A 576,716-nucleotide genomic window follows, 5' to 3' on the forward strand; every position below is an offset into this window, starting at 1 on the left:
AAATCTTCAAGCCTGCCATAAGCTAACGGAACTGTTAATTCTGTACTTTCGCCTCTAATTCTATCATGACAAATGTACTTCTAAGTTATGCGTGAACGGCGACGTATAGCCAAGGATCGTTTTAAATCGACTGTTAAGGCCACTCTGGCCTTAGTCTGAAGAATTCGGAAAATTTCAGCCTTAGGCCGGATCCATCCAGATTATCAAACAAATAAATGAGAGTAAATCGCAAAATAAAATTAAGTGGTATTCTTATCGTACTCACATACTCACTCATGTGTCCTGAACACCCTTGGGGGTACATAACGCCGACGTAAAAGTTCTCCACCTTGTGCTACTGCTCGTTTTAGCTTTGACCTGGGCCCATGTCAGTTTCATGTTAGGTTCCCTCACTTCTTTATTAAGGGTACGTCCTTACGAGCCCCCGCGTCTGCTACTGCTGCGATGTCCTTTCGGATTCCAGTCGCTTGCGTATTCCGCTCATTCGTAATATGTGGCCGACCATACCCATTTATGTATGCTCTTGAAGTTGGTCGATGGAGCTCAGCATTCAAAATCAAATTGAAAGGTCTCCAGGCGCGAATTGTAAAACGTGTACATCGTACTGATGTATTTCAACACAGATTTCACCTTAGAGTTAAATATTTTAAATTTGGTGCGTTGTCTAATCTAATTGAATCACCATATATTTCATAATCTGACAATAGCAGCCCTAATCTTTTTGATCCGTGCTCTTATGACTATCTTGGTTCCGCCATCCAGACGCTGACTGGTTGCCAAGATACTGAAAGGTTTCAACCTTCTCCACTGCTTTCCTGGTTATCGTAAAGTACAATCAACACATGGTCCACCTATAATCAGAATCCTGTCTTCCCGGAGTTCACCCCACCATTTCGTAGAACTGCTATCATAGATTAAAAGTGTATCTGACAGTCGCTACAAGATTATGACGACAGACATTGTTTGGTCAACAATGTCAACGAGGGTCAAGCTGTGGAACAACTTATGCTAAATAAACTGAAAAGCAGTGCAACTGCTGGGAAGGGCGACATCTTGTCCGTACTTCTCAAACTTGGAAGTGAGCAGCAGCATGAGTTGATACACCGCATTAATAAAACGTGAGAGGATGAACCACTGTTTAGATAGGAACAGATTCGAAAGAGCCAATTTCAGATGGATTACTCTTTTGAACTCTACAGTACTTCGTCGGCGAATACCAGGCAGGTTTTCGTGAAGGCTGATCAACGTCGTATCAGATGTTTACTGTTTTGCCTGCGGATGATCATTAATAGATTTTGGGAGTACATGTTGTAGATCCATCAGTACCACCGTGTAGTTGAGGCTTTTGTCCTACTGAAGATGGAGACGTCAATAATAAAATAAACTTTCAACTCTACCAAGACAGAGTACATGAAAATGTCGATGGTCGAATTGGTTATTTTGCTGAACAGGCCATTTGGGCGAAAATGTCATTTGATCGAATTGTCACACAGATCATTTCGCTAAAAAAGTGGCTTGGCTGATCGTTTGATAGTGTATAGACCTGTATAGATTGATGACTAAAATTCGCAAACAGAATTCAAAATTTTTTACTGCTTTTTTCTTGAAATGTGCTGAAATGAGAGATGTTTTCATTCTGAAATTTAGATTTGAGCTCGTCGTTGTATTGGATGTCGATAATATCCATTTGAAACATTTCGGATACATTTCTAGACCAACATTTGAAAAGGGCGTAACAGCCAAAATTTATTCTTTCTGGTTCTTTGTTCACATATATAGTTATATATGTAGACGAAGAATCAGAAGGAATAAATTTTGGCTGTTACGCCCTTTTCAAATATTGGTCTAGATTTAGTAATTCACATAATAAAACGGTGTTGAGCGAATGAATAAATCGTAACTGTGTTCTATGAAATCATCAAGATCAGGGAAATGTAGCAGCTTTCAGCAACAAACTGTGCCGAAATATTCCGTTTCGTTTCAGATGCTTTCAAGTTGGGTGATAAAAATTCCGATCCGTGTATTACAGCATTATGTTCCAGCCATTGAGATGTTTGGTAATAGGGGAAGTGTACCGGTTTTGGCCACCTTAGTGCCTAATTTGGCTAACCCTGAAAAATGCATATTTTCCAAAAACTATCGATTATTTTCCGCAGCGAAGAATTGTAAGGGAATTGCTTTATTTTCAAAGATATGCGAGAAACTGGCCAAATTAGGAACATGGCCAAAACCGGTACAGTTCCCTATCTACCAGAAAAGCTAAGTCACTCGCCCAGAAGTGTCACAATGTCTTTCTGTGAGTTCTTTCCTGTCATTGCCAGTGCCGGCCCCATCGGTTGTAAGGCTACTTAAGTTTTTAGAGGAGTGTCAAGCATCTTCATATAGCTCCTCCTTTTCGGTAGTTGTTCCACTCATTGGGGTCAAAGCTACTAATTCCCCTGTGATTTAAAGATGATCAGCTACTTGCACCATGTTTTCAACATTAGAATTATCTTGCCATCGATAGCAAGAGAATAGAATTTAAAGTGTATGGCTTTTCCACGCAACGTAATTTTCAAATCTTCTGCAAGAAGTTTTACTCACCGTGTTCCGAGGCAAATTAATGTTATTGAAGGAGATTTTTTCCTTAGGGCACACAATGCCGACAATAGCCGATGTGCATCCCTTAACAAGTTTTCCGTCATAGAATAGTTTCTTTAGTTTTGCCAACATGTCAAACGTACAAGTGAAAACGCAGTGTGTTTCATATCAACCTTTCGTTTCATTGGGTCACTCGGGTCAAACAATCCAGGCATTTCCAAATATGTATTTTAAAATATTTCTTTATAATTCTTTTGTTTCAAAAGCGAATAAAAGGATTATTGGAACACATAAATTAAAGGGCTAGATTACCAGACGGTTTGATGCGAACTTGAGAATATTTGTCATTGTGACAAAGAGTGGACTACGGGCTTATTAACATTAGAAAGCATTTAATTCCTAATGCATGTTCGCAAATGGAAAAAAAATAAAGCTGCAAGCCAATTGACCTTCCTGTAATTTTTTTTGCGGGCATTTAAAAAATGGGACGTTTAAGTTTATGATATGTATTAGTAAAAAACTAATTACCTTTCTAAAAATCGCCAAAAATGAAAAAAAAAACTTTTGCGATCTTTGGTAGCGACATGTTTTATTTGAGTGCAAATTAATAATGAAACTTCCTGTTCACGGCATAGCGACGTCATAATTTTCCAGTGCTTCTGTTATTCGGCCAATTCACTCAATGCTACAAAACATCTCAGCAGTTTTTCGGGTTTTCTAGAACAAACTTTCAGATTTCATTTAGTCTGACAATTTGGAGACAATTCTTAAGATTAACTCATAATCGACAAAAATGCAAATGTTATACATTTGCAACACGGACAATATAGTTAGGTTTCTCTTCTGCTAAAAATAACTTATCTTCGGTGCATGGTATTTGGAAGCTTGAAAGTTAATTATTTTAACCTCCTGATCTTACGTAAGTCTATTATGCTTAAAAAAACTTTTTATTCTGTCAACACAAAGATGGTACAGTTTAAAAAAATTATCCATAATGCTATATGATATCCACTTCCAGTGGAAGCAGATCAAATGCAAAGAAAAAAGATTTTCCTAAGAAATAGACGCGGTCCCAACAGTTTTCCAAAAACCAACTGTCGATGACTGGAAGATTATCAAACGGCTCAAGCCAAACCAACATATTAAAAATACAACCCTTTTTCTATTTTTGTTTTAAATTTTAAAAATACTTAGAGGCTTCAAAAAATATGGGTTCTTTGGGAAAGTTGACCTCAAACAAACCAAAGAATCGATTGAGCGAATAAAAATTTTTGGCGGGAGAAGTCAATTTATGATTATGGTGGACGCTGCGATGTTAAACGACGCAAGCCAAACGTTAAATCACAGACAAACAGACGTAACAGCTTGAACATTTTGCTGAAAAATTCATCACTCAACTCCTCTACCACCACCTTACGAGCGTGTTACACAAAACAATGTTTCGTATGACATTGTCACCAGAAGGTGCTGGAATGAAATGTCAAACTCGCAGGATTACGACGCTAGCGTCTCTAGTTGTGAAAGGCGCGATCGATCAAATTCAAATTGATCGTTGAAGTCATGGTCGATGGTAATTTCTCCAGTGTTACGTCTGTTTGTCTGTGGTTAAATAGACTGCACCGTACCTGAACATGAGTTAAATTTTGGCAGCCATTACCGCACGTGAAATGCTGAATAAAAGACGAAAACGTAACAAGTTATAAAGTCATTGAAATTAAATTTTTTACGATCGAAAATCATTTTGCGATAGTTGAATACCCGCGCGAAATGAAATCGGTACAATATGAACTAGCGCCACGCCAACAAACGGTGGCTTCAAGAACTAGTGCTTGTCTCACGGGGTTGGTATTTTGCTTAAAAAGCAAAAATAAGCTGACTTAACAAACAAAACCCTGCTGCTGGGCGCAAAACTCTTTTCTAGTGCGATTCGGTGCCAAGGTAAACCGACTCCGCATAAAAGATTGTGACTAATCCTCCTGAAGGAATTTAAGTAGTTGGGGTCGTCACATTACCCCCTACCCAATGAATTGAAAGTGTACTTGAAAAGATCACTTTCAATTGAAAGTAACGGGTAGAGTTCTAACTTTTATTTAACTTGGTAGAAATTGCCGTTCTTTTGTACACTTTTCCCTTTTGGATAACTTTAAGTTTCCAGATTTATACAAAAAAAACTGTTAATGTACTCCTCTCTGATCCATTTCTTGGAGGGTGTTTTTCCTCTCCCATAATATACTTTTTAAGGAGGCATAATTCTTCTCCTGTGATATCTCTTTTTATTTCTTTCTATAGAAGGCATGACTCATCTCCTGTAATATAGTCTTATTTCTTCAATTTATAAATCTTTCTATAAGAGGCATGATTTTCCTCCTTGATTATTTCCCCTTTTTTAAATTTAGCAAAATAATGTGCCAATATGAATATTTTCATACGTTGTATATAAAACCCACTTTTAGAAAAATGTACCATGTCGTTGATTTTAAAAATGGCACATGAAAAATACTGCAATTCTACCGTATTATATAACTTTCGAACATTTACACAAAAAATTAAAATGTAATGACTTCCTTTTCGCTCAAAGGCCAAGCAGAGTCATCGCATCACCCCCTTCCGATTGTATATCATTTCACCGAAAACCATTTCGCGGAATTCATTTTCGCGGAATAACATTTGGCGGTAAGTAACTTTTCGCGGTACGACATTTGGCGGATTGTACCTTTCCGTTGAATGACTTTTGGCGGAATGTACAATTTTGCGGAATATTAATAACAATAGCTTAGTGTTCATTCAGCACTGCTGCAATTATTACCTGCGAGGATTCTAAGTCAAGTTACCATTTTTTTGCATTCGTATAACACGAGATTAACACGTTGAAACTTTTATGCCCAAAAAAGTCGAGAAAGTTTCTAGTCGTTGAATTTCAGTTTGCTTTCATACGCCGTTAGAAGCGGATGCAGAATATTTTTTCGGTCTCTGTGTGCCGAAAGAGTTTGCTGTACTGCTTACAGTAGCCTGTCTTGCGGAACGTAACAATAGAAGCTCAACTCGGAGGTTTTGGAACGGAGGTTTTGGATATAGAGGTTCTAGAAGATACACAGGAGACGAACATCGATGAACCGTTGCTTCAACAAGACCCCAAAGTTCAACTAATCCCAATAAGGCATTGGAAGTCTGATGGAAAGGTATACACGCAATACGCAGGGATCAATCAGATAAAAGCTGAAGACAAGGACGAATGGCAGAAAAGGCGCGACACCGAATTAAGGGCAGCTAGGAGCTTTTCACCATCGAAGGAAAAAACTGAAAAAATCTCGACCAATTTTCATTGGTTCACAATCTGACATGTCAGACTAGCCTTTGTCATATATTTTTGTCTCACTTTTTCTTCAAATTGAATAATCAAAATATAGATTGAATTTCGGCTCCGTAATGTGTATGCCACGGTTGAGCCTATTAAATAAAACAAAACGAAAAAAAAAATCGTTGAATTTCCTAGACCGAGTCAGAAGTTTAACCCAGCATAGTCTTGCTTGGCAGCCACGCATCTTCCCGCTCAGCTAAGGAAGGCCTCCCAGAATATGTAGAAGTAGTTTTCGATTGCCCCTTACAAATCCTTCATTATATCTGGCAGACGGGCAGGCATTATCAACTCCTTTCGCCTTATACCGGGCAGACGCATCCATTTGAAAAAGGTATTACCCCTCCCTTCGCCTTATGCCGAGCCGAAGCCGAAGCATTTCGGCAGACTCGTCCATTTAAAGAAGGCATTACCCCTCCCTTCGCCTCATACCGGGAAAACGCGTTCTTTTAAAGGAGGCATTATCAACTCCTTTCGCATTATACCGGGCAGACGTATCCATTTAAAAAAGGCATTACCCATCCCGTCGCCTTATGCTGAGCAGACGCTCCATTCGCCTTATACCGAACAGACAGACTACCTCATTTATTTGCCAATGCCTAGCAAACGTGTCCATTTCAAGAAGGCATTATTTGTCTTATAACGACCGGATGCGATGATTTAAAGAAATCATTACCTTCTTTCATTGCTTTAAATCACAATCCAAAAAAATTTAGACCGGATTGCATGTAATTAAGCAGGATTCAGTTAATATTTTAATGATAATTATTCTAACTGAATTCCGCCAAATGGCATTCCGCGGAATGACTTTCGGTGAAAAGGTACATTCCGCGAAATGTCTTTCGGAAAAAAGGTGCATTCCGCGAAATGTGTTTCGGAGATTTGGTACATTCCGCGGAATGTCGTACCGCGAAAAAAACCCTTCCCAACTAGCTCGTGGTGGAATAATAATTATAATAAAAGATCAATCCACCTAGCTTTGCTGATGCCTTTCTCGCGCATTATAAAAATGAGAAAAAACACATAAAAGTGATCAAAATAACACTTTAGGAGGATAGATTCCACTGTTTACTTCAATTCATATCTATTTGTGATCATTTCCTCCTTTGAAAGTAGAAATCTTATATATAAAAATGAAATGGTCTGTGTTCGTATCCGCATAACTCGAAAACGGCTGGATGGATTTTTTTTCATTTCTTCAGCAGAAACATTCGTTATAGTTTCCGACGGGTCTATATGATATTTCCTAATGCGAAAATTACGAGTAAAGTTGAGCAAATCGTGAAAAACTAAAATTGTGATTCCTATGCGAACTTTGCATGGGCAGTTCGGAATTCACATTCTCGCCTACTATGCAGGACAACGTCTGCCGGGTCAACTAGTAATTTATATAAGTTACTCCTACTCATATGTGACCGATTTTAGTCACAATCAAGTAGCTGCAACCATTTTTATCTGATTTGTGCTGGCTCTACATCCCCCAGCTGAAACTTTGCCTGCTTTAAAACTTAGTATTCTACTAGCTTTATGTACTCGGCCTTGCTCGGAATTGCCAGTTTGGTTTTCAGTTTTTTACAATCAGAAAAATATAAAACCAATTGATCAACAGAGTAGTTCATGTATGTTTGTATGTATGTTCCAGCATAACTTCTGAACCCATTGACCGATTTCAACCAAATTTAGAGCCTACATACTTTATCTTAAGGAGACAACGATAGGGGGGTTAGGGATGCTCTTTGGAAAAGGGGTAGGCTTTGGCTTAAGGTCATTTGACATGAAGGGCATTTGGGATAATTATGAACAGCATTAGAAAAATCTTTCATAGAAAGCATGCATTTGCTGGGTATAGAGCAATGATTATTGTTACCCTTCATCGGAATCATGGTTTGCCCAGTGAAAAGCAATAATTAATGTGTTTCTTTCTGGATGGTGGATGTGATTGCTTCTTTAAAAGTAGGCATTTGCCCGGAATAAGGCAATAGTGAGTGTGGTCCCTTCTTTAAAAATGGGCGTTTGCCCGGAATAAAGCATCGGTGGATGTTTTTCCTTCTTTAGCAAATGACGTTTGCCAGGAATAAGCCTATTCAAACCAACGATCCCTTTTTCTAGATCAGTCAATGCTTCCAAAAGCCTTCTATTAGTCAAATGACGAAGTATCAATAAGTTAACACAACTACTCTGTTGATCAATTGGTTTTATCTTTTTCTGATTGTAAAAAAACTGAAAACCAAACTGGCAATTCCGAGCAAGGCCGGGTACATAAAGCTAGTATTTGATTTAAATTTAGTTCAAATCGGCCATTGGGTTCAAGACTTACATTTAGTTGATCGATTGCTGAACAATACCCCTCCCTCCATACCCTCCCTTTTTCAAAGAGCATCCCTAATCACGCTATCGTCGTCTCCTTAATATGAAGAATGTGTGTTCCAAATTTGGTTGAAAACGGCCAATGGGTTCAGAAGTTACACTGAGTTGATCAATAACTGAGCAATACTCCTTCCCCCACACCCTCCCCCTTTTTCCAAAAAGCATGCATAATCCCCCTATCCTCAAGATAAAGAATGTGTGTTCCAAATTTGGTTGAAATCGGCCAAGGGGTTCAGAGGCTACACTGCGATGATTAATAACTTTTGATCAATTCGGTCGTATAACATTTTCAGCCATACGATCAATCTGACCAATCGTCATTTTCGGATGTGAGACACCACGTTCGACTTAATTGATCTTTCTACCACACACTCATTTCGACTAAACGGCATTTTAGGCCCAATGACATTTTCATCCGTATGATCCGTTTTTGGCAAATACTATTTTCATCCAAACTTCTTTTTCAGCTAAATAGCCTGTTCAGTCGTATGATCCGTTCAACCAAATAACAAATAACAGTACGCAACCCTTAACTGGCGGTCGATCACAGTGCTATCATAGATTAAGAGGATATCTGATAGACGCTACTCTTTCTTGATGTTCTTTAGGAATTCCTGTCAGTATGTAGATTTTGTTCAATCATGAGAAAATGTTGCTTTCTTATAAGCAAAAACAAACCTTTTGTCATTTAAAAATTACTGTTTTATTTTTTTAGGCGTGCTGATTATTTAAACCATCTAACCAGTAAAACAAGAATAAGCAGAGCAGGCTGCTGCTGTTGAATTGATTCCCAACTTTTTGTTTGCTGTTCATACCAAGAATAAACACAATTTGTTTGGAAATATTTCAGAAGGCGCAGTTATCATAAACAGTTTCAGTAATGCTCGCACGCCCAATAAGGAAATAATAAACAAACAACAGTTGTCAGTATAATATGTTGGCAATGCCAACCGTCTCAGTGAGGCTATGCTGTACTGCATCACCATCCACTTAAGGTGACGATTTATTTGTACAGTTAGCAACTCAGCATAAAGTCACAACAACATAACCGAATTTGGTCCTGGAGTGCATGTTCTCCGTTGTTGCTGTCTGGCTGCGTGTTGAACTACATCATCGGGCGCGAATGATAACATCACATTCCGAAACATATATACGTTCCTAGCATATCCAGTATCCAACAACTGCCTACTAGTAGTCAGGTTCTGCTGTCACACGTGTTGCAATAATTCTACAGCTTAAACCGACCATAAGAGGAGACTCGTGTTGGTACATGACACATAGCTGCTATATGAAAGAACATTTCATTTCCGTTGCTGCTTACTTACTTAGGGAGAAGTTCTATTTTGGCCGAACTCCCATTTATTTCCACGCTTTATATTACAACGTCTGATCATTGGCATTACAATGCGGACAATTTGCTAAAATTGGTATTGCGTATTTTGTTTGTAAAATCGAGAACCGGAAATGAAACGATTTAATCTACTTGGTAATGATAATACCTTTCTCATGAATTACGGATAGTTATGAAAAAAAAAAACAATAAAATGACACTTTGGGGAGATAGATCTTATGATTTACACTTTCGTCATTCACCTATACACATGATTGGTTTTCTGAAAAGGTATGTAGGTAATGCAACTTCTGAACTATTGACCGATATGGCAAATTTTCAACAGCAAACAATGGAATCGGTTTGTTAAATGCAACTTGTTCATCGGATTCACGAACAGGGAAAAGCTCATATCAATTGTTCATCTAATTGATTCTCTACATTCTCACATGGAACTCATGATGTTAATCTTCTCTCGATGATGAGGGAGATCCGTTTAACTCCTTCCTGTGTTTTGTAGCTGCCATGTGCAGAATCCTCACAGCCGAAACGGTCGGTGTTATTTTCATGTCAGTTGGTTTCCTCTTGTGCGGCGAAGAGCGCTTCAAAAAGGATTGTCTGGTAGGTAAAACATAACACAAACGTGATAGATCACGTTCCATACATGCTTGATAATTGTGTCCCCTCTTTCGTAGCATCAAAGAAAACGATCTTCAACCGTTTACTTGAGCACACTTCTTCACTTGCTAGGGTTTGCAATTTGTGGTTGTGAAAGAACTTTCCTCTCGAGAATGCACTTCATCGTTGCCCGCACAGACTAAAAAAAAAACAGATTGATCCAACTAGATGTAATAATGCCACTTATGTTTATTTCAAAGATGAGAAAACTATCTAAACCAAAAAGAAAAAAACTCTAGATATTCACCTGTCATAAGACGGGTTTAATACTATTCTATATAATTCCATCACGTTATAATCTGTACAGGTACGTATTTTGACCTCAACTATAAGGTCATATAGTACCAGTACGTGACTCGTCTTCGAGGTCGAAATACGAGTTGAGTGTTCGAAATTTGAGTCATGTTCTGAATTTGAGTCGAAACAGTATTAAGCTAGTCTTATATGACAGGTAAAGACATTCCGCTAAAAAGCTTAATAATTTTCTACTTACATTCTTATTATTAGCAAAAAATGGTAACAGCTTTATCATCAAATGCAGCTTGTTCCGATCAAATCTGAGAATGATATCCGACAAGAAGTGTTTAGATTTTTTAGTATTCAGAATTACCGTAATGCAGAAAAAGATGACGAGTAAAATACATTTTACAATGATTGTATTCATTCTTTAAACATCTTGTAAAACTTCATGCGTTTTGAACTGAAAAAAAAAAACTTAAGCCAGAGAAAAATAAATAAAGGTTCATGAGAACCACAAAAATCACGTAAGACGGGCTGCCAATAAAATTGACTTAATTGAAAACGCCAGGTTTCAGTCGCACAGTAATAAAACAATCAAATTCAAATAAACCTCGGCCAGCGAAAGCTAAATAGACAATCGTTCAGTTCCTGTTATGGCTGGAGACTTCAAGGATCGACTCATGCTTTATAAACGAGCACGGCCAACCAAACGTGGGAAGCGAACGTGCGAAAATTTGCCTGCATGACGTGTTTTCTTCGTGGTGGGATATTTGGGGAATTCAATTCAGGAGGTAGACTTGGCTTACAGATAGGTGGTAGGCTGTGTACAAGAGTGAGGTAAAGCAAACGCAAGGATGTTTGTAATATACTGCTTCCTTCTCACATCAGCTGTAAACAGCTTGGAGGAAACAAATTTTCAGTTCTTTTTTCTCTTCTTAACTGGTGAAAGAGTTCACATTTACCTGGTTGCTTGATTTATTCGAGATTCCGTAACTAACGTGAGTTTGAGAAATTGTATATTCATAAGATTAGCAATAAAGCCACGGTAATCCTCTTAGCTGTGAAATATATTGTTTTGCTGCGTTATCTGACGCCTTCTTGCTATGGTTCTTTTACTGTTGTTTAAACTGTTGTTTAGAACCGTGCAATATTTTTTGCCTTTCTCGTACACTAAGTGTACGTAAAGGCTCTATAGCATCACTCAAAAAACGAACTTTTCACAGGATGCTCGGAGACACATAGTGTTATACATATATCAATCGACTCAGTTGGACGAACTGATGTGCTGTTTGGGAGTGCGTGCGTATATGTGTGCGCAAAAATTCATTGATTTTATTACCCTTATTTTTGTAGGCTTTGTGGCCGTGCGGTTAGCGACGTCAATCGCCTAAGCGCAAGTGCTTATGGAGTGTGGGTTCGATTCCCGCCCTGGTATGGAGACAACTTTTCGTGATCGAAAAATTCTCCACTGGTCCACTGGGTGCTATGTGTCTTGTCCGTTGTCTCATGCTAGGTGTTAAGTGTTCAGTCTATACGACCTCTGGTCGAAGACGGTGTTCCTTTTAAACCTATTTGCTCGAAAAAAGTTGTATTTGACAATCCTGTCCGATTGTTTCTTTCTGCAATCTTGTTGAATCGGACAATAGGCTCAAAAGGCTAAAGTAATGCACGAAAAAGGTATCATTACCGCTGGGTGCATTAATCAAGGTTTTTTCTTCTAACAATTCAATTGTCTCTAGCTTTATGATTGACGATAGGCAAATGAAAATTGCAATTTGTAATTTTCGACATTTTTATTTACATGCAAAGTGGGCTCCAGTGAGCAAAGGCGTGGTATTGCTAATCTCTATACGGCTGGTCCGATTTTTGATCAAGTCCAGCATGTTTTCGGGTGGGAAACATTCTTGACTTTCTGGACATAGTTTATCCTTTGTGCTTTGTCACATAAGCTACGTAGTACATGCAATGGCAGGCATTGAAAAGCTTTTAAATAGAATGATACAAATGCTTATTTCATTCTATCAACTTTTCAATCAAAGTTAATTGCCTATATACTGGGGATCAAACCACCGGACTTAGCATTAGCATTAGCATTAGCATTTAGCAGTTCGCACAAATTCGTAGGTGGTACAAGCCAAGACTATTGTATGAGAGTAGCATCACTTTCATCCGTTACCACAGATATTGATTTGGGACTAATCACTAACTCTTAGATAGAAGCAATGTACTCTCCAATAGTCGAGATCTGTCCTGGCCACGTCCTTGCGAATGCTGAGGAAGGGGAAGGACGGTTTGTTGGACACCTACTTAAGAAAGATGCAGAGAACTCTACGACCTCTCATAGGTGCCACGGGAGGTTTGGGGATTGTGTGGAAGGTTATAACAGTAGGAATCGTTTTGGTATAACGTGAAACACAGAAAGAACTAAGATAGAAATACAAAGTAGGAAAGGGACGAGCCTGGAATTGAACCCACGACCTCCTGCTTATAAGGCAGAAGCGGTAGCCACTAGACCACCGAGCTCGTATGGGATCAAACCACCGGACTTCGACATTAATATACAATGTTGTGAAAACTCATATGTGAAAATGTACATTATGTGGAAGATATTGATTTGAAAACTTTCCCTTCGATGGAACTCGAACCCATTTGATGGTACATCACAAAACTTTTCATTATTTTTTTCAAACATATTGAAAGAGCGAATGTGGTTGGAGTTAGTAGTGCACGTGCATTTCTAATGGGAATTCAGCAATAGGCCAACAAATAATCCTTTTAACATTTGGCTGTTTTCCCTAGTAAATTCATTTTTATTTCAACGTGTTTTGGTTTAACGAACAATTTAACTTTATGCCCGTGGTCACTTCAGCTTCGATATATTTTTTGTAAAATTTTGATACATATTTTTTTATCATTTTTCTAGTTTACACACTTGCTCTTAGAGAGTTCTGCTGAATTTGTTACGTAATAATTATTTGCAGGGGAACCGATCATTGGCGAATGCCTTTTCGCCATCAAGTCAAGCCATGGCGGAGGTTTTGAAGACGAACTTGTTCCGTCTGAGGAGGTTGATAAATCGGGTCATTGGTGTACGGTTGATCGACCACATCAGAAATCAAACTTTTCCTCAAGTTGTTGAGATGTTCGCCGAACACAATCAACTTGGCTTACCTGAGTTGACTTTTACGATAGAAAGTAGCTGAGTCGGAGGCACAGACAAAAAAAACCGGGAACGATGATCGAAAAAAGGGGCACTCATATGATGTGTTCGAGGTTCAGGGTGTTATCGAAGGCATGGGTTTTCCATGTTTTTTTGCTGATCTGTTATAGGTGGACAGTTCGTCGAAAATTTCTTAGAAGTCGTTGGAAGTCGGTGTCGTCCTCTGCGAAATTCATCCAGAAATGACTGTAGCAATTGCCGTCAAATGGGGTCCAATGAGGTTGAATGGGCCAAGCCTTGGATTTTAAATGTGTAATTAATTTCCAGGACCAGTGGCACCGGGAGTGAGTAGTATAAGTCGGACATGTCCTACGCATGAATGTACAAAGATGTCTAAAGGATTTCCAAGGGTAAACAAGAAGTTGTTGAAATCTGCAAAGGCGAATGATTAATAATTTTAGACGGATATGACAAATATCGCAATGGATTATAAGAACTCCACAGAAGAAAGTAGTAGAAACCTTAATTGAAATTTATGTTACCACAAACATCCCTCATCATTGCAGATTTAGACAAATTTCAATGATCTTTGCGAAGATATTCGCTAATAGTGGAAATTCCAAGATGTATGTCATACTTCTTGGAAATCAAAAAGGAATTTCTCAAATTATGTGAGCATTCTGTCCTTAAATTTTTTTCAAGTCCCGTCAACTGGGGGGAAGATGATCATTTTTAAGACAAAACATGCAATAACAATGTGTGTTTACATATTAAATCGAAGAAAATATTTTCAAAACATGTACTGCTATACGTTGCAATAATCAACAAATTTAGTTTTCTGAAATGCGTTCACATTTGTTAAAATAAATTAAATTATCACACATTTTTTTAATTATCTGGTTTGGGGTGAAGTTGATCAAGACAACTCTACTAAAACCATTATGACCTAGTAGTAAAAATACACTAGGTTATTTGTATGAATGTTGAATTTACTACGTAAAGAAGTCTAAGAAGTCAATATTTGAAACGAAAATAGCGTCATTTATGACTATCTCTCTCTTTCTTTCACAAAATACATTTTCATGATTATAATCTAAAAACTCGGATTTCTACCTAGCGGTAACATTACTTGAACGGAGAATATTGTTGACTACCGCTTCATAAAAAATTTGGCACTTTTGACTGACACATCAAATGATCATCTTCACCTCAATGATCATCTTCCCCCCAGTTGACGGTCCTGATTATTTTTAGTATTGATTAAATTGTCGAAGAGTCCTGTGCACCTTTCACAAGTAGGTGGCAGGTGTCCAACTTAAAATTCTGTCCCTTCCAGCATTCGCAAGGATGTGGCCGGGACAGATCTCGACTGTTGGAGAGTGCTTTCCTTCCATGTAAGACAGTGATCCCCAGAGTGCCGCCCTTTAAGTCTTATGCTGCGGCCCGCTAAGGGTTTCAAAGAATACACTACATGTGGCCCATTGATAAGCATAACATCACAAAATTTTCGTTGTACCGTGGACCCTCGGTATTTGACCGTTTTTAATATGAACACGTTTTAATTTTAACCCCGTTTGTTTGAAAATCGTTCGAATTTTATTTAAATTTAAATAACTAATTTGTGCGAAGCACTTAATGCTAATTACCAGAACCTATTTGTCCTGCCCACTACTCGGAACGTGCATGCACTGTCTGGGAAAGCGGTGATCTTGTGGGAAAAATTACAATTTCTGAGGTTCACAGTTCGGGCCTTGATAACTTTTATCATGCGTTTGCAACGGATCTTGAGCACAGACAGCCCAGTAATTGACTATGAGTGAGTGTTTCAATGGTTAGGGTATTTTTTACCTGACGACTTTTTTTTGGTACCGTCATATGGGGGGAAGATGATCAATGAGGCGAAGATGAGTGTCAGTCAAAAGTGCCTATTTTTTTTAAGAAACGGTAGTCTAGTAAGTCAACCAAATTATCTGTTCAAGTAATGTTACCGCTAGGTAGAAAATCCGAGTTTTTCGATTATAATCATGAAAGTGTAGTTCGTGAACGAAAGAGAGAGATAGTCATAAATGACGCTATTTTCGTTTCAAATATTGACTTCGTAGACTTCTTTACGTGGTAAATTCAACATTTATACAAATAATTGGGTGTATTTTGACGGCTAGTTCATAATGACTTCAGCAGAGATGTCTTGATCAACTTCACCCCAAACCAGATTACTCATAAAAGTTGTGATAATTTAATTTTTTCTAATAAATGCGAACGCATTTCAGGAAACTTAATATGTCGATTATTGCAACGTATAGCAGTATATGTTTTGAAAATATTTGTTTCGATTTAGAATGTAAACACACATTGTTATTGCATGTTTTGTCTTAAAAGTGATCATCTTCCCCTCAGATGACGGTAATGTTGTTCACGGACTCAGGAAAGCGCTTCCGGGATGGTTTGTCAGCGTCTTCAGGTGATTTCGGTAGTCGATGTTTTCGTCTACGCACCTTCACCGGAGTGCCACTATTGACCACCACCAGATAGTGGTTGAGCCTATCTTAGACCTGTATGGAAGCACTCAAGCCTCACGACGAAAACGACAACTGTTGAAGCATTCCACCATCCGCCCGTGGACCGTTGTGAGCTTCTTATACCAGAAAATAAGCACAAAATCGGGTCATGGTGCAGCTCAATTCCTGGTATACCGGGAGGCCTCACGTATGTCTTGGGCGTTCATGTTGATAGCGGTCATGTCTCCAATTCCACCACAATACCAAGTCAACACAAGATCGTATATGATGTCTTATAAGATGCTAAAGTAGAGGCCATATACGTACTTCCCCATAAAATATGCAGGTATATCGCCTCCGCTTTAGCATCTTATATTGCATCATATACGATTTAGTACTGACTGGGTATTGCTCTTCTTCTGTCATCCTCACCCTATCGCCGTTGTGTATGATGGGGTATTCCCATAGATTGGACCAAAACTGCGAAGTGATCGAATCAGTCGAGCATCCGTCTGCAAATTATCGCTTGGAACCTGCTGGAAAAGCGATTACAATAAAACGATAGTCGTCAGAACGTTTATCGATGCTTTATTTTCGCTTTAGCCTCTCAAAAGGGAATGTTATGAGACACTCATGCATCTTGTGGATGATTTTGAGCGGAGCCTGTGTAGGATCGACAACATGGGCATTCCCACGAAAGACCGGCGCGTCTTGCTGGTGCATATGGTTAATAGTCGACTCGATTCGTTCACGCTGAAGCAGTGGGAAACGTACCACAAATCAACAGAGGCTCCCAAATACGATGACGTCGTCAAGTTCTCCTCCTCCCACCTAGTCAGAAATTGCTCATTCGGTGCTTGCAGGGTATGTGACCAGAAACATCACACAATGCTACATCAGTTGCAAGACCGTTCGTCCACTTCTGCTGCCCTCTCGCTACCTTCGGCATCGGATTCGTCAATGCAACCAACATACTCTCGTCAATTAATCGCCTTCAGCCAATGCAACAAGCCACTTTTCCACCACTCTCGTTGGAAGCTTTCGAACTGTTCCAGCTTCCAGCTACTATGATGCTACAAACCGCCATCGTCAAGATATTGGATTCACACGAACACACCCATTGTGCCTGAGCATTACTCGATCCCGCTTCACAGCTAAGCTTGGTTACGGAGAATCTCGTCCAGTTATGCCGTAACTCCAGTTACGCGGCTATTCTGATTACCAAAAGATCGGTGGCGTTTGTAACTCTCTCGTTTCGTACCACGCTGTCCCTGTTAGAATGGGTTCGCGTTGCTCGGATTTCATCACTGATAAACTATGTCACGTACTAAAAAAATCACACGTGAATTTCCAGCATCGACACATCAGCGTGGAACATCCCATCGAATCTCGCTTTTGCTGACCCTCTTCAAGAGAATGTTTTTGACCCTTCGTTGGGAATTAATTTGGATAAAGTGAGATCTATTACTAGAAAATTTAAAAATATGAAAGCCCCGGGTGATGATGGTATTTTCTACATACTCATCAAAAAACTTCTTGAGAGCTCTTTATCTTTTTGGTTAATTTATTTAACAAATGTTTTCAATTGGCATACTTTCGACTTTGGAAAAACGCCAAAGTTGTTCCAATTTTGAAGCCGGACAAAAATCCAGCTGAGGCTTCTAGAAAGCACATCCTGGTCCATCGCAGTTTAGGCCACCTCTAGCTCCACAAACCTCATTTGACTTGTCACACGAGCTACTTGAAGAGTGAACAGTATCACAGGTGCACCAACCAAGCGAAATTTTCTCGATTCGATCGTTTTCGGCACTCCTTCGTATCATTGCTCTGCTTCGTCGCTTCAGTCACAACAGCAAGCCAAGTAACCGCACAGATCGACGGTTAGGTTTTCTTCAAATTTTGGAGCCCATTGAAGCTTCCAACAACCTAGTTCGACTTACACAAAACGATGTTTTCGTTAAAGATATCACTGCGGTAGCTATACACGGCCAAGTTGAACCGAACTCGAAATTACGGAACCTCGCCCCGATTTTCGTTGATGGGATTCTACTACTTCAAGGCAGGAAACATCCGATTATTCTGCTAGCTCGTCACCGTCTAACGATTTCGATTGTTTCGTACCACCATCCTGCACGCTGGACCTCAACTTCTTACGGCGTCCGGGAACGTTCTTATGCGTCCGGGAAAGATTTTGTGCACTCCTGCGTAAGCTGCTTTCGCTGCCGTTCGCGTAATCTGATGAGGGACTTACCTCTAGAGATTGTTACCCCCACGTTACCTTTCCTGCACATATGGGTGGATCTTTGCGAACCGTTCCAGTACCGCAAGACCAAGAAGGCACCTCCAATAAAGTGTTTCGTAGCCATTTTCGTCTGCCTTGTAACCAAGACAGTACATATGGAGCTGGTATATGACCTCTCCACTTTGGCTTTCAAAGCAGCGTTGCATCGGTTTATTGCTCGAAGAGGAAAACCAAGTCTCATAGAGTGTGATCACGCCACAAACTTCCGAGAAGCCGCGAAGGAATTAAAGGAATTGGGCAAACAGTTTGGTTCGAATAAAATAGAACACCAAACGATCTCGAAGTGCTCACTCCGGATCAAGGAGTTCACCGTCCGCTTACTTGTTCTCCTGAACCCGACCTCTAAGATGTCCCCCAAATCGACTGGATCGCTACCAGCAGAATCAAGACCCAAGCAACACACATATTGTAGACAAGTTACTGTATCACATATGTAACCAAGTTGGTCACATTTGAGTTGCTGCAACCAAATCAGTGTGAGTCGTGCTACTCGGGGAGCTTTTCCGGCTAATCTGGAAATGGTGGGCATCAGATTACCTGTCTGGCCTCCATCCACGCACTGAGTGGACACGCATTCAGGACAACGTCGACATCGGCATAATGGTACTTGTTAAAGAAGATGGTCTTCCGCCTCCCTGAGGGGAAGAACTTGGTCAACATATTTGAATGAACATTCCCTCCACAGTTTTGAAATACTTAACAGCGTTTCCCTCAGCGTTTATTTGAAAATATTATATTTTCGTGTTCACATTTGGCATTTTAAAAAAAGAAGAAAACTGAAATTCATCGTGATCGTGACACTACAAAACATCACCATAATTGAAAAAAAATCCATAATTGTTAACGGGAGTGATAGTTGAAAAATTATTGATGTATTTTGACTCTTTATTTTTTCATTGGATAACAAAAATGTTTGGTGGACTTCTTTCAAATTAGAATTTGATTTTTGGACAAGTTAAATAAATAATTTATTCTTCATATTCTGTGACTAGCATTAAAACTCGCTGAGATTAAAAAAAATCACACACACGCAACCAAGAAGTAAAACAGTTTTCTCGTAATATTATTGGCTTGCAAGTCTTCTATTGCATGAATTGACAAATGTTTTCGAAACAGACATTTTGGGTAAACCTTTTAATTAGAGGCCTCAAATAATTGTTACCATTCCCAACTCCATATACTCGACCATGAAACGAACAGGTATTTTAATTATAAAAATATGTTAACTTCCAATAATTGGATTTATTGCTGAGATTTTATTTCCTTCCAATCTCTCTGTTTATGTTGCAGCACAACTGGTGCGATTCTCTCAAACATGATCTCATAAAAATATGCTTTTTCTCTAATGTTTCTTCCATACCGGCACCGTGATGGTTGAGTCCGAGTTTATCGTGAGATCGAAACCCTCTCAAACTGCATCTCAATAGCATCAAAGTCGGCGCATACCCGAGCAAAAAGTGAACCACTCTCTGAAGCAATATCACATCACTTCTATGCAGCAACAGCACTGCGCTTCAACACGCGCTCTCTCCATCCGTGCGTCCTATCTATCGCCCTCCACTCCGCATGCTTTCGGGGCACTCTGTTTACATGCTGCTTGGCCGTAGTCTCGTTTGAACCTTCCGTCCGGGCGGATCGGTTGCTGTCGGTCGACACTTGGGCACTATTACCGGCGTGTTTTGCGTTTTGTGTTGAGTTGGTTTCAGTTTGCGCCTTTTGAAGGTGTTATTTGTTGTTAATTTGGGGCTTGTGTGTAGATTAGCGTTGCCCGCGAGCATTCAAGTATGGAAAGTGTTAAACTGCATGTAGTTTTTGTTATGACCAAGACGGTTTTGAACTTGAATTAAAGCCTCAGAATCAGCTGAGTCAGTGGAAAACTGTGCTGGGTGTCAAGTTCATGAAACAGTTGGAAGTAGAAGCTGGTGGATTCGTTGGAAGTGTGTCTTTCTGTGCAAGGTGCGTATTCTGGATTCGAACGGTGCAAGTGGCTGATGTGAGCTGATCGATGAGTCAGGTTGAACAATTTGAAGAAGAGTGACGGCATATTATTGCAACGTTCGACTGGCGCATAGATAACAGTTTTGATCGAGTGCAGTAGAACTGTTATGAAATGGCTTTACAAATCGAAGCTGTATGGAAATATGGACTTCTGATGGAGTCATTATTACGGGGTTAGATCAGCGTCGGCTGCAGAAACACTCATGAATTCAACGTAGTCAGAGTGATGTTATGTGATCATTCGAAGAAGAAATTCCAAAAAAAAGCTAAATTGCTGAACAACGAAAATATGATGTGAGGAATCCGTGAGTAAATTGTTGCAACACATGTATGAGAGGCATTTGTTCGCATCGGGTATGGTCCAAAACAGAAAGAAGAAATAATTATTGAAAAATTTCGGATGAAATCGATCCATTTGTTTGTGGTGTGTGAGTGCAGTGCTGATAATTAACCGTTAATTTGGATGGAAACCTGCTGACAAAGCTATGATGTGGTATTTGGATAGCCAGTTGTAGTGCTTTATTTATCTTTCCCCACCCCTCTGTTGTGAATTGTAAACAACTGAAAAGAAGAAGACGAATCATCAGAAGAGAATAAGACCATGAAGAATAAGGAATGCAACAGTGAGCTTTATGAATATTCAAACTCCATCATGTGATGAGTGATGCGATTTGCAATCGTCCAAACCGATTATGTATACAAATGAATGTGGTTTGACCTGTTGAAAGTTTTTAAGCTAAAATGATTGATGGTGTATGAAGTTTTTTTTGGTGTTGCAATGCTGGATTTCCCCAACCCAATAGTGTCAAAGTCGAAGATAGTATACGATACGCCGAGGCGAAAGATCCGCACACAGTAAACGAACATTCAAGGTAAATTAAGTTCCTTTCTGTACCTACTTGTTATTCAAGTTCTTTAGAGATAGGTTAATTATTATGACAGCAAAATGACTCTCCATAAAAATAAAAGTAACAAATAATATGAATGGTAATAAGGAAAATAAGGTGAAAGAAAATACTAGGTAGAAAATTTTATAAAATAATTGAAAATTTACGTAAACCATCCGAATTTTTCATAATCTTAATTGGCAATGAAAAAATGTAATGAATAACTTCAAATATTCCATGAAAAAATAGAAAAACAGTAGATCTATAAATAATGCCATTCTAATTAAAACAAGAAGTAATACATAAATTTAAATAATTTTGATTCTTTAGAGAAAATGAAACATTTCGATAAAAATATAATTGAAAGCAATATACCTACCTTTGACCTTTTTCTACCACAATTTTTCAATTCTAAACCATAACACCAGGTTTTATAGTTATGAATGATAAAACGGCCTCGTTTTCCATATTTGAACAATGAGTGGTATAATGACCATTGTATCACTCAAATGAGTTACATAATGTTCATTATAACATTTTAGTGCTATGATGGAAAACCTACAAGGGGCTGTTCACAAACCACGTAGACCGAAATTGCACATTTCCAAACCCCCCCGTCCCCCCTAGTAGACTTTCGTAGACTTTTCCGAAACCCCTCCCCACCCCCTTTGAAGTCTACGTAGACTTTTCCAAAATTTACAAAATATCATATGCGATTTTAAAAATATGGAGTTCAACCATGTTTTAAGCAATTCAGCTATTCAAATCCATTTCAGTATGTAAACATTACATTAAAATTCGAATTTCAAACATAACAAAATTAAACTGAACAAAATCCAACAAAACAAAAATCAATTTAAAACGTAATCAAATTTAATCCTTTGTCCATAGCTCCTGAAACCGAATCTCAAAGCCAATTTAATTTCTGTGAACTCGATTCCTCATAGAGGTGTGCGCCACCGCCGCCAACACCTTTGCTTACGCGCCATTGCCTCAAATCTGTAACGCATCTGAACTATAATTCTCCACGCCGGTTCAAATTTGTAGAAAAACGAACAATTTTCAGAACTTCCGAAAATTTTGAGTTGAAATTCCGAGAATGCCAAGTCAACATTCCAATAAGTTTTTCGTGGAAATTTCGTAGAATTTCCTGATTGATAACCTTTAAAGTTTCCCGATAATACTCCAAAGAACTTTCCGTAAAAAATTCGATGCTTTTCTTAAAAATTCCATGCGATATCTTGTTGAATAATCATCCGTTGAAATCCCAAGAATTTCCTTCTAAAATCCAAAAGTTTTCCCGTTATTAGTAATCTTCAGTGGAAATCTAAATTTATTTAAGGAGGTAGTTTTAAGTTTCCTATGATATTTTTAAATTCCTGTTTCAAATTCGGAGCAATTTACACATTCCAAAGAATTTTCCGAATAATTTGCGATATGAAGAATTTTTAGTTGAGATTTTTGGTGAATTTCTCGTCAAAATTTCAAATAAATTTTCGTGAAAATTATAAAGGCTTTCTTACAAAAATTGCAAATATTTTATTTGTGGAAACTCAAAGAGTTTTTGGTGGGAAATTCAAATAATTTCTCGTGGAAATTTTCAACAATTTCTATAGCAATGCCAAAGATTTTCCATCAATAATTCCAAAGAAATTGCATTAGAACTCCTGAATAAATTGCCATAACATTTCTAATAATTTCTCATGGACATTCCGAAGAGTTTCGCTTATATGTTTAAAGAATTCCTCGCGAAAATTCCAAGGAATTACTGAAATTTAGCAAAGTTTCCCAAGGACTTCCTAGAAAATCTCCAGTTGAAATTCTGAAGGGCTTCTCGCAGAAATTTCGGAGAATTCCCCTTACAAGTTTTTAAGAATGTCTTTTGGAAATTCAAATGACTTTTTCTTTGATATTCCAAAATGCTTCCTTTGTAAATTCCAAAGAATTTTCCGTTGAAGTATGACATAATTTCCCGTGAAAATTTTCAAAAATGGCCTGTCGTTTCTATAGAACTTCCTGCCGAAAATCAAAAGATATTCTAGTAGAATTTGAAATAAAATCCGAGTGGAAAATTACAGTTTTTATAGAGAATTTCCAGGTATAATCCGTGATAGTTTTTAGCCGTAGTCCTTAAAAATCGAACAAGTGAACTTCCCACAAAACTGCTGCATAAATTGTTATAAAAAAAGTCTACGTGGACTTTTGGTACACCCCCCGTCCCCCTTCGTAGACTAACGTAGACTTTTTTTAAACCCCTCCCCCCCTCTCAAGAGTCTACGTGGTTTATGGACGGCCCCCAACAAAATAGCACTTACATGATTGCATTTTGCTCAAATAGATTAGCTCGGTGGTCGGATAGTTCGTTCACTACGTCACGTCACTACATGAAGGCTCTGAATCTAAAATTGTATAGAAGAAGGTTCTGTCATCGCTCCGTAGTTTATTGAGCAATGAAATGTGATTCTGTATTTTGGGACTTGTTATTAGTCATTTTGCTCACTGTGCCAATTTGTGTTTTAAGTCATAGCGTTTATTTGAAGTAAATATGAGGTCAGAAAAACAAATTAAAACAAATTCCCTTTTTTTTGCAGAAAAAACAATGAGTAACACTCACTTTTCGGCACTTGTAGTAGTTCGCCAACTTGGCTAACTGTCTTTGGTAGACTTTCATGTCGTACTGAAAAAAAAAAAACACTTTTTTACAACTTGTTGCATAAATAACTATTTCATATTTCATATTTCATATTCCATTCGAGTCAGCTCGATTAATTATATTGTATACTAAAGATAAGATTTGTATCGTGGTACTAAAAGTGACGGTAAATGCGATTTTTTTGTCATCGAGCTACTATCAATTGATAATTTTATTTGAGTGTTGTTCATCCTCATTTTTGTGAAAATTAGATTTTTTCCATCCCAACTATATATAAACATAGGTATATAAGAAAGATGAAAACACATAACTTTAAAGTCTGAATGAAAGTCAAAAAACCCCAGATCCTCCTCTTTTTCTACTCGAATTTGCAATTTCCCGTAAGGTGACCCAGGTAGACGAGTGGCATTTCGGAGGACCTTTTTCCGATGTTTTTTTTTTATCGATTTGAAGGTCCATTTGTTTCATCGATCGTCCGTCGGCGGGACACGCCACGGGTGGTTTCACCTCGGGATGCTTCCATGATCTAATTTTGTTTCTTTCACTGAACGAACCCGATGCTGATGAATGCGGCCCGCCAGCTCGAGCAATTTCAGCTCCAATTTGTCTGTTGAGTGCCTCTAGCGTTTAGCTGATTGTGAACGGATTTCGCCCTAATTAGTGATAAGGAGGAAAAAAATCACCGTAGGCATATGGGTGTAATGTAGGTGCGACTTTTTTTTAAAGCACTTAAAGGTGGTTTGAATATACATATGTTTAAAGGCATGGCTGCACGCGTGTTTATGGTTAGCAGCACTGTTAGTCTGTGGGGGAACATTTTGGAAGAAATTTGAAGTTTATACCCTGAGCCAGCTAATGCTTGCGCTATTTTGTTTGTACACCCAACCAGCGGCTGTTAGATGTTCTAACAATTATGTATATGCTAAATTGCTAGATTCTTTTACAAAAAATATAAGCTCACAAACAAATATTGTAAGAAAAGCTTGCAACATTGTGACGTACATGTTCATTATAGAACTAGTGGCGAAAGTACAAATTTGATAGTTCTCTTAGAATACGGCAGGCATGAAGATGTTTATATCCAGTACTTTGCGCTCCATAATAACGACCGAGTGAGTGCTTTTTTGACATTGAAGAGTTAGAAAACAATTACACTTTTTAATCAATGTAAGCCTTAATTGGTTTAAAAACATACTATATATAATAGCCCTGTTTGTCTGTCCGGTGACTAGCCAACCAGACGCAGCACGCGGGGAAATTGTCACAAAAAATAAAATATTTGACACTTTAATTCTTTTTTTACTATCAGATGCAGAAAACAAAACCAGTGACAACCTTAGACAACCAGACACAGCATTTGATGAAAAAATCACAGCCAACAGACGTTGAAAGTTTTGATTGAAAAAAAAAAACACTCGCCACGGGCGCTACTGCGTCCACAAATAAACTGGTTATAGATATACAAACAAGCAAAAAAGGATTTTTTTTGCGTTATGTTATTCAAGGTATTTTTCTCACACATTTTTATAATAATTTTGTTTTATTTTCTATGAATGCGGAAACTATAAAACATGTACAAATCAATAATGGATCTAATGGTAAAGGAAATCTGGTTGAGGCGATACACATGTAGTGTAAAGCTTGGTTCACTATGCTGTACATACTAAAATCCTCTAATCCGTTACTTCAAGGAATGTCTGTTGAGCATTGCGATTATTTTGAATCGATTACTTACCCAAGTAAGTCTGATTGCAGATTTCTTTTCTATTGATAATCATTATTATTATCAATTCGTCGATATCTTGTGGCTTTCAGAATCCTGGAGTATAAAATAAAATTGTTCCAAAAGCAAAAACTATCAATTTTTTCATTAAACATGTAAATATTTTCTAACTCTTGAATGTCATGAAGACACTGACTTGGCCGCTATTATTGTGCGCAAAATACTGGATAGGGTGGGCAATTTTTTGAACGATAAGAATCTCACGACCTTCCTTCTGCTTCCGTATGAAGAGTTCTTTCTTTCTTATTGGCATTACATCCCCATACTGGGACAGAGCCGCCTCGCAGCTTAGTGTTCATTAAGCTCTTCCACAGTTATTAACTGCGAGGTTTCTAAGCCAGGTTACCATTTTTGCATTCGTATATCATGAGGCTAACACGATGATACTTTTATGCCCAGGAAAGTCGAGACAATTTCCAATCCGAAAATTACCGGCACCACGAATCGAACCCAGCCACCCTCAGCATGGTCTTGCTTTGTAGCCGCGCGTCTTACCGAACGGCTAAGGAGGGCCCCCGTATGAAGAGTATCAGTATGGAATCTGATATTTTCTTCACTGGCAAAAGGAATGTGGTTTGATTTGCTCAAATACCATCGCATGCGGAAAGGGTTGCTATCGACGAGTTCTGCCTCTAAGTTCCTAATATTACTACAACATCTAGTCGGATTGGATTTTTATTGCGCAGTTCTGTTCTCTCTATGCGTTCTCCAACAAACAATATAAGCTGACTAAGCTAGTTTTTAACTGAAGAAGTCTGTTTTTGTTTGAATAAACGCGCTACGAGCTTCCAATGTTTGTTGGGTCGTCTCGTCATAGCTAACTTAGTTATCTCGGAACGAACAACGCAGAGTAAAGGGATTACTAAGTTGAATGGCTAACTAAGTTGGTTATGACGCTGACTAACTAAGTTATTTATGACGAAGTCGCCGACCTATATCCGATTCTCTGTTGAATATTATTTTCGCAATTCTTTCTTCGGAAATTCCAACTAAGTGACCAGCCTGCTAAAGTCTGCGTATTTTATACGATTCACAATATTTTCTTCTTTGTACACTTCATACAACTCGTGATTCATGCATCTCCACCACACACCATTTGCTAGTTTCCCTCCGTGTATTGTACGCAGCACTTTTCATTCGGAAATCTCGAAAGTTCTCCGGTCCGCCTCTTTTAACATCCACGGACATGCATGTCCGTAAAGAGCCACTAGTAAAATCAGATTTTGTTTCCGTCTGCAAGTTGCGAGACCTTAGCTTGTTACGTAATTCGTAGATACGTAATCTTTTATCCGCTTTATTCGCAGCAGCAATACGTCGGGAAACGTCTGCAATCCTAATACTTGATTTCGGGTATCAGCCTATTTAGCTTCGCTGGAAAACCATGTTCAGACGTTATCTGCCACAGCCCGTTTCTTTTCACTGAATCGTCAAGGAATTTATCGAAGATCATTCGCAGGCTAAACATCTGATTCGTGGTTGATCGGCCAACGAAGGACTCCTCAAGCGGTCTTTGTGTGTTTAACATTTAATAAGTTATGTATGTATGTATGTATGTACACCCAGGTTTTTTTTACACGGTTTGGTTTTAGTTGTTTAAGACCTTTAGCGTCAATGTAACAATGAGTTAACCACACGAAAAAATTCACAAAAAATCAAAGAAAATTCAGAGGGTATTTAAAAAGCTGTGAAAGTTTAGGTTTACCGAGAAATTAATGAATTCCAACCGTGTAAAAAAAACCTGGGTGTATGTATGTATGTTATACACATGTATGTATGTATGTAGTAAGCCACCATCCTGGCTAGAGTCTTGCTCTGCATTTGGTTCCACTTAACAGTAAGGTAAAATCTCAATATCATTTTGAGTTCAACATATTTGCTGTATGAAAGGTCAAAAATGGGGGTGGTGGACCTGTAAGCAGAGACACTTACACGAAACCCACGGGAAAATGAGAATCTCCTTCCAGCAAAATGATTCAACAAAAAGAATAATGAAATTTGCAATACTTGTCAAGCTTTCCACTGGATGGTTTGTTTGAAGAAGGGCGCGTCAACTGGCTAACAACTGTTGGAGATAAAAGTAATAGACGCGAACGGCTAATGTTTTCCTTCCTTGACTCCGATTGGCTACCACTTCATTGTCCAGTTGTAACATTAACATTTAATAAGTTATTCTAAGATAAAAAGAACTATTTGTTTTTATTCGGATGTTAAGAACTGTGCACTTTTTTAAATTCTTTTATACAGAAAAACAAATTTGAATAAAAAATGTTGGAATTCATTAATTTCTTGGTTAACCCGATCTTTCACATCTTTTTAAATACCACCTGAATTTTCTTTGATTTTTGTGAATTTATCGCTGAAGGTCTTAAACGACTAAAACCAAACCGTGTAAAAAAACCTGGGGGCATTTATTTGACAATCTACTTGGATTCGTTATGGGTTTTTGTTGACTTCTAAAAATCTTTAAGGAATTACTAATCTACTACCATGTAAATTAAGGGTATGCGATAACACACTTTTTCCTAACGAAACGAAATTTAAAAAGTCTATGTTGATTCGAAACGAAACGAAATATAGATTTACTTTCGAGGCTTCGAAACGATACGAAATCAGGGTCCATTTAATTCGAAATTTTTCGAAACGAAACGAAATTTATTTTTTTTCCGCGAAATTTTTATTAAATTAGTTTTATATTATGTACGGAATTTCGTTAAAACCCTAATTTCACCTGAATTTTCTTTAATTTTTTGTGATTTTTTTTTCATAGGGTTAACTCATAGTTTCATTGACGCTAGAGGTCGTAATCGAGTAAAAACCAACAGTGTAAAAAAAGAACTGGGTGTAATCTATTCTGGATAAAAAAAAGTCATTCACTTGCTTCGGAGTTTCCAGTTCATGACCAATAATGATGTGCTTCGGTCAATTCTTCCCTTAGAGCCTTCTCAACTCTTAAGCGGTGCTAACCCATGTTCTTAAACCTGGTTTGAGGCCGAAGTGGAGGTGAATAAATCGGTTATTAATAAGAGGCGCTGAAAAATGACTTCAAAAGGGCTCTTGGAATCCACGACACGACTTTGCATCTTTGACAAAGTTATACTGATGCATAGCTGGTTACGTTAACACAAATAGGATAGAATAGTTAAAGATATTTCTTGTTTTCTGTTAGATATTTCTTACAAAACACTGAAGACGTTTTATAGAAGAACTAAATACGCATTTGTCGACTCAGAACGGGGTTATGTAGTAAGCATCTCAAATAGCTATGCGAGCAAAGGCGTAGGATTGCCAATCCAGAGATGGCGAGCTCGATTGTCGGTCTGGTCAAAGATGTTTTCGGGTTGGAAACTTTCTCGATACACTGGACATAGTGTATCCATTGTCTTGCCACACAAGATACATACTTATTACTGATGACGTGCTAATAGAATACTAAGTTGAAAAGCAGATCAAGTTCCAGTTGGAATGTAGAACCATTAAAGAAGAAGAAGAAAGCGTTAATCAAAAAAAAATGTAAAGACTTAATAATTTATTTGTTAATTTGTTCATATGATACATCAACAGGCTGTATTGGCCCCAATGATGCTTACTTATAATTAATTACAAAATGCGAAATTACTTTCTATGGTCAAGAATCAATATCAATTATTCCTAAAAAAAGAACTGAACCTTTCGCGAATTAGTTGACGGGACAAGTTAAAATCAAAAAGAGATGCAACTCTGTTGAATAGTCTTTGAAGACCGCCGATAGCACCGAACATACCGTAGTTCGTTCGATGCATAGGAGCCCTGAACATCGAACTATTCCTAAAGGATCGGGGTTGCACGTGGTAGTTAATTTGTTCCAGAAGGGAAGGGCAGTCGAGTCGTCCTTGTAGTAGATCTGCTATCAGTAATGCCCTCGTTGTGCTTCGGCGGACGGAAAGGGGTTCCAAATCAATCAAACGGCAACGGCTTTCATAGCTTAGAAGACGGAAGGGGTTTTGCCACGGTAATCTGCGCAATGCGAATCTCAGAAAACGACGCTGGACGGATTCAATTCTTTCGGCGCCATTATTATAGTGTGGAGACCAGACGACCGAGCAGTACTCCGGAACGAATCAGGCAACAGTACAACGACTTTAGACAGTAAATGTCCGTGAATTCTCTGGTAATCCTGAAGATGAAACCTAAAACCTTTGATACTTTGCTGACAACGTAGGAAACATGCTGCTTAAAGGTGAGTTTTGAGTTTAGAATAACTCCCAGATCCTTAACTTGATTGATTCGTTCAAGTTCTTTGTCATACAAGATATACTTTATGAATTATTGTTTCCCTTTTCCGCGAGAAAGAGATTACCGAACATTTAGATGGGTTAACATCCATTCGGTTAAGCACGCACTAACTTACATAGGCATCCAGTTGGCGTTGGAGAGAGTGACAGTCTTCAATGGAACAAATTCGGAGATACAGTTTGAGGTCGTCTGCATAGCAGAGCCGTGGTCCTTTGATTGTTAGAATGGCGTCGTTGAAATAGATCAGAAATATCAGTGGTCCCAGGTGACTACCCTGAGGAATGCCTGAGGTAGCGGCAGAATGGTTCGACTGATGATTTCCGATAACCACGGTAAGGCTGCGACCGGTTAAATATGACTGGAATTATCGCAAGAGAGAACCATTGATTCCGAGGCGATCCAATAGCTATGCGGTGATTCAATTTGTCAAAGGCTGCTGTTAGGTCGGTATAGATAACGTCCGTTTGACTGCGATCCACCATGCTGCTATTGATGTAGGAGGTAAGGCACAAAAGATTTGTAGCCGTGGAACGTCCGGGCATAAATCCATGTTGGTCCATGTATGCATGTATGATTTACAATGGGCGAGTAGAGGTTCCATGATGACTAGCTCGAACAACTTGGCAACAGCAGACAATGAGGTGATACCACGGTAATTTGCAACGTCCCGTCTGTTACCTTTCTTATGAGCAGGGAACATGTGCGCTATCTTCCAACAAGACGGAAAAATTCCTGACGTAATCGAAAGTTGGAAACATGGACTAAAGGAGTAATAATGCCATCGATGTGCGTTTTCAGAAATACGGAAGGATTCTCGCTTAACTTTTCAAAAGGACCTAAGTAACATTTTTTTTCACGAATTAATTAGAATATTGCAATTATCAGCTCAATATGAAAGCTTTTGATTGCAGTACTCAAATTAATTCATGGAAAAATGTTACTTAGGTCTTTTGAAAAGTTCAGCGAGAATTCCATCTGGTCCGGGGTTGTAGGATGCTCTCAGTTTCAATGCAGCTTCGCGAACTATTTCAACATTGATATCAACCATGCTCATAGCTTGGCCGGAGATAGGAACGGAGCTCATAGCATTTCGTATTTGGTCTTCTGATAATCTTTCATTGCTGAAAACACTGGCGAATTTTTCTGCAAACAGTCTACTGATGTCCTGAGAATTGGACGCCAAAATTCCGTTAAGCGTCATTTGCGAAGGAAGGCCAGATTCATTACGTTGCTCTTTTACGTACTTCCAGAACTTTTTAGGATGTGTTTTCAGCTTCCTTTGCAGTCCACGCTGATACTGCGAAAAGCAACTTTTGGCAGTCCGTTTGTATTCGTGATTGATTTGTGCATAGTGCCGTTTCAGTGACAATGTACGGTACTTTGAGAACTTCCTTAACGCTGCTCTTTTATACGACTTCAGTCGTCGCAGACCACTTGTTTGCCAAGGTGCGTGGGGAGGGTTATGCTTCACTATTTTGGGAACATGTCTGTCAACGATATATGACAGTACATGAGAGAACGTTTCAGCTGCTCGGTCGACGTCGTCATTGTCCAGAATATTACCCCAGTCTAAACTAGATATGAGATTTGAAATACTGCGATGATCAGCTTTTCTGAAGTCATAGAAGAATACAGCGGAGGAGGTATCGACATAGTTTTCTAACTTTCGGTGTAGAGAAACCAGCAGAGGAGGATGGTGGTTAACTAGTTTTACCAGTGGTGATGGAGCCTCGCATATGAACGGCGCGACATCTTGAACGCTGACAAAACATAGGTCTAAGCTACGTCCATTCTGGTTAGTTACGTGATTTATTTGCGAGAGCGTGGCAGAGCTGTAATTGTCTAGAAGGTACGAGGTGTTCTGATGAATGGCAGAGTGGCGCACATTCGGAAAGAGAAATCCATTGGAAGAATTCACCCAAGAAATTCCTGGGAGGTTGAAATCGCCGATCACAATCATTTCATCGGAGGCTTCCGCTTTTTCCAGAATAGTGGAAACAGATTGACAATGAGTTTCAATAACGCTACATTCGCGAATTTTGTCGGGTTTTTGATCTCCGAATTCGATTGAAGCCCACAACTGTTCCAAGCAGTTCCATTCCTGATTCTCGATTGAGTTGGAGTGAAGTTTTTTATTAACAGCAACTAATACGCCGCCGCCTGTAGCTTTTTGACTATTATCCGCAGACCGGTCACATCGGAAAACCTCATAATCGTTGCCAAATATCTGGCTGGAGAGCGTGCGTGAGTCCAACCATGTTTCAGTGAGAATGATGATGTCGTAAGAAAGGTCAGAAATTGCTAACATAAAGTTTTGAAGATAGTTTTATGATTTAGTTCAGCGGCGCAGCCAAAATTTTTGATAATATAAAGTATGGTTTAAGTTTAAATTTGTTTCGAAATTCCGCGGAATTCCGTTAAATTTCGTGAGAAGCTGGTTTTTTGTAGCGAAATTTTTGTAATTTTACGAAACGAAACGAAATGAATAAATCAGATTTCGCCATGCTCAAATTCCGCGAAATTCCGCGGAATTTCGTTTCGAACCACCTGAAACGAAATTTTTCGAAATACCGCATATGCTTAATGTAAATCACCGACAGCTAAAGCAATCCTTTCAGATTCAAAGAGTTGATTTAGTTAAAGATTAAAAAAATATTTTGCCACATTCTCGGTCTTAAATTTAGGTTCAAACTCGAAAAATACAGTCAAAAGTTTTTGGCCTTATTTTGACCATCTTATATTCGATTTCGGTTATGATGTTCAGTACAAAAATCATGAGCAGATCTTACATCGTGAGTATTTAGAATTATTTTTCAATCTTTATCCACTAAAATTTAATTTTGAAATACACTTTTTTCCTAAGATTGTGTTGTAAAGATATGTGATTTTTCCCCGAAATCTAGCCCACAAAATTTCGAGAAGGAAAAGAGTGCAATTGGAACCCAATTTTAATCATCTTTGAGAGGCATTCATTAATTTTTTTTATGTTCACCCACTATATGGTGTACCCGTCATAAGTCTGAGGTCACTCTACTGATATGAGTTTTAATAAAATTTCAGCCGAATTTTATCTGAAGTACTTTTCATGAGATTTTATTTAAAAGCTTACTTTTTTCAATTTGTATTTTGTTAACTTAACTTTCAGGACTGATGGGTCATATATGCCCAGCGTTTTAGACTGGTTGTTAAAAATCACAAAAGAGAGCTAGGTCCTCACTTTCTTTCATCAGGAAGTCGGCTTCACAGGAAACGTATCGGAGGTCAAGTTTGACTTTACCCTGAAGACCCAGATATCTAAAACCTTATGAAGATTTCGCTTCTGAGAGCATGTAGATAAATCTGAAATTTTTGGATCTTATACCACATTATTTGATAATTACAAACACTCAATCAAGTTAAGTCATCCTGATTGTTGGTAATCCAAAACGTTCCAATGAACCAAAGCTTCAATAGGCATATGCGCCTCACGTAAACCCACTTTTCTTGAATACGAGATGTTCAAGAAACTCCAAGACGTACAGGAGTTCAACCAAAAGTATCTACCAGATCAACCAAGGCTTTTGAAATGTTCCCATAATTGGCACATACCCAATCCGGTCGAATACGCATATGCGCATCATGCAAACTCAATTTTCTTGAATACGAGATGTACCTTACTCCAAAACGTTCTTTTATTCTCATTTCAAAGTAATTACCGGATCAACCAAGGCTTTTTGCAATATCCTCAACATCGATATGTACCCAGTCTGGTTCAATAAGCATATGCGCATCATGAAAACCCAATTTTCATAAATACGATATGTTCAAAGTACTCCAAAGCGTTCTTGAGTTCAACCCAAGTTATCTTCCAGATCATCCAAGGCCGAGCTCCAGCAAACATCTTTTTTGCTGAGATTTATGTCTAAGTTGCCGAAAATAAGCAAATAATTTGCCGAAAATCAGCTTACAAACGTCACTTTTGCTGGGATACTGGGTTCTTATTTTGCTGAGCTGACGACTGTGCGGGTTTTTGCCGAGCTGCAGAAATAAAAGCTGAGTGTGTACCCTATTCTGTTCAATAGGCATATGCGCATAATGTAAATCCACTTTTCTTGAATACGAGATGTTCAAGGTACTCCAAAACGTTCTCAAGTTCAACCCAAGCAATATTCTCATCGTCGGCATATACCCAATCAGGTCAAATAAGCATATGTGTATCATGTAAACCCAATTTGCGTGAATGTGAGATATTCAAAGTTCTCCAAAACGTTCTTAAGTTCATTCCAAAGTATCTACCGGATCAACCAAGGCTTGTATCAATGTCCTCAACATCGATATGCAAACAACACAATGCAAACCATTTTTTTATTGAATACGAGATGTGCAAGGTACACCATAGCGTTTTTGGGTTCAACCCAAGTTATCTACCAGATCAAGCAAGGCTTTTGTAATGTTCTTATCGTCGGCATATATCCAATCCGGTGGAACAAGCACATGCGCATCATGTAAACCCAATTTTCTAGATTACATGATGTTCAAGGTACTACAAAACGTTCTTAAGGCTTGGAGAAATACTATACAATCATAGAAAAGGATAATTTCTTTAAGGTGAAGCGTTGTTTTACTCAAATGCTTATGTAAATGTGACACTTAAATCTGCTTCTGATCGTGAAAACTTCGAATATCAACTATGAAAGAAATCACAAATTGTACCTTTTTAATTAGCTAATTGTAAGCATTGCATGCACTCGGAAGATAGATTCAGGATTGTTCAGCTGGGTTTGAGTGTGGGATTAACCTTTAGTAAAAAAAATGCAGATAATCCGATACTTGCATTCATCTCATAGATTAGGTGCTCCGTATTCTTAATAAAAATTCCGATCCGAACAGAAATCCGAAGAATTTCCGGAAAATTTCCGAAAAACTTCCTTTATAAGTTCATGAAAAAAAATCTGTGTGGAAATTCCAAACAATTTGAAAATTGTCTGTGGAAATTTCAAAGAAATCATCGTGGAAACTACAAAAAACGTGGATATTTCAAAGAATTTTTCCTTGGAAAATCCAAAAAATATAGCGTGGAAATTCCGAAAAAGAATTGTTAAACATCCGAAATTAATTAAATAATTTTTGGAGGAATTTTTAAAGAAATCCAAGCAATTTTCCGATTAATTTAACAAAAAAAAATCCATGAGATTTATATCAATTGCCCATCCCAAACTTTGCACCGATTTTCGAATAACTCATAGTGGAAATTCCAATAACTACAAAATGATGCTGAACAACTTTCAGAAGAAATACAATTAATGTTGGTAAAAAACCGAATATTTTCTTGTGGCAACTCCAAAGAATTTCCTGTGAATTTTTAAAAAGTCGAAAAAATGTGGAAAATCTAAATGATTTTCCGTCTATATGATAATAATAAATAAAATTCGAAGAATAAAACTACGTTGAATTGAAAGGAATTTCTCGCAGAATTTCCAAGGAATATACATCGCGAAGATTCAAAGAAATTTCCCGTGAGAATTTTGTTGGAAAACTAGATTTGTGCAACTGCACAACATGTGAAAGATTTATTTCGAAAAACTCAAAGGTGCAGCCAAATGGGGTTGTACGCCAAGAGGTGACGTAGCTGTAATGGATTTGATACTAGCTGATCGGGTCCGGCGTTTCTCGGGATAGGCACTTTTGCTTTAAAAAGGCCATATAGGGACACGGCAGATATTTCCGTCCATCTAAATGGGGGTAAAACCAACGAAAGCAACGTGCATTTGCTAGAACTCCACTATAGCAGAACGTTTCTCCTGAGTTTACGATTTGGTACGTATGAGTTTTACAAAAAAGCGTCTCGTTTATTGGTTTTCGAGACTATGACGAACAGACGAAAATACCTGCCGTCTCCCTATTGTAGCATCGCCATTATTAAGTGCTACCTACGTCTTCATGCTGTTGAATCCGTTCTGTTGCGTTTATTTTATGTGAAATCTTGTTCGAACTAAGGAATAAATTCAAACCACCAAGTTGCTTGATTTTGATGTCTGTGCTTGCGATGGATGTACGGGATTGATTGGTTTACTTATTTCCAAACTTTTTTTTACCAATTATGGATAATATATAGTTTTAAATTAGTTTGTTTCATAACAATGCAAAGAAACATTGACTTTTCCTTGATCGAATGGTCCAAAAAAGAATGAAAATCCATCGTGAAAAGGCTGAGATTTTAACGCTCAAAGTCTCATATTTTTGTGACTGTCTTCGATTTTAGCAATCGCAAAGTGTAGCTTGGTATAGAAAACACAGACTTAGTCCTACGTCAAAATGTATTGGAGGGTAACCAACCCAGCAAACACAAGATCGTATATCATAGCGAATAAGTGTACAAAGTGGAGGCCATATAGGTACATTTTGCATGCAGTCAAATGGAGGCATGCGCCTATATCGCCTCCACCATGCATACTTATTCGCTAGCATATGCGACTTTGTGTTGGCTGGGAAGCTTCGGTGAAGTTCGAACCCACTATCCCAGTATGCTAGACAAGTACTTTCCCTACTAAGTTACGAAGGACCTCCGTTGTCTTCCACAGTCTAGCGGGTAATGATGAACCCAAATTTCCAACACCAGGCACAAAGCCCAACTGTATCAATTCAACTGTATCTTCGAACTAACTCTTTCACACGTATTGTTTATACAATGCAAACCGAGGAGATGAGTGTTTAGTACTCTGTGCTCAATCAAGTAGAGCCTACGTGAGGTTTTGCCAGTTGGTCGTCAGGATCAGATCCCAATTTGACCACATAAGCGAAGGGAGAGATCGCCACTCAAGTTCTATCAAAGGTAATTGCATACTTTCCGGTTATTGACCGGCCGGATTGCAAATTATTTACATTGTTTAAAACTCGGTTTGTGCAATTGTGGAAGATTTAGTTTGGAAAATGTATTAGAGGTAACCACTTCCTTCCCGCACTTTGATACCACGACCCCAGTATGCTAGATAGATGTTGTAAAATTGATGAATTTTATTTTTTTTTCTGTACACTAATCCAAAATTATTTATCAGATCGCTCACTGTAGGGTAGGAAAAGAATCAGAATTCAAAATTTGTTAGATTACTTATAACAGCTCGTGTTCCCCAAGGCAGCATACTGGAACCCATATTGTATAACATTTTTACTTCTAACTTACCTGATTCAACATCAGGGTGTCAAAAATCTTTGTTTGCAGATGACAAGGGCCTTTCCGCCAAAGGGCAAAGCCTTCGTGACATTTGCAGCAAATTGCAGAAAATTTTGGATACTTTTCCCGCTTACTTGCAAAAATGAAAAATTTCCCCGAGTGCTTCCAAATCTCAGTTTATAATTTTTCCACATAAGTCGAGAGCTTCATAATTGAAAGCTTCTAGCAGACATATTGTCACTATGAATGGGGCTCCAATTAATTGAGACTTCTGCTAGATCAAAAAATAACTTTCAAAAATCACATTGAAGGCATTCAAGCCAAATGAAATAAATATATGAAGTGTACACTTATAAATAGAAAATCGAAGCTTAAATGTCTTAAGAACAAATTTTTGATTTACAAAGATAAATTAGCCGATAATTAGCAAATAAAACTTGTGAAAAAAAAGTTAAGGACCTTGTATTTAAGGTTATGGCTTTCAGTCTTCTTATGCTCAAAAACGGGTTTTACGTTTTTATCCGACGTTTCGGTTACATATATTGTACCTTTATCAAAGAGTTAACTAAGTCCCGTTTTATTGTTACATTGTCTTAGGATAAAACGTTTTGTTACAACTTTATGTTAAATCGCCCCCTCTATTTTTCGGTTGGGGCTGTGAAATTTGGAACACCAGTTTGGGCACCAGGAACTATCGTGTAGTACTTTTTAGCGCCACTTCTATTCTGTTTGTATCGAACTGTGTTGTGATGGCGTTTCTGTCAGTCTGTCTGCAGACAGACTACGAAGGTACAATATATGTAACCGAAACGTCGGATAAAAACGTAAAACCCGTTTTTGAGCATAAGAAGACTGAAAGCCATAACCACAAATATCACCATCATAGTCGATCTCTCCTAGAAAGTTAAGGGCCTTGGATTTTTCTCAAAGCTTCAATCAATTCCATGATTTTCATGTTCATCGCTTAGAATCCTAAAAATGCCATAAGAGTGTTATTTCAATCATAAGGTATTCCCTAAAAAAAACTCATAAAAACTGCATTGCTTCTGAATGACAACTAAAGATTTTTTTCTTTAGGTTTTCCGGGTCCGAGTTGAGACTGTAGATTCCAGGTAAAACCGCAATATCGCTCTTGAATTCTAACGTACTTTTGGAAATGTCATCTGTGTCAAAAGCTAGAATCTCAAAATAATATTTCATATAGAATCTCTAGAGTTCTATATCTATTGTAACTCCCAGGTAAGGTGATTTAATTAATGGCTGGAAGCTTTGGCCCTGAAGAAGGAACTTCCAACCAATCAATGAAATCCAAATCGTTGTTCTTGTTTTTAAATCGCATGATTTGTTTTCAAGCCAACTCTTCCGCAGTGTGATCATCAATCGCCGAATAGTTCTCAGAATCTAAATCACCAAAGGGTTCAACATCACCGCATTGTAATAACCCCCGAAGTCATCCTATGCATACGTTTGCTGGGCCCCAGTTCTCTTTCGTTCGCTCGGTCGGGTTGAACAAACAGCATCAACCAAAAGACGCGTCGCCTCCAGCCAGCACAAACTTCAGCTCTGGGATCAATCCGTACCCACTTACCTACCAGGCGGCAGTCAGCGAGATTACACAAACGAGAGCCGCGTGTGCAGGGCTTTCTTCTCGGTCGGGTCGCCACGGCGGAAATCAACCGTGCATCTGCCCTGTTATTATGCAACCAAAGTGCGCACCAATTGTGCTTTGAGAGAATATCCACTCTATGCAGGCACACTCATGTTGTGTGTGGTATCATGATGCACCAGATTTTGCGAGTTTTATGTTTTGCGCAAACCGAAGTAAGGTGAATTTTTCTCCCGAAACGGCATTGTTTGGGCTATGCATTCCGGGTAGATTAGGCTCCCTTTCAACCGAATTGTGTTGTGTGTTGTATATTTTTTTGCTGTTCGTTTTATGAATTGGGTTACTCGTTGTGATCACGAACCTAGTAAACTACCTTTCCATAACATGATATTTTATTACGATTATTTGATTCAGATATCTCTAACTCATCTGAAAACATACACACGAGTTCCGTGATTTACAACCCTGAAATTTGAATGCTTTCCAACGAATTCGAATAAAATTTCCCTTTCTAAACTCTTGGTGAGCAGATTGCTTTTTTTTGCAGCCATAATCATCTGAATAAGGACGCTCGAGGTTCGTTCACGTCGTCTGTTTTATTATAGCCTGCGAGTCGATACTCAACGCTAAAGACATATATATCGATCCACGGTTGATTCAAAAACGAAAAAAAAACAGATGCGCGACAAACGTTGGTAGCCTTTCGCCTCAAAAACGATACCAAAATACTGGTACCAAAAAACAACAACTTTGTATTGAGAAATAAACAAAAACCTAAGCCGGTCCGTTTATTTCTGATGGCGGGCGCTTGTCGAAGGCTACAGATACTACCGCGAAATTACAACCTTGCTGTCCCGGTTTTATGGAGCTGAAAGAGCCGATCATCGATTCGCTGAAGCCGTTTTTATGTGAAACGGTCGGTTCTCCGTATCATGCTTATCATTTGCCCTTGCCACAAACAGGATTCTGCTCCGATCATGGGATTTGAATATTCATGTGTGTATACGCATTCATCCATTGGACTGGATCTGGCCTGTGATTGCGGAAACAAATTGAATTCCATGTTGAGATTTCACTTTCAAAACCAGAATCCTCACTTTTGAAACGGGGATCCTCTTGACAGTGAATGGCGCTTCCCATGATGAGGTTTCCATTGTTGTAAACTAATAAACTGAGCTGCTTTCGTTGGAAATATTCAAAAGATAAAAACACTGGGTCGAGTTGTACTCAGCCTGAAATTGGGCTTTTACTGCACTCTAGCATGTAGTGTACATAGTCTGGTTTGGAATGGTTTTCCAACAGTGTACATTGGTTGTGGCGTCGCGAGCCAACAACACTGGACTCAATTGAAAGGCGTCTGTCTATCCCCTTATCATTTGCTACAAATCGCTTCCACTCTACCACTACTCCCACATAAAAGTAGAATGGAGTGTTGAAAGCAGTGGTTTCCAACTAGCTTTCCAATGTGACTTAATTCTTTTCTCTTGCGATGAGATAAACTTGATTCAATGAGTACAGTTTTTTCATTATCTATTATAACTTTGTACGCATTTCCTAAAATAATCAACGAGTGACATGCTACCTTGAATTATGGTCAGAAAATAGACAAATAATTGAAAACCTGATTTTAATCGGAACAGCTTTCACGAAGAAAAATGATAGCACGATTTTATAATGCATAAGTTATGTTATACATAGTATGTTACGTACTATAAATGAGGGATACAGTTTGCCGACCACTGTATGAGGGAAATAAACCCTAACATTAAACTCCATTCTACCACCACACTCGGTCGCTGTGCAACAAACCTATTAAAAGTAAAATTTATCCACGTATTTGGTGGGGAGGCCCAAAACAATTACTCAGGTAAAATCAACCTGGTAAAGAAAAGGGTAGATTTGGTTCACCGCACCGGTTAAGGATCGATTGGTGTTCGACGGCTTCGGTGATTTGGGCGCAGTGCGCCGGCCAAACACGTGTCATTTTTTATTCAACTGCTGAAACTCGACAATTACTGTTCGCTCAAACCGGCAAAATCTAAACGGAAGCCTTTTAACATTCACATATGGTTGATTGGTAACGAAAAAAAAAGAGCTAGAATGCACAAAAAGCATGGTTGCGTGCCGAAAATTCCTCTCCGAAGAAATCAAGAACCTAAACCAGCAGAAGGGGGAAACGAAAGAGAATCGCAAATATAATGACCGGTTCGAACATATGTTTCATGGAATGTTGTTAGCATAAGTGCTGCACAGCAGTGTGTAAAATGATTTGTGGAGAATTCAGAGGTAATAAAGTGAAGTTCTGCATGTGTTATCTGAATTGCTCCGATTATTCAAAGTAGAAGTCTGGTGAATAGCAAAAGACTAGACAAAATTAGTCTCAGAACGTTTTGGTTCACAGGTATTCAATTATATCGATTTGAAGTTAATTTTCTAACGATGGATTGTTTTAGATTGTTTTTTTTTTTCGTTCGTAATCATGAGGCAAATTTATTGGAATAATTCATTCATCATGTTTAATCAGTTTGGCCAGTTCAACTCCAAACATACTAATTTAATACACTAACATCCCGTTTTATTGCCCCCAAGTATTTTTTTTATTTGGTGAAATCGGAAAAGTGACAACATCGTGAACTCATGGTCACATATGAGTTGCAGTTATATATGTGGAATATGTGTGCTGCTAGGGAATGCAAAATACATGTACTAGGGGGAAAGACGGCTTTGGCAGATTTTGTTCTATTATTGTCAGGGCGGTTTTTGTCTACCAAATTTTATGAAATTTGGCCACAATACTCTTTGATATGCAAAAAATGTTTAGGCCAAAATTAAGCATAGTCAGTCATAAAAAAACCCCTGCCAATAATAGAACAAAACCTGCCAAAACCGTCATTCCCCCTACATTATTTTTCTCGTAAAGGCTTATAAAAGCCTTGACAATAGAACTGTGCGCCGGTCGGAAAATCGCGGCGTTATATAAGTATTTCTACAATTATTAATTGAAAGCTTTTCTATGCCCTCTACTGTATCTTGTGTGGCAAACACAATGGGTACACTATGCCCAGGGAGCCGAGAATATTTCCACCCGAAATAGTTCTAACAGGTTGTTCGGCTGAAATGTTCGTTCGGTAGAAAGGCTATTCGGCGAAAAATATTATTTGGCCGAACGCGTTATGCATACGGCGGAAAATCCATTTGCTAAACGGAGGATATGACCAAAAATGTAGATTCGTTCCGTCAAATAACTTTTTTTTCGGCCAAATGACGTATTCAGTCAAACGACCCATTCGGCTGAACGACATTTTTGGCCGACTGTCCATTTTAGCATAGCATAGCATAGCATATCTGACCGCACACTATCCTGGGTTGGCTGTCGATAGGGACGTTAGATGCGCCAGAAAATTAATATTAGAGTGTGATGTAATGTGATGCGTCTTCAGAATCTACATCAGCACCCAATGTTTCTGAAAGTGAAGATAATTGTCATTTGGTTAGGTAAATCGTTTATGACAAGAAGATTGTTTATAAATGTTTATGCGAGATTATTTAAAATATATTGAGCTCCATGGTAATTTGAGAGAATCTATGGGAATATTAAGAATAAGTGTATAAAAAACGTAGAAATTTATGAAAATCAAAGGAGAGCAAATTGATCCTTGGTGTGAAACAAACTTCACCAGCAACACTTGTTTCAGCTGAAAAGGAAATATAAATATTTAGATTGGGATTACAATATTTGAAAAATAGTTCACAGTGTCCCTGACCGAAGGACCTCAGCTTCAAGAAATCAGCGTCACTAGATCACCGTGTGTCAAAAATTATAAAAATACAAATGGTAAAAATTATTAAAATAAATATGTTTCTTCTATTGTATTGGAAATGTTACCTTTCCTTTGTATCTTGTCAGTTCCTCCCGTTTTTCTAAAGTTTGATCATCGAACGAATTAAAATTTTGTCAGATAATAACGTCTTAGGCAAATGATGCCCTCTCGATCTTCCCGTATTTTTTAGTAAATTTTTAATAAATATTTTAATGAAAATGTGGAAAAATAGATACAAGAAAATGTGACAATATGAAGGGATCAAAATATGTATATATAAAAATATGAGAATATGAAAATATTTAAAAAATAATAATATGAACATTTGATAATATAAATAATAATGAATATGATAGTAAATAAAAATATCAAAATATGACAATATGGATATATGAAAACATAAATCATGAATATATGGAAATATGTTATATAACTGAAATATGAAATATAAGAAGTAAACATTGAAACAAGCAAAATTATGAGAATATAACACATGAAAGCATAAGAATAAGAAAGTGTGAAATATGAAAATAACTTCACACTTTCACACTATTATATTCACATGCTATAAAAATGAAAATATGAGAAAACGAAAGTATGAAAATATAAATGTATATGAAAAAATTAATATATGAAAATAAAAATATATGAAAATAAAGATATATGAAAATATAAATAAATGAAAACATAAACATATAAAAATATGAACGCACGAAGAAACGAAAATATGAAAACAAGATAAAATGGAAATATAAAAATTTGAACATAGGAAAATATGAATAAATGATAAAATGAGAACGTGATAGTATGAATACATATTTGAAAAATATATAAATACAAATATGAAAATATATAAGTCAAAAATAGTGTATGGTAGTCAGTATAAGTCAGCAGTGTATGGCAGCATAAAAATTACAAAAGCGTGAGGATTACTATTCCGTACTACGCCCATCTGTACCGCAACTAGGGAGGGAAAGGAAATGTTGATGTGATACTTAAAGAGAGGCTCTTCCCTCAGCGACACCCTCATAAGTACCACGGAGTTGGATATTGGGAAGGTATTCGTTGGGTCAGGATTTGCCTGTAGCTGGCAATGTGACCGTGGTAGATCTTACCCCGTAACACACCACGTAAAGGTGTCTACCCAGCGTTACGGGTATACATTTTTGGCCGACTGTCCATTTTGGCCATATTATATTTTCAGCCAAATGGCCTGTTTGGTCAAACGACTTTTTCAACCATTCCTCATTTAAAAATTTAATTTCAATGAGAAATTCTTTGGACGCCTTTGGCAGTGTGTCCATTTCGGACAAATAACCGTTTCTGCCAAATCACCATTTCGGTTAAATGACTTATTTGGTCAAATGACTTTTAAGGCCGTTTCTCCATTTCGGGCAAATTAGTTTCGGCCTAATGGTTTGTTCGGCCGAACAACTTTTAGACTTGTGGGTTTCGGGAAAATTCCTTGTGGCCCAATAACCTTCGGTCAAACAGCCCTTCTCTCTTTAAAAATTTGGTTTTAAGGAAAAATTCTTTCATATCAGCAGAAAATCCTCCGAAATTTCAGTGGTGGTTAATTTAAAATAAAGTCGTTTGGCATAACGCCGTTTGGCTTAAGGCCGTTTGGCTTAAAAATCGTTTGGCATAATGTCATTCGGCATAACGGCTGTTGGTCATATTGTGTAATCACCGATTTAGGAACTTATGCATTGTTTGTTCAATTTTTTATAATTATTATCGCTTGAACATTATAAGAACGATGCTTTGATTTGTTTTGTTTTGAATTAAAGATTGTATCCAATCACTGCTCGAAGGAACATTAGTAGACTTCATGAAATTTTCATAATCTGCCTTTTCTACTCAACATCTTCTTATCTCAGAGTCAGTAGCAAGATCGTCGTTGACTAAGACAAACTACAAAAGACGGAAACTCGAATAGCAAAATTGTAAGCGCTCAAGAGGAAAAAATATTGTATGATTTATTTCTGCCGGAGATATAATCATCTCTTAAAAGCACATTTGTTGTATAAGTCTAAAAAGTATGCTTCCTTCTTCAAAGATTGAATTTTCCCGGCATATGATAAAGGAAGATACGATTTTTCGAAACAAAACAAGACATAATCTACATGGTTCTTATCCTCAATGTATGCATTTATTCAGTTCTAGTAAAAGGAAGATATAATTCCTTCTTTCAAAGGATGCATTTGCATGGCAGAAGGCAGAATACGATATGGTTCTCTTATTCAATTCAGAAATTTGCTCAGTTTAAAGCAAAGGAAGATATGATCCATTCTTTCTAATAAGCATATGCGGTATTTCGAAAAAAATCGTTTCAGGTGGTTCGAAACGAAATTCCGCGGAATTTCGCGGAATTTGAGCATGGCGAAATCTGATTTCTTGATTTCGTTTCGTTTCGTAAAATTACAAAAATTTCGCTAGAAAAAACTAGCTTCTAACGAAATTTAACGGAATTCCGCGGAATTTTGAAACACCACTTAACTTAACCACAAACTTAAACCATACTTTATATTATAAAAAATTTTGGCTGCGCCGCTGAACAAAATCGTAAAGTTGTTTTCAATACAATATTCCTATTATCGCTTACTACATAACCCCATTCTTAGTCGACAAATTCATATGTAGTTTTCTTCTATATGAATGCGGAAACGATCCTGTGGATGCTGGTCATGGGACCAATGCACTAGCTGCAGTGTGCAATCGATCGTGTTGATGCTGATCACGCCAGCTAGTGTGAGAGAACGTAAAGTGATAAAACTTATGTGTGCATCGAAGAGCACATAATTATTTAGTGCGGAATCGATCGTATTGTAGAAGATTATTAAACGCAGCACATTGATCTTGCGATGGATTGATTTGAAACACTGTTTTCGTCTTCTTGTTTTCAAAATAACTTCGTTTACAATAAATATTTAGTCGCTTACCAAGGGGTTTCACACGAATTACCTTCTAAACTAACCATAACGATTCCTGTCCCGTAGCGCTCACGGAGATGCAAAGGATTCCTCGGTCTCTTATAACAATGAGTGTTATAATTATAATTGTTATAATTGACTATAAGCACGTGACCAGCATCATTATTGGAAACTCCGTAGCAAGTAGGTAAACAATAAGAATAACTTTTTTGTATCCCAAGAATATTATTTAATTGAGCTGTGCATATTTGCGGTTTTTCGGCCAATCATGATTACTTAGCAACTACAATGTGTAAGTTAATCAAGCTAATAAGGTCTTTTTGACTATTTGCACAATATGTAAGGAACATTGCAGATTTGTGGGCATTTCTAGATCTTCGCATGGAATCTGCAAAAAAAAACCAGAACGGGTTGAAAGATCATTAAAATTTCTGAAAGTTCTTTACTTAAGATTACAGCTGTTCTCATATACCAAGGACAAACAGACAATAGCTCAGTTTGTCGAGCTGATTGTATATAAGACTATGGGTTTGTGAATTTCAATCGGTAATACATATCTTATTGCATTTTAGAAAGGTGCACAGAATTCTTCTAGTGAGCAAATGTATTCTATATATACAGTATATGTAGATGAAGAATAAGAAGGAATACATTTTGGCTGATACGATCTTTTCAAATGTTGGTCTAGTAATATCAATTCTCTATCTGCGTATACACCTTTCTTAAAGAGAGGGCAAATGAGGCCGTCAAACCAGCTAGCAGGCATTTCCTCGTCTACCCATATTTTTGGCATCAGCTAGCTATATTGTTTAACTGTTGCATAAGGTAGAAACACCCATGAACATCGTTGTAGCTAAGGCATAAAAGCAGTCTATGCTTACCTAGGGCATATTGCCCCTCCTTCCCCTACTCGCTTTTCCACACGAACTGAGAATCAAACTCGCAACCACCGCACCGGATTTGCAATCCTACGCCTTCGCTCGCATGGCTAACTGGAAACCCTTTGCTTTGTACTGCACACAAAAAAAAGAGAGAAGCTTTTGGGGAAATGTTACATTCGTCCAATTTTTATTTCGGGGAAATGTTACATTCGGGGAATTTTTTTCGAGGACATTGTCGGGGAATTATCGTACAATCGCGCCCGGTACTAGGGAACACTTTTCTGAACCGTGAATTTTCCCCCAAAATATGTACATCGTCGAAAAACATGTTCAAATGATCAAATACAGTTTGCATGAATCATAAATGATCATATTTAGTGTATACCATACAAGTAAACATAATTCGGATAGTTAAAGAGTTTTTCGTTAAATGGCCAGATGTGGATACATAATTGAGTATCCCATTAAATAAAAAAATATAAATCTAAGCATTCATTTCCTAATTTTGACTAAGTCAGTACTTAGTCCACGCTGACAAGACAATATGAAGTATGTGTCAGCATAATTACATAATTCTTAGGTGAACTAAGGTTTTAAACGAAATGTGAATCTGTATATGAAAAATCCCACAATTTCTTTATTTTTATATAGGGGGAGATCCCCCAGCGCCGGACACTTCTCAAAACGATACTTGCAGACGTCCTTCCACCATCTAATGTAGTACAAAGGATAGCTTTTTCCTAGCTAGTCCTTTACCTGTAGGAAAAATTTGATCTTTAGGTTGAAAGCTTTGTTCAAAATTTAGGATTTAAAAAAAATGGTCAAAATTTCCCTGTATTACCTTACTTTAGAAGGTTTGAATCAACAAGATCAACTTCGATCGGAAGAATTCTAATCATGTAGAGATGGTGAATATCAGCCATATTTTGAATAACGATCATGATTTGTTAGATATGTTATGTAATCGTGGTGCAAAGTCAATTTCGTCTATCCGGCAGCTGTCCGGACAGTGAGATTCTTATGTAAGCAAATAGTCATTTTCACACCAGTTTTGTTAAACTTACTTCAATTTAATTACTTCTTTTACTAAAGTATCAGGAAGCCACAGAAATAAGTAGAACAAAAATTTGAAGATGGTATTCAAAAAAGGTAAGAATTCGGAGTAGGAAGTAATAAATTTAGCTGGAGAGTCGAATAAGCTCTATTGATACAATATCCACAACTCAAAGCAAGTGAAAAATATTGCTATTCTAAATGATGTTTCTACTCATATAATAGCAACTTCGTTATATTTGAACATGATGCAAAAGTTTCCGGTACTAGGATACGCTTTTCTGAAAGGTAAAATTTTCCACCAAAATTCATCAATCAAATACGTTGTCGCAAAACGTGTTCAAATGCTCATGTATAGTTTGTATGATTCATTAATGATCATATTTTGTGTATACTGTATACCAGTTAACATAATATGTATAGTTGGTAAGATTTTCGTTAAATGGCTTATGTGTCCGCCACTGCCCCAAGTAGCACAAATAATTGTAAATGAGTTGTTGAAACTGATTAACGACTACTTTTATTTCCCGATATTAGTCATTAGCTGCTATATACAACGCAATTACGACGAAAAAAGCGCAAGAGGTGGAGCCAATATGCAACATATCTATTGAACTTGGGCTTTGGTTAACTCAACATCTTCAAAACCAATATGTGACTTTTGCCTGTAACTTGGAAATATGAGCATAGTTATAAGTAGGTAAACAGATTTGACGCTGGCGCTGCATAAAAAATGAACAAACTCATTGATAGATGAAAATAAAGATACGAATCAAAATATGAAATATAAAATGCAACTAATAATCAAAGGTAATATCAAAATAAGGACCTGAATTAATGTGCCATTCAATATTTATGGTAAACATGCGTATCCTGCCTTCAAAAATTAAACGCGCTGTTAGATTTCGTGAAATTAAAGAAAAGTTGAGAAGAGTAAAACAAAATAATTTGTTTCTTCAACCTGTAACAGTACAAAGAATATGAATCGGTACGATTACACAGTTTATTAATACTGTTTTATTGATAAGTAGTTTGAAAATCAGCCCGGATCACACATACATTTAGAAATTTTCATCAAAAACTAAAATCTTCTGCCATTTTTCGATAGAGAAAAAAATACAGTGATATCCAGAAGAGTTGTTACTTGTTCCGATAAACTATCCATAAAAAAAAAAATCAATGCAGAAATATTTAAAATTTTAAAATCGAACTGACGATAGCGGATAACAAATACTAACAGCCAGTTATTTGGCAAATTTAAGAGTCATAATTAATTGTATTTCATTACTTACATTATATCCCTTGATGAAGCGTGTATAGATTGAAGAACAGTATATCCGATATATCCGTAATTGTCTTTTCATGATTATGCATACGTATTTTTTGTGTGTCCTCAATAATGAGGCTTTCGGCCCTGGGCCGGCTCACCTCGTGCATACGTATTCTAAACAAGGTTGAATGAGACCTATTTTTTTTTTTTTTTTTTTTATTGTCTTTATTAAAGAGGTTTTCGGCCCTTGACCGGTTCACCTCATAGAATGAGACCTAATTAAATAATATCATTATCTAACAAAAATAATATTGCTATGAGTGTCTTCTTTTTTCTGTAAAAAATGCGAACATCTAAAAACCCGTTCCGTTAGTGCTATTGATGTCTATTTATCTGTAGTCAAAATTGTATGTATTACATTATAGGGGAACTGCTCCTGGATTTCATCTCATGGCTCCGATATTCATCCCATCAAAAACAAAGCAATAAAAAGGTATTAGATTTATTTTTTGTGATTTTTTTTTCAGTTGTGAGCACACATGTTGACAAAAAGAAGTGACGAAATTGACGCCGATTTTTTTTTTGCGCTGGGATAAATATATGTTCAGTGAGATGGAGATCGGAACAGTTCCCTATAATATATCAGTATTTGATGTTTTTCAAATTAAATAATGATGAACATGGAATAATAATTTTGAGCGTCACTGTTTGGTTTGTGACTGCGAACTGGTAACATTTAAATAGTGTTATTATTTATGTTTCAAGACCCAGAAAAAAACGATGTATAAAAAGCTACAAATGCAACAACATTTTGAAGTTTCTGCAACAGTGTTAGGACTACGAAGAAGTCAAAGGAGCTGTCAAACACAAACCAGCAATAATCAATACGGAAGCGCAGTCCAATTCAAGTGTTTCAACTTTAATATTATCACGGAAATATTATTACAAAAAGGCATTATTTTTGGAATCAGAGGATTATTTTGAATCTCCACAATCATGTTCAGATCTTAATATATTTTCCGCTCATCCGGATCATTCTGTACATATTTGATTGATGTGGGGTTTCCATATACGATGGTTGAAGCTGGACCTGTTTGTGCTAAACCTTTCGAAATATCTTGGGTTCAATTTTTCGCGTACGATTGACGAGTTGGCTTGATAGTAAATAACGAAAGAATTTTTTGTTTGCAAAGAGGAAATTTTCTTCAATTTTCTTCTAACTACTTTTCTCTTGACATACCTTTCCAACTACATTTCTTTTGACGTACCTCAAATAGGTAAGTTGAATCCAACATCTAGAGGACATCTTCACTTTACCCACGGAAACCAGAATTGTAAATAAATCAATCATGTTGACTTTCAGGCAAAATAACTGACATTTGACTATCGTATCGTAATAATCAGTGACTTGATTTTGAGACTTTTACATAACATACTAATGATTTGATGTTTCAAAGTAACCTATTTATAATCGACATACAACAAGTTTTTAATTTTTCTATTTCAATCGATGTTGCAAGTGTTACTTGGGTGGGGATCTACCCTCACTTACTGATATAAAACTGATATAAAATTGAGCAGATTCGGTAACACGCTCCACGATGAATTTCTTTGAAAGCGGCACAAATGCAGGGGTATTGTCTTATCGCCAATGGTATATACGGCGAGAATGTGGCGATTTATTACAGATTGTCTTTTCTGTTATTATAACTCTTTTGGTCGCAAAACAGACTTCGAAAAAGTGAAATCAGAATTGCGTACATAATGTAAAACAATTTAATAAAAATTTCGCGGAAAAAAAAAAATGAAATTTCGTTTCGAAAAATTTCGAATTAAATCAACCTTGATTTCGTATCGTTTCGAAGTCTCGAAAGAAATCTTTATCTCGTTTCGTTTCGATCCGAATCAACATAGGCATTTTAAATTCCGTTTCGTTTCGTTTCGTTAGGAAAAGTGTTTTATCGCATACCCTTTCTTTCTAAGAATGCATTTGCCCGTCAGAAGGCAAAAGACGATATGTTTTGGAATTTACTCGGTTAAAGGCAAAGTACCCAGGTAACCAGTAGCACTAAATTTCGCCTTTTCGACTATATAGGGCTATTATAGAGGCACTGTAAGGCTTGTTAGCTTTGTGATAGGGTTGCAGTCACACGAACGGCTTATTAAAATGCTTTCGGTTACCTGAGTAGCATATGATCCCTTCTTTCAAAGGATGCGTCTTTCCGACAGACGTTAAAAGAATATATGGTTCCTTTGTTCAATTCAGGCAAAGGAATGCATTTGTCCGGCAGACGGCAAGAAAGGATATGAGTCCTACTTCCATTTCAGGCATTTGTTGGTTTAAGGCAAGGGAAGATATGATTTGATTGCTTCCTTTGCAGTATTTGCTCGGCAGACGGCAAAAGACGATATGGATCGTTCTTTCAGTTTGGGCATTTGTTCGGTTTAAGGAAAGGGAAGTAATGACCTTTTCTTTCGAAGGATGCATTTGCCCAGCAAAAGCCCGAGAGGCTATGACTCTTTCTTCCAATTCGAAACTGCTCGGTTCAATGTAAAGGGAGATATGATCCCTTCTTTGAAAGGATGCATTTGCTACGTTTAAGGCAACCGAAAAAACAATCCATTTTTCAAAATGAACCATTTTTAAAAATCATACATTTTTCCTCTCTTTGATTCTTTATTTTGAAGCATGCATTAGTCCCGTCTAGGAAGAGAACGCCTGGAGTTCCATAATGCTATATACCAATAGATTTGAAAATAGAAGTTATGTGTGGAAGTAAGAGCTTTTTGGAAGAGCGCGAAAATATTATTTCTTTTTAAAACGCATGAGAGAATACGAATTTCTTTCATAATAGAAGGGAGGAATGGGCAAGTTTTCTAGCATATTCTTACACGAAAAACAAAACTCCAATGTCAAATAAATTTATTGCTGATTTGTCTTGTGGGTAGGTGTGTCAACATTTGAAATGTTCCCGTTTTTACAGGAAGCTTCTTTATTCTTAATTTGCCACGCCGTACAATCCTGTTTCCAATTATCATGTATTGCCCATATTGTGGAAGCAACTTAACTGAATGGCTCGACAAATCCTTCTTATTAATCACACAGCCCAAATGTCAAACGATTTTATACCAAATGACATTATGCAAAACGACTTTGTGGCAAACGGAACTCCCATGAAGGATTGCTAAGAATTTCCACAAGTTATTCGAAATATTAAAAACTTTGAAATGACTGTAACATACAATTTTTCTAGGACTAACGGGTTTTCAGTCTGGCGGAGGAATTGAGACGTTACGTTTTTTTTTTTAATTTCCAACGTTTCGGCCTGAGGTCTTGGCCTTCTTCAGGGAGTTAAAAGAGTACCGCCTCTCGTGGAGTGCAACAAGCCATGCAATTTTTGTCGTTTATAAAAATCGATCTTCCAGAGTATCTTAACATTTACGTCGCCGAAACGTTGGAAATTTAAAAAAAAACGTAACGCCTCAATTCCTTCGCCATACTGAAAAGCTGTTAGTCTGAGGAAAAGTTGTTGGAAATTAAAACGGGATTTTTTTTCATTTTTTTTTACGGAAAGCTTTTCTAAATCTCAACGGGATAGTTTATAGAATTTTCAGAGATAACATTGGCATTTTTACAAAAACTTCTCTGGAGTTTCAACGAGATTTTTTGAGGATATCAATAAAGAAATTCTACGGAATTCCAACTGACCGCGTGATGAGCTTTAGAAATGGTATATTAAAAAGAACAGGCGATAGCTAGGGCTGCAAATCTCTATAATAAAGATAACAATAATAGAACAGACGATGATTTTTTATGAGCATCAATATTTGAGAAAAAAAGAAGAATGAAAATATAAAAGAAAAAAAGAGAAAAAAAAGAAAATCACAACAAATAAAAGAAGAAAGAATAATACGAGAAACGAATAAATGTAAGAAGAAAATAGAAAATAATGGAAGAATTAGTAAAAAAGAAGAAAAGTTTATTCTTTTTTAAAGAAAAACTAAGAATAAAAAGGAAGAAATAAGAAAGAAAAAAGAAGAAAAAGGAAGAAGGTTGATCAAAGAATAAGGAAGAAGAAATAAGAATAAAGGAAGAAGGAAAGAAAGAAGAAGAAAAAAGAAAACAGGTAGAATGTAAAAAGAAGAAGAAAAGGAAGAAGTAATAACGAAGAAGGAAGAAGAAAGAAGGAAGATGGAAAAAGAAATAAGGAGAAGGAAGAATGAAAGAAAAGAAAGAAGAAAGAAAATGAAGATGAACGAAGGAAGAGGTAACAAAGAAGAATAATGAAAAAAGAAGGAAGGAAGAAAATGGAAGAAAGAAGAGAGAAGAAGGAAGATGGATGGAGGAAATAGGAAGAAGTAAGAGGATGAAAGAAGATGGAAAAGGGAGTAGCAAGAAGGAAGGAAGAAGTGAGAAGGAAGAAAAGAGGAAAAAATGGAAAGAGAAGACAGGTACAAGAAAAGAAAGAAGGAAAAATAAGGAAGGAAGGAAGAATAAAGAAGATCGAAGAAGGAAGAAAGACATAAAAAAGAAGGATAACACGAGGAATTGGAAAGAGGGAAGAAAGAAGCAGAAAGAAGTAAGAAAGAAGAAGGTAGGAGGAAGAAAGAATGAGGATAAATGGAGAAGGAAGAAGAAGGAAGAAAGAATGAAGCAGGAAGCATAAAATGAAGAGAAAAGGAGGAAGAATAATGAGAGAAGAATGAAGTAGGATGAAGGAAGATGGAAGAAAAAAGAAGGAATAAGGTAGGAGGAAGATTGAAAAGGGAAGAAGAATGGTGAGAGAAATAATAAGAAATAAAGAATAAAGAAGGAAGAAGAAAGAAGGAAGAAGAAAGAAGGAAGTAAAAAGAAAGAAAGAACAAAGTGTGAATGAAGGAAAAACAAAAAAGGAAGGGGGAAGAAGAAATCATAAAAAAAAACTATTGAAGGTGGAGGAGGACGAAAGGGAAAATAGAAGAGGACTGCAGGAAGACGAAATAAGGATGAAGGAAGTAATAATAGTAATAGTGATGTAGTAACGGTGAAATAAGAAAAAATAAGAATTAAGGAAGAAAGATTAAGAAAACAGGTATAAAAAATAATACACCAACCAGCGCTACGACTGTTAGATTTTCTAACAATTCTGATAACCTAGCATATGCAAAATTGTTAGATTCTCATACAAAAAATGTAAGCTCACAAACAAATATTGTAAGAAAAGCTTGCAAAATTGTAAGGTCTCATACAATATTTGTGTAAGAACTTAGTATTTGTCCAGTTCTTATACAGAATTGTTAGAAAATCTCACAATCATCGGTTGGGTGTAAAAAATACATGTATAACAAAGAAAATAATCATACGAACTGGAAAAAAAGTAAAGGAAAAAAAATAACTAGTAGGGTTTTGGAGGGTTTTGGCTTTAACAATTTTCGAATTGGCTTCCAGTCCGAGTACCTTACAGTTTTACTTGACTAACATTAGAAATTAGCCCAGAGTAGTAAAAAATGTGAGGTCTTTTATCAATAATCATTTCAGAGAGGTATGGCTTATTTTAATCTATTATTTGATATATTAGAGTATAAGGGCCACTAAATCAGCTCCGCCAACACAGAGATAGCCTTCCCAGAGCCTCACTCTGAAAAGATGTGTGTTTAAAGTGTAGTGGTTGGCATTGGGCAGTGGGCATTCAACGACACGGCCCTTATATTATAATGAACTCTCGTACTATATTCAATTATTTGAACCATGGACGCTTCGACTCCTGCGGACGAATTGAATACAGTCATTTACCCAACTATGCTGCCAGCTGATCAATGTTTCCTGACGTTCTAATGTGAAAAAAATCATCCAAAGTGATTCTACGATCGTAAATATCAGAGCTCACTTTCTAGTTTCCTCGGATAGAGCAATAAGGAGAGACCCAAGCCATGCCAAGTCAACACAAAATCGTAAATGATGTGACATTAGTTGATAAAGTGGAGGCTATGCACATACATATTGTATGGGGAAGTACCTATATCGCCTCCACTTTCGCATCTTATAAAACATCATATACGATCTTGTGTTGACTGGGTGGTGATCGTGGATGGCTGTTTTGATAAAGCTCTCAAAGCTAAAGGTTTGGTATACACTTCAATGATAATTTTTATGAAAATGTTTGCCTAACGGGGATTTTTGATTTACATTAGGATAAATTGAATTTAACAGGACGTCAATGAAAAATTGGTAAATGTGATGTGTTTTTTTTAAAGGTCTATTATTTATAAACGCCTCATCTTTTTTACTTGTGAAGAATGGTGGCTTCTACGATGATAATTGATTAAATTAAAACGAAGGTTCGAATATATGTTTGCATCATTCAAGCTTCCGCTTGTATTTCAATCTGAGTTCAAATCAATACTTCATCCGAAGACCATCCCAATTTTTTTTCGAAACATAATTACAATCGACCATTTCTGCCGCTTCCAAGCTTCATTAACTCTCTACACCGATTTCTTCACCAGCCGAATGCTACTGTTTACTGAATCAGGGAACTTCGTTTTCCATAACTTCCTCCTGGATCGATCGGGGCTTCGTTCTTTCATCCTTTACTTCACCGCTCCAAGCCATTAAGAAGTAGGTGCAACAAAAGAGAAAAAGTGGAAAACTAGTCAACCTTTACACAGTTTCTTTGATTTCATCATTATTAACGTTCTCTTTATTTTTCTCGTTCCACTCCGTTTCCAAATGCGCCCGAGGATCCCGCTTTAGACTTGCACAACCCCTACACGTCCACGCTTGTCGGTATGATATAAATGGTTTTCGATTCCCTTGTTCTTCTTTTTTGTAATGGTTTTGTTTCACTAAATCAAAATTATTCACCTATCCCCTGGGATCCACGTAGAGCATCTTGATGGGCAACATAAAGCGACTTAATTAAGGTTTAATCTCTTCTCGTTGTGCATTATAATGACTTTACTTTTTGTACTTCAATAAAATAAACAGGTTCATGTATTTTGCGTCTTGAACAAGTTTTTGATCAACCTGATACGCTATTCTACTGGTTATCATTAACAACTGATCGACCTTGAAACCTCTGACAGTAACCAGCGATCGGCACAGGTGGATTACCTTTGCTCGCCTAAAAAAAGCTTGCAAAATTGCAACAGTTATCGCACCGATCGCCTTGCATTCCATTTATAATCGAGCTTGACACCAACAATCGACCATACATGTTTGGTTTAAATGTCTAGCGTGAATAACTGTCTTCGTCAAGCTGAGACCATAACGAGCGACCATCGCTACCGAGCTTGTGACGACCACCATGTGCCAATCATGGATCAGAACAACAAAGTTGTGGGATGAAGAAGTTTCCTCGTGACCATGCCTTCTACACACTTGTGACAAATCGATCTTCATTGTGGAAAAGAGGATATAGATACCGTATGAGCCTCTTGTTGATAATGAAATATACAGCACTGGCCGTCAGGGTGTATCAAATATTATAAACCTGTAAAATAAACATCGCTATTCAATTGAAAGGTACGCATATCTAAAACACGTTCTAAAACTTGATACCCTAACCAGTAACTTTGAATCTTCAATTGAAATCGATTCAAAATTCATTGTCCTTTTGGTGTTCCTTGTTTTAAAATTCATTGCTACTTGTGCGAGGCTTTGGATTTTTTCTTTCAAGATTCAACCTTCCACATAATCGTATCAGATTCTTTCGATCTACTAACTTCTTCAGCAACTTCTAGTGACACCCTACTTCTTATATAAAAATATCCACATGAGTCGCTTGGTTTATCTTTTTTTTTCGGTTCGGCTCAAACCCTGCGGCAAATTGGATGTGATTGGCATGGCAGCAGAAAGAGCATAACAGCGAAATCCGGTGGCGCGCATTCCTTTTGCCAGCATCATCGCAGCCCGGGGCCTCCTCCCAATCACAGCACGAACCAGTCCGCCGGGCCGCCGTGAACGTCCTTGAGGAGGTTGTAATCCAGTGTGACCAGTTTGAACCCCTTCGTCGCGGGTGCCACAATGTGCCCCGGAGCGTATGTTTGCGGAGTTGAGTACACCGCGTTCGCAAGTTACGGAGGCCTGTGAGTCCCCTTCGTATGGGTAGTCATCGAGTGTGGAGATCAAAGAGCATAAACTCTGCTCGGGAAGGGGTCATGAAGTATGCGAATATGATTCAACGTTCGGAGACCTCAAGACGAAGCTGGTACTCGCCGGGAACACAAAGGAGCGTGACAGGTTTCTCCTTTAAAACTATTCGATCCTCAACATCGAGGAAACAGCAGCCGCAGCTGCTGTTCATCAACGATCGTCGTCACCGACGCGACGGCCAGTTTGGTAGATATGGGGTGGAACCTGTTTGTTTGTTTGTTTGTTTGCTTGCTTGTTGAGCGAATACCACCACCAGGTTACTTCTCACTCAACAACGATCTGCCGATAACAACCGGGCGTGATGATGCCAATGCAATGGTGGAGATTAGCTCATCATCCATCCTCCCGCGTGAGCTGACTGATGGGCGAAAACAGCAAATAGGCAGAAGAGCTGTGCAAAAAATATCCGAGGATGATTGAGCAGGCGGGTGGAAATTATGGTCGGTAGAAGATCTGAATTTTTAAAACGATGACTTCCGGGAGATAAAAACTATTCCAGTGGACCGTTAACCGAAGATGGATTTTAGCTTCACAGAAATTGAAATTAATGAGATTTGTGTCATCTGCAAGATTTATTTTGTTTTTCATAGCTTTGCTTGAGTTCAATGAATATTAGAAAAAATAAAACAATCTTAAATACGATTAGAGTATTGTACTAAATGGCCTTTTACGTAAACGAAGATTTACAGATAATATATGACTTGGTTCGCTGATTTGAGGTGATTTATGTTTGTGTGCGAAACTATTTTTGGGGTTCATTCGCTTCATTCTTCCATTTTCATCTTAAACCATGCCTGCAATAAGACAATTAGAAGGCTTTGCTAGAGTAAGTTTCTTATTCAAGGATGCTCAACTAAGATAACCAGATTGAATAAAAAAATTAGTAAAAAGGTGATTAAAATTCGCATCTGTTGATCGCAGCTCTCGACAGTATCAAGTCACAAAACAAAAGGAGATCAAATAAACTCAACTGACTGTTGAAATGCTGTTTATTCAGCAATTTCAGTTTAACTACACTTCTCCTTTCATTGATATTATCAGCTAATTGCTGGCTATTGAAGAATCGAAATAAAAGAACTCTAAATCTACGCAGTTACCCCAATTCTACACCAATTTCTCCATCTAATGGACCTAGATAAATTACAACCAAACTCCTGTTTGTATCAACCTATTTGCACATAATTATATTATTCTGGAAAAAGAATTATATTGATGTAAAATCCTGCCTCACTCAATTATCACAATGCATCATATATCATCTTTAAAGATAATTACAATAAACTGTATTGAACTGAAATTCAATAATCCAGGTAATCATGTGTACCGTGAGGGACCGAAATCTGTGCAGCACCAAAATCTGTCCACCTCATAATTTAACAATAAATTGAAGGCTTAAAGATATTATTTTTTAAATAATTTGTCTAACCCTGTTCATATACTTGAAAGAAAATCTTTTGATCATTGAAATTGAAAGTAGGTTATGAAAAAAATATAAACAAATCGCCACCCAGCAAATGTAAATTTTCAGGCGTCTTTCGTTCGCGTGTTCACCATAACTGTTCGAAAAGTGACTGTATTTACATTAAAAATTGCAGTGAACCAAATAAGATCAACGAGATGTAAATCAAAGGGATCACTTCGCAAGGTGTGTATTGAATTATTCACAGTACTAGATTAGTCAATCGATCACTAATAATTCGAATATTTTGCTCAAAAATAGCTGTACGGATTTTGATTCTTTGACTCGAAATCCGTCCACTGTAAGTGTGGGCGGATTTCGATTCAGCAGGTAACGATTTTATTCATTATTTTATCAAGTTTTATGTAGTTTATAATGCATAAAAGTGAAACACTTAAAAATATAGAGCCCTTCGTGCAACTGTATCGACGAAGAAAGTTTCATGTGAATTTGATTCGTAATTCTAGAGACTTTCACATATACTGAAGTGCTTATGTGTACGGATTTCGATGCTTCACGGAAACACAAAAGGTCATCACTTTATTAGCTTCTTGGAGAATCAGAATCAAAAATTAAAAAATTAAAATTTTCATTTTCACTATTGAAAAGGTTCATTGACTAGAATCTGCCAGCCGTTCAACTAAAATTTCATTTAATAGAATGCTATTGCAACTGGCTTATAGAACGAGCTACGTCTTAGGGAGTTGGGTTAATTCGTCTGTTTTTCGGTTACTTTCATGTTTTTTGCCATTCTCGTATACTAATTATCGTAATCCGGGGGAACATTGATAATTTTTTTATTGTTTTGTAAATATTTCTTCCTTAAGTCAAATCATGGCTTTTTCATATTTTAAAAACGAGTACTGCTGCATGTAGCCGTGCGGTAAGACGCGCGGCTACAAAGCAAGACCATGCTGAGGGTGGTTGAATGTCTGGAATGTCTTCACTTGGCATCAGACGAGTTTGTACCATCCCATTTCATTCCACCACTTGATACGTATTTCGACCTCAACAGTAAGGTCGTCTACAGTGTCTCGTACTAGAGTCGAGTCAAATACGAGACTCTATAGACGACCTTACTGTTGAGGTCGAAATACGTATCTGTCAAGGTACAATCAAGTGATGGAATTAAATGGGATCGTACAAACTCGTTTTATGACATAGATTTGATAGTTCCGTTAGGATACGGTACGCATGGAGAATGTTTTATAGAAGTCGATTTGAAAGCGAGTGGAGGGCAATATTTGTGATGATGTAAATCGCACGACCACAGGATCCACATCCACACAGGATCTTCCGGCACGGAATCTGGCCTGCTGCCGCCGGAGAGTCGCATCGATCTTCTCCTGAATCCGGGCTAGGATAACTTTGCATAGAGCTTTGAGGACGGTACACAGCAACATAATGCCTCGCCAGTTATCGCATACAGTCAGGTCACCCTTTTTGCCATTCAGTCGACCGGGAAAGTTGCGGTGTCCCAGATACGGTGCAGTAGTTGAGCGGATATCATGGGGTCAGTTTTGAGCATCTCGGCTGATATGCGATCGACCCCTGGGGCTTTATTCGATTTCATGCTTTGGATGGCTGTTTGAATCTCTAGCAGTGATGGAGCTTCGGTATTGACGCGTGTTAAACGTCGGATCCTAGGCAGATCATGCTGAGGTTGTGGTAGCCTGGCTGGCACTTGAAAAACTTGTTCGAAGTGCTCGAACCAGCGTTTCATCTGGTCAGTTGGGTTGGTCAATAACTGATCATTTGCGTTTTTCACAGGCATCGTTGCATTCATCTTCGCCCCGCTTAAGCGTCGTGAGATATCGTAGAGGAGTCGAATGTCCCCGGTTGCTGGGGCTCTCTCTCCTTCGTCGGCCAGAGTTTGCACACACTCGCTTGTCCCGTCGCCATGAGCGTTTTGCTTCCTTCCCAAGAGCCGACTATCGTTGACGGGCTATGACTTTGGCGTGTAGGTGATACATTTAAACTGTTTCTCTACACAGCTGTTCGAAAACAACATTGTCCCTAGCGGTAAATGAGCAAGGAACAAATTGATTCCACAAGGGAACATTGTAAAAACTAAAAATCTGGAATTTAATTGTTTTACATCACTATGAATGAACAATATCAGGCCACAGGCCACGTCCTTACAGATTTTTGCTATTTAGAGACTTCGTTTTCTTCTGCGTCTCCACAAAATCCCAGGAAAGATTATTTGTTAAAGGTATCGTTGGGTCTGGATCACACTGTTAAGTGATGTGACCGTCAGAGCTTTTTGAAGATTAATATGACCACGCAAAAATTAATCGATTTTCTACCGCATTAGGCAGAATAAAATATTACGATGACCGCACGATCGTTTTCGCAAAATGAAGGCTATTCTTTCTAATTAATTTACTCACCCACACAAAGCAGAATTAGACACTTCTAAATAGAATAAAAACCGGATCTGCATCCGATAAATTTAACTTTTCGACAGCTTAAAACAGAACTAAAAACCCGGTCCGTGTCCAATAAGAAGCAGAATCAATCGCGAACTCTGTCTGCAGTAACCGGTTGTTTAGTATCTTTTTTTTTTTGAAGTAATATGAAATCTAGGTCCTGGAAAGAATCGATTTAATTTTAATAATGCGCCATTGCAACTACTAACTGCATGCGATAACATTTGAGCGCTGCTGACACCGGTCACGAATTTTCTTGCTACCGGATGTCATCGTTGCGAATGAATTTCTGTCGCCATGCGATTTTTTAGCACTTTGAACAAATGCTGTAACAAACAAAATATTTCTTTTGAGTCAGATGGTGGTCCTGAAAAATACGGATTAACTTTCAAAAATGCACCTTTACAATCACCACACCCATTTAGCAGATGACAGATTTGAATTTTACACTGTAAAAACTGTAAAAAAAACATACATTTCTTGTATGTAGTATGTGTGAGGCCCCAAATGGCCGGAGCGAATTGTTATGACAGCAGCTCTCCGTGGGTGCGTGTGCACGCCACGAAGGTCTGACCAGAAGAGGCCGAGTCATGGCTTGCTGCGCACTGGTCGACACGCTGAGGGGTTAATGTATAATCACACGCTGATGGTAATATACTCAAACCCCACATTTCCCTTCTTCTCTCATTAAAAAAAGGCAAAAAAAATCCTCTAGCATAGAACGCATTGATTTTTTTTAAAGTTATTTGCGCGAGACGAAGATGAACATATTGCTTTTGAAAAACCGATGGTTTCCTTTGAAAACTGAACTCCAAAATAAACTTGTCTGATCATCGTGGTTTTCAATCACAGAACAACGAAATGCAAGGCAATAGGTTGTATCATTTGAATGTTAAACTAAATTGGTAATTGATCTCACAGAAACATTTTATATTGTAGCAATAATCTAAATATCTTATACCGTCCATTAAATCCAACTATCAGCTTCATATATAGTAATACCAGCAGGCTGACCTTCAACATATAGATGTTGAACTTGCTAACAACCGCTTAGAACATGTGTTCCCAAAATGTGGGCCGCGACTCCCAGGGAGGTCGTGGGCAGATCAATGATGGGTGGCGACAGACGATTCTTGATTCATTCTTTTGTCCCTATTTTGTCCCACAAATCTATCACAGCCATTAGATTTGGATCTATGTAGTGAATGGAGAACAGTAAATTTTGAGATTTTGTCAAATACAATGAAATCCAAACAATTCGTTCCAATTCCAATAAAAATCCAAGCCACATTCAATCCAATTCCAATCAACATCCAATCCTAATCCAATCTATATCCAATCCCAAATCCAATCCAAATCCATTCTGCATTCAATCCATATCCGTTCCACATCCATTCCAAATCCATTCCAAATCCACTCCAATCAAAATCTAATCCAAATCCAATCCAAATCTAATCTAAATCCGTTCCAAATCCAATCAAATGCAATTCTAATCCAAATCTAAATCAAATCCAATTCAATTCCAATCCAAATCTAACCAAAATCTAATCCAAATCCAATCCATATTCAATTCAAATCCATTCCAATCAAATCAAACCAAAATCTAATCCAAATCCGTTCGATTTCCAAATCATTTCCAATCCATTCAAAGTAATATAATGATGGGATATGAAGCAATTAATAATGGTTTGTTCAATATAACGCGAACTTATTTTTTATTCTAAAAGGTAATGTGGGAGGATCGCAAGCAATTTGCGATTCTGCTAGGTGGGTCGCATGTACAAGTAGTTCGAGAACATCTGGCCTAGGATATGATATTTATCTAAAATTTCGCAGAGATATCATATTTAAGTGAGATAGCATAAGTATATACCTAAATTTTAGAATTTTAGATGTTAACCAGTACTATTAGCCAATAACTCCAAACTTATGACTTTGTGAATGCTGGCAACGTTTTTTGAGCATCGTGAATGTTGGATATCTCATCCAACGGGTAATTCCACTACGACTACTAACTCAGTAAATTCAAAAATAAACTTCAATCATTAAGCCTTCCAAACAACTTTGTAGCATACGATAGTTCTCCATATCTCTCAGATTTCGATAGAACTAGCTTAACTGATAGTCTCATGTACACTAAAGTCACTAAGTTATACATTTCAAACTAAATTTATTGTAGCCAAAATAAATGCTTCCATGACCCACCTTGGGGTCAACTTTTTTTCAGGCAGCCTCCCAGACACGCCTTGTGGTATTGCAAACCACAAACTAGCGGTCTCCCATGCTTTGTGATTTATTAAACCACAATCCATTTTCCAGCGGTCTTCTAGACGCGCTTTGTGGTTTTCCAAACCACAAACTATTTTCCAGCTCTTCCAGGCACGCTTTGTGATTTTCCAAATCACAATCCACTTTCCAGCGGTCTTCCAGACGCGCTTTGTGATTTTCCAAACCACAATCCATTTTCCAGCGGTCTTCCAGACGCGCTTTGTGATTTTCTAAACCACAATCCATTTTCCAGCGGTCTTCCAGACGCGCTATGTGATTTTCAAACCACAATCCATTTTCCAGCGGTCTTCCAGACGCGCTTTGTGATTTTCAAACCACAATCCATTTTCCAGCGGTCTTCCAGACACGCTTTGTGATTTTCCAAACGACAATCTATTTTCCAGCGGTCTTCCAGACACGCTTTGTGATTTTCCAAACCACAATCCATTTTCCAGCGGTCTTCCAGACGCGCTATGTGATTTTCAAACCACAATCTATTTTCCAGCGGTCTTCCAGACGCGCTATGTGATTTTCAAACCACAATCCATTTTCCAGCGGTCTTCCAGACGCGCTTTGTGATTTTCAAACCACAATCCATTTTCAAGCGGTCTTCCAGACGCGCTTTGTGATTTTCCAAACCACAATCCATTTTCCAGCGGTCTTCTAGACACGCTTTATGATTTTCCAAACCACAATCTATTTTCCAGCGGTCTTCCAGACACGCTTTGTGATTTTCCAAACCACAATTCATTTTGCAGCGTTCTTCCAGACGCGTTTCGTAGCAATACCAACCAATTGCCTTGTGTTTTTGTTAATCTTCAGATATTTCAAAACATTAGTACATTACCAATTGAATTCAACTCACCTTTTGAAATCAGCGTCAGGATCCAACAAATCTCATGGCAGGATCCTTAAAATGTGTATTTAAATGGCCGGAGCGAATTGTTATGACAGCATCTCTCCGTGGGTGCGTGTGCACGCCACTTAGGTCTGACAAGAAGAGGCCGAGTCATGGCTTGCTGCGCACTGGTCGACACGCTGAGGGGTTAATGTATAATCACACGCTGATGGTAATATACTCAAACCCCACAGTATGTATGTAGTTTGCAGAATTGAACATCTTCTTATTATTGGCATTACATCCCTCACTGACTGGGACATTGCCGCCCTGCTATGCTGCTTAGTGTTCATTTAGCTTCAGCACTTCAATAGTTATTAACTGCATGGTTTTCAGCCAAGTATGTAACCAGTTTGGCATTTATATATCATGAAGATAATATGTACGATGATTTTTTATGCCCAGGGAATTCGAGAAAATTTCCAACCGGACCGGAAGTTAAACCAAGTCACCTTTAGCATGGTCTTGCTTTGTAGCCGCGTGTTGGGTGTAGAAGCGACAAAAAGCAGTCTGGATCTTGTCAGAAAGTCAATTACTTGAAGATTTACTGCAGATGCAGAATCACTCAGACGCCGTCGTCAGACATAATTTTTGCAGCATTCATCACCGACGACCACCACTTGGGATCAGGGTTTCGACTTTTCGTTTCAATGAGACCAAAGCAAGCGTTTTTCGGGCCAAGGAAATTTTTTTTTCGTTGTTTATGTTGAGGATCGTCTTTCACCCATCAATCTTTTCTCTAGAATTAGCTTTGGAAGATAAACAAAAATCTTGCCTATTAAATGAAAATCCTTTTTCGTTTCATCACTTTTACCACTCAACAACTTTTCGCAAGAATTATCGCAGAAATAAAAAAATGTATGGCCGCGCCGGGATTCGAACCCAGAATAGTAACAATAATAGCTGTGGAGATGCGCTTACTCTAGCCACACCACCACGATATCTGTATGAAAGTGATATGTTATTTGTTCCACATAAGCTTCTACCATTTGCATTTATGATGCCACGAAAAGACTCGAATATAAAAGAAAAAGAGCAAACCAATGATTGGCGGCAATCGAAGTGAGCGAATAATGTTATCACTCTCCAGGCTGTTTTTCTTTCCCGAAAAGCGATTTCTCGCTTAACTTTTCAAAAGGACCTAAGTAACATTTTTTCCATGAAATAATTTGAATGGTGCAATCAACAGACCGATATGAATGCTTTTGATCAAATTAATTCATGAAAAAATGCTACTTAATTATTTTGAGAAGTTAAGCGAGATTTGACCCCGAAAATTTTCGTGAGGGAGCATCCTGTGCTCCTGAGATTGAGTGAGCATAACGAACCCTGCTAGGGATTCCACCGACGCCATCGTTGCGATTCTATTTCTAGTCAACGACCAGAACCGAAGTTTATAGTTTCGCACTGGAATCGCTACCGACGTAATCGTTGCGAATGAATATTCTCCTGAAACTTTCGCCGATGATCGCCACCAATATTAGTGACTTACTGTAAGCGTTACCGACGCCATCATTTTGTACATGTTTCCGTGCCGTAGCTGTACCGTCGTGACCACTCTCCGTGAAATATCGAATAAATAAACTGACGACGAGAGGGTAGAAATATTTCAAAGTCAATGCAATGAAAAACATGGATCTCAGTGTAAACTATGGTCACATTCATCGCCGCCGTGTTGAGAGTTGCTGTAGGGCAGCCAATAAATCATTGCCAACACCAACCATTTAATCTAGCATTTAACCACATACAACTCGCTCTGACAGGCTGATCAGTTTGTGCGTACTTGCTGCTCAGTTCGTACGAATTTTTATCATGTGCTTGGAGAATGTGTATATTTTACATTTTCGGTGTGCAATGGGTGATGTGAGTTCTGGGGTTTATTTTTTCCTTCCCTGGGAATGTGAGATTAATTTCAAAACAGGAAGAAAATAAAAAAAAAACCCTGATTGATCCACCTAGCGGTGTTTGTGCCTTTCTCTTACATTAGATATACTAAAAAATGAGTGAGAATCTCTGTTTTTTTGTATATAAATCGTATTTTGGCCATAGCTTTTGATCCCATAGTCCGATCTGGCCAATTCCCCGTCGAATGCAACTTATTGCAAACAAATCGGATCAAGATAAGTGCCTAAAAGATGAGTGAGTTTTATTTTGCGCACATACACACACACGCACACACATACACACAGACAGACATCATCTCAATTCGTCGAGCTGAGTCGATTGGTATATAACACTATGGGTCTCCGGACCTTCTATCACAAAATCGTCTTGGAAGTGAATACTAGACCAACATTTGAAAAGGGCGTAACAGCCAAAATTTATTATTTCTGATTCTTCGTCTACATATATAGCTATACATATATGTAGACGAAGAATCAGGAGGAATAACTTTTGGCTGTTACGCCCTTTTCAAATGTTGGACTAGAATACAGGCTAGATGTACCAGTTGTGCCTATAACACCAGTTGTCGCACTAGTGCTTCATATGCCAAAATGGCCAATCAAATCACCGCAAACCAAGTTCACATCGATAAAGCATATTCATATGACACGACAACACCTTTGATTTCCTCCAAAACAAGCTAAGCATAATTGTAGAAATTGATTTTGCTTAATTTTTGACGTCTTTTGCACCAGTTGTAGCACTAGTGGCCCCAATTTGGCCAGTCCCATAAGAAAACAATGGGATTTGCCAAATAAGGAGCCACAATTAAGAATAGTACCACAACTGGTGCATGCGTTCCTATTATGGATTAATCAATTTTGAGGATAATAACAAATTTTATTGTGGTTTTCACAGCTGTTCTAAGGAGCATGAAGTAAAACCTTTCGCTTGATATATAAAGTCCATCCACATGCCTTTTACTTATTTAAAAAGAAAAAGTTGTTCCTAAGTATGGCGACAATTGGTACACCCACCCTATAGCCTTTTCGTTACACCTTGGTGTAAAAAATGAAATAAATGAATCAATGCGTCTAAACACCCATAACTTACTCTTATTTGATGTTCGTGATAGAAATACTTGAATGGTTGATTTTGATTTAAATATTTTTAGTTTGAATATTTTCAATAGTTTATTGTTAATATCAATAATTCCATTGGAATGCACAAATTGTTGGAGGGTTTCCTTGTTGATTGATATGAAAGTCTCAAAAATCTGTCAAAATATAGAGGCGATTGCGATTTCGCCCAATTTTATGACTGTCCGGATTTGTAAAGTTTCATTTTACACCCTTTACCCTTCAAAATTTAAACGAAAAAAAAAATGAATGGAAAACTGAAAGTTATCATTCAACGAGACACCCGAATGTCGCAAGTTTCAATTTTCAAATGTTTAGAATAGCCTCCAATATGTCAATAGACAGATTTGGTAGGGCCCTGGAATAGAGGATGAGGACAGAAACTAGTGTGAACCACGTGAATACTGAATAAGTATTCAAATCCGGATCAAGTCGGGATAACCAAACCATTTTCACATTTATTTATATCTGAAGGCAAACACAACAATATCGTAAAACGAATGCTTGTTGCATAATACAAGTAAAAATCAAGGTTTATTTTTTAAACATTTTTGTGCCTGGTTACAGGAATTACTGAAAAAGTTTGAAGACAAAAGAGTTATCTCCCATAATTACCCTATCATAATGCATTTCATTGTGAAGACAAACGAGCTTGTTTCTCCTTTCTGAGAAAGATTCCTGTGTGACAGTGAAATTGCATTTGTTGTTATCCCAGGTATTATCTAATTGTGAATAAGCAATATCTAATTGATATGAAATCATCATAGTTAGCTTAATATGAAGAACAACGGAGAACCACAAAAATAGCATTCGAAGCAATTTCTCATCAACATCCGAGAAGGACTATCATCAGAATCCGTGAAAAGTTTCCATCAAAATCCGAGAAGAATTCTCATTGGAATCTCTTAGGAATTCCTTACAGAATCATCGAAGTATTCCATCTGGAATCCAGAATAATTAATTCGGAGTCTCTCGACGTTTTGCCTCGAAATCCCTCAATGATTTGCTTCGGCATACATCGACGGTTTGCTTCAGAATTCTTCGAAAATTTAGTTCGGATTCCCTCGACGGGTTACTTCAGAATCCCTTGACGAATTGCTTCGGAATCATTCGACATTTTGCTTCGAATCATTCGATAATTTACTTCGGAATCAATCAAAGAATTGCTTCAACATCCCTGGCGAATTCCCTTCGAAATCGCTGGATGATTCTTCACGGAATCCCTGGAGGATTAATTCGGAGTCCCACGAAGATTTGCTTCTAGATTCCTCGACAGATTGTTTCGGAATCCTTGGACGATTTGATTCTACATCCCTGGAACATTATCTTCGTTAGAATACCTGGAGGATTTCCGACAGAATCTCTGGAATATTCCCGTTGGAACTCCTGGGATATTTCCGTCGGAATTCCTGGAGGATTTCATTCTGAATCTCTAGAAGATTCTCATTGGAATCCCTGGAACATTCCCGTCGGAATCACTTGTTTAATTCACGTTCATATTGGGAATATTCCCGTTGGTATTCCTGGAGGATAGAGAATATCTAGAGATTCTCATTGGAATTCCTGGAACATTCCCGTTGGAATCTCTGAAACATTCCCGTCGTAATCCATGGAAGATTCCCGTCGACATTCCGGGTGGATTTGGAATCCCTGGAACATTCTCTTCGGACTCCCTATAACATTCCTGACGGAATCCCAGGTGGATTGTCTTCAGAGTCCCTGGAGGTTCTCTTCAGTGTTCTTGAAGGATTCCCGTCGGAACTCTTGGAATATTTCCGTCACTAAACCACTAAAGGATTCTCATCGAAAACCTTGGAAGATTCCCGTTGAAATCCCTGGAGGAATGTTGCATTTTTATTCATTTGAGATAGATAGAATATTTATGAAATATGCAAAAATATCTACTGCCTACCGGTGGGAACCTGACGGCGATCCGTCACATATTGTCTTTTGAGTGTGCGGGACAAAGTTGAGCGCTACTACACTTATAAACGCAATAACCATACGCTATCATTTTTAGTCGTTGTATCAATCATTGGCTGGTAAACAAACACGCTTCGATACTGTGGGCTACAACAGAAAGCACGTGCTTGAGAAAAGAAAATATGGATCAGTATGATTGATCCGCAATTGAACTCAACAAAGGTGATAGAATATGTTGCCGGAAACTTTCCTGCTGAGTTTGCTTTGTCGCCGTGCGTTTTACCGTTGATGCTCTTAAATTATAAGACAAATTAAAAATTAACCTCGTGGACATTTTTTAGTCAGTTTTAGAAAATTTGTGATATTAAAAATGTGTATGAACCATGGACATTCGTAAAACCATCCCCCTCAATTCTCTTAATTGTCCGTACGGCATATGGTCAGCTTCTTAATGAGTAAGATTTAGATGTATTGTTTTTCGAAATGCTGTATTTATGTACATACATAAGGACTGTTCATTAAAGAAAGTGGACACCGGTTTTTCAAAGGAACATGTTTATTTTGGAACAAATTCATAAGGTTGCTTTATATAAATGACAATCAACAAGCATATGAACGAATTCACATGATTTTGAATATTTACTTCTCTTTCCTAAAGAATGCTCGGACTTTTCTCTTGACAGCTCCTATTAGATTCTGCACAACTTCTTCCGTAACTTTTCATTGTGTGGCAGACCAAATTTTTTTGAAGCAGTCAACAGAGCTTGCTTCTCTCCTATCTACCTTAAGATGCCGCGTAATTATTGCCCTGTATTTTTCGATAGGACGCAGTTCAGGGCAGTTTGGTGGATTCAGGCATTTTTCGACAAGATCGACTTTTTCCTTCTTCAGCATCTCCAACGTAGCAGAAACTAAGTGAGCCGATGCCAGATCCGGCCAAAACAATAGAGGATCCGTATGCTTTCGGTAGATGGTTAGAAGTCGTTTTTTGATACATTATTTTCTTCAATTTTCACCGTTGTTTGTGAAATACGGAGTCACATTAGCAAATTGCTTGCCATACCAAAACATTTTCCCAATTTTTTTCGGTTCGGATATATCATACGTCATCAGGCACATCTGTCCTCTGTTCAGCGTTGAAAAAATGTGGCCCTGGAAGTGTACTGGTGTCCAATTTGACGTATATCTCGTCGTCCATCAAAATGCACTGTACCAATTTGGCAGAATTAATCTGCGAGTTGATAAACTGATCCGACCTATCGTTCGGAATTTCTAAGGTTTTTCTAAATTGTTCAGGTGTGCTGCAAAAGTAAGCAATTTCTTTACACACAGAGCGAAAAAAAAATTAAAAAATTCATAAAAAGGTGTCCACTTACTTTAATGAACAGTCCTTATTTGGTTTTGTAGTAAGACCCATATTGCTTTTTTATTTACTGAGAGCATTAATTATTATTATAACTACGGAGTTGATGCAAATGAAGCGCTTTTTGATGTGACTAAGATAAGAGAATATAAATTCAAACATGAACACTTTAGTGTTCCCAAAAGCTCCATCATTATGTTCATTTATGATATTATTATCTCTGATGCTAATTCAATTCAACGCCACAACTTCGTTCGCGGTCGTAGAAGAAAATGAGTCACAAAAGGAACCGAGTTAATTTTAATCACGGAAGCTGAGAGTTAATTGCGCTCGACCAGTTTCTGTGCCATCCATGTTTTGATACCTGTCGAGATTTTGAATTCTCTATCTTTCTGTCCAATGAAGTTGGACCAACTACATAGATGGCTTATGCGTATCTAGATGTGTTTAACGGACGCATTGCCGACACGTTTTCTTGACAATGGTTGGTTCTATCCCACCGCATATTAAACTGATTATCTTCTGTCGGTTTTAATCACCATCGTTTGTTGAGGTCTGCAAAGCCTGCGGCCAAGTCAGTCGGCTTTTCATATACCGAAAAATGCCCGACATTCCATGAATCATTACAAAAACAAACACGATAGCCAAACAATAACATAAATCATGAAGAGAGGAACTGAATTTCGTTAGACGATTCCTACAACATTTCCATTTTCATGTCGAAGAATGCTCTATGCGAGCCACTCGAGTTGAGTGCATTGCTCGCTCGATTCAAACTGAAAAGATGATGATACTTCCATTCCGTCAATAACCACCAATAGGCATATTGTGGAGATTGATTCGTAAAGCAAAAGCGTTACAAGTGGCTCCCAACACACTTCTTTCAGTAGGAGCTCTTTATTGGCGAGATAGGGCGTTCCGAAACTTTCCTAGACCCTCGCATTACCCAGAAGTGCTACCTCTTCTGAACAGACTTTCTTGCGCCGCATTGGCGTCGCTGCCGCCTCCGCCGCCGCCACAGACACCACCCTGCATACGTGTATCAAACTTGAATTGGTGCTCAAAAATTACCATGTATATTTTTTCTTGCTCATTCTATTTCACTGTCCGCATCCCGTCCTAGGCCAAGTGGCCACTCCGGGTAGCACCGAACGGCAGCAGCGGGCTATGGTGCAGACGTTGAGTGCATGGTAATGAGTTTTTGGTTTTCCGATGAGCTTCCAAACAATAACAATGTCAACGAGGTAACTGCTGCATGCGGACCGTTTTTTTGCCTCTAACGATCGTTTTAGTTTAGTGTTCCTTGACCGTCAGTTTGGAGGCACCGGCACCGCTAGTTGAACTTGACTTGATCTGGATTCGAGACCGAACGAGGTACGCGATACAAGGGTATGCGGTATTGGGGATAACAATGTTTTGATGGTTTAGAATTCAACTAAGTAAAATTACAATAACAGAGTCAAAGATAGCAAAGTTACAAAAGCCATTGATAAAATTTAAGAAAAGTTTACTTTTATTGTTGCAATTTACTATCTAATCTGATGGAAGAAAAATATTGAACGAAGCCTGAAGAGCTGAGCATTAGATTCAAATCGAATCAAATGAATCCTAGTTTCACGATGGTATTTTGGACATCTGAATATATTTTGGACTTTTGGCTATATTTTGTTTATTTTGTTACATAAATGTGATTATAAATGTGATTATGAAAGAGGCCAAAGAGACACATGATACCTATTTATTTAAAGAAAGCTAAGTCAAGAAACACGCAAAATATAACCAAAAGTCCAAAATATATTCAGATGTCCAAAATACATCATTTACCCTGTGAGATATTATTTAATGGAGTTCGAATTGTTCTGCCCAAGAAATATCACTAATTGATCCGACGTTCTGATTAATTGTCACTAATGTTGCCTAAATTTTTATTGCTCTAAATTTGTATATCGCAAACCATTAGCTGGGGGTGTTGAATTACAAGTGTTGTTTTCCATTCCCTCGTATTCTTCTGCTCGGCACGAATCTCTTTTTTTCTAACAGATGCAGATCATCGCTGGACCGTGGAATTGTCGGACCATCGCGTGATTCGGATACGAGCCAACAATCAGCTGCAGGAGGATGAAGCACTAAATCTCTTTCTCCAGAATACCCGAAAGCGCATTCAAAATTCAATTACGCCCCTCTCCACGTCCATTTCGAAATCGGATCGATGATGGAGAATTCCAATGTGCGTAGAATTTCAGAACATCATCGGCCGGACGGAGATTGTAGATTGCGCGTTCCAAGAGTTTTTGTTGTGCACCAACAAACCAATGTGTCATGTGCCTTTTGTTGCCATTAGCATTGGGCCCGTTTCGGAGAAAGAAGAGACGATCGCGTCGCGTCGCCTTATGTTCCACGTGATTTGACTGCAGGAGTAGCATTGGCTGTGAGACTGTCGATGGTGGGGATACCGCCAGAATCCAGCTCATGTACCGCTACTTAAGCCCCTCTTGGCCTTCGGTGTAACAAATCCGAAATAAGACACCGATTTGGATGCATTTGGGACAGAACATTCGGTTTATTTTATCGGTTGGTGATTGGTGGCACATAATGTATAGAATTCAGATCAGCGGGAGTTAGCATTAGGTCAAGTTGTGGGTGGTCGATGAAGATTTGTTGAAATAGCTAAGATGAATCGGCCGTTTATTGTTAACAGTAAGATGTAACTATTCACACTTATATAATTTTATTCTATATGTTTAGTGCTTGGAATTTGTTTTTTTTCCTTCAGTACTCGCAACGGAGGACAGCGTAGGTCCTTCGTAGCTTGGTAGGGAAGCACCAGTTTAGCATATTGAGGTCGTGGGTTCAAACCCCACCGAAGAAAAGTGATTACATCCAATACGTTTTTCGAACTTAACCTTTGCCATGCACATAAAATTATCAAACATTGTAATGACATTATCTGCTAATTTCTAAATTATTTATGGGATGAGAGATTGCTGGATTCTGCTGGACGATGTCTCTGTAATTCCAAAAAATAAGAAAGAATTCCAGTTTGATCCATACTTGAGATAGAATTCATCTATTTTTCTTTTTTTATCCTTTATTTAGGTGTTTTTCTAATCTTATAGAATTCATCTTCTGAATAAACCCGCATAACCTTGACATTGATCTGGCATCGAATGACTGTTCTAATCAAGATCGTTCAAACCACATTACCCCACTTCGCCCCGGATTACCTCGTCATTACCATTCGAAGAAATCAATCTGTTGCGTTAACATACTTCATCATCTAAGCACGCCACCCAGACACGGTGATGGCACTGTCCGGCGGGCTCATCGACCCGTGTGTGTTTGTGTGGTGACAACCCCATATGGGATGGCGTCGTCGTTATTGCTGGCTGGCTGGTTGTCATCTGGTCGATTAGCGACGATCCATCGTCTTTCTGGTCGTGTGCATCGACCACACGATAACATCGAGCAGGTTTCAAATTTCTCAAAACTCGAAATGAACGCATCGGGGCTGGGGAGGAGGTTCTTTGTGCGCATCCCATGGATGATGCAGAATGGCCTTGTTATGGACCACAAAGGGCTTCCGTCCGTGTTGGCGTTGCGACCGCAATCCGCTCCGTGGTTTGGAAAAATATTCCTAATAGAAAATATTTGTTTGCGTGGTTGGATTCTACCGCTCTGCCGTCGTTAATTGAATCTGAGCCATCCGTCCGTCGTCGTTGTGGTTTGATCTTGGTCGAACGCTGTTCGGCTCCTAACAGCATATTAATGGGTAAGCGACAGCATTCCACGCAAGACCGGAGATATCCAGCTACAGCGCGCTACTCGCTAGATTTATTGCATCTGAGTTGTGTCTTACGGAGCTCTCTGGGGGCATATAGCTGAGGGAGCATAGAAGGGGGTTTTGGCTTTCTTCTGCGAGCTCTGGTTATTCTAAAAGCATGTCATTCAGTCTGTCAGCGCAGCGCTAGAGCCGACGCCGCCATCATCGTGTCAAGCCGATGTCGGTCGTCGATGCCGAGAAACCACAAACATTTCATTGATTTATTTTTTCGATCAATATAAATCGATGTCAAGCGTTTCGTGTTACTCAATATGAATGCGATCGAAGTTTCAGACTGGTCGAGGTGGTTGTGACTAATGTTAGATAGTCGATTAGAGATTATGTATTTGGGATAAGTCTAAGGAATATTTGCATCTGAGCCAAGTTATTTCAAATCATATACCGGATATTTAGAGGATCGGATTGATGAAGAAATAAAACTTGTGGTTTTCTTTCAATGGTGTTTCATCATGCCTGGTATGTGATGCATCACTTTTTTCACATATAAGGCTGAATACATGCCAAATTCTTAAAATGTTGGTTATTAATTTAAATTTTTCATTGGATTTTTTCGGTGAACTCACGCGAACTAAGCTCAACGTTGAAATACAGATAGACATAGAACTTGGCATATTTAACGACCAAATTAATCGTGACGGGAACTTTAACGGCATATGTTGTTTACTCTGACTTAGGCACATCGCGGACCAGGTGTTGCTGGTGAGCTAACTACAAACTCAAAATCGATGCGCGTGTCATAAGTGGTCGATTGGCTAAATAATATTTTTTTGAATTGTCCAGTGAACGATGTACGATGGAATATTCCTTAGCTTTATGTCTCTTTGTCTGTGGTAGAAGGATGAATAGATGAATCGAACGGCAAGTATGAAAATTTTGTTTAATAGATTGTGAAGGTAAGCAGAGGGCCGTTAGAGAAAAATATTAATTGAAATAGCTACAAGGCTAATTGCCTCTATTACAGTAGGTTGCCAGGACAAAAAAGTTTGCAAACTAGAAGGAGGACTTGAAATCCGTAAAGGTTATAACCTTTAACTATATAGTGTTGAAGTTCCTCCAGTATAAAAGAGTACATTTTTCTTGCTGTTCTCAAAAGTAAGTGAAGCTTTTGCTAAATCGTTAGAAGTGAATGTCTGCTGTGAGTTGTAATTGCTAGGATGGGCAGTATGAGGACTGCCAGAACAAAGGCCTCGGCAAGCTTGGCTAAGCAACGGCCTGCCGTGTGAGGCTGGGTTTCACAAATACCTCTTTTCTTGGCTAGCTCGGCCTGGAGAACCCTCTTTGGTCTCAAGATCGGCTGGTGTGGAATTTACTTGGCAAATCAGACCTCGGATATGTGGGAGTTTAAGAAAAATACTTATGTATTACACTTTTTTTGTATATTGCCCTATTCCGTACAAAACTGTGTGGGTGTGTGTTAGGTGTAATGTGTCTTATAATTAATCTACCTGGCCGGCCGGCAACTGCTGGAACTGTGACGAGACTGGATCGCATTCGAGGTCAGCGACGAGGAGGGTAGGAGTATCGGTTCGCTTGACACCGGCCAACGACGATACGGCCTTTTCGTTATCGTTGTAGGTTATGTCACTCTGAACGCGCAACGACGATATAGCGGCCCTCGGTCCAGCAAGGCTGGTTTGGCCACAGAGGAATCGGGATTCTGGGTCCTGGGCTTCTGAGTCGACGCCGCCTGGGGTCGTAACCTCAAAACGGTAACCTGTAGATAGGGCACCTAGATGTCAGGCGTTTGTTGCGGTGAGGACTTTTGTCCAAAACTACACGGGTCCTAATCACATGAGAGAACTTTCTTTTAAAACCTGACCACAACTTCGATTGCACTTTGCACCAACTCATAATCGAGTCACATACCTGATTCGTAATTTCGTATCTAACGAACTTGTTAATTAAAACCTTTCAGTATTTCTCACGTCTGGTCTGGCTGAAGCTCTAATGGAAAGTAGCCCGATTTCTCACCTACGCACTACCTTGTCCCTCATTAATACATTCGTCTCATTAGCTCCGATTATTTTTCGCTTCCCCTTATAGTGATCCACTGAACTTTAACTGTTCTACAATTCCATCTTCAGTTTTCTTGTAGTATACTGTGACAGTGTTATGATTTTAACCTAGGGGTATTGTGTATTGGCATTTGTATTATTTAAATTTTTGAATTAATTATATATTATAACAGCAAAAAGGCTTTTAACGTAGGATAATCAAATTCTATTAATCTCACAGACTTACTGTAACAAACGGTAACACTACCATATACTCCCTCTAGAAAATAAACTTTACACAAAATAAAGTTTATTTTCATTTAAACTTTCCTAACAAATTAAGCCCAGGCTTGGGACAACACTTCTGGTGTTTAACTCGACTCCTGGGAAAAGTAGCATTTTGAACGCGAAATTCAACAAAATAGTAAACTGGTTCTCAAAATTCGAACAAGTACAATTTTACGCGCTTTACCCTATTGCTTTGGTTATTTCAACTGCAAGAAAATCTATCTATACGTATCTCTACTTCGCTTACTGATAGAGCATCTCTCAAGCAACACAATAGCCATTTGCTTTCCAAACAGCTCTGTGTGGTTTACAGTATCAGGTGTTATGGCAAAGAAGCAGGGAATATTCATTGTTCTATTGTAAAGAATGCTTCCTATTTGAGTGCGGAGCTAAACCGGTTGATAATTGCTACTAAGCGCATTGATTGTCTTCATTTAGCTGTTGTAATCACCTTCGTCGGTTCGACAGTCTCAATGAGCACGCTACTCGTTTGGAGGCAATAGTAGTGAAGAAGGATGAATATATGAATACAAAAGGACATATGCACTGACACCTAACACGCAAGCTTGAGCTCCTACCTAATTTCTATTCTTACTCTGTTTACTTTTAGTGATCGATCGATGCTTATTACGGATAGACAACAAACGACTCAACATTAGACTTTCTTTATTTTGGACGAAACATTCGACATAAACGAACGAATAGCAAACTTGGGTCTTTTGGTGCTGACTATAGCGATCTTATTCAGATTCAGCGATTCCGGGCTTCAGATCAGCAGCGGAGAAGATCCCTATGTTCTTCCCCTGATCATCAGCGAGCTCATAAGAATTGGTGCCTCTACGTGCGACTATTGTACAGGATACGTAAGCTGGTCCCAACTTCGCATTATACATATCGGCTGCAGACGACTGGCTGAAATTGCGACGATAGACGTGCTGGCCAACTTGGTACACTGGTGACGGTTTATGATACCGAAGATTATAATTACGACGACTGTGATCATATGCTTTGTCGAGATTTTTCCTAACGATCTCAGCAAGCTTACTATCGATAACCTGCTTCTGCTCGATGCGCTCTTGGTGAGACAAATCTCTCACATCAACCTCGTGACGGTGTTGATCGCCAGCTGAGACTATCTCGTGACCAAATACTATTCGGTACGGCGAAAAACCGGTTGATGAATGTAGAGTGCTGTTTATTACATGCTCTACCTCCGAAATACGTGTGTCCCACAACCTCTGATCGGTTTTAACGTAGGTTCTTATTGAAGCATTGATACTACGGTTGAGCCTCTCCACCGGATTGGCTTGACTGTGGTGTCTAGCATTAGTCCAATGTTTCACTTGGTACCGTTCAAGAAACTTTTAAAGTCATGACTGACGAAACTCGACGCATTGTCGGAAATGAGAATTTCAGGAACCGAAACCGTCGGAACCACTGTTCCTCTAGGACTTTGATCGTTAGGCTGGTCGATATTTTTCGAACGGGTACTAACATAGTCCACTTTGAGTACAGGTCCATCATAACTAAGAGGTGCGCATTACCAGACCGACTTCTCGGCAATGATTGAATATAATCAATGGACAGAATCTGAAATGGTTTAGTTACTAGCCGGGGTTTACCCATTTCAGGGTGCTGCGAAACATTGGTGGGTTTTGCTTCTTTGCACATCCGACATTGTTGGACGTGCTTCTGAACTGACGCGGACATTTTTGGCCAAAAGTACAGCTTTCACTTTTACGGTCTAGTGTTTTCTCGTAGCCGCTATGCAAAGAATTGTCATGCTCTTGCTCTAATACTTGACCACGTAAGTCAGAAGGAACACAGAGCTTCCATTGATGGGTGTAGTCTAATACATCGGTTTTAGTAGGAACAAACTTATAAAGCTTCCCATCTTCGATTTTATAATCGAGGTTTCCCTCAGGAGACTCTCTCACTTTTCTTGTGAGATCAGGTACCAGGTATCTTCTGATCCCGTAACATCGAAACACTCTCGGGCTCTCGACAGAGCAGCGGGAATCAGGTTATCTTTTCCTCGTCGATGCTTTATCTCGAGATCGTAGCTCTGGAGCTCGATACTCCAGCGGCTAAATCGCGACGATGTTCGCCACTTACCGCGCATGATGTATGTGAGCGCAGATGCATCTGTAACGACAACAAAGTGTAAAATGGCACCCTCTATGTAGGGACGGAATTTATCAATAGCGCACAGCACCGCTAAACCTTCCTTCTCAGAAGCCGCGTATGCTTGCTGCGCTGGCGTAAGCTTCTGAGAAAAGTAGGCGACGATCTTCTCACCGTCGTCGTGCTGCTGCGTCAATACTGCCGCTATCGCCGTATCGCTCGCGTCACTTTGAATTTGGAATGGTCGTGAGAAATCAGGATTGCAGAGAATAGAGCAGCTACTAAACATTCCTTAATATTAATGAATGCTTTCTCCGCTTGCTCATTCCATACAATGGTTTTGGCTTTTGCGAAGCAAATTCGTGAGAGGCGCAGTGATCTCACTAAAATTGCTAATAAAGCGGCGGTAGTAATTCGCCATGCCTAAAGAGCGTCGAAGTGCGCGAATTGACGGGGGTCGCTCATAATTCACGATCGAGTCAATTCGATCAGGGTTCAGTTTTAAGCCATTGGGTGTGAGCAAATACCGAGATACGGAAGTTCATTGAGACAAAATTTGGATTTGTCCAAGTTGACAGACAGATTAGCGTTTCGGAGACGACGTGCTACTTCTGTTAAACTCTTTAAATGACCATCGAAAGTTTCGCTTACAATGACGATGTCGTCAAGATAAACGAACACTTCTGGTTCAAGTTCCCCGTACCCCAGTACTTCGTCCATTAGCCTCGAGAGGGTGGCAGGGCTATTGATGAGACCGAAGGGTAATCGGGTAAACTGATACAAACCTCTGCCTAACACCGAGAAAGCCGTATATCGCCTCGATTTGGGTTCAAGAGATATTTGCAGAAAAGCTTTCGTGAGATCGATTGTCGACAAATATCTACATTTCCCCAGTCGACTCAATATGCGGTCCTGGTGAGGTAAGGGGTATGCATCGCGTTGGGTGCGGTCATTTAAACGGCGAGCATCTAGACATAGTCTTACCTCTCCGTTTGGTTTTACAACTGGTACGGTACTCAAAGACCAGTCGCTGTGACTTCTTTCAACGACCTGTTGAGCAATCAACGTGTCCAGCTCACAGTTAATTTTCGATTGCATTAGCGGAGATGTTGGGTATGGGTTTATGCGTATGGGTGGTGAGTTCATAAACTCTTCTTTGATCTCTATTTTGTGAGTGATCAAGGGAGTCGTATCAAGATACTCTCCCTCTACCGCGATTTTAAATTGTCGTTTCACTAACTCAAGCTGATTGATCTGATGATCTGTGAGCTCGAGCTCTTTCTCGGGCTGGTCAATCTCGTCTACCTCCACTGTCGTCTGTACTGTGGGACGAATATTGAAAGCTCTCCAAAATCGCCTGCTCCGAGAATCAATCGTCGGTGCAGTTTGGTGCGACAATCATGGGAATAATTCTCACTTGGTTGTCGAAACAGACAGGTAAATCCACACAACCACTAACAGGGATTTTATTACCTGCTGCGTTGATTAAGGTGGTATTAGAAGAGCGTATTTTAATTTTAAGTGTTTGTAATAGTTTTCGGCTCCTCTGCCTAATACAGAGCGTTCTGCCCCGCTATCGAGGAGGCCAATTATCTCCCTTCCCATTATTTGTATTTTTACGAATGGACGTGCGTCTCCATCGTTATATATGAAAAGCTCTTCCAGCTCTGGTGATTCGTATGAATCAGTATCGGAAAAAGGAATGAAGCCATTATCTCGTAAGCTTTGCGAAACGTCTGTATTGGAGGGATTTTGACGGAAAAATTCAACTTGCCCTCTCAAGCCGAATTCTCCGCGTTTTTTGAACAGACTGGGCAAGTACTAGTGAATACATTACTGAAACCACAAACTCGGCAGAATCGCTGTAGCTTCTCTTTGCATTCACTGTAGTGGTGCCCTGATTTTCGACAATTATAACACACGCCAATTGGAGGCCGTTTATAGTCGTCGGCTAAAAGTTTCAGCGTTCCACTACTCGAACCTTCCATCGCATCTGAGGACTTACTGTTCTGCCTGGCCTCTTTGCCATGGTCTGGTTGACGTGGTTTTTCGGATTCGGGTTTGGTAGTTTTATTAAACGAATGTTTAGAGTTTTGAAATATTCGGGTAGGCATGTTATTCGACGAAGAATCCTTCTTGGATTTGTCTTTTGTCCATGAAATTTCGTTTACTTGTGGGTTCCTTGCCTTGTGGCTATCAGACGGTCGGTGGTACAAGTACCAGTTATTTTCGTCTACAGTACGACCAAAACGTTTAAGCTTAGACAAACTACGAATGTTTGCCCCAGTCATCGCATTTTTATATTCATGACGCATATTCCTCCAAACGATATCAAATTTACGACGCTCGGATATTGATTTCGTCATGGAGTGGAATATTTTCTGCATCTCGTGAAAGTAATCCACAAACCTTTCCCCGCGACCTTGGCGACGGTTTGTCGCTTGAATTTCCAATTGGAAATCCAAGTCCGGAGGCAAAATTCCCTCTTGAGCTCTCGCTTCAATTGAGACCAATTTCTAAACTCTCTGTTTTCATAACCATCGAGAAACCAATCTCTGGCTCTGCCTGAAAACAGATGGATTGCTGATCTGAAAAGTTCCCTATCCTCTACTTCTTCGGCACGAGCTCTCATTTTAATCTCTTTAAGAAACTCCGAGAGCTTTCTACCCTCGTCTCTACCATCGTATTTCAACCTCCATTCAGAAATGGGAACCCGTCTAGTCGACCTAGACCGTCCCCTCTTCGCTTTCCTCTTTCGGTGTCGTCGGTGACCAGCAGAGCTTTCGGAACTCGGCTGTGACGATGATCTACCACTACTACTACTACTGTTCGTTTGATCAGAACTCTCTGAGTCAGTACTTTCGTACTTCCTCGAACTCTTCCGCTTGGACTCTCGCGCATGCTTAGATCGGGATCGAGGAGTATAAACTGATCTCCGCGGTCGTATTTTAGTCGATTTTCTGAGTGGCGGTTCCAAGCTTACGTTTGAGCCTTCCGAAGAAAAGCTCTCCTTTTCGCTTGTGGAACCTCTGATTGACTTTTTATCGTCGAACTTGACCTTCTCTAAATGCTTGGGTGTTGCACCTCTTGACCTTGAAGGTTCATGGATGATATTTTTTTCGGTTGACCCGCTGTTTAGATTTTCGTTCAAATTTGCCAACAACTTTTCTAGCCTAATTTTGCTCTGAATTTGCCGTTCCGCTTCTTTAAGTTTTTGCTGTTCTCTTTCTATGTCTCGCTGTCTACGCTTCTTTTCCATTTCTGACGACTGTATTACAAAGTCTTTAAAAGCCTTCAACAACTTTGGGAGGTCTTCTACCTGTCCATTCTCATATTTAGTTAATTCACCTAGTATCTCTTCTGTTCGTCTGACTGATGAATCTAGCTCTTTCTCTTTCGTTGCAATCAAAAGTTCCTACGTTCGTTGCTCTGAGCCTCTTCGGACTCGATCGGAGCAATTGATTGATTCAAATCTTCTATCTCCGTTCTCACCTCTTCTAGCGCTTTTGATAATTCTACCTCCACATCTTCATCTTGAGTTACCGAACTCGTTGACGGAAAATACTGCTTGCAAATATGGTTAACTTCTTTCTCTAGTCTAGCTGTTTCTGCGGCGAACTTGTGAGAGTCCGACGCTGAGTGTAATCGTGAGATTCGCACTCTGTAATGCACCAATCTTGTGTACAATTTTTCCCTATTTCTAGCATCCAGTTTAGGATTCTCTAACAGGCCTCCGATTGTAACCAGTTTGGAGAATATCACTCGCAATTCATCGGATGTGGTTGTCCAGGTACCACTACCTACCAACACTGGACTACTCAACGCTTTTTCCTGCCTCAACTGATCCTTCAACTTGCGTCGCTTCACGCTCTCGTGCTCATTCAAATTGTACGAAATCTTCCGAATGAATAATTCATACTCAACCTCATCAATACTCAAGTGTGACACATCCATCTTATGGTACTGTGTAGTAAGCTCCATGTTTAATTATTGTATTACAATCAATGAAAAAATGAAAATTTGTTATTCTAAGCCACCGCACTTGCGGTATAGTATCGCAGTTACTGTATGCTCAATAAAGACTATCAAAATTTGTTATTCTAGGCAACCGCACTTGCGGGAAAAATATCGCAATTACCAATTCTATGAAACTTTCAATCAGTAAGCAAAATTTGCTACCAAAGCTTTATCGAAATGGAATCAAGACCCGTTTCCAACTAATCTACTCTCGGAATACTTGTTTAAACTTTTCTCCCTCGTTCACTTCTTTGCTGAAATCTGTCCGAATGCTCTCTTCACCAAACGTACGCGCACTAGTAAGCTGCCTCTGAGAGGTTCGATTATATCAAGAATATAGGGTTAGTTACCGTGTATTGCTGCAAAATTTGTTAAATTTGTCTTCCCTACTCTCCGTATGAAAAAAATAATGCCAATTATTTTTTTGAGATCTGATTAGCTTTTCGATTGATTTAGATGGGCGCCATTTGTAATTGCTAGGATGGGCAGTATGAGGACTGCCAGAACAAAGGCCTCGGCAAGCTTGGCTAAGCAACGGCCTGCCGTGTGAGGCTGGGTTTCACAAATACCTCTTTTCTTGGCTAGCTCGGCCTGGAGAACCCTCTTTGGTCTCAAGATCGGCTGGTGTGGAATTTACTTGGCAAATCAGACCTCGGATATGTGGGAGTTTAAGAAAAATACTTATGTATTACACTTTTTTTTGTATATTGCCCTATTCCGTACAAAACTGTGTGGGTGTGTGTTAGGTGTAATGTGTCTTATAATTAATCTACCTGGCCGGCCGGCAACTGCTGGAACTGTGACGAGACTGGATCGCATTCGAGGTCAGCGACGAGGAGGAGGGTAGGAGTATCGGTTCGCTTGACACCGGCCAACGACGATACGGCCTTTTCGTTATCGTTGTAGGTTAGATCACTCTGAACGCGCAACGACGATATAGCGGCCCTCGGGCCAGCAAGGCTGGTTTGACCACAGAGGAATCTGAGTCGACGCCGCCTGGGGTCGTAACCTCAAAACGGTAACCTGTAGATAGGGCACCTAGATGTCTGGCGTTTGTTCCGGTGAGGACTTTTGTCCAAAACTACACGGGTCCTAATCACATGAGAGAACTTTCTTTTAAAACCTGACCACAACTTCGATTGCACTTTGCACCAACTCATAATCGAGTCACATACCTGATTCGTAATTTCGTATCTAACGAACTTGTTAATTAAAACCATTCAGTATTTCTCACGTCTGGTCTGGCTAAAGCTCTAATGGAAAGTAGCCGATTTCTCACCTACGCACTACCTTGTCCCTCATTAATACATTCGTCTCATTAGCTCCGATTATTTTTCGCTTCCTTATAGTGATCCACTGAACTTTAACTGTTCTACAATTCCATCTTCAGTTTTCTTGTAGTATACTGTGACAGTGTTATGATTTTAACCTAGGGTATTGTGTATTGGCATTTGTATTATTTAAATTTTTGAATTAATTATATATTATAACAACAAAAACATTTTAACGTAGGATAATCAAATTCTATTAATCTCACAGACTTACTGTAACAAACGGTAACAGAGTTCATGGCCGTTGAAGCAAATAGATTCTCGTTGAGCGGATCCCAATTAGCTGTGAACGCATATAAACTAAAAAATATGAATTGAGCCAAGGCCTTAGAGCATTAGGGCATCCACATGAAAACATCTTCAAGATAAACAATATTTATGGGAACATGCTTTTTAGTGCAATAAGACATCCAAGGACAATACTTCTCCAAAGACAGCCTCAATGCTTTTTATAACTTGTTTTTTTTTTGTCGTAAGGACCTTATACTATCAACCTTGAATCTATTGAAGGCTTATCTTTCTAACCAATTTGTAACACTTTCCCTCGGAGGCCTTTTCATTCTACAGATCTGTGAAGGTGAAAGTGAGTAGAGGGTCATCAGAGAAATATATTAATTGAAATAGCTATACGGCTAATTGCCTCTATTACAGTAGTCAGGATAAAAAAGTTTGCAAAAAATATTTGGTGCTAATAGATATATTAGAAGAAGGGCTTGAAGTCCTTGAAGGTTACATTATAAAAGAGTTTTTTTTTTTGCTGTGAACTTACTTTTTACTAGCAGATTTTGCCAAACCGTTAGGAGTGAATGTCTGCTGTGAGTTCATGGCTGTTGAAGCAAATAAATTCTCGTGGAGCAGATCCCTGTCAGCAACAAACACTTGTTGTTAAAAATGTGAACTCATATAAACTAAAAGATATGAATTGAGCCAAGGTCTTAGAGCACTAAGACACCCAGAATGAAAAGATCTTCAAGGTAAACAATATTTATGGGAACATGCTTTTTAGTGCAATAAGACATCCAGGACAATAATTCTCCAAAGACAGCCTTGAAGCTCTTTTTTCGCCTGTAAAGACCGTATACTATCAACATGTAAGCACTTTCTCTAGGGGACCTTTTTATTTTACAGATCTGCTTTAATATAAATAACTTATAGCTCTGCTTTTGACTTACAAACAGTCACATGACAGATCATAGCAACAATCGTACAAGTAGTCATTAAGAATGTTTTATTAAATTATGCTTCAACAGTCTGAACTTGGCTATTTATGATACCCCATGTTGTAGTGAATGTTTTGTTTCACCTAAAACATTGGTTTGACATTCATTGAAGAAGTACTAGGCTGCTAGGCCGATGCAAACTAGATGTTAGTTAAGCGAATAGGAGTGCTAGTGCCTACTTTTGAGTCAACTATCCTACCCTACGTTACTACTCGACATACCGACACGTGCCAACACTCTTGCTTTCAAGAAGTTTCACATAGGACTTTCAGATGCTACCTGCCTTATTTGCCGTGAAACGGAGCCGAAATCATGTCCTTCAGTACAGTTTATTATGATTCTTATACACTAATGTTAGTTTTGGGGAACCGAACGACTCACGATTTGGTCGAGGTTAGGGAATACAAGTATACAGTAGGTATCGAAGGGAATTTAGGGTGCTGTAACGGGACGAACATTTTTTGGGAGACAGCAACGAGAGGAAGACATACAAATGGGGTTTAACGATAGGCAACAAGAGGAAGACATTCTTATAAAAAAGCCTGTTATTAAGGGGGTCGTCCTCTGATACTTTCTTATACCTGTAATAGATAAAGCTTTGAAATGTTCTACAAAGTTTCTCGTAATACCGAAAGGAGTGACGAATCATCGGCGGCTAGGTTGGCATCAGCACTCAAGTGAAATTCTTCATCTTAGTGGTGTCTGTCAGTCAGAGTTGTCTCGCAAGCTTCAAACTACTGAAAGGTTGCTGATACTGCTTGAAGACATTATAGAAAATGAATCGGTTCCTTATAGGACCGCTATTTTATGCAAGAGAAGCTTGATCCGAGTTGATTTTCTTTAAAGTGCAAAAAATATACGTTGGTGTCAGAATCAGCGCCCGTCATAGAGAAATGCTTCAAAAATGTATTTGCATGGTGATTGAAGAAAGTTCGATAGCGTGGTTTCTCCAGAAAATTTATTCATGATGGTAATAACTTTAATGATTTGACTGTCATCGACAAAAAGCAAAATTTTCACACGGGATTCTGACTTTAGTTTTGTTGCTATTTGTAATTGAAAATTCGCCATTCGAACTGAAACTGCTTTTCAGGCCTGCATTTACTCAGTTATTATTTGAAAGTTTTTTTTAATGTCCGCCATTTTACATAAAATCACGCTCAAGTCTCACTTACCAAAGCTTCATGCGCGAGCTGACTCGCCTGCATTTTTACATGGAGAGCATCGCGTATGAGTTTTTCACGCAGAATCGCATCGTTTCGCGCATTCACTGTAAAATGTTTTCGCTCTAAAAAGTGTCAATACCCAATCGAAGCGTATTTTATGTTTACGTATGGATTTGTTATCCTCTGTTTTGGGCAAAGAAAGTTATTCCGATGAATATAACGAAGAAGAACACGCACAAATCAGGCAATGATGCAAATCGCGAGTCGAATCATGGACGATTCTCTGGGTCATGAGTCGGGTGAGGTTTGCCTCACGCTTGTTTGAATTGTGGATGAGATTTGAGAATTTGAGTTATTACCAATACTGTAAGAGGTAGAAAATATTTACTAATTTCAATCAATGTAGGCCTTGTTTCTTTGAAAAACATTAGCACTCATTCAGTATTTACAAGACAAACAAATGTCAAATAATTTTCATAACGTTTTTGAAAGATTTGGTTTTCCTTATGCATTTTTTGCTAGATTTTTTTGCTATTTTTTTTAGTTTATTTTATTTTTTAGGAACGTCAGGGCCAGAAGTAGTCTAAATCCAACTCGCTTTACATTTGCCAATTCCTTCCGACTCCGGCCCACAATCATGCAATGGGTATTTCAAAGGGTTATTGTTGAGCATTGTGTGTATTGCTTTGCGTGAACAACGTCAACTTGTGCGTCTCATGCACCACCTATGCCACAACATTCCTTTACCAGGGCGTCGGAAGTATCCGCCGCGGATTGACCTTACAGCTGCTGGCTGACTGAAGGCGGGTATACCCCGTTAGGCATAAGTACGTTAGGCATAATGGACGTTAGGCATAAAATGACCCAAAAGAACAGCCTATGACATAAAGAAGGCAGAATTATGCCAAACGTCCATTATGCCTAACGTACATTATGCCTTGCGTCCGTTATGCCTAACGTTCATTATGCCTATCGTACTTATGCCTAACGTCCTTATGCCTAACGTACTTATGCCTAACGTCGTGGACCCACTGAAGGCACCTCCCTAACAATATGCTGCTACTTATAACAGAGCGCTCATGCTATATGAGACTAGCTGACCATTAGCATAGTAACAATTGGCATACTGCGAGTTAATAACAAGTGTATCAATTTACATACCGGATACATACCGCGGTTTCCTCAGGATATACTTGCTTTAGAAGGAATTGGCCTTCCAATGTTTGTTAAGAAAATTATTTTAAGCTTTTTAGTGGAATGTCGTCACTTGTCATAAGACGAGTTTGTACCTTCCCATTTAATTCCACCACTTGATTGTACCTTGACAGATACGTATTTCGACCTCAACAGTAAGTCGAGTCAAGTACGAGACACTGAAGACGACCTTACCGTTGAGGTCGAAATACGTATCTATCAATGTACAATCAAGTGGTGGAATTAAATGGGAAGGTACAAACTCGTCTTATGACTAGCTTCCAATGTTTGTTTACAAATTCATGTACAAATTCGTAAATCGGTCCCTAATTTTAAGATTTCGAGTTATGCCAGCTTTGTTTGAAACCACAGACATAATAAATCAAAACCAGGGTTTCGACTTGTCGTTTCAATGAGACCAAAGCAAGCGTTTTTCGGGCCAAGGGAAAATCTTGTTTCGTTGTTTATGTTGAGGATCATCTTTCACCCATCAATCTTTTCTCTAGAATTAGCATTGAAAGATGAACGAAAATCTTGTTTATTAGATGAAAATCCTTTTTCGTTTCATTACTTTCACCTCTCACTCACTTTTCGCGAGAATTATCGCAGAACAATTACAAAATTGTATGGCCGCGCCGGGATTCGAACCCAGAATAGTAACAATAATAGCTGTGGAGATGCGCTCACTTTAGCCACACCACCACGCTATCTGTATGAAAGCGTTAAGTTATTTGTTCCACATAAGCTACTACCATTTGCATTGATGATGCCACGAAAAGATCCGAATATGAAAGAAAAAGAGCAAACCAAAGTTCAGCGGCAATCGAAGTGAGCGAAAAATTGTTATCACTCTCCAGGCTGTTTTTCTTTCCCGAAAAGCGATTTCTCCCCGAAAACTTTCGTGAGGGAAAATCATGTGCTCCTGAGATTGAGTGAGCATTACGAACCCTGATCAAAACAATTATCTTATACAGTCGCCTCTCCACATCTCGATATTGAAGGGACCATCGAGATAGGGAGAGATCGAGGAATGGAAGGAAAATTGAAATGGGTACTAGATCCAAAAAAGCTCGTTGCCATGAAAAACGACAACAAAACAAATGTCGTTTCCTTTTGTTGATGTGTTTGTTATTGTCCAAAGATGGTCTAGTAGCCTAAAAATTTGACCATATCGACATAAGGAGAGTGAATCCTGAACAAAATATGATCAGAACCCATCGAGATACAGAGATATCGAGATAGGGAGGTGATCGAGATGTAGAAAGCCCAAATGTATGTAGATTGAAGGGACTGAGGAAACCATCGACATAGGGAGAGATATCGAGATATAGAACATCGAGATGTGGAGAGTCGACTGTAATATTCAGTATTCATTCATGATCGGTCAAATCGGGACCAATTTGGGATTTGGGCGTAATTTATTTTGTAAACAAACATTGTTTTGTGAATTCCATAGAATGCAAGCGTTTTTCTCAAAAACCAAACTCCAATTCTCCTATTCTATCGGATACAAACCTTGGTTTTCTCAGGAAATGCTTGCTTTAGCAGGAATTCGCCTTCCAATGTTTGTTTACATAACAAGTTACGCCCAAATCACAAATCAGTCCCGAAATAAGATTCGACGAAATTGACCGATTTTTTTTGTTCGGCTTAATAACTTCTTTGGCAGAACGTCTTAGTATTAGCACAATAGCAGTTTGATGTCAGCCTAGTGACGGCCAAACTTTAGAAAAACAGTAATATTTTGAAAAAAAAGGGCTGCGAAATGGTGAGTTGACATCCGGGAAGGGGCGCCTAACATAGCTCTGGTCCTCACAAGTTCCAATACTCACGCTTCCACGGGTCTTCCGATGACAATTGACCGCCAGCTAAGGGTTGCGTACTTAGCTGGTAGTGCAGCCTTGGCACTGTTGTCCTTCTGACATCAGCTAGAGTGAGAGGGTGCGTCCTGTGGGGTCTGCCTAGGATGTGGTGGGGTTCGACAGTGGGCTCTGTTGAACTTCTATAAAAAGCTGCATGTGTCCCCAAGCAGGCCCTATCAAAGCGACCGTGTGACGCTCAAAGCGCACTAGCCTAGTCCTGGTGTTGGGTAGGACTTTAAATAAATTTGACCCGACTGATCGAGCGTCTGTCCACCAAGGAGGTGCGGCTCCAACAGCGTCTGTTCTGGCATCCAGCGGCTGAGTATGAAATGCTATTCCCCGGAAGCTATACCTAAGATGGCAGCCCCATCCCGGTGGATAGGGAACCTTGGGCCAACAATCTACTGTTCCCGAAACATCAATTTGTTCGAGAATCCGATAATGAAAGAATACGGACTGATTTTACGGCGACGACTCTTAGCGCGAAACAACGGACACGAATAGGAATATGGAACGTTTTAACCCTAGCCCAGCGGGGTAAATTGGCACAACTTGCCAATGAGGCACGCCGCATGAAGCTTGAGATCTTGGGACTGAGTGAAGTCCGTTGGCCAAACTTTGGAGAACACAGAACGCCGTCGGGACAAGTTCTGCTATACTCTGGTTTACGAGGTGAACACGCTCCCCGGCATCGCGGAGTTGGCTTCCTACTAAGCGCTTAGGCACACTCTGCGCTTATGAAGTGGGAACCTATAAGTGAAAGGATAATCGTTGCCAGATTTAGAACACGGGTCCGAAACCTTACTATAATCCAATGTTATGCGTCAACCGATGCTGCCGATCTGCAAGACAAAGAGAACTTCTACAGTCAAATCAATGCCGTCGTAGATAGAATTCCGAAGGGTGATATCAAGATCTGTTTGGGCGACTTCAATGCGAAGATCGGATCCGACAACTCGAACCATGAGCGCATTATGGAACGCCATGGTCTCAGAGAAATGAGCGAAAACGGAGAGCTGTTCGCAGAATTTTGTGGTAATAACGATATGGTGATCGGGGGATCGCTCTTCCCTCATCGACCGGTTCACAAGGTCACGTGGGTCTCCCGTGACGGCCTTACAGAAAATCAAATCGACCACATCTGAACCAGCTGAAAATTGAAATGGAGCCTTCTTGATGTACGCAAAAAATGTAGTGCCAATATCGCGGTTGATCATCACCTCCTCATCGAAAAAAAACCCTTGCGCATAGCGCGGGTTCGTCGGCAGGAGGAGAGAGTTGGACGACGGTTCAAAACGCGCAGACTGGAGGATGCCACGGTGAAACGGTCCTTCGTTGAAGAACTGGAGACGCGTGCTGCAAATATTCCGGAAGGTGGCAGCGTGGAAGACCAATGGACGGCCATCAAGAATGCCTTCATCGCCACCAGCGAGAGAACAATCTGGGCGAACTACGCACCCAGAGAAAACAATGGATCACCGATGAGACCTGGAGGAAGATAGAGGAGCGAAGAGAAACCAAAGCCGCGATAGAGCGATCGAAAACCAGAGGAGCCAAAGTCTTAGCCCGCCAACGATACGCGGCTCTTGAGAAGGAAGTAAAACGCTCATGTCGACGGGACAAACGAGCGTGGGCAGACTCTCTGGCCGACGAAGGAGAGAGAGCCGCCGCAACCGGGGACATTCGCCTCCTCTACGATATCTCACGACGCTTAAGCGGGGCGAAGATGAATGCAACGATGCCTGTGAAAGACGCGAATGATCAGTTATTGACCGACCCAACTGACCAGTTGAAACGCTGGTTCGAGCACTTCGAACAACGTTTTCAAGTGCCACCTCAGCATGGTCTGCCTAGGTTTCGACGTATAACAAGCGTCAATACCAAAGCTCCATCACTGCTAGAGATTCAAACAGCCAAAGCATGAAATCGAACAAAGCCCCAGGGGTCGATCGCATATCAGCCGAGCTTAAAGCTGACCCCATGACATCCGCTCAACTACTGCATCGTTTATTTCGTAATATCTGGGACCCCGCAACTTTCCCGGTCGACTGGATGCAAGGTATCTTAGTGAAGGTGCCCAAAAAAGGTGACCTGACTGTATGCGATAACTGGCGAGGCATTATGTTGCTGTGTACCGTTCTCAAAGTTCTGTGCAAAATTATCCTAGCCCGGATTCAGGAGAAGATCGATGCGACTCTCCGGCGGCAGCAAGCCGGATTCCGTGCCGGAAGATCCTGTGTGGACCATATTGTCACGCTCCGCATCATTCTGGAGCAGGTCAACGAATTCCAAGGGTCCCTTTACTTGGTATTCATTGACTACGAAAAAGCTTTCGACCGTCTCAATCACGAGAATATGTGGGGCGCCCTGAGACGCAAGGGAGTTCCTGAGAAAATCATCGACCTCATCGAGGCACAGTACGAGGCCTTTTCGTGTAGAGTGCTGCACAATGGGGTCCTGTCTGACCCTATCCGGGTCGTAGCTGGTGTGAGGCAAGGATGTATCCTATCACCGTTACTGTTCCTCATCGTAATCGATGAGATTCTGGTAGATGCGATTGACCGTGAACCAAACCGCGGGCTGTTATGGCAGCCTATAACCATGGAGCACCTAAACGACTTCGAATTGGCTGATGACGTTGCACTCCTCGCGCAACGGCGCTCTGATATGCAGAGTAAGCTCAACGACCTTGCCGAGCGCTCCTCTTCGGCAGGTTTAGTCATCAACGTCAACAAAACCAAATCGTTGGATGTAAACACGGTGACTCCTTCCAGTTTCACAGTAGCCGGGCAACCAGTGGAGAATGTTGAAAGTTTCCAATATCTTGGTAGCCAAATGGCGTCAGACGGCGGTACCAAGATCGACATAGGCGCACGGATCAAGAAAGCAAGGGCTGCCTTTGCGAGTTTAAGAAATATCTGGAAAAACAGGCAGATAAGTGAACGCACCAAAATACGAATTTTCAACTCTAACGTGAAATCTGTGCTGTTATACGCTAGCGAAACATGGTGTGTTTCAGTGGAGAACACTCAACGGCTGCAGGTGTTCATTAACAGATGCCTGCGGTATATAATTCGGGCCTGGTGGCCTCACAACTGGATCTCAAACAACGAAATTCGGGATCGGAAGCGGGGCTGGGTCGGCCACACTCTACGTAGAGGCGGAAATGAAATCTGTAAACAAGCATTAGACTGGAACCCAGCGGGACATCGCAGCAGAGGCAGAGGCTCATGGCGGCGAAGCCTCAATAAAGAAATAAAAGAAGTCGACCGAAATCTAACCTGGCAACAGGTTAAAGCGATAGCCGTGCTACGCTCAGGATGGAGATCTTTCAAGTCGGCCCTTTGCACCACTGGAGGTGTACAGGATCCGTAAGTAAAAAGTAATATTTTGAAAAACCGTATAAAAAACCCAGATTAATCCACCTAGCGGTGATGGCGCCTTTCTCGCGCAAAAAGGTAATAAATGTAGCCTTTACACTTACACCTCGATGATGTACAAGAAAGGCAAAACAGTTACACCGTCTAATATTATGATAGAAAATTTACACTAGTAGACGACAGGTGGCGCTGCCAAAAGTTTCACGAATTTCTTATGTTCGAATTTTGACTTTCGGACAATTTCATAGTACTATGAAACTGAACGAAGAGCATACTTACGCCTAAATGCGTGCAACACGAGCATCTTTATAGTACGATGAAACTCTTAATGGGAGCAAGCCACGGATAAACTTCAAAAATATTCATAGATGCAAGGCATTTTTCATAACACATTATTGTTCTATGTGACTATGTCTCATCACTATTTTAATATTATCTTTTTTATGCGATTCGTAATTATTATGAAATTCAATAGTGATCAACAGCGTTTTAGTCTCTGTCGGATGCAACTTGTTGCAAGAAAATCGGTTAAGGATTACTATACGAAAAGTTGTCTAATGTTTTTTATAGCTTTTGTGCACACACATACACACACACATACACACACATACGCACACACGGCAGACAGACATTTGTTCAGCTCGTCGAGCTGAATCGATTGGTATATAATACTATAGGTCTCCGGAACGCTTATCAAAAGTTCGTTTTCGGAGTGAAATGATAACCTTTCGGTACAACTTTGTTGTACGAGAAAGGCAAAACATTAATTGGTGTACATTAATTGGATGTAACATTTTGAGTTTTGTTTTACTCTACCAGCCTTTTTGGAGCGCAAATTTTTCAAGACTAACATTAACCAAGCACTACATGACAACCTCTTGGTGATAACTGATATGACTGGTGATAGGCTATGACTTAGTGGATCGCTTTTGGGAACGTCTTCAAAGCGCGTTCAAAGTTGTTGATAAGACTGTCATTAACACACACACAGGATTCATTCGTTCAGAAAATCGTTGTAAATCAATTTTCAAATGCCTATATCTCAGTGGTTTTTCAACCGATTTTCTCAGTTTTTTCACCAACCTCTTAGCCACATTACAAAATATTGTATCTAGGGATGTTCAATTTTTCACTAGAGCTGTGGGAGTAAGCAACATATTTATAAAAAAGCGATTTTTGAAATATACCGATACCAAAAATGATATCTATTCATAACGTGATGATGGAAATATTGATATAACATATAAAAGACATCACCTTGAATATAAGAACACATTTTGAGCATCCCTAGTATGCATTCGATGAACATTTGGTGCCTAATGGAACCACTTTATACTACAGGATGCATGAAGCTTCAGAAAATGTTTTCAAGCATGTTGTCTTCTGTGAACTTGTTAAAATAAATGTAAACTAAACACGAAACATGTGTGATAATAAATTATGATGTTCTAAGATCTCCGAACTGTCCTGGAATTTTAATCAAATGTTCTACCGAATCAACCAAGGCTTCCATGATGTCCCATGCAGCGGTATCAACCCAGTTATATCCTCCGAGTATTTATATTTCATTTGCGTCTCATATCCAGATATTGGAGATGTAGTAAGATCTCCAAATTGTCCTGGAGTTTGAGTGAAATGGTCTACCGATTCAACTAAGGCTTCCATGATGTCCTAAGCTGCGGTATCAACCAAGTTATATCCTCGGAGTTATTATCTTTCACTTCCGTCTCAAATCCAGAGATTTTTTGAGATGTTATAAGATCTCAAAATTGTCCTGGAGTTTGAATCAAATGATCTACCTAATCAACCAAGGGTTCCATGATGTTCCCAGCTGCGGTATCAACCCAATTATTTCCTCCGAGTGTTTGTCTTTCACTGGCGTCTCAAATCCAGGCATATATGCTGTAAGAGCTCCAAAATGTACCAAATCAACCAAGGTTTTCATGATGTCCTTTGCCGCGGTATCAACCCAGTTATGTCTTCCGAATATTTATCTTTCACTTGCGTCTCAAATCCAGACATTTGAGATGTTGTAAGATCTCCAAAGGAGTTTGAATCAAACGGTCTACCGAATCAACCGAGGCTTCCATCATGTCCTAAACCGCGGAATCAGCCCAAGTTATGTCCTCCGAGTATTTATCTTTCACTTCCGTCTCAAATCCAGGCATTTGAAATGCTGTAAGATCTCCAAATTGTCATGGAGTTTAAATCAAATGGTCTACCTAATCAACCAATGGTTCCATGATGTTCCCAGCTGCGGTATCAACCCAATTATTTCCCCCGAGTTTTTGTCTTTCACTGGCGTCTCAAATCCAGGCATACGAGATGCTGTAAGAGCTACAAAATGTCCTGGGATTTAAATCAAATGGTTTACCAAATCAACCGAGGCTTTCATGATGTCCTCAGCCTCGGTACCAACCCAATCATTTCCTCCAAGTATTTGCCTTTCACTTGCGTCTCAATTCCAGGCATACGCGATGTTGTAAGATCTCCAAATTGTCCTGGAGTTTGAGTAAAGTGGTCTATCGAATCTACCAAGGCTTCCATGATGTCCTCTGCAGCGGTATCAACCAAGTTGTCCTCCCTGTATTTGTCTTTCACTTGCGTCTCAATGATTCGAGAAAGGCCCAATCACCACTGGGGGATCAATCAGGGTTTTTTTTTCTAATATATTTGCATGTAAACGTAATCTTATGGCCCCTGATCCACCAATTGCAAAATGCTGGCTTATACTTATACTCGACATATTAATGGATCGTAAAAGATGCTGACATATTGCCGTCATCATCATCAACTAACGATATAACATCTACAAATTATCGGCGTGCTACTAATGTGTGTTCGTTTTAATTTCAGGTCAGTTGCATCAAATTAATGCGTTGAGCATCATTGTAAGTACATTTTATTGGCACAATAATTGACGTGTTTACTTATGTATGCACAGCTCGCACTATTGCATCACCATTGAACCTTTGAGTTGATTTGTTTCACGTCGTCCATAACCTACCGCAAATAAAACCCATGATTTAACTAACTAACATCTCTAAATGATTCACCACGCAGTGCACTATGAGGTAAAACATGAAATGAATGTCTGAAACACTTGCTCAAGGAAGAGAACCTAAGTTCTTTTATTTCGTATCGTTTTAAGTCTTAATCTCTCCAAATAGTAAATATGTATCATATTAAAAAAAAAAGTTTGAATTTCGTCATTATTTTCATCACTTTTTTTGTTCAATGTTGAACGTCAACTAACCATACTACGTATTACTATAACAGGCACAGAACGAGCAATGATTGAAAATTCTCATCTTGTAGCGTCGTTTAAATTGATCGCTTCTCACGTTCTAAAGTAAGCCCGGCTTCTGCTTCTGAAGCAGCCATTAACCACGCACAGACGCAGTCCGAAAGGTCACCATCAGCAGCACAGCCTGCTGGGTGCTGATTGTTGTTGTCAATGAGAGTCTAATACCGACCGTTGAAGGTTCAAAATATGCAATGTCAACATCTTTTCAAATCGGATGCCCCTTGCTATTTGCCATGCCGGCCGTGCCGCCACCATCAGCCACACATTTACGAAAGCTGGTGGGAAATGATTGTATACGAGCTGAAAACGGAAATGCTGCATCCGCCCATATGATTTGGCATCGATTTCAGGGAATCAAGATTTATCGATCTTTCTGTGCAATCGGGGGCACTAATGAACCGTACAGAAAGTACAACATTACTTTGCAACGGTGAATAGTGTCGATACCATTAACGGTAGAAGTTCTCAGGATAGTTTCCTTTGTCTATTTCTGGGTCTAGAAAGAAGGGACGAAATATGCAATCGAACATAATGCCACGGAAATCAATGCATAAGGCGTTAACAACGATTGAATTGCGTTTTGATGAATAAAATTTATGATTTACATTCGTAACCACTTGAGACAAATTCTACAAAAGTGACCTTTCGTTTTCCGTTTAGGTTAAATAATACCTGCATCAAACTTAAGTTACATTTGAGATACAAAATTGGTAAATCAAGAATCTGGCGCACCATTTATATAGCATGCCTTCGAAGTCAAAATATTAGATAAGACCAACATATTTTACATATTTCACCGCTTTTTGGTCTGTCCATAAAATGATTAGTTCCACTACTGGTTTGCAGCTTCACGCCTTTTCACCTGAACAATTGCAAGTCGGCGCTAAATGTAAGATAAAGGACAGTTATACTAATTTTCAGCCAGTCGAGTCAAGTACGAGACACTGAAGACAACCACACAGTTGTGGTCGAAATACGTATCTGCAAAGATACCGAAAATTAATTGATGGAATTAAATGGAGAGTACTTAATTCGTCTTAGACGGTCAGTTAAACTTATTTGTTGGCTCACAATTAAATACCGTGGGGCACCGATTGCATATGTTCTGCTTGATACGGGTCTCAATTTTTCTGATGATACACAATCATCAACTTTTTGTTATGCAAAGCTTTTTTAAAATACAAATAAAATGAACTCCTCTAGAATCAAAATCTGTCCACAGTGTAGGGATTTTGGTTCATGGAATCTAAATCCGTACATCTATTTAATGACTTGATATCATAATTGCGACCAAAATCATACTCATTTCTGATACATTCTGCACTTTGAAATAGAAACCATTGAACAGTTCGTTTTGCATTTCTGTTTTTATTTCATCAAGGTTGTATGGATCGTATCACTTACCAAGGTGAATCCAGAGCCATGCAATCACTTACTCCGTCCCACTTTTGAGAATCCCTCCTGTGACAACCGTGGAGATGCAGAGGTGTCCTCGGTCTCTAGTAACAACAGATGTCACACTAACATTCCTTCCTTTCCCAGATGACCGTAAGGACGTGGCCGGCACCGTTATTGATCCTATAATGACTTGAACTCTCAATCTGTGCACATTGAGGTTGGATAGCTAATCCCAAGCCCCAACTATTGGTGACCTGTGCAATTTTGATTGTTCTGGTCAATCATGGAGTAGCAACTACAAATTGTACGGTCATCAAGCTCCAGCTCAAGCTCAAAGCTCAGTTCGCAACACACAGTTTAAGAACAGAAAAAAATAATGTACTGAATTGAGCTTGAAATTTGCTAGGAAATATGATGTACGCGGGGTAACGTAATATTTTTGATTTTTGCCTTTTGAAGCGTAAAGCCTACCTACTTCCTATTTCCAAAGCTGAAAAACATTGCACCAGACATATACACATGATAACACAAATAGCCAATTAATCATTCCAAAACTCTATAAATTCAATCATAAATAAGGTGGACGGATTCCGGACTGTAAGGATTGAAATCTTAGCCAGTTAAACTTATTTGTTCGCTCACAATTGAATATCTAAATATCTAAACAAATCAATGTTCACACGCATTACCTCTGAATTCAAACTCATGAAAAAAAACCATTAAGGTTTCACAGGAAGGGGTTCAACTCTTTTCTGCAATTCTAAAAATAGAGAAGCGTTGCTCATTGCGCCAGTTGAATCTGATTTCATGAAAATTGATTTGCTTTCTTTAATAGCCCTGCGGATCCATTGGACAGGCAAACACTCATCAACACGGGTATGTTGTTTGAGCTATGCCAATGCAATGTTTGCTCGTCTTTCGCCTTTCCACCTTTTATTTCCCAACTTTGTACAGTGACCGTTACCGGTATGCTTGTAGGTTCGGGGTCTAACAATCCAGGAAGTTTATAAAAGTTTAAACATTGAACAGATTGTGACTAAAATAATGTTTCAATAGAAACGTGGGTATTTTCCAACCAACCATTATTCTTAACAACTTTTGCTCGAATGCACGACACTGTGAGTTCTAGATCTTATAGTTGACGGGAAACAACCCGAGGAAGTGATTGACTTGATGTATTATGTTGTTTTCTCGGGTTGTTATAAGACACACATTCGAACGAAAGAGGCGACATTAACTTCCCTGTTCTAGTGACAGCGAGCTCAATTTTCGAAATTAGTTTCCGGCTCGTTTGGAATAGAGTGGAGGTAATCTTCTTGTCACTTGATACCTTCCAGAGAATTATTCCGGTCAATATTTGGAACTAAATGGCTGAGCCTCTTTTGTTAAGGTGATGATAATTTTCTATCATCATAACGGCTTTCGCCTAGTTTATAATGGGATTTGCGCAAGTTAACACCATTCACGAAGCGACAAGTAGATGATGATGAAGATTATCATGATTCCTTGGGTAGAATGAAGTTTCTCACACCAATTTTGGCCGTCGATCGTTTTTACCCGGGAAACGAGTGATTCTTCATTATAGCATTGGCCAAAACATCATGTTCATTGCAACTGAACCGAAGATGGTCGGAATTGTTTTTTTTCCTATTATACCTAAACATACGACGAAAAACAAACAAATTAATTTTAATTGAATTGGAAATCGAAAAAGTTCTAGCATTTTGCAACAATTTTTTTCTATTATTTCATATGTAATAAACGTTGATTTTCTCATAAATTATATAAACATTCTGGAATAAGGTTGACCATTTCTAGTATGTTGATTTCTTTGCAATAAAATATGTACATTTCAATAGATCTTTCAGAATTTATAATGAATTAGTAAGAAATAAAAAAAATTAGATTGAGTTGAATTTCACTTTACATTTTTTCAAATAGCCAATTCAATTCATCGCTTTCTTTGATTCACCGGATCCACCCGACCGTTCCCGATCGCACGTTTGGGAATTGGGACAAATTCTCTGAGCTCTGCAATGTGCCGAACCCGGTTCCGTTTGGCAGTGCCACGATCGTGTAATCGAAATCGATCATTGCCTGGGAGATGGAATTTGGATACCGCCTAAAGTACCACTCAGAGCGGCAGAGGTGCGCTTCTAGCAAGTAGCTTTCGCCACGGCGCGGCGGTGATCAATGTCTGGGGCGTATTTAATTCGCCTAGACGAGCGATCGGTCGATTGTTAACCGAATGGCGTGTAATTTTCGCCAACGTGTTCTTGTAATTTCGTTAAATTCAAGCCTTTCTCGAATTGATGAGTAAAGTGAGCGGTAAGCAATGAAGAGGTTCGTACTTCTTCGGGCGGAAGGTAGATGGATTCACAAGTGTCGGCACTTGATTCGATTCGGTTTCAATTGGTGAAAAGGTATATTTTGGATGATAATCAACGAATTTGAATGGAAGCATTTGTCGGTTGCTATCCGCATACAAGTTATATTTATGTAAATGCAATTGTCCAAATTTTGTGAAAGCGGCAGGTGTTGCTTCGTCATTACAATGGTAACAGCATGAATAATAGACTTGCATCTATCGATCAAACTACTTCGGCTCCACAGTTCAACCCCCTATACTTATATCTCGCGATAGAAACATTTATCATTATTTCCATTGCATTGCTAGGGTGATGAACAATCCCTTCAACAAACTGTCTTATATTTGCTTCACCCATAATTAACTGTCCACGTCTACAAAATGCTCAAGGGAGAGACCAAATTTTCTATCGCCTTATTGACAACGAGAGGGAATTGTGGCAGCCGGTCAACGTCAACGTAGAGTCGTCGCCGTCATGGGAATTCGTTTCGTTCATAATAGTCCATAAATGCGGATTGCTTTTGGGGTCGATAATTATTTCGACCAGAGAGGACTGGAGACGCGCTATCATCATTCGGGTAACGAGTAACACCGGAATATGACTGAATCTTTCTGGATCAGTTTGTGAACACGCAATGCAAAAGATTTTAGAGCATTGCCTGAAAAAATAATGATTTTTCCTTTTAAATATTTTTCAGAGAACCAGATATATCCACCTATCGGTAATAATGCCTTTGCATCCATTAAAAGATATAATGAGAAAACCACATGAGAGAGGTCGAAGTTGAAGATTTCATTACTACCGCCAACGGGGGTGTCATTGGGCCAAAATGTGGTATGCTCCAGGTAAATGTTACAAAGCTCTAGTAGTTAAGGCTCAAGACTCCATCACAATGTTTTGAAAATTGATGACTGTATCACTTGTTTGTAATAGTGATGCAATTGGTACGGAAAAGTGCAGCAGCGATAAATAAAATGTTGTTTACAACTGAGGTGGGTGGAAATGGGGTGGTAAAAATATGTCAGCTGATGCACAATGTTACCAGACTTGACGAATTGTTTATTTTATATCATAAGACATGTTCATGGTGTATCAAATATATGGGTATTTATTGGTTTAATTTTTTTATACACCACTTGGAATGTAATAGAAGCTTACGTAACATGTTTAAATATTTATTTTTGGTTTTATTGTTCAATCCGACAAACAGCAATGATTTTTTCCAGTAAATAAATCTGGCACATCTTTGTTTGCGTGTTGGCTGGCGTATACGTTGTATTGTTCGGATTGAATGAAGTTGCATCGCGTAGATTTTGTACTCACCATTTCACTTATTGCGCTAGTGAATTTGAGTCTTCCGCATTTTATTGCATTCCCAATACGGTCGTCAAATTTGTCTCTCACTTCGATTTTTGCAAAGCAGTTTTCAACAGTTTTTGGGCGTGAAGTAAATTAATTGGTAGTCAAGGTTGACGAAAAATGTGAAACTCAGTTAGTGAATATGTTTTAGGAGTGATAAAATCAAAGAAACAATGGGAAAAGATCCAGTGAAAAATCAAGTGAGTGTGTATGTGTTCGATCCGAACGTTCGAACGTTAGTATGCGTTCGATGAACAAACGAATATCGACCTAGGAAAAAGGCAGTTTTCATCGTTTTTCCTGCAATTCCTCAGTAATTGCTAGTTTTGATAAGTGAAAAATTAATATGGAAATGCCTTGAATATATTATGATAGAGGGTAAGTCCGTAAATAGCCCCAAAATATTGAATTTAATTCAAAACTTTATTAGTATTAGTGCGGATTTGAATAAAATCATTGTCATTATCGGATTGATTACGGTTTATAGAGCCTTAACATTGGAATCAAGTTTTGATTAGTTTGGTACAAGCTTGAATAATAAATTTACCGCTGTGTGGGGAAAAAATAATGAATTATGGAAATTCTTCAAAGTTATGTGTTGTTCAAAATTGGCCCATTTTCACCCCGCTCAGGAGGTGACATTGGGCCAAATGAAATAGTTCAGCGATGACGATGAAACGATTCAATCGTTCATTCAAAATAATTGCCTACATTACGGCTCTTACCAACTATGTAAGGCAAATCAACTGAAAACTTGGCCCAATCTCACCCCTTTTTTGCGTGCATTGCTCTTTGCTACGAAAAACCAGAACCGTTATATAAATATTAATAAAAGTCGATAAAACAACAACAGATTATCGTAACATGATAACCAGGTATCCATCGATCTAAAAACTATTTATGTAATAGATTTGTGGGGCATTACTGACACTATTTTAATACGGGTTCATTCGCTCAATAGTTTTACATTCAAATTCCAAGCATTATCGTACGAGCACAATTCCTAGTTCTTAGAATTTGTTTTGTGATTTCCTAGACGTGAATTTTAACATAATTTCGAACCGTTTGAAGTTTTCATCAAATTTCGTAACAGTTTCTGAGATATTAGGAGTGAAAACATTTTTCTTTTATGGCCCAATCTTACCCCTAGGCCCAATGTCAACCCTAACGACGGTATTCATTTAATTTCATTCATTTTTTTTGCATTTTAGCTCTTTGCTAGATTTTATTGAAATTGGATGTTTTACCCAGAACGACATGACCGATCTGAATTTTCAATAGAAAGCAATTGGTCGATCTCAGTCGATTGGAAATTCATTATTCAAACATTATTATGGTGTACACACTTTCCATACATAAACAGTTCTAGATTGAATGATAGAAAAAATCTAACTGAAGATTTATATTCTGAGAAGATCAAATTCAACACACTAAATAATGACAGTATCAATTTTTAGAGGAGATGCGTTTACGAAATAACAGCTCTATTGTTAATAGCTAGCTACACACATTGCAGTTCGTCGTCACAACGACAAGTAAAGGGTACCCCAAACATGCGCGACGCGACAGTCGCGACGCGATTCTATCGCTTAACGACAGCGATTCTGTCGCCGTTGGTGTGGAAGCGTAAATAAAACATTGCCTGCAGCGACCCAACGATAGAATCGCGGTGACTAGTTGTCGCCGTCGCGGCCTTGAAATCTCTTAGGTCTGGGGGAGCCTTAATTCGTTTTCGGCGAGTTCACTACCTCCCATTGGTCCAGTGCTGCCGAAAACTCAGGCTGTTGTGAATAAATTGTCTAAGAATTATTATCTCTGAATAGTTTAGAAATTTTTTGTTATTTATTCTCCGAACAACTTTTTTTGGATTCATATAGAAATGGGAACAATATTTTTTCATGGTTTGCGATAGATTACCGGAAATAAGACTCTTTGTTTACCTTTGCGTCTCCATCAAAACCCACAGAAAGGTTTGTATATTGACGGGCATCGTTGAATCTGAATTCACATATGTTCAGGGTTTTGCCAAAACGTACCAAACGGCTTATTGACTGACATGTGATTATTTGATCGTAAAAGTAAAACGAAATCATTTCATATCAATTAAGCATACATTTGTTGTTGAGTATCCTTAGTTATGGGGTAGTGGGAAATCCAATAAGACTTTTAATAAATTAAATCTGCTAAGCGAAATCTTGGGCAGAAAGTGGGTAAATTTTTGTTGGTGCTTGGTGCGATTTGACAGAATCGTGGCCATACATTAAACAAACTACTTAGAAGCCATATGAAAATCATACTATGCACAGTGAGAAAATCGATCAGAAAACGGATGTTTTACCGGGGCACCCAAAAATGTGTACCTGAATAGAAAACGTCAGATGAATCATTTGGAGGGGGTTTTGTAAGCTGGAAAATACTGAAAGTGATTCATTTTGTTCCATTTCAACCCGTTTTGACCCAGTTTCGGAGCAATAAAAGCTCAACACCATACTTATAAACTATTTCTGGTGGAGCACAGTCGGGATATGCATGGCAGGCCATTAGCAAGTAACACAAGCCAGTTGCATATTGCGAAATAGATTGTATAGCCCTATTTTGCCCCAGTTGGCCCCAAAATTAATAAATATTCAATAAAATCGAATTATGTTTTAATAATCTCGCTAAGAATCTGAAATTCACCTACCACAATAGCAATCCCAATCAATTGTATCCTATCAAAGTTCTTTCAATGAAATAAATCTAGTAAATTTTGTCTTGAATGTAATAAATGTCGAATATAACTAACTTTCCGTCACGCAGAAACTTCGGACTTCTGTTTCGCTTATGGGTCACTTTGTAACAATAATAAGCCACTCCATTTAGCATGTTGCTCAAATGGAAATGACTCATATTATTGCGTGACCCATGATTGTGAGGTCAGTGTACGTCTGCCAAATGACCACAATAAACCACATGGGGTAGAGGGTTTGAAAATCTTCAAAAATATAACCACGTGGTTTCTGGATGGCCCCTTAAGCGTTCGGAGTCATTGGAGCTGAACCGGATTCCAAAACTGGTCAAAGCAATCCTCGTTACAATACCAACTCAAACTTTCGGGTTTGGGACCAGAGTTTAAAATATTCATCTTCATGAATCAACTTCGGTCCGAATTTTGACAAACATCGCATGAATATTCAAAACATAGAATGACATAGTCAGACGACTACTCCGCCAACTCATTCATTCGACTATTACTGAGTGTGCTTACTATATGCAGAAAAAAACATAATTAACATTTTGATAAGAAAATTATTTTGAGCTTTTTAGTGGAATGTTTTCACCTGTCATAAGACGAGTTTATACAATCCCATTGACTTCCACCACTTAAGTCTTATGACAGGTGATAATTAACATTTTTTATGTTGATGTTTACCGTTGAAAGTGCCTCGCGGATGAAAATCGGATTCAGTTCTATGTGATAAATTACTTTACTCATTTGAAACGTGTTCAGATTTCAGATAATTTATCAATTTGTAAAATGTGCATAAATATTCAATGACCAATATTCAATCGAATATTGACAGTCCAGAGCCGACTATGAATGTGTCTGAAAGTGAGCTGAAGAAAGGTGGACTTCACTAAAAAATTTCGATTATTTTACACTCTGTTTGGGACTATGAATAGGTGTGCACATCGCTCACATCGCTAATTTTCAGGTGCAACCTTCATTCTAGGTGGTAGTGTATGTGTGGTTCGGCGAATTCATTGGCGATAAGTGAGTTAGATTGATGAGCGGGTAGTGTTGTAGGATAGGATTCTTAAATACTACGAGCCAAGGGCCGAATATCTCGTTAATACAGATTATAATAATAAAAGGATTCTTAAATCTAGAAAACTTTAAAAAGAATACGACTATTGTTTAGTCACATACTCAATGTCAAATAATGTGTATCATTATGAAAAATCCTAAATTATTTGTATTCCAGAAACAGTTACGCAAAATAAAGTAGAGTAACAGACAAATATTTGATAAGTTCTTCAACACCCATCTCAACATTTGATGAGGAGTACATAAGATTCTGATTTTACACACAAACCACCAATTATTAACATAGCATTGAAAGCAGATACAGAAAAAAGACAGGAAAGCAGATACACTCTTAAGTTATAGTTGCTAATGTTTAAGACAAATGAAATAAAATAGGATTTTAAACTAAAAACGGATTAATCCGCATATCGATGTCAATTCCATTTTCGTGCGAAATAAATAGGCGAGAAAAAATAGTCGATCTTTTTACGCGTTTTTGGCGTAAAATGTATTTTTGCCTTTAGCTTCTTATCCCGAGGTCCGATCTGGCGAATCCTGTCGCCTTGTTCCCTACTGAAAATTAACCGAATTTGATTGTGGGATCAAAAGTTATGGCCTCATATTTTTTACGCAAACAACGCAACGCGTGAAAAACTCTTGCTTACTTTTCAGGTACTAAATCTTAACCAATTTACTCGCAAAAAGTAGTAAATGTTGTTGTAGAAGGAAAAACAAGTAACAAGCCTACTCATCTAACTTGTCTTAGCCTTTTCTTATATGCAATATACTTAACGCTATTCATGGGTATTTTTACATTATGCATCAGTTAAACAAGTTGATGCCATCCAAAAATTGTCAAAAATCTCAATCATATTCCACTGTGAATATTCATTTCAAAAAGTGGTGATATTCTGTTGCCGGAAAACTCATGAGGCAAAACACCTTTTAGCTGGCAGCTCCTAGGGAACAAAGCACCACGCGTCGGCGAATCAGCCTTCTGGTATGGATAGTGCATGGAGACGCAAGTACATTGTAGGTTAGTGCCACTAGGACGTTTTGCCTCGCCAAAATGTTAGATGTTTCTTCAAAATGTGGAAATTTTCGGTTTTTCCGACCTTCCCATATACTATTTTGAAACTTTTTTCACCTAACCTACATAATTTGTAGGGGCCCTCCTTAGCCGTGCGGTAAGACGCGCGGCTACAAAGCAAGACCATGCTGAGGGTGGCTGGGTTCGATTCCCGGTGCCGGTCTAGGCAATTTTCGGATTGGAAATTGTCTCGACTTCCCTGGGCATAAAAGTATCATCGTGCTAGCCTCATGATATACGAATGCAAAACCTGGCTTAGAAACCTCGCAGTTAATAACTGTGGAAGTGCTTAGCGAACACTAAGCTGCGAGGCGGCTCTGTCCCAGTGTGGGGATGTAATGCCAATAAGAAGAAGAAGACATAATTTTAGATCTAGTTTTGTTACGTCCATCTTAATGACGGTGAATATGAGGGAAACCACAAAAGGCGTTTTGCCTCGGGGGGGGCGTTTTGGGGCCTCTTCCCCTATGTACGTTATGTACATATATAGTTGCTGATGAAGAATGTGTATAGCCGCACTGTGGTCGGATATCATGAAATCATGGCATTAATAAATAACTCCTTAGGGTTGCCTCATAGGAGTTTGGTGATAAGTAGGCCTTCATATGGTGTTAAAAAATTAGTTCGGAACTCTACCGCTAGGGGGGCGCTTCAGCTAACTTTTTATATGAGCATGACAGGTTGATGGTGTCTTCTGCAAAGTTTCTGAATTTAGTATTATGAGCAACTCTTGCGAAGGAACCATTTTTGAAAAGGCTTTTGATTCTGAGATACAATGCCTTTTTGTTAAAAATTTGCTCTTATTCCCAAAATTTGATTTTTTTTGTTTGCTTAATTTTGTATCTATGTACAATATTTATTTTCGCATAAGCTTTCTGTATCCCAGAAGGTAATGTATGGTAGGATCTGACCCGATTTAACCGACAAACAACCTAAAAAATGTCTTAATTATTGTAAAATATTTAAAATATATAGAAAAATCGGTTTATTTTCCCACTCCCTTCACATCCCATCAAGATTTTATCTCGGATAGAATCTTTGGGTTGTAAAGAAAGAAATAGAGGGGAATTTGGTTGCAGAAACTTGCCGTAACTCTCAAACGACCTACTTTTATTTGGTCAACTGAATGATTTTGCGCTCAATTTAACATACGCCACAAATTTCTTGAAAGCAGTCCTACCATTACTACCATTTGTAGTACCATGCAATAGAAATTTTCTGCTGGTACTATATTTTTTAAATAATAGTTGTAAACATTTTAATATTTATTTAACGTTGGCATACGAACTGTTTATACAGAACATAACATAAATACAAAATGTTTTGTACATTAATCATCGAAGAACGTACTTATTTTTTTCAGTACTAGGAGCCGTTGCATAATTTCCGGTGATATTTCATGAGAGCCCATTTTCAACGCTTTAGATCTTTAAGACGAAAATAGAATATCGTCAAATATACTGACACCCGATGGTATTTCTGACGAATCTTATCAAATACACATTTTATATTTTTTTATGATTGGCACACTCCTCAAATTAGACATAGATTTACGGACAACGTAAATTAGTTTACGTTTTGGTATGATCTAGTCAGAGCTTGTTAAGAATATAGATAAAATCAAACCTTCTTGTTTCGAATCCGTCCAGAGTGTACTAACTTTAACTTCAAGGGAACCAAATCTGTAGCGTCATTTAGTGATTTCTAAGCTAAATTCCAGACTAATATATTTTAAAATAATACTGCTAAATAACCAAAACGAAGCCCAGAAAGTTCATGTGCTCATTATAATATGAATTTTACGGCCTACTTTGATTGAATAAGTGACAAGGTTTCCGTCAAACACATGCTGAACTAAATAAATATCAAGGCACTGTGGAAGCAAGGTTCTGCAACCGAATTCGCGTCCGTTACATTCTTTATAACCCAAAGATTCTACCCGAGATAAAATTTAAGCGGGAAGTGGAGGGAGTAGGAAAATAAATCGATTTTTCATCATATTTTTGAATATTTTCCAAAAATTAAAGCGTTCTGCAAGTTATTTCATGGTCCAACCGGCTCAGACACTACTATATATAACTCTCGGAGATGCAGAAAAATTATGTGGAAACAAATATTTCACATAGATACAAAATTAAACTAAAAATAATCAAATTTTGGATAGAAACTCACATTTTTTACATAAAATGCATTGTATCTCAGAATCAAAAGCCTTTTCAAAGATAGTTCCTTCTCAAGAGTTGCTCAAAATACTGAATTCTTGATTTTTGCTGAAGACACCATCATCCTGTCATGCTCATATAAAAAGTTAGCTGAAGCGCCGCCCTAGCGGTAGAGTTCCGAACTATATTTTTATCACCATATGAAGGCCTACTTATCATGCAACAACTTTGTGGAAGACACCAAACTTCTATGAGGCAACCCTAAGGAGTTATTTATTAATGCCATGATTTCATGATATCCGACCACAGTGAGACAGACCGCCAGACATTCTAAATACTCACGCTCCTCTAATGTGGACGTGTACTATACACATGTGGAAGTATTGGCTTGAGAAATGTATTACGAGTGATTTGACTATGCGTCCTATTTGGGAATCTCGAGCTCATTCAGTAGCCTCTAGGTTGGAAGGCCGACGGAGGTCCTTCGTAGCTTAGTTGGTTAAAGCACCAGTCTAGCGTACTGTAGGGTCATGGGTTCGAGTCCCATCGAAGGGAAAGGGGTTACCTCCAATACATTTTCCAAATCAATATCTTCCACATAACGTACATATTCACATATGAGTTTTCATAACATTGTAAATTAACGTCCAAGTCGGGTGGTTTAATCCCCGGAAATAGGCAATTAACTTTGATTGAATGGAATACCTATATCGAAAATTTCCCAACACTGGTCATAACGAAGCAAAAACAATCCACGCCATGAATACCTGATGGCATCTGCGACATTAAAAAAAACAAGTTTTAAAAACAGATTCTCGTGCGATATAAAAGTATATTGCATATAAGAAAAGTCTAAGACAAGTTAGATGAGTAGGCTTGTTACTTGTTTTTCCTTCTACAACAACATTTACTACTTTTTGCGAGTAAATTGGTTAAGATTTAGTACCTGAAAAGTAAGCAAGAGTTTTTCACGCGTTGCGTTGTTTGCGTAAAAAATATGAGGCCATAACTTTTGATCCCACAATCAAATTCGGTTAATTTTCAGTAGGGAACAAGGCGACAGGATTCGCCAGATCGGACCTCGGGATAAGAAGCTAAGGCAAAAATACATTTTTACGCCAAAAACGCGTAAAAAAGATCGACTATTTTTTCTCGCCTATTTATATCGCACGAAAATGGAATTGACATCGATATGCGGATTAAGCCGTTTTTTAGTTTAAAATCCTATTTTATTTCATTTGTCTTAAACATTAGCAACTATAACTTAAGAGTGTATCTGCTTTCCTGTCTTTTTTTTCGTATCTGCTTTCAATGCTATGTTAATAATTGGTGGTTTGTGTGTAAAATCAGAAACTTATGTATTCCTCATCAAATGTTGAGATGGGTGTTGAAGAACTTATCAAATATTTGTCTCTTATTCTACTTTATTTTGCGTAACTGTTTCTGGAATACAATAATTTAGGATTTTTCATAATGATACACATTATTATTTGACATTGAGTATGTGACTAAACAATAGTCGTATTCTTTTTAAAGTTTTCTAGATTTAAGAATCCTTTTTATTATTAAAATCTGTATTAACGAGATATTCGGCCCTTGGCTCGTTGTATTTAAGAATCCTATCCTACAACACTACCCGCTCATCAATTTAACTCACTAAATCGCCAATGAATTCGCCGAACCACACATACTCTACCACATTTTATTCAGAGTAATTTTACAACTGAATCGCTTTTTACGCGATTTTTAATGCGGGTCGTATTTTACGCAACTATTTTACCACGGATTTCGAAATCTTTGCAGTTTTTAACGAAGTTTTCATTTACGTGGTACTTTTCTCTTTTGTAAAAACCGACATAAGGGTATTGTTATTGACTTTTTACTCTGCTCCACCAAAATTACCACCGTGGACGGATTTCGAATCAAAGGATCAAAATACGTACAGCATTTAAATATATAAATTGTAGTAGACTAATTGACTAAACTACCACTGTAAATAGTTTAATACAAACCTTGAGAAGCGATGCTTTTGATTTGTATTCCGCTTTTATTACTTTATCAATCGCAATTTGCAATTGAACCGCACACAATTTTGATACAATCATGCTTTACACGCATAAAAGTGGCACCAGAACAAGGGGCAACCAACTCTAAACTTTGGGATAGTTTTATTCATTGTCCCGCAATAATATTTCGTAGTATTCCAAGTACGGATGATTTTCTTGGACCGAAGTAGCAGTTGTTATATAGGTTGCTATGGGATGTGTAAATAAATCGTTTGGTTGAGGAAGTGCATATGTGACATTTTCGGATAAAATGTTCTTTTGTACCACGTAAATTCTCATTCAAAAATACGTTCTCTGACAATAAAAACACGATACAACAACTTTCGTGAAGGAAGAACTACAAAAAATCTAGTTTGTTTGAGAAACTAAACATGTCCATGTCTCTGAATTGCAATTTCAGGGCATTTGTTGCAGCTTCTGAACTGCAAGTGTTCCTGGGCTTTATTTTTGTCTATAGCTATTGATCTGCATCGAAGAAATCGAAAGTTTCGGTATTAATTTGTTTGAAATAGTTTTCCTCGAAATGTGAATATAAAAACTCATGTTGCTTCTCAAGCAAACCATTCAATTGTTCGGTTTTCGCAATCAGGGCTTTGATTTTAATTCATCATAGACACGGCCTAGTTTTTCAATAGTATTTGTTAGTATTTTTGGATATCACCGAAAGTTTAGAGTTGGTTACCTTGCACCAGAAACTATGATTTTTGCTTTTCTTGTATACAGACAAAGTATACGTAAAGGCTATATGATCACTCCAAAACGAACATTTTATAGAAGGCCCGGAGACCCATAGTGTTATATACCGATCGACTCAGCTCGACGAATTGAGGTGATGTGTGTATGTTTTTTTTATTGAGTTATGACACTAATGTCTGCACTTCCTCGCAAAACTGCTTGGAAACATTCACCATCACCCCTTGCTGCCTGCTAGGGGGATTGGGCTCTGGGGTTCACGCCTGCTATGTTACCTATAATTAGGTAATCCTTGTTTCTATGGAAACTTGCTTCCACTGTGATGGGAGGAAAAACCTTAAATGAGGGAAAAAACCTCCTTTCCTAGCTTTGCTATCCGGTCCCCCCGGGACCGCAAGATGCGTCTTCTACTACGAGCTCATTCGAGCTTATCATCAAATCTTTATGTGTCGATGCCTGCACTTCTCCGGTACTACCAATTAGACCTGTGCGCCGCCGCCGGTGGTTTTACTCGCGCCGCCGCCGCCGACGATTTTGGGTCGGCGCGCCGCCGATCATAATTTGGCCACGCCGGTGACTAATCGCAATACAAAAAATCAATTAACTTTAGTCGAGTCGAGCCAAGCACGTTAATTGTAATAGTACTAAACTAGCCTTATGGAAGTCAAAATTCAATTTCAAATCTACCTCAAGCTATGGTGTCCCTACAGTATGGCCCATAAAGCTCATAAAAAAATGCGAAAATGTTCTTTAACTTATGTTTTTATACATTAAAGGGTCATTTCTACTATTCATATATATGCGTGTAAACAAACGTATCATGAAAAAAACATTTGTATCTAGTGAATGTATTAATGAAAAAAAATGTTACTATGTAACGTAGTCTCTAAAATATGTAACTACGTAACTATAATTTTGATGTTTTCGCATTTCTTTATGGACCATACTCTAGGTCGGTGTAGTGACATACATTGTCTTGGTTAATTAACAGGTTGGTTGATTAGTTTGAGAGTTTGAATGAGGATTTATCTAGTATAATAATACATAAATTGTTAAACTGATCTTTGGAATGCGTTAAGCCAAGGCCTCATTTAGTCGGGCACCTAAACTTGTAGGTGACTCGCAAAATGGGTTTGTTGTAAGGGCCTGGATACATGCCCAAAGCGTCCCCATTCTTGAAGGATCTGGCATTGGTGCAGGAAAATTATTGCAGTTAAAAAAATTCAAGTCAAGTTGCACATTAGTTATTTTCTGAGAGTTATTTTGATATTTTTTTTTATTTATTTAAATCAACTTATTTAATCAGTTTTCTTTGTTTTAGGATTTGTGCCATTAGGATAGTTGGATTATAAGGCAGACTGATTTATCAAAATAATTAAATCCCAACTGTGAATGCTTTACCGATTTTTTTTGTTTCGACTCCCGATTAAGTAATTCATATTTTGAAATCAATTTCTAAACATAACTGACAAAACCACTTGCTGAGCATCAGCAAAGCAAATATTACGAGCATCAGTTAAAAACTCTACTCCAGACGTAACCCAGAACTGGGGTGTTGTCGCCTCGCTGAATAATATTTAGTTAAAGTTAATTATTTAGTTAAAGCGTTAGGTATTTTTAAGCATAACGAAAATTTGATTTAATTTTGATGTCTTGAAATTATTCAATACTGTATTGTAAAAGCCTTATTGTGAAATTCCTGGAATTTCGGAGATTATTCGAAAAAGTATCGTTCAAATATTCATCTATGAATTCCTTCGAAAAATACTGCATAAATTAGTTCGGAAATAAATCAAGAAATTTATTTGATAATTCCTGATAGTTCCTTTTAAAAAGCCTTAGAAGATTATTTTAGGAATTCTTCTTATTTTTTTTTGGGTATTCCTTCGGAGATTCCTTACAAAATTTCTCCGAAATATTCTTCAAGAATTTTCATTACGGATTTCTTCAGAAAATTCTTCTCGAATTTCTTTCGGAAATTGCTTAAGGAATGCTTTCGGATTTTGTTCCAAGAATTCCTACAATCTCCTTTGGAGACTCCTTGAGCAATTCCTTTGGATGTTGCCTTAGCAATTCCTGTCAAAAATTCCTTAAGGAATTCCTTAAAAAAATCCATTCGTTCTCTTAAGAATTTCATCAAAATTTTGTTGAGAATTTCTTCGAAATTTTTTTCTTTTGAAATTGTTTTGGCATTTATTTCATGAATCGCTGGAAAAGTTCTTCTAGATATTCATAAGGAATTAATTCAAATTTTGCCTACGAAATTTCTTCTTCAGAACTTCTTCCAGCAGCTCCTTTAAAAAATCTTCGGGAATTCTTCCGGTACTTCCTGCGGGAATTTCTTCAAAAATGCCTTCATCTTGCCTAAAGTCTTTGTTTGTTTGTTGTTTATTTTTGGTTTTTTTTCGAAAATTCAATAAGTAACAACGTCGCAAACAATTTCATTTTCAATAAATTTGAAAGGATTTCCTGGAAGATCTACCGAAAAAAAACCGAAGGAAATCTTGGATGTTTTACGAATAATCTTTAAAGAAGTCCCTGAGGAATATACGAATGAATTCCGGGCGCTATTTTTTTTTGTTATTTAAGAAATAAAATTCTGGAGGAATTCACAAATAAGTTTTTGGAGGCGTTTTTGAAGAAATCTGAGTTGGGTTTAGTGCAGGAATTTCCATATAAACTTTTGAAGGGATTCCCAAAAGAGAACCTGAATGCATTTTCGAAAATAATTCCTAAAGGAACTTCTAACAGATTTTTTAAGGTAAAATACTTCCTTAAAGAATTCCTAAAGGAATTTCGAGAGGAATCGAAAAAGGTATTTTTAAAGGATTTTATGATGGAATTTCCGAAGGAATTTTCAAAGGAAATTACGAAGAATATCCTAATAGAATTTCAGAGAAAATGCCTACTGGTTTTTGTGATGTAATTCCTAGGTTTCTTCAAGATTTCCTTTGGAATTTTTCTGAGTAATTTATTCGCAATTTCCTCCAGAGATTCCTTTGAAGATTCGTCCAGGAATTCCTAAGGAAATTGCATCAAAAAGTTCTACAAAAACTCCCCCGTAAACGAATTCCAGAAAGTTCTTCGGAAATTCTTTCGGATATTTCTTAAAATTTACTTCGGGATTACGTTAGAATTTCCTCCACGTATTCCTTTGTTTAAGAAAACGTTAGGAAATTCGTCCGTTCTTTTAGAAATTCCTTTGAAAATTTCTTAGGAAATTGCTTTAGGAATTGCTTCATAAAATCCTTTAGGAATTCTTTCGTAATTCTCTTAGAAATTCTTTCGGATATACCTTCCGAAAATCATTCGCAAATTCCTTTTGAAATATCGACGGAAAATATTTTAGAATTCCTCCAAAACTCCTCCAGGAATTCATTTAGAGGAATTCCTTCGGAAATATGTTTAGTCATTGAAAGTTTGCTTAGGAAAATTCCTCGGAAATTAATAAGGAGGATTATTTTAGGAATTCCTTCGTATTTTTTTTAGAAAAAAAATAAAGTTAGAAATTTTATAGAAATTCCTCTAGGGGTTCCTTAGCAAGTTCTTTGACAACTTTTCCTGAAATTCCCATAGGAATACTTTCAGAAGACGGGTAAATCTTTGAAAATTCTTTGGTAACTTTAGGAAGAAGTTCTTGGGCATTTCCCTTAATAATTCCGTCACAACATTCTCCATTTCTTTTGATTTTTTTCGGGAATCACTTCAGAAATTAATTCAAAGAAATTTTTCGGAAATTGCTTTTGGGAACCATTCGGAAATTGTTCTAAAAACTCCCTAGAACATTTTTTCGAAATTTACTGAAAAGATTCTTTCTGATTTTTCTGCTGATTCTGCTGACTGATTTTCGAATGAAATCCTGAAAGAATATTCTACGGTTTTACCTGTGGTTTTACCAAAGGAATTTCCCTACGAGATCCTTAATGGTTTTGGAAAAAATGCCTTCATGGAGTTTCCGCAGAATTTCTTATAGGGTTTTACAAAGGAATTTCTAATGAAACTTAGAACAAAATAGTAGTTGTCTCCGGAAATCCCTTCAGGAACTCCACAAAGAACTTTTTTGGCATATTTTACCAACTTTTAAGGAAAATATTCAATTTGGTTGGTCATCGTGCCCAAGTCTTATTCAGCCAAAGCTCATTTTAGTTATGTTGATCATCTATTGAGATTTGTGCATACAAAAACGCGAGGTGGGGAGTAAACTGTCCATTGTGGTTGTCATTAGTGGACTCCATCGTTAATGCCCTAACATGATCTAAGGGTCACAGCAGATGAACCAAGTAGCACTGCAAATTCTCTAAATATACTAGATACGCAGCCGCTCAAACATAGCCCAATTGTATATGTAACTCAAAGAATAGTAGTTAGAATTTTCTGAAATTTAGATAATTGAGAAGTAAATCGACTGGAGTTTATCAAAATCCTGAATTGGGAAAACTTTTGAAAAAAAACAAATTAGTCCTATGACACCGAAGTCTAATTCTCAATACTGCTCAAGGGATACGAAAAAGTGAAGCAGGATTCGTTTTAAATTTTGATTCATCAAAATCAGAGAATGATAAAATAGTTTTAATTTAAATAACATTTTGAGATCAGGTACTTACTAGTGTCACTGGTAATTTACTATGGAATGTGCTGTTTGATGATTGACAAACATGGAATATTTCAATTTTTATCCACTGAAATCGATTTTTACACGGGCGATTCGTACGGTGTGAACCAAAACCACGTGAATTCAAAAATCAGCGTAAAAGTTGATTTTTTCAGCCATTGATTTTTTCATCCACGCCTTTTCACGCCGCCGCCGCCGCCGCCGATAAAAGCCAACGGCGCGCCGCCGTGACGCCGCCGGGGCAAAAGTGACCACAACGCCGCCGCCGCCGATTATATGACCGGCGCACAGGTCTAATCGCAATCGTAAGGACCGCTATTTTCGGACGCTTGTAAGTCACCAGGATCACACGTAAGTCGCCATCTTTTCCTTCTACAACAGCGTATTGTTCGATAGGGTTTGATCATACCATGAACACCCTTCCAATTACTTTTTTTAATTCATGGAGATTTTTGTAAAATCTGAAATAATCTCCTCTGCTGTGATCTTGCCACGAGCGTGCGTAGTTTGTCTTTATTGTGAATACAGGATTTCCCTGCTAGTCTATTCGTCTCATCTTCTCCAAGGAAAGTTATGTTAATCCATTCAATATAGGCGCTTTTTTCAATGTTAGCAAATTACTTCTTAAAAATAGGATTGGGTCAAACAATCAGTCTGTGCAATTTACTACTTTCTCCTGCAGTTGATTTAGAATAGCCTTGAACTGCACTTTGAGTACAATGCACAATGACGTGTTTAATGGGTTTTTGCACGGAAATCAAATCCTCACTTCATTTAGGCTATATTGGGACTGGACTGTAACATATATTTATCGAAGAAAATTAAGATCTGAGAATTTTTCCTTCGGATGAGAAATACTAATACTTACTTGATCTCTTCTAAGCCTTTGTGTGCTCATTGCTTATGATAATTAGCTTATATTTTCAACATTCAACATTCTAAAGCCCAAAGAAAGCGAAAAAATCGGTTTCGAAGTATTCCTTCCCTAGACAGTGACTGGGAATCAAACTCGACAAATCCATCTTGATAAAACCATGCCTTTATCGACTGTACCGCCATCGGGGGTGACAATGGGTCTGGGGGGTGAGAATGGGTCATCGCTCTTACCGGCAGTCTGGAGGTCGTACAGCAAAATCGTTCAAAAAGGTTTCTTATATTTTAGCCTTCTTGCCCTCAGATACATTCGATCTATTCTACAAGCATTCTAACTAGTTGAAACAGTGACCCATTCTCACCCTCATTTGACCCATTGTCACCCCCGACGACGGTACTATCTACTTTCGCATGTCTCAGCTCGTATTATATTTGCCTGCATGAACAGCTCTTGAGCTTTGCCTATACGCATGTGTAGTGCGATCTGGGCGTAGAGGTTTTTTTTTCTAAATTCACCTCACGGGCTGTACGCACATAATGGTGGTACAATGGTAGAATCATTTGCTTATTTAAGCTGAACAATCGACTTAAATTTCAGCACTGTACGAAATTTTTTTCGCAGGATTTGGACTTTTGGAAATGGGAATATCTTAGCATTAGGACGAAGGATGAAATTCTTTCAGTTGGAGAATGTGATTCATGTAATGTTGTCCGGAAATCTCTTGAACTTTTCATCATTTCTGTTTTGTTACTTTATTAGCCTCAGCTTTTATACCGGACATAAATTTACAAAGAGAGATCGGATATGTCAGATTTTCCCTATTACTTTCTAAATGCATATGAATACTTACTTGCCTCACGCAAAGCCACGCGTATTTGATCAATCGTAAAAATGAATCCTGTTTCACTGCACCTACTAACAGGTCACAGGAAAGTTATTTATTCCTCTGGGTAAGCACACTTCGATATGCAATAATGGAGTGACACGATGAGTTTATTTTCTCATAACAACAGCCATTAATCTAGCCAGCTTCAGAGGTGGGTACTTAATTGAGCATTATTGATTTTATATTTATCCATCGGGTGACCATCACTTCACATCATCGTGCTGAGGGCTCATATCCCCACAGCATCCAAGTTGCGAAGATCGACAACTCCAATCCGTGTTGTTCACAGAACGATGACTCGCATTAACCTTGACAATGGAAACACCACAGCAGCTCGTCCGTTCTTCTGATATGAGCAGCTCCCATCTACCATTTGAGAGGGACGATGACGTTAAAAAACGTGCACTGAACTATGGCAGTTGCCCAGTCAGTACCCATCAACACCGACGACCAAATGGGTGCTGCTTATGGGGTGGCTCATCAATTTATCCAGTTAGGGATTGTGTCTATTTTTACTTTTCTTCGCACTAATGGAATATGAGTTGAATGGAAAGGGGAAAAAACATTTTGCGGCTTAACCGGGAGCATCTCGTGCATAACTTATTTGTTTCCATTAATGTCCCGTTCTCTATCGACCCATCGCTCAACCACTAATAGCTTACACAAAATAAAAACCTTCTCTTTATTACCTTGGATGATTCATGAAACGTACATTTCATACAGATGACTGATTTTCTATCGCTTAATTTGAATTTCATTCAATCCGCGTCTTCTTGGCACCATCCATTCAATGAATTGATTCTGGTTCGGTGGCTGCCGAGCGTTTCTTGCATTCCCATGTATTAAAGATCAATCACCCTGCTCCCTTCCATAGCAATCCTGCAATAAGTTTTTCGTTCAGCTGATGGACTTCCGAATTAGATGATCAAAATTCTAGGAGAACTGAATTCGGTCCATTAGCGAACCATAGCAGCTCATAATCAGAAAACACCACGCTTCTATCTTTGTCGAACGTTTCCACTTTCCATGAACCACAACCAAAAGAAAAATCCAAAAAAATTACTACCGTACCGTTGAGGATTGAAGAAGATCTTCCGATTTGGGCTGCCTGTCATAGTTAATCGACTTCACGGTTGAGGTACTGCTTGTGACCCACGGATCAGCCGCCTCCGCAAGCACCTCTGCATAAAATACGCTAAGCTGCTCGAACACTGAATGCAGATCGGATTAAAAGGAAAGAAATCCCAGAGAACTATGACAGATAGTGGTCGGGTTTTTCACAGCCAATAAATACCTATCGCCTATTATTGCCGCAATCTTCATCACCAAGCGTGTTCTGCCTAATCGTCTCGGAGGTTGGTTTGGGTGTCTGAAATTATGTCGTGGTAAAATAAGTGCTGAGTATTTTCTCACTCTCAATATCTCTATCCATCATGGTCGGTAGTAATTAGCTGCAAATCTGTTCGACAACCACTACAAATAGGAACACAAATGATAGACCTACGTACAAAAGTTCAAAAGCAAAAATGTCAGAATCTCTATCCTTAAAATACAGACATAAAATAATATAATATGTACCTAATGGTAGCAAAAATAAGTGCGAGTTTTTTTTAGTACGACAAATCACTTGGATGCAACGCAAGGCACATACGAGTAACGGCGGAAGAAGCAAGAAAGATCGTAAATTATCAGAAGTAAGGTTGCAGTAATCGATTTTTCTAAGACAGCACAGCAAATAATTTTGAAAATTCAACGACGTGTAAAATTGCAGCTGAACCCATGAAACGAATTAACATTCGATATTCAATTCAATTTGATTGAACTTTGCAAGCAAGCACCGTTTAAATTTATTTCGATTCAAAAGAATAGTAAGATCGATTGAATGTTGCGTTTATTTGCATGCTCCAAATATGCATGGAAATACATTTAAAATCACAACATATTTTTATCTGTGAGGGACTAAAATCAAAATCAACAATAACATAGGCTGGGTTTAAAATTGAAAAAAAAATACAAATGGCCTTTAAATGTCGCTCAATTTCCGATAATCATAACAATATATCCATCACCTTGCAAAAATCACCTCCTAGCTGACCCAATTATATAGCTCTGCAATACGCCGCCAACACACTTTTCAACAATCTCCTACAATGCGGCGCCGTCAATAGTTCTCTCATTCACCATAGCCCTGACTTTAGGAATTGAATTTGCACCTGTTAAACTTTTCTTTTCTGGCGGCCCCATTCCGGCGAAATCGATCAATAAACGATCCGATCGATTGTCCGCACCCATATCGGTTTCCATCCGCTTTCAACGACTGAATATTTTGGGGGCGTCTGCCTTTGATTCACAAATTCGTGCACCAGTTCAGCCCGGTGAAGAGATTCGAATCGATATACTGATTTTAGGCACTTACCTTCCTATGAAACCACTTAAAAGTATTTTCAAACGCGCACACTGAATGCTTTGACTAGCGCAAATACACTTCAATTTTGCTGGCTGGAAACTGGTGAGTGCTGATGAAGATCGTGATTGTTCGAAAGCTTCCATCCGCTTGAGCTGGATATGTTGAGTGGATGATGTTTAGTGCTCTATTTGCTTTTTCTAGGATGAATATAAGTAAGTTGAAAAAGCAAGGTAAGATATATACTCATGTGCAATCCAATTTCTGAGCATTTGCATATGACCCATATTTTACGAAGTCGATCTTTCAGCAAATGGATATTTGGAAGACCAAATATGCTTTTGCCCTTTTCATACAACAAAGATTCGCTGAAGGTAATCATTTCACTCAACAAGTGAAAGTAGTAGTATCGTAAACTTATTTCGACGAATTGAGCAGATTTCTGTCAGTCCGTGTGCATGTATTAGACTGGCCCAGCCTTGTATGAGGAGAAAACAAGTTGTCGAATTCTACGGGGTGTCCCCCAGGATTGTGCTTTTTAGTGAGGAAATCAATCTCTGAACATTTCAGCTCAATCGCTGGATGCATAAGGTGGTGCATTTAATTTGAAGTTTGTATGGGGGTTTCCGCCAAACTACATAGAAAAAATACACCTCCGTCGCTCTTTCGTTTTTGAAATTGTTTCGGGATGCCCGATTGAGCTCAGAATGGCAACAAAGTCAGTTGATGTGTTAAAAGATCAATTCCTCATAAGAGAACCTTTATTAAGCTTTCGGCTGATTTATTGGGAGTTGGGTTGTCAACTTTGGAATTGATTGATTGTCACGAAGCCCAAAAACTAAAGAAACCTCAATTAGCAAACGTTCACTTATATGAAAAATTTCAATCGCGCTAAATGTTTCATACGATGGAAAACAAAACCAATATGTTTGAACAATATGTATAAAACACGAAAGACGCGAACGCAAATTGGACGTGGGATTATGTGTAAAATATTTATTTTTGAAATATTGAATATGTTTACTTACCCTAATGGTAAGCTCCTGGAATCGCTACGGATGCCATCGTTGTTTGTTACATTTGAGCTGCAATCATCAGGCGGTTGTGTTCTGTGCTTTGAAGAAAACTCTTTTCAAGCAAAAAATGGTAGTTCTGTTTTTTTAATAACGCGCATTTCCAATCAGGAATCATGCAAGAAAATTTGGCTTGATTGCTGCTGACGATGACTTCTCCCCGATTATTTACCACAAATTCGCTACATACGCTTTCCATGCGTATGCATTTTCTGGTGCATCTCCCTCCAACGCGCGCTATGGATTCTGCCGTCGTTGCAAATAAATTTTATACAGTCGCCAAACGATTTTGTTTTGTACTTACTGCTAAAATAACCCTCTTAAGTAGGTACTAACTTCAATAACCTAGTATACAATGGTGGTCCTGAAAAAGCCCGATTTACTACCTAAATTTAAAACTGTGGATGTGGATGTAACAATAAAGCACATGTGAAGTTTGGACAAATCAAGCATCCGAAAGATATTCAATTTGCAAAAAAAGAGCTAACCGCGGTGAATGTTGGTACTCGGATTCTGATGGCTTTTCTGCAAACGGGGCCTTTAAGGTCACTCCTGACGGAATCCAAGTTTAAAAGTGCTCAAGTTTTCGGGGGCACACCACTCGATATGGAAGCAACGCACAACTGTCATTCTTATTATTTCACGCATGCTGCGACGCAGCAAAGCTAAATCAACAAAAATGACAGTTGTGCGCCCCCTCTGAATCGAGTGGTGTGCCCCCGAAAACGCGAGCACTTTAGAACTTGGCTTCCGTCAGAAGTGACCTTATGGTCTTGTTGTGTGTAGGAATTATCACGCCTATCTAGAGAGTAAGAGGTTGAGGGCTCGAGTCCCTCCAAAACACGTGGACAGGGTTTGCAGAAATCGCTCAGTAGATAACGAACAACGATAAAAGAGAGGCAAAAACTGTTCCGAATCATAACAAGCCATGATAACAAATTTATCAAACTTGTTTACAAGTGCGAAAAAACAGAATCGGATAGACAGCCCCCACGAAAAATTGTGATTTTCGCTTCCTTCATGTTGGTTACTGCACAGGTGTCTAGAACAAGTTGATATGCATCATCAGAGTCAGTGCTCCCCGCATTTGGAGCTTTTTAAAAGAAATTTATCATGGGGTAGAGCATCCCGGATCAGTTCTCTATCATGACAGCTAGCGAAAAAAATTTCTCGCGGTATGGTACATATCGTATATGTATACAGAGATGATAAGTGAGAGACTTGCTCTTTCTTTTTAGGATTCAATCCCTGCACGTGGATCCTTTTTCGCAAATTTAATATCAATGTGTCCATTTCGAAACATGTGCTGTGCATATGCACAGCCAAGATATTTAACAAAAAAAAATTGAAAAATGTGCCGTTTCAATGTTTCATCCTTAACAGCTATTCAAGGATAGTCTGATTCTTGGGAGAAAATTTCACCCAGAAAATGATAGTAACTGGAGGATTCACTTCTTCAGCACCATAATTTTGAAAAACGCTATCCTTTGGTGAAGCTTGCGAAAAAGTTCGTTTGAGTGCTGGTGCTGCTGCCTATTATTATCACCAGACTAAGGCCGGAGTGGCCTGTGCTGTACATAAAAGTCTTCTCCATTCAGCTCCATACAAATCATTAGTACTCCTACTTCTACAACCTCTACTATCTTTGAACACACGTGTGGTGATCTACCACTACATTGTCTCAAAGCATCTACCCGTCAAGGTAGATCGCATTGAGTCGTTTACTCTCCGTCACATATCACATCCCCAGGAGCTGGAGATGGCTGAGGCCACTCCAGAGGATACGAACGGCTCGCTTCACACGTCTTTTTTACTGTGTATTTACAGAAGTTGTCAAAAAAATGGAGAAAATAAAAAAAACTAGAAACCGTTACCAGAAAAGTATCGATAAACAACTTTTAATGATGGACGGTTCTATTCTCCATGCAATCAAACTTCTCAAGCACGTGTGATCTTTCGGATCCATAATAGCACCATACATGTAGTGGGCGTGGAATCTATCCGGTCCACAATTAATTTATCTTTCGGGCGACCCACCTACGCAGAGGAATAAATACTTCAATGCGGACGTTCCACCACGCATAATTGTATTTGTTTTCATCCACAACAACACCATTCTTTCTGCGAGCGTGTCTCCACGCATGATTGTGATCAATTGGATCCACAATACCATCTTTCTTCTTGCGGGTGTCTCTCCAACGCCGAGGAAGAAACTTTTGAACGTGGGCTTCCCATCACGCTGAATTGTGATTATTCCTATCTGCAATAACACTTTCCTTATGGCCGGCGTCCCACCAATGCAAAAAAGGAACCCCTGAATGCGGACGTCCCACCACGCAGATTTGGGACCATTCTGATCCTCAATAACACTATTATTCTTGCGGGCGTCCCACCAACGCAAAGGAAAAAACCCTTGAATGCAGGCATCCCGTCATTCAGGACTGTGATCTATCCACAGTTACATCAATCTCTTTCTCTTCGTTGAAATTCTTCATCGCACTCTGAGACGAGACATGCAAAGACAATTCTTCTATTTCCTAGTTTTTACTCTTATTCTTCTTTTCATCACAATAGGCCCTCGATATTCATTTTTTAACCTGAATGTCGCGTAGACTCTACAGTATTTAAACAGTACTCCAATTCTTTGAAGCTTAGCAACACTAGTGTTAAAAACATTTAAAATAATGCAATCTATTTACAATTCATCTAATCCACGCGATTTTGTAGTAGAAACATTACCGCCAATTACAACCCTTCTTACCGATGAGAAAAGCTTTCGCCGCTTCAACACTTTTCAGTTACCCGCGAAAGGCTTTGCCTTTCTCGTATACTAAGTATACGTAAAGACTATATAATCACTCCAAAATCAAGCTCAGGGACCCATAGTGTTATATACCAATCAACTCAGCGCGATGAATTGAGGTGATGTCTTTTATGTGTCTATGTATGTATGTGTATGTGTGTACTTGTACAAAATTTTGTAGACACACTTTTTGGAACATAGCATTTGGAACTCGGCATTACTTGCAACAAGTTCCATTCGACGGGGAATCCTCTCTCATTGTTTGCTATTGAAAATTCGCAAGATTGAGCAATTGGGCCAGAAGCTATGGCCAAAATACTATTTTATATGCGCAAAAAACGCTAAAAAACACTCACTCACCGCTAGGTGGATTAATCATTTCTTCTCACACACCTCTACACATCATGATGGGTGCTTTCACGAGATACCCATTCTCGATGTACACTAGGGTGGCTCAAATTAGTATGGGAAAAACTTTTTTAAATTTTTTTGATGGGCCGCCCTCTTATTCGGCTCTATTTGATGCCCTGATGCTCTGAACAAAATTTCAGTCAAATCGGTCAACGTTTGGGTAATGCTAAACTCGTTGGAAGTTTATATGCAAAAATGCATGCAGAAACATCCAAAAACAGTGATTTGCAGTTGGACGGCACAATTTACGATCAAGAATCATGATACTCAATCAGATCTTGAAGAATTTAATGCAGAATGTTATGCAGAAAACCGCGAGAAGATTAGAGTTTGCTCGGCTAAGTTATTGGCATTTCTCTGAAGTGGCGTTTGAGCAAATTTCGTTTCTTTTACCTTTGAAAAGAAATAAATTCACCCCTACAACACTCCAGTAAAATGCTAATAGCTTTGTCTAATAAACTCTAATCTTCTCGTGGTTTTCAGCATAACATTCTGTACTTAATTCTTCAAGATCTGAATGAGTATCATGATTCTTGATCGTAAATTGTGCCGTCCAACTGCAAATCACTGTTTTTGGATGTTTCTGCGTACATTTTGCATATAAACTTCCAATGAGTTTAGCACCGCCCAAACGTTGACCGATTTGGCTGAAATTTTGTCCAGAGCATCAGGGCATCAAATAGAGCCGAATAAGAGGGCGGCCTATCAACAAATTTGTAAAAGTTTTTTTTTGAGCCACCCTAATGTACACATTTCAGGAGCTCAAATATTTAAAATCAATAACGGCGCCGGGAACGTCCTTACGGTAATATAGTAAGAGAAAGATTGCAAGTCCAAATCTTGCTACTAGAGACCAAGCATACCTCTGCATCTCCACGATTGTCTTGGGTAAGGATCTCGTTTTAGTTACAAAGAATAATTTATCTGGATTCACTTCGGTAAGCGATGCGATCTATATATATAGCACTAATTCGCTTTCTTGCGACGAGAAAAAAGTTAAAATACGCACACCCGGTGGCATATGAAAACTGAGGCGAATCGCGTTTTGGACCGAAAGGACGCACAGCACTTTGTACTTACTTGCCCGATAGCTACTGAAGCACAATACAAGCGTATGATCCACCAAATATCAAACAGATATTATTTCTCTGGTCGCGACGAATATAAAAGGCACTGTATTTACTTTCCCGGCTACTCATTTCGCGACGACTAAAACACGCACGGTACTCACTTGCTCGATGGCTACGATACCTGAAGGTACTTCCTGCGGATTTACTTATGGAACTTCCGGAGGAATTTCTAGAGAAATTGCCGTATAAATTCCTTATTGAACTTTCGAAGAAATTCCTGAAGGAAGTTCTGGTGGAATTCCTGAAGGAGTTTTCGAAAGAATCCAAAGAATTTTCTGACTTCTGGAGAAATTTCTAAACGAACTTCCGGTGAAATTGCTGGAGGAATTTCAGAAAAATATATTGGAGGAACTTCAGAATGATTTTCGGAGGGATTTTCTGAAAGAATTGCTGAAGGATTTTCCTGAAGAATTACTGAGGGGAAATCCAGTGGAGATCCTGAAGAGACTTCCGGAGACATTTTTGGAAAATCTTCTTGGCAACTTTCTTGGAAGAACTTCCGGAGAAATTCCTGGAGGAGCTTCTGGAAGAATTCGTCACGGAACTACCAAAGGAATTTCTGGAGAAACTTCCTGGGGAATTCTTGGAGGAACTTACGGAGGAATTTCTGGATCAACTTACGGAGGAGCTCCTACAGGAATTTTCGGAGAAATCCCTTAAGGAATTTCCGGACGAATTCCTGGAGGAACTTTAGGAGGAATTTCGGATAGAATTCCAGACGGATTTTCTGTAGAAACTCTTAGAGTAATTCGCAGATAAAATTCTGGAAAAGTGTCCAAAGATATTTCTAGAAAAATAACCAATGGAATTTACCTTTCCCGTCAAAAATTGTATCTCGTTTTATTGTCTTAGTCGCTTCTTTGGCTTATTTCAGGCCAACTTTTCGGAAAAACCTATATTTTTTAAAGCCTCTAACTATTTTAAATATCGAAAACAAAAACCGAAAAAGTGCTGCACGTGTGAACCAGCCTGAAAAATTTACCCGATGTTTGTTCAAAATTGGGCAAATGTTAGGCCAATCTTAAAAAACAGCAGATTTTCTATTTTTTGTTTCAAATTTTAAAAATACCTTCAAAATTTCGACGGGAAAGGTCAATTTAAGGTAGAATTCAACGATTTTCAACTGATTCCAGCGGATTTGTTTGAGGTATTTTGAGATTTTGCTGTAGAAATTCAGAAGAATTTGCCGTGGAAATTCTGAGAAATATCCGTTTATTATCAATTTCTTGTCGACATTCGTAAGAAATTAAGGATATTTATCTGAGAAAACTGAAAATAATTTACTGTTGAAACTAAGAATTTTCCGTAGAGATGTGATACTTGGAAATTTAGAAGAGCCATCCCTAAACTTTCAAATAAAAATCCAGAGAATATCCCACGAAAATGGAGACAAATGTCTTGTATAAATTGAAAAGGATTTATTTTGGGAATTCAGATAATGTTGCCGCAAGATTGAAAAAAAAAACCTGTGAAAATAAAGATGAATTCTCCGTTCAAATTTTGGAGGATTTTCTTTATTTCTCCATACGGAAATTATTATAAATTTCCACAATAATTTGAACCAAATTTTAAATTTCAATTACCGTTCTCTTGAATTTTCACGAGAAATTCCTCAGAGTTTTCATAGGAAATTGGCCTTTTTTTTACACATTTTTGTTTTAAATTTTCACTAAAAATTGTTTTTTAAATCCTGGTTCTAGCCTAACGGTTGAATAGATTAAATCAAGTCATAGTGGAATTCAGTCTCAAAACAAATACTATTTTAACTTTTGTAATACATAATTTATATAATATTTATACAGAAGTCGCAGAATGTATAAGTTAGTAAGTAGTATTTGCTGGTTTATTGATTGCCTTCGAGTATCTTCAAATAAGTAGATAAGTCTTCAAATATTTTGAAAAGACTTCAAAATGTCATCATAGAGATTCAAATGTCTTCAAACCTGGCATCGCTGCTCGTAAGAAAGACTGACTGCGAATATGTATTCGCCTTGATTAAACCACGCTGCTGCCATCTGTTGGATATGAACGTGTGCGTGAATTCACGGTATTTCAACATGGTAAAGCATAGGAAGTCATCTTGAGGATGATGCTATTAATAGAAAAGAAGGACGATTTAAGTAAACGTATTTGAAAATACCTTATAACAATAACTGATCTCGAAAATTAATCATATTTACTAGAAGTAGTTGAGAGAAGACTTGAAAGAAATACGAAAATTTTTGGCATTCTTTCCAGTTACAGCCCTCACAACAAACATTGAAAGCTAATAGAGCCCTTATTCAACCAAAAATAGTCTTTTTCAGCTAGAAAACTAGCTTATTCAGCAAGAATTGTTTGTTGGGCTGTACATTGGCATGGTAAATTCTAGGCAAAGCGTACCATTGGTTGAGGAATTGAAATCGGCCCTTAGCATGTTATTCAGTATGCTCCTTCGGAAACTAATGGGGATTTGGTTTTCCGGAATTTCAGGAGGTTTGGAGTCCAGTTTCTACAAACCAGCCTTTGAACAAAACTAAGCAACAAATAATCAACAATAGAATACGGATCGCAACAATCAAATGCTTATATTAAATACTATCCAGTATAGTCAAACGGTCACTGTGGGTGTAACCATCGTCAACTCTCCACTGCTGGTCACCGGTCATACTTGGACTGCAGAATGTTATGCCTCAGTGTGTGAGTGTGAAGAGATAGAACAGCTGTGTCATGTATAAGAAATACGCTAGTTCTACATATCACAAGCTCATCGCATCCCGCAAAAGTTTCCTGTATTAATAAAATTCTTAAACTCATCTTACAGCAGACTAAACTTCATGATTTCATGAAACTTGCTCAATTACGGTGTTTATTTCGAGACTGTTGGTGTTGAGCATTCGCGAAACCCCTTTTCTACAAATTGACCACCATGGTCTATTTGTAGGTTTTTGGGTGGTGTTAGACACCTTCCGAAGCATTCCGGATTCCTGTTGTCATTAAAATATGGCCACGTCTGAAACCCGTGTCATGTCGATCTTTATCTCTCCGCGAAGTATTTTACTAAAGCTTAAAGTACCTCCGGGGGAACTAGGATTCTGGATTGTCGCGTAACTGTCCAGCTCCATTTAAGATCCTCCAAATTAGAACTTTTGGACATGTTTTGTGGTACAGTGACTCGAACCCGGAATTATTCCGAAATCCCGTAAAAGTTCATTTTTTTTATTCTCAAACTCAAATTCTGGGTGTAGGGAAACTGGACACTAGGGTAGTTCACATTTCAAAAATGTTCGAAAATTCCAACTCCCATATGTCTATATGAATCATTTTGATAATATATGATTCCTGGCAAAATTTCAGGCAATTTGGTGGCCATTTAGGGGTGGCGCGAAGTCAATTTATGTTTATATGGAAATTTGTATGGGAAAAACTTAAAATTTATTCAAATCCCCCTACAAGTCTTAAATCATGATGAATTTAAATAAACATCCCCAACCTCCATTTTTGGAATCAATTTGAGCTTAACCAGCGGGTAACTAATTAATTTTGATTTATATTTCCACTGCTACGTTGAGGCTAATTACACCATTTTAGTCATTTATCTCATATTCACGCTGTCAATAGAACTGTTTAACCCACTCATAACTAATGTTTTATCCGGAGGTCTCACTTATATAGTCTCCAAAAAGAGAGGTTGGAGATGTTTATTTGAATTCATCACGATTTGACAGATGTAGGGAGACTTGAATATTTTTTAGTTTTTCCCATACAAATTTCCATATAAACATAAATTGACTTCGCGCCACCCCTAAATGGCCACCGAATTGCCTGAAATTTTGCCAGGACTCCTATATTATCAAAATGATGCTAATAGACATATGGGAGTTGGAATTTTCGAACATTTTTGAAATGTGAACTGCCCTACTGGACACACATGATCCCCACTTTTTGTTTATGATATTTCTCGATGTAACATGCACCGATTTGCACGCTTCTTGATGGACTTGATAAAGAATTTAATAAGCTATTCAAAAACGTCATTGGAAGCAATTATTTGTCCGTGGAAGCTACCAAAAAACCGATTTTGCCGAAAGATAGAAAATTTGGCATTTTCAAAACTTGCGGGAGACTTGATCCCCATATACGGGGAAATTGATCCCTTTATGAGCTGAACATGTTTAGGTTCTTTCAAGTCTAATGAAAGGTTGAATTGGCCTCAAATTCTTATAATTCTTCATAGTCTTCATAGTCGTGCGAAAGTTAAATATTGTGGATATTAAGCAAGGCAAGTATTTTAGTTCTCGAATAGAGTAATAGTGACAGGTAGAATGTCTGCTGTAGCAACTAAATTGGCATGGTGATGATGCTTTATCTGCAAACCATTCACTCCACTAAAAGACAGTAGTCATATCACGACAACCATGATGTTCCCAAGAGGATCTTTCTTTGTGATTGATACAGTTATGATACCAAAAATGGTTGATCGATACTTAAATATATCTTTGTAATTTTAGAATCTAATTATTCTTTTAAATTGTTTAAAAAGGTCTCTTATATTTGCCCTCAGATGCATTCAATCTATTTTACAATCATTATAAGTAGCTGAAACAGTGACCCATTCTAACCCCTATTTGACCCATTGCCTCCCCCGACGACGGTACATCGAGATCGCCAGACTACTACCAATACCACAACCGTGATCATACCAGGATGATGACTTCATACATCAATATGGTACTATAACGTATGATCATTTTTGTAGTCTAGTGTATTTTTGTGTAATAATAACACACAAATGCGATTTCTCTTAAACGACTGACCAAAAGATGTTGAATGAGCCTATTATTAAAAATTCTTCAAGAAGATTTACAAATAAATGGTGATTTTAAGCAAACTTTTCCTCGTTCAAACGGAAAAAATAATACCAGATCAAACAATACTGATTTAAAGCCCTGTGATTTGTTGAGTATTTTCAAAGCTTAGTTTACAATCTTTTTCATTGAAAATAATGTAAAATTCATTTAATAAAACTAATCAAAACTAAGTATGTTCAACTACACTTTGTTCTGGTTAACGCAATAAGGCTATTGAGAAATTCAAATTGCGCGTGTATTGTCAGATTAACAAAATTAAAAAGAAATAAAAATTATTTATACTTTTAAACTAGAAAATAATTTTAACAGATCGATTAGTTACATATAATACAATAATATGCGACGGTATACAACAAACGCCTTGATATATGCAATATCGGGATCAAGTGTGTCCAAACTGTGGGGGATCAAGTGTGTCCATGTTGAGTATTTATCTTGTTTTGTTTTTCGTATTCAATGGACAATAAGCAATAGTTATTTGAATGAATTTATTCAATTCTACAATAATAAAACTTTGTCCAGTAAAAATTTGGTACCTTTTGGTTGGACATATTCAAAGTTATTAAACTTTTATCCTTTGAAGAAAAAAAGGATTGAGAATGCTTCAATAATAAAACCGCTGTAAAACCCATATACATAAAGTAACACATATCAAATGTTACTCAGATTCAATAATCTATCTGACGGATTAGTTTGCACATATCACTGGTATAAAAATGTGATTAGTTTTCGAGAAAACAGGGGGGGATCATGTGTCCCCGGGGATCATGTGTGTCCAGTTTCCCTATTATCGAAATCAGTCATGAATCAACAGCCTAATAGGCTATTTAGACTAGAGGCCTTGAAGGCCTCTAATTTAGACTACGAGCTTAATCACTTGATAAAGAGTATCTTGATATGAAACGTCGGAAACATTATCCTCAGTCAAAATTATAGATGTGAATGTTGACACCAAAATACTCTTTATTAAGTGATAAAACTTGTAGTTTGAACAGGCTGTAAAACTATTAGGGAAGCAATAAGGTCAAAATGAGTTGGAGTCAAAGAAATGCTTTGGAAAATGTATGTCTGATATATGAATTGTGCAATGCAATCTTGTGCAATATCTCACAAATTAACAAAAAATAAAACGTTAATTCTGCGGAATCTCGACCAACAGTCCTCTCTTTATGTGGGTTCAACCCAGTTGAACAACAGTTTTGTGTGGTTGGGGAATATTTTAACACCTTTCCGGGCCGGCCCCCTCTAGAAGCACGACTTGCCCCATTACGGAAAAGTTTTTCACCGCTATTAACATTAGTTGTCCTACGAGAGAGCATGAGTGTCTTGTTGAATGTTGCTGTCTTTGTTGATGTTGTTACACAAATATGTGGAGTAATTTAACCCATAAACTAGGTCCTCATTATCTTCTGCCTGTGTTTGCCTTGGAGATAGCAACCATCCGCCACTTCTCCGTTTGTCCACGAAGTGTGAGCTGTGTGTCAGAGGATGCACTTATACTTCGCGATGTGAAATGTTGGCTCCGTGCAGCAGCAGAGTGGCTCCTATCTTTGCAGGAACATGCTAGAATTATTATGCGATATGTGTTAAGTACATAGTCCAACCCACCTCTTCTGTATTGCTGCTGCCGCAACCTGAGAGTGTAACAATAATGCGAAACGATGGTGGAAAGAAATGTTCCTTCTTGCCACCATATCGCCGCTCCTGTTGGTCGCTGATGTCTTGTTTCTGAAGACATTCGCAAATTAGTTGTACTGCCAACTCGGTGAAAGAACTGCTAATCCGACGTAGGCTAGCATCAGAGTGCAGTGACTTGATCGTTGGCACGTGGTCAACGTGTTATTACCGAGAGATGAAAGATAGAGTTTCAATCTGCTTGTTACAAACAGCACCGGTCAGTTAAGCACATACACTTACTGGGCTGAGATTGAGAATCTACGAGCACACTTCCTTGGTGATATAAATTAACTTTGATGACCTATACAAGTAGAACATTGAGGCGAATGCCAGATTGCATCATGCATAGTTTAAACAAATAAAACCCGGCTAAAATGACAACGCCCGCAGTTATTTTGTTAATTGCTGCCTAAACGAGCTTTGCTATGTTCATCCGTTCGCAAGCTTCGTATATGGATGCTAAGTTGGTATGCATATTACCCCATGGCCACCGTACGCAGAGTTGCTCCTACGAAATGGTTATCGGTGCGTGAGCAACTGCAGAAAATAAACCGCAAGGTTGTTGCAAAACTTAGGTTGGTACCGTATTTACAAGACGTAATTACCAGTTCACACCGTCGTAAGGAGGTTGTCGGCCGAAAACTAAACCAACAGCCACGAGTGACGGCTACACCGAGAACAGGTTGTTCGATTGCAACTGGTGATGCACTTGCGTTGGACATTGTGACTGCTCTAGATGGAACTTCAGATTGCATAAGCGGGTTTTCTGTCATCAGGTGGTATTATGCGAAGCCCAGCGAAGATGGGGTATACGGACGCGTATTTGTGTGGTACCGTTGGCAAAGAAGCAAAAATTAGCCTAAATCGTCAGGTTAGATGACAGTACGGGGGCTAAATTACCATATTATATTATGTTCACTAAAAAATTGAACTGTAAGGGTGTATTTGTTTCTCAAATATCGTTTTACCATCTCACAGAAACTGTCAGTACTGCCTTTCTTTGGTCTTCATATACTCATATATTTTGTTTTTTTTTTTTTTCATCTGAAGCATAAGTCAAAAACTACCGTTCGGCAGAACGGGCATTGGGCCGAATGATCATTAAGTCGAATGAGAAGTGAGAAGTCGGTTTTTTTATTTCTTCTTCTTCCCTTTTCATTCTTTTTCTTTCTTCCTTCTTCTCTCTTCATTCTTTCTTCTTTCTTCCTTCTTCCTTCATCTATCTTCCTTCTTCATACTTCCGCATTCCTTCTGCCTCAGACTGTGGCCCGTCTGATTTGTTTACTCTGGTGAACATTAAGGATTTTTTTTGAATAGTAGTCCTTTGGCTTTCTACGCCGGGATTATCATCGTCTTCTGAAATAATCTCCAATTCTTCAATGAAGGACTTTATTACTGTGGTAATGTTCACTCGACTGTGTTGTATCGCCGTTTATCTCTTGCCTCTTGTTGACGAAGCCATGCAGTGCGCAGGCGTTTTTGCCCAAAGGAGAGAGCATGATCAGACGCGATATCGAAACTAAGTTTGTTCCGCACATCAGGTAGGCTCCGTTTCTATGTTCCGTTGATGCAATATATGATCGATTTAATTTTTGGAACAGCTCTCAAGGGATACCCATGCGACATTGTGACCAACGGTGTCGCATAATGCGCGCCTGATTCGAGTTATCGGATCCGTTCGTTGCATTGTTCCGCTCATAAAGGTTTTGATATCTTCTTCATTTTCTTCTTCTATGGCCTTACATTCCCACTGGATCTTGGCATGCTTTTCAACTTGGTATTCTAATAGCATTTCCTCAGTTATAAATTGAAAGAAAAAATATTTGAAGCTTTTTTTAGTGGAATGTACTCAACCGTCTAAGACGTGTTTAGTACTTTTCATTTAATTCCACTACGTTTTGTTATCTTTGCAGATTGCAAGTCGAGTCAAGTACGAGACATTGAAGATGACCTCACAGTTGAGGCCAAAATACGTATCTGCAAGTATAACGAAACGTAGTGGAATTAAATGGAAGAGATAACAAAGGGGTGGAATTGTCACTGGGAAAAGGGAAAGGGTATGGGGGAGAGGTTCTCTTTAGAAAACAAGCAATTCAGTGTAACTTCCAACCCACAGAACCGAATTGAACCAAATTTTGTACTAATTTTAACGATGAGGAGCCGAGCATATGGGAGGGTAATTTGGGAAATGAGGGAGGGGTCTGGAGGGGGAGGTATTGTTGAGAAAACGGGAAAATCAGTGGAACTTCTGAACCTCTTGACCGAATTCAACCAATTTTGGAACACACATTCTTTATCTTATTACGGGGTAATACGAAGAGCAGGGATTAACACGAGTGGTACAACTTTCAATAAGCCCGACCAGCTATTTGGCTTCGCCGACGACATAGATATTATGGCACGTTTCTTTGAGAAGATGGAGGAAGCCTACATCAGACTGAAGAGGGAAGCCAAGCGGATCGGACCAGTCATCAACACGTCGAAGACAAAGTACATGATAGAAAAAGGTCCAAGAGAAGACAATGTGAGCCACCAACCACGAGTTTGCATCGGTGGTGACGAAATCGAGGTGGTAGAAGAATGTGTACTTGGGCTCACTGGTGACTGTCAAAATGATACCAGCAGAGAAATTCGGAGACGCATAGTGGCTGGAAATCGTACGTACTTTGGACTCCACAAGACGCTCCGATCGAATAGTGTTCGCCGCCGTACCAAACTGACAATCTACAAAACGCTCATTAGACCGGTAGTCCTCTACGGACACGAGACCTGGACGATGCTCGTGGAGGACCAACGCCTTGGAGTTTTCGAAAGGAAAGTGCTGCGTACCATCTATGGTGGGGTGCAGATGGCGGACGGTACGTGGAGGAGGCGAATGAACCACGAGTTGCATCAGCTGTTGGGTGAACCATCCATCGTTCATACCGCGAAAATAGGACGACTGCGGTGGACCAGGCACGTAGCCAAAATGTTGGACAGTAACCCGGTGAAAATGGTTCTCGACAACGATCCGACGGGCACAAGAAGGCGAGGTGCGCAGCGGGCAAGGTGGATCGATCAGGTGGAAGATGACTTCGTAGACTGCGTGGTTGGCGACGTGTAGCCATGGACCGAGCCGAATGGAGAAGACTCTTATATACCGCACAGGCTACTTCGGCCTTAGTCTGAATAAATGAAATAAGTTCTTTATCTCAAGAAGACGACAATAGGGTTGGAAATGGGAAGGGTGTGAGGGAGAGGTTTACATCGTTTAGTTATCGACCAACTCAAACTTTCATCGAAATCATGGTTTGCCCAGTGTGAAGCAATGATTAATATGTTTCCTTCTGGATGGTGAATCCGATTTCTTCTGTAAAAATAAACGTTTGCCCGGAAAACGGCATCGGTGGATGTCTTTCCTTCTTTTGAAATATACGTTTTCCCGGAATAAGGCGATTATGGGTTTGACCACTTTTAAAAATCAGTCAATGTTTTCAAATGAAATCTGCCTTCTTTTAATCAAATGATAAAGTATCAATAAGAAAACACAATTACCGTCGTGTGGGGCTTCTTTTGATTACAGGAGCTACTTTAGATTTTAAATTTACTGAAAAAATTAAACGTAACAAATGCAAAATTTGAAACATAAAGTTGGCATCCAACTATCAACAAGACAACTGAATGTTGATAATGGTTATTTGATAGCAATTTACGTTATTATTCTTGTTTTAAAATGTCCAAAGTAGCCCCCGATTTGTCAAAAGAAGCCCCGCACGACGGTATCCAATTATTCAAATTGTGAAAAAACTGCGAATCAAACTGGCAATTCCGAGCAAGGCCGGATCCATACAGTTAGTATTAACTAAACGTCCACGAGGTTCATAGAAGAATATTGGCGAACTTTTAGCCAAGAGGCCTAATTTTAGTTGGTTACCCTTCTCATTAACATAATCGTTTAACGATTATATCATCCTGGTTCATAATTTGTTCCAACCCTCCAACTTCCTGCACGGACGCTACTTTGTTGTTAGATAACTACGCTGACCGTTCATATTATCAAACCTGTCTCTTCGTTGCATAGCCGTCAACGTCAACCGGTCACCGTCCGCTCGGTTTGGTGCCTTGTTTGGTGGGTTCCCATTTCACTTTCCACACCTCCACGTAGATACTAACGAGCAGCAGTCCATATGCCAGTGTGGTCTAGGAAAAGCCGTGCGAGAGTGATGCCCGCTTCGCTATATTTTATTGCCTTTGACATTAGGCAGAAGCTGAACTTTGAAAAATTTCTCACTATGACCATCAGACCATAAAATCATCTTTTGCCGGATGATGCGCTTGGCATTGCACGCACAGATCACTGGCACTGTGTAGACAAGGCGTGATGATGGTGAGACGATGAATAAGCAACCTTTGAGACCGATTAGTATTTTGTCTATAAAATGATACGGAATTTGATGGACTCAAATTAACTTTTCACACATAATGACTTCCTTTAAGTCCAATGTTGCATTTGTTACGATCAAATAAGATAATCTAATGACTAACTTAGATAGATAGGGACACGGCAGATATTTTCGTCTGTTCGTCATAGTCTCGAAAACCAATAAAAGAGACGCTTTTTTGTAAAACTCATACGTACCAAATCGTAAGCTCAGGAGAAACGTTCTGCTATAGTGGAGTTCTAGCAAATGTACGTTGCTTTCGTTTGTTTTAGCCCCTATGACGATGGACGGAAATACCTGCCGTGTCCCTATCTTTTCATATTGTGGACTGAAAACAAAGCCAATGGAAAATAAACGAGGATGAGGTGTTTTATCATTGATTGTCGGTGGAGGATGTTTCTTGTATTCTTAATCGATTGCACTTGATTTAAGTATTGGTTTGCAATATTTTCGCTTCAAGAACTTACCCATGGAAAGTAATTTTTTGCTTCCATGCAATTACTTGATAGTTTGTCGATTAGGCTGTTGCATTTGAGACAAAATCTTCAGATTTTCCATTTATATCAATCCACTGTGGTTCCAAATTGATAAAGCATTCGCTCATTCGAAAAATAAAAACATAATCTCGCTACCATAGAACGATGAGTTTAGGTGCATAGCAAGGATTGTAGATTTCGCTCTCAAATTTCTAATTATTAAAATTAACGACGATAGACGAGAGGCAAGGGGGCCATCTAACGCTTGGCGAATGCAATTCTGTCGCCGTTGATGTGGAAGCGTAAATGAAACATTGCCTGCAGCGACCCAACGATAGAATCGCGACGAGTAGTTGTCGCCGTTGCGGCATTGAAATTGCTTAGGTCTGGGGAGCCTTCCAATATTCATCGTGACTTCCTCCAGAAATTCATAAGGAATATGCTCCAGAGTTGCTTATGAACTTCCTTAAGGAATTTACTCGAACATTTCTTCAGAACGTTTTTCGGAAGTTTCTAAAGGAGTAACTTCGGATGTTCTCCCAAAAAATCCTTTAAAAATTCCTACTCGCATTCCATCGATTTTTTTTGGGAATTTCTAAAGAAATTCTTTTTTAAAATTCTGCGAAAATTCCTCTAAGAATTTCTTCGGAAATTTCCCCATATGTTGCTAATGAACTTACCTCAGAGATTGCCTCGGAAGTTCCTTTAACAATTTTCTCGGAAGTAACTCAAGCAGTTAGTCCGGAAATTCTTTCTGGAATTCTCACTAGAATTCCTTAGAAAACTCATTCATGGATTCCTTCCTAACGTCTTCCAGGAATTCCATTGGGTATTTCCTCCCGTTTCCTCGAAAAATGCCTCAATAACTTCATCATAAATATTTCAATATTTTTTTCAAAATTTCTCCAGAAAATCTTTTGGAGAATCTTAACGAAATTACTTCGAAAATTTCTTCACGAATTCTTGCTTATCTTACTTGCTTGTTGCTTATGTACTTCCTTCAGGAATTGCTTCAGAAACTCCTCCAGGAATGCCATCGAGAGTTCTTTATAGAGTAACTTGGAAAATTCCTCCATGGATTCAATCCTATATTCTTCCAGAAATTCCTTTGGAAATTCCTCCAGGAATTCTTTTAAAATTTCCTTCTGTGGATTTTTTAAAGAAATTCTCAAATTATTGACCTTATGGAATCCCTTCAGGGGGCCCTCCTTAGCCGTGCGGTAAGACGCGCAGATACAAAGCAAGACCATGCTGAGGGTGGCTGGGTTCGATTCCCGGTGCCGGTCTAGGCAATTTTCGGATTGGAAATTGTCTCGACTTCCCTGGGCATAAAAGTATCATCGTGCTAGCCTCATGATATACGAATGCAAAATGGTAACCTGGCTAAGAAACCTTGCAGTTAATAACTGTGGAAGTGCTTAATGAACACTAAGCTGCGAGGCGGCTCTTTCCCAGTGTGGGGATGTAATGCCAATAAGAAGAAGAAATCCCTTCGGATTTTTTTGGAAATTCTTCCACGAGTTCCTTCAAAAATTCCTCGAAGTATTCCAACGGAAGTTCCTCCAGATGCTGGTTATGAACTCCGTAAAAACTCCCTTTTGAATTTTCGGAGGAAGTCATCTCCGAATGCCTGGAGGAATTCCGCTCCGAATTTCTTTCCGAATTCCTGAATAAAATCTATTCCGATTTCCCGGAGGAAATGCCCTACGAATTCCCGGAAGTGTGCTCCCTAGAACGGCCGGAGGAGTTCATTTCTAAATTCCCAGACGATTATCCTCCAAATTCCCGGATGAATGCCCCTCCAAATTTCTTCATCAAATTCTCGGAAGAACTTACCTTAGAATTCCCTTCTACATGCCCAAAAGTATTCCCCTCCAAATTCCCGACGGACTTCCCTTTGAATTTCCGGAGGAAGTGTTCTCCGAATTCCATGTAGTTCCTCCAGAAATTTCTTCGGGAATTCCTCCGGAAATACGTCCATAAACTCCACCGAAAGTTGCTACGGAATTTCCTCTGTCAATTCTTCCGGAAGTTCCTCTGTAAATTCTTCTGGAAGTTCCTCCGGGAATTCCTCCGGAAGTTCCTCCAGGAATTTCTCCGGAAGTTCCTTCTGAAATTCTTTCGGAAGTTCCTCCAGGAATTCCACCAGAAGTTTCTCCAGGAATTCCTCCGGAAGTTTCTCTGGGAATTCCTCCGGAAGTTTCTCTGGGAATTCCTCCGGAAGTTCCTTCATGAAACCCTACTGAAGTTCTTTTTGGAAATCCTCCGAAAGTTTCTCCGGGAATTCCTCTTGAAGTTCATCCAGAAGTTCATCCAGAAGTTCCTCCGGGAATTCCTTCGTAAGATCCTCCTGGAATTCCTCCAGAAGTTCCTCCAGATATTTTCCAGGAAGCTTGAAGTTCCTAAGGAAGTTTATCTAGGAATACCTTTGAAAGTTCTTACGGTAATTGCTCCAGAATTCTCTCTGTGAATGCCTCCGAATATTCCTCCACGAATTCCTTCGGTAGTTCCTAATTCTTCCGGAAGTTCCTCTGCGAATTCCTCTGAATGTTCCTCCGCGAATTCTTTCGGAAGCTCCTCCAGGATTTCGGAGTTCATCTTGGAATTACTTCGAAAATTTCTTTTACATTTCTCCTTCATATTCCGCGGGTTTCAACCGGAAAACATCCTAGACCGGACCGAGAATCGAAATTGCCATTTCCTGATTGACAATCTTAAACCTTTCGTAAGGACAACCACATTCTAATTCCTGATCGCAAAATTATGACATATGATGTGTCGCAAGCCATATTTGAAATTTTCGCAAAAGTGGTCTACCGGGACCGAATTCAGTGACCATGCCAGTGAGTCAAGGTTAGGCCATATAATATCTCGGTCACTATCGAACTCCTGATCGCAAAATATGATGTGTCCCAAGTTATATTTGAAATTTTTGGGGATTTCGAATGGATTAGTTCCTAATATTCAGGATTTTCGGCTTTCAGCCACATGAAAATGTTGATAATTTCAAATCATTGCCAACGTCGGTATTATTGGAATTTTCGCAAAAGTGGTCCACTGGGACCGGATTCCGGATGCCCTAGGACCACGTCAATGTGACCAGATTAGGCCGTATCAATTCCCGGAGGTCACATTCGAACTCCTGATTGCAAAATAATGACGTATGATGTGTCGCAAGTCATATTTGGAATTTCCTTTTCAATTTAGCCATTTCAGGATATACTCCCTTATACCCCGTTCCGGAAGGGCGAATAATCCCCAGACTTGTTGGAAAAAGTTCCATTACGGGCAGAACATGTCCCTTATACTAGGGGACCATATCATTCACAGTATTAAGTAATTTTAACAGCGTAGACTAAAGATTCAGTCGGAAATACTCACCATTTATAAAAAAAACCTACCCCAGTACAACCCGAAAAAACTTCGGGACCAAAGGGCCAATCCTAATTTTGAGTCACTTGTCATAATCTAGGAACTTATCCGGTTTCTCAGAAAAAAAAAACAATATACAAATTGGTTCAGAAACGCCAGAGATATTCAATTTTTAAGTTAATTTTTACCCCTACCGCCAGACGTATACCGGATAAGGGTTAAGAGATTTTCGGCCCTTAATCGGTTCATCTCTTCAATTAGAAATTCGTTTACATTGATCGACCAAATTTCATCGTTTGCAACAGACTTCAGTCGTTGTAGTACATATTTGAGTGTAAAAATAATCAAAAAGCATGTTTCAGCTTGTTCGCCCCGTCGTGTTGCATCTTCCCTCAGGTAGGGTATCCGACGAAGATGGACAATTTAATGGGTACGTAATGCTTCCTGTCAGTAATTGGGTCTCATACTGCAGTAGCAGCCACAACACGTGGGGAGCCCCAGGTCCTATCGGGTTGGGAATTATGTGTTTAAAGTATCATTTCTCTTCTTTTCTACCAGTTTATCGATCTCTCATCATCAGCTTCATGTTATAGGTGCGCACCTGATCCCATGGAAGCGAACAGAACCGACAAGGACGGTCTCGTTAACCGTGGAGAAAAACAGATCCAAACAATTTGTTACGGAGATTTCCGGTTCATGTTCTTTTTTGCACTGCAAAATTCATACCATCGCTAATCGAAGGCCTGAGTGTAAGCCGATGACGTTAGGTTGTTACGATGGAACGAAGGTATATAACTAGCTGATTTTTCCTTCTTTCTACATATTCTCATAATGAGCAAATACTATAGATTATGAACTTGAACGTCAATATTGGCCTTTTAATTAAGAAGTTGATGCGCTCTACCGCAAAGCGAGTGTGTTTGCTCACAATGAAACGTCACCGCCATATGCTAATCGCAATTGCCACCATCCCGGACGAAGTCACGAAGCAAAGCGCAAACTTGAGTCACATTTTTGCTATACGTAAATTGCCTATACTTACTTGTGTAGGGTGTAAGCTTATTTCCGCATTAATTTCGACTAGCAAAATTAGTCAAATTTTTGGGAGGTAGAACGTATGCTAAAGAAATATTAGAAATTTTAGAACGAAATACCTAAGTTGTTCAAAATCTGTTGTTAGATACAATAGATAAAATAAGCCTTAAAAAAACAACTGTACCCTATATACGTAAAAATACATGCCAAAAGGCTGATGTCAGAGCTTCGTGAAAATGTGATGATTTCAACGAGATGTGCCGATAAGACGAATCAATAGACTTTGACGACTCAGATGCCTTTGCGGGGGATGCAAATTTTTATTACACACCACACAAGCTGCTAGACTCAAGGTAAACTCAAAGATGTGTAATTTGAATGATTTTGCGTGTTAACGACTTCTTCGATTGGTGTTTGATTTATTGTTCGATTTGGGTGGTATTAAAACTTTTCCGCAATATTTACTGGAACAAATTTCGACCTGAGTCGTAAAGTTGAAACGACTATGATTGACTATGATTTGTGATTGGTACAAATCATTTCAAGCATCAGTTGGAATGCAATTTATTTCGAAAAAGTATCGTTATCTTGTATGGTACTTTGCCTTTTAAGTACCATTTAAATTATGTATAAGAGGTACCGTTTTGTCTTTCTCGTACAACAAAGTTGTATCGAAAGGCTGTCATTTCGATCCAAAATCGAGCTTTTTATAGAAGTCTCGGAGACCCATGATGTTATACAGGCATAGTATAGTACGTACACCTGCGTAATTTTAATGTACGTACTATCGAAGCGTACGTACTATCGAAGCAAAAAAAAATCCGGAAAACAAATTTATTTTTGCCTTTTTGTTTATTTAGGAATAGCAGAACGTTCATAAAACCATCCGGAAGTCAAAATTTTGATAGAAGACTCTGCACTCTAAGCATATTTGTATTTGATATAGCACACAAGGAACCAACAGGAGCCAGATGTTTCTTGAAATGGTGCCTACACGTAGCATTGAGCTAAATCATCGTCTTTGTACATGTCTAGATCAACATTTGAAAAGGGCGTAACAGCCAAAATTTATTCCTTCTGGTTCCTCGTCTACATATATTGCTACATATGTAGACAAAGATTCAGAAGGAATAAATTTTGGCTGTTACGCCCTTTTCAAATGTTGGTCTAGATGTGAGGCTTTTTCTACAAAATATGTACTGTTTTTTAATGCTTCAGAATAAGGGTATGCGATAAGACACTTTTTCCTGACGAAACGAAACGAAATTTAAAATGTCTGTGTTGATTCGAAACGAAACGAAACGAAATATATATTTACTTTCGAGACTTCGAAACGGTACGAAATCAACGTCCATTTAATTCGTTTTTTTTTTCGAAACAAAACGAAATTTTAATTTTTTTTCCGCGGAATTGTACATTAGGTAGGCAAGTCTAATGTAATTATAGTAACAGAATAAGCAGGCTGGGATAAATCGCCGTGTTCCCTTTTACCAGTGTTTTACTTTAAATAAAGTAATACCAAAGCATTTGTGCCGTCTTCAAAGGAATTCACTGTGCAGTGGGTGCTTCCGAATCTGATGAATTTTATATCAGTTCAGCTTTATATCAGTAAGTATGTATATACAAATATGGGAATTGTGGGATTTTTTTTTCCTAATTTAAATTCTATTTAACTTTATTTCACCTTATTTCATTTAAGACTTATGTGATTAAGCTGAAGCATAGTTCATATTCATTTATCAGCGAGGTTTTAAGGTATTGAGCTAAATCAAAACTATTTGCTCGCTAGACGAATCCTCTGCTCATTTTTAAAATGGACAAAGATAAGTCTTTCAGATTGCATTTCAGAAATGTGATCGCAAAGTTTTTACGGCAGCAGTTCCTATTGTAAAATAAATAAATTATAATATAATATAATATATGTAGTTCATTTATTTATATATCTTCAGATAATTAGAATTAATTCATACAGTTTTCACCTTAACATATACATTAGAGTGGGGCGTCGTGGTCATTTTTTCAATTCAATGGTTTTCCGAAGCTATTCTGGATCCTGAACAACTGTACAGAAGTTGGGACCGATTGGTTGTTTCCTCGCTTTCCGCATCGCGTTTGAAGTTTGTATGGAAATTAGTAGGGGAGAACGTGTATTTTTGCATTTCTACTACTAGAGGTTTCAGTTCATCGTAAACCAAGTGGCACATTGCGTTAAAGTATAACCCAAAGGATGTCGAAAAGCATTGCTGAAGAAGGCATGTTGCTGGAATGTCCACGTAAAAGTTATAACGTTTCGAAGATTAAGTGTTCAAACCATATGCAAAAAATCGTTTATTCTGCCAGCACTGCCGAACTACGTAGACCAATAATTTATCTGAGTGTTATTTCAAAATAATTGTTCTTATAGGGTTTTAGAGCTCATGGGAGCTATCCTGAATCATTTCACAAAGAAAAAAAAACGACAAAAAGGAAGATGGGTTTTGCCCTTCGTTAACCATAGGTCGTCCGGTAGTGCTGGCAGAAACATTGATTTCTTGCATATGGTTTGAAAAATCAATTTTCGAAACGTAATAACATTTTTTGTAGAACTTCCAGCTACGTACCTTCTTCGGCAAAGTCTTTCGGCATCTTCCAGACTATATGCTAACGTATTGAGTCACGTGATTGATTATAAATTGAAGCCGCTTATACCAAAAATGTGAAAAAGTTAGTTTTCCCATACTAATCTCCATGTAAATTTAAAACGCAATGCGGCATACGAGGTCGCAACCAATTGAGCCCATATTTTGCACAGTGAATAGGAGTTCCAAAACGATTCAGAAAAACATTGATCTTACTTGATCGGACGAAGTTTGCGTTTTTCCATACAACTGCGCCCCACTCTAATATACATAGGTTTTAACAAATTCAGAGCACTTTCTTTTAAATTTAATAATAGTTCTAGCATTTATTATATCTACAGGTAATTCATTAAAAATACGTATTCCTCTATAATACATTGACTTTTGATTTATCGTGAATGGTACAATACGTGAATCGTCAATTTGCTCAGTTCTATGCTGATGTAAATTTCGTCCTCTAACAATAATATTTGTTAAATATTCTGGCATGAGGTTGTTCTTTAGTTTAAAAATTAGCACGAGCACATTAAATGTAATTCGTTGTTTGACAGTTTGCCATTATAGTGCATCCAACATAATATGGATATATCTATTGCAATTCAAAATGAATCTCATAAACTTATTCTGCAATTTTTGTAGCCTTTTGAGATGCGTGTCGCCAACCAGAAACAAAACTGACGAACAGTAATCCATATGTGGTGCAACTAGAGACTTATACAAAAAGATTTTACTCCAAAAAGTTAACTGATTTCTCAGACGAGCTAACATACCATACTTTCTTGCTACTTTTCTAACAATATTATTTATATTGTATATCTTTAAAATTTAATTCCCGATCAATATGCACACCTAAATATAAACACCGTTACTCTATCAATCTCTGTTCCATCAATATAAAGTTTTAATTCGTTTATTTATTTTTTTGTTGGTTACAACCATTGATTTTGTTATTTGTATATTCAGTTTCAACTTGTTAAATTTCAACCATTTAGTCAGTGTTACAATATCATCTTTCATTTTTTCAACTGATAACAAAGGATCTTTTTCACCAATAAATAATACCGTATCATCAGCAAAGAGATTAATATTGCAATACTTAATACATTGCTTTATATCATTGATGTACAGAAGGTACTCCTAAAGGTACTAATTTGGGGGCTGAAGTTGCATCATTGTATTTACAAATTTGTGTCCGATTCGACAATTAGTTGCCAGGTATGAAGAAATATTTTTTCTTTTTTCAAACAAAAAGTTGTTTTCCATACAAAAGTTTGAAAACTCGAAGACGAAAACCGTGGTTCAAATCAATCCAACACAAAATCATGTGCTTCGTTTAATGTTATCCTTAGGGACTTCCTAACCCTTGAGCGGTAATTAGTCATGCGCTTAAATCTGGTTTGTGGCATAAGAGGTGAAGAAGTTGGCCTTTACTAAATAAGAGGCGCACTAAAAATACTTCACAAGGACCACGCCACGACTTTGCTTCTTTTCAAAGTTGTACTGATCTCGTTCATATCTGATTACATTTACACTCTGACCCTAACGTCTTAAATATTGAGTCGGATAACTTTTGAAAAAATGGGATAGAGATAAGAAATTTTTCGTTTTCTGTTGGACATTCTAACAAAACACCAAAGACGTTTTATAGAAGAAAGCTGAATACGTATTTGTCGACACATAATGGGATTTTGTAGTAGACGTTAATAGAAAAAAAAGTATAACATAAAGTTTTGAATGTGTTTTATGAATAGTTTATTTTGAATAGTTTTATGATTTTGTTCAGCGGCGCAGCCAAAATTTTTGATAATACGTTAAATTTCGTTTGATAATTCCGTTAAATTTCGTTAGAAGCTAGTTTTTTCTAGCGAAATTTTTGCGGAATTTCGTTTCGAACCACCTGAAACGAAATTTTTCGAAATACCGCATATGCTTACTTCAGAACATTCATAAATTTCGTGACATTTGCAGGAGTGATGTTTTAAATATATGTTACACATATGTACGATTATGCATGTTTCTACAAAAAGCGACGATTGGGGGTGGTTGATAGATCACTTAATTTTTACTTAACGTATTTTATGGATTTCCTATATATTTCATGGTCTTTAAGGTCGCCTATCACTGTCGTTGCGACTCTATTGACGCCAATGACGCTGCCTTATCAAAGCAACAAGCTGCCAGCCATAGCAACAGTCGCATCGCGTTGGTTTGGAGGAACCTTCATTATGATTCGTAATTATACCTATGAGTATTTAACACTGCGATGGGTATAAAAATAACAAGAAAAATGTCGAAGATGTAAAACCGTTTTATGTTATTTTAGTATTCTCGTCTTTACAATCGTGTTTACGCTTCTCGTGCACCAAGGTGTAACGAATAGGATAAATGTCCACTAAAAAACGAAGTTTGATGACTTGCATATAATAATCAACACAGCTCGACGAATTGAGGTGATGTTTGTCGATAAAGTTTTTAATTATAAATTATAAGATGACGATCTATTAAACACTCTACTAAAAGTATGAAATTATTTCATAACTTTATTTAAAATTTGTTTGGAAATTTAAAAATATTTTTCTCTGAAAATTCCTTATGAACTTCTTATTTTAGAATTGTTTCCTAGATTTGTTTCCGATACTCATCTAGGAATTTCTCTGAAAATTTCTCCAAGAAATCCAAAAAATCCATCTGGGACCCTCTCCTTCGAATACTCTCACAAGAATTCCTTCGAAAACTCTTCCTAAAAAAGAAACTTCCCTGAGTAGTTCTTGAAGGAATTCCATGCAGAATAGCTTGAGAAATTCCTGTGGGGATTCCGAAACGAATTCCCGGGGAATTCATGAAGAAATTTTCTGGGGAAAAGGGATTTCTGGAGAAACTCTCGAAGTAATTTCCGGGGAAATTCTTGATGAAATTGTTGGGAGAATTCATGGAGGAGCTTCTGAAAGAAAAATTTAAGATGGATTTTTGAAAGATTTTTGAAAGGATTCACGGAGAACATTCTGGAGTAATTCCTATGAATCCTAGTCGAACTCTTGGAGGAACTTCTGGAGGAATTCCTGGAGGACCTTCCGGAGGAATTCTTGGAGGAACTTCTGGAAGAACTTCCGGAGGAACTTCCAAAGGAATTCCTGGAGGAACTTACGGAGAAATTTCTTAAGGAACTTTCGGAGAAATTCCTGGAGGAACTTTTGGAGGATGGCCTGAAGGAAATTGCGGAGGAAGACCTGAATGAACATGCGGAGGAATTTCTTGTGGAACTTGCGGGGGGATTCTTGGAGGACCTTGCAGATAAATTCCTGACGGATCTGGTGAGATTTCTGGGGGAACTTGCGGAGAAATTCTTAGAGAAACTTCCGAAGGAAATCCTGGAGAAACATAAATACACCCAGGTTTTTTTTTACACGGTTTGGTTTTGGTCATTTAAGATCTTCAGCGTCAATAAAGCACTGAGTTAACCCCACGAAAAAATTCACAAAAAATCAAAGAAAATTCAGGGGGTATTTAAAAAGCTGTGGAATTCCAGGTTAACCTAGAAATTAATGAAATCCAACCGTGTAAAAAAACCTGGGTGTACACGAAATTGATTCACGTCGCCGCAAATCACCAGCGGCATGACGCCGCCACGCCACCGCCGCTGACTCTGGCTGAAAATTATCTGGCACGCTGATATAATTTCAATCGGCGCACAGGTCTTGATTGAATATCAAGTGAAATCCTGTATGGAATTGTATGGAAGAACCCTTGGGAGAAACTGCAGTTACAGGATAAACTTCTTCTATGATTCCAGTGAGACGTCGAATCTTAGAAGGAACTCCTGATTGAATTTCTAGTGGAATCTAGGGATGATTTTTTTAAGGAACTCCTGGGAAATAACTGAATTTTTATTTCAAATAAATAACTGAAAAACATAACAAAATAAATAAATTAAAAATAACTATTCAACCAAAAAAATATCTTCATTTTAGTAACGCTGCTAATTTGTTTCTCAAGAAAAATGTTGTCACCAACAAGGGGATAGATTGGAACTAAACTTACTGTGAACTGAATTAAACTATTAAACATCTTGCCGCAAATTCATTTTTGTGAAACACTATTCACATGATGAATTTAATTTGCTCCTCGGTGAGATATTCTTTGGTCTGTTAGGTGAAATAATGCATGGGGACGATTTCTAGAACTAGAACTAACTTCCTTGATAGATGAAATAATTCATAAACATAATAATCGTTTAATTAAGTGGATAGCTATTCTGCTTTCTAAGAAAATCTATACATCCACACCCATTCAATTATGCTAATATTTTTAGTGAATGCAATCAGCTGTTTCAGAAGTTCCTTGAATTGGTTTACAATTATTAAGCGCTGTTTCTTTAAAGTACTGCAACTAAACTCGTTATAAGCTCACGATGGTGTTTAAATCAGATGTAAAATGATTACGTAACATATAAAGGACCCCACGCATGTGCCATGATCAAAACATATTAAAATTTTAACTAAAATCGTATAGAAAATAGAACGAGAAATTTTTTTTTTGTGTACGTACTATCGAGGTAAAATGTACGTACAATCGAGGGTACGTACTATCGAAGGTACGCACTATCGGGGATACGTACTAGATCGAGGTATGCCTGTATACCAGTACCAAATGTCTGTCTGTCCGTGTGTATGTATGTATGTGTGCACATGGAAACCGAAAAACCTTAGTCACTTTTCCATATAGTAATACTTAACCGATTTAAATCTAGTATATATATCCATAATATTGATGAATACATAAATAGGAAATATCATAAAAACAACATGTTTAACTCACGCAAGGTCCTTAACAATAAAATCAGCATCAAACTGCGCGATTTTCGAAAAAAAATTCAAGGATAAATTTTTTTTACTAAATGTAAAAATTGTAAAATGTTTGAAATGTCATAACTTTTTTGTTTATTAGTTTACCATCACAAAATTTGTATTGTAGATGGCTAATATAATGGACCGTTTTCCCTAAAAAATACGTTCGTAAATAGATAGGGTTTTGAGATATTTGAGTTTTTGTGACAAAAATGATATTTTTTAACGCAAAAAAAATTATTATGTACATTTTCTTAAGAATCACCATTTAGTTGTCCAACTTTGCTAAAAAAGCATAACAATCGAACATACCTTTTTCGCTATGCAGCTTTTTGAATATTTTTGAACCATTTTCACATACACCCTTTTGAAAAGTTAGTCGTGACTCAATATGAAGATTTGATATCGAAAAATTGCGATTTGAATGAAATTGAAAAACTGTGCAAAGTTTGAACTCAATAGATAGTCATGAATAAAAATTTTTCTTACATTTTGATGCTGTTGCTTGGAATCGCTCAGTAGCAACTTGCATTTGACGGGGGACAAACCCTAGTTGATCACTTTTGAATAAACGCGATCGGTCATTGCGTTCAAAAGTTATAAAGAAAATTGTGTGTTGAACCATATAAGGTTGTTTGGTTGATTCGCTGTATGGCATTTGCAAGAGCCGTAATGTAGGAAATTATTTACGATGTGTATCACACCAAGGCGAAACCAAACGATTGAAACGATGAAGGTATCGTTACAGATAGGTGGATTATTCTGTCATAACATTGAAGCGCCATATTTCAATTTCATCAAACAAATGTATTTAAACAAATTTATTTCTTTTTCTTTGTTTACAGGTAAACTATTTCTCCAATCCCATGGAAAGGATATCTATCAAACATAAATAGAACGTGCCAGGTAAATAAACAAACATGTTGAACAGCACTAACTTAGTTTATTTGTGAGCTTGATCGACTTTTTCCTCATCGAGATGCCCTACTCAATCATTAAGTAGACCGCTGCGTAGCACTGGCTATCATCATCCGCCACTATTTTGCGGCAACAAAACTCGATACAACTAGCGAACAACCGTCAGACAGCCCACCTTGACCATGATAGCAAGCAATATACTGCTGGAGACCACATCACGGTCGGATTACCCTGCCTACCTGGCTGCCTACTGGAGCTGAGAAGCCATGAACGCTCGAACGTAAAGATAAGCTCGACATTTGTACTCCGCGCATTTTTTGTTATTCAAATTTCTCTGAACAACTTAGCGGAAGGCTGCGTAATCCGATTGCGATATTTTAGAGCATATATGGCTACCGCTACCTGTTTCCAACATACAGTCACTTGTTTCAAATATAATACAGTTGACCTTGCGTAAGTCGATTAAAATAATTAGAGGTACGATTGTCTGAAGAAAATAAAGTTGTAGGAATAGTAAGTTCTTGGAAATCTGATAGCACAAAAACCCGGAAAACCGATTTTTTTTAATCGAAGCTTTTTGCTAATCAGTTGCACTTTTGTTTATAACTAAATCTTTCCTGGAGGTAAACGGCGGCGCCCCACATGTCAGCCAATCATACTTAACTAAAAGAGCCGCTAGCCCGTTTGCTCCATAGTTCGCAATCCGATTTCAGATCTAACCTAATAAGGTGGTCCCTCGAGTGGCGCTGATCTGATGGCCTGCTTGATAGATAGATTTTTCGGTGGGTGGGTGTTTAATCTAATTGCATGGTCTCTCTGTGGGTGCTTTCGGAGTAGGATCCGAAGAATGCTAATGCGCGTGCAGTAAACAGCGCGCAAGTGATTGAGAAAACACTTGACGCCATGTAAAGCGCCAACGATCACATAAATAAGAATTAAGTTTTATTAGGTGTCTTACTAAGGGTCGAACAATGTCGTGAGGATCGTAAAGAGCTGAAATTTATTAAGTTTTGTACTATTGGTGGGAATTGATCTAGATCAGGACTCGAGTATATTAGTCGTGATATAAACGAGCTACAAGGACATTGATTTTTTATTGAATGGATATCAATATAATGGGTTGTAGGTGTTGATACAAGTGGCATCAGTTTATCGGGTAACATGAATAAAACTTTATGAGAGAATTCGAACAATAATAAACTAGATAACAATGAGCATATAGATCTATATGCAGATAGACTCAGAATTATTATGAAATAACTAAAAGGTAACTGTTCTAGTTTTGGACAAGGATTCTACTTTGTCCACTATATTTATTTATTCATTCTCCAGAGGTGAGCCAGCCAAGGGCTGAAAACCTCTTAAATAAAGACGATAATTATAATTTATTTATTAGAAGTCGAAATTAAAATAATTAAATAGGAATCCACCTTTGGCTTTTTCCGGAGAAGGGTTTTCTATGTTGGACACACACCGTTCTCTTGCACACCGCCTAAGATGGACCTAAGAACGCGTCTCTTGAATACCTACCACGGTTGCACTATGTTGAAAGTGGTGGCAAAAAGTCGAAAAAATGACTTGCTTTGAATTACGTGTCTTGATAGCTAGATAGTTCGAACCTAGATTCACAAAATGTCAGCACTTTGTGACGAAAACTTATTGCGCCACAGACATTCTTCTTCTTCTTTTTCTTCTTCTTATTGGCATTACATCCTCACGCTACTGGGACAGAGCCGCCTCGCAGCTTAGTGTTCATTAAGCACTTCCACAGTTATTAACTGCGAGGTTTCTAAGCCAGGTTACCATTTTTGCATTCGTATATCATGAGGCTAACAACACGATGATACTTTTATGCCCAGGGAAGTCGAGACAATTTCCAATCCGAAAATTGCCTAGACCGGCACCGGGAATCGAACCCAGCCACCCTCAGTCTTGCTTTGTAGCCGCGCGTCTTACCGCACGGCTAAGGAGTGCCCCGCCACAGACATCAGACTTGTTTCAGCGAATAACGGTCCAATTGTGGAACTTAATACACCGTTGGAAAGGTCTAATCTAAAAATGTGTATGTTGTTGAGTTACACGGTTAATTAAAATTAGTAAAAAAAATGGACAATTATTGAAAAGATAAGTTTTTTTTCTGCCTAAGTTGGACTATATCTACACTGCAAATTATTTTGAAAATTCAACGAGGTGTAAAATTGCAGCTAACCCTATCAAACGAATTAACACTCGATATTTAATTAAATTTGATTGAATTTTACAAGCAAGCACAGTTCAAATTCATTTCGATTTAAAAGAACAGTGAGATGGATTGAATGTTACGTTTATTTGCATGCTCCAAATATGTGCATGAAAATACATTTAATATCACAACATATTTTTATCTGTGTAACGAGCAGGGCCGAATAGTCTCAAGAGACCACCGTCACAGTCTAGTTTGAGGTCTATACTATCTGTGAAACGAGAATCCAGCTGCGGTTGAGCTTTAATTTGGCACAAGATCAAAAAAATTGATATTCTTTTTTTTTGTTAATTACGATTATGTTATATCGATTATGCAAGCATAAACCAAGAAAATAGTACAAATTAAACACTACACGAAAGGTGGAACTGATAAATGTAAAATTTAGTCTTAAAAATGGTACACATTTAATTATTATTTTTGTTAAAAAAATAATAAAAATAGACCGACAATTATTGTTCCATATAGGAACCGTATCTATCCAACTGGACTAAAAAGTTTTCAATGTTTTCACGGTAACCTTGTTCATATATTGTGAGGGAAATTCTCTGTTCATGTGCCATTTTACAATTTTTAACAACTATTATCAGGGAAATTTATTTTCCTAAAAACTATTATCTACCTACTTGCATTTAAAAGAAGATATTTTCAAATCATAAGTTTGTTCTGGCTCTAATATTGGGCAGTAGTTATTAAATCGAAAAAAATCTGAAAAGATTTATGACATCGGAGAAACACCTTCAACGTCAACTGGCCGTAGACGTCCAGAAAATCAATTTGATGAACTTAGTGATGGAAGTGAGCGAAGGAAAACCGATGAAATGTTCGATGGTAAGGTTGACACTATAGAAAAGGCTCTTCAGGCCATAAGAAAAATTGCATATGGCGAATAAAATATGATGAATTTGATTGGCCATGTTCTCAAAAATCTTGAAAGTGCATCTAAAATGTTCACGACTCTCAAAGATTTAGATGGACTGATGTCACCTGAAGAGTTGTTCAGATCCCCAGCTTCTGAATATCAGATTATGCTGACAAGTGGTCAATATCTTGATCAGTTCAACTCTAACACCGTTCTTACCAGCTGACTTAATGTTCTTGAGCTGTTGTATGACATTCTTTACTTTCGCTCAAGGTGGGGGCTGGTTCCACCGTCCGTTGAACTGGCGTAGTCATCTTCTCCGCTGCGTGAACCCTCAGCGCCGTCCGTTCTAAGCGGTATTATCCAGTAAATTTGATATGTTCAATTTCTTTTCGTGATTAATAATAGCGAACTGACAAAACAAGTTCAAAAATAGTTTTTCGGGATGTTTCTAGATCATCCAAACTGTCCTTGAGTCCAGATCTTGCAATCTACAGTTACCATGGGAGCTTTTTTCGTTACTCCAAGCTTGAATATGTATTCAACCATATTCATAACTTATTCCTAAAGATCAAGAAACATAGACATATGGTTTTGGGATATCTTATCCAAACCGTCCTTGAGTCTGGAACTTGCGATCTACCACCCCGGCACTAGCTTTTTTCGTCATTCCTAGCTTGAATATATAATAAAATATTTTCATAACATATTCCAAAAGTCCTAAAGACATAGTCTGATGGTTTTGGGATATCCTGGGTTATCCAGACTGTCCTTGAGTTCAGAACTTGCTATTTACAGCCAGGACAGCAGCTTTTTCGCCACTAGAAGCTTGGATATGTATTCAACCATGCCCATAACATACTCCAGAAGAGCATGAGACATGGTAAGATGGTTCAGAACTTGCGATCTTTAACCACCTATCTAACTATCGGCACTTAAACATAAAAGACTAAAGTCTTAAGTATGAATAAATAAATAAATAAATAAATAAATAAATAAATAAATAAATAAATAAATAAATAAATAAATAAATAAATAAATAAATAACTTTTTTTATCGCTTCAAGCTTAGATATGTATTCAACCATATCCATAGCATATTCATAAGGATCAGGAGACATGGTAAGATGGTTTTGAGATATCCTGATGTGATCTACATTCACGAAACTAGGCAATAACAGCTTGGAAATGAATTCAACTATGTCCATAACATATTCCAGAAGACCAGGGGACATGGTAAGTTAGTTTTGGGACATCCTGGCTTATCCAAACCGTCCTTGAGTTCAGAACTTGCTATCTACAGCCACCACTCTCGCTTTTTTCGTCGTTTCAAGCTTGGATATGTATTCAACTATATCCATAAGATCAGGAGACATGGTTAGATGGTTTTGGGATATTCTGGGTCATCCAAACTGCCCTTGAGGCCAGAACTTGCGGTCTACAACCAAGACACTAGCTTTTCTTATCACTAGAAGCTTGGATATGTATTCAAGCATGTCCTTAACATATTCCTGAAGATCAAGGGACATGTTTAGATGGTTTCGGTATAAGTCATGAAAACCATCTTTGAGTCCAGAACTTACGATCTTCAGCCACTGCAGTAGATTTTCCAGATAACCGTTAGCATTTAAGAAAAATACGTACGCGCGACTATAACGCTGTCACAGTGCAAACATGCTTTATACTGGCTTATACCGCCTGGCTTGTATAGCTTAATATTGCAAAAAAGGCGATATATAGAGATGCGTTTAACTACTGATATAACGAAGTGATAAACTTAGCTCAATTCGTCGAGCTGAGTCGATTGGTATATAACACTATTGGTCTCCGAGCCTTTTATGAAAAGTTCGGTTTTGGAGTGATCCTATAGCTTTTACGTATAGTATACGCGAAAGGCAAAACAGGGTATGTGTTTCTTGAGAATTATTCCGTTCTCCTCCATCTCATGCAAAATGCAGATGCAAAATTTGATAAACCAGATTCATTTCACGACGATCTTCTCTCTAATACATTTTATATGTTTTTTTTACTGAATTACATGTAAAATAATGGTGAACGCATAGTTGTTTGTTTTGTCTAAACTGATGGCACGAAAGTCTTACGAGTGAGGCAATTATTTTGCAAATAGTAAAACTTAGAAAAATTGAGAAGTTTGGCTCAATTTTTCCATTACACTATAATGAATAACTAATATTGAGTTGTAATGGTAACATTCGTTCAAAAATATTCATCTGAAAGATATGAGTGAATTCATGAGTGAGGTCATTTTGCCCCGTGGGTGCTTCTTATTGCTTAAAAATAAAAAGCTGAACATTTCCCGACTAGAAGAGCATAACAAAAATTGAACACAATTTTAACATATTGTGATATTTATAACTTATTTTGATACAATTTTGTTCTCAATAGCCATTATCTTTCAAATGTTGTAACAAGATTATATCATAATATAATTTGAAAAGTGCTTAACAGCAAATTGCCCAACAGTAGGCAATTAAAATAGATGTAGCAAAATCACCCAGCCATAGATATCACAACGCTGATATAATTTGAGAAGGTTGTCTTATTTGTAATGTTGTTAGTTTCATGTTCTCGAAAAATATTCTTGTTCGAACAAAAACAAAAATTTCTGATTGTTGATCACAATCTGGAGAACTATCACGACCTGACCAAATTCCAACTGCACAGAAACAATATATTTTGTATCTCATTCTGTTTTGAATTTCTATCAGAATATGTTATTTTTATGATAAAGTTGTTACAAAATTTGATAGTTTTTTGTTTCTAGTAGTGTAGTTTTTGATAGAAATTTAGATATTTTAACAACATCCTGCACCATGTTTCTATCAAATTTTGTTATAAAAAATTAGTATAACATAATAACATAGGTTGATATAATTTTGATATGACCTTCTAGTCGGGTTGTCATTAATTTGCACGTTAGGATTTCTTCAAACAAGTTATTCGAACAAAACATAAATCAAATCATATGATATTTGATGCTTACAACAAACGACTTCCAAATTAGGTTCATTTCACCATATGTCTGTATGCTTTTACCATTGAGTGCATCGTAGTAATAAATGAAATCAAAGCTTCTTTGTTCGAACAACTTGTTCGAAGAAATCCTAACGTGCATACTTATGATAAATGTTCAGCTTCTTATTTTTAAGAATTTAACGGTAAATCGCACATTGGCAATTATATTACTCAAATGTCCAGGAAAAAAAGAGTAATAATAATATAATAAATTAGCAATGATTTGTCATGAATTCAAGAATTTTATAAAACAACGACTTTTAGGGGAAACAGTGTTTTTATGCACTTAAAAGATCGAAAATCACTTTAACATGGTCAATACATGAACGAAACGAATCGCATTGTTCACAAGCACACCTAAAGCTTCCGTATAGAGGTTGTTGCGATAGTTTTCGGCATTTATATCTCTTGTTAGATTTTTTTTTCAAAATTGAAAATAGCCCAAAAACACTAAATCGACTTAGGCCCCCTCGAAATTTTATCCAAATTAGCTGAAAATTTGACAGGAGGCTTATTTTAGCATAAGAATTGTGATTCTGGGCTGACTGGTTGAATTTTTGATACTTTTTTGAAACCATGAAGAGGTCTATTCTACAAGCATTCTTTGTAGTTAAAACAGTGGCACATCTAACCCATTGTTGCCCCGACGACGGTAGTTTGAAAGGTAAAACCTAGTCGCACCTAGAGTCCTATAAGAAGAGTAACGCCATGTGCCACGTTTGACAGGTCTCCTGCTCGTTTGGAACGCGCATATGTATGGAACTGACAGACGATTCTGTTCCAATTCTGACACTTGACGACACTGTTATTATAGTCACTGTAGTCACACCTACACAGATAAAATTATGTTGTGATTTTGAATGAATTTTTATGCACATATTTGGAACATGCAAATAAACGTGACATTCAATCGATCTCACTATTTTTTTTAAATCGAAATAAATTTATACGGTGCTTGCTTGTAAAATTCAAACAAATTTAGGTAATTGAATATCGAATGTTAATTCGTTTGATGGGATAAGCAGCAATTTTACAGGTCGTTGAATTTTCAAAATTATTTGCTGTGTAGCCGACCAGTTAGTTATAACAAAATTTTATCACAATTATATCAATATGTGTTACTTACTTGATACTTGATGGGCTACAGCTCTTCGATGAACCTACGCCGAATGGAGTATCCTTCTCCACTGGACTCGATCCTGGGCCAATCGCTTCCAGTCGCCCTGAACATTGAGCGCCCTCAGGTCCTCTTCAACTGCAAAAAGCCATCGTGTACGCGGCCTTCCACGAAGCCTGCGGCCTCTCCTGGGTTCCCTACTAAATATTATCTTCGCTTGACGTTCTTCCGGCATACGAACAATGTGACCAGCCCACCGTAGTCTGCCGTGTTGTATAAGCTTAATAATATCCAGCCCTTTATACACCTGGTACAATTCGTGATTCATGCGACGTCGCCAGATACCGTTCTCCTGTTTACCGCCGAGTATTGTCCGCAGCACCTTACGCTCAAACACTCCGAGAGCTCTCCGATCAGCCTCCTTTAACGTCCATGTCTCATGGCCGTATAAAGCCACCGGAAGAATCAGAGTAGTATAAAGCGCGAGTTTAGTTTTCGTTTGCAGACTACGGGACTTAAGCTGGTTACGAAGTCCGTGATAAGCCCTATTTGCAGCTGCAATACGCCTTTTCACCTCGCGGGTAACATCATTATCGCACGTCACTAATGTTCCAAGATACAAAAATTCTTCTACCACTTCAAAGTTTTCACCATCCAGCACTATTTCACTACCACCACCACTAATGAACCCACGTTGATTGCCAGCGACCATGTGTGCTACAAATAACAAAAATTGCAATAATTTAGATATAAATTCTCTGTAAAACGTAGAGGAAAGAAAATTTCATGATCGTTGTAACATGATTATAACATAATGTGATATGTTTATTTTTACCGAAAAAAAAATTTGCTTACATATCTGGTAGATAGGAATTGGAAAAACGAAGGTACCGGCATCAGTATAACTTGAACCTACATTCAAAGTTGAACCTAGGATAGGATGTGCCAATTAGTCATTAAAAATCGTACCGATTTTCAGTCAAAATCGTACCGCTTGCTGATTGGGTGAAAATGACAATCGATTACTTCGATCGGCGGTATCAAATTTTCAAAAGGGCAGCTTGTTGTTACCTTGGCCGTGTTGAAATTTTTGACAAAATTCAAAATTTGTTTTTTCAGTTTTTGGGTAAAATTAATTTATGCTAGGCTGCAAATGATGTATGCATGATTCTTAATAGTTATGCTAATTTAAAACACTCAATGAGATGCATTATTGACCAACTTTTTACTCATTCCACTGTAAAACTCTTACATCTCCATGTAAAAACTTTTTTCTGATAGTACGTAGCATCCTTTATTACGAATTATGGAAGAAGAGAACGAGAAAACATGATTTTTTCACATATACTATTCAGCGGATTTTGCATAAAAAATATTCGGAAGCACTGGCCACCACCTCGTCAAAGCAATCGACTGAGGAAACAACAAGGCAGTTGCAATTCTATTGTCACATCCTATCCTAGAGTTGAACCATCTGGACAAAGTTAATTGCCTACATTATAAATAATCAAAATCTTTTCAATAACATAAATTGTTATAGTCTAAGCTATTTTCACTTCTTTTTATGTAACACATCGAGTTATCTTTTTGTTCAAATAATAACATATTTAGTAATACTTTTGTTAAAACTAGAAGAGATTTTGTTACAATTTTTTGTCATTTTAACTACTAATGGTACATGTTTTATAACAACCGCTGTTACTAAAAGCTGATGTAACAGAATAACAAGTTCTGATATAAATCTGTTACTATCTATTGGTCGAGCAGTCCTTTCCAATTTCATATCGGACACATCGATTTATTTCCAAAAAAAAACTCTAATCTGGTTGCTTCGCTTTTATATCAAGCCATACCATGGTCATGGTCAGACTTGATGCGGCTCACACCATAAGCGTCTTAATATCGTGCCGAACAGTAGCATTTCGAGCGACAATAATGACCCATTATTAACGGCTTCATGATGAACCACAATGCCGGGTGATTATGGTAATGATAAAGAAGGAAGGTGCAACTACTGTTGAACGGTCTGGAAAGGTGAAGAGAAACTAATCGCTGTGTAACTGGGACAACATTTTTAATTTCAAGTTCAAGTTTCCAAAATAGTTTTCAATGCTAATTAAAAATATGATTGAGACATAAATAACGTGCGTGTACTATTGGAAATGTACATATATTCTCTATACAGTATGAGCTGCTAATGTAACTGAGTGCTGAATATTTACTCTTGTGGACTTATATAGGAATTTTGTTTATATGAAAAAAAAAGTTTATTTTTCTGTACAATTTCCTCTGCCACCATTTTAAACATCTGAATTGTTTAGCGATTTGGAAAACATAAATTATTATAATACAATGTTGAGCTGCTAGCATTTTAGTGATTTAGATCATGTTTCTGAAACAATGAACATAAATACAAACTCCGCAGAAAAAAAATGCAAGTTGTCAGTAAAATTAGGTTACTCGCCTTCCGATCTGCACTGAATGAAGTTACAAGCAATGTAAAAGCAGCCACAGATTCTGTTGGGAGAGGTCGGTTCCGATTCCGAATGCTTTCCTCGTTCACGCTCGTCTCGTCCAGCCAGCAGTCGTGCAGACTTTTAGTCATGGTCTAGCGCGTCCCTAACTGCCTTTCGTTCTTCGGTGTGCTTTTTCTTGTTGTCGGGGAGCAGTAGTTAGTCACTAGCTAATTTGGCAAAAAGATCACGTGCGTCCCATGTTACCTGTGCTTGCATACCGACCAATTGTAAGTAAATCGGTGTCATCGCTCTCGTGTTTTTTCACTGGCTGTGACCTCAAATGCCAGCTCTTGAGATACAGATGATCTATGTTTTTCGTTAATTCTGGTACCTATCTCAGTCAGTGCGATGGGGCATGGCAGCACGAGACTGTTGGTTCCTCTCTGACACGTGTTTCCGCTTCGTTGGAAAAGTGTGGGATTTTTCGTTATTATTGCATGTTTTGTGGGGCAATTGTAGCTTCTATTGGATATAATTTTGGGGCTGTCAATGTGGAGTAGTTATTTTCACATGTTTTCTAAAAAAAATCCTTTGCCATAAGAAGGCAATGACAATTTTTATTTCCTTCATAATCGTTTATGACATTAGTGTTTTGTAAATATAAGAGTTGTTACTTTCTCTAATAATTTTGCTTCCAAAATGATAAAATACTGTCTTGTACAAAACATGTTGATCACAAGATTTGCAGCGCCAATAGCAATTACTTATGCATCTACTATACTGATTGCCAATGCAGTTCGGGTTTTATTTTCATTGTCTTTGATCTTAAAGCCTTGACCAAATATCCTTAGTGTTTGCCGATATCGATATCAATAACTATATAGGGTAAAACGTCCTATCGTTGTGGTATGCCCTAATGTTGCGGTAGTGTTGAAATATTCCATTCTAGATATAATAGCATCAAAAATATTTGCGGATTCGCTAAAACTCTTCGTATCAACCACTAGAACACCTTTTGCTTGACAAAATTCCGTTCAAAATGATGAAAAATCAACATTTTTTATTTTAAAATTGCGTTCCATGAGCCTATTATTGCGGTAGTGCTAAGGTTCTATTGTTGTGGTATCGTTCTCTATAAGAAATACAGGCAATACCGCAACAATAGGAATGACCTTCAAAAAATATCGCAATAATAGGCAACTGCGTCCTATTATTGCGGTAGTTTGTTTTTATTGTGTTAAAAACAAAACGACATAAGTTCAGCACAATTGAAGTAATATTTACGAAACTAGAGTTTATTAGCATCCTATTCGACTACTGCAATGTAAAAAAAAGATAAACAGTTCATTTTTAAAGATTTTTTTAAATCAATTTTGTTTTGACGCGGTGCTTAACCCCTCCATAATAGGTCGTTTTACCCTAGTAAGTTTATACTAAGGACCCAGTTTTGGACATTTTATCAGTGGATGGAAACGATGTGCACGAGGTGAAAATAAAATATTCAGTGTAAAACAAAGTTGATCGATTAATCCTGTCCTTGCAGGTGAGAACTTGCTTTCAGATAAAAATCATAATCTCACATCGCTACCCATGGGAAAATCAAGTTCCAAGAAATTTCACCGCCGGTATGTTGCGCACATGCTATTTTTCCTACCTTCATAACTTTCGTGCAGAGACAATGAAAGTGAAAACTTCTTCCTTCGGTGTTCGCACCACATCTTTTGAAGTCGTTAGTTCAGATCAAAGTACCATCAAGCGATTATCATCCACCCGACGAAAACCGGCCAGCTATCAGCTTTCAATTTGTCCACTCAAGCCCACTCGGCGGAGGCGACTTATTATGCGCATATCATACATTGCATACTTTTCGATACGCCTTTCTAGAGCGCAGCTCGACAAAGGACGGTGGTGACAGCAGTAGTGGCAGGTAATTATACTTTCATCTTCGAGTGCAACACCAGTGCACGACGATGGTCGCAGGCTGTAATTACACTCGAGGAAGCGAAACCTAAGCTGCATGGATTGTCACCCATAAGTTGTTGATTTTGACGAGCAATGTGTGAAGTGGCGATCGCCAACTTTCTTTTCATCAGGGCAGAGCTATTGGAGTGTGCGTCATTGTCACTGTTGAAAGTGAGTATGATCAAAACAATTCGAATGAATTGTATTTTGAGACCTGTTGTAATTCTGAAGAGTCGATAAGCTTTATCCCTTTCACTCGAATCGTTCTCTCAGTTTGCTTTGCGGTGCTTTGATTTAACAAGATAATTAATTGGAATTGCAATTAGTTGTTTTTATAATTATTGTTCCGTGTTTCTCGCCAGACACACCAGACATTTTTTTCTGTAAAATAAATTGAGTTTTGAGCAACAACTATCGTAATCGTGTAAAGGTTTTTTGATTGGTATTGAAAACTTGAATCTTTCAAAGATGCAGAAAATTAAGGACAAATGTTCGAGTAGTAATATAAGTACCTAGTACTGATATAAAAACTCAAAAAAAAAATTAAGAATTTACTCTCCATTCTTTTAGAATATGGGAGCTATGAGTAGCCTTTTTACTCATTTTACTCTGGATTATTATAACACATACTTTAAAATCTCTTGTAGACTAGTCTTCCACATTTGTGACCTTTAATTTCCCGTGATTCTATCATTACCTTGAGACCGATTTTATCAAACAAGGGATATGAGGCGATTTAAAATAAATACAACTGGCATACCTTATTGTAGCTACTTCTACTCCGGCGGTTGAAGACATACCTTGACCAAGGCCATGTCTTCAATTTATTGCAATCGACATCAATCGGGCAACCACCACGAGTACGGCAGTGGTACACCTGTTTGACTTTAATTGTGCAGCATATGACTCTTCAATGAATATAAAAAATCTCTTTACATCTTCAGCGGTGTAGTGTGTTCGGACAACAATACAGGAATTGAATAAATGCGGCGAATCGTTTGAAAATAAAGCAATTGATGCATTATGGTGAAGTACCCACAATTACCGTACGTGATCGAGTTTCAATTGCTTGCCAGAAATTCCATTCTCTTTTCGTTTGATGCAGATGACCCGTACTGTAGGGCCATTTGGCGATGGATAATGACGTATTTTGGAGATGAACAAAAAAACTTTTTTAATGGAATAGTGATCGTCGGTGATCGGTGATCGGTTACGATATGGATTCATGTGGAAAAGAGAATTCCTAATGTGAAAGCTTCAGTGCAAGCGCAATGCTGTTGTTGTCTGCCGATAACATACATTTATTTTCAGCGAAGAGGAAGCCGGAATTTTTAAGAGGTCTTACGTTTGGCACTCGAACTTCTTACGCGATTTTATTAGTGTGGTGGGTTAGTGAACTTTGAGAGAATGTTATGGAGTTGAAGTTGTTTAAAGATGATTATTCCAAGCGTTTTAGTCCATTCGGTGGTAGGTCATTTGGCATCAAGTCGTTTGGCATAACGCCTTTTGGCATAAAGGTCGTTTGGCATAATGTCGTTTGGCATATTTGTAAAATCATCAATTTCGAAACTAATATAAAATATGTTTTTTTTTAATTATTGTCGCTTTTACATTAAAAGAGAGATTTTGTGTTTCATATCTCCTTTACCACTTATCATATTTTTTGCCCGGCAGAATACAAGGAAGATATCATTCCAACTTTCAATTTAGATATTTGCTCGCTTTAAGGCACGGAAAAGTATGATTCCTTCTTTCAAGGGATGCATTTGTCTGGCAGAAAGCAAAAGAAGATGTAGGTGCATCATTCAGTTCAGACATTTGCTCGGTTGCAGGCAACTGGAGACATGATCCCTTTTTCAACGGATCTATTTGCCCGGCAGAAGGCAAAAGAGGATATGACGCCTTCTATCAATTCAGACATTTGCTCGGTTTATGGCTAGGGGAGAAATGATCCCTTCTTTAAGGGATACATTTACCCGATAAAAGGCGAATGTGATATTACTCCTTCTTCCAATTCATGTATTTGCTTGCTTTAAGGTAAGGGGGATACGATCCTTTTTTCAAGGAATGCATTTGCCCGGCAGGTGGCAGAGATAATATGACTCCTTCTTTTGATATAGCCATTTGCTAGGTTCAAAGCAAAGGGAAATAAGATCCTTTTGTTGAGAGATGCATTTGCCCGGCAGAAGACTAGCGAGGATATGACTCGTTCTTTCAATACAGGCATTTCTCCGGTTTAAGGCAAGGGGAGATATGATACCTTCTTTCAAGGAATGCATTTGCCCGGCAGATGGCAAGAGAGAATATGACTCCTTCTTTCGACTCAGGCATTTGCTTTGTTTAAGGCAAGGAGAGATATGATCTCTTCTTGATGGATGCATTTGCCCGGTGGAAGGCAAGAGAGGATATGATTCCTTCCTTTTATGCAGGCATTTACTCAGTTTAAGGAAAAGGGAGATCTGATCCCTTCTTTCGAAAAGTGTATTTGTCCGGGTGATGTTAAGGTAGGATATAAAGGTTTAGGGTCATTTGGCCGAATGCCGTTTGGCCGAAAGGGTCATTTGGCCGAACGCCATTTGGCCGAATGCCGTTTGGCCGAATAGTTGAAATACGTTTCCTTACGAAGTGAGTAGTGAGAAGCAAGAAGGAAGAATGAAGAAGGAAGAAGGAATAAGGAAGAAGAAAGAAGGAAGAAGGAAGAAGAAAGAAGGAAGAAAGAAGAAGGGAGAAGGAAGAAGGAAAAAGTAAGAAGGAAGAAAGAAGAAGGAAGAAGGAAGAAAGAAGGAAGAAGGAAGAAGAAAAAAGGAAAAAGGAAGAAGGAAGAAGAAAGAAAGAAGAAGGAAGAAGGAACAAGGAAGATGGAAGAATGAAGGAAGAAGGAAGAAAGAAGAAGGAAGAAGAAAGTAGAAAGAAGGAAGAAGGAAGAAGGAAGAAAGAAGAAGGAAGAAGAAAGTAGAAAGAAGGAAGAAGGAAGAAGGAAGATGGAAGAAGAAAGAAGGAAGAAGGAAGAAGGAAGAAGGTAGAAGGAAGAAGGAAGAAGGAAGAAGGAAGAAGGAAGAAGGAAGAAGGAAGAAGGAAGAAGAAAGAAGGAATAAGGAAGAAGGAAGAAAGACGAAGGAAGAAAGAAGAAGAAAGAAGGAACAAGGAACAAGCAACAAGAAAGAAGGAAGAAGGAAGTAGGAAGAAGGAAGAAGGAAGAAGGAAGAAAAAAGATGGAAGAAGGAAGAAGGAAGAAGGAAGAAGGAAGAAGGAAGAAGGAAGAAGGAAGAAGGAAGAAGGAAGAAGGAACAAGGAACAAGGAAGAAGGAAGAAGGAAGAAGGAAGAAGGAAGAAGGAAGAAGGAAGAAGGAAGAAGGAAGAAGGAAGAAGGAAGAAGGAAGAAGGAAGAAGGAAGAAGGAAGAAGGAAGAAAGAAGAAGGAAGAAGGAAGAAGGAAGAAAGAAGAAGGAAGAAGGAAGAAGGAAGAAGGAAGAAGGAAGAAGGAAGAAGGAAGAAGGAAGAAGGAAGAAGGAAGAAGGAAGAAGGGAGAAGGAAGAAGGAAGAAGGAAGAAGGAAGAAGGAAGAAAGAAGAAAGAAGAAAGAAGAAAGAAGAAAGAAGAAGGAAGAAGGGTGAAGGAAGAAGGCAGAAAGAAGAAGGAAGTAGGAAGAAGGACCACTCGTAAATTGAGGTCAATTTTTTTTAACTATTCGGCCAAACGGCATTCGGCCAAAATTATATCGGTGTCAGGCCATTTGGCCGAATGCCGTTTAACCGAATGCCGTTTGGCCGAATGCCGTTTGGTCGAACGGGTGACCAAACGGCATTCGGCCAAATGGCGTTCGGCCAAACGGCATTCGGTTAAACGGCATTCGGCCAAATGGCCTGACACCGATATAAAGCATATGGTGCCGATGGTAGATAAGATCGATAAAAAGAAGTAATGTCTTCATGTATGAGCGAATGGGATTCCTTTTCAAAAAATATTTTTAGAACGCATGAGTGAATAGGATTCCTTTAACTAATAAAATCGGGGTCTCCAGTAGCCTTGCGAGCAAAAGCGTAGGATTGTCAATCCGGAGATGGCGAGTTCGATTCTCGGTCCGGTCTAGGATGTTTTCGGATCGGAAACTTTCTCGACGCCCTGGACATAGTGTAACAACGGATTCATATACATGCAATTGTGGGCATAGAAAATCTTTCAAATAATAACTGAGGAAATGCTTATAAAAAAACTAAGTTGAAAAGCAAGCGAACTTCCAGTTAGCATGTAGAGCCATTGAAGAAGAAGAACTAATAAAAAGCAGAATTACAAAATTGGCAGGTTTCCATTACATGGAAAATAAAACTAGCCACCAATATCAATTTAAATCAAAGAAAATTTATTTGCTAGTAGGTGTGTCAAGTCAACATTTGAAATATTTCTGTTTATACAGGAACCTTCTTTATTCTTCTTTTGCCGCGTCGTACAATAATGCGTCCAATGTTTCATGGTAGAATCAGCGAAGCTGAATAGCTCAATGTTATTCATCAATCACAAAGCTTCTTCTTCTTCTTCTTCTTCTTCATATTGGCATTACATCCTCACACTGGGACAGAGCCGCCTCGCAGCTTAGTGTTCATTGAGCACTTCCACAGTTATTGACCGCGAGGTTTCTAAGCCAGGTTACCATTTTTGCATTCGTATATCATGAGGCTAACACGATGATACTTTTATGCCCAGGGAAGTCGAGACAATTTCCAATCCGAAAATTGCCTAGACCGGCACCGGGAATCGAACCCAGCCACCCTCAGCATGGTCTTGCTTTGTAGCCGCGCGTCTTACCGCACGGCTAAGGAGGGCCCCACAATCACAAAGCTATAATAGCAATTATGCCAAATGACCATTATGCCAAACGACTTTATGCCAAATGACTTTATTGTTTGTGCTAATCACCGCGCGTTAATTAATTAATTAATCCGCTAGATTGGCTTTTCTCGGTGATATTTTTTTTTTTTTGAAAATATCACCGAGAAAAGCTAATCTAGCGGATTAATTAATTATCAAATGACTTTATGCCAAACGACTTTATGCCATACGGGGTACAATCGTCCATTTTGATGGGGCTCCTGCTTGTAAGGCAGAAGTGGTAGTCACTAGACCGGCTGTTCAAGCTCATCTTGAACGCGTTCAATCTCGCACTATCTTTTAATATTGCACTAATTTATTTACACACTGATCACACAAAGCACAAACCCGGATCTCGCAACTTTTCTGTGTTGTACTACGATCTCGTTCAATATTGCACTAATTTATTTATTCACCATACAAAGCACAAACTCGGATTTCGCGTTTAATTTTGCCCTAATTTATTTACCCAGCGATCGCACAAAGCCCAAACCCGGCTGTCGCGAATATTGTGTGTTTAATTTTGCACTCGAAGTTGAGTTTAGTGAGAAGGTGATATTAGTGATATGTATGAAGGGAGAACTTAGAAATGAGAGATGAGCTTCGGGAATTAAGAAGAAAGACTTGAGAAGTGAGAAATAAGACAAAAAGAAATTCCATTCACTTCCATTCAATTGTTGCTTTCGCCTGGTAGCCACTTCGCTTTTATCTGTCAGCAAGTTCCCTTCTTGGTCGTTGTACATGCCGGGAGATGGCGCTGTCTTTCTCTACACGCCATAGACAGTTTCACAAAACCTCCGCATATCATTTTGCTCCATTCTTTTTTCCCCTCAGTAATCATTTGTTCTTCATACTCTTTTTTCCAATCCGCTGTCTTTCTGCTGCTCTTTCTTGTACCGATCTCTATTCGATCGGGTACCCGACACCAACATCCAACTTCTGGCAACGTTCTTCTCATATGTCACTCTCTGACACTCCACATTGAACCAACCCGTCTTGGGTCGCCTGGGTTCCTACCACTTCTCGTGCTGTTCTGCTCACCGCTCCATGGATCGACTCCCATAGATCGTTGATGTTGTCGCTAACGTTGATTGCACTTATCCGTTCGTTAAACTTCTGGCGGTACTCAGCCGATACTCCTTCCGCCGACAATATGCAGACTTACCGGAATCTTATCCCATTAAAAATGAACCCCGTTAATTTGAATGAGGTACCGTTCAAGTTATCGGGGGTCTACGGTAGTTCGAACTATCGGATCTGATTGTTTCGCATTGAAGTCGTTCATAAAAATATTTATATCACCATTTGGAATTATGTCTATGTTTACAATAAGTTGACTGTAGAAGTTTTGTTTCGCAAATCGACTTTTTTTATAGAGGGATGAAGGCAAATATGCAAACAGACACATGAAATTATCACTCAGGGAGTGGGGTTGACAAAAGGCCGATCCACTAAACCCACCCAATTACTAATAAAAATCGACGCGAGTCCCGACCGCAAACGTCTAGCATAGCTTTTCTTTCGACGTCGAAACGAGAACATACGAACAGTCTCGTTCTCGTATAATAGTACACGGTTCTGGAAATAGCTTTCCAAAATCCGGTACAAGCCCACCGGTAGGCTTAGCCGGTGTAACGAGAGCGCAATGGCATCCCAGCTTGCGCTGTTGAATACGTTCTTCACATCAATTGTCACTAACGCACAGTGTCGAATACCTCGCTATCACCGATATTATAGCGTCCAACGTGGACTTACCCTTGCGAAAACTGAACTGATTGCTTGACACGCCGTCCGTACCCTCTGAGTACGGGGTCAGCCTGTCGAGGATGATCCTCTCTAGCAACTTGTCCCGGCCTACAGCAACAACACCAATTTCTGCCTTTTCCATCTTTCGGAGAATTTACACTCATCAAGGCATCTCTGCATTGCTAGCCTGAACATGTTCGGGTTCGCTATGATTGCTGCCTTGAGAGCACTATTCGGAACTCCATCAGGCCCTGGAGCTTTGTTCGTTACTAGAGATTTGGCCACTACGAGTGACTCTTCGTTCGTCACCGGAGCCACTATTTCGGCCGCACCCATATTGCCTTGCGGTGCAAGGGACCAGGGACTTGGGGCTCGGGACGGGAAGAGTATCTCTATAATCCTCGCCAACCTATCCGGGGACCGTTCAAGGGGTGAAGAGCGTCACCCCACGGATTCGCGTTGGCACCTCCGCATAGGTTGACGAAACACGCTCTCTTGATGGTCTTGTTAAAAGGCCAGTTTTGCAGCTCGAAACACTTCACGGCGGTCCGCTTTTTCATCTTCGGTGTGGGCACGTTGCATCCTTCGTTTAGCCTTGATCGAAGTTGATCGAAGGGCCGCAATCTCGGCAATCCACCAGTATACCGGGCGGCTGCAATTTCTCGACAGGACTTTCCTTGGCATGGTGGCGTCGCATGCGCGTGATAGGACAGCTACCAACGCATATCCACTTAGACCTTCAGCGTTGGCTTCTAGTTTCAGGGCCGCGGTGAAATCATCGCTGACGAAGTGATTGGTCTTCAACAGGTTTCGATTACCGCTCACACTGACCCCACATATGTGGGTCACTTTGTAACAGTAATTAGTCACTTAATGTTGCATGTTGATTATGTGGAAATGACCCATATAAGTGTGTGACCAATGACCAACGACTCGTAGTCAAGATTAACTAAAGCTCGATCCCGGTAAATCAGTTCGCAGTATATCTCTGTCGGTTTCTCAAACAAGATTGCAGTTTTGGGAACAGTTCCCGAGTTGATGAAAATAGCTCAATGATATCAAATGTTAATTAGATAGCAAAATGAGATATGGACATGATTGATATAAGAGATAAAATATCAGACGACAATATAAATATTTTGCACTAAAATATCATGAGGAGATCAAGTTATGCTATTTGTAAGAAGTGATCAATACTTACTTGATACTTGATGGGCTACAGCTCTTCGATGAACCTACGCCGAATGGAGTATCCTTCTCCACTGGCTCCGATTCTGGGCTAATCGCTTCCAGTCGTCCTGAACATTGAGCGCCCTCAGGAACTCTTCAACTGCAAAAAGCCATCGTGTACGCGGCCTTCCACGAAGCACGCGGCTTCTTCCGGGTTCTATACTAAATATTGTCTTCGCTTGACGTTCTTCCGGCATACGAACAACATGTCCAGCCCACCGTAGTCTGCCGTGTTGTACAAGCTTAAAAATATCCATCCCTTTATAGACCTGGTACAACTCGTGATTCATGCGACGCCGCCAGATACCGTTCTCCTGTTTACCAACGAGTATTGTCCGCAGCACCTTACGCTCAAACACTCCGAAAGCTCTCCGATCAGCTTTCTTTAACGTCCATGTTTCATGGCCGTATAAAGCAACCGGAAGAATCAGAGTAGTAGACAGCGCGAATTTTGTCTTCGTTTGCAGACTACGGGACTTAAGCAGATTACGAAGTCCGTAATCTATTTGCAGCTGCAATACGCCTTTTCACCTCGCGGGTAACATCATTATCGCACGTTACCAATGTTCCAAGATACACAAATTCTTCCACCACTTCAAAATTTTCACCATCCAGCACCATTTCACTACCACCACCACTACTGAACCCACGTTGATTGCCAGCGACCATGTACTTCGTTTTGCTGGTATTGATCGTGAGTCCAATCCTCGCTGTCTCCCTCTTAAAAGGCGCAAAAGCCTCTTCCACGGCATGGCGATCAATCCTGATAATATCGATATCGTCCGCAAATCCCAGGAGCATATGCGATTTTGTGATAATGGTACCGCTTCTTTGCACACCAGCTCTCCTCATCGCTCCCTCGAGCGCTATATTGAACAGTAGATTCGAGAAGTGATCAATATCATGTGCTATTAGTTTGTTCTTATCCATGACACATTTTAATATTTGAATGATATTTCGGTGCAAATTTTTGATTTTGTTGCTTTATCTCTTGTTTTATTTATCTTTATCTTTGTTTTATCTCTTATATCAATCAAGTCCATATCATGTTTTGTTATTCAGCTCAAAACAAATTCCTCCGGAAGTTCCTCCAGGAATTTCTCCGGAAGTTCCTCCAAGAATTCGACTAGGACTCATAGGAATTACTTCAGATATTTCTCCGTGAATCCTTTTTTCAAAATTTCATTTTAAATTGTTGCCTTAGAAATTTCCACGTCTCCTTTCCCACAACTTCCACCCGAAAATCATTCAGAAATTCCCACTTAAACTCCTTCTTAAGGTTAAAGCACCAGTCTAACGTACTGTAGGGTCATTGGTTCCACGAGTCCCATCGAAGGGAAAGTGGTTACCCCCAATACATTTTCCAAATCAATATCTTCCACGTAACGTACATATTCACATATGATATGAGATTCATAACATTGTAAATTAACGTCCAAGTTGGGTGGTTTAATCCCCGGAAATAGACAATTAACTTTGATTGAACTTGTTCATAATTTTTATTCGGGAATTCTTCAGGAAATTCCTTGAGAAAGTCGTCGAAAATTTTGTAAAAACTCTTTATTGGAGGTACCTCCAAAAATTCCCCTTGAAATGCTCTGGAAATTATTAAAGGAATTCTCCTGGAAGTACCAGCCGGAATTCTCCAAATTTCTGAGGGTACTTCCTCTAAAATGTCTACAAAAAATCATCCCAAAATCCCTTCATGATGTTCCGAGATTTTTTTTTCCAGGAATTAGCAGCAATATCTTAAAACAATAAACACGGAAATTGTTCTAGAAACTCTTCCCAATTTTCTTTCAGAAATTCCTCCATGAATTCTCCCAAAAAATCCGTCAAGAATTTCCCCGGAAATTACTTCAAGAATTTCTCCAAAGATCCCTTTACAAGTTCCCAAGAAAATTTCTTCATGAATTCCCCGGGAATTCGTTTCGGAATCCCCACAGAAATTTCTTAAGCTATTCTGCATAGAGTTCCTTCAAGAACTGCTCAGGGAAGTTTATTTTTTAGAGAGAATTTTTGAAGGAATTCTTGTGGGAGTATTCGAAGGAGTTCCCAAAGCATTTCCTGGAGAATTTCCTATAGTATGTTCGGGAGGAGGAGATCACAAATGGATTTTTTGGATAAATTCTAAATTTTTCGATGGATTTCCTGGAGAAATCTTCAGAGGGATTCCTAGAAGAGTATCGGAAACAAATTCAGGAGAAATTCTAAAATAAGAAGTTTCATTCAAATGAAGTGCTTAAGAAATTTTCAGAGGTAAATATTTATAAATGATATATAAATAAAGTTATGAAATAATTTCAGACTGAAATTCAAAAGAAATTCTGGTAAGAATTTCAGGGGGCGGTTTAGGAGCAATTCTTTAGTTTCCTGAAGAACAATTCCCACATTTTCAGAAAAAGTATCTCTATGTTTGGCCGAGAATATGTTGAATAACAAAGGATCTTAGTGGTCAAGTTGCCAAAAATAGTTTCCCACGTCGCACTTTTTGGTCAGATATCAGCTCCACGCTAGCTGCAGTTGTGAGTAGATCGCCATCCAATTATTTTTTATTTAAAAAACTTTATCGACAGACATCACCACAATTCGTCGACCTGAGTTGTTCGGTATATGGAAGTTTTATCAACACTTCGTTTTTGGAGTGAACATATAGCATTTTTGTTACACCTTGGTGTACGAGAAACGTAGACACGTTTCTAAAGATGAGAATATTAAAATAACTTAGAATGTCCCGTTTTTACATCTTCGAAATTTTTCTTGTTGTTTTTATACCCACCTCAGTGTTAAGTACTCATATCATTACGAATCATAATGAAGGTTCCTCCAAACCAACGTGATTCGACTGTTTATATAGCTGGCAGTTTGTCGTTTTGGTAAGGAAGCGTCGATGATACTTCGACGACAATGTATCATCGACGACAATGATACTTCAGGACAACCTCAAAGCTTTTCATTCCTATAAAACTATAGGGGAAATCCATAAAATACGTCACGTAAAAATGTAGCGATCTATTAACCTCCCCCAATCGTCGCTTTTTGTAGTGACATGCATAATCATTTACGATGTGTAACATATCTTTGAAACATTACTCCTGCAAATGTCACGTAATTTATGGATCTTCTGAAGCATTAAAATACAGTATTTCGTAGAAAAAGCCACACATGTACAAAGACGATGATTTTGCTCAATGCTGCATGTAGGTACCATTTCAAGAAAAATCTGGATCCTGTTGGTCCCTTGTGTACTATATCAAATAGAAAGTATGCTTAGAGTACAGAGCCTTCTATCGAAATTTTGACTTCCGGATGGTTTTATGAATATTCTGCTATTCCCAAATAAACAAAAAGGCAAAAAAAATTATTTGTTCAGATTTTTTTTTGCTTCGATAGTACGTACGCTTCGATAGTACGCACACTAAAATTACGAAGGTGTACGTACTATCGAGGTATGCCTGTATTATGATCCGGTATTGCAAAACGTCTTTTTCCAAACTGCAGTAAATTGTGAATAACTTTTCAGCAAAATGTTAATTATAAAATTCCCCGTCTTTCTATGTGTACACGAAAAATTAAAATTGGAAGAGCACCAAAGATGGTCGACTGTTATCCATCTCGCAATTTCAAGGGCATATGTTTACCGATACATTTAGTGTACACATGTAAACATCAAATTCAATATTTGTTCAATAGCAGCATGCATCTACAAATATTTACAGCTTTGTAGACTAAACGGCTTTCCGAAGTACGCAACCAATTTTCAGTTCAATTCGTTTCCCGCTCCAAACGGAGAAACGTTTTCCATGAAATGTTTTATTTCTTTTCTTAATAGTATGCTGTAACAATGTAATACTGTTTATTTTATATTTTTTACGTAATTTTATGTTAGTGTACGTCATCAGATGGATTCTTTTTATAAATAGTTACCAGATCACGTATGCAGCGTACCCTAATACCAGATACATATAAGACAATGTCCATTTAGATATGTAAGCAATCTCTCCAGTTCGGTAAATATTCTTAATACATCTAGTTCTTTGTTAACACAGTGATGCGTTCCGTATCCGTGTAAAAAAAGTTTTATGGTTTCTTTGGGGCAACTTTGCAAAAATGTTGTATGGGATTTTTTTACACGACCGTGTAAAACAAATCCATGTTAAAGCAGAATCGGGTGTAGTACTTTCCTGTCCCGTTATCGGTTCCTGATCCAAACTACAATGGAATAAACGGTTTGGCGTTAGAATTCCTATTTTGGTATAGGGACTACTACCGCAACCAACCAGTTATTAATGGGTTCCGAACCAACGTTCTTCTTCAGATAGAGTTTTCGGAGGACGGTTCTTAAGAGTCCGCTGAAGTTTGTTCTGGGTAATGTCCCGTGCCTGTTGCGTAGATTATTTGCAGAAAAATCATGGTTCATGTTCGTTCCTTCAATATCATCCGCGAATCCACCCGTTCATTTGAACACAACGGAACACTGATGCAAACGGCTTTGGAACCAGCCCTGCAGCTTCAAAGTAACTAGCCAATTACATAACGATTTAACGGCAAGGTCGGTGTTTGGCAAAGTGGTATTACGAATTGGTCACACTTATCTTAAACACTTTGCCTATTATGGTAGCAACGGCTCAGATTCACGTGTCATAAGACGAAGTAGTACTATCCCATTGTACTAACTAGTTTCATGACAAGTACGGACATTCCACCGAAAAGCTCTAAAATAAGTTTCTAATTAAAATGGCTTATATTGCAGAGGAGCTCAGTCCTAAACTAATGGGGTTATCAAGGTGAAACAGCTAACAATTTTGCTAACCCATTATATTTTTTGCCGACATGAAAGTGTTATTCATCCAATCAGCTCAATTTAATACATTGCAAATTCAACATGTGTGTTACTGAACAGTGAAAATGCAGTCACAGTTTTTTGCTACACCTTGGTTAAGTCATTTATCACATCGCTATAACATGCATTCGCGGCGCACAAGCTACTCACAAGCTATCAAAATCATCTTTCGTCTTCTGTCGCTCATCGCATTCATCTCGTTGTTGTTGGGTATGTTGCGGTGCGCAAATATTATTCCAAGCCGGCACATTATGCAAATAACCCACCATTACTTCCGACAACAACAAGCCTGGCCGTGGCGATGACGGCCCCTGGCCGGTTGGTTGGTCCGTGCTCTGTAATAGTTGAAAGTACCTACCGCCGCGCCGCACCGAGCACGCTCTCCGTCTGCGCGGCAGGGTGCATCTTTGATGAAGACAGCATCATGCTTTCCGCGTGCTAAAACCTATGACGACGACGGTCAGGATCTGACAGAAACGAGCGCGACTGGATCGATCATATCTCGCGCCGCGGCTCAATGACCGCAGCGAACAGTATGTGTGCGGTAGCCGATTTGCCCCCAGACAAATTTCGCGGCCTAATGAGACAGAGATGTAGGTACACTACACACGCGCTGGTTGACCGGATAGATGAGGAATGTCGGGAGTGAGTAAGCGGTCGTAGATCATTTGGTATAAGGATTTTCGATATATAATCTTTTGATCGACATGGAGGTTCGAAAAAAAAGGCTTTAATGACTGCCATTGCATAAACTTGTGTCTTAAATGGCTATCTTGCTCAACTTTATTAGAATGAAAATCCTTTGGTCAACTGAAGAACTTGTCTATAGAATTGTTTTTATTTTATTTTTGTATTGAATTCAATTAATTTAAGCAAAAGCGGAACGTAGCTTATGATAACCTAATGTAATCGACCTACCATAAGTATATGAAATAACTCTATGCCAAACTATCCACTTCAAATGTCTATGCTGTGCGTGGAGAAAGGTTTGCTAAATTTATCAACCTGCGAGAGTGATGGTTGCTTGACATTCGTTCAGTTTTGTTTGTCTACGCAGCAAGTTGAAAAACCGGTAACCCGCATTCCGGTACGGCACACCCTTCGACGAGTTGATGAAATTATTAAGCGGTAATAAATAGGTTTAACTAGTTAATGGTGGATAAGTGGCATGCGCATCCGTTTCTCCTTTGCTTCAATTAGACGTTGTTGCACCGGGCAGCGATAATGAGATTTCTCCATCATCATAAACGCATTTACTTGGTCATAAGGTTTGCACTAGACAGCTGTAGTTTGGCATGTATTTGGTATGGCCGGGAGAAGAATGTGTCGCAGAAGATGGCTGGATAACGAATATTAATGGAACAGAAACCGGTTGACGGAGGGGTATCAGCATTGCTCTGAACCTTTTTGCTCTCTCGGCTATGAATGTAAAGTAGATATGGTGCAATATTCCCAACTCAAAAATGCAACAGAGTACCGTTTCCACCGGTGAATGGAAACCGGTCGAGACTCTTTATATTTATTGTGGTTGTAAAAAGCTGGTAAAATCGGAAGTATAGAAGATAATCTTTTACGGCAACGATATTTTGAAATCAAGTGTTCCAGTTTTGACAACTCTAGAAACAAGTTAAAGAAGCTTGTATATAAACTAAATATAATGATAATTAAAAACACTTTTTTAGTAAAATAATATCTGAAATAAAAATGTTACTACAAAGGTTTCCGTAGGCACATAAAATCTGCTCAGCAAATTGAAGAGCCCCCCCCCCCCCCAAACAAACAACAAAGTCCCTGGGGTTGTTCAAATGCCAGTAGAGTTATTTAAACACGGTGTTGATGCACTGGCTAGAGCGCTTCTCTTCATTGGCATTACATCCCAACACTGGGACATTGCCGCCTCGCAGCTTAGTGTTCATTAAGCACTTCTACAGTTATTAACTGCGAGGTTTCTAAGCCAAGTTACCATTTCTGCATTCGTATATCATGAAACTAACACGATCATACTTTTATGCCCAGGGAAGTCGAGACAATTTCCAATCCGAAAATTGTCTAGACCGGCACCGGGAATCGAACCCAGCCACCCTCAGCATGGTCTTGCTTTGTAGCCGTGCATCCTACCACACGGCTAAGGAGGGCCCGCAGTGCGTAATTACAAAGATTTGGGAAGATGAGGTTCTGTCGCAAGAGTGTGTCCTACACACCAAAAAATTATGAATATTACATGTAACGTATTTCAATAAAATGACACAAAACCACATGACATAAACTGAATCGTATATTTTTCATTGTCAGGTGATTTAAAATTACATGTCACGGAACCTAGACACAGCACCCGTTGCGACGCACCTAACGCACAAGCAGTCGATGACTTGATGCAGTGAAATACTTGTTCAGTGCAAATCGTGGAACCTGTTTTACTTCGATTACTTCTTTTTCAAGAAACGAAGATAGCTGAGCGGTAATGTGTTGGGGTCTCACTCAGCGGGCTTATGTTCGATTCTCGTTCCAATCCTTCAATTTTTTCGTCAATAAAGTTGTGATGTAAAATTAAAGTATCACCTAATTTTAGGTCAAAAGTGATGCTCGTATATGTCAGCGTCACAGCACCTAAAATTACATGAATATTTTTAGGTGTGTATCCACAAAAAGGGCGATAAGCCTAATTGTAGGAACTACCGTGCAATCACATTTGCTGAACGTCGCCTACAAGGTACTCTCCCAAATTTTATGCCGTTGAGAGTGTTCGTGGGGTAGTACCAGGCCCATGAAGGGCGAACGCTTTACCACGGACCAGGTGTTCGCCGTACGATAGATATTGCAGAAATGTCGCGAATACAACGTGCCTAAATCGTCTATTCGTCGACTTCAATCCGCATACATATGTTACAATCGATCAATATCAGTTATGGCAACTATTGCACGGATTTCCGGATAAACTGATACGGTTGGTCAAGGCAACGATGAATCGGGTAATGTGCGTAGTTCGAGTTTTAGGGGCATTCTCGAGTCCCTTTGAAACGCGCAGAAGGCTACGGCAAGGTGATGATCTTTCGTGTTTGCTATTCAACATCACTTTGGAGGAAGCAAGGAAGCAATACGGGCAATACACAATTAATTAGTATGATTTTCTGGAAGTCCGTAGAGCTATTTGGTTTCGCCGACGACATTGTCGAATTACGATGGGCAGATCCAATAATTACGTAACGCAAAAATGGGGAATTTTCAACCCCTATGTCACACTTTTTGTATTAAACATCTAAAAAATGTACGGATCGTCACACTTTGCTCACCAAGTTACCATTTTTACATTCGTTTATCATGAGGCTAATACGATGATACATTTATGCCTAGGGAAGTCGAGAAAATTTCCAACCCGAAAATTTCCTAGATAAGACCGGGAATCGAACCCAGCCACCTTCAGCATGGTCTTGCTCTGTAGCCGCGCATCTTACCGCACGGCTAAGGAAGGCTCCTAAGAATTTTAAATAATTTCCCTTGGAAAGGTCGAAGTGTTTAGCCGTGGAAAATCCAAAAAAAAAATTCAATCGAATATTTTGGGAAAACTTGAAATAATTCCCTGTTGAAGTTCCTTAGACTTTTCCGATGAGATTCAAAAGATTGGCATTAGCATTTAGCAATTCGCGGTGGTATTAGCCTGGACAGGGCCCTCCTTAGTCGTGCGGTAAGACGCGTGGCTACAAAGCAACTCCATGATGAGGGTGGCTGGGTTCGATTCCCGGTCTCGTCCAGGAAATTTTCGGATTGGAAATTGTTTCGACTTCCCTGGGCGTAAAAGTATCATCGTGTTAGCCTCATGATATACGAATGCATAAATGATAACTTGGGTTAGAAACCTTGCAGTTATGGATGTGGATGTGCTTCATGAACACTAAGCTGCGAGGCTGTCCCGTTACGCTGGGGTAAGGATACTCTGAAGTAGTGCGTAACGGTGTAAATCCGGTCATATCGCCAGGCTCGGTACAACACTGAAGCTGACAATATGACGTCCCTAACCCCGAATCCCATGGTGTCAGGCGACCCGTGCTGAGGGGATGAATGGCCTGGGGGGGCGAAACGATTAGCCAGGCAATTAACGGTGCCTGCTGAGTAGACACTCTTCGTGTTGCATTACGGAGTAAGATCTACCACACTGTGCTCTAGTTCTTACTATTATTGTTAATACTTATGAGTGATGGTCGGAAGAGTATGGAACGACTATAATTTGCTTTTAGATGACCCATTTTTTGCGCCTTTTGGATGGAGTCAATGGAGTAAATTGTAAAAACGTAACTCAATCTTAGGCTGGTTTTCGAAGGCGACGACATGAATCTCCAAGCTTCAGAGCGCTGATTAAGTAAGAAAGAAGCGGATACGAATTTGGTGGATCTGCTGAACCCTCTGACTGATTAGAGCTCTGTGTGAAGGTGAGATTCGGAAATGCCAAACGCAATGAAATTAGATCTTTATACAAAAACGAATTTGGAACTTATAAGAAGAAGCAAAAATGTGTTTTAACTTCAGTACCGATGCATGGCTAAAATCAGTATTATCCCACTTATTGTTGAGCCGAAACTGATTGAGGGGCGCGCCTTTGAGAGTTGGTATAAGCCATTTTTCGAAGGGTATAAATAGCGGTACCTTAATCTAAAGAGGCCTTACATTAAGCTTGAGAGATATATGAATAAAAAATGACTACTTCATTTCTTCTCAATAGAAATGGAGCAGAAAGACATGTACTAAGCAAATGACACGGGTATACTACAAAAGTTCAATGAAATGAACGCAGTGGTTCATCCCGAACAAAAAAGGGAGATGTAATGCCAATGAAGAAGAAGAAGATTTATCTGGACTATTGTATGAGAGTAGAATCACTGTCATCCGTTACCACAGATATTGATTTGGGATTTATCACTATCTAAGAGGACGCAATGCACTCTCCAATAGTCGAGATCCGTCCTGGCCATGTCCTTGCTGAGGAAGGGGAGGACGGTTAGTTGGACACCTACTTAAGAAAGATGCAGAGAACTTCCACAGGTGGCACAGGAGTTTTTTTTTAAATTTGGCACCAACATTTCAAAAGGGCGAAACTGCTTTTATAAACAAAAGTTTCTCATGTCCTTGGTGGGCTAATTTGTGCCCATCCACGCAATCAAGCACCTTATAATGAAAGAAGAGGAATCGCTGCTTCCATCTTTGTTGTTGAATTGTGTGGGTGGGCTTGAATTAGGCCACCAGGGACGTTAAAAGCTCTTGTTTACAAAAGTAGTTTCGCCCTTTTGAAATGTTTGTGCCGAATTGTTAGTGTAGGACGTTATAGCAGTAGGAATCGTTTTGGTAGAACGTGAAACACTGAAAGAACTTAATTAGAAATACAAAGTTGGAAAAGGACGAGCTTAGAATTGAACCCACAACCGCCTGCTTATAAGGCAGAAGCGGTAGTCACTAGACCACCGAGCCGTCCTTTTTTATGAGATTCAAAAGATCTAGAAAAAATCTAAGGAACGAACGCAGTAAGACATTTTTTTTCACGGTTTGAACGATGGATAGTTCTTCTAACAGTGTATGCAACTCAAGGTTCATTCGCATTTTCCATGTATGTGCTGTCTTCCATCTACACTTCCACATAGATAGTATCAGCTTTCTTTCGAAAATTTGAAGTGCACGTAACTTCTGCTTGAGCATTGTTCAGGTCTTGTGTCCATACGGGACTACTGATAAACGTTTTGTAGGTGGTTAGTTTGGTACTGTCTGGTTGACAATTTGAATAAATTTATTGTTTATTGTTATTGTAAATGGGCACAGACCTGAGTGTGCTAATTACAGAAGGGATTTCTTGTCGGATAACCTGCCGTATAAAATTCTGTCAACTGTTTAGCAGACTGAGACCACTTGATGAGTCCTTCGTCGGCAAATACCAAGGACGGATCAGATAATATCTCAACATGGTTTTCCGCCAAAACTAATTGGGCTGATATGTGTCATTCTCATTTGTGACCTTAGCATCTTAGATGGATTAACGGACTGAAAGATTTCTGTCGCCTGTCAAGACAATGTTCAACATTGTACCTGAGGGCGCGACTAGGAGATCTGACGTGCAGATGAAGGAGATCTGAGCTTTGCGAAACACACCGACCCTTTGGAATCGATCGTAGGGCAGTAGTGAAAGCTTTTGACCGACTGAAAAGGTGGACGGCGAGGATAGCCTTAACCATAACCGACGTGCCAAACCATTTTTTCCTTGTCGTTCCTTGTCTGCACATTAGTAGTTAAGAGATAAAAATAATACATTGTTCTTAACCTCCCTAGTGCATTGGGGTCTATTTTGGCCCAGAGATGATTTAAAACGATGCAGTTTTGTAACCAAAATGAGATAGGGTTTTGAAATTTTCTGAATTTAATTAACTTTTAGAAACGAAAATTTTTGAGTGGTAACTAGCTTTCTGCTCTAGTAACGCAATAACTAAAAACCCAGATTAACCCACTTAGCAGTGATGATAGCTTTCTCACTCATTAAAAACGTGTCGAGAAAAATTCTTTAGAGAGGTCGAACAGAACAAATATAAAGAAATTAATGGTTTTTGACTGTCATATACTCTTCCAAAAATGTGGCAAAATTGAATCGTAAAGAAATCATATCAAAACTGTCATAAAATTAGGTGTATCCGAAATCAGGGGCAGATAAAATTCTAACATGCTAAAAATCGAGTCATCACTGTATCTTGTAGATATTCGTTCATGGAATGATGCTATGGCAGTTTCAATGCAAAGAATTGAAAATAATATCTTTGAAATATTGAGAATGTAGCTAAAACTGTTTTGAGAGCCTATTTCGACTAGGATAAAGCTATAATAAGAGGTCATGTCAAAGTTGTCGTGTAACATCTCGTAATCTGAACATACTATAAGCGTTACCTTTTAGAAAACCAATAATGTTCAAACATATGTGGGAAGTATTTTTGACAAACTACGTTCTATTTTAATTATATTTGGGCGTTTTTGATCATCATCGGATAGTAGTAAAAGAATAGAAAATGGGATTACCTGATAACTTTCCCTTAAAACCACAAATGCTCATTATTGATGAAATTTATTTGTTTAACTATAATTCAAGCTACGTACAAATTTACTCAAATCCTATTCTCGATTGCGTATAAAAAGCTTGTGGTAGATAGAAATGGGTTACGCCGGAAACTAACTGGGCGGCTTGATACTTTTAATTGCTCTGATTAAAGCAGAATTTGTCATTTCATAGCTCACACACCAATTGAGTAGCTTACTCCGATGTATGTGTAATTAGTCCTACTAAGGGTTTCAAAATTCCACCATCCGATCTAGAGATTTTTGGATTTCAAGGTTTTGATTATATCCACGGAATTCAAAATGAACATGAGTTATAAAAAAATAAATCGAAAGATTTAAGATAAATAAACGCAATTGAAAACGCTCATTTCTATGAACATTGAAGTTGCTCCGCCTCTACTTCATGGAATATTTCTGTGCCAAAGGAGCGTGACTTGCGAACATTTTCAATCTGTGTTTGTCGATGACACTTGATATTCTATTGAGACTTCACTAGTTACGAATTCACATTTTTAATAATCATGGAAACAAAACCTGACAGCAGAATAGAACTGCTGTCGATTACGCGGTTTGCGTACTCAGATCTTTCTTTGAAGTTGCTCGAAAAATGAGTTAGTTTTTAATACCTAATATTCTGGCTATAACTTTTATGGTCATTTTCAATACAAAACAATGTGCAGCAAACTGAGTTTTCAGTAGGATTTACAGGATTTCCCACCGAATGCAATTGCGAGCAAATCGGTTAAAGATAAGTGCTTTAAAAAAAAAGTAAAAGTTGTCAATTTATGAAACAAATCATAGAAGAGCGCGGTTTTTAAAGCTTCTCATTATCGAACGCTGAGTAACAAATGATTGTGGTGACTCATTGAGATGGACCTGAGTGGCCACCGGAGGACCTCCAGAAGATCTGGAACATCCATAAAAGTGGTCAATTATAAAAAAACTCATCCTAGAAGAGCGCGGTTTTTTTTCCAAAGCTTCTCATATTAGAACGCTGAGTTATTGGGTGGCTACCGAAGGTCTTCCGGAAGATTCGGAACATCCGTAAAAGTAGTCAGTTTATAAAACTCATAATTGAAGAGTGTGGTTTTACAAAGCTTTTTTTATCGTACTATGAGTAACAAATGATTGTGGTCATTTAAATATTCTTGAGTGGCTACCGGAGGTTCTTTCTAAGATTCAGATCAATTCATGAAACTCACCATAGAAGAACGCGGCTTTTCCAAAGCTTTTCATCAACGAACTCTGAGTTATAGATAATTATCGTTACTAGTTCTTATGAACTTGACTGGCCACCAGAGGCCCTTCTTAAATATTCGTAAAATACACGAATTATCCCTAAATGTAGTTGGATTACGACTGTGAATTTTGTAGTTCATCGCCAATTTTATTTCATCGTCGACGTTTCGATCCAGGGATGGGATCTTCTTCAGGGCTCGATGGCAGTCTATTTGTTAATTATCGTTATATTCAAACGGGTGTTTGTCATGGATTTGGTGGAAATTGTTTCTGGCCTCATTGACAAAATATAGTTCACTTTAATAGCTTTTCTGACACTAATTTTGTCACACACTATAGGGGGGTGTTTTGCAGCCGGAGAATGGGCGAGAAGATCCCATCCCTGGATCGAAACGTCGGCGATGATATCCGAAAATCGAACTATCCCTAAATGATTCCAATTAACGAAATTCGACCCAGAAGAGCGAGGTTTTACTAAAAAAAATCTATTATCGCTCTCTGAGCAAGGCATTATTGTAGTGAACCTTACTTATGGACTTGAATGGCCAATGAAGGACTTCTCATGATCAATATGAAAATCTTCCTGAAGTTTCTCCGAATAGGCCAATACATGACACTCATCCTACTAAAGTGGTCAAGTGGTCATCGTGTTAGCCTCATAATATACGAATGCAAAAATGGTAACTTGGCTTAGAAACATTGCAGTTAATATCTGTGGAAGTGCTTAACTAACTAAGCTGCGAGGCGGCAATGTCCCAGTGGAGATGTAATGTCAAAGAGAAAGAATAGTAATAAGAAGATGCTCTCAGTATAAAATATATGTCATGAACTATTTTTCAAACCTTAGTAAATAAATGTGGTTGAACCTATGTCCAACTATGACAAGGAAATGTATTTAAAAATTGATCTTCTAGTATTTGTTACATCATTTAACCACTTCAACCGATGTTCCGTATCTTCCGGAAGACCTCCGATAGCACTTTGATAAATTGGAACGAGTAACGACATTCGTTCGTGTCTCGCTCAGAGTACGATCATAGAAAGATTATTTAAAAAAAGCTCTTTTCTAGGATAAATTTCATGAATTGACTACTTTTGTGGATATTTCGGATCTTCTGGATGTCCCCAGTGACCGTTCCGGAATTGACCACTTTCACAGATATATTATTATTCAGAGTACGATAATTTATTATTCAGAATACGATAATGAAGAGCTAGGAAGAAACTGCGCTCTGTTATGATGAGTTTCATGAATTGACCACTTTTATGGACGTTTCGAATCTTCTGGAGGACTTCTGGTGGCCACTCGGTCCATCAGAATGGGTCACCACAACCATTTGTTACTCAGCGTTCGATAATAAAAAAGATTGAGAAAAAACGCATTAATTGACCACTTTTATGGACGTTTCGAATCTTCTGGAGGACCTCCGATGGCTACTCAGGTCCATCCCAACGGGTCACCACAATCATTTGTTACATAGCGTTCGAAAGCAAAAAAGTGGTGGATAAAACCGCGCTCTATGATGTGTTTCATGAATTGACTACTTTTACGGATAATATAATAATAACCAGGAATTGTGTTGATCCATGGAAATAGACACTGACTGCATTCTATTGGGTTTGTTGCCATACCTTCGAATGGCAAGAAATCATGCCAAAAATTGGCCTAAGAATCTATGTTCCTTCGAAACTGATTCCTGGGAACCAAAATGGTCAAATTGCAAAAACCAGTTCGTAACGACATCCGTGGAATCCATACCTTCAATTTAATTCTAAAAGATTGAAATTGGTTCGAAAAAGAACTTTTGTCAGCGAATTGAAGTTGGGGTCCTTTTGACCCGCTAATGCACAATGTGTAACTTTTTTATGCACTAGGAAGGTTAAATAGGAATGTTATGAAATTTTTCAGTCATACAGAATCTTCAATTTGAAATGAATAATTCACTTAAAACGCCATTGTTTATTTTTCATTTCCAACACAGTATCTAAAACTTGCTAGGGTCACCAATCACCCGTCCCTAAGAAATTCCATTCGCAACGCCACTAAGTCTAACATTCCTTACACTGCTGAAAAATGTCATTGCATAGCTAGTTGCGTAGTCGATCGAACGAAATAAACCGAAAACCGGCTGATCGCTCACTCACCTGGCTTGTGTTATGGTGGCGAACAGCCCACGTACATCGCGCCGAGTAAATACGCTCGAGATCTCATGCAGCGGCATTAATTTGCAGCGCGGTAAGAAATTACGCAACTAAATAGCTCTACTCCACGTCATATCGATCTATGCAACCGCATTTTCTGTTCACTGACCTGCAGACAGCATACTTATGTATATCAGCTAAATATGCAGCAGCCTCCCACTGCCAGGCGGTCAGATTTCCAATGATATACGTTCTGTTCGTTCTGTTTACCGATCAATATCGGCTAGTTAGCACACTGATAGCACTTTTCCAGTTGTTAAACCATGCAGCTTTTACCTAGGAAGACATTTGAACCAAGATTAAGTTATGTTATGGAGGATAAATCCGACAGGGGCAGCATCATCGACTATGCTGTAACTAGATTCCATCTGTTTGCATAGTTCGAAGCCATCGCATTAAGCAAACATGTGAACACATGTTTTCCCATGTAAGTAACCCTTTTTGTTTCTGTTTGTTTTTTTCTTCATCATTTTAGGAAGCCCTACTAACGCCGCACTCATTTGGCGGTCTGCTGGTTGTAGAGCACGCGAATTCTAGGCGAACGACGCAAACGAGGTGGAAAATTTTCCCCATCGCGCACTGCCACGGCTCCTTTGGCAAAGCTCCACTGCGCGCGACGGAGTCTGCTTTTGGTCGGACGGTGTGCCGATTCGATGGTCCATTTGAGGGCCTTAGCAAATGGAACGTAGCAGCGTTGTAGCCTAAGCCGGCCAGAGACGGTAGCAGCGCAGCTAATGTTACGAGCATTAAGGTAAGTTTGCTTGATGATTTGAAATCAGTTTAGTTGGTACAGATAACGGAGCTAATATATGGTTACAATCGTTTATACTTTAGGGCGCAAGCCAATTTGGGAGATATATGGAGACAGATTTGGAGCTGAAGACTGTGAGTTAATTGCAGTAAATTAAAATGTTTGGAAAAGGGGGGAAACCATGTAGGCCTCATTGACGTAATAAAAAGGAGAACGTGAATGAAGACTCAGTTATATTTTTTTGCTGAAGGAATCTTTTGGAAATTGGTCTGAAATTGGCGTTTTATATGAAACCTAAAAAAGACGTATTGTACTGTTTGGTATCTAATCGTTTTTGACTATAGGTTGTATTTCCATCCACACCATAACAGAAAAATGTCTGTTACAATAATATCTACTAAGCGGCAGAACTGGCGTTTTAAAATATATGAAAAGTTCGACCAATGTTGTAGTTATTTTTGAACAAAACTTATTCAAATTGTACTACTTTCTAAAGCTTGAGGGCATATACTTTTTTGAGTTTTTGGCTGATTCATTCAGTGTACAGGATTCCTCAGAAATCTTTCTCACTGATATCGCATTCCACAACTTATACAATACATTATTGCAACTTAACAACTTAATACTTCTACATTTTCTAAATTGCAAATACTAGTGTGCTCAAGGAATTTGGAAAAAGGATTTCTAGACTGGATCGAGATTAGAAGAAATCCATCTTCAAGTCTGATTTTGAGACACTCATTCTACCACTGAACTTTGGTGTGCCAATAACAAAATACAATTAAAATAATGATAATAAATTTAAATAAAGATTTATGATGCCAAGCGTACGAATTAGAATTCCATGTGTCAAGTTTAAGTTGACAAATTAATCAAATAGCTCATATTTAATTCATTATTTTTCAAATGGTATTTAAATCCGATTTCCCACAAGTTACTAAAACCTACTTTAAAATAACCCATTTCCTCTTCGCTACGAACGGGTGTTTATTAATATTTTCTCCACCGTCCACTATCCATCACTCATAAAGAATCATGCTCGTCAGTGAATGAAAAGCTCTTCTTATATTTCATCGCAGAAAAAAAATAAGGACAAAAAATTATCCATCTGTGAAATTGGATCTCTTCCCCAACACAAATCAGCGCCAAGCAGCGTCCGACAAGCTTAATCTGCGTTCAGGGTATGTGGCATAAAATAATTGTTGCAGTATTTTAAAAAATATGGTTTCTTGTACTAAATCTCGTATTTTTGTTTTAGTATTTTAAATGATCAATTATGAGGACAGTTTTTAAATTAACGATCTTGTTTTCGATGCTCGTGTTTTGCTTTAGAACATAATTTGTGAGCTTTTTTTTCAAGTTATTTTATCAAACAATACTCAGAGCAAAAAGCCATTTTATCAAGTCTTGTTCATAAAACTGTATTTTTTTACAATATTTATTTAAAAATATTTAATTTAAACTAGTTAGATACATTGCATACCCTCAGCTGATGCTAGTCGTTGCTAATGGAGGATGTAGTAATTTCCTCACGCACGCTTGTCATATGCTTCGTTTTGCCGGGTAGCCTAATTCATTCGAGTGTTGTTAATTGACGGCCTTTTTTCCTGTGAAAAAATATAGCCACTCGATTTCATTAGCAAAAAAGATGCATCCGGGAAGATTCCCATAAAAGTAGGATTTTCGGGAGCTCTATCGTAAATTACATCCGGTAGTCAAAGTGGGCCCATTTAACGATGCGCTCCTCAAACGAAAACGATCCCGGAATGAAGGAGGCGAACGTGGTCTTGTACTTCTGCGGTGGATTTAAGGGCTCAGTTTTTATGGCGCTACGTGTGGGAACCCCAAAAATGCGTGTCACACTCGCATCATGTCGCATCGGTGGTTGTTGGTTGGACCACATTCGGTGAGTCATTAAACTGACCTCGACATGTGTTGCGGCGAGTTTGATTGTTTTATATTCCGGTGACATAATGACGCGTCGGTATATGATGATGCAGTTTAATTAGGCGCATTAAAGACATGGGAAAAGTAGGTCAACCGCTGAAGAACATGTTAGACGACTAAGTTACGAGGAGGGAAGAGCAGCCTTATTTTGAAAGATTTTTACTGTCTAACATTTTACGAGTCTTGAAAGTGTGTGACTTTAATATAGGTCAGAAGTGAGGATTAAGACTTATTGTTGTTAATTGTTGATAATTTAATCCATCTTGTGTGGGGCCCTCCTTAGCCGTGCGGTAAGACGCGCGGCTACAAAGCAAGACCATGCTGAGGGTGGCTGGGTTCGATTCCTGTGCCGGTCTAGGCAATTTTCGGATTGAAAATTGTCTCGACTTCCTGGGCATAAAAGTATCATCGTGTTAGCCTCATGATATACAAATGCAAAATGGTAACTTGGCTTAGAAACCTCGCAGTTCATAACGGTGGCACTGGTTAATGAACACTAAGCTGCGAGGCGGCCCTGTCCCAGTGTGGGGATGTAATGCCAATAAGAAGAAGAAGAAGAAGAAGTGTGGTTTTGATGTTCTGATGTTCCACCAAGCCAAGACAAAAGCTCTATGCATCTACATGATAAGAAGAGATTTTATTGAAGCAAATTGCAATCTTGATTGATTTGAAAAATTGTTTTGGAAAAAATAACTAGTAAAATTGTAAATTTCCATAACAAATAAATACACAGCCAAGTACATATCGAACCCGCCGATCTACATCAAACAAATATAGTCTCAATATTAATCTTAATAAACAAACAAATTTGGCATTTGAACGACGACTCTTTCTAATTTACATTCGTTTCCTTTTACTATTTACCAGGAAAAATGTTTTAATGGAACTGGAATACTTTGAAAATCAGAACTCAATCTTTTCTATAGAATGGCTTTTCTTCCAATTTGCATGGAATTTTTAAATTTTTAAAATCAATCTGGGCTAGCTTTTGTTTGTTTATTTAATTAATAGAAAATCCGTTATGATAAAACTGTAAAAAATGAAAAATTATTCTGAAAAATCGATTGTTTTCTAAATAAATAATATAATAAATAAATAAATAAATAAATTGATCAATTTTTGGCGAGACAAGTTCACCATGCCAGCTGGTTGGGTATAAGTAAAATCTGCAGTTCCATTGCCTAATCAGTTTTAGAATTTTGTTATCTTTTTTTTATTCGAATTTTGTTATCAAAAGAGTACTGGACTATCTTCTGTTGTGCAATGATCTACTGCAATGATTCCAACAAAAAATGCTACCCATTGGTTGAATTATGCGCATTGGTCTCAACAATTCACCTGTTACAAATTGTGACTTTTTAAACGTTTATCGAGGAGATTTCCAAGCGTTTTTCGAGAAAATTCCGGAGAGTTTCCCAATGCAATTCCAAAGATTTTCCTAAAAAAATTCTGTAGAGTTTTCCAAAGAATGCCCAGTGATTTTCCATGGGAAATTTTGAAGAGCCTGCTAAAAATATTTCAAAAAATATTTATATATTTCCTTGCGGAAATTCTGAACAGCCTTTCAAGTAAATTTTCGGATAATTTCCTGGAGCAATTTCGAAGAATTTTCCCAAGGAATTCGGAAGCGTTTCCGAAGGTATTCCGAAGAGCTTCCGGAAAGAAGTCTGAAGTGTTTTCCGAGGTAACTTCGAAAGTGTTCCCGATGAGTATACTTAAAGGGATTCGGAAGCGTTACTTAACCTTCTGTCTGTTGCTCTGGGGTCATATTGACCTCAAATTGAAATTGCTCTAACTTTTTTTTTATTGTTGGCCAATTTCGGATTGTTTGGGCAGTTTCGAAAGATAATCTTATCATCTTTTAGGACGTTACCTAAAATTGATCAGATGGGCGGTTACCCCACGGCTTTTTTTGCTTACATATTTTGTTTACATCTGAAAACCCTACCCATTTTGTACTGCATCTTTTCAACAATGTAATGCAGGAAGTCGTATGCATTGACATGAGGTATTGATTAGCTTAGAACTTGTCTGAAAGATGGTGGTACACATATATGAAATAATTATTTTAGACATACTCAAGATGTTCCGATATATGGAATTTTTCTACATTGTAAATATTCCTTTAACACTAATTTAAAATTTGTAAAAATTAGGTCTTTAGCTAAGTTCATCTAGTGGGAATAAACTGTCTTGTGATGCAAAAAAATATTTAGGAATTTTACAAATAGGTGGCGCTAGTATACTCCCTAACAGCACACATGTCCCACATAGGTTACTGCATTGGATATGCGACTGTTTATTTGAAAGTTCTTTTCTCATGTTCCTCAGGTAAATTTTTAATATAAGAATTGTAGAATTGTCAAATCACTTAACCTTTTTCAGTCTCACAAATGCACTATGAATTTCTAAGCGGTTGAAAAGTAAAAAAACCAAAAATATTAACTTATTTGAAATATCACTCAAATAACTAAATACGACCCGTTCAACAAAATAAATAAATGGGGGGTCTCGTAGCCTAGTTGGCTGCACGTTCGCCTTATAATCGGATGGTCATGGGTTCGATTCCCAGCCCCTCCACCAAATTCTCGCCAGTCGCCGGATGCGCAGCCCATGCGGTAGCGTATTGGGGAACGCGCCTTATCGTCACGGCTGCCTGATGACGACTGACAACTTGTTCTTCTTTGATGCATTCCTCCAACGTACCCGGATTAATGGCAACCGAACAATGCAACGATCATTGGTATGCACGACATGGACAAACGGACACAATGGACCCACGACGAGATGGACTGGCAACGACAACAATAATGACTAATGGAAATCTAAAAATAGATTCTGTGTGGATTCTGTACAGCAGAATATCACAGTAGATCTCGGCACAGTAGCGGTTAAGTAACACAGAGTGCCTGTCAAATAAAGAAAGGAATAAAAAAAAAAGAAACAAAATAAATAAATATCCAGTCCAAAATATAGCTAGAAAATAAATAACATGCATGCATATTTAACATTCTCGAAATAAATTTATTCCATTTTTGATTTTTTCCCATTATGTATGTGAGATCACCCAAAGTGCAACATTCGCGCGACAGCACTCTTCAAATTTTGCGAAGCCTTTCCCTTTCCTTCTGATCATCAACAACAGCAGAAAAAAACGAACGGTTAGTAACTGGATCTAAACAAAAAAGTTTAATTGTCTGTAAAGTTAAGTGCTCTAGAGCTGATTAGTGTATAGTACATTGAAGATTAACAAAAACGCATCAAATATATTGAAAGTTAAAGCCTTATGAATGTCGGGATGTCGGGACACTGTTCGTTCATGCCTAAAACCATTTTCTAATATAGGGACACGGCAGGTATTTCCGTCCATCGTCATAGGGTCTAAAACCAACGAAAGCAACGTCCATTTGCTAGAACTCCACTATGTCAGAACGTGACTCCTGAGCTTACGGTTTGGTACGTATGAGTTTTACAAAAGCGTCTCTTTTATTGGTTTTCGAGACTATGGACGAACAGACGAAAATACCTGCCGTGTCCCTACACCACTCAATAATAAGTTTCGGATTCGTAAGGAGAATGGCCCCAGGAAGCATAACATAGTAAGGACCTATTCTATTTCTGCGAAGGGGAATGGATATTTGATCCCATTGGAGCCTCTCAAAATCAAAACGTGAGTAATTTTTTTATTGATTGGATTAGCGTACTCCCATTCACTAAATGCAGTGCTATTTAAGTTGTGTGAGATAAATCATCTTATAGAGCACTGTCATGCTTGTAATAAACGTTCAAATTTTTTTTTGATTCATTTTTTCGAAGATGCCGTAGGTGCCATATTATGAATCGGATGAATCCTCGTGCAATGACCATCCTGAAGAGTGATTCCAACGCGGTTTGGAGGCTTGCTAGCTAGCTTTTCATCTTTTTGAAACACGTCGATATGATATATATGAAAAATAAATAAAAATATCTTAAAATGATTAAATATTATGTAAATTTGAAAAGAAAAATCAATGAGGCAAAATGGGTGGGTGGTAGTTTCGCTTTCGGACCACTGAAAGTTCAGTTTCTAATTAAAAGTATACTACTCTCATTGGGCCATTCGGATTTGACAGTTCTACAATGTTTTTTTTAAGTTCAAACTTTTATTTTGAGGGTTTTTGACAACTTTGAAACAGACAGAACAGACAAAGTATTGAACATACGAGACTCTCTACGAAAACGAACCAACGCAACTTTTTATTTCAACCAACGGCTTTTTCAATGTTTCTAATGATATTTCTTTGTGTGTACTAAAGGACACCAACACACATTTTTTATCTGATCAATTTAGTTGTAATTATGATCTTCAATATCTGATTGGTTGGTCCTTTTACGATGAATTCCACGGCATAATATTTCATTTGATTTTTCAAAAACTTTTGGAATTCCTCCATAGCATGAACGTTTTGTATTGCTTATCTAGAACGAGTCAGGATTCATACACCTTTTGAAAACACAAAAATGTTCCTTGATTCGATACCGATGCCTCATTTTAATAAGTGCTTTGTTTGTTCGAAAAAAAATAATTCAGTACTTTTAAATGCGAAAAATCATAGATAAATGTTTGAAGGAATTTCCGCGAAAATCTGAAGCGGCGAACGCAGCAATTACTATAAAAAAAATCCGGAGGAATATTGCCTTGAAAGAACTCCCGAAAAGTTGTCCGCATGAGTTCACAAAAGAATGCCCCCAGAAATTTCCAAAGCGATTTCCATAGGAATTCATAGAGAAAATTCCGAATGTATTCACTGAAGATTTTTGCAGGGAATCACAGAGAAATTTTCGCAATAATTCACGTTATGATTTCCTCAGAAATTCCTGTGGGAATAATCACATGAATTTCTGTAAAAAATCCTGGGAAACTGCACCAACCAATTTCTGCAGATATTTTCAAAGTTACAGAACTTTTGTTCAAAAAAACGAAGTTGCACTGTCTTATATCTTAATCTCTACGCAAGTTTGACTTGTAATCAATAATTAAAACAAAGTTGCATAATTTATTACATTGGAAGAAATGGCAACTTCGGCAGATTTTTTATTATTAACAAGTTTGTTTATAATCAATTATGATCAAATCTGACCGGATCATACGTTGTATATCTATCTTGTGCCAAACTTAATAAAGTTCGATAAACAAAAATAAAATCCAACTGACAATAACGGAACGAAGCATGGCAAATTCATCATCTCACCTAAAAAGCGGTGCTTATTGAAATAGTTGGCTGAAATAGTTCTTGTTTACCTAAGTACTTCTGGTGGTAAAATAGAAACATTTAGAAGGGTTGTGATACTAACTGCGATTTTCTTAGCCCTATTTTCCATTTTATACAAACATGTGTAAAGTTGCAGTTGAAATTAATATCAAAAAGGAAAATTCCTATAGTTTCTTGAGCATTTCCAATGAGTTTACCAATGAGTTTTCGGAAAATTTCCCAAAGAAATTCCAAAGGGAATTCGGAAGCGTTACCCGAGGAAATGCAAGAGATTTCTACCAAAATTTCAAAGATTTTTTTTTAAGAGTTTTGAAATTCCGAAGATTTTTTTTTCATAACATGAAGTTTATTTTGTGGAAATGTATTGATGGAATTTAAAAAAAAAATACTATCAATACTATTTTCCGTGCATATCTCAGCAAAAAAATCCATGAAAGTTCAGAAAAGTTCAGAAAAAAAATCTCCACATGTGGAGATTGGACAAATCAAGCATCCGAAAGATATTCAATTTGCAAAAAAGAGAGCTAACCGCGGTGGAGGTTGGTACTGGATTCTGATGGCTTTTCCGCAAACGTGACCTTTAAGTGGTCTTGTTGTGTAGGGGTTATCACGCCTATCTAGAGAGTAGGAGGTTGAGGGTTCGACTCCCCCCAAGACACGTGGATTCTTTTTCGCAAATTTCATATCAATTTGTCCATTTCGAAACATATGCTGTGCATATGCACAGCCAAGATATTTAACAAATGTTTTCCTGTTTTCCCTGTAGAAATTCTGAAAATATCCGGTTGGTATTCAAATGTAAGTTCCGTGAAAATGCAGAGGAATTTCCATTGGAAGTTCACACAATCACAAAAAAATCTTTTTTTTTTCTTCTGAAAGCATATGCATTAAAAAAAGCCGCGCAGATTTACGCCCCCTGCTAAATGACTTTCGGCGTGACCATATAAGGGTTTTTGGTTGATTCGCTATGAAGCGTTTGCAAGTAGTAAGGTAGCCAATTATTAATGATATGTACCACACTAAGGCGAAACCAAACGACTGAATCGGCATCATCACCACTATGTGGATTACTCTGGGTTTTTTATTGCAATAATGACCTTAACTAGAATGTTTGGTCTAAGATGCATCCAAAAACATAAATCGGTCAACGATAACAGCCTTAAGGTGATTATACAATCAAGCCATGTGGTGAATTTAAAAAAAAAAGTTAATGAGGTTTTTTTTACGTGTGCACAGTACACAGTCACTTCCTCACCTTTTCAAGCTGATTTTATTGGTATATGAGCATCCGATATTTTTTTTTAAGTACTGTTTCTCATAGAACACTTGGTGTAGTTATTATACGAAAGAGGCAAAATATTCAAAACAATATTTTTTTCTATTGATGGCGGTCAGATATACAAGCGAATACAAACAAATGTCCATTTTTTGGTAATCGAATCTATCTCAATTAAGTGATATTTGGACCTATCTATTGTTTTTTCTTATTACATTTTATAACACACGAAAATATAACACACAAGCATCATCACCATAAGGTGAAACAATAAGATTTTTTGCCTATTCTAATGATTATTATCAGATCAAGACTGCCAGCAAACATCTCAATTCTAAAACATCCTTCAGACTGACGCCTTCCGGCTAAGTCTGTGGATCAGTCTTCTCTATGTGTCCATAAGACTGCAAAGTGCAGATAAAATGCCCACCCTCGATATGAGATACCTGAACCCTTCGTTTACGATTAAATGTCTCAACTTGAGTCTCTCAAGTTCCTTTCTGTGTGGCATTCTGACTCCAAGGTGCCGGCCAGACTACAAAGAAGATAGTACATACAGAGCAGCAAAAATGTCACCGCCCGCAATGTGGGTCAAATGGATTCCTTTCGAAGAATGCAACTTTATCTCGTTTGCCCAAAACTATTCCGAGTATTTTGCCTCGGCTGGCACGTGTGTCACCTGAGCTGTCGGCTTGGGTATGATGAGTGAGCAACAGATTCGAGTTAAAAAGGGCAAGTGCAAATACGATCACTGAGTCCGGTTTATTGTTTTTCTAATTATTTTATGAGTGTATACTTTCAACGCACTTTAAAGGGTATCGTTTATCTAACGTTCAGATGGCATTGCTTTGTTGCTGTATACAGAAAGTCATTATTTTTCCTCTGCTACAAAGTCATACAGATACAATCGTTTCATCTGTAGATTATGTAATACTTCCGAACGATACTCTACCTTTTATTGCTTTTAAACGATAACGTTTTATTTCTTTATCAATACAGATAAAACCCAAAATCCCCAGTTGATTTTTTTTTTCAGTTTTCTTTCAGTTCATCTGGAAGCCAATCATATTCACACCTATCTTCAAATACCATTGAAAGATAGATATTTTTTGCCAGATGCCCATGTAGCATTAAAAATACATATGTCTGCAATCTCAAAATTAAGGATATTATGCCTGGAGCTTTGCCATGAATTCAGCGCGGTTAATTGCCTTGCGGAAACTTTTTAAACTTCCTTAAACATAAACATAATATATAAAAGGTCCTGTCCCGTATTTGAATTGATTCCTTTTTATCTTTGCAAAAAAGGTAGTTAGGAAAAAAGGAAAGATGTAAATGGTTTACCATTTTTTTTAATCATAGTATGAATAATATCATTGCCACTAGATGAATTAAATAGCTATGTTTCCATATTAACGATGTTGTGGCGCTAAATTATGAAAAACAAATTGTGTTATGCATTGAACGAGTGCTGGAAGTTTTTACTGAGGGTGACTAAAGATACTTATTCAGTTTATCACGGCACAGGCATACTCGAGGTGTTTTTCTCGTCCAATGGCGATACAGTTGAAAACAATTTGTCGAGCCTCGATAGTTTATGAGGAGCACCCTCCTGGGTATAGAGATAGGCATTTTCTTACACTGGTAGACCATTGTCTCGTATTTTAAAGCTGCGCATTGCTTAGCTATGTTTGCTTAAATCTCTGCCGTGTGGCAAACTCCAGTAATCGCTTTGCTCGGTGAAGCATTTCACGATGCAGACGGACTAGGAAAATGTTGACCGACAATAGAATATGGTATTTATGCCGGTGAACACGTTGCTTCCAAAGAATAATGTTTATTGAGGCCATTTTTTTAAATTTTGTTGCCCAGAAGGTTTTCAAAATTGAAATCTAATTCATTTCTTATATTAATTATAAAACATTTGTAAATATCATTTGTTTCATTTCAACATATAAGAATCATTTTTCATCACTAAACCATGATAACATTTATCGATAATAACTAAAATTACATATTTTAAACAATTCAAGCACACCACTTTTCCCTCTAGATTTTTACAAATGACCACGATAGTGATTGCTTTACTCATCAAAAAGCTATTATATGTTGTATTTGTATGCGTACGTGTGTTTGTGATTTTTTCATATGAAAAGCATTAATAAATGCTTTGCTCGTCAAATGCTGAAACCATGATTCAGATGAAACGACTTTAGTGTCACGAGGTCGACCACCTTGCTCGATCGAGCGTCTACCGTTTACCGGGCGGATGACGACCAAGATGCGCGTCCTAAACTCGGCTCTTCCAACTCAGTTAATGTTTCTCACATCAGTTCTGTAATCGGCTTTGATAGTAATTTGTGTAATTATATATTTTCCTCACCTTCCACCGGCAGCGTTGTGATGGAAGCTGACAACTTTTGTAGGCACATCGATTCGAGGTGCCTCCGGCAGGAGGGCTACCTTTTTCGTCGGTGCATAGTTTCGAGTACCGACCTACCCATTGAGAAAATAATCTGAACCTCGGTGCGATCGTCTTCACCAGCGTTGGTCGTATTGTGGTCATCACCGTTTGCATGGGAATTAAATAACATTTATTTATATGAAAGTAAAGGGAATACTGCTTACGGCATGACTTCTTTGGGTATGCATCCTGTCATTCGGCTACCGAAGGAATTAAGAAAACTATGAATGGTTCAAATCTGCTATCATTCGACGTATCGTGTCTACTCCACACATGCTATACAGATGTCATTAATATACAACTTTAACTGCTATTACATTGTTGCTTGTACCTTCCAGTCACTTCCATGATGATGAATGGTATAATTATTTGTTAAAAATGTGAAGGGTCAGCCAAACAACAGAAGACTGACCCTCTGATTCTATTTTGTTGTTTCCAAAGCAATCGAAGCGCAAAATGTGGTGGGTCTTTAAACAGTTTAGTTATGGTGCTTGCAACAATGTATAATGGCGGAGTTTTCTCATGGAAACATAGATTGCTCATTCAAACGTTGACGTATCGACTATACGTTTTGGGATGTGGTATATTTAAACTTTGTTCGCAAGGGCAGCGTGATGTTGAGCACATGTTTTAAGCCATTCAACTATTCTCCTGTCAACTAGGAAGGTGCAAGTGAATCAAGATTGCCAGAGTGATTAATGGATCTAACAACGGTCGCAATCGTTTAGGATATTGTGCCATTTATTTAAAAGCAGATGCGCAGCAGTAAGGTAGCTCATACAACACAATTCTTCACTGACAAGCGAACTCCCGATATTGCATAACAAGCAAAGCTTTATCTCGCAAATACATCTGGTCGTGACTTGACCGAACCCTAACCACAGTCAACTCGAAGTAGTGAAAGTACTTAGGTAGCCACCAGCTAACATTAATCAATTTGAGACTTTCCCTTTCCTTTTTCTAGCACAAGCAAACTAACCTTCCTATCCATCGAATATGGACGCATGCATAAGTTTCCTTTCTGATTGAATTTTCTTGCACATGGTCGATAAAACCGGATAAAGTGCTCTCCCGTCTGGACCAATCCCAGACATTCACTCGATCAACTGCAGTTTTACTGCAACTCACGCTGATTATCAAACAGCTGAACAACCTCGGCTAAGATGCATTCCTCTGTCTGACATAACGTACAGGAATGAACCTTTAATTATGTTTCGCTAGCATCAGCAACAGCAGTAGCAGATGTCGTGACGTGTTGGCCAACCGTAATCGGTTATCTGTTGAAATGTCTGGTTAGTTTAGCATACGTCATTAGTGCGTTACTGCATAGTGATCTTTAATCATACCAATCGATTAAGGTCTGTTCGTAGAAAGTTGGACAATATGGGTGCAGATGTTGCAGGGGTGGAGTTTCAGGTTCGTTATTTGACAGGTTGATGAATGATCGATGAACTGCAATTATGCACCTCGTCAGTCATGAGCTATAGTTGGATCAAAATATCTTCTTCAATTACTTTGTATCAATCAACAAATACGTATTACGTTTCGTACTTTTAAATTTCTTCACATTTGTTACATCAGCAGACGACTTAGGTCCCAATGATGGTTATCCTAATTAATACTAATAAAAGTCATGATAATAAAAACATTAATAATTGAACATGGTAGACAAGCCTTTGTAAAATTACAACGAATCGGGATAGATTGAAATGCCTGTTGTCGAGCCACCAACGCCATTTTTTATTGAATTGGTTTTAAATACATAATGTACGCAATCTTGATTTTATTTTTTCGAAGGCAAATAACTGTTTTGCGACCAGTAGAGTTATAGCAACAGAAGGAGCAAGCTGTGATAAATCTCCGCGTTCCTATTTATATATCACTGGCATTGACGATAAGGCAATACACCAGCATTTGTATCGCTTTCAAAGAAATTCATCGCGGAGCGTGTGCTCCCGAGTCTGTTCAGTTTTCTATATCTGATCACATTAAGGACATTTCTCACGGAATTCAAATTGAAAAGTACTCGCGTTTTTAAAAGAAAACCAATCAATATGAAGCAAGCAGCATGCGTGAAATAATAAAAATGACAGTTGTGCGTTGTTTCCGTATCGAGTGGTGTGCAATTGAAAACGCGAGTACTTTTGAATTTGAATTCCGTGATGAGTGTCCGAACGTCTTAAACATCAAGTCGGATCACTTTTGTTAAAAATAAGATATCCCAAAAATGGAGAAAAAGATACTTTTCGTTTTCAGGTAAACATTTCTAACAACACACTGTAGACGTTTTATAGAAAAAAAACTAAACACGTATTTGTTGACCCAGAATGGGGTTACCTATATAGTAGACGTTAGAAGTCAAATTTGTATAATACAAAATTTTGAAAATAGCTATATGATTTTGTCAAGCAGCGCTGCCGAAATTTTTGATAGTATGGTATCTGCCAGCGTAGATCGAACAGTACAGTGGCTTCAAGCAATACACATCGATTAAGCTCTTGGCGATGCGAAAGATGAATCCCAATGTTCTAAAGGCCTTCTCAATCACCCCGAGTAGCACACTTGACACATATCACTGTGACTCATTTGCGACCAAATCCAGTGACATTGGAGTTGCTGCAACCAAATCGATCTGAACGGTGCTACTAGGGACATAATAGGCATGATGCTTGAATGTACAAAATAACACCAAGATCCTCTATGCAGTCCACGCGTTGCATCAATTCAATTTCTCAACCGTAATAGCGTGGTTAATTTTATCGAAAGCTGCAGATAGGTCCTGTGCGGCCTAATTCTGCCGAACGAGCTATCGCCGGGGTTGCTGTCTAATCGCGCGTGCGACTCCGTTCGTTGTCCCACGAGGAAAAAGGCAAAGTCGTGGCCTGCTATTTACTGGTTAGTGTTGGCAACTAAGCCGTTAAACGATATTTGCATATCTGTCATCAATGCACTCTTAAAGTGGATTGCCCAACTTCTAATATATCTCACCCTCACATTCCCCTTCTTCTCTCACTAAAAAAAGAGAAAAAAACCATTGACCTAGGATTTTCATAAACAACTATTTACACCACATTTTTTTTTTCTAATTTTACAATCCAGTATCAAATATCCGTACTCAATTCCTATATTCAAAATCATCCTGATTCAAATTGGAATTCAAATATTTCAATATGATTTTCCAATCTGATACTCAAATCCAATGTATGAACCAGAAAAAGGAAATCCAATATTCCTATTCCATGAACAAAGTATTATTCCCAGACCAACATTGGAACGTTTTTATAATGGAATACTAAAATCAAACATTCATATAAAATGATCAAGTTTTTTTTCATTCTGCTCATCTTCCATGGCTCTGCATTACAACTAGTTCTCGGTTTACTATTTATGTGTTCTTCAGCATTTCCACAGTAATTGATTGAAAGTTTTATTTATGCCTGCCATTGCATGGTTATGTATTTTGTCCGTCCAATTTTCACAACTAATATTCTAATCCAACTCCATCTTTCAAATACAATCTCTAGTTTATAACCAAAAGTTGATTCTAAAATAATATTAAATATTTGCAACCAAGCCAATTCCAATTTTCAAATCTAATAATCATGTTACATTGAATCATGTTTCATTGAAAACCAATACCAAAAACAACCCAAGTTCAATATTTCAGTTCACAGTCCACATACAAATACGCAAATACACATTTACTAAGCAAATTAATCCAGCCTTTTTTTTAACATTCTGAAAATGTCAGCTATTTCAAATTCATGATCCTCCAGCTGTATGCCTTCTAATTTTTTTTGCAAATATTTCCAGCATTGCAATCCAAATCCAATAGAATTCGATCCGCCAGTCCATATCCAATACAATTTGATGGCCTTCCAATGGGAAAATCAAAAACAATATCGGTGGTTCGCCAAACATACTATGCCCTTCAAGCTCAAGCCAATAAGTCCGGTACTCTCACACAACACCTTCGAAATTCAAATTTGAGTTGATCCGCATTAACGTGGTTTTGGCGCGAACAATCCGCCCCTCTTTTACACAACCTTCACCATCAAAAGCTGCAACAATCCGATACTCTTCCAGAGCACCTTCGACAACACAAGCAGAAAAACGATGGGAAAACAAATCATTTATTCCGAAAAAAAAATTATTTTTTTGTTAAATATCTTGGCTGTGCATATGCACAGCATATGTTTCGAAATGGACAAATTAATATGAAATTTGCGAAAAAGAATCCACGTGTCTTGGAGGGACTCGAACCCTCAACCTCCTACTCTCTAGATAGGCGTGATAACCCCTACACAACAAGACCACTTAAAGGTCACGTTTGCGGAAAGCCATCAGAATCCGAGTACCAACCTCCACCGCGGTTAGCTCTCTTTTTTGCAAATTGAATATCTTTCGGATGCTTGATTTGTCCAATCTCCACATGTGCTTTACTATTGTATACCCACAGCCAAGCGAGTGCACATTGTTTATTAAACGAGAGGATCGCACTCCATGCCCCCCAGTAACTGTCTGGGCGGGACGGTATAGAATGCGAATTCAATCGCACTCTGCTGTGCCAAAGGCTTGCTTGGCTAAAGCATTTGATGAGTTTGATTGCCTCAACGTAAGCGGTCGCGTGTACTCAGACGACTAATGACGGTGAAAGACCGACACTTGATTACAATTAATTGCATATTATTCGGCAACTCGGCCGTACGAAAACAATTTTTTTGTTAAATATCTTGGCTGTGCATATGCACAGCATATGTTTCGAAATGGACAAATTGATATGAAATTTGCGAAAAAGAATCCACGTGTCTTGGAGGGACTCTAACCCTCAACCTACTACTCTCTAGATAGGCGTGATAACCTTTACACAACAAGACCACTTAAAGGTCACGTTTGCGGAAAAGCCATCAGAATCCGAGTACCAACCTCCACCGCGGTTAGCTCTCTTTTTTTGCAAATTGAATATCTTTCGGATGCTTGATTTGTCCAATCTCCACATGTGCTTTACTATTGTATACCCACAGCCAAGCGAGTGCACATTGTTTATTAAACGAGAGGATCGCACTCCATGCCCCCAGTAACTGTCTGGGCGGGACGGTATAGAATGCGAATTCAATCGCACTCTGCTGTGCCAAAGGCTTGCTTGGCTAAAGCATTTGATGAGTTTGATTGCCTCAACGTAAGCGGTCGCGTGTACTCAGACGACTAATGACGGTGAAAGACCGACACTTGATTACAATTAATTGCATATTATTCGGCAACTCGGCCGTACGAAAACCATTTTTTTGTTAAATATCTTGGCTGTGCATATGCACAGCATATATTTCGAAATGGACAAATTGATATGAAATTTGCGAAAAAGAATCCACGTGTCTTGGAGGGACTCGAACCCTCAACCTCCTACTCTCTAGATAGGCGTGATAACCCCTACACAACAAGACCACTTAAAGGTCACGTTTGCGGAAATCAAGTGTCGGTCTTTCACCGTCATTAGTCGTCTGAGTACACGCGACCGCTTACGTTGAGGCAATCAAACTCATCAAATGCTTTAGCCAAGCAAGCCTTTGGCACAGCAGAGTGCGATTGAATTCGCATTCTATACCGTCCCGCCCAGACAGTTACTGGGGGGCATGGAGTGCGATCCTCTCGTTTAACACGTACGTCCCCAACCCCCATTTTACGACAAAACTCAAAATTCGAAACCACGCAGCTCAGCCAATTTCTAACGGATTTTCAAGCAATCTTCTGGAATCGATCACAAAATTCCTATAGTTTTAGGGAACCGAAGTCAATTTTGTCCAATGGCCATGGTTCCGGATATATTCCGGGGAGTACTGGGGTTACCTCCCTCCCGGAAAAATGGTCACTGGCAGATCGCCTTCGAAAACCATCTTGCGACATATCAAACTTCATGATTTTGCAAAACAAGTACACTGGAGTACATTTGGGCGATTTTCGATCGAATTGGCCACCCTCCAGATACTTCCAGGGCCTAGTTCTTTTGGGGAAGTGGCCAATTTTCATTCGCTCTTGGAACCCATCTTGCGACATATCAAACTTCATGATTTTGCAAAACAAGTACACTGGAGTACATTTTGGTGATTTTCGATCGAATTGGCCACCCTCCGGATACTTCCAGCGCCTGATTTTATTGGGGAAGTGGCCAATTTTCGTTCAATCTTGAAATCCATCTTGCGACATATCAAACTTCATGATTTTGCAAAACAAGTACACTGGAGTACATTTTGGCGATTTTCGATCGAATTGGCCCCCCTCCGGGTGCTTCTAGGGCCTGGTTCCTTTGGGAAGTGGCCAATTTTCGTTCAATTTGGAACCCATCTTGGGACATGTCAAACTTCATGATTTTGCAAAACAAGTACACTGGAGTACATTTAGGCGATTTTCGATCGAATTGGCCACCCTCCGGTACTTCCAGGGCCTGGTTCCCTTGAGGAAGTGGCCAATTTTCGTTTAATCTCATATTGCGACATGTCAAACTTCATGATTTTGCAAAACAAGTACACTGGAGTACGTTTCGACGATTTTTGATCGAATTGACCACCCTCCGGGAAGTACCCGAAGGAAGAAGGGCCTGGTTTCCTTGGGGAAGTGGCCACCTTTCGGGTACTTCCAGGCAGACCTGTGCGCTGGTTGAAATTTAACCGGCGGTGGCGTGATAGATCATTTTCAGCCAGCGGCGTCACGCCGTTGATGATTGGCGGCGGCGTGGATCGGCGTGAACCAGTTTCAAGCGCCAAAATTTATTCAGAAGTTCCTCCAGAAATTCTTCCAGATGTTCCTCCACGAGTTTTTTTAAAAGATCGTCAAGAAATTCCTTTGGATATTCCTCCAGATATTCCTCTATAAGTGCCTCTGGGAAATTCTTCCAGATACTCCTCCCGGATATCGTCTGGAAGTTCCTTCAGGAAGCTTCTCCAAGAATTACTCCAGGATTTTTTTCGGAAGTTCCTCCAGGAATTCCTCCTGAAATTCCTCCAGGGATTCCTCCGGAAGTTCCTCCGGAAGTTCCTCCGGAAGTTCCTCCTAAAGTTCCTCTAGGAATTCCTCCGGAAGTTCCTCTAGGAATTCCTCCGGAAGTTCCTCTAGGAATTCCTCCGGAAGTTCCTATAGGGATTTCTCCGGAAGTTCCTCTAGGAATTCCTCCGGAAGTTCCTCCAGGAATTCGTGGATTCCTCCTCCAGGATTCCTCCGGATTCCTCCTCCAGGAATTCCTCCGGAAGTTCTTCCAAGAATTCCTCCGAAGGTCCTCCAGGAATTCCTGGAGGAACTTCCGGAGGAATTTAGAAAAACTTCAGGAGGAATTCTAGAGGAACTTCCGGAGGAATTCCTAGAGGAACTTCCGGAGGAATTCCTAGAGGAACTTCCGGAGGAATTCCTAGAGGAACTTCCGGAGGAACTTCCGGAGGAATCCCTGAAGGAATTTCAGAAGGAATTCCTGGAGGAACTTCCGAAAAAAATCCTGGAGTAATTATTGGAGAAGCTTCCTGAAGGAACTTCCAGACGATATCCGGGAGGAGTATTTGGAAGAATTTCCCAGAGGCACTTATAGAGGAATATCTGGAGGAATATCCAAAGGAATTTCGTGACGATCTTTTAAAAAAACTCGTGGAAAAACATCTGGAAGAATTTCTGGAGGAACTTCTGAATAAATTTTGGCGCTTGAAACTGGTTCACGCCGATCCACGCCGCCGCCAATCACCAACGGCGTGACGCCGCTGGCTGAAAATGATCTATCACGCCACCACCGGTTAAATTTCAATCAGCGCACAGGTCTACCTGGAAGCAGTGTTGTCCTACACTCAAGGCAAAAAATTCTGCTCTTTGATTTTACTCCATCTAAACGATTTTATAGTCTCAACTAAGTAAGTTCAACTAATAGAAGGATATTTGAATTTTCTAAATGTCATGGCAAACTGTCAAAAAAATGCACTCCAGAGCCACAGGAGCGCGCGCACTGAAAATACACTGGAGTGTTTTCACTGGAGTGTATTTTCAGCGCGCGCGCTCCTGTGGCTCTGGAGTGCATTTTTTTGACAGTTTGCCATGACATTTAGAAAATTCAAATATCCTTCTATTAGTTGAACTTACTTAGTTGAGGCTTCTTCTTCTTCTTCTTATTGGCATTACATCCCCACACTGGGACAGAGCCGCCTCGCAGCTTAGTGTTCATTAAGCACTTCCACAGTTATTAACTGCGAGGTTTCTAAGCCAAGTTACCATTTTTGCATTCGTATATCATGAGGCTAACACGATGATACTTTTATGCCCAGGGAAGTTGAGACAATTTCTAATCCGAAAATTGCCTAGACCGGCACCGGGAATCGAACCCAGCCACCCTCAGCATGGTCTTGCTTTGTAGCCGCGCGTCTTACCGCACGGCTAAGGAGGGCCCTAAGTTGAGGCTATAAAATCGTTTAGATGGAGTAAAATCAAAGAGCAGAATATTTTGCCCTGAGTGTAGGACAACACTGCCTGGAAGTACCCGAAAGGTGGCCACTTCCCCAAGGAACCCAGGCCCTTCTTCCTTCGGGTACTTCCCGGAGGGTGGTCAATTCGATCAAAAATCGTCGAAACGTACTCCAGTGTACTTGTTTTGCAAAATCATGAAGTTTGATATGTCGCAATATGAGTTCCAAGATTGAACGAAAATTGGCCACTTCCTCAAGGGAACCAGGCCCTGGAAGTACCCGGAGGGTGGCCAATTCGATCGAAAATCGCCTAAATGTATTCCAGTGTACTTGTTTTGCAAAATCATGAAGTTTGATATGTCGCAAGATGAGTTCCAAGATTGAACGAAAATTGGCCAAGGGAACTTCCCAAGGGAACCAGGCCCTGGAAGTACCCGGAGGGTGGCCAATTCGCTCGAAAATCGCCTAAATGTACTCCAGTGTACATGTTTTGCAAAATCATGAAGTTTGACATTTCGCAAGATGGGTTCCAAGATTGAACGAAAATTGGCCACTTCCCCAAGGGAACCAGGCCCTGGAAGTACCCGGAGGGTGGCCAATTCGATCGAAAATCGCCGAAATGTACTCCAGTGTACTTGTTTTGCAAAATCATGAAGTTTGATATGTCGCAATATGAGTTCCAAGATTGAACGAAAATTGGCCACTTCCTCAAGGGAACCAGGCCCTGGAAGTACCCGGAGGGTGGCCAATTCGATCGAAAATCGCCTAAATGTACTCCAGTGTACTTGTTTTGCAAAATCATGAAGTTTGATATGTCGCAAGATGGGTTCCAAGAGCGAATGAAAATTGGCCACTTCCCCAAGGGAACCAGGCCCTGGAAGTACCCGGAGGGTGGCCAATTAGATCAAAAATCGCCGAAATGTACTCCAGTGTACTTGTTTTGCAAAATCATGAAGTTTGATATGTCGCAATATGAGTTCCAAGATTGAACGAAAATTGGCCACTTCCTCAAGGGAACCAGGCCCTGGAAGTACCCGGAGGGTGGCCAATTCGATCGAAAATCGCCTAAATGTACTCCAGTGTACTTGTTTTGCAAAATCATGAAGTTTGACATGTCGCAAGATGGGTTCCAAAATTGAACGAAAATTGGCCACTTCCCCAAGGGAACCAGGCCCTGGAAGTACCTGGAGGGTGGCCAATTCGATCGAAAATCGCCGAAATGTACTCCAGTGTACTTGTTTTGCAAAATCATGAGGTTTGATATGTCGCAAGATGGGTTCCAAGATTGAATGAAAATTGGCCACTTCCCCAAGGGAACCAGGCCCTGGAAGTACCCGGAGGGTGGCCAATTCGATCGAAAATCGCCGAAATGTACTCCAGTGTACTTGTTTTGCAAAATCATGAAGTTTGACATGTCGCAAGATGGATTTCGAAGCCGATCTGCCAGTGACCATTTTTTCCGGGAGGGAGGTAACCCCAGTACTCCCCGGAATATATCCGGAACCATGGCCATTGGACAAAAATTGACTTCGGTTCCTAAAACTATAGGAATTTTGTGATCGATTCCAGAAGATTGCTTGAAAATCCGTTAGAAATTGGCTGAGCTGTGTGGTTTTGAATTTTGAGTTTTGTCGTAAAATGGGGGTTGGGGACGTACGTGTTAATAAACAATGTGCACTCGCTTGGCTGTGGGTATACAATAGTAAAGCACATGTGGAGATTGGACAAATCAAGCATCCGAAAGATATTCAATTTGCAAAAAAAAAAGAGAGCTAACCGCGGTGGAGGTTGGTACTCGGATTCTGATGGCTTTTCCGCAAACGTGACCTTTAAGTGGTCTTGTTGTGTAGGGGTTATCACGCCTATCTAGAGAGTAGGAGGTTGAGGGTTCGAGTCCCTCCAAGACACGTGGATTCTTTTTCGCAAATTTCATATCAATTTGTCCATTTCGAAACATATGCTGTGCATATGCACAGCCAAGATATTTAACAAAAAATGGTTTTCGTACGGCCGAGTTGCCGAATAATATGCAATTAATTGTAATCAAGTGTCGGTCTTTCACCGTCATTAGTCGTCTGAGTACACGCGACCGCTTACGTTGAGGCAATCAAACTCATCAAATGCTTTAGCCAAGCAAGCCTTTGGCACAGCAGAGTGCGATTGAATTGCATTCTATACCGTCCCGCCCAGACAGTTACTGGGGGCATGGAGTGCGATCCTCTCGTTTAATAAACAATGTGCACTCTGCTTGGCTGTGGGTATACAATAGTAAAGCACATGTGGAGATTGGACAAATCAAGCATCCGAAAGATATTCAATTTGCAAAAAAAGAGAGCTAACCGCGGTGGAGGTTGGTACTCGGATTCTGATGGCTTTTCCGCAAACGTGACCTTTAAGTGGTCTTGTTGTAGGGGTTATCACGCCTATCTAGAGAGTAGGAGGTTGAGGGTTCGAGTCCCTCCAAGACACGTGGATTCTTTTTCGCAAATTTCATATCAATTTGTCCATTTCGAAACATATGCTGTGCATATGCACAGCCAAGATATTTAACAAAAAAATGGTTTTCGTACGGCCGAGTTGCCGAATAATATGCAATTAAAAAAAATTATGTTTAGTCGAAACCGATAAGAACAACAAATCATTCAATCTGGCACCTTCGATATTACAAGTGGAAACCGATGAGAATACGAATCATTTGCTTCGGCGCTACTCCAGAATTCTTTCGACATTTTAACTCGTTTAAGTCAAACCAATGAGAAAACAAATAACTTGTTTTTCGGTGCTTTTCCAGAGCATCTGCGACGTAACAAGCCAAAACATTCAATCCAGTGCTCTACCACAGCAGTATCGACATCACATGTCGAAATCGATGAGAAAACAAATCATTTATGCTGGCGCTCTTCCAGAGCGCCTTCAACTTTTTTTTAAATAAAAACCGTTGAGAAACAACACATTTGTCAATCCAGCGTCTTCGACATCAGAAGCCAAATCATTTTATCCGGCGCTCTTCCAGAGCGTCCTCGATATCACAAGTCGAGACCGATGTGCACATAATTTAATCTGACGCTCTTCTAGAGCGTCTTCGACACTACAAGTCGAAAACCGATGAGCAAATTTATCAATCCGACGCTCTTCCAGAACGTCTTCGACATCACAAGTCGAAACCGATGTGCAAATCATTCAATTCGACACTCTTTCAGAGCGTCTTCGACACTACAAGTCGAAACCGATGAGCAAATTTATCAATCCGACGCTCTTCCAGAGCGTCTTCGACATCACAAGCCGAAACCGATGTGCAAATCATTCAATTCGACACTCTTCCAGAGCGTCTTCGACATCACAAGTCGAAACTGATGTGCAAATTATTTAATCCGACGCTCTTCCAGAGCGTCTTCGACACCACAAGTCAAAACCGATAAGCAAATTTATCAATCCGACACTCTTCCAGAGCGTCTTCGACATCACAAGTCGAAACCGATGTGCAAATCATTTAATCCGACGCTCTTCCAGAGCGTCTTCGACATTCACGAGATCAAGCACTGAACGGGGCTGATATGCGTAGAAACCACAAAATAAGTGCTCTATTTCTCGGCATAACTGTCCCGCCAAACTATTTTCATGATTGTTGTCGCAAATTCTATTCGTGGGTGAAAAATAAGAATGATTTCAATGAAATTAAGTCTTCTGATTGGTTCTGGGATGTAATAATCTTATATTTCATTCAGGTTATACGTCAGCAATGAAAATTAGTGTTCAATTTCATATGCCATTTTCTCATTTGTCGTTTTTTGAATTTGGTACAAGCATGCGTAGAACGGCAGTACAAGTGTCAAAAACCGATGTTGGTGATGAATCCAAACATGCACTACAACATGTTGCATAAATTATGCCCAATTGAAGCTTGTTGATGCATAATTTGGCAAAATAGTTCAAATGACTACAGCGCCACTAGCCTTCTAGTACTTATGCTTCTAATGAGCTGCCCATGCAAAATATCCATACGAATCTTAATTTTAGTTTTTCACGATTTACTCAACCTTTACTCGTGTTTTTTGCATGAGATGTCGTATAAACCCGTTGGAAACGACAGCGAACATATCTGCTGAAGGAATAAAGAAAATTCATCCAGCCGTTTTCAAGCTATGCGGATACGAACACAGACCATTTCGTTTTTATATGTACAGATATATAGATAGAAGATAAGCACGAAAAAGATTAGCGAGAAAAATTTGAAATTAGGCTCTAAACAATCATATTTCTTATTTTCATAGAATTTTATTTCCAATCGCCGTCAACAAACAAACAAATAAGGCACCGTCTGAAGAACACATTTTAGAGTAACTTCCGGTTAAAATGTCTGGTAAGTCATGTGTTTTCAATCACATAAACTGTTTTGGCATGTATCCCATGTGGCTTGGAATTGCTTTCCACGAATGGCAACTAATGAAACAACTAATCCATAAATCTCTTTATTCTGCACTCCTTATAATGTCAAACCATAACATACATAATAAAACCCGTTTCATTTGTGCGTTTGTCAAGTAAAGTTTCATGCGAAAATCGCCTTATTGTTCCAATAACACTCAAACAACCCGTGCGCCTTTTCGCATCCATTGGCACCCTCAAATGAATTGCACTTTTCAGCAAAAGTTGCCGACTTTGTCTGGCCATTTCCCAGGCTCAACTTTTTCATCAAAACTTCCTTGTTGACCGTTCCGGCATCATCGATGAATCCTACCTTGACAAACACGCACTTCATGAAGCACTTGCTCTTGTCATCGGTGAGCGTGAGATCTCCGGCGCGGAATCGATCGCCCACATTGTCCGGAAGTCCTTCGCCGATCTCGGTTTGGCAAGCCACCGTCAGCTTCTTGGCCGCTTCGTGTTGCTCCTCGGTGAAAAAGGCCTAACCGGATGGTAATGGGCAGGGCTAAGTAATGTTGTAGAACCGTACAGTCTGTATTGGATAATAAGTTACCTGAGATCCAACGGCCAAAAGGACCATCAATACCAAGCACTTCATTTTACAATTAAATTGGCGAGCCACACGTAACCGATCGAAAGACAACTTATCGTCTGGTGATCCTGATACGGAGAGTATCTTCTTTTATATTGAAAATCGTCCTCGCAGATTTTAGACACGATGTCCGTTTCACCTTCATTCGGAGGAAATCGCCAAATCAGACGACGACGACAACCAGACACATTAATATTTCTCACAACAGAGATTCTCAATTTCCTCCGAATATCTACAAATAGGATGCTATAAATTAAAATTTAGCCATAGCACATGGTAAATGTCAAAATGACCACATCCGCTTTCTGTCAAAAGTTACGACGGGGTGCCGACAACCGACCAGTGCCGGTAACCGACCATCATCCCCTAATTATACAAGAATCCGTGAAGGTTTGCGGGAAACCATTTGTAGTTGCATGTAAGCAGTTCAGCACGAGCTTGTTGTGCCCATTTCCGAAGCATATAGAAGCTTTTATTTGTTTTTATAGAGAAAACACTTTTTTGTCAAGTGAAAACCCATTCCAAATTTTTTTTTGTCATTTGCTTAGTGCTATAAGCCATATTAAAACGATTGAAATGGTAAGCGTAAAGTAAATGGTAATTTACTCTATTTTGTGATTCAATATTGAATGCCACCGTAGCGGTCACAATTTAACTATTGTTTTCATTTTTCACAGTAACTTATTTCGGTTGTCGGCACCCTGGTGATTATTGGGAAATCATTAGTTTATTGCCTAATTTCAGGCTATAAGCCAAGTTAGCAAATCTTTATTAAATGTGTATAATATACTTAAATGTAATAAATTTCATTGCTATTGTCACAATAAATCTTTATCTTCGCAGCCATAACACCCCCACTTTATAGTTTTCCATATTGAGTGGTTTTCTTAGGGTGCCGACAACCGACCACCTTTTTCGAAACGGCATAAAAACAACGCAAAACAAAATTGGTAATAACATTTTTCCAATACATGAAATACAGTCAAACCTCCATGAGTCGATGTTCTATGACTCGATATCGACTCATGCATGGAAGCAAATTATGTCATATTAAAAAAAATATTTTCTGGGTTACTGCGATGGTCCCTCTAAACAGCTTCTCAAAGATTTCCCATTCCACATCTCGATATTTCTATGAGTCGATGGTCCCTTCAATATCGACTCATGGAGGTTTGACTGTAAAACAAATCTCTCCATTAGCTATTAGCTTATGCCCATATGCTTCCATTGGTATGAAAATACAGTGAACGTTCGCTAATTGGGGTTTTTTCTAGTTGGGGCGCTTTTTAGTTGGGGGTTCGCTAATTGGGGCGAAACCCAATTAAAAAGCAGCTAAACGTCAGAATGTGATGTCAAAAACGCGTTGACGTTTTGTTTCCGTGTTTGGCGGGATCGATATTTTCTGGCGCGTAAAATTTTCCTTTGTTCAATGCAAAAAAGTAAACAACATTGACGCTTGTCAAAACGCCCCAATTAGCGAACGGCATTCGCTAGTTAGGGTGAGGTCGTGCCCCAATTAGCGAACGATCACTGTATCACCACATTGTGCAACTGGACAAAAGTAATGGACCAAAAACAAAAGGGTGCCGACAATCGACCACCTTCCCCTACTATTCAGTTTTATTCTATCTATTTGCTTCAGATATGATCTTTACAATGACATTTTTGCAAAGGTCTCACGACACCCCCCCCCCCCCTTGGGCCGGTCTCGCTGGCCTCCCGGGGGGTCGCCGACCACCGGTTGGGAAACACTGCTCTATAACTTGGATTCATGAGTCCTAGCAGCACGCGGGTACTCTTCTTCTTCTTTTTCGCAGCACTCGAAACATCTCGCAGATCTGCAAACATGCAACAGAAAATTATGCACCGAGACCAATAAATTAAGGTTTCTTCTTGTTCACATCACACCCTGTTTGTGCCACTGAACTTGATTTCAGCGTGAATTCACTGCTGTGGACCAGAGGGACCACTTATTTTCTTTCGCGGTCAAGGTTAGGATGCGCGTGCGGGGTCAGACGATCCATGATCGTTCAGATGCTTACTTGTTAACATAAGAAAATAAGAAAACTAAAGAAAAATGCGAGGCTTCGTTTTTACTGCCTACTTTTTAGTAGTTGTGGGGTCCTCCTTAGCCTAGCGGTAAGATGCGCGGCTGTAAAGCAAGACCATACTGAGGGTGGTTGGGTTCGATTCCCGGTGCCGGTCTAGGCAATTTTCGGTTTGGAGATTGTCTCGACTTCCTTGGGCATAAAAGTATCATCGTATTATACTCATGATATACGAATGCAAAAATGGTAAGTTGGCTTAGGAACCTCGCGGTTAATAACTGTAGAAGTGCTGAATGACCACTAAGCAGCGAGGCGGCAATGTCCCAGAGAGGGATGTAATGCCAATAAGAAGAAGAAAACTTTTTAGTTTTTCGAGTTTTGCATTAAAATGTTTACCGAATTTTGAAAAAAGTTATAAATTTAGACTATCTGTCACATTCTTATGTAAAGTTAGAAATTTAACTTTTTGTAGAATTAGATTTGTTATTTTCCTTTGTTATTGAATTATTGAAAATCGGTTAGAACTGAACCGACAGCCCGCTATACTCTAGTCTAGATAAATTTGTTGGTTTTATTACAATCTTATAGGGCGAAGAATTTTTGAGTTATTGGCTACCTTTTACTATTTGTATTCGCAAATAAAGCTTACTTAATTTCACAATTTATCTACATATCAAAGTTCTTCGTTGTCCAAAAACAAACATGGAAATTGAAGGCCAAATCATCCGCCGTCTCCCCTTCCACGGTATCGGCACAAGTGTCAATCGTATGCTTCAGCAGATGCCTATTACGGCCTTCGGCTAGGAAGTCCACCAACTTCTGCGATTTGATCCTTCCACTTTCCTCTACGATGTCCAGTTGGCGCATATAACAAGCGACATATTTCTAAAAAGATGTATAAACATTTCATAATTTGTTGCAATTTTTGCTATTCATCCTCCAATACTAACCTTATAGGTCGAGTCGTCAGAGGTTACGTCTCCAGCTTGTGCACGTTGCTTATAATCAACCGAAAGCGGTAGATTTAACTCCTTGTGGCAATGATCACCTTTTTCATTCAGTTTATTTTTTTGAGACAAACTGTACTCTGCCTTCCATGAAATTAAATTTTGCTCATTCACTTTTCGACATATTGTTCAAATACGGAATACTTACTGCGCAAACTGCAAATGTCACAAGCAATACTATGATATATTTCAACATCATCACTTGAAGGAATTGAATTTGAGCTGCAATCTACAAATATTGATAAGACACTGAGTTTGAATCCGAACGCCATAAGCTTTTATATAGTATTGCCTTTTTGCAGCGAATTGATTAAACAAATAAGCGTTACTTACTTTGTTGCAGTAGACCTTCAGTGTTAAGGGAGATAGTCTAAAATACATCTATTCCGATGTTCACCGCAACCGCAATCACCCAGAGCGATTTTTCAATTTCTAATTTCAAAGTGGAACGCCTTCGGAGCTTTTTGGTTGAAATTTTCATTACAATCAAGGGTAACCATTTCATTTATATCAAACTCTTTTCCATATACTACCTTATTTAGATACTTTGGAAAACTAGATGGCTCTGAATGAGTATTATTATGAAGCATGATGTGTTTTTTAAACCGAATACAAAACCGAAATCCCAGAGGCGTCGCGTGGTCAATTCTTCAACCTGTGCACCGAGCGGCGTATTTCGGTTTCAGTTGTTTGATGTAGCTGTCAATGTATCAGCATTAAAATTACGGGTAAGCTCGCGCCGGTGATACTTTTTCAAAATTATATTTGTTTGTAGAAAAAAGTTAAGAATTCAATGACGAAAATTATGACGAGTTGATGATTGTTCGTGCTTCTCGCATCAAAGTTAAATATTTTGAGAAAAACCTGACCTGAAATGACACATGCAATATAAACGATCCCATATGTTTCGTTCTATCTGCTTCTTATTTCTTCTTATTTATCGAATTAAATTCAAACTAAACTTAAAGTGACAGTGCGTTAAATTAAAAAACAAACTAATCCGGGGAATCATAATGCTTTGCAATATGACATATAAGACATCTATTCAATGAAACAATATCTTTCAATTTTAATTAGTAGAATGAGACAAGTCTTAATAGTTATGTGTTCAGAAAATTGAATTATTTTAAGAATGATTAGACGGCTAATACACATTTGTAATAAGCTTGTCATACATATCAGGAAAATGGGGTCTGAGGTTTATAATCTAAACGTCCCTCAACTATTAATTATTCTATTTTGGTTTATTCCTTTGATAAATCTTTTTTTTTTTTTTTTTGAAGGGCTGTTTTCATACCACGTGGACAGATGTTGAAAAGATTTAGATGTGTTCTTCCCTCCATCAGCGTTGATCTGATCATGCAATTTTTCATTAATTTGTGTGAACCATGGACATTCTTCCTACTCCTATACCCCCTAAGTTGTCCACATGGTATACGAAAGGGTCCTATATATTTTGGATATTGGATTTCACGAAAAATAGGGTAAATCACTACTTGGGCCTATGGACCCGGTTCCCGGCTCACTACACAGAAAACTAATGATTTATACTGTTCGGAAGCCGTAGGTTTAGGATTAATAATTTTTAAAAGTCTCCCATTTATTTTTCACAATATTCAATATCTTTCAATCACTTGTTTTACTCCTAATTGATCCAATTGTAGAAAATAAAATGTAGATTTCAAATCTCACTCTCCGTTGCCAAACCACTGAGTCGGAGTGATTCTTTCCACTTTACAAAACGGTATCATCAAATAAACACCTACCTGAAAATCGTCCTAGTGCTCGTTACAATCATTGCTTCAAGCTTTTAATCACCACACCAAAATGTTCCACACACGCACTTCAATCTAATCACTAGAACGTATCACTAGAACTCATATAAACATAATTAGAATACATTTAAAAATGTATTTTCAAACCGAACAAAAATCACCTCGGCCCAAAAACTTCTAGCCGCACCGTGCTGCCAAAAGGCCAGGAGAATGAAAATGATCCTTCATCGTTGATAGGAAAACTGTTTAATATGTTGACGCTATCATGTTATTTATAATTTTCTCGATTTCAAAAGGTGAAAAAATATTGTTTTTAAGTATTTGGAAAAAATTGGATGAGTAAATATATCTTTTCAACCAAATAAAAATGATTATGAATGATACCATCTGGCATCTTGTTGTCGTGGAACGTGCATATTTTTGTTTACGTCGCATTTTCTACCGTCCAGCGAGAGAATGAGAGAGAAATGTTGAGAGCTTGAGTGAAATTTTGCTTAGGCCGGGAACTGGTTTTTGTGATATGCCGAATGGAAATCGCTATGACTGAAATGAGTGCTGCACCTCGTTAATTTAAATCAAATAAAAGCTTTCTTGAACGATATTTAGCACGAATAGCTATTTTTTAAGCAGAAGTGAACCCCAATGCAGTATTATACAGCCCACCAAATTCAGGAAAAGTTGCTTCCTGTCATAAATATCAATTGAATAATGCAGTCGTACGCATGTTAGGCCGGGAATGGGGTAAGAAACCCTAATTATTAAAAATAAAAAATAATGAATTATTCATCGTATACCAAAATCCCAATCAAAACGCTTTTGATCCGATGAGCTTATTCAAAGCCGGACTTTCACCATGGAACGCTTTGGAGAGCAGAAATTTATTATCATTTAATCACCACCTCTTTTCTTTTTCTATTTTGTTCCGATTCGCGAAGTCGAAGCAAAATTCTTCACACAAACAATGACAGTTCTTTATGGGTTTTTACAGTAGAGCAACAGAGAGGAGGAGATGGCGGCCATGTTTCACTCAAACTCTGACAGATAGCAATGGGATTTCCCATAGGAGGAAAGAGCAGAATTTGCTTCGACTTCGCGAATTGCGCGCTCTTCAACCAAACGCGCATGCGCTGTTTGAAGCGGTATAGGTACCTACTCGGTAGGCACCAAACCGATGTGCTTTTCTCCATCGGCACCATCGGCTCCAAACCGTGCACTGCTAACGATGAACGCCTTGGCTACCTATACAGCGCCGATTGCGGTTAAAGCGGGTGACCTACACATACAAAATAATGCGTGTATGATGCATGGCAAACCGTTCTCTGCTGAAAGTGCACGTGATGGACAACATGTGGCGGTGCGTCGTTTCGGGTATCGTGGAGTAAAATATAACGCGTCCCCATCGCAGCATTTCAGTTGCCTCATATCACATGTCGCCTGTAAAAAAATCCGTGCATATTTCTAGATTGCTTTGAGAATAGGTCGTATGTGCAAAAGAGAGTCTCTCTTTGCATGCGCTCTCTTTCGCTAATAGATAAGCTAATTTTGCATTTTTTGCTACATTTTCACTTCAGCACGATAGACAAAGCTATTGTCTTTAGATATATGCCAAGAAATCCGAAGTAAACTTTAGTATAGTTCTATAATAATCGAATTCATATATAGTATAGTTCTATAATAATTATGTATTTATACCTAATCGTTAAATTTGTACTAAGCATATGACAAATGCACATAATCCAAGTATATATTTGTATAAGAATGACAAGAAATCTATCGTGAGTTTAAATGTTAGGGACAAAATTGCTACCTGTGCAGTGCACAGGTTGCACATGCGGACGCGACGCCTCTGCGAAATCCCGTGGTTCTAATACATTTTCTGACAAAAAGAATACCTGAATGTTGTTCGCCGTTAAATATAACTCCGGTGTTTTTTTAAATGTATTATACGTACCAGAGTGAAAATTATGTAGGGGAAGTGTCCCTGTTTTGGCCACCTTAGTGCCTAATTTGGCCAGCCCTTAAAAATGCTAATAAAACCCACGGAAATTGCTTTATTTTCGAAGTTATGCGAGAAATTGGCCAAATTAGGAACATGGCCAAAACTAGTACATTTACCCTAGCTGTTAAACATAATCAAATGCAGTTTTTACATTCATTTTACACTAAAATTGCTCCAGTTATTTTTTTTTTTAATTTCGATATTTTCTCTTCCATTACAGATGTTTTGCGCAACATGCTCAAATTGGTAAGTTATAGAAACGTATTTGGATTCATTTGTTCGTTTCCATTTACTTAAACAAATATTGTCGAAGATTTTCACTAAAAAAACTAATTGTCGATTCAAGTTATTTACGTCCCGCTCAGGTAAGCATAACAAAACTATAAGTCAATTATACAGAAGGTTGTTATTTATTACGATGAAAAAATTACTTCACCCAGTTTGGTTTTATGAATGGATATTGGTGAATGTTTCAGAGGTACCCACCTTCAATACAAATTTAACCCAGGTTCAGTGTACAAAGCTGGGACAAAGTTCAAATTTCGCGTGATTTTTGAGAACGTCGTAAGTCCGAAAGAGGGGCTCTCTTTGTTTACTTCCTCTTTCAATTATTACAAAGCCATACAATCATTTACATCGGATTTTTTCACAGAGATTTGAAGAAAATAGCTTTGTCTAGCGTGCTGAGGTGAAAATATTGTAATACACCCATGTTTTTTTACACGGTTTAGTTTTAGTCGTTTAAGACCTTCAGCGTCAATGAAACAATGAGTTAAAGAGAGCGTAATGAAAGAGAGTCTTTTATTTGGACATACGGCGTTTTTAAAAATCATGCTAGAAATCGTGGCTAAAAATCCTTCGTTCGAAGTTCTGTGTAAAGAAAATTATTAAGCTCTTATAGCTCTAAGAAGGAAGAAGGAAGAAGAAAGAAGGAAGAAGAAAGAAGGAAGAAGGAAGAAAGGGAAAAGAAAGAAGGAAAATAAAAGAATGAATAAGGAAGAAGAAAGAAGGAAAAAGGAAGAAGGAAGAAGGAAGAAAAAAGAAGGAAGAAGGAAGAAGGAGGAAGGAAGAAGGAAGAAAGAAGATCGAAGAAGAAAGAAAGAAGGAAGAAAGAAGAAGAAAGAAAGAAGAAGAAAGAAGAAGAAGAAAGAAGGAAGAAAAATAAGAAGGGAGAAGGAAGATGGAAGAAGAAAGAAGAAGGAAGGAAGAAGGAAGCAGGAAGAAGGAAGAAAGAATAATGATAGAGGGAGCAGGAAGAAAGAAAAAGGAAGAAGGAAGAATTAATAAGCAAGAAGCAAGAAAGATGAAGGAATAAGGAAAAATTAAGAAGAAAAAACTTAGAAAAAGGAAGAAGAAAGAAGCAGACAGAAGCAAGAAGGAAAATTTAGAAGAAAAAGCTAAGAAAAAGGTTGAAGAAAGAAGCAAACAGAAGGAAGAAGGAAAAATAAAGAAGAAGGAAGAAAAAAGGTAGAGCAAAAAAGAAAGAAGGAACAGCGAAGAACAAAGACGGGAGAAGCAATAAGGAAGATGAAAGGAGGAAGAAGCAAGAAGAAAGAAAAAGGAAGGAAACATCTCATTTCTCAAGTTTTGTTTATGAAATGACCGTTTGGCCAAATGACCATTCGGTCTAATGATCTTCGGACTAACGGCCTTCGGCTTTATGGCCCTACACCGTTTTAGGGCGTCCTAAAATGTTCAACGCTTATCCGTCAAATAAAAGATAATTGCATTTGGAGCATTTCCGTAGAACAAACCAAAACTTTAAAATAAGTGTAGAGGATATTTTTTTATCAACGTTAATATTCGTTCCATTTTACTCTTCAATAAGTTTAAAACTTCCAAAAAAGGGTGTTTTGCAAAAAGATTATTTTTTTTACTTTTTGCCTTATATTGGCTACATTTGAAGTTCAAATGTCTAATACCAAAGCTTTCTGCAAAACGGTGGTGGGCTGACTTCAATGAAGGAGCATCCAATACAGCTCTGGTCCCCACAAGCTCCTATCTCACGCTTCACACGGCTCGACCGATGAAGAAAGACCGCCAGCTAAGGGATGCGTACTTAGCTGGTAGTGCAGCCTGGGCACTGTTGTCCTTCTGACATCAACTAGAGTGAGAAAGTACGTCGCGAGCGTCTGTCCACCAGGAGGTGCAGCTCAGACGGCGTCTGCCTAGCATCCAGCGGCTGATTAACGGAACGCTGTATCGGGTTAGCTTAAGGTGGTTAGGTTAGCCCAAGGTGGCAGTCCCACCAGCGCAACCCATGTAAGGTAGTTCACTGAAGCCTTGCTGATTCCACGAAAAATGCAGAAAGAAGAAAAAGGGAACGTTATTTTTGGCAACCGACCCGGCGGCGAAATAAGGACTACTATTGGAAGCTCGATACATTTGCGGAAATTGTAATAAAGATAATCAGTTCAGTGCGTGTTGGCTCTTGTTTCGGACAGGAGAACGATCGCGCGATTGACCGAAACTTTGAGTTTGAAACTTGATTATGCATATGTACAACATGTGATAGATTTAGTTCGGAAAAGGTATTGGAGAGTAACCGCCCCTTCGGTGGACTTTGATCCCACGACCCCAGTTCGCTAGACAGGTGCTTTCCCTACTAAGCTACGAAGGACCTCCGTCGTCCACCGCAGCTTAGCGGACTAGCAGATGCGATTATCAAACGGATCTGTGTGTTGAAGATACTGGGCAAATTCTGTAAATACAGCCTGAACAACAGCTACGCACCAACCAACGAAAAATCCGACGACTTGAAGGACACATTTTATAAATGTCTTTATAAAGCCTATGGAGAGTGTCCAAAGCATGATTTGAAAATTGTTTTCGGAGTTGTTAACGCTTAGATTGGTATAAAGGACTTTTTCTTTCCCATAATCGGTAGAAAAAATCTTCACTCCGTTACCAATGACAACAGTTAGTAAATTCGCTGCAGCCAGAGAGATGGCCATCAGTAGCACCTACTTTGCCCGAAAGAATATCCGGAAGCAACCCTGGAGACTCCCAAATGGTGAAACTTGCAACCAGATAGACCATGTTCTGATAGTTTTGGTTCTTATTTTTCGGGTTAATAATTGTGGTACAATAGTTTATGGTGACACGAGAAGCACGACCAATCATCAAATCGTTATCATTTTCATCAATAAATGCTTAATTTGTTTTCTACAACAAATATGATTTAAAAAAATATCACCGGCGCGTGCTTACTCGCAATCTACATGCTGATACATTTACAATTACAGTTATATTAAACAACTGAAAACCGAAATACGCCGCTCCAAAATTACAAGGTGACAATGCTAGAAAGAGACAAAAGATAGAAAAAATAACACGGTGTGCAGTTGCTCCCAGAGTCACCTTAGTATTTCATATTACATATTACATATTTCTAATCATATGTATGAATTCTATCAGAGCTCAATAATTGAATCCTAACAGTAGAATCCAGTTTTCCAATTAAAATTTGCTCCTATCACACGATCCTTCAGCCACGAGATCCGTGGAAGACGATTTCCACGGCATCTCCAACTTGGATTGGTTTCTTTGAGTACTGCCACTTGGTGCAACGGCTGATGGATACCAGCGTTCCCAAAACATTTAAGCGTAAATCAGTGACGGTTTCTAGCTATTATTTAGCTTTGCGTGTCTATCTTCATCAGGGTGGTTCAAAAAATCGATTTTGCTCCACAACGCTCATCTGATTCTGTATCATGTTCTGAGTGTCCTCCGAAAATTTTAGCTCATTTGTATTTAAACTGATTTAGCACAAGCCGTTTCAAGTTTGCATGCAAATTAGTATTTTTCATTATACTGATTGTGGCGCTTCCTCAAAAGTCGTAGTTTAAAAAAAAACCTACATATCTCAAAGGAATACTCAAGAGCTTTCACTGAGCGAAAACCGCATCTTAATCAATCGTTTCAATAATTAATAATCGAATTTAATCTATACCGTAGTTTTCAGGAGCTAATTGCGTTACTCCTAAACAGACAACATTGCTGCTCGTGGCGCGAAAGATAGCACACACAAATTCAGGCTACTATGTTAGTGCTTCGTTTTCCAGTTATTTCGATGGAGACGTATTACGTAGGCCGGAAGAACGTCAAGCGAAGATAATATTTAGTAGAGAACCCGGAAGAGGCCGCAGGCTTCGTGGAAGGCCGCGTACACGATGGCTTTTTGCAGTTGAAGAGGACCTGAGGGCGCTCAATGTTCAGGGCGACTGGAAGCGATTAGCCCATGATCGAGTCCAGTGGAGAAGGATACTCCATTCGGTGTAGGTTTATCGAAAATCTGTAGCCCATCAAGCAAATAAGTATCGATGGGGACGTAGGCGAGAGGCCGATTATGATCACTTTGGTTTATATCTTCGGAAGCCGCAAGTGTCCTAGATTCTGGAGCTGTACCGTGAATTTTGTGTCCACACTGATTAGATATTTCGGTTCGTATAGGTTAAAACATTGAAAAGGCTTAAAAGGAACATTTTGGCCTATCCTCCTCTATATATGTCGTTTTTGGGGTATTTTTGCCTGCGTTCTTATTAACGATCGGCTTTTAATGTCACTTCCGATAACAATGTCTATCTTGTCCAGGTATTCTATACCGTTTAACCGTCTTATCGGCCTATGACGCGGAACGATGAGGGCACCTTACCTATGTTTTTCTTTTCAGTTGCTGCTGCACATGACGGTATTTTAGTTGCAGCATGCGAATTCGCGTGATCTGATATTTATAATTTATATATATTGAGGGTGGCTGGGTTCGATTCCCGGCGCCGGTCTAGGCAACTTTCGGGTTGGAAATTGTCTCGTCTTCCCTGGGCATAAAAGTATCATCGTGTTAGCCTCATGATATACGAAATGCAAAAATGGTAACTTGGCCTAGAAACCTCGCAGTTAATAACTGTGGAAGTGCTCAATGAACACTAAGCTGCGAGGCGGCTCTGTCCCAGTGTGGGGATGTAATGCCAATAAGAAGAAGATATATATATATATATATATATATATATATATATATATATATATATATATATATATATATATATATATATATATATATATGAAGGTGGCTGAAAAAACACTTTTTCAAATTTTTTTATGGGCCGCCCTCTTATTCAATTCTATTCAACGCCCTGATGCTCTGGACAAAATTTCAGCCAAATCGGTCAACGTTTGGGCGTTGCTAAACTCGTTGGAAGTTTATATGGAAAAATGTATGCAGAAACATCCAAAAACAGTGATTTGCAGTTGGACGGCACAATTTACGATCAAGAACCATGATACTCATTCAGTTCTTGTAAAATAAAGTACAGAATGTTATGCTGAAAACCGCGAGAAGATTAGAGTTTATTACACAAAGATATTAGCATTTTACTGGAGCGTTGTAGGGGTGAATTTATTTCTTTTCAAAGGTAAAAGAAACGAAATTTACTCAAACCCCACTGCAGAGAAATGCTTATAACTCAGCCGGACAAACTCGAATCTTCTCGCGGTTTTCTGCATAACATTCTGTATTAAATTCTCCAAGATCTGGATGAGTATCATAGTTCTTCATCGTAAGTTGTGTAGTCCAGCAGCAAATTACTGTTTTTGGATGTTTCTGCATACATTTTTCCATATAAACTTCCAACGAGTTTAGCACCGCCCAAACGTTGACCGATTTGGCTGAAATTTTGTCCAGAGCATCAGGGCGTCGAATAGAACCGAATAAGAGGGCGGCCCATAAAAAAAATGAAAAAAGTTTTTCCCATACTAATTTGAGCCACCCTAATATATATATATATATATACAGCGATTCCACGGGAAAAGAATAGAGTTGAAAAAAAAAGTTGTCCAATTTTGCTCAAAATCGCTTGGTATGTTCTTCATCGAAAATAATTAGACCCGTATTTTTTTATTTTTTTATTAGGGTGACCATGTTCGATATAGGGTTACCAGAAAAATCGCTATTTTTCGAAATTTTTTATTTTTAAAAAATCATAACTTTTGAACCACTGGATCGATTTGCAATATTTATTAAATGTTGGACCACAACGACTATATATTTTTATATTTTTTTATGAAAATTCAAATATTTTTACATAACATATCAAAAAATTAGAAATGTTCATCGAGCCGTTTTTGAGTTACATTTTTTTGAAAATTTCAAGTTTTCTGCCCATACACACATGGAATGAACGTTATTCTCCACTATTTCAAAAGTATGAAAATGTTATTCAAGAGTGTTTGTTTGGTCTCGTTTATTAGAAGAATTTACGAATCGCAATAGTTGAAAATAATTCAATCGGAATAGTCTGGTGTTGTTATTGATGACTTCATTCTCCAAAATCGGCAAAGCAATATGTCGTTTTTCAAAAAGGTTGGTTTTCAGCGATCCATACAATAGGTTACTTGCTTTGTTTATATGTTTTCAATATTTTTGATGCAGGTAATTCATTGTATTTTCTTTTTTGATTATGATTCATCTGTCTCCTTTTCCTTGTTCACTCTACCTAAATGATACCCAAAGGGACTATTTAAAGTTTTCTATAAGATAAAGTATATGTCAGTCAAGAAAATCAGTGAAATTGTCCAGTTGCCTTACTGAAGAAACGTTTAATACAATGAAGCACGAATGCTCAAATTGCCATGTTTGGAGTAATTGTTACAGGAAACTTACTCCTAAACTGTATGATTATGCAGCGGAAAGGAGAATAAAATTGGATGAAAGCTGTTCCTACATTTGTAATACCTGCTATTGCCGACTTTATCGCATTATCAAGAAAGGAAACGAGCCAGCAGCTCCAAGTGCAGTTAATATAGAATGTGAAAATCAAGAACTCACCGTTTCTGAACCATCGAAACTTGATGATCTCGCCGTTACCGGACCATCAGGCACCAATAATTTCGCCGTGGCGGGACCATCTAGAGTGAACAATTTCGCCGCACCAGCAAACATCAATAATGGTGGTTTCGAAATAATCGATCCCAATGCCGCTGGATCATCGGAAATTGACGCTGTTCCTAGTGTTGGTAAGTAGAATAATCTCTTCTTTTTGTTCATTCAGATATCATGATTTGCTACGTTATACTAGTTGTACTCGATTATTCAGAAAATTGAAAAAACATCAGTTCCGTATAATCTTACCTAATCCGACCTAGTAGCTCAATTTGTAGAGCAGTTGCCTATCATGCAACAAAATAGAATAATCGAATACAATATGTATTACATTATATGAAGCAACATGCTCCTAACTAATAGTTATTTTTCCATCTTGTTTTCAGAATCTTTGTTTTCTTTGGAATCAACGAGTGCTGAATCAATTGGTAGCGCTGGTGCCCAGAAACCCGGAGACGGTCAGGAAATTCTTCAACAAATGAAGGCAAAATTTGATGAAATATCTGACAGAAACGATCGATATAGGATTCTAATTTCCCTTCCCAAATCCTGGACTGCATACAAAATGATGCAAGAATTCGGTGTTTCGCAACGAACTGCTCAACGTGCAAAGAAACTACAGATTGAAAAAGGTTTTATGAGCACACCGGAGACCAGAGTAAATATGTTGTCTTTGAGCGATGATATTCTAACTGTAGTTAGGGACTTTTATAATAGTGACGAGATAAGCAGAGCATGTCCTGGGAAAAGGGATTTCGTTATTGAAAATATGGCAGGAGAAAAAGTGCATGTACAGCGCAGGTTACTTTATGTAACCTTCGTGAAATTTATTCAATTTTCAAAGAGCAATATTTTACTTTTAAAATTGGATTTTCAATGTTTTCCAGCAGCCGCCCAAAAATTGTATTCTAGCTGGTTCAAGTGGAACGCATACTGTCTGCGTATGCATTTTATCATCAGAATGTTAAATTAATGTTTAAAACCCTTAAGGACAAGAAACTTATTCATAACCATTTAAAAATGGATCATGAGTTGTTTTTTACAAATACTTTGTGAAAATCCTACAGAGAAATGTTGGTTGAAAACCTGTGATCATTGCCCGGGTACGCAGACACTGGAGAATGACCTGATGAATTTTCTTGAAAATATCGATTCCTTAGAATTTAAACAATGGAAGCAAACAGATCGTTGTCATTTAAATTCAATGCGAATGGAGTTTGTGGAAACATTTTTAGAAAAATTAAGCGCATTATCTCCGCATAATTTTATTGCAGAGCAACAAAAAAAACTACTTAAAACAACTTAAAATTAATTTGGAAGCAACTGATTGCATTATAATTGCTGACTTCTCTGAAAATTACTCTTTTGTTATTCAGGACGCTATACAAGGTTTTCATTGGGCAAACGCTCAATGCACAATCCATCCTTTTGCCATATATTATAAGGATGAAGCACAAAATTTAAAGTTTACAAGCTTCATAGCAATCGCAGAATTTACTAAACATAACCATGTTGCCGTTCGGCTGTTTATAACAAATTGTGTGAATTTCATTAAAAAAAAGCTACCTTACCTGAAAAATATCCATTTTTTTTCTGATGGATCAGGCAGTCAATACAAAAATAAGATGACTGCTTTCAATTTGCGCCACATGTACAAAGACTTCAGTCTTAAAGCAGAGTGGAACTTTTTTGCCACTTGCCATGGAAAAGGGCCTTGTGACGCTTTAGGAGGTGTTCTAAATGAGCGTCACAAGTTTACAAGGCCATCATATTACAACTGCGTACGAACTTTACTCTTGGGCTGTTTCTCAAGTAGATTCCAAAATGTATTACGAGTTTTTCTCCGAAAAAGATTACAATGCAATGGAAAAGAAAATAAAGAACCGTTATACTCGTGTAAAACAAATCTCTGGGACACAATCGTTTCATTACTTTATGCCACAAAATGAAAATTACATTATCGTGAAACGGTTTTCGTTTTCAGATGAAGAAAAGTGTGTTAAATTGTAAGAATTTTGCTATGTAATATATTTTTTGATGAATTATGAAAAATTAAAATTAATTAAATTAAATGCTGAGTTTTAATTGAAGGTAATCAGAGAAAACCATTGCTTGTAGTCTAAACCTTTGAGATTTGAGCTACCATTTCTTAATATAGCAGAGCCAAGATTCTCTCAGACAGCGCTGGTTGCCAAATTTTTAACAATACCAATGGAAAGCATTCATTACACAAAGAATTTCAGCGTAGATTTCATTGGTCGGAAAAATTGTGTTTTTTGGACTTCAAAATTGATTTTTCAACTTCACTAAATATAAAAAAAAATCTACACGCTAAAAAAATATATTCTAGTTTCAGTTCGGTTCACTCAAAATGACCCTTTTGTGGAATAATTCAAAATAGTTAAGTTTACTCAGTCGTGGTTTACGCTACCACTCAAATTCGGCATGAGTGCCTCTGCAACCCTTATGAGCACTCATGCTGAATTAGGACGCTAACGGACCATTGTAATTCCAGTTAAAGCGTAAACCATGGTTGAGTAAACCCTAGCAATGTTGGTCTCTGCTTTTAAACAATGTGAGGGTGATTTATAGTTCTTACATTTAATGGGGTCAGAATTGGACAAGCCTCCCCTATTTTTGATAGGTACATTAATTCACAAATAAAACTAGATTAGTACACATGGTTATCATGAATTTATTAGGAATAAGTTTGATAACTTCAACAGAATGATTCCCGCAGTTATTTCGAAGTGATGGAAAATTATGCTCATTCCATGTGTGTATGTTCAGAAAACTTGAAATTTTCAAAAAAAAAATGTGACTCAAAAACGGCTCAATGAACATTTCTAATTTTTTGATATGTTATGTAAAAATATTTGAATTTTCATAAAAAAATTTAAAAATATATAGTCGTTGTGGTCCAACATTTAAAAAATCTTAAACGAATATTTTGATCATTTTAGCAAATTTGAGTACACCAATACACCAAACCAAAATTTTTAGTAAGAACTAGAAGTAATAAGCTTTCTATCCTTAAAAGAATATTGCAAATCGATCCAGTGGTTCAAAAGTTATGATTTTTAAAAAATAAAAAATTTCGAAAAATAGCGATTTTTCTGGTAACCCTATATCGAACATGGTCACCCTAATAAAAAAATAAAAAAATATTGGTCTAATTATTTTCGATGAAGAACATACCAAGCGATTTTGAGCAAAATTGGACAACTTTTTTTTCAACTCTATTCTTTTCCCGTGGAATCGCTGTATATATATATATATATTATATATTACTTTTAGATTACTGTGGGAGTGTGATACAAATTTATTATGAGAAAACCAGAGAAATCATTGTCGACAAGTTTCCTTTATTAGAATGAAGCGTAGATTTTAAATAATGTAATAAATAAATACTAAGGTTATTTTGAAACAGAATCAATTTGAATTATTAACCTCATTTAGATTCATCCATCCGTTCTTCCCAGAAACATTTATGAAAATTATATGCTCTTTCTTCCAACGTATCACCTCCGACAGCGACACACTTTTCAACAGTGACCTTCAGGTTGGCTTGATCATGTTCGTCAGCCATGAACTCCAGCACTTTACTGCCCAAGATTTGACCACCTAATGACACTGCACCCATCTTGTTTAGGAAACAAGCTATGAATTGCTTGTTCTTTCCCACATCGTCGAATAGAGCTCCCTCGTAGAATCCTGGCATCAAAAAACCGTCCCTTAGTTTGATCTCCAACTCTTTAGCGCACAGGACGGCGATGTCTTTGACCGTGTCATATTGTTTCGATGTCAAGTGAGCCTTCCGAAAATAAAAGAAAGATTTCTATGTTTGAGCGATTTACATTTAGTTTATTCACTTACATATGAGGACACCGCTAAATATATGATGAGCACAATTGAGATAAACTTCATTTTTTTCTGAAAGTCTGATCTTCAACGGTCGAAGCCTGAAGATAAACTACTAGAAAATCAAATTTGAGTAAATGTTTTATAGTCATTGGGCACCTCTTGGATAACGGTTCCCAATGACATTATCACCGATTGACGTACATATATACCGCTCCAGCCGTGCGCTTGTTTCTGGACGTAACGGAATCCTCGCACTTTATGCAAATCATAACATCAGGCCAATTGAGAGAGCATTCACAAAGGTGTTTTCTCCAAACGAACCAAATTTGTCAGGTTTGCAAATTGGAGTTATAGGGCATCGGACCATTTCGGCAGCATTTTCTATTCCCGACTTGATTTTTGTTACACGGCTTGCATTTATAGATTTCTAGTCATGAACAAAAAACAAGTCATATGGTTGAAACGATGTGGCGGAAATAGGGGATGCTGCGGAAATGGTTCGTTTCCCTAAGCATTAATGTAAAAATAATTTACTATTCCTATGAATAAGACAGTTTATACAAACCTTGCACAGCAAAATTAATTAACAAAACTATTATGTTTTCAGTTTTATTCCATCATTGGTCTTCATAAGGTTAATAACGAATTAATCGACATTATGTTTTAAAGCAATCAATCAATCTTTACAAAATTCATAGATTCAATCACACGACATTGAATGGAGCATATAGCTTTCCGATTCAACAAATTCGCCTGTTTTGCCTTTTTTTGTTTCGAACGTTCTCCTGATTTTATTCACGATCATGAAAATAACGTTAGAGGCATTCCACGGGGGCATGTCAGTCGATCCTGAGCGACCATTTCGAAAATATTTGAAACTCTGCACAGTTTTTCAATTTCATCTAAATCGTCATTTTTCGATATCAAATCTTCATATTGAGTCACGACTAACTTTTCAAAAGGGTGTATGTGAAAATGGTTCAAAAATATTTAAAAAGCTGCACAGCAAAAACTGAATGTTCGATTGTTATGATTTTTTCTGCAAAGTTAGACAACTAAATGGTGATTCTTAAGAAAATGTGCACAGTAAAAAAAATTTTTGCCTTTAAAAATATCATTTTGTCACAAAAACTCAAATATCTCAAAACCCTATCTTTTTTCGAACGTAATTTTAGGGAAAACGGTCCATCATATTAGCTATCTACCATAAAAATTTGGTGATGGTAAACTAATAAACAAAAAAGTTATGACATTTCAAACATTTTACAATTTTCACATTTAGTAAAAAAATTTTTTTTCTGTGTAAGTTATTTCGAGAATTGCAGTTTGATGCAGATTTTATTGTTAAGGACGTGATTTAAACAAGTTGTTTTCATGATATTTTGATTTAATTATTCATAGCATCTATAAGAAACTTAGACACGATCCAGTGTTGTGATCAAAAGTATTGATAGTGTCATAATTTTCATTGCACGTGACTGGCGAAAAATTCTTTTAATAGTGTTGAAACCTGTTGATAATAACGTTGATAGAAACATATCAGAAATGTTATTTTAAGACAAAAGCTGCAAAATCAAAGATTTATATACACGTGTACGTCTATAGTTTACCTGCAAAAAATATACCTCTTAGAGAATAGACTTTATGATCGGGAGGAAACGGGTATCTTCAACAACAACAAATGCATGATAGGTACATACCATGACAATGTTTCACGAAAAAGCAAAAAAATTACTACTACTGAGGTTGTTAAAAGATCTTATAGTAATTTTTTCTTTAGTCAAGCAAATGACACCAAACTAGTCAGTAAAACTTAAAAGTGATTTTGTTTATTGAAATATTACGAACAACATGAGTAGCCGCTTTCTCAACTGTTGTAGGCCGTTTGATGGAAAAAAGTGTTCAAAAGAGTTACGAAATCTCACCGAAAGCACCATAGATAAACTGAAAGCGACTGGTTATGCTCCAATGTCCACATTGAATACAAATTTACGCATTTGCACGTCCTGCCGTCTAAACGTTGACAAAAGAGCAATCTGTATATCATCGGTTGAGCAGAGCGCAGGAAGTTCGAAAACGACAGCAACTGAGGAATTGCCAGATGTATCGACAACAACTGAGGAATTACCAGAAGTATTAAGTGCTGAGAGCCTTGCCACCGTACCATCAGCGAAATCTGTTTCAACAAATCAATCGGAAGATGAGTGTATCCAAAAGGTCAACATCGAACGCTTTAACGAGGGCATAGCTGGGATAAAAGTGACCTGATTAAATGGAGTAAGATGGACTACGTTTATTACCCGGAGAAAAATACCGTGAAATAAACGAAGCTGTACGAAGAAACCTCTTCAAATTAGGACCTGATGATGTGGAAAATACAGACTACGATGAGGTAATTATAAATATGAAGGAAAGGTTCTCGAATGCAGCCACGACAAGGAAAGAAAAATTATTGATTTTGTCGATGCTGCCAAGTTCGTGGTCTATTCAGGATGCCATTGATGAGTTCAAAACCAATAGAAATACAGTAAAAGAGGCAAAACAATTGAAGAATAACTGTCTTTCAACCAAAAATACTAGGTCTAGTACTGCATTAACAGATGAGACAAAAGAAATAGTAGTTCAATATTTTGAAGATGATGAAGTAAGTCGAGCTATGCCTGGTCAAAAAGATTATGTATCAGTAAAAAAGATGGAAAGCGTCAAGCAATCCAAAAACGATTAATGATGACGACTTTGAAAGAAGCGTACACACGCTTCAAGGAAATTCACGATAATATTAAAATAGGTTTTTCCTCATTTGCAAGCCTTCGGCCAAGGCAATGTAAGCTTCTTTCCAATTCAGGAACACATAATGTGTGTGTGTGCACAACCCATGAGAATATTAATCTTATTTTACATAGTTTGAAAAGAATCAATTTAACAAAGGATATTAAAATGTTAACTGGTAGTCTTTTGTGTGAAAATACAACATCAAATTGCTATCTACGATCTTGTTCGGATTGTCCAGATTCTTCATCATTGGAAAATACTTTATTCGCTGAGTTTGAAGAAAAATATATTGATCAGTTATCATTTGAGCAATGGGTGACCACGGATAGGTGTGACATAGAAACTATTGTAAAACCTGTAGATGAGTTTGTGTCATATTTTGCTTGAAATTAGAAAGTTTAATCCCTCACGATTTCATTAAAACAGAACAATCCAGCTTTTTAAAAAATACGAAAAATACATTACAAAATGGTGAATTTTTAGTCATTTGTGATTTTTCTGAAAATTACAGCTTTGTATTGCAAGATGAAGTGCAGTCCCATCACTGGAACGTACAACAAGCTACAATTCATCCATTCGTTATTTATTTTAATGGAAGTACGCAAATTGAACACTTAAGTTTTATTATAATTTCCGAAGATTTAAGACACGATTCAGTATCCGTAAACTTGTTCATTGAAAAATGATTAACTTTTTACGCGTTGATAAGCATAAAGAAGTCAAAAGATATATTTCATGTCTGATGGAGCAGCGTCGCAGTACAAAAATCGTAAGAATTTTTCGAGCCTATGTCAATTTAAATCAATGTACGGAATTGATGCAGAATGGCATTTTTTTGCTACATCACATGGCAAAGGTCCTTGTGATGCTATTGGAGGAACAATAAAGCGCATGGCCACAAGAGCAAGTTTAGCCAAAGAACGTGAGCATCCAATTAAAACTGCGAAAGAACTTTTTGATTGGGCAAATCGTAGAAAAGAAAAAGATTTAACCAAATTATCATTTTGTTTTACTACTACGAGTACTACTACTAGTACGAAATAAAGGCTTCAGAGCTCAGCGAGCAATTTAATAACGCGAAAACGATCCAAGGAACCCAAAAATTTCACTGTTTCATTCCATTGTCGGAAAATAAAATTAAAGCAAAACTATACTCAAACTGTGCTGATAATAATTCAAAAGTGTTCGATATTTTAAAAAATTTGAATAAAAATAAATAAAAAATAAGTATTAATAAACTGTTTTCATGCTATCATAACCCATACCAAAATTCAAACCCAAAACTCCTAGAGTTTCTATAACAACATTGTGTAACTGCCACATTTAATTTAATACTTAGGATAATATTAATTCATTTCTATTTATTTATACATATAATATTTATACATATAATATACATAATATCGATGAATACATAAATATGGAATATCATACAAACAACTTGTTTAACTCACGCAAGGCCCTTAACAATAAAATCAGCATCAAACTGCGATTCTTGAAAAAAATACACGGAAATTTTTTTTTTGTTTACTATGTGAAAATTGTGAAATGTTTGAAATGTCATAACTTTTTGTTTATTAGTTTACCATCACCAAATTTTTATGGTAGATAGCTAATATAATGGACCGTTTTCCCTAAAAAATTACGTTCGAAAAAGATAGGGTTTGAGATATTTGAGTTTTTGTGACAAAATGATATTTTTAAAGGCAAAAAAATTTTTTTTTACTGTGCACATTTTCTTAAGAATCACCATTTAGTTGTCTAACTTTGCTGAAAAAATCATAACAATCGAACATTCCGTTTTTGCTGTGCAGCTTTTAAATATTTTTGAACCATTTTCACATACACCCTTTTGAAAAGTTAGTCGTGACTCAATATGAAGATTTGATATCGAAAATGACGATTTAGATGAAATTGAAAAACTGTGCAAAGTTTCAACTCAATAGAAAATCATGAATTAAAAATTTTCTTAAATTTTGATGCTGTTGCTTGGAATCGCTCGTTAAGAAATTAAAAATCAGTTCTATTTGTGTTTAGACTTTTAGGTTTCAGACTTTTATAGACTTATGCAAAGTGATTTATTACAAGATGAACGTCTAATTATTGTGTTCGTAGGTTGCGTGTCTTGAAAATGTTGTTCAAACCACAGCTGCTAAACAAAAGTGGGTCATTTGGCATAATTGGAATTGTGATAGAGAAAGGTTTATTTGATGTATTTTTTCACATAGATTAAGTGGTTCTAAAATTTATCAGGGCAAATGGGTATTTTTACAGAAGGGATCAAACCCATCATTGCTGTAATCCAGGAAAATGCCTACTTTAAAAGAAGGAATCGTATCTTCCATTGCCTTATTCCGGGCAAATTCCTACTTTTTAAAAAGGGATCCCATCCACCATTGCTTCAATCCGGGCAAATGCCTACTTTTTTGAAGAAAGATCACATCCACCATGCCTTAATCTGGGCAAATGCCTACTTTTTAAAAAAAGATCACATCCACCCCTGCCTTAGTCCTGGCAAACGCATACTCTTAAAGAAGGGACCATATCCACCATTACCATAATACGATCGAGCGCCTACCTTTAACGGAAGAATCATATTCACCACTGTCTTATTTCTGTCTTATTTTCCTAACTCCTAAATAGGAATTGCATTTACCGTTACCTAATTCCGAACAATCAGAAACAAAGTTAATATTCCTTTTTTCAGGACGACCCATGAATAAAAATGAGGGATAACAATTATCATCGCTTTATACCTGGCTAAGGCATCTTTTTGATATTATTATTGACCGACAATATATTCACTATTCTGGGTTTTTTCAGCCCCACTTAGTCAAATAACAACAAATTTAATGAACACAAAAAAACATTATGCCAAATTTACGTTATGCCAAATGACCCTCACTTTTGATCCTGTTCAAAATGATACCAAATGTTCGTTATTCCAAATGACCGTTATGCCAAATGGCCTTTATGCCGAACGACCGTATGTCAAATGGCGTTACGCCAAATGAACCGCTCCCCTCGACAGTTCTTCTGAAAAATATTGTGGAAATTCCTACAAAAAATCCAAAGAAAAGATTCTATTGAAATTCTAATGAATTCTGATGAATTCTGAAGAAATTCCTCTAGAAATTCTCCCGAAAAATTTTCCAGGAATTTCACCCTCAGGAATTTTCCAAATATACCCAAAGAGATACCCTCAAGAATTTGTCGAAAAATTGCCACCGAAGTTCCTCCAGAAATTCTCACAGTGCTTTCACTTGAAATTTCCCAGAAGCTCTTCGGAAAATCCACCACGGATTATTTCTGGAATCGCTCCGGAAACTTTTGAGATGTTTTTCTTGGAAATTTCTCTAGAAATTGATTTCAGGAGGAAATATCAGACAATTTCTACTAGGAATTCTTGAAGGCGTTTCTGAAGTAATGCCTTGAATTCCTGAAGAACAATGTCCATATTTTCCGGAAGAGTAAACTAGTTATCATACCATGTGAGTTGCAGATGTGATTGGAATACCAGCTAATGATTTCAATTCGCATATTTTATCGGAAACTTATAGTAAAGGTCAAATGAACATGGGTAAAATATTTAATTATATGAAAAAAAAAATTCTTTAAAAGTATGCAAAACCTATGAACTGCCAATAATCTTTTCATTCCCATCGGCGTGGTAAACAATATTCGGCGGCGAGGACGATATTCGGTGAGGCATAAGTTTATTTTTTAAGGTGACGGTGTGAAAATAGTTGCAGCAGTAACGTAGATGGTGAAGTACATTCCTATGTAAAAAGCCCTACATATCAATGGTTTTGGACATTAAAACTCGTTTATTCTGACTTACTGTTTTTTTTTTAAATTTCAAACTGCAACTTCCATCATTGATTAGCACACAGGTCGCATCCTTCCGTCTACGTTGTTATGCAGTTGGTCAGTAATTCTTTCTTCTAGGCTAGAAGCACGGCACCCAAGACAACCCAACGATGGCTCCGGGTTTAAATACGGGCATCTTTATGGTTGGCGATAGCGGTAATTAAAATAATTAAATTAAACGATTACGCTTAATCCTCATCGTCATTCGTGGCATGAACGCCACAGCAAGCATGCAGTGAATCGTGCTTTGCGGCCCGTAGAATGCCTTGCCACATTATTTGATAGCCTTCTGCTAGCACTGCGCCAAATCAGTGCGCATCATTATCAACTTGTTTAAGGAACCTTGATCCTCTCCATTGAGTGTCCGTTGTGTGCGTTTGAAGACACGAAAAGTAAGAGTGTGATTTTGCACTTTTAAACCTAGGTAATGGTGAAAGGTAATATTATCACTCGAAATAAAGACAAAATGCCACTCTGGAAATTCTCTAACCAACTATGTATGTCTAAATTTGAGTTGAACCAGATAAGTGTGTGACTTTTTAAAATTATTGAATTTTTCTACTTAAAATTGTTTACAAACAGAAATTAAAATTACTTCGCTAATAAAAGAAAGCACACAAATGCATACCAGTTGAGCATTGTCCGTGTTTAGGGTAAACATTAAAAAGCTGCGATGCGGCAATGTCCCAGTGGGGGATGTAATGCCAACAAGAAGATTAAGAAGGTACTTACTTGATACTTGATGGGCTACAGCTCTTCGATGAACCTACGCCGAATGGAGTATCCTTCTCCACTGGACTCGATCCTGGGCCAATCGCTTCCAGTCGCCCTGAACATTGAGCGCCCTCAGGTCCTCTTCAACTGCAAAAAGCCATCGTGTACGCGGCCTTCCACGAAGCCTGCGGCCTTTTCCGGGTTCTCTACTAAATATTATCTTTGCTTGACGTTCTTCCGGCATACGAACAACGTGACCAGCCCACCGTAGTCTGCCGTGTTGTATAAGCTTAATAATATCCAGCCCTTTATATACCTGGTACAATTCGTGATTCATGCGACGCCGCCAGATACCGTTCTCCTGTTTACCGCCGAGTATTGTCCGCAGCACCTTACGCTCAAACACTCCGAAAGCTCTCCGATCAGCCTCCTTTAACGTCCATGTCTCATGGCCGTATAAAGCCACCGGAAGAATCAGAGTAGTATACAGCGCGAGTTTTGTTTTCGTTTGCAGACTACGGGACTTAAGCTGGTTACGAAGTCCGTAATAAGCCCGATTTGCAGCTGCAATACGCCTTTTCACCTCGCGGGTAACATCATTATCGCACGTCACCAATGTTCCAAGATACACAAATTCTTCTACCACTTAAAACTTTTCACCATCCAGCACCATTTCGCTACCACCACCACTAATGAACCCACGTTGATTGCCAGCGACTATGTACTTCGTGTTGCTGGTATTGATCGTGAGTCCAATCCTCGCTCTCTCTCTCTCTTAAAAGGAACAAAAGCTTCTTCCACGGAACGGCGATCAATCCCGATAATATCGATATCGTCCGAAAATCCCAGGAGCATATGCGATTTTGTGATAATGGTACCGCTTCTTTGCACACCAGCTCTTCTAATCGCTCTAATCGAGCGCTATATTGAACAGTAGGTTCGAGTGCATCACCCTGCTTTAATCCATCTAAGGTAACACATGACGTCGATCTGGACTGGTCCTTCCCCGCAGCCTTATTGTTTTTCAGCTCTTTGACAGCTTTTTTAACCTCATCTAGTGTAGGTGACTCCACAGCTTGTCCATGGTCGCTAATATTTATTCTGTTCACCGATGCACCGTCACTTCCTCCATTCAACAAAGTCTCGAAGTGTTGCTTCCACCTGGCAGCCACTTCAGTTTTATCTGTCAGCAAATTCCCTTGTTGGTCGTTGCACATGACGGGAGATGGTGCTGTCTTTCTCCGCACGCCATTGACAGATTAAGAAGGTATGAAAATTAAATGACGAATGAAAAACTTATGCAACAAAAGATTAGTTTAATGTAATTTTTATTCATAAAAGCTATTTTAATTCATAAAAGCTCAAAAAAACATTTTTTATCTAAGCTAAATAAGCTTAACTAGGATGGTTTGACCATCGCATGATTTTATCCAAGTTGATTTATTGTCTTTTTCTTGGTATAAATTATACTAATCAAAACGGAAGGAAGCATTTGAAAATAATGAAGAAACAGAATCACTTTGTACCACAAATGAGTGACAAGTACGAAATGAATAAAAATTGGTAAAATTGGTCAAGGGCCAAAAGTCGCGCCCGGTAATCTTGATCTAATACAGTGGCGTAGCCACGGGGGTGGTTTTGGACATAAACCACCCCCCTCCCCACTGATCTAATAAGTATCAATATGTACTTGCAAGAAATATGCGTTGAAATGAATAGCCCGACTCTTAGAAATCGTATGAGGTACACTGGGGGAAGGGGAAAAGGAAAAATCGATAGTGCATGTTTGAATTAGTGTAAAACCAGTTTAAATTATTTAAATGCGTTCAATCAAAATGGGCTATCAAAACAGTCAATTTTGCACCAACTGTGTGGTAATTCATACCATTTTGGTTGCTTGAAATTTATGAAAATAGATTTCAAATTAGGAGTTGTTTTCCACTTACCCTAGTGAGATGGGGTAAGTGGAAAACCCATGTTACCTTGACCTTCAATAGTGATGAATAGTTACATATAACTAAAATCAATACGATAATTGCTCTGAGTATCTTTTGTGGAATAATTTCATTACCTCAACGGAACAGATCCTCAAGGAATTCTCGTTATAGCTAGGGGAGGGCTGGTTTTGCCTTCTCGAACACTAAGTGTATGTAAAATCTATATGTACGCCCCAAAGATGAACTTTTTAAAGGTAAACGTACAAAATCAGCTATTCTTAAGCATTTGTCCTTAATCAATTTGTTCCCAAAAAATTGCATTCAACGGCGAAACTTGTTATGAAAAAAAATTATGTGAATTATACAATATATTTACCTATCAGTGCTATTTCTAACCTTCTTATATATTTTTTTCCATATGTAAAACATGTGAAAGACATCAATACCGATAGATGGATTAATCAGGCATTTTCTCATTTATATTAGTCCAACCACCACTGGAATCACAATGATAGCAAAGAAGGAACATATTAAGATTCACAGCTATCGAAATAAATACTGGCGGGAAGAAACAAATTGCGTAATTAGAACATTATCCACTTCCCCGCAGTGTTGGATACCTGGGGTAAGTGTAAAATCTTTGAATTATTTGCGATCTTGGTACAAACCACTACCAATTGAATGTGGTTAGTTTAATTGTATTAAAATCGTCACCTGTGATATAAATTCCCTTAAAAAAGAACAATTGATGCAAATAAGAATTGGTGAAAATGGTTCTCGACAACGATCCGACGGGAACAAGAAGGCGAGGTGCACAGCGGGCAAGGTGGATCGATCAGGTGGAGGACGACTTGCGGACCCTCCGCAGACTGCGTGGTTGGCGAAGGGCAGCCTTGAACCGAGCTGAATGGAGAAGTCTTTTATGTGCAGCACAGGCCACTCCGGCCTTAGTCTGATGATAAATAAAAGAATTGATTTTATGAATGCAAAAATCAACTTTTCGCGAAACCTAAAATTACAGTTCAAGCGTTAACCGTGTTAGTGTATGTATTATACAAATTTCAACATAGTATTAGTGTGAGCATCAAAGTATATTCCGGGATAATGTTATGATGTGGTAAAAACTGTAAAGTATGTACAATTCCAATTTTTCGAGTCGATTTTTACACTTACCCCCTTTTTCCACTTCCCCCAGTGTAGCTTATAGCAATTTATTGCAGATAAGAATCGCCGCACACGAGATAGAATTTTATCGTATATATTTTCAAGCATTTCATTTTAACAAAATTTGGGAAACATTTTCTCAAAATTCATGAAATTCGGGGTTACCCGGGAGGAAGCATAATAATTTCGAAAATTATATGAGATTCAAGAATACAAATGACTTTGCTTGAAATTTTGCAAAAGTTGTTATAACGTACTTATCTTTTCTTGAGCCTTCTGGAAACTTTACGCTTGCATTCATAAAGAGACATAAGCTTAGACGAAGTAGAAAAAGCCGCGATAGTGCGATCATAAATAAGAGGAGCCAGAGTCTCAGTCCGTCAACGATACTCGGTTCTGGCGAAGGAAATAAAGCGTTCATGTCGACGGAACAAGCAAGCGTGGACAGACTCTCCCGACGATGATTATTAGTTCAATGTAGTTGCGTTGTATAGGAGTATTTCGTAGATTGCATACTGACAGCTGTCATATATATTCTTTAACTTTCTTACCACAACTGCTTATGGATTACTATATATTGCCGGTCACGCCCATAGTCTCCGTTACTGGGAAAGAAAGGAAATGTTGATAAGACATCTACTTAACTATACACACTCAAATTAGTTTGCCGACCTCTGCAAAATTTTCGCCGAGATTCCAACAGCCGAAATCGCGGTATTTACAGGGTTGCCACTACTTTTTGGGAAAAGTCTGGCATGCTACAAATTAAAAATCTGGCGATGTGATCTAGTTCTAATTAGGCCGTTACAAATATTTAATTGACTTTTTGTCCTACTGGTCTCCGAAAGGTTAAGGGGGGGGGGATAATAAAAAATAAATATTAAAATGAAAAAAATCAAAAAACTCAAAATTGTCCGAATTTTATTTTGTTGCCCCCTCAAAATATTATTTTTTGGCAAAAAAATCCGATGGGTTTTTAATATTTGTATCGGCCTTATTTGGGGCCCTCCTTAGCCGTGCGGTAAGACGCGCGGCTACAAAGCAAGACCATGCTGAGGGTGGCTGGGTTCGATTCCCGGTACCGGTCTATGCAATTTTAGGATTAAAATTGTCTCGACTTCCCTGGGCATAAAAGTATCATCGTGCTGGCCTCATGATATACGAATGCAAAAATGGTAACCTGAAAGCTTTAGAAACCTCGCAGTTAATAACTGTGGAAGTGCTTAATGAACACTAAGCTGCGAGGCGGCTCTGTCCCAGTATGTGGGGATGTAATGCCAAGAAGAAGAAGATCGGCCTTATTTTTACCAATATTAGAAAATTTTGTTTTGACCCTCTTTTTGCTTTTGCTCTATGTTTATCATTTTTTTTCTTAGAAAAAATATCTTTTTCGCCTAAGATATTCGTTTGAACAATTCGATATTTGTAAAAATGAGATTCTTAGAAACCATACACTGCCAAAAATATCTATATAAGATATATGTGTCGCCGTTATAAATTTTTGCAATAGCTTCACCCTAATATAATCGATATAGAACCACACATAAATTAAATAATTGCTGATTCGAGACCACACATAAAGTTTATTTGGATATATATTTTATTAGTAGTTTGCATGGAGAATGGTTATGTGTGCGCTGATATACATCATAAGTTAAATCTATGGATTTTTGCCAATAAATATGTGTGGATTTTTAGTAGTGTACCATTTTAAACCATTCAGAAAATTCAGATTGAATTGTTGTTACATTTTAGATTAGCTCTGAAATATCTGAAAATTACAAAAAGAATATAAATAATTAGGGGAACGGCTCCTGGACTTCGTCTCATGACTCCGATGTTCATCCCATCAATAACTACACAGATAGAAAAATTCACTGAAATTTGCGCTAAAAATCATGCACATAAATGGAACGCCATTATAAGCGTAATTCCAAACGGGATATAACCTAAATGTATTTAATATTTGACGTGAATTGTCAATATTGTATACAAGTTGTAAGCAATCTTGTTAGGAAGAGGGCCATTTCAGCGTAGAATAGCGTAAATTTCTGCATGTCAAGTTTTACACGCTGTTTATTTTTCATTATTTTTTCTGTGTAAGCAATGGAAAGGTATTTGTTTCTTATTTTTGTGATTTTTTTTGCAGCAGTTAGCCCGCATGTTTACAGAAAGAAGCGACGAAATTGGTGCCGTATTTCTTTGTTTCGCGATGAGATGAATATATGTTCAATGAGATGGAGATTGGAACACGTCCGTACAGCTATTGGTGAAACTTGATTTCATTCAGAATAACAGGGTCCGCAACGGTTTTACATTGTTTTACATTGGAAACGCGTTTGGCAATCGTTTGGAAATGGTGCAAAGATCTTTGTATGGAAAACGCAGCCCAAATACGGCTGCCAAATGCATTGACTGCGTTCAACGGTTGCTAAACAGCTGCGTTCGTATGTTTTTCTGAAATCAGTTGAGTAGATGGCAGTAGCGGGCCAACGTATAGCAATTCAAAAGTTTACACAGTATTTTCAATAAAGTTTGTTCTAGCCTAAATATCTGTTATCTGTGGTAATACTAATTGAAGTTCAAACCATTTTTAAATTAATCGATTAACAAACAAACGGAGCTCAAATTAAAAATGGTCTACGGTACCCGTAAGCCCATAGGTAATCCAAAAAAAATCGATAAACATGGTTAATGATTGAATATTTGTTAAAAGTGCCATCATAATTTTTATGAAATGTCCATAATAGCAGAGGATTTTGATCTTCCGGAGCGTAACAAGTCCATTAGAAGTGGTTAAGACAAACATTTGTTACTCAGAGTTATTAAGAGACGGATGAGTTTTATGAACTTTTCACTTCTACGTTTGCCCCGAATCTTCCGTAGGACATCCGGTGGTCAATAAGGTCCATCAAAAGAAGTTTAGTGTTGTTTCGGATCTTCCAGAAAGACGCTGAATTGACGAATAACCAGGAAATGTGATAAGTCATGGAATTAGACAATGATTACATTTATTGGGATCATTGTTACAGAATGCTGTAAGCTTTCCCAGAATTCGATATGCAAAAAATTACGCCAAAAATTAGCCTTGAAAGATTTCAAAACCGATTTCTGGAAACCAGCATGTCCAAACAATCCGAAACAACACCCGCGGAAACCATACCACTTTATTTATAAAAGATTGAATTGATTCAAAATGAGTTTTTGGAAGCGAGATGAAGTTGCGGTCAGATTTCAGTTATTGAATGAATATGAAAATAATAACTGAATGACTCATTAGAAATGTTTGAACATGTTCATGCAGGCCATAATTTAAAAAAAAATCTGTCTGAAATTTGAAAAGTCTGGCATTTTGGGTGGTTTCTCTTTTTCTCTTTTTGCTGCCAAAAGTGTGGCAGTGCCAGATATATCTGGCATAATGGCACCTGGGTATTTACCGAAATTTCGTCATAATTTTACCGAAATTCGGCAAAGTTTACTTTTTACCGAGATCTGAGTAACGCTTACCGATGACTTGATAAAGTTCACCGAAATTTGTCGATTTACCGAGATTCGTCGAAAATATTGCCGAAATCCCGGCTGAAATTGTAGGTGCGTGTAGGACAGCGACTCACCGACGCCTTCATAGATGTCAAGGAGTTGGATGGGTGGTATGGAATATAGTCTAGGAGTATCATCATAAGCAAATGATACAGTAAGTTTGAACAGATGTTGGGAGTGACTATGCTAAGGAATTTATGTCACTCCATTGTTGATTTTTCTGGGATGGGGCGAAGCAATAAAACTTGCCCTGGCTAATTAGCCTAGGTTTAAGCGCCAACGCTCGCTCTCTGGAACGAGAAAGAAAAGAAAATATGTAACATGCCTCTTATTTTTTTTCCTAATGAAATTATTATGATATAGGGGGCCCTCCTTAGCCGTGTGGTAAGACGCGCGGCTACAAAGCAATACCATGCTGAGGGTTGCTGGGTTTTTCATAATCAGGACGGTTTTTATTTTTTAGATTTTTCAGGGAGGGGTGGGGGGCGTTCAAACTAGCCCCTCCTAGAAATTATATTTTTACGTTTTTTGGGAAAACGGACAGCTTTGCCATGTTTTCGCCTCAAAAGTAACATATTTATATATCGTTACAAAGCTCTTAAACAGATCTATGCAATAGGCTTGATATTGTATTGATAGCTCTGTCCAGAAATTAGTTTTTTAGTAGTTTTGTAAAAGCATATTTTACGCAATATTTAATGAATAAAACAGTTTGGTACCCCGCAACCCGAGCAAAGCTTGAGAGCAAATCGATAACTGATTTTGTTGTTGTGAAGTTGCCTAATTTTGATAACTCAGGTTGATATCCTTTTGGTCGTTTTAACGGTTAAAAGATCAAAATCTACAGCAGAAAAATCTTACTGTGACATCAAATCGAAAACTATTCCTGCTATCGATGAGAGCAAATCGAAAACTAATTTTGATATTGGTTCTGATAACAAAATTAGTATACAGTGTGCTGTCAGATCATACAATTTAGAAATCTACAGCAAAATGAGATCAAAATATGTAATCAATCATGATGATTCATATTTGAAAACAAATTATGATTTCGATTTGATGTCAAAATCAAAATTTGTTTTCTATATGCTCTCATTATGTTTTCAGACTTTGCTCAGGAATACCCGCAGTAAAACATCATGCCCTACACTATTGAACTCTTAAGTTTTAAGGACCATGAATAAAATTCTGCCCAAATTCACCATTTTGTAAGGCACGTGAATTTTTAAAATTACCCATTTTTGCCTTTCTCGTGTACAAAGTATACGTAGAAGTTACATGATCGCTCTAAAAGCATTAAAATCCGTGTATAAACAGAATCGGGTGTACACTAATAAAATCCAATCATTATACGTATGTGTGGCACACATAAATTTTAACTAGAGTGTTTACAAAATAATGACTATTTGAATTTATAAGACACATATGTGGAAACACACAAAACCTCTATTTGTCTAATAACCTGGATTTTCATATAGCGGGGAGTTAAAAATGTACACATAAATGTTATTTGTCAATGTCTTTTAATTTTTGCCATAAAAAATGCGTTGATTTTCATGACCCGTAACGCTGGGTAGACACCTTTACGTGGTATGTTACGGGGTAAGATCTACCACAGTTACATTGCCAGCTACAGGCAAATCCTGACCCAGCGAATACCTTCCTCATTATCCAACTCAGTGGTGCTTATGAGAGCGTCGCTAAGTCGGTGACCTCTCGTTAAGTAAGTACCACATCAACACTTCCTTCCTCTCCCTATTTACGGTGAAGATGGGCGTGGCCAGGAGTAGTAATCCTCATGCTTTTGTTATAATCAACCAGGAATCTCAAACATACCACATCGTTACACTGTTGCATGATTGAGTGTTTTGTTTTATTCCTTTCTCTATTTGGTAGGCACTCTGTGTTACTTAACCGCTACTATACCGAGATCTACTGTGTATTCTGCTGTACAGAATCCACACAGAATCTATTTTTAGACATTCGTTGTTGTTATCATAGCCGGGTCCATCTCATCGTTAGTCCATTGTGTTCTTTTGTCCGTATCGTGTATCCAATGACTCTACGACACTACCCATAATTCCATTACCCATAATGCCATTACTCCGAAGGCCACCACTCCGAACGCCTACCCCGAATGCCATTACCCCCAATGGGACACTACCATGAATGAGCGAGTACCGCGAATCAATCATTATATCAAGTTTATTCTTCATTTCAATGAAAAAATGTTACTCAATAAAAGTTTATTCATAATTCATATGAATGTACAATGAATGGAACTGAAACTGTTTCAATGCAGTATAGAACTAAGTATTCTTACTCCGTAAGATTCCGTATGGCACTCTTCAAGAGTCCTGAAGGGCAGGGGGAGATAATGCAGCACGTTTTCATGCACAATGCAGAGAGTTGGAGGCAATTGCGGTCCACGTCAGCATGGCCACTAGGGCAGTAAGGTAGAAGTTGTTCTTTGGTCGCTGTAGTAAAAGCAACGGATTCTGGATGAAGTGTGGTCTGAATATCAAAATTGACGAGTAAGTAAGTAAGAGTGAGTGAGTAAGAGTGAGTGTGTGAGTGAGCGAGCAAAAGTGAGCGAGAGAGTAATAGTAAATGAGTAAGAATGAGTGAGTAAGAGTGAGTGAGTAAAAGTGGATGGGTGAGTAAGGGGTGTGTATGAGAGTGAGAAAGAAAGGGAGATCTTGTTTGTCTTCGGCAAGTTGCTTTGCCTTAAAGAAGGCATCATCTCGGTTCGTATTATATCGGGCAAACGCGTCCATTTAAAGAAGGTGTCCTCTCTTCTGTCTGCCTTATACCGAGAAAACGCGTTCATTTAAATAAGGCATTATTTCCTCTGTGTACCTTATACCGGGCAAACACGTCCATTTAAAGAAGGCATCATTTCCTCTGTCTTCCTTATTCCGGGCAAACGCGTTCATTTAAAAAAAGGCATTATTTCCTCTGTATGTCTTATACCAGGCAAACACGTCCATTTAAAGAAGGCATCCTCTCCTCTGTCTGCCTTATACCGGGCAATCACGACAATTTAAAGAAGGCACCATTTCTACCCATTTTTTACCATTTCCACCATTTTTTACCCGAGGCTCGGAGACCCAAGTCGTATATACCAATCAACTCAGCTCGACGAACTGAGCACATGTATGTATGTGTGTGTGTGTGTGTGCGTGTGTGCGTGTGTGTGTGCGTTACAAAAATCTCACATCAAGATCTCAGCCGTCCGTGTACCGATTTGCACGATTTTAACACTAAACGAAAGCTATGACTTTGTCATTGTACGAGTTCAATTTTTTTTTGCAATCGGACATTTGGTTCCAGAGATATGTGAGAAATACGAACATGAAGTGCATTTTCAGAAAACTAACAAAATAATGTCACATAAATATCTCAGCCGTCTGTAAACCAATTTGCATGATTTTATCTTTAAACGAAAGCTATGACTTTGCCATTGAACCCATTGTATTTTGTTTTTGCAATTAGACATTGGGTTCCGGAGATATCTCTGAAATACGAACATAAAGCATTAGACGTATCAACTTCACACATTGGTAAAATATGTCCCAACAAGATCTCAGTCGTCCTTGGACCGATTTGTGCGATTTTATCTTTAAACGAAAGCTATGTTTTGTCATTGGACCCATTAATTTTTTCTGCAATCGGAAATTCGGTTTCAGAGATATCTGTGAAATACGAATATGAGACATATTTTCAGACTATTAATGAAGAATTGTCACACCAATATTTCAGCCGTCTATGACCTGATTTGAACTCTTTTGGGCTTAAACAGAAGCTGTAATATTGCCATTCAAGGCGGCAAATCAAATCTGCAGTCTTTTGTATTTTTAAAAATTGTTAAATTTCCAGAAATATCCCTTTTTTACCCTTCTTACACCCTAAGAAGGGTATAAAGATCGCTTGAAAAACCGACTTTTTATCCGAGGCTCGGAGACCCAAGTCGTATATACCAATCAACTCAGCTCGACGAACTGAGCACATGTATGTATGTGTGTGTGTGTGTGTGTGTGTGTGTGTGTGTGTGTGCGTGTGCGTATGTGTGTGCGTTACAAAAATCTCACATCAAGATCTCGGCCGTCCGTGGACCGATTTGCACGATTTTAACACTAAACGAAAGCTATGACTTTGTCATTATACAAGTTCAATTTTTTGCAACCGGACATTTGGTTCCAGAGATATGTGAAATACGAACATGAAGTGCATTTTCAGAAAACTAACAAAATAATGTCACATGAATATCTCAGCCGTCTGTAAACCAATTTGCATGATTTTATCTTTAAACGAAAGCTATGACTTTGCCATTGAACCCATTGTATTTTGTTTTTGCAATTAGACAATGGGTTCCGGAGATATCTCTGAAATACGAACATAAAGCATTAGACGTATCAACTTCACACATTGGTAAAATATGTCCCATCAAGATCTCAGTCGTCCTTGGACCGATTTGTGCGATTTTATCTTTAAACGAAAGCTATGTTTTTGTCATTGGACCCATTAATTTTTTCAGCAATCGGAAATTCGATTTCAGAGATATCTGTGAAATACGAATATGAGACATTTGTTCAGACTACTAATGAAGTATTGTCACACCAATATCTCAGCCATCTATGATTCGATTTAAACTCTTTTGGGCTTAAACGGAAGCTATAACATTGCCATTTAAGGCGGCAAATCAAATCTGCAAAAAAACTGCAGTCTTTTTGTATTTTTTAAAAATTGTTAAATTTCCAGAAGTATCCCTTTTTACCCTTCTTACACCCTAAGAAGGGTATAAAGATCGCTTGAAAAACCGACTTTTTATCCGAGGCTCGGAGACCCAAGTCGTATATACCAATCAACTCAGCTCGACGAACTGAGCACATGTATGTATGTGTGTGTGGTGTGCGTGTGTGCGTATGTGTGTGCGTTACTAAAATCTCACGTCAGGATCTCAGCCTGCGGTGGACCGATTTGCACGATTTTAACACTAAACGAAAGCTATGACTTTGTCATTGTACAAGTTCAATTTTTTTTGCAATCGGACATTTGGTTCCAGAGATATGTGAGAAATACGAACATGAAGTGTATTTTCAGAAAACTAACAAAATAATGTCATATAAATATCTCAGCCGTCTGTAAACCAATTTGCATGATTTTATCTTTAAACGAAAGCTATGACTTTGCCATTGAACCCATTGTATTTTGTTTTTGCAATTAGACATTGGGTTCCGGAGATATCTCTGAAATACGAACATAAAAAGCATTGGACGTATCAACTTCACACATTGGTAAAATATGTCCCATCAAGATCTCAGACGTCCTTGGACCGGTTTGAGCGATTTTATCTTTAAACGAAAGCTATGTTTTTGTCATTGGACCCATTAATTTTTTTCTGCAATCAGAGTTTCAGAGATATCTGTGAAATACGAATATGAGACATATTTTCAGACTACTAATGAAGAATTGTCACACCAATATCTCAGCCGTCTATGACCCGATTTGAACTCTTTTGGGCTTAAATAGAAGCTGTAATATTGCCATTTAAGGCGGCAAATCAAATCTGCAGTATTTTGTATTTTTTTTTAAAATTGTTAAATTTCCAGAAGTATCCCTTTTTTTATTTTGAAATCGTTAAAAGCATGATAATATCAGTTACCTATTTTACATTCAATTGAAGGTCATATGCATAGAAATTGTAATGTGCACTGGGCACACACAACCATTCAAAAGTGTAAGAAGGGTTGCGTTCACTGTAGGTGGATTAAGTCGGGTTTTTTTTAAATGAACGCGTTTGCCCGGTATAAGGCACACAGAGGAGATGGTGCCTTATTTAAATGGACGTGTTTGCCTGGGTATCGAATCCATTACCATTCGCTTGCAAGGCGAACGTGTAGCCAACTACGCTACGGGACCCCCCCACCCCATGGGTTGAGTGTTTGGTTTTGAAAAACATCGAAAAAAGTGTGCATAAAAATTGCCTCGCCATAACACAAAAGGTGGTAGAGAATCTTTTTGGTACTGGAAGATTATTGAAGGTTTAGTTTTTAGATTACGACAGCTGTTCCTTGCAAATATTTTTCACATCCGTTCTCTCAATACAAATTTATTTACAACTAGCAGACCCGACGAACTTCATTTCGCCAGAAATCGATTTGTACTCTGATTAGTTATCGAGTTATGTCAACATTTCTGGTTCATTTGTATGGGAGCCCTCCTTTCCAAAGGAGGGAGGGGCTTCGAAACATCTTAAGAACCTTCCCCGGCCCCAAAAAACTCTGCATACAAATTTTCACGCCGATCAGTTCAGTAGTTTCCGAGTCTATAAGGTTCAGACAGACAGAAATTCATTTTTATGTATATCCAGTATTTTGCGCTCGATAATGGCGCCCGAGTGAGTGCCTTTTTGACATTCGAGAGGTAGAAAATATTTACACTTTTTAATCAATGTAGGCTTTGATTAATTGAAAAACATTGGCACTCATTCGGTATCTATAAACAAGGGAAATGTCAAATGTTTTGTAATTTGATATTCAAAAAAATGGTACCTAGTATCCTCATTAATTTTTCTCATAATTATTTTATTTTCTAGGAATGTGAAAGCTACAAGACATCGAAAAGTCTGTAATGATATGATCATTGTGGTTTTTAAGATGAAAAAAATCTTGACGAGACGATATCCATCTAGTGTGAGGTTGGATTCAAAATTCTCTAGAATCAACTTCCTTTGCATTAGCCAATTTCCTCCGACAATAGCATGCGCTACGTGCAAATGGGCGCTTCTTGCAATCCTTAAGTCCCACCAATGCACAAAAACGACATCACCTGTGCTGCAACACGCCTCATCCAGGGCAGCGGAAGTGTCCGTAGCGGATGGACAACATCTGGCTGACTAAAGGCACTTTCCTAACTTGATACTTGATGGGCTACAGGCAATTTACTGCTGTTAAATAAAAGCCTCAAATAAAAACCTGAATATTATTACATTGTCTTGATTAAGATTCAAATTGCTCTTGATCATGTTCGCAGATCTGTTGTACATCCAGAGCGGAAAATATAAAAACTGTAAAATGAAGATCCTATCTATCATTGATTCTCATACTCAGGCGTGGCTTATATTCAGGAAAGCGTGGGACACTAATAAAGTAAGGGGTTTTTGGATGCTTGCACCTCTCTCTTGAAACGATTTCTAAAGGAGTGTAAGGATATAGTAATCTTTTCCTGCTCTATAGTTCTTTTGTCATTATTGTATGAATCCCAAGCAATGAAGACCTAGTTTGAAATGGATGGTCAAGCACGAACATACAACACAACTGTACAGTTTCCTATGAAATAGAAATAGATGCTTAATAGCCATTTGAAAAAAAAATGATTGAGTTATGGAAAACTCTTCTCTGGGCAATATCAGTATTTTCGTCTAGTTTCGCTCTTTTCCGTATAAACTGTATCATCGATTAATTTATTTTATTTATTTTTATCTTTACTTCAGTAGGCAACCTGGAATATATAAAGCATTAACATTAATAGAAATTGAAGCGAAAATGTGAAATAATTGATTTCATGGATACCCTGCAGAAATGGTTGACATTTATATATTTACTTTATAAAAAGCTTTTGTATCATGGCAGACTTGATGAGTTCCAATGTTTTCTACCTCTTGAATGTCAACCTGAGGGGATCTCACGCCGCCATTACCTAGCGCAAAATACTGGATAGATTGCGCACATGAACACGAACTCAGAATGCACAAAAATATTCACGGCGGCCACCTGAAACTTATCCCGAAATCGGTAAAATTTTCACCAGCTACAAATCGGCCATTTTTCACTAACCGATCTAAGTACAAAGTGAGGGAAATCAGGCGCAGAAAACAAAAAGCGTCCATTCGTAAGGCGCGGCACACTTCGATATTCAACTGTGCATTCTTTCAATACCTACATATATTTCGTACTTCTTGAATCAAAAATCTATGAAAATAATATGTCAATGATATTTGAAAAATGGTATATAAGAAGCAACCCAGAAACGATTTCTCGGTTTTCCCTCAAACATTGGAACTGTTTTTGACTAAAAGATCCATGTAAAATCTAGAAATATATGTACTTTGAATTTGTAATGGACCCTGAAAAACACTTTGTTGCGTTTTCTTCGCTTTTTGAGCCGGCGTCTACTCCTGACGTAAAACCCAACCTCTGGTATCAAAATAACGACGTGCCCACGGTTCGACGACGTTTTGTAGAACTAGTTCCCAACACGTATGTATTTTGTATTTATTAGCGAGACTTTCAGCCCTAGGCTGGCTCGTCTCGTTGTATTATATTATTTTTATTCACCTTTGTAGCAATTACATTGCCGGACCCTGTATATGACAAAAGAAAAAAACATGATAAATATCTACTATAGAAAGAAGTGTCTTATCTTCAAGTGAATTAATCATTGTTTTTATTCTTCTACTCATTGCAGTTTATTCAACTCATCAGCAGAAACACCTATCGCCACCAGTTGTCAGTTCGTTCATCTTCCCATTAGTAAGTGAGCTAAGGATTTCTGAGTGAGCCAACCCAACGCGCATACAAATAATATGCGGTGGTTCAAACGATCCACCGATTCACCGAAACTTCTCAGTTTGTCACCTCTGCGGCATTCCGAGCTGGGGAATGCCTACAGTGGTGCTAATGGAGGTGCTGTTGCCGCAAATGCAGTGCCAGAAGGACCTCACGGTGAAGCAAGAAGCGACGGTGATGACACCACTGAACAAGCGATACCACCGTCCGATGGGGGACCACCGATGCCGCTGCCAGGACCGTTGATGGATCTGTTTGCTTCGTCTGCGTGTTCCAGCTCGTCCGGGTCGACGTCTTACACGGCTAGTTGCGGTTCTCCTTCGGCCACATCATCCCCGTCTACCTCAACTACCTTCTCCTATACCAGCAGCGATAGCAGTTGTCTCGGCAGTGGCGCGAAGATGCAGCAACAGCAGGGAAGGCTCGCCACATCAGTTGGTAGTGGTGGAGGATGCGGTGGCACCAGTGCGAGCGGAACAGCATCACGAAAATCGCGAATTGGTAAGTTATAAAATACAGAGTGTTGAAAAACTTAAAACTTAGTTAGCCTACAAATGCAGACACAATCAAGTCATAAGCACTGTTCCAAAAATGGGCTTATTTGTTAATTTATTTAAAGTTGTTTCTATGACTGAATCATCTCGTAAAGGGGGGTAGATTAATTTTGCATAGTTTTTCACGGAGTAAGATCTACAAACTGATCCCTAACCTAATCCATTTTTCGATGGCAATAAGGCCGTTACAAATATTTAATTAACATTTTATCCTACCGGTCTCTGAAAGTTCAAGGGGGGAGGGATAATAAAAAATAAATATTAAAATGAAAAAAAATCAAATAACTTCTCGGATCTGTTAAAGAATGTTTTGAAATTATCCGAATTTTATTTTGTTGTCCCCTCAAAATATTATTTTTTGTCAAAAAAAAAAATCCGAGGGGGAGAAAATAGTTTTTAAATATTTGTATCTGCCTAAGTTGTGTTTATTAAAAGATTCATCGTGTTTAGTCCTAGCTACCAATAGCAATGCCTGAAGATAGAAAGGTCGAATTCCCCCCATTCAAGGCTATACTTCATGAAGCGAAAGCAGCTTTTCAAGCGATTAGTTTAAAAAAGAACTCTGAATAATCTTCCAAAGAAATAGTAAACAATGGCAGTTCAAAGATCACAGCTGAATTCCTGTTACTGAACAAATTCTTTAGCTCGATATGGTCTTGTAAATTGTTCTAAGACACGAGTTCGGTGTTTTACTGGGAATATTCTAGAAACAAGTCAAGGATTTGACTAAATATTACTGTTGTGTTTTTCTCAAGTAAGGTTTGAATTTTGAAAACATGTCTTCAATGAGATAACTCTCAATGAGAAAAACAAAACAATAAATGGAGTAGCTCGACATGCACTTATAAACTAAGGATACGAGTTATATAATAATATACCCAATAACTGGTGGCAGTGACATACAGGAAAAACAAAAAATCACATTCACCAATATGCCGATCAAAATTTGGTCAAAGAATGAGTGTGAAATTTATTTTTCAATTCCATGTCTCATTCATACATACTACAACAGGTAAAATCAAAGTACATAGAACACTTAGGAAACCTTGGGTCAAATATTCTGTTATGCTTCCTTTAACCAAATGTCAAATATTTCGTAGGCTACGTAGGTTCCATTGCCACGTAGGTTCTGTACCAAGCAATAAAACTGTGTCCACATCAGGAACCAATCCCAGCTTGTTTGCAGGTTTAGTAGACATGTTGGGTACGTTTTCCAAATGACAAAACCTTTAGGATTTTCGTTATTTTATTTCATAAAAACTATTAAAAATTCCAATTATAATTATCTTTGTGAATAAATTAAAATTGAGAAGTTCCGACGTGGATAATTCCATTGTAATTCGACATGATTTTACAGCACTTAACTTCCATAATCAAGTTCATGTACAATAGGGTAGTGGCTAAGAAATTTACTTTATCGATTGATTTCAACTTTAATTTCTTCAGCTGTCAGACAGTGAATTAAAACTAAATAAAAGTGCATCACATTGAAAGTCATCTCATCCACGAGAAGTAGGTACACTCCAATTAGATCGAACAATTTCCAATTTACGTTTCTCTCCTTTGCAGCGCTATCGACCAGTTCAAAAGCCGCAAGTTGTTTTGCTGAAGGTAGGACTGTGATCGGCGTCCAAGGCAGTAACGTCTAGATTAGGCGCAGCTGGCTGGCGCACGGTGAAAGGGCGCAAAAATTAGGTTAAACACTTAACGTCATTAGAGCCGTTTATCAGACTAGCTTCAACAATTGAGTTGGAGCGAAGTCCGAAGAAAATTTCTTATGCCATCTCGTTACTGATTTAACAGTTTTCACCACGAACACGAACAAACCATCAACAATCTGAAATTGGTTAGTAATGGATAATGCAATTTTGAAGAAACGAAGTTCAATCAGAATGGTACAGGATCGATGGTGAATCTAGAGAAAAAGAAAATTTGGAGAAAGACAGTAATGAGTGATGAACGTGTTTCAACTAGTACATTGAAGATCAAATTATTTCTAATCTAGTTTAAAACTTCCCAATTTTTGTGAACAAATTTAAACATGTCGTTCATAAAAAAAACTTCGAAGTTCAATCGTTAAGTATTGAAAAGTCTATGCTGCATGCGGCTGAACTAAAGTTCCTATCGAAAATGATTTAAAAAAATATTATTAAAAATTGCTGCCAGTTTTAAGGTCACAAACTGCCAATTTGAATGTATCAGTTGAACTCAGTTTTGTACATTGAACCCTCGGTTGTTCGATCATTTTTCAAGCCTGCCATCAGCAGTTAAAACACCGGTTATTTAAAATTCGCACAAACCCCAAAAAGTGTTATGAGTGTATGTGTATGAGAAGCAAACATCGGGGACACAAATAGGGTATTGTTTAAAAGATCTTCCTTCACATGAACTAAAAATATATTTCATATAAAACACAAATGCTAAGTGAATCATCTGAGAGCTGGCTCATAAACTTCGTGCGAAGCAATCGTAATTACCGTACTAAACCGTTTCCTATCATTTATGCCTAAATAACTTCCTTCGCGGGCTTAGGTTGCGAAGCGCACGGAACCAGCATGCGCAAAAGATGACTTAGTTTCAAACAGACCCGACCTACCGGTTTTTCGTTTGTTTACTCTCCGGTATCGCTTTTCGCTGATTGATGGAGGAGAAAAACTAAACAACACCTGGTTTAGAGCGTCTATGATGATTATATGGCTTCACTTCTTCCGTGGTAGCGCTCTGTGCACATCAATCGCGGATGATAATGAAGATAGCGCTTTAGCACACGGCTGCCCTGATGCTGGCTTGTTATTGCCATATCTAACCTAATGAAAAGTTTGGTTTACAAACAGCATTACATGGTAAAGCGGTAGCGTGTAATTGAACTCGTTTCGATTGGGAAGTAGCTAGCAATGCTTCATTATTTACCCATCAGAAACTGCAAGAGAAACGGAAGGTCAGTAATTGGGGTTAGTAAAGTATCGGATCGGTTTGATATCTTAGTTAGTTCGAGGTTTCCATTTTACTGAGCCACGCATTTCAATTAGTCGATTTGAAGTTGTTTCCAAGTTATATTACCTGAATCGCTACTTGACAGTCAAATTGAAAAAAAGTAATAGCTGATTCGAAATAATGTTTTTGTATACAAAAAAAAAATTCAAAGTGTTAGGGATTTGGATAGCAGAAATGGGATTACCAACTACCTGTTTTTAACATTTCGTATATAAAAGGCGTAACAGCCAAAATGTTTGTCTAATATGCAAAACTCGGCACATTTAGGCCAAAATTCTTTCAAAATTAAGGTCTTATTCAGGACTCACGGAAAGTTTCAACGAGAAATCTTTGAGAAAGAAAAACAGTCTAAAGAGTCAAAACTATTATTCGCCCCTTTTTGATTGCCGCGAAAAATGTGATTGCCTAGATGCCTAAATGTAATGTGACCAGACGTCCCTCAGTTTGTCGAGCCGAGTCGAACTGTATATAACACTATGGGTCTCCGGGCCTTCTATCAAAAGTTCTTTTTTTGGAGCAATCATATAGCCTTTCGGTACAACTTTGTTGTACGAGAAAGGCAAAACTTCGAATACAATAAAATAATCATTCAATAGTTGCTTAATTACAAGATTTCATTTTGATTTAAAATAGCAAAATGTTCATTTGACAGTTACGTTTATTTGCAGGCTCAAATGCATATAATTGAACCTGCAAATAAACGCAATTTTCATTGCGTTACATACATTGCATTTAACATAGGGTTTGGATTTCCCATTCACTCACGCGACAACAGATCTCTCCACCATCTATTTTATCCGGAGAATAAATCTGACGATGCGCCTCGATAAGTAGAAGGAACAACACAGCAATTTTTTTTGCTTTCAATCAGTTTATGTGGTGGCGTGGTTGTTTTGGGTTCGAATCCCGTCGCGGTCCTAAATTTTTGTGAATATCTGGAGAAGCGACGAGAAGGAAAAGGTATTGGAATAACATTAAATTATCCGGCCAGTCGGCGCTCAGGAGTTTGTCGCCCGTCATTCTATCCGGATAAAAATGTTTCGGGAGAATACCGTGGGGCATCGAAATCGGTACACTTAAGCACCTTAGTATATGAAAAAGTCATTAGAAAATAGGAATCGAACGTAAATAAAACGTTTGTCATTGACACAGGCGCATGGAGGGTTCTATTTTTGAAATGTTTCACAAACTATGAAAAACATGATAAAATAATGAATTAAATCAACTACTCCTGACTCGAAATCCGTCCACCGTGGACGGACTTCGAATCAAAGGATCAAAATCCGTACAGCTATTTCTTCAATAAATATTTATATTGAAACAGTCTGATTGACTAAACTACCACTGTAAATAGTTCGATGCGCATCTTGAGAAGCGATCCCTTCGATTTGTATTCCGCTTATCTTATGTAATGATTTGCAATTAGCAATTAAAACATAGTTACTTTTGGTGCAATTATGCTCTACCCAAAAACAAAATGGCGGCACAAACTCCGCGTTTGGTGGGTGGAGATTTGTTTTTGATTTTTGTTGTTTTAATTTCAAAGCCTTCTTTCCAATTCTATGCCCTAAAAGCTTACTGCCAAGTATCTGAACAGGATAAGATTAATTATTCCTACATTAATTACCTTTAACCTTCTTTAATTTATTGATATCTCATGAGGTGGACGGATTTCGGTGCTGTACGGATTTCGGTCCCGCACGGTACTTCCTAACAGGGGAATGTGAAAAATCACACTCCGCTAAATGGATTAATCCTAGGTTTTTATTCATACACCCAACCAGAGAATGCATGATGCATCTTGCATGAATTCCAGGTACAGATTGTATAAAGCTGAGGCCAATGCACAGATTGCATTAAGTCAAAGTCAATATAGCAAGCCATTGCATTAGGCCCCTCGTCACGAGAAAAAAAAGAACTAGGTATGTGTTTGTGTCCACATAGAATCTATTTTCAAACTTCCGTCGAGGAACGATTCTTTATATGCTTTGTCAAACTTATTTGCTTACGAAAAAATGGCTGAAGACGAGAATTGACGTGCTAGCCATCTGGGCTATATAATCACAAGTTGAAGGGTAATAGAGATAGCAAAGGGTGATGTTACTAAAATTGGCGCTATGTTTTTCTGCGTCCTTGTCCACCATCAAGTTGAATGGAGTCGGAAAGATTGTGTGAGTCGAAGTTATATTGCTGTACACGATGCATACCCGACTTGTAGATGATAACAGATTTATATCAAAACTATTTATTCTGTTACAGCTTTATTTTATAACAAAGGTTTTTATAAAACATGTAACATTGGTAGTTAAAAAACAAAAAATGTGCCAAAATTTATTCTGGTTTTAACAATGTTACTGAATATGTTTTCAATTGAACAAAAATATAACTCGAAGCGTTACATAAAAAGCGATGAAAATAACTAAAATTATTACAAATTTTGTTATTGAAAAGAACATAGTTATTACTTATGTTAAAAGTATTGCTATTCATAATTATTAGATCACACTGTGATATGACTATAATAAAAACTCCCCCTAAAAAATTAGAAAATCGCCAATAAAGAAATCAGGGTATGAGTAGTAAATAAATAAAAAATTTCCACAAATAAAACCAAATATTCATAAACAATTAGGAATTTTCCACAAAACAAAAATAAATAAACACTTTTGAAAGCAGAAATTTCAATTATAAAAGAAGAATTTTCCATAAAATTTCCATAAATAAATCAATATTATGGAAATTTTGTTTTATTTGTGGAAATTCTATATTTATTTATTGCTCATTCCCTGATTTCTTTACTGGCAATTTCCTAATTGTTTACGGAAAATTTCTAATTTTTTATGGAAATTTTATTATATATCATGTTATGATGATTATGGAATTTTGTTCTCTTCATCCGGGACAGAGAATTTATAACCACATTATTGCAGATATTGTTATTTGTAACACATATTGATATAATTGTGATATAATTTTGTTATGATTAATTGGCCGGGTATATTTGTTGCAAGAGGAACCAACGAGAGTCGTTTAGATGTATTGATCGAAACCAAATAAACCGATTTAAAGCAATGAGCTGGCCTAACAAATATACCTAAGGGGCTGTCCACAAACCACGTAGACTGAAATTTCACCTTTTCAACCCCCTCCCTCCCCCCTAATAGACTTTCGTAGACTTTTCCGAAACCCCTCCCCCACCCCCTTGATATCTACGTAGACTTTTCCAAATTTTACAAAATATCATATGTGATTGGACAATCAAAATCGAAATCAAATTTAATCCTCTGTCCACAGCTCCTGAAACCAAATCTCCGAGTCAATTATTTAAATTTCTGTTGAATTTGTTTCCTCCTATAAGTGTGCACCACCGCTGTCGACACTTTTGCATCGGCGCGCCACTGCTTAAAATCTGTTACGCATCACGCCAGTTCAAATTTGTAGAAAACCGAAGAATTTTCATAATTTCCCTAAAAATTTAGAATTATTGCCCGAGGTAAATTTAAGTTTAAATGGACATTCCGAAATATTTCCCGTTGAATTTAGGAATGGTTTCCTACGTTCTTGCAGATTTGGAGCAATTTCCTGAGGGTTTTTTTTATCCTATAGACATTTCAAAGACTTTTCCGAATAATTTATGGTGGAAATTATAGAGAATTTTCAGTTGAAATTTTAATGAATTTCTCGTAAAAATTTCAAGTAATTTTTCATAAAAGTTACAAAGGCTTTCTTACAAAACCTGCAAATATTTTTTGTGGAAACTCAAAGAGTTTTTGGTGGGATATTCAAAAAATTTCTCGTGGAAATTTTCAACAGTTTTTTCTATAAATTCCTAAGATTTTCCATCGATTATTCCAATGAATTCGCATTAGTACTCCTGAAGAAATTGCCGTAAAATATACGAAGAATTTCCCATGGACATTTCGAAGAATTTTGCTTATATATCCAAAAAACAAATTCTCGCGAAAATTCTGAAGAATTTCCGAAATTAAGAAAAATTTCCCGGGGACTTCCCAGAAAATCTCCATTGAAGGGTTTCTTGTGGAAATTTCGCGGAACTCTTCGTTGAAGTGCGACAATGTCCAAAGAAGTTTCCGACGAAAATAAAACAAATCTAGTAGAATCTGTAATAAAATCCTAATGGAAATTTTGAAGGTTTTTATGAAATACTTCGGAGAATTTTCCTGCTCAACACAGAAGAATTTCCTGGAAATATCCATATAGTTTTAAGTCGTAGTACAGACTATGATTAAAATGAAATGCAGATTATTTCGATAACAACTAGCAAAAAATCAAACAAGTGAACTTTTGCACATAGCTTCTGTATAAATTGTTTTTCAAAAAGAAATAGAAAATAAAAAAGTCTACGTAGACTTTTGGTATACCCCCCCGTTCCCCTTCGTAGACTATCGTAGACTTTTTCGAAACCCCTCCCTCCCCCTCAAGAGTCTACGTGGTTTATGGACAGACCCTAACATTCTCTGAGCAGTTTGCATGCAAGATTTAATACAAAACGCTTAATGCGAAGAATGTCACAACCTTTTGTTTAGGGTGTATGAGTGAGAATTCCGAAGCCTGCATTTAACTTCGCAAATATTTTCATCTGTGCTAGTACGAGAAACCATCACCTTGCTGTACTATAGCCCTATATCCGTGAATCCAGATAGAAATTAAAAATCTGTCACTTATCGTCTCTGTATACACTCTCTTTTTTCCTTCAACTGGAACTTGGCCAGCTTTTTAACTTAGTATTATAGCACCTCCTCAGTTAATAATTGAAAGCTTTTCTATGTTCGCCATTGCATGAGTATGGATCTTGGGGCAAGCACAATGGATACAATGTGCCAAGGGAGCGGAAATTTTTTTTCACCTTCCAAAGCATTCTAGACTAGATCGAGATTCGAACTCGCCACAACTCCGGATTGGTAATCCTACGCCTTTGTTTGCAAGGCTAACTGGAGTATACACTCACTATATGTACCATATGGTAAGAGACGTATTCCGTAATCTGTAATGAACGATTTCGATTTGGTGAGATATAATCTATGATAAATTCTAAAAAAAAGGTCCAACTGCGAAAGGCACCGCATACGATCGTATGGCATGTGCTCCCTGTTGCTTGATTGCACATGGACATGTCATGAATACATAATTGATAATAATTCCATCATCAATACTTGATTTATACCTCTCAAGAAACTTTTCCTTTCTGGTTTCACGTTCCATATTTGCACAATCGAATAAAAAAAATCAAAACAAAAAGTGCGCAAAACACATTCGAACCTATTAACGGGAACAACATTGCACCCAAACGTGTATGCTACTGATGCGTATGTATGCGTTAATCCGCCAGGGAGTACGGAACAAATTCGTGTGCGATAAAGATGACTCGATTGTACTGGATCAGGGGAGAATGTTACACAACGCCACACATCTCTGCTATTTTCAAGTTGTTTTGCTTATATTTTTTGAGCATTATTTTTTATCTATTGCAGTGATCACCAGCATTTAAGGCTTTTTTCCTTTAATTGTTTCTCACACATTAAGAATAAGCTTTTATCCCACAAGTTAGTACTTGGACGAAATTTTTTAGATATATTTACCAGCTAAGGGTATATATATATACTAAAATTTAATGAATAAGTTTTAATGTTCAAAGATAGAGTTGATAAAATCAATTAGTACAGACAGATTTTTGAACTAATTTTTATATGATACTAATATTTTTCATCGATCTCGCTGACATTTTTATTAATTGTTTGCTTCTTTGTTGTCGTATTTTTAGGCTTTCTAATCTTTCGCCAGAGCAAAGAGAACACTTCTGGATGGGTCTGGGTTATTTATAATTAATAAAGCTATTAGCATTAGCATTGTTACGGTGTAATTCGTAGATTGGACACTAGTGATACTCATGTTTTAGTTTTGAGATCCTTGTCTAAAATGCTATCAGAAATCAAGAAGGGGAGTGGTCTTTGATCCCAGTCTTAGACAAAACTAACAAAAGCATGAGGATTACTACTCCTGGCCACGCCCATCTTCACCGTAACTAGGGAGAGGAAAGAAGTGTTGATGTGGTACTTACTTAACAAGAGGCCACCACCGACAACCTCAGAAAAAAAAATTCGCAAATAATTTTTCAATTTTAGAAGTTCAATGTTCTACAAAAACGTGTTTTTTTAAGTCAAACAACTTTGTAGAAGGTGGTAAAAATGCTTGAAACATTGAAAAAAAAGTTATGCTCAAAAAACTGATTTCAGGGACCTTCCACAAAAAATATCACATATCTCGTACTATATAAGTCATATATATGGGGTGTCTTTGGCAAAGTGGTTTGAAATACCATCCGCTACAACTTTCCTGAAGACACTCAGCTCATATCTGGTTTCGACGGTTAAGCAAAATTTGTATCTCACTTTTGGGTGGAATAATCATTTTACAGATTTTCTCAAAAGAAGGCCCTTTTCATATCTAACGTCTTCTCCAAACAAACTACAGCAAAAAAATCAACAGAAACGATACTATTTAAAAAGCGGACGAAATCGGCAAAAAGCAACACTGTCAAAGCCTTTATGTTAACAATTTTGATCAACACTACTGCGCTGTGGTTCATTATGCGCGGTTTTCCCTAATTCCAATTTCAACAGCCGATATAGAGAGGTGTGCAACGTGTGAGCACGTGTTTGGGTGAGTTTTGGCTGTCGAAGAAATTGAAAGTGCAACCGGATTTCACCGACCTACCCTCTGAGATGTTTGGGCTACGCTACCTACCGGGTTTCGTGATGGGGACCAGTACCAACATTCCAAAAGGGCACAATTTCTTTCGCGAATAAAATAAAATGTTTACGCTAGGATGTGTAGCGCATTTTAATATATATATGAATGAATGAAAGGTGATGGGTTACCAATCAAATTGAAATATGACACAATTAAGTGTAGAGCACAGTAGTTACGTCCTGTTCAAATGTTTGTCGCGAGCTTACTCTTGATGGAAGCTATAAATGTTTGATGATGTGAGAGCTATTATCAACAACGGAAATCGGATAAATACTTAGAGTCGGTGTCTATTTGATGGCAATACATAACTTAAATCACTACTGTATCGCTAATTCAAAGCTGACGATGCTAGCAGGAAACGTAGAATTTGTTATCTAACGGTAGCATACTGCTAATAATGAACAACCGGTCGCTATCGCTTCGAAGCGATACAGACAAATAACAAGAAGCGTCCAAGCGGATGTGCGTAATACGTGGCAAAAAATAGCCTGGAACGTGATGCCCATCTGACGTCGCATCAGTACTGAATTCTTCGAATTTGAAAAAAAGACCTCCCCAGAAGACAGAATGTACGGGTTCGTCGCTTACTGCCATCGAGCTCACCGGTTGTGGCATACTTTCAGTTCGGCTTTCGCGTATCGTGCCCCTTCTCGTCAATATGGAAGAAACCCATGCACACACCCCGACAAACATATTATGTTCTAATTAGTGGAAATTAAAAGAATTATTGCGGATGCTGCCGTTTCGCCACTCATTCGCATCCATGATGTACCACACAGAACCGCTTACGGCCTGAATTGAAGCATTGGTCTTTGAACGTGAGGATTTTCCTGCAACTGATACCCCAGCTAACGGTCTGCCATTTGTCTGCAATTGTACCGTTGAAGGAACCATTCTGGAATCGAAGCAGAATAATTCGTGAGAATCGATTAACCGGAAATGGAATTGACATGTACCAGTTTATACTGACCTAGCGACTCGCTGAAGTTGTGTATACATGAATTATTCATTTCTCTGTCAATCACAATCAAAATCAGCAATTACCTATTCGTTAGCTTGTTTACATTTGTTTTGTCCAATTTGTCGTCAGTCGCGAAACGACAAGTGTTTTTTTTCAGCCAAATAAAGCTACTCTACTAATAAAAAATGGATGCAGACGAGGCCATCCACCCTCTGCTCTACGAATACTCAATTAGTTTTTTTTATTATCTTCCGCTTGCAGTCCATTAACCATAATGAGATAAAGAACCCACCTCCAAATGCCTCTTGGTCGGATTCGATGGATTGATTGAGATAATATAATATTGTGATGTCCACCTACGACAAATTACGCGAATGCATTAAGAGTAAAACGAATTAATCTGGGTTCGTTACGTTCATGAATGGAATCTGGGTGAATATTCGGTTTCAGATTCACAAGCCAAGGACGCTTTTTTTCTGGAAAAATGTCGACAATGAAGAACGTGTACACTGCACAGTAGCTAAAATCGGGATTTAGGCGTTTATTTGTTATTACCTTTATTATGCAGTTTAGCGCAATGGCATCTTCGAGCTATTTTATTAGTAAGTTGATACGTTTCTTCGGAGATATTTGACTTAATGATCAATCCCCCTGAAAGTTAGATGAAAAATATTTGTTTTCCACTCAACAACATACACCCAGTTCTTTTTTTACACGGGTGGGTTATAGTCGATTAAAACCTCTAGCGTTATGAAACTATGAGTTCACCCCATGAAAAAAATCACAAACAATCAAAGAAAATTCAAGTGGTAGTTAGAAAACTGTGAAAAATCAGGTTAACCGAGAAATTATAGAATACCAACTTCGCGAAAGTTGAAGCAAAAGTTCTCCGGGAAAACTTTGTCGAAGATACCAAGTTCGTAATTTAATTACATTTAGAGATTAATTTCTTTTTATGCCAACTAGCTTTAAACATGTTCATCGTACAAGGCTCTATCTTCAGCTTCTTCTATGGCTCTTATCCAACTGGAACTTAGCCTGCTTTTTAACTAAGTTATTATCAGGGCCGGATTAATGTGTTATGGGGCCACGGATCCACGGTTCCTCCGGACCCATGATCCTACATCCGGTCCTGGTTATTACTATTCTTATTATTATTGGGTATTACTAATTCTATTAGCATTTATTCGTTATTAGGGTAAGACGGTATAATGGCCATAATGCTCCCCCCTCCCTTTGATATCTAGAAAACTACAACTAACTAAGAATAAAAATCAGTTGGTACCTTTAAATATTTGTACAATCATCATATTATTTGAATTTGGAAGTATTTTTGTATAAGGTACACTGGGGGAAGTGCACAGAAAAAAATAATGAAAACTAATCAGCGCGTAAAAAATACAGACGCGGAAAATTACACTATTCTGAGCATACATGAATATTTTCCATCAATTTCACCCTCAATGTATGCAATTTGTATAGCATTATACCACTGAAATGAATAAATAGTGGCATAATGCAATACAAATTGCGTACATCCAAGCAAAAATATCGTTTAAAATTACGCTCTTTTTGGCATTTCCTTTATGTGCATTACTTTCGTGTAAATTTCAACAACTTTTTCTATCTGTGTGGAAAAGGGGGTAAGTGTAAAAATCGACTCGAAGAATTGGAATTGTACATACTTTACAGTTTTTACCACATCATAACATTATGCAAGAATATACTTTGATGCTCACACTAATACTAGGTTGAAATTTGTATAATACATACACTAACACGGTTAACGCTTGAACTGTAATTTTAGGTTTCGCGAAAAGTTGATTTTTGCATTCATAAAATCAATTCTTATTTGCACCAGTTGTCCTTTTTTCAAGTGAATTTATATCACAGGTGACCATTATAATACAATTAAACTAATCCCATTCAATTGGTAGTGGTTTGTACCATGAAAGCAAATATTTCTAAGATTTTACACTTACCCCAGGTATCAAACACTGCGGGGGAAGTGGATAATGTTCTAATTACGCAATTTTTTTCTTTCCTCCAGGGTTTATTTCGTTAGCTGTGAATCTTAATATGTTCCTTCTTTGTTGTCATTGTGATTACAGTGGTGATTGGCCTAATATAAATAAGAAAATGCCTGATTTATCCACCTATCGGTATTGATGCCTTTCACATGTTTTACATATGAAAAAATGTATAAGAAAGTTAAAAATAGCACTGATAGGTAAACATATTGTATAATTCACATTAATTTTTATTCATAACAAGTTTCGCCGTTGAATGTAATTTTTTTGCGAACAAATTGGTTAAGGACAAGTGCCTAAGAATAGCTGATAATTTTGTACGTGCTTTGCGCACACATATACATACAAATACGCACAAACAGACATCATCTCAATTCGTTAAACTAAGTTGATTAGTTTATAACCCTGTAAGTCCCATTTTTCCTTCAAAAAGTTCATCTTTGGGGCGAACATATAGATTTTACGTACACTTAGTGTTCGAGAAGGCAAAACCAACCCTCCCCTAGCTATTACGAGAATTCCTTGAGGATCAATTCCGTTAAGGTAATGAAATTATCCCACAAAAGATACTCAGAATAATTATCGTATTGACTTTAGTAATATGTAACTACTCATCACAATTGAAGATCAAGGTAACATGGGTTTTCCACTTACCCCATCCCAATAGGATAAGTGGAAAAACAACTCCCAATTTTAAAATCTATTTCCATAAATTTCAAGCGACCAAAATGGTATGAATTACTGCACAGTTGATGCAAAATTGACTGTTTTTGATAGCCCATTTTGATTGAACGCATTTAGATCATTTAAACTGGTTTTACACTAGTTCAAACATGCACTATCGATTTTTCCTTTTCCACTTCCCCCAGTGTACCTTACCTACATTGTCACATGTTACAAGCGTTCCAAGATAAACAAATTCTTCAAAACTTCAAACACATCCCCATCAAGCACTACCTCTGCACCAACAACACTAGGTCTTTCCCTATCTCTACCTGCCACCATGTACTTTGTCTTGGTAGAGTTAATGGTTAAGCCTATCCTCGCCGTCTCCCTCTTCAGTGGGACAAAAGCCTCCTCTATTGCTCTGCGATCGATTCCAATAAGGTCGATTACGTCCGCAAAACCCAGGAGCATATGCGACCGTGTGATTATAGTGCCGTTCCTCTGCATGCCAGATCTCCTAATAGCGCCTTCGAGTACAATGTTGAACAATAAATTCGAAACGTCTAAGGTCTAAGGTGACGAACGAGGTTGACACTTCGTCTGCAATCCGAATACTTGATTTCGAGCCATCCAGCGTTGCACGTATCAGTCTAATCAGTTTCGCCGGAAAACCATGTTCGGACATTATCTGCCACAGATCATTTCTCTTCACTGAATTGTATGCTGCTTTGAAATCAATGAACAGATGGTGAGTCTGCAAGTTGTACTCTCGGAATTTATCAAGGATCATCCGTAGGCTAAACATCTAACCCGTCGTTGATCGGCCCTCATGAAAACCTGCCTGTTATTCGCCGACGAAGGACTCCTCAGGCGGTCTCAGTCTGTTAAACAGGTTACGCGAAAGGATTTTGTACGCCGAGTTCAGAAGGGTGATCCATCTGTAATTGGCACACTCTAGTATGTGCCCTTTCTCATAGATTGGGCATATGAGGCCATCCAACCAGCCGGCAGGTAGTCCTTCATCCCCCCATATTTTCTGGATAATGTGGTGGATTGATTGATGCAGTTGCGCACTTCCGTGTTTAAGAAGCTCGACCGGGATCTCGTCCTTCCCAGCAGCTTTACTGTTTTTAAGCTCGTTTAGAGCCTTCTTAACCTCGTCCAGCGTTGGTGGTTCCACAGCTTGACCGTCGCCGACTTTGTCCATCCTGCTCCTTAATAAACCTTCATTTTCACCGTTCAACAAATCTTCACACTTAAAATTTTCCACCGATCTCGGCTGTGCAAATCTCGGTTAAAGTTCGTTTAGCTGAAATATCGGCTGAATGGACGTATGATTACGGCGGCTCCTTTGAGTGCCACAGTGAACAAATTGCTTTTTCAGCTGAGATATCAGCAAAAAGTCACAAACCGAGCGCACATTGCAACAACTCAGAAAAAGACGGTCAAAACCTCATTGTGGCGTTTAATACAGATTTAGAACCATGATTTTTCATAGAATGTGTTCAAAAGCTGCCCGACAAAATCGAGAGCGTGAAATCCACTATTCTGTTTTAATGCAATACCCGAGCAAAAAAAAATTTTTGCAAACATTTTTTTTGGTCGGGTTTTTGACAATGTTTTAGAATATTGTGTTTTGAGAAATTTTGCTAAAGTTACTGTATGCTTTCTTCCTAATTTTAAAGGTTGAATCGTTGTTTTTCGATACTGCTGTCTAAAACTCATATAAAAATCGATTTTCAATATTTTTAAAATAAATATACAACATATCAACACGTTTTATATCACAAAATAAAAAATGGTACTAATATACGATCGTTTTCAGATAATATGGTCTTTCTGATTGGAATTTCAGTCAAACAGAACAGTTTTATTGAAAAATAGGCTAATTTCTTTGATTATATATCAGCCTTTATAGGCACATTTTGGCAACTAGATTTCCGTTATTATAAAAGCTGATTTTGTATAAAAGAAGCCAATGGCTAAAGCTCAGTTGGGTCTGATGAGGCTCATTGGTTTTTGTTCCAATTTTTAAAGTCTTATTTTCGTAAAAAATAGGTTGTTTTACCATATTGTGTTCGAAGTGCTCCTTCCACCTAGCTTCCACCATAGTCTTGTCTGTCAGCAAATTCCCCTCTCGGTCATTGCACATGGCGGGCATTGGCGCCATTGACAGTTGCGTAAAACCTCCGCATATCGTTTCTATCCATATCTCCTGCGCTTCAGCTATCACACTCTCTTCGTGTTGCCTTTTTTTCTGCGGTGGATTCGTTTCTCTTCTGCCCTTGCTACACTGTATCGCTCTCTGTTGGAATGGGTACGAGCCACTAGCATTCGACTCCTAGCAACATTTTTCTCGTCCCTCACTCGCTGGCACTCCTCATCGAACCAACCATTTCGGTGGAGTCGCTGTGCAGTGCCCAACATTGCCTGCGCTGTTGTAGTCACAGCTTCGTGGATATGTTCCCACAATCTGTTGACGTCGCCAGATCCGGTGGCATCTGCTATCCGCTCGTCCAGCTTCTGGACCAGCAACTCCTTCAACTGACAAGCGTTGGATATTGAAACGCGTCGTTCTGAGTTTCGTGAATTCGTGACGCTGGAGAGTCGCACCCGAATTTTTGCAACTACAAGGAAGTGATCCGAGTCGATGTTCGGACCTCTGAAGGACCTTACATCTATAACATCCGAGAAATGTCGTCTGTCGACCAGCACGTGGTCTATCTGTGAGCAAGTGTCTCCACTCAAATGTTGCCAGGTGTGTTTGCGGATATTCTTACATGCGAAGTAGGTACTGCTTATTGCCATCCCTCTAGCAGGAGCAAAGGTTACAAGTCGCAGACCATTATCGTTGGTAGCGGAATGAAGGCTTTCCGTACCAATGACAGGGTGAAAGAAACTTTCTCTTCCGATCTGCGCATTTACATCCCCGATGACCATCTTTACATCGTGTGTTGGGCACTCTCCGTAGGCCTTGTCAAGGCTCTCATAGAAGTCATACTTCATGTCATCAGGCTTATCGTTCGTTGGACATAGATGCTGATCAGGCTATAGTTGGAGAATTTGCCCTTCATTCTCAACACGCAAATGCGGTTGCTTATCGGCTTCCACCGGATAACACGCTTCATCTGCTTCCCGATCACCATGAAACCAACTCCTCGTTCTGCTCTGTCACCGCTGCTATAGTAGATGTGGTACTTGAATGAAGTGTTCGCGATGGGATCCACCGCCCGGAATTCACGTTCTCCAGTTCTGGGCCACCGTATTTCCTGGAATGCTGCCACACTCACGCCGACCTTCTGCAGCTCACGAGCCAGGAGCCCAACACGTGCGGGTTCATTCAAAGTTTTCACGTTCCAAGATCCGACATTCCAATCGTTGTCCTTTATTCGTTGCCGTTGAATCAATCCGTTTGCTCTACTTTTGCCTTTCTTGGTAACTGTCGAATCTTCGGTAGGCTACCTTACCAGGGTTGCGCTACCTACATCGCGTTGAAGGGGCTGCCTTCTCGATGCTGACACGATGCAAAATGGTGTGCACAGTTTAGTTTAGAGTCCCTCGCTGGCACTCGGACGATGATCAGCCGCCACTAGCATGGAGAACATACGCTGTTGTGAGCCGATCCTGACATAGAGAACAGACACTTAGTAAGATTTGCACCTCCGGAGAGGAGCACGAAATGGATGTGGATATGGATATGGAAACTATTGAAATGTAATTCAAACCTGCTGGGGTCGTACACTAATTACGTAAGCACTTATGGGTGGAGGGGGTTTCTGTCATTTTCTTACACTGCATATAAATAAAAAATGATTTATATGGGAAAAATAAAAAAGGAGAGGGGCGGCTGGAAAACCCAGAAAAATAGCTTACATAATAAGTGTACGGCCCCATTAAAGGGACTTATGTCAAGTACATAGGAGTTTGTAACATTTTTATTATGTGATTGAAGCGCTATGAAACATCTTTGGTTAAGGAAGTACGTTTTGCCCAGGCACTTGTTGAAATCCATTTTTTCACAACTTTTCAAAAAACCTTTATTACTTAGCCTCTGTAATATTTTTACATGACTACCCACTAGACTGGCCCAGCTTAGTATGGGGAGAAAAAAATGTTGTCGAATTCTACGGGACACCCCCCAGGATTGTGTCTTTCGGTGAGAAAATCAATCTCTCAAAATTTCAGCTCAATCGCTTGTTGCATGAGCTAGCATTTGATTTGAAGTTTGTTGGTTCTGATTGCTCGATTGAGCTCAGAATTGCAAAAAATGGCAGTTGGTATGTTACAGAACAATTTCACAGAACGTTCAATTTGTAGTGGTTTATACTATGGAAGCAAATAATTAAAAGATTTCACACTTACCCCTGGTATTAAACACTACGGGGTAAGTGGGTAATGTTCTGATCATTCAATTAATTCAGTGCATTCATCAAAGAACAACACGCAAAAATCTTGCAATGATGCAAATCACAAGTCGAATCATGAACGATTCTCTGGGCCATGAGTCTGGTGGCATTTGACTAGCGCTTGATTTGAATCGCACATGAGGTTTGAGAATTTGAGTTTTTCGCAGAGGAACGTAACGCAAGCAACTTGTGAGAATTTCCATCACTCATTTTTTTCTATCTGAGATGGCACTTAAGAGGTGCCCGATTTGCTAGCCAAAGTTCATCTTTACGCATCTTCTGGTCTCCTCGAATACTCCGGTCTAGAGCATTATTTTAAAACCAGCACTAATGACGAACTATGCTGCTAACAGCTGCTTAGTCGCCACGATTCGCTATTTTAACGAGGTTCCTATCCTACTTGATTCGGAAATAAGCGCATTTTATTTTAACAACGTTTGATGAGATTTTTCTAAATAAAATTTTTCAGTTTTGGGATTTTATGCAGATAACATAGGTAGAACTGATTTTTATTGTCGAATCTCGATTGAAATCTGCAAAAAAAAATTTTGTCGGTTTTAAAATGGGATCCAAGCAAGCCTATGCCGCAGAATTGATTGCTGCACCACACCAATAAAATGTATCTTGAAAGATTTTTACTTTTTCCGTAAAATTCACCTTCTTCTTCTTCTTATCGACATTACATCCCCACACTGAGACAGAGCTGCCTCGCAGCTTAGTGTTCATTAAGCACTTCCACAGTTATTAACTGCGAGGTTTCTAAGCCAAGTTACCATTTTTGCTCGTATATCATGAGGCTAACACGATGATACTTGTATGTCCAAGGAAGTCGAGACAGTTTCCAATCCGAAAATTGTCTAGACCGGCACCGGGAATCGAACCCAGCCACCCTCAGTAAAGCATAAGACAAAGGAATTCCTATTTCATTTACGTTTATATAGATAGATATGTGCATTATTAGGGGAAGAGGTTCGGCTGTGGCAATCTTTTGTCGACATTTGTATACCAATGGAAAGCTAGACCAATAACCCTACTACTAGCGATGAAATTAGTTTGATTTCATCGATTTGAAAAAAAAATTGACAATTTTGCAAATTTAATATTTTTGGACATTTCAATTTTGTGAAAAGGTAGTGAGCACCCTTGAAAGCTCAGCTAATAAGGAAGCATGAATAAAGCCAGCCAGATTTGAAGAAAAGGAATAATTTATTTATTCTAATGACCAGGAGGCACTAAAAAACTCAGATCAATCCATCTAGCAGTGATGATACCTTCTTCGGTGCATTAGGGAGGATGTTGAAAAATTACATAAGAAAGGTCTAAAACAGCACTTTAGGTAAATGGGTTTCAATTGTTTTTTCGTCGAATGCAACTTGTTGCAAGCAAATCGGACAACACTTTGTTCCAAAAAGTATGCGTATAATAACTATGCATGTCTGAAGAACAAAAACATTAATTGAACACATTAATTCAACCTATTATGTCCAAATAATTATAAAAACTGCATGAAAACTTCATTGATAATAAGTTGGGGGACAACTAAAACGGTATTGAATGATTTGTCAATAAAATGAGGGTGCCCATAACCGAGCCAATAAGGGTGCCTACAACCGAATTTCGCTGCCTTTTTGGAACATGAAGAAACAAAATTTCCCGCTAAAATTTTGGTGGCAATCATGAGCCTCAAAATAGATAAAATTTACTGTATGAATGCGCATTGGAACTCTCTTTTTGAATTAAATCACTTCAATTTATGGCACCTTGAAAACGGCAAAAAAACTTTTGTTTTGTTTTTCCTGTAAAAAAAAAGTTCCTACTTCAAAGTAGAGATGCTTATCCGGTTTGATATTGAGCACAAAACATCATGATACTGGAGCAAACAAAATTTGACGGTTGTCAGAATGACACCATCTGTTATCCGTCAAAAGATACGTAGGAGTGCCCATAACCGAACCTCCTCCCTTACCTTTTGAGCTTAAATCAATAGGTGTCAATCCAATTAAATCTCGATCTGTCCTAAAAAGACACAATGCAACAACAACGATTTTCCTAGTCTGTTCAAAATGTCCAAAAAATGGATGACAATCGTAAAACCAGTATCTTACGGCTGGTAAACCTCACTTAAAATCTCATCTTCTTAACCTACACCCTCAATCGATCCAAACAAATTCTTGTCCAGCCACGTCAAGTTATGCGCACATTATTGTTACCGATGCTATGGCTTTAGGGTCTGTTCACAAATTACGTAACGCAAAAATCCCAGCTTTTGACCCCCCCTCCCCCTCGTAACAAAAAGTAACATTTTTGGTAACCCTTCCCTCCCCCATATAACGCGTAACTGTGAAAATTTTAAAGGCAGATTTTTTTTCTTCTCTGGAGCATCTAGAGCATGTGGGTTATGGTTTTTTTTTAACACTGTTAGGATAGTGACGGCACATGATGAAAAACCAAGGATATCAATAAAGCAGCTAGTAGAAACGAAAATAGAATTTGCGACCATGGCCATTTAAATAGTTTAGCGGAATTGTTTTGTCGAGAAATATAATATTTATTCGCTTGGTATTTTAACGCATATCAGTCCCGCTATGACTTGATAATGACGAATATACGATAACGATATAATTTTTAAATTGAACTGGCTGAGCTAAAATGCAATTGCTTATAATGAAAACCCTCTTGCCTCTATTAACTTTAGAAAATTATTTTGAGCTTTTTAGTGGAATGTCTTCACTTGTCATAAGACAAGTTTGTACAATCCCATTTAATTTGATACTGCCTTTGACGTCCCTACGCCTGGGCAGTGGACGTCCGCACGCCCCTAACTAGCTCACCTCCTAATATGGAATTCTCAGGGTCGGCGACTGCTTACTTGCTACGGGCGAACACACAACGAACCAAGCAACTGAAAACGCAAGCGGAAAGACACAAGACCTTCAGGACCCTCTTCCAGAGAAATAAATTGACGACCACAGTAGAATAAGCTTAAACATCTATTTATTCTAAATTTACAGTAGGTTTGACATCATAGCGAGGTAATCGGTTTCGGTGCGGCCGTTCCGGCCCAAAAGATGTTCGAGCATGCAGAAGAGATAGAGAGAGAGAGAGTTGTTTGGCTGATAGGCGGTTACCTTTGCTGCAACCAGCTTTCGTGTTGGATGTCAGGAGTTCGTCTAGTCCACTCTTGGCGACTCCGTTTTCGTTCCGACGTTCCGCGTGCTCACCTCCGGTGTGGTGACTCATCGGATTTTGGTTCTAGTAAGCGGGGCAAGCCTGCCGGACCTTACTAGACCCTCACCTCCAATTCGCTGCGACGGAGACAAGGCAATCTGTTCGTAAACTGGTACACATGGGGTCCGGTGGCCGGTACTGCAATCCACTGACACGTGGTCCACAGCGTAGGCTTGTAGCCGTTTATCGAGATCCTTTCACGCTTGGCCACAGTTTTCGCCGTCCACTACTCTGCGCACGCGCTTCGCTGTATCCCGTTTTTGTTTTCGGAACCGTTTTTGTTTTCGGAACCGTTTTCACCGTATAAAAAAACTGGAATCGCACGGGAACCGTATAAAAAAAACTGGCGTCTATCGTCACCTCGAAATTGTTCTCTTCCTCACTTTTATCCGGCGTTCTTCTCTTTTCACCAGAGTCCCCAACCTTCTTTTCTTTTCTTCCTTCTCTCCCTTCTCTTCTCTCCGTTCTCCTCTTCTCTCCATCCCACTTTCATCTCTTTCCTCCTTCTGTTCTTCCCGCTGCTCAAACTACCAACTTTTGAGATCTATCAATTATTTTTTTATACGAGGGGCTACAATCTTTATTTTGAGTTGACGGTTTTTTATAGCAAAATAATTCTTATTTATTTAGTTACTAGTATTCTACATATGTGTGGTTTTATTTTATTTTTGTGAAGGTTGTATACAATTTTGAGATCAACTGTGTTTATATAGATTAAGTCAAAGTACATGTCTAACATTTAGAAAAAGGGAAATCATGAAACTTCACTAGTTTTATAACTTTTCAAAGCTCAAATTCAAAAATTAACTAAATGTAGGTTATCCTCCTAGCCTTAACTGTCCACCCTGAATGCCGAGTGCCGGTTTTCTATTGTTCCAAGCCGTTGGTAACAAATTCCAACATTTAATTGTACCTTGACAGATACGTATTTCGACCTCAACAGTAAATTTAGCAACAATTTTTCGAACAAAACTACCTGTCTTTCAGAATTGAAAAATACAAATGTCAGTCATACTCCGTTATGCGTAACATTTGGTAGTACCCACCCTCCCCACCTTTTAGTGTAACAAAGTATAACGCAATTTGGACCTCCCTTCCCCCAAAAGCGTTACGTAATTTGTGAACAGACCCTTATGCATTCGCGTGGGATAATCATCTTCTGGCGCGTTTGGCGCAGCGTCGACGAGTGCCATGCGCGGGTATCGCTTATTAGAACAGGGGGTGTTAAAAGCATCGTAAATTAATCGCAAAGCGATATATACTTTACGATTAATATAACAGTACCGACAGAATAGCCTGAAGACATCCGTCGTCGTTGTCTGTGGGTATGTAAAAGTGTTGCAAGGGTGATAATCCTGCTGAGTGGATGACGTTGCGTGTTGTTCGATTGAGAGGAAAAGTAGTGCCATTTCGTAATACCATCTTACCGATGATCGGAGCAGAGGTTCTTCTTTTGTAAATTCGATTGACCCCGTAGGCAGTCGGTACCAGTTTTGATTTGAACGAACGTTAATTTGTTTCAGGAGTGGCCGCCGCGCTCGTGTGTAGGCCAACGCCCCGAAGGGCATATTACGATTTGTTTTCGTGGGTCGCATTATTCGATGCATAATGGGGAGACCCGAAAACGATATAAATAAACATTTGACTGGTGGCTGGTTGTGAGGTAATTCCCAAGCAAGTCGGCAAATTTGAAAGAAATTTGTTTCAATTGTAAGTACTAGAATTTATGGTTTCTGGTTTATGAATAACAATTCAGATGAACAATGGAGATTCTTTATAACCATGTATAATAGCAGTGGTAGAAGTGTTGTAAAAATTGCCGAAAAACTGTCAGACTGTATACGAAGGCGTTGTCACGTTTGATTAATAACTTTGCATGGTAGTAAGTTAACTTTTTGTGGCAATTATGCTGCTTGTACATTAGGGTGGCTCAAAAAACACTTTTTAAAATTTTTTGATGGGCCGCCCTTTTATTCGGTTCTATTTGATGCTCTGATGCTCTGGACAAAATTTCAGCCAAATCGGTTAACTTTGGGCGGTGCTAAACTCGTTGGAAGTTTATATGGAAAAATGTGGCAGAAACATCCAAAAACAGTGATTTGCAGTTGACGGCATATTTACGATGAAACAATGATACCATTCAGTTCTTGTAGAATTAAATACAGAACGTTATGTTGAAATTGAGAAGATTAGAGTTTATTAGACAAAGATATTAGCATTTCACTGGAGTGTTGTATGGGTGAATTTATTTCTTTTCAAAGGTAAAAGAAACGAAATTTGCTCAAACCCCACTTCATAGAAATGCTAATAACTTAGCCGGGCAAACTCTAATCTTCTCGCGGTTTTCTGCATAACATTCTGTATTTAATTCTCCATAATCTGAATGAGTATCATAGTTCTTTATCGTAAGTCGTGCCGTCCAACTGCAATTTATTGTTTTTGGATGTTTCTGCATACATTTTTCCATATAAACTTCCAACGAGTTTAGCACCGCCCAAACATTGACCGATTTGGCTGAAATTTTGTCCAGAGGATCAGGGCATCAAATAGAACCGAATAAGAGGGCGGCCCATCAAAAAAATTGAAAAAAGTTTTACCCATACTAATTTGAGCCACCCTATTTTACATTCTTCTTCCTGCAAATGCTGGGGCTTACAGAATGAAGGGAAATTTACTTTAGGTCACTGTACGATGTTGGGTAGTTGCGGTTTCGGGTTTCGTCATGACCAAGGTCATTTATTTAAGTTGTATTTATGATAGAAAGCAGTACTAATGAGATAACTACTTCAAGTATTAGAAATGGCGTGAAATTACCGATACGTACGAAATTCTACTGACATCTTGTGTGGAAAAAGTATTTTATTTTTATTAAAAAAAATTAAAGAAAAAATGCTTAAATCTCGAGCTTTCCACCTACTCTTAGAAGAGTTGATCAAATTATTTTCAATACGATCAAAACCTTTCTGACTTTGTTGGAATTTGTTGGACATTCGTCATAGGTATCGACGAGAATTCGTAACTTCGCTCAATACATACACTACCCGCCAAAAGGATGTACTAAAATAAAAATTGCGATACATATTTTGAATATTGCAAACCCCTACAAAAAGTTTATTATCTTTTTCAGAACCTCCATTCAATATTTTTTACTTGAATGAATTCTTCAACCAAATTGCTTACAAATACAAGTGCATTAGGAAAAGGGACAGCTTAGCTTCCTGGGCTACCTTTGGTCGCCTGGTGGACATACGGATATGGTCTCCGCTGCTGAAAAATCATCACAGAGAAAACTCAATATTTGCTTATATTTCATATTCGCAATTTGACACCAAATTCTATGCAGTCGCCAATCATTGACCCCTGGTAATAAGTGGTACACCGGAAATTCCGGAAACGTAGCCAATTCTTGAAATTCGATCAACTTTTTTCTTAACGTTTTGTGGCTACCTAGTGGGTCCATCGGATATCCTATTCGAATATCCGAAGAAATGGAAATGTTCGTCTTAGAACGCTGAGTACTTATAGAAAGTACATATGGACGCAACTTGATTGGCAAATCGGCGAAGGCAGCCACTAGGGTTTGATAGTCACATTTGGGTTGTGTTTAATTGAAAAACAATGTTCACGCCTTTCTCCAAACGATTGCCAAAATGCGTTTCTAATGTTTAATACATTTAAATCAACTGTTATCTGTGCCTATATTTTTTTAAATTTGTTTTGCAATGTGTTAAAATGTTTTGGCGTATCAGCCTACATAACTTAAAATTGATATCAAGGCTACAAACTTAATTTATGTCACTTGTCATAAGACGAGTTTGTATAATCCCATTGAATTCCACCACTTAATTGTATCTTGACAGATACGTATTTCGACCTCAACAGTAACGCCGTCTTCAGTGTCTCGTACTTGACTCGACTTTATGTGTTGAGTTTATTTCAATTATGTTGAAACTTACTTATTTTACTTATGGGTCCTGTATACCTCCATCCTGAGCGATGTCCAGCTATCACTTTTACCTGTTGCCAGGTTAGATTTCGGTCGACTTTATTTATTTCTTTATTGAGGCTTCGCCGCAAAGATCCTCTGGGTCTGCCTCTGCTGTGATGTCCCGCTAGGTTAGTCTAATGCATGTTTACAGATTTCGCTTCCGCCCCTACGTAGAGTGTTGAAAACTAACCCAAAATTGTGTACAGCCAGACGAGTTTGCAACCAGTCAGGGACTTATTCTGCTAAAAGGTATAAACAAATCGAATGTTGAGAAGAATTGAAATTTGTAGTCAATCTGGCAACACTGGCTGAATGACTGAAATTACTAGAGCATACATGCATCCTAAAATACTGATTCACTTTGTAATTGTTCAAGAGTTGTGATGTAGAATCTGTTGCTCTGGGAAGATAGAATTGAAAACTAGTTTGTAAGTTATGTATACGGAAATATTAATATTATATTAAATAAAATCTAGCTTTGAGGCTTTGCATAATGGACAATGCTGTTAAGGAGGTTTCATTTGAGCCAGAAGAAAATCATCGCAACATCGAAATTGGTATTAACCGTTCAGCACGCGCGCGGTCCTGAAGCGCTCATGCAGGCTCGCTAGTGCTATGTACCGTGTGCGAAGTTTTTTCGTTAGTGTTGTACAAAATACAACAGCGCGGGTGCTCGAGTGTTAATGGAACAAATGCATTGCTAATAAAAGAAATTGCTATGCTAATAAAAGAAGGGTGGGCCCGTTACATTATATTGAGTGAACACCATTGTTGATTGGTTGATTGGAAGGGAAACAAATATATAAGGTACACTGGGGGAAGTGGAAAAGGAAAATCGATAGTGCATGTTTGAATTAGTGTAAAACCAGTTAAAATGATCTAAATGCGTTCAATCAAAATGGACTATCAAAAATAGTCAATTTTGCACCAACTGTGTGGTAATTCATTTCCACTTACCCTAGTGGGATGGGGTAAGTGGAAAACCCATGTAACCTTGGTCTTCAATAGTGATGAGTAGTTACATATAACTAAAATCAATACGATAATTGCTCTGAGTATCTTTTGTGGAATAATTTCATTACCTTAACGGAAGAGATCCTCAAGGAATTCTCGTTATAGCTACGGGAGGGCTGGTTTTGCCTTCTCGAACACTTTGTTTATGTAAAATCTATATGTTCGTCCCAAAGACGAACTTTTTAAAGGAAAAATGGGAACTACAGGGTTATAAACTAATCAACTTAGTTTAACTAATTGAGATGATGTCTGTATGTGCGTATTTGTATGTATGTGTGTGCGCAAAGCACGTACAAAATTATCAGCTATTCTTAAGCACTTGTCCTTAACCAATTTGTTCGCAAAAAAAAAAATTGCATTCAACGGCGAAACTTGTAATGAAAAAAAAATGTGAATTATACAATATATTTACCCATCAGTGTTATTTTTAACCTTCTTATATATTTTTTTCCATATGTAAAACATGTGAAAGGCATCAATACCGATAGGTGGATTAATCAGGCATTTTCTCATTTATATTAGTCCACTGGAATCACAATGATAACAAAGAAGGAACATATTCAGATTCACAGCTATCGAAATAAATCCTGGCGGGAAGAAACAAATTGCGTAATTAGAACATTATCCACTTCCCCCGCAGTGTTGGATACCTGGGGTAAGTGTAAAATCTTTGAATTATTTGCGTTCTTGGTACAAACCACTACCAATTGAATGGGATTAGTTTAAGTGTATTATAATGGTCACCTATGATATAAATTCACTTGAAAAAAGGACAATTGGTGCAAATAAGAATTGATTTTATGAATGTCAAAATCAACTTCTCGCGAAACCTAAAATTGAAGTTCAAGCGTTAACCGTGTTAGTGTATGTATTATACAAATTTCAACATAGTATTAGTGTGAGCATCAAAGTATATTCCTGCATAATGTTATGATGTGGTAAAAACTGTAAAGTATGTACAATTCCAATTTTTCGAGTCAATTTTTACACTTACCCCCTTTTTCCACTTCCCCCAGTGTACCTTACAAATATACCAAATAATACCGAATAAAAATTACAATTACAATTAGGCTGTACCTATGTTTCAAATGTAATATTTATTATTTTTACCTTTCAATTGCCAACAATTGGTATTTACTCCTCGTAGAGATTTTGAAAGAGAACGTAGCGTATAAATAGGCTCTGGCCAGCGATATTTACCTTTTTATTGCGTAATAAAATGAAAAAGAACAGTGATAGTGCTTTCTCGTCGTCAAAATGGATCACGACTTGTTCACAAGCAGCGAAGGAAATTGCCAGAACGTTTCATGCCAGTTGTGTTGATGTAGTAACGTAATCCGAAAACATTGAAAAAGAAAAACGTCTCTCAAAGCGAGTTGATGTAAATGAAACAATGTGCATTTACGACACTAACCCAGCACACGTGCATTAGTTGAAGGCCAACCACCACACGAAGTGTGCTGAGTGTCAGACTCGACTGTACCGGTAATACCGACCAAACTCCTTGAGCTCCCGCCATCGTTTCCCCAGGAACTACCTCCCAGTACTACTTCTGGGATGACAGTACTTAACGTACTCGCTCATTCTCGCTCACACATGCACCCGTCCCATGCGAGTCTTACTTGGGTACTCTGCAGGTAACTGGTTACCCCAGTGCTTTTTCAGGACGGGCCGCCGTACTAAGGATAGATGCGCAGCAACGTCTGCCAGTAGCCTACGTTTACTGGCACACCTTGCAGCTATTGGTCATCATTAGGGTGGTCGGTATCGGTCATTTTTGTCAAATACCGGTTTTCGGTACTTGATGAAGTGAATACCAGTAATACCGGTAGAATACCGGTTTTCGTGAAAATTTCAGGTAGTAGAATAAAATTATTTGATTTGGACTTCTGGATGAAAACAATATTTGTTGACAAACTTCAAATGTTAAAATCATTGCTTGTTGAGCTGGGCAAAGGAAACTTAGATAGAGCATTACATACTGAGCGACTCATCTCCCAATCCATACCATTGATTTTGTTAGCAATATTGCCAACTACTGATAATGCCCCTCTCTGGTGGTCCAACCGAAGTAGGACGAATGATTCCTAGACCGTCGAAAATCAGTGTCAAATATTTGCCCGTAATCCCTTCCGATTCATAGAAAGAGAATTCTTCACGGATTGTATGTAAGGATCCCGGCGTCAACGTATTTGCCACCAGCAACGGAAGCGTTTTGCTTTTCTACAGTCTCTTCACAAGTTGTTCTTTAACCGAAAACAAGAAAAATATTCGTACCGATCGTCATACATATATGGTCGTTTTCTCAGTTTCAACGATCGCATCAGGAATGATTGGACCTTCATGATTCCATACGCATGCTTAATCTAGTAGCTCTGGATGCTTTGAAGAATGCCAAAATCTTTCTGATTAATTGCTTCACGGCAGAATTATTCAAAAAAGCAAAAGATCGGCGTATTTGGATCTTCTCTGGATTCATTCCTTAAAAGCATCGAAATATTAGCGAAATATATGTGGGTTGATTTGATAATAGTTCCAATGTAAATTGCAACGCCACATCGGCTTCACATAGAGTGCAGAACTCACAGAGCAGTAGTTCCACAACAGCTTGAACGTTTGAGGGCTTGAATGATTTCAGCGTGCCTTGGTATCAGCCACTAATTCAAATTCTTTTTGAATTCAGGACGGACATATTTTGCAGAAAATCGTTTAGATATACGGTGATCTATGGAAAGAACTACTACTTCTCATACCGTTTCAAAATTTCATACATTGTGGTAAAATTCTGGACGATATCAATAATTTTCATTGAAAAAAGTCAGATTTTTATACTGACAGCAATTTTCAATACCGAAAATACCGGTATTTTCCGTCTCTAATACCGGTATTTCGGTACCAAAATGTTGCCAGTAATACTGGTATTACCGGTTTCGTACTACCTGGTTAGACCACCCTAGTCATCATCCTCGATAATGCCGCACAGCAGTCGAAGCCTTCTTGCACGCATATTCGACATGGCTACTGAAGGTGCGCTTGTCGCCTATGATGACCCCAAGAATCTTCAGACTCCACTTTGAAGTGATCGCGACGTCTCCTACGTGAACAACTGCATGTTGTACTGACTTACACTTACTGACGATAACCACCTCCGTCTTATGCTGAGCGAGCCTCAAGGCCTCTCGCACCATCCAGTCCGCCACAGTGCTGATCGCGTGTTCTGCGGTTAGTTCTTCTTCGGGGATCGACTCCCCGTAGACCCCTAAGGGCTACATCGTCAGCAAAGCCGACGATCTTCACACCAGGAGGGAACTTTAGCTTCAGAACCCGTCATAAATCAGGTTCCATAGTACCGGGCCCAGGATTGACCCTTGCGGGACTCCTGCGGTAATGGGAACACACTTTTCTGACCGGCATCGGTCTCGTATAGCAAGCACACGGTTCTGGAAGAAGCTTTCAAGATACGGTACAGTCCCACCGGCAGGCTAAGCCGGAGTAACGAGAGCGCGATGGCATCCCAGCTTGCGCTATTGAATGCGTTCTTCACGTCCAGTGTCACCAACGCACAGTATTGAATTCCTCGCCTTTTCCGTTGGATCGTTACCTCTGCAGTCTTGAGCACTGAGTTGATAGCGTCCACCGTGGATTTACCCTGACTGTCTGTCCGTGTGCGTATGTTTGTGTGCGTATGTGTATGTCCCAAGTAACATTTTTAGTTTTATAACGGTTTTGAAGCCCATGATTTATTCTACAATAGCTTTATGAAACCAGTTTTAAACCAAAATGTTACTAGGGGTGTGTAGATTTCCTTACCAGATATTCTCGTAATAAATTGCATTGAATGTTAGCACTACCCGCCATTTATTTCCGTTTGAAATCGCCTTAAGCACAAGTGTCTCGGAATCCAAAACTGTAATATTTATTATTTCACGCAAGCTGAAATAATAAAGCAGCCAAGCTGAAATAATAAAAATGACAGTTGTGCGTTGCTTCCGTATTGAATAGGTTACTGAAAACGCGAGTGAAATAAGTTTTTGATTCTGAGAGGCTTGTCCTTAAGGTGGGCAATTATAGCTGGAATGCCTTACTCTAAGGCGCAGTGCATCGATTGTGTCGAGAAAGGAATCATCAACGCAAGTGGAATTATCTGGGTTTTCAACAATAAAATCAAATTTTGGAACAAAAATATGGATCAATAAAATTAGTTATCGCTAGTAAGTATGCGATAGCACAATTTTTTCGCACGAGATTAAAAATGTCTATGTTGATTCTAAACAGAGTGAAACGAAATATAGATTTACTTTCGAGACTTCGAAACGATACGAAATCAAGGTCCATTTAATTCAAATTTTACGAAAGAAACGAAATTTAAATTTCTTTTTCCTCGGCATTCTTATTGAATTGGTTTTACATTATGTACGCCATTTTGATTTCACTTTTTCGAAGTCAAATAACTGTTTTGCGACAAATAGGGTTACAATAACAGAAGAAGCAGTCCATGATAAATCGCCGCGTTCCCGTTTATATAACATTGATCATAAGGCAATATCCCAGCATTTATACCGCTTTCAGTAGATATATAAAATAAAGAAATTGTGGAATTTTTCGTATACGGATTCAAATTCCGTTGAAAACCTTATTTCACTTAAGATTCATATTGTCTTATCAGCGAGGTTTTATGATTTTGAGCGAACACTAAATTAGAAAATAAATGCATAGATTTTTTTATCTGTTGGAATACGAATGTGTTAGCAAAGGTTTTACGGCAGTAGTTTGCCAGGTATGAAGAAATATTTTCTCCTTCCCATACAAACAGTTGTACCAAAAGGCTATCATTTCCTTCCAAATCCAAACTTTTAATAGGTGGCTCGTAGACCCATAGTTTTATATATAATCAGCTCGACGAACTGATGTATTGTCTGTTTGTCCTTGTATATTTGTTTGTACATATGCAGGCATGCTAAAAAATTATGCGTGGACAAAACATATTGTTGTTGCTTATCATGATTAGCCGGAGAAACAGCAAATATGTACACAGCTCATCAAATTGAATAATCTTCCATGGGGGTTAAAAAAATCTCATTATTTTTTGCCTTCGGAGTTTCCAATTCATGTAGATCAGGAGAAAGGAAAAAAAATTAGTTTGGAAATGCTCATTGTTATAAAAGATACTGAGGAATGTGCTCTGCTTCACAAAAAAAGACAGGCTCTAAGCTTCGGCTCATCTCTGATTCAAGAGTGCTAAGTTTGTTTGTTTTACCAGTTACGATAATTTGAATTTGACTTCTTCATTGGGATTCAATTTCAAGAGTTGAAAAACTTGGGAAAAACATGGATGCGTTTTTGCAGACTAATCGGTACATCTGACAATTTTGCCAAATAGAAACACTAAAAACAAATCGAAGCGTAGGATTTCATTAAACAAAATATTCAGGTTTTATAATATTGTTGTGTTGGGATTTAGGATTGAAAAGAATGTCCTTAATGGATTTACTGGATTTATCTTAAAAATGACCTACTTCAGATATTGGTCCAAAGTTGTATTTTCCCTTGCCCTGCTGCTTCTGATACTCAACCCGGAAAGCCTCATAAACATAGGGGAAGGTGGGGGCAATATGCCCTGAAGCTAAGCACAAACACTGCTTTATTGTCTTATTTGTAACGCTGTTCTTAAATTTTCTACTATATCTTTCTTCATTTATTCTTTCTGGCATTACATCCCCACACTGTGATGCTAGAGCCGCCTCGCAGCTTAGTTGTTGATTAAGCACTTCCATGCGTTATTAACTGCAAGTTTTTTAAGCCAAGTTACCAGTGCCTTGTAATTTGTATCATCAGTTGAGGCTAGTACGATGATACTTTTTATGTACCTAGGGGAAGTCGAGACAATTTCCAATCCGAAAAATTGCCTAGAGCAGGTACCGGGAATCGAACCCAGTCACCCTTTAGCTGTGTGGTCTTCGCTTTTGTAGCCGCACGTCTTTATCATCTTATTTCTCCTTTTTACGATTATGCATCTGAAGTTAAACAAGATAGTTAGATTGATGCCATTCAAAAATTGTCAAAAAATCTCCATATTGTCAACAATCATATTGATGAAAAATATTGATGATGAAATTAAGTCAACAATACCATATTGATACATATTCACATTTAAAATAAAAGTGGTATTCTGTTGCCGGAAACTCATAAGGCAAAACACCTTTTAGGCTGGCAAAAGCTCCTAAAGGGAACGAGAAAGCACCCACGCATGTCGGCGAATCAGCATTCTGAATGGATAGTGCGTGGAGACGCAGGTACATTGTAGGTTAAAGCGCCACTTTTAGGGCGTTTTGCCTCGCCATAGCAATGTTAGGGGATGTTTCTTCAAAATGCTGGAAATTTCATTGACTCCAACTATGTTCCAAATACCACTAGTGCTTTCATTTTTTTCTCCCTTCGTCTTCTTCTCCTTCTTTCTCTATTTTCCCTCAAGTTATTAATTGAAAGCTTTTCTATGCCCAAGTCATTTTATGAGTATGTAAATCTCTTTGGGAGTGGCAAGTAAAATCAAAAGTAAAAACACTTATGCTCCAGGGTGTTTGCGAGAATGTTTCCAACCACAAAACATCCTGGAATCGGGACTCAAGCATCGAGCTCTCAGCCTGCCGATCTCCAGTTGTGAAAACCCACGCCCTAGCTCGCAAGGGGATTAATGGTACTGGAGACTCTCGTTTGCAAAATATTAACAAGCCAAAATAGTTTTGAAAATTCAACGACGTAAGCTAAATTACAGCTAACCTGAAAAAACGAATTAACATAAGGCGATAATAAAATTTGTAATTTAATTGAGAATTTCACAAGCAAAGCATAGTTTAAATTTATTTCGATTTAAATGAATAGTAAGATAGATTTAGAATGTTGCGTTTCGTATGCTCCAGTGTTTTCGAAAATACATTTAAAAGCACTCACATATGTTTATATATGTAGTTGATCGCCCTCATCCCCTTTTTGTCCATTTTCTCCTAAGGAAACGTTTAAGTTAAACGGCAAGTACATTACACCTACACATGTTTGCTGTAATTCTTTGGATTGTCATTCAAGATAGTGGCTAGGAATACTAAATCTCAAAACTTTAGTATTGACGCATAGAAGCACTTATTGATAGAGTAAAATCAAAGAATTTGTTAACCATTGAAACCTAATTACACTGAAGTCGGTTTTACGTTTACAGAGGATACATTCCACATGGCGTAAATTAAAACTTTGCTTAAAAACTCAAAGGTGCAGCCCAGTCAGGTTTGTTCCGCAAGAATGGCGTTGAACTACGTAGCTGTATATAATGTACCCAGGTTTTCAAACTTTTCTGTTCAATGAATGACCAAATTAAGTGCCCAGGATGAATCTGTTTTCGATGTTTATCCAGTGCTCCTGAGTTTGAGTGAGCATTACGGTACCAGTAATGTATATAATTTTTAGACCAACATTTGAAAAGGATAGTAAAAATAAAATTTTCCAATAATCGAGGATTACATTCAACACTCTAAAACGATCACATATCCAAATTATCATTTTGATAAAATCTCGTTAGAGTAAGAATCTTTCGATACTTGTGTATCTCGATTCGACGCATTAGTTAATGCTACATTTGAACTTATTTTCCTGTAGAAAAATCCGAGCCCTCTACTGGCAAGAATGGGCAACGTAAATGAGAAGCTGCCATCAAGCTTTCGAGTGAAAACGCAACGTGTAAGTTAGCAGAAACGAACTGCACCAGCTAAAATCCCTGTAAATTGCATTAATTTGAAAAGCAAATTAATTTCCAGTTGGAATGTAGTGCTATGGGAGAAGATGCTTACGATAGATTTACAAGACTAAAAGATTACGAGATCCCAAAATTCAGGTGAAAAAAAATCGCGTAAAAAGCAATTAGTGTTAAAAACACCGCACAGCAAAAACCGAATTTAATTGTACATCGGAATGAAGCAGACTCTTCCTCAATAGAATGGTCCAAGAAACTTGAAAATCCATCAGAAATGCCTGAGATATTAACAATCAAAGTCCTCATATTTTTTGTGACGTTTTCGATTTTTTACATTCGTAAAGTGTACTTAATATAGAAAAGACAGACATGGTTCTACGTCTCAAAATACTTGGAATCACCGTCCAAAACCAAACTTCATCGAAAATCGATTATTCGGCGTTTTTACTAATTTCTCCCCGTTTAAAAAAAGCGTATTTTCCAAAATTTTCGCCTGAAAATGCATAAATCTAGAAAACCACGTAAAGTCCCAGAATCCGCATAAATCCACAAATTTCGCGTCAAATCAAATATGTGGAACCTAGGTAATATTATATATTGTTTTAGTTTTAGAAGACATGTTCAATTTTTCATTGACCAAATCAAGAATTAGCGATCGCTATCAATGATTCACCCTAGATATCGTCCTTTTACATTTTCACTCACTCACACTAATATTACGTTTCAAGTTTATCCCTTAAAAGTCGCATCCATTGTTCTTTCCCTGCCACAATGTGGAGTAGACTTCACTCAGAGCGTTTATTGAAGAGCCACATATAATAAACACCATTTACATGTGCCTATCGCCACGGTACCAAATGCTGCCGGACTGATGGTGGGACACCACATCTGTGTATTCCAGCATTCTCATTATTATATGACTTACGACACGCAAAGGCCAATTCATGGAGTCCCGGCCAGTTGCGGTTGTTGAGTCCTATCGCACCGAATCGGCAGTCGGCGATCATCACTCCAGGCGCTGTGGGCGGATGATCCAATCAATGTGTTATATCCCGGACGTAGATGCATATTTGAACAAAGTTCTTGCTCTTCTTCCCTTTTGGTGACAAGTTTTTGAAACGGCCTTGATCAGGTCTGGTGCTGGAGCAGTCTGTGCGTAATAAGGTGAGTTCAGATATAACATGTTATAGCACCACGAGGATTATCACAAATCACTACAGGGAGCGTGCCAGTTTATAAGTTGGCCTGAGCACAAAGTGTGATACGATCAGTGATAACCCAATGGATCACTTCATTGACGTCCACTGCCCTCCAGTACTGATCAGTCCTTGTAGTTGTTTTGTTCTTGTTATCTGGCATTGTCGTTTTCAAAGTGGATTACATTGCATTGCTTGATCGTATACATGCAACGTTTTATGTCTGATTTTAGGCGCGACAGTTTTTGTTCCGTCATGGAGTGGAATCAAAAGGTTATGCTTATTTGCATATTCCAATTGCGCTGAACAGATATTGTCTTGTCAACGTATACAACAATTAAACAATTTTAATTTAAAAAAGATTTTTTTTGGGATCCGCCCATTTTTTTATTTGAGTTGAACTTATGCAGGCTCAATGTTCACATATAAAAACGATTCCTTACGTTTCTGTAATGAATGTTAGCATCCAGAACAAATCATATGACAATATTTTATACCATATTTTGCAAGTAACTTATGCAGGCTGTAATAAAATCTTATAGGTGGCTGGGTTCGATTCCCGGTGTCAGTCTAGATGATTTTCGGTTTGGAGGTTGTCTTGACTTCCCTAGACCTCAAAAGTATCGTCGTGTTAGCCTCATGATATACAGATACCCGAAATATATGTTAACTTGGCTCAGAAACATAAGTTATTAACTATCGAAGTGCTTAATGAACGCTAAGCTGCAGGGCGACTATGTCGCAGTGGGGATTATAATGCCAATGAAGAAGAAGATTCAAATTTAAATTACCAACAAAGTAGACTGAGAAGAAACGAAGTATTAGATATTAATTTTTCATCAATGATATGAAAGTTGGCATAAACATGAGAGATATTTCTAAATCGTGAAGAGATGGGCTCGTTTTCAAAAGCATTAATGAATTTGAAATCAATGTTTTAAAAATCATTTTATATGTAAGCTCAAACCTATCATAAATAGGAATTATTTATTTGTTGTAACTTCTACATATAATAAATGATAACAGCAGTTGTTACAACGTTAAATTATTAGCTTTGTCTGTATTAATCTTACATTGCACGCTGCATATCTAGGCATATCATTCTTCTTCTTCTTCAATGGATGTACTATGCCGAGGGTGTCGAGAATGTTTCCCACCGAAAACATCCTAGACCGGACCGAAAATCCAATTAGCCATCTCAATTGGCGGATACCAATAACCCAGTTTTTTTCCAGTGGGCCTTGGTTCCAGTACGTTGCCCATGTCATTTAGATTTCAAAAGTGACCCGTTAGCGTCGGCTACCACTTGGGAAAACATTTGAATGGTGGCCCAAAGCTAGGTCCGATTGAAGATCGTGCAACATCAAGTTGCTCCGCCTCAGCCCAGGCTGGCTCGTCTCAAACTTCAGAAGTGGGTGTTTCCTAGAATAGTGAAACAGTGATTGTAATTTAATAAAATGTATCTACCCTGGAATAAGGAATTGGGGAAGTGATTCTTCAGAAGTAAGCGTAAGCGAAATAGCAAATGTAAATAAGATTCCGTTTTAGAAGAAGGCTGTTTCCTCCTTCGCCTCATATCGGCAGAAGGGTTCGTTTTAATGCGTTTTCCTTTACTTTAAACCGGGCAGATGCGTTTGGTAAAATATTTTTTATATTATTTGAAGAAAGCAGTATCTCCCCGGCCTTAGATCAGATACGTTCTTAAAAGAATCATTGACTTCGATCAACGTTTTGTCTTTTCTTCAATTTCCTGCATTTCAACTTGCTTTTATCTTAGAGTTCTACCGTGGACCATCGGTGTTTGACAGCTTTTAAAAAAAGGCAAGTCGAGTACGAGATACTGAAGACGCCGGCCTCATAGTTGAGGTCGAAATACTTAACTGTATGAATAACAAAACGTAGTGGAATTAAATGGAGAGTTCTAAACTCGTCTTAGACGGTTGACATTCCACTAAAAGAGCTTAAATACTTTGTCTGAAAAAGTGTCCAATCATCATTTTGCACGTGGCTTGGCGAAAAAAATCAACATCGTGAAACGTAATCAAAAATCAAAACAAAACAAAAAGCGGCAGAAACCGTTTATGTAGTACTAGAGTTTTAAAGTACAGAAAATCAAATTAAAATATGAACCGTTAATATGAATGAGGTACCGTTCGAATTATTGCATTTCCACAGTTAATAATAAAACTTACTGCATTCAGGGATTTTGTTTCGGAGAATTGTCTACAATCTCTGTAGACACTCCTTAATGTAGGTCTCATTGTTTGCAGTCCGGTAGTCACGAACGGTGCAATCCGTTTGCACATGAGAATCCTTGCCAAATCGGTATTTCTTAGCAAACTTGAAATACCGCTTTCTGGAGGACCTAGCATTTCGGACGTTAACAGATTAAATGGCAGGGACCAAGGATACTGCCCTGGGGACGCATGTCACGATGTTGTGCACTTTGAACTCACTCCTTTGAGACGGAATGTCCCCGAAGTAATTGATGAAGTTCACCAGGTGGCTGGTAAGATTGGCGTTGTGGTTTGTACAAGCCCATCATCCAAATATGTATTATTGCTTCTCGACACCGAGTATACATAGCAGAGGTTTTGAGGACGAACTTCGCCCGAAGTTTGGTAACTCAGTCGACCCGTCGAAGCCAAACTGTTCCTCGAGGCAGATTCAAATACCGGTGGTGAATTGTCTTTTCTAATAGCTGAAACCCTGAAGGAAGGCTGATGGAACGATAACTTTTGGAGGAAGTATCCTTCCCAGACTTCCGATTGGATGTGGCTGACTTCAGGACGATAGAAAGGAGCTGAAATGGAGACGTTGAATGAAGATCACGAGAGGTCCTCGAAAAACGGAGTACCCATGAAGTTGGTTTGAGATTTAGGATCCTATTTTTTCAGTGTTTTGATATATAGCGTCAATTTGACAGCTGAGATCTCTCTCCGAGAAGTTGTTTGAAGTCGAAAATGCTGTTAGCATGTTCGTGAACGGCTCTTCATGACAATCCCAAGTAACAATCTCAATGCTTCGAAGATTTATGCTAGTTTATAGAGGTTTATTACGGCTGTAGAAATGCTTAAAGTTTTATTTCGATTTTATTCAGTTGTCATTTAATTAGATCCGCAAGAGTGAGAACTACGTTTTGAATTCAATATAAAACCACAGCTCTTTAGGTTTATAATGCTCCTGTGTTCCTCCTCAGAGCTAAAATGGAACTGACATAAAGCCAGCAGTTAAGTTATATGTTGGTTTTGATCAAGACTTATAAAAGCTGCCAAGCTTCGTAGAGTCCTGTATAAAACCCACATATAACCTTTACTCCTAAAGAAGACCTGCATAGGAATACGAAGCTTGAAACTACTACTATGGATAGAAACCAAATTTTCAGCACAAATTGTTTGACCCACGGAAGTTTTTTCATTTCGCTTTCAGTCGAAAATGAAAAAAAACATTAGCAGTTTTTTCTATGTGGTGAATTATGTAGGGGAACTGTTCCGATCTCCATCTCACTCACTGAAAATACATTCATCTTATCGGGAAGCGAAGAAATATGGCACCAATTTCTTCGCTTCTTTTTGTCAACATGCGAACTCGTGGTGAAAAAAATCACAAATCAAATACCTTTCCATTGCTCTGCTTTCAACGGGATGAACATCGGAGCCATGAGATGAAATCCAGGAGCATTTCCTTTATATATTTAAGTCGTTGAAAAAACTGTTCAAACAGGATTTGCCCATGAAGGGTATGAAAATATGTAACACTTTTATGGTACAAAATAAACCATTTAACAATTGCCACTATATGCTTTTTAATTGAAATACTTACTTTTAAAAGTACTTGCATTCGACGCAGAGGACAGAAAAAGTTTGTTTATGATTTTTTTTATATTTGTCTACATTGTCATGTTGTCATTAGTGCTGTCCAATGAGCAGCTCGAAGTAGCTCGAAGTTGTTCCCGTCCTGCTCGTTCTTTTTTGTCAACAAATGGGCATGAGCGTGACAGGAACAACTTCGAGCTACTTCGAGCTGCTCATTGGACAGCACTATTATATATAAGACTACCAAGCTTTTAGTTTGACCAAGATAAAACTTGCTAGTCGTAACATGGTCTTGATAAAGGCCAAGATAAAACCTCTAGTAGTTTGAAATGCCAAGATAGGGCCAGTTCAGGAGTAATGGTTATATAGAGGCATATTTAATGCAATCAAAGTTTTATTCGAAAAAATGTCGCCGATATGAACAAAATAATGAATTTCATAATCGAAATATCATGCAAATTTCTGTTTAACCTTTTAAACGGTAAAATCGGTCATCCTAATAAGTTTTAGGAACAATGCTTTGATTATTTGATCAAACAAAATGGTTATTCATTGAAATTATTTCTAAAGTAATTAACTAAGGCAATCAATTTTACTTGAAAAATTCTAAATAATAATAAATTAACGAAGCGCATTGTTAAAATACTGATTATTTATCATGGTTTCACCATGAAAAATCCCTGGCATGCCTTCAAACATGCATAGAACACTTAAAGCCAGATATGAACTATTATTGAACTTGCTGATAATAATTCTTTTATTTTTGTTGTTGACATGTAATCCATGTATTGCAGGAGAAATATTTTTTTCGAGTACAAACAATACACAAATAATCAACCTGAGAGTTGACAACTGTTTCATTATCGGCTTATTTGTTGTTGTATCATAGTCATGAAGTGGTTGTATCATGGTTATATAGTGGTTCTCAAAACCACCAAGTCTAGAGGAGGTTTTATGTTGCATGTTTTATGTGAGGCTTGAAGTATATTATAAAACCGTTGGTTCTGAACTGGAACGCATATTAGGTTTTAATGATTGCAATAAAACTGGGCCAACTGGCTGTAACATGGTTATATAGAAATCTACAGGAGGTTGTGGAAACTGCAAGGACTGCATGGAAGGTTTTGAGATTAGGTTTTGAAGAACGCTATAAAACTCTGATACAACCTCAATTGTTACTTGGGATGTTCTCTTCAAGATTGTGCGAGCTGACAAAGTAACGAACTATTTAGGCGACCTTCTCTGCAGGAGTTTTCAAGCGATACTTGGAGCCATTGTTGTACCTAATGGGATCAAAGGTGTAATGGTCCGAGGATTGAATTTTAATGTATGTATATTTTTTTCAATTTCCTGAATAGGTTAGATCAGTATGGGAGAGCGCGGATCTTATTGAAAAAATCACTTCTTCTGAGGTCCACCATTCTGGCTTGGATGATGTTTGTCAAGCGATTGCTACGTGCTTAAGGTCACTCCTGACGGAATCCAAGTTTCAAAGTGCTCGCGTTTTCGGGGGCACACCACTCGACACGGAGGCGGTGCACAACTGCCATTTTTGTTGATTTAGCTTTGCTGCGTCGCAGCATGCATGAAAAAATAAAAATGACAGTTGTGCGTTGCTTCCGTATCGAGTGGTGTGCCCCCGAAAACGCGAGCACTTTGAAACTTGGATTCCGTCAGGAGTGACCTTAAGCGCAGGCACCTCAGAACGTTGGTACTGCCTGCTAGTGACATTTTGTAGACGAATCCCACCTTTGGTGAGTGTATCAATGGTAGAAGCATAAGTACTAGAACGCTTCAACACGAACTTCAACAAGCTTCAATTGTCCATAATTTATGCATCATATTGTAGTGCATGTTTGGATTCATCCCCAACATCGGTTTGACACTTGTAGTACCGGTACTTTGGCTGCCAGGTCGAAGTAACCTAGATGTTAGTCACGCGAACAGGAACGACATTAGCAATCTTATACTTTTGAATCTACTGTATCAATGGTTAGGGTGTTGCTTACCCCACAAACCGGTGGGCCACCGAAATCGCCTCCTCGATGGAAATCAGCTGCCGGTCGATTGATTCAGGCGTTTCCGAGCACGCCTTGTATACGAGGTAATTTGTAATTTCGCTAGGGTTGCTGAGACCGAGTTGTGGGCGTTCATGTTGGTGATGTACAGTCGCCTCTCCATATCTCGATATTGAAGGGACCATCGATAGGGAGAGATCGAGGAATGGAAGGAAAATTGTAATGGGTGTTAGATCCAAAAAAGCTCGTTGCTATGAAAAACGACAACAAAACAATTTCTTATTGTTGATGTGCTTGTTGTTGTCCAAAGATGGTCTAGTAACCTGAAAATTTGAACATAAGGAGAGTGAATCCAGAACAAAATATGATCAAAACACATTGAGAACACAGAGAGATATCGAGATAGGGAGCTTATCGAAATGTAGAATGCTCAAATATATGTAGATTGGAAGGACCAAGGAAACCATCAAAATAGGGAGAGATATCAAAATATAAAACATCGAGATGTAGAGAGACGAGTGTACAATAATCCGGGCTAAGAGTCGTGTAATGGCCTTCCTTCATATCGTTGCTCCAGATGGTGCCGTTTCGGTAACCGCGACTGTTGCACCAGGCTTGATTCTTGGCGTTTAGATCTCCGGCAATGATGGCCACACCACCTGCCCTGCCGTAATCTGAAAAAGTGACATATACGCCATTTTTCCAAAAAGGTTAACGAGTAGTACTCATCGAGCTTTTAAACAGAAAAATGGTACGTCACTTTCTCAAATTACGGCAGTGCCCTGCTAGGCCGGTCAAGACTCACGATGCGAAAGTCTGGAATGTTGACGTTCGCCTTCGGTTTTAGGTGCCTTTTGGCGATGAACGCCACTTCTAGTTCCATCTCTTCAAGGTAATCCTTCAGCACGATTGATCTTCTCTTGAGCGAGCAAGCGTTCCAGTCGACCAGGACTCTAGAAAGAAAATTATTTTGAGCTTTTTAGTGGAATGTCTTCACTTGTCATAAGACGAGTTTGTACAATCCCATTTTAGTAGTGAACATTCCAAGAGTAAATACTTGGTAAAAACGGGTTTTCCAACTGCGCAGCCAAGTGGCAAGCAGCGAAAAGATCAGCATCAGCTGCTCCGGGATATTCTGTTCCATGATAAGATTATCTCCGGCTGCCGACGAAACTCAGGGACAAGTGGGGGCCATGCGCTGGTGGTCATTGTCAATAACTTAATCCAAAGGCTAAATTAAAAAATGTTTTGTATGGTGTCCACCTGTGAAGGTTTTTCTACAACTATCCCTAACAGTTAGTTTATAGAATTCCACTAATAATGGAGTTTAAGCGCTAGTTTTAGTAACTCATACTAAATGATAACAAATTTTCAATAATTTAGTTACTGCAACTAGCGCTATAATATTATTTTACTGGAATTTAAACAACGAAACAAATTGTAGAAAAGCCTTAACACTAGAGGTCCATCATACAACACATTTTAAAATTTTCAACCTCTGAAATGAGTTATTGACAAACTACTAAATGATCGAACCCAGATTACTAAAACATCCTTATCATCAACAGAAAAATACCGTACGTGGAAAACAGTGTATGTGGCTCGATAATAATTTTTCCTACTTGACTGTTGAATTATAATAATTTACTTTAAATAAAATTTAAAAAAAATACTACATATGCATATAGCATTTCAAATTCTAACTGATAAATAATAATTGTTCAAAACAATTTTGTAATTGTTGAAGCTGACATTTGCGACATTATTTTGCTTGAGTTGTGCAACTTCTCAGACCATTTTTGATAATACTTGCAAGGCAAAGGCATACACATATCTTTCTTTAGTCTTTCATTCGTTCCACAGCCTTTTGCTGTCGTCATTTTATGAACGTCTTTCGCTATCCTCAAAACATGCTTGCTTGATGACCAAATGGTGAACTTGTTAGTCATCGACCACACAGAGACAGAGTCACATGTGTTTGGCAAAAAATAAACATTTCTCTTTCTGGGGATTTGTTTTCTGTTTTGCACTCGGCCTGGGACCCCCGCGAGCAAGGCCATGTGAGCATTGGACGAAAGTTTACGTACTCGCCGGTCACATGTTGTTCTAGTTTCCCATCGCCATAAACACGGAATGGATGGACTTCACTTTCGGTTGGGACAATTCATCATTTCGCAAAAGGGTCAAAAAAGCTACACGACGAGGTATCCTCACTCGCGGCTGTGACTTATGGTGGGAAATGCCGCGGGATCAAGAATTATGAACTTGTTTGGTAACTGTTTTCTTCGAATTTCTTTTGTTTTCGCAGATTTATCACCCGTGAACTGGGCTAAGAAGTCGTCCGTTAACTGCTACAACATCGAGGAGGGTCGTGTTATAGAGAGGCCCAAAGGTCGCTACATTTCGCCAATTCGAATAAAAAACAAGCAACAAGCGCTGGCACAAGGTATCGTAGGATCGGGTGCAGCGAATACGCCCGTCAGTCGTCGTATACTACAACGTGACAAAGGGTCACTGGATAGTGGAGGTTTGACAGTAGACGGAAGCTTAGTCAAAAGCTTGAGCAAATCTATTGGGAACATTAGTGCGTCGATAGGAGACAAAAGCCCATCACTAAGTCATCGATCGATTGTGTATCGAGAGAAGGAGAAAAAGAATCCATTGGGTAGTACTCGTTTATCCTGCTATCAAACAATCAGCTTCGAGTCGAGCGAAAACGTAGCTAAGGGCCAATTGTACAAGTCGGTTGACGATTTAATCTTTCTCAATGGGTCCACTGCGGCGGACGATTGTGAAAGGGACTTTTCCTGCGTCGATAGTGCTGTGAACAAAGAGCAAACTCTAATCAGCGACACCACTCCCAACCAGCTAAACCAAAGTCTTATCACTAGTAGCGTTAGTAGTAATAATACCAACAGTCGAGCAGCATCAACCACAGAGCAGCAGCAGCACTTATCAGCAGTAGTCGGAGTAGTAGCTGATGAACCAAAGAACGAACTATCATCAAACATGGCCAGCAACGGAGGCGATCACGACGAAACCTATGGATTTTCACAAATGAAGGAAACATCCTTCGAAACCATGTATCGGCTCAAGCTAAACGCACTGAAACATGAGGAGCAAAAAACGCCTCAAAAAAAGAAGGACAATTTTACCAACAAAATCAAAGCAATGTCCGATCGAACACAGAGACTGTTCTCCAAAATCTACTCCAATTCCTCCTACAAAACCAACAGCACTGCGGACAACAGCTTTCACTCAAGCCATTCTAAATCACTTAAAAAATCCCCATCGAAAGTGTCCAACAATCGACGGAGCGTTAGCTACGGTGCCTTACCCGGATTGGCTGATTTCCAGAAGAACATGGATAAATCCTCGAATGATCCCAAAGTCATCAACCAACAGCAGGATGACGAACTGAATTGCACCGTCATTCACTTGGCTCCGCCCAACAATCGGCACGATGCTGAAGATTGCGATTCTGGAATTTTGGTGAACGAGTCTGGTGCCTCATCTATACTCGAAACTGAAGACGTGTTCCTACCGAGCATTCCTTCCAAAGTGTTGAACACCTGTACGGATAATACGGAATTCAAACTGGTTACGATCAAACTGGACGAGAGCAGCGAGGAGGCTGAGAACTTGGGCATCATCGTTAGTCCGATGAACAACGTCGAAGGTGAGGCTAGCAATCGATACAAGGTGGATCACGTGCTGCCGGGAGGCTTGGTGTATACGTAAGTCATCACTTAACTGCATCTCAACGAAAGATCTTTTCATTACCTGTTCATTTTTTTTTTCTATTTTAGCGAAGGCACCATTCAACCAAACGACGAAATCGTCAACATCCTTGGTAAGCGATTGCGTGGGCTCTCAATGCGGCAGGTCCAGGATCTGCTGAACAGTTGCACCCGACGTGGCAGCGGACGTACCAGCATCGATCTTGTCATTTGTAGGAGCAAAGTAAATGATAGTGATCTAGACCAACAACAGCAGCAGCAGCAATCAGTGAATCGACGATTGTTCCGAAACAATCGGATGATTTCGCTGGACTCCTATTTGGATCAGGAGGAGAAAACGCATCATCAACAGCAGCTCCACCACCATAGCGAGGAACAGCAGCACAGCGATGCTAGCTCCGATCACGACAATTACGCTTCAATTGCTATCAAGTAAGCCTGCCATATACATTTATTTGGTATGAGTTGTTGTGATTTGTTTTGATAATTAGATGTACGTAATGTTTTGGTTTGATTGGAATGCGAGGCATAACTGTGGAAGGGCGATACGAAGCAATCACATTGAAATATTTTTAAACGGTTGATTATTGGAACCAAAATCAAATTTATTGAACAAATACAACAGCTTCCAAAAATTGTTTTGTTTCGAACTTTGAACATTTTTTATTAAGCAATGTGTTTACTTCAAGGTTGTTACCTTTTGACTCATAATGGCGATTCGACAGATCCAGTTTACCTTAGTTTTGAATATTAATCCTAAAATGATCATGGTATATTATTGTTTTACTCTTTTCTGATTACTATTTGTCACTTTCAAAACCGGTGATGAGTTTTTAAGAAAATGTACAAACAAGTCTGATAAAGACTAGGAATATATAGGATGTAGGAATAAAAAGGAATTTGATTTGTTTTTTTTTGTGATGTTTTTCAGCAGTGTTAGCAAGTTAGCAAAAAGAACACCCAACCGGAGGTTGTTAGATTTTCCAAAAATTATGTATAAGAATCTACCAAAACCTATATAAGTACTGGGCATATGCAAAATTGATAGATTGTTATACAAATATTGTATAAGAATCTAACAATTGTGTACGCTTTTCTTACATTGTTTGTATAAGAATCTAACAATCTCGCATTTGCCCAAAATAAGACAAATTTAAATTAAAACAAATTTAAGTGGCCGTTATACGCCCCTGAATGCTGGTCAAAAGGCCTATCAGATATCCTTAAATTTTATGAAATAATCGTATCTATTCGACAACGACAACCCGTCCAACAAACATTGGAAGCTCTTATTCAGTCATAAATACATTGGCGTAACTACCTCCGATGCCTAGGGGGGGCTATAGCTATAGCATTCAGCGGTAATGTGACAAATGCAGTCCAACCACCTAAGGAAATTGCGGATCCATCATACTCAATCATATTATTCTTTTTTCTCAAGCACGTGCACGTGTGCACGTGTGAGCAACAACTCACAGTCTATGTTTAATTGCGCTAGACTAGTGTCAGGCAGTGGATATATTTGCATACTTCATAAATATTCTATATATCTCAAATCTTATCTCATACATGCGTAGCCAATACTTGAAAGCATCCTGGAAAATGACGGTTTCGGAATTCCGTCATTTTTCTTTTCATATGGCCAGGCCAACTACGCAGTATGTACCGCAGAGATGACTCCTAGATATTGAGCGACTTCAGGAATACCTAAAGTCACTCAATAGCTTGGAATCGAGGGGAAAAGAAGAAAGCGTGGACCTCCCGTACCAAACGCTTCCAATAATATAGATACCTAATATATGATAAAAATCGTGTACGTGTTTTTTGTATGATGTATATTAGACCTCTTCATGTTTTCAAAAAGTATGAAAAATTCAACCGGTTAGCCCAGAATTACAATTCTTATGCTAAAATAAGTCTTCTGTCAAATTTTCAGCTAATTCGGATAAAATTTCGGGGTGGCTCAAGTCGATTTAGTGTTTTTGGGCTATTTTCAATTTTGGAAAAAATCTAACAAGAGATATAAACGTCGAAAACTATCGCAACAACCTCTCAACGGAAGCTTTTGGTGTGCTCTACAAGTCTTATGAACATTGCGATTCGTTCCGTTCACGTCTTGATCATGTTAAAGTGATTTTCAGGCTTTTAAGTGCATAGAACACTGGTTCCTTTTAAAGTCGATGTTCTACAAAATTCTTGAATTTATCACAAATCATTGCTAATTTATTATGTTACTATTCCTCTTTTTCCCTGGACATTTGAGTAATATCAATTTGCCAATTTGCGGTAAGTCGTTAAATTCATAAAAATCAGAAGCTAAACATTTGTCATAAATTTGCACGTTGAGATTTCTTTAAACAAGTTGTTCAAACTAGGAATAATACGAACGAGGAATAATATAATAAATTAGCAATCATTTGTCATAAATTCAAGAATTTTATAGAACAACGACTTTAGGGGGAAACAGTATTTTTATGCACTTAAAAGCTTGAAAATCACTTTAACATGGACAAAACGTGATCGGAACGAATCGCAATGTTCACAAGACTTGTAAAGCAAACCCAAAGCTTCCGTACAAAGGTTGTTGCGATGGTTTTCGACGTTTATATCTCTTGTTAGATTGTTTCCAAAATTGAAAATAGCCCAAAAACACTAAATTGACTTGAGCCACCTCGAAATTTTATCCGAATTAGCTGAAAATTTGACAGAAGACTTATTTTAGTATAAGAATTGTGATTCTGGGCTGATGGGTTGAATTTTTGATACTTTTTGAAAACATGAAGAGGTCTAATGTATATGAGCGTGTATGTGTGTATATGAGTGTTGTGTGTATGTGTGTTTATATGTCTACACTGATAGACAAAAGTATTCGTCATGTTTTAATAGAGCTACTATGAAAACATGACGAACACTCATGTCCATCAGTATATGTATGTATTTGTTTATATGTATGTGTGTATAATGTGAATGTGTGTGTGCGTTTGTGTGAGTGCGTGCGTGTTAAATTTACGGATCATCAAAACCTTACCTCTCCTCAATAAATCTGACGCTGAACATGTTTGAGCATTTACATAGCCTTGATCGCTATATTAGCAAGGGCATTGCCCTTGATAACAATCGATCAGCCCTTGCAAGCACAAACATGCGCACGTCTTCCAATTTGCAGCACTTTTTTATACACTGCACACTTGTTTCGACCGCGGTCACTGCACTGGTTCTATTGTTCTACTTTTAGGCGAATCACCGCACAAAAGTAGAGCGCAAAAACCAACCGCACTGGAAGACGGTCGAAACGAGACTCGATAAATATTCTATATACCTCAAATGAAAAAAAAAATTCGACTTTCCATGGATTCCGCCGAGAATCTTCCAAGAATTCTGATGAGAATCCTTTAGTGATCCTGACTGGAATGTTCCAGGGACTCCGACGGGAATCTCTAGATATTTCGACGAGAATACCGATGGGAGCCTCCAGCGATCATGAAGGGAATCCACCAGAGATTTTGGAGGGAATATTTCAGGAATTCCAACGGAAAAATTTCAAGGATTCCGACGAGAATGTACCAGGGATCCTCCAGGAATTTCGACGGAAATATTTCAGGAATTTGAAGGGGAATATTCCAGGGATTTCAGGAATTCCAATATGATGGTTCCAGGTATTTCATGAGCAATGTTCCAGGGATGAAGACGCATATCGTCGAAGGATTCCGAAGCAATCCGTCAAAGCAAATCGTCGAGCGACTCCGAATTAATCCTTCAGTTATTTCGAAAAGAATTCTCCAGCGATCCCGAAGGGAATCCTCCAAGGATGTTGAAGCAAATCGTTGAGGGATTCCGATGCAAATCATCAAAGGATTTCGAAGCAAATCGTCGAATGGTTCCAAAAAAAATTCGTTAAGGGACTCTGAACAAAATCTATGAGAAATTCTGAAGCAAACCGTCGATGTATTCCGAAACGAAACGTCGAATGATTCTGAAGCAATTCTTCGCGGGATTCCGAAGCTAATCGTCAGCCGGATTCCTTATCGTCTAGAGATCCCAACGCAGATCATTTGCAAAACGTCGAGAGACTCCGAATTAAATCTTCAAAGGATTACGAAGCAAATCGCCGAAGGATTCTGATTTGTCAAGGAATTCCTAAACCAATCTTAAAACGAATCTGGAGATATTCCGGAGCAAATCAACGAGAGATTCTAAAGCAAATCCTCCATGGATTTTAAAGGGTATTTTTCACAGATTCCCAAGGGTATTGCTTAACAATACTGAAAAGAATCCAGTAGGAATTCTTCTGGATTACGATTGGAATACTTCGATGAATCCGAAAAGAATTCTTTAGAGATTGAAGTGAGAATTCTTCTCGGATTCTGATGAGAATCCTTCTCGGATGCTGATGGAAATCTTTCTCAGAATTCAGAAACAAGCTAATTTTTCTTCCACTCATTTCATTAAGTATGATAGAGGGAATATGAGACATAACTCTTTAGTCTTCAAACTTTTTCGGTAATGCATTATGCTATATGTTGAAAACTGATATCACTAACTAAATCCACTAGCCCCCCACCCCCTATTTACGCCAATGCATAAATATACTTCTTCAGTCAAAAAACTAGCTTATTAAGCTTCAATTGTTTGTTGGGTGGTGAATGCGGAAAGGATGGGAGATGAAGAAAAAGAAGGAGAAGACATTAAGGACATAGTTGGAAGAGTACCACGATGGCAGCCAATATGGCACCGGACCTTCCACGGGCCAACCCCACACCTCCCGCACTCCTCTCCCTCCAACATTTGAATGCATCGAACAGCATCGAACAAAAGTTTAACATTCAAATTACTAACCTGCTCACAGCATATTTCCTTACTTCTCGTGATAATGAACATGTTTCTTCAATGAATCCTATGTATTCCGGCTCGAATTGTAGCATAAATTAGCAGTTTCGTGCCAATTTAATAGCCGTTCGCGACTTGGTGGGTTCATCACTGCACTTCACTTCTTCTCAAAGGGCATTGGAAAATCAAGTTTTTACTCACTGCTCCGCACATGAGCAACCCGAAATGTTGATAGAATGCAAATTAAACACCACTTTTTGAAATCAGTCACTTATTTGAACCGAAAACTTAGTATAAACTGCTAGTTTTGCCCGAAAAATGATTAAAACTGATCGCGGAGCAAATGTAAACACCGCGGTGCATCGGCACCGGCAGCAGCAAACTAATAAGCAGGGTGGCTCAAAACATAATTTTGCTTCGCCACGCTCTGTTGATTAAGATTTATAATTTGGGTGTAATCCAATGGTTCGGGCTGGTTTGAATAGGCTTACCGTGCGCTGGTCGTGGCGACGTTGAATTTAACATTATTCTGATTCTGGCACTCCGCCATCGGGCGATGGCGAGGGGCGAGACCATATGACGGGATGAAATATTTAAGAGCTTCAACTCCATAGACAATCCATATTGAATGGTTGTTCTAATAGTTGGGAGTCGATTTTAATCGAGGTTGCGATTCTTTCGCATGATAATTAGGCTTCTCAGAAGGCATCAGTGAAACGTGCAATTCAACAAAATACATGGTGATATCTATCGTACCAGGGGCAGATAGGGTAAACTGGGGTAATATGCACCCCCGGGGCAAAACGACCTTTTGGCTTTTTTAGCGGTGTTCCAGAAATATTTTCAAGAATGTTTACTACTGAGTTGGTAGTTCAAGATCCGAACTACATGCTCTGTAGCAAATACTATCGAAAAACTGCCGAAAATGTACTCAAAAATGCCAAAGGGTCGTTTTGCCCCGGGGGTGCATATTACCCCAGTTTCCCCTACTTCTAGTCTAGTCTAGTCTACACTATCGTACCAGGGGCAGATACTTCATACAAAAAGTGTGACATAAGGGTGAGTATAAAATGCTATATTTGCGTTACGTAATCAATGGATCTTTCCTGCGGTGCGTTTTTCGTTCACTGAAGTCTCTGGAATGTTGCTTTCAGCAATGTGGGTTCTCTTTTCGCCAGTATTTGGAGGGAAAGCGCCGTAATCAGTGTAATAAAAGGTTTAGTTTCCCATTCTAGTTTTCATACAAACTTGAACCGGCTTGCGCTCAACCAGTTTTTGTTCAAATCGGTTTTTCTAGGACACTCGGAGCATGGGACGGAATCGAGTGAGCGTGATGGTGCTGGGTCGTTTTTTGAACCACCCTACTAATATTCTTTGTTTTTTACAAATACGACACCAATACTACTATAGTATATGAAAGTTTTTACTGTACCAATACTATCGAAGCTTTGTTTTGGTACTCAACCCACCTTCACCTTAAAGAAGGCCCAAAAACGAGTTGATTCCAATGCAGAATTTGGACATGTCATTTTGGTGTCATGGGACTAGTTTGCCAATATTTTTTTCACAAATTATTCACAATTATGTTTTATTATTAACATTTACTGCCCTTAATGTCAAATTTGTAACACTCGGCTTTTTGTTCATTTTGTAAAAAGCCTGTGAATCGTTCATAAAGCTAAATTTACTGCATCTAATCCCACAATAGTAAAAAAGGCTTTACCATTTTGCCTATCTGTGGTAAGCTGGAAATGATTGAGTTTATGGAGGATTGACAAACGATTTACAAAACCAATGAAATGCAAATGTTACATATATGCGATCATGGACAGTGTAGCCCTTAAATGATCCTATAACTTATAAGCTATAACTTTGTCTAGCTAGTCATTGCTCTAAATTAGTATCAAATGACTTGGTATTTAGAACAATGATCTGGACAGAGTTCTAGAATCCTCTGTGCGTTAAATGTTCATCAAAAATTCCGAATTGTGAATAACTTGTAGAAAAACGAGCAATGGGTAATGTTTTAAACACAACCGTAAGTAGACGTAGGACTTGTATATACGTAACGTACATATTTACATTTAACTTTTAGATTTATGGGGTTTGGTTTTAGGTATTGATATTAGAAACGACAACAAATATGCTAATATAAAGGTAACTGTAGATCTAAAAAAAAAACTACGTCGTCATTTTCGGCTGATGCAAAGGGTTGTCGATTCCATTTTTGATATGTCCGTCACAAGAGACCCTTCAATCGCCATGTCATTATTGCCTCAAAATTTTGCAAAAAAAACTTACCGTTTTCGCTATCTTCTATTAGACCATGACAATTGACAACCCATGGTCTTCCTTGACCATGCTGTTTGATGCGCGCATGTAAAACAAGAGTATACTGAACTTGGCTGCACACTTAAATTCTTCCACTGATATCGGCTGTGCAAATCTCGGTTTAAGTTCGTTTGCTGATAAATCGGCTGAATGGACATATGATTACGGCGGCTCCTTTGAATACCGCAGTAAACAAATGATTTTTTCAGCTGAGATATCGGCAGAAATTCACGAACCGAGTGCTCGGCTGTGCGGATCTCGGCAGAAGAATCAAAAAATGCCGAGCGGAACTGAGTGTGTGGGGTCAATTCCCGGCCCGATCTATGATATTTTCTTGTTAGAAATTTCCTTGACTTCTCTGGCACAAATGAATCGTGTTTGCATTACAAAAGTACAAATGCAAAAATGGTAACATGGCTTAGAAACCTTGCAGTTTGTAACTGTGGAGATGCTGAATGAACACTAAGCTGCGAGGCGGCAATGTCCCATTGGGGAATGGGATGCCAGTAAGAAGACGATGATCAATGATTTCAGGAAGCAATAATGAAATAATTGCTCCTATATATGGTGCACTTTCAAGCTACCGATAGTCCGGTACAGCAATATTCGGTATTGACGCTGTTGCAATCGTAGGTGACGGATTCCACGCAGAATGACACATCGACCAAACTTGATGATAGTTGATTCGATTGAACTTGTCACATATTTCACCGGCCCCAAAAACATCTGCATACAAATTTTCATTTTTAGTTTCCGAGTCTAAAAGGGTCGGACAGACAGAAATTCATTTTTATGTATATAGATTCTTCAAATCAACAGGCTAATGAGGCCCCAATGATGTATATGTATGTATAATGTATTGTGGAATGATATGAATATATGAATTTTAATAAGTTTAACGCAATATGAATCCAAAAATTTTAATAAGTTTAACATGAAACTCGACAAACAGATATGGCTAGCAAAACACATCAGGGATTATGTTCTACAGAATAACTAATTATAATTGCGAACTGGTCGCTAGGTTCCATTGAAACGTTCCACAACTCCCGACAGAAAATTCTTTTTGGCCAGCTGTATTTAAGTGAATGCTTCTCTTTAACAGTCACTTTGTACGACACGTAATCCAGGGACTATTTTTCCTACCACGGCGAGATCAAACATTGCAACGATATGACATCATTTGCTCAAATTGTTTCGTTTACCATTACTTCCACTTCATCTTTTGTCACATCGTTGGCTATATTGGAAACAAACAGCGATTTACTATCTGGTAGGCAAGCATGAATATTTGATATAATCTTTGAAGGCATTGGTAATGATGAACTCTCTTGCGCGGCGTAACTACTAGTAGATTGGCTGAAGACCTCGAAGCGTTGAATCACTTTATCCAACAATGATTGCATTTTGGTGCATTTTGGTAATCTTGAGCTTAATATGGTTGATATCATTTCTTTCCGACTCCTCGGGACCACTAATATGTAAGCGGGAGCGTTTAGATAAGAACATATTTCGGCACCTAATGCATACCCAATATATGTTTCGATGGAGACAAGCAAGACCTTCTTTCACAGATAATTCAACGCAGACTGCATGGTAGCGAATAGCATTATCACAAAATGCCCTACATGTGACCAACGGATCCTTACGAGTGATTGACTGTTTGCATTCTTTGCAAAACGATACATCATAATACGGTTGAGGTAACCCTCAGCCAAATTAATAGTTTCTTCTCAGTAACGAACACACTCCTAATAGCCATGCTCAACTCAAGACCAAAAAAATGTTTTTTGGCTTATAAAGGGTTTAAATAATAAAATATTCGATACTACCTTCACAGTCTCCATGTTGATCTGAGGTGTGAGAAGGGGTTGAACGCCCGCCTGCGTCTATGAGGGCAGACACGGTAGCAAGTTAAATACGATATGGCTAATCTGAGCCGTTCATAGTAGATTGAGCACTCGCCCGAGGGCACGGGGCTGGACTCAGCATATTCTTTGCTTCTTTTCTTTTCTTCTCTTCTAGGGAAATAACTAGAAAAGCATGTTTGTAAGAAGGTAGTGTCTTGAACAAAAAAATCACAAGATGACAATAAATCACTTGAATATCACCGTCGAATCAGTTTAATGCACATGAGAATAAAAGATGCGAGATGCACACGACAGCCATTACAACACTTTATAAATGATTGAAGTACATATCATCATTTGAAAACAGCTTATCTGCAATTCTATTCTCTGAAAAAAAGGTGCATCAAAATACTTCATCACTTCTTGATGGCTTCATGATTTCCATGATCCAGATGGCTGTGGTTTAGCTACTGGTGGGTTTGGTTCAGCTTCTGGTGGGTGTGATTCGGACAACGGTGGTTGTTGTTCCTCCAGCGATTGCACATCACACGTCACAAGCAGTCTACACGAATTTATTTGTGACAGACGTGTCCAAATGAATATTACATTCCATTGATTTCAATTTATCAATTACTTTTCGGTCACTATACGGAGATTTTTTGAGCATCGTGTACTGGGAAATGATTTACAACACCTTAGAAATTTCGAAGCCATGTTATTAGTATCATGTCTCACAAATGATTTGGGAATGATCGTTTCTATAAAATTAAAGTCTATTGTACAGCCGAGCCATATCCTATTCATGGGTACTGTCTTTCGGATTATGTCGTGAAGAGAAATCCTGTCGATGAGCTGTTGCTTGTAGTCGTTCTAAAAAAAATAAAAATGGTCGGCTGATCACTAACAGACGCGTGCCTCATCGATCGTGAAGATGCATTGCTGGTGACCTTCCTGGCACTTAGTAAGCTGTACTTACGTTTCGAAGTGCTCGTAACAGCTGATCAGCTGGGTCAGGCTATAGCGAAATAGACGCATCTTCCATTGACAACATCGCATTCATCTTTGTCCCACTGATGCATGGTGCATTCAGATTCTTCTCGTCATATGGTTGATCTCGGTCTACGCTAGAAAATCCTGGAATATCTGCAGAATATCTACACACTTAAAATAAATCACCGAATTCGGTAAAATTTTACCGAAATCTCAACAGCAGAACTGTTCGGTAAATAATTTAACTGATTTTAGGTGATTTTGACAGTTGAACAATGGAAAAAATTACAAAAAATCGGTAAAATAATTACCGAACAGTTCTGCTGTTGAGATTTCGGCAAAATTTACCGAATACTGTGAAATGAGCTAAGTGTGTAGTTCTTTCACCTTTTAGCTTTCTAACCGTGTCATCTTTTAGTGTGCCCAACTCTAAAATTTCGACAGTATCCAGAAACTAACAAATACCATGGGAAAACTAGGTTGTATCTATGGTAAATTGATCAAAGAGCCCTGGTTGGAAAAGCATAAAATACTAGTCAACCCGGCAGACGTTGTCCTGCATAGTGATAACACACCCTGTCAAGATTAACTTATCAAATTTGCTGTAGTGTACTGAAAATGACATTTGGTATGCACGAAATAGCTAATATAATCGAAAACATTGACCATCGTACGCTTCGAAATCCGGACATAGTATAAGGGATGCTTCAAACACCGGACAATTTTGCTTCGAATTGCCGGACACTTCGAGTTTGGCTATATTGATACTCAAATAGCAAATTTAATCCATTTCAAGACAACTAGGATAAATCATTAATATTTGTCGATTACAGTCGACTCTCTACATCTCGATGTTCTGTATCTCGATATCTCTCCCTATGTCGATGGTTTCCTCGGTCCCTTCAATCTACATACATTTGGGCACTCTTCATCTCGATATCTCTCTATCTCGATGTGTTCTGATCATATTTTGTTCTGGATGTAATCTCCTTATGTCGATATGTTCAAATTTTTAGGCTACTAGACCATCTGTGGATGCCAACAAGATATGACACTTGTTTTGTTGTCGCTTTTCATAGCAACGCGCTTTTTTGGATCTAGCAGCCATTTCAATTTTCCTTCCATTCCTCGATCTCTCCCTATCTCGATGGTCCCTTCAATATCGAGATGTGGAGAGGCGACTGTAATATAAATCCGTTTCTATACAGATTTGTATGGAAATCTGGCATCCCCCGGTTGTGTATACCATCCGAAGTTTCTGCTCCGAGATTGACCAGCTACCAAAAAAACAACATTTGAAACCAAGCGGGAGCATTTAACTGCAATATACAATATTGGAAATCTAATAATTTCATAGAATCTCCCCTCCCTATTCAAGGTAGATCAGTAATACCAGAAATAAATATGATAGGGGGAACTGTGACGATTTCCATCTCACTGAATATATGTTCATCTCATCGCGAAACAATGAAATACGGCACCAATTCTCGATTCGATTCTTTTTATAAACCTGCGTGCTCACTGCGGAAAAAACACAAAAATAAGAAACAAATCAAATACCTTTTAATTTTTTTGTTGTTGATGGTATGAACATCGGAGAATTAAAATTATGCATTATCTTATCATTGTTAAGATATACCTCGAAATAGAGACATTAGTGGTATTTGTGTGTCTTTTGAAATCCATTTTAGTTTGCTATTAGAAATCAAGGATTAAAAGGAGCAATTGAATAAATGAATTCATGTGATTGATAAATCCAAGTGTCTGAGAAATGTTGAGTTTTTTATTTGACGGTGTTATTCAAACGTGTCTTTTATACAATTCTGTTAAAAAGCTAGTTTATGAGCTTGTTTTTTTTTCTACAAAAATCTGAATGGTTAATAAAATACTTATGAAGACAACCTTTCACTAGAAACTGAAGGCAAGTTTTGCTACTTGTGTGCAATTAATAAAGATATACCATTTACAATATGCATAAGTATACATCGATAAGCTGAGAGCAAGCAATGTTTCTATTGGGGTGTAGCAACTCAAATCTAATAAAATTGTAACTATGCTTACTCATTACGAATCATTTGATTTCAATTAACTTAACTGCTAAACAGTTGATATGGAAATGCTAATATCATCTTCCAAACTTGGACGTACATGTTCATGATAGCATTAGAGGCGAAAGTATAGAATTGATAGTTCCGTTAGGATACGGCAGGCATGAAGAATGTTTTTATAGAAGTCGATTTGAAAGCGAGCGGAGGGCAATATTTGTGATGGCACAATATCGCACACGACCTTCCTTCTACCAAGCTCCCGTATGAAGGGGGAGGGAAGAATATCAGTGTGGAAGCTGATATATCTCCACTGGCAAAAGGAAAGTGGTTTGACTTGCTCATATGCCATCGCGTGCGGAAGGATTTGCTATCGACGAGTACTGTCTCCAAATTTCTAATATGACATCAGCATTTAGTCGAATAGGATTTTATTGCACAGTTCTGTTTTCTCATTGCGTCCGTCTCGTCGCAACCAACTGGCTGCCTCGGAGAGAACAAAGCAGAGAAAGGCACTGCTGCTGTACCGTCGACCAATAACAGCTGAATTGATGGATGCCCCACCAAGGGTAGTACACCTGATTCTTTTTACACGGGGATGTGCCGTGTGAAAAAATCCGTGTAGAAATAATCCGTGTTATTTCGAGAAACCGTAAAAATAATCCGTGTTATTTGAAGAATCCGTGCAAAAAATCCGTGTTATTTCGAGAAACCGTGTAAAAAAGCCGTGCAAAAATATCCGTGTAAAAAAAGTCATTGGCTCTTTGTTAATATGGGGATGCGTTCCGTGTAAAAATAAATTCGTGTAAAAATAATCCGTGTTATTTCGAGAAACCGTGTAAAAAAATCCGTGCTATTTCGAGAAACCGTGCAAAAAAATCTGTGTTAATTCGAGAATCCGTAAAAAAGCCGTGTAAAAAAAATCCGTGTGAAAATAATCCGTGTAAAGATTGGTATTAATGTTTAGATGGCACATATCGCACGACCTTCCTTCTACCAAGCTCCCGTATGAAGGGGGAGGGAAGAATATCAGTGTGGAAGCTGATATATCTCCACTGGCAAGGTGGAAGGTCGTGCGATATGTGCCATCACAAATATTGCCATCCGCTCGCTTTCAAATCGACTTCTATAAAAACATTCTTCATGCCTGCCGTATCCTAACGGAACTATCAATTCTATACTTTCGCCTCTAATGCTATCATGAACATGTACGTCCAAGTTTGGAAGATGATATTAGCATTTCCATATCATTGTAAATCGTTTAACTTCACGTAGAAGCAACACACGAAATCATTAATTTAGTGTACTACCCTTTGTGGGGGCATCCATCAATTCAGCTGTTATTGGTCGACGGTACAGCAGCAGTGCCTTTCTGCTTTGTTCTCTCCGAGGCAGCCAAGCGTTGGTTGCGACGAGACGGACGCAATGAGAAAACAGAACTGTGCAATAAAAATCCTATTCGACTAAATGCTGATGTCATATTAGAAATTTGAGACAGTACTCGTCGATAGCAAATCCTTCCGCACGCGATGGCATATGAGCAAGTCAAACCACCTTCCTTTTGCCAGTGGAGATATATCAGCTTCCACACTGATATTCTTCCTCCCCTTCATACGGGAGCTTATAGAAGGAAGGTCGTGCGATATGTGCCATCACAAATATTGCCCTCCGCTCGCTTTCAAATCGACTTCTATAAAACATTCTTCATGCCTGCCGTATCCTAACGGAACTATCAATTCTATACTTTCGCCTCTAATGCTATCATAAACATGTACGTCCAAGTTTGGAAGATGATATTAGCATTTCCATATCATTGTAAATCGTTTAACTTCACGTAGAAGTAACACACACACGAAATTATTAACTTAGTGATAAACAGTTATTTAACATCATTTCAGCATGTCCGGAAATCGAAGCAATTGTAAAAACTTGCCTCGAAGTCTGGACATACTGAAAATGTAAAAAAAAATTATAAAGCTATGAATTCCCAAGCAATTTCTTTAATTCATGACAAAGAGTGCTATCATTTTTTTTTTTCAATTTCGTTTATTTGGTAGGCTCAGGCGTGTATAACACTTTACGGAGCCATTGTTCTTCGTGATATATACAATCAATATCATTTTATTATACGGTTAGTAAGAGGGGGTAGAAGCCAACGTACTCTTGGTGACTCGAGGTTAGTTTACAATGTTTAAGGATGGACGGGGCTTAGGATTTGGGATCAGGAAATTTCAGCTTCTCATCCGGGCATTTGGCGTCAGTGACGATGTGGCGTGTCGTCGTGCTCGAGGAATGGTTCGACTGGGAGCATCTTCCGGATGGCAAGAGCTATGGAGCTCTACGGAACAAAAAGGCAGAGACAGAACAAAAAAAAACTTTAAAGAAAGAAAAAAAAACAAAATGTTAGATTTTGATGTCAAAATCACAAAGAAAACTATAAATGGCCTGCATATAGACAACATCACGATCTCCCAAAACACCGCGAACAAGAGTGCTATCATAGTATGTTAATGAATTACTAATACCCCTAGCAAATAATAGAATATAGAAAATATGAGCTAAGATTTTCTAATGTTGAGTCTTAAGCTGCATTCTAAGAAAAACGAAATTCACCGTTGATTATGACATGCCTTCAACTTTTACCTCTATTTTCAAGTTTTTACCACAGATCACGGATTACTTACATTTGTTAAAATGGTTTCAAGTCTAAGAATCGTTTCGTGCATTGATAACTTAACACTTAATACTTAATACTTGTTGAGATGGTAAATAAAGTCAAATAACAATTGAAGTGTCCGGCTTTCGAAGCGTCCGGCAATTCGAAGCAAAACGGTATAACCGTCAAAGAGAACCTTGTAAACTGGACGTTGCCAAAAGAGTACCATGTCGTTTTACCATATAACTCAGTGAGCAGCTCTACGCTTTCGCTTTCGGCTTGTCGAGTCAAGTACGAGACACTGAAGACGGCCTTACAGTTGAGGTCGAAATACGTATTTGTAAAGGAATTAAATGGAATTAAATGGAAAAGTACTAAACTCGTCTTATGACAGGCATTAAACTTTGTTTATCATTTGTCTCCCACCTTTTGTCTCACATCAGCCAAAGATTTTATTTTGCTTATTCTATTGCTGTTCAATCAACAGTATCTTTTAATTTCCCACCTTTCTCAATTGAATTCTTGTAAATGCATATGATTACCACCAAATAATACTTTCACTTTCACCTATATTTTATTTTAGAATCGATGGTAGCAAGTACAACACCCTCGGGACACCACGGCGCCAGAAGAGTCTTTCGATGGCAGCAGTAACCACCAAACGCCCTCAATCACCCTCTCCTCCCTGCGACATGCCCAGCATCGAGGTAGACTCACAACCACCCTCCTTGGATTGCGTGAAACGAAGATCTTTTACCAAAAATAGCGCCAATAGCAGTGGCACCACCAATTCTTCCAAACTTATCCGGAGATCGCTGGTCGGTAAACAGTCGCCGATTTTCAGCGGGGATCATGTCACTAAGAGCACAATGAATCTATGTGACGACGAGAAGCTGGAGATAAGTGGAGCTTCGGATGATGCCGAAACAAGTAGTGGTACAGGTTCCCTGGACATGGACAAAAGTATGACCAACTTCTGCACCCTCCCGCGAAGGCCAAAAAGTTCACTTTGTACATTTCACACGGTAACATTCGAAAAAGGACCGGGTAAGAAGTCCCTCGGGTTTACGATTGTTGGCGGGCGGGACAGCCCTAGGGGAGCTTTGGGAATTTTCATCAAAAGCATTCTTCCCACCGGGCAAGCAGCTGAGGATGGGCGCCTCAAGGCGGGTGACGAGGTGCTGGCGCTCAACGGACAAGTATGCCACGATCTGACCCACCTGGAAGCGGTTAAAATGTTCAAAAGCATCAAATCGGGTGAGATTGTTCTTCAACTGTGCAGGAGGAGCAAAGTTAGTCGCGGGGACCAACCGGGAGCGCAATGCTAGAGAGGTTGAATGCAAACTTCAACATTTTATTATAAATCTTTGTTTTAAAAGGCTGTGTAGGATTTTGTAAGGGGTTAACAAAAATTGTGCAATTTTTTCAAACAGAAAATATTATCGACAAAATTCAGAATAAACTACTTATTGATGAGACTTATTAGATTAGATGATACTGAGCAAGATCAAATTGGAATGCAGTACTGGTACAAAAAAGAAGTGCATTAACTATTTTCAGTGTTATTGTCTGAGTTTTGCAATTTTTATCAATAGGTTGTGTTTATGTATGACTATTATAAACTACGTACAGTGTCAGAAAAATAAGTTTTATTATGAAAGTAATATATACGGATTTTTAGTGTGGCCTTTTTTGGCCGTAGAGTAACATGCGCAGCTACAAAGCAATACCATGCTGAAGGTGGCTGGGTTCGATTCTCGGTCCGATCTAGGAAATTTTCGGGGTCTCGACTTCCCTGGACATAAAAGTATCATCGTGTTTGAAGCATCGCAGTTAATAACTGTGGAAGTGCAGAATGTACACTAAGTTGCGAGGCGGAAATGCTGATGTAATGCCTAAAATAACAGAACGTTCGGTTTTATAGATCGGTGTTTGTAGATCACTAATTGTCCTACACCTCGTTGAATCAAACTAGTTTTCTAGGAGGAGTACACTTCTGCGCAGTGTTACTGCACTATTTTTACCGACCAATGGATGAACTAACTTAAAATTTAACTCAAAAAAATTGATTTCATTGCCATTTTCTTTTATTTAGTTAATATCTAAAAAAAAACATTTAACACTGAATCAACAATTTGACGCCATTCCTTTGCCATGCCAGTTGGAAATCAATGGAAAATAGTATGAAAATTATTTCACAAAGAACATGTGTTGGTACTCACATCATCATCGGCGGTTTTCTTATACACTTTCATAGGCATGTGTAGGACGCAATATAAAATGCAAAAAAATGACTTTGGTTACCTCAGTCCAACAATCAATAAACGATGCAATTTTTATTCTGCTCAACGGTTTTACTCTGGTAGACGGGCGTTCATAATTTGGGCTTTTTTTGGTGATTTGTTTAAATAAAGGTTTGAGATCTCAACGACAATTTTGAAAAAAGCTTATGTTATTGAATCGTTGTTTTGTGGGGGCTAATTCCATGTATTTTTCTGACACAACACTATCTGTGTGTTATTGACGTAACTACGACTTATTTATAAAAATTGCAGAAAAATTAACAATATTTAAAAAGGAAAACAGAAAAATAAAGTACTGTATTTTTGGAGAACACTGAGCAAAAAAATAACAGAATTTCTAACTGGAAGATGTAAACCGAAATTTAGAGAAGCGAATGTAATTTATGTATGGACTTTGATCGTAAATATATTATACCATAGTTTAATTGAAGCATTTTTAATAGCGTTTCAAACCACGCGATCGTCACTATTATCACAGATCAAATACAGCATACTTCCCGATGTGATTCTCATCGTCATGCCCTACCTTATCATCGTTTGATATACTTCAATAAAGTTATAAAATCTTCACAAATCTGCTGCTTGAGACTCTCAGTTCCACCTTTGCATTGGTTTCTACTGGTCGCCACTAAAAATGGATCCAACGGCATCAACTGTTGCCTCGGTCGCAACTGCAGCTAGTAAGCTGATTCTTCGCTTCACACCGTTGGATTATGGACTTTTCATTTTGCTTCTAAGTGTTTCTGTAGCTATCGGCATCTATTTTGGGTTCTTCTCGAAAATCAAGCAAAATAATGTGGAAGAATATCTTCTAGGCGGAAAGTCGATGCCAAATTTCCCAGTAGCTGCTTCACTGATTGCCACGTAAGTAATTAACAGTTTTTAACTTCTAGTATAAATTGTTGTGTAGCATACCGAAATTCCATTGAAATTTCATTAGATTTTTTAACTATCATAAGGTCATAATACCCAACTTTGCCAGCAAAAAATATTTCACCAATGACAACAAAGACAGTTTTTTAACACAGTTCAATATCGCTATTGTCGAAGACGAATTTTTTGCTAAAATTTCAATTTTAGTGAAAAAAAAATTAAGTTTTAATAAATTTATTAAATCTATCAGCGTGTTTTAAAAATACTGTCAATAAATCGAAAAGCACCTGTATTTTTTATAATAAGGACAGTATCGAAAATAACATATCCAGATCCACATTATTTTATTCGAATAAAATCGGATGCATTTCAAAAATTTATTGAAATTTGTCGAGCAATATATGTTAATTCTGTTTGCTAAGTTTCATGAAAAAATATAATACACCCGATTCTTTTTTTACACGGGGGATGCGTTCCGTGTAAAAAAAGTTTAAAGTTCAAAATTCGAAAATCCGTGTAAAAAAGGTTTTATGATTTCTCGACGAATCATGCAAAATGGAGCAACTTTGCGAAAATTTTGTTTGGGATTTTTTTTACACGGCCGTGTTAAAAAAATCCGTATGAAAACAGAATCGGGTGTACTGAATAAATATTGCCATATTCCAACATTTATTCAAGCATTTTTCTTCCTGGTCACAAATCGGCATAAAATTGCCTCGTTTTAAAACATGATTACAAAAAACGTTTCAAAATTTCACTCGTGATAATCATCATTGTAAACCACATTTCATTATGACATATAACATTGTTAAAGCTTCAAAACAATAAAGCATAATGATATTCTTATGGATAATTCAGTTTTCTGATAATTGAGGGGGTCAGAGATGACTACAACAAAAAATGCTTTGGTTCTCAAGCTTTGCGGCAATACAATGTACAACGTTTTTAAAAAAAAATTATATAAGAAATTTTTTTTTGAACTTTAATACAATTTGTATGAAGCTAAAAAATATGGAAAAACTTTGAACCCATTTTTCTTAAAACTAACTTTTTGTCACCTACACCCAGAGCTTAAAATATTCATCTTCGTGCAAGTTCGGTCCGAATTTTGACAAACATCGCATGATTATTCAAAACATAGAATGAAATAGTCAGACGACCACTCCACAATCTCATTCATTCGGCTATCACTGAAAGTGCTCACTTTGTGCAGAAAAAACATAATTACCATTGTTTATATTGATGTTTATGGATGAAAGTACCTCGCGGTTGAAAATTGGTTTCAGTTCTATGTGATAAATTACATTATTTATTTAAAACGTGTTCAGAATTCAGACAATTTATCAATTTGTAGCCGCATATGATACAATCGATCGGGACCAGCTATGGCAGCAAATGCACGACACGGATTTCCGGATAAACTGACACGGTTGATCAAAGCGACGATGGATCGGGTGATGTACACTCAGGAAAATCGACACATACTTCATGGCAAAAATCCATGTATCTTGAAATATGCATACAATTGCATACAATTTCACACATGAATACTATGACTCACATGAATAGTATGTGTGAACACTCATGCAATGCATGTGGGCGCATGGATTATATGTGTCGAAAATATGGAATCCATTTCGCTACCCCCATTGCTAAAATCCATGTGTAAACTCATGAATATAATGCGGAGTTTTTTGTGAGTGTACGTAGTTAGAGTTTCAGGGGCATTCGCGAGTCCTTTCGAAACGCGCAGAGGGCTACGGCAAGGTGATGGTCTTTCGTGTCTGCTATTCAACATCGTTTTTGAAGGGGTAATACGAAGAGCAGGGATTAACACGAGTGGTACAATTTTCAATAAGTCTATGCCGACGACATAGATAATACAGCACGTAACTTTGAGAAGATGGAACCTACATCAGACTGAAGAGGCAAGCTTATCGGATCGGACTAGTCATCAACACGTCGAAGACGAAGTACATGATAGGAAGAGGTTCAAGAGAAGACAATGTGAGCCACCCACCACGAGTTTGCATCGGTGGTGACGAAATCGAGGTGGTAGGAGAATTTGTGTACTTGGGCTCACTGGTGACTGCCGAAAATGATACCAGCAGACGCATAGTGGCTGGAAATCGTACGTACTTTGGATTCTGCAAGACGCTCCGATCGAATAGAGTTCGCAGCCGTACCAAACTAACATTCTACAAAATGCTCATTAGACCGGTAATCCTCTACGGACACGAGACCTGGACGATGCGCGTGGAGGACCAACGCGCACTTAGAGTTTTCGAAAGGAAAGTGCTGCGTACCATCTATGGTGGGGTGTAGATTGCGGACGGTACGTGGAGGAGGCGAATGAACCACGAGTTGCATCAGCTGCAGAGAGAACCATCCATCGTTCACACCGCGAAAATCGGACGACTGCGGCGGGCCGAGCACGTAGCCAGAATGTCGGACAGTAACCCGGTTAAAATGGTTCTCGACAACGATCCAATAAGGGCACAATAAGGCGACGTGCAAACCGGCAAGGTGTATCGATCAGGTGGAAGATGACTGGCGGACCCTCCGTGGACTGCGTGGTGTAGTCATGGGCCGAGCCGAATGTAGAAGACTCTTTTATACCACACATGCCACTTTATACTTAGTCTGAATAAAAAAATAATAATCAATTTGTAGAATGTGCATAAATAATGACTAATATTCAATCGAATATTGACAGTCCAGATCCAACTATGAATGTGTCTGGAAGTGAGCTGACAAGTGAAGAAAGGTGGACTTCACCACAAAATTTTGATTATTTTACACTCGGCTTACACCCCTATGCGTTTGACCCCCTCACTTTACTGTGCTAAAACAGTTCTATGCGACTACGGTACAATTCTATATGGAAAGAAACTATTATATTCAAAATGTACTATGAAAATAATAAAATTATGGCCTACTATGTAGCGTTCTTTGCTGAACGAAAAAGAATGTCATGCAGTATTTGGTATAAAAAATTGAAGAAGAATGGTTTTAGAAATGGCTTGTTCCAAGGAAAATTAGAATACATATTTCTATTTGATTTCATATAAAAACATCCAAGTTCGGATAATATTTGACAAAGTTACAGCGTTTTAAAACTGATTCTCCTTAAAATCATTATCAAAATCTGTATATTACTATCATTTGGAGCTGATTTCAAGAAATTTCTTAAATTTAATACTGTTAATTAATTACAATAGATTGTAAATTTTTATGAAACTCTAAACTTTATGGTCTAAAAATCACCTTAAAAGCCTTTGCGCGACCTCTAAACTTCAATATTTAGGCCTCAAACTCTTAAACTACTCTTTTTGCCATGAAAAAAAACGATCAAGCACACGAATTCTAAGTTTCGGAAACATTCGAAAAATAAGCCGCACCCCACTGTATATTCATAACATTTTACACGCCCAAACTGAAAATCGCCGCTGCTTTATATATGGGAATGTCCTATTGGCGCTTTGATGTTGCATGAAGAAAAAGAAGCAGAAAGATGATAATCGGAAAAATTTCCACGGGAAAGCATATGAAAAAGTTTTTAAAACTCTTCTCAAAAAGTCTAAAAGCAATTTAATTAAAAACGGTAAGCAGTACGGGGTTGGACTTTTCATATACTGTGTATTAAGTGTATTATTACAAAATAAAATTTCGAATAGAAATATTGTATTTATTTATTGCGTAGAAGATTTTTTCGATTATCATCTTTCTGCTTCTTCTTTCTCATGCAACATCAAAGCGCCAATTGTGGAGTGCTGAAAAAAATAAAGTTTTGCAACAAGTTGCACACGCTAATTTTGCAATGTCGAAAAATGGGCTTTATTTACATTTATTCCATGGCAGGCTACTGACTGATTCTTTTGCCTGCAGCTACAGCTCTTTCATATCTTTAAAAGGTTCTGGACCCAGAAACCGTTCCGCATCCACATCTTAGTGTCGATGAATTAGCCACAAAGACGTAAGGGTCTGTTCACAAATTACGTAACGCTTCTGGGGGAAGGGGGGAGGTCCAACTTGCGTTACACTTTGTTACACTAAAAAGTGGGGGATAGGGTGGGTACTACCAAATGTTACGCATAACGCGAATAAAAAAACATTTTCTAGGTTTTTTTTATCACTGATTGAAGTAATTACTAAATGCTAATATGTAAATTACAACGATGAATACGTACCAACTTTTCCTTATCACTACCATACTACGCAAAATTTTGCTTATTTTGTTTTTTTACTTTTATCTCAGAGCAGGCTATTTTGAGTTTTTTTTAATCCTAAAAGACAGCGAGTTTTGATCGAATAATGTTGCTAAATTTCGAGGCATTTTCATGCTAAGCAATTACATTTTAGCTCAACCACATAAACAGTCCAACTTAAAAATGATTTGTCCATCGTTATCGTTTTGATCATTACCGAAATCAAGCACATAGGGGCAGTTATGCCACAGTTATGCACAAAAAACAAAGCTAATATCCTATTTCTCGACGGAACAGTTCTGCTAAACTAAAATTTACATGACCATGGCCGCTAATTCTTTTTTAGTTTTTACTAGCTGCATTCTTGATATCCTTGGTTTTAATCATGTGCCGTTCCTATTCTAACCGTATTCAATAAGTACCCACAAAGCTTCAGAGAATGAAAATAAAATGGCTGCAAAATTTTCTCAGTTACGCGTTATGTGGGGTGTGAAAAATGTTACTTTTTGTTACGAGGGGGAAGGGGGTCAAAAAACTAGGATTTTTGCGTTACGTAATTTGTGAACAGACCCTAATCGCAGTACGGTCCCATGTAGCGGCCGCATAAGTCACGTGGTGCCATGGTATCAAAAACAGCGTCGGTTGCAGCGTCGTGAAGAATTTATCGGGAAGTTGTAGCGCTCTTTAGGTTGCTGACTGATCAGCGGGAGCTCAAAAGGAGCTTTGGACTTGAACTAAATGTTCGGCCAGCATCGAAGTCGGGCAACGCACCGGCGCATACTGGAAAAGTTGTTGTACAAAGCTCGAATGGAAGGCCATTTCGTAGCGCAATGGATTGTACCAGGAATTGTTCTGGAGACAAGGCTCAGAGTGAGTACGATCGAATAGATTAGCGAGGCGTGCAAAGTCCTAAGGACTTTAGAGGAGTTGAAAATAATTCTTGAAAACCAAAATAAACTTTCCAATGCTCAATAAAAACATAGAATCTCTTCGAAGCCAAGTCATGCAAAATTAAATTGAGATTTTTTTACTTCTAAAAAACGAACAGTTCCGATATATTTACGAATATTTTCAATGGATGGTCCGCCGTGAATAGTTAGGTGATATTCTTATCAATTATTTTTCGGCGAGTTAAGTCAAAACAATACTTTGCCAGACTGTCTGTATGTTTCGTTTTAGAACTAATAGACTTAGGAGTAATAATGATTGCAAATTAGTTGATAAGTGACCGGAAGATTTATCCGCAGAGGGTGGTAGGCCAGTAAATCGATCGAAAATTCCGGACAATCTGGCAAAGTTTTGATTTGTCTTTATTTGCTGTAAATTAATCGACAATACCAAGCATCTTTATGCATAGAAGCCAAATGGAAATCTCATAGTCAAGCTTTCCTACATTTTCACGTATCTAAAGGGGTATTTTCACTAGTGTATGAATTACCAGCAAAAATTCCTGGGAGGAATCTCAAGCAATGCCATTGGCTTGAGAGGTACCACATAACAAAAAGTTTGAGTACCCACGTTCATACTGCTAATGATTTTCTTCTCTCATAAACATTCAAAAATTTAATCTGCCCTTCTGTTTCAACAATCATTAACAGGTCTGTGTCGGGAATAACATTTTTGGGACTTCCAGCGGAAATCTACAGTTACGGCACCCAGATATGGACGTTTGGACTTTCAGCCATGGTTGTAAGTTAAAATAGTTGAGTTATCCGACATAAGGCTTCCCAAACTAATCTTGAAAATATCTCTCCCAACAGCTAGGAATAACCCTGCACTATATTTACCTGCCTGTATTCCATGACATGCAGTTGACCTCCTGTTTCTCCTATCTGGAGCTCCGATTTGGCAGGATCGTGCGGCTCACCGCCAGTTTTGTGTACGCTCTTTCATCAATAATTTTCATACCGGTGGTCATTTATGTGCCAGCTCTGGCATTTAGTCAAGTTTCTGGCGTTAACTTGCACATAATAACGGCCATTCTGTGCATCATCTGCATATTCTACACCACGGTGGGTGGGCTGCGGGCAGTAGTGTGGACCGACACGATCCAATTCCTTATGATGCTGGCGGCAATTTTTGCTGTTATTGCGGTTGGGTTGTTCGATATTGGAGGAATTTCCGAAGTGTGGCAACGAGCTGAGCGTGGAGGACGATTGATTTGGTTTGAGTAAGTAGTTTGTTTAAGAATTAAAATTGTATTTTAATACCAACCGACATACATTCCAGGTTAAATCCAGATCCTACGTTAAGGGTTACGTTTTGGACTGTTACCTTAGGAATGACCACCAACTGGATTGTGATTTTTGGGATCAATCAAGCATGCATCCAACGATTCCTCGCCGTACCTACCCGAGAAGCAGCCAAGAACTCTCTGAAAATCTACATTATTGGACTGACAATTATTAACTCTATGGCGTGCCTCATCGGTTTACTTGTTTACGCCAAATATGAAACATGCGATCCTATCACCACGAACCAGATTCAAAAGCTTGACCAGATTGTTCCGTTCTACGTGATGGATGCCGGTGGCAAGATCCCTGGTTTGCCAGGACTATTCATTGCCGGAGTATTCTCAGCTGCTCTGTCTACGATGTCTTCTGGGTTGAATACGTTAGCAGGCACGATCTATGAAGACTTCATACGGCCATTTCGTCCTAACGCTTCGGAGCAATCGTCCAGTACCGCTATGAAAATGATCGTTGTACTACTTGGTGCGATTGTAATTGTCTTAGTATTCGTAGTTGAAAAGTTAGGTTCGATCATACAAATGGCCCTTTCATGCACGGGAGTAATATCCGGGTCTATATTGGGAATGTTCACCATTGGGATGGTGTCAACTAAAGCCAATACAAAGGGAGTCGTTTCTGGTGTAGTAGCTTCAATTAGCTTTATGATGACACTTTGGATATCGTCCCTGGGAAAGCTGAATTACGAGTTTCTTCCATTGAGAAAAGATGGCTGCGATGATGTTGTTCTGGAGTCCATGACCAATTCAACGGTTACTGATATTCCGCCAACGACGGAGGAAGAGGAGCTCCCATTTATATTCAAGATCAGTTTCATGTACTACGCTTTGATCGGGGTGACGATCTTCACCCTTGTGGCTTATCCCGTGAGTCTATTCACCGGAGGTGCAAAGGTCATCGATCAACGGCTGTTAACGCCTTTCGCAAGAAGAAAAGGCAAATCTGTAACCACTGTTGAATTGCAAGAGAAAAAATGTACGGATGGTTTGCTGAATGATGAGATAAAAGACAAACACTGATAGTGGCCACGCGTAATCGAGATGCAATAAATTGTAATGCTATTCTTTAAAATAGCGACGTTAATTGTGTGTTTATCTGGATAATAATGTTGGAAATGTCAATATTGCGGAGTACAATATTTTTATTGTGATGACTTGCAATTTTCAATCGTGCCTTTGAAGAAATGTCCACCATATGTATCTCAGCAGGTTCGGTTGTAAGATTCCATTCAAAATTCTACACCAGATACTTTTTAAACGATTAGACTGAAATGCTTATTCAAAACTTCGAACGAGAGTTAATCTCATAAAGCGAATGTATTGACTACGAGGAATCATGCCTGTCGATATTAGGACCAATCTGTTATTTTGGGCTTGACGCAATATCACCGTTGTTTTCATTTACCTAGCATGAAGAGCTCTGCTACCCATACATTTCAAATTTGTAAATTTAAAATATAGTACAGTAATTTATATTCTGACTAGATATACCATCAAAATCTAAAATTATAGATTCATGATAGCCAGAGCGAGTTCGATTCTCGGTCTGGTCTAGGATATTTCCGGGTGGGAAACATTGTCGACTCCCTGAGCATAATGTATCCATTATACTTGCCACACAAGATACATGCCCCATTACCCAGGCGATATATGAAGATACTTTAGAGCAGTGCTTAGCGCTGTAAATCAGGTTATATTAGCAGGCGCACTTACAGTGTATCTTATAATATGACTTCTCTTACCCCTAATCTATTTTAAATCATTAATATTTTTGATTTGGGGTCTCCAGTAGCGAGCAAAGGCCAATTGCCAATCCGGAGATGGCGAGTTCGATTCTCGGTCCGGTCTAGGATGTTTTCAGGTTGGAAACTTTCTCGACACCCTGGGCATAGTGTATCCATTGTACTTGCCACATAAGATACATACTCATACAATGACGGGCATAGAAAACCTTTCAATTAATAACTGAGGAAATGCTAACAAAATACTAAGTTGAAAAGCAGGCCAAGTTTCAGTTGGAATGTAGAGCCATAGAAGAAGAAGAAGAAGAATGTTTTCGATTTCGCCCACCAGAAGTATGTTAGGAATACCTTAAAGCTGTACATTTTTTTTTAAAACGGGTTTTCATGATTTTCAACACTTTCATAAGTGTACCATAAAAGGTCGTAAAGAACAAAATTATTTATTATGATCTTATTTGTTTGGAGCATCTTTGTATTTATTATCAAAAAAACACTTCAAGAATCAGAGGGAAATAACACTCAACCCTCTTTTTACGGCACTCATTGGGAGGACGTAAAATAATGTTTGCTTAAATTACGAGTTATTGCTAGAGATTCTTGGATCAAATTGAACATGCCTTCAACATGCGTTTTATTCCAGGTAATCCAAGAATTCGAAGAATTGTAGTACATGCCTTAGTCAATACGCGTAACGAAAGATCTATTTGCTACTTTTGGATATTCAACATGCTCATAGTGATTATTTTAACCAAATTGGACTTAAATTGAATGCAGGCTCCATTCCAAGCATTCCAAGAATTCCAAGTATTGATGTAAAAGCTTCAAGGTTGATGCGTGTATAATCAAAGATCTATTTGCTCCGTTTATAAATGCAACAAGTTCTCAGTGATATTTCGAGCCAAATTGGGTATGGATTGAATGCATGTTCCATTTCAGACCATCCAAGAATTCCAAGAATATGGGTAAAGGACAATACGCATAACGAAATTCTATTTGCTACTTTTTGAAATATGCTTTTAGTGATCATTTTAATTAAAGAGGGGTTCAATGCTTATCCAATCAAGTTATATGGATCACATGATCCATTTTTGGAAAGATCCAATAATTATTAGGGCGTATAGTCCAAGAAAATGTTAGAGGGAATGGATTTTTCAGGGCGTACCCAATTTGGTTTTATGGAAGAAAAAATATAACAGCCCTAAGAAATTTCTAAATGAACTGAAAAGGAACTGAACAGTTGATGAACGCTCATTCAATTCAAATCTATGGATCACAAACAGCATGATTGAAATAAGGCTAACAGCTTTCAAGGTGCTCAAGAACTATAATTCAGAGAATTCTCGGATGAACTGAGATGCAATAGTTGTTAAAGGCATATCCATTGTTTTTCTATGGATCACTAGGGCATTTTTTAAGTTATTAGAGACATTTGGCTATGCATGTAGATCTACAGGGTGTCTGCAAATTATCCGTACAACAAGACAGGTTTATAATTAAAATAAGACTACATAAACCAAGCTGAATTTGATCACATTAAAATGACCCATGTATCCTGAGTTATACGCCTTCGCCCGTGTTGGAAAAAAAAAATAACGATGGCTGCACGTTTCTATACAAATACTTTTCAGACATTATTGGCAACTGTGACATGATTCCAAATGTCTCGATAATATCTTCCGTGTTTTGATAGCTGTTGATTTCAATATGGACCATACCGAATGATAAATTCAATACAAATCCGGTGAGTAAGAAGGCAATTCCTTTTTGTTCGGAAAACCGGAAGAAAGCATTCACAAAGACTAAAAGTTTTTTATACATGAAATGACGCTCAGTATTCTAAAAATATACATCTGTTACAGCCTGCTGAGTTGTTATGCCCATATAGCTACCGATTCAGTTCATTATTGTCTGTTTTTGCTTTGTAAAAGGAAACTATCAAAATCTGTACGGATAATTTGCAGACACCCTGTAGATGGTTTTAGACGTGGATGTAGCACTAGTACGGCTATTATTGAACTAGTTGATCATGTCATAAGCAACCTAGATGATAAAAATATGGTAGGAGCTTTATTTCTAGACCTTCAAAAGGCTTTTGACACATTAGACCACGATATTCTACTGAACAAACTAGAATGAGAGGAATTGAGGAAAACAATATGTTATTATGGGAAGCTCACAGGGTTGGGTTGAAAATTTTCTCGACTTCCCTGGGCATAAAAGTATTATCTTGTTCGCCTCATGATATACTAATGAAAAAATGTTTTTTTTTTTTTTTAACTTAAATTCAATTTATTTACATTTCTTTAGTGTGTGACAATTCTCTGCAGTTTTCAAGTGTTTGGCCTTTGGCCCTTCAGCTTTATGAATGATTTGGTTATAACATTAGATAATAGATATTTAGGCTAGAACAAATTTTATTGAAAATCCTGTGTAAACTTTTGAATTGATACTGCCATCTACTCAACTGATTGCGGCAGTACATACCAGAACATAGCAGATTAACAGTCGTCGAACGCAGCCATCGCATTTGACAGCCGCATTCGGGCTGCGTTTTAAATAACAAAGATCCTTGCGCCATCTCCAATCGATTACCAAACCCGGTTCCATTTAAAATACATTTGAATTGATGGTTGCCGTTGACACACGTATCGGATGCCAGCCTCAATATCTGTTATCTGTGGTTATAATTATTTGAAAAGGAATTTTTTTTTATAGTTTGTCTAATTTATCATGTTTGCCTTTAGGAGGCATTAGTTACTTGAAAATTTAATAATCTAACTACTATGTACACTAATATTTACATAACAAAAAATTTGATAACCTAGATTGGAACTAGCGCCTCTAATTGAGCCTGATCCGAATGCAAGCAACGGACCCTAAACTTTTCTTTACACTCACCAAAAGCGCTCATGTAAGGTTTTTTATCCTGGCCAGACGGTGGACCTCGGATGTTCTTGTCCTGGGAGGGGTGTTGAGGATCATCCTCAGGGAATTTGTTTTGGACCCGTTGAAGTTTGAGGTGCTGGTTTTAGCGCAGCTCTCCCAGACCGGCATTCCGGTATTCGATCACAGGGAGGATGATTTGCTTGTAGACAGCAAGCTTATTTGTCAGGGACAATGGACGACCGGCGGTTGATCAAAGCGGTACAGTAGTTTCAACAAGACGTTACACTTTGTCACCGTTTTGTCAACCTGCTGCCTGAAAATAAGCTTGCTGTCGAGTGTCAAGCCAAGGTAGTCGGCCCTCATTGGCCCATTCCACAGTCGTGCCATTGAGGATGATTTTACAGTCCCCAGGCGGAACAAGTTTAGGGATTTGGAGTGGGGAAAATGATGACCTGTCTTCGCTGCGTTGATACAGATCTTCCAGCTGGTGAGGTACTCTGTCAGGCATCCAGGCCTTCGTTGGAGTTTTGCCACTAGCGCTCTGATCACCTAGCGTTGTAGACGATGGAAACGTCATCTGCGAACAGAGACAGAATGCCGCCTTCTGGAGGTTCTGGCATGTCGGAGGTGAACAGATTGAAAAGCAGGGGCCCGAGGATACTGCCCTGGGGAACGCCTGCACGACGATGTTGTGCGCATTGGAACTCGCTCCGCTGATTGAGACCCGGAAATGTCCTTGCCGACAGGTAATTGTTGATGATTTTCACCAGGTAGCTGGGAAGATTGTAGCGTTGTAGTTTGTACACCAGGCCATCATGCCATACATTGTCAAATGCCTTCTCGACGTCGAGTAAGGCCAAGGCGGATGTTTTCGAGACAAACTTGTTCCGTCTGAGGACGTTGGTAACTCGGGGTCAGTTGGTACAGTTGACCGACCGCGTCGGAAACCAAACTGTTCCTCGAGCAAGATGTTGAGATTTTCGGCAGACCTGGTAACCGATGATGAACAGCTTGAATAGCTTGGATAACCCTGAGAGAAGGCTGATGGGTCGATAACTTTGGGGAGGAAGGATCCTTCCCAGGCTTCCGGATGGGGATGACTTTCGCTGACTTCCAGGACGATGGAAGTAGCTGCTGAAGACACTGATTAAAGATCATCGAGAGGTGCTCAAAGAACGGAGCACCCATGTGTTCGAGCCGAGATTCAGGATGCTGTCGAAGCCTGGGGCCTTCATGTTCTTCGACGATTTGATATAGGCCGTCAATTCGTCAGTTGAGATCTCCAACTCCTCCTGAGAAGTCGTTGGGAATCAAATGGATGTTGTTAGCATGCTCGTTGACGGCTGCTTCGTGTGGACTGACGATGTTCTGCCCAAGATTGTGTGAGCTGACGAAGTGACGCCCCATTTCAGCGACCTTCTCTGCAGGAGTTATCAAGCGATCCTTAGAGCCATTATTGTCTCGTGGGGGCAAAGGTGGAATCGGCCGAGGCTTGGATTTTAGAATTTTGGTAATTTTCCAGAACGGCTTAGCATAATCTGAGAGAGTGCGGATCTTATTCGAGAAGTCGTTATTTCTGAGGTCCACCATTCTGGCCTTTGATATTTTTGTGATTCGATTGCAGCGTTGCCTTAAGCTCAGGCAGTCCAGTACGCTGAAACTGCCTGCGAGTGACATTCCGCAATCGAATCAAATCTTTGGTGAGTGTATCGATGTTTAAGGAGTTGCTTACCTGCTGAGCCGTCGGTACGTGTTGCTCTCGGGCCGCCGTGATCGCCTCCTCGATAGCGCACAGCTGGCGGTCGATACTTTCCGGCGTCTCCGGACGCACCCGTAGTCGACGGTGTTATCGACGCACTGCTGGAAACGCTGCCAGTTCACTCGGTGGTAGTTCCGCCGTAACTGCTGGTGCCGATTGACTGAGGAGCCCAGTTTCGCCACCACCGGATAGTGATCCGAACTGAGCTCCTGGTATACAACCGGCTGCGAGACGTGGCCACACAGGTTTGTTACGTAGAGGTCGAGCGTTGCGTGGGCACCGGACCGACCCCGCCGGGGGGGGGGATCCGGGCTCAGGATCGTAGTAGTGGCCTTCCTTCATCAAGCCGTTGCTCCAGATGGTTGCGTTTCGATTGCCGCGACTGTTGCCCCCAGGCTTCTGATGGGTTTGGCAATTCTGTCGCTGCGGCACGATGATATACTGGCCTTTGGCTTCCGCGTCAGCTTCGACGATGTCCTCCGAAGGGCAGCCGATGATCTGGCACATCGCCGGCTTTGGCCTGGCGTTGCTGACAGCCGCCGCGATGAGCGCGACGCTGTGCCGACCGAAGCGGTGGATTTCGAGCCACCGATGGCCTAGTTCTCGATGACATCTGAGGCTGGGAAAGCTTGGGAAGCAGACGACAAGTTGATGATAAAGGCTGAAGAGCGACGGCACACAATTCACCTCCCCCTGGTCGGCTGGTCGAGTCGCATCGATGCGTGGAAGTCCAGGATGTTGACGTTCACCTCCTGGTTTTAGAAAGTGCGCGTTCTCGGTGGATGAACGCCACGTCTATTTCCCTTCTCCTGCTGGAAATCTTCTTCTAGCCTCGATTGATTTGCCTCTTTAGCGAGCAGCAGCAGTTACCCAGCCGCCGCCACCACAGGGGCTCCACCCAGCAGCCATTACTTCAACGATGAACATGCCAAGTGTGGGAAGCACCTGGTCGAATCGGGTTTTGCAGCCGCGCAGTCGAGTGGCGAACTGCGCGAAGGATCGGCATCTGAAGTTGCTCCGGAGCAAAAGCAGGGGCAGATTCTTCCGGTGGGACGGCTTGCTCTCCGACCGCCGACGGAACCCTAGGAGTGAGGAAGCGAAGCCATTCGCTGCGGATGGTGTCGACGATGCTGTGGAGCTTGGACTGGATGCAGCTTGCCGCCGTTGCCAGTCGCTTTGTGCGGCTGTAAGCGGTGGAGTATTGGAATCACACTGGACGGCAGCTGGGATGGCTGGAAAGTTCACCTCGTGGATTACAGGTGTGAACACGGTTCTTCTTCGGAATGGTCCTGGTGGAAGTTCTTCCGGATTTCCCAGGAACTCGGCCTGCTTTGGGCAGCTCTTTCGTGGTGGCCCTGATGTTTGTCGCCAAGCCAGTTATGCACTTGGGATCGGCTACCTCCATTTTGTCGCACTCGTCCTGTCGGATGGGGTTCTGCTACACTTGTTGCAGCGCTGGCTTTCATGCGGCAGTTCCTTGTGCCGCGCCCGAAATTGAAGCAGTTGGTGCATTGCGTGACATCGCGTGGGTACTACGGCCAATATCGCTCCCCACTCAACGACGGTGTAATTCATAACGCCAACCAGCTTCAGGTCCTTTCCAGGTAGTGGGAGCCAGCTATAGATGGATCAAGTAAAGCTGGTCGCGATATTTCCTCGCCTTTGTCGTGACGAGCGATCTTGGGTGGACGGCTACTGGCTTCAGTCCTGGCAACCTCAAAGCTTCTTGCTTGGAGCTCTTCCTCCTTCATGTCGTGAAGTCTCGCAGCAAAGCCTTGAGCGGTTTCTGTGCTGCGGTATTTATGAGGTAGTGACTCATACTTCAGTGGACCCTGGAGGAACTCTACGATTGGATTGATGATGGTCCCTGTTGGTCGGCAGCATCATCACTTTCACGCCCTCGCTGCAGAGCCGAAAAAGTACATTTCTAGCCCTTTAGCGATCGAGCTGGCGAACTTTTTTGGGCGCAATCTGGCATGGATCGCCCTTCACAAAACACGTGGCGGGCATTTCTCCTTCCGGCTCCGGCTGCACCTGCGGCAGCTGCAGATTGCTGCTTCTTTCCCTCTTTTCGGCGGATTGCGTTGGCGTCTGTATCAAGCGGCAACGGCAGAAAACACGTTGCTCTGCAAAAAAAAAAAGCTGCTTGGGAGGGGTTACCCGCGCCTCCAAGAGCAGTGGCGGCTTAGGGCACTTTCCAGCGACCGAATCGGCTACCGAGTCTCCCATGACGGGTCCGGGAGAAAATAACGCCAACGCGACAAGCGAAAAACGTAAACAAGCGAAAGAACGAAGAAATAACACTTCGAAAAAAATGCGCGAGCATAAAACACGTCCGTACGTGTTGCTGTCTCGAACTGGAATCTTTCGCATGGAATAGGCGGGATGAAAAATGGTAATTTCGCCCAGGGAAACCTCCTACACTCTGTAAAGTTAAAAAACGCACACGTTGCTCATATATGTTATACGCAATTGGGAAAAAGATCTGAAGTTACTTACGTTTGAAAAACTATGTGCAATGCTAATGCATTATAGTCGATTCATCCATAGTAAATTTTATGTGCAACCGTTTTGGTTTATATGCTGATGCTAATGATTTGTATTTCTTTCACGCAAATGGATAACATTAATAAGAATATTGAAAATTAGTATTACGCTTTCTGTTTCATTCGGTTCAAGAACAGAAAAATTACATTTCAAATGTGATTACTATTTTTTATTTCATCAAATCAATCGTAATTTCTATTAGTACAAGTCATTTTTTTACTTTATTAGGGGAAACAAGGGGAAACAGTAAATGAAATAAATATAAGTTTTCCACCAGCATCGCTCATTGACCCATCCGAATACTCATAAAAAGAAAATATGATCTTTTCGCTCTGTGAACACCTGTAGGTAGTTATATTTGAGTAAACAGATTGACTCGAATTGGAAATTCGTCCCGGATATTCGCTTGAAATGGTCGCTCGCTTCTCAGTCGTTTCTGTACCTCCCTTCGACAGAAACGACAGCTCAGCTATTCACGTGGAATCCCAATAGTTAACTGGACGCTTCGCGGCAGTTCAACTCTTTGCCCCTTCCTAGAACAGATTGAATGGAATACTCTTCAGCTGCAGGTAGTTGTCCTGCCATGGATTTCACTCCAGTAATAAATCAGGCATCCGGTAGATATGTAATGTACCATCCTAAAATATTAAACATTGAAGATTTGTATTTAGTTGACAAAACATTAATCTGATATAGGCTAAAACCTTATGGTAATATATTTTCTCTATCAGCAGGCAGATGGCTCGGCAAAAGACCATGATTCCGCCGGATTTCCACCGATCGTCTTTCCGTCATAACGATCACGCGCTTTAGTTTGATCTGTAAGCGAGTCTGTAAGTTAAAAAACTTAGAAATGTCTGATAAACTGATTGTAATAGTTTAGTTACCTCGTTGCAATGGAAACTAATTTTGCTGGAGATAAATAAAAGTTCCACTATTGTTACCCTGATAAGGATTGTTTTAAAATATAAGTGTATTGCACTTCCAAATCTATTTTATGCGCATAATTCTAGTCTAAAAACACCATTAATAAACTTTCATTATTCGCACATATAATTTTATGACACGCACATAAAATGAGAATTGTCATTCAATGCTAAAATTCACAAGTTCTCATGTGGCTTGTGCACATAGAATATATCAGTAGTTTGGTTTGAGTGTAGTTAATAAATGTGGAAGTTTTTAAGGCGGCAATATAACAGTGGGGGATGTAATGCCAATATTAAGAAGAAGCATATTTTTAAAGAAGGGATCACCATCACACCCATCATTATTGTTTAATTCCGGGCAAATGCTTACTTTTAAAGGTCACGTTTGCGGAAAAGCCATCAGAATCCGTGTACCAACCTCCACTGCGGTTCGGATTCTGATGGCTTTTCCACAAACGTGACCATTAAGTGGTCTTGTTGTGTAGGGGTTATCACGCCTATCTAGAGAGTAGGAGGTTGAGGGTTCAAGTCCCTCCAAGACACGTTGATTCTTTTTCGCAAATTTCTTATCAATTTGTCCATTTCGAAACCTGTGCTGTGCATATGCACAGCCAAGATATTTAAATAATAGGGCTCTAAAGGGTACATCCTCCCCCTGTTCCAAAGAGCATTGTCTCATTAAGTCGAAGAATGTGTGTTCCAAATTTGGTTGAAATCGGCCAAAGGGTTCAAAAGCTACACTGAGTTGATCGATATTAAACTGTTGTTAATTCAGAAGTCGAGCACATCTGGTATATGGAGTGTCCATACAGATGTGCTTTGACTCTGCCAGCGGCACTAAACAATACACCTACCTCCACAACCTCCCCCTTTTTCAAAGAGAATCCCTAACCCTCTATCGTCGTCTCCTTAAGACAAAGGTATGTGTGTTTCGAATATGGTGAAAATCGGTCAAGGGGTTCAAAAGTAAAACTAAATTGTTCGTTTTCTTATGAATACACCTACACCCTCTCCTTTTCAATTTTTCTAAGTACATGCAGATCAATGCCCCAATAAAGGCATCCTGCTCCTGTACACGATGCATATTCTTGTTGCTGGAGGAACCAACGCGTCTCGTTTAGAGTTGTTGATCGAAACCAAATAAACCGACTTAATGCAATGAGCAGGCATAACAAATATAACATTCTCTGAGCGGTTTGCACGCGAAATTTGATACAAAACGCTTAATGTTTGTTTTTGGGTGTAAAGAATGTGTGTTCCAAATTTGGTTGAAGTCGGTTCAAAAGTTAAACTAAATTGCTCGTTTTCTCATAAATACCCCTGCTCCCAACACCCTCCCCCGTTTCCAAATAGCATCCCTAACACCCCTATCGTCGTCTCCTCAAGATAAAGAATGTGTGTTCCTAATTTGGTTGAAATGGCTTGGTTGGTTTCCTTTTCAAAAGGGGAACAAGAAGAATATTGATAATTTTCGAGGTATTACTTTTCTTTCCGCTGGATCCTTTAACCGTACCATTCCGTTTAAAATCCGCACACACAAAATTTATTCGCAAAACTACGTTTTTATCCGATTATTACCATTTTTTAGGGATTGGGACTGCTCACTGTATTGGGGAACACTTTGTGGTTGCAAAAATCGGAGGTAATCATGAAAATATGATAAACTTGTAACGTTAATAGCTCAGGCGTGTCTCGATTGATTTTCATTTTTTTTAGACCGTTCAATCAAGGAAGAGTGAACGCTTCATTATTGTATTGTTTTAAAAATACAAATTCTTAATCATTTATTATTGAAAATTGACAAACAGTTTAGAAATAGTAAAACAATCAATCCCGTGCGTACATGAATAGCAAGCAAATACTTCAAAATCAGGCACGTAGTGGCAAGTTTGGATGTAATCCTTATTTCGTACAAGATTTCACCCAGAGCGGACGCAGCGGAGCGGAAGCAGCAGCACGAAGGCGCTGATAGCAGTCTCAACGGAAAACTATCGCATCGATGGTAGTCGTCTAAATGGTTGCTGCAGATCATCCAACCTCAACGATAGCAGCTATATATAGCTTTATAGCACTCTGGTCAGGGGCCATCCACAGAGTACGTCACGCTCCTAGGGAGGAGAGGGGTTCCAAGAAACGTGACGACTCATACAAAAATTTGAAAGGTTTAATACAAAAAGTGTGACGAAGGGGGAGGGGGGGGTTGAAAATCGTCATTTTTTGCGTGACGTACTTTATGGATCTTCCCTCAGCAACGTCGTGGTCGACCAGCAGCAGTGACACTCATCTGTCGTAACGATGACACCGACAGCAACGGTTCCAGCAAAAGTTAATCATTGAGTGGCCGTCGCCGACAGCTGCAGCACAAAAAAAACTTTCAAATTAACAAACCTTACCGATGCAAAAACGATCCATTTTTTTTTAATGACCGTAAATAACATCTGAATGTTCTATAAAACGCTAGGGGAAGGGGGGCAATGTGCCCTAGCTAAGCAAACACTGCTTTATTGTCTTATTTGTAACGCTATTCGTGGGTATTTTTACATTATGCATCAGTTAAACAAGATAGCTAGTTGATACCATTCAAAAAATTTCAAAAATCTCAATCATATTGATAATATTCACATTTCAAAAAAGTGGTGATATTCTGTTGCCGGAAAACTCATGAGGCAAAACGCCTTTTAACAGGCAGCTCCTAGGAAACAAAGCACCACGCGTCGGCGAATCAGCATTCTGGTATGGATAGTGCGTGGAGACGCCAGTACATTGTAGGTTAGTGCCACTATAGTGCCACTATACCCTATAGGGTGTTTTGCCTCGCCAAAATGTTAGATGTTTCTTTAAAATGTGGAAATTTTCGGTTTTTCCGACCTTCCCATACACTATTTTGAAACTTTTTTCGCCTACGGCCATCTTAATGACGGTAAATATAAGGGAAACCACAAAAGGCGTTTTGCCTCGGGGGGCGTTTTGGGGCCTCTTCCCCTACTATAAATCCATAAGATAGTTCAGTCAATAATTTTAAGATCCATAACTAAGCTAAAATTTAGGAATTAATAGGAAAATATGTTCCGTTGGACATCGAGAAAAGCAATAACATTCCTGCTACTTTCCCATGAACGTATGACAAATGATCCATAAATCTTTGGAAAATGATTCATAAAAAAATCAAATTTGCGCAATTATCAATGATCCATAATTTTGTTCACATGATCCATAATTTTTGATGAATCGATGTGAAATTTCTCAAAATAACGAAACACAATCGTGTGGTTATAATTAGTATACATATGAACTAATGAAAATTATGCGGAATCAGTGGTCTTTGCAACCCATTAGACACAGCTACGAAGTCATACGTCACATTTGCGTACAATCCGATTCGGATGCACCTTTGAGTTTTTGGTCAAGTTTTTTTCTATGAGGGCTTGTGTATATTCTCCAGGGGGCTTCGTATCGCTTTTTTCCTGTCGTCAGGTTGCCCTTCGTGTGGGCAGTGCATGTTGATGATGCTGTAGTTGAAGAAATGCCCTAGGGCAGTTCAAATTTAAAAAATGTTCGAAAATTCCAACTCCCATATGTCTATTAGCATCATTTTGATAATATAGGAGTCCTGGCAAAATTTCAGGCAATTCGGTGGCCGTTTAGGGGTGGCGCGAAGTCAATTTATGTTTATATGGAAATTTGTATGGGAAAAACTTAAAATTTGTTCAAGTCTCCCTACAACTGTCTAATCGTGATGAATTCAAATAATCATCCCCAATAATCATCCCCAACCTCCCCAACCTCCGGATAACACATCAGTTATGAGTGGATTGAACGGTTCTATTGACAGTGTGAATATGAGATAAATGGCTAAAATGGTGTAATTAGCCTTAACGTAACAGTGGAAATAAAAATCAAAATTAATGAGTTACCCACTGGTTGAGCTCAAATAGATCCCAAAAATGGAGGTTGGGGATGTTTATTTGAATTCATCACGATTAGACAGTTGTAGGGAGACTTGAATAAATTTCAAGTTTTTCCCATACAAATTTCCATATAAACTTAAATTGACTTCGCGCCACCCCTAAACGGCCACCGAATTGCCTGAAATTTTGCCAGGACTCCTATATTATCAAAATGATGCTAATAGAGATATGGGAGTTGGAATTTTCGAACATTTTTGAAATGTGAACTGCCCTAATGCCCATTTAGCATCAGCTTGCGCATCCTTGTGCTAATAACTGGCCACCCAATCACGCGTTGTAACGCGTTGGCGCATCTTGCCCTGCCATATGAAGATGGTTCCCGCTTTATGTACAGCCAATTTTCGGCTGCGCCACGAAGGCGACATTGAAGCTGCGAAAATGTAATTATTTGTAGATTATCATATTGCAAATTGCTGCACTCAGTGACTTGCAGTTCCATGTGCCAAGCTTCCAATCGTGATCTATTCGTGGCTTAGGTCATTGCAAATATATCGACTCGTATTACGTTTTATTAAGGTCTAGATCAGCGGTTTTCAACCTGGGGTACATGTACCCCTGGGGGTACCTTCGCTGGCCCTAAGGGTACCTCGGAAAAAAATGCATAATGGCGCACGTATTATGAATCCAATCAAAACTTATTGACAAAGTTTGGATAATTGAGTTTTTTTATTTCAAAGTGTTGCTTTTTACTAACACAATATGCCTGGCGATCAGTAAATCAAAGCCAATTGAATCCTGCCCTACACAACCAGCACAGTGCATGAAGGGCTGCAGAACAAAAGATCAAACGGACAAAACGCCGAATGAGGAAATTTTGGAAATCTTCTATGCAATCTACTTGATTTAAACGAAATGTTGAATAATATGTAGAGCAGGGCTTTAAACAATGGATTATTTTTTCTGAAGCTAATCGGCCTTCTTTGTCATTTCACTTCTAAACATATTCATATTCGGTTCTCTACTGTCAATTTTCGAATGAATATGTGTCAGTTAGTATTTTTTATATTTTTTAAATTATAAAATAACCGTAAAACTGAACACATTTTTGATTATTTAAATAAAAGCTTACGTAGACATAATACTGACGATAAATTGAGAGGCACTTTCAGCGGAAAATGTCAATACAATCAAGGCTAATTATGTTTTTTTTGGCACGCAGGTACCATAGTCAGTGGTAATCAAATGAGTGAGTCTATGGAGAAGAAAACTGAGTAAGTCATTCTATGTTTAAATAATCAAAACACGAATGTCAAAACTCGAACTGAATGTGCTTAACACTTAAGTACTTCAGCATATGCAAAAGTCTTTATAAGAATCGAATACAAATCAATCTTTTGTCATCCACACAGATGCACGAGGGTTTCCAATTTTGAAGTATACTGCATTTCCGCTTGGAAAACTACGGAAAACATGATAAAATAACGAATTTAAACAACACCTTCAGAAGCTGAATTCGTCCATCTTGGACGGATTTCGAATTATGGGATTAAAATTAGTACAGCCTTTTGTTGTCTAAATACTCAAATTAAACCAGATCGATCGACTAAACTACTAGGGAAACTTTACCGGTTTTGGCCATGTTCCTAATTTAGCCAATTTTGCGAATAACTCCAAAAATACAGCAATTCGCAAGGGTTTTATTAGTTCCAACAAGAGACATATCTCTTACGCTTCACCGCTGCTTTCAACTGATCGTTTATTTTGGAAAAATATGTATTTTCAGGGTTGGCCAAATTAGGCACTAAGTTGGCCAAAACCGGTACACTTCCCCTACTGCAAAAAGTTTAATACGCACCTCAAGAAGCGATCAATTTGGTTTTTATTCCGCTTGTCTTACTTTATTTATTGCGATTTGCAAACTGGATACAGATACTTTTGGTGCAATTAAGGGTAAAACGGGAACAAATGGCACCCGAAATTTCGCGTTTGCTGGTGAGCGATTTGTTTTTGATTTTTTAATTTTAATTTCCCAGCCTACATACCGTTTCACACACCACAAATCTTACTACCAAGCATTTAAACATGATAGGATAAATTATTTATTAATTAATTTCCTTAAACCCTTTCTAACTTATTGCTCCTACGCAATCCTACGTTTTTGCACGCAAGGCTAATTGGAGACCCCCGGGTGCTTAGTTCCAGAAGCATCCTTCTACGCTTCTCGGAAGCCTTCTCCCAAGCAGCGCGAAGATCTCCTTTCAAGATGTTCAGAAGTCTTCTTTCAAAAGATTCGGAAGCTTCCTTTCAAAAGATTTGGAAGCATCCTTTCAAGAGGTTTGGAAGCCTCCTTTCAAAAGGCCCAGAAGCCTACTTTTAAGAGTCTCGGAAGACTTCTATCAAGAGCAATGAATGTAAAATAACAACATTGCCAATGACAACAACATTGTCCTCTCTTGTAAATGTTGGGACAAACTCAACTCGCAATAAGCGTTTGTCCCAAACTGCAACAGAATAGGACAATGATCGCCTGCAGCGCATTTTGAGAAGAAGTCGGTTTCCGATGATGTTTTTGGTTAAATAAGTATCAGTTATCATAGTTTAGACATAAACTTAACCATCTGTTGACATGATCTGTGTTTTACTTCTGAAATATACAAGTCATCGCAGTTTGAAAAGTTCACAACAATTACCTCTCCATGTTTGTTGCAAATAAAATGGAACGTAACAATGTCTTTATCCTCTGCAGATGAGGACAAAGAGTTATCACTATTCTCTTTTGTCGCTTGTTTTTTGCATTTTTCAGCGACAATTATATTCTTTGATCAAGAGGCTCAGAAACCTCCTTTTAAGGGGGTCGGAAGCCTTCTTTTAAAAGACTCCAAAAGCTCCTTTCAAGAGGCTCGTAAACTTCCTTTCAAGAGACTCGGAAGCCTACTTTCAGAAAGCTCGGAAAGCTCCTTTCAATAGGTTCGGGAGGCTCCTTTCATGAGAGTCGGAAGCCTTCTTTCAAAATGCTCCGAAAGCTCCTCTCAAGAACCTCGTAAGCTTTGAAGAGGCTCGGAAGCCTACTTTCAAAAAGCTCGGAAAGCTCCTTTCAAGAGGCTCGTAAGCCTACGCTCGGAAGTCTTCTTTCAAGAGGCTCAGAAGCCTCCTTTTAAGAGGGTCGGAAGTCTTCTTTCAAAAGACTCGGAAAGCTCCTTTCTAGAGGCTCGTAAGCCTACTTTCAAGAGGCTCGAAAGCGTACTTACAAGTGGTTCGGAAGCCTCCTTTCAAGAAGCTTGGAATTTTTCTTTCAAGAGGCTCAGAAGCGTCCTTTCAAGATGCAAAGGAAACCTCCTTTTAAGTGGCTCAGAAGCCTCTTATCAAGAGATGCGGAGCCTACTTTCAAGAGATTCAGAAGCTTCTATCAAAAGGCTTGGAAGCATCTTTTCAAAGTGCCCGGAATTTGTTTAAGCAACTTGAAAGCCTACTTTCAAGAGGGGGTACTTCAATTAATGCGAAAGTTCGAAGGGGTACCTCTCAAGAAAAAGGTTGAGAACCACTGGTCTAGATCAATGGTTTACAGCTGCGGTTTATTGGGTCTGCACAAACCTCCTGTCTCGTTGAATGACCGTTGTGTCAGGTTTGTATAGAGCCCCACTCAAGATCAGGACTTGGACTAGTGCTCTTTGAGTGGCAAACGGTCACTTCGATGGGACCTGCTTGTGGATACATGCAGCTTTTTTTTATAGAAATTCAAGTAAATTTGGGCTCATCAGTATCCTCTAAGCTGCGAAGGACGACGGAGGTACTTCGTAGCTTAGTATGGAAGGCACCTGCCTAGCATACTGGGGTCGAAAGCCACTGGAGAAAGTGGTTATCCCCAATATATTTTTCGAACTAAATATTTCACATTTGTTGTGCATTTGCACAAATCGAATTTCAAACTAAATTGATTTGAAACGCTCTTTGGTGAAGTGATTACGATGAGATCAATGTGAGTTTGAATACTCCGAGCTGGTAGATATATTTTTTTAAGTTTTAGCTTGTAATATAAAACCTATTTTGTATTGTGTGCAAAGCTATTTGATGAAAACTCGCCCAAAATGCTGGGATCACTGGTTTAGAATGTTCAGGATTGTTATCATAAATTTGAATGAATTAGTGCTTGTTGGTGCATCTTCTTCTATGGCTCTACATTCCAACTGGAACTTGGCCTGCTTTTCAACTTAGTATTTGTGGAGTAGTCTTTGTCACGACAGTATTCAGTTAGCATTTCCTTAGTTATTAATTGAAAGCTTTTCTATGCCCACCATTGCATGAGTATGTATCTTGTATGGCAAGCAAAATGGATACACTATGTCCAGGGAGTTGAGAATATTTCCTACCCGAAAATATCCTACACACCTAAAAATATTCATGTAAGTTTATGTGTTGTGACACTGACATATACGAGCGTCATTTTTGACGTGAAATTAGGTACACGGACAGATAAATCAACCCAAACTTTGAGTTCAATATACGCACTATTGAGAATATCGCAGAAAAATTTTACCCAAATTTGGGTAGTTTTCCCTTTCTTTCCCATCATTGCTATCAAAACTAGAGCAAGATGCAAACACCTCACCGAGGTTGCTCAGCCCAATAACCCAAATTTGAGTAAATTCAATATTCTCTATTTTGGGTTGATCAAGGTCCGCTTTGGATAAATTAAACTCAGCTTTGGGTAAATTGTTTACATGGGATGAAAGGCAAACTACCTAGTGCCAGAAAAGTAATTTTACTCAAATTTGGGTTATTGGCCCAAACCACGGTTTTGAGTGCAAACAACCCACTTTTGGGTAGTTTTGGTTTTCAGTGTAATACTTTAATTTTGCATCACAACTTTATTGACAAAAAAACGAAAGGGTTGGAACGAGAATCGAACATAAGCTCGCTGAGTGAAAGCCCAACACCTTACCACTCAGCTATCTTCGTTTCTTGAAAGAGGGGTGATCGAAGTAAAGGATGTTCCACGATTTGCACTGAACAAGTATTTCACTGCATCAAGTCATCGACTGCTTGGGCGTTAGGTGCCTCGCATCGGGTTCTGTGTTTAGGTTCCGTGACATGTAATTTTAAATTACGTGACAATGAAAAATATACGATTCAGTTTATGTCATTTTTTGAAATACGTGACCTGTAATATTCATAATTTTTTGGTGTGTAGACAAGACCAAGAATCAAACTAGTTATCTTTGGATTGGCAATCCTACGCCTTTGCTCGCAAGGCTAGCTGTAGGCCCCCTTGTTGGAGCATGTTAGCCTCAAACTATCGCCATATTATCGCCAAGCATATTATCAGCACTTACTGACGTGGTTCCAATAATATACTTAATTTATGTTAAGACAATCGTATGCTGAGGTTACCACGGTCTCTGGTATTAGCAAGAGTATGACTACCAATTTCACTTTTTTTTCTATATTCTACGAATACCGTAAATGTTGACTGTAATTGTAATTTATACACGAGCTTTCAAAACGTGCACAATTAAAATGGACAGCTGAATCCAAGCCAATTGAAGCATAAGAAAGGATATAATGTTCATACACATACTCATAAGGCATCGCCCGATCCGATCTTCCATGTCTATCCACAATAAACTTATTCGCCGAAGACGCGTCGAGGTGCTGCATTAATAAGCACATTTTCTCTATGTCGCACTGGACACAAATCTGTCGCAGTAATCCATCAGACAGCTACTATCCCATGTCCTTTACCTAGTCATCTGTTTGTATTAGTCGGTTCGGTGGAGCTGGCGGCTTGCGATGCTTGATAACAAGATCGTGCGATGGACGCCCTATGCGGTCTGGACGTAATCTTTCGTCTTGGGTAGATTTTAGGCTTCCTATGGACGATGAAGATGCTGATCATGATAATGACGACAACGCGATAGCGCCAGTTCAAGTACGGCGCGCTCCGCTGAGCACCAACTATTACCTACTTCACTTGCCACGGAAGATCAGTCTGGCTGAAGACTGCGGATCGTATCGACGTGATTCTTTCCAGCAGAAGTGCGGTGGGATCCAGTTGAGTTCCTGTTACACTTAGATGATAACAGATTGAGCCGGAAGAAACGTGTTTGTTTGAGGGTGTTGTCGGAAGGATTTATAGCAGGTTCGTATATCGTTCCTTAATGAGCTTGGAAATATTACTACTCATCAACAAAACGGATCCGCGTTGTACCGTTGTTTAATGGGTCTTATATCTTACCTGGAATAATCTTGGGTTGTAAATCATTTTAGCCTATTTAAAGAATATAACTAGGAGAAAGCTACACAGATAATTATAAACAAAAAAAAGTTTGAACTATCTTACGTATTGTGCTGTTCAAAAAAAACTATTTACTTTAAAGATATTTTTAACTATTTTGAGAATCACGTTTCTTCCACTTATTCCAAATATCTTATCATAGAGACAACTTCAATTGTGTTCCGGGATATAATACTTGCGACACATTATTATGCATCGTTTGTGCTACCGTATAAAGAAGTAGATATGTACTGTACATTATGCAATGCTTTCGGATCTGGTAATGATAATCACTGCAATTATTGGCCTTCAGTTTAGGATGTTACGTTGTGAGCTCAAAATTATGCTATGTCGTGTGATTGCAAAGTACGCATTTCAAATTTTGCACAGTTAATAGCAAAAGTTTTATTGATGATGTACAAATTGTATGGGGACAAAAAAGAAAAGCGAAAGTATCCATCAATAGCGACGACTTGTCCTGCTGGCTGGTATGTATCCATACAATTGATATGAAAAATAAATTCCAATCCTTTCCTTTTCTATATATTCCCTGCATCGCTATGACCAGAACGGCGAAAAAATAATGTAAATGAATAAGTTGCGAATAATGGAACTCAATAATCGGTTTTCGAATATTGTACATCATCAATAAGCCTTTTCTAATAACAGCAACATTTTAATTGCGTTTCTTTCGTACAACCGACAAAAAATCTTCAAAAAAAATCATGATTTTGACCTTACAAGGTAGAAGCTTCCCTTAAGGCCAAACTACTAGATAGGCTTCTGAACAATTCACTTTAAACTAAATTATATTCGTTTGATTTATCTGTTAATTTGTTTTTTGTTTATTTTATTGGACGCGAAACCTGTTGTGCATCACTTTGTATCAGGACAGGTTAATTCATATTTACTAGTTGAGGTTATTGTATTTCTCTAAATTCTACATTCAAGCGTAGTTAATAATTCCTATGCGAGCAAATAAAAACCGACAACAAGTATGGTGGTTTCGCCCTTATCGTATACGAAGTATACGTAAAGGCTCATTGTTAACAACAAAAGCTAACTTTTTATTGGAGGCTCGGAGACCCAGAGTGTTATATACCAATCGACTAAGCTCGACGAACTGAGATGATGCCTGGCTGTGTGTGAATGTGTGTATGTGGAGGAAAAAGAACTCACTCACTTTTTAAACACTTACCCTTAACAGATTTGCTCGCAGCAAATTGCATTCGACGGGGAATCTTGTCCCATTGTTTCCTATTTAAAAGTTGGCCAGAACGCACTGTAGGCTCAAAAGCTATGGCCAAAATGCTACTTTATATGCACGAGAAACGCACCATCACCTCTAGGTGGATTAATTAGCGTTTTTCTATATTGAAAATACACCTGAAAAAAAATACATAATTTCTTCATAATAATGTTTGCCAGCCCCTGATCAATCGCTGACAAATGAGAAACTAAGGCACAACATCGCGGCAAATGTTCAAACAAAGATGACTAGCATGATACCATTAAGGCAAACCATCTAATCTATATGAATACGACGCACATGAGATTAGAGTAGATGAAACTTTTCCGGTCATTTTTGAAGTTAACTTCAGTTAGTTACGTTTTCCAGATTAAATTGAATAGCCACGATGGAAGAAGACGCACATATGGTCGAAGAATTCGACGATATTTTCCAGCCCACCATAACAACTCATCCGACTACGGATCAGATATCAAGTACCACTGACCTGCCTCCTACCGCCACAATAATCTCTAGCCTCCTGACGGAAGTCGCGAAGGTACTTACTTCTACACTCCCTTCTACGAGTACATCATATCCGACTTCTCCCGAAAGCTCGACGACGTCCTCATTCTCCACTATAGCAGATACAATATCACCTCTTCCAACGATGACCTCGGGGGAAGCTGGCAGTGGTGATTTATTTTTTTCTATGATTGATTATGTGATATTTGCCTCAATGCTGCTGATATCAGCGTTAATTGGAGTATACTTTGGATTTCTGTCCAAGGTTAAACAAGACAATACCGAGGAATACCTGCTTGGTGGAAAGACCATGAACAAGTTTCCCGTGTCAGCTTCATTGATCGCATCGTAAGAGAATTCGACCGAAAACTAAAAACATGATATTAATACTTTTGCCTATTTTTTAGGCATGTTTCCGGAATAACTCTACTTGAGTCCCATCGGAACTCTATGGTTATGGATCGCAGTATTGGCTGTGCATTATTTCAGCGTTCTCGGTAACTTTCCATTCATGAAATTCTTACAGCTAATTCATCACTTTTTCTCATAATCTACTCATGATGTGTTCATGCGTTATTTCAAGACATTCGATGATTTCTTTCCAGGTTAATATTCTGATGGAGAAAATCTATTTGCCAGTGTTCTACGATCTACAGGTGATGTCAGTATTCACGTATTTGGAAAAGCGATTTGATCGAACGGTACGATCGGCGGCTAGTTTCGTCTACGCTCTTGCGTGCATGATTTACATCCCGATTGTGGTGTATGTGTTCCAGCGTTGGCTTTTAGCCAGGTTACTGGCATAAACCTGCATCTGATCACACCTGTAATATGCATCATTTGTATCTTCTACACGACTGTCGGAGGATTGAAGGCCGTCGTTTGGACCGATACGCTGCAATTTATTTTGATGATTTTAGCAATTCTTTCTGATTATTATCCTGGGTCTCGTCAGTGTTGGCGGCTTCTCCAACGCGTGGGAAGCAGCAGACCGAGGTGGTCGATTGGTGTTCTTTAAGTAAGACGAATTTCATGCAATCTGAATAATCAATAATTGACACATTATTTTCAGCATGGACCCCGATCCTTTTATACGAACTTCCTTCTGGGCAGTTACATTTGGCCTTTCAACTATGTGGATCGCAAACTTAGGAGTAAGTCAAGGATGCGTTCAACGATTTTCGCTGTTCCAGATTTAAAGGTAGCCAAAAAATCTTTGATCATCTTCACCTGTGGATTGATTTTCATCAAAAGCTGTTCATGCTTCACTGGAGTTCTAATGTATGCTAAGTACGAATCCTGTGATCCATATACGATTAGAAAAATCAGTAAATTGGATCAAATTTTACCTTACTACGTGATGGATGTTGGAGGCAAAATCCCCGGCCTTCCAGGACTCTTCGTATCAGGAATATTTTCAGCAGCTCTATCCACAATGTCATCTGTTTTGAATACTCTTGCGGGAACTATCTACGAAGACTTCATTCGACACCGTTATCCAAACTCGAGTGAGAAAACCGCAAGTAACGTGATGAAAGCTTTGGTTGTGATACACGGAGTTATTATTATCGCTCTAGTATTCGTTGCTTAGAAAATGGGCCAAGTCATGCATATGGCCATTTCACTTTCGGGTGTTACATCCGGCACCCTACTGGGTATGTTTTCGTCCGGAATGCTCTCAACCACAATCAACACCAAAGGTGTTATCGCTGGTTCTGTTGTCTCAATGCTGGCAACTGGCGCGATTTTGATCGGCGCACAATTGAATCCCAAGCACCGTTCATGCCGTTCCGAACCGATGGTTGTGATGCAAGTCTTCTTCAGAATGTTACGTTGGTAACACCGCCCCCACCCACGATTCAGGATGATATTCCACAAATATTTAAACTAAGCTTTATGTACTATGCGTTGTTCGGTGTCATTGTTTATTTCGTTGTGGCTTACATAGTAAGTATTATGACCGGACGAGTAGAGATTAATGATCAGCGGCTGCTGGCACCTTTCATGCGGAATCAGAAGCAATACGAAAAGGAACAAACTCTAAGGAAGCACAACATCCAATATACGGAGATTAATCTGGCATTGAAGGAACTACAAAAAACCTCTGAAGTTAAGCAGTGATTAAATTTATATTATATAAATGCTTTTTGTTCACAGTATAAAGCCTTTTCATATGAGTGAAAGTCCCTATATGAATACATGCTAGCTCACAACCAAACCGTTTCACTAACCAACTCCAGCAGCATAAAATATGCTGATTTGGAGGCTGGAACGTATATGACTAAATTTCGTTGAATGTATATGAGTAATAGAAACATGTTTACAACATATGTGTCGCACAAGAAATAACTGAAAACTGTAATCATATGCTTAAGTTACTTTCTTTATTTTTTTTAATTGCTTCACTTAAATGATTCTTTAATTTAATATTAAGTTCTTCACTGTATTTTCTGAACTTGAATTCTTTACCAGGGTATGAATTATACCTTTTTTTTAGGAAAACCTAACGCAGTGAACACACATCTAGTAGAGTCAAGTACGAGACACTGAAGAAATGTTTACTGTTGAGGTAAATACGTATCAAGTTAAGCTACAATCAAGCGGTGAAATCAAATGGTACAGTACCACAGTAAATTTTTACTGCGCGCATTTCAAAATTAAACAAACTTAATTCTTCTCTGTGCCACGTATTGGTAATGCAAAGCTAAATAGGGGAAAACTATGTAGGGTTACTGCTTCTGGACTTTATCTCATAGCTCCGATATTCATCCCACGAAAAACAAAACAATGAACGAGTCAATGAAAAAGTTTGAATTTTTTGAAGAAGAATTTGTTTTGTTTCTTATTTTTGTGATTTTTTTCAGCAGTGAGCACGCACGTTAGCAAGAATAAGCGACAAAATCGATGCTTTATTCTTTTTCTCCAATTATGGAGAAGTTAAACACCATGCCAAACTAATATTGGTTTTGTAAATTGTTTGGAATTATTTTGAATACCAAAGTGTTCCAGCAATAGGCTGTCCAGATCTTACTTGATTACTTGATTACTTGATGGGCTACAGCTCTTCGATGAACCTACGCCGAATGGAGTATCCTTCTCCACTGGACTAGATCCCGGGCCAATCGCTTCCAGTCGCCCTGAACATTGAGCGCCCTCAGGTCGTCTTCAACTGCAAAAAGCCATTGTGTACGCGGCCTTCCACGAATCCTGCGGCCTCTTTCGAGTTCTCTACTAAATAATATCTTCGCTTGACGTTCTTCCGGCATACGAACAACGTGACCAGCCCACCGTAGTCTGCCGTGTAGTATAAGCTTAATAATATCCAGCCCTTTATACACCTGGTACAATTCGTGATTCATGCGACGCCGCCAGATACTGTTCTCCTATTTACCGCCGAGTATTGTCCGCAGCACCTTACGCTCAAACACTCCGAGTGCTCTCCGATCAGCCTCCTTCAACGTCCATGTTTCATGGCCGTATAAAGCCACCGGAAGAATCAGAGTAGTATACAACGCGAGTTTTGTTTTCGTTTGCAGACTACGGGACTCAAGCTGATTACGAAGTCCATAATAAGCCCTATTTGCAGCTGCAATACGCCTTTTCACCTCGCGGGTAACATCATTATCGCACGTCACTAATGTTCCAAGATACACAAATTCTTCTACCACTTCAAATTTTTCACCATCCAGCAACATTTCGCTACCACCACCACTAATGAACCCACGTTGATTGCCAGCGTTGATCGGCCCTCACGAAAACCTGCTTGGTATTCGCCGACGAAGGACTCTTCAAGCGGTCTCAATCTGTTGAACAGGATACGGGACATAATTTTGTACGCCGAATTAAGGAGGGTTATTCCTCGGTAATTGGCGCACTCCAGTCTGTGCCCTTTCTTAAAGAGAGAGCAAATAAGGCCGTCCAACCAGCTAGCAGGCATTTCCTCGTCTTCCCATATTTTCTACATAATATGGTGCAGAACTTCATAAAGCTGCTCACTGCCATGTTTGAGAAATTCAGCCGGGAGCTGGTCCTTCCCTGCAGCCTTATTGTTTTTCAGCTCTTTAACAGCTTTTTTAACCTCATCTAGTGTAGGTGACTCCACAGCTTGTCCATCGTCGCTAATATTTATTCTGTTCACCGATGCACCGTCACTTCCTCCATTCAACAAAGTCTCGAAGTGTTGCTTCCACCTGGCAGCCACTTCAGTTTTATCTGTCAGCAAATTCCCTTGTTGGTCGTTGCACATGACGGGAGATGGCGCTGTCTTTCTCCGCACGCCATTGACAGACTCATAAAACTCCGCATATCGTTCTGCTCCATTTTTTTCTGCGCCTCACTAATAATTTGTTCTTTGTACTCTTTTTTCTTCCTGCGGTGGGTTCGTTTTTCGGCTGCTCTTGCTTCCTTGTACCGATCTCTATTCGATCGGGTACCCGACACCAACATCCGGCTTCTGGCAACGTTCTTCTCGTCTGTCACTCTCTGACACTCCACATCGAACCAACCCGTCCTGGGTCGCCTCTGTGCAGTGCCTACCACTTCTCGTGCTGTTGTGCTCACCGCTCCATGAATCGACTCCCATAGATCGTTGATGTTGTCGCTAACGTTGATTGCACTTATCCGTTCGTCGAGCTTCTGGCGGTACTCAGCCGATACTCCTTCCGCGGACAATCGCTAGGTATTGTAACGCATCGTTCGCTGTGATCTTTCGTTCGATACAGTTGACAACCGTGATCGAATTTTACTGACAACGAGGTAGTGATCAGAATCAATGTTCGGACCTCTGAATGTCCGCACATCGATAACATCCGAGAAATGGAGCCCATCGACCAGAACATGGTCTATCTGGTTGCAAGTTTCACCATTTGGGTGTCTCCAGGTGTGCTTTCGGATGTTCTTTCGTGCAAAGTAGGTGCTACTGATGGCCATCCCTCTGGCAGCAGCAAAATTTACTAACCGTAGGCCGTTGTCATTGGTAGCGGAGTGAAGGCTCTCCCTACCGATTATGGGACGGAAAAAGTCCTCTCTACCGACCTGAGCGTTAGCGTCTCCGATAACAATTTTCACGTCATGCTTTGGGCACTCTCCATAGGCTTTATCAAGACATTCATAAAACGTGTCCTTCACGTCGTCGGATTTATCGTTTGTCGGTGCGTAAACGTTGATTAGGCTGTAATTGAAGAATTTGCCCCGTATCCTCATCACACAGATTCGTTATCTAATGGATTTCCACCGCATCACTCGCTTCATCTGCTTGCCCATCACTACGAAACCAACTCCATATGCTCTGCTTTTTCACCGCCGCTGTGATAGATGTTATACTTGAATGCAGTGTTGGTCGTGGGGTCCACGGCTCGGACTTCACGTTCTCCGGATCTAGGCCATCGGACTTCTTGAATAGCAGCCACGTTCACTCCAACCTTCTGCAGTTCACGAGCCAGAAGGCTCACTCGTCCAGGTTCATTTAGGGTCCTGACATTCCAGGTACCGAGTTTCCAATCATAGTCCTTATTTCGTTGCCGGGTCGGTTGCCAAAAATAATGTACTCTTTTCCTTCTATCTCCATTTTTCGTGGTATTTGAGAGGCTTCAGTAAGCTACCTTACCGGGGTTGCGTTACCTACATCGCGATGATGGGGCTGCCACCTTAGGTATAGCTGACGCGATACAGCATTTCGTTAATCAGCCGCTGGGTACCAGGCAGACGCTGTTTGAACCGCACCTCCTGGTGAAAAGACGCTCGTACGGCGTACCTTCTCCCTCTAGCTGATGTCAGAAGGATAACAGTGCCCAGGCTGCACTTCCAGCTAAGTACACAACCCTTATCTGGCGGTCTATTGTCATCGGACGACCAGTGGAAGCGTGAGATAGGGACTTGTGGGGACCAGAGCTCTATTGGGCGCTCCTTCCTTGATGTCAACCCACCATTTTGCAGCCCTGACCAGATCATTTCGGTGAAAAAACGGGACAAACGCGCTTGCAAAACGGGACATGTCAAAAAACCTTGTGATAAAATTCAAGAGCTTTGGAAATTTCCAAATTCATAGATTTAATTTTCATTTTCCGTGTAAGAAGTTAAAAATATTTTAGAGTGAATCATTCTCGACCATAACGTTCTATTGTATTAAGTTAGTTGTGGAAAATTCTAAACTACATATATTTTACTCTTCAATGGGACGCGGACAAAACACGAAGGAATAGAAAATTACGCATCTATCAACAGAAAAAAATTGGGAAATTTTGAAATTTTGTTTTAATCTACTCTTAGACATGCATTAAGGTTTTTTTATTGACCAATATAAAAAACTTTTTTAATTCTGAACATTTGAAAATAACAAACAATAGTCAAAGTACCAATCTAATCAGTTCACAGTCCTTTTTGATCGAAATTGATTTAAATGACGCTAAAAATAGCTTCCCATCTCGGGGATCTTGTCAATTGGTTTTGTTTCCATGTGCTCCCAAAAAAGCGGGACTCATGCAATTTCTTCGCGGAAAGGTAAACATTCCTGGCTAATTTATAGCCTGGTTTATAGCTCGGACTCCGGATTAGGAGATTTCCGCCGGATTGTATTTTAAATCGAGCGAAATTTCTAATTTATCATAACGGAACGCCATAAATCTCGACCACACGCATGGGAGCGTAGTTTGCAGACAAGTTCCTGATGTGTGAACTAGCATTCAAGAACGTGGGGACCTTAAATCTAGCCTTTAATCCGACCAGATTTTCCCTCGGTTTGAAACTGTCTTAAACTCGATTTTATTTTTACTTAGTTGAGAGATGAGCCAGCCGAGGGGTGTAAATCTCTCTAATAAGGACGCAAAAAACACTTTCTATGTATGATCAATGTAGTATCAATGAAAAAACGGGGCAAATTGAGGATTTTTCAGATTACGGTTGATCTTTGTTTTCGCATGGTATTGATTTAGGTACATGGTATGAATTCAAGGATCAGTTCCCCGATATGTAATGCTTCAGTTCGATGATTTTTGTATCGACGGATACGTATTTCGTTTTCAATAATAATTTAATCATCATATAATGGCTATACTTGCAACATTCAAATATGACCTACAATACCATTTAAATATCAAATGCGTTTCCTTTACTTTTTCCAGAAAATCGCATCGTGCTCGTGAACTATTTTATCCTAATGCATTACCACAAATAATCTTGTTGTAAAAGATCGGAAAAATACTATTACAGGGCTGAGATATTGACGATGCTTCCAGTGAGCATTTCGCTCTTTGAAGGAAGCACCACATTAGAGAACGGATCAGCATGCAATTAACATTTGATATCCAAATAATTTTGATTGAATTTTACAAGCAAGCTTTCCATTCCCCTAAATATGTGCATATTTTTATCTGTCAAACATATTTTTATCTGTGAAGGATCAAAATCCTAACTAAATATATAAATAGTTGCAGACTAATTGACTAAACTACCACTGTCCCAGTGCGGGGATGTAATGCCAATAACAAGAAGAAGAAGACCACTGTAAACAGTTAAATATTCTTCTTCTTCTTCTTATAGGCATTACAGCCCCAAACTGGGGCAGAGCCGCCTCGCAGCTTTTTGTTCATTCAGCACTTCCACAGTTATTAACTACGGAGTTTCTAAGCCAACTTACCATTTTTGCATTCGTGTATCATGAGGCTAACACGACGATACTTTTATGCCCAAGGAAGTCGAGACAATTTCCTATCCGAAAATTGCCTAGACCGGCACCGGGAATCGAACCCAGCCACCCTCAGCATGGTCTTGCTTTGTAGCCGTGCGTCTTACCGCAAGGCTAAGAAGGGCCCAAATAGTTAAATACGAACCTTAAGAAGCGATGCCTTTGATTTGTGTTCCGCTTATCTTAAATTTATTAATCGCAATTTGCAATTTAACTGCATTTTGATGCAATTATGTTCTACACGCATAAAAATGGCGCCAGAAACTATGCGTTTGGTAGGTGGCGATTTGTTTTTGATTTATGTTCTTTTCATTTCAAAGCCTACTTTCCATCCCAATAGCCTAAATGCTTACTGATTTCGGTGCTGTACGGATTTTTTTTCTTTATTAAAGAGGTTTTCAGCCCTAGGCTGGCTCACCTCTGAGTGTACGGATTTCGGTCCCCCGCAGTATATACACAAGGTGTTGGAAATTTTCCACGTCGATGGATGGAGAATGGACCGATTAGTGGGGCATCAAAATCCGCACGCTTATGCACTTCAGCATTTGGTCATGTCTGTAGTAAATACAGATCGAATGTGTACGAAAACGTCTTTTTCGGACAAGAAGGCAAACACTGGCAAGTTACTGTTTAACGTAACGCTCACTTTATTTCACTATATTTTACTTTTTACAAATTTATTAAACATCACTTCACTTACGTACGTTACGCGGGATAAAAATATAACTGAAGCTACACGCGCAACGCGCGCATATTTATATCTCCACGCTTCATGTTCCAGAAGCACGTGGAATGTTCTGGCACAGCGTAGCTCATTCTAGGCGTGCATGATGTTGATGATAATGATGATAATGATGATGATGATGATGATGATGATGATGATGATGATGATGATGATGATGATGATGATGATGATGATGATGATGATGATGACGATGATGATGATGATGATGATGATGATGATGGCGATGATGATGGTAGTCCATACTCATCTCGCCTCCTATGCTCTCTCATCGCTGATTGTTGCCGATGTGCACTGTGTATGCCGTTGTTGGTGCTATTTGCAATCGAGGAGCGCGAACACTTCGCGCTATCGGCGTTGGGCATGAATTCGTTCCCTTTCTTTCTGAACAGAATGCAAATAAACTTTTGTCGATGTTACTGTTTCACAAGGGCGTCTATTTTTCAAATGTTCCACATTCACGCATTAGAAACTACGAGAAACTTGATAAAATAATGAACAAAACTGTATCAATATCCGTCCACATCGGATGAATTTCTAATCAGAGCATCAAAATCCGTACAACTATTTCTGACTAAATATTCGAATTAGAGCAGACCGATTGAGTAAACTACCACCGTAAATAGCTCAATACACACCTTAAGAAGTGATCCCTTCGATTTATATTCCACTAATCTAACTGATTTCATAGCGATTTACATTTAAACATAGTAATTTTTGGGTACGTGTCGACCATAACACTCGAATAAATGGCACCTGAAAATCCGCGTTCGCTGGGGAGCAATTTCAAATCAAATCAAAAAATCAAAACTAAAAACAAGATTAAAACTAATCGTTCCTGACTGTATAAAAATCGGATTAATTTAATTAAAAACGATCAAGCTATTTTGCCATGCAGATTTGGTTTGATACTTTCCTGAGTAGTATTGAAGAGGCGTTCACTTTTTACATTGGCTGCCTTAGGTGCCTGCCAGAGTAGACGCGTCTACGCGACGCGGCGCGAAAATTGCACACAAAGGAATAACAATCAATAATAATCGTATGGACGCTTCGCTTCGCTTCGCACTTCGCGTCTACTCTGGCCGCACCCTTAGCCTCCGCTCACGCTCGACAAGCGAGATTTTTTCGAATGTGTTTGTGCTTTTTACAAGGGTACGAGTCCAGGAAGGTTAAAGAACCTAGCAAAAGTAATTATTCATGTGTAGCTGCAGAGAATATTTGTTAATGTTATTATTATTGATGTTCCTTTAACTTACTCGTGAGGCTTGTTTGTTTTTATTGTTGTATATTTTAATACTGCTTATCCGTTTTATGTAAAGTTCCATAGATATAAGTTTTCAATAAGACAACATCATGTCAGTTGAAATAAATAATTACAAATAAATACAAATAAATACAAATAAATTATATGTAATTAATGAGATGAGTTAAATGACAAACTTGATATGGAAATGCTAATATCATCTTGCAAGCTAGACGTACATGGTCATGATACAATTAGAGGCGAAAGTACAGATTTGATAGTTACGTTAGGATACGGCAGGCATAAAGATTTTTATATGGAAGCAGATTTGTACACCTACTTCATCGTACTTCTAAAACCGAATGCCAGTCGTAATAAACTTCAATAGTGATCGACTAGGTCTTGTTTCCTGTAGAATGCTACTTATTAACCGTTGTGTGGCCGGCAAAAAAACACCCTTAACAGGCCGGCAGGGTACCCGGGTACCCACAAAACCGATCTACATAATTTTGGGCTAGTTCGATTTAAAAAGTCTTCTTCTATCAAACTGTTGGACCAACCCGGTCACCTTGATTTCCGGGAAATTCGGATTTCCAGGGACATGTCCTACTTAGATGATATTGATTGTTGATTTCGGTAGGTATTCCGCAATATGGGTATTAAACTTCTTGAAATTTCATCAGCAGATTGATCTTTATTGTTTTGGGTCCATCAGAAGTGCAAACCTTCGATTGGCGATCCCTGAACAGATTCCTCGAGTGGCCTAAAACATTTTTCTATGAAACATCATGAATATGGATATCAAACTTCTTGTAATAATCTCAAGCGCATTTTCTTGATGATCCTGTGTTCATCAGTTAAGTGGACTCCGTAGTGTCCCTTCCGGAATAGGTTCCATAATAGATCATGAGTTGTTTAACCAATTTTTAAATAGTTCAGAAAGCTGCTACTTTTTTGAAACCGATTTTCTAGTTAGATAAGTAATCAATTTTTTCGGAAATTCGTCCTAGATAGCTGTGACTTTTCTTGAATCATTTATATCAGCATTCTGAGAGCACTACTCTTCGACCTTAAATATCCACTATGTGGTGCTGGTAACAGAACTGTATACCAGTAGTGGAAATACGAGCTTCACGAGTAAGAAAAGAGTGTAATTTCTCCTACTAAAAACGCTGCATACGCGCGAACTTGCTGCTTGAATTTATCTGGTGCTCCTCCAGGAATTCCTCTGAAAGTTCCTCCAGGAATGCCTCTGGATGTTCCTCCAGGAATTCCTCTGGAAGATCCTCCAGGAATTCCTCTGGAAGATCCTCCAGGAATTCCTCTGGAAGTCCCTCCAGGAATGCCTCTGGAAGTTCCTCCAGGAATTCCTCTGGAAGTTCTTCCAGGAATTCCTCTGGAGGTTCTTCCAGGAATTCCTCTGGAAGTTCTTCCAGAAATTCCTCTGGAAGCTCCTCCAGAAATTCCTCCAGGAGCTCTTCCAGGAATTCCTCTGGAAGCTCCTCCAGAAATTCATCCGGGAGTTCCTCCAGGAATTTCTCGGGAAATTCCTTCGGGAGTTCCTCCAGAAATCTCTCCGGAAGTTTCTCCAGGCATTCCGATTTCCTCCGAGAATTCCTCCAGGAGTTCCTTCAAGAATTCCTAGAGGAATCCTCCGGAAGTTCTTCCAGGAACTCCTCTAGAAGTTCTTCCAGGAACTTCTCGTTCTTCCAGGAACTCCTCGTTCTTCCAGAAACTCCTCCGAAAGATCTTGCAGGAATTCCTCCGGGAGTTCCTCTGGCAGATCCTCGAGTAATTCCACCGGGAGGTCTTCAGGAATTCCGCCGGAAGTTAGGATGATTTCCGATTCGGTCACAACTCCGGGTGCTCCGGAACTTCCTAGAACCACTTGATGCCTATTTGGGTTCAATTTGTTGTGCTTGGTTTTGCTCTCACAATGCTACAGTAAGGGATCTTTGAAGTCGTGGTTTTCTCGGACGGAATTTCACAATTTTCCACTTCTCCGGATGCTCTAAAACTTCTGGAGGGCCACTTCCGTAGTCGATGAGTGTTCTATGCATTGAATTTGCATTACGTCAACAATCGATTTATAAAAATCGCAGCTTCAAACGATGAACTTGTTCAACTGACCATTTCTCCGGATGTTTCAGAAGTTTCGAAGAATCTCTTAGTGGCCATCCGAAATGAATTAGTCCTTTTATTGATTGCTGGTCTTCCGGTATCAATGGGTGACCTTTAGATCATTTCAAGAAGATTGATACCAATATTGTTGGTGTTCCATTGAAAATTGCTTAAACCTCTCTCGAACCCTCTGGCAACCTGTTCCGACAAACACAAAAAGGCGAGGTGCATAGCGAGGAAGGTGGAACGATCACGTGGAGGACGATTTACGGCAACGTGCAGCCATTGACCGAGCTAAATGGAGAAGACTCTTATGTACTGCACAGGCCACTCCGGCCTTAGTCTGAGAAAATAAAATAAATAAATAATACCCATTATGCTTGGAATCTATTGAAAAGTGTTTTCCCCAAGGTGAACTCGTCCTAGAACGGAATCTCTGAGGTCCGCATGTATGGTGGCCCTAAAACAGTAAGAACCAATCTGGTGATGCAATTTCTAGAAGTTTGAAACCCATATCGTTGGGGTTCCATTTAAAAATATGCTTATGAGCTCTCTCGACCCCTTTGATAACCTGTTCTGAAATGGCCACTCAAATGTTCAAACGTCTGATGGGCCCAATGTAATCATAACATCAACCTGCTGGGGAAATTTCAAGAAGTTTGATACCGAAATCCAATCTCAGTATTACCGAATCAGGACATGTCCCTGGATATCCGAATTTCCTGGACATCAGCGTCGCTGGACCGATTCAACCCAACAACAACACGATAAAGGAAAAAAGCGGATCCTTTCCGTTTCCAAGCGTTTCAGTTTCGTGGGTATCCGGGAACCCTGATGGCCATTTAAAGGGTAAACAAAATCTAAATTCCTTCCTCCACCCCTCCTTGATCATACTCCCGTTAACCCCTACAATCGATTTTAATCGTCATTATTGTGGATCTGACAGAGTTTCAACGTTTTACTATGGAAAATCATTCAGCCGGTCTCATAAGGGTTAAATAACACTACGGGCATAGGCTATGGGCTTTGTTAGTTCCATAATAATTGTAAGTATATCATCAAGTTATTAATATTAAGTTTCGGTTCTAGACAGAAGAATCATTTATTATTTAAAATCAATGCCAACATTTCCGTGATTCTGGATCTTGATCAGGGTTTTAAAAGATAGCATCTATTCAATTTATTTATATGTGAGTTCACGCCATTCGACGGTATTGAGCATTTGCCGCCAGCGCAAGTCAATTTAAATTATGCTATCAATCATATCTGAGTGTGAATCACGAAAGATCAAGCCCTCCTTGTTGATATTTTAGGAGAGGCATAGAAAAAGAACGTAGTATCATACGCCCTTGGAACAGTATGTTAGTATAATATCTACAATTTATTTTTCTGGTTATTAATAAAATACGATACACTTTCCACAAACAAATAATTGAATCATAATGAAGAAATAATCAATCTTTTTAAGCCCGTAGTCCATTATTTGTCATATTGACAAGTCAAGTTTATCCGGACATCTATCAGACTGATTAGCAATCAACATGGATTGCAGACTGACTTGACAAATATTTGTTATTATGACAAACAGCCTACATACCCAACCACCCAATACAGATCTGCATTTTTCACATACAGGTATTTTATAAGAGCTAGGCATATCGCATATACAAGAAATGTATATGGCTGAACCGCAGTAGGGGCGATTCAAATAGGGTATCTGTTCCTATATCAATAACAATAAGGCAATGCGCATATGAAATGCATTGATTTCTCACCCAATAATCAAGAAACATAAGAATAATTATGCTCACCTCACGTAATATTTAATTGAGAACAATTTGGCAACTTCAAAAATGAAATTATTATCACATTCTAAAAGTATTTAGCTAAAAAACATCATCACCGCCATGTACCTATTTCAATAACATTCAAAAACAGTTAATCCTATGCTTGTATCTATATCAATAATACTGTTTCCAACATAAAATACGCACACTATTACTTGTGTGTATACGTAACGATATTATTGCAGTGATGCCGAATTCGTCAATGTTTTGTATTTGAGTTGAAATATAATTACAAAATTGCAGTTTTTGTTGTAGTTTTTCAACTTATCAGTTTAATTTTATGTTTGTAATAGATATTTTTTTCGATATTCCTTATTTTACAAACATAAGAGTTAAATTTCACAGTGAAAGTTCATTCAAGCATTTTTTAAATAAAAATCTAGGTCGGTAACCCTTGAGAGTACTGCATGCCATGTAAACAGTTTGGAATACGGACAAGGATAATTTAGATGTTGTTCGTAATAAACCTATATCAAACTATAGGAAATCGCGTTGGTTTTTCAAGTATAATTATATTTATAGTGAAAATGTCATGTGCTTTATGTGTTGTGAAGTGAATCTTTTAAGAATACATTTGTGTTGACTTGAAACTGAGTGGAAAACAACGGCGTGAAAACAGATGAATCTGCTAGTAGCAATCGAGCAGTGCATCAAACCATTAGTTCAGAGGTAGGAAAATGAAAAAAGTGCTTTATAATTTTATCTTTTAATAATTTAATTCATAATAAATATAATTTGATACATAAACAAGATCTTGAATAATATTCCAAACTTCAAGAATGTGTTCCATCCATTATTGTGTACATACGATGTGAGAAATTGTAATTAAATTGATTTTTTATTTGGTTTATCGACGGTTGAGATTAATATACGGGCTGTTATTAATATGGGAACAGATACCCTACTTTATTTTAATTATTTTAAAATATTTTCATTTTTATTTAATTGTCAAAAATAGAAGCTAACTTTGCCTCAAAGTGACGCTTCATATCATTCCACCCTACATGTGAGTTGAGAATTGTCAGGAAGATAGACGGTATACGTAAGACACTGTGATATGAACCAACCTTATTGCATTTTGAATCATAAGTTATGCATATTAACGTGCTCGTTTATAGACTGGTTGAATAAAAACATTTTTCAGGTTTTGTTGAGAATCAAAATTCAACTGGAATGTAAAAAACCCAGATTAATCCACCTAACGTTGGTGGTGCCTTTCTCGCATTTAGTTAAGACACCAACCTTATATGGGGTTTATATGGTCCGATGTACCATTTTCTTCATAACTTTGCAACGCAATGACCGATCGTTATTAAATTCAATAGTGATCAACAAGGCTTTGTCCCCTGTCGAATGAAACTTGTTGCGAGAAAATCGGTCAAGGATTACTATACGAAAAGTTGTCTAATGTTTTTTTATAGCTTTTTGTGCACACACATACACACACATACACACGGACAGACAGACATGTGCTCAGTTTGTCGAACTATGGGTCTCAGAGGCTTCTATAAAAAGTTCGTTTTTGGAGTGAAATGATAGCCTTGCGGTACAACTTCGTTGTACGAGAAAGGCAAAAAATCAACTTCTATTTTCTTTGTGTTGACGAATTTTGCTCAGTGGAATACGAGTGTATTTTAGACATTTAAAAATTCATTCACGTATATATTCAAACTAAGGTCGGGGATTCACAAATCGTCTTCCACCTGATTAATCTACCTTGCTCACTGCGCACCTCGCCTTCTGAAGCAAATGTTTTTACTTCCCCATTTTTTATCCAATGTTTCAATATTTAATCTTCATTTCCCAAGTAGGCTCCGAAACGTGTGAACTGCTTCGTTAATAATTAGCTAAAACGTCAAGTTCAGTTATGAAATATACTGAACAACAATGATTTTTTTGTCGATCTGAACCCAATCTCAAGACAAACCGATTAGTGAAGAAATCTTGCAAATTAGTCCATCCTTTTTTTGAGTTTTATAACTTCAAAGAAAACAAAAACTATATAAAGAATTACTATGGCTGAAACTCGATTTGTACAATTGCACTACATATAGAAGATTTAGTTCGAAAAATGTATTGGAGGGTGGGGTTTGATCCCACGATATAAAGAAGATTGATAAAGGAGATTTTTGCTGATTTTTTAGTTCTGATCTTATATTTATTTACATTGACAGAACTGTTGTTCAAATAATATTACTACCAAAACTGAAAACGCGTCTGCTCAACATAAAAACATCCTGTAAATATTTGAAATGAAATTTCAATGTTAAAAACTTTGAAAATCCAAAAATTCATAATATTATTAGCCAGTCTATTTTTCTTAGCTGCAAATTCAGAATAGCTTCAGACAGTAAGACATATCTGCACAGTAAACATTCAAACGTGGACGATACATACGGAGTTACAATAGAGTCCAATCTATATAGACGCATCTCATCTCAGCTTAGAATATAGACTCTGTCCATTTTAATAACTTTCCTCAACCGGGTACCATTCAGTTAGATCTAGACATCACGATGGAAAAGGAAAAAGTTTTACATCCAGCCAGTTCCACAAATCATATACCTAGTACCACTGATCTATCAGTTATCAGCACAATGATTACTAGTGTAATAGGCGAAGCTTCGATGATTCCCAATTCTGCACCATCTTCCACGGGTACGCCCTATACTACTTCCACCAAAAGTTCCACGGTGTTCGCGATCTTCAGTTTTGGAGATACAACCTCTTCTTACCCAGCAATGATCGACAAAGAAGTTAGCAGTGAAGATTTGAATTTCTCCGTGTTCGATTATGTGATATTCTTCTCGATGCTCTTGATTTCAACAATCATAGGAGTATACTTTGGCTTTCTGTCCAAGGTCAAACAAGACAATACCAAAGAATACTTGCTCGGTGGGAAAGCTATGAGCAAGTTTCCTATATCAGCTTCACTGATTGCAACGTAATAGAAATTCGACGACGTTGCAGGGCCACTGTGTTTACTGTTTCACTTCTTTTAGGCATGTTTCTGGGATCACCCTGCTTGGACTGCCCACAGAACTGTATGGCCATGGATCACAATACTGGTTGTGTGTTATCGCTGCATTTCCGGTAAATAATCTCTTATACTGGTCAGTTTGTACAGTTTATCATAAGATTTTTTTTCCTAGGTCTACATTCTTATGAGGAAAATCTATTTGCCAGTGTTTTATGATCTGCAGGTAACGTCAGTATTCACATATTTGGAAAACCGATTCGATCACAAGGTACGATCGGCGGCAAGTTTTATCTACGCATTCGCTTGCATAATTTACATCCCAATTGTGGTGTATGTACCAGCTTTAGCTTTCAGTCAAGTTACTGGCATAAACCTGCATCTGATCACGCCTTTGATATGCATTGTTTGCACCTTCTATACTACAGTAGGAGGACTACGAGCCGTCGTTTGGACAGACACACTGCAGTTTATAATGATGATTGGAGCAACGCTAGCTATCATATCCCTCGGGCTCGTCAGTGTGGGAGGTTTCACCCACGTCTGGGAAGCAGCAGAACAAGGTGGACGCTTGGTGTTTTTCAAGTGAGTCACATTGTTGTGACACAGATTCATAGCATTTAATATTGCTATTTTTCAGCATGAATCCCGATCCTTTTATACGTTCATCGTTCTGGACGGTTACTTTAGGGCTATCCACCATATGGATCGGAACTTTGGGAGTAAGCCAAGGTTGCATTCAACGATTCCTCGCTGTTCCTGACTTGAAAATAGCCAAGAAGACTCTGATCATCTTCACTGGTGGGATGATCTTTATCAAAAGCTGTTCTTGCTTTATGGGATTACTAATGTATGCAAAGTACGAAGCGTGTGATCCATACTCAATCGGAAAAATCAACAAGTTGGATCAAATCTTACCATACTATGTGATGGATGTTGGAGCAAAAATTCCAGGACTTCCTGGATTTTTCGTGTCGGGAATTTTCTCGGCAGCACTATCAACTCTGTCATCGGTTCTTAACACACTAGCAGGAACGATCTACGAAGACTTCATTCGACACCATTTTCCAAACTCAAGTGAAAAAAACGCAAGCAAGGTGATGAAGGCTTTGGTTGTAATACTCGGAATCATCGTCATTGCTCTGGTGTTTGTTGCAGAGAAAATGGGTGAAGTTATGCATATGGCCATTTCGCTGTCAGGAGTTACGTCAGGCACTCTGTTGGGATTGTTCTCATCCGGTATGCTTACCTCTACGATAAACACTAAAGGAGCCATATATGGAGCTGTCATGTCAATGATTGCAACCGGTTCAATCCTCATCGGTGCACAATTGTACCCGCAACATCCATTCATGCCGTTCCGAACCGATGGATGTGATGTTAATCTTCTTCATAATGCAACGCTAGTTTCCACACCTTTAGCAACGGTTCAAAATGATGTCCCGCGCATATTTAAACTCAGCTTTATGTACTATTCGTTGTTTGGTGTTGTGGTGTACTTTATGGTGGCATACACGGTGAGCATCATGACCGGGAGAACAGAGATCAAGGACCAGCGGTTGTTGGCACCATTCATGCGTGATCTGAAGCAATACGAGAAAGAGGAAGCACTGAGGAAACAAAATATCCATTTTACGGAGACTACCCTGATGCTGAAAGAGCTGGAAACGGGATCGAATAAAATGTAGCAATGAGGTTTTAAGGTTTTTACTGTTGAACATAAGCGGCATACATGCTAAAATCGTTATCGAGATACCTTACGCATCAAGGATTCAGTGCGGTTTTGACCGTAATAAAAGTGATAATTCGAATAATGAGATATTGTTTCCCTTTATAACAGGCATCGTGACTTCTCTCATTGACGAAACAGGCATCAACATATAATCTCTAGCCCCTTTCGCTTAACACCGGCAATATCTAATCCTTTCTTTTGCCACGTGTGCGTATTGAATATCGCCCTTACAAAATATCAACAGGAGGGTGAATTAAATAGGAAAGGCATAGCGAATCGTTTGCTTTCAACTTCGTGATGATATTGCCATTGACGTTGAACGGATTTTGAAAAGTCATGGTAAACGATATTTTATCAACACTCGTTTTTAGATGCTTTCCTTATTACCTCATACTATGTCATAGTTGTCGCGGCCGAGCGAATGGCTTTGACATCCGTCGAATATCTGAATTATCATAGATGATATGTAATAAATTAAGAAACATTATCAGCTAAAACCACATCTGGATTTTTGTAAATTGCGATTATCTCGGAGTTAATATGAAAGTCACACAAAAAAAAAACAACTTTATTATTATTATTATAATCCTTATTAATGAGGTTTTTAGCCCTAGGCTAGTTCACCTCAAAAACATCTTTATCTTCTATATCAAATCCACGCATCAGGCCGCATCAGAGGTACAAGGGGGTATCCTTCTGCAAGCGTGATTCTGAAATCAATAACAGCAAACAACGTAAATGTCCCTCAGGCTTTCCACCTTTTTCTTTCGCACAATTCGCATTAGAGTAAACGCATTACGTTAGAAGCCGAATGAAAATACACGAGATGTGAGTAAACGGTAGACGCGCGCTTACAACCGCGCATGCGTCCCCTTTATGTTTGGTGGTGAAAACTTCCAGTTCTCAATAAGCTGCTGGAAATTCCTTGACTGTATCGATATTTTGTCAAAAAGAAAATCGTCAAAGTGAGTACATTGTGGCAGTAAAGATACAGAAATCGTTACATTAGTGACATACTGCTATTGCTATTCATAATTACTTAGCAGACGGCACAAATATTATCTATATAAACGCTCAAACTTTCATTTAAATTTTTCCCCTTAATCGCTGCAACAGGATTCTCGCCAAAGGTATGAGTTGTCTGGGCGATTGCTCCGAATTGGGGCCACCGCCCGATATGATACTGTCGATGCCTCCGCCACCGTTGTCGTCGTTCCTGTTGCCACGGAATGCAATTGCACCGCGGCCGCCCAACAATTCGTTGTCCTGCATAGCGGCATTCATGTGCGAAACAACTCTTAAACCGAATGGTATGGAGTCTGGGATGGAGTTTATCGAGCTTTCAGGAAATGGTGAATAATTTATATCGATTTCTGTGCATCCGAGTGGGTCCGGTGTTAATTGTACAATTTTCTCTCATACCATACTTTTCTCGACTTGCTACGCTTGAAAACCACAACAGTAGGAATGGATGATACATGGGTTTTCGTGCTTGTTTCATCATGCGTTGGAGTTCTACTGTTGGGAGCTTTGTTGGCCATGGTTTTGATCAAATGCAGAGAGTACGAAAACATGTTTTATTGAAAGAGCCGATTGTCTAATTATTTTTCCATTTTCAGTGCATACAACTATTCATATCATGATAGCAATTTGAAGCATCCACCTCTGTCTTCACTGAACGAGCCTCAACTAGGCTCTACCAAGTCCGGATTTATGCCGGGAACCATTCTCTATCCAACTAACCATCAGCTTCCCCAGGATAATCGTACCCTTTGGGCAACACTAACCCCACATGGCACTACGCAGCATTTCATCTCTGACTCGTACTATAACCCGGAAGATCATTACGAAGTCATCGACTACGGTCACAAGCACGAACAGTATATCCCATCGAACCAAAACACAATCGTCAAGAACAAGAACTCGTTCGAAAATTCCGGCTTTGTTGATTACGATTATGAAGACCCAACGCCTTTGATGGAATCTTACCAAAACTTTGATGACATGGACTCGGGCTACCAAGAACCGCAAGAAGTAGTTGGCTCGCTCAACCGAAATCGCTCGATCGTATCGTCTCCAACCCGTATCGAAAACCCAAACTTGGCCCCGTTGAACCTGTATCCGACGCACCGCAGCAACGGAACGCTCAATAAAAAGAATGCAACGCTCAGCCGACGCATCAGTGATATCAAGAACTAAGCACAGTGAATTGCAATACTCATATTTTTCCTTTCATACAAAGTGATAACAAACGGAGATTCCTACGAAGGAGGTACCTTCATTCGAAGAAGACAGCAGGTTCGATAGGAGACAAAACACTTTTTCGAACCGTATAATCAATAAGTATTAAATCTCGCAATCAAAATAGTACTTTTATTTTTGATCAACTTTCAGAACAAGTACGATAGAAAGATGGAATTAACTACACTAATAGAAAAAAGCCCAGCCATAAATCATATAAAGCTTACAGAAAAACGTATTTAAACGTAGGAATGCCGTTGTAATATTCTATTATATAGCTACACATTAAATGTCTACACAACTAAGAATTACTAAATCATCCCTTACCAACACTGAAGCTTGATTTCAAACTGAAATAGTTCACTGACAGCAAAAAACATACAATATACCGAATTGTGCAATAATACAGAGAATAAAACCATGGACATTACATCACAATTGAATCCTATAAGAATACGCGTGTTGTAGCAATTTAGCATTGAGATATAATATGAAATCATTGACCACTGATTTGCATCTTGATACAAAACAAAAATCGATACAATAAAGAACGATGAGTGACATTTAAACACATGATTTCTATTGAAATATCACTTATGATTCATCAGTTTAATCGGAAACAATGCAAGCTCTGGGTGCTTTATTTTTCTTCTTCGCTTATTCAAAGTAATAAAACAATAGAAATTTCTCTGGAGGATCGCAAAATGTAGAAGAATTGTTTCTGCTTTTATTCGGTTTGATAATATCAACGGAGCTTTAACTTGGGACACGGCAGGTATTGCCGTCCATCGTCATAGGGGCTAAAACCAGCGAAAGCAACATCCCTTTGCTAGAGCTCCACTATAGCAGAACGTATCTCCTGAGCTTAAGATTTGATACGAATAAGTTTGTCAAAAAAATGTCTCTTGGTTTTCGGGACTATGACGAACAGACGAAAATACCTGCCTTAACCCTAGTAACTATTTGTTGAATATAAAATATCAGTACTTCATAAACGTAACAAGACTTAAAATTTCACATCTGATTTCGAAAAATATAATGTGGCTGTATGATTCGCATTCTTCTTCCTATTGGCATTACATCCCCACAGCGCCGTAGCGTGCGGTTGGCCAAGTTGGCCCCCGCCAAGGGAGCCAGCCTTCAGGGGCGCCAAAATCGATATGAGAAGAATAACATTTTTTTGGAAGGTCAATAAATATCAAATGGACTTCAAAGTCCAAAGGGCTATGGTAGAAATATTTTAAGGAATCTTCTTCTTCTTCTTATTGGCATTACATCCCCACACTGGGACAGAACCGCCTCGCAGCTTAGTGTTCATTAAGCACTTCCACAGTTATTAACTGCGAGGTTTCTTAGCCAGGTTACCATTTTTGTATTCGTATATCATGAGGCTAACACGATGATACTTTTATGCCCAGGGAAGTCGAGACAATTTCCAATCCGAAAATTGCCTAGACCGGCACCGGGAATCGAACCCAGCCACCCTCAGCATGGTCTTGCTTTGTAGCCGCGAGTCTTACCGCACGGCTAAAGAAGGCTCCAAATACCCACGGCAAATGCTGGGTAAAGCGTACCATTGGTACTTCGCGTACCTGAAGGAATAAAATAGACCCCATCTCGCGGTCCTTAGCCTCTTACCCAGCAACTTCCATCCCTACCTCCCCGTGATGCTGGTCGGGATACGAGCAACCTTAGGGAAGATCGGGTAACCAACCCCGGTGGGAACACAAATCGACCACGTTCTGATTGATGGACGGTACTTCTCCGACATTATCGACGCTAACATCGACTCTGACCACTATCTGGTGATGGTGAAACTGCGCCCAAAACTATCCGTCATCAACAATGTTCGGTACCGACGACCGCCGCGGTACGACCTAGAGCGACTAGAGATACCTGATGTCGCCACTGCATACACGCAGCATCTCGAGGCAGCGTTGCCGGAAGAGGGTGAGCTCGATGGGACCCCTCTTGATGACTGCTGGAATACAGTCAAAGCAGCTATTAACGAAACAGCGGAGAACAACGTCGGGTATATGGGAAGAAGTCGACGGAACGATTCGTTCGACGAAAAGTGCAGACAGATTTTGGAGGAGAAGGACGCAGCGCGGGCGGTCGCGCTGCAGCAAGGTACCCAGCAGAACGTGGAACGTTATAGACCGAAGCGGAGACAGCAGACCTGCCTTTTCCAGGAGATGAAACGCCGCCTGGAAGAAGCGGAGTGCGAGGAGATGGAACAGCTGTGCTTTTCTCAAGAAACACACAAGTTCTATAAGCAGCTCAACGCATAGCGCAAAGGCTTCGTGCCGCGAGCCGAAATGTGCCGGGATAAGGATGGGAGCATCTTCACGGACAAACGTGTGGTGATCGAAAGGTGGAAGCAGCACAACGAGGAACATTTAAATGGCGCTGAGAGTACAGGCAGTGAAAGTCAAGGCAGCGGAAGAGATGACTACGTCAGTTCAGTGGAAGATGGAAGCCAACCAGCCCCCAACTGGGAAGCCTGGGAAGTTAAGGATGCCATCCAACAGCTAAAGACCAATAAGGCAGCTGATAAGGATGGTATCCGAGCTGAGCTCATCAAGATGGGCCTGAAAAAGCTAGCCACTTTCCTGCACAAATTGATTGTCAGAATCTGGGAAACTGAACAGCTACCGGAGGAGTGGAAAGAAGGGGTTATATGCCCCATCTGTAAGAAAGGCGAAAAGCTGGAGAGTGAGAACTTTCGAGCGACCACCATCCTTAATGCCGCCTACAAAGTGATATCCCAGATCATCTTCCGTCGTCTGTCACCATTAGTGAATGAGTTCGTGGGAAGTTATCAAGCCAGCTTCGTTGACGGCCGCTCGGCAACGGAGCAGTTCCTTACTGTACGGCAAATCCTTCAAAAATGCCGTGAATACCACACAGTAAAATATTATGAAAATTAATCACGACGGAATTCACAGTTGAATGTAAAATTCGGTAACATGTGTACCAGACCATAATTTTAAGTTTCTGTGATGTAAATGATAAAATCATTGAAATTTCAATTCAATATATCTTAATTTTACATGATTATGCCGGAAACCTTGTTGTGCGAGCACGTGGCTGTCAAAACAAATCAAAACAAACCCCATTCCATTTCATGCAAATCGCAGCTGGGACCTAATTTATTCACATAAGCGTTTACCAAATGTATATATTCTGATATCCCAGTAAGATGACCGTCCTATCGCAGCATTTCACTGCTATAACTTAATGATGTTAGGACATTTCGGCGAGAAATCTGTGATGCATTCATCTAACTGAGTCTCAAACGATTCCGTCTCGAAGGAGTTTCCATGTCATGTAAATTTAAGCTATCGTTCAGCCTGATGAAGAATTATCGAATCATCAAAACGTTTAACCTGTTACACTCTGATCGACTCGATACCAAGAAGCGGAAATACCCGAGAGGCTAACAAGTTAGGCTCTCACTCTGCGGACCAAAGTTCGATTCTCATGCTCTGCTCTTATATTTTTGTTTACCTATAAAAATGAGAACTGTAAAATTCCAGCATGCGTAAATTTAAAACAGCCTATAACTTTATGTTATTTAACACGGAGCAGATTTGTTACATCTACTTGAACGGAAAATTACAGGTTTTGTTCGTACTGTGAGTTCGTTCAAATCGCGCCGGGGACGAAGACAAGATGATGGACTTTCGTGCCTGTTGTTCAACATTGCGCTAGAAGGTGTCATGCGGAGAGCCGGGTGTAACAGCCGGGGTACGATTTTCAACAGATCCAGTCAATTTATTTGTTTCGCTGATGACATGGACATTGTCGACCGAACATTTGCAAAGGTGGCAGAACTGTTCACCCACCTGAAACGTGAAGCAACAAAAGCTGAACTGGTGGTGAATGCGTCAAAGACAAAGTACATGCTTGTGGGCGAAACCGAGCGCGACAAGGCCCACCTGGGAACGATAGACGGGGATACCTTCGAGGTGGTCGAGGAATTCGTCTACCTCGGATCCTTGCTAACGGCTGATAACAATGATAGTCGTGAAATACGAAGGCGCATCATCTGTGGAAGTCGGGCCTTTTACAGGCTCTAGAAGAAACTGCGGTTAAAAAAGATTCGCAACCGCACCAAATGTGTCATGTGTAGAAGGTAGCTAAAGCCGGAAGGGTACGATGGCCAGGACATGTTATAAGAATGCCGGACAGCAACCCTGCAAAGATGGTGTTCGCACGGGCGTGGAGCGCAGCGAGCGAGATGGGCAGACCAGATGCAAAAAACGACTTGGCGAGCGTGGGGCTTATTCGAGGATGGAGAGATTCGGCCTCGAACCGTGTATTGTGGCGTCAAATTGTTGATTCAATGTTATCTGTTTAGATGTAGACTAAATTAATGAAATAATGGAAGCAATCAACAGTCAAGAGAAAAACAAATCGATAACTCGTTAATCGTTTAATTACAAAAACCAGGCGTATCTTGAGGGAAGGTACCTAATCATGTTCTAATCCTGTTATATCGTCGATTATGGTCATTAGGCCGAATTAGAAGTAAACAGTGAAAAGTCTGTTCTACTTTCTACTTCTTTCTTTCTTTGTTTATCCCTTCTCCCTTCTATCTTCTTCTTTCTTCTCACTTTTCACTTCTCACTTCTTGCTTTTCACTTCATCTTCTAACTTCTCTCTTTAGGGTTAAACACAATGGATACGTTTGCGTGCCGTCCCATGGGAAAACTGTCAAAACGCACGCAAACGTATCTATTGTGTTTGACCCATTTCTCCCTCTCTCTCTGTTTCAATCCATCAATCCATCAATCATCAATCCATTGGATGTTTCCCCAGATATCCTGACGCTCGATTTGGGCCATTCCAGCGTCTCACGAATTAGTCTAATTCTAATGAGCTTTGCCGGACAAAGAGTCACGGAATTTAACAAAGATTTGTCGCAGAGTAAACATCTGGTCGAAAATAAATTCGAGATTGTAACTTGTATAATAAATAATTATTTTATTATAATTATCCCTTTCTATTGTGCAAATCTGTGTGTATCAACGTTATACTAACACCTAGCACTTACCATCGATTTCGATGCCAAGTAGCGTTTTCAAAGTCAATCATATCTACCTCCTTTCTTTCTTTACTATCGTGACTTGTTTTTATTCATTCACCAATTCTTGCCCTCCACTAGAGTTCTAGAAGAAGAGCACCGCCATGTGTCACGTTTGACAGGTCTCATGCTCGTTTGAAACGCGCATTTGTATGGAACTGACAAATGATTCGGTTCCAATTTTGTCACTTGGTGACATTGTTACAGTCTGGATTCGCTGGCTGAGCCACAACCTTGACCCTCGACGTAAGGTTTCTTTTTAGTTAGGCCATAACCTAACCAGCGGAGGCCCAACTAAAAAGTGACCCAAATATTAAAATCTCAATCAGCGAATCTCGACTGTATTATACTCACTGTGCCCTCCACTATCTATCTTAAGGTGCTAACAGTCTCCCCCGGGAGAAGTGTGCTAACAGTCTCCCCCGGGAGAAGTCGGTAACCTTCCGGAATTCCACAGTCCTTCACCAAGTCATGTGGTGCCAGGCGTGTCATCGATTATATCATCGCCCCTGATCTGATCTGTACAATAGGATGTGAAATCAGGAGGACAATTCTCGTCCCCATCCGTTGCGCTTTGTTAGGTCAGCGACAAGCACTAAGTCACCCGTTGCTAAATTTCTGGATTCCAAGTATTCTACTAATCACCGCATCCAGAATACTTCCAGTTGGAAGTTGATCATCACTCAAGATCTCCCTAGGATTTCCTTACGTATCGGATCGATTGGTTGATTCTAAGTTATATCGGTCTGGGTCACACAGTTTCGATTTAGAACTCAGCACTAAGAAGTGGTTTAGCGTGAGTGCTTTGTCTCTTTCGAAATGAGTGGCAAATACTCATACCTTGAGTTCACCAACCTCTCAGACTCCATGACCACCGTCTGCAGCCCTCATCATTTAACTTCCTTTCGGAATATGCTTCCGCCATTGCAGTCTTCACGGATTGCAGCAAGCGCTCACACGATCCGTCCATGTGTGGCGCTCTCGGTAGGATCAGTGTTCTTCTATCAGGGTTCACTCATTTCGACAGTTAGTTTTATGCCGCCGACTAACACCATTTGCAAGGGAGTTCGTGGGGCAGTACCAGGCGGGATTTATGGGTGAACGCTCTACCACAGATCAGGTGTTCAACGTACGTCAGGTATTGCAGAAATGCCGCGAATACAACGTGCCCACATATCATCTATTTATCGACTTCAAAGCCGCATATGATACAATCGATCGGGACCAGCTATGGCAGCTAATGGACGAAAACGGATTTTCGGATGAACTTATAAGGTTGATCAATGTGATGATGGATGTGATGTGCGCAGTTCGAGTTTCAGAGGCATTCTCGAGTTCCTTCGAAACGCGCAGAGGTTTACGGCAAAGTGATGGTCTTTCGTGTCTTTCTCTGAAGGGAGTAATACGAAAAGCAGGGATTGACACGAGTGGTACGATTTTCACGAAGTCCGTCCAGTTATTAGGTTTCGCCGACGACATTGACATTATGGCACGTAACTTTGAGAGGATGGAGGAAGCCGACATCAGACTGAAAAGCGAAGCTAAACGGATTGGACTAATCATCAATACGCTGAAGACAAAGTACATGATAGGAAGAAGCCCAAGAGAGGACAACGTGACTTCCGATAACGATACCAACAGAGAAATTCGGAGACGCATCATGGAAGGAATTCGTACGAACTTTGGATTCCGCAAAACGCTCCGATCGAATAGAGTTCGCCGCTGTACCAACCTGACTAGCTACAAAACGCTTATTAGACCGGTAGTTCTTTATACGGACACGAGACATGGACGATGCACGTGGGGGACCATCGCGGACTGGGAGTTTTCGAAAAGAAAGTGCTGCGTACCATCTATGGTGGGGTGCATATGGCTATCGGTACGTGGAGGAGGCGAATGAACCACGAATTCCATCAACTGATGGGAGAATCATCCATCGTTTACACGCAGACCGCATCGTGCTTTCGTGCTGTGCGGTTCTTTCTCTCTTTGCGGAAGGAAGTTTTTAATACTACCCGAAGCTATTTTAATTTCAACAGTGCTTCTCAGCGCTATTTGTACCCACTGATCCCGTTACGATCTTTGTAAGGACCCGTGCCTTCGTTTTACGTTGGACCCGTTTGCGGAAGTCAAATTCCGACAAGCGGTGGTAATCCTGCAGGGACACCGTTCTGGGAAAAAACCTCTTAGAAGGTCACGTCTCCAAGCTCAGCAATGAGCATTAACAAAAACAAGAGGAAGGGGGAGTCTCTGAATTTTCCACTTCCTTCAAAGAAACAAGATTTCAAGACCGTCCTGCTTAAGCGCGGAAAAAATAGAAGGAAGCTGGAGACTTCAGATATTCCTTCTAAATCTAATGTTGACATTGTTTCTTCTCCTATCGAACTGAGCAATCAGTTCGATTTGATTAATGATGAAATTGAGCAAATCGAATCTACCTTTAGCCCAGGTGATTCGATTCATGCGAAGAAACAAAGGATTCCGCCAATTGTGGTATCTGTTGCCGAGTTTTCTGGCTTTCGGAATGAAATCTTGAGTAACCTTCAGGGGATCAAGGTTTCATTTCAGATTGCTAGGAAGGGTGACTGCCGCGTTTTGCCGGGATCCTTTGAGGATCGCAAACGTCTTCTTCAGTATTTAACTGAGAAGCGCCATAAATTCTTCACATACGACGACAAAACTGAGCGATTGTTCAAAGTCGTCTTGAAAGGTCTCCCCAGTGATGGCAAATCACTGGATGAGGTTAAAATTGAAATTTCTCAATTACTTGGATTTTCACCAGTCCAAGTAATTAAGATGAAAAAGAAATCCCACTCTGGTACTTCGCAGAGGGGCATTTCTCAAGAATTTTATTTAGTAGTTATCGCCCAATCAGTTTGCTTTCTTCAATAAGCAAACTGTTTGAAAAGATTATTTTAAATAGAATGATGATTCATATTAATGACAATTCTATATTTACTGATGAGCAATTTGGTTCTCGCCATGGGCATTGAACCACCCATCAGTTATTAAGAGTAACGAATTTAATTCGGCTCAACAAATCTGAAGGATATTCGACTGGAGTTGCTCTTCTTGATATAGAGAAAGCATTTGACAGTGTTTGGCATGAAGGTTTGATTGTAAAATTGATGAATTTTAATTTTCCTCTGTACATCATTAAACTGATCCAAAATTATTTATCAGATCGCTCACTGCAGGTAAACTATCAGAATTCTAAATCTGATAGATTACCTGTAAGGGCTGGTGTCCCCCAAGGCAGCATACTGGGGCCCATTTTGTATAACATTTTTACTTCTGACTTACCTGATTTACCACCAGGGTGTCAAAAATCTTTGTTTGCAGATGACACAGGTCTCTCAGCCAAAGGGCGTAGCCTTCGTGAAAATTTCTCCGAATGCTTCCAAAACTTAGCTTATAATTTTCCCACATAAGCCGAGAGCTTCTTATTTGAAACCTTCTAGCAGACATATTGTCACTATGAATGGGGTTCCAATTAATTGGTCTAGCGAAGCTAAATATTTAGGACTTCTGCTAAATTAAAAATTAACTTTTAAAAATCACATTGAAGGCTTTCAAGCCAAATGTAACAAATATATCCACTTATAAACAGAAAATCAAAACTTTGTCTTAAGAACAAACTTTTGATTTACAAACAATTTTTTAAACCAGCCATGTTGTATGCTGTGCCAATATGGACTAGTTGCTGCAATACCAGAAAGAAGGCACTCCAGAGGATTCAAAATAAAATTTTGAAAATGATTCTGAAGTTGCCTCCGTGGTATAGTACCAATGAACTTCATAGAATTCCTAATATTGAGACATTGCAACAAATGTCCAACAAAATAATTTCCAATTTTAGACAAAAATCGTTGCAATCTTCTATTGCAACGATTAACTCCTTGTACCCTTAGTATAAAATAGGTTAAGTTTAGTTTAAGTTGAAAACATTGTAATTCCTACATAGTTCAATGAAACCAGAGGAAAAATTCTAACTGCCAGAGGCAATTGAAATGTATGAATAATAACTAAAACTGTAACATAGCCAATAAGGATGATAGTGTTAAGAAAACACGGAACACCTAGTCTAAGAAATGAATGCATGTATTAGATAATTAGCAAATAAAATTAGTTAAAAAAAATCCATCGTTTACACCGCGAATTTTCAGCGCAAAACATAAACACACTCGGTGGCGGAGCACTGAATCCCTACCCCAACATGTGCGACATCTGGATTTGGCTCTAAACTGTAAACAACAGTGTTAATTCTCTACCACCTTTTTGTTATGGCGAGGCAATTTTTATGCACACTTTTGTTTTCGATATTTTATCAAAATTGAACACTCAATCATGCAGCAATTTAACGATGTGGTATGCTTGAGATACCTGCTTGATTATAGGGACTTGGATTTTTTTTTTTTTTTGCAGTAATTAACCGAATATAAAAATGTTCGCATTAACGATTGCACCCTCACACCGGTTCTAAGCTTCGATGCAAAGTACACGAGGTTTGTTCGCCAGTGACAGGCGTATGAGGCCCTTGGAATAGTGCGACCCAACGGTAGATGTTGGATCTTCTCATTTTCACCAGCAGCGGCCCAAAGTAACCTATCTATGTGTAGGTGAAGGCTTGTTCGTGGTGAGCTAGACGCGCTTGTTGAAGGGGTGCCATCAATGGAATCGCTGGTCTCACTCGGCGAATCTTGCAGCATACGAAGTCGCGTTTGATTTTCTTGACTACCATACGAAGTCTCGTATAACTGAACAACTGACGGATCTCGTTGGCTACTGTTTCTGCATTTCCATGACTGTAGCGTTGATGATAGTGGAGGGTGCCTTTGGTGGACTTTCTCGTCCGCATACGACTCACAATGGACCATTGTTTAAATATAGCAATTTCCGTTGCGCGAAGTTCGGGTTGGTGGAACTATCGGGCGTATCTCGTCTGTATTATGTATGAACCGCAAAGCGCACGCCGTGGCATTTTGCAGTAGATTCCAAGCAGGGTATACGGACGGTGTTGCAGGACGGATGCACGAATCTCTCCAGAAGTGGAAGTTGGCCAATCTCTTGAACGTGGTCATTCGCTGTCCCGTACCCATGGGAGTCTTGGTCTTTGAACCGCTGGACCAACCGCTGCTACTTCAAGTACACGTCGTCGTCGATTCGCTAGTCGTACCTAGTGCCTTCCCAGGCATTTTTGTTCCCAGTTGTTGTTGTCGTGCAAAGCAATAACGATGGGTCACGCCGGGAGATTAGGAGGAGAAAAATATGTTCACCTTTGAGATGATATTTAAGGAACAAAATGTCTTCAGCAAAGTCAAAGCTTATTATTTAAGCTTTATTTTGAAGTTTTATGCAATAAGGTGGTCCATCTACATTTTGAGATCATTTTTTTAAATTCTATATTTCTTATTTAAGCATTGTACGATGTTCGAGAAAATTTCCTTATTTAATTTTTAAATTTGTATCATTAGTTATGATAATTTCAAATAATAATGTTATGGTTCGAAATAGCGTTCGCCACCGCACCGTACCAAACTGACTGTCTACAAAACGCTCATTAGACCGATAGTCCTCTACATACACGAGACCTGGACGATGCTCGTGAAGGACCAACGCGCACTTGATATTTTCGAAAGGAAATGCTGCGTATCTATGGTGGGGTGCAGATAGCAGACGGTACGTGGAGGAGGCGAATGAACCACGAGTTGAATCGGCTGTTTCGAGAACCATCCATCGTTCATACCACGAAAATCGGGCGACTGTGGTGGACCGCGTACGTAGCCACAATGTCGGATAGTAATCCGGTAAAAATGTTCTCAACAGCGATCCGACGGGAACAGCGATCAATCAGTAGGAAGCAGACTGCGTGAATGCGACGTGCAGTCATGGACCGAACTGAATGGAGAAGACTTTCATTCACTGAACAGCTCACTCAAGGCTTAGTCTGAGAAAATAAAATATATGATGGATAAACCAACAAAACAAAACTAAGAATAAATTAGCACACGTGATTTTGTATGGACAAACTTTATTCTATATTTAAAGTATAGATTTATATTTCTTTTAAATATATCATTATTTATACTTCATAGTCGGAAAATTGATTAATTAATCTAATCCATTCGAAATTGGTATCACCATTCAATAAATATTCCAAAAACATTAAGCTCATTCTCCAGAGCTATCTGTACTGGTACAGTAGCCTATTTAGCGTATGACAATTCCCAACATTCATCTCACTATGAACGTCATCGTCGTCATCCTATTCCACATCCAACATTTCCACGTATAAACATCCACGTTTATTCGTTCGCCATTCAACATGGTTGGTTCAAGTTCACCTACGGTTTAACTTAACACTTATAATTTCTATTATGCATGTTTTATTTTAATTTTGGAGAATTTCGTTAAAGAACTATACGCCCTTTAATTCGATACATTTTCATCGTGAATCGAAGAAAACAAGCATGTTGAGAAACAATGAAGTGCTATTCTATCAGGGATTTCAGAAATCGCTCTCAATAGATAACGAACAACGATAAGAGAGGCAAAAACTGTTCCGAATCATAACAAGCCATGATAACAAATTTATCAAACTAGTAGACAAGTGCGAAAAAACAAAATCGGATAGGCAGCCCCCACAGAAAAATGGTGATTCTCGCTTTGTTTTCGCTCATTTCGTGTTGATTACTGCACAGCTGTGTAGAACAAGTTGAAATGCATCTTCAAATCCAGTGCTCTCCGCATTTGAAACTTTCTAAAAGAAATTTACCCTGTGGTATAGCCTCCCGAATCACTTCTCTATGATGGCAACTTGCGAAAAAAGCCTCTCGCGGGATGCTACATATCGTATATGTATACATAGATGATAAGTTTGAGACTTGCTCATTCTCTTTAGGATTCAATCCCTGTATTCTAATCAGGCTTCTCATCATTACAATTGTTTTTATGATTGCTATGCTTGCCACTCCCCTTTGCATGGATTTAAATCTTGTGTGATAATTACAATGACACAATATGCCCAGTAGAGATGCTAATCCTTCCCATCTAGAGTTCCTGATCCTAGATCAAACCAAGAAGCTCGCACTCGCCATCTGCAGGCAAAAATTAAGAAATCGAAAATACAGATGTATCTTCTTTGGTTATTAAATATGAATAAAAAAATAATAGGATGAGAAAGCAATGTCCGCTACTGTACTTTCGTATCTTTTATCATTCGTACCATTATCACTACACGCTACCGTCTGCATTCATGGTAAATATTGCTTTTACGATGGTAAATAACGTCTGTAATGTGCATGACACACTACGTGACATGGGATCAGCACACCTCCATTATGAAAACACGATTATTACTATCCCCTACCCGAACCGTGCTAAATCAGGTCGTCTTTTGTCACATTTTCCAGTTTAACAATGGCACGATCAGCGTACGTATTGCGATTCTTAGAATAGTTTACAAATTTTAATTGATCTCTAGTATAGGAAAGCCGCTATGCGTAAAATGGAAAACAAGTACAAAATGATATCCTTATCTGGATTGATCGCCCAAAATTCACATCGTTTAAAAAAGTAGCTAATGATACATGCTTATTACAAACAAAAAGTAGATCTCATCGCAAAAGATTTAATTGTAACATAGTTTGTTCTGCTTTAACGCTGCCTAAATTTCTCCATGATCCTGCTAGCAACTGAAATAACCTAAAAGAGCAATGATCTTATCAATGGAATGGAGGATGAACAAATCTACAAAATACGCCAGCTTGTCCCGAAAAGCTAATGTTTATACCTATCCAATGAATGCCACTCTGTATTCTTCTTCTTTTTTTCGGACACTCGATTTCTTATAGCTTTTACAATAGCATTACTTCCCATTTAGGGCAAAACCAGCCCCAGGATAACCTATCATGATTTCCAATTTCATAAATAGTAATTGGTATTTAAATTTCTCACAATCATGTACATTGAATAGGATTTCAAGCTCAAATACATTTCCCCGCGTTGACCCGAATACACCCACAAGCTAAGCTAAGGATAGTCCCTAAAGATACCGCCGTCGCGTCGTTTACCGACCGTTGAAGTACCTAATCTCGCGTCTTTTGTATCCCCTGTTATAAATGATATCTCGTTAAAGTGGACGCTCATCTGCAGCTTCTGTGTCAGTCGAGTGACGGAACTTCTCCTGAAGCCGTGGTGGCGGTGGCCAATTTCGCAGATAATTCAGAACGCATTCTATCAAACTAAAGAGCGAAATTCCTACGCCTTCCGTCCGCGGATAGATGAGATTTGTCCAGTCTAAAAATAATCCCCGCATAATCAAATCATTTAGGCTATCGTGGTTAGTCTCGTGCGTAGTTCAGCTAGTTGACAAGATGTTCTAAGCGGAACGCAACGTGTGTGCAGCGTGCAGTCGGTGATAGTTTTCGGTTGTGGTGCATTTCAGAATAGGTATTTTCGTAGTATTTTTTCAAAAGTGCACTTAATAACCATGGAAAGCCCACCGGAGGAAATCGTGCAAACCAGACTGTGGTTCAATACAATCGATTATGTGATATTTTTTGCGATGATGGGAATGTCGGCGTTGATCGGAATATACTACGGATTTTTTGCCAAGCAGAAGCAGAACAACACTGCCGAATATTTGCTTGGGAGTAAGCAGATGAAAGTGTTCCCGGTGGCGATGTCGTTGACAGCAACGTAAGTTTACTGTGATATGGGAGAAGCCTAAGCTTATTCTCACCCGAACGAAGCAGATCGAAACACTTCGGTGATCGCTCGATTGCTCTGCGCACTCCCAAAACTTCATCTCAAACGTGATTAGTGACAAACAAATAAGTGATAGAAGAAATTGGATTTGTCAGGCTTAGCTTGAGTTAAATACTCATAGTCTTGAACAGAGAGATACCTGTACAGCTTCCATTCCCGGAAATGATTTCCCGGGAAATCATATTTTCCGGGATTCTCGATTCCCGGGATTTATGTATCAGATTCCCGAATTTCCCGGGAAATGAACATACTATTTTTTTTGTAATAATTGTCTTACATTTTTTTACTAGCATCATCTCACTATTTATTTCACTTTTGAAGTCTAAGAATTCAAGTTATAACTGAAAATGTTACAGAATCATAGAACCAGTTTATATCTATCGTTCGTTTATTCAGTAGGTTCAAACGTCGGTAAGCGTTGTGAAGTCGAATTAAAAATTTAGTGTCTGTGGTGAAACAGCAAAGGTACCAATGTTCGCAGATATTCAGGCAATAGCAGTGACCGCTTTGGCAGGTTTGTCCTATTATTGTCAAAGGTTTTTTAAGACCTTCAATCCTTTTTGATTCAATTCCCGAACAGACTCATATTCCGAAGACTCGTTTGTATTTTGCGATATTTCTGAAATATTTCTTTTGAATATTTTATAATATTGGTGGGCTAACAGATCTTGATGGAAAACAGATGTTAGGTCTTTAGTATGCGATCATTACAACTGTCTTACAACAAATACTCGCAAAACTTTTGCAATTGTTTTAGGTGCTGTTCGGCATTTCAAGCAAAGTTTGACTGAAAAAATATGTTATAGTCAGGATCATTAAAGTACGACAATCAAGCACTCGCCTGAAAGTTCTTTTTTATTTCGAATGGAAGAATTCTCATTTCAAATATTCCATTCATCTGCTTTAAATATTACATGTGTTCAAGTGGACGTACATGAATAAAAATGCACTAAAAAAAAGTCGTCGAGTATAAGAATAGTTCATGTTGGGAATATTTTGGTGATAATAGAAGAGAATCTCTCGAAGCCGTGGAAAAAAAATGCGGATACAAACTGACAAAATTTTTGAAACAATTATGGAAAAGTAGCACATAGTAGAGCTCATCAGGACACTGCAGATCTTACTCTTGAGCCAGAGCAGATGCTGATACTTATGATATGGCGAACGTTTTGTAGAGGAGTTAACGCTTTCCGAACTGAACAAAAACGTTCTCAGGCTTTCAACAAGTCTTTCATCATTTGAAGACAAAATAACAAGCCTCCCTGATGTCGAATGTATATTTTCAAAATCATATTTTGCGACAAAATTCAAACTACGATTTTGAATTAGTTTCGAGAGTTTTTTTATTTCCCGGGATCCCGGGAAGTTGATTCCCGGGAAAGTGGAAGCCCTAGATACCTGATACAGATTTGATAACATGAATACGCTTAGAACATGCTTTTCGATTTTTTTTTCATTGTAACTTTGAATCAAACAATATTTCAAGATATACAAATACAAACTTGTCCAATTTTCAATTCATTAAGGTATTCATCAATGTTTATGATCGAATGATTACATGGAAATATTTTATATTTAGAGTTTAAAGATTAAAAGTTAAAACCATTATCATACACCAAAAGATAAATTTTGTTTAGATCACACGTCATTTCGGTGAATCAATCACACTCCGCTGTGCTGTGTCAAAGACTTGCTTGGCTAAAGCATTTGATGAGTTTGGTTGTTCTACGCAGCAGTCACAAAGCCGACTCGCCGCCATCTTCGAAGCCAAATACTCGCCATCTTCGAAGCCTATTTCCCGGCCATCGTTGGCCGGTTGCCCCCTTTTCCAATACCCGCCAATCTTTCATCGAAGCTGCAACCGCAACCTCCACCTCACCGGCATGGGCAAGCCAGCCCGCTGATGAAGGTACACGACTTAACCAACGACGTGCATACACCCAACCGGTGGTTGTTAGATTTTCTAACAATTCTGTACAAGAATCTACCAAAACCTGTATAAGAACTGTTCATATGCTAAATTGTTAGATTCTTATACAAAAAATGTAAGCAATCAAACAAATATTGTAAGAAAAGCTTACAAAATTGTTAGATTCTTATACAATACTTGTATAAGAATCTAGGAATTTCGTATATGCCCAGTTCTTATACAGGTGTTGGTAGATTCTTATACAGAAAATCTGGCAACCGGTGTACCATCCGTTTTCTCTGTCACCATCACATATAAGGAAATAAATCGTTTAAACCTGAGTAGAGCTTTTGTGTTAGGATCCCGGAATTCGAAAACTCTTCCTCGTCCCACGCCTGAAACCCGGAACCAAAAAATGTCTTCCGCGCCCACCCTGGAGGCTGCCGTTGCCTCATGACCAGCGGCCTTGGGTTTGGGGCCGGGTTCCGTTTGAAATCGAGTATGGTAGCTACGGTCCGGAATCAAAAAGGTTGTCTCATACGCTTTATACCTATCCATCTTTGCCGCACCTCCTACGTTACTTCTATCCGGTCGTTTGATCACCTTGTTGTCGGTGGCCGGTAGTTTCATCGAGGTAATCTGCGTACTCTGCGGTCCTCTTCGCAGGCGGGTGGACGCTTGTGCGACCACAACTCCACCCCACCTTGGTCTTTGATGGCCGATGTGATCTATTCCGCTGTCGTGACCTCATCCAGCGGTTTCCATTGGTGAAGTCAATATTGTCACCGAGTTGCACCATGACGACGATCAAGCTCAGCAGGACGTCGCTTGACCCTATCTCCACCGTATTGTGCTGCTGTATGCCAACAATTGGTGCACTGTTAGCGCTCTCCTCGACGATTCCTTTGTCACTAATGTCCTTCAGCTCCAACTCTCTAGCACCCGAATCTCTCCTTCCGAAGAAGCTTACTTCCGTTGCTTTGTTAGTTGGTTTAGCTTTAGTCATAATTGTTGGGTCCCCCCCTTAAAGTGACCTTGAACCCAGCTGGAATAGTCGCATTCTTGATCCCATGGTTATCTTTACAGATGCAGTGAGGCCATTCGGGGGTTCAGAGCTGGATCAGTGTAAGTAAGCCAGAAAGGAATCAACTGGTCATACTCCCATCATGTTGGGTGAGCCAGATGGCTGGAATGACACAACTGTCCGTTGAAGCATTGGACTCATCTCGATTTCCGCTTGTGTTTGTTGACGCTGCCGTTGTCGAAGCTCCTGAACTGGGCTAGTGTGCTTTGAGTGGCACATGATCGCTTTGATTGGACCTTCTCGTGAATACATGCAGATTTTATAGAGGATCAACAGTGTGTCCAACGTCAGTGTCCAATTTGCACATGCCACTCCGGCCTTAGTCTGAAAATAATAATAGAGCGTCTAATGTCAAACCCCACCACATCCTAGGCAGGTCCCCTAACTCGCAGTGGGAAAGTAAGATTTATCTTGGTTATTAATTGTTTCTTGTACTTCGGCTAATAAAAGTGTTTATTTCTCCTATATAGGTACAAACATGCTATAGAAATAAATCACTTTTCCCATAACGAAGCAAACTATAAATTTTAATTTTTACCTCTGCAGCATCTTTGAGAAGTTTGTCCTATTTGCCTCTGTAGTTTTATTTTGAACCAATGTTTCCATAAATTAATTTAAAAAATGGATAGTTGCAGCTATTCTTTCGGTCTTAGTACCCATATACTAGCTCAGGTACCTTTATTTTATTTTGAGGAATAGCTGTACATGGTTGACATATGCCTAAAAAGTGTATGATTCTAACTATAGCAAACTGTTCATATTACCGACCTGTTCATTTTACCACTCCCTATAACGTTAATACAAGAAAATTGTTTTAATAACATCAATTTTCAGACAGCTCTTCCGATAGTATATTTCCGTGTGATTCGATAAATGCACTCAGCGCATCTTCAGAAGATCCCAAACAAAAAAGAAAAACGATAAAACATTTTCCACGGCATGATAAAAAATGTCCATGGATTTATTCATACTTTCGAGTTTATCTGCAACATGCACAATAAATTAATACAGATAGCAATTTACTTTTCCCGTCAGAAATTGTATCTCGTTTTATTGCCTAAGTCGATTTTTTGGCTTATTTAAGGTCAACTTTCCCGAAAAACCCATATTTTTTTAAGCCTCTATTTTAAAAATCGAAAACAAAACCCGAAAAAGTGCTGCACGTGTGAACCGGCCAGAAAGATTGACCTTGTGATTAGAAAATTATTTTGAGCTTTTTAGTGGAATGTCTTCACGTCATAAGACGAGTTAATACAATCCCATTGAATTTCACCACTTAACTTAAGTGGTGGAATTCAATGGGATTGTATTAACTCGTCTGATTGACCTTGTGTTCTTTCAAAGCCGGGCAAATGTTAGGCCAATCTTAAAAAACAACACTTTTTCGATTTTTTGTTTAAAATTTAAAAAAATAGGGGCTTCAAAAAATATGGGTTTTATGGGAAAGTTGACCTGAAAAAAAGACCCGGTTGAGCGAATAAAAAATTTTGACGGGACACAACACAATTCACCCAAAAGCTCTTTTATAAATTGTGAACTTCATAAGCTTCATTGTCAATCCGGAGATCTCGTTCCGCTCTAGGATGTTCTCGGGTTGGAAACTTTCTCAACTCCCAGGGCATAGTGTATCTATTGTACTAGCATATAAAAACCGCTCACAATAATTACGATATTCTTTCAAATGCTTCTAGATTTTTTTAAAGATCGATTGACGTTGTTCAATAAACCATTTCTCACTTGAATAATAACACTTTTTTTTTTTACTAATTCCAGTCATGTATCCGCTGTTACGATGCTGGGCGTCCCAGCCGAGATGTACCGATACGGCATCCAGTACTGGGCCTGCTCCATTTCGGGCCTCATCGTTACCATCTTTATGGTATACGTAATTCTGCCGGTGTTCTATGAACTGCAGGAATCGTCTTGCTACGCTTACCTGGAGCATCGATTCAGCAAACGGGTCCGGTCGTTGGCTAGCTTTTTGTTCGTGCTGTACTGCCTGCTCAACACTCCGGTGATTATATACACTCCAGCGATAGCATTTAGTCAAGGTAAGCGGCATCGGTTAGCTGCGAATGAAATATTATCCAATGTAGTCCATTGTGCAGATATTAATGTAGTCTTTGTCTTTTTTGCAGTTACTGGAATCAATTTGCACGTTATCACGCCAGTCATATGCTGTATTTGCATTTTCTACACCACTTTCGGCGGAATACGGTTTGGACGAACTCGACTTTTGAAAACGGTGTCAGTTTAATTAAGCGATGTTCATTTTCTACTTTTAGCGCTGTGATATGGACAGACACACTGCAGTTTGGAGCTATGCTTTTAGCACTTTTCGTTGTGGTGATACTCGGAACGCTGCAGCTAGGTGGATTTATTAACATTTTTAAACTTGCCGATGCAGGTGGTCGGTTGATTTGGTTCAAGTAGGTACAAACGAGTCTGCATTCTAAACCAAATTGATTAACAGTTTTATATTTTAGTATGGACCCAGATCCAACTTTAAGATCATCGTTTTGGCTGGTGTCAGTAGGACTTACATCAATGTGGATCTCCAATATTGGGGCCACTCCAGAGTGCGTTCAACGGTTTCTAACCGTACCAGATATACAAAGTGCCAAAAAGTACAATGTCATTTATTGAATTTAAATATGTTATACCAACGAACTTAACATCTCTTTATTTCAGAGCTGTGTGGATATTCGGTATCGGACACATTATCGTAAAGCTATGCTCCGTCTACAATGGTCTATTGATATTTAGCAAATACCACGACTGTGATCCCGTTAGCTCCGGATTGGTAAAGAAAAACGATCAAATATTCGCCTACTATGTGCTGGATGTGGCCCAGAAAATCCCCGGGCTACCAGGGTTGTTTGTGGTGGGAATTTTCTCCGCAGCACTATCTACAATGTCCACCAGCATAAACACACTTTCCGGAACGATCTACGATGATTTTGTCAAGCCACATTTCAAATTTAAGGAATCCACCGCCAGTAACGTAATCAAGGGTATGGTCGTTTTCATAGGAGTGATTTGCCTACTGCTGGTATTCGTTGTTGAGAAATTGGGCAGCGTGTTTAGTTTAGCGATTTCAGTATCCGGAGTAACATCTGGTACACTTCTAGGGATCTTCTTCCTAGGGATGTTTTCACCTAAAATTAATGCAAAGGTAGAAAATGCCAACAAACAGGAATTTAGATAGTTTAATTTTGTGAATTCATTGATAGGGAGCTTTTTGGGGCGCAATAATTTCCCTAATCACAATGTGTGTGATCGCTGCTGGGGCGCAATTGGAAATCTTCAAAGGGAATCTTAAGTATCAGAGTTTACCGCTGCATTATGATGGCTGCCCTGGATTCAACTCTACTGGGTAAGTGTTCAACGTTTCTTCATCATATACGTAATGTTGAATGAGCACATATACAACTCATTGCCACCATTGATAAAAGAAACATTGTTAAAAATGTTGCTCCACAATTAACACTTCAACCAATTTTTCGCAACAGCCAAAACGAAATAGAGGAAGTGCTCCTTGAATTCATACCATGTACACAAATCAATAACATTCAAAAACAAAGAGCACCGATTCAGCAAATTGTTTTATTTCCCATTTTTGTGATTTTTTCAGCAGTGAGGCGTGGCCAACAACTAAACACGACACAAATTGAGCCTAAATTTCCTGTTTTGTGAATGTTATTGATATAGGAGCATGTTATTAATAATGGAACAGATACCTTAAAAAATCAATCAAACCTTGATGACTGTACTAATTGGTAAAATTTCAAAGTATCACTTCTAATTTTATTCCACTCTTTAAATTACAAGGTCAAATTATAAGACTGAACACTAAATGATCACTATGAGAGTAGAATGTATGTCCAAGAAACATTTTTGGTGTGGTGAAGCTTTTATACAAGTATTTAGAAACCACCCGAAAAAAAGGTAGTTTTTCTGCGACAATTGTCTAAAATGTTGCATTTATAAAAAAAAATACTATGCAAAAACTAATAACAAAATGGATTGTGTGTATCCCCCACTAACTGACAGTGTTATTATGGATGAAAGCTGATTGATATTGGGAGTTAAATAGAAGGCGGCAAGGTGCCTTTATACATATTTCTTCGAATGTCATAAGCAAAACATGTGTGAACATTTATACAAGCTTGATCGCACTCGTCCGTTATGCATATCACTATTATGTAGGTATATAGTCCATCACGAATTAATATCTAGCATGATATTCTCCAAAAACATTAGAAAATTTATTTCCCTGGCTTATTGAGCAGGATATCGAACTCGTTTCGAAGGAAACTGAACTGGTTGTCTATTCTAGGTAGCACAAGCTATCAGAGCTAAGGCCTTACTGATTCATGAGGTCTTAGGTCAGCTAAATCCGTCAAGGCATTTCTTTAAATGATTGGAAGTCATGTTTGAATTGAAAGCCATCTGGGGAATATACATTACATATGAGTATCAGAAATACTGGCAACGGAGCCACTTCCTGCGAACAATAACCAGAGAATGGCGACAGCCCCGCATGTCATGTCCCGCTGAACTGTCTTAACCATAAGACATGAAGTCCGTAAAATTCCAGATTCAATAAATCATATTTCCCATAACCATAGAGTACAACCAGGATCAGCTGAATTTGTACACTTTTCTAGTATGTGGTACATGTGTACGATGTGGGGGTTTCGGGATGAGCTTCAAAGGAGTATTCTGATGTCGGGATAATCTATTGGGATTGCGAGGCAAGGATCAGCGTGGAAAAGAAGGGATCTACAACATGGAAGGGAATCGATCTCTCGCAGATGTCTGTTTGTAGCCAGACTGCGACTTTTAAGAGTCGGGATATGTAGGTTCAGACCTTAATGCTTCCTCTTCCTGGCCAACTGCATGATTGGCACACATGGGGACGTTCCTGTGGAGGGGAATAGTCTCTTCCTTTACAGGAACATCTCCATCGTCGATATTCTCTTCGCCGTGTGTTTCATAATTCAACTCCTTCATGCATGCGTATGCTTTTTACAGATGTTGTACATCAAAACCATGATTCTTTAATTTGTGTCTAGCTATTTTAACAAACTTCACTATAAAAAATAAGAATTAGTCCCCAAGAATTAGTCCCCATCGCTTGAGGATGCGAGAAATGTTTTTTATGGAGCTTATTGAGGAAACTCCAATCTTTCCAAAACATGAAATTTTATTAGAAGGGTTGGGAACCTACCGTTTTGACTCAAATCCCGAACATGACTCATATTCCAAACACTGGCGTTTTAGCGTCCTAAAACTAAAACTTTCATCGGCTTTTCGTACTGACGATGAAGATTATAAACGAATTCGAGTTCCAGTGAAGAACATTAAACGAATAAAGCCAAAATGGCCATTTAAAAGTGAGTGTTTGGAATATGAGTCATGTTCGAAATTTGAGTCAAAACGGAATAAAAAGTTTTATTTTGTAAAACATGCTGTTGTAAAAAATGTAAAAAAGGTAGCAATTAATATCGTGATAATGAATCACCTGGAAACTGTTCCTGTTCCATATTGAATTATGCATGAAAACGGTTAACATATAACGCCTATTGATAATATATTGATTTTTATCTTGATAATCATTAAAACCCAAGAAAAACACGATAAAACGTGAACATTTTTTCAATAGCAACACAATTGCGATAAAATTTGTTAGCATTTGCATTGCCTATAAGTAAACAATATTGTTAGAAAAATCCCAAGGCAAATAAGTATTATTATTAGGTCGGGGTTCAGCCAAACCGCACCAAGCGGCTTTTTGACTGACTTGTGATATTTTATTCGTACAAGGACAACGGAAATCGTTTCATATCAGTTCAAGCGGTCATTTGCAGTAGGATATCCTCAGTTATGGGGTTGAGTGATATCTGATACGATTTGTGATCAATTAAAACTGCCGAACGAAATATTGGGCAGAAAAATGGGTATTTTTTTTGTCGGCGCTTGGTGAGATTTGGCAGAACCCCGGCCATTTAAGAATGCAAAAACTAGGAATAAGAGAAACGGAGATTGAAGAAAAATGTCTGTTTGTTTTTTGGAGAGGGGTTTGAGCTGAAATACTCCCCAGTGCGTCGTACACTTGACGCAACTGCACATGAAATACATTCCCGCAACTTCGATGTCGTAGCGCTGCAGGAAATCTGCTGGACAGGACAGAAAGTGTGGAAAAGCGGGCATCGAGCGGCTACCTTCTACCAAAGCTGTGGCACCACCAACGAGCTGGGAACCGGCTTCATAGTGCTGGGAAAGATGCGCCAACGCGTGATTGGGTGGCAGCCAATCAATGCAAGGATGTGCAAGTTGAGGATTAAAGGCCGTTTCTTCAACTACAGACATCATCAACGTGCACTGCCCACACGAAGGTAGATCCGACGACGAGAAAGAAGCGTTCTATGCACAGCTGGAGCAGACATACGATGGATGCCCACTGCGGGACATCAAAATCGTCATCGGTGACATGAACGCTCAGGTAGGAAGGGAGGAAATGTATAGACCACTCATCGGACCGAATAGTCTGTGCATACCGTATCGAACGACAACGGCCATCGATGCATAAACTTTGCAGCCTCCCGCGGAATGGTAGTCCGAAGCACTTTTTTCCCCTGCAAGAATATCCACAAGGCCACCCCAAGACTACACACAGCAGCTGGAAGTGGCACTCCCAACGAAAGAGCAGCTAGGCGCAGCATCTCTTGAAGATGGTTGGAGAGATATTCGTCAAGAAAGTTTCTCTTGAAATTGTCACAGCTATGTTTTGGTAATTAATCCTCTATGTTTTCATGAGCCCGTTTGACCCGTATTTAGCACTTATACTCAACTTCAAGTCAATCAAACTGACTCTTGAATACGTATTTGCCAACTTTCTCGTATACCAAGTATACGGTAAAAGGCTATATGATCGCTCCAAAAACAACTTTTTTATAGAAGGCCCGGAGACCACGGTGTTATATACCAATCGACTCAGTTTCGATCGAATTGAGGTGATGTCTGTTTATGCTTTTTTCCTAAACAATGGAGGGGGAGTCTCAACAGACAGACGTCCTGAGTTGAGTATCCAGGGAAGTGCAGGTTGGGAATCCTGAGGAAGGCAGGACTGATGTCCCCGATCCCGCTTAAACCGTTTCCTTGCCGTTTAAGCCTTCTGGTACAAATTTTAACCAAGTAATGCTTCAAAGGGGGCCAGTGCTGCAACACGCACGAGGGCGAACGAGGCACGATACAAACGGGCGCGGAACAGACAAAACTCGATTTTCCGGATGAAAAAGCGCCAGCAGGAAGATCGAGACCGTGAAAAGACGGAGGAACTGTACCGCACTAATAACACACGAAACTTCTATGAGAAGTTGAACCGTTCACGTAAGGGCCACGTGCCACAGCCCGATAGGTGTAAGGACATAAACGTGAACCTTCTTACAAACGAGCGTGAGGTGATCCAAAGGTAGCGGCAGCACTACGAAGAGCACCTGAATGGCGATATGGCACATAACGGTGGGGGTATGATAATGAACCTAGGAGCACGCACGCAGGACATGCGACTTCCGGCTCCGAATCTCCAGGAAATCCAGGAGGAGATCGGCCGGCTAAAAAACAACAAAGCCCCTGGAGTTGACCAACTACCAGGAGAGCTGTTTAAACACGGTGGTGAGGCACTGGCTAGAGCGTTGCACTGGGTGATTATCAAGGTTTGGGAGGATGAGGTTATGCCGCAGTGGATGGAAGGTGTCGTGTGTCCCATCTACAAAAAGGGCGATAAGCTGGATTGTAGCAACTACCGCGCAATCACATTGCTGAACGCCGCCTACAAGGTACTCTCCCAAATTTTATGCCGCCAACTAACACCAATTGCAAGAGAGTTCGTGGGGCAGTACCAGGCGGGATTTATGGGTGAACGATCTACCACAGACCAGGTGTTCGCCATACGTCAGGTATTGCAGAAGTGCCGCGAACACAACGTGCCCACACATCATCTATTTATCGACTTCAAAGCCGCATATGATACAATCGATCGGGACCAGCTATGGCAGCCTTACCACGCCCTATGTCCTCGGAAGGTGGGAAGGGTCGACTTCGCGCCTGCTTCCCTCTGCACGACTGGTATCAAGAATGATGATGCCGCGTGCACCCCAAATTGACCTTCTGCGATAGGGCCTATTCGCCAGCACACAGAGGGACTTCTATGTAGCTCCGTGACGATTAGGGCGATAGCCGATAAAACGGCGTTCTAGCCAACTTCATCTTTACACATCCTCCGAACTAGGTTGTCCGGGGTAGTGTCCAGACCACATGTGGCAAGCATGTGGTCACGCATTGCGCGAAAACGTGAGCACACGAACAACACGTGTTCCGCCGTTTCCTCTAAACCTGCGCTCACCAAACACTCGGGCGAGGCCGAGCAAGCCAGCTGCGTTACCTGCACTTTGATTTTGCAGCATGCTTAAACGCCGGGCACATCGAACCCCCCATGGGGTGCTTGCTTGCTTTTCGGCCCTTGACGTCTTCGGTTTCCTCTTGTTCTTGACCAGGGTCCAGGAGGCGTCATCCCCCTCTATTTCCCTGGTCTGGTGCGGCTGAGAACTTTCAGCCTGCCGCTTGCCACCGTCTTTCCTGAGTGGACGGACCATTGCATTCCAGGTTCTTCATCCCCCGGTTTTGGAGGTAACTGGCCGGGGTTCAGCTTCCCAGCCCCACTACCCTTGTTCGGGGTAGTAATCCTCCGCGTTTTGGAGCGGCCCCAGGAGCTCATCCCTGGAGACTGTCTCCCCGTTTTTGTGTCTGCTCCGTTGGAGCAGTCACCTCGACGTACCCGCAAATACTTGAGCCTCAGTCTGGGTAGACTTTGGCACCAGCGTCTTTGCTGGCACGCCTTCGGTCGATTCAACCTTGCCCGAGTCCGCGAATCCTTGGGCCTCAGTCTGGGTAGACCTCGACTCCACCGATTTCACGGGTTTAAGGCTCCCCCAGACCTAAGCGATTCCATCGCCGCGACGGCGACAACCAGTCGCCGCGATTCTATCGTTGGGTCGCTGCAGGCAATAGCCTATTTACGCTTCCATACCTACGGCGACAGAATCGCTGTCGCCAAGCGATAGAATCGCGTCACGACTGTCGCGTCGCGTGTGTTTGGGGGAACCTTTACACTTGGCCGTCCCGACCGCCCTCTCCAGCTTGGCGTCCAGCATCGACTTTCGAAATTTCTGCAAGCTCCTCTTGAGGTCCTTGCTGATATTATGCTTCGATGACGCAAAGTCGATGATGGCGTCCAGCTGTTCCGTCGCCACCTCGAAGGCCGAAAATCCATCGCGTTTGTGGTTCATCGCCTCCACAAGCCATGGGCCGTCAATAACCCCTACCGGCGTTTTTTTAGCCGAGAGGAAGGTTGAGTGACCCACGCTGGCGCTGCCCACTGGGCTGCCGACTATTGCCTCTGGCCTCCTGGCCCCTCTGGCCATGCATCCCCTCGGCACGGGTCGCTTGACGCCTTGGGATTAGGGGTTAGGGACGATGGCCCCGGTCTAACTCGCAGTGGCCATGGGGAGGGGTCGTCAAGCCCTTGGACAAAGTCCCTGCTGTCTGTTTGTGTGTATGTATGTATGTGTGCAACATTTTGTAGACACACTTTTTAGAACTTAGCATTGGCCGAATTACTCGCAACAAGTTCTATTCGACTGAGAATCCTATCTCATTGTTTGCTATTGGAAATTAGCCAGTTTGGACTATGGGATCAAAAGTTATGGCCAAAATACTATTTTCTATGCGCAAAACACGCTAAAAAGCACTCTCTCATATTTTTTGTATTTTTTTGCACGAGAAAGGCACCAACACCGCTAGGTGTATTAATCAGGGTTTTTCTGAGAAGATTTGCTCACACGTGTCACATGTTTTAATTAATTTCGGATTTAGTTCCATATCGCGGATTTACCCTATTGAATCATTATCACATTTTAGGAAACACTGCAGATGATCCAAGACATAATCAACACTTTTTCATCTGAAATTATTTTCTCGCAATCATTAAAATACGTAATATCAGGAAAATGGACAGAAAATCCATGACACAAAAAAAATCGCAACAATGGCCACACTTTCAGGAATTTGGATTGGTTAAAATTTTCCAATCTTTGCAAACTCGTTGAATTCTTATAGTAGGGGAGGAGGTTCGGTTGTGGGCACCGTTCGGATATGGGCACCCCTATGTATCTTTTGACAGATAAGAGATGCTGTCATTCTGACAACCGTCATTTGTTTGCTATAATAGCATGATGTTTTGTGCTCAATATCAAATCGGATGGGCATCTCTACTTTGAACTAGAAACAAATAAATTTTTCGTACAAGAAAAACAACACGAAAGTTTTTTTTGTCCTTTTTCAAAGTGTCATAAATTAAAGGATTTAATTCAAAAAGTGAGTTCTAATGCTTATTTACACAGTAAATTTAATCTATTTTGAGGCCCAATGTCGATTGCCATCAAAATTTTAGCGCGAATTTTTTTTTCTTCTCGTTCCAAAAAGGCTGCGAAATTGGGTTGTGGGCACCTTTATTGGTTCGGTTATGGGCACCCTCATTTTATTGATAAATCATTCAATATCGTTTTACTTGTCCCTTAACTTATTTTTAATAACGTTTTAAGGCAGTTTTTATAATTAGTTTGACATAATTGTTCGAAATAATGAGTTTATTTAATATTTTTGTTCTTTGGGCATGTCTAGTCATTATACACACACTTTTTGGAACAAAGCGTTGACCGATTTGCTTCCAACAAGTTGCATTCGACGGGGAATGCTTTCCCATTGTTTCCTATTGAAAATTGGTCAGATCGGACTATGGGATCAAAATTTATGGCCAAAATATTATTTTTTGAAATGAACGAGAAAGGCACTATTGCCGCTAGGGTGATTAATCAGGATTTTTTTGACTGTGATGCATACCAATAAAACGTAAATCAATGAAAAATTAAAACCCATTTACTAAAAGTGCTATTTTAGACCTTTCTTTTGTGATTTTTTTTCAACATTCTCCTTAATGCACCGAGGAGGCATCATCACTGCTAGGTGAATTGATTTGAGTTTTTTTAGCGTCTCCTGGCTTTTAGAATGAATAAACTATTCCTTGTCTTTAAATCTGGGTGGTTTTTATTCATGCTTCTTTATTTTTAGCTAAGTTTTCAAGGGTGCCCACAACCGAACCACGAAATGAAAATGTCCAAAAATGTCAAATTTTCTAAATTGTCAATACTTTTTTCTAAATCGATGAAATCATATTAATTTTTGTAATTGTTAATTTTTGCTAGTAGTAAGGTTATAAGTTTAGCTTTCGATTGCTATGCAAATGTCGACATAAGATCAACCAGGGCCAAAGTTATGGACCAAACACAAAAGGGTGCCCACAACCGAACCTCCTCCCCTATTTATCAAGTAATGTTAATAGAAAAATGATTTGATTGAAAAATAAAACATGAGGATCGAACTCTAGTCCACTGAGTTAAAGTCCAATGCGCTGCTTCTCGATCGTCCGTGCTTAGAAACAAAACAATCGAAGTGCAACTGGTTATGCATTCTACCGACTGACAGTACCTATTGTACAATGCGGTGAGAAAAGTTCCTGGAAACATGAATTATGATCATGATTCCATGAATTGACAATTTTTATGATTTCTTAATTTTATGTTCATAATTATGGGAACGGATTTGTTTCCCTGTGCCCGTGTAATCAGTTATGTTGATAATTATTTGGTAACTCAAATCTCTTGAAACACAAACTTACTGTGAAGCCAAACAAAAATATTTATCCAGGCTTGGCATTCAGATTCGTTAGAAAATATCTTTTCAATTCAAAACTAATCGTTCCAAAATTGTATGCGTTATTTTCAGATCCGCAACATCTACCTTCTACATCGATGCCGATGGACATGATAATTCCGAAGTACCTTGGGTGTTCCGATTGGGCTTTATGTACTATTCGCTGTTGGGTACAGTAATAGCCATTGTTGCCGGAGCAGCAATAAGTTACTTCACTGGAGGACAGAAACAACCAGTTGCGGAACAGCTACTAACACCTTGGGTCCGTCCACTTTACCGGAAAATTCAATGCACCGAAGAGTACGAATGTAGGATTACTAAAAACCAAATTTACGCCATCAAGGAGGTGCAAAAAATGTGTAAATAAACGTTCCTTTTTATTGAAATTGTTTGTTATTTTAGAAATAGATTAGTTTATATTTCATGCAAGTAATGCTACCGCTTGTCTGCTTTCCCCATCGCGGGTCTGACATATAAGGCTATATCCTATCCGCTGATTAATGTACTGCTTTCTTATTTCTCTCAACTTCTTTGCTAAAGATATCACTTCTTGATCTGCTTCATCGTAGTCTTTGCCTAAAGTATTAGCAAACGTATCATGAAGCCATTTAACTGATTTATCCACATTGGCTTGAAATCCTTCTAGAACGTTCTTTGTATGTTGATACCGTGCTGGATTCACCATGTCGGTCAACATGTAGATCAAACCATGTTTAACAGCTGACTGCTGTCGAAGAGTTACAAAGGGAAGCTCCACTTGAGGCAGTGCTGCCTGGGCAACTTCCAAAGCAATCAAAGCACCATGACACACTGTTCGACAATCCAGTGCTAGAGATATTTTTTCCTGGGCAATAGTCGATGGACCAACCAAATTCCAGTACTCAACTGCTTGCAGAAGTCCTTTCAGAGCAGCTCTCATCAACAAGCCAGCTGTTCGCCATTGTTCGGAAACGCCGCCCAAACGATCCCGAATTTCACGGGCAGACTCAAGCTCCTCATCGAGATTCTGCTCTTGAGATGAAATATAGGTTCCATTATTTGTCATTGCTATCAGACGGTCCAATTCCAAGTAAAGCGCCTGGAGACGGGTGAAACTTTGGCGAAGTTTTGTAATGCGGGTTCGCGAGTGCTCAACTGTATCGATGTGGAAACTTTCAGCTTCTACTGCCATAGCCGAGCGAGATATTCGAGCGATGAACTCCTCTTGGCGAGCTGCTTTTACGGGATCCAATGCTATTTCCAATTTAAGCGCCAACTGGGTGTAGAGAATAAGAATGAATTATTTTATAATTATGCTCGATCATTGTTCGTAAGAATTGTAAACCTCTAATAGGCAAAAATACATACACGACGAACCTTAGCCGTATCATCTCTACTACGCTTCAAATTTGCTTCAGCAGTTTCCGTCCTAGAGGAACCGTTCGGTCCCTCATTCAAACGGGCATCCATTATCAATTTGTTGTCCGGTTCATACAATTCATTGGTGGCACTCGCTTTTGCAAACACGGTTTCTAGGTGTTCAATCCACGCTTCTGCAGTCAACATGCGTGGCCCAGGACAAGTACTCTCGAGTGCACATATCTCCTCGTCCAGTCGTTGATATGCTTGAGACACTGTCTCCGTTGACTAACAGCGTGAAAAAAAAACGAATAAATTCCAATCAAATTATAATTCACTAATGGTCGTTCACCTTCGGTACAACACTCTCCACCTGGAACGATTCATCCGGTGATCCGATAAAAGTTTTAGCAATCCTTCGCTCCGGGGTGTTCCGTTCGGTATATTCTTCGTCGACCGCCGTACTTGACGAGGTGCATCCCATGATACATCTCGCTAGCGCTTTTTCCCCGGTACCTACTTACTGGACAGCTCTCTTGTGAATCACAGTATCGATTGTTACGGCACAAAGAGCCTTGTGAGGCACCGTGAACTCGCGCTTTATGTTTACTCAGTCAATTCATCGGTGTGTACACGTGAAGGTCGCGTCATTCATTTTCCGCTTATGAGGTGTCACTGTTAGGACAAACATTTATTTGGCGTTACATACCTATACCTAGTATTCTACATTCGGAGTATTCTAGTTTGGTATGGTCGCGTGTTGCACATCCTGTTATCTATAGTAATAATCTATTCCGATAAAATAGGATAAAAGAATAATGTGCAGAAGCGTAGCTAGTTTTAAGCAATTATGAAAGCACGCTCCTAAATTAGTCACACAAGGCTGTTGGTGGTTTAATCTTTTAAGCTCGAATTCTTTTATAGTGATGTATTTAGCACTTATATCGGTTACTTTTTTTCTTGTGCATGGAAAAAAGGATAAGCTCAGAAAACGGGAAGACATATATTATGCTGCAAATGTTAGATTCGGTTTGGCTACACTATTGTTTTGGTATCTAATGCAACTATTATTTACGATATAGTTAATGGAGAGCCTAGACGTGATTGAGTTACCGTGAAATTACCATCGATAATTCGAGTAACATTAGTAAAGCCTGTCCACGTTAAAATTCGGACACCCATCATACAATGCTATTTTTTAAAATTTTCACAAACCACTGAGAAGATTAATTTACATGACAGCTAAATCTCTTCGCTTTATGTGATTCTTTGAGCATGTTTTCATTCTTGTCAAAGTGATGAAATGGCTACAAATCAATTTGACATTGTCACAGTGTCCGAAATTTAACGTGGACAGGCTTTAATTGAATTATTTCTATATTCAATGGATTTTTTACATATGTTAGAATACCCGAGCAAAGCTTGAGAGCAAATCGATAACTTGTTTTTATGTTGTGAAATTGCTGATTATGATTACATAATTTGATATCTTTTTGGTCGTTTTAACGGTTAAAATAACAAAGTGTATAGCAGAAAATCTTACTGAGACATCAAATCGAAAAATATTCCTGATATCGATGAGAGCAAATCGAAGACTAGTTTTTAAATTGGTTCCGGTACAAAATAAGTACACAGTTTGATGTCGGATCATACAAATTAGAAATCTACAGCAAAATGAGATCAAAATATGTAATCAATTTGAAAACAAATTATGAATTCATTATGTTTTCAGACTTTGCTCGAGTACACAGTTGATGATAATGGAATCAGGATTATTCAATTCTTGTTAGAAACATTTCGAAAACTAATGGGAAATAATTGGGATTAGAAAACTATTGTCATTGTACGTACATGCTTTGAAGTTTCATTATTTCCAGACCAATAACGATGCCGGCTACGTCCTCACAGTCAATTCAGGATTAGGAGAGAAAAATTAATTCCACACCCATTGCTACAAGAGACCGATGATTCCTCTGCGTCTCCGTGGGCGCCACAGAAACGTGATAGTTGGTTAGATGAGAAGGTAATCTATAGTAAATAGCCTTGGTAGCGAGTAAATCATTATTTTTTACGAAGTTATGCCAAAGTAATTCACTAACCCGCACAAAGCAGAACTAAGCACTTCAACGATCGCGCGATCGTTCTGCATCGGATAGAAAACACGGGCAAACGCGCACTGAAGGTATTACATTCTAATCAATTTACGCACCAGCAAGGAGCAGCACTCGAAACACGTTCATCGTGAACTAATTGATTTTCTTTCCGACCGCACAAACAGAATTAAACACCTGGATCTCGTGAAGGTTCCGCGTCCGATGCGAAACACGTTCAATCACTCACTAATTGATTTTCTATCCGACTTCACACAACAGAACTAATACCCGGTTCCGCGTCTGATACGAAACACATTCGGTGGGGTCTCCAGTAGCCTTGGGAGCAAAGCCGTAGGATAGCCAATCCGAAGATGGTGAGTTCGATTCTCGGTCCGGTCTAGGATGTTTTAGGGTTGGAAACTTTTTCGACACCCTATTCAAAGGGTCTGCATTGTACTTGTCACACAAAATACATACTCATACAATGGCGGGTATTGAAAAGCCTTCAATTAGTAACTAAGAAAATGCCCATTGAATACTAAGTTGAAAAGCAGGCCATGTTCCAGTTTGAATGTAGAGCTATTGAAGATGAATAGGAGATAGGCTGACCATACGTACCGTATTTAACAGGACAGCCCCGTTTTTTAGACCTTATTGTGCTGTCCCGTCGTAATCTAAAAAAAAACCCTAAATTTGTACCGTTTTTCCGTTGATTCTCCCAAAGAGCTCCAAAATGGCATTAAAATTTGATCAATTTCATTAGTGGATTGAACGGAACCGGTAGCTTGGTAGGCACGTATATCCTGAAAATCAGGTCACGCTTCAACTTCACAACTTCAATAAAATGAAGCGCAGAGGCAGACAGATTTCCAGATTAAGTTCATTTTCGATTTTTTTACATCTTGCGAAGTAGGTTGATTCTATATTTTTTTCAGATCTGTCTTTCCACATATTTTTCAATCGTTCGGTTCTTTTCAAAACAATAAGAATCATTCAAAGTCTGAAAAATTCAAAGTATTTCGAATTCATCCACTGTAAAACAAACGACGAAAAAGAATAATGCTGAACAAAATCAAATCGAGTTTAAGGCGGTTCCAAACCAAGTGAAAATTGTTCCGATTTCGGTCCTCACGTACTTTAACACTAGTTTACAGATCAGGAGCTTCCATATGTGTGGGACTTTTTGGAAGCACATGCGATCAAAACAAATGGACAAGATTTCCGAGATGTGATGCTTCTTTTAGCATCATTTAAATCTATTTCGATAAAAAAGATTACTTCTTAATAATGTTCTTTCCTTGTGGAGATTCTTGTTCCGTTCATTGAAGAGGGTTTTAGCACGGGAAATCAGTAATACCACCCTATTACTATTTTCGCATTTGTTTTTCGACATTTTTTTCTTGGGCTGGAAAAAGGAACTATTTTGGCCTTAGTTTCCAAACCCATAGTCCGATCTGACAAATTTTTAATAGGAAGCAATGGGACATGATTCCGCGTCGAATGCAACTAGTTGCATTTACTGAGGTTAAGTGCATTAAAAGTGAGCTAGACTTTTTTTATGCTTTCATAACAAAAAGTATTTGGCCATAAAATCATAGCCCATAGTCCGATCCGATAGGGAAGCAATAGGACAGGATTCCGTGTCGAATGCAATTTGTTGCAAATAAATCGGTTAAAAGAAAATGCATTAAAAGTGAGCTAGCCTTTTTACGCGCTTTTTCATAAAATAAAGTATTTTGGCCATAACTACCAAGCCCATCTGATATGCCAAATTTTCAATAAGGAACAAAAGGACAGGATTCTGTGTCGAATGCAATTTGTTGCAAATGAATCGGTTAAGGATAAGTACCAAAAAGTGAGCTAGACTTTTTTACTTAACAAAATAACAAAAAGTCTTTTGGCTATAATTTCTGAGCCCATAGTCCGATCTGCCAAATTTAAAAAAAAAACAGGATTCTGCGTTGAATGGAACTTTTTGCAAGTAAATCGATTGAGGATAAGTACCAAAAAAGTGTGAGCAAGACTTTATTACGCGCTTTTTTATTAAAAAAAAGTATTTTGGCCATAATTTCTGAGCGCATGGTCCGATCTGGCAAATCGGTAGCAGGGACTTTGTCCAAGGGCGTCAACCCTTGTCAACCCTTGCATGAACCACACTGTTTACAAAGGCACCCATGGGATAACAAAAGGCGACTATCTACAACAGGTAGAGATAACGGCCCGGAGAGGGGGACCCTGTTAACATGGAAACGAATACAAAAAAACAAAGAAGGAGCAGGCGGAGTGAATGTTTTCGCAAAAAGTGGGAAGCTGCGGCGATCTCCAGTGATGGCGAGTACCAGCAGTTTGGCCAAGACTTCTGAGAACCAGACAGGCCAACAGAAGCTAGGATCCGAGAATATGGTGTCCACACCAAAATCGGCAAGTAGTGCTAATCAGGAGGAACTACAACTTGGCAGGTCCAACCTGAGGGGAGGTGCGGAAGCGAGTCAACAATGTCCACACTAAGATAAAGGTTCTAGTGACGAGCATCAAATTCGCCGTTAAAGCTGCCGAGCACGAACAGAACGCGCTCAAAAGAAGAGCTGAAGCAGCAGAAAAAACGCTGAGAGAGGGAGCGGAGCATACAGCAGACACCAATGAATGAGCATCCAAAATACTCGCACGGAGAAGCGAACCAGGGATTCGCCAGGAGAGCAGGAAGTCCCGAAGAAGCAGCGGAACGTGCTCGATTGTGCTGGCATACTAAAGGATGGCGTCAAGAACGGTGATTGGCAAACCGTGGGAAGCCAGTAAGAGAAGAGGAAGAAGCAGAAGGTGACTGTGGAAAAGAAGAAGGAACAGATCTCCTCAGGAGAGGGTCAAGGGCGAAGCGAGCGATAGGACGACGTATGCAGCAATCCTGAGGAAAGTGAGCGAAAACCCGGAGCTCAAGGACTTGGGAGAGAAAGTACTGTGGACTAGGCGTACCCAGAAGGGGGAGTTGCTGTTCGAGCTGAAGAAAGATCCTACAATCAAAAGCTCGGCCTTCCGGGAGCTCGTTGCCAATTCCTTGAGTAGTGGAGCAAACGTAAGCACTCTAGCACAGGAGGTAGTAGTCGAGTGCACAGACCTGGACGAGATTACGTCGGAAGACGAACTGAGGGAGGCTCTAGTCTCGCAATGTATGCTGAGTGAGGGCCAGATGACTGAGGAAGGCGTACGGTGGTACACAAGTAGCAGCGATACGATTAACAACAGTTGCTGCCAACAAAATGGTGGAGGTGGGCAAGGTGAAAGTCGGATGGTCGGTGTGCCCGTTGAGACTCACTCCGCGGGTCACCAAAGAGATGGAGTGATGCTTCAAATGCATGGCGTTTGGACACCAGGTGCGAAACTGCAAAGGTCCGGACAGATCTGGTCTATGTAGAAAATGTGGCGAAGAAGGGCACGTTGCTAGGGACTGTACGAAGCAACCGAAATGCCTGCTCTGCAAACCGGGGAGGATGGAAACGACCATACGACGGGTGGCTTCCGATGCCCTGCATACAAGAAGGCGATGGCGGACCGGGATTAATGGAGATCATCCAGTTGAATCTCAATCATTGCAATACCGCACAGCAACTGTTGTGACAGTCGACAACAGAATAAATGTGCGACTTGGTACTTAATGCTGAGCCTTATCGAAACCCTTCAAATAACGGCAACTGGGTGGCGGATTCATTGGGGATTGCGGCCATCCAAGTGATGGGCAAATTCCCTATTTAAGAAGTGGTAGACAGCTCTAGCGAAGGTTTTGTTGTCGCCAAAATCAACGGGATCTTCGTGTGTAGCTGCTACGCACCCCCAAGGTGGACGATAGAGCAGTATAACCAGATGCTGGATGCACTCACGGAGAAGCTGATCAGCCTTAAACCCGTAATCATCGGAGGCAACTTCAATGCTTGGGCAGTGGAACGGGGAAGCAGGCTGACGCCAGAGGTTACAGTTTGCTTCGTGCTGCCTGTCACAGGGCCAGGAGACGTTTTCAGAGGGCAAGGTCTGAAACGGCAAGAGAAGAGCGTAAGATAGTTTTCCGGGAAGCTAGAGCGGCTTTCAAACGGGAGATCAAAGTTAGCAAGTCCAACTGCTTCAAGCAGTTGTGCCAAGAAGCTGACGATGATCCTTGGGGCAATGCTTATCGTGTGGCAATAAGGAAAATCTAGGGTCCAGCGACGCCAGCGGAGATGTGTCCGGACAAGCTGAAGATCATCGTGGACGATCTTTTCCCGCAGCATGATTCTACGATGTGGCCGCCTACACCGTACGAAGATGAAGACCGAGTTACCATTGCAGGTATGCAAGTCTCCAACGACGAGCTGTCATCAGTGCCGAAAGGTCTGAAGATGAAGAAAGCTCCGGGCCCGGATTTAATTCCAAACGTGACTCTAAAAAATGCGATACTGGCGTTTCCAGATTTGGTGGTGGTGCCAGGATGGTGCTGCAGAAATGCCTACAGATGGCTACTTTCCGAATAAGTGGAAGATTCAGAAACTGCTGTTGCTGTCAAAACCAGGAAAACCGTTGGGGAGTCCAGCATCGTATAGGCCCATATGCCTACTGGATACACTGGGGAAGCTTCTGGAAAGGATTGTCCTTAATAGGCTGTCGCAGTTCACGAAGGGCGAGATCGGCTTGTCGGAGAAGCAGTTTGGATTCCGGAAAGGCAGATCGACGGTGGATGGGACATTGCCGCCCCGCAGCTTAGTGTTCATTCAGCACTTCCACAGTTATTAACTGCGAGGTTTCTAAGCCAAGCTACCATTTCGACATTCGTATATCATGAGGCTAACACAATGATTCCAATCCGAAAATTGCCTAGACCGGCACCGGGAATCGAACCCAGCCACCCTCAGCAATCAGCATGGTCTTGCTATGTAGCCGCGCATCTTACCGCCCGGCTAAGGAGAGCCCCGCGAAAAGGTGTATAGCAGCAACTAATAGAGCTTACAGGCTGATCAGAGAGTTTTTGGAGTATTTGAGCGTAAGATGCTCTAGGCAATACTTAGCGGTAAACAGGAGAACGGCATCTGACGGCCTCACATGAATAACGAGTTAAACGAAGTGTACAAAGGGATGGATATTGGTAAGCTTATACAACACGGCAGACTACGGTAGTCTAGGCACGTTGTTTGTATGCCGGAAGTGCGTCAAGCAAAGATATTATGCTATAGAACCCGAAAAAGGCCGTAGGCTTCGTGGAAAGCCGTGAGCATGATGTATTTTTGCAGCTGAAGAGGAGGGCTGAGGGCGTTGAACGTTTAGGGCGAATGGAAGCGATTGGCTAAAAAAAAAGAGAAGAATATTCCATTCGGCATAGGCTCATTGAGGATGATCTGTAGCCCATCAAGTTTGAAATGAGTAAGTACATTAGATAAAAACAAACTAGCACTTTTTTTTCCAAAATATGTGTTTTTATTGTACCAAATAATAAAATTAGGGAATCTCCATATAGCGTTATAAACTACAAAATAAATTGATCACCAATCGATTACAAAGTCTAAAGTTTACTGCATAAGTTTTCCTGTGTATTACACATTACAAATAACCCTAGGGTTGCTTTCACTACCAGAATTCTTTCACGAGTGACATGCGTGGAACCTTTTTACCAGGAAAAAGACCACGATCCACATCGAAAGTGGCAGTATCGTCATTAATTTTCTGCATCATAACTTAACCTACAAAATGTCTATTATGTCACATGTTTTCAAAGTTCAAAGTTTTAGGAATATATTCGTTCTCGTAGGGCAAGTCTCATCGGGATTCATTTTCTACAAATATTAGCTTACGATGATTAAAAGTTTATCAAATAATTTGTACCACATTCTACACTGTCACCGGACGTACGCAGATCGAGCCACTTCAATAGCTATGCTCGTACAGCAGATAGCTCTGCAGCTCTCTCGGGATGAACAGGGATGGTACAAATTCAGGCAAGTTGCGGCCAAATAACCTTCGGAAGTGAGCTCGCAGGCGGGACTTGAGCGGAATCGGGATAGTGGCTCGCTCCAGCAGAAGCATTCGCTGATCGTCGTTCAGCTGCTGGTTCCGGCGAATCATGCAGGGATCGAACTCTTCCGCTGCTTCCAGTATTATCCGGAAGGAGTCCGACTTGTGGTTCATGTTGGTCAGGCAGTTCAGCAATCCATCGGGGTCTCGGAATTGGGTTTTCAGGATGACCTGATGAAAAGGGAAGTTAAGAGAGATTGATGGTTTGGATTGATGGATTTCGTAAACAAAACTTACTCTAGCGCCGAATTTCATTAGTAACCTAAGTTCTTCAGGTTTCACATCATCGTTACTAGCTATCAGTTCGGCAAGTGGCGGTCTTAGAATGGCATTGGTAGCAATATCTCCAACTACGCGAACATTTGGATCGGCACCGTATGATAAGAGCATCTGTGGGAAAAATGTTTGTATATAATGCTTTTGAAATGCTCATGTTACCTGAGCTTTAATATTTACTTTCATTATTTCTACTCTATGCGGAATATTGTCAGCGCAGGCCACGTGTAGAGGTGATCCGATAATGGGGCTGCAACGGTTCACGTTGGCACCATTTTCCAACAAAATACGCACCAGTGTGGGATCGCCACGTAGCACCGCTAGATCCAAAGGGCTAGGACTATCCGGTTCCGGAAGTGGAGCAGGAATATCCACGCGAGCCCCCTGTTTGATAAGCAATGTGACCAAAGAAGCATTTCCTAGAGAGTAGAAGAAATTTCCTTTCGTTAAAAGTGTTTGGTCGTCGGCAGTCTGGGGTCGGGTGCCAAAATACAAAGCTTCAGAAAGATCTTGTAATAAGTAAGTGAAGGTCAAGAAAAGTCGTTAAAATAAAGTAAAACATACCGCCGAAAGATTTAAACCTAATAACACACACACATGTTAGCAGAAGAGCAGATCTTTATTAGATTATTGAAAGCTGTCAATATCTTAGAGTATCTACCTGAAAGAACAGCATAATGCAGGACGGTACGATAATCGTTTCTGGCATCGGTCATTGCGTTCACATTTGCACCATACTGAAGCAACAAAAGAACAGCATCGATATTTCCATTAGTTCGAACGGCTCTCATTAGTGGCGTGATTCCAGATCGATCTCGTGCCTCAGTATTCGCTCCGAAACGAAGCAACAGATCCAAGCTTTCGATATCGGTGGCCAAGTTAATTTCCGAACCAAAGAAGTAACGTTTGTTCGGATCTGCACCTCTTTCGAGCAGAAGTTTTGCCACATCGTAGTGACGGTTTCGTAAGGCCAACCGAAGCGGTTCATCGCAAAGTGTGGTCCTTGGATAAGGATCGTCCGAAGGATCACGGTAGTCCACTTTGCAGCCGCCATTCAAGAGTATCTTGGCCAAATCGTAATAACTGTGAGAGAATATTGAAATGATGTAAGTTAACCTTTTCAAATGATTGAAGCATTTTTAAACATGTTACCCATGTTCCGCAGCAAGATGCAAAGCACTGTAACCAACTTCGTCGATGGCATTGATATCGGCACTCCTCACCATCAATAGGTTGACCGCCGCTTCATTGTTCTGCCAGACGGCATAGTGCAGGGGGCGCAAGCCTTGGGTAACCTGCTCGTTAACTTTGGCCCCGCAGGCCAGTAGGATGCGGAGTTCATCCATCGGTACCATCCGGATGATGGCATCGGCGAGAGCCCTCTGCAGAGGGTTGGCCGCGCACTCGGCCGGCATGGGGATGACGCGTCCTGGAAATCGTAAGTTGGGTAGATAAGATAGAAAATTAATAGATAAATTAATGGAACAGCACTGTTTATTTGCAACAAAGAATATACTTTTAGGGAACGATAATTACAGAAATTTGCATAATTGAGCATTAAATATATAGCCACCCACGTGTAGAATCACCTTTGCTATGTTGTCCTAAGAATATATTTTCAGGAAATAAGGTCATTCTTTTCCACCTTATTAGGTGTTTTTCAAAGATCACGATGATCTGAAACTTCGCAATAAGGCAAATATTTTACGAATTCGATGGGTTTTAAAACAACATTTGAATAGGGCGTAACATCCCGAATGTATGCATCCAGTTATTTGCGTATATATAGCTTTGTTTATATACAGTGACCGGCATAAAAAATAGCCCACTTTTTCATACAAAATAGTCAACTTTGGAGATCTAGATCTCGGTTGCGTGTGAACCAATTTTGCTGACCATTTTGTATGAAAAAACGGTATATATGTAGGCGAGGAGCCAGAATGGGTAAATTTTGGCTGTTGCACCCTTTTCAAATGTTGGTTCAGGATCGTAGTTTTTCTCATGAACTAAGTGTCCCGAAAGGCTAAAGGTTCACTTTCCTTGGAACAACAACAACATAGTAGTCTCTGAACCAGTCTAACGCGGAACGCGCGAGCGTAGTGGCAAGATTCTAAAACCCTGTTAAAATAGCATCTCCCGTTTATGGAAATAAAAGAGGATCAGTAGGCGCTTCTGAAGTCATGTCACTTTCAAATTTGTTCAAAACAAATAAAAAAGAAACATTAGCCTGCTTTGCTGTATCGCAGATCGAAAAAATCAGCGAGCGTTAGAACAGAATGAATAGCTTTCTGGTCTTCGCCAGATAAGCCATCGTCAGTTGTCTGCCACAGTCTTTGAGCAGTCTTTGCGGCCTCTACACATCATCGCGTAACACGTTTCTAACAAATAAAAATTTGTCAAACTATTATTTTCGGATAAAAAATCGAGGGGAGGGAGGCATATTGATATTTACATATAATATCAAAGCAGATCTCATAAAAAAAATTTACCAAGTCTTTTATTACCAGGTTGACTCGCCTCGTGTCAAAATACTTAATTTTGTTCATATAATAACATTTATCAATTTGATTATTGGTTATGATACTTAATTCAAAGCCCAAACTACATATTGCTCTATGCCATATGGTCTCTCGTTGAGCCACTTTGAAAGTGTTCTCTATTACTGCCAGCAAGCATGCCTGTCATAGAAGTTGGGGGAACTCCCTATTCCTAATCACAAAGTCGTTAAAATGTTTGATGCATTTATCGACTGGAGTCTAACCTTCCTTCTCCGTTTACGTGTAGTTAGCGTCATTTGTGAAATCAAGATTTTTTTGGCTCGAACCCTGTCCGTAACCCCAGAAGATCAACAACAGGGCGTTCTGCCCTGGTGCATGTAACTAACTCGCCTTGCCCACCGTAATCTCATCGTTACTCTGTCGCTGACATTCAACCAGTACGTAAGAGCTGCTGCTGGACTGCTCCCGTCCACACTCGCCGATGCCGCCTGTGCCGAGGTAAGCATCCTGCCACTCCGCCATCGTATGCTGGCGATTATCTGCCACAAAGCGGCTGCATTCTCGTCTGCCACATCCGGAGATCATAATATCACTTTCCTCGTTAAAGTGAATCGGATCCTGCGAACAATGGGCAGAGCTGGTCTCCTCTAAATGACTCCGACCCACGGGCATGGATCGAGGAGCTGATACTCCTGTTCATCCACAATAAGCTCTATAGCACAACGTTTTTGGATCTCTGAACTCTTGTATGGAGAATACAGAAACTATGGATACAGGTTTATGATTGGGTCGGTTTTCAGCCGTGAAGTTGAAATCGGGGTCACCTGTCCCAACATCATCATCCGGACAGCTTTCCCTGCATTGGCAATATATTCTCAACCAAAGCTACCGCGCAGACACTTACTGATCAAGGATATTGCTTTTGATCATGGTCTACTAAGCCATTGTCATTTGTGCATTACAGAGTGAGCAGCCTAGGCACTCCCGACAGTGTTGGGAAATGTACATTAAAACACTTTGATTATGCGAATGTTTATCTTTTTTTCAGTCAAATTTCTTGCGCCAAACAAGCCGAAATAGTTTACCAAAAAAATGTACGCGACATCGTGACATTTATTTTTCCGATGAAGCAAACTGTTTGCTTGCTGCTACGTTAGAGTCGTGCCGGTGCGCGGTCAACATTTGCGTGAGATTTTTTTGTTTCGGCTCGTGCGCAGCGCAAACAGCACAGAATCGAGTTTAATTACCTGTGGCGCAAAGCCTAGAAGGAAGTGCTATCCGTAGGTACTGATTTATTCGTTCTTGTCTCTAAATCAAGCAAGTAGTAATGAAATGAATATTTCCCACCAAAAACGGTTATACGTTGTGAAATTATTGTACGAAAACATTAATTGTGGGAGAGAAAATGGTAAAGCATGTGCTGACTGTCGTCTGCTTGGCGTGGCTGCTGCTGTGGCTGCCGTGGTTTTGTTTTTATTTTTTTTGCATAGAAGAAGGAATGGTAAAAAGAAATGTCAACCATTCCCGTCCCTGCCTGGATCTGTAGCCTTTTCACTAACCAGCGCCAGTACACAACATTTGCATGGATCGCAAGGCACTGCGGAGTTCCAGGCAAAACCAATCCTCGATCTCCTTACTGGTGCCAGATACCAAGGCCGACGCTTCATGAGGATTGCCTCCTGGCGGACCCAAATACATGGATTCAGAAGGTTGTCTGGGAAGATTGGGTTTGCAGCTGTGGGGCCTCCACTACTCCGAAGACACGCAAAATTAAAGGCTCCACCGAGGCTTGGATTGATTTACCTAACCTTAGAAACTAAGAGGTTACCTCCCGATTGCGGACTTGACATACTCGGCTCTTTCATAGTTTTGGAGGAAGTCCCATCCACACAATTTGCGATATCTGTGGGATCCTCAACACCGCTAAACATGTTCTATGCCGTTCCAATAAGTACCAGACCTCCAGTGAAGCTAACCAACCAGCATTCGGGATGCTATCGCTTCAGTACGCTTCACATACATCATTCCGTCTTCTTTCTAGCGAGCAGTTTTCCTTTAAATAGTCGTTTTCAGAACGTAGTACACGTTCTGAGACAGTATTTTGTAGAGAGCCATCTGTTATCAATCATACCTACCTTGGATCCCTTTTCTTGCTACTACAACTAACCTCCGGAGAAAAGCAGATTTCCGGATAATCCTATACGACTCCTTGTTTTACAATCCTACCAATCGGGATTCCCCATCGCGGAAGATGATTACTCCTACTACGATTAATGTCCTGCATCGTACTGCATTTAGTTATAACCTGCCCAATTGCACAAAGATTCGTTTGCTTTCATCGGTTGAAGCTGCTTTTGTTTTTCAGTTTCCACATCCCAGTTTGTGAATCGTTTGAAAAAGAAAACCTCGTTTGAAACAATATTCATAATATTCATTAAGACTTTGAATGTCAGATGAATTATAAATAAACAAATTAATCTTAATCTCAATGCTTTTAAAGTGGTTAGCTCTAAATATTGCTTGTTAACTTATTCTGTATTGATTTTCAATTTTGCTTGAGGAAGGTCTCCAGGATGGACGTGAGGATCGCTGTTCCAGCCTCCTTCTCTCCCGAGGTGCTCCTTTAGAGAAATTTACGACAAGTGCAAAACTGAAACTATTTCAAAATTTACGCAAAAAAAGATTTAAAAAATGCAACTGCTTCCGACACGAATGCACCCTTCCGGTGTAACGTGTCGTAAATACACAAACAAACAAACTAATAATTGCCAGATCCTATTTCAAGGGAGAGTCCATTTCGTATTCTGGTTCCTGGACGTCTGAGCAGAAATCTGATATCCTACGCAACTTCACCTCTCAAGTTCATTGCCGTAGCACATTATGCTAGTAATAAGGATTTTTTAAGTGATGAAAAACCCGGGAGAATGCTATTAGATATATTATAGCATCATGCATCGGAAGTGTTCCGAGCTGTCTAGACAACAAACAATAAGTATTGTAAGTCAAATATGAGACAATATTTCCGCACGCTTTGCTTCCTAAATGCAAACCAAACATAATTCATGATCACACAAACCCTTACAATTCAAAACAGTTTCATCATGAGTTTTCCCAACCCGTGTTCTGTCATTGGGCCTGCGTTGCGTGAAAATTCGAATACATTAACACAGGCGGATATATTTTTATACCGTCTCTTGTATCGCTCATTTAGATTGAAAATGAAAGTCCCCGTCGGAGACAACGATTCACGACGAAATTGCACAACATGACGTCGGTCGAACGTGGCAAAATTTCGCAGAACATTATCTAATACCCTTTTTCCCCTTTGTTACGTAGCTCGTGCGGCGAAGTAAGAAGTTTTCCTTTGAAGATCGATTAGTCTATTTGCGAAGCAAATGATCGCTCCTCAACTGACCTCTTTCATCCATCATGAACTACCGCTGCTACTGCTGCTGGCTGGTTCCACAAACTTGTACGGGAAAACACACTTAATCGGGCGCTGGCACTGCTGCTGGCAGATGGAAAACAGATGAAGATCGTGCCAGCGATCGTCCCGCGACGCAACAATGAAACACGTGCACCGCTTTTTTGTGATTAAACAAAGGATTTTTCCTTTTGGCGTATTGCGTTCTAATGAAATTCACTGAACTTTGTAACTGGACGTAGGCGATATATGGTATCCACTATTGTTGGGTTAACGAAGTGAGAAAATCAGCATGCACCCTCCCAGAAGGAGCATACACCAACAACTGTTGGGTGGGAGTACGAAAAATAAAGAGATAATCGGCTTTGCTTTGGTCGTCAACGAGAGATGCGATATCCGAATGGGACGCGATCTCGTGTATTTCACTCAAAATTCTTTAATTAGTAGTGAAGGATTGATCTCACGGCTTATGGATTTGATAAGGATTTTCTATTGTTATAATAAACGACGAAAGACACATTTTATTATTTTCACTGAATCTTCTGAAGGATAGGGCCAAACCTTTGCATTTTTTGTATTCAATTGCTTTTTAGTTTTCAGGGTGACTTTTTAATTGCTTCTAGTCTCGGCACTTAGAAGGTCTTGAGTTTAATTTCAAGCTCGTCGTTTTCCTACAAGATGTATCTCAATTGACGGTCTTTACATTCAAATAGTAATAACCAATCCAAAACCAACCGTTGCACCTATAAGAGGCCGTATAATTCTATACATCTTTCTTGGGCAACGAACTCCTCTATGTCAGGTCTCACAAAACCCATAGGGACGTTGTGAGTTATTATTTAGGCTTTTTTATCACAAGTTGATATTTGGATAAATATATATTTATTCTTCAGTTTGTTTCACATAAAACTGGCTGAACATTGTTTGACTTGTAGGAAACCCTTAACCGTATGAAATTAACATGATGGTTTCATGATTATTCTTCTTCCACTCTGTTTTATTTTTCTAAAAATATCTTTGATGTATAGCTGATTTTTGTTTCGATATGTTAGAAAAAACAATAAATTTAATATAAATCATGTTCTAGCAAAGCCTGTTCTAGTAGTCCAAGAAACTACACCCGATTCTTTTTTTACACGGGGGATGCGTTCCGTGTAAAAAAAGTTTTTAGTTCAAAATTTGAAAATCCGTATAAAAAAAGTTTTATGATTTCTCGACGAATCATGCAAAATGGAGCAACTTTGCAAAAATTTCGTATGGGATTTTTTTACACGGCCGTGTAAAAAAATCCGTGTAAAAACAGAATCGGGTGTATAACAATAATGCGCTGCTAGTTAAGTGCATCTACCATCTTTTAATCATGAATATTCTTTCCTCTTGCGGCACTTTACGAAAAGAACTAGCAAATACAATTTCAAATTTAAAAGAAATCCCAATAATATTTATAACATTTGAATGTCAATTTTGATATTGTAAAACAGTAATTTATTTGGAACCAACGTGACGTACTTATTCGTTTTTCTCTATTAACGCATTTGCCCAAAAGTACACGCGGCGCTCCCCAAAAGAAACGACGCACCGCGCTTTTTGCTGCCCGTATACTCGATTCTTATGGGGAAATAACATTGCGGCGTTTCCTAGGGTGCGGTTGTTCCTTTCGAATGTAAAACGCCGCGTGGAATCTTGTGTAAATGCGCTTTTGGAAACATTACAACAGCCGCGCGGTGTATCGTATTGACAGCACCCTACAATATTTGGTATGATATTGGCAGTACGTGGAGGCGTGGTACATTATGGATTGACATCGCGTAATAAACTTGTCTTGAAATGTTTCATCGAAATGAAGGAATTGAATTTTAATTTTACAAGGGTACCGCCGTGTTTGTTAATTATTCGTTTTCTAATCATCCTGCATTATTCCGGGGCTAGTTTTGTTACATAAAAACGCGTTTCACTTCCGAGGAGCGTTATGGGGTCCTTTCCCCTGCGGATTGCAAACATCTGACCGTTTTGTATGTTTGTGTTTAATTCGCGCAAAAGATAGAACTGGGTTTCCTCAACGCTTACTGTTCGCCATCGTGTTACGTTACATATGTAGCAGTTCTAAATTTAATCGGCCGGCAAAAGTCGTTTACCCACAACTGCGAACGCGTCATTTTCTCTACAAGCGATAATTCCTTTGTTGGCAAACAAATTCGTTTCTCATATAGCGATTTATGTTTGTACAAACACGTTTTAGTACAGAACTTGTTGCAACGTAGGCATACCTAAAATATTATTGTGCCATGATACAAATATCAATGACTATAATCAGCATATCATGCATAAAACATAGCTTTATTAAAAAAACACATCCGACAGTACGACCAGAAAGCCTAGAAAGCAAAGGCGTAAAACAATGCGATCAATTCTTTGTCCGATCTAGGATCGGATTTTTGTGTTGAATAAATGCTCAAATTTTTTATTCATATTTTTACCATTACTCACATTCCAAAGACTCACTATAAAAAGAAATTTCAACTTTATTCCACAGGATCTCGAACTGATCTTCCATATTTAAAATCATTCAAAACTTTCATCTTGGGTTGTTAAAACACTTCAAAACATGAGTATTTCTTCGAGATTCGATACTGAAGAGTAAATACTTAAGGCACACGGAGATGTGTGTCGGCCATTACCCAGTTGCAGAGCGTAATACTAGTAAACGAAAAAAAAACATCAAAGCAAATTTTAAGCATTGTACAATCAACGACTAAGACAGACAGCTTGTCGTCAGCAAATATGTAACAACTTTCCCATTTCCTAGAAAAATTGGTTGCCAATTTTTCCAAAGCTCCCCATTTGCGTAAAGAGGTAGGGGAAGAGGCCCCAAAACGCCCCCCCGATGCAAAACGCCTTTTGTGGTTTCCCTCATATTTACCGTCATTAATATGTCCGTAACAAAACTAGATCTAAAATTATGTAGGATAGGCGAAGAAAGTTTCAAAATAGTGCATGGGAAGGTCGGAAAAACCGAAAATTTCCACATTTTGAAGAAACATCTAACATTTTGGCGAGGCAAAACGCCCTAGTGGCAATAACCTACAAAGTACTTGCGTCTCCACGCACTATCCATACTAGAATGCTGATTCGCCGACGCGTGGTACTTTGTTCCCTAGGAGCTGCCAGCTGAAAGGCGTTTTGCCTCATGAGTTTTCCGGCAACAGAATATCATCACTTTTTTGAAATGTGAATATCATCAATATGATTGAGATTTTTGACAATTTTTGAATGGCATCAATTAGCTATCTTGTTTAACTGATGCATAATGTAAAAATACCCATGAATAGCGTTATAAATAAGACAATAGAGCAGTGTTTGCTTAGCTAGGGCATATTGCCCCCCCTTCCCCTATTCCGAGAATACCGGTGCGCAGTTCGCAACCAACTTCGCAATATTGTTATCCAAACAGCGAATCGAACGACGGAATTACGATTGTGAAAAATCAAAAATGTTTTCGAATGTACAGTTCATGAGTGCAATACAACGTATTAGTTGTGACAATTGGGCGTAATAAAGTCGACAAAGTTGGTAAACATTTTTGCTTTATAAATCGGGGTCACATGATGATGATGGCAAGCAAGCGCACACATGACGATACGGTGATACTAATTACACATGCCCGAAACGCAATATTCCCAATTAGTTCACCGAAATTATGTTCGTGCAGGACATCGCACTTCAAGAAACACGGTCATTGTTTTTGTTATTTATTTCCTTTATTTGTGTTTCCAAAAACTGTTTTAGCACTGGATGAAGGAAGCGTATGCAAGTCCCACAATTAAGGTCAATAAGTGAATGGACTACAGCTAAAATTAGACACCAAAACTGAGACGGTGTTAGACAATATGTGGAAAGTATTACCTTCTCTGATCATTTTCGTGAAATTTTACTTGTTGCAGTTGATTTATTGACAGCTGCCTTGCCAGCTAAGTTGGTATGAGATAAGATACCATCCGCTTCCATTCTGTGCTATGCTAGTGGGAGTGTGTAGTTGTTACAATATATGCATTGCAGCTGAACCACGTGGTTTCCATTCGATCAAAAAGCTAATGTTAATGTAAAAATACAAAGTATTTAAGCAATACTTTGTATTTTAACATTAACATTAGCTTTTTGATAGAATAGAAACCACGTGGTTCGGCAAGCGAATTTCCTGAGAAAATTGTTAAAGCGATCTTGTCTTTTGAAATTCTTCCCTGCATGAACAAGAATGTCTCAATAATAAATATTAAAAACAAGAAAGCTTTAGAGACTCTATGATCGATGTTGCAATATCGGAAAAAGCAACCCTTTGATACTGAACCATTGAGATCTCGAGAGAAAATAAACCCATCCTTTTAAATACGTTTTCATAATTTGAGAAAGAATGCCATGATAAAATTCCGTAATCTATTACTATCTATTTATTAGACGAAAGACTTGAGATAAATGGTACGGAAGATCAAATCTAATACACCATTATTTGCTTACCAATAATATTTTGACCTACACAAAGAAATGATATCACGTTTTTTGATCTTTTATGAATAAAGCGGCTTACGACTATCTGGATTCAACTACGTAGGGGAAAAGGCCTTAAAACAATATCATTGGAGAAGAAGTAAGTGTGTACAGTTAGCAAAAACTAGATTTAATATAAAACCGTCTAAGACGAATTAAGTACTGTCCATTTAATTCGTCTTAGACGGTTTAATACATTCCACTAAAAGAGCTTAATATATTTTTCTAGATTTAATATGTTAAGTTACTTCATATGATCGTTCATGCCAATAAACAGTTAGATTGCATGTTATCGTGCCTTATTGCCTCACTCGGCATACAATGAAGCGATAGATTGAATTGAATTTTGAATTTAATTTCGCATAGACTGACGTAGACTAGTAGACTGGGGCCCTCCTTAGCAAGGACGGAAATCATCGTTTTACTATCAGTTGCATCGATGCTCAGTAGGCAGCTTCGTCATAGATTCGTGTTTGTTTTGATCAGACGCTCGGCGATGCAGACACGAACATCTCGCAGCATGCTGTCAAACTTCCATACCAAATTTACCGCCCGATCTTCAATAGCCGATTGATAATCGAGCGCAAAAAATGAATATCTACCGGGGCTGAAATCAATATTTTGAATTGTGGTTAATTTGCACCGATAAATGAGGATTATTTTACTTTATATACTAAACAGATGTATATATTTTAAGAATCTGACTTCAAAATATTGAATCCATGCACCGCAGTATGAAATGATATTCATATTTTGAGATTTCAAATTGAATATCAATGGTCCAAGCTGAAGATTCATTTTGACACCGCACAAAACAACGCTGACACCGAGAGTCGATGCTTGCTGCTGTTCGTGCACATGCCGTCCTATTCATTCGCACATTCAAATTCGGGAAGGACTAGCAACTTGATTGTGTGTTGGATGTCAGCTGTTTGAGTGTAGTTGAACTGACTTTTTCTGTCCCTGCTCCTTAGCTGTGCGGTAAGACGCGCGGCTACAAAGCAAGACCATGCTGAGGGTGGCTGGGTTCGATTCCCGGTGCCGGTCTAGGCAATTTTCGGATTGGAAATTGTCTCGACTTCCCTGGGCATAAATGTATCATCGTGTTAGCCTCATGATTTACGAATGCAAAAATGGTAATTTGGCTTAGAAACCTCGCAGTTACTAACTGTGGAAGCGCTTAATGAACACTAAGCTGCGAGGCGGCTCTGTCCCAGTGTGGGGATGTAATGCCAACAACAAGAAGAAGAAGAAGACGTAGACTAGTACACATTTAATTTTTTTTAATCTTTATTAATGTGATTTTTTATGATTTTATAAGTTCATCACTACATATACAATTGTATGTTTGTATGTTTGTATATGGACTGTATCGAGAATAACACTTTTGCTACTAAGTGCTACTACTCAAAAACCAATATAGGTATTTGTTTAGGTTTACCTCCATCCGAGGTATTCATCTGTCAAGATTCAAATCAGGACTTGTAAATATGTTGACGATTGATTGTTTCTGATATTGCGAGAACAGAGAAAAATTCTATTTTTGCGGAGCAAAGAAGAAGAAGTAGACTGAGTATCGGAAACTTCAAATGACATGCACTGTGCGAAAAGTGTTGATATTCCTTGATATCAAGAATATTCGAGAAGTCTAAAATGTTTCAAAATCGCATAAAAATGTTCCGAAATGCCTTGAAAGTATCATAAAACTTATTTAAAATATATAGCGGCACGTAACACTCGTTTAAATTTACATATTTTCTTTGATTTCAATAATCAACATTCACACCGAAAAAATCAACCAACATTATTTTCCGTGCATCAAGTGATTTGACGTTTGCGGAACAACTTTCCGACGGTCGACCGTCGGACCCTCGTTCGAATTTTTCTATCTTCTCGCAATATTTGATATTTGACCCCAAGTAACAATTCAAGACAAAATTTTCAAAACGACTTATCTGCTTTTGTAAACAAAAATTCAAACGACGATTTGACGAATCTGATAGCTCTCCCACGCAAACCAACACCACCAATAGTTAGATGAAGGTTTCCGCTACCTATTGATGGTGTTGGTTTGCGTGGGTGAGCTATCAGATTCGTCAAATCGTCGTTTGAATCTTTGTTTACAAAAGCAGATAAGTCGTTTTGAAAATTTTGTCTTGAATTGCATTGCTTCGAAGACTTACACGGTTAGAAAAAAGTACCTAATTTTAGGTACTTTTTTTTCTTGCATCTCCCTCCATCTTCCCTTTGTTGTCATAAAATGAAGAGCAAAACCACTCAACAATTGCAGTAAAGTATAAGAACCCAACGTTAGGTAATCTCATGTTTACAAAAGTTGAGTAAAATTTACCTAACTTTTGGCTTGTTTCTATTTAAAATTAAGTATATTTTACCTAATATTAAGTAATTTTTACTTAATTTCAATAAAAAAAAGTTTTTATAATACCATGCCAAAAAGCTTAAGGTTCTATTTTGGTTTTATATAGTTATATATACAGTTATTAAATTAGATCTGCGAGATTACTAGAGAACCGTATTTTGACCTTCAATATAGAACCTCTAGGGATGATTTTCAAGATCAATTTATAAGATCTAACAATAAAACCAATTATTACACGACAACCTTCTGATGACCACTATGAGTGGCCCTCTTTAGATAACCACTATAAACCTGTTATAAGAGTATTTAGAAATCCTTTATAAACCATGTGCAAAAAAGGGAATTTGGCTGCGGCAGCTATCAAAAAACGTTTGCTTGAAAAAAGAGAAACAAAACTTTGCAGAAAAATAATAACAATATAATCAACATGAAAATAATTTGGACGATGAGTACTTGATAATTTTTTTTTTTTTTTTTTTTTTTTTTTTTAACTAATTTTATTTGCTAATTATCTAATACATGCATTCATCTCTTAGACTAGGTGTTCCGTGTTTATTAATATTAGAAATTCTATGAAGTTCATTGGTACTATACCACGGAGGCAACTTCAGAATCATTTTCAAAATTTTATTTTGAATCCTCTGGAGTGCCTTCTAGCCCATATTGGCACAGCATACAACATGGCAGGTCTAAAAATTTGTTTGTAAATCAAAAGTTTGTTCTTAAGACAAAGTTTTGATTTTCTGTTTATAAGTGGATATAGACACTTAATATATTTGTTACATTTGGCTTGAAGGCCTTCAATGTGATTTTTAAAAAGTAATTTTTGATCTAGCAGAAGTCCTAAATATTTAGCTTCGCTAGACCAATTAATTGGAACCCCATTCATAGTGACAATATGTCTGCTAGAAGGTTTCAAATAAGAAGCTCTCGGCTTATGTGGGAAAATTATAAGCTGAGTTTTGGAAGCATTCGGGGAAATTTTCCATTTTGCAAGTAAGTGGAGAAAATATCCAAACTTTTTGCAATCTACTACAAATGACACGAAGGCTTCGCCCTTTGGCTGAAAGGCCCGTGTCATCTGCAAACAAAGATTTTGACATCCTGGTGGTAAATCAGGTAAGTCAGAAGTAAAAATGTTATACAATATGGGCCCCAGTATGCTGCCTTGGGGACACCAGCCCTTACAGGTAATCTATCAGATTTAGTATTCTGATAGTTTACCTGCAGCGAGCGATCTGATAAATAATTTTGGATCAGTTTAATGATGTACAGAGGAAAATTAAAATTCATCAATTTTACAATCAAACCTTCATGCCAAACACTGTCAAATGCTTTCTCTATATCAAGAAGAGCAACTCCAGTCGAATATCCTTCAGATTTGTTGAGCCGAATTAAGTTCGTAACTCTTAATAACTGATGAGTGGTTGAATGCCCATGGCGAAAACCAAATTGCTCATCAGCAAAATAGAATTGTCATTAATATGAACCATCATTCTATTTAAAATAATCTTTTCAAACAGTTTGCTTATTGAAGAAAGCAAACTGATTAAGGATAACTAGAAGCCTCAGCTGGATTTTTGTCCGGCTTCAAAATTGGAACAACTTTGGCGTTTTTCCATTTATCTGGAAAGTATGCCAATTGAAAACATTTGTTAAATAAATTAACCAAAAGGATAAAGAGCTCTCAGGAAGTTTTTGATAAGTATGTAGAAAAGACCATCATCACCTGGGGCTTTCATATTTTTAAATTTTCTAGTAATAGATCTCACTTCATCCAAATTAGTTCCCAACGAAGGGTCAAAACATTCTCTTGATTGAGAATGTCTTCGAAGCTCCGTGTAACCTGATCCTCAATTGGACTAGTGAGACCTAGACTAAAATTATGGGCACTCTCGAACTGCTGAGCAAGTTTTTGAGCCTTTTCGCCATTTGTTAATAAAATTGTATTTCCCTCTTTAAGCGCTGGAATTGGCTTTTGAGGTTTTTTAAGAATTTTTGTTAATTTCCAAAAGGGTTTCGAACTGGGATCCAACTTCGAGACATTATTCTCAAAGTTGGCATTTCTCAGAATAGCGAAACGTTTTTTAATTTCATTTTGCAAATCTCGCCAAATAACTTTCAACGCGGGATCGCGAGTTCTTTGGTATTGCCTTCTTCTCACATTTTTAAGACGGATCAGTAGCTGAAGATCGTCGTCAATAATAATGGAGTTGAATTTAATTTCACATTTCGGAATTGCAATGCCTCTGGCTTCGACAATTAAATTTGTCAAAGATACGAGAGCATTATCAATATCACGTTTTGTATCTAGAGGAATATCAATATCAAAATTTCTATCGATATACGTTTTGAGAGAATCCCAATCAGCTCTATGGATAATTAAAAGTAGAGCTGATTGGATTATAAATGGCTTCTTGTGAGATTTCAAATGTCACAGGAAGGTGATCAGAGTCAAAGTCAGCATGAGTTACCAATTGGCCACACAGCTGACTTGAATCCGTTAAAACTAAATCAATTGTAGAAGGATTTCGACTGGAAGAAAAACAAGTTGGTCCATTGGGATATTGAATAGTATAATATCCCGCACTACTAGATAATATTTTTTGGGATTGTTTTACCATGTGGCTCCCATCAAAATAAGGTGCGCGTTCAATTTCATGGTGAATGCTAGGAAAAAAATAAGATTGAACACCACGCGCTCTCAAAATAATGTAGTTTTGGGAACTAAATTAAAATAATTGTAACAGCAATATCCCTAATCTCCCTTGAATATATTGATATTTCTCGCTAACATATTTTTAATGCAAATCGATGACCAAAAAAGTGTTTTACGCGGTGAAAATATTGTATAATCATGAATGTCAATAATAAATTTTATCGACTTGAAAATGCTTCTCCATTTTCAATATGGACATCATAAATTTCGAGTAAAAAAATGTTGCTCTTATTAAACACCTTTATAAACTGTTTGCAATGCAAATATTCTTATTAAGGTTACTCATTCGACCACATTACGATCAAAAACTTTGGTTTTGATCGAGCTATGAAAATAGGATTTATCACGCTCTCCATCACAACTGTAGAGCCGCTCATAAGGTCAATAGGCGGTTGACGTTCAAAGCTTTTTAGCATGTTTAGGAGAGGTTTATTGATGACAATAAGATCGACAATAAAACTGAGCAACTAGCCATGGTAATTGCTATTATAAATTCGCTAGAAGAATTAAATAAATCCAAGAAGCATGGAAATTGTTACTTGGGTAAGGCTCTAATATTCCTCTGTAGAACCATAAAATGGAACTAACATAAGACCAGCGAATGTTGGTTTTAGACTTACATAAGCTGTCAAGCTTTGTAGAGTATTGTATAAAACTCACAAATAACCTTTACTCCTGAATAAGACCTGCATACAATTTTTTCAACTTTTACCGTATTCGCACAGCCGAGCTTCAGCAAACATGATTTTCACCAAGATATCTGTCAAAATTGCTTAAAATCAGCAAACAGTTTGCCGAAAACCAGCTAACAAACATCATTTTTGACATCAAGTGACGTATACGCCATTTTCCAAAAATGGTGTTAACGAGTAGTACTCATCGAGCTCTTTAACAGAAAAATAGAAAACATGCATGTTGTTATTTGGCGCATACGTCACTTTGTTAGATTACGGCAGTTCTGGAAGTACTCGCATCCTATTCCAAAGGGAGGAAAATGTTTGTCATTTTTTTGCATTGAAAACCACAAAGCTTTTAGTTTAGACCAATATAAAACTTGCTAGTCATAAAATGGATTTGAAAAAAGCCAAGATAAAAGTTCTAGGGTAAGGGAGGTATTTTGGACCACTTTAGGAGATGGACGAACAATTTTTCGAATAAAAGTTAGATTTTGTAATAATTCTTGGTCAATTCCCTACGCAACTAAAAAGTGGTGAATGCTAGGTAGGATTTGTAGGTGAAAATGTTTGTAAATCCCACCGAAAGAACCAAAATATCATAAATTCTGAAGATATGTAAGATTTAATTTTGGACCACCTGTTTTCATTTTGGACCACCTATTTAACATATTTTGGACCACTCGAATAATTTTGAACTTCTTGCAAAGTTATGTTACTATTAGATTAAATTAGTGATCCCCAGCTTTTTTGACGTTTCATCCTTAAAGTCTTTGTTAAGCAATAGGGAACTGTACCGGTTTTGGCCATGTTCCTAATTTGGCCAATTTTGCGAATAACTCCAAAAATAAAGCAATTCGCAAAGGTTTTATTAGTTCCATCAAAAGATATATCCCTTACGGTTCAACGCTGCTTTCAACTGATCGATTATTTTGGAAAAATATGTATTTTCCATAGTATTATGTATTTTTAGGCACTAAGTTGGCCAAAACCGGCGCACTTCCCCTACATTTTTATAAGCACTCAAAGGCTTAGAACAATACCAATAGCTAAGGGTATTGAAACTAATCAATTTCAATACCACATCTAAAGCATCTTCAAAGCAAAACAAACGTGCGGCCCATGGCCGTGATGTATGCACCTGGACACTCCTACCCTGCCATATTTTTTGTGTAGTTTACGAATCTGTTCCATTTGCGTCCTTGATAGTAGTGGGTTGCTTGGTTCTTCCTTGCTCCTTGCGCATTCTTTTTCCAAACGAAACATAATCGTAGAATACGGAACTCTGTTCCATTGGCAAGCAGCACGGACGGAGAGCTCTAGCAAAGATTGGTTTTTGTCATGGAGCTTTCGTATGGAAATAATGAAAACAGTTACATGTTTGTTGATTAGACATTTTTCAAGGACTTACATCAATGAACGGTGATTTATAAATTCGGTATGAACGGTAATTTATCAATGGTCTGATACTAGAAAAATAAATCATTGATAAAAACAAAAGTTTTTATTATTATTGTTTTCATTTAAGAGGCTTTCAGCTCTTGGCTGGCTCACCTCTGGTAGCAAAAAGGCAAAAAATTAAGAGATCTAGAAGATATGTCGAAAATATGTTCGGTTCAATGAAAAATAAACCTATTTTGGACATGCCTCACAATACTGTTTCTAAACTTGGAATGTTTTGCTCCAGGTCTGAAACTGCTTCGATTAGGTTCTAATAGGTCAACAACATCATTCACATGTTTTAAATCTATGTACAAATAAACTTACAGCTTTTGAAAATTGAATTCCATTTTACAATGTCATCTAGCCGGAATGGGTAAATACGTGAAAATATTCTTAATAATGGCTATATTTTATAAGAAACAAATGTAGAAGATACCTTATGGATAGCTTCTTTTTGCAATAAAATTTAAATGTTGCATGTTTTATTTTGTTTTGTGTGATATAATTGCAAAATTCAGCTAAGTGGTCCAAAATATAAGCCCGGTCCAAAATACAGCCGCTACCCTAGCAGTTTAAATTGATATGATAGAGCCAGTTCAGGAGTAACGGTTTTATAGAGGCATATTTTATGCATTTCAAGTTTTATTCGAAAAAAATGACGCTGATTACAAAAAATAATGATTTTCCTAATTGAAATATTTTACATACTTATACTTCTTTTACTATTCAGTTGGTGAAGTCTATCACCCTGATAAGTGTCTAAATAATATACCAATGCATTATTAAAGTAATCAAAGCTAAAATTGCTTCAGAAGTAGTTCAACACGTTATTTGTCGTTAAACATGTTAAAATACTAAATAATGTTAATAAACTAAGCGCATTGATTCAAACTACTGTTTTTCATGGTTTCATCAGAGAAAAACATATTGGCATACCTTTGAGCACACATAGATCGCCAAAAATCAGATATAAAGAGAAAGACATCTTTATTACATGCTAATTAATCAAAAAGTAGTGCACCGTGCATTGATGTACTCCATGCAGTTAGCAGATACAGCAACATGTCTCAACTGTGGTTCTGTCGATGAAGACTTAGAGCATCGCTTCTCTAAATGTATACGAGTATCAGGGGCTTGGAGAGTGCTAATTAGTATAATCAAAACTTTGACTGGTCGAAATTTTAGTTTCTCTGATTTGTTATTCACAAAAGTAAATACCACAAGAGAGAAGAAGATGAAAACAATGAAATTGTTTATAAACTACATCAAGTATATTAATTCTGTTAATAATACTATCGATCCAAATGCTGTAAAATTTTATTTAGAAAATTTGTAAATATAAATGTAAAATTATTAATATAATTATACTATTGACAAATAAACGATATTTTACAAAAAAACCCAGATTAATCCACCTAGCGGTGATGGTGCCTTTCTCGTTCGTTCAAAAGGTTTGGAAAAATCTCAAATAACACCAATATGTGGATTGGTCTTATTTTTCATATTTGTTTATATGCATAAAAAATAAAAATCTCGCCAAACGCAATTTGTTGCAAACAAATCGGATGAGCATAAGAGCAAAAAATGGCATTTTATTTAGTAGTTTTAAAATTAGTATTTTCGCCATAACTTTTGATCCGGCCAAGTTTCTATAGGAAACAATGGGACAAGATTCTGCGTCGAATGCAATCTGTTGCGAGCGACCTGAGAAGCACACATATTGCACATCAATCACAGTAACTTATATGTGACCGGAATCAGTCACAATATGGTTACTGCAACCAGATTTGTTGAAATTGTGTTGCTTGGGGAATAGATGAAGTATAAGTGCTAAGAAAGTGAGCTAGACTTTTTTGAACTCTCTTTCACAATAAATAGTAATTTGACCATAACATCTAAGCCCATAGTCCGATCTGGCTAATTTTCAATAAGAAAATATGAAACATTCTACGTCGTATGCAACTTGTTGTGAGCAAATCGATTGAGGATAAGTGCCCAGAAAATGAGTGACATTTTTTACGCACTTTTTTCGTATGAATTTGTATTTTGGCCATAACTTCTGATCCTATAGTTCGATCTGACCAATTTCAAATAGTAAACAATGCGACAGAATTCTGCGTCGAATGCAACTTGTTGCGAGAAAATCGGTTGAGAATGAGTTCCCGAAAAATGAGTGACATTTTTTACGCGATTTTTTCGTATGAATTTGTATTTTGGCCATAACTTCTGATCCCATAGTTCGATCTGACCAATTTCAAATAGGAAACAATGCGACAGGATTCTGCGTCGAATGCAACTTGTTGCGAGCAAATCGGTTGAGAATGAGTTCCCGAAAAATGAGTGACATTTTTTACGCGATTTTTTCGTATGAATTTGTATTTTGGCCATAACTTTCGATCCCATAGTTCGATCTGGCCAATTTCAAATAGGAAACAATGGGACAGGATTCTGCGTCGAATGCAACTTGTTGCGAGCAAATCGGTTGAGGATAAGTGCCCGAAAAATGAGTGACATTTTTTACGCGATTTTTTCGTATGAATTTGTATTTTGGCCATAACTTATGATCCCATAGTTCGATCTGACCAATTTCAAATAGGAAACAATGCGACAGGATTCTGCGTCGAATGCAACTTGTTGCGAGCAAATCGGTTGAGAATGAGTTCCCGAAAAATGAGTGACATTTTTTACGCGATTTTTTCGTATGAATTTTGGCCATAACTTCTGATCCTATAGTTCGATCTGACCAATTTCAAATAGGAAACAATGGGACAGGATTCTGCATCGAATGCAACTTGTTGCGAGCAAATCGGTTGAGAATGAGTTCCCGAAAAATGAGTGACATTTTTTACGCGATTTTTTCGTATGAATTTGTATTTTGGCCATAACTTTCGATCCCATGGTCCGATCTGACCAATTTCAAATAGGAAACAATGCGACAGGATTCTGCGTCGAATGCAACTTGTTGCGAGCTAATCGGTTGAGGATAAGTGCCCGAAAAATGAGTGACATTTTTTACGCGATTTTTTCGTACGAATTTGTATTTTGGCCATAACTTCTGATCCCATAGTCCGATCTGACCAATTTCAAATAGGAAACAATGCGACAGGATTCTGCGTCGAATGCAACTTGTTGCGAGCAAATCGGTTGAGGATAAGTGCCCGAAAAATGAGTGACATTTTTTACGCGATTTTTTCGTACGAATTTGTATTTTGGCCATAACTTCTGATTCCATAGTCCGACCTGCCCAATTTCAAATAGGAAACAATGGGACAGGATTCTGCGTCGAATGCAACTTGTTGCGAGCAAATCGGTTGAGGATAAGTGCCCGAAAAATGAGTGACATTTTCTACGCACTTTTTTCGTACGAATTTGTGTTTGGCCATTATAACTTCTGGATCCCATAGTCCGTTTTGACCAATTTCAAATAGGAAACAATGGGACAGGATTCTGCGTCGAATGCAACTTGTTGCGAGCAAATCGGTTGAAGATAAGTGCCCGAAAAATGAGTGACATTTTTTACGCGATTTTTTCGTATGAATTTGTATTTTGGCCATAACTTTCGATCCCATAGTTCGATCTGGCCAATTTCAAATAGGAAACAATGGGACAGGATTCTGCGTCGAATGCAACTTGTTGCGAGCAAATCGGTTGAGGATAAGTGCCCGAAAAATGAGTGACATTTTTTGAGTAGTTTTGCGCACACACACACACACACACATACACACACACACACACACACACACAGACATCACCTCGATTCGTCGAACTGAGTCGATTGGTATATAACACTATGGGTCTCCGGGCCTTCTATAAAAAGTTTGTTTTTGGAGCGATCATATAGCCTTTACCGTATACTTAGTATACGAGAAAGGCAAAAAATCCATGCAATTGCATGAAGAAAAACCCAGATTAATCCACCTAGCGGTGATGGTGCCTTTCTCGACCTTCGTAAAATGTGTGTGCTTGAAAAAAGATGAGCTAGTGGCTAGGAGTAAAAAAGACAAATTTCTTTGTCCGTTCTATGAAAATCAGACTATTTATGGCAAAGATATTGTAGATCCAGTTGAAAACCGAAAATCATATTTTGTCCCATTTCCGGATGTCGCAACTGCATCGCGAGTGGTGCCCGACTATGGCACAGTTGCACACTACTCGCGATGCAGTTGCAACATCCGGAAATGCGAGAAAATGCGATTTCGCAGGACCTCGGTTCGGTTTTCAGCTTGATCTACAATATGCTAATAAGAATTTCGACATTTTTGTTTCCTTTTCCAATCTTTTTGACGTACATAACCCTGTTTTATTTCACCCAGTCATATATTTTAAGGATATCACTTTTGGATGTTAGTTGAACTGAAGCTCCGACTACACAAAAAGAAAACGAAAATGTCATTCCCATCACGCGAGCGGAGGGCAATATTTGTTATGATATAAATCTCATGACCGTCTTTCTGCCAAACTCCCATCTGAAGTGGGAGAGACAGAGACATCATCTCAGTTCGTCGAGCTGAATCGATTGGTTTATAATATAGATAGTAGAATCTATAGATGAGCGAAAGCATGGCTGAATCGATTTTTTTGACCGTGCACACGCGCATATGACGTCACAGCCCTTAACATTTCCATTGAAATCGTGACGTCATGCTCGTTTGGAGACACGTTTGACAGTTCGTTTGGAGACAGAGGATTTATCTTCGCTCATCTATATATTCCACTATCTATAGTATATAACACTATGGGTCTCCAGGCCTTCTGTAAAAGTTTGGTTTTTGGAGAGAACATACAGCCTTTTCGTATAAAAAGGCTAAAATGGTGTTTCGGCCATAACTTCCGATCCCATAGTCCAGTGGTGCTTAGCATTTTGTGTGTTTTTTGCCTTAATTTGCTTATCACACAATAAAAATGAGCTTTCATCTTTCAAGTTAGTACTTGGACGAAAGCTTTCAAATATATCTATCAGCAGAGGATATTAAAACGAATATTGGTGGTAAAATCATTCCGTACGACTTGATCAAAGTAAAATTACCGTGCGGCCCGCGGTCCGCACTTTTGTTTTGCTTTGATCGTTTCGTACGGAGTGAATTTAACACCAACATCCGTTTTATTACCCTCAGCAGATAGATATATTTGAAAGCTTTCGACCAAGTGCTAATTTGTATGGGTTAAGCTCATTTTTATGGTGTGAGAAGTAAAATAAGGGAAAAAACGCCCAAAGTGCTGGAGCACCACTGCCATAGTCCGATCTAGCCAATTTTCAATAGAAAACAATGGGACAGGATTCTGCGTCGAATGCAACTTGTTGCGTGTGAATCGATTAAGGTTAGGTGGCCGAAAAATAGGTGACATTTTTGTGATTTTTATGAAAAAAGGTATTTTGGTCATAACTTCAGATCCCATAGTCCGACCTGTCCAATTTTCAATAGGAAACAATGGGAAAGGATTTTGCGTCGAATGCAATTTGTTGCGAGCAAATCGGTTGAGAATAAGTGCCTGAAAAATGAGTGACATTTCTTACGCAATATTTTTGTATGAATTTGTATTTTGGCCATAACTCTCGATGCCATAGTCCGATCTGGCCAATTTCAAATAGGAAACAATGGGACAGGATTCTGCGTCGAATGCAACTTGTTGCGAGCAAATCGGTTGAGGATAAGTGCCCGAAAAATGAGTGACATTTTTTACTCGATTTTTTCGTATGATTTTGTGTTTTGGCCATAACTTTTGATCTCATAGTCCGATCTGGCCAATTTCAAATAGGAAACAATGGGACAGTATTCTGCGTCGAATGCAACTTGTTGCGAGCAAATCGGTTGAGGATAAGTGCCCGAAAAATGAGTGACATTTTTTACGCGATTTTTTCGTATGATTTTGTGTTTTGGCCATAACTTTTGATCCCATAGTCCGATCTGGCCAATTTTAAATAGGAAACAATGGGACAGGATTCTGCGTCGAATGCAACTTGTTGCAAGCAAATCGGTTGAGGATAAGTGTCCGAAAAAGGAGTGACATTTTTACGCGATTTTTTGTATGAATTTGTATTTTGGCTTTAACTTTTGATCCCATAGTCCGATCTGGCCAATTTCAAATAGGAAACAATGGGACAGGATTCTGCGTCGAATGCAACTTGTTGCGAGCAAATCGGTTGAGGATAAGTGCCCGAAAAATGAGTGACATTTTTTACACGATTTTTTCGTATGATTTTATGTTTTGGCCATAACTTTTGATCCCATAGTCCGATCTGGCCAATTTCAAATAGGAAACAATGGGACAAGATTCTGCGTCGAATGCAACTTGTTGCGAGTAAATCGGTTAAGGGTAAGTGCCTGAAAAATGAGTGACATTTTGTTGAGTAGTTTTGCACACACACACACACATACACACACACATACACACACACACACACACACACAGACATCACCTCGATTCGTCGAACTGAGTCGATTGGTATATAACACTATGGGTCTCCGGGCCTTCTATAAAAAGTTTGTTTTTGGAGCGATCATATAGCCTTTACCGTATACTTAGTATACGAGAAAGGCAAAACATTGTTTACCAGTATAAAAAAAATAAAAAATAATCAATATGAGCGTTGATAGCTCAAAACCACCAAGTCTGGAGGAGGTTTTATGCAGCATGTTTTATGTGAGACTTGAAGTGTATTATAACATCGTTGGTCCGGAACTGGAACGCACATAAGATTTTTTTGATTGCATAAAACTGGGCCAACTGGCCGTGACATGGTTGTATAGCGGTCTACAAGAACATGTAAGAACTGTGAAGTCTGCATGTGAGGTTTTGAGATTAGACTCTGAAGTACGCCATAAAACTCTAATAGTTATAACTTTGATTGTTATTTGGGATATATTAAACTGTTATCTGCCGTGTTTTATCAACCTGCCTATGTCTGCATTTTTGTACACTTTGTACAACTCGTTATTCATGCCATTTTCCACCACGCCATCAAGTATTGAGCGTAGTACGTTCCACTTAAGCACTCCGAAAATTCGATAGTCTGCATGTATTAACGTTCATACTTCATGGCCGCACAGGCCGACTGAACGAATCGACGATGTGTATAGAGCTGGTTTTGTCCGTGTCTGTAAGCTGTGAGCTTTAGCTGGCTACGCAAACTGCAGAAAGTCCTTACTTGCAGCCACAACACATCTTTCCACCTTGCGCTTTGCGGTTAACGTCATTATCACATGTAACCATTTCCACCTTGAGACCAACACCGTTTGGAAGCCTGGTTCTCTGTCAGCCACCAGGTACTTCCCGAGTAGAGGAAAATAGCTCAATGAAATAAAATGTTGATAAGATAGCAAAATGAGATATGAACATGATTGATATAAGAGATAAAAGATCAGGCGACAATATCAATATTTTGCACTAAAATATCATGAGGAGATCAAGTTATGCTATTTGTAATAAGTGATCAATATCATCTGCCATTAGTTTGTTCTTATCCATAGCATATCTTGATATTTAGATGATATTTTGGTGCAAATTTTTGATATTGTTGCCTGTTCTTTTATCTCTTATATCAATGAAGTCCATATCATGTTTTGTTATTCTGTTCATGGCTTCCGCCCGGGTTAGTATCCACAGGGTTTATGATCAGTCCTATTTTCCAGTCGCCCGTCTAAAAGACATGAAATACTCTTCCGATGCTTTTGCGATCTGATGTTTTATTTTCACACCAGATATTCGAATTACACCTTCCAGAACTATGTTGAATCCAGCTTTCCACGCTCGGTAATGGCGGCTTGTCGATGTGTAAAAATCAATCGGTCACTGTACTGTTTGACACTAGCTGGAGGAAAACTCACAGGCGAAAAGGCCTTTTTCCCCTCACCCAGGAACGCCAGTGGGCTTTCCTCCAGCTAGTGTCAAACAGTACAGTGAACGATTGATTTTTACGCACCAACAAGCCGCCATTACCGAGCGTGGAAAGCTGGATAGGAGATTAGAGAGCACGCTCCAATCCATCTATCGTTTCGAACGAATCGGATGTCGTACCAGATATTCTGACGCTCGATTTGGATCCATCCAGCCATCCATTTCGTGACTTCGAAATTCGATTTTCAACTGGAATCATAATACTAAAGTGAATGCCATATAGGTGCTTTTCCATACAATATGTAAGGTGATTTACCTTCATTTTAGCATCTCATGCTGCATTATATACGATCTTGTGTTGGCTGGGATGTCAAAAAAGTATACTCGCGTAGGCAGAGGAAAGCTTTGCCAGCAACGACGCATGGAAATTCTACAAAACGATCAACAACATGCGCAAGAAAAGCGCACCGTTCGCGTTAGTATAACTGTGCGATTGAACGTGTTTGGATATGATGCGGAACATTTGTAAGATCTGGGGTTTCTTTGTTCTGCTTTGGACGGTTCGTAAGTAATTTAATGAATATATTTTAATATTTTTTCAGCATATACAATTATTGACAAACGTTCTATATTATTGAATAAAGCTCCTTATTATTTACTTTACCAACTAACACAAATTTGCCTTCCCGAGACATTTATTAGTCTATCTATACCCGGGCAGAAGCCATGAACAGAATAACAAAACATGATATGGACTTGATTGATATAAGAGATAAAATAACAGGCAACAATATCAAAAATTTGCACCGAAATATCATCTAAATATCAAGATATGCTATGGATAAGAACAAACTAATGGCACATGATATTGATCACTTATTCTTGATCTTCTGATGATATTTTAGTGCAAAATTTTGATATTATCGTCTGATATTTTATCTCTTATATCAATCATGTCCATATCTCATTTTGCTATATTATCAACATTTGATATTATTGAGCTATTTTCGTCTACTCGGGTATGAGTTCCCTGCATCTTCACTAGTAGATGTTGAACTAACATTCCTTCCCTTCATTCCGTGTTTGTAAGGACGAGGTCAGGTATACAGCTGCTACTGTATAGGAAGCCACAATATACAATAGATTGCTCAACTGAGCATTGTATAACCAACCACGATTTGTACAATCTCATATAGCATAGTATGTTAAGTATGTTAAGACTGTTTTGTTAGGCATAATGTACGTTGGGCTTGGGCATAATTTAAAGTCTCCATTCTTGTGAGGTTCTTTGATATTGTACTATTCCTCCAAAATAGCAAACAATAGTCAATAGTCCAGAGCTTAATTTTATCCGATCTGTCATTGTTTTTACGACGCCGCACTCTAGATGGATTTATGGTTCACTATAGATCTTACGAACTACAGTCGACTCTCTACATCTTCACGAGAAACGCACCATCGCCACTAGGTGGATTAATATGGGTTTCATATTTTGTAACGCACGAGAAACGGGTTTAAAGGCACTATTTGATAAAAAATATGTTTACGAAAGTATAGATAAAATAGCCATGCACATAAGTAACAAATGCACACCCGAACAGGAATAATAAACATATATTTAAGAAACATTTCCAATAGATAGGTACATATCAATCTATTTTGGGTGGGGTTTTCTTTTTATTTGAAATTTGGAAAAGTCGTATTTCCAAAACGCAATTGTTTGTATTGACTTTTCAACGACATAACAGCTAGACAGATATTTCATAATTTCCATCGTAACAGGACGATTGGTTTTGTCTTTTTATGTAGCGTTAGTCAACCTAAGAACTAGTCGATATTTATTTTGATTTACATGTTTTAATACATACGTCACGGCAGTTATTTGACTATGATTATTGAAAATAAATTCACTTACTGAAACTTTTTCTCCAGCGGAAAGTTGCAAACAGTCCAACTCCGTTTGTATCACAGTTTGTTTCCACAGATTTCAAGTCACAATAGCACAGCTAATTTACGACTTATTGGACAATATAATCACACAAAAATCACTTTTCTAAATGCACGCTTGATAGTTTAGAACAAAGAGTCCCACACTTTCAGAAAATGCTATTCCGCAGTGCAATTATCTTGCTTCCACTTCTTGCTCCGCACTGTTTCCGCTGTGGAAATCTATCCACCCGTAAATGTCTTTCTCTGTATCACTCGTAATGGACAAATGAATAGTTTCAATTTAAGGTAGTTGCTACTTCAACTGCTTTCCTCTTCGGAGGATCGATGTTGACTGCGTTTGGGTTGGATCCTTGTGCCATCCCATCTCCGGTTTGGACTCATTCGCAAAGAAAAGACGGAAAATCCCTACCCCAACACCATAAGCATCAGTACAGTATATCGAGCAGTCCCATAAAGAGTAGAAAGGAAAATACGTAAATTAATAAGCCCCAGTTCGGCGTTGCCAAAGTAAATAAAACAAAAACATTCGCACGAGCAGACAGCCATGGGACGCTATTTTCCGCGTTTTCCCTCACTGCGCTCGATAGTATTGGCGCTTTTTCTTTCTTGTCTCGCGGCGTAGTCTGTCGTCGCACTAAGCTTAGTAGTTTGCGTAGCATCGTAAATTTTCGCGGAACTGCGACTGGCTACTTTCAGCACAGGTTCAAATGTGAGAATATTGATGAAGATCTGTCCGAAATTCACCTGTACCAACACGTCTTAGGTCGTTGGTTGTTTATATTCCCTGGTTGGGTACAACGAAAGGAAAATTTGGGATGATTACCTTTCTATATTCGTCAATTCACCATGTATGAAATACGTGCCAAAAAATGATATGTCGTCATATGTCCCTTCGAGATGGATGGTGCTTCCCAGAAAACATCACAGCTATCACCTGATGAAAACATGCAGAAGAATATAATAAACGAAAAGCGTCACAAAATGTAAACCTACTGGGATTAGACTAGGTGTGTTTTAGTTTCAGCCGACTGCATCATTTCATTTCGCACAGGCTAACGGTTAAATTTGGGAAAATAATGTTCGAACCTGTGCCAGGGATAGAACTCCTGCCGAGAATACCTTGATTTACCCTATTTGACGCATTTCTATTAAAAGTCACGTGTAGCATCAAAGTTGGCCAAAACAGTACGGAGAAAATATAAAATCCGTTCAGATCAAGTTTGTTTGAATTTAGGCACCGAGTCCGACCGAAGCTCAAGCTCAACGTACAATGTGGTACAATGCTAATTCAGATGCAACGTCCCATAAGCGTGCCCAAAATTCATTTTTTTCGCAAGCCGGAATGCGGAACCGCTCATCCTCAACATTTCCATACAGCAATCCCCGTCGTGTGATCACAATTTTTCTACCTCTATCTAGGCTTTTGCGTCGGAAGGTGTTCGAGATCTGTGTTTTCATCCTGATGACTTTCACAACGGTTTGTTACGCCGCGCGATCAATGCGGCTACCCACTGATCAGACTTCGACCCCATTCTGCTCTTGTTTACCCAGATTTTCTGAAACTGTAGCAAATTTTCCACACCTTGAACACAGCCTCACTGCATCGTTTGAATTTCTATATAGCTTGATACGTCCTCTATGATCCCCGTATCCATCTATAAAGATTATTATCGACATCAGTGAGCAAAGCGCAACAGCTGATGGCGAGCGTTACAACGGTGCAATGATCTAGTCGGAACAAAATATTGCTTCCGCTTTGTTGTTCCGCTGCCAATGTCCTTATATACCTATATACGAACATCATGAGATTTCGCGATTCTTTGTAGAATCGATTCGCTTTCTATAAAGCATAAGAAGGTTCAAGGCCGTTCTAGCTGTCAAAGAATGGTGGCTAACAGATCTGAGTGTCTTATTTGGGAATAACCTCAGGGAATAACATTGTTCAACAGCTGCCAGATGATATTTTTCATTATAGGGGAGAATTGTGCAAAATGCATCCATGGGAAATAATGGACCAACACACAAAATCACTCATAAAATCGTTTATATCACATTTATGAACGAATATTACCATTACAAATCAATATTAGTTATTCATTATCGACCTGCAACAAAAAATGAGTAAAATCCCTCTATTTTCAGGGATTTTTCACGTGTCTAATGCAATTGAATCTGAAAAAGCTGTTAAAGAGCTGAAAAACAATAAGGCTGCGGGGAAGGGCCAGCTCCCGGCTGAACTTCTCAAACATGGCAGTGAGCAGCTTTATGTAGTTCTGTCGAAAATATGGGAAGACGAAGCAATGCCTGCTAGCTGGTTGGACGGTCTCATTTGCCCTCTCTTTAAAAAAAGGGCACAGACTGGAGTGCGCCAATTACCGAGGAATAACCCTCCTTAATTCGGCGTACAAAATTATGTCCCGTATTCTGTTCAACAGATTGAGACCGCTTGAAGAGTTCTTCGTCGGCGAATACCAAGCAGGTTTTCGTGAGGGCCGATCAACGATGGATCACATGTTTACCCTGAGACGAATCCTTGATAAATTCCGGGAGTACAACTTGCAGACACATCATCTGTTTATTGATTTCAAGGCGGCGTACGATTCAGTGAAACGGAATGAATTATGGCAAATAATGCTTGAACATGGTTTTCCGGCAAAACTGATACGGCTGATTCGTATAACGTTGCACAATGGTCGGATTCGTCAAATTTCACGACATAAATCGATAACTCAAAAACCATCAGTGCTAGAGTTTTGACGTCTTCAGAAGAAATGATCTACAAGAAGAGATCAATTTTTATGTAAGTTGTCATTAGGGTGGCCCTTCGGTGAATTTTTTTGGAAATGTATTTTTTTACCCTTTTGAGTTAGGAGTTCATATAATTCTACAAAGTTGTGGAGAATTTAATTCTAAGCATTTTTGCTTAATAAACATTTATTTTATCTCATATAGGTAATGTTTTATGACAAAATTACTAAATTTAGATAGGGTGGTCCCGAAAAAAATAGTTTTTAGCGTCCACTTTCATCAATTCAGAATATTTTCAAAATCTGTCTTAGCATCGCTTCGGGGTCTTTGGATGGCGCATCTTTTGGTTACATAAGACGGCTGATAGCTTCATTTTCAAGCATATTATAAGCGTTTTTTCACGAAAAAGTGATATGTTTCTAAGCATTCTACTGCAGCTAGTAGCAAATATAAGCAAAAATTTCAATCGTTATCTGAAAGTATACATGCAGGCCCATCAAATCCATGGTATTTCATTTGTCCATGTTTGTCCACTTTTGTTTGATAATCATATTAGTTTTTGTATGAAAAATCAGCTATTCCATGGGGAACACATATACCATATCTCTGATTTTCGCAATATTTGGTAGAATCATTCTTTTTCGAAAATAAATAAACTCACTTTTTAATTTTGTCCGATTTCTATCCAGGGTGGTCGAAAAAATCAACATTTTGGAAAAAATATTTTTTGAAACATAATTTTTGAGCTACTGGACCTATCATCAATGTTCATGGAATCACATGTAGTAATTGGTGACCCTCACTTAGAAACTGTGAAAATAAAATTATTCTGCGAATTAGTCATGAAAAATAAACTTGAATTTTATGATTTTGTATTTCGCCATAAAAGTAGCGCTCTTAAGCATATATTTCATGAAAACCCCTTTAAAATCGTTCCAGTAGTTAAAATGTCAAAATGATTTTTTCGACTTCTTTTCCACACGAGTTGATTTAAATATTTTAGATAAAGAACGATTCTATGTGGGCTTTGTGGCCGTGCCATGGCCATGTCTAGAGGCATGGAGTATGTAGCGTGGCTCGATTCCCGCCTCGGTAAGAAGGAAACTTTTCGTGATCGAAAAATTCTCCACCCCACTGGGTATTATGTGTCCTGTCAGTTGTCTAGGTGTTAAGTGTTCAGTCTCTACGACCTCTGGTCGAAGACGGTGTTCTTGTCTTTTATTCTACCAAATATTGTGAAAATCCAAAAGATGATATATGTGTTTCACCATAATTTTTCGTACAAAAATAATACTATCGTCAAACAAAAGCGGACAAAGATGGACAAATGAAATACCATGGAATTGATGGGATTGATGATTGATTATAGATCATTTCTTCTGAAGACGTCAAAACTCTAACACTGATGGTTTTCGAGTTATCGATTTATGTCGTGAAATTTGACGAATCCGACCATTGTGCGTTGGGCAGATCGAAATCAAGTGTAAGGGTTGCGGATGAGATATCGACGTCATTTGTTACCTTAGATGCATTAAAGCAGGGCGATGCACTCTCGAATATACCGTTCAATGTAGCGCTCGAAGGAGCGATTAGGAGAGCTGGTGTGCAAATAAGCGGTACCATTATCACAAAATCGCATATGCTCCTGGGATTTGCGGATGATATCGATATTATCGGGATTGATCGCCGTGCCGTGGAAGAGGCTTTTGTGCCTTTTAAGAGGGAGACAGCGAGGATTAGACTCACGATCAATACCAGCAAAACGAAGTATATGGTCGCTGGAAGTCAACGTGGGTTCATTAGTGGTGGTGGTTTGTTTGAAGTGGTAGAAGAATTTGTGTATCTTGGAACATTAGTGACGTGTGATAATGATGTTACCCGCGAGGTGAAAAGGCGTATTTCAGCTGCAAATCGGGCTTATTGCGGACTTCGTAACCAGCTTAAGTCTCGTAGTCTGCAAACGAAAACAAAACTCGCGCTGTATACTACTCTGATTTTTCCGGTGGCTTTATACAGCCATGAAACATGGACGTTAAAGGAGGCTGATCGGAGAGCTTTCGGAGTGTTTGAGCATAAGGTGCTGCGGTAAACTCGGCGGTAAACAGGAGAACGGTATCTGGCGGCGCCGCATGAATCATGAATTGTACCAGGTGTATAAAGGGCTGGATATTATTAAGCTTATACAACACGGCAGACTACGGTGGGCTGGTCACGTTGTTCGTATGCCGGAAGAACGTCAAGCGAAGATAATATTTAGTAGAGAATCCGGAAGAGGCCGCAGGCTTCGTGGAAGGCCGCGCCCAAGTAGCAAAATTAATTTTATGATGCACTTGAAGCACACTTCTAGACTTGTGCCTTAAAACCACATTTAAAGCCAATTGTCCTACAAGCTTGCTCCAAGACAGCCATAAAACCACTATAAGATGAAAGAGGCCCACTCTTAAGATGGTGTTCAAGACCATTTTTCAAGCTTCGCTTAAAACTTGTTAGTTTTATCAAAGTGAGCTTATTATGGCTTGAAAGATCAGCATAAAACCCTGTTAGGATTACTAAGGAATTTGACAGCATGTGTTTTCGTTATCTAGATGCGCTGATGTTTATACTTGTTTATATTGAATTTTGTCTGAACCAAATCGAACAGTATCCTATAACGATGAACATTATTATGGATACGTTGAAAAATTTAAACTTAATTGCATTGTGATCGTGTAATTCCACATGCCACAACCACTTTGTCGATGGTTTTCCGAATAAATGTAACAACTATTGAATGCGCCTTATTTATATTGCCAGATAAAGTATTATTTTGAAAAACTATTTTTATTTAAAAAATTGTACATACCCAAAAACATAAATTTTGCTCTAATTTTTATTTCGCAGATGGAACAATATTTGTTTTATGCCCCAATCTACTAAATGACTCATACATGTAAAATGAAAACAAATAGTTTTCAGTGTTCATATAGAAATGGCTTGGGACCCTCGTTAGCCGTGCGGTAAGACGCGCGGCTACAAAGCAAGACCATGCTGAGGGTGGCTGGGTTCGAATCCCGGTGCCGGTCTAGGCAATTTTCGGCTTGGAAATTGTCTCGACTTCCCTGGGCATAAAAGTATCATCGTGTTAGCCTCATGATATACGAATGCAAAAATGGTAACTTGGCTTAGAAACCTCGCAGTTAATAACTGTGGAACTGCTTAATGAACACTAAGCTGCGAGGCGGCTTTGTCCCAGTGTGGGGATGTCATGCCAATAAGAAAAAGAAGAAGAAGAAGAAGAAGAAGATAGAAATGGCTTCCATCAAGAAATTTGACGCAGACGATAATCCGCCATGATTTCAATAGTTTTATCGAAAACCATCATAAGGTTGGATTAAAACCACTTTATCTCATACAAAACCTGTTAGGTTTATGCAGGAGCATGATAAATTGAACTAGATTTATCGCAATCTTGACGAAGCTTAGTTTGTCTTGAATGAAACTAACTAGTACTGGTCAAAACTAAGAAGTTTTATTGAAGAGCGTTATAAGTTTGGTGCTTTCATTATAACATGTTGTTTACATATCCATTGAAAACAAGTCGTTCATTTGGAAAGAGTTCGCCGTTAAATATTTACTAAACTGAATATCTGCACAAAATGCTGAATTTAATTAAAACTTAATAGGGTTACTGCTCCTCGGGTTCATAATATCTATCTATCTATATCATGGTTTCCCAAACTGTGGGTCCCGACCCCCAGGGGGGTCGCAAGCGGATTGTTGGTGGGTCGCGTAGAATAAATATTAATTGCAGCTCGAATGCCGAACCTTTTGATCATTTTTTTCAGGAACATAATTCCAAGTTCAAACCGCATTTCATTTTAAATATTCATCACCACGCTATTTTAGAAAACTTTTATGTCTAAAAGCTGCCCCTTAGGGCCAGTTTCTTCACCTCCGCTTAACTCTTAAGCGGTGCTTACCCATACGCTTAAACCTGGTTTAAGCACTAAGCGGAGGTGAAGAAATCGCCCCTTAATGAAGTAAAATAAAAACATTTTGACATACAATATCATGTTTGTCATTTTTTGCATTTGTACATGAAGGTAACGTGAATATTTTTGTAAAACTTGCCGAAAGTCATCTGTTTCTGATTCAATTAATGCTACTACTTGGTAAAATGCATTTTTTCATAGGTGGGTCGCGAGACATATAGAATTTTGTTAGGTGGGTCGCATACTCAAAAGTTTGGGAAGCTCTGATCTATATCAATAACAATCGAGAACAAAGAATTGGAGCGCAAAATGTTTTGATTTCCATGTTTGTGATGGTTTTCAGTAGTGGGCACGTATGATTGCAATAAAAAAAACGATACATATTGAGATCATCCATTTTGCGAATATTGTCATATAATAACATGCAATCCAACTGAAAAAGAAATTCATTTAACTTATTAGTTTACCTGTTAGTTAAACATCTATAGAGTTATTTTTAGTCAAAAGTAAATAGTTAATACTTCTTTATTAAAAATAAACCAGCTTCGAAATACGAGTAGAGTTGATAGTTCGATAATGATTTTTGGTCGCAATTTTGCAACAATATGTTAAAGATTTCAAAAATCTATCGTATAAATACTTAATTTGCCAGTATTTGTTGCGTAGCTCAACCGTCCGTTGAAAACTGGAGAAATTCGCTTGTGTATTGTACCCAGTTGGTTATGATTACGAATGCCCAAAAAATCGAGAAAATGTATTTTGAGGAAAATTGATCGGTCGTATGATAAATGGGAGGATATGAAATCTGCCTGGTATTGGAAGATAAAGACAGCTGATGGTAAATTTGATCCGATAGAAAGAAAACTGCAGCTGATGATCCGATAGAAGAAAAACAGATGCTTGCGCAAATGGAGTTTCCGTATATGGGATAAATTTACATTATTTTTGCCTTTGATCCACTTGTTTTTAATTTATACACTTGTTTGCGTCCAATTTGACATTATGTTTTGTTTGTTTTGATATATTCTTCAACAAGAGCACTTTCTTCCAATCAAAACCACATAGTTTTAAGGAAGTTTTATAAGGGCATTTTCAAGATCGTTCTTTCTTAATGAAGAGTACCATAAAACTTTCTCAAAACTATTTGGTTTCAATTGGGATAGAGTGCTCTTGCTGCATAATAGGGTGGGTCAAAAAACACTTTTTCAATTTTTTTGATGGGATCTTCTCGCGGTTTCCTGCATAACATTCTGTATTTAATTCTACAAGAACTGAATGAGTATCATAACGAGTTTAGCACCGCCCAAACGTTGACCGATTTGGCTGAAATTTTGTCCAGAGCATCAGGGCATCAAATAGAACCGAATAAGAGGGCGGCCCATCAAAAAAATGGAAAAAAGTTTTTCCCATACTACTTTGAGCCATAATTTATCAAAATAAACAGCTTAAGATGGACCTGGAGCATATCATAAAACTATTATAAGAGAATTTAGCTTTCAGGTAACTTGGACTAGATGAAAACTATGATAAAACTCTACAGTTTATGCGAACCCTTGATAAAACTGCAATAAAACTTGAATAAATCCAAATAGAATTCAAAATGTTACTTGGGCGTACACGATGGATTTTTGCAGTTGAAGAGGACCTGAGGGCGCTCAATGTTCAGGGCGACTGGAAGTGATTGGCCCAGGATCGAGTCCAGTGGAGAAGGATACTCCATTCGGCGTAGGTTCATCGAAGAGCTGTAGCCCATCAAGTATCAAGTAAGTAAGTAAAAGTTATTCCAAAATTTTGATTAGAATTTGTAAGTACCCTTATTTTACGTGACGTGAACATACACGGTATGCAAACTGTACCCTGTATGTTGGAAATTAAACGGCGAAAAACAGATATGGTGGTCTACGACGGTTCCAGGCAGTTGGACATTTATAAAGATTCATAATGTGCACAACGACCCGGCCTGGGAGGAGATTTTCATATGGGACGCGGTACTCTATGGGTTGCGTGATACGAAGCGGCACAGGCACCAAACAGCTTAATGAAGATGACTAAATGAAATCGATAGGTTCTTTGTGTGGTTTGTATCTGAGATTAATTTAGCATCAGATTTTACAACAAGGTACGTAGTTTTCCGAGTATTTGAATCCAGAGACATCTATTTATTTATTAAGACCACCAATTTTAACTTTATATTGGCCACACAAATTGAATTGAATTGATTTAATGCTATTCTTTTTAAACTGCTCTACTTGTGTTAAAATCTAACTTTTCATTAAGTTGTTAGTTTTCCTACTTTATAAATAGGATCGTGTTGCTGCGCAATCTGGCAACCTTGAATGTGCTCTACAGCCCTGCGAGACTCACTCACACCAGCCTTTGTGACGCTACGATCGATGCAATGACACTGATAGATGACAACAAACCGAAAACAAATTATGAGAACGTGGATGATTACCAGTGATTATTAGTTCACGGACAATTATTGAATTTGATATTCTAACTCAGTAAATCTAAACTAACTGTAGTTAGTCTAGCGCATTATCTAATCGAATCATCTTTTAAATAGTGTTGGTTACAAATAGCGTTGGGAACGTAAGATATAGAATTCGTTTATTTTCTCTAAATGAGTAACCTAAAATGTAACCCTAAATAGGTGCACGTACGAGAGAATCGTTGTGCCAAGTGTATTGGACCTGAATCGTTGTACGGTGAAATTGAACCAATATGTGAGATTAAACTGATATTGTTGAATTCTTGAATACTTATAAATCTAAAAACGCTGTATTTCTAGTTGGTCCTACACTCTGTGGTACCTATTGCCCGATTTATACCAGTCATAGTAAGCCTACACTATATTGTAAGATTAATGTCTGAATAAGAGTTTATAAAAGAACTAAATGACAAATATATTTCAGCTTGAGCTGATTGAAATCGAGTTTCATCGCTAAACGAAAGTGTAGTTTCTTGTTGATTAGAACAATCTCAAGAATATACTCTAACATGGCTCACAAGGGTAAATCAACGACCTTCCTCGAGAGCACCGTGCACAACGACTCAGCGAGCGCCTGTCCAGACTGCGACCGTCCAGACTGGGCCGACGATATGGTCCAATGCGGAGAATGTGAAGATTGGTATCACTTCAGCTGCGTGGGCGTAAGTAGATCGGTAGAACATCGGCCCTGGACGTGCGCCGAGTGTTTACCAATCAGTGTTAGCAGCCGATCATCTAGGATGTCTTCTACTAAAGCGCTAGAAATGCAACGTCTACAAGAAGAGCAAGAAATCCGCAGAAAGCGTTTCCTACAAGAAAAGGCGTTGGAGAAGAAGCGGTTGGAGCAAGAGCGTCAGCAAATACTAGCCGAAGAAGAGCTGGAGAGGACGTTTCTCAAGGAGAAATTCGAGCTGCTAGAGATGCAGGAAGTCGATGAAAAAGGAAGTACAGTGAGTAGCCGTAGGAGTAATCGCGAAAGTATTTTGCAATGGATGAGGAACGACGGAACTGTGGAACCAAGATGCAGGACATTGAATGCAGCCATTGGGCAGCCACCAAATCCGGAAGCACCCGAGCAGCGCAAAATTACTGTCGGTGGTAGAAATGTAGTTTCGACTTATCCTGCGGTCAATCCACCCATGCTGAATTCTCAACCCGTCGCATCGAGCAGCCAGATCTCTCATCAAGAAAGAAACGAAACTGTCGAGATGAATACCATGAATCATAGGAGTCCAGTTCCGAAGCCACGAGCACCCGCACCTCAGCCTCGGCCTCGTATTCGAAAGTCAACCCATCATGTGCCCCCAGCACCACCAGCTAGTGCCGTGACGGATAACGCCACTCTCGATATCCCACCGTTGCCCTTTGAATACTGCTCTTCTGAGGTGGATATGTACCTTCCTCCTCAACGGAAAAGTGCTGCCAGAATTAGACGGGCAAACCCTGCCCTACAAAGCACGCAACTGCCGACCTTCCTGGACGAGGTTCGGCCTGATACGACATTCCAGCCATCATCACGGAACGTAAGACATACGGGATCACAATTCATTCCCGATATGCATGTCAGGGATGAAAGTACTGCTGATCAAGGTCCAACCGCAGCGCAAATTGCAGCCCGCCGTGTTATGTCTCGTGACCTTCCAGATTTCTGCGGCAATCCGGAGGACTGGCCTATATTTATTAGCCAATACGAAATCACTACTAACAGCTGCGGATTTAGTAACACTGAGAATCTGATTAGATTGCAGCGGTGTTTGAAAGGCCATGCTCGCGAATCCGTAAGAAGTCGCCTGCTTCTGCCCGCATCTGTCCCACAAGTGATTGAAACACTTCGGATGCTGTATGGGCGACCAGGGCTGATTATATCCGCACTGTTGAACAGGGTACGTGCTGCACCAGCACCAAGATTGGAACGACTCGAAACGGTGATCGAATTTGGAATGGAACTCCAAGGACTTTGCGATCATTTGCAAGCGTCAGGAGAAACCGCTCACATGAACAATCCATCATTATTACAGGAGCTGGAGGACAAGCTACCGTCGCAGATGAAGCTCCAGTGGGCGATGCATAAACAAATCGTGCAATGCGTGACACTGCAAACATTTGCGAGCTACATGTCGAGCATGGTTACAGCGCACAGTGTTGCTTTTTGTCGATTTCGTGCGCTTTTTTAATAACATCGTTTCTGTTGATTTTTTCGCTGTAGTTTGTTTGGAGGAAACGTTAGATATCATAAAGGGCTTTTTTTGAGAAAATCTGTGAAATGATTAATCCACCTAAAAGTGAGATAAAAATTTTACTTTTTCACCTAAACCGTATATGCGCCTAGTGTCTTCGAGAAAGTTGTAGCGGATGGTATTTTAGGCCACTTTGCCAAAAATCATGTATCTGTGACTTATACTTTACTAGATATGTGACATTTACCGTGGAAGGCCCTAAAATCAGTTTTTGAGCATAACTTTTTTATATGATTCAGGCACTTTTACACCCTTCTACAAAGTTGTTTGGCTAATAAAATACACGTTTTGTAGAACATTGCGAAGCTCTATCTCTTAAAATTGATAAGTTATTTGAGAAAATATGTTTTTTCTAGGGTATTTGAGAATCGTATAACTTGGTCCGGCGCAAAATGGCGCAGACAACTTTTAGTTCTCTGAAGCTGCTGTATGTTGACTCTTGCCTAGCGATTGAAGCTTGTGTTTGCACGAAATTACAAACGAGTTATATAGATTTTAAATTTTCTTGTTTTGGCCTTACTCGTACACTAAGATTATGTATAGGCTATAGGATCGCACTAAAAACAATATTTGATGGTGGCCCATAAGCCCATAGTTTTATATAGAAATTCGATAAACTGAGCTGATGTCTGTATGTGTGTATGAGTGTATGTGTGTATGTGTAGACATTTAAAAGACACCTTTTTTGCCTTTCTCGTACACTAAGTGCAAAACTAATTAAGACTAGATATACACATAGTGTCTTCGGGAAAGCTGTAGCGGATAGTATTTTGAGCCATATTGCCAAAGACACCCCATGTCTAACTATTATACTTTAAAAAATATGTGACTTTTTCAATGGAAGATCCCTAAAATCACATTTTTTATCATAACCTTTTTTTCTGTTTTTTGTAATTTCGTGTAAACATAAGTTTCAATCACTAGAGAAAAGTAGAAGAACAGTAGTTTCTGAATCCTAAAAAGTTTTGTGGGCCATTTTGCGCCGGAACAGGCTATTTGATTTCTGAACACACCTAGAAAAAACACCTTTTTCATTATAACTTTTAAGCTTTAAGAGATAGCGCTTCGCAATGTTCCACAAAAACGTGTAGTTTTGTTTGACAAATAACTTTGTAGAAGGTTGGAAAAATCTTGGAAAAATAGAAAAAAGTTATGATAAAAAATGTGATTTTAGGGATCTTCCATTGAAAAAGTCACATATTTTTTAAAGTATAATAGTTAGACATGGGGTGTCTTTGGCAATATGGCTCAAAATACTATCCGCTACAGCTTTCCTGAAGACACTATGTGTATATCTAGTCTTAATAAAAAAGTCTTTTAGTTTTGCACTTAGTGTACGAGAAAGGCAAAAAATGTGTCTTTTAAATGTCGACCCACACACACATACATACATACACACGTCCAGACATGAGCTCAGTTTATGGATTGTCTATATAAAACTATGGGCTTATGGGCCACCATCAAATATTGGTTTTAGTGCGATCCTATAGCCTATACATAATCTTAGTGTACGAGTAAGGCCAAAAACAAGAAAATTTAAAATCTATATAACTCGTTTGTAATTTCGTGTAAACACAAGCTTCAATCGCTAGGCAAGAGTCAACATACAGCAGCTTCAGAGAACTAAAAAGTTGTCTGCGCCATTTTGCGCCGGACCAAGTTATACGATTCTCAAATACCCCTAGAAAAAACATATTTTCTCAAATAACTTATCAATTTTAAGAGATAGAGCTTCGCAATGTTCTACAAAAACGTGTATTTTTATTAACCAAACAACTTTGTAGAAGGGTGTAAAAGTGCCTGAAACATATAAAAAAGTTATGCTCAAAAACTGATTTTAGGGCCTTCCACGGTAAATGTCACATATCTAGTAAAGTATAAGTCACAGATACATGATTTTTGGCAAAGTGGCCTAAAAATACCATCCGCTACAACTTTCTCGAAGACACTAGGCGCATATACGGTTTAGGTGAAAAAGTAAAATTTTTATCTCACTTTTAGGTGGATTAATCATTTCACAGATTTTCTCAAAAAAAGCCCTTTATGATATCCAACGTTTCCTCCAAACAAACTACAGCGAAAAAATCAACAGAAACGATGCTATTAAAAAAGCGCACGAAATCGACAAAAAGCAACACTGTGCAGCGGCGAGTCAGGTGACCAAAGTAGTTAATTGTTCCGTAGACCGCCGTACTGCGGACTCAAAGAAGAAGAGTATGCAAAGAGATAAAGCACAGCTATACGCACACGCTGCGGACGAACAATCATCGAACCCGATCACAAACGAAAAAACTGAGTCACGAAGCTGCGCAGTCTGTAATAAACCAGGTCACCGTGTCAAAGAGTGCACGCAGTTCTCGGACCTTAACGTGGAAGATCGTTGGCGCAGCGTTCATAGCTTGAAGTTGTGCCGTACATGTCTGAATCAACATGGCAGAAATCGATGTCGATTATCAACCAAATGTGGGATCGATGGATGCGAATTTAAACATCACTCACTTTTGCATTCCAGAACGGATAACAAAGCCAAACCAATCACTGCGGAAAACCACTCGCACCGAGATCAAGGGTCGAAGACGTTGTTCCGAATTGTTCCCGTGAAACTCACGGGGCGTGCTGGTACAGTGCAAACCTTCGCCTTCCTGGATGACGGATCCGACCTAACGCTGATCGAGAAATCCGTAGCGCAGCAGTTAGGTGAGTATGGACAAAAAGGAACATTGTATCTCAATTGGACCAGCAATGTGACTCGATGCGAAGCAAATTCCGAGGAAATATCCGTTAGAATATCGAGTGTAGACGGTGCACAACAATTCCGTATTCAATCTGCCCAAACGGTATCCGAACTCAAGCTTCCCACACAGTCGTTGAATATGGAAAAAAATGTCTCAGCTCTATCCTCACTTAAAAGGACTTCCAGTAACAGGCTATAAAGATGCCGTGCCACGCTTGCTCATCGGTTTGGATCACCTTAACCTGTCGCTTCCATTGAAATGCAAAGAAGGTCGGAAGGAAGATCCAGTTGCGACGAAAACAAGGCTTGGGTGGTGCGTCTATGGTGGAAGTACAGGTGCAAAGTCAGTTGGTGTAAGTTGCCACATTCTTCAAGTAAACCCTGAAAAGGAAGTAGTTAAGGAATATTTCAATCAGGAAGATGCTGGACCCAAACCTTTATTGGAATTGGAGTCAAATGAGACCACAAGGGCAAGGAGGATTCTAGAAGAAACGACAGTGCTACTTCCGGATCGTTTTGAACCCCGGCTGCTTTGAAGATTCGACAAATGTGAGTTATCGGTGTGTTACATCATGCCACTCCGACGATTGGAATGCCTGAAGAGGAAAATGCATCGCGAACCTTTGCTAAAATCTAGCGTACTTCAACAAATTAGCGAGTACCAGAGTAAAAGGTATGCTCATCGCGCTACGGAGGAAGAATTATTAGATGCTGATCCGCGCCGGATTTGGTACCTGCCCATCGGTGTTGTGACTAATCCTAGAAAGCCGGGAAAGATCAGGCTGGTATGGGATGCGGCAGCCAAAGTGGACGGTATATCCCTCAACACAGTTCTGCTGAAAGGTCCTGACCTACTTAACCCTCTCCCCGCTGTCTTATTCCGCTTTCGTGAAAAACCGGTGGCAATTAGCGGCGACATACGTGAAATGTTTCACCAACTCCGCATACGCTCTGAAGATCGCAACGCGCAACGATTTTTAATGCGAGAAGACCCAAAGCAACAGCCATGCATTTACATCATGGACGTGGCCACCTTTGGCTCCAGCTGTTCACCGTGTAGTGCTCAATACATTAAGAACAGAAATGCCGAGGACTTTGCGAAAGACTACCCCAGAGCTGTAGATGGAATCATCAGGTGCCATTATGTGGACGACTATTTAGATAGTTTCGACACCGTTGACGAGGCTTATCGTGTGGCGGCTGAGGTAAAGATGATCCATGGAAAAGCTGGCTTCGACATTCGTGGTTGGCGTTCCAATTGTTCAAATCTGCCTCGCCACTTGGGTGAAACGACTATTCTGGCCACTAAAGATCTGCATTTGGACAAAACCAGTGGAACGGAAAGAGTACTTGGTATGCTGTGGTTGACAAGCAAGGACGTATTGGGATTTTCAACGCAGATGCGGAAGGACATAGCAGAGATCATTCATGTCGGACGACGACCAACAAAACGGCAAGTTTTACGTTGCATCATGTCACTCTTTGATCCTCTCGGCATGTTGGCTATGTATACCGTACACGGAAAGGTTTTGATCCAATCGATATGGCGATCAGGAAGCGACTGGGATGATGAAATTGGTGATGGAGAATTCAATCAATGGGTAAAATGGATAAACGTATTAAGTAAAATTAACAGCATTCGAATTCCGCGTTGTTACATTGCTGGAAATGTCTCTTCATCGATCCATTCCGCCCAGCTGCACTTATTTGTAGATGCCAGCGAAGAACCCTACGCTGCTGCCGCTTATTTCCGTTTCCTTATTTCTGATGGAATTATTATCTGTAACCTCGTCACCGCGAAGACAAAGGTAGCTCCACTAAAGCCCTTGTCCATACCGCGGCTGGAGCTGCAGGCCGCGGTTCTCGGAGCTAGACTGGCTTCTTTCGTAAGCAAGAATCACACTATTACTATCGAAAAAAAGGTTTTCTGGTCAGATTCTAGCACAGTTCTAGCTTGGATACGATCCGATGCCCGCAGATATAGACAATACGTTGCATGCCGTATCGGTGAGATTCTAACTTTGACCGAAAGCAAAGAGTGGAAATGGGTACCCACAAATATGAATTGTGCAGACGAAGCCACAAAATGGGGTAGAGGACCCAGTCTTTCTTCGGAAGGGAGGTGGTTCCAAGGGCCGGAGTTTCTGTACCGTCCCGAGCAACACTGGCCGCATCAAAAATGCAGGCAGAACATGGTCATTGAAGAAGAACTTCGAACCTGTTTTGTTCATGGTGTCCAGAAATATGAACCTACAGTAGGATTCAAAGGTTCTCCAAATGGACAAGGCTAGTGAGATCGGTTGCTTATATGGTGCGGTTCATCAACAATGCTCGAAGAAGTAAAGGTCAACGGATCGTGACGTCGCTGAGCTCTGAAGAGCTTGGAATTGCGGAAACTATCATATGGCGGCTTAGTCAGCAAGAATCATTCCCGGATGAGGTTTCTCAGTTGAAGCAGGCGAACGGCAAAGTGAAAAATCCTCAAAGATCTACAAGTTATCTCCTTACATAGATGAAAATGGAGTACTTAGACAGAATGGGCGTATTGGCGCGGCAACAAACACCGATTTGACATGAAGTACCCCATTATACTATCGACGTATCATCCCACGACGCTCCTACTTCTAAATCACTACCACCGCACGAATCATCACATAAACTACGAGACGGTGGTGAATGAGATAAGGCAGAATTTCTACATTTCTCATCTTCGGGCAGCTGTTCGGAAAACCGCCAGATCATGCCAGTGGTGCAAAATACATAAATCACACCGTCTAAGACGAATTAAGTACTGTCCATTTAATTCCACCAGTTAATTTTCGTTATCTTTGCAGATACGTATTTCGACCACAACTGTGTGGTCGTCTTCAGTGTCTTGTACTTGACTCGACTTGGTCGACAAGTCGAGTCAAGTACAAGACACTGAAGACGACCACACAGTTGTGGTCGAAATACGTATCTGCAAAGATAACGAAAATTAACTGGTGGAATTAAATGGACAGTACTTAATTCGTCTTAGACGGTTTAATACATTCCACTAAACGAGCTTAATATATTTTTCCATAAATCACAACCAACTACACCGAAGATGGCGCCACTGCCTGAAGCGAGACTAGCATCGTTTGAGCGCCCCTTCTCGTATGTTGGTGTGGATTATTTCGGTCCAGTTCTGGTGAAAGTCGGACGAAGTCTCGCAAAACGGTGGGTCGCCCTGTTTACATGTTTAACTATAAGGGCAGTCCACCTTGAAGTTGCGTATACTCTCAGTACGGAGAGCTGCATCACCTGTTTCCGACGATTTATCGCACGCCGAGGGGCACCCTTGAAGTCTACACTGATAACGGCACCAACTTTCAGGGGCAGAAAGGTTGCTTAGACAGCAAATCAGTGAGAGTCTGGCGGAGACGTTCACCAACGCCAAAACTAAATGGTTTTCAACGCTCCGTCGGCTCCACATATGGGTGGAGCATGGGAGCGTATGGTACGCTCCGTTAAGGTAGCTATTGAGAGTATAGACACTGGAAGAAAGTTGCACGACGAGGGTTTTCTAACGTTGCTTGCGGAAGCTGAAGGTATAGTTAATTCCAGGCCCTTAACGTACCTACCCTTAGAATCTGAAGAACAAGAAGCACTTACTCCAAACCACTTTTTGCTCGGAAGTAGCAGTGGAGTCAAGCAACCACCCGCAAACCGCACTGATGACCGTGAAGCACTTCTTAACAACTGGACACAACTTCGTCACCAGGTAGATCTATACTGGCATCGTTGGCTAAAAGAGTATCTGCCGACAATTTGCAGACGGACTAAATGGTTCAACGATATCAAACCTATCGAAGTAGGAGATCTTGTTCTCTTAGCAGAAAGCTCAAAAAGGAATAGTTGGATACGAGGACAAGTGTCGGAGATCCATCCTGGACCAGATGGGCGCATACGAAGGGCGACAGTCCAGACAAGGTCGGGACTTTTGCGTAGGCCAGTATGTAAGTTGGCTGTTCTAGATGTGGGGAATCCGAGTAAAACTGTCCATAGCAGGCAGTGTTACGGGGGCGGGAATGTTGCTGCGCAATCTGACAACCTTGAATGTGCTCTACAGCCCTGCGAGACTCACTCACACCAGCCTTTGTGACGCTACGATCGATGCAATGACACTGATAGATGACAACAAACCGAGAACAAATTATGAGAACGTGGATGATTACCAGTGATTATTAGTTTACGGACAATTATTGAATTTGATATTCTAACTCCTTCCCCTCGGATATGTTACCTTGCCGCGGTGGGTCGGCTTACGCCATTAGCACTGATATGGCAACCAAAGGCATATCCTGTCGTGGTGGTATCACATGTTGACTATTTTTATTTGGTGCCGCGTTACATATCTGGCATTGACGCACTAATTTACGGCATTTGCATGTGATCCAACGGATCTCGTGTCTTGGAGCCTTGAATGGTAGTGCAGTCATGCAGAGGCCTTTTTCATCAGTGATAATGATGTGAGTTCTCTTCTTTTCTGCAATACCTTTCTGATGCGTTCCATGTGACGATGACTCGTAGCCACGCTTACATTTAGCTAGCTAGGCATTTATTAAAAAAAAAACTAAGTATTCAAGATATTCGTAGGGAATCGACTGCTGGATTCACTGAGTAGAAGTTTTTTCAAAACTAGGAACGTGGTGCCAGTTTTATTTTGTTACTAGTCGACCCGGCAGACGTTGTCCTGCATAGTAGGCGAGAATGTGCATTCCGAACTGCCCATGCAAAGTTCGCGTAGGAATCACAATTTCAGTTATTCACGGTTTGCTCAACTTTACTCGTAATTTTCCCATTAGGAAATATCATATAAACCCGTCGGAAACTATAACGAATGTTTCTGCTGAAGAAATGAAAAAATCCATCCAGCCGTTTTCGAGTTATGCGGATACGAACACAGACCATTTCATTTTTATATATAAGATGACTCACTTCGAAGAGCAATAATAAAAAATACCGCAAATTATAATGATGGTATATGAACAATCTTATGCCGGCTTCATTCACGATAATTTTTACTAATAGTAGGGAATAGGCGTGATGAAGCTTTACTTTGCCACCGAAAAGTGAATCCTATAGCTGACTCATAACTGATCATTAGTACATGATAGATAATGACAGTTAGTTTGGAAACGATCAAGCTACTTATTAGAACATAATAATAGTAATACCTTGACAAAGGAATAACAAAAAAATAGACTAAATGCACGAACAGTTTCCACTTTTACAAGACATAACTTACATTGTGTTTGATAGTATTGACACAGGATGAACCAATAACTTAGGCAAACAAAGTAATTCAAGGAACGCATACTTCATACCTTCTGACCATAAAGACAAAAATGACATCGTACAGACCAATCTATATGATTCGGCAATTGAGCCTCCAAAATAAACAAAAGATTAAAAAATTCTATATGATTAGGAATGAGATAATGGGAGAGATCTATTAGAGTTGTAAATGTAATGTCTTTTGAGCCAGTTCAACAGTGTCTTAATGGACGACATGATCCTTGTACAGCTGGAAAACTGCTTCAAAAGTTATTAACTTGGCATTTTTTTTATAAATCAGGGATTGAACACTTTCTTATACTTGATAAAAAAAACTTCCGACTCAGTTTCTTCGATGAAGCATTGGGCAACATGTTCCATGTGAGTTGAAAAAACTGCTTCGGTCGATTTCGAGCGCGTATAATGACAATAGACGTCTAAATAGCATAAAAACTGAGAAAATTTTACCCTGACAAGAAAATGACAAAAATTACTTTAAACTATAACGATGTTAGTTAGCATGAGACCTGTCTGACTATTTATGAACGTAATTCCCTCTGATTCAGTTGCAACAGCGTCTTCTTGGACGACATGTTCCGTGTACGGCTGGCAAACTGCTTCGAAAGGAATTATGCAACGGTATCATCAAAGGCCTGGTGCAGAGGTTTCTACTCTATTCAGAGTCCCGCCAGTAAACCTCAAAAAAAAAAAAAAAATTATTGAATTTGATATTCTAACTCAGTAAATCTAAACTATCTGTAGTTAGTCTAGCGCATTATCTAATCGAATCATCTTTTAAATAGTGTTGGTTACAAATAGCGTTGGGAACGTAAGATATAGAATTCGTTTATTTTCTCTAAATGAGTAACCTAAAATGTAACCCTAAATAGGTGCACGTACGAGAGAATCGTTGTGCCAAGTGTATTGGACCTGAATCGTTGTACGGTGAAATTGAACCAATATGTGAGATTAAACTGATATAGTTGAATTCTTGAATACTTATAAATCTAAAAACGCTGTATTTCTAGTTGGTCCTACACTCTGTGGTACCTATTGCCCGATTTATACCAGTCATAGTAAGCCTACACTATATTGTAAGATTAATGTCTGAATAAGAGTTTATAAAAGAACTAAATGACAAATATATTTCAGCTTGAGCTGATTGAAATCGAGTTTCATCGCTAAACGAAAGTGTATTTTCTTGTTGATTAGAACAGATCGTATCTTTCCCTTCCTGCAATTTCAAGCCAGTTTTGATGATAAAATAATGACGTGGGCGCTTCACCTTAAATTCAAATGAACAATCGCTCACTTAGAGCGATTGATTGTTTATCCTCGTGATGGATGAACCAGTAAGGAGGCATATAAAGTTTTACTCACACATATGAAGTTTGGCATAACCATAACCATAACGACCACCAACTACAAACCTGTCCCAATTCCAAACTCCTACTCATGTTCTAGTCCACTTTATCATGCTATGAGTATATGTTCATCTATTTACACAAAAGGTGTATTTGTGGGAAAAAAAATGAGAATCCAAGTGGTAATGTTCAATATTCGATATAAATACAAACATACATTAAACAATTAATAATGCTATTCAAAGCAATGTTCTCAAACATCATTGGTATCTGATTTGCGGTCTTATAATCCAATAAATGAATCCACACGAAAATGTTAACCATTATATACACATTTTTTTCACTTGGTTTGCATTAAAGTTTTTCGTTAAATGGCTTATGTGCACATAGCGCTCAGAACAATCACCAAAATGTTTTGTTCTGCATTGTGCGAATGAGTAAATTAATTAACAAATACAGAACGATCACGCGATCTTCGAGATATATGTTCTGCTTTGTGTGGGTGAATGGATTAATCAGCAAATGAAATATTAGTGCGCGTCCGATCGTGTTTCCTCTTATAGGCAGAACTGGCTCTGCGTTGTGCGGGTAATTAAATTAATCAACAAATAAAAATTTAATGCGTGTTCTATCGTGTTTGTATTAGTACGCAGAGCGATCATCGAAATATTTTGTTCTGCTCTGTGCGATTGATTAGTCGATTAATTAGTGCACGTTCGATTGTGTTTTTGTTCAAACTTCATCAAAATACACGCTACACACGGCAAACCGTTTACCAAAACGAACCCTGCTACAATACCTACCCCATGTATCCAACATCCCAGTGATTTCTCTTGGAAGTGCAGATGACTCGTCGGCTTCCATCAAAGCGAGTATCACGTCAACATTCTCCTACCCATTCCTTAATTGACCTGCATTCGGACACGGCCGGCGCTGGTATTGCTTGATATTTGGGTCACCAGTTCTTACACATTGAGGATGATGTTAGTCCCAAACATCATCTGTTGGTTCTCTGTGTAATTACAGCTGACCTGGCAATAACGGAGTAGCAACCGTGGGCGGTCAATCATGCTCATGCTAACTTGTTCTTGTAATATTGATTTGAAGATGGTGTAGTTCAAATTCGAATTTTCTTATAATTTTGTGATTACATAATTTAAGGATTGAAGCCTAAATTACTCATTTTTCAGCACAAATTGATATTTACCAATGCTTTCATATAACTATAGCCTGTCTACAATAATAATTTGAGGAGATTAAGCAGTAATAGACTAACGCAAAATGAACTCCCCCAAGAAATTATGACGTTTGAGCGGGTCGCATAATGAACGCAAAATGAACTTTTGTTCGAGAAGACGACCCGCTCAAATGTCAAAATCCGTCGGGTGAGTGAATTTCATGAACTCCTGCACAGGTCTATTATGATCGATACACGCTTAGTTCAGTTCATCCAAATATGGGTGAATAGTACCTATAATCGCCAAAAAGTGCACATACCTAGATATGGGTGAATTTCCTTTTACTTATATTTGAGTACACCGGCTTTACCCACATATAGGTATACTATATATAGATGATTAATAGGTGAATTTCACCCAAATTTGGGTGATTTGTTTTTGTTAAAGGCGATCATTAAAAATAAATCTTATTGTACACTGGTGGAAATAAAATATGGATTTTCATAAGTTATGCCTTATGAAACACCAGAAGTTCATTTCATAGTCGCTTCATAAGGCTACTATGAAAATCATAATCATTGGTATTGATTGCATAGATATGCCTTATGAATTCCAATGTTTATCCTTATGAATCAAAATCATAAGGTAGTCTTATGGAGCAGCATGTGATTTCAAGTGTTCATCCACGGGAAAATATTATTGTCAATTGTCATTAATTTTCATTCCCGACTGATCATATTTTATTCAAATAATTTAGCTAATCAGCAACGTCTTAAATCGAATTTCTGGTATCGGATACAGGTAAGATTATAGTCAAGAAATGCTGGGATTGAATTCAGATGTGGTTCACTGATTGGTTCAGCATAAAAACAGTCTTCTTATCATTAACCATAATTGTGATTCTCCCAGCAAATCCGTTCGAATGCGGCAACAACCAGAGGTTGGAAGCTGCTGAATTGTTGTTTTCCTGTCACATCAAATAATCCCATCTCGTATCTCTAGCTACATACAGTCAGTAAACCCGATCCCAAGGTTGTTCTCCCATATGAGAAAATCGATTGTACCGGTCTCAAGATATTAGGAGTTCGATTCCGGAATCTCGGCCCGAATGCTCAATGGAAGCAGTCCTGGAACATGTGTTTGTTGATCTGCTGCTGGTGTTTCAATGACAGATGGCTAACACTAGATTCTTCTGGCGGCTATTCCTAGAACGGTGAGTTTAATGTTGAATTTACTATTACTGAATCTGAATGTGACTAAATGTATGGCTTCCACATTTATCACCAGACATGGATCCTGAAATGCGAAAGACTCCCAGCAAAAGACCATCGTTAAACTTTTTGCCTTGTCATTCATCATAAATTGCACAGCAAGCGGAAAAAAAAATCATCCAATGATTCACTCCGAACGACTGTAATATGTATTGCCTGCAGCAACTGTTGATCAACGTCGACAAATTTAGCATCAGCGTAATATGTATGTAGTGGAAAGGAAATCAAGCAATCGGAAACCTATGAAGAAATATATAAATTCGGATTTGAAGAATTCTGCGTGGTGAAGGAGTCACGGAAGAAAGTATAGAGCTTTACGAGTTCTTCTGATATGAATTATGTTTTGCTACTATCCACCCGGAAGAAGTAAAGCAAATATATCGTTGAGGCAACGGCAAAAGAAAGGTTGCTGGAGAAGTGTAAGTCCTGGAATTTGGCCCTCATGAAACCAGATCCTAGTTTGCGTTCGCTGGAAGCAGTGAATGACGCATTGTTGAACAGTGAGGATGATGACGATGTTATTACTGTCGATTTGGGATCGCCGGAAATAAGAAGGAGAAGGTGGATGAAAAGACAAGCTCCAATGTATTTGACAACCAATCTCTATGATGCACAACATCGTTTTGCTTTTTTGGTGAAAGTGGTAAGAAAGCATGAGGGCATGCCTGTCCTGGAGAGTGCTGTCCGACTGGTGAAAATTGTAGCTGCTTTGCTCTATTGTGACCAACTTGAAAGTCAAGCTCAAGACAATAGTGTGGTAAGTTTGTGCATTTGTTATTCAGGGTTTAACTAGATACACATTTTAAATGATTCACTGTAGTGTATACAATCCGTCTAGCATATTTTTCGGATGGGAAACAATCTTGGCTCCCTGGGCACACTGGTCACACAACCATAATTGATTGATTAATAAAATGCCTGGCTGTATCTCAATCAGGTCTCGGTCCATTCCATTTGAAAGCGGAGTGGGTGGAGGTATAGCTGGCGTTTTCTTTGGTGGTAGAGCTTCCCAGAACTCAATCTGTCCAGCCATCAACCTGCGGCTGGGTATGTTTGTCCAGCAGATCCAAATGCCTGTCCAAGCGGGATATTCAAATCATCAGATCCTCAATCAATCATTAGCACAACATATCCTTTTTTGGTCCAGATGCTGAATAACATTGAGGTGAGTATTAAGTATGACTACATTTGCTGTTCACTTGGTTATGCATTTTCTAATTTTAGCAACTACATGTCACGCAGAATAATTTACAACGAGCTGATTGATTTTCCAATAATCAAATGTCGTTGATTCCAATAATAAAGCAACAAATGGATTACAGATGGATTACAGAAACAATCACCTACAAAAAGTAATCTTGAACAAGCATTCTGGAAACATCAACCACCTGGCAAATAGCTTCCATCGTGAACTGAATGATCTAACTGTCGTGACCGGGTATCCTCGTCCCGCAGTTCATCGTCGTGAATAACATCACCAGCGATGGCTCGACACTCCGACCAGCAGAGACCTTTGTCACCAATTGGCTCGATGTCGGTGCGGAGAACTTGTCCAGGATTCAAGACTCACAATTCTCCACCAGTGATGACTCGACGCTCCAGAATGTTTGTTCAATTCTACTTTTTGTGGTTTCTGCAATTCACCAATTGGTTGCTTTATTAACGGAATCATCGATATTTTATTACATATTTTAAGAACAATCAGCTTATTGTAAAATAATCTGCGTAACTTTTAGTGGTTAAAATTCGGAAACGGAGAACTAAGTAAAAAATTGAACAAGATTGAACAAGAAAAGGATCGGCGGTGCTAATAATTGAATGAGTATTTGATGATTCAAATATCCCGCTTGGACATGCATTTGGATCTACTGGACAATCATACGCAGCAGCAGGTTTGATGGCTGTGCAGATGGAGTTCTGGGCCACAACCATCAAAAACGCCAGCTATACCTCCACCCACTCCGCTTTCAAATTCAATGGACCGGGACCTGATTGAGATAGCTTTGCAATGGTTTATTAAGAGAATTTATGCAGCCAGGTATGTTGTTGTTTAATCCATTCTGGTTCTGTGTAAAAGCAATTTAGAATCAATGGTTGCATCTATATTGTAAAGATTTTATTCATTATTTTATTGATGTAGTTGATGTTGTTGACTTTGAATTTAAGACTTAAGTTGTTTTATACGAGGTTGAATTAACTGCGAAAGACCGAAGATGGCCATGCTTTTCATGAATCTGAAAAGTTATAATCAAATGGTGGAATTGAATGGAATATGAGTCGTGTTTTGCTTTTGTGAATCCTTTTTTAATAGAACTATTTTTATCCTAAAATAGTTGGACACACTGAAGTCTCGCTTAACTTTTCAAAAGAACCTAAGTAACATTTTTTCCATGAATGAATTTGAGTACATACTTCAATCAAAAGCTTTAATGTTGGTCTATTGATTGCAATATTCAAATCAGATTCAAATTATGTAATTCATGAAAAAATGTTGCTTAGGTACTTTTGAAAAGTTAAGCGAGAAGTCTTCTTCACCTTCAATGACTACATACCAACTGGAACTTGACCAGCTTTCCAACTTAGTGTTCTATAAGCTTCTCCACAGTCATTAAATGAAAGCTTTTTTATTGCCGCCAACTGCTTGAATGCCATGCATCTTGTGCCCAGATAGCCGAGAATGTTTCCCATCTGAAAATATGCTAGAGGGAATTGTACACACTACAGTAAATCATTTAAAATGTATATCACACACAATAGTCACAATAGAGCAAAGTAGCTAAGATTTTTACCAGTCGGACAGCATTCTTCAGGACAGGAATTCTCTCACTCATGGCGCGTTTTCTTACCATTATCACCAAGAAATTCGATGGGCGTTTCCTAGCTCTTCGAATTGAAACATTCGATCGATAGGAGAAGTGTGCATAATTGGCACCAAACTTTTTCACACGTCCGTGGAAGTGGGCTTATTGTATAATAACGCAGTAATAACGTCATCATCATCCTCATTGTTCTACAATACGTCATTTGCCGCTTCCAGCGAACGCATACCCGACTCTTGTTCCATGAGGGTGGAATTCCAGCTTCCACTTCTCCAGCGACCTTTCTTTTGCAGTTGCCTTTGTCGAGTTTCGCAACTTCATCAACGATATGCTTGCTTTACTTCTTCCGGGTGGATGGTAGCACAAGATGACACATATCAAAAGAACTCTTTAAGTTTTATACTTTCTGGGTTTCTTCCGCAATTCCTTCTTCACCATGAGTCCTGAATCCATGGATGAGTCCTCCGCTCTGACAATAAGCCAGCGCTCTCTGTTGGTTGGAGCGTCGAGCCATCGCTGGTGGTGTTATTCGCGACAATGAAGCACGGAATGAGGATGCCCCGGTCACGACACTAAAAACTGCTCTTCAAAATAACTTGTCGGAAATGAAGTTATGTAAAGAACATGTAGATACTACCATGGTCTTTAAGCGACGGTGCTGGTTCTACTAGTTAACAATCTCGCCTGAATCAGTGAAAGATGCCCGCTATCGACACGAATATGGGACACGATTTTACTGATTTCTGTGCTTCTGGAACGACAGCTAAATACATGCATTGCACTGCTTTATCGAGGCGGTTTGAGCAGTTTACAAGGAAACAAGTGAGTATGCTCGAATAAATTATCCCAATATATTAATTGTAATTTTATTGATTAATAATAAATCCCAATTATTTTTATAGCACCTGGTTTACTTATCTTGGAAGAATTGGAGATGGATAGCTAGATTCCGCGGCCGATACTGCCAGTGAAGATTGGCCTGCTAATCAACGTTTTTTTACTGATTTAATTCCTGAGTTGGACCTGGAATATTATATAGGACACTGAAATGTATTTGTATTTTGTGATATTAATAAAGTTGGGAATCTATTGAAACTTCCAAAATGAAACTTTATAATTACACATTCACGAAATAACTTTATTTTTTACTGGGAAAAATCATATTTAAAAGTGGATAAAATTATATTGATATCGTAAGAATTTCATAAATCAAGCTTATGAAATTTCATAAGGTTGATTAATGAAATTAGTAAGGCAAACATAACATAAACATATATGTTTATTATGAACCTGGTTCATCCGAAGTTCATGCTGATTCATAAGGCTACCTTATGAATTCCAAACCGATTCCTTGTGGCTAATTTTCATAAGGTAAACTAATAAACTTCGGAAGGTTTTTTACGTGAGTGTATGATTTAAAAAATACGAAGAAATTTCAACAAATTACAGATAAAATTTATTGTAATATTCAAAGTTATTGATACAATCCGTTCTAACTATGGCTAATTTAGAAGTAAGTGGCAGAAAACTCTGAAATGCGCTACCAGTCGTTGGGCAGGTAGCATCAGGTGCCGCATCTCCGCATCTAATTAGTTCCTGTTAGTATCCAAGGGAACTGCGTGGTATGCTGCCGCTGACTGGGCCGCTGATATGTTGTCGGACATTCAGCATATGGGCGATAACTTAGGCGAGATCGATTATCCATATTTCCTTGTCGACAGGCGATTCCAGCTGTGAATGGTACAATCTGACTAGTACCCGCTACCACTAGGGAGTGAAGGAGTTTAACGCCGTCGAATATATTGCATATGAACGGACGATTTTACATGTCCTTACGGAAGTTGATCGATGATGCCCGAGATGATTCCTGCATGCATCGACATCTGACTCATCGATTGTTGCTCAATCTGTTTACGGAAGGGATTTGTTATTGGGATAATGTCGCTGTCGATTATAAATGAAATTTACCTGTTTGCTAAGAATAGAGCAGCTATGGTCGAGACTATGGTGGCTTCAGCCCTAGTACTAGGCGTGGTTTTTGCATTTTTGGTTCGGTACATACTTGCGGGCTGCGGAAGAGATGAAATATTATAAGATAATATCTTATAAATATATGGTAATCAGCTACATCCATGCGTAGGATGATGCAGAAGCTGATACCAACACTTTGTTTTTATCCACTTACTATTAAAAGTTCGCGATAGAAACAATTTAGCTTAATATTTATTTATTTTTGTCTTCGCGACCAACCATTTTTATGACAGCAACAAAACAAAATGTTTTATTTTCATCCAAATATGGGTAAGTTCATTTACCCATAAATTGGTAAAGTCGCTTTATTAACAATATAGGTAAAATTCACCAATTTTATTAGTAAACTTTACCAATAATATAAGTAAATTAAACATTAGAGTAGAGTGGGGCAAGAGTACGCACTTAGTTTTCAATCGATCATGTGGCCCTTATGAAGCAAGCTTCTGCATATCAAATCAGTGTCGATGATTCATATACTCTTCCTTTATGTTACCCAGTGGAAAAAATATTGAAATTATTGAGATTCGTTTTAGTAGAACCCTTATTGCAAGACAAGTGAAAAACGCACTCTTACCCCATCGGTGGGGTAAAAGTGCGCATCGGGTGGGGTAAGAGTACGCATTTATCCAATCATGTGCTTTAAGTATATATTAACACAAATAAGAGTCAATAACATTCAATTGATGTTTAATGAGCATATATTAGGGAATGTTTAAAGATTAAGTAACTCTTAAAGGGGGAGGGGTCCTAAAAATGTGCACTTTCATACAAAAAACCAAAACTATAGAGGTAAAAATATATATCAGGTTTCGCGTGGCGTATACAAAGGCATTTTCCATAAAGAAAGTCCACCAATCACGTAACGTCAAATTTGGCTATTTCATCACCCCTCCCCCCATATCTTACACTATTTGTATGAATCCTCTAAAAATTATGTGGATCGTCACACATCTCGCAACTCTTCCTAGCTAAACGTTGCGTAATTTATGAATGTTTCTTTTGATTATATGAAATTATCATTTAGATGAAATTGTGTTTTCGTACTATGTTTAGGTGTACAACAAGTCCTAATACAATTTCATTATTTCGCTTCAGTGCTTTGTTCGCTAAGTCCTTTCTAACACCGAATTTCTTCAACTTATCCTAAAAACTTGTGATAATTTCGAATTCTGTCCCTTTTTTCTTAGTTGTGGATCTTTACGCTTTGGAAGAAGTCTTATTTCGGCCGGAGATACGGGTTTGACATCATAACTTGAAGACTCATATGCGTACTCTTGCCCCACCGGTTCCTGCGTACTTTTACCCCACAGTCCCAAAAATTATTCAAGTAATGGTTTTGACTTCTTGGAAAACCAACCGGATTGGTGTTCTGTACCATAAAGTACTCTATACAATAGGTTATCGAAATGGTATAATGTTCACCTGATTGAACGTATATATGGTAATGAAATACTAGTTGCGGAAATCCAATTATTTTTAGCAAAATGACCAAAAAGTTATCTAGCTCCATATCTCCCTTGTTGTTTATTCAAATCGTTTACAATTACACATGATAATAGTTGGCCAGAATACCTATCAAACTGATGTAGTGCTGCTAGTTTATCTATTTTTATTACATCAAAAAATCGAAAACGTACTCTTACCCCACGCGCACTCTTGCCCCACTCTACTCTACCTAAATATGGGTGAAATGATTACCCATAAATAGGTAAATCAATCTAAGCGTGTAGGATATAAATCTTATGTCGAATATAAGTCGACTTGGTATTAGCCTGCACACACACGGAAGCTTGAAAATACCCATTTTATGGGGTTGATTCACCCATTTTTTTTAATTGATCTGAAATGTCGAAAAATGGGTATTTTTTCAAAAACACAAAATGGGTATTTTTTCCCAATAACTGAGATCGGTTTCAAGAATTAAAATGAGTAAATGGTACACACAGAAATATTTGCAATGTGACATCCCATTTTTACTTTTCATTTCTACAAGTAATTTAATTGAAAATAAAAGTAGTCTGCCTGGCATTGTGAATTTTAAAGTTTATTCGGGTATGGAAAAAAGTTTTTTATAGTCACAGAAGACAAGGTGTAAGTCAAAAGCATTTTTTTTGTTGATTGTGACCGTGAATTTTGCTTCTCAGATTCCACAAGAGTGCCTCCCGCTGCTACTGTTCCTCCCTAGGTTCCTCCATCACAAGATCCGCTAGAATCAGGATTACACAAAATAATGGGAAATCGGTGTGACACCTGCACTCATTGTGATTCGAAAAAGGCGGATAAATCTGGTAATGGCAAGCTTCAACAGTTTGGACAGGATTTCCAGCGAAGTTGCTCGTTTCGATGCGATCCGTCACTTCCAAACTGTGCAGAAAAAATTGGTTGCAAAATGGTAAAATGTTTGATTGATATGTTATTATTTATGATTGAATAGAAATAAATATAATTCTTCGTTATTAGAAACACTTATTTTTGGATTTGTTTCAAATTATTTTAATTTCCACGCCGTAACCTCAATTTTTGTTTACAATAATGTGGGATTTTACCCATTCTCCGCAGAAAAACCATGGTGTAAAAATACCCATTTATATGAAGTTGTTGAGAGTACCCATTAATGAGTAAACGCGATATACTCATTAAATGAGTTATACCGCTTTTCTTCGAAATGGGTATCAGAATACCCATTAATGGGTATTCACGAACTTCCGTGCACAGGCTTGAAAATACCCATTTATGGGGTTGATTCACCCATTTTTTTCAATTGATCTGAAATGTCAAAAAATGGGTATTTTTTCAAAAACACAAAATGGGTATTTTTTTCCCAATAACGAGATCGGTTTCAAGAATTAAAAATGAGTAAATAGTACACACAGAAATATTTGCAATGTGACATCCCCATTTTTACTTTTCATTTCTACAAGTAATTTAATTGAAAATAAAAGTAGTCTGCCTGGCATTGTGAATTTTAAAGTTTATTCGGAGCATGGAAAAAGTTTTTTATAGTCACAGAAGACAAGGTAAGTCAAAAAGCATTTTTTTTTGTTGATTGTGACCGTGAATTTTGCTTCTCAGATTCCACAAGAGTGCCTCCCGCTGCTACTGTTCCTCCCTAGGTTCCTCCATCACAAGATCCGCTAGATCAGGATTACACAAAATAATGGGAACTCGGTGTGACACCCACTCCTTGTGATTCGGAAAAGGCGGATAAATCTGGTAATGGCAGCTTCAACAGTTTGGACAGGATTTCCAGCGAAGTTGCTCGTTTCGATGCGATCCGTCACTTCCAAACTGTGCGAAGAAAATTGGTTGCAAAATGGTAAAATGTTTGATTGATATGTTATTATTATGATTGAATAGATATATATATATTTCTTCGTTATTAGCAAACACTTATTTTGGATTTGTTTCACATTATTTTTAATCTCCCCGCCGTAACCTCAATTTTTTGTTTTACAATAATGTGGGATTTTACCCATTCTCCGCAGAAAAACCATGGTGTAAAAATACCCATTTTATAAGTTTGTTGAGAGTACCCATTAATGAGTAAACGCGATATACTCATTAAATGAGTTATACCGCTTTTCTTCGAAATGGGTATCGAATACCCATTAATGGGTATTCAGACTTCAATGCACGGAAGCTTGAAAATACCCATTTTATGGGGTTGATTCACCCATTTTTCAATTGATCTGAAATGTCAAAAATGGGTATTTTTTCAAAAACACAAAATGGTATTTTTTCCCAATAACGAGATCGGTTTCAAGAATTAAAAATGAGTAAATAGTACACACAGGAAATATTTTGCAGTATGACATCCCCATTTTTACTTTTCATTTCTACAAGTAATTTAATTGAAAATAAAAGTAGTCTGCCTGGCATTGTGAATTTTAAAGTTTATTCGGAGCATGGAAAAAGTTTTTATAGTCACAGAAGACAAGGTAAGTCAAAAAGCATGTTTTTTTTGTTGATTGGGACCGTGAATTTTTCTTCTCAGATGCCACAACAGTGCCTCCCGCTGCTACTGTTCCTCCCTAGGGTCCTCCATCACAATATCCCCAAGATCAGGATTACACAAAATAATGGGAACTCAATTGTGACACCCACTCCTTGTGATTCGGAAAAGGCGGATAAATCTGGTAATGGCAGCTTCAACAGTTTGGACAGGTTTCCAGCAAGTTGCTCGTTTCGATGCGATCCGTCACTTCCAAACTGTGCGAAGAAAATTGGTTGCAAAATGGTAAAATGTTTGATTGATATGTTATTATTATGATTGAATAGAAATAAATATAATTCTTCGTTATTAGAAAACACTTATTTTGGATTTGTTTCAAATTATTTTTAATTTCCACCGTAACCTCAATTTTTTGTTTACAATAATGTAGGATTTTACCCATTCTCGCAGAAAAACCATGGTGTAAAATACCCATTTTATGAAGTTTGTTGAGAGTACCCATTAATGAGTAAACGCGATATACTCATTAAATGAGTTATGCCGCTTTTCTTCGAAATGGGTATCAGAATACCCATTAATGGGTATTCACAGACTTCCGTGCACGGAAGCTTGAAAATACCCATTATATGGGGTTGATTCACCCATTTTTTTAAATTGATCTAAAATGTCAAAAAATGGGTATTTTTTCAAAAACACAAAATGGGTATTTTTTTCCCAATAACGAGATCGGTTTCAAGAATTAAAAATGAGTGAATGGTACACACAGAAATATTTGGAACGTGAAATCGCCATTTTTACTTTTCACTTCTACAAGTACTATAATTGAAAATAAAATACGTCTGCCTGGCTTTCTAAATTTTAAAGTTTATTCGGAGCATGACAAGAGTTTTTCATAGTCACAGGCGACAAGGTTTGTCAAAAAGAATTTGTTTTTTGCTTCTCAGATTCCACAGCAGTGCTTCCCGCTGCTACTGTTCCTCCATCACAAGATCCGCTAGATCAGGATTACACAAAATAATGGGAACTCGGTGTGACACCCACTCCTTGTGATTCGGAAAAGGCGGATAAATCTGGTAATGGCAGCTTCAACAGTTTGGACAGGATTTCCAGCGAAGTTGCTCGTTTCGATGCGATCCGTCACTTCCAAACTGTGCGAAGAAAATTGGTTGCAAAATGGTAAAATGTTTGATTGATATGTTATTATTATGATTGAATAGAAATAAATATAATTCTTCGTTATTAGAAAACACTTATTTTGGATTTGTTTCAAATTATTTTTAATTTCCACGCCGTAACCTCAATTTTTTGTTTACAATAATGTGGGATTTTTACCCATTCTCCGCAGAAAAACCATGGTGTAAAAATACCCATTTTATGAAGTTTGTTGAGAGTACCCATTAATGAGTAAACGCGATATACTCATTAAATGAGTTATGCCGCTTTTCTTCGAAATGGGTATCAGAATACCCATTAATGGGTATTCACAGACTTCCGTGCACGGAAGCTTGAAAATACCCATTTTATGGGGTTGATTCACCCATTTTTTTCAATTGATCTGAAATGTCAAAAAATGGGTATTTTTTCAAAAACACAAAATGGGTATTTTTTTCCCAATAACGAGATCGGTTTCAAGAATTAAAAATGAGTAAATAGTACACACAGAAATATTTGCAATGTGACATCCCCATTTTTACTTTTCATTTCTACAAGTAATTTAATTGAAAATAAAAGTAGTCTGCCTGGCATTGTGAATTTTAAGAAGTTTATTCGGAGCATGGAAAAAAGTTTTTATAGTCACAGAAGACAAGGTAAGTCAAAAAGCATTTTTTTGTTGATTGTGACCGTGAATTTTGCTTCTCAGATTCCACAGAGTGCCTCCGCTGCTACTGTTTCCTCCCTAGGTTTCCTCCATCACAAGATCCGCTAGATCAGGATTACAAAATAATGGGAACTCGGTGTGACACACTCCTTGTGATTCGGAAAAGGCGGATAAATCTGGTAATGGCAGCTTCAACAGTTTGGACAGGATTTCCAGCGAAGTTGCTCGTTTCGATGCGATCCGTCATCTTCAAACTGTGCGAAGAAAAATTAGGCTGCAAAATGGTAAAATGTTTGATTGATATGTTATTATTATGATTGAATAGAAATAAATATAATTCTTCGTTATTAGAAAACACTTATTTTGGATTTGTTTCAAATTATTTTAATTTCCACGCCGTAACCTCAATTTTTTGTTTACAATAATGTAGGATTTTACCCATTCTCCGCAGAAAAACCATGGTGTAAAATACCCATTTTATGAAGTTTGTTGAGAGTACCCATTAATGAGTAAACGCGATATACTCATTAAATGAGTTATGCCGCTTTTCTTCGAAATGGGTATCAGAATACCCATTAATGGGTATTCACAGACTTCCGTGTGTGTGCACGCGGAGATGTCGACCACCTGGGTCGACATGAGATGACATTTCTATAATTTAGGGCATCTTTAGAAATGTTACAGTTATAGATATATTAATTTCCCGAGTTTTATATTTTATAACTGTCAAAGATATAGACTAAGAAATGCATCTTCAGTAGCAGTTATAAGCTGCACATGTTTTATACTGGAAAACGAAAAAATAATCATCCGAGGCCAATTCAAATGTCAAACTGTTATGATGTCGATGAAATAGTATTTTTTGTAACTGATGACGTCATCTTCTATTGTTTTGAACGAAATAAAACTCGAGTAAATTCTGTTGCAAATTCGTACAAAAATACAACTGAGCAGTATTCCAGTTATAAATTTCCCGACGAAACTGTTCGAATTTTTAAAACTATAACGTCTGTTAAAGATGGCATTTTTACAGTTTCAATTTCATTTCCTAACTCCCATACGATTTATAACTCTACTAAAGATGCCCTTACCTCGGTCTTTATTTGTAAACATTGGCATTTTTCTTATATAATATTATATAATAATAAATTAATAATATAATATATAATAATATGATGTTGAAATAAGATTCTAACAGGCATTCGGCTTCAATAAGAATGCATATTGGAATCATTGGATAAGCGCGAAACTAAATTCTATTGAACTTGTTGAACATTCAATGTAATTTAACTACATTTAATAGGGCTTTGATAATTTATTGATATTTTTAGCTTTTTAGCCTTGAATGTTCCTAGATGTATAAGACTGCTTCTGCTTCTTGCAATGGACATACTTACTAGGGAAACTGCTCCTTGAATTCATACCATGTATCCAAATCAATACCATTCAAAAACAAAGAATTGGTGAGCAAATTGTTTCATTTCTCATTTTTGTGATTTTTTTTTCAGCAGTTAGCCGGATAACAACAAAACACGCAAAAATCGAGCCTAAATTGCCTGTTTTGCGAATGTTATTGATATACGAGCATGTTATTAATAATGGAACAGATATCCCATAGCGAAGCGGGCAAACTTATTCCCATTGAAGTGTTCAAAAAATGCATCCATTATGTTTGAAAAATCTAATAATCATAAAGGTCTATGTAAGTTTTCACATAAATTCTGATCTTGCGCATCCTCGTAACGGATGACCAAAGTCGAACTCATAGTTCGCTCATAGTTTCAAAACAATTACTTATCTACAATATTTTGATTGAACTTGTCTGTATAACTGAATTTGCAAATTAATATTGATCTTAATTTCTTTCAATTTTGGGCTTTTAAATGGTACCACTTTTTAATCCTTACAAATACGAATTTCTTCAAGTAGAGTCAAGAACAAGACTCCGAAGATGGCCCAACTCTACAGGGAGTAATACTAACTCGTATTGAGACTTCCAATATTCTATCCAGTTAAGACTACGAGCTATATTATAGCATAGCTTGATGTCAAAGTTCACACATTCGAATTTTACTGGGAATAGCACATATGATGTTCAAGATTCTTTTTACTAAGAAATAAAGGTCGTAATCAGGATGTAATAACATGGGATGTTTTTTGCAAAGAACTGCACTCAACCTAATTCCGAGCCTAATTCTCAGTGAGCTGTTCAAAAGATAGCATCCATTATACATAAACATATTATAAATCTATTAATCATATCTGAATTTGAAAACACTTTGATTTAGCATGTATATGTGTCATTTTTATTCACATTTACATTTACAAAAATAAAAATGTGACTTATTCAAGAAAACGGAATGGAGCCGCAGCTTTTACATAATTATTTACAACGTTAATGATTAAACTTTTATATCGTATACATTGAAAGTGTCATTATTTATATTCATTGTTACGTAGGATAGGACATTGATTTGAAGAAGTGAAGTTTCTAGTGTAGTAACGACTTTATCGGTTGAAGGGTGGTTACAGAATGGTTTATTGACAGCTTGGTATAACTGAACAACATTCCAAGGCCTACTCAATTAATATCGGTAATGAATGGCTACTCAATTAATATCGGTAATGAATGGCTTACTATAGAATAGTAAGCATTGGTACGGTTTTATTAACGGCTAAAATGTTATAATTTTGGATAACTTTATGGACTAAATCAGAAGCTTTTCATATGATATTTGACGTAGATTTACGTCTTTCGGTAAGAAGGGGGGGGGTTCAAAGTTTCACAATTGGGACCGTCACCAAAAGAAGTCAGGAAGTATGAGCCAATAACTCAGCCTTTTGGTATGAAGATCAGTTAACTCTCTAAGATTTTATACAACTATTGTATACAATTCTTTCAACGCATTTAAATATTGAAAATTCAATTTCGACAGGTAGTGTTCAAATTTCACTTTTACAGTAGATTGGTTTCATTTCGGCTATATATCAACCAGCAAATGAACATGCACAAAATAATTGAATTTCGCATCCACTATCGAACGATAAGTATTTCTACGTTCAATTTGCGATCTTGTCATTGATACAAAATTCAACTTTTTTGGAATGGCAACATACACACTTAGTTTTTATTTCTGCAGCTCGGCAAAAATCCGCACAGCCGTGCATCAGCAAAATAAAAAACTGATATTTCAGAAAAAATGACGTTTGTTAGCTGATTTTCAGCAACATATTTGTTGATTTTTAGCAATTTTGACAGAAATCTCGGAAAAAACATGTTTGCTGGGGCACTGCTGTACGAATCTCGGTAGAAGTTCAACATCTCGCTGAGATCCCGGTAAAAAAAATTAAGTGTGTATGATTAACAGCCAATTTCTTCATATCCGCATAACTCTTATGCAGTGCTTATCCATAAGCATAAACCTAGTTTGCACTGTAAGCAGAGTTAAAGAAGTTGACCCCAAGTTATAATCGACCTCATAAATGACACAGACATTAACCATTGCATGAATTTAATAACTCCGAGCAATAAATATGTTTACCCCTTTTAATATAAAAGGATTGACTCAAAAATAATTATCGAAGACTAACTACCAGTTTCCAAAACTATTATTTGCAACGTTTTTGCATTCCATGTCTCTACATTGTTACTTAAATGCAGTAAAACGACTTTACAATGTTCAACAATTCCAACAAAATTTATTCTCGCGCTTTTCCAATGATTCCAATACGCATTCTTATTGAACCCGGACACCTGTTAGAATCTTATTTCAACACCATATAAGAATAATGCCAATGTTTACAAACAAAGACCCAGGTAGATGATAGAAATGTCATCTCATGTCGACCCAGGTGGTCGACATCCCCATGTGCACAGGCTAATTGCCAACAGTATTAAGAACACAGTTGTCAGCCTTCTTTCGCGTTCATCGGTCGTGTTCACTTCAATTCTCTTGCATCTATTCGTAACCTGTGGAAAATGTGCGGTGCAAGAAAGAATACCCTAATAGTGGATTTCAGTGTTCTTCCTACTCGCCCTGATGCTAGGAAAGTTCAAGATTTTTTGAATAATGAACTAAAAATCAAATATTCGGAAGTCAAAAGCATACAGTTGCACAACTCCCGCAACTGTGTGTTTATTGAAATGGAGAACAAAAATGTCGCATCTCGCTACCAGTTGGAACACAACTGGAAGATGATGATGGTATGTGAGGAAAAAGAATTCTGCATACCTGTTTATGTGGACTGTGGGGCAGTTACCGTTCGGGTACATGACCTCCCTCCATCAATGAGTGATTCCTCCATAGCAGATTATATGCTTAAATTTGGAGAGGTGATTTCTATAAGAAACGAAACGTGGAAGCACTATTTTCCCGGTATCGCGAACGGTGTACGAGTTCTAAGGATGAACTTGTTGCGTCATATACCGTCTTTCATCACTATACACAACGAAACATCGATGGTAACATACCCTACACATCCCAAATTTTGCCGTCAATGCGCAAAACCAGCCCATCCAGGGGAAAAATGTCACCAAACAACCATACCATCATGCCAAGATGAAACAGTAACACCAACAGCTCCGCTTCCAACCGACGAGTTATTTAGTCAAGCCGACTTTCCGCCAATGGACAAGGAAAAAATGACGTCTTCCGTACCCATACGATCCACTGCTGAAGAACGTAAACAACACAACGATAGCGACTGGACAGACGTTGAGGACAATGCATCAAACACATCATCCGATTTCAATGAAGTGACAAATAAACGACGGCGATCAAGGCAAAAAGAGAGTGAAATAAAAAGAGTATGTTCTGACCAGTGTTCCCAGAATCCAGGCCCGGAAAAAATTATCGGCACTTCGTCGAAAAAACGTTACCGTAGAAAAATTATTGTTTAAAAAGTTATTATTGTAAAAATAATATCCAAGATAGTGGCTCTGTAAAGCTAAATTCGGCGAGTGAGCCTTTAAATAAACGAATTAAACAAAAAATATTAAGAACAAAGTAATCTCCAGGATTAAGAGTCGCCTAACCCTTAAATGCATTTCAAAAATGCTCAAAATAGTTTCTGCCTGAATCAGAGATAATTTAGAACAACGGATATGGTTTTAATGGTAAAACTAAGTTTTAGGCAAATTCTGATATCGTCGTAGTGCCAGTGGTCAACAAATCAACATGCAATACGACATTTTCAAGCGAAACATCATTTAAACATAATCCATAGCAGTGCAAGAAATGTGTCCCCTGTTCTAAACAAATTTAGCACACTTTTATTTAATTTTTGGTCCTTACTCGTCTTGCCCCGAAGGGGTGGTCATATCGCCCCATATGGTAAATATAGGCATCATAAAAACATCTTTTTTTAAAACCAGTTTATCAGATACTGAAACGTCATTAATCAGTGTTTATTGATACTTATGTCAAAGACGGGGCACCATAGAGGTGTTTTATGTACAAATCAGCAGAATTTGAAGGAATGTGACTATTCTATAAGAGTTACCGCTTAGGATGGCCATCTTGCCCCACTTTCCTCTAGTAAGCCTCTACAATTGAATAAAAAAATTATACACTTTTTAAATTTCCTTTTAGATGAACTTTCAGTTCCAGAAAAATATGAGCTGACAATTATTTTGGGTATAAAAACATGTGAATTCGGCTGAAAAATGCCTGAGATATTGTTAAGTCAAATCAGGGTTTATATGTCAATTCTTGACAAGTGATTATACAGCCATAATTTACATTAAATCATTAATTTACAATGTTCTGAAAATGCATTTGTAAATATGTACATTATGTGAAAGATATTGATTTAAATAAATGTATTGGAGGTAACTACTTTCCCTTCGATGGGACTCAAACCCACGACCCTCAGTTTGAGTCCCATCGAAGGGAAGTGGTTACCTCCATTACATTTTTCAAATAAATATATTCCACATAATGTACATTATTTACATATGAGTTTTCAGAACATTGTAAATGAATGTCCAAGTAGGGTGGTTTAATCCCCGGAATATAGGCAATTAACTTTGATTGAACTGATCAAATCATTGATAAACAGAATAGTTTTCATTATGTAAACACGTCGTACTCATAATTTGAAACAATCAATAAGATTCACTCGATAGAGTGCCAAAATTGTAACGATTTAGCTCAAACAGGACCCCTGTCAATTTTACCCCACCTCCCCTTAGGCTGTCATCGACTCGACATATTAAACTGCTGAACAATATGCCTTATTGTTTTATTGGGTTATCGATCAGTTCCAGTGCTATCATCAGTAAAACATCGGTTTAGCAACGTTTTGGCATATTCGATCTGTTCCTAGAGAAAAAAATATTAAGAAAATTAAAATGGATTCGAGCTGAGAACATTAAGTAATACTTACCAAACACTCATCTTTTCCGTTGTTCAACTTGAGCACCAGCTCTAACTTTTCTTTCAACTTTAAACTAGAATCCTGGCACCTCTGAACGCCTTCATCGCACTCCGTCAGTACATTCAAAGTTGACAACGCAGTTTCAAGCTTCGGCTCAAATTCTTTGGAAGGTCTGACCGCCGCTATCACTCGCTCCACAGCATTTAGTTTGATAAACTCGTCCCGCACGGCCGTATGTTCCGTGCAAAGGTTAGACATAAGAAACGACGACTTGATGCGCAGCTTCTCGTTGTCGGTTTGGATGCACCCGAGAATGCACTCTAAACCTCCCATGTCAATGAAAGCTGCCAGTGACGACTCATGATGCCGCACCATACAGGAAATGGCATGCATGGCTTGAGTGGCCACCGGAGGTTCATCCGACAGCAGTTCAACCACTTGTGGAAGAATGTTAGCTTGCAGTAGTTGTTCCTGGCAGAAGGGGTTATTTTGAGCCAGCTCTGCAATCAACCGAAGCGTTCCGCAGCGGACGTCGGAATTGGTGGACTTGAGACCTGGCTGAATGATGACGAATCCGCCCACTTTGTAGAAATCTTTAAACATATAACAATATTTTAAAACACACCCCATACCTAGGTTATTGTATATAAACAGAGAAAAAATATTTACCATTAGCAGCATCAATATCCTGAACGAAATCGATGATTATCTCAATGGCATCCGCTTTATCTTCTTCAACCCTATCCGGATCCATCAGCGTTTTCATGGCTTTTTCGATTTCTTTGACTACGTCCATGGTGAGCGATTTTAGGGCTTCCTCCAGAAAACGACGCCTCTCCTCGTCCATCGGCTCGAAATGTGAGTCGTGAGGAGCATCCTCCGCCTGAGTTGCTTCCATGGCGAATTTTAGCAAACCCTGGTAACATTATAACTTGAAGTAGAAAGAACTTGACACTATTATTCTATTATTAAATACCTGTAAATTACGGGGTTGCCTTGGTTGATCTGGATGGTCTCCTCCGCTGGCCATTGTCTATTAGTTGTAGTCAGGTTTCCCCAAGTTTATTCCTTATTTGGGCAATAGGCACGCGTTCTAGTTTCCACAAAAATCAGTAATTCAAGCTCTATCTGGTAAAAGGGCGAATGTCGCAAGAGAGGATTCTCTTCGTCGACTTCCCCTCTTTTAAATAAAAGTGACAAGCAGAGGATTTCATCGCGGTTTATCACCTCAGAATGCAAGTTTTCATTGTTTTCTTTCGTTCTGAGGGGAAAAACCGCAACGAAATCATCTGCTTGTCACTTTAATTTAAAAGAGGGGAAGTCGGCGAAGAGAATTCTCTCTTGCGACATTCGCCCTTATTCCAGATAGAGCTTGAATTATTCAAAGCTCCTCACCTCGTGTGTAGAAGTTACTATGCACTATTTTTGACTGTTTGAAAAATTATAAACATTTGCGCTGAACGAGAACTCTCTCGAATCGTCCTGAAGGAAAACATAAATCCAATTGGAAGACAATGGTTCAAGTGTAAGCGTACCTGAAGCGAACCGGTTTAATAAATTTTGTTCAACCCTGTAAATAATACTAAAGACACACTGGTGGTACAAGTACCATGGTACAAATACGATGTGTTTGTTGTACCAGCTTCGGGTGACACACTTGTACCAGCTTGGTACTTCTGATTCGTATACGGGTATGTGTCAAAAATCAAAATAAACTACACAAAATTTCTTCACAAATTCTGAGAGTGGCTAGTGTAATCAATAAAAATAATCAACGTATACAATTATTGCAACGTAAAAAGCGGCTGTTGAAAGCATTAATGACAAATTTATCCGTAAACAAAGGAATCTATGTTTATTACAAAAAAAACAGTTGAACGAAGGGTTTGGACTTCCGTGAGTCTTTGTATTGTTGAAAATAATCATTTATTATTTATATTATACTGTATTTTAGGTTGAAAATTCATCGTATTGGGAAAATGATGTGCCCAATTTCTGCGAAAAAAAAAAATACCTTTCGAGTGAGCAGGTCGACGTTCGATTTTCTTGTGGATAAGCCGCAAAATATTGCGAAAATGGATATGCTTTTGAGACCAGCCGTTCTTTTAGCTAAAAGAATAGCTATTGCTCTGTATGCTCTAGGTTCTTCTGCGGAATACATAACCATAGGTAGTTTATTTGGTGTGGGTAGAACCTGGTAGAACGACTGTATGCGAGTTGGTTCTTGTGGTTTCCCAGGAGATTGTTGTGAAATTGGGCTCGTGCTTCTTGAATGCCTTTCCTCCGTTACATGAAAAAATCGAAGAAATTGTGTCCGGATTCGAGCAAATGGGTTTCCCTCAATGCTACGGTGCAGTAGATGGTTCTCACATAGAGGTAAAAGTTCCCAAATCCGAAGCAACTGACTACTACAATTTTAAAGGATGGCATTCAGTTATTCTCTTTTTCGCTGTGGATTACAAGTATTGATTTACATATATTAATGTCGGCGTGCCAGGTCGAAGTAACGACTCCACAATTTATGAAAACTCTTCGTTGAAGAAAGTACATGACTCTGATCCGCTCTTTCGAAAATTCTCTAAAATAATCGAGGGCGTTGAAGTTCTTGTATTATTAATAGGTTATTCTACTTCTACCCGTAATGCTGAGTAGACACCTTTACATGGTGTGTTACGGGGTAAGATCTACCACGGTTACATTGCCAGCTACAGGCAAATCCTGACCCAACGAATACCTTCCTCATTATCCAACTCCGTGGTACTTATGAGGGTGTCGCTAAGTCGGTGGCCTCTCGTTAAGTAAATACTACATCAACACTTCCTTCCTCTCCCTAGTTACGGTGAAGATGGGCGTGGCCAGGAGTAGTAATCCTCATGCTTTTGTTATTTTTGTTTAAGACTGGAATCAAGGAGCACTCCCCTTCTTGATTTCTGATAGCATTCTAGATAAGGATCTCAAAAGTAAAACATGAGTATCACTAGTGTCCAATCTACGAATTACACCGTAACAATGCTAATGCTAATGCTAATGCTATTAATAGGTTATTCTACTTTCAAGCTGGCGCCAACACTAATGAAGCCATTCCCCTTCAGCAGTAATCAATCACCGCTTGAAAAGCATACAATTATCACCTGTCAAAGTGCCGAAGAGTTGTTGAAAACGCATTTGGGCATCTCAAAGCTCGTTTTCGCAGGATTGGTGAAGGCTTGGAAGTGCATATTGACCATGTAAATCAAATAATAAAAGCATGCTGCATATTGCATAACATTTGCAATGAGCGAAACGATCGGATTAGTAAAGCATGGATTCTCGAAATGCATCTATCAGCTGAAAAGCCTCAACCACATAGAAGCACATACTCTAAACAAGTGAATCCTTCTGGAACCGGAGTTCGTTTGGCAATAATGAAACATTTTGGTAAATCATTTTTCAATATAAGTTTTTCATTAACATATATAAACTGTGAGTAGAGGTGCTCGACTATAGAAGAATATTGATGCTGTGGGTACTTTTGAGAGTATGTTGAATGCACTTGAAAATTTATGAATTTATGAAACACTTACCTCTCAGAAACTAGTATATAAAAATGGTTTTGCTAATGAAAACAACAACAAGATTCTTCTTTAGCTTACTGTCTCCAATACTATATTTTATCAATCAACTTCTCCATCAATCGGTTGTTTTCTCGCAGCAGTTCTACCACCTCTTTGTCAACTTCCCTCGATTCCTTCATGAATTGAGCAAATCGGTCCGAATCTTTTTCTGCTAGCTCAAACATTTTTTGTTGTACGTTTCTTTTAGCAGCCACTGCACCAGAACCAGCGAATCGTGGACGCTTAGAAGTAGATTGCTCCGTTGCTGGATCTGTTGAATATGACGACGATGACGATTGTGATGCCTGAACGAGGTCCATGTCCTCTTCCAGAAACCCAATTTCGATTGATGCTACAATATTACAAAAAACCCAAATTAATCCACCTAGCGGTGACGATGCCTTTCTCGATTAAATCAAGATATACTGAAGGTGGTAACTTCGTTTTTTTCCAATTCCTAATTCCAAAAATGTTGGCAATTTTGTTTTCTGTAAAATAAGCATAATACATTATGTTATAATCAAGTTATGACGATCGTGAAATTTTCTTTCATCCATTTTTGAGAGAGAAATTATTTCAAGTATTGTTATTTGTAACACATATTGATATAATTGTTATGACTAACTGGACGGGTTGGTTTATAACATCATGGGTCTCTAAGACTTCTAGGATTAAAAATGAAATGTACACGAACATTTTGAAAATTAAGCCAATAATTCTCAAGGCCGACTTGAATTTGACGTTAAATACATTTAAGATTATTCGACCAACGACACCCCCACCCCCCTTCGCCAAGGCCTCGATGCCATTTTTGAACGATTCCTAAATATAAATAGAAGACTAACAAAACCGCATACATAATATAATATGGAAATAAGGAGATGTATAAAACGAAAACTATATTCAAATTTGCCCTTGAAATCACCCAAACCTCCCCATAACTCCACGCCACCCAAACCAAACAGCATGTTGAAGCATCAATGAAACCCCTCTTTTTCCCCTTCCAATGTATGACACAAAACAAACGCAAACACCACCATGGCCACGAGCGTACGAACGGTTCGTAACGAACCAGCGGTTAATCGTGTCGCTATCGAGTGCAATTTCTGTTGCCAACGATGAAACTTACAACTGTGTTGGTGCGAATGCTCCGATAAAGTATAATGGCAATAAGCATCATCGAATCGGCTCTAAACTTAAAAGCGCGTACGTTGTTCATCGATTAGTTTTCGTGTTCAACACGTTCCACATTTGCAAGCTTAAAAAAGCTTTGCTCGTTGCGTTAGCGTTATCGATATTGCCGTAGCGAGGTTTCTAACCCATCGAGCGAACGTAATTTATATTATAGCTTGGTAGCTGCTCAATGCTCGTAGTTCCGATTATATGGGAAAAAATGGAAAACTGCCCAAACCATTTTCCTTGTCAGCCGCGAACGCATTTATCAATCTTGATGAAATTAAATAGCATGTAATTAGAAGAGTGGCTCTGCGGAATGCAACTTGTTGCGATAAAATCAGTTAAGTCTAAGTACATGAAAATCGTGTGAGTTTTTGATGATGAAAAAGTGACCATACAGACACACAAACATACACACACATACATACACACACACAGACATCATCTCGATTCATCAAACTGAGTCGAATGGTATAAGAAACTTTACTATCAGATGTTCCTGTAAAAAGTTCGTTTTCAGAGTGAAATGATAGAAAATTTGAAATATTTGTCATATTTTCGTTTCTAATAAATACTTACAATCACAACACTCTTCCATTAGTTCGACAACACGGTTTTGTTTATAGCTTGATAAAAATACATGAAGAATGTTGAAATAATACCATGTCGAAGGAGATCCACCAGATTTTCCCATCTGGTTTACTTCAATCCTGTAATTAGATATGAATAAATTTTATATTACAACACTGCGTTACATATTTAAATCGTTTAGTTCAATCAATTAGTGTAAATTGCTCAGGTATAATCATATACTAATGCCTGAATACATATAAAAAATGAGGATAGGAAATGTAATACAGTCAGCCTTCTTCATTATAGCACATTATAGCCCAACATATTCAAAGTAAACAATAAAGTAAACAATTTAAATAATCCGATTTCGCAAGTTCTCTCAACTTTGAAGTTTTGTCCGCTCTGTTCGGAATAAAACGTTCCGTGAAGTTGATTAACCCTAGGAAGCTCTTCACTTCCTGTTGAGTTTCTGGTTTGCGGAACTGACGAATGGACTTAAGTTTTTCATCCTCAACCCTAAATCCGTCATGGATTTTGTTTGGATCCGAGCGGATCAACGTTCACTTTAGAACACACCAATTCGATCGAGAATTGGATTTTGTTTGGATCCGACCGGATCAACGTCCACTTTAGGACGCACCAATTCGATCGAGAATTGGATTTTGTTTGGATCAGACCGGATCAACGTTCACTTTAGAACGCACCAATTCGATAGAGAATTGGATTTTGTTTGGATCCGACCGGATCAACGTCCACTTTAGGGCGCACCAATTCGATCGAGAATTGGATTTTGTTTGGATCCGACCGCATCAACGTCCACTTTAGGACGCACCAATTCGATCGAGAACTGGATTTTGTTTGGATCCGACCGGACTAACGTTCACTCTAGAATGCACACATTGAAGCAGCCAACAGCAATAAACTATTATCAAACAAATTCTACTGTGCCGTCTCGTGACGTATGTAACGGTACAAAATTGGGAAAATTCTTTATTTCAAGACCAGTGTTGGTAAAATCACTCATAAATCTCAATCAACGAGCGCTCCCTTGCGAACGAAATCGTCTGCGATTTTAAGAGAATGCATCACGCTTGAATTTTTCATGCTGAAATGCATCATTTCACTCATTTGCGAAAAAAATATTTTGGTTTAAAAACGCATTTGAAATCAATTTGGGGGCAATTTATTGTTTATACATGAAATAGTGTCTAATATTTTATGCAACAAACGTCATTTCACTGTTTTTAACGAAGGAAAACAAAAGAAAACCTACGATGATTCAAATGGTTGATTCAACTCATCCATGAGTTTTTACTTGCTACATTACTACATGCTGTGTTGTGTGCGTTTCAACTCACGCTTGATTTCAATCATCCATGAGTTTTGAGATTTTGAGTTTTTACCAACACTGTTCAAGACAAAATTTTCAGAACGACTTATCTGCTTTTGTAAACAAAGATTCGATTCAACGATTTGACGATTCTGATAGCTCACCCACGCCAACCAACGCCATCATTTATTTATTTATCATCAGACTAAGGCCGGAGTGGCCTGTGCTTCACATAAAAGACTTCTCCATTCAGCTCGGTTCATGGCTGCACTTCGCCAACCACGCAGTCTGCGGAGGGTCCGCAAGTCGTCCTCCACCTGATCGATCCACCTTGCCCGCTGTGCACCTCGCCTTCTTGTTCCCGTCGGATCGTTGTCGAGAACCATTTTCACCGGATTACTGTCCGACATTCTGGCTACGTGCCCGGCCCACCGCAGTCTTCCGATTTTCGCGGTGTGAACGATGGATGGTTCTCCCAACAGCTGATGCAACTCGTGGTTCATTCGCATCCTCCACGTACCGTCCGCCATCTGCAACCCACCATAGATGGTACGCAACACTTTCCTAACTAAGTATGTATTTACATTTTATTAATTTATTTACAGGTCATGTAAAAATGGAAAATACATTTTTATTATTTTGTAAGAAAAATCTGTATGTAACGCAGATAATACAATAGTAACACAGCGAATGGTAAAAAATATGTGTGTCATCTTGCTGCTGTACGCGTACAACATGGTACGTGTATCACTGTACAGAAATCATATGTCTGTCGATTGTATTATAGTGTAACTGTATCTGAATAAAACCGTTTGTTTTTTTTTGTTTTGTACAGCCCTGCATGCGTAAAGATAGTGATATTTCCAAGAAGGCTCATGCTAAAATAACACCAGAATTTAAATTAATTTATTTGTCTATTTCATACATGATTTGTCTGATGATTAATTTTGAATAAATAAATATAGAAAATTGAGTGATTTATTAATTTTTGTTTTCAAAATGCATTTCAATTTTATCACTTTATTTGATAAAGTATATTAACGGCTTACGCACTTTTCAAGTGTCAGCCTTAATTTATGCTTACCTAAAATTTTATGCTCCTGCTTTAAAAAAAAACAAAACCCATCAATAAGCGTAAACAACTCGTGTTGCTTGGTTGGACTTCGGAAACATCTGCGGATCAAAGCAAAGTTTCGCATCTAATACCCTCGAAAATGACTTTCGATGCCGCAACTCATGACGACGGGCCCGGATTTGTGGGCATTCGTTTCTGTCAGGAATGGTAAGTGGAAAAAATCCATTGCAATTTCGGTAACTTCAAGTTCTAATTCTACTTCATTCAAAGTAACAACATGTTGTACCCGAAAGAAGACAAAGAAAACAAGGTGCTGCTCTATGCCTGCCGGAATTGTGACTACAAGCAGGAAGCCGACTCCAACTGTATCTACGTGAACAAAATTATGCACGAAATCGAGTAAGTGTAGATGCTGCTTCCTGAATAGAATCATAACCTCAACCGTGGAACGCTTTCTTTCCAGCGAGCTGACCCACATCGTGCCGGACGTGATATCGGACCCGACGCTGCCCCGAACGGAAGAACATGCCTGTCCCAAGTGCACCCACCGGGAAGCGGTATTTTTCCAGGCACAGACACGGCGAGCCGAAGAGGAAATGAGATTGTATTATGTGTGTACCAATCCGGGATGTTGCCACCGCTGGACCGAGTAAACTGGGCGAAATTGACGAACGAAAGAGTTTTGGACGAAGGGTGATTCCATTTGGTGAACGAGATTTGATAATGACTTCACTTAATATTAATATTTGATTTTGTATCATGATACAAAAATGTAATAACATGGTTACGATGAGCTGATGGGCACTTCCAAATTCGTATGATTTTTTTTAAGAAAGCCTTGTCAACAATAGATCAGTTTAGGAAGGCACCTGAATGATCGCGTATGATAGTTGATTTTTGTTTTCTTTACATTGAAATTTTACTCACCAGCTATAATTGTATTTGCGATTTGAATTCAACACACCACTGTATGAATGCAAAGATCAAAAAGAGTCGCCTGTAGAGACACTACACGGGGGTCGCTTTTTACGCGGTTTGTTTGAGGTATTAATATTAATATGAAAAAAATTAAAAAAAGCTCTTCGGATTTCAGAAAAATATATAAAGCTCTTTTAGTGGAATGTATTCAACCGTCTAAGACGAATTAAGTACTCTCCATTTAATTCCACTAGTTAATTTTCAATGTCGAGTCAAGTACGAGACACTGAAGGGGCAGCAGGGACTATGTCCAAGGGCTTGACGACCCCTCCCCATGGCCACTGCGAGTTAGGGGGCCTGCCTAGGATGTGGTGGGGTTTGACAGTGGGCTCTGTTAAACCTCTACAAAAAGCTGCATGTGTCCATAAGCAGGCCCTATCAAACCCGGTCAACACATGAACGTATATGGTGTCGCGTAGGATGCTGAAGTGCAGGCGATAGAGGTACTTTTCCACACAACATGTATGTATATCGTCTCCAATTTAGCATCTTGTATTGCACCATGTGCGGTTTTTATGTAGACTGGGAAGCGACCGTGTGCCGCTCAAAGCGCACATGCCCAACACGAGTGCCAACCGGCACATCAGGATTAATACCAGTGAGATCCTGATTACGGTATACTGGTCAGTGACACACATACGCGCGCGAAAGTAATGCAAAATAAACGACATGTAAAATGAACGTAAACTTACATTCTTTCTTAACGTCAAATAGAGATAAAATAAGGGTTGCTGAATAACATTAGCTTTCCGATTACTATCAATTATTTTCAATTTTAATCCCGTTTCTTTTTTACTTTTCTTACGTTAATTAAATGATAACGCGGGCGCCGAATCCAAATTAAAATGAACAATCGCTCACTTTGAGCGATTGATTGTTTATTCTCGCGAAGAATGAACAATTGTACAAATTAAGGAAATGCTAATACTGCTGTGTAGAAGTTTCATAGGTCACATCACTTTCCATTGTGAATCCCGATCTATGTTACTGATTACCCCACCCAACTAACACTACTTCCTTCCCGTGGTAAATGTGGAGATGCAGAGGTATTCTCGGTCTCTAGTAGCAACAATTACCACACACTCACATTCCCTTCCTTTCCCAACTGACTGTAAGGACTTGGCCGGCGCCGTTATTGATCAACATTTGCGAGCTGCTGAAACGTGCACTTCGAGAATAGTTGGTAAATCCCAACCACTATTCACTTGGATCGTAGTGCAATTTGCACCAGTTCTGATCAATCACGGAGTAGCAACCATTGATATGTACAGTCAGTCTAAGCTAAGCTAAGCTAAGCTAATGTCGAGTCAAGTACGAGACACTGAAGACGACCACACAGTTGTGGTCGAAATACGTATCTGCAAAGATAACGAAAATTAACTAGTGGAATTAAATGGAGAGTACTTAATTCGTCTTAGACGGTCCTCGGATTTGTTAAAGAATGTTTTGAAAATCCTCAACATTTCCGCAATTTTTTTTTGTGCCTCAAAATATTATTTTGGGGCAACAAAATCCGACGGGAGCGGAGACATGATTTTTTTTTTAACTTTTGTATTGGCCTAAAACGCAATAAAAAGAAAGGTGGACCTATCACAACTGTAATTTACATGGGTGTTAGATGCAAGGGCATTAATTTCGTGTTCTTGTATTTGAGATACGTTTGTGGGTTTCAATTATTATTTCTGTATACATAATTGAAAATGTAAAATATTTAATATATGTTTGTTTTTTTTTATTGAACATAAATGTATCAGGTCAGGTAATAACAATATATCTGTTTTTAGTTGAACTTATTTTTTATTGCATTAGTATAAATTAGGTGTGTAGGAAGTTTTGAATGAGGCTTCAAATCCAGCAAAGCGCATCTTCAAACAATACTGCTCGCACCCCGCAGTGCCAGATATCCCGCGGTCAAATCCATTGGCAGACTCCGAACAGTCTGAAACTCTTCCGCGTTGTTGTAGTGTAGTTTGGTTTGCGGGTCGGTGTAGGGCGCAATCAAACCGGAAATGTCTGAATACTTTTTGGCAGGGACGAACGATGGTGGCGCGTTGATGGAGGAATCTTCATTATAAAACAAAATGATGGGAATTAGACAATTATGCCCAATATTATTTCTTTTAACAATACGCACATGTCACATCAGTTTCTTTCCACGGGAGCGTCCTCTCGTAGGCTGTGATTTGCTTCAGGGACTTCCAGGTTCGCTTCTTGTTCCCCGCGATAGGATTCGTTTGAGCCAGATTCATTCGTTTGAAAATTGGCATTTTTACTTCACTCATAATTACTTAACAAAACTGTAACTTTTAAGTGCAAAAATTATATGAATAAAACAGTAAGTCTTATAAATACGTTAAATACACCGTAATATATAAAAAAAATCAATGAACAACGGTACTTTTCGTAAACGCAGAATATTGTTTATGCTTTTATTGATCAGGGCTGTCACAAAGTATGAAAAATCCAATTAGATTTTATTTGAACCGGTTCGATCAGCTGATTGTCAAATAACTCCCTCTGACACAACTGCTGAACGAAGAACGAACACATCTGCGTGCCGTGAACCGATGGATTAAATGAAACGTCAAAATTTTTATCCGTTCTTCATTTTCATAGTTTTTTCGGAGATTATTAATTGAATTAAAGCCGTGATTGAGAAGTGATTGTGTGTATTAATAGCGAGAGCTTTGAATGTCGAATGAAACGAAAGTGATAAGCATTCCGTGATAACCAGGTCGAGCGATACGCGGAACGAAAAATCCCCAAAAATATGCTGTTTTGATTGGTTTCCCTTCCTTTTCACTGGCTTCTGCTGGCCGTGTTTTGAAAGACGACGACGACGACCAAGACGACGTCGGGACGGGCTGATGGTAATGACGTGTTGTTTCTCGGTTGAGCACCCTCGTAAGCAGCGACAGCAAAAACAGAGCCAAAGACGACGAATGAAAATAGCGGTTCCTTATGACTGCACTAACACCAGCCTGGGAGCAGCAAACAGCCGAAGATACCAGCAGCAGCCACGGCTCCTTGAAGAAAGCAGACGAAGTACAGCGCGCTTCCCGTCGTCGGATCAGTTCCAGTCTTGCACCGTGGGAAAAACCGGTTACCTCAGAATCATCCCCGAGCAATGCATTGGGAGCTGAAGAGCAGTCAAGCGGAACGCCGTTGTTGACCAGACTTGGTGCTATTGGTGTTGATGACGAAAGCAAGAAGCAAAACAATGCAAACGACGACGTGGAACACGAGCCAGAATCTGCGAGCGAACTGGCACTAAATTATCACTATACGGGACAGGAAACCAGTGAGAATCCTCAGAACGGCAGCAGCAATAATCACACAAGGAGGTATAGTCGGATCAGCATGATAATAATCTACGGACGGGAGGCGTTGTGCATCCTGGCCTTGATACTGACCACATATGCGTCCATTCAGAACAGGTGAGTTTTGACCCAGGATAATTTTCTTCCTGACATTCTTTTTCACAATACGATTAATTTTCGAGCACCATTCTTTAACTGCACTGCAGGCTGCAGTATTGATCAAGTTAGCTTAGCAAATGATTGCCGTACTTTTAGAGGTTCATCTATCCATTAAAAACGTTTCTCTAGGGTTTAATTGTAATTGTAATTTATCAGTCTTCATCCGGGCCGACACCGTCCTCCCATCTACATTTAAGTTAGGTGAAGACCTACCTTGTCTTCACCGTTAACATGCGCTAGACCGTATATTACACCGACTTTCAACCACATGCAGGCGCTGGGCTTATGCAGTGCCACAAGTGTCGGATAGAGTTGACAGGAAAGGAAATATTAGTGGAAATGAATTGCGTTTGCTGAAACGAGTCAAATGATACAATTCTAGGATATATTTATATATTTTATATTATAATTAGATTTAGGGTGGTTCATAAAATATGTTTTTCTCCACAACGCTTATCTAAATCTGATATACATACATTGTGAGTAGGTATCTTTGGAAAATTTGAGCTCATTTGGATTCAAACTAATATTCCTAGCCAGGGAATCATTTTTTCTGGAATGCGCATACGAAACAAGCGACAAAAGAGAACCAACGACAAAGATTTGTTTTTGTCGGAGAACATAATGACAAAGATCCGAATTTTTTTGTCAGCAACAAAAAAGAAGACAATCTTGTTGCTAACTTTTCATCCAGTTATTTTGCATTATTTCCAGAGCAATTTTGGTTTCATGCTATCATAGTTTCTGCTTATATGGAAATATTCGAGAATCGAACAATGATTACAAAATTAGCATCGTATTCTCGGAAATATCAGAGCATGCAAGGCAAATAATTCTTGTCATATTGTGTTCGGGTTCTGACAAACTCTGTTGATGATAAAGAGTAGGGTTAGGCGGGGCAAGATGGGTCACGGGGTAAGATGGGTCAGGGCCGTTTTTGAGCATCGTGTACATTTTAATGTGGAGATTATGACTTTGTAGGAGGAATAATTTGGTTCTACTTTATTATCACTCGATTTGATGATAAAATTTTATTTTGGTAGGGTATGGTAAGGTAAAATATTTTGCAGCATTGTTTCTTATGCGAAACACACTTTCTATAAAACATGTAATCTCGTCGAGCAATGTAAAATTTAAACATTTTTAGTAACTTAGTGAACGTATTATGAGTAATGTAGGTGCTGTTATACTAACTGCGTTGACGTAAATAAATTTGATCGAAAATTTGAGATTCTAACATGAACTTACAAATGGGGCAAGATGGGTCAGCACATACTGAAGGGCATAGTTCGTATTCAAAACATATTTTCCATTGCTGGTTTAATCATTTGAAGGTTACTTTTGACATAATGATGTTAATTTGTTTATTGAAAATGTCTATTTTTTGTTTTAAGAAAGCAATACATAGACGGTTTGTTTTCATAAGAATTTGCAGACATTTTTAAATGTAGAGCCATTTCTTCATCCATGGCTTAAAAATTATTTTTTATTCAATATAATCATTGGCAATAAAGCTATCTATCTGTGTGTAATTCAATATTGGGAATAAAAACAATATTAATCGCAGTATTTAAAGGTGACCCATCTTGCCTCGCTGTTTGACCCATCTTACCCCGCCATTTTTTGATTGACAGAAAAATAGACTTCTACTGGAATAAAAAGTGGAGTTTTTGTTATTTCATACCCTTGGATTACAGATTATAAACTTTTTTTTATAGATCCATGTTGAAAAGTTGAATTAAAATGTTTCTACTTTGTGATATTCAAGTTTCGCCTCTGCAAGTCTCCTTAATAAAGCTAATAAAAAAAAAAAAAAAAAGTTTCGCCTTTGGCGACCCATCTTGCCCCATCATACCCTATATTGTTAGGCGTTGCTCGAATATTGATTCACTGTTCCTAGCACAAGCCGTTTTAAGTTTGCATGCAAATTAGTAGGGGAAACTGCACACACATGATCCCCCCTGTTTTCTCGAAAACTAATCACATTTTTATACCAGTGATATGTTCAAATGAATTCGTTAGATAGAATATTGAATCTGAGTAACATTTGATATTAGTTACTTTATGTATATGTGTTTTAGAGCGGTTTTATTATTTAAGCATTCTCAATCCTTTTTTTCTTCAAAGGAGAAAAGTTTATTAACTTCTAATATGTCCAACCAAAACGTACCAAATTTTTACTGGACAAAGTTTTATTATTGTAGAATTGAATAAATTCATTCAATTAACTATTGCTTATTTTCCAGCGGACTTGGTAGTCATATGGCTACTGCTTCTGCCTCATACGCAGGAGGTCGTGGGTTCAATCCCAGGTCCGTTCCATTCTCCTACTTTGTATCTTTCTCTTTATTTCTCATGTTCTAGCAATCGCTAGAACTGGAAATAGACTTCTATACCGTTTCCATTACTATTCCTTTACCTTCAACTTGAGTATTCTAACAGTAATCTGCTAGAATTGGAAATAAACTACAGAGCTCGTTTCCTACATCCAATTAGAAATTCCATCAGTTACCTTCTCCTATCTATTATCACATTGGCAGCTCGTTAACCAAGACGGACCTCTGCCTCCAACCTAACCCAGAAATTCCAACAAATTCTGCATGAACTCGTGGCAAGTGCAGAGGTATATTCGGCTTGCAGTGGGCGAGTGATTGCATCATCATTTCCTCCCCTTCCCTACATTGACTTTGCATTCTGACTGGTGGCAGGCGCCAGTATGACCTAACAAATAAGATCACCAGTACTTGTACATTGAAGATGTGTGCTAGTCCCAAGCAAACATCTGTTGGTTCCCTGCAAGAACAGCTGATCTCAATCAGCAATGGAGTAGCAACTACGAGCAGTCAATCCAGCTTAGCTCAGCTCAATAAACTATTGCTTATTTTCCATTGAATACAAAAACAAAACAAGATAAATACTCAACATGGACACACTTGATCCCCCACAGTTTGGACACACTTGATCCCGATATTGCATATATTAAGGCGTTTGTTGTATACCGTCGCATATTATTGTATTGTATGTAACTAATTAATCTGTTAGAATTCTTTTCAAGTTAAAAAGTATAAATAAATTTAATATCTCTTTAGTTTAGGGGCCCTCCTTAGCCGTGCGGTAAGACGCGCGGCTACAAAGCAAGACCATGCTGAGGGTGGCTGGGTTCGATTCCCGGTGCCGGTCTAGGCAATTTTCGGATTGCAAATTGTCTTGACTTCCCTGGGCATAAAAAGTATCATCGTGTTAGCCTCATGATATACGAATGCAAAAATGGTAACCTGGCTTAGAAACCTCGCAGTTAATAACTGTGGAAGTGCTTAATGAACACTAAGCTGCGAGGCGGCTCTGTCCCAGTGTGGGGATGTAATGCCAATAAGAAGAAGAAGAAGAAGAAGAAGAAGATCTCTTTAGTTTTGTCAATCAGACAATACACGCGCAATTTGAATTTCTCAATAGGCTTATTTTATTAACCAGAAAAAAGTGTAGTTGAACATGAACATACTTAGTTTTGATTAGTTTTATTAAATGCATTTTAACATTATTTTCAATGAAAAAGAGTGTAAATTAAGCTTTGAAAATACTCAACAAATCACAGGGCTTAAAATCAGTATTAAATTTTTTTCCGTTTGAACTAGGAGAAGTTTGCTTACAATCACCATTTATTTGTAAATCTTCTTAAAGAATTTTTAATAAAAGGCTCATTCAACATCTTTTGGTCAGTCGCTTAAGAGAAATCGCATTTGTGTAATAATAACATGCACAACAAAAATGATGATGCGTGACAGTACCATATTGATGTATGAAGTCATCATCCTGGCATGATCACGGTTGTGGTATTGATAGTAGTCTGGTGATCTCGATGTACCGTCGTCGGGAGAGGCGATGGGTCAAATAGGGGTGATAATGGGTCACTGTTTCAGCTACTTAGAATGCTTGTAGAATAGATTGAATGCATCTGAGGACAAGAAGACCAAAATATAAGAGACCTTTTTGAACAATTCTGCTCTACTACCTCTAGACTGCCGGTGAGAACGATGACCCATTGTCACCCCCGATGGCGGTATCACACTCTTTTTATATTGGTCCTAAAACTGGTACATGGCATTGGCAGTGTGGCTAATTTTCAGAAATATAATAGCATAATTAGATTCTAAAATTTCAAAGACACATTTATGTATCGATCAACCATTTTTGGTACCGCCAACGGGGTGTCATTAAATAAAATGTGCTATGCTCCAAGTAAAAGTTACAAAGCTCTAGTAGTTTACATTGGAATCAAGTTTTAATTAGTTTGGTACAAGCTTAAACAATGAATTTATCACTGTGTGGGGAAAAAATAATAAATGAGGGAAATTCTTCAAAGTTATACGTTGTTCAAAATTGGCCCATTCTCACCCATCATAGGGGGTGACATTGGGTCAAGTACAATAAAGTTCAATGGTGACGATGCAACGATTCAATCGTTCATAAAAAATAATTGCCTACATTATGGCTCTTACTAGAGATGGGCAAAACAGCTCATTGCAGTGAGCGGATCTGATCCGTTCAGCTCATTGAAAAGAGTCAGCTCCTTGGATCAGCTCTTCAGTTCTTTAATGCTACATATAATAAAACATAATTGTTAGTATTATTATTTCAATTATTGTTCAAAAATTTGAAAAATTTATGTCATTCATTAATTTATTCATTCATTCATCATTCATCTGTTTACCTTTCTTTGAAATTTTTAAAATGTTTAGCTACAGTGAGGTAATAATTTCTATTGAAAAACCGGCAAATTAAAAGTAATAACATTCATTACGCTTTTTCTGACCGTCTAGTTTTAAAGTCTAGGAGAACCATTCAGAACCATCACATTTATTTCTATACAAAAACTAACTCAACATTATTTTCTATTCATAATTCTAAGTTACACTTTGTTGATAACGTTTCTCAAATCGTTAATTTGAATAATTCAGTCCCTAATCTCTGATATGTATATGAACCATATCACGTGTCATAAGTTTTCTTCATACTGGGTGCAATAAATCAATGCCTTGTTTGTGCGCGCTTCTAACCATGCGTAGTTGACATTTTTCATACAAGCGAGCCCATTCATTTATATTGGTTCTCGAAATGCGAGAGAAATAAAAACAAGAGAGTAAAAAAATACAGAGCACGGTGCTACAAACAAACCGAGTGCACATGTAGCAGTATGCTGGCGGGAAAACCCGTCGCAAGTAATAGATCCGCTCCGTGCAAGACACAGCTCCCAGTTCGGTTCGTTTGAACCACATGGTTCGCTCGCTAGAATCGGTCGCGACTGATCCGGATCGAGATCCGTGTCGCACGGATCTGAGCTGGTGGCGCAGCTCTCGCTTCCATGTCACAGCTGTCGAGCTGGACGACGACATGCGCGGAACTGAGCGTTGTTCGGATCTTCGGATCTTTTGCTTGGTACACTGAACCCAAACATCCTCCTCATATTGACTGATTGTTGTTTCGCTCCCGCCCCTTAACGATTGTCATCCACTTTTCGGATGACTCGCATTCGACCGCGTACGACGTCGGATGACAATCCTCCGTATGCTTATCATCCAGCAACCGAATGATACTAAAAACAAAATATGAATGGTGATTCGGATAGATTGCAAAGGAGAAGACAATGGTAACTAGATGATGTTAATATCGGTATTGAATGTAAGCAAATGAAAGCCATTGAATTTGAGAGCTGAGAGGAAAAATCAAAAAGGAGATGAGGAATTGATGGTTTCAATAAAATGCAGTTTTCTGAGTTCACATGTTTATTGTTGTTTTTCTTGCGTGCTAAGTTTTATACAATATGGTTGAAGCAATTTTGATGCGATACCGTAGGTTGGTATGTGGTGGTGCGATGACAGCGGTATCCATAGCTGGTGGCGCGGACGGATATCGTTAAATTTCTTCTTACCTTTAAGACAACTGATCCGGATTCCAGGCGGGAGTCCAAGCTCTATACGGTTTCTGGTGATAAATCTTGCTTGTTCTGAGCCGAAAGTGGGAGGATTTAGTAATACCTGAAAATAATGAAACGGAAAATTATATTGCTTGATATATTTTACATTGACTTATAAAATTTACTTACCATTATAAGTTGTAGAAATTTACCAAATTCTGCAGCAAAAAACAAATGCTCTTCGTTACACTTCAAATTAAAAATGGTGTTCCGTCTCCAGCTCAGATAACATCAGCATGCAAGTGAAGCGCTTATCAGTCCGATTTCGAATGATTATAATAATAGGGCCAAACCGAGACCTACATCATTTGAAAAAGAATGGATCTTTCTTTTGGTTAACATGTAGGTCTAGAACCGCGTGAAGATTCAATCAAAAGAAGTATGAGAAATCATACGCTTATCGAATGATGTTCATTTGATAATGCAAGGATGTGTCATTCGGTACGGTACTTCATTTGAAAACAAGCGGAGCAGCTATTTCAATGAGAGGAATTATAAATCAGTCGATTTAAGGAGGATGTTTTGGTTCAGTGTACGATTCGTTCGCTACCGCACTACTGGTATCTTTTGTGTGTCCGTTCGTAGCGCCGAGTATGTGGGTATGGGTTAAGAAATAGACGGCAAGCTAGATTATTTTTGCTTGTGTATTTCTTATTCCTCTCTGCAGCAGAAATGATTTCTGTTGCTTGGCTAGATGGTGCTGTCGCTTGGTTTGATGGTGCTTGAGGTGCAAATAATAAACGATCAGCACGTGCGCGGTACTGGACTGGAATGCTCATACAAGCTCGCTTGTGTTGTGTACCGCAAGCGTGGTATTTTCGTTTGTGCTGTACAAAATACAACAGCGCGCGTACTCGAGTGCGTACGCTCGAGGGAGTTTCTCTATGCGCGTGTTTGACAATGATTTCATCAATTTAAAGTGAGCTGCTGAGCTGGGCTTCTTTAAAAAAGATCCATGGGTCATCAGCTCAATGTAAGGAAGCGAATCTTTGGAACAGCTCCTGAGCGGAGCGCCCATCTCTAGCTCTTACCAACTGTGTATGGCAAATCAACCAAAGGCTTGGCCCAATCTCACCCCTTTTCAGCGTGCATTGCTCGTTGCTACGAAAAACCAGAACCGCTATATAAATATTCATAAAATTCGATAAAACAACAACAGATTATCGTAACATGATAACCAGGTATCCATCGATCTAAAAACTAGTTATGTAATAGATTTGTGGGGCATTACTGACACTATTTTAATACGGGTTCATTCGATCAATAGTTTTACATTCAAATTCCAAGCATTATGGTACGAGCACAATTAGTTCTTGGAATTTGTTTTGTGATTTCCTAGACCTGAATTTTACTATAATTTTGAACCGTTTGAAGTTTTGATCAAAATTCGTAACAGTTTCTGAGATATTAGGAGTTGAAACATTTTTCGTTTTTGGCCCAATCTTACCCCCTAGGCCCAATGTCACCCCGAACGACGGTATCATAACTGTATCCATCAAAAAGAGAGGTCCTCTTGGGAACATCATGGTTGTCGTGATATGACTATACTGCCGCTGGCCGCAAGTCAGACTTATCTGTATATGGATGCCATATCCAGATAAGTCTGACTTGCGGTTAGCGGCAGTATAGTCTTACTGTCTTTTAGTGGAGTCTTTTAGTGGAGTGAATGGTTTTCAGATAAATCATCGTCACCATGCAAATTTTGTTGCTATAGCAGACATTCTATCTGTCACTATAACTCTATTCGAGAACTAAAATACTTGCCTTGCTTAATACTAACAATATTTAATTTTCGCACGATATTACGGTAGACTATGAAGAATTGTTAGGATTTGAGGCTAGACCAATTCAACCTTTCGTTAGACTTGGAAGAACCTAAACATGTTCAGCTCATAAAGGGATCAATTTCCCCCTGTATGGGGATCAAGTCTCCCGCAAGTTTTGAAAATGCCAAATTTTCTATCTTTCGGCAAAATCGATTTTTTGGTAACTTTCATGAACAAAAAATTGCTTCCAATGACGTTTTTGAATAGCTTATTAAATTCTTTATCAAGTCCATCAAGAAGCGTGCAATTCTGTGCTTGTTACATCGAGAAATATCCTAAACAAAAAGTGGGGATCATGTGTGTCCAGTTTCCCCTATGGGGAAATTTATTTTTTTCATTTTACTCATTATGTCGCTTCTCCATTAAGCCCAGATAAAAAAAACCTACATAGCTAAAAGCAATACTCAACGAAAATATATCTTGATTAGTCGCCTCAATAATTAGTAATCGATTTCATTACAGGTTGTAAATCTTTAGTCATAATCGTTGAACTATTTCGAGCGCATCACAGAAACGTGCACACGTAAACACGTATGTTTACGTATTGATACTAGGGTGGTTCAAAAAATCGATTTTGCTCCACAGTGCTCATCTGATTCTTTACCATATTCTGAGTGTCCTCTGAAAATTTGAGCTCATTTGGATTAAAACTGATTTAGCACCAGCCGTCGAAGTTTGCAAGTTGCAAGTTTGCATGCAAATTAGTATGGGGAAATTTATTTTTTCATTATACTGTTAACGACGTTTCCCATTAAGCGCAGGTTAAAGAAAACCTACATAGCTAAAAGGATACTCAAGAGCTTTTTACCCAACGAAAACCGCATGTTGATTAATCGTCCAATAATTAGTAATCGAATTTAATACAAGTTGCGAATCTTTAGTCATGATCGTTAAACTTCTTTGAGGGCATCACTGAAATGTGCAGTCCAACATAGTAGCCTGAATTTGTGTGCTATCTTTCGCGCCACGAGCAGCAAAGTTGCCTGTTGATGAGTTATGCAATTAACTCCAGGAAACCACGGTATAGATTAAATTCGATTACTAATTATTGGAACGATTAATTGAGACGCGGTTTTTACTAATTACTGTTGAGTATTCCTTTTAGCTATGTAGGGTTTCTTTTAACCTGCGCTTAATGGGGAAACATCATTAACAGTATAATGAAAAAATAAATTTCCCCATACTAATTTGCATGCAAACTTGCAACGGCTTGTGCTAAATCAGTTTTAATCCAAATGAGCTCAAATTTTCAGAGGACACTCAGAACATGGTAAAGAATCAGATGAGCACTGTGGAGCAAAATCGATTTTGTGAACCACCCTAATGGATACGTTTATGCCCAGGGAAGTCGAGACCATTTCCAATCTGAAAATTGTCTACACCGGTACCGGGAATCGAACCCAACCAGAACCCAACCTCAGCATGGTCTTGCTTTGTAGCCGCGCGTCTTACCGCTAAGCTAAGGAGGGCCCTCCTTAGCCGTGCGGTAAGACGCGCAGCTACAAAGCAAGACCATGCTGAGGGTGGCTGGGTTCGTTTCCCGGTGCCGGTCTAGGCAATTTTCGGATTGGAAATTGTCTCGACTTCCCTGGGCATAAAAGTATCATCGTATTAGCCTCATGATATACGAATGCAAAAATGGTAACATGGCTTAGAAACCTCGCAGTTAATAACTGTGGAAGTGCTTAATGAACACTAAGCTGCGAGGCGGCTCTGTCCCAGTGTGGGGATGTAATGCCAATAAGAAGAAGAAGAAGAAGGAGGGCCCCAGTGCAACATAGTTGCCTGAATTTGTCTCTGCTATACTTCGCGCCAGGTGCAGCATTGTTGCCTGTTGAGTAGTTACGCATTTAGCTCCAGAAAACTTCGGTATAGATCAAAGTCGATTACTAAGTATTGGAACGAATAATTAAGATACGGTTTTCACTGAATGAGGGCTCTTGAGTATTCCTTTCAGCTATGTAGGTTTTCTTTTAACCTGCGTCTAATGAGGAAGCGCCATAATCAGTATAATGAAAAAAAAATATTATCCCCATACTAATTTGCATGCAAACTTGAAACGGTTTGTGCTAAATCAGCTTTTATGCAAATCAGCTCAATATTTTGGAGATCACTCAGAACATGATACAGAATCAGATGAGCGTTGTGGAACGTCATCGAAATCGTATTTTTGAACCACCTTATTAGATATAATTATGGTTAGTAAAGTAATTCCGCGCAGAGAATAATAGAAGCCTAAGTACTAGAGTGTTAATGAGTAATGGCGCTGATAACATTAAACATGTTTTCCCAATACTGGCTTCAATATCTTAATATCTTAATATCAATATCTTAAATGACCGTTAATTGTGTGTCATGCTATAAACAATGTTTTGTTTTGTCCACCACATTAGTTTGATACTTTAAGTACCGGTACTTTGACTGCCAGGGTGCGGCAAACTAGATGTTGGTCGCGCGATTTAAAGCGATATTAGCAATCTTATACTTTTGAATCAACTGCGTAGAGGGATGATGATTGACTCCTTGTCCCAGAGATGTTGAATTCCATGCTTCTCTGTTATCCGATAACTGTACCTCCATCTATGCTAGCTGTGTTATTTTTTGATCATATTTTAATGTGGCATACATTTATTTAATTACCGGCCGTCTGTACTAAGGGTCCCGAAATATTAGTGATTTTCTAATGATCTTTTTGTCGATGAAGAAATACTGCAAACACAGAAACGGAGAAGGCAGTGTGCGCGGATGCTTGCTTTAAAATTTTGCTCGCAAGTGACATTCGTTCCAATTGTAATTTGATTTGCAATTTCACAAATCGGACGATGGATTTTTTATGCGGCCAATGGTGTCATCCAAATTTAAATTCTGATTCTGATAGCCCCGCGTCCGCGAAGTGATAGTGAAAGTAACATTGCGAAATGAATGTTGGAGGTGCCGGTAGTAGAACGAGGCACTGCGCAATTCCTATGTATGTAGTTAGGGGTCGTCCAGAAACCCCGTGTGCATATATAGGGGGGGGGGGGGTTGTTGCTCTCGAACCACGTGGTTTTTTTACACGAAAAACTTTTGGTAAATAACAGTAACGGTGTAAAAATTACAAATCATTAAAATTTAATGAATTAATCATTAAACGCATGTTAGGCCTGATGCCCACGTAGCGTCTTTTCAACTCAGCGTTGAAAAGACAAAGGTGTGCATCGAGAAAGCATAGCATAGCATAGTTAAGGTGTACTTCGTAGACTGGACACTAGTGATACTCATGTTTTTCTTTTGAAATCCTTACTCAGATTGCTATCAGAATTCAAGGTTGGTGTGGTCCTTGATTCCAATCTAGTATAAAAATCACAAAAGCATGAGGATTACTACTCCTGGCCACGCCCATCTTCAACGGAACTTGGGAGGGGAAAGAAGTGTTAATGTAGTTTACTTACTTAATGAGAGGCCCCCGACTCAGCGATACTCTCATAAGTACCACGAAGTTAGATATTGGGGAAGGTATTCGTTGGGTCAGGATTTGCTTATAGCTGACAATGTGACCGTGGTAAATCTTACACCGTAACACACCACGCAAAGGTGTCTACCCAGCGTTACGGGGAGACAAAGGTGTGCATCGAGAAAAACCGGTAACGCAGCGTCGCTCACAACGCCGATGCATATCTGCGTTATTTGACCATCTTAGTCTTGGATCCTATTTCCATAAAAAAATAAACGAAAAAACAGGTTGCGATTCAGTCTCAATTTCCACAAAAAAAAATTGAAAGGAAAAATGGAAAAATAATATTTAAAAAAAAAATCCCTCGCTTGTGGTTTTTGGCATCATGCCGCCGACACTTTTGCATCAGTGGACTGCATCTACAATTAAAAAAACCCAACTTAATTCACCGAGTAGTGATACTGCCTTTCTCGTATTTAGTCAAGACACCAACCTTATATGGCGCTTATATAGTTCGGTTCGATGTACCATTTTCTTTATAACTTTCAAACGCAACGGTCGATCTTTATCAAATTTAATAGTGATCAACTAGGCTTTGCCCTCTGTCGAATAAAACTTGTTGCGAGAAAATCGGTCAAGGATTACTATATGAAAAGTTGTCTAATGTTTTTCTTAGCTTTTGTGCACACACATACGCACACACATACACACACACATACACACACACATACACACATACATACACACGGACAGACGGACATGTGCTCAGTTCGTTGAGCTGAGTCGATTGGTATATAACACTATGGGTCTCCGGGCCTTCTATAAAAAGTTCGTTCTTGGAGTGAAATGATAGCCTTTCGGTACAACTTTGTTGTACGAGAAAGGCAAAAACGTTCAGGTTTTTACAATAATCCAAGAAAAAATCTTCAAAAGAATTTCTTGTGAATATTCAGGAAAAATCAAGTAAAGAAATTTCCTGTAAAAACTTAGACATTACTTCATACAATCCTGATAAAGTGCTGGCATTCAGAATGATTTTTGAACAATTCTCTCTGAAAAATTTTGCTTGAGAATTTTGCTACAAATTATTAATGAAAAAAAAAATCTCCAGTGTAAATTCCCTGAAAAATTCTATGTGAATTCTGTCTGAAAATTCAAAACAGTCCCGTGGGAAATACATATAATTTTCGGTGGAAAAAATGTTCATATTTTCATATTTTTTTACATTCTACACACAAAAAATAACGCTAATCAATTTAAAAAACCTTTGTTTAAAAGAAAAAGTTGCGTTTGTTCTTTTTCTTAAAGAGTCGCGCATTATCAAAATAAAAGTTTATTAACTTTTGATTCCTAAACGGGCTGCCATATCTGAAATTTAAAGTTTGAACTTTTAAAATAGATTGTAGAACTGTCAAACTGAAACTACGAAAATGAAAGTACACATACTTCTAAATTGAAAAATAGTAAGTTTCATTTACAAGTTTTTAATATTGTCAAACCATGGTAGAAAGAAAATAAAACTTTATGGATTCTTTAAATTGTTTGCCTTTATTTTACATTATTTTATATTTAAACTTTAATAATAATGAATGTTTAGGAGTTTAGTTCCAGTTGTCCATCATTTACTCCGCAAAATATGTTGATAAAATATACTGCAGGTAAGGCGTCCGGTGCAGAATAGTTTGGCGCTTGATTTCGTTATCCCAATCACAGAATGGAGCAAGATTGTCTGTCCGAGACGAAAAAGAAATTAGTCACTGCTGCTCTTGTACGGCATTTCTAGACATAATCTTTAAACAGTTCAAAATAAATGGCGACTTACCTTATAATTGCGTTTCCCGATTGTTCCCGATGTTTTGGCACTGTGTTAGCACTGATGAATGTTATTATTTTTGTTTTGACATCTGATCTAAGCAAAGATTTTTGTTCAATCTCTTCGATCGATTCGACAGTTCTAAAGTTTTGAAGCTGAAAGGAAGAACTTTTAATTTCATATTCAGAACAGACGTGAAATACTTTCAAACCAAGCACAACACTTTCATAGAAAGTTTTTCAACTTTTATTCCCAAGAATATGCACAACTTTTCAGTAGTAAAGTGCATAACATTCAATTACGCCAATTTTCGTTTTTTCTGTGTAAAGAATTTCTTCGACAAGTTCTTCCGAATCTTCACCAGAAATTCTTCTTTATTTCCAAAAGAAGTTTTTCGAACATTTTAAGGAGTGCATTCAAAATGTACAGTCTCCAGTGAGCCTTGCGAGCAAAGGCGTAGTACAGTCGAATTTAATTACCATTCTGCTATCAATGCCCTGCTGTATGATAATGATGATGATGATACTACCATCTATTGTAGCAAGGCACCTGCCGATAGCACTGGCCATATCTGATAAACGATTTGATCATGATTATACTATTGTTTGTATTTCATCAAACTCCTGTATGAAGGGCCAAAAATGGGAATCTCATTCCAGAAGAAAGTTCGTACATACAATATTATAATCTAGCCCTCGTTTCCCCAGATTGACCCAATATATGGGGGAGAAGAGCCCGCCCTTTATCCGCGAGATGTTAACAATAGGAAGTTGGCGATTCCACTATTCCTATCCAAATCGCTTCAATCGGGTGCCCTGATGGTTTTTATGGTATATAGTCATATAGTTTCAATATAATTTGTCAAATAGGTATATAATGGAATTGTCTCACCAAGTTTCAATTCCATGTCCTTTTTCAACACCAGCTAGTTAGTTTATGTTGTCTTCAGAGATGGAAAGGCAATAGTTCATCAAAAATTGCCTGGTTTGAATCGGGAATATGCTTCATTCTAGTTCAAAGATCGAAAAAAGGCTTCTTGATTTCTGAAAAGATGAAATAAAAATCAGAAGGGTTATGTACAAGACACAACCGCCCAACGTAAACTACGTAAGGCAGTTTTGTTCATTGAGGATTATAGTGCCATCATGCATGAATATTTTTAGAAAATTCATTTGATTACTTTTGTTACTGGTATCGAACAAAACTAGCGTATCTTAAGATATGAAAATTGTTAGATACGACAATTGTTTAAAAAATTTACTATGAAAACTGTCTAGCAGTGTCACCAGTGTTGGTAAAATCTCAAAATCTCAAATCTCATCGGCGATTCAAACCATGCGTGAGTCAAATCCCACCAGAATCATGGCCCAGAGATTTGCTCATGATTCGAATCGCAATTTGCATCATTGCATGATATGTATGTGCTCTTCATTGTTGAATGCATTGAATTAACTGTTTTTCGTCTAAAACAATGGCTAATAATTGAATATATAAACAAAACATACGCCTCGATTGCGTTTTGACGCGAGAAATCATTTTGTGGTGAGTGAGCGAAGCGATGCGATGCTCCCCCTACAGAATCGCAGGCGAGTTAGCTCGTGCATGAAACCTCGATGATTCAGATTTGAGTATGATTCTACCAACACTGAGTGTCACTATGGATAAAATAGATAAAATATTCGTGCAACCATTTTATTAACATCATTGCAAGACTTTTGAATCAGGGAGCAAGAAGGTGATAGCTCTATTGTAACTCATATAGCCCCCTTCAAGAACGTATGCGTTCTTCGAGCTTTTGTCGTGTACAATAAGTACCGCATGATTGCACCCACGTATTATAAAAATATCTTAAGTGCAGTCACACTTCCTGAATCAAAGTTAAATCCTTCTGATTCAGGCGCGCATTTAATTGGACAAAATATTATTAGGCCGATATAAATATTTTTTCCAAATATTTCTCCCCCTCCCTTCGGATTGTTTTGCTCAAAAATAACAATTTGAGGGGCAACACAAACATTTTCCGGTAAATTTTGAGAACTTTCAAAACATTCTTAAACAAATCCGTGTTTTTTTTATTTATTTTTTTTTTCCATTTTATTATTTATTTTTTACTAGCAGACCCGACGAACTTTGTTTCGTCTAAAATTGATTTATTCTCTGATTAGTTCTCGAGTTATGCAGCAATTTTTGGTTCATTTGTATGGGAGCCCTCCCTTCCAGAATGGGGGGGCGTTGCAAACCATCACAGAAACATATCTTTCCTTCCAAAACCTCCACACGCCAGATTTGATTCCATTTGCTTGATCTCGAGTGATGATGAAATTTCTGTTTCATTTGTATAGGAGCCAGGTTTCAAAGAGGAGAGGGGTCTCGAACCATCTTAAGAACCTTCCCCGGCCCAAAAACCTCTGCATTCAAATTTTCACGCCGCTCGATTCAGTAGAAGAATAAGATTACCCCCTCCCCCTTGACTTTGCGGAGACCAGTAGACCTTGACCTTGCGTTGACCATAATTTTTAATAAATATGTGTAACGGCCTTATTAGTTTTCAGTTTGCAAAAAAAAATGCTCAACATTTTTCCAAAGTCGTTTTCTAATATAAATATGTTTGTGCAATTACATTGTGATGATTGCATTACTAGCAAGGGCATTGGCATTGATAACAATTGATCGTCTCATGCCTGCACAAACATGCCCCTATCTGCATCACTTTTTATACACCATGCACTACATTATGCAACGTACACACCAGTCAAGCAGTTCGACGAACATTGACTCCACCCCCAAGAAAACGCTTCGGTTGCTGCTTTGTTTTAACGTGTGTGAAGTTGTTCGAACAACAATTTGACAGTCATCCTGTATCCGAGTCTTCCCCTTAGACGTAGTTTACGTAAAAAAAAACTGATTCGGATAGGCGCCCCCCACCGAGGGGGTTTGATAAAACACGTTTTTCTCGCTCATTTTATGTTGGGGACCATATTATTTTCGCACAGCTGTGTAGAGCAAGTGTAAATACATCATCAAAACCGGTGCCCCCCGCAATTGGAGCTTATTAAAAGAAATTAATCATGGGTTGTAGCCCCTTCTACGAATACGATTACGTCGTCCGCGTCGGGGTCACCTAATGTGGGATTCCTTACAGGACGAGAAATAAAGAACTACACTCAAAATAATCTACACATCAATGCTACGTGAAAACATATGTGCCTTTTTTCCATCATACTTTTCACGTAACATATTATATAACGTATGTATTCGAGAGATGGGTGATTACGACCATCTTTGGTGGTGTGCAAGAAGACGGTGTGTGGCGACGAAGAATGAACCACGAGCTCACCCAGCTCTACGCCGAACCCAGTATCCAGTAAGCCGGAAGGGTACGATGGGAAGGGCATGTTGCAAGAATGCCCGACAGCAACCCTGCAAAGATGGTGTTCGCTTCCGATCCGGAAGTTCCGACGGGTTTTCCGTGCCGTTTCCGACGGGTTTATATAGGGAAAAGACGGCTTTGGCAGGTTTTGTTTTATTATTGTCAGGGGGTTTTTGTCTACCGAATTTTGCGAAATTTGGCCACAATATTCTTTTGATATGCCCCTGACAATAATAGAACAAAACCTGCCAAAGCCGTCATTCCTCCTAATATTTTCCTACGAAAATTATTATTTTTCTTATGCAAATTGAGTTTTCTTATGCAAGTTGAGTAAATCATGAAAAACTAAAATTAAGATTCATATGGAAATTTCGCATGAGCAGTTAACAACGCGCATTTTCGTCTACTATGCAGGACAACGTCCGACGCGTCGACTAGTATTTAATAAATATTATGCACTATACACGAGCATGTTTTGTTTAAAACTTTTTTTTCTCCAGTCCACCTAGAATATCGAAAGCACCACCACCAGCACCATTCTTCTCGAAAGGCTCCCTCGTAAACGACTGGCCGTCGGGAGCGCTAGGGCCTACCCAAACCCGTGTATCTCAATCGGAGCTCTCCTTCGTGTTTTACTATGCACCTTGGTGTGCCGAAAGCCAACATGCGCGGTCGGTGTACGAGCACGTGGCTAGGCTTTACTTCCGGGAGGCTCACTTCGCGGCCATCAACTGTTGGCAGCCAGGTGGCGAGTGCCGATTGCAGTACTCGAAGGTGCAATCCTGGCCGGTGCTGATGGCATATCAACCGAACGGGATGGCAGTACAGTTTCATCAGGTGTGGACCAATGCAGCCCTTTCTCGGTTTGTGCAATCGTTGATCAATCCCATCCAGAGGATGGTAGGACCCGGGGACCTGATGAGTTTCATGACGGGGAAGGATGTAAGTGCGAGAATGTTAATGCCACATCTCCAATTCTTATTTTTTTTTAATATTTCGTTACTTCTAGGCGGTAGTTGTCGCATTTCTTGACGTGAACAGCAATCGAAAGCAATATAATCGGTTTTACCAAACATCGCTCAAGTGGCTGGAGAAAGATCCCTTCCAAGAGGTGGCTTTCGGCGTTGTTACGGGCGAGTCTTCCAGTACTTTTGGGGTTGAAGAAGTACCTGCTATTCGACTTTATTTATGGAACGAGACGATAGTGAGTAAACAACGTTGGCGTCATGACACCACCTTACTTTGATTTTATTCAAACTGTTTTCGTAGGAATTTCACGGCAACGATTCGTGGACTCTCCCGGAGCTGACCACCTGGATCAACAAGCAAATTCAGGTGGTCTCGATGTGGATCGCCCCTCCTGGGGCCACCAAATCTGCTTCCCTTGCGCCTTACTTCAATCAAGGTCCAGTGCTGTTCTTTTTCACGCCCCGTTCGCTATACGGGCTGTCCTCCGATGCTTATATGATGCTACGCTAACTCGGCATGCAGTACTATAACTGCAAAAAGTGACATCTGGGTGCAGGAGATGGCGAAAAATATATAGCCGAGCAGAGACGTGTTAGCGCGGAAATATATAGTCAGTTGAGACAGGAGTGTGAACTTCTGTTAAAGAGCGCCATCCGGCGCAGGAACAAGAGGAATCGGAAGAGGATGGATGCAGTAGAGCTCCCAGTAAATCAGCAATCGCCGTATCGTTTGTGAATGTGTTGAACTCGTCGAAGTTTGGAGATGCGCCGAAAGACGGGATGGGTTATTGCGATATAGATCAGGCCAAATGTGATGAAAGATTTTATGAGTGTGGAAATATTGAAGCCAGTTGCGTTAAGCGAAGACGAAGCCAATTGTACGGATCATTGAAACACGATGTTCGTGAAGGGAAGCCGGTGACTTCCATGCTTGATGCCGATCAGGACTATCGAGGGCCTAAGTTACTGAAAAGACTAAGTATGAGAAGACAGTGTGAGTTCCTACGATTGAGCGAATTCGATGGAGGTGAAGTGTTTTTTCCTGAGACAGGTGGCCCTGGGAGCGGTTATGTAGATATGGATAAAGGTATGTCCTGTACGTTTAACAAAACATTGACGTTCCTGAGCATGGACAGTGAGTTGTACCACGCTTTTGCTGAGCGATTAGAGTCGACGTCCTGCATATGCCTAATAAGTCAATTGCTGTTATTGTAGACCCTGAGGTAAGAATCTTTTCATTTTGATATTCATATAAATAACAGGTATAGTTTTTTTATCTCAGGATGAATCCACGTATCTTTTAAAGAATGAAGTAAATCTTCCAAATTTGGCAAAGCTGGTGCATGACTTCTACAATCGAACATATCCACGGTTTTTCCGATCAAATAATGTTTCATACAAGAATACTCATTCTTTCAACATGAGTGAGTTTCGGAAGGAACATCGTCGGATGATCGAGGTTAAACGATCGGAAATGGCTGCTAAACTACAGCAACACCAAAAGCAAGAAGGTCGAGATAAAGACACTACTGGGAATGAAAGCAAGCTCAATCAGAGGACACCGACGGATGCCGTGATGTCCGAGCAGCATTTGGTGGTGCATCACAAGCACCACTTTGTGAGAGAAATCAATTCACACAATTTTAACCACGTGGTGATTAATTCCAACAAGGTACATTATTCATATCATTTATTGTTCAATACCCACTATTGCCGAGCCTACGTAACGGTAATTTTAGTATATTTCACGTACAGCATCCATCCGCTAACTGAGCTAAAACATCAGTCCAGTTAACGAGCGTCGCTTTTTAACTGGGCTGTCGAGGGGATTTACGGTGCATTGTTATGATCAATGTTTTACAAGAAACGACAACAATATACCATTTAGACCCCCCTCGCAGCCTAGTGTTTGTTTTTGTTTTTTTACGGATAATTGCTTTTTAACTGAGTTTTGGCCCAGTTAGCGAACGCCCAGTTAAAAAGCAGTCCAGGTCAAAAGCGCTCAGTTAGCGAACCGTTGCTGTACCTTATAGGTATGAAGGCATTTATTAGATGTTAGCAACACCGTGCTACAGTCCCTGTCGTTTTTTTTAAAGTTTACTCCTAAAGCTAGAGGATCTATTATTGTAAAATGTTTATTTATGAAACTTTCAATCGGGGAAAATAATATAATCCTGTCATGATATCCATTGCAGACTGTCGTCGTTCACTTCTACTCTGCTCAATGTGCCTTCTGCAGTGTGCTCTCACAGCATCTGCTTATCATCTCGAGAATGCTCCGACATCAGCCGTTACTCGAGTTTGTTCGCATCGACGGCGACAAGAATGATCTCCCATGGGAATTCACTATGGATGTATTTCCATCTTTGATCATATTTCCTAATCAAAGGTAAGTTAAATGGTTGGAGATGTTAACAATGGTTGATATAAACTTATTATCAATTATAAGGAAATCTGAAAGCCGCGTTTTCTCCCGCAATCTCTATGACGGTCCCCAACGTGCTTGGGTTCATCCTTTCCAATTTGAACCCACCTGAGAGGCTCCACGCTACTGCGCTAATCTGCAACAATCTCAAGGTAATTTTTTTTATTGTGAATCATAATCTATGTAGCCAGAATCAATAATTTACTTATGCATACTAGCCAAAATCGCCGCCACGGGACGACTGCCTTGGGGTGATGAAGCGCGAGCTAAGCGACAGTATTTCGCTCAACCTGCGTCTCTACCGATTGGCCACGAAGCGCCCCACAAGAGCAGCCCGGATCCTGCACCGGTTGCAGGCCTTACAGGAACTCTACCTGGCCACGCTGCGCTGTCTCAGCAATTCCTGTGATTTTACCCAGCTGAAGAGCAGTGCTCAAGCCATCCTTACTATGTGGCAGATAGCCACGTGAAAACGTGATTCTAGTGTGCATTTAGTACGCATTTCTTTTTCTCACCCATTCACTCAAATTACCTGCTTACTAGGAAGATATTATCCTTTTCTTTTTGACTTTCCTGTCTGCCCGAGGCGTAAGAAGCCGTTTTACAACCAACTCATGTGCTTATTCATTGTTTTATGTTTTGTTACTTATATTTTTGGATATTTTTCACTTTTTAAGAGTTATTCGGCAAACCGTTAGTTTAACTCATTTGAAATTTTCAGTGCAATTAAAAAGCATTGCTAAAACTACGTGTTTAAGCCAAATCAAACAAACCAGCACGTAACCAAACTGTCAACGGTATCGAGATCTCGTTGTAGATATTTTTAACTCGACAGTAAAGTTATTATTGCTAACAAAACAAAAAAAAGTTCTATATTCTAGAAAACTATTACTGTAACAGAAGTGAAAGTTGGAAAACTATTAGGTAAAATATGAAATGATAATTAAATACAGTTTAGGAAAAACAAAGAGTGAAAAGCAAGAAAACGGTATGCTATAGACATTTTTAAACAAACACTACTAGCGTTGTAAATATTATTCGTATAGCATCAAATTGGGAAGAACGGTGTCGAAACGATACCGAGAAAATGGAAAAGTAAGAATAGGATACAGTGTAGAGAATTACGGTTATTTAAATATAACAAAATTATTGAAGTTTTGTAATTCACAAACTAAATGCAATCGATGATATATCACCTTAATATATTTTGTTTATAACCATACATAGCGTACCAGTTCGTTTATTTCCGAAAGAAATTCTTTTTCAGTATTTTGTATATCTATGCAGTGACTAAGCTAAAGTAAAACTTTCAATGGAAAACAATCAATGATGGATTTGATCATTTATAAAGTCAGAGTTTGTCAAATGATGTAGCAGTAGCGAAAGAGGCTAGGCTAAACGGACGTAGCTGTTGAAAACAAGTGACCGGACGCTGATAAGGCTTCTATGATTGGAGCAGGGTAACTCAAAGAGGAGGCAGCTATCAATTGTGGCTTAGCCTACCTTCAATCTAATGGATCTGTTTTGCTATTGGTGTGTGTTGGATCGGAGTTGCTTGGGAGGGTTTTCATCAAATTAATGCGTGTCTAACTGGCCACCTTTACTGCCCGGAGATTCGGCATAAAGGTGAGCTCGGGTGATTTTCCGGTTAGGCATGGCCTCAATGCCGAGTTTTATTGATGGTCTTAATTGCTAGTCCCTAGTCGCACAGTCTTCCATCTACCATCTGCAAGCCAGCCATTAAAAAAATATAAGCAACGAACAATCAACAAGAGAGTATGGACCGGAACCATCGGCGAAGACCACTGCGACGAAAAGGGACTAGCGATTGGAAACTCGATTCGTGGAACTGCAAATCTCTCAACTTCATCGGGAGCACACGCATACTCGCCGATGTGCTCAAGGATCGTGGATTCGGCTTTGTAGCGCTGCAAGAGGTTTGTTGAAAGGGATCAATGGTGCGAACGTTTAGAGGTAATCATACCTACCAGAGCTGCGGCAACACACACGAGCTGGGAACAGCTTTCATAGTGATGGGCGATATGCAAAGGCGTGTGATCGGGTGGTGCCAGATCAATGAGAGAATGTGCAGGTTGAGGAGCAAAGGCCGATTCTTCAATTTCAGCATAATCAACGTCCACAGCCCACACTCCGGAAGCACTGATGATGATAAGGACGCATTCTACGCGCAGCTGGAACGTGAGTACGACAGCTGCCCAAGCCACGACGTCAAAATCATCATAGGAGAATTGAACGCTCAGGTTGGCCAAGAGGATGAGTTTAGACCAACTATTGGGAAGTTTAAAGCTAACCGACTGACGAACGAAAACGGCCTACGACTAATTTATTTCGCCGCCTCCAAGAATATGGCCATTCGCAGCACCTTCTTCCAACACAGCCTCCCGTATCGGTACACCTGGAGATCACCACTGCAGATAGAATCACAAATCGACCACGTTCTGATTGATGGACGACATTTCTCCGACATTATCGACGTCAGGACATATCGTGGCGCTAACATCGACTATGACCACTATCTGGTGATGGTTAAACTGCGCCCACAACTATCCGTCATCAATAATGTTCGGTACCGACGACCGCCGCGGTACGACTTAGAACGACGGAAGCAACCTGATGTGCACTGCATACGCGCAGCATCTCGAGGCAGCGTTGCCGGAAGAGGGTGAGCTCTATGGGGCCCCTCTTGAGGACTGCTGGAATACAGTCAAAGCAGCCATTAACGACGCAGTGGAGAACAACGTGGGGGATGAGGGACGAAGTCGACGGAACGATTGGTTCAACGAAGAGTGCAGACAGATTCTGGAGGAGAAGGACGTAGCGCGGGCGGTCGCGCTGCAGCAAGGTACCCGGCAGAACGTGGACCGTATAGACGGAAACGGAGACAGCAGACCCGCCTTTTTCAGGAAAAGTAACGCCGCCTAGAAGAAGCGGAGTTCGCGGAGATGGAACAGCTGTGTCGTTCTCAAGAAACACGTAAGTTCTATCAAAAGCTCAACGTATCCCGCAAAGGCTTCGTGCCGCGAGCCGAAATGTGCAGGGATGAGGATGGAAGCATCTTGACGGACGAACGTGTGGTGATCGAAAGGTGGAAGCATTACGAGGAAAATTTGAATGGCGCAGAGAGTGCAGGCAGTGAAAGTCAAGGCAGTGGAGGTGACGACTACGTCAGTTCCGCGGACGATGGAAGCCAACCAGCCCCCACCTTGAGGGAAGTTAAGGATGCCATCCAACAGCTAAAGACCAATAAAGCAGCTGGTAAGGATGGTATCGAAGATGAGCTCATCAAGATGGGCCCGAAAAAGCTAGCCATTTGCCTGCACAAATTGATAGTCAGAATCTGGGAAACTGAACAGCTACCGGAGGAGTGGAAGGAAGGGGTTATATGCCCCATCTGCAAGAAAGGCGACAAGCTGGAGTGTGAGAACTTTCGAGTGATCACCATCCTTAATGCCGCCTACAAAGTGATATCCCAGATAATTTTCCATCGTCTGTCACCATTAGTGAATGAGTTCGTGAGAAGTTATCAAGCCGGCTTCGTTGACGGCCGCTCGACTCGACTGTACGGCAAATCTTTCGAAAATACCGTGAATACCAGGTCCCAACGCATCATCTGTTCGTTGATTTCTAGGTGGCATACGACAGTATAGACCGCGTAGAGCTATGGAAAATTATTGACGAGAACAGCTTCTCTGGGAAGCTTACCAGACTGATCAAAGCAACGATGGGTGGTGTGCAAAACTGTGTGAAGATTTCGGGCGAACACTCCAGTTTGTTCGAATCGCGCCGGGGACTAAGACAAGGTGATGCGGACTTTCGTGCCTGTTGTTCAACATTGCGTTAGATTGCGGAGAGCCGGGTGTAACAACCGGGGTACGATTTTCAACAGATCCGGTCAATTTATTTGTTTCACGGATGACATGGACATTGTCGGTCGAACATTTGCAAAGGTGGCAGAACTGTACACCCACCTGAAACGTGAAGCAACAAAAGTTGGACCGGTGGTGAATGCGTCAAAGACAAAGTACATGCTTGTGGGCGGAGCCGAGCGCGACAGGGCCCGCCTGGAAAGCAGTGTTACGATAGACGGAAATACCATCGAGGTAGTCGAGGAATTCGTCTACATCGGATTCTGATAACAATGTTAGTCGTGAAATACGAATGCGCATCATCTGTGGAAGTCGGGCCTACTACGGGCTCCAGAAAAAATCTGCGGTCAAAAAAGATTCTCCAAAGCACCAATAAGACCGGTTGTCCTCTACATGGACAATGCTCGAGGGGGACTTGCAAGCACTCGGAGTATTCGAGAGACGGGTGCTTAGGACTATCTTTGGCGGTGTGCAAGAAGACGGTGTGTGGCGGCGAAGAATGAATCATGAGCTTGTCCATTCATTCATTCGGCATTCTTGCAACATGCCCTGCCCATCGTGCTGGATGTAGTTCGAGTTTCAGGGGCATTCTCGAGTCCCTTCGAAACCCGCAGCGGGTTACGGCAAGGTGGTGGTTTTTCGTGTTTGCTATTCAAGTTGTACAATTTTCAATAAATCCGTCCAGCTATTTGGCTTCGCCGACTTTGAGAAGATGGAGGAAGCCTACATCAGACTGAAGAAGGAAGCTAAGCGGATCAGACTAGTCATCAACACGTCGAAGACGAAGTACATGATAGGAAGAGGTTCAAGAGAAGACAATGTGAGACATCCACCACGAGTTTGCATCAGTGGTGACGAAATCGAGGTGGTAGAAGAATCTGTGTACTTGGGCTCACTTATGACTGCCGAGAATGATACCAGCAGAGAAATTCGAAGACGCATAGCGGCTGGAAATCGTACGAACTTTGGACTCTGCAAGACGCTCCGATTGAATAGAGTTCGCCGCCGTACCAAACTGACAATCTGCAAAACGCTCATTAGACCGCTAATCCTCTACGGACACGAGACCTGGACGATGCTCGTGGAGGACCAACGCGCACTTGGAGTTTTAGAAAGCAAAGTGCTACGTACCATCTATGGTGGGGTGCAGATGGCGGACGGTACGTGGAGGAGGCGAATGAACCACGAGTTGCATCAGCTGCTGGAAGAACCATCCATCGTTCACACCGCGAAAACCGGACGACTGCGGTGGGCCGGGCACGTAGCCAGAATGTCGGACAATAACCCGGTGAAAATGGTTCTCGACAACGATTTAACGGGCACAAGAAGGCAAGGTGCGCAGCGGGCAAGGTGTATCGATCAGGTGGAAGATGACTGGCGGACTCTCCGTAGACTGCGTGGTTGGCGACGTGTAGCCATGGACCGAGCCGAATGGAGAAGACTTTTATATACCGCTCATGGCCACTTCGGCCTGAGTCTGAATAAATAAATAAATAATGGTAGCCAACCTTCTTTCGACTTCTAACTTTTCCCTAAGGCAGCGATTTGCCATCAGAGTGAGGCGCATTTTATGGGAAAACGCAAACTCAAGTGAGATCAAAGTTTTTCTGAATCATTTTGGGACCCCAATCAACCGTGCAGACTGGCGACTGCCGAAAATTATACTAACAGAGAAATTCGGAGACGAATACTTTGGAATCCGCAAAACGCTCCGATCGAATAGAGTTTGCCGCCGTACCGAACTAACTATCTACAAAACGCTAATTAGAGCGGTAGTTTGGTGTACAGCCTCCTACTGTTGCAGTCGAAATACAAATACTTAAACTTACAACCTAATGTTGGAATCAAATGAGATAGGTATATTCATGAGCAATGATTAAATAGTAATAATTCAAATTCGTATGCATCCTGGATTAGGACCCAGTTACCAAAAGTGTGTTGCTTCACATTCAATCCATTTTTCCCACGCACAGTGAAATACTTTCATTTAGCTACACGAAAAGCGTAATACCCATACGACGGTAGTCGCCACGAAAGAAAGGGGATTTGGTTTTCTTGATGGCGCAAAATCAGATCGTATGGCGCGCGTGATAGGAATGGGTCCCAGTGTGATGGTCGCGAAAGTTGCGGTTTGAATCCGATCGCATCGCGTTTCCGCCGTTCACATTTCCATGCCCCCGCGCCGCAGTTGGTCGTGTGGAGGCAAAAGCCAGCAGCACGCCACGAACGGACGAACGAGAGTGAAAGAGTGTGTAAACTGCAACAACCAGAAGTGCACTGATTGCTTCCTATCTATTGCACGCGGTTTGCAGCTGGTGGTTTTTCGTCTTCTCCTTGGGTAACGCACAGAGAAAGGTTCACACGATGGTGAAAGTTTGCGGCGGAAGTCAGATGAGAAATTGGGATGAGCTTGAATGTATCCAGTTTATGTAGCAAATTGGAATTTTAGGCGGTCTGACAGTATGATTTAGTCGCTACTTTTGGTTTACTTTACAATCAAAGAAGATGTGTTTAATATCTATCATGTTAGTTGGTTACAAATATTGAATTTAAATTATGTGCTACTGGTCTCCCAAAGATCAATAGGGGAGGGTGATTTGTAGTATTAATAAAAAATAAATATTTAAATGAAAAAAAACTTCGGATTTGTTAAAGAATATTTTGAAAATCCTCAAAATTTCCCGATTTTTTTCTGTTATTATTATTTTTAGGCAATATAATCCGAGGGGACGGATATATTTTTCTTAAATACTTGTTTAGGCCTTATTGTGTTCACCACATAATATAAGCACTAGACCAATTTAGATGGCAAGAAAAAAAGTTGAAAAAGAGGCAATACTCACAATCCGTATTTGGGTGAAAAGAATATTATATGAAACTTCAACTCAAACGGCTGTTCCATAAGCTGTTCATTTAATTTGAAATTCATTTGAAGTATTAGACAAAATATGGGGAAAAATGCAATTCTTTCGTTCTGTTTGAGTTAAAAAATACATAAATTAATGATGAAATCGCAAAACCCATTTTTTTGTTATTAAATTTGCTTTGAAAGTTCTTTATTTTATCATATTTCTTATAAATTAGAATTTCCTCTCGAATAAATAAATTTATTCACTTATTTGATGTGCTTATTTGAGGTGAGGTGTATTTTGAATGAAATGAGAATTGTCGATACCTCTCATTTGAATTACACGAGTCTATATCGACCATTCTGAAGTAATTTGTGCAATACAATAGGCACAGAAATTTGTCATAACAGTATTAAAATATAGAAAATTATTTTTAGAGCTTATTTAGTGGAATGCTATCTTCTTATGGTCAAAATTTAAAAAAAAAATGTTTGAAAAAATTCTTGTGGAGAGGAGATTGTTTGCATAACCCACAAAAATTCCTTGCATTATTAGTCTACGGCCCCTGCCGTCTAGGTTCTTTTTTTCCTTCTTGGCATAGCATCTCCCACTGGGACATTTCCGCCTCGCAGCTTAGTGTTCATCAAGTACTTTCACTGTTATTAACTGTGAGGTTTTACATACGTACGTAAATCATGAGGCTAAGACAATGATACTTTTATGCCCGGAGAAGGAGTAAATTTTCAACCCGGAAATACCCAAAACCGGATTGGAAATCAGGTAACTACCTTCAGCATGGTCTTGCCTTGTGTCCAGCGCATTGATCAATCAGTGATATACATTTCCAGTGGACGTAATTCAAATTTCAAAAAGATAAATACAACCTCTTTCATAGAATTAAAATGAAGATTGTACCTTTAGCACGAGCAAGTTACGCCGAGCCGACCCAGATTTCAATGTGCGGAACAACTAACTGCTCATCGTAATTTTATTTGACCCATGGGGATCTTTTACTCTAGTGCAGAGCTTTCCAAACTTTTGGGTATGCGACCCACCTAGCAGAATTCTCGCTTAACTTTTCGAAAGGACCTAAGTAACATTTTTTCATGAATTAATTTGAATACTGCAATCAATAACTTTCATGTTGTTCTGTTGATTGCGCTATTCAAATTAATTCATGAAAAAAATGTAACTTAGGTCCTTTCAAAAAGTTAAGCGAGAATTCTGCTAGGTGGGTCGCATACCCAAAAGTTCAGTTCAGTGCGTGTTTTCTCTTGTTTCGGGTGTGGCAAGCAAAACGATCGGCCGGTCATCGAAATTTTGTTCTGCTTTGTGCGGGTGAGTAAGTTAATCAGAAAGTGAAAATTTAGTTCGCATCCAGTTGTGTAGTGCGGTCGATAATTATAATAATTGGTGTTCGTTTGAATGTGTTTGTTTAAAATCAATCAAACTACACGCTATACACGACAGACCGTTTACCAAAACGAACCCTGCCATACTCCCTACCCCTCATATCAAACATCCCAGTGATTACTCGTGGAAGTGCAGATGACTCGTCGGCTTCTATCAAAGCGAGTATCACGTCAACAATTTCCTATCTATTCCTCAATTGAATTGCATTCGAACACGGCTGGCGCTGGTATTGCTTATTTTTGGGTCACTAGTTTTTACACATTGAAGATGATGTTAGTCTCAAACTGTCTGTTGGTTCTCTGTGTAATTACAGCCGACCTGGCTATAACGGAGTAACAACCGTGGGCGGCAATCATGCTCATGCTCATACAAAATATTCACGTTACCTTACATGCACAAATGCAAAAATGACGAACATGATATTGTTTGTCAAAATGTTAGCGTTTTTATTTTACTTCATTAGGGGGACAGCTTTTAGCCATAAATGTTTTCTAAAATGGCTGCAAATAATATTTGTTCTACGCGACCCACCAACAATCCGCTCGCGACCCCTCTGGGGGTCGGGACCCACAGTTTGGGAAACCATGTTCTAGTGGCATGGGCAATGGCAGGTATTCCGTAGAAAAAGATCTAACAATTTCATCCACACAGAAAAACATTTTGAAAATTCATATCCTTTGTGCGCTATACATTTTTGAAGCATTGAAATGAAAGATACCCGTTCTTCCTTCTTAATGTTCATGATTTGATAATTCAATACTAAATTTTCAAAACGACTTATCTGCATTGTTTACAAAATGATTCAAATTTCGATTTGACGAATCTGATAGCACTCTGATAGGATGTGGGTCAAATAAAATTATGATTAGTAGTGGTGAGCAGCACACCACCAAAACCTGGGTCTCAAATCATTCTTGAGTTCAGATATTGGAGGTCTTCAAGACCAACCGAGGATCCCTATGAATTCCGAGCTTGTGTGTTAGTTGTTGAAGCCCTATGGGACATAATTACACCATTATATACAAAATACAACATTCCCAGAATATCTACGATACTTCAAACCATTCTTGAGTTCAGATATTGAAGGTCTACAACACCAACAGAGTGATTCATACGGCCTTGAGCTTGTGTGTTAGTTGGAGCAACCCCATGGGACATCATTACCCCAGTAAAAACAAATCACAACATTCCCAGAGTTCATGCGGTACTCCAAATCATTCTTCAGTTCAGATATTGGAGGTCTTCAAAACCAACAGAGTGATTCATAGGTTTCCGAGCTTGTGTGTTAGATGGTGAAGCACCATGGAACATCATTACATAAGTGTATACAAAATACAATATTCCCAAAATATCTACGGAACTCCAAACCATTCTTGAGTTCAGATATTGGAGGTCTACAAGGCCAACAGAGTGATTCATAGGTTCTTAAGCTTGTGTGTTAGTTGGAGAAACCCCATGGGACATCATTACACCAATATTTATATACAAATCATAACATTTCCAGAATATGTATGGTACCATACATGAGTTCAGCATGACGTACTTTAGGGATCTTCGCTAGATGTCCTTCGCCATACATTTTTTTGCGGTAAATTCATGCTAGACCATCGTGGATCTTCTTGGTGATTGATTTGAATAAAAAGAACTGAACTCATGGACAGTTTGGATTGTCCTACATGTTCAATGACTTCTATAATGGTGTAACGAAATCCTGTGGAGCTATTCCAACTTATAAAAACAGATGGGATGTCGTAGATATTCATGTTGATCGATTTGATTACTAAGATCTGAACTCATATACAGTAAGGAGTGTTGTAGATGTTCAACGAATTCCGTAATGTGTCTATAATGGTGTAACGAAGTCCCGTGGAGCTATTCCAACTCATAGAAAAAGTGGGGATATCAAAGATCTTCGTGTTGATCTATTTGAATTTTAGGATCTGAGCACAAAGAGAGCTTGGAGTGTCGTAGATGGCGAACAAACTCTGTTATGTGTCTATAATAGTGTAACGAAGTCCCGTGGGGCTATTCTAATTCATAAAAGTATATGGTAGATCATCTTGTTGATTGTTTTGAATATTAATATCCGTACTCAAAGACAGTTTGGAGTGTCGTAGATGATCAGCGAATTCAGTAATGTGTCCATAATGGTGTGACGAAGTTATGTCGAACGAATTCTGTAGTGTGTCTGCAGTGTGTCTGTAAACTAGTAGAGACATCAAAGATCTTCTTGTTGATCGATTTGAATATTAAGATCTAAATTCAAGGACTGTTTGGAGTATCGTAGATATTGAAAAGGATCTGTTATACCGCTGGCCAGGCGCAGGATTTTATCATAAAGCATTTCAATTTCAATTATTTAACCAGAATATGGTAAAGTATGATGTTTATTTCTCAGAACATCAAAATTACAACTCAAGGATAGTTTGGATGCTCTATATCATCCTAGTGCCCGTAACCTGACCTGTGCATTATTTTTCCTGTATAGAACAGTTAATTTTGAACATTTTTGCTGAAGAATGCAAGGCTCTATCTCTTAACACTGATTTTTAACAGCTGATTCTCGTCTTTGGTCATATATGACCCATCCGCATTGAATCGGACAACGCTAGCTTGAAGAATTCTACATTTTATAATTCCAAATTCAAATCTACAGTTGTTCTATTTTCCGGGCTCCCACAAACAAGGATTTCATTCTACTTATACAAGTCATACACCTATTAATCACGTATTCTAGTCATCTCACAGAGGAAATGGATCAACGAATATCCTCTGTCAAGGACTTCGACTAAGTTCTCGCAGCCGTGGTTGTCCGCTTAATTGGAACACGTGATGCATGTGTTTCTTAAACGTAAGTACTTGCTATGTGATATAATGCAACCGGATTAAAGTGATAAATAAATGCGGTATACAATTCGCCCTGGGTAACAAACAATCCGAAGAAAGGAGGGCCACGCAATTGGTAACTATAGCTAGGTATTGCTATGGCATTGCATTGCTGCGCCTGTACACAGGTAGGGACAGGCATTTACTTAAGTTTTATAGTTTTTCGTTTTGCATATCCACTCTGCATGTGGCCCTGCTGCTTCCGATGTGGTGCTTGATGTTGAAGGTAAATGCACGGACAACGACGTTCTGAAATGGGGTGTTGACGCCACTGGGGCAAAGGACCAAAATCGTCGTCTTCGTCGCTGCTCGCGTAAGTACAGCTGTGTAACTATGCATTCGGTTTATTTCGGAAAATGTGGGTCAAGCAGTTGGTGGCTGTTGTTTTACTGTAACTGTAAGTTCACGTCTGCTGGGTCTTGATGGGTGGCTCCCCGTGTCCTTTGTCGTTGAGCTCTGCATATGCGGGCCAAAATCTTGCGAGAAATGGAATAAGCAAATTAGCGGAGAAAATAAAAGTGACTTCCGCCTTGACGGTTTGTATCTATAACTGTGATGAGAAGTTTTATTTTCACTTATTACAACGCTTAAGAATAAGTGTCTCATTAATACAAGTGTTATAACATGTATAGGACAAGTGCTGACATTGACACACCACGGTAATTAGTTATAAATTAAATTTTGTTTTTATGGTTTTGCATAATTGTTTTTTTGTTAACGTCAAAATGGAACTTTTTAGGGCCTCTCGATGGCTCTCAGCAAAGAAATTCAAATATAAAATAGACCATGCTGAAGGTTGATATTGGCAATGTATTACGGACATATCTAGGCAATTTTAGGTGAGAAATTATTTCGACTTTCTGGGCCTTCGGGCATTGTTATTTATGCTAGCTTAGCTACATTACATACGGATGAATAAATGGTAACTTTGCATAGTACTCTGTGGCGATCCCTAGGGGAAACTAAATATACGGTTTTAGGTGGACTTGATAATAAATTATATCAATTCTTTAAAAACCTCATCGGAAGTGATTATTTTTCCACACAAGTTATTAAAACATCGATTTTTCCGAAAGATAGAAAATTCGGCATTTTCAAAACTTGCGGGAGATTTGATCCTCATGTCGGGGAGAATTGATTCCTCTATAAGCTGAACAAGTTCAGATTCTTGTTCTTGTAAGTCTAATAAAAGACCTAAATGGTTTATTATCGAATCCAGTCAAACCTAAAAGCAGTCATGCGGAAATAAACTATTTTAGGAATTTCATTCATTTATTTAGTCTACATCTAAACAGATAACACTGAATCAACAATTTGACGCCACAATACACGGTTCCACACCGCCAAAGATGGTCCTAAGCACCCGTCTCTCGAATACTCCGAGTGCTTGCAAGTCCTCCTCGAGCATTGTCCATGTTTCATGTCCGTAGAGGACACCCGAGCAAAAATAGGAACTAATTGATAACAAATTCTATTATCCGGTTATCGCACATATTGATAACTGAACTTGTTATCATTTTGGCTGAATTAACAGCCAACATAACAAAAATGATACCAGAATTTTGTTCCTGAAATAACTACCTAAAAACAAATTAGGTTATCACTGATACCAAATTGATAACATATTTTGTTATACATGTTATTTACTCAAATAACTAATTTAGTTATTATTTAGTTATCAGCCATCACTGTTTTATCGACCAAAATAGTTAAATCTTCTTTGCCGACTTCATTACGCATTGAAAAAAATGTTGGCATTCACTGGGATTCGAACTCGAATCGAGTGATTGTACGGCGTCGTCTATAGGCACTCACCCAATTACGCTTTCTTGAGGAGCAGGAGAGAAAAGCACAACGCTTTCTACGATCTTGCATTTAGTGAAGACTATTTATAATCAAATCATGATGCCATGACCATTTATGTATATAACAGTCGGCTGGACAGAGTGCAAAGCAGAATAACTTATTAATAACACACTTAATTATCCAGTTATATTGATAACTAGAATTGTTATCATTCTGGTTGAATTATAAGTCAACTTAACAAAAATGATAACCGAAATGTATTCAAAATAGCGACACAGCAATCAGTTAGGATAAATACGGTTCGTCGTCCTTTTATTGAATACATTTTGTTTTCAGTTGTGACCAATTAAATAATAGGTTAGTTTTTCTCTCGAATATTATCAATCATTAGGTTTTAAAACAATTACTAGCAGCGCCATGCTGTAAATCGATTTCGGTTATAGTTTCAAACTAAACCACAACCTTGCATTTCACAGTGAAACGTTTCATGTTTTCATATGCATCCCAGGAAGAATTAATCCGTGAAAAAATGTTGCTATTCGGTGGTTCCAGCGATGAGTAGATTTTTTTATGCGCTGTATAATATGTTTGAAAGAATAGAATGCTTAGCCCGATATCTGAACGACGCGAAATTTAGAAGAAAATACCAAATTTGTATTGATAATAAATTTTGTTATTATTCAGTTATCAGTTAATCACATGATTGATAACTAAATATCAAGATGATAATAAGGATAACTAATCGTGTTATCAGTTTGATATCATTTCAGTTATCTGCCTTTGCTCGGGCAACCGGTCTTATTAGCGTCTTGTACATGACACATTTGGTGCGCTGGCGAATCTTTTTTGACCGCAGTTTCTTCTGGAGCCCGTAGTAGGCCCGACTTCCACAGATGATGCGCCTTCGTATTTCACGACTGACATTGTTATCAGCCGTTAGCAAGGATCCGAGGTAGACGAATTCCTCGACCACCTCGAAGGTATCCCCGTCTATCGTAACAATGCTTCCCAGGCGGGCCCTGTCGCGCTCTGTTCCGCCCACAAGCATGTACTTTGTCTTTGAGGCATTCACCACCAGTCCAACTTTTGTTGCTTCACGTTTCAGGCGGGTGTACAGTTCTGCCACCTTTGCAAATGTTCGGCCGACAATGTCCATGTCATCCGCGAAGCAAATAAATTGACTGGATCTGTTGAAAATCGTTCCCCAGCTGTTACACCTGGCTCTCCGCATGACACCTTCTAGCGCAATGTTGAACAACAGGCACGATAACGATCATCACCTTGTCTTAGTCCCCGGCGCGATTCGAACGAACTGGAGTGTTCGCCCGAAATCTTCACACAGTTTTGCACACCATCCACCGTTGCTTTGATCAGTCTGCTAAGCTTCCCAGGGAAGCTGTTCTCGTCCATAATTTTCCATAGCTCTACGCGGTCTATACTGTCCTATGCCGCCTTGAAATCAACGAACAGATGATGCGTTGGGACCTGGTATTCACGGCATTTTTGAAGGATTTGCCGTACAGTAAAGATCTGGTCCGTTGTCGAGCGGCCGTCAACGAAGCCGGCTTGATAACTTCCCACGAACTCATTCACTAATGGTGACAGACGTCGGAAGATGATCTGGGATATCACGTTGTAGGCGGCATTGAGGATGGTGATCTCTCGAAAGTTCTCACACTCCAGTTTGTCGCCTTTCTTGAAGAAGGGGCATATAACCCCTTCCTTCCACTCCTCCGGTAGCTGTTCGGTTTCCCAGCTTCTGACTATCAGTTTGTGCAGGCAAGTGGCCAGCTTTTCCGGGGCCATCTTGATGAGCTCAGCTCCGATACCATCCTTACCAGCTGCTTTATTGGTCTTTAGCTGTTGAATGGCATCCTTAACTTCCCTCAAGGTGGGGGCTGGTTGGCTTCCATCGTCCGCTGAACTGACGTAGTCATCTCCTCCGCTGCCTTGACTTTCACTGCCTGTACTCTCAGCGCCATTCAGATGTTCCTCGTAGTGCTGCTTCCACCTTTCGATCACCACACGTTCGTCCGTCAAGATGCTCTCATCCTTATCCCGGCACATTTCGGCTCGCGGCACGAAGCCTTTGCGGGATGCGTTGAGCTTCTGATAGAACTTGCGTGTTTCTTGAGAACGGTACAGCTGTTCCATCTCCTCGCACTCCGCTTCTTCCAGGCGGCGTTTCTTCTCCTGAAAAAGGCGGGTCTGCTGTCTCCGCTTCCGTCTATAACGTTCCACGTTCTGCCGGGTACTTTGCTGCAGCGCGACCGCCCGCGCTGCGTCCTTCTCCTCCAGAATCTGTCTGCACTCTTCGTCGAACCAATCGTTCCGTCGACTTCGACCCATATACCCGACGTTGTTCTCCGCTGCGTCGTTAATGGCTGCTTTGACTGTATTCCAGCAGTCATCAAGAGGGGCCCCACCGAGCTCACCCTCTTCCGGCAACGCTGCCTCGAGATGCTGCGCGTATGCAGTGGCGACATCAGGTGGCTTCAGTCGCTCTAGGTCGTACCGCGGCGGTCGTCGGTACCGAACATTGTTTATGACGGATAGTTTTGGGCACAGTTTAACCATCACCAGATAGTGGTCAGAGTCGATGTTAGCGCCACGATATGTCCTGACGTCGATAATGTCGGAGGAGTGCCGTCCATCAATCAGAACGTGGTCGATTTGTGATTCTGTCTGCAGTGGTGATCTCCAGGTGTACCGATACGGGAGGCTGTGTTGGAAGTAGGTGATGCGAATGGCCATATTCTTGGAGGCGGCGAAATCAATTAGTCGTAGGCCGTTTTCGTTCGTCAGCCGGTGAGCGCTGAACTTTCCAATAGTCGCTCTAAACTCCTCCTCTTGGCCAACCTGAGCGTTCAAATCTCCTATGATGATTTTGACATCGTGACTTGGGCAGCTGTCGTACTCACGTTCCAGCTGCGCGTAGAATGCGTCCTTAGCATCATCAGTGCTTCCGGAGTGTGGGCTATGGACGTTGATTATGCTGAAGTTGAAGAACCGGCCTTTGATCCTCAACCTGCACATTCTTTCATTGATCGGCCACCACCCGATCACGCGCCTTTGCATATCGCCCATCACTATGAAAGCTGTTCCCAGCTCGTGTGTGTTGCTGCAACTCTGGTAGATGGTATGATTACCTCTAAACGTTCGCACCATTGATCCCTTCCAACAAACCTCCTGCAGCGCTACGATGCCGAATCCACGGTCCTTGAGCACATCGTCGAGTATGCGTGTGCTCCCGATGAAGTTGAGAGATTTGCAGTTCCACGAACCGAGTTTCTAAACGCTAGTCCCTTTTCGTCGCAGTGGTCTTCGCCGATGGTTCCGGTCCGTACTATTTTGTTGATTGTTCGTTGTGAGAGTTTTTTTTTTGGCTGGCCCTGCATCCTGACACCAAACCCCCAAAATTTTCGTAGGACCATTCCTCCTTATTTCCGGTGGACCATGGTGCACAATTTCACTTAGAGTCCCTCGCTGGCACTCGGACGATGATCAGCCGCCCCTAACATGGAGAACAGACGCTGTTGTGAGCCGATCCTGACATGGAGAACAGACGCTCAATAAGATTTGCACCTCCAGAGAGGAGCAAACCCCCCCTTCCCTGTCAGCATACGACCCACCGGGGTTGATTACCCGATCTTCCCTAAGGTTGCTTGTATCCCGGTAGGCACCGCGGGGAGGTAGGGATAGGAGTTGCTGGGTAAGAGGCTAAGGACCGCGAGATGGGGTCTATTTTATTTCTTCAGGTACGCGAAGTACCAATGGTACGCTTTACCTGGCATTTGCCGTGTCTTGAATCAGATGATGCTCATTTTCAATAAATATTGTAATAATATTGATTTTTTTTTCCAATTTCGTTTATTTGGTAGGCTCAGGCGTGTATAACACTTTACGGAGCCATTGTTCTTTGTGATATATACAATCAATATCATTTTATTATACGGTTAGTAAGAGGGGGGTAGAAGCCAGCATACTCGTGGTGACTCGAGGTTAGTTTACAATGTTTAAGGATGGACGGGGCTTAGGATTTGGGATCAGGAAATTTCAGCTTCTCATCCGGGCATTTGGCGTCAGTGACGATGTGGCGTGTCGTCTTGCTCGAGGAATGGTTCGACTGGGAGTATCTTCCGGATGGCAAGAGCTTTGGAGCTCTACGGAACAAAAAGGCAGAGACAGAACAAAAAAAAAACTTTAAAGAAAGAAAAAAAAAACAAAATGTTAGATTTTGATGTCAGAAGCACAAAGAATGCTATTAATGGCCTGCATATAGACAACATCACGATCTGCCAAAACACCTCGAACTTCCCTGAAGGGTTGTTTACCTCGGGCTACAAGGGTATCCAATAATTGCTCTCTGGAGGCGTCATTTTCCGAGCAGGACCAAACTACGTGATCGATGTCATCATAACCGGCTCCGCACCTACATAAGTTGATATCGACAAGGTTTATTCTGTACAGATGTGCGTTTAGTGAATAGTGATTAGACATAAGTCTCGATATCACGCGAATGAAGCCTCGACTTAAGTCCTCACCTCTGAACCATGCTCGCCCAGAAACTTTTGGAACTATGGAAAGTAGCCAACGTTCAAGTTCGTTGTGTGTCCAATTTCTTTGCCAACTTTGAAGAGTACTCTGACGGACTAATGGAAAAAAACTCGTTGCTCGAGTATTGTCTATCATAAACTTCACCTTCCTGTACGCCTACCTTTGCTAGCGAGTCTGCCTTCTCATTGCCGCAGATTGAGCAGTGAGGTGGGACCCAAACAAAGGTAATCTTGAATGATCTTTCGACCAAAACACGCATCTACTCTCTTATGTTTGTAAGAATCGACTGGAGTGCCTCGATAGAACTAAGACTATCCGAGAAGATGAAATAATGGTCTACGGGCTGATTGGAAATTATTCCCAAAGCGAAGTTAATTGCTGCCAGCTCAGCAACATAAACCGAACACGGTTCCTGAAGTTTTCGGAAGGTGGATGAAGTTACATTGAAAACACCGAAGCCAGTGGATCCGTTAATGCGAGAACCATCAGTGAAATATCTGTTGTTGCAATTGACATGTTCATATTTTTCTGAAAAAAGGGAGGGAATAGATATTTGTCGAAGATGATCTGGTATTCCTTGAACAGCGTATTTCATGGACAGATCGTATTCAATTGAGGAACTGTCGTTGGTGAAGTGAACTCGAGGTGGATTATAACACGGAAGACAAAGATCTGAAGAAATGTAGTTGAGATAGACTCTAAGGAATCTTGAACGACAAGTCAGTTCAAGCATTTTATTATTTGACGAGTATTCTAAGTGAGAGCTCCCAGTAACGGTGCTTTAAAGGAGTGACTCCAGCAAGCACCTCCAGGCTCATGTTATGCGTCGAATGCATGCAGCCAAGGGCAATACGCAAACAACGATACTGAATTCGTTCAAATTTTATCAGGTGGCAATCAGCTGCTGAGAGGAAGCAGAAAGAGCCATACTCTAAAACAGAGAGAATAGTCGTTCTATAGAGTTTGATGAGGTCTTCCGGGTGAGCACCCCACCAGGTTCCGGAGATAGAACGTAGAAAATGGATCCTGTATGGATCAAATACTCAAAATGGAGTTTCCAAGTACATTTAGAATCAAACACGACCCCAAGGTATTTAGAAGATAAAGATTGGTTGATGTCATCATTCAACAGGTTTAGTTTCAGTTGAGCTGGGTACCGCTTCCTAGTAAACACAACCAACTGAGTTTTTTGCGGTGAAAACTCGATCCCTAGATATCTGGCCCAAACAGTCAGATTATCTAGGGTACTTTGCAATGGTCCTTGCAAGACAGCTGCACATGGACCTCTTAGAGAGACCACGGCATCATCTGCAAGTTGTCTGAGCGTGCATTGTCCTTCCAAGCAATTGTCAATATCTTTGACATAGAAATTATAAAGCAAGGGACTTAAACATGAACCTTGGGGAAGGCCCATGTAACTAGTTCTGGAAGTTGTCAGAGTGCCGAGTGTGAAGTTCATTTGTTTTTCTGACAACAAATTGTACAAGAAATTATTCAAAATAACGGGTAATCCATTACTGTGCAGATTGTCTGACAGTACTTCTATGGAAACTGAATCAAAAGCGCCCTTAATGTCCAAGAATACTGAAGCCAATTGCTCATTGTGCGCAAAGGCCAGTTGTATATCTGAAGAAAGCAACGCTAGACAATCGTTTGTTCCTTTCCCTTTTCGAAATCCAAACTGAGTATTTGAAAGCAATGCATTTTCTTCGACCCAATGGTCGACTCTTGAAAGGATCATTTTCTCCAATAATTTTCTCATGCATGATAGCATGGCAATCGGTCGGTATGAATTGTGATTAGACGCTGGTTTCCCAGGCTTTTGAATAGCTAATACTTTGACCTGTCGCCATTCAGGTGGCACAATGTTGTACTCCATGAAACAGTTGTACAGGTCAAGTAATCGTCTTTTTGCGATATCTGGGAGGTTTTTCAGAAGATTGAATTTGATGTTATCGCATCCCGGAGCAGAGTTATTCGATGAAAGAAGAGACATAGATAGTTCCAGCATTGTGAATGGTCCACCCAAAGAACCGGGATCAGTGACTGATTCTCGAAATAGCGGTTCTGCTGGTACGGAATCTGGGCAGACCTTTTTTGCGAAGTGGAATATCCATCGATTGGAGTATTCTTCACTCTCATTGGTGGAAATGCGGTTCCGCATGTTGCGAGCCGTTTTCCAAAGTGTTGTCATTGAGGTTTCTCGTGATAGTCCCTCGACAAAACGTCGCCAGTAGCTACGTTTTTTGCCTTGAGATGATTTTTGAGTTTTCTTTCGAGCCTCAAATACTCTTCAAAAAGCTCTGACCTTCCGTGTTTACGGAAGGCCTTGAAGGCATCAGATTTCTCAGAATACAACTTAGTACATTCATCATCCCATCCAGGAGTGGCTGGTCTTCTGATGACAGATGTACTTGGAACGTGTCGTTTCTGAGCTTCTAGTGCGCTTTTTTGAATCAACTCAATAAGGAATCGATATTCATCCAAAGGTGGAAGAGTATCAGTTGAGTCAATACCAATTTTTACCGCCGATGCAAATTTTTGCCAGTCAATGTTCTTCGTGAGATCGATAGGAACATTAACTGGCTCAGATTGTTGATAGCCACTCTTAATTGTGGTGACTATCGGCATATGGTCACTACCATGGGGATCTTGAATTACCTTCCACGTGCAATCTAATGATAGTGAATTTGAACATAAAGACAGATCAATACGGCTTTGTTGACCATTTGGTCCTATTCGAGTTACTTCACCAGTGTTCAAAATATTCAAATTGAAATCGTCACACAAATCATAGAAAATAGGCGCTCTATAATCGTCATACGTTTCGCCCCATCCAATACCATGTGCGTTCATATCACCCAATATCAATACTGGAGATGATAGGAGGGAGACTGTGCTCCAAAAAGGTCGACGATTAATAGAGGCATTTGGAGGAATGTACACTGAAGCTATGCAAAGATCTTTATTCTTCACATTTACTTGGCATGCGACGATTTCTAAGCCGGGAACAGTCGGAATGGGAATTTTGTAGAAGGAGTAGCATTTTTTGATCCCCAACAGAACGCCACCATAATGATCATCCCGATCTTGGCGAATAATATTAAAATCGTGGAAGTTGATTTCATCTTCAGAAGAAAGCCATGTTTCACAGAGTGCAAATATATCGCAATCGGAATTGCGAATCAAAAACTTGAACACGTCTAATTTATTTTTCAGACTATGACAGATCCACTGCAGCACAGTGATTGTATCTTGTATGGTCGTATTATCCATCGAAAGATACAATTCCTGCAAGAAGGGGCCATGAAACAGTCAATTGCTTCAAATAACTTTCCACTGTTGGTATAAAAAGGTCAATGATAGGCCTCAATGAATTCGGAATATTGAATAAATTCAAAGAACGGTCCACAAGGTCCTTAAAGGAGATCAATCCTCGCTTGGACGGAATACTTTTACTAGAAGTGCGAATTACTTTTTTTCTTTCGTTGATTCTCCTAGCCGGATGTTTCTTCGAAACATCGGATTTTGGCAATAATAATGGCGGGAATGCCTTACTGCAACTAGGATCAAAAGAAGCAGTAGGGACAGGTTGCTTCGGGATTTTAAATAAACCCCCATTACCTTCAGATTTTGCCAAGCTTTTATGGATGATTTTTGTTCTCTTGCGGCGCGATCCCGGGGAAGACGGTTGCTTCCTCTTTTCGGGCACGTATACCTCCGCAGGATCATCCATATCGGCTGCGTCAGAGTCCAATTCATCAATGGATATGGAATCATAATAATCACTTACACGAACGGTGGCTGAAATAGCAGTCGATGCAGTGGCTGTGGTGGATGTGTCTTGCGACTTAACCATTTCCGCATACGACTGCTTGGAGCGCTGTACCAACGAGCGCTTCACTTTTTGGGTGCGCTTTTTGTACACCGGGCATTCCTGCAAACCATGGGGAGGATTCAAACCACAATAAGCACATTTTGTTGCCTGTTGCTGGCAGGACTCCTCCCGATGCCTTTCAGAACATTTGCCACAACGTGGCAGTGTGACCAAGTTGTTTGCAATTGGTACAATTAAATACCTTTGGCACAAAAAGACGCACCGGAAATAGCATGTTTTCAATATCAACATATTTTGGGAGCATCGAACCGGCGAACGTCACCCGAAGCGAACCTGACTTGGAATATACCTTCTTTCCATCTACCGTGGCTGCTGAATGCAATTCCTTGCAGTCCAGAATATCCACGGTAGACTCCATTGCATTCTTTAGGCGGCCTTTTCCCGCAAGTACATCCTTGCAAGTCAGGCTCGCTGCGTTGATCACACCTTCAATTTCGACCTCCCGCGAGGGGACATAAAGCATATATTCAACATTGTACGCCCTGTCGCCAGCAATTTCATTCGCCACCTGGTATGTAGGTGCGGTGATGCGTAGTTTGTTCCTGTTGATCTGGCTAAAATCAAGCTTCGGAAAACGACGCGTCAAATCTCGTTTAATGCCGAGAAAATCTAGGCTTTTTACTTTCTGCCGAAAGTAAACAACCCAAGGCCCAGGTGAAGCCGCATGGTACAATCGAGTGCGCCCTCCATCTTTAGCAGGCACATTGCCCTCTCCAGTCTCCGCCTCCATTCTCACCCCGCAAGGTGGAAGAATAATTTTGCTTATACTAACTTAAAACTAATAGCAAATTAGAAAAAAAAAACTTAAAAAAAACTAATTCGATTAACTCTAAGCAGTCCCACTCTGTATCAATCAGAAGGGAGAACAATAAAAAGTTTTGCCACTTATCTGCCCCTGCTGCTGTAGGTAGCAGCAGTAACAATAGCCTGCTTCACTGGCGTCGCCAGAAGCAGCTACTTCACTCGCTGACAGCGATCGCCTTGGATCCGTAGGTAGGAGCGCACCAAACAATAGCCTTTTCACTACCGAACACAATCCGCGATGAGACACAGCACACACATCTGGCTCGTTTGAACTATCGGCACGGAATGAATAATATTGATTTTACTATATAACTATATAACTATATGTCAAAAATGCAACTAAAACACTTCTTTACACGTATCTTAAGTTAATGGCACTCTATTAGAACATAAGAACATTATATAATATTTCAAAGAACTATTATTAGTTAAGGCTACCAATGTAACTAGGTCTACAAAATTGATTGACGACAATAAATAAATAAATAAATAAAGTATATCATAGCGAATAAGTGTACAAAGTGGAGGCCATATACGTGCATTTTGCACGCAGTCAAATGGAGGAATGCGCCTATATCGCCTCCACCTTGTACACTTATTCGCTAGCATATGCGATTTTGTGTTGGCTGGGGGTGATCAGAGTCAAAGTCAGCAGAGTTACCAATTGGCCACACAGCTGACTTGAATTCGTTAAAACTAAATCAATTGTAGAAGGATTTCGACTGGAAGAAAAACAAGTTGGTCCATTTGAATAGTATAATATCCCGCAGAAAAATCTTCAAATAAAATTTTACCATTGGAATTGCTTTGAGCATTATTGCATGAACGGTGTTTGGCAAGTCACCAATTACGAAGAATTTTGATTTGTTGCGAGTCAGAATTTGAAGATCAGCTCTCAACACATTATTTTGCTCCCCATTGCACTGGAAAGGCAAGTAGGTAGCAATAAAAGAGAATTGTCCAAAATTTGTTTCAACAGATACTCCCAAGGTTTCAAAAACTTTGGTTTCAAATGAAGAATATAATTTATGTATGTTTGATACGCCTATTTATGACAAACGCAACCCCACCACAGGCGCTGTCAAGACGATCATTTCGATAAATAAAATAATTTTGATCTCTTTTGATGAAGAGTTCAGGCCTTAAATATGTTTCAGTTTTAATGGCAATGTGCACATTATGAACTGATAGGAAGTTTTTATTCATAATAATTAGAATAATTCATCTTCCTTACCCTTTAAAGACCGGGCATTCCAATTTAATTTTTTTTTAATTATTTGTATCCATTAAAACGAAGTCCAATAACATTTTTTTGAGTAAATTTAATACCAACCTGAACAGCTTTAGTTTTAGTTTTTGCTTTGAACATTGCATCAATCATGTGATGCAATTGACCTTTCCCGTCAAACATTGTATCTCGTTTTATTGTCTTAGTTGATTCTTTGGCTTATTTAAGGTTAACTTTTCCAAAGAATCCATATTTTTGAAGCCCCTAAATATTTTAAAAACCGATAACAAAAACCGAAAAAGTGCTGCACGTGTGAACCGGCCTGAAAATGTTCGTTCAAAATCGGCCAATCTAAAAAACAGCACTTTTTTTATTTTTGTCTTAAATTTTAAAAATACTTAGAGGCGTCAAAAAATATTGGTTCTTTGGTAAAGTTGACATTAATTCAGAAAATGATGTAATTATTGCCATCAATTCGATTGAATCTAATGCAGTAAGACTAGATAACATACCACTTTGTTTGCCCGATTCTTACCGCACGGCTAAGGAGGGCCTAATACAATATTCAAAATACAGAATTATTGCACTTCTTGTACATGTACTTCCTCTTTCAAACATTACGAACCCGTTAATTGTTAACCGTCCCGACGAGACTGCCCAGACAGATGAGCGAACTTGTGTTCCTATGGGACCTCAGTCAGGAAGTATTGGATGTTGTTGAACATTGGACATAACAACTTCAATTACAAATTGCAATTACATACTTTAATCGCATGTGCACGCACAACTCCATTCTATACACACTTCTCTTTGTGCCGGAGAGTTCTCTCTGCAACAGAGTGTATGTGCGTACTCGTAAAACGTACCAAATTGTAGCCATAAGGTACATGGCAATCACTTGGGTTACATGTACTTGTTTGTTGCCCTATTAGCTGGAAGGAACAAATTGTGCGTGTCAGACTCACCATTGCACCGTGAAACGGCAGAGAGAGTAAGGCCGTTATAGTTTCTATATTAAACATACCAGTACTTTCTGTGGCGATTCGATGTTCTTGAACTTCCCACAGCAAGTTAGTTGATCATCGAGGATGGCCGTCAATGATGTTTATCAATGGGCATCCAGTTCGGACATGCATAGCAGTAACACCATCACATCAATTCAATAACTTTTGAAAAAGCTTTTACCGTATCCAAGTAAATCCCTCCAGGAGTTATTTTCTGAAGTCTGCAGATAATCCCCATAAATTGTTCATCTTATAACCAAGGTACTATTTTTCACCTTCCCGTAGACCACCATACCGTGCTCTCAGGACCAACTCTGTTTCGTTCATTGTGCTTTCCAGGCTCGTCTGGCAAACTAATGTGGTGTGGACTCGCGCGAATATTCGATCGAAGGCTATTTTTGCATTGCACCGATACCGATATCGAGCCACGAAGTACAACGTGTACATGTAGTTGGTACCTACAGCATTTATTTTTTATTTCATAATATTAAAATTATTACCACTCTTCTCTACTCTGTCTCGGGGGGCAGCGATGTACAGTTTTTGCTTGACTAGTGGGGTTCCCAGAACTATGACTTCTGGTTTTATCATATTTACTACTAGTACTAAATCTGTCCTATGGATGTAATTAAGATCGATACACAATATTGTATTGCATACTGAAAAGAGGCGCAATCTTGTCCTAGAAGCCATCTACAATATTCTCATTTATTTATTTTTTATAATCTGAAAGGATGGAAAATAAGAATTTTATTCTTTATTTAATTTAATAATATTCTTATACAACATAAAAAAATTGAAAAGCTTGTCCGATTGAAAAAAAAATGTCAAATTAAGGAATTTCTTTAAAATTTTATTATTGCGCCCTTAAATTATTTTAGGTGCGAAACACACTGCATGATCTTGCTGTTTGACCCTTCAAAGCAACTAAAGTCAATTCCAGTAGTTAAGCAAATTAATACTATTATACGATCTTTAGAAAATAGCTGATCGACAAAACCCAAAAAATGGATGTTTGATTGTGTTGCTGTAGGTCTATATTCTAAAATCATGCAGCGCAGATTTTTCTTTTTTTGTTTTAACCAAAAATTGCAGTTTAGTTGCAATTTAGACGAAATTTTCTTTATTAGGAAAGATGTTTAATTTTCATCAATCAATAAAATTAAATGTTATCGAATGTTAACAAAGTTACCAAAAGATGCGTTTCATAGTACATTACTGTACTGAACTGTGACGACCACTAGGGGAGGTATGTGTTGTTTTCGCGTTGATGCCTGGATGTAATTATTACATTCTATATAAATAATGATAGTAATCACATTGAACCTTTAATATATTTCAGCGCTTATCTTCGCTCGCACTTCGGCTCAATAGTAGTACGGTCGTTATACAGATGGTGTGTAGTTGATTCGTCTGGGGCTAAAACAGACAACAAGTATGAACAGATCAGGACAACAAGGATGGATGCAGCCATGGTTTACAGGCTGCATAAATGGTGATCAGTCGAATCTTCTCTTTAGTGGCATTACATCCCCAATCGGGATATTATTCATGCAGCTATGTATTCATTTGGCAATTCATAGATATATTCTCTTCGGGTTGATGAATATTCTTCTAAACTTTGTGAGTGAAAGATCATCGGAGAGTTTTGAAAAAAATGAGTGGGATATGCTTGTGTTGTCTAGAGCAAGCGTAAACGAGAATATGCAACCGAATATCTAAGAGGGTAATTTAGGTAGTATGTACTTGGGAGAGCTATTCATGGTGTGCCGTTATTAAGGTTCCCCCAAACACACGCGACGCGACAGTCGCGACGCGATTCTATCGCTTGGCGACAGCGATTCTGTCGCCATTGGTATGAAAGCGTAGATAGAAAATTGCCTGCAGCGACCCAACGATAGAATCGCGGCGACTAGTTGTCGCCGTCGCGGCGATGAAATCGCTTAGGTCTGGGGGAGCCTTTAACGAAACAAATATCCATTAATTCTGCACTCGCCTTTCGGAAGATATAACAACCAGGCGTCTGCTCTGAAAATTTCAAAATATTTCATCTAGAAAATCAGCAGTTACAAATTTAATGATTTTTGCGATCGATATTTTACTAATATTGAACCATATATAGGTTATATACCCGATCAATAATGCATATCAAAATTATAACAAGGGGAGTTATTTATTTCAGAAAAATATTGTAACAAAATGTGTTATAAAATTGGCTGGTTAGTTGTTAAAATAACAAAAATTATATCAAAAATACCTCTAGCCATAACGCAATTAAAACAGAGGTTGATACGTTCATATCAACATTATAACAAACGTTGATATAATTTTTCTGTACAAAAATTTACTTTCAAGGTAATTGCCTACATCACGGATAGAAATCTGATACGCCATACGCTACTACGACGGATTTCCATCCATAATGTAGGCAATTAACTTTGCTCCAGCTTTATATTAATATCGAACGGGTTCAAGTTATACTGACGGTGGTTACCTCCTTTTTTTTCCGATGTCTACAAAAAATTTAGGCAATTGTTTTGTTTGTCACACATTACATTACATAACTTATGTTGTTATAATTTTGATATGAAATCAAACTGGTCGAGCACACATTTTTATAGGATTATCTAATTATAACACACGTTGTTTTAAATAACAACAATTGATAGAATTGAGTTATAATTTTGTTATGCATTCCTGATCGGGTAGGTACCGTGAATTTCCACCTGATGATAACCAAATAAATTATCATCAAACATGCAATTTGCAATCTCAATCAACTATAACCTAAAACCTATTCTTTGAATAATAGAAAAAATAGCAAAGGATGTTAGAGGTAACATTGTTCTAATATCAATAGGGGAGGAGAAGACCACCAGCTGTCATCGCGAGAAAAAGTAGAATCATTGAAATTTCACACGATGCGGTATAGGAAATGAAGTATATTTTTGTTATAAAACAAAAATTAAGGACGTTTCCCAAAAAAATCTTGGTTTACGGGCTTAGAATTTATAGAGGTTTATAGGGGTTATCACGCCTATCTAGAGAGTAGGAGGTTAAGGATTAGAGTTCTTCCAAGACACGTGGATTCTTTTTCGCACATTTCACATCAATTTGTCCATTTCGAAACATGTGCTGTGCATATGCACAGCAGACTCTTAATCATACCGAAGTGTGAATATTTCCTATGTCAGACACGTAACTACACTCTGTATGATGATTCTGATCTTATTAAATACTAGCAAACCCGACGAACTTCGTTTCTCCTAAAAGTGATTTATTCTCTGCTTAGTTCTCGAGTTATGCAGAAATTTCTTTTTCATTTGTATGGGAGCCCCCCTTCCTAAAGGGGAGAGGGGTCTCGAGCCATCTTAAGAACCTTCCCTGGCCCCAAAAACCTCTGCATATAAATGTTCAAGACGATCGGTACAGTAGTTCCGGAGTCTAAAAGGTTCAGACAGACAGAAATTCATTTAGATGTATAGATAGATAGATGAGAATCGATAGTTGGTAAGGGGCCCCATACACGTTCCGACATGTTGTAAAACTTTGACTCCGCCCCCAGGAAACTTGGTTCGGTCGGAGTCAAGTTAGACCGTCTGTGGGCAAGATGTACGACTGTTGGACAGTACAACTTGCCCACAGACGGTCCAACTTTACTCCGACCCAGCTAAATTTCCTAGGGGCGGAGTCAAAGTTGTACAACATGTCGGAGCGTGTATGGAGCCCCTAACATAGAATACCGCGCTGAAACAATTCTGCCTTTCATGGGCACTGAGTAGGTAAGTCTATAGTAACCAATATTTAAACATCAACAATGTGCGAGCGTGAGAAGGAACATTCCAGTTCGAGACAGCAGCACGTACGGACGTGTTTTTTGCTCGCGCATTCTTTTCTCAAGTGTTTTTTCGCGTTCGTTCGCTGTTTACGTTTTCGCTTTGTCGCGTTGGCGTTATTTTCTCGACATTTGGAGACTCGGTGGCCGATTCGGTCACGGGAAAAGTGCCTAAACGCACTGCTCTTGGTGACGCGGGTAACCCCTCCAAGCAGCTTTTGCAGAGCAACGTGTACTCGTGTACTCGAAGAAGCGCAAGAAGCAGCAGTCGCTGCTGCCACAAACTCAACCAGTGCGGAAGGAGAAGTGCCCGCCGGTTTTCATCAGAGGGCTCCGGGAATTGATCGCGAAAGGTCTAAACTGTACATTCCGGCTCTGCAGTGGAGGCGTTAAGGTGATATCCACCAACACGGACCATCACAAGTTAGTCGTGGAGTTCCTCGAGGTCCACAGATATGAGTTCTACACTCATGAGCTCCCCGACAGGAAGCCGCTCAAGGCTTTGCTGCGAGGGCTCCATGACATGAAGGAAAATGAGCTCATCCAGGAGTTGGAAGGCAGCGGACTCAAGCCTGTCGCGGTGCACAAAATTGCTCGTCACGACCAGACGAGAAGATATCGCGACCAGCTTTATCTGGTCCATCGGCATGGTTCCACCACCTTCAAAGACCTGAAGCGGTCAACCATACCGTAGTTGACTGGAAGTGATATCGCCGATCGGGAGGTTACGCAGTGCACCAACTGCTTCAACTTCGGGTACGGAACCAGAAACTGCCGTATGAAGCCACGCTGCAATAAGTGTGGCGAACCCCATCCAACCGACGAGTGCAACAAGATGGAGGTGGCCGATTCCAAGTGCGCCAACTGTGGCGACAAACATCGGGCCACCACAAAGGGCAGCCCAGAGCGAGCCGAGTTCCTGGAAATCCGGAAAAGGCTTCCATCAGGATCCTTCCTAAGAAGAACCGTGCTTCTGTAGTCCATGAGGTGAACTATCCGGCAATTGCGATTCTAATCCTCCCTCCGTTTCAACCGCACTAACGATTGGCAGCAGCAGCTGCGTCGGTTCAAGCTCCAGCACCATCAGCACCATCCACCAGCGAATAGACCCTACTCCCTCCTCCTGGGTTCCGTTGGTAACTGATGCCGATCTTCTCGCAGCTCGCCACTCGGCTACGCGACTACAAGCGTTTCAACCAGGTCTTCACTCTTCACTTTTGGCTGCGCGACTATCTTCGTGGTAGGCATGCGGCGCGAAGAAACCGAATAGATGTCACGTCGTGCAATGTTATGACGAAGACTATATTTTTTCGCTTTCTATATATGAGGAGAATTACTATTGTCAGCTCTGAGCGAAAGTCTCAGAACCGTAGGGAGTACGAGAAATATGTTGCCATATGGAAGAGAGAGCTTTACACCTCGGGAAAATTTCCACCGGATTTCAGTCACCTTGCATTTTAAATGGGGCCGGGATTTTGATTTTCCGTACCCAAATCCCGAAAACATCGCATATGTAAAAAATCCGCGGATCAAATTCCGAGGTGTGAGGCTACCTTAAAGGCTGCCTTACACATCGGGAAAATTTTCCGCCGGATTTTTGCCCCCGTGCATTTTAAATGGGACCGGGATTTTGATTTTCCGTGCCCAAATCCCGAAAACATCGCATATGCAAAAATGAATGGGGAAAAAATCCGCGAACCAAATTCCCGAGGTGTGAGGCTACCTTAAGTAATGGAGTTGAATCGAATTTCACATTTATAGGATTATTGATGGCTTCTTGTGAGATTTCAATTGTCACAGGAAGGTGATCAAAGTCAAAGTCAGCATGAGTTACCAATTGGCCACACAGCTGGCTTGAATCCGTTGAAACCAAATCAATGGATCAATCAATATGCAAAAACTGTTGGTATGAAATGGGCAGATTACGCCATCGTAGACATGTTCATCAAAATCAAAATCACACCAAAAGAAATCTCGCTTAACTTTTCAAAAGGACCTAAGTAACATTTTTTCCATGATTTAATTTGAGTACTGCAATCAAAAGCTTTCATGTTTTTCTATTGATTGCGCTATTCAAATTAATTCATGAAAAAAATGTTACTTAGGTCCTTTTGAAAAGTTAAGCGAGAAATATGCTTTCATATAGTGCTACCGTTGTTTTGATTTGATGCGCTAAGTGCAAAATGAGTTACCTCTTGATTTACCTTGATTGATCCATTGTCGTAAAATAGCCTACTGTGCGGGAAAATTTACAAATAAACTGATAAGCTTCACACCATGCGTTGTGTGGTTCGGCATAGCTTTTACTTACTGTCTTAGAATAAAATCAGCAGTGATTCAAATCGTTCGGGGCTGTCAGTTTGAATATGAATCTGAAACATTCATTTTCCCAGCAGCTGTTCTAGATTCATTTTTTATACCAAATGTCAAATAAATAACGCTCCGTTCTATTTTCTGCAGATTTGAATCACGAGATTCAAATATTCTTCAATTGTTTTGGTGTATGAATGCGTCATTTTATCTACAGATCAATCCACTTTGCAATTACGGCGCATTTCTTGACTGCAACATAATGATTTCCATTAATTGAGAATTTGAAAAACATGAATAGAACACTGCTGGGAAAACCAGCGAGTTTGTTCTATTTTGGTCCAGATTCAAACTAGAATAGTGGCCGAAAATTTGGAATTAAACTGAATCACTACTGATTTCACTCTTATGATATGTTTGTAATAGTCCAGTCTAACATAATATTCTCAATGAACTGATCAACACTGGAACCTACTTCAAGGAATGCACGTGAAATGTCGTAACAAAGCAAATTTGTTGAAATGGATTTATGGTGCTAAGATTATGTTTTGACGATTAAGCATGAGTTTTAAGAAGTTGGTATTCCATTATTTTACATACGAAGTGTGAGACATGAAAGTGAAATAACAAGAAGTTCCGGAATGTTATGACATTATTGTTATTTGACACTAATTTAGTTCTAACGCCGCCGATTTCAAATTTAGAGCGATGCGCTAGTGCGTTACATCTTTAGAATAAATGCAGAGTTGTGAATCATTTGTGAAAAAAGTTATTAGCAAATAAAGTCCCATGACATCGAAATTACATTTCTCAACACTGGCTAGAAACGCACTTTAGCTGTTAACGACCCTAATTTGGTTTATTTAATTTTAATCCAATTTGTTAGTATACATGATAAATTAATAGCCATTCTTCCTACATTATAATTTATCATGAGAATCTTTAATACTAGTCATAGTTTATTACCAATTTTCCATTCCTGTTATTTCCCTCGTTGTAGTTCATTTCATATTCGGCTTCATCCTCCCGAGCGCATACAGATTTAACGAACACCGACAGCCACCGTGGACCCACAGCAGGATTGCAAGTAGACCCGGGTATTGCATGCAGAAATCCATTTTTTGTGCAGTTTTTCTGCCTTTGCTCTTCTCCTAATTCTATTACAGCAGGTCGTCCCTTTCCCAAAGTGCATCCACTTTTCTTGTTTTACATTTTCTCCTGGCCACCTTTTCCACGTTCGTTCCGTCCGACACTGAAAATCTTGTTATTTTTTCTGCCTCTTCTTTCGCCAGGATTCTTTTTGACGGATTTCGCGAGATTATGCTGCATCGTCTCCTGATGCATTGCGAAGCGCTGACGTACTCTTTGTGCGCCGAATGCATTAGAAAACAAGTTTATGCATGCTGTTTTTTTACTTGATGCATTAGATGTGCAGATTTACACTGGGAGTTGATAGCTTTCAGCACTCGGCGGCCCTCAGTTTGGGGTCTTTGGTTTCATAACGTGAATTCGCGTTAAGAATTGCCTTATTCAATTCTGAAAATAAGAAGAAATCTAACTGATAATTCAAGTTACAATTTCTAACAAATGTTCAATTGATATAATTAAAACAGAGCAATTACAAATTTATAGATTGTTGAACTTCATTCATGCGAAAGCAATAAAGCCTAACATTTTAAAAGAAATATTCAATAAAAAAAGCTTCCTCCCACCCGATTGCTACCAATCACGCGACCATTCTGCCACATCCCTCTGATCATCCCGCTTGGGTCGATTCATTTCAGTTAGCCCACTACTCCTGATTCATCTTTATTTATGTACCTTTCACCACCGCATGCACCTCCAGCGGTGACCGTCGTATGTTTGTTTCAATGCACTTTTCTCGGTTACCTATACATAAAATGCATTTTCGGTCGAACTGTGCCCGCGCGAACAAAAATCCGTCTTCCGCTCCATCATCCTCCTTCTAAGCCTTCCAAAGTCGGAGAAGAGAGCGCGCAAATCTCGTTTGGCGCAATTCTTTTCTTATTTTCTTATTTTCAGACTCTCCTGGTCGACGGTATCATTGTTATTATTATTATTGATCTGATGTTTCTGCTGCAGTTTCGCTATTTTTGCTTCTTATGCAGTTCTTTGGTGTGGATGTTATATTTTTTCTCCGCTGATTTTTCCACGAGTTTCGTTACGCTCTCGTTTATATTTTAGCTTCTTCCGCGCAGTTCAGCGTTTTGTGAAAGTTCATTAAACTCATTCTGGCCGCGTCATTTTTCTTTGCGTTTTGCACTACATCTTTGGTTCCTGTTTTTTGTTTCTATCGCTGATATGAACGAGGAACATCGTTTGTTTTTCTTGATTGTTGTTTTTCAGCAAGAAATATCAAATGGAAATAAAGCAATTCTATCATTAATTTATATTTGTTTAATTTTGTAATGGCATTTATAGTTAATATATCTAGACTAACATTTGAAAAGGGTACAACAGCCAAAATTTATTCCTTCTGATTCTTTGTACACATATATAGCTGTATATTAGAGTGAGGCGCAGTTGTATGGAAAAACGCAAACTTCATCCAATCAAGTGAGATCATAGTTTTTCTGAATCGTTTTGGGACCCTAATCAAATGTGCAAAATATGGGTTCGATTGGTTGCGTCCTCGCTTTCCGCATTGCGTTCATATTTTATATGGAGGTTAATATGGGCAAACGTACTTTTTTACACTTTTGCTCTTAGCGGCTTCAATTTATTGTCAATCACGTGACCTATTAAGTTAGTTTATAGTCTAAGATACTGAGGAAGGCTTTGCCGAAGAAGGTACGTAGCTAGAAGGTCTACACAAAATGTTGTTACGCTTCGAAAATTGATTGTTCAAACCATATTCAAGATATCAATGTTTCTGCCAGCACTAGCGGACAACCTATCAGAGGGCAAGACTCATCTTCCCATCTTGGCAGAATAAACATTGTTTGCATATGGTTTGGACAATCAATCTTCGAAGCGTTAAAACTTTTATCTTGGACGTTCCAGTAACGTACGTTCCACAGCAAAGTTTCTAGATTGGAACGATTAGTTATTGGATTTTTTTAGCCATATTTGATTTAACTGCTACTTGACAACGGGCAAATTGTGGCAATTAATCTCATACGCATAACAAAGTACAAGTAATGAACTATAAATTAATACCTAAACTGTAGAGTTATAAGCGAATGTAAGATATGTTTCTTCAAAAACCATTTCCTACTATGCAAGGTAGAAATCAATCACCCATCACAAGAAGTTGATGAACCAATGCACCATGCGTCTCCATGCGCTTGTATGCTTATGCATCGAACATGTTCAAAATTTGTTGGCATAAAAATCAATAAATCTCCCAAAGTAATGAAATAACGAACTTGGTGTCTTCGACAAAGTTTTTCAGGAGGAATTTGCTACACCTCTCGCGAAGCGAAGACGTATACCTTCCATGTTTGAAAGTGGAAAAAATAATTTTTCATCTCACTTTTAGGGGGATTGAAATAACGCGGAATACCTCCAAAGAAGCGCGTCAACGTAGGTAGCGTAGGAGTTGCCCTAAGTGTGACAATCCATACAAAAATTTAAAATTATTTATATTATTATTTATATATTATTTACACTGAAGTTTTTTTTTACGCGGATATTTTACGCGGTACCGACGTAAAAAAAACGACGTAAAAAAAAAACCCAATGGGTTAGACTTAGAAATTTTTTTATGTTATATGCCTACTGGCGACTTAGAACATTTTTTTTATGCCGGTGCCTACTGGGAAAATTTTAAATTGGGACTTATAATGGCCCTACCCCGTCTTCCTATTTGTTCGCTAGGTGTTGTTTGTAGGTCATAGTACGCTAGTATGGATCGTGATATGGTACATGGTTTTTGTGATATGAAACCAGGAATGTGTTCCGATCTATGCTCAAGCTCATCCAAGAATCTCCTGAAATAAGGCCTCTATAAAGATCTGTCCTCTTGTTTCAAATATGGTGACTCTGTGTGACTCATAGAATAGATTGTGTTCAAAGCTTTAAGTTCTTGGTCATCCAAACAAATTCCGAAGTAAGCCCTTTAGATCTATACGCGTAACCAAAGATCTATCAGCCTGTTTCAAATATGGTACATGCTCTGCGTGACTCATAGAATAGATTGTGTTCAAAGCCTAAGTTATTGGTCATCCAAAAAAATCCGGAGTAAGGCCTTTAGATCTACTTGCGTAACCAAAGATCTGTCCGCCTGTTTCAAATATGGTACATGCTCTGTGTGACTCATAGAATAGATTGTGTTCAAGGCCTAAGTTCTTGGTCATTCAAAAAAATCCCGAAGCAAGGCCTTTAGATCTACACGCGTAACCAAAGATCTGTGCCTGTTTCAAATATGGTACATGCTCTGCGTGACTCATAGAATAGATTGTGTACAAAGCCTAAGTTATTGGTCATCTAAAAAAATCCCGAAGCAAGGCCTTCAGATCTACACGCGTAACCAAAGATCTATCCGCCTGTTTCAAATATGGTACATGCTTTGCGTGACTCATAGAATAGATTGTGTTCAAAGCCTAAGTTATAGGTCATCCAGAAAACTTCTGAAGTAAGGCCTTTAGATCTATACGCGTAACCAAAGATCTATCAACCTGTTTCAAATATGGTACATGCTCTGTGTCACTCATAGAATAGATTGTGTTCAAGGCCTAAGTTCTTGCCCAACAAACATTGGTGGCGGGCAAAGCGCTTATATAGCCAAAAATAGTCTTCTTCAGCTGAAAAACTAGCTTATTCAGCTAAAATTGTTTGTTGGGTGGTCATCCAAAAAAGTACCGAAGCAAGGCCTTCAGATTTACACGCGTAACCAAAGATCTGTCCGCCTGTTTCAAATATGGTACATGCTCTGCGTGACTCATAGAATAGATTGTGTTCAAAGCCTAAGTTATTGGTCATCCAAAAAATTTCCGAAGTAAGGCCTTTAGATCTATACGCGTAACCAAAGATCTATCAGCCTGTTTCAAATATGGTACATGCTCTGCGTGACTCATAGAATAGATTGTGTTCGAAGTATAACTTCTTGGTCATCCAGAAAACTTCCGAAGTAAGGCCTTTAGATCTATACGCGTAACCAAAGATCTATCAACCTGTTTCAAACATGGTACATGCTCTGTGTGACTCATAGAATAGATTGTGTTCAAGGCCTAAGTTCTTGGTCATCCAAAAAAGTACCGAAGCAAGGCCTTTAGATCTACACGCGTAACCAAAGATCTGTCCGCCTGTTTCAAATACGGTACATGCTCTATGTGACTCATAGGATAGATTGTAATCAAAGCATAAGTTCTTGGTCATCCAAGAGATCCTTGAAGTAAGGCCTTTAGATCTACACGCGTAACCAAAGATCTATCAGCCTGATTTAAATATGGTACGTGCTCTGTGTGGTTCATAGAATAGACTGTGTTCAAAGCATAAGTTATTGGCCATCCAATAAAGTACCGAAGTAAGGCCTTGACATATACATGCGTAACCAAAGCTTGTTTAATATATGGTACATGCTCTTAGTGATGTAGTATTAGCTTTATTATTAGCATTAGCATTAGCATTGAGCAATTCGGACAAATTCGTAGGTGGTACAAGCCTGGACTATTATATAAGAGTAGCACTTTCACATTCATCCGTTACCACAGATATTGATTTGGGGCTAATCACTATCTCTTATATGGAAGCCATGCACTCTCCAATAGTCGAGATCTGTCTTGGCCACGTCCTTGCAAATGCTGAGGAAGGGGAAGGATGGTATGTTAAACACCTACTTAAGAAAGATGCAGCGACGACTTCCCATGTGTGTCACTTGAGGTTTTTGGAATTGTTCTGTGGGATTCTTCTGAATGGAATCCTGGAGGATCGCCACTCCATATTAAACGGGGATTCCTGAATTCTCAAATTCCTAAACTCCTAAATGAACAAATTCCTGAATTCCCAAATTCAATAATTCTTGAATCCCAAATTTCATAAATTGCTAAATTCACAAATTTCTAAATGTCAAAAATCGTGAATTCCCATGTTTCTAGATTCCTGAATTCTAAATTCTAAATTCTAGATTCCAAATTCTTAAATGTCTAAGTTCCTTAGTTCCTAAATTCGTCGCCGCCCACAGCCAGGACGTTAGGCAAGAAGATTCATGCCTCGATTGTGTGCTATTCAATAGATGGTATCTATGCCTCCCATTCACATTCTGTCGCTTCATACTTGTTTGTACCCTAGCGAACGGCTTTCAATCTGTTGATTTTCAAATAACAACTTTTGTTTATCGATTCAATTTTATATTCCTAAATTCCAAAATATGATATATCGTCATTACTTTACCAGTTCAGATTGCAGTTTTCAGCCTGGCCAGCGCACTTGCGCCGCAATCCAACTTCGTCTCCCACAGTGAGCATAATCTTATCAACTGCAAAAATCATCCAAATTTTAATCCCGTTTTCTCGCTATAAGAAAATTATTATTTTTTTCTTGCTTTTTCACAAACTGGATTTCAAGACGCGCGGCTACAAAGCAAGACCATGCTGAGGGTGGCTGGGTTCGATTCCCGGTGCCGGTGTAGGCAATTTTCAGATTGGAAATTGTCTCGACTTCCCTGGGCGTAAAAGTATCATCGTGTTAGCCTCATGATATACGAATGCAAAAATGGTAACTTGGCTTAGAAACCTCGCAGTTAATAACTGTGGAAGTGCTTAATGAACACTAAGCTGCGAGGCGGCTCTGTCCCAGTGTGGGGATGTAATGCCAATAAGAAGAAGAAGAAGAAGAAGGATTTCAAGAAACACAGATAAAACTAACTATTTATGAAGCATACTGTTGGTTTCATTTGGCATACAATGTTTGATGGTTTCAATTCGAACGGCTTTCATGCAAGCAGTGCGGTATGACTTGCAAACAACATTTTGCGACTTGTAAGTGTTGCAAAAAGCGTGGAACGGAATATTCTGGCTGGTTCTCAGCGGCCAATGTACGGATTTACAATCTGTAGTCGCTAACGAAATCCTGATATCCTACAGATTGTAACTGCAAAGAATCATGATAATTGGACCAAAGCACCTGAGATATACAAGACTTTGCATAGAGGAGAACTATTTTACATTCAGAGGAGAATACTACAAACAGACAAAAGGAACACCAATGGGTAATCCCTTGTCCCCTTTTTTGTGTGAACTGTTCATGACTAATCTTGAAAAGGATTTGAAGGAAGAAGAGATCATTCCTGAATGATGGTGGAGATATGTAGACGATATCTTTAGCATCATCAAGAAAGACGCACTTCCATCAATCCTAGAAGCCATTAAAAGTGCACACAGGGATATCAAGTTCACTTGTGAACAAGAGAAAGACGGGAAATTACCTTTTTTGGATATTTTAACAGTTAGAGAATCAAACAAAATGAGTTTTGAAATTTACAGAAAACCCACACATACACCGAGAGTTATACCCAACACTTCAAACCATTCACACCAACACAAAGCAGCCGCATTCCTACACATGATACATAGACTCGAGACTTTCCCACTTAGCGTCACAGGCAAACAGAAAGAATTAAATTACATTTTTGAAACAGCTAGACTAAACGGATACCCAACTAGAACTATTCAAGCCATTATAGACAAATATAGAATTACACAGTACAGAAAATCATTAACCACATTATTACCAATATCAAATGAATTACGATGCGTAGGGACACGGCAGGTATTTTCGTCTGTTCGTCATAGTCTCGAAAACCAATAAGAGAGACGCTTTTTTGTAAAACTCATACGTACCAAATCGTAAGCTCAGGAGAAACGTTCTGCTATAGTGGAGTTCTAGCAAATGTACGTTGCTTTCGTTGGTTTTAGCCCCTACGACAATGGACGGAAATACAGGGGTTAGGCAAAATGATTGAGATAGGCAAAATTTGGCCCAAATTCAAATCCTTATAACTTTTTGAAAAATTGATGAAATTGGACAAAACCGGAAGCATTCGACGGCAAATTTAGTCAAGATTTAGGAACATGTGCGATCACGAATACTGGCCACCGGACACCGGAGATGTTCCGGATTTTCGGAGGTCATGTCAAAACACATTTTTCTGCCGCTCGTATTTTTGTGTGGTTTGAAGTTACATCGATAAACATTATTTTCCTAGAAACTAGATCTTATTGAAAATTGAATGCGGGCTGTTGCGCTAAGATCCGTTGAAAAACATCCGAGATATGGCCATTTCAGTAAAACTGGTTCCGGATACTATGGTCAATTATGTATATCCTTCCAATCACGTATATATTATCCGGTACCATATCAATATTGGTATCAAACTTCAAGATTTTTCATGAAGATGCTTCAGGAAGCATATGCAGGACGATCAGTTGCCCTGACCACTCTGTAGTAGGTTCCAGGTGCCCCGGGGGATGTGGCCAATTTGAAAAACGTTCAGAACTATATCAATATGGGTATCAAACTTCAAGATTTTTCATGAAGATGCTTCAGGAAGCATATTCAGGACGATCAGTTGCTCTGACCACTCTGTAGTAGGTTCCAGGTGCACCGGGGGAAGTGGTCAATTTGAAAAACGTTCACAACCCTATCAATATGGGTATCAAACTTCAAGATTTTTTTATGGAGATGCTTCAGGAAGCATATTCAGGACGATCAGTTGCCCTGACCACTTTGTAGTAGGTTCCAGGTGCCCCGGGGGAAGTGGTCAATTTGAAAAACGTTCAGAACCCTATCAATATGGGTATCAAACTTCAAGATTTTTCATGGAGATGCTTCAGGAAGCATAATCAGGATGATCAGTTGTCTTGACCACCACCTGCCGTGTCCCTATCCGTCAATTTTGATTACAATATAACTAGACCATTACGCTCTAAGCTAAGAAAATTTGGTATCGAATCATCATTCGATCAACAATCAACTTAAAACATTACTTGGAAGCAGTAGCGTAGCCAGAAAATTGGTCTGAGGGGGGGAGGGGGTTGTTTACAGAATATTTTTCTTGGAAAAAAAAATTCTTGTAAAAATTTTGTCTCTGGGGGAGGGGGGATTATGTCCAAAACCACCCCCGTGGCTACACCACTGCTTGGAAGCACAAAAGATCCCGTTGACCCCTTGGGAAAATCTGGTGTTTATAAAATATCATGCCCTGTGACAAAATCTACATAGGACAGACAAAACGAACACTAGAAACGAGTATTCCAAATCATCCGTTTAGCTTACGTTGTAAACTTGTGGTTTGTTCCCGGTATAAAAATCCTTATGAAAATTAATTTACTAATTCGTGAATTGGATACACTTTTATTGTGCTCAAAAGAGTCCACCCGGGGCCTTGATGAAACAGTATGAACTTGGTAAGCATAAGAGGTAAAATAGGGCAGAATGACCACAATATGATGCATTTTCTACATCATAAATTTGCGTAGTATCTAATAACAAGTTCTGCATCTCCCGTACTTGTGCAATGGTTAATCTTAAATATTAGAAACAAACAACATCAAATAGTCAAGAAACACATTGAAGAACTTAATATATGTACTTTCAAAATAAATGATATTATAAAACATTTGATATTCTTTTTTATTACTCTAGTAATTAAGTACGTTTGGAAAGATATGTATATCAAAAGTTTCGAAAGGATATTCCATACAGTAAAAAGTTAAAATATTTATTATTAAAAAAAAATATTATGCCTGTATTTAAGATCAACGGAAAACTACTGCAAATAGACGTTCTTAGTTTAAATTAAAATTGAATTAAACACTATTCCCTTAAGGGAGTTTAAAAAATGGATTAAAAGTAATACAGTGCTGAGTGCTTCTGTAGTTTAAATAAAAGCGCGTATTTTCGGTACTAGGAAGGTACATCACTATTTTTTTTGTGCGAATTTCAACTGAATTGAGGATATAATATGTTGTTGTGTGCTGGAGATGAAGGGATGAACGTCCACAAGAGACTGTAGGGCTCAAGATTTAGAACAGAACAGCCCATCCGTGGATGCCTGTCTGGATCGCACCACATCGCCTGTTTGTAAAGTTGAATGACCCCAAGAGCAGCGTCCACAAGAGCAGGATTAAGAACTATGGCAAGAGGCGAATGCGAATAAAAAGCGATCGCATAAAATAAAATGAAATCTTGTTCACCCTTGGATCCTCACCCACCATTAGTGAGTCTTTCGAGTTCGGTTGCCGGTCGAGCTGCGTTCAGAAAGAGAATAGTTAAATGGTTTGCTTTTTACCCGTTTTACCATTTCAATCCAATTTACATTTCTTATGCATAAGATACAAAAATTGATCGTTCGATGCTTCATGATTGATTTCTAAATCAGCCCCATCAGATGCGTCTTCAAAATTCACAGTTTCCATTCGATTTTATACGAAATTACGCTTTGATTAGGGTCGTAAAACAAAAATTAAGGTGATTATAGAATGAAGCCAGAAAATCGGCCATTTTGTAAACCACGTGCTTTTCCAATATTTTTTTCAAGCGCACGAGATGAGAGAACCATAACGCGTATGGGGCTGAAATAATGGTAGATCGTTTGCTTAATTATGCTGAACAATCATAATTTGATTTTCGGCACTGTACGAAAACTATTCCGCCAGATTTGGGCTTATTAAAATATATGTAGATAAACATGTGGTGAATTTGAAATTCACCACGGGCTTCATTCTATAATCACCTTAAGCGACAAATTTTCATCGTAAATAAAAGCCAAAAGAATGATCGTTTTCTCATTCTTTTTGAATTTTTACGCAGCGCTCCTTCACCAAACCGTCCGAAAGTGCATCACCACGAGCAGAGTGAGTGGAGCGCGCAAAATGTTGCTACTGATTCAACCACGCCAGGCCAGGCCAGTCGCAGACGCCGTCGTCGAGCGGAACGTTGAAGAAAGTGCATTCGCAAAATCGCTCGTACGCCGACCCTTCTGCGCTCCCCGCTTGGCTTGGATTGTGTCGCGCGACGCGGGTCATTCACTGGCTATTAATAAAAGGCATAAAACAAAATCCCAAATCAAGGCTCGTCTTGTCGTTTCGCTTTCTTCCTTTGTCGATGTCGATTAGACTGATCCAGAGTAAAAACAAATGGAATAATTTTCACCCGTGACATTGTGAACAATTTCATAGTTATTCATGAGGCTGGCTCTTGATTTAGGAATCTTCTTCAGATGACAAAACGATCACCGGAAGTGCCACAATAGATTTTGCATGCCTTTGACATTTAGTTGCTAAAGGTGTCTGCTTCACGTTTGACCGATCACGATATAAACGACCCGATGTTTTGAACCCCTATTTGAAAGCACAAGAATCTATACCTACCACGCTGAAAAGTATAAGCCGATTACTTATCATTAGCATCATTAGCGTCAGTTTTAGTGTGTAGAAAAACTGGCACAGTTGCATCCCTTATCAGAGTGAACCAAGATCCAGCGAAACCTACCTTTGTTATTTATTACATTCATGTTTGAGGTGTAAATAATAACCACAAAAATCCCCTTAAATATTTTTTTCTGTCTAACTTATTGCTCTAGTTTTCTAACTGAAACATGGGCGTCGTAAAGACCGCTATTGTTCCAATTCTTGCACAATTGCACTAAATTGTTTTACAGTTACGAAGTTCATATTCTAGATTCAAGCTTGCCGCACTATTAGATTTGAAGTTATCTTTTGGAATACACAAATACTACTTTGGAATACAAAAAAATACAGATAAAATTTAAACAATATTGTTTTTACATTTTTGAGTGACAATTGCACGGCTTAAAACCGGTGCGGTGGTACACAGAGGAGAAGAATGACCCAAGAATTGCTTAAAAGTTGTGGTGGCCCGGAAATGTATTCTTCCAGTTTGTGGGACTATAAGCTGATGAAATGAATTCGCGATAGAGAACGAACGGGTACAAAAAGGCATGGTACGAAGCGAGCAATGTGGATCTATTCGGTGAAAATTGATTTTACGAACCCCATGTAGACTGTGTAGTTGACGATGTGCATCATAGACCGATCAGAATCGATTACGCAGAGCGACCTAGACTATCATTCACCGACACACGGAAACTACATACTCACTCAGTTTAGCTCAGCTTCCTGTATTTATTTTATGTTTATATTTTCTGGATGTGTTATAGCTGAAGTCCAGGTGATCATGGATACGAACGATATGCTAAGGTTTTGACGTGCGGCCTAAGACTACGTCAGTGCCCGCCATAAGAAATGTCCGAGACAAGGCTATGGGGGCAGCCAGGAGGGAAGCGCACATGAAGGATTTGTTGAGTGGTGAAAGCAACGGTGTTTTAAGAGCAATACAAGTGGGCTGAAAAACAGTAAAGTTGGTAAGAGCGGAATCCCGGTCCACCTTCTTGTTCCACCACATTATTAAGACTAGGAGAATGAAGAATTATCTACTGGCTATGTGGATTGCCTCATAAAGCTATGTCCATTTAGAATTCGGAATAATAAAACATCTGTATCTAGGTAACTGATTGACATACAAATAAGGTTAATACATCAAAACAAAAGTAATTTACTGTATTTTAAGAAAAAAATATAAATGCAAATCATTTCTAGTTGTCTAGTGACAATTCGCACATTTTTCTTTATTACTCTCATCAAACGCTGCACACCTCCGCAGACAACTTCCTTGGTACATTTAGGTCATCTGAGTCACGTCCCGAGCTGTTTATCCACTTTTCTTAAGCTTCCGCTTCATTGTTGCCCAAAATGTCTCGATGGGCCGGAACTGCGGGCAGTTGGATGGAATATGTTTTTATTGTTGAAAAAACGTTATTATCGTGGTACAACTGGATGACTTCCCGGCTGTAGTGGCAACTCGCCAAATCTGGCCAACACTTAACGGGACCTTCATGGGCTTTCATTAAACTGAGTACGCGGTTTTTGAGACATTCTTCCTTGTACAGATTAGAGTCCATCGTCTTATTCGTCACTAACACCTCTGCAGCTGCATGTCCCTCGCCAAATCATCAGTTTTTTTTTTTGGCAAACTTGTCCATAAAAGCAAACCTAATCTCACAACTCCTCGTGCCGTCGCCATGCAGAATTTTTGGGCAGGAAGCTGTCCTAAATCCATTTTGACGTAGGATCCACCGTCGATGAGCAGGATTATCAACGGGGGTGTGCAGATTTTTTTCTCTCCTCTCGGCTTCCTTCTGGAATAATTTTTGAAATTTATACCACAGAAAGTGAGCGCCTAGGTAGACATACTGTTGTAAAATAATTCTTGCAGCGGTCACTTTCCGTGCCGCTGCAATACAATAAATGATTCCGGATTCTAACTGGACAGAGCTGTATGCCCGATCTCTAAGAAAGGGCACATACTACATAGTGCGCCAATTACAGAAAGATTACCCTGCTGAATTCGACATCCGAAATTCAGTTCATTCATGCCTTGAGCGTGTTTACAGCGGCACACTAGGAGTTAACTTTCTGAAATCAGTATGGCGAAAAGCATCTAAGGTTCGATTTCTCAAAATTAAGCACTTTAATCGAAAAAATATTTGGTAGGCGTAGTAGCGGACACCATCCTTCATAACCGGTTCCAAATAGTTTTCATGAAAAGTTCATAATGTTGAGAAAATCCGCGTTAGATGTCTTTCGCCATAAAAATTTCTGGCCGTTAACTCATGCTGGCTATTTTGTGCATATACTTTAGTGCCTGGATGTGGCAGCGGCGGGTAGAAAATCAGCCACTACCATTAATTCATTGAAGGCAAAGTAGCGTACGATACAATTAAATGAGCTGTACCAGATGATGTCGGAACATAGTTTTCTGGTGACACTGATTAGATACGTGCAACGCTTGATGGCCCGAAATCAATTATTCAGATTGAACATGAGCATGAGCATTATGACCATACAATTTGTAGTTGCATCTTTGTGATTAACTAGAATTTGGGAAATTGTACACAGAACTAAATGAATGGGGCTTGAGATTAGCGACTCATTCTCAATTTACACGTTTCGGACAAGTCAGACAAAATTGGACGCAGCAACTTGATTGTGACTAATTCTGGTGACATATGAGTTGCGGTAAACTATGTGGTACAGGGAGCGGGTCATTTAACATAAAGACATTTGGCATAACGTCATTTGGCATAAAGACCATTTGGCATAACGATCATTTGGGATAGCGGGCATTTGGCATAATTGACAACAGCGACAAAGGGAAGGGTCATATAATGGCCTATTTTTTTTTCATAAAATAAGTTACTAGACTGTAATGCTGAAAAAAACCTGGAATGGTGATTATAACACAGCTCGATAATAATATTAAAAACACATAATCCTTTCGAAGAAAGCATGCATTAGCCTAGTATGAAGCAACGATAAATGTTATTTCTCCATTGGAAATAAAGAATCTATCGGGATGCGTTTGCCCGGGTTAAGCCAATGGTGGATGTGATCCCATCTTAAAAAACAAGCACTTGCTTAGATTAAGGAAATGGTGGATGTAATTTTTTTTAAGTAAGCGTTTGCTCGAATTAAGGCAATGGTGGATGTGATCTTTTCTTCAAAAGCAGGCGTTTGCTCGGCACTTGGCGATGGGGAATATGACCCCTTCTTTAAAAGTAGACGCTTGCCCGGATTTTGGCAATGGTGGATGTGATCTTTTTTTATAGTAGACGCTTGTCTGGATTAAGGAATGGTGCATCTTCTTCTTCTTCTTCTTCTTCTTCTTCTTATTGGCATTACATCCCCACACTGGGACAGAGCCGCCTCGCAGCTTAGTGTTCATTAAGCACTTCCACAGTTATTAACTGCGAGGTTTCTAAGCCAGGTTACCATTTTTGCATTCGTATATCATGAGGCTAGCACCAAATATATTATATTAACAATATGGTTCACTTCGAGCATTTCCATACAACGAAATGGCGAACCATTTGCCGGTGATAACAACATCATCTAGCGAGCAAAGAGGAATCTAAACGTGTTTTCTTCTTGTTTATTCTAGCAAATCTTCCTGCCAATTTACAGTGACAGTCATACTGTTGAAAAGTTTTCATACGACAGTGCAGGGATGTCCATACTTTTTTGAATAAATCGATCATCAACAGATCGATTTTTTTTCTTTTACACTTAATATATTTTGATCCGACTGCTCCAATAGAAGCTGTTCCGCATACAAGAAAATGCTTGCGGCGCGTTAGAAAATATTGATTAAATTTCTTTTGGGTTGAAAATAATAGCAAGCATTAGCTAGTTTTTCGCAAGATTTTTTATCCATAGTTGCCAGCATCCAGGTGCTAACATATATGCGTGGAAAGCAATGTTTAGTTTTTAGTAAACCACCAGAAAGTTTGCATCACATGCGGGTGTTCTCAACAGTTCTTACTTTACTCGAAAAATGTATTTGATGTATTAGCAGGAAGGTATTCGCAACTTCACCTACCAAATATTTTTTGCTAAATTTGTTTCATTTTAATAATATAATCAATATATGTTATCGTAATATTGATTCCAGAACTAATATTTCTAGTGCCTTTCATTTAAATGCTTAAATTTCCTTTTGAGTTAGAATTGCAGTTTTATATCTATGGATGGGTTTGTATCCATGCTTTCACCGAAGGCAAAATTAATAAAAATTAGTCGAGCTTTTCTCTGCATCCTCTGCAATGATTTAACGGATTTGCAAGATTTTTCGCGATTAATTTGTCACAGGCCTAGCGGCTTCCCAATCATCAATTAGCAGTGAATCCAACAAGAATGTGACTAAAAATCTTGATCTTCTCCGGTATCCAAGGATGTTATCGATCATTTAGTTATATGTTTTTGATCATTTAGTAGTTTGTCAATAACTCATTCCAGAGGCTAAATTTCAATATATGTTGTATGGTGGACTTCTAGAGCAAAGGTTTATCTACAACTCTGCCTAACAGTTCGTTCAATTAATTTCACTAATAACGGAGCTATAGTGCCGTAATCTGAAAAAGTGACGTATACGCCATTTTCCAAAAATGGTGTTAACGAGTACTACTCGTCGAGCTCTTTAACAGAAAAATGGAAAACATGCATGTTGTAAAAAGGCTGTTACGTCACTTTTCCAGATTACGGCAGTATAGCTCTAGTAGCAGTAACTTATACTAAATGATTGAAATTTTGGATTGAAATTTTTTATCATTTAGTATAAGTTACTGCTACTAGCGCTATAATTCCGTTATAAGTCAAATTCAAACTTCGACTTGTTAGTTGTTAGTTGTAGAAAAAGCTTCGCACTAGAAGTCCTCCATACAAAACATTTTGAAATTTAGCCTCTGGAGTAAGTTATTGAAAAACTAATAAGTGATCGAACGCAGATTACTAAATGATCGATAACATCCCGGATAAAAAATATCATAAATTCTATTGTTACAACACCATTTAAAACATAATTTTTACCATTGAATATAATGGAATTTGACAATAAAATCACATGAGAAATAATGGTTTTCCACGATAAAATGAATGGTAAATGGGACTTTTACAATTAAAAAGGGGGGTTGTTATGTATCTTTACAATAAAAAAATCGAAAATTTTCCATACAAAATTCGGAGCAAAACAATTGATTTTACGGTACTTCAATGGGATGATTTCGAGCGACAAAATAATAGAAAACATTGTGTTTTAAATGTTTTCAATTACTGTTTCTATTGTTTTACAATAGAAATACAACAGGATTTAGAATACATTATACTCCAATATTACAATAAAAATACAATACAATTAATTGTTTTACAAATTATTTTATTTTCCTTCGGTTGTTTAGCATATCTTTAGACGAATCCAGTGCACTACTTCCAAAGTTAAGTGGGTTGCCTGTATCTGGAGAAAAATCCAACATTGGTTTAAAAAGCGTACTAGCTTTGTTCCGAATAGACAATACATAGGGTTTCTTACCCCATTCCCGGCCTAACATGCGTACGACTGCATTATTTAATTGATATTTATGACAGGAAGCAACTTTTTCTGAAATTTGTAGGCTGTATAATACTGCATTAGGGTTCACTTCTGCTTAAAAAATAGCTATTCGTGCTAAATATCGTTCAAATAAGCTTTTATTTGATTTAAATTAACGAGGTGCAGCACTCATTTCAGTCATAGCGATTCCCAATCCGGCATACAAAAAACCAGTTCCCGGCCTAAGCAAAATTTCACTTAATCTCTCAACATTTTACTCTCATTCTCTCTCGGGACGGTAGAAAATGCGATGTAAACAAAAATATGCACGTTCCACGACAACAAGAAGCCAGATGGTATTATTCATAATCATTTTTATTTGGTTGAGAAGATATATAAACTCATCCAAATTTCTTCCAAATACTTTAAAACAATATTTATTTCAATTTTAAAATCGAGAGAACTATAAATAACATGATAACGTCAACATATTAGACAATTTTCCAATTAACGATGAAGGATCATTTTTATAATCCTGGCCTTTTGGCAGCACGGTGCGGCTAGAAGTTCTTGGGCCGAGGTGAATTTTTGTTCGGTTTGTGAATACATTTTAAAATGGTTTCTAGTATGTTTAAATAAGTTCTAGTGAAACGAACAAATAAGAATAATTGAAGTGCGGGTGTTTAGAATTATGGTGTGGTGATTAACAGCTTCATGCAATGGTTGTATCGAGCACTGTGACGATTTTCAGGTAGGTGTTTATTCGATAATACCGTTTTGTAAAAGTGGAAAGAATCACTCCGGCTCAGTGGTGTGGCATCGGAGAGTGAAATTTTGAATTCTACATTTTTATTTTCTACAATTGAATCAATTAGAAGTAAAACAAGTGATAGAAAAATATTGAGTATTGTGAAAAATAAATAGGAGACTTTTTTAAAATTATCAACCATAAACCTACGACTTCCAAACAGTTTAAATCATTAGTTTTCTGTGCAGTGAGCCGGGAACCGGGTCCATAGGCCCAAGTAGTGATTTACCCTATAGATAACAACCTGTGAAAAAATGTAAATTATAAAAGAATGTCAGTTTTATTAGAAAAAATACGTCGAGAAGAAAAGAAAAAAATACCTGTGTCAGTTCTTATTATATCCCGTTGGTGAGATTGGCCAATGGTAGCCACTGAACGATCTTGAGACAGTGATCAGCAAGCAGCAGTATTTTATTTACCATAAGCTTCATTTCTGTAAAGGAACAAGAATACATGTTACCAGGCATGTCATCAGGTATTATGATGATAAAATTTTAATTTATTTTTTGTTCGGGATGAACCCGTTCATTATGTACATTGAACCTTGTAGTACATATAAGATTACGATTACCGGTGGTGAGTATAAACCGTTTGTCAGCGCAGTATCATTACTTGACACTTTACCGGTCGCTACTAAACGCGCTGCTAAAACAGTAGCGCAGCTGACAGGTGACCAAATTGACCAAATAACAGCGCTACTATTTGATGAACTATCAAACGTTGAACGTCACCGATACGGAATGCAGCCACCAAAATGATAACCGAAAATACCGAAAATAGTGACCGATGCGAAAAAGAGTGACTAATGTAAAATGACAGTACAGTGAGGGTGATCAAAATACTTGTGCCCAGTAATAATGCTCTAACGCGCTTCAACACTTCAGATACTTACACCACGGTACAGAAGCCATAGTGATCTATCGCTTGCCCAGCAGCAGAAACTGTAATGAAAAAGACACTTTCTGCACCATACAGTTTCATTATTTTCATCTCTTCACTACACGCTCAAATGAATCCAGCCATTCTCCGAGTAAAATGATAAGCAAAAGTTTTTGTTCCCTTTATTTTTTTTGAAATCAAATTTGTATTGCATAACATTTCTAGACCTGCAACAAGACCTGCAATATGAAAATATATACTTGAGAATCGATATAACATTTTATTTATTTAACAAACAAAGCTATTGTAATTTTATTGTTTTCAATTGTTATTTCATCAATATAATAAATCCATGAAATATTCCAAAATTATATTAATTCAATAACATTAGACGGATTTCCAGATCATCCAAACCGAATACTTTTAAAATTTGTTTAGTTTTTGGATGAGCAATACTAAACATAAGCAAACAATAAAAATATAATAGAATATATCGGAAACATTTAAATATATTGCTATTTCAACGTACGTACAATAAAGATCTTTTACAACCGTGAACATTTTACAATAAGCATACAATAGTTTGTATTGTTTGCCACACAATCTATTGTATTTCAATGGGATATGTCATACTGTAAATTTTTATCCGGGATCCTTGCCGGTATTCAGTGCTTTGAACATTTTCTAAGACAAGATGAGTTTTCTTTTCGAACTCTGGCAGAACCAAAGAAATCTATTGATATTTCACAGAGTTATAGTCATTTGAATTTTGATAAAGTGTTGCCTCCACCCCCCCCCCCTTTTTTGTTCAACTCTTGTATGGCATAATAAAGTGCAGTTTTTTTGCAGATAAGATAGCCATATTGATAATGAGATCAGGTCCACAATATGGCAAACCACAACAAAAGGATGTTACAGCTTTATATTTTGACGTGGTGAACAAATTAGGCCGTTACAAATATTTAATTAACATTTTGTCCTACTGGTCTCCGAAAGGTCAGGGGGGGGGGGATAATAAAAAATTAATATTAAAATAAAAAAATTAAAAAACTCCTCGGATTTGCTAAAGAAATCATATGGACTCGGTGGCCAAACTTAGTTTCATTTACATATTGCATTATTTACTGCAATTAAAGCAATTTGGAGGGCCTTTCTTCTTAACTGTTCAAACTGATCGATTTTTTTTTGGAAAAATCGCTTTTTCAGGATTGCTCATGTTAGGCACTAAGGTGGCCAAAACCGGTACACTTACCCTCTATAAAAATCAATTTGATTCATTAACGAATTCCCCCTAGAAGTACTTTCTACGTTCGTATATGTTTAAACCGTGTGATCAATTTGGTTGACTGCAAACTGAATAGCTAGTTTGCAGTCAACCAAATTCCGAATTTTCATATTGCGTTTTAGATCTAGCCTCGTTAGTTTCATGAACCCGTCTTTACTCAAAATTTTCATTCAGGTTTTACTGTCCTACTGTCAGCTGGATTACTGCCACATTCTAAATAAATTTGAGTGCGATTGTGTTGGTTTTTCACGGCTGTTGTATTTTGTGTTTATATCTTACCATGATTCAATCAGAAAAACAATCTTTGAAATGTGAGTTAAATAGTGACAAGGGATATTTCAAATAATTTTGTAAATAAACAGATGAATAAATAGATTCAAAATATTTCACATTTGTAAATTTATTGAGTATTTTCAGAGCGTGATATCATTTTTTCTCAGATAAAATTAATAATAAATAATTATTTTCTTAGCTTGTCACTAAATTAACCAAAATGTTCATCGGGAGTTGATAAACGGATGATAAGCCGTGCAGATAAAATGTCATTCGACTATCATGATAACACTACCTTTGTCAGTAGTTAGAAAATTATGTTTTCGACACATGAAATGTCAGCAAGAAAATACAAAGACAAGCTCGTAATCTGAACTAAATGCTCGCAAAATCCATATATGTAAATAGTAAAAATGCTTGAGCTCCTGTACGATATAATATAAAAATGTCTTTTTCAAATTGATACTTCCCAAAAGTATAACCAGGGACAGAAAAAGTCATTTTAAATACACTCAAATAGTTGACATCCAACACACAATCTAGTTGCCAGTATTTCACAAATTTGAATGTGCGAATGAATAGGACGGTATGTACACGAACAGCAGGAAGCGTCGAATCTCGGTGTCAGCGTTGTTTTGTGCGGTGTCAAAATCAATCTTCAGTTTACCCAGGTAACCATAAGCATTAAAATAAGCCATACGTGCGACTATAAGGCTACCACAGAGCTAACAAACTTCATACTGGCTCTATAATAGCCCTATATAACCGAAAAGGCGAAATAAAGTGCTAATGGTTACCTGGGTAGTTCATTGATATTCAATTTGAAATCTCAAAATATGAATATCATTTCATACTGCAGTGCATGGATTTAACATTTTGAAGTCAGATTCTTGAAAGATATGAATCTGTTTAGTATATAAAGTAAAATAATAATCATTCATCGGTGCAAATCAACCGCAATTCCAAATATTCATTTCAACCCCGGTAGATATTCATTTTTTACGTTCGATTATCAATCGGCCGTTAAGGATCGGGCGGATAATTTGGTTTGGAAGTTTGACAGCATGCTGCGAGATATTCGTGCCTGCATTGTCGAGCATCTGATCAAAACGTCTATGCAACTGATAGTAAAACGAAGATTTCCGTCCTCGATTCGTGAATTAAAATCGAATTAAGCTTAAAAGTGACAGTTCGGAAATTATGAAATCCCCCGCTCATAAGGATGGCTGGTGCTACCCAGCAAGACCAACAAAACATCTATCAAAAATGATTCAATATCTGTCAAAAGTAATCTTGCTCCGCGGGCAGGGTTATTTGGAAATTATTGAACTGTCATTTTTAAGTTGAATTTGATTTTAATTCGCGAATCGGACCAAAGCCTTAAGATGAAAACCGGCAAAAAAGTGTGAAAACAGAGAGCGAGTATAAAACGAGATGTGAATGCAGAATATTAAGTATTAACTTCAACAGCAACCTCTTAGCTTTCCAAATGTTTCACCGTGTATCGATATGGTGCACCGGCGGTTCAACGCGCAACATCTAATTTGTTATACATATTAGTAAAAAAAATGTCTACCACAATTTTGCTACAACATTTGATTTTCCGTTGGTATTCGATTAACTTTAATCGATTATGTGCACAAAAAACATAAGACATCCCTATTTTTTGTTGTGATGACAGTTTGAAGTCTGTGTGTTTACCGATCCTCATAATTTGGGTAGTTTCGTTTCAGCGTGTGTCGATCCTTTTGGGCACGGATGGCGCCACATGCGGTGTCGCCAAAATTTCGTGAGAGTGAATCATATTGTTAATATAGTATATTTGCTAGCACGGTGATACTTTTATGCCCAGGGAAGTCGAGACAATTTCCAATCCGAAAATTACCTACACCGGCACCGGGAATCGAACCCAGCCACCCTCAGCATGGTCTTGCTTTGTAGCCGCACGTCTTACCGCACGGCTAAGGAAGGATGGTGCATATGATTCCTTTTTTGAAAGTAAGCGTTTGTCCAATTTAAGGCAATGATGGATACGATCCCTTCTTTCAAAGTAGGCGCCTGCCGGGTTAAGGCAATAGTGAATGTGATTCCCTCTTTAAAAGTAGGCGTTTGATCGGATTATGGCAATGGTGGATGTGATACCTTCTTTAAAAGTAGTCGTTTGCCCGCAAAAATGCATTGGTGGAAGTGATCCCTTCTTCAAAATTAAAAATGATTCCTTTTATGAAAATAGAAGTTTATCCAGAATACAGCTATGGTAAATGTTATTCGTTTACCTGGCGTTTACCTGGAATAAGTCAATGACGGATGTGATCTCTTTCTCGAATGTAGCCGTCTCATTTGTCCGTCCTTCCGAAAAATGCCTATAATCAGTCTAAATCTATCAGAACATATCCTCGATCCACTCTAACTATGTGAAAAAAAATCATCAAATAACCCTTTCCCTTTAACAGTTCCATATTATGCCAAATGTCCGTTATGCCAAATGACCGTTATGTCAAATGGCCTCTATGCCAAATGACCTTATACCAAATGGCCTTATGCCAAATGACTTTATGCCAAATGACCCAGACCCTATGAAACATGTGTGCTGCTTGGGAGCCACGTCATGACGGTCATATAAAAAGGGAAGGATTGTTAGTTCGACTCTCGTTGCTACTAGCGACCGAGTATACCTCTGCATCTCCACGGTTGTCTTGGGATAGGATATTGTTTTAGTTACAGTGGACAATTTATTTGGATTCACTTCAGTAAACGATGCGATCTATGGGATGGGTATAATAATGTGCATTTAAAATAATCTTCTCGTGTTCCTTCCTATCCAACTGGCAATCTAAATCCTATCCAACTAACCTCAAATACGACCAAACGCGCACCATTTAATTTGTTCACTCACCCGAAATCATTGTGATGGGTTTTCGAATCCAAAAGTTAGTTAAAATATAAGATTTTCTTCTCGTAGGATGATGGATATCAGTAGCCGGACAACCAGTGGAGAATGTTGAAAGCTTCCAATATTTTGGTAACCAAATGGCGGTACCAAGAACGACATTGGCGCATGGATCAAAAAGGCAAGAGCTGTCTTTGCGAGTTAAGAAATATCTGGGGAAACAGGCTAATAAGTGAATGCACCAAAATCCACTAATGAAACATGATGTGTATCAGTGAAGAACATTCAACGGATGCAGGTTGTTCATCAACAGATGCTTGCTGTACATAATGCGTGCCTGGTGGTCTCACAGCAGGATCTCAAACTCCGAGCTCCATCGTCGTTGTCACCAGAGGCCTATTATAGCAACTGAAATTCGGGAACGAAATTGGAACTGGGTCGGCTACATTTTACGTAGTGGTGGAAACGAAGTTTATAAACGAGCATTAAACTGAAACCCATCTGAACATCGCATCAAGGTTCATAAATAAATAAATAAATGAAAGAAGTTGACCAAAATTGGACTTGGCAATAGGTTAGGGTGATCACTGGATATCACCTGACATGGAGATCTTATAAGTCAGCCTTTTGCACCACTCGGGTGAACAGGACACATAAGTGAGTATGTAGGTAAGTATGGTCATAATTAAACAAACATAATTTTCAAACAATACAGCTTTAAAGCAAGCTCATCATAACCGCTGATATATTATGATTCGATTTTATCTGTGCTCTACTTCTGTCTACTATGTTGCTTGAAGTTTTTTTTGAAGGCTCGGAAAAACAAATAGTTTTTATATAAATATACAATTAAAGAGCTCTCGTATTGTGTACATTGAGGATGAACAGCAAATCCCATGCTTTCATCAATTGGTTCCCTTGTGAAATTGCGATTGTTCTGGTCAATCACGGAGTAGCAATTACAAAATGCACGGTCATCATGCCCATACTCAAATATAAAATAAATATCTTTACAAATTAGAAATAAATAAACAAAGTAAGTATTATCAAGAAGTTTTTGTATTTTGACGTTAATAAAAAAGAATAGCTTGAACTGACTGGTTTTTGTCGAGCAAGTCGAAGCAACTGTTAGTAAGTTCCAACTACCTTATTGGAAAGGGATAATACGGATATGATAGGAATATTAAGTTAAGCACTCTCCAGATGTTGGCTTTGATTATTTAGAAATTACATAAATGAATAATCAATCGTGATTGTTCAATTGAATTTTGACTAAACCACCCACGGAATCATTATCTCAACGCGAGGAAAGTGAAAAAAAGAACGGGCTTCATTGGCATTGTAAGGGTATACTTCGTAGATTGGACACTAGTGATACTCATGTTTCTTGTTGAAATCTTTATCCTGCATGCTATCAGACTCGGCAACGGCCTCATAAGTACTACGGAGTTGGTAACTGGGTATGGTAAGGTAATTCATGGCGGTTTGCCCTAAGCTGGCATTTCGACTCATACCATATGTTATTTGAAGATAATTAATCTTTTGCCAGCCGGCTTTCGAAAAAGAATATATTTACATCTATTTTATTAGGTGCTCTTCAAATGAATTAATGGTTGTTAAAAAAAATGGAATCTATGGTTGGAAGAAATCCGTTTTAAGAAATATTTTTTTAAAACGTATTACAATAAAAAAAATATTTTTTACAAATAGCAGAATTTCTATCACTAAAATCGGCTGACAAACTTTACCCATCCACTAGATGAACACAAACAATGCATTTTTTCTTGTCCAATATCGGCTAAGATCGGCTGATATTTTGTACCGTCGATAGCTCGGTAGTGTTGTTATAAGATCTTAGAAATTGTCGACCAAGTATTCAATTCAATACATTTCAGTTCATTTTCGATAATTTTACAATTCCATTCCTTCTAGAATTACAACCACAGTACCCAGGTAACCAATAACCATTAAAGTAAGCACTATTGCAGTATTATACTTGCATTGCATATTAGACTGGCCCAGGAAACAAAAAGTTGTCTAATTCCACGGGGCACCTCCCAGAATTGTGTCTTTGGGTGAGAAAATCAATCTCTGAAAATTTCAGCTCAATCGCTTGTTGCATAAGCTGGCGCATTTGATTTGAAGTTTGTATGGGGATTTCAGCCAAAATGTATCCAGCTTTTTACGCTAGCCATAAACCTAGTAAGGGGTGATTCAACTATGACAGATGCTGTGTACTTTTTTATTGCAAAATCCTTAGTAGGCTTGAATTGAGTGTTTGTTTACCGATTTGTCAACTTTCCGTTCATGATTATTTCTGTTTTTCCACTATCACGGTAAAATGGTTCATATAATATTTTCTTTTAATTATTCTGTATTTTAGATTGACGAGCTAACATCCAATGCAAAATCTAATGATACAGAAATTAATTAGCTGACTATTGAAACTATATTTGATCCCGAGAGTTCTGCTACGTCCTAGAATGGGACGTGCCTAAGCCCCAAGCTGCTGGTCTACAGCCAACGGCAGCTTCCGGGGTGGGCACACAAGACCTCTTTTCTCCCGGGTCCCAGGGCGTTGATTGGAAGGGAGAGTTTTCGGTGGGGTGGTCCTAGTAAGAAAATATTAATTTACCTTTTGATAATTTATTCGGTGGCTATGGTTGACGATACGCTTTCTAGGTCTACGAGAATGACCGCCGAAGAGATGGTTATGATGGTGAAGCTATCAAAGCTCGTCTACGCAGCGGCCAGTTTTGGCTAGCGGCCGAAAACTCCAGTGAAAGCGGGAATGGCAATGGCCGAAGGACGGCGAACAGCAAGAGATGGCTTCGATTACTTGCAGCAGTGGTGGCTGGAAGGAGGCCGTAGTAGCGTGATGTGCTGAAATTGGCTTTGCCGAAACAGAATAACGGCTTGTCGGACGACGCCAGCGGCATCGGCGAGGAGTAGCTTTGGTGCTGGCTCGTTGGCTACAGGATTTTGAGGCTGTGCGGACGGTGATGGATTATAAGGCTTAGTTGGCCGGAGCGTGGAGGCGACGATAAGGAGTGGCTTTGCGGTCGAATGGCGGTCGGTGGTGAATTATCAGATGACAGGGCTTACGACAGATGGCTTTAATGTGAGCAAACTTTGCAGCGTCTCGTAGGTGGCCAGCCGAATGGCAGGGCAGCATGAAATGACTTATACTCAGCGGGTATCGACGTCAAAAGTTCCCGCCTAGAAGCGTTTGCGTGGTAGGTCCGTGCTATCTTTTATTCTTTTCTTGGTTCTCACTCTTGCTGCTTGCCTCGTTTAGCTACCACTTGGAACTCCTTCATCACTCGTTTCAGCGCGTTTCGTAACCATAATCACCGCGGTCAAACGAGCAAATTTTAAATTGCCCGTTGATTTCTATCTATACAAATTTTAGCCCTACGACCCCACACCAACTGCCAAAATAGTTACCGTTCCGTAACACTATTCTTGCGTTACCCCAATATTGATAACCCAAAAGCCATAAGCTTCGGAGCTATACTATACATAATATAAATATTCTCTGGTAGGAAGATGAAAATCGTAACTTTGCGAGCACCGGAGATTTTGTAGCCGAGAGTTCAGAAGGTAAGATAATCTAAACCAGATATATGTTCGTAGAACTTATTACCTTGGCTAGGGTCACAGTTCTTCAAGACCGTGCCTTCGTCAGCAAACTCGGTGCTCCGGATGGTGACAATGATGGACACATTTTTTTTTCAACTGGTTTGACGTTTGCAGATATCTTGGAAATAACTGGCGGGGCTACTGCAGCCTTGGAGATTGGTGTTTATTATTTGATCATATCGATGATTTTACATGCTTGTTCATCGTCAACTGCCAGGCGCTGTCACGGTGCAATATTGCACTTACAAAAATGTGCTTTCATCGATATCTCATATTCTCTTACTGCTGTTTTGTTGCAGCCAAGGATGTGGTTAAATACTCTTTCGGCTTTGTAAATGTTTCTTTTGAAGATAGAAACAAGTTGAGTAATTGAATTCTTATTTATTTACATAATATTAGATACAGTGTTGATATTGAGCAAGATGCCCGAAAGTAAAGAAATCTTCAAATGCAATTTCCATTACTTAACAAATATGAACGAATTATTTGAATCAATACAGTACAACTAATTATAAAGACCTATACATACAACTGGTAATCATTACAATTCTCCAGGAAAACAATTTCATTCCGAATAACTAATGTATGTGACACGATATTTTGTGGTAGACTTAATATTCAGCGATGCTCGATAAACGGCATTCACTTTCAAAATGAGCTTGTTCGTGTGAACGGCAATTGCAGCCTATATGGTCGGTGACTTCGGAAGATCCTTAATCCTCTGATCCGAAACTGGCCCGGAAGTACGTAACCTTATGCCTTAGAACGGAAAGAGATTGTAGTGTGACACATCCACATCCCTAAAAGCCGCTATTAATCAAAAGTCCAATGTCAGATATAACGCGTATCTTTGATACATGATCTTTAACTTAATAACCTGTTAAACATCGGCATGTTTTGAGTTACCTAGAAAGGGAAGAAAATATGTGAGAAAAAATCAGAAGCTATAACATTAAATTTTCACTGACGTTTTCATATAAACAATATTTTTTAACGTTACAAAGCACACTTTGATCGAATTATTAAAATTATAGTGGACGCATGAAACGCCAGAAAGGGGTGATTCAGAATTTATAGCATGACCAGCGTTATTATTAGCTGAATTATTAGGAGCTGATTTGTGTATTTTTGGGTTTTTTGATCGAATCGCATCAGCCGAAACCCATATAAAAGTTCATTTAATCATCATACAATGATTTGCGAAATTGTTCTGTAGCATACCAACTGCCGTTTTTGCAATTCTGAGGTCAATCGAGCAATTAGAACCAATGTCCAGATCGAATGAGTGACGGAGGTGTATTTTCCTATACATTTTGGCTGAAATCCCCATACAAACTTCAAATCAAATGCGCCAGCTTATGCAACAAGCGATTGAGCTGAAATTTTCAGAGATTGATTTTCTCACCCAAAGACACAATCCTGGGGGGTGCCCCGTGGAATTCTCGCTTAACTTTTCAAAAGGTCCTAAGTAACATTTTTTTCATGAATTAATTTGAATGGCGCAATCAACAGGCCAATATGAAAGCTTTTGATTGCACTACTCAAATTAATTCATGAAAAAAATGTTACTTAGGTCCTTTTGAAAAGTTAAGCGAGAATTAGACAACTTTTTGTTTCCTGGGCCAGTCTAATATGCAATGCCAGTATAATGCTACTATAGTGCCCCGTGGAATTCGACAACATTTTTTTCTCCCCATAGTAATCTGGGCCAGTCTATTGCATATGCTCCATACTGTAAATAAGCATTTCGAAAAGTTGGCTGTTCTAAATAAGCATTCTCAAAGCAATCATGAGAGGCATAGTCTTATAATAGCATTTTGAATGCACAATGTTGTTTTTCATTAAGTGCAATGGAACAGCTACATTAGTGCCCCTTTAAGGCCTGCAGTGTTCATACGTCAAACGTTTTTTAATATGGAACCATATAGCGGGGAGTATTTGTCCAATGAACTTATATTTGAGATTAGAAATCGGTAGGTGCACAATGTTTTTTTCCATTCCAGCCATTGACAAGAGTACTTCTCGTTAACCTAACACTATCACTAATTACATAGTTTAGCTACATTTTATTATTCCATTGCATTATTTTCGATGGATGCATCAAAGCAGCACTACTGTACTTGTTTCATTGCAACTGGGTAGGACGTTTGTGACGGTTGCATTCTGAGATGAGTTAGACTAAGTTTCAATGTTCCTGAAAGGGGGTTTTGTTTATGTTGGGCAAAATTATTCCCACTGCCATCTATCTCTTATTGGTCAGCTGGTAAGGGCGATGGCAACTACAGAGTCGGGTGGAAAGAGCGCGAGTTCGAGTCTTGCTCGAAGAAAGTAAAAATTATGTTTCATTTCAAATATGAAAATACAATAACGAGATAATATGAAAAAAACTATGTAAAAAAGAACTAGAAAAAAATGCCTTTAAAAAACTTTTTTTTTTGTTTTTAAAATTAAGCATTCATTCAGCATTTTGGATGCTGAATAAATGCTACTCAGCAAAATTTCTACTTTATCGATAAAGTAGGATTGAGCATGGCTGCTTACCATGTATTGGGCCAAAACCTGCATTAGAATAGCATTGAAGGCGACTATAGGGCTTATTGGCATTTAATGTTTTGCATTAAAGGCGCATATAATACCACTTAAATGCTTTATATAATGCTTACTGGTTACCAGTGGAGAATGTTGAAAGCTTCCAATATCTTGGTAGCCAAATGGCGTCAGACGGCGGTACCAAGATCGACATAGGCGCACGGATCAAGAAAGCAAGGGCTGCCTTTGCGAGGCTAAGAAATATCTGGAAAAACAGGCAGATAAGTGAACGCACCAAAATACGAATTTTCATCTCTAACGTGAAATCTGTGCTGTTATACGCTAGTGAAACATGGTGTGTATCAGTGGAGAACACTCAACGGATGCAGGTGTTCATTAACAGATGCCTGCGGTATATAATTCGGGCCTGGTGGCCTCACAACTGGATCTCAAACAACGAGCTCCATCGTCGTTGTCACCAGAGGCCGATAGCAACAGAAATTCGGGATCGGAAGTGGAGATGGGTCGGCCACACTCTACGTAGGGGCGGAAACGAAATCTGTAAACAAGCATTAGACTGGAACCCAGCAGGACATCGCAGCAGAGGCAGACCCAGAGGCTCATGGCGGCGAAGCCTCAATAAAGAAATAAAAAAAGTCGACCGAAATCTAACCTGGCAGCAGGTTAAAGCGATAGCCGGGCAACGCTCAGGATGGAGATCTTTCAAGTCGCCTTTGCACCACCGGAGGTGTACAGGATCCATAAGTAAGTAAGTAGTAAAGCATTTTGTAAGTCTTTTTAATAAGAAATTATGGGTTTTGAAAATATTTTAATTTTATCACATTTCCTATTTTATCACCCCAAAAATCACCAGGGGGAAATCGGGATATGACTGTATATCGTAATGGGGAACTGTAAGAGAAAAGGTATAATTTGTTATCCCAGAATTACAGTTTTATGTGGCCAGACGCTTCAGCAGGGGATTTGCTGAAGTGATACAATCAGTCCAAAATTTCGAAAGTACTCGCTGGAACCAATGGTCGATGCATCCATCGTTTGCAATCCTGTGAACATCCTCGGTTGGGTGAAATAGTTCAAGATTTAGCATCATTTTCAGTATTCTGTTCTGTTTAACTTGTATTTTTTTCCTGAAATCACAGTCATACCAAGTAGGTTGAGCATCGCTGGTTTGAAAACCGAAAGCAGCTTTGATTTTTTATTCAAATAAATGCGCTAGAGAATTATGCTGATAGTCAGCAGTAAACTAAAAGGTGTGTAGTTGTTGAACAATTGGTTCAACTTGGAATTACTCCTGCTCAAAAGTTTCTACCTAATCACTAATATGTTTTACACGGCGTGTAAAAAAAATCCCTTACATTTTGTTTTACAAAGTTGTTCCATTTTGCATGACAATTTTTTTACACCCGGGCATTCACACCCGCATCCCTCGTGTAAAAAAAAGAATAGCATGTGTCTCCTTACAAATTGCGTGTGTTGATCAGCGGAATATAAGAATATTAGGCACATGTTATTGCTGTACAAAACCAATATCTTTCTACAACGAACATAATTGATTGTTTCTTACTAAAAAATCGATAAATGTTTTATTTTTTTTAAAAGAAATACTCGATGAATAAAACCATAGTTTCTCATTTTTCTGAACTATTCGATAAAAAAAAGAATGAACAAAAAATGAAACGGCATCCAAAGGAAGACAGTAGGTATGCATACCTCAAAACAACACACCATGCAGATGCAAATTAATCCCAATACCTGCATAAGTGACAATTGTCGAACGTCCCGAACGTGAGATTTCCTATTTTGTAAAGCCAACATCTCAAACCCGCTGATGGTGGTAGCAAATAGGGGTCAATGAACAAAGAGCACTTCACCGACAGGCCGACTAAGTTTGATGCAATGGTAGCCCGCCAAAGATCATATTCCCATGCTCCGATTGTGCAGTTCTCTCGACAAAACTGGACATCCCGCGTGAGAGATCAATTATGACGCTGAATGCATACACAGCGACACTGGCATCTAGGCATTTTTGCTTTCAGCATCTGCCCCGGTCCCGGAGCTGGCCATCATCGGTTGGTGATGGCAAAAGAAGTTGCACCGCACCCCGCCGCAGCAGGACATTCGGCTATTAGACAAAACTCTTTCCGTTGCTGAATGCACCCATCTAAAACCGGTTATGCAAACTGACACTCTTAGACACTGATGATGGGATGGGATCCCCTGGACCGATCGAAACGGCGATGCTGTGCTGCTTTTCTTCTCTCTAAACACATCTCACAAGCCACACCGCGTGTGTATCTTCTTACATTCCCTTCCAGGGCGACACATCATTAGCATACCTATTTTGCACACCGTGTTGTGAACAACGTTATACGAGAAATGGACCGTCTAAATTTCATTCTGCCCGCTGAAACTTACATAAATATATTGACACTTGCATGAATGTAGTTCTTATGAGTGATCTAGGACATAATGCTGCTGTTTGGTATATATCATGGGATCGATGGTATTGATTACAATTTAGCATTTTTCCTATTTTTTAAAACAAGGCCAAACTTCCATTTTCATTCTTCTCAAAAGCACTGAAATAGTTTTTGTTGTTGCGTATCAACTTTCAAAACTAATATATTTACAATATGTAGTAACGCAATAGGTGCGTTAACATTGTTTTATATAAAGGGGAAGCGCAAAAAGAAAAATCAATAGTTTATGTTTAAATTAGTGTGAAACCAAATTAAAAAATCTAAACCAAATCAATCATGGGCTTTCAAAATCAGGCCATTTTGAATGAACTATGCATTACTCGTCTTCAGCCTTCAGCCGAAGGATTGTAAATCCGGAGTTGGCGAGTTCGATTCTCGCCCGGTCAAGGATGTTTTTACCACACAAGATACATACTCACTCATGCAATGGCGGGCATAGAAAAGCTTTCAATTGAAATGAGGAATGCTATCGGAGTACTAAGTTAAAGAGCATTAAATACTCGTTCAATTTTGAACGCTTGGAATTCATGAAAAATTTTGCACTCTTCTTCGTCTTCTTATTGGCATTACATCCCTCACTGGGACAGCCGCCTCGCTGTGTTCATTTAGCACTTCCACAGATATTAACCGCGAGGTTTCTAAGCCAAGTTACCATTTTTGCATTCGTATAATATGAGGCTAAAAACGATGATTCTTTTATGCCCAGGGAAGTTGAGACAATTTCCAAATCAAAAATTGTCTAGACCGGCATCGGGAATCGAACTAAGCATGGTTTTACTTAATATCCGCGCATCTTACCGCTAGGCTAAGGAGGGCCCCATTTTTGCACTCACCCCAGTGAAATGGGGTTAGTGACACACCCATGTTATCTTGACCTTCAATTTTGATGAATAGTCACAAATAATTAAAATCACTAACAATTCTATATAAGAATCTACCAATGAATGTATAAGAGCTGGGCATATGCGAAAATGTTAGATTCCTATACAAACAATGTTAGGAAAGCTTACAAAATTGTTAGATTCTTCTACAATATTTGTATAAGAATCTAGCAATTTTGCATATGCATATGCAAATGCATATGTTTTGGTTGATTCTTATACAGAATTGTTGGAAAAACTAACAACCGCCGGTTGGGTGCACTATCATTGCTCTGAGTAACTTTTTTACAATCATTTCATTGGATTAATAGAATTGGTTTCTAAAGAAATCTCAAAATAGCTAAGTGTACGTATAGTCTATATCATTGCCAGAGTGAAAATATGCATAACCAAAACATTTTGTAAAAGTAAAAAACTTTAAATTAAGAAAATTTATGAACCATTATAAATTGAAGGTGATTAGTGTAATTGTTTATACTGCTCTTCTGTGAATCAACTTAACCGAGAAAAGAACCATTTGGGCATAAAGAGATTTGATACTATGATTGAATGAATAACTTTTCGTGAAATTTAAAATGACAACTTATGCACTATGCATGAAAGTGCGGGTGTTACTCCTTGACAGATTAGAGCTGGTGTGAATTCCACTTCGATCCAAGTGAATAGTGGTTGGGATTGACCATCTATTCTAGAAGTGCACGTTCCAGTAGCTCCAAAATATTGATAGAAACGGCGCCGGCCAAGTCCTTACAGTCAGTTGGGAAAGCAAGGGAATGTTAGTGTGTGATTATTGTTGCTATTAGAGACCGAGAATACCTCTGCATCTCAACAATAACCACGGGAAGGATGTTGTGTTAGTTGGGTGGGGTAATCAAAAACATAGATCAGGATTCACCATGGAAAGTGATGTGACTTATGCAACTTCAATTTTACTAATTAATACGGATATTGTTGTATGAATATAGTATAAGCATTTCTAATCTAATGTTTTGGATTAGGTGTTCAATTGTTAACCATCGCGAGAATAAACAATTAATCGCTCAAAGTGAGCCTTAAAAATATCATTTATGTCTGAAAGATTGTGCATATTAATTTTCGATTTCTTTTTGGGTATTTTACCTCTTATGCAAGGCTAGTTCATAACAGAGTATCAATAACAGAATGAGGTATTATTGAGTTAATTTCTCCTGCTCGGGTAAGTACAAAACAGTAATGTTAGTCATTCTTGCATTTGAATTGTAGAGGTGAAAATATTGTGCACTTTGCTTTGTGCACCACAATAGAGTGAGACGCTTAGAGTTAATAGGGAGTTAGTGCTAGTAATGGACCCCGTGCGTATAATGGACCCCCTGAACAAAAACCGAGAGTTTACGCTTGAATCTACAATTTCCTGCAAACTTCCATAGGATAAAGTTGATTCACTTATCAGGGTAGTAGTTCCATACAATTGTTTTGCCCTGGGAGACTGAAATTTAGTTAAATTAACTAATTTATAAATGTAAATGCGCTAAAGGGTCCATTACTAGCACACAAGGGGGTCCATAATAGGCAACAGGAACATGTGGAAATGGAACATGTTAATCAAATGGGGGGACCATGAATATAAACAAACTCAATGTTGCGTATTATGGACCCAGAGGTGGCCATAATAGGCAATCTGGCTACATCATTTTAAAACACATATTTTAGTAGTAAAATAAATGTTTTACCATGTGTTATGTACGAAACGCGATGCTGATACCTGCTGCTTGTCATCTAGTGCTGCAGAATGACAATTTGTCATTACTCTAGCGAAGCGATTGAAGCAAGTTTCCGTCGCCATTACTAGCACTCACTCCCTAGATGCTTATTTCAAGCAACTATATTATAATTTCCTGAAACATTGAATAAACGCTACTGGTGAAGAATTGCATTAATTTTTATTAATGTACTTTTTCCCCATCAGCGTATACTAGCATTAAACCGATAATTTCTGTACTTGGTGTTAACAAAACCTCTCCTTAGAAATTCAATAGAGAGAAGGACTTTTTTATAGTATGATATTGCGCGAAACATTCTTCCAAAATTGTGTAGAAGTATTAAAACGGAACATGGAAATGGAAATTAATTTATATTTTTTGCCATTCCAACGTTTATTTTCCATGTTTCAACGTTTATTCCAATTAGGGGCCTTTTACAAACTACTTAACGCTGTAGGTGAAGTGAGGGCGTCACGCCGATACAAAATTAAACCTTTCATACAAAAAGTGTTATACGAGGGTCCGAAATCATCAAATTTAGCGTTACGTAATTTGTGAAAGAACTTTTAGCAATCAGCACGCAAATTATTCAAAATTCTTTAAGAGCTTGTTTATATAAGCAAATAATACATTGAAGCGTGGATGAAGTTAGATTTGATAGGCTCATCAATATATTAAGAGCTTGATGATTGTTCGAAAACTTTTTAAACATAGAACAAATTATATTGGTCTACTTCCCGTAATGTTGGATGTGTTACTGTTGGTGTTACTGGGTAAGATCTACCATGGTCACATAGCCAGCTACAGGCAAATCCGGACCCAACCTTCCCCAATTTCCAATTCTATAGCGCTTACGAAATTGTCGGTAAGTCATTAAGTATATGCTACACCAAGCCTTCCTTCTAACTTCCTAGAGGCTTCCCGACCGCAAATTGTAATACACATGCCCCTGTAATGTTTTTTATATTGAAATCAAGAATTAAACCCCATAGTGCTTCTTTTCTGTTTATTTCCAGAATTGTCATCACATCTGTTACCGAGTGAAGAAGCTGAAGTTATCGTCTATTAATGATGAATTTCTTTTTTTCTTATTTATAGTGAACGTAGTTATTCTAAACGTCCGTCAACCATCACTTGCCGAATGGATCATTTCATAACTTTTTAATAGCTACGCTCCCAACGAAAAACTCATTTATGTAATATTTGATTACCATCTGTATTAACTGGAAGCGTTTGGTACGGGAGGTCCACGCTGTCTTTATTTCCCTTCGATTTCAAGGTATGGATCGACTTCAAGGGTTTACAAATCCTGAAGACGCTCAGTATTTAGAAGTTATCTCTGCGGTAGGACATACTGCGTAGTTGGCCTCCCGCCCAGAAACCATGAACAGAATAGCAAAACATGATATGGACTTGATTGATATAAGAGATAAAATAACAAGCAACAATATCAAAAATTTGTACCGAAATATTATTTAAATATCAAGATATGCTATGGATTAGAACAAACTAATGGCACTTGATATCGATCACTTATTACAAATAACATATCTTGATATCCTTATGATATTTTAAATTAAAAATTATGAATTTGAAACCCGTCATTTTCCAGGCAGGATGCTTTCAAGTCTTGGCTGCGCAAGTATGAGATTAGATTGGATTAGATTAGGAACAAATTATATTAGTCCACAGGTGACCATTTTGTACACGCGATACCTCCGGTGTGTTTAGTTGACGGATACAATATTCACCTCTATAACGGATATAATGGCATTCGATCAGCTAACAGTAGGCTTGTCCTCTTCCTTTATCGGATAAACAACGGACTCAAAGCTATTTACACTCCAAGCGCGGCCGCACATTTGTAGGAAATAATTACGGTAAGTGGAGATTGCTTCAATTTCGAAATGTTTTATTTTAATATGATTCGACTTGAAATATTGAAGGCACCTGGAAGAGCATCGGATTGATTGTTTTGTTTTCATCGGTTTCGGCTTGTAATGTCGAAAGCGCTGTAGAAGGGCGACAGATTGATTGTTTTGATATTAATCCAAGACAAAATTTTCAAAACGACTTTATCTGCTTTTGTAAACAAAGATTCAAACGACGATTTGACGAATCTGGTAGCTCTCCCACGCAAACTAACACCATCAATAGGGAGGTGAGGGTTTCCGCTACCTGTTGATGGTGTTGGTTTGCGTGGGAGAGCTATCAGATTCGTCGTTTAAATCTTTGTTGACAAAAGCAGATAAGTTGTTTTGAAAATTTTGTCTTGAATCGATTTCGGCCTAAGATGCTGAAGGTGCTCTGGAAGATTGACTGATATGGATGGATTGTTTTATTTTCCATCGGCTTCGGCTTGTAATGTCAAAGGCGCTCTAGAAGAGAGTGTTCTCTAAAAGCATCTAATTTATCGTTTTGTTTTTCATCGGTTTTGGCCCGTTTACATATGAGCTAGTTCTAGCGGACAATGCACTGTCCGACAATACTAGCACGATATTAGCATCATGTAAACAGGAATTGTCCTCGCTAATAAGCGTTTACATTATGCTAATTTCGTGCTAGTATTGTCGGATAGTGCATTGTCCGCTAGAACTAGCTCATATGTAAACGGGCCATTTGGTTTGTAATGTAGTTGGCACTCTAAAAGAGCGGCTGACTGTTTTGTTTTGCATATCGGCCGGCAGCTTGCAAGTGGGCTAGTCTCTGATTTGACGTTTGTGGAAGTCAATTGCACCTACCGTTCCGAGCATTTTGATCAGTCTAATAAATAAAAAGGCGTGAATCCACTTTATCAGCATTTTCTTATTTTCCACATGGGTCAGAATACTCGGAACGGTGGGTGCAGTTGACCTCCAGAAATGTCAAATCAGAGACTTGCCACGGGCATGCTGGCAGCCATTACCACTCGCACAGAGCTGGATAGTCTTTTTACGTACACTTATATACAGATATCTACAGTTATGAGGTTGAGGGATATCCGATACTATTTGTGATTAATTAGATCTTCTACCCGAAAATTTGGGCAGAAGATTAGCTTTTTTTTTTTTATCAATGTGCTATATAAGAATGTTTGAATTCACTTCATCAACATCTTTTTATATGCCACATTGGTCAGAATGCTCGGACCTCCACAAACGTTAAATCAGAGACCAACCCGCAGGCAAGCTGGCGGCCATTACCGCTCGCGGAAAAATGAAATCGGATGTCGGTTCGGGGCATAATGATTCTTTTAAATCAAAGTTAGTTGCCTATATTGCGGATTGCGAGTGATTTGACTATGCGTCCAATGTGGAAATCTCGAACTAATTCAGTAGCCGCTAGGTTGAGAAGGCCGACGGAGGTCCTTCGTAGCTTAGTTGGCTAAAGCATCAGTCTAGCGTACTGAGGGTTGTGAGTTCGAGTCCCATCGAAGGGAAAATGCTTACTTCCAATACTTTTTTCAAATCAATATCTTCCTCATAATGTACATATTCATATATGAGTTTTCAAAATATTGTAAACGAATTGTCTTGTTTTTTTCTTGCTTTCGGTTTGTGAAGTCTTCGGTGCATAGGATATTCGCTGGATTTGTGGGCTTTGGTTGGAGGAGCCAGTACTGAGCGTGTATGGTGAGCGGTACATACTGGAAACGTCAGTATTGCTCCTGGTTTTAGAGCCTACTTTACAAGTCGGGAAAATTTTCCGCAGGGTTTTGGTGTAAGGTAGCCTTTACGTCCCCATGTAAAATGCACGGGGACCAAAATCCGGCGAAAAAATTTCCTGAGGTGTAAAGTAGCCTTTAGAGTTGCAGGTTGCAACTATAGACACCATACACGTAAAAAAATTTAATGTTGTTTATTATTAACATTTCTAATACTTTTTTGTCAAAGCAGGCGCTTAATGACATGTATAAGAAAAAACTTATACATCGCATTAGTCACATACATTCGGAAACTTATACTTTTCATTAACTTATGAATGTTATTAGCTTTTTGATATGGGATCATTCATTAGGTGGCATAATGAAGAGTATAAGTATTTTCGACTGGTTTTTTGCCATAACATATAAGGTTATTTTTTTACGTGTAGGTTCCATAGACGGAGTCATTTCGATTAAGTGTGTTTTTCCCCTTTTTCACAGTGTACCGCGTGAATTGACGTCACACGCTCCGTTGCTTGGGTTGCAATCGTGACGTCATGCTCGTTTGGCTACACTAACTGACAGTTCGTTTGGCTACACTCGCCTTCGCCTCAGCTCGTCTATGGAAACTATAGTGTTTATAGTTGCAACCAATAATGATAATATTGCTGAAGCTGAAACTTTTTTTTTACAATACGTTGATGATCTTTTATGAAGTTGAAAAAAAACTATGAAAGTTTGGCAAGGTTCCTTGCGTTGTTTGTGTTTTTCTAAAAAAAGTAAGATAGAGGCCACTCTTTTCTCTGAAGCTAGCCTTGGAAAATGAACGAATATCGTGCGTATAGATGAAATTTCTTTTTCGTTTCATAACTTTGACCTCTCACTTACTTTTCGCGAGAATTAACGCAGAACACACCACTACGCATGTAGGTATCATATTGTTCGTTCCATAAAGGCTACAGCCGTTTGCATTGCTGATGGACCGAAAAAGCTCGGATATGAAAAACATCAAGCAAGTTAGCTTTGCAATCGAAGTGAGCGAAAAATAGTTTTCACTCTCCAAGTCCGCACTGTTTTTCTTTTCCGAAAAGCGATTTCTCTCCGAAAGCATCCCGTGCTCCTGAGATTGAGTGAATATTACGAACCCTGGAAATATCACATCTTGCGATGAGTCAGTCGCCCGTGGGCTGCAAGTCTCTATAATAAAGACATAAAAAATGTCACATTTACGTGAATACAGGTTGGTAGATATCGTGTTCATAAAAAATGAATTTTTCTTCCTAAATTTTATGTAAAATTCCGTTCACTGAAACGATAAAATTAAACAAAAAACATTATGTTACATGTAGATAAAATTTAGTAGAATTTTATCACCGAAGTGCGAAAGTATTACGCTGGATTAACATAAAGATGCGCTAAACAGCGCTTCATTTAGTTTGGCAGATAAAACTTTGAAAGAAGTTCTGTTCGGAAGTTCTTCGAATTCTAATTTGGAGCATCACTTTCAGAGAACCTTTTATGAGTACTTTTGTTCCTACGAACTGAAAATTGTGAAAAATGTGTTGAAATAATGGATTCGGGCAACTCCATTTCAATAAAAATCCATGAATAGATTTTTAAATCAAGGGATCTACCTAAATCCTAACACAAATAAGGCTGTTTTTCATTTTTTATTTACTTTATTAAAATGATTTAAAAAATTTATTTAATTGTTCATCATTGTCTATTTTTATTTGGATACAATTAATTTTTTTTGTTATCCTGAAGATTCACAAATTCTCAAATAACACCTGATTTTTTTTTTATTGTTTGTGATTTTTTTGTGTTCTTATCTCATTGTTTCATTGCATCTGGAGATCATAATCGACAAAAATCAAACAGCGTAAAAATGAGCCTTGGAGCGCTGTAAATGTTAAAAAATGTATTCTTTGGGGAGGTACCTGTAAAAATTATTTTGTATTATTACTCGTAATCAATTAAAACCAGTATGAAACACAGTCACATATAATGATGAATCTATATATCTTATATATATATAAATAATAATATTTTTTATATATATAAAACAAAGTTGGCATTAGTACAACCGCGCATCATACAGCACTCCAAATAATCTAAACGTTGTTTCCACCTGAATTTTCAGGTACATTTTACGTGCACACGTAACTGCAAATGCTTCAGAAAATTCAGGTGAAACTTACGTGTCCGGTGAATTCTATCCAAAACTCTGGTAGAACTTACCTGATTTTCACGTTGAATGAAAATTCTATCGACAAATCAGGTAAAGGTTACGTGAATTTCAGGTGGAAAAAAATCTACGTACATTTTCAGGTGGAAACAACGTGCAGATTTTTTTGGGTGAGGAATAGGCAGCCAAATTTTTGCTAATTTATATTCGTTTTCTTCTTCTTTTTATGAGGAAAAACGTTATGATGAAATTGGAAGGCTTTGAAAATCAAAACTCATTTTTTTCTATGAAATGGTTTTCCGTACAATTTGCATTGACTTTTAAAAATTTGATCATCTTTTCTTCTTGTTCTTCTATATATATATATATATATATATATATATATATATATATATATATATATATATATATATATATATATATAACCAAGTTGACATTTGTACGACCGCGCATCACACAGGAATAGACAGCCCAATATTCGACAGCTGATTTATATTCGTTTTCTTCTTCATTTTATGAGGAAAAACGTTATGATGAAATGGAAATGCAAAGTTATAAAAACATGAGAGATCATTCTGAAGAACCGATTTGTTTTCTAGATAAATTGTGGACGCAAAAAAATGTATCAGAAAATTTGCCAATTTTTGGTGTGACAAAGTTCGCCGGGTCAGCTAGTATACTATATAATGATGAAATCCAAAACAGGGAGAACGGAATTTCAGGTAATTGTTTCACGCGATTTTTTTTTCGAGTTATGTTTTGTTTTTATTTGCATGTCCTACTAATACAATATGAGGATCATCGGGTTCTCAATTTTTAATTTAAACAATTCAATTTAATCCAAAGTTAACCACAAATCATTAGATGGATGGTCTTTTGCACTGTACAGATTTCGGTCCCACACGGTACTGGTTTTTAAATTAAATATTTGTACTTTCTATTCTCGCCAGCTCTCATTAGTTGCGTTAATGGCGTATTTACCATTTTAAAAGTTCTCAAACATTTTTCTATACAATCTTCAAATGACACCGCCCGAATGGGATATAAAATCTCCCAGCAATCTATAAAATGAGGAAAACTCTTCCAATCGAAACTCGGGTCCTTCGTAACTGCATTGAGATGAAAAATAACCCTCTGAACCGCTGTGCATACCCAGTCCATACTTTTTTATCCGCTTCCCGCCATCATGCGTATCACATTGAGCTGTCCATTGCGGGGAGCCTGAATTGCTGAGATAACGAAGTGAAGTAAAGAAACCTTCTTCTCGATCGGGTATAGGAAGGATCACTGTTGCTAGGTACTGCCGTCTCGTTTCGGTGCATGTGACCCACGTACCCAGCATTGAAATGCAGCCGCATCCTTCACGCTGCGTCGCACGACGCTCGTCGTTGGGTCTCTGTGGGAGCCCTCTGTGCCATCCGTCGGTATGATGGAGAACTTGCCAAGCCGGTTCCATTAATGGATTAATACGCGTCGCCTTTTCGTGGTAGGCCTCGATTTGGCGGCATTGATTTGGCGTGGTGCGATGCGTGTGCGATCCGTTGTTAAAAATAATGAGGTTAAGGAGGATTCGCTCATGGAATTCTGCCGCCTCACAACGATCGACGAAGACTTGTGGGACCGTATATACATACCAAAGAGAATGTGGTCGGCGATCATGGTTGGAACCCGAGTAGCACGAATCACAGCACGATCATTCATCCACGACGAATCTCGACCGCTAATACCGGAGATCAAAACTTGTGAAACTTCAACTATAGTCACAAGTTAGGGTCTCAGGGAATCAGCAGAAACAAACTAAACAATAACACTAAACTTCATGCGAGTGGGAAGGGGGAACAAAAATCAAAGGTATGATTAACTATTGCGTGGGAATCTAGTGTAATGGGTGGGATAAGAAATGGGTGTCTGAGCCCTAAATCAAACACAACTTATACAACACTATTGCTCACACCACATAAAAATAAGGAAAGCGACATACTTGTTGTATTGAGATACCCATTACACGTTAAGCTAAAGCAGATTGCATAGTGAATATCAAATATGTTACTACTATACAACCAACTACCTCAACGTGTAAGAAGTAGTAACGTCATCGCTTTGGTGATGAGTCAGAAACTTTTGTTTAGTTGTGCTCACTTCATATCTCTACTACATATTTCACTTGTAAAATTGTTATTCTTAATAATTATTGATATTAACCCTAAGAATTTACTTAGTCATCGTTTTGCTTTCACTCTTATTCGTGTGTAATTGACAGTCATTAATTTGCACAACTTGAATTGACAGAATTGCTCATAATAATTTATTTTGTAACAACTTATTAAAAATTAAATTGAATGACGCGTTTTCAACAGTCTCGTTATATCCTTTTTTTTGGCGTTATAGTTTCGTGGTAGAGAGGAAAAAGAGCTCAAAAAGGAACGGTAAATGTTTAAAATCAAGATACGATTTTCAAACGGTTTTTACTCGCTGGTGAGTTTTTATCAACTGATAATTTAAAAGTAAGATCGCGAGTTAGAGTTGATCATACTCGATTTTTTTTTTTAAATTTGATTTTTCCCATCCCTGTACGGTCCATCTGAAATTTCACCACTTTTGAAAAATCATATGATTTTTTTTCGATATGTCCATTCCCAAATTATTTTTTATCGAAACATGTATCTCGGAGTCAGTGTTGTCCTACACTCAGTGCAAAAAAATCTGCTCTTTGATTTTACTCTATCTAAACGATTTTATAGTCTTAACTAAGTAAGTGCAACTAATAGAGGGATATTTGAATTTTCTAAATGTCATGTCAAACTATTGAAAAAATGCACACCAGAGCAACAGGAGCGCGCGCGCTGAAAATACACTGAAGTGTTTTCACTGGAGTGTATATTCAGTGCGCGCGCTCCTTTGGCTCTGGTGTGCATTTTTTCAATAGTTTGACATGACATTTAGAAAATTCAAATATTCCTCTATTGGTTGCACTTACTTAGTTAAGACTATAAAATCGTTTAGATAGAGTTACTAACGCAACGCAACGCAACTATAAAATTGTTTATAGATAGAGTAAAATCAAAGAGCAGATTTTTTTGCACTGAGTGTAGGACAACACTGCTCGGAGTAACCAATTTCATCAGAACGATCTTAATTCAAGTTAATTATTCCGGGATGAGTCAGCCTAGGGCTGCAAGTCTGGTTATTAAAGACATAAAAAAAAGTTGATTATCAAAAAATTCAGATTCCTGACTCCAACAGTATTGTCAAATCCTAATTTTTGTGAATAAAATATATATTAGAAGCACATTCCAATCGGTTCTATGGATAATTTTAACGTGTATATTTTTTAAAACCGAAATCAGAGAGGTTACGTGTGCAGACCATTGCGGGAATTGATGATCTTTACCAGTGCATGTTTTAGAGTCACATATTCAGTTTGTTTCTCCGAATTACAAATTTTAAAATAATAGCTACGTGTATAGAATTTAAGTCCTACGTAATGAGTGTCTAGAGTATATTATTGGAGATGACTGGGAATAGTTTTCTTGTAGAAATTTCGGCAATCTCAGTATTGAAAACCATTATCGTTTTACTCTGTCCAACGTTTCGGCTAAAAGGCTTCATTCAATTGGCGAATCATGGGACAGAGTAAAACGTTAAGGTGATTATACAATCAAGCCATGTGGTGAATTTCAAATTCACCACACAGTTTTTTACTCCTATTATCAAAAATTCGAATCTAGCGTAATAATTTTCGTACAATGCTGAAATTAAAGTCGATTGTTCAGCACAAGTAAACAAACGATCTACGGATGTTTCATCCCCATGGGCATTATGGTTCTCTTAATTCGTGCTCTTGAAAAATCACAAGAAAAAGCACGTTGTTTCCAAGATGGCCGATTTGTGGCTTTGTTGTATAACCACCTTAAGGTGATTATAGAATGAAGCCAGAAATCGGCCATTTTGTAAACCACGTGCTTTTCCAATATTTTTTTCAAGCGCACTAGATGAAAGAACAATAACGCGTATGGGGTTGAAATAATGGTAGATCGTTTGCTTAGTTATGCTGATCAATCATAATTTGTGTTTCGGAACTGTACGAAAACTATTCCGCCAGATTTGGGCTTTTTGAAATGTATGTAGATAAACGTGTGGTGAATTTGAAATTCACCACGGGCTTCATTCTATAATCACTTTAACCGTTTGGGGTTTGTCTCGTTGGGAATTTTTTGTTAAATATCTTGGCTGTGCATATGCACAGCATATGTTTCGAAATGGACAAATTGATATGAAATTTGCGAAAAAGAATCCACGTGTCTTGGAGGGACTCGAACCCTCAACCTCCTACTCCTAGGGTTCGAGTCCCTCCAAGACACGTGGATTCTTTTTCGCAAATTTAAACATAAAAAGTGGTATTTCGAAAATTAAAAAATAACCTTGGCATAAGGATGGCTGGTGCTACCCAGCCATTCCAATAAGACATCGATCATCGATCAAAAAAGTAATCTTGCTCTGCGGACAGGGATATTCGATAATATTGTTGAACTGACACTTTTAAGGAAGCCCGTGGTGAATTTCAAATTCACCACACGCTTATCTGCATACATTTCCAAAAGCCCAAATCTGGCATAATAGTTTTCGTACAGTGCCGAAACTCAAATCATGATTGTTCAGCATAACTAAGCAAACGATTTACCATTATTTCAGCCGCATACGCGTTATGGTTCTTTCATCTCGTGCTTTTGAAAAAAATATTGGAAAAGCACGTGGTTTACAAAATGGCCGATTTCTGGCTTCATTCTATAATCACCTTAAGTTTAATTCAGTTTAATTCTCCAAATGAGAAAGACCCATAATGGTTTTTAAGACTGAGATTGTCAAAATTTCTACATATCTAGAGTATATGTTAGCCATATCCTAATTAAAATGTGGGCGTACGGGTTCTCTCGTTCGCACGGCATTCACGAATTTTTGGATCGGTTGATAAAAACAAGGCCCAAGGCCTTTACTTCAATTGGTTGTTTAATGATTTAGCATGGAACGTTTGGAATAGAAACTATCAGTTTGATTACTTGGATAATAAACCATAATGACCTGGAACGTAATGTCATCAGGACAAATTCTGCTCTAGTTTGCGAGGTGTACACATCTGCGACAGCCAAAAATGCAAGTGAATGTACGGTATTAACAAAGTGTCGGTATCGCGTCAGATCCTTCTCACCTCACGGTGTGTCTATGGGGAAATATTATTTTTCAAAAATCAGTATCTCTGAAACACCCACCACGTGAAAGATAATGCTCTCCTCTTTCATATAGTAGGTAAACTAAAATGTTCTATTGGGGGATCTAGAACAATTTTTATTTTAACTAAATTAATGATTTCGTGTGTGTTACTTCTACGTGAAGTTAAACGATTTACAATGATATGGAAATGCTAATATCATCTTCCAAACTTGGACGTACATGTTCATGATAGAATTAGAGGCGAAAGTATAGAATTGATAGTTCTGTTAGGATACGGCAGGCATGAAGAATGTTTTTATAGAAGTCGATTTGAAAGCGAGCGGAGGGCAATATTTGTGATGGCACATATCACACGACCTTCCTTCTGCCAAGCTCCCGTATGAAGGAGGAGGGAAGAATATCAGTGTGGAAGCTGATATATCTCCACTGGCAAAAGGAAGGTGGTTTGACTTGCTCATATGCCATCGCGTGCGGAACGATTTGCTATCGACGAGTACTGTCTCCAAATTTCTAATATGACATCAGCATTTAGTCGAATACTGGTGATATCAAATTAATTCAAAGCTTGCTAGTACATTTGAAATATGTCTGGTTTTACAAGAGCCTTCTTTATTCTTCTTTTGCAGCGTCAATTTTTACAATCATGCGTCCAATGTTTCATGGTGAAAACAATGAAACCGAATGGCTTAATCTTATCCATCAATCACACATCACACAAATAACGTGCCGATAGATCTTGTGTTGCCTTCATTGTCACGCCACGTGTCATTCTGGAGGTGGACAACGAATTCCAAAGGTCCCCTTTGATTTTTATCGACTACAAAGAAGCATTCGATCGTCTCAATCATGAGAATATGCGGGCGTCATGAAAAGCAAGGGGGTTCCGGATAAAATTATCAGCTTATCAGCTTAAGGCTCTTGGATCAACACGTGTATCCAAATATCAGCAGAACTGTTTCAAATATGTTACATGCTCTTAGTGATACAAACATTAGAATATAACCAAAAGGCCTTAACCACAGGGACTTCTTGGATAGTCAAGAACGCATACTGTGAACACATTCTAATCTTTGTATTACTAGAAGCATGTACCATATTTGAAACAGGCCGGTTAATCTTTGGGTACACGTGAAGACAGAAAGGCAGGAATTTCTTGGATGGCCAGACACATACTCTGTAAACGCATTTTAACCTTTATACCACTAATAGTATGTACCATATCTGAACCATGCTGACTGATCTTTGGTTACGCGCGCAGACAGAACGGCCTTAACTCCAAGTGTTTGTTGGATGGGCAAGAACATATACTGTGAACGTATACTAACC

At 38.9% G+C, this 576,716-nt stretch overlaps 16 protein-coding genes, 1 long non-coding RNA gene and 2 pseudogenes across 23 annotated transcripts; 11 read left to right on the forward strand and 8 right to left on the reverse strand.

Moving 5' to 3' along the window:
- Positions 1-20,124: 20,124 nt before the first annotated feature.
- Positions 20,125-312,071, forward strand: LOC134212911 (uncharacterized). Of its 2 annotated transcripts, XM_062691236.1 has the most exons (7): positions 20,125-21,380; positions 184,723-184,998; positions 216,433-216,458; positions 249,420-250,021; positions 293,208-294,636; positions 294,709-295,071; positions 309,922-312,071. In XM_062691236.1, the coding sequence occupies exons 4-7, from the start codon at positions 249,538-249,540 to the stop codon at positions 310,664-310,666; spliced, it is 3,021 nt and encodes a 1,006-aa protein (XP_062547220.1). In that variant the 5' UTR covers positions 20,125-21,380; positions 184,723-184,998; positions 216,433-216,458; positions 249,420-249,537; the 3' UTR covers positions 310,667-312,071. The 2 variants fall into 2 exon arrangements, with proteins under 2 accessions (XP_062547220.1, XP_062547221.1); XM_062691237.1 differs by lacking the exon at positions 216,433-216,458.
- On the reverse strand, positions 31,041-32,411 carry LOC134210028 (uncharacterized). Its single transcript, XM_062686053.1, has one exon. It carries the CDS (start codon positions 32,409-32,411, stop codon positions 31,041-31,043), a length of 1,371 nt encoding a protein of 456 aa, XP_062542037.1.
- On the reverse strand, positions 208,628-209,502 carry LOC134217049 (general odorant-binding protein 56d-like). The gene is made up of 2 exons (XM_062695808.1): positions 209,345-209,502; positions 208,628-209,272 (listed from the first exon to the last, which is right to left on the reverse strand). Exons 1-2 carry the CDS (start codon positions 209,387-209,389, stop codon positions 208,916-208,918), a joined length of 402 nt encoding a protein of 133 aa, XP_062551792.1. The 5' UTR covers positions 209,390-209,502; the 3' UTR covers positions 208,628-208,915.
- Positions 211,851-212,720, reverse strand: LOC134217048 (uncharacterized). Its single transcript, XM_062695807.1, has 3 exons — positions 212,587-212,720; positions 212,382-212,522; positions 211,851-212,316 (listed from the first exon to the last, which is right to left on the reverse strand). The coding sequence occupies exons 1-3, from the start codon at positions 212,635-212,637 to the stop codon at positions 212,098-212,100; spliced, it is 411 nt and encodes a 136-aa protein (XP_062551791.1). The 5' UTR covers positions 212,638-212,720; the 3' UTR covers positions 211,851-212,097.
- On the forward strand, positions 222,756-225,637 carry LOC134216361 (uncharacterized). The gene is made up of 3 exons (XM_062695268.1): positions 222,756-223,223; positions 223,476-223,747; positions 225,605-225,637. The coding sequence occupies exons 1-3, from the start codon at positions 222,815-222,817 to the stop codon at positions 225,635-225,637; spliced, it is 714 nt and encodes a 237-aa protein (XP_062551252.1). The 5' UTR covers positions 222,756-222,814.
- On the reverse strand, positions 226,459-227,019 carry LOC134217050 (uncharacterized). The gene is made up of 2 exons (XM_062695809.1): positions 226,966-227,019; positions 226,459-226,903 (listed from the first exon to the last, which is right to left on the reverse strand). The coding sequence occupies exons 1-2, from the start codon at positions 227,014-227,016 to the stop codon at positions 226,541-226,543; spliced, it is 414 nt and encodes a 137-aa protein (XP_062551793.1). The 5' UTR covers positions 227,017-227,019; the 3' UTR covers positions 226,459-226,540.
- Positions 312,072-312,231: 160 nt separating the features above from the next.
- On the forward strand, positions 312,232-320,121 carry LOC134212912 (sodium-coupled monocarboxylate transporter 1-like). The gene is made up of 4 exons (XM_062691239.1): positions 312,232-312,505; positions 318,321-318,411; positions 318,483-318,892; positions 318,952-320,121. The coding sequence occupies exons 1-4, from the start codon at positions 312,276-312,278 to the stop codon at positions 319,988-319,990; spliced, it is 1,770 nt and encodes a 589-aa protein (XP_062547223.1). The 5' UTR covers positions 312,232-312,275; the 3' UTR covers positions 319,991-320,121.
- An 18,598-nt stretch (positions 320,122-338,719) lies between these two features.
- Positions 338,720-342,928, forward strand: LOC134217051 (sodium-coupled monocarboxylate transporter 1-like; annotated as a pseudogene).
- A 13,946-nt stretch (positions 342,929-356,874) lies between these two features.
- Positions 356,875-359,435, forward strand: LOC134217052 (sodium-coupled monocarboxylate transporter 1-like). Of its 2 annotated transcripts, none has more exons than XM_062695810.1 (4): positions 356,875-357,343; positions 357,402-357,492; positions 357,552-357,961; positions 358,017-359,435. In XM_062695810.1, the coding sequence occupies exons 1-4, from the start codon at positions 356,916-356,918 to the stop codon at positions 359,062-359,064; spliced, it is 1,977 nt and encodes a 658-aa protein (XP_062551794.1). In that variant the 5' UTR covers positions 356,875-356,915; the 3' UTR covers positions 359,065-359,435. The 2 variants fall into 2 exon arrangements, with proteins under 2 accessions (XP_062551794.1, XP_062551795.1); XM_062695811.1 differs by having other exon boundaries at positions 357,603-357,961.
- A 500-nt stretch (positions 359,436-359,935) lies between these two features.
- Positions 359,936-361,918, forward strand: LOC134217053 (uncharacterized). Its single transcript, XM_062695812.1, has 4 exons — positions 359,936-360,073; positions 360,225-360,460; positions 360,574-360,670; positions 360,728-361,918. The coding sequence occupies exons 1-4, from the start codon at positions 359,985-359,987 to the stop codon at positions 361,305-361,307; spliced, it is 1,002 nt and encodes a 333-aa protein (XP_062551796.1). The 5' UTR covers positions 359,936-359,984; the 3' UTR covers positions 361,308-361,918.
- A 12,661-nt stretch (positions 361,919-374,579) lies between these two features.
- LOC134217054 (sodium-coupled monocarboxylate transporter 1-like) lies at positions 374,580-390,402 on the forward strand. Its single transcript, XM_062695814.1, has 8 exons — positions 374,580-375,138; positions 379,974-380,251; positions 380,339-380,417; positions 380,486-380,629; positions 380,687-380,827; positions 380,892-381,375; positions 381,434-381,576; positions 390,108-390,402. Exons 1-8 carry the CDS (start codon positions 374,930-374,932, stop codon positions 390,400-390,402), a joined length of 1,773 nt encoding a protein of 590 aa, XP_062551798.1. The 5' UTR covers positions 374,580-374,929.
- A 68-nt stretch (positions 390,403-390,470) lies between these two features.
- LOC134217055 (uncharacterized) lies at positions 390,471-391,976 on the reverse strand. The gene is given in 4 exon segments (XM_062695815.1): positions 390,471-390,512; positions 390,514-391,290; positions 391,392-391,661; positions 391,726-391,976. Coding segments are annotated over 4 exon segments (1,221 nt in total). The 5' UTR covers positions 391,858-391,976.
- A 6,900-nt stretch (positions 391,977-398,876) lies between these two features.
- LOC134212907 (putative ankyrin repeat protein RF_0381) lies at positions 398,877-427,617 on the reverse strand. 2 transcript variants are annotated; one of them, XM_062691234.1, is made up of 6 exons: positions 427,201-427,617; positions 400,922-401,198; positions 400,431-400,852; positions 399,950-400,188; positions 399,731-399,883; positions 398,877-399,664 (listed from the first exon to the last, which is right to left on the reverse strand). In XM_062691234.1, exons 2-6 carry the CDS (start codon positions 401,182-401,184, stop codon positions 399,347-399,349), a joined length of 1,395 nt encoding a protein of 464 aa, XP_062547218.1. In that variant the 5' UTR covers positions 401,185-401,198; positions 427,201-427,617; the 3' UTR covers positions 398,877-399,346. The 2 variants fall into 2 exon arrangements, with proteins under 2 accessions (XP_062547218.1, XP_062547217.1); XM_062691233.1 differs by lacking the exon at positions 427,201-427,617 and adding an exon at positions 405,683-405,823.
- Positions 427,618-436,789: 9,172 nt separating this feature from the next.
- On the forward strand, positions 436,790-438,864 carry LOC134217056 (uncharacterized). The gene is made up of 2 exons (XM_062695816.1): positions 436,790-436,811; positions 436,870-438,864. The coding sequence occupies exon 2, from the start codon at positions 436,955-436,957 to the stop codon at positions 438,617-438,619; it is 1,665 nt and encodes a 554-aa protein (XP_062551800.1). The 5' UTR covers positions 436,790-436,811; positions 436,870-436,954; the 3' UTR covers positions 438,620-438,864.
- Positions 438,865-449,870: 11,006 nt separating this feature from the next.
- Positions 449,871-452,753, forward strand: LOC134217057 (uncharacterized). The gene is made up of 3 exons (XR_009980901.1): positions 449,871-450,060; positions 450,262-450,472; positions 450,547-452,753. It is a non-coding gene; the product is annotated as an uncharacterized LOC134217057 (long non-coding RNA).
- A 14,447-nt stretch (positions 452,754-467,200) lies between these two features.
- On the reverse strand, positions 467,201-469,020 carry LOC134217058 (hsp70-binding protein 1-like). Of its 4 annotated transcripts, none has more exons than XM_062695820.1 (5): positions 468,928-469,020; positions 468,509-468,600; positions 468,202-468,448; positions 467,542-468,125; positions 467,201-467,477 (listed from the first exon to the last, which is right to left on the reverse strand). In XM_062695820.1, exons 2-5 carry the CDS (start codon positions 468,560-468,562, stop codon positions 467,406-467,408), a joined length of 957 nt encoding a protein of 318 aa, XP_062551804.1. In that variant the 5' UTR covers positions 468,563-468,600; positions 468,928-469,020; the 3' UTR covers positions 467,201-467,405. The 4 variants fall into 4 exon arrangements, with proteins under 4 accessions (XP_062551804.1, XP_062551801.1, XP_062551803.1 ...); XM_062695817.1 differs by having other exon boundaries at positions 468,509-468,646; positions 468,908-469,011; XM_062695819.1 differs by having other exon boundaries at positions 468,509-468,625; positions 468,928-468,964.
- A 6,282-nt stretch (positions 469,021-475,302) lies between these two features.
- On the forward strand, positions 475,303-476,091 carry LOC134217060 (DNA-directed RNA polymerase II subunit RPB9). Its single transcript, XM_062695821.1, has 3 exons — positions 475,303-475,486; positions 475,550-475,678; positions 475,743-476,091. The coding sequence occupies exons 1-3, from the start codon at positions 475,419-475,421 to the stop codon at positions 475,930-475,932; spliced, it is 387 nt and encodes a 128-aa protein (XP_062551805.1). The 5' UTR covers positions 475,303-475,418; the 3' UTR covers positions 475,933-476,091.
- A 1,876-nt stretch (positions 476,092-477,967) lies between these two features.
- On the reverse strand, positions 477,968-478,687 carry LOC134212910 (INO80 complex subunit C-like). The gene is made up of 2 exons (XM_062691235.1): positions 478,392-478,687; positions 477,968-478,321 (listed from the first exon to the last, which is right to left on the reverse strand). The coding sequence occupies exons 1-2, from the start codon at positions 478,537-478,539 to the stop codon at positions 478,125-478,127; spliced, it is 345 nt and encodes a 114-aa protein (XP_062547219.1). The 5' UTR covers positions 478,540-478,687; the 3' UTR covers positions 477,968-478,124.
- A 95-nt stretch (positions 478,688-478,782) lies between these two features.
- LOC134212908 (thioredoxin domain-containing protein 11-like) lies at positions 478,783-500,718 on the forward strand (annotated as a pseudogene).
- The last annotated feature ends 75,998 nt before the right edge of the window (positions 500,719-576,716 follow it).

This window comes from Armigeres subalbatus, chromosome 2 (assembly GCF_024139115.2).
Source record: "Armigeres subalbatus isolate Guangzhou_Male chromosome 2, GZ_Asu_2, whole genome shotgun sequence".
NCBI lineage: Eukaryota > Metazoa > Arthropoda > Insecta > Diptera > Culicidae > Armigeres > Armigeres subalbatus.

Bases quoted from the DNA above. Each gene is read 5' to 3' on its own strand.
- LOC134217049 (XM_062695808.1), bottom strand. From the start codon at position 209,389: ATGAAGTGCTTGGTATTGATGGTCCTTTTGGCCGTTGGATCTCAG. The intron at 209,273-209,344 runs GTAACTTATTAT...CCATCCGGTTAG, and splicing joins TTTTGGCCGTTGGATCTCAG to GCCTTTTTCACCGAGGAGCA.
- LOC134217054 (XM_062695814.1), top strand. From the start codon at position 374,930: ATGGAAAGCCCACCGGAGGAAATCGTGCAAACCAGACTGTGGTTCAAT. The intron at 380,252-380,338 runs GTAAGCGGCATC...TCTTTTTTGCAG, and splicing joins AGCGATAGCATTTAGTCAAG to TTACTGGAATCAATTTGCAC. The intron at 380,630-380,686 runs GTAGGTACAAAC...TTTATATTTTAG, and splicing joins GGTCGGTTGATTTGGTTCAA to TATGGACCCAGATCCAACTT.
- LOC134212911 (XM_062691236.1), top strand. From the start codon at position 249,538: ATGCGGTGGTTCAAACGATCCACCGATTCACCGAAACTTCTCAGTTTG. The intron at 250,022-293,207 runs GTAAGTTATAAA...TTGTTTTCGCAG, and splicing joins ATCACGAAAATCGCGAATTG to ATTTATCACCCGTGAACTGG. The intron at 295,072-309,921 runs GTAAGCCTGCCA...ATTTTATTTTAG, and splicing joins TACGCTTCAATTGCTATCAA to AATCGATGGTAGCAAGTACA.
- LOC134217052 (XM_062695810.1), top strand. From the start codon at position 356,916: ATGGAAAAGGAAAAAGTTTTACATCCAGCCAGTTCCACAAATCATATA. The intron at 357,344-357,401 runs GTAATAGAAATT...CACTTCTTTTAG, and splicing joins TCAGCTTCACTGATTGCAAC to GCATGTTTCTGGGATCACCC. The intron at 357,962-358,016 runs GTGAGTCACATT...GCTATTTTTCAG, and splicing joins GGACGCTTGGTGTTTTTCAA to CATGAATCCCGATCCTTTTA.
- LOC134212910 (XM_062691235.1), bottom strand. From the start codon at position 478,539: ATGAGTGAAGTAAAAATGCCAATTTTCAAACGAATGAATCTGGCTCAA. The intron at 478,322-478,391 runs GTGCGTATTGTT...TTTATAATGAAG, and splicing joins GAAAGAAACTGATGTGACAT to ATTCCTCCATCAACGCGCCA.
- LOC134217050 (XM_062695809.1), bottom strand. From the start codon at position 227,016: ATGAAGTTTATCTCAATTGTGCTCATCATATATTTAGCGGTGTCCTCA. The intron at 226,904-226,965 runs GTAAGTGAATAA...TATTTTCGGAAG, and splicing joins ATTTAGCGGTGTCCTCATAT to GCTCACTTGACATCGAAACA.
- LOC134216361 (XM_062695268.1), top strand. From the start codon at position 222,815: ATGAAGCACGAATGCTCAAATTGCCATGTTTGGAGTAATTGTTACAGG. The intron at 223,224-223,475 runs GTAAGTAGAATA...TCTTGTTTTCAG, and splicing joins TGACGCTGTTCCTAGTGTTG to AATCTTTGTTTTCTTTGGAA. The intron at 223,748-225,604 runs GTAAATATGTTG...TTGTAATTCCAG, and splicing joins TGAGCACACCGGAGACCAGA to TTAAAGCGTAAACCATGGTT.
- LOC134217058 (XM_062695820.1), bottom strand. From the start codon at position 468,562: ATGGCCAGCGGAGGAGACCATCCAGATCAACCAAGGCAACCCCGTAAT. The intron at 468,126-468,201 runs GTAAATATTTTT...ATATGTTTAAAG, and splicing joins GGATATTGATGCTGCTAATG to ATTTCTACAAAGTGGGCGGA. The intron at 467,478-467,541 runs GTAAGTATTACT...TTTTTTCTCTAG, and splicing joins ACGGAAAAGATGAGTGTTTG to GAACAGATCGAATATGCCAA.
- LOC134212907 (XM_062691233.1), bottom strand. The intron at 400,189-400,430 runs GTAGATACTCTA...TCTACTCTCTAG, and splicing joins GCATTATGCTGTTCTTTCAG to GAAATGCTTCTTTGGTCACA. The intron at 399,665-399,730 runs GTAAGTTTTGTT...CCTTTTCATCAG, and splicing joins TAATGAAATTCGGCGCTAGA to GTCATCCTGAAAACCCAATT.
- LOC134217048 (XM_062695807.1), bottom strand. From the start codon at position 212,637: ATGATGTTGAAATATATCATAGTATTGCTTGTGACATTTGCAGTTTGC. The intron at 212,523-212,586 runs GTAAGTATTCCG...ATTTCATGGAAG, and splicing joins TGACATTTGCAGTTTGCGCA to GCAGAGTACAGTTTGTCTCA. The intron at 212,317-212,381 runs GTTAGTATTGGA...ACATCTTTTTAG, and splicing joins CTGACGACTCGACCTATAAG to AAATATGTCGCTTGTTATAT.
- LOC134217060 (XM_062695821.1), top strand. From the start codon at position 475,419: ATGACTTTCGATGCCGCAACTCATGACGACGGGCCCGGATTTGTGGGC. The intron at 475,487-475,549 runs GTAAGTGGAAAA...CTTCATTCAAAG, and splicing joins ATTCGTTTCTGTCAGGAATG to TAACAACATGTTGTACCCGA. The intron at 475,679-475,742 runs GTAAGTGTAGAT...CTTTCTTTCCAG, and splicing joins AAAATTATGCACGAAATCGA to CGAGCTGACCCACATCGTGC.
- LOC134210028 (XM_062686053.1), bottom strand. From the start codon at position 32,411: ATGTTAGCAATTTCTGACCTTTCTTACGACATCATCATTCTCACTGAA.
- LOC134217053 (XM_062695812.1), top strand. From the start codon at position 359,985: ATGTTTGGTGGTGAAAACTTCCAGTTCTCAATAAGCTGCTGGAAATTC. The intron at 360,074-360,224 runs GTGAGTACATTG...TCGCTGCAACAG, and splicing joins TCAAAAAGAAAATCGTCAAA to GATTCTCGCCAAAGGTATGA. The intron at 360,461-360,573 runs GTGAATAATTTA...CCACAACAGTAG, and splicing joins TATCGAGCTTTCAGGAAATG to GAATGGATGATACATGGGTT.
- LOC134217056 (XM_062695816.1), top strand. From the start codon at position 436,955: ATGGCTCACAAGGGTAAATCAACGACCTTCCTCGAGAGCACCGTGCAC.
- LOC134212912 (XM_062691239.1), top strand. From the start codon at position 312,276: ATGGATCCAACGGCATCAACTGTTGCCTCGGTCGCAACTGCAGCTAGT. The intron at 312,506-318,320 runs GTAAGTAATTAA...AATCATTAACAG, and splicing joins GCTGCTTCACTGATTGCCAC to GTCTGTGTCGGGAATAACAT. The intron at 318,412-318,482 runs GTAAGTTAAAAT...CTCTCCCAACAG, and splicing joins TTGGACTTTCAGCCATGGTT to CTAGGAATAACCCTGCACTA.